The 576716-nt window shown below is 37.2% G+C and overlaps 2 protein-coding genes across 4 annotated transcripts; one reads left to right on the forward strand and one right to left on the reverse strand.

Annotated features, from left to right (window-relative positions):
- The first annotated feature begins 35997 nt into the window (after positions 1 to 35997).
- On the forward strand, positions 35998 to 384421 carry PDE4D (phosphodiesterase 4D). Of its 3 annotated transcripts, none has more exons than XM_054286110.1 (15): positions 35998 to 36362; positions 290471 to 290662; positions 303437 to 303473; positions 305897 to 305970; positions 306779 to 306828; positions 341073 to 341185; positions 371395 to 371488; positions 375156 to 375328; positions 376304 to 376402; positions 376488 to 376652; positions 378255 to 378354; positions 381972 to 382126; positions 382636 to 382758; positions 383235 to 383417; positions 383972 to 384421. In XM_054286110.1, exons 1-15 carry the CDS (start codon positions 35998 to 36000, stop codon positions 384383 to 384385), a joined length of 2337 nt encoding a protein of 778 aa, XP_054142085.1. In that variant the 3' UTR covers positions 384386 to 384421. The 3 variants fall into 3 exon arrangements, with proteins under 3 accessions (XP_054142085.1, XP_054142093.1, XP_054142101.1); XM_054286118.1 differs by lacking the exon at positions 35998 to 36362 and adding an exon at positions 78868 to 79136; XM_054286126.1 differs by lacking the exons at positions 35998 to 36362; positions 290471 to 290662; positions 303437 to 303473; ... (1 more) ...; positions 306779 to 306828; positions 341073 to 341185 and adding an exon at positions 363912 to 364290.
- Positions 384422 to 420704: 36283 nt separating this feature from the next.
- On the reverse strand, positions 420705 to 533788 carry RAB3C (RAB3C, member RAS oncogene family). The gene is made up of 5 exons (XM_054283539.1): positions 533722 to 533788; positions 525815 to 526042; positions 477158 to 477276; positions 433734 to 433858; positions 420705 to 421652 (listed from the first exon to the last, which is right to left on the reverse strand). Exons 1-5 carry the CDS (start codon positions 533743 to 533745, stop codon positions 421465 to 421467), a joined length of 684 nt encoding a protein of 227 aa, XP_054139514.1. The 5' UTR covers positions 533746 to 533788; the 3' UTR covers positions 420705 to 421464.
- Between the last annotated feature and the right edge of the window lie 42928 nt (positions 533789 to 576716).

Genomic DNA, 576716 nt, shown 5'->3' on the forward strand with positions numbered 1-576716 from the left:
TGCAACAACATTATTCAAAGTATTCCCTATATAAAACTATACGAATTCTATTTCCTTTTTGACCTGAAGATATAAAATAGGGCATCCTCCTTCCTTGTATTTTTCTTCCTTTTAAATATTAGTCTGAACCAATAGGTGCAAATAAAGATTCCTTGTCAGTGACTGTTCTCAATTACCTTTACTGGGGAACTTTTGCAAGGTAATGCACTGAAAAAATGCACTAGTTCACAAAGCTAGTTCTTAATTTTCTGAAAAAAAATAAAATTCCTCAAGTTAATAATTCCACTGATTTTGAATCTTAAGACAAGGCTGGATGGGCCTCTGAGTAACCTGGTCTAGTCGTGGTTTCCCTGCCCATGGCAGGAATGAGATTATCTTTAAGTTTCCCTCTAACCCAAATCATTCAGTAGTTCTGTGATTCTAAGATACTTCAAAAGATTCTACTTTGTGACAAGTAACAAAAAATGAACATGAAAAATATAAAATTACTATAAGTACAAGGTAAAGGTTTTTAAAGACCTGTTTAAACTCAGAGTTGGACATTGTGAGTGTTCATCTGCAAAAATCACCTCAACAGCCAGCAATGAAAAGTCAAATATTAGATAAGCTCCAGAAAGACACAGAGAATAAAGTAATAACTTGCATGCATTTAAAAGCCACGAAGAGTATTTTTTTGCAGAAAATGTAGAAATAAAAATTGTGAAATGTAAGAGGAAATGGTATAAATAGGTTGAAAAAAATCACATAAATTAATAGAATTAACTGTGAGTTTCTAATCCTAAAAGTAACAGCCCAAATGAAACCTCTATGTAAGAATATATTAAACTTGATTTTAATGAAGAAATATTAGCAAGATGGAGGTGGATCACTTTTAGTCTTGGTCTTTTTCTAACAAAATTTCCCTAACCATCTCTTTCAAAGTGCCATCAGATAGGATACTGGGGTAGGTATAGAATTAATATGGAATGTATGGCCATCTCTCCTTGTGTCAAAAAAGGTAAGAAACTGTGGTGCTCACAATATTTTTTTTTAAATTACAGAACTAAAATTGTATATATTCATTTATTCTGAATGGAGAGTAAAATATTTATTTGTTCTGAATAAAAACTTTCTGGTATTGATTGCTTACTATTCTGTTACTAAACAGAACATCTTAGTAAAATTTAAGCCAACAATAGTAAACTAGTGATAACTAAAGGTCTTGTTCATGTAGTAATTTCATCTTGGTGAATTGAAAGGATATGTGTTCTGTACCTTGGGTTCCAATTTCAAAGTACATTATGAAGATTTCAGAAGCTTCTGTAACTTATTTCTTGTTAATGTAAAACACAAGCATATTTATCTTGTACTGTTTCCTGGTAAAGTGAACTGCATATTAACATTCCCTTAAAATAACAATCATTACTCCAAATTTGTATATAGTCAAGGTTAGTAATGCCCTTCTTATGAAGTTGACTTAGAAACAACTTGAAATGCAAGAAGTATACCCCAACAAGAAGGATGGAATTGTTTCCCATTTAAACCATAGCGGGATTACTTTAAGACAGGTTGGATCCTTGACCATAAAAAGTTCATATTAAAATAATACCTCGGAAAACTTGAAAAAAATTTTTATATATAGAAGCTTTTGGGTCCAATTTCTCTACTTGTAGTTTAGTGTTTGTCATTGTGTAATCTTAGCCAGCAAACAAGTACAATGTAGTTGCTTGCTCACTCCCTCACCAGCAGGATGGAAAAGGGAATTGGAAGGGTAAAAGCTGGAAAACAAATGGGTTGAAATAAAAGCTTAATAGGGAACACTAAAACTTCACACACAAGCAAAGAAAAGCAAGGAATGAATTCACGTCTTCACGTGGGCAGGCAGTTCAGCTGTCCCCAGGAGAGAAGGGCCCAAACACACATAGTGGTAGCTTGGGAAGACAAACTCCTCACTCCAAATGTCCTCCCTTCCTCCTTCTTCCCCCACTTTATGTAGTGAGCATGATGCCACACGGTCTGGAATGTCCCTTTGCTCAGCTGGGGTCACCTGTCCTGGCTGTGTCTCCTCCCAGCCTCCCAGGCACCCCCAGTCCCCTCCCAGAGCACCACGGCAGCAGGAGAAGCAGAAAAGGCCTTGGCTCTGTGTGAGCTCTGCTCAGCAATAACAAAAACATCTCTGTATTGTCAGCCCTGTGTTCAGCACAAATTCAAAGCACAGCCCCATGCCAGCCACTGGGAAGAAAATTAACTCTGCCCCAGCCAAGAGCAGTATAACATCTTTAAGGAATGCTTATTTAAGTTCAACAAAGAATAATTGCATTATTACAGAAGATTATACTCTGTTATTTTGTTTAATTCAACTAACTCTGATTTGTTTTTCTTTAAGAAAATGAAACCTTTCAAGTGAGTTAGTGCTAGATATTCATTCATCTGCCTAAAATTTGTTGTTCCTTGTTTTTTAAAGTCTGGTAAATTTTTTTAAAATTCTAAAACTTTATGAAAGGGTATTTAAATTGCAAGTTTCTAGAACATCATAAAAGCAAGAGTAAATATGGCTTAGCTGGATTACATTTAGATCAGAAATTATTGTTTTTCTATCTTGGTGCTGCTAGAAATCTCTATTCAAACTGATAATTTGTTCTAAGTTATTAGAACAGGCCTTCTAAGTTATTAGAACACTTTTCTGTAGCTTTTTTTAAAGAACGGGATATTTCAATATCACTCCTATTTCTTTAAAACTTATTTTCCCTACAAGTTAGGAAGATTAGTGTGTTACTCAGCTCCACTTGCAGAGAGTGGATAAGGATAAGGAGACAGGTTAAACCAGATCTCAGCCTTTGAAAAACCTGTAGTCTCAGAAGATTAAAAAAGAGCATTTTGGACTGGTGGGTTATATGCTTTTTTCTTCAGCTTGACAAACATTTTCCTGGGTAAGTCACAAAACACATTCTGGTAAAACTAATTTACAGAAATGACTCTGTATCTTTTCCTCATGTAATGTTCCTTTTGTCCCAGCAGCTAGGTTTCCTGAGCTTGTCTTGCACATAATCAATAATCATGGAACTAGCCTCATCTATCCTTTCTTGCTGGAAGGAAGATTTTTTTACATATTTTTTCTTCCTGCAGACTTCCCTAGAATATGCTAATTTCTTATGCTGGTAGTGGAAATTTTCTGCAAAAATTATTCATTAGTTGTGGCAACCAGGAAATTGCAATGCTTTCAGCTATATGAATATCCTGAAAAACGGAGTCATCCAATACTTGTGTGATCGAAGGATGGTAAAAATGAACAGGGGTAGTGTGTATAGTAAAAAAAAGACAAAACCTTTTTCAATGCTATTGAGGTCAATGTGTTTTTATTTGCATTTCTGAGGACATAAGAGTGTACATAAGCTTTGGCCCAGTCTCAAATATTTGACATAACTGGCATAAAGGAAACCTGGTGGGATGAGTCCCTTGACTGGAGTGCTATGCTACAGGCTGTTCAGGAGGGATAGGCAGGGCAGAAGAGGCAGAGGGGTGTATAAACGGACAAGATAAAATTCATGGAGTTCACATTTGGCAATGTCAGTTGAGGCACTATCTAATCTGAAAAATTTCAAAATATTTACTGGAAATACAGATAGGCCAAATCTGTATTTTAGTGTATATGCCTAAGTAATCATATGATCCGCTAAATAACTCTGATTCTTAGAGTGGAAAAATAGGAGGTAAAGGCACATGTATAAAGTTTTATACTCAGAGTTGCAAATGGAATCTCATTAAATAATAAGGATTTTCTTTTTGGGAAAAAAAAATACCTCTGTAAACTACTTTGCTGTGGCTATATCTTAAAATAAAACTCCATTATCAGGGGGTTCCAACATTTTGCAATGTGCTTGTAATGTTATGACCCTATTTTAGCATATTTATTGGAAAAAAATTTACAAATGAATATATTTTTATTTCCAGAAGTTGGATGAGATCAGTGAAAGGAATTCATTCTAGTACTTCTGGCAATAAAGTCACTTGTTTCAGGATCTGAAAGAAAAATCTTAACATGAATATTTACAGTTGCCTCTTGTATGTCCCTGTTGTTTAGGTGCATTTACCGCAATAATTAAGTAATTGTTTCAAAGCTTTCACTTATCCTCGAAGATTCGATATATGTGATGCCACATAACTCTTTTCTTTAGGTAATGGGATGGAAGAAGCTTTTTTCCATGTTAGGAACTTTACTTTTTTGCACATGTGCATCTCAACTTCTTTCTCATGCAGAGGCGAGTACACTTCACAGAACTACAGATAATAGCAAACAAACTCTTTTTAAAATAACAACAGCTACTACACAATTAATGCAAGCATGGGTGAGCCTGTGGATGCAGTAGTCTTGGCATAATCTCCTGTAGGAACAGATCCGAAATTCAAAACTATATCATCGTGACTTTGAATAACTTGCTTCAGTTATTTTTTTTCCTGCTTTTGGCATGACGTTTCATTGCTGAGCATGTCCCTGTCTGCAGACAATTTTCCAAAAATATGCTGTCAGAAGAACAGTTGCTAGAGATAAAGAAGAAGAGCTTTAGGGAAATTTTCTGATTAAAGAAGCATAAGACTAAGAAAACTGTCTAATATATTAGCACCTGGGCTGAAGACATTGTAAGCATACACAAAGTGCTGATGCTGGAGCCTTTGATTTTAGATCTTTGGGATAGGTAGACCTACTTAACCTCTGAGACAGACCTACCCTATTCCTTCCCAGGAAAACAAATGACAGGACAAGAGGAAACAACCTCAAGTTGCACCACAGGAGGTTTGAATTGGACATTAGGAAAAATTTCTTCACTGAAGGTGTTGTGAAGCATTGGGTCAGACTGCCCAGGAAAGTACTTGAGTCATAATCCCTGGAGATGTTTAGAAGATGTAGACAGGCAGATGAGGTGCTTAGATATGTGGCTTGCTGTTGGACCTGGTAATGTTAGTTTTACAATTGGACTCAATTATCTGAAAAATCTTTCCCAAACTAAATGATTCTATAATTCTTAAGAATGCAGCTCAGGATCAAGGAATGTTTATTACAGTTAAAGCACATTTTTCTGCTAAGTTGAGAATAACCTCATGCAGATGAGTTTGGGAATCTGAAAGTCTGATAGGAAATTCTCAGGGTCTCTGCCTCAGAGACAGACGAACTCGAGCAGCATTATTTTTGTCATCATTTTCATGTTACAAAACTTTTGAAAGTTACAAAACTTTGTCATATATACCCCCAAAATGACAATAGTTCATTTGAGGAGGTTTTCTATAAAGTCAAACTCAATGTATTCTTCTTACATCTGTGTAGTAATATGATTTATTTCTTTGTATGATATTGGTAGGTCCACTCTTCTACTGGACTTTGAGTCTTGTAATTTGTTCTCTTAGAACAGATGTTTTTCCAGTTCTTTCAGACTTCCCGTGCTTCCCAGGATCTGTCATTCTCAAAGGAGACAAAGGACCCTTTACTGTATTCTTTAGACCTTTTCTGTGAAAATAATTTCTTCTGTTGAATTAAAACAATTTTTTCCTTATAAAACTCTGCATATTGATGACCTGAAAAGTATTTCCTTTTCATTTGACTCAAGTATACAATTTTCATCCTTCTAAATACAGAACAGAAATAAACATGGGTATTCCTTGCACTATTAACAATTCCACTATTTCAATCTGTTTAACCATATTATTACTAAAAATTTTTAATTTTTTAATGTAAATGAGTACTTAGTTATTCTGAAATGCATAATCACATTTTAAATGGTGTAATTATTTCTAAACACTTGAAAAAATATATAGAAAAAAATTATTCTAAACACACAGAGTCTTTTTTCACTAGAAATATTTACATCTAAAAAAAAAAAAAAAGCGAGAGTTGCCTGACAGAATAAAAGTTAATTTTATTAAACTATGATTTTAGGAGTATGAATCATCATTGTTTTCTCCTTTTCCATACTGCAAGTAATGAATAGCAATAAATCTAGTCACAGTGAAATGCATCATTGAAATGGTCTGTGAATAATATATTCTCATTTACTTTTTAATAAAAATTAGAGAATCCAAGAGCAAGAACATTTACTGGTTTGATAGTTTCTTTGAATTATATTTTCAAAGTATTTAAATAGTTATTGGTGAGGAAGAAGTGAACAGAATTTAGGAATGGAAAGTAGATAATTGTTTGAAAGAAGAGTGGTGTATTTAGTCTAGATCTAAAATAGCTATGATAATAAATAGTGGTTGTGGATCTCAAAAACAGTCATAGCTTGATGGGAGTCGTGTCATTTCTCTAGGTACAGAAGCTAAGGCATGGTGATAGTGAAAGCATTGCCAGGGCCATTAACATTCAGAATAAAGCAGAAAATAGAGTTTAGAAAATAATACTATCAACCCAGCACCTATTCTTTGTGTTCTTTAAATATATTACTGGTTTGTAAAACACTAAGTACCTAGCCACTGTCTTTTTGGAGGAACTGTTTGAATACTTAAAGTAATAGTAAATACTGCTATGTCATCTTCTAATAATGCATAAAATCATTATTTCTTATTCTAAGTAAAAGTATATTAGTATTATTTAGGTGTTTTCATTGAAATATTCTGTTGTAAATGAGAGAATTATTTTTTATAGATGTAGGTAGAATTATTAGAGATTATTATTTTCTGACTCAGGCCAGTCTTGAGTCACAAAGCTGAGTCAAGGAGTTGTTTTGTAGGTGGGATAGTAACAACCCTATTACTCATTAGGAGAAAGAGTGTCAAGCCTCCAAAATGAGCCTCTGGCTCTTTGGTACTTAGTATACCTCTGGGCTGCAGGTAAACAAACTGAGGTGATTACTTTAGCCTATTTTTCAGATAACTTATGATTCAATTCTGTTATTGGACATGACACTGAAATGCAAGAACACAAGGTGCTTTTTTCCCCCGACTAGTATTCTTTTGAAGAGCACTGTGCTGGCATGTCAAAGTTGTTGGAAGAATGACTGCAGCACTGATTTTTCTAAGTATTTTTCACTAATTTGCCTATTTGTTCTTGGAAGAGAAGGGAAAATCTTTGGGATACCAGTAGGCATTTGATACATGTCACAAGATTGAGCTTCCACTGGAAAAAATGGGAAGCTGTGCTAGGGGGAGTTGTTTAGGGATGATTCAATAACTGACACTACACACCTTGTTAGAGATGTATGCTGTGATGCTTTTAAAAAATATTTTTCATAAAATGCTAAGGAACGTGAGAAATAGATAATCTTGTTCAGTGTGTCAAATGGTCTGCAGAGAAGTGGCAAAAAACCTAGCCTGCCTTTCAATGTCAGGACTCTTTACTTTTTGACTTCTTTCAGGCTGTTTTTATTTTCTGGCAATCTTGTGATATGTGGCTGACTTTTGTTCATTAGGTTACAATGGCTTATTTTTGCTCAAAAATCTATGCCTACTAATGAGCAATTACTGATAAGAACTAAGAAACATGCCTGCTAATTAGAAGGCTAGCAAACGATCCCTTGAGCATTAAGTTAACCAACCAGGAAAAAATGAAAAAAGGAAACAGACACTTTATATGTCCCAGCCCAGAGTCTGCTCTGGACAAAAAGTGTTGAAGTAAGTTAATTGGTATCTGAAAGGTTGCCATGTTCTAGAATTCAGTTAATTGGTTACAGGGCAGGGATTAACAGAGAGTCTTCCAGACCTTTCAGGTAAAAAAGAAGGCCTAATATGTTCCATTTAACTGATTTCATGAACAGACACTTTACAGTAATTTTTTTTTTCTTTGTATATTCTCAGAGATAAGAAAATGTCAGGAGCAGAACTATTTCTTGGTTTTTTTTTTATCAGCAATCATGAGCTTGGATCATTTTGTGTAGCAGATGACACACCTGCCATTCCAAAGCCTGGTTTTCATTTTTAGTGAGTGGTTTTGTGGTAATGAAAGCAATGGCTTTTGCTATGCTTGCTCAACAATTTCATGATGGAATACTGGTATAAATTGCCTAAAATTCTGTTGATACATATAATGCTTCTTAAAACCATGCTGAAAAATTAGGCAAAGCATGTTTCTCTTTTGTTTCCCAGGATGGATAAAATCATTATGACAGAAATTTCCTGGTTTAGATGCCTGAGCATTTGTACTTGAATAGGTGGCCAGTTTTTCCACAAACTGATTTAATTTTCATTGTCACTGAAATAAACATTAGATGTCTATTATTTCATTTCTGCAAAGCTTGGCCTTAATATTTGAGTTGGAACTTTTCCATTTCTTTCTGACTTTATTCAGGTCACATTCCTCTACCTCTCTAGTTTTTGAATAGGAATTGAAGAAACTGCCCAGTGAGTTCACTTTCTCAGTTCAGCTATCTAGTTCTGACTGTGTGTGGCTCCAATTCAAGGATTTTTATGGTGTTTGGAGTTTCCCCAAAAAAACCCAACTGAAATTTGTCAAAAATCCTCATGTGATAGACTATTTTTAGCTTTGATATCAGCATTTTTCATTTCTTGCAGAGCTATAACTAATTTAATTACTGTTTTTAATTTATTCAGCTGTCTTAAATATACACTATGCACACACTGGAAATACAAACATAAAGTTAAACTTCTCCCTGGATGACTATAACACATTAATTCTTGTCATATTTTTACAGTGATTGATTTTACTGTTGATTTCCTTCAGAGTATTTGCATTAATACATACCGTTTTATAATATTTGTTTGCTTAAATTATATGGCAGCTGAATTAAGAAAAATAGCTAAATTATTAATTAAGATTTAATGATTAAATCTTTGCTTACAGCAACTGCTCAATCTCCAAGTACAAATGGAGCTCTAATTAATGTTACTGTGGTGGGTTGACCTTGACAGGATGACAAGTGCCCACCAAAGCCATTCTATCACTCCCTTTCTCAACTGGACAGGAAAGAGAAAGTATGGTAAGAGGCTTAGAGGTTGAGATAAGGCTAGGAATAGGCCACTCACCAGTTACCATCACAGGAAAAAATCCCTTGATCTGAGGAAGTTCAATACAATACAAATCAAAACAGAACAGGTCAGTGAGACAAATAAAATTAAATCTTAAAACACCTTCCAACCACCCCTCCCTTCTTTCTGGCCTCAACTTTACTCCAGAATTCTCTACCTCCTCCTCTCTATGTAGGAGGAGGGAGGATAGGGAATGGAGGCTGCAGGCAGTTCATCATGTTGTTTCCACTGCTCTCTCTTCCACTGGGGGAGTACTCCTCACAATTTTCCCCTGCTCCAACTTGTGAGGCCTCCCATTGGAGAAAGTTCTCCACAACCTGAATCCTTCCCATAGGCTGCAGTTCTGCTCCAGCATGGATCCTTTCCACAAGGTGCAGTCCTTCAGCAACAGGCTGCTCCAGCGGGGGATCCCCATGGGGATCACAATTCCTGACAGTAAACCTGCTCCAGCAAGGGCTTCCAGTGGAGTTATGGCTTCCCTTCAGGCATCCATCTACTCCAGTGCGGGGCTCCTCCAGGGGCTGCACATGGATCTCTGCATCCCCTGGGGCCTCCATGGCTGCAGGGCCACAGCTGCCTCACCACGGTCCCACCACGGCTGCAGGGGAACCTCAGCTCCGGTGCCTGGAGCACCTCCTGTTCCTCCTTCTCCTCGGACCTGGCCATCTGCAGAACTGTTACTCTCACATGTTCTCATTCCTCTCTCTGGCTGCAAATGATCAAGGGTTTTCTTCTCTTTCTGAAATAAGTTATCTCAGAGGTGCTACCACCACTACAGATGGGCTAGGTAGTGTGTCCATCTTGCAGCTAGTTGGTATTGGTTCTGTCAGACATGGCAATAACTTCTGTTCTCACAGGAGCCACCCCCATAGCCACCCCCTCCCAAGCCCTCTCCAAAAAGTAAACTTCTTGAGACTTTTCTCTTATAATGGTGCGAGAAACAGCTGTTTGTTAAAAGCTTGAGAAACTTTCAGAGCAAATTTCTTCCCCTTTAAATTATTGCCAGTTTGAGTTTTCTTTATTGAATTATCTGCCATTCTTCTTTGACCTAGAGATTATTACCATATTTTTACATGACTAAATTTCAAATAAGGTTTACTAATGTTGAAACAAAAGATTTAATTAGGGCCTCAACTTCAGAGGCTCTAAGACCTATGGTGGTTGCTTTAAATGCTCAGCTCTTACTATTAGCCTTAAATAATTGTAAGCAAGAAAGAAAGATGGGAGTTGGCACGCCTGAGAAAATATAAGATGAAGTTTCTCGTGTTTTTAGTCAAGAGGTGTATAGTTTTAAATCTCTGATTACTACTTAAAAAAAAAAAAAAAAGAGGTATTATCAGTCTATGGACTCTCAGTTCTTCCAAAAGGTAGGATAACTTGCAGGGAACCATATATATTGTGGGAAAGAAATTTGTCTAATTAAAGCTTTTGTTCCCTATAGAGGTATGAAGTATTTTAGATAGCAGTGTGCTAATCTCATGATAAAAATACCTTCTCTCTGCTTTTAAAACCACAGATTCTTTAAATCCTTGTCATTTTACTATATTTTTTCATTCCTTTTAACTTCCTTAATAATGACATAAAAGTGCAAATAGTATTTATTAGAAACTAAGCTACAGAAAGAAAATAAAAGAGTTATCAAATTAACATCATGAGCATTTTCTTATTTGGTGGATATTTTTTTGCCTTCATCACAGGTTTCAGAAGAAGCCCTGCATCACAACACTGAGGATGAAGAGCCTTCCCAGGGAATGGAGCCCTACCTCGTGCGGAGATTATCTTCCCGTAACATTCAGCTTCCCCCACTGGCCTTCAGGCAGTTAGAACAGGCAGACTGGGATAAAAAGAATGATACTGAGACTATCCCAAGGCCCACGACTCTTCCACTGAGGATACCTCCTCTGATTGCCATTACAGCTGCTGAGTCCAGCAGGTAAGATCCAGCAATTTAGTTATTCAACATTTCCTTGGAAAGGTATAGGGCTGCTGATGCTGCTAGTAGAAGAAAAGTTTATTTTCTAAAGCCACTAAATGAAAAAGTTGAATGAAATGTCTGTAAATTTGTGCCTGACACTTGCTAAATCTGGTTATAAAGCTTTTGGTCATATCTAGTAGAATAAACTTTAATTTTTTTTTTTCTTTACATTATTAATACTTCATATTCTGAAAGAAGGTTTCTAGAGGCTTGATTAGACATTTATGATAATGAAGGGAAGGAGGAGGTAGAGAATGAAAGAAGCTTTTGATACACAGATTTTTTTAAAAAATTATACAACTTTAAAACTAGTTCCAAGAAATCCTGAGGGGATTTTGTCTGCTCTTGTATGTCTACATCATTTGTAACATAAATAGTTTGAAATTGTTTGGTTATAGTGATTTCTATTGTAGTTTCTTTGTACTATATTTGTGAATTTTTACAAAACATGTTTTCTAAAGTAAACTTTCCTGTTCTTAAATTTTATGATAACATACTATTTTCTGTCCTTATTTTCCAAAATATAAAGTGTTTAGTATGAAAGTTTTGCTTATAATGGTGAAGACAACACAGCTGTTTGGTGACAAGATAATATATAAGGAAAAGGTAACATGAACATACTGAGAGCTAAAATGCAGTACTTAAGAATTTTAGAACATATGTTCTGAGAGAATACTCTATTCTGAACAATGTAGTTATGAAAAGAATGTACATGAGTAAACCCATAAGTATTCATTAGCGGGCTTAGCCAGCTAAAGCCAGCTAATATTAACGTTTAATGTAATACCACTTTCCATATCTTATTTCCTCCTAGATACCTTTATTTTATGAAGAAGTTAGACCTATTCTTGAAAAATGATCATAGAAATACTGATTACATCCATAAAAACATGTAAACATTTAGCTTGTTTACAAATGCAAATATTATTTGGAGAGCTAAATGTAATGAAATTTAGTGTTGTTTTGAAGATAGGCTGCTGTCTTGACTTTTTGTTTTTATCCATGGAGTCTGGAGAGAAGATTGTCTGAGATATGGGAGCAAAATAAGTGCAATGCTTCTAGTAACACTGACTGGGGAGAAAAAAAAGTGTGATCCTGATGTGATACATCAGGAAGATTAGAAAAGAGAATGAAAAATATTGTCTGATGAAAGTGGTTGACTGATTATAAATTCTGGAGACTGTGTTATTTTCTAGACTGGATTCAAATACACCAGAGAAAGACAGTTCGAAGGCTACTCAAAATAACAAATCTAAAACGTTTTGGTTACTATGAGTAGCTATCGGCTGTACTCAGAGAATGATTGCTTCTTTGAGAGGCTTCTCTGTGGGTATGAATCTCTCCTCAGCAGTAAGAGATAGCTTTGTACCCTCTCTATGCCATTTATTCCTGTGGTTGGTAGGAATGTGTTTGGAAGCTGGACAAAACAAGATTTATTCTGAGAGTTGACAGGGAAACAGCAGACAGATTGTTGAATGGAGCTACTGGGCTGTTTAAACAAATAAACTAAATCTAAACACAACAGCAAAAGCAATTGTAATTTTGATCTTACTTTGTAATATAAGATCTTTAGCTTTTATGATTCTTTCTTAGCTAAAGAGCAATTACAGTGATACAGGAAGAATATTGTTCAGGAAATTAAATTTCTCTACATGTTTAGTGCTGTTTTTAGGTTGTTAGCTCTCTCTCAAGCAGCTATGAATTTTCCATTTACATGCTTATTATGCCAGCCAAACAGCTGGAAAAAGCTGTCCTTTTATCTGTCTTCTCATCTGCATGAAAGTGCATAAAATTAGGGGTCCCATTATGTCTGTAGAAATGCAGCTTACCTCCCCTGCTTTTGAAATGTGCAGCTGAGGAAAGGGAATCAAAGTGTGGGTGTGGCGATTCTCTGTTTTCAGTAGGTAAATGAAAATAGAGGAGCATTTCGATTATAGAAACTCATTCTAAAGCAGAAGAATTTCACCACAGAAAACATCCTAAATTATAAATGTATGGGAGAATATACTAAAAGAATCAAATAATAGCATTATAAAGCCCTTATGTTTTGATTTAAATGAGTGGAATGTGCAAAATTAAAAAAACAATGACAGTGGATATAGTTTTTAAAATAAAATACGTGTTCTATTCCTGGACATGCACGTGGACATGCATGTGTGTATACACACACTCCCATTTTCATTCTCATTTTCTCTCTCTTTATGTTGCCACAAGATTGTTTCTAGCTTGTTTCACAGTTTGTTTCACGTCTAGATTGTTTCACAGGCTCTGTGCTAGCTTTGTAGAGCAATTAAAACAAAGTTTACATTAAAAGAAACCAACAAAACAAAATCCAAACAGCAGCATAGGTTGAAAGTTGGAAAGGAAACTTGTAGTAATGTTTTTCTTAATCTTTTATACTTTGTGAACTCTTATCCTTCTGACTCTGAGACATCACAATGTCTTGCCATTTTTTTCACCCTTCTAATTTCATTCCACGCATACATGGAGCCAGATTCTTATTTTTTTCATACAGGTTAGACTGAGACTCTAATAGAGATCATTGTTAAGATGAAAAATTTATGTCTCCTATTGTAGTATGACATGCAAAAATGCTTATTGTGCTATGAGAACAAGTGCTTGAAAATTGGTAGGCTGACCCTGAAGCTGGTATGATCCTTACCATTATGAAATGTAATAATTGCCAGACCTTCTACAAGAAATATTAGAAACAGGCAGACAATTGCTTTTAAAATGTCAGTTTTCTTTTCCTCTTCTTTTTCTTTTTCTTTTTCTTTTTCTTTTTCTTTTTTCTTTTTCTCTTTTATTTAATTTTTGTTATATTTTAATTTTTATTTAATTAATCTTATTTTTATTTTATAAACATTAACCTGTATATATATAGAATATGCAATGTGATATTTTACTGTAAGCTGGGATAGCTTGGCTGTTTGGTGTGTGATGTCTGGTGTCTGGCCAGTTTTCCTCAAATAACTGTAACTAAATTTACCAATGACTTTGGTGTAAGCAACAGCTATAATGGCATTTAATATGGGATGCACAGATAAGAAATGATTGATGGTAAAATGCTTTTGCTTTTTCCAAAGCAGCTGGTATTAAAATGGTGGGGGATTGTTATGTATGGAAAGCTATTTATTTGAGGATATTTAAGGTTTTTATCCTACCTACTTTATAATAACTATTTCAAAGTTTCCTTTCTTACCTCTGTATTTGGCCAATAGCAGAGCTCCTGCCCTGATTCAGTACTCTAGCAAATATTTATATTATGTAGCATGTGTGATACCATATATTTGATTTCTTTTTTTAAACACTTGTCATTTAGGATAATTGGTCAAATCTCTCTGCAGCGACAGTATTGATTTGTCCAAAGCTCCATGCAATGTGATCACAGTCTATTCAGTCACTTTTGTTCTGAAAACAATCTCTGCATTGTCTTACTCCAAAGAAGAAATGGTGATGAGAAGGTGGGATAGGATGTGGCCCCTACTGAACACTGCAAATTACCATGGCACATATACCTTCCCTTTGCATGGTACAGAGTCAAGGTGTCAGGGGTGAAGCATTTCTTTGTTTTGCCTTTCAAGAATAGCTTTTTCAGTGAAAAATAACTATCCCAGTTGTTGCTGTGATACTTGTGTCCTTGTAGCACATGTGGCTGACAAAATCAGACGGAAAATATCATGTTCATTGCATGTAAACTCCAGAAATAAGATAATATCAAACACGTGAAGATTTCATTAAAAGTGTTATTTGAAAGCAAAAAGTTATTTTGTAATCAAAAGGTGCTTAGAAAGGCTTTCATTATAAAAATACGTAAAATAATCTGGTGCTTCATTTAGTTGTCTGTGATTTGGTATGGAAACAGTGTCTTCCTACTATTTATCCTAGTCTCTACTCAAACATCATTTGAGAGAGATTATTATAATTGTACAACATAAAATCTATTTTAAATTGCTTTTGTATTGCTTATGTACAACTCAGAGTGGGCATATTATTGTGTTTATGAAACTCTAGGGAGTTAAAAGAACAACTTACATGACAGCTAATTTCTGAAGTATCTTTTTTGCAATGTTCTTTCTGTCTTAATTTATGTTTTTCCTTAATTTAAGTTCTGTGGATTAGAAAGTCACTATATTGCTTAAAACTTCTGTGTTTTATTATCCACTAAAGAGGCAATCAACACTTCTATATTGGAATTCAGATAAAATCTTGATTTAAAATTTCCCCCAGGCCCTTTCAAGATGAGCTTAACATTTTTAGCATCTATTTTTGAAAAGAAATATTAGCAAATTGTTATTAGCATCATCACTGTAAGTTTGATACTATGGCGATACAGAATCAGAGTCTAGTTTCAAGCTAAATACGTCTTAATGCCTACCACTGCTTGCACATTGTCTTTTTTTGAGTCCAAGGAATACCTCAATTCCAGATTTTGTCCTCTGTATTGAGGGCAAGAAAAGCTGTTTCAAATGTTAGAAACTGAAATATGGGAATCATGAGCCATAATTTTGATGTTATTCACTCACTATACCAGCAAACTATTTTTAAAAGAACAGCTAGGATGCTAAATTTTTATCATTGTTTTAAAGAAGTAAGTGTTTGAAAGAGATCATAAAAGCAGTAAGATTTGACCGTAGCTGAGTAACACACAATAAAAATAAAATCTGAGAAAATCTGTTCTTCGGGTTTATTTATTTGCAACTCAGTAGAATAGTGTATGTAGTGCATATAAGTGGGAACTATGGTTTAGATACTTCTTAAAGACAAAGACAAGAGAAAAACAAGAAAAACAAGACAAGAGAAAGACGAGAAAAAAATGGAAAATTTATTATTTCATTTATTTTTTAACTCAGAATTATGACCTTGAGCCTGCCAAGTAGAAAACTTTTCTCATGGGTCTAGGCTCTCTTCAACAGCATCTGTTCCCTGAGCCACCTGCTAGTAAAGAATAATGAAGAGCAACACAATATATTTTAGTTATTTTTATTGCATATTTCTTTTTTTTAAAAGCATTATAAACATGAGAAAATCTTCATTATACCCTTGGGAAACCTTTCCAATTAGTAAAAACATTGTGTTATTTTCATTTTGTGCATAGGAAAGCTTGCACAGAAATGGGAAGTGCAACTGGCCGAGGCTAAGGGGCAAGCCAAGAATCAAACTGTGAAGAGAATTTGAGAGTTTTTGACTTCTGTTATTGTGTCTGCTTTATTCTACCTGTTAGCTGAGGATAGATCTTGGTAGAAAAAATATGCCTTACATTTATCTGAGTCTTTAAACTAAACCTGTTATGTCAAAGAGAATTTTATTGATCAGGTCCTGGAAAGTTTTAAATTATTAGTAGTAGGAGTTAAGCACATTACTGTTGTTATGCATCCAGACTCACACTGAACCTGTATTTCTATCATACCAGCTCAGACACATCAAACTCTGACTGCAGTATCTGTTGCGAAGAAAAACATAATTACTGTGGAAAGCAAAACTGAGTCAGCATTTAAGTGCACTTTTCTCAGTGGGAAAAATTAATGGGAATTTTTGAGGCTAAGTGGATGCTAGAAGCTTCAATGTTTGTGGCATGCAAGCTTTGGTTTTTAAGAGAGTCTTCTGTTCTGTGGTGCTATATGAATCCGGGAATCATTCTGGAGAACTATATAAAAATAATTCTTTTGGAAAAGAGCTGCATTGTCTTGGTGCTTAAAAGTTGTAGGGAATCTGTAAAGATGGCAGATCCTGTATCAGAACACTTACTTGCATAATAGTATTTCTTAGTATTTAAGCATAACTTCACGACACAATTAGCTCTGCCCCTCATCAACCAAATAAAAGGATTTTTGTAAACTTATGTCTAGCATTAAGTGAATTATTTAAATCTGATGCCCAGCTGGAGGACATGGAGGAGAGTAGGCACTGTGTACAGTCCAGTCCATTAAATATTCTGAAATCCTTTTTAAAAATTGGAATTTCCATCAACTCTTGCTCTTTTACTTAACAATGGTAAAATTTCTAATTTTTCACTTTGATTATTTATTTATCTATATAGCATAGACTGGAAGCAGATGTTAATGTAAATTGTAGGTGAATAGTCTATGTGTGCATGTATTTTTTAGTTTGGGAAAGAAAATAGAATTATTGTTTAAAATATGTATTTTGAAACAGTTACTTTCAAACAATGGATAATCTGAAAAAAATCTTTAACAATACTACGTGGTTCCAGGAACGTAATAATTTTATCTTTCCCCACAGTGGGTGGTATCTTCTCCTTCCCAAAACTTTGGTTTTGGTCAAGTTGAGGACTGAGAACAGACCTTGCCAGTAAAATAAGGAAAAGAAGGGGATACTTCAGCACATTCCACATCCTTTGTCACTTGGTTTGCTACTCCATTCAGCAGCAAGCCCACGTTTACTTTTTTCTTATTTTTGTCTTTGATCCACCTTCTTGTTACCCTTCATTTGAGTTGCCTGGTTCATCCTGAGTTGAGCTTTGGCTTTACTGGTGCTATGCCTGAAAAGCCAGCGGATACTTCAGTATGCCTTCCTGGAAATGTTTCTTCTTCCACCACCTACACTTCTTTTTTATCTCTATCTCTTTTTTATCTCTGTTCAACCAATTTGGTGTTCTTCTATTGTTTCTAAGCCCTCAATCACAGTTTATCAGTTATATTATAAGAAAGTGAGTAAATGACTGATTATGTAGTATTTTTATGATTAAAGTACTATTTTAATATTCAATTTTTGTTGAAGTCCTGTATGAATTCCATAAAAGGGGGGAGGGGGATTTTTAATATGACTACACGCTATTCTTTGTTTTTGCATTTGCATAATTTTCTCTGTATTAAACAGAGTAGGATACTGTTTGCTTGTTCCATAGCTTTTATTTTTTAAAGAGACAGATCATTTGCTAAATGACCCCATTAAATTATTTCTCTTGATGATTCTTCTTAGTCTATTGAACAGTCATCTGCTTAGATGGTTATTGGTGTTAAGGTCTATAGCTACAATGGCTCACCTTCTCAGGATATCTCAGAAGTAAAAGACAGTTTCTAATGGGTTAAAGTTTCAGTGAGGTGGGGGAAGGCTGGGCATTCATCAACACAGCTTTACTTTCTGTACCATAAGTGGTCAATGTATTCTACTAATCTTTCTTAAAAGATTTGTAATTTTCAGGTATTGTCTACCTGTAATTTTCAGGTACTGCCTAAAGAAGTATTTTGTTAAAATACTTCAGTCAGTCAAACCCAAATTCCCACACTATTCAAAATTGTGAGAAATTGAACATAGTGATTCACCAATGATAGTGCAATGTGAAAAGTAATGCATAACACAATAATATCTTAAGATATACTTCTTCACTATGCCATATTTACATCAATTTAGAGATGACAAAAGAAGTCAGAAAGCCTATCCAGACAAAAGAATACATTTCACAAGGATTTTTTAATGTTGGAAATTATTCTTTTACATTAGCTTCACTAGTGAAGATGTGTTGGGCTCTCTCTGATTGACATGTCATTCACCTTCATAGCAGCAGCATATAAATACAAACAAGAAACTGGACTGCCGAAGGCACATAAAGCTAAGGGAAAAAAGAAATCACTTCAAAAGAGTGATTCAGGCAGCAGCTTGGGTGAATCCAGCCTTTGGGACAACTTCATCCAAGCTGCCTTGGCCCAGAAGGTTATGGTTCATTGTTGAGAGAGAGCATAGAGGAGCTCAGAGGCAACTGGTGTGGTTGTAAGAAGAATAATGCCTGGTCTCTGAGCAGCCAAAGCGCATAAGAGGGGAAATCAAACCAGAAACATATTAATTCTGAGCATTTACGTCTTTCTATGGGTTTGCATGCAGAGTTGCTATTGTGTGATCTCTGTTAAGACTGATTTACAGGTTTTATGGTCATTTGTGATTCTTTCTCTAAATTAGCAAGTGACAAGGAGTTGCACAGGCAAAGAAAAGTGTCCTGGTTTGGAATGGGAGGAAATTCAGGGAAGCGATGCAAAGCTTCTTGTGTAACTGACAGTCTGTTGAACCACTGAGAAGCTGGACACGCCTCTGTGAAACACACTTGTTAAAGACGAAAAACCCCGGGAACTTTCTCTTTCCCTTCTAGTCAGGAGGGAGGGGACGTGGCTGGGCAGGCCCCGTTCGGGGTCGGGGCCACTGGTCCTTCCCAGGGCCGGGCTCCCTTTCCCCGGGCCGCTTGCCGGCTCCTCCCCGCTTCCCCCAGCTGCTCCTGGGCAGGGAGAGGGGTGCCGCGGGCCGGATGGAGCCGGCCTTGCTAACACCTGGCTCCTGGCTGCAACTCCCCGGCCCGGGGCCCAGCCGTGTCCCGGCAGCAGCCCCGGTCGGTGCCGGGATTTTACCCCCGTGGAAGTTGCCCGCAACCATCGGGCACGGGGAAGGAGAAGCCAACCCCCGCCCCAATGCCGATGTGCTGCTGCTGAGTGACGGCCTGGCTCCTCGGATCCGAGCCGCCTCCCCCACCTGCCATCTAGAGCACCAGCTCGACCGGGGGTCAGTGTAACCATTTGAAAAGCCCAGGCATGATGGGCACCTTTCAGTGCTTCAGTCCTTCCTCGAGTGAGAGAAAGGAACAAGATGCAAGTATGTAAAGCAACGACATAAAGACGTCAAGGTCAGTGAGGAGGAAGTTAAGTCCCAAATGGGAGGGGTGAGGAGATGCCTTGTTTTGGAGCTGAAATCCTCTTGTAAGCTATGGAGAAAGGACTCTTTCTCCTTATAATGCATGAAATTATGGGGAGATGCAAGTGTTCAAATTGATATCGAGCAAAGGCCTCCATGCTGAGACAAGCAGATGTTGAAGTGGCTATGATCCCATTAGAAGTTTGAGCAGAGAAAGAGAGTAGTCCTGTGCTTCCGGGAGAAGGAGATCTCTGTTCCTAGGGATGAAGATGATTTTGGAAATAGATAATGAGAACTTTTGCCTTTGAACAGCTCATCTTTAAAACAATACCCCATAAGTCAACATGGACAAGCTGTGGGAAGGCTTGTGGCAGTGGGAAGGATTTCAGGGTGGCAGGGTTCCCCAGGCGGCTGCTATTCATGATGAAATTGAGAACCATGAGAGGACTGTTTTCTTTCCTCTTGGGGAGAAGTCTCCATAACCTTAACAAGAGGAACTTCTCTCCCTCAGTGAGCTGAAGAAAGACTATTCTAGAGGTGGTAAACTGTCTGGAAATTTCAGGCTTTGTTTCTTTACATTGTCAGTGGAAAAGAAGAGGTTATGGGGGGAGGAGAAGTGTTCTGTAGGGTTTGTTTTGATTCTTACTACTTTTTTTTAGTTTAGTTACTTTTAATAAAATTTTCATTATACCCTTTTAAACTTAGGAGCCTGCTTTGCCCTTCTCCTAATCCAGCACCAAACCTGCTACATTTCTGTGGTCCATTGGCCAGGAAAATGTCAAAATTGGGGAAACCTTAAATTGGTGAACCAAAACCACTACAAGAGGGTCTGGGCTGCATAGGGAATCAAGAGGTTGTCAGCATTTCTTACATCACTTTAGTACAATTGTGTGGAGAGAAGCTTCCGATCACATAACCTAGTAATAGGGGTTCATAGTAAAATTGGGTGCTATTTAAGCCCTTATTCTCTTTATAACTTAAGCTATCCTTGGCAAAAAATTCTCAAAGAGGGAAGTGGGTGGATTTTAAGGAGATTACTTTCCTTTGTAGGTGTATAAATTATGGCTATCCAGTTCTTTCTTTTGTCAGATATCTGCTTACGGCTAGTGCAGGTTACAGGATGCTGGTTAAGTGTAGTCATTATCTCACAAAATGCATCATCATAGTTTTTTCTTTTTCTAGACCATGGCCATCTGTTAATAGCATGTTTTCCTTCAGCTTGATTCTGCAGAAATTTCATCCATGTTCAAACTATTGGTAACCATAGCTTAACGAATACATAAGCATGTGCATAGCAAGGCCTTAATTTGTTCTATAATTTTACCTTTTTAACATATTTTCAGTAACAGTTCACATTACTATCAAATCATGCAGTTACAACAGATTCCAAATGTCACTTTGGAATTTGAACATCCTACAGCTTTCAAGATTGATGTCTAAATAGTGTAAAATATAACACCCAAGTATATATAGAATAATTTAGATAGTGGTGATAAGGCGTTTCACTTGTAGGATTACACATTGGTGCAATGGAAAAAGAATTTGCATGATGTGAAAATTTGCAAAACTGTTATTTCATCAAATGACATAATTTTTTTTAAACTTTATTTAGAGAAAAAGATAATTTTCTATTCTTACTGATGAAACTTAATTTTCTTTTCACTATGGAGCAATTTTGCAATTTAAATAATATAATCTCATATATATAATTAAGTATAAAGCTTAAATTGAGAAAGTCAGATTTTAATTTATTGAATTTATTTATCAATTCTTTGATTCCCTTTAAAAAAATAAAGTGGAGAAATCATAAAGCAGAAAATGAATAATGTTTTCGTTTGGAACACAGGGGAATAAGTAGGATCTGAAAACAGAAAGTTGGTTTTTTTTCATTTGTAATCAAAATGATAGATTGAAATGATCCAGCATAGAAAGTGATTTCCACGTATACATTTTACACTAGGTGTACTCTCTGAGAACAGGCTTCAGATTATCTTCTAGTATTCCTGTCATATCAGATAAAGACTGTACATTAGGTCTCTGAAAAGAAAATTAATCAGATCCTCTTCAGAAAAATCACCATAGTTTACTTTTCCATAAAATCATCTTTAAAAGGTATGAAATCTATAAAATTGAGATTAAAAGAAAGAATTTCAAAACTATCTCGAAAAAATATATGGACAGAGTTTTTTTTGCTATTGTAATAGGAAAGAAAGTAGAAGGGCTAAGCCATGAAAGGCTGTGACTCTGGTTTTACCTCTTTCCAAGCAGTGAATAAATTTTAGGGGATGTTTTTCTTAGGTCTGTTGTTTTAACTTCTGAGTACAGACTACCTACTGCATGAGATAGAGTAAGATCTGGTTAATGGGTATAACTTTTAACAAATTAAGTTTCTGTGCAGTCTCAGGTAATGTCTAGGTAATAGTTTTATTCTGTTCTCTCTTGCCACATCCCTTTTCAACTATAACTTTCTTTAACTCAAAGGCAACTCTTTTCTTTTTTCTGATAGAGGTGAGTGGTTGATTAAATACAACAGTTTGATGAGGAAAAAAGTGTTATTAGATAGCTATAGGACCTCACAGCCCTTACTATTAAATATTTAATTATGACACTCTATGGCCATATCACATCAAACATGTCATATATATCTGCATATTTTTAACAAAAATTAGTTTTTGATAGCTGTATAAGACAGTAATTTTGTAAGCTTTGTGAGAAATTAATTGGACAGTAGAATTTGAGACATTACAGTTGAGATAAATCAGCAGTGTGGATTTTCAGCTGCTTTTATCTAGTTTTATATACAAGCAATTGGATGTTTATGACAACTTTGAAAAGTTTGAGGGAGTTGTGTCTTTCTCAGACTGCAGTTATACTACAGCATTGCCTCCCTTAGTTTCCTTCTGTTAATCTGTTTCAGCTCTTATTGCCTTTCTCCTCCAGATGCTTCCATTCCTACAGATGTTTATTCTACTCCCCATGAACTATTAAAACATCTATTAATCACACATATTCTGCTTTTCTTAGCCTGCCACAATGTAAGATAGTTCTCTTTCATGTTCTGTGCCATGTTTGTTCCTTATCTTTGACAGAAGACCCGAGTTCAATATATTTCAAAGTTATTACTACTGGACCTGGCCATGACTGATGGAATACCTTGAGTAGACTGCATACAGTAACTTACAAAATGTGTATCAGTGACTTATCCTATATAGAGTACCATGGTTTCTAACATATTTATGTTAAAAAATTTATGTAATGCTTTGTGCTATTGTGGGAAATGAACTGTCAGGTTTTTCATAGGTAACATAAATTCAAATGGGAATAGCACTACTTGATATATATATAGAGAGAAAACTACAGCAAGATATTCAATAAACAGAAGTAAAGCTTGATGTCATGCTAATTATTTTCCACAGTCCAAGGCCTAATTGTATTTCACATTTGAAAAGTAAAACAAATGAAAAAATTCTTAGCCCCAAATATTGCTGTTGAAATGCTTAATTTTTTATGTATGCATGAATCAGTAGCAATTGCTCTTCTGCATCAAATGTGAGTATATAATTGTGCTTTTTGATTCACAGATTAATTGGTGTAAATTCTGACAACATCTACGCTTTTGTCATGTTTGACAAAAAATTCCTAAAATTAATAATTTTGCCCTGTTTGTTTGACAAATAATTTCTAAAATTTCTCGACTTAGAACATTGAGAAGATGTAGAAGAATCTTGCAAAGCCTGATTCTTTTGCATGAAGAGATGGTGGCAAAATCCTTTTTAATTAAGTGGTGACAGGATGTGGACTACACAGAGGTGCTAAAAGCTGTGGGGGAGATTAATATAAAGACACCAGTAATCCGGGGTTTTCACTGGAGGTAGTTCTGTAAATTTAGCCTTAATTGAAAATAGGGGAAAAAAAGAATCTTGAGATTTTTTTGGTTGAGGAAAAATAACATCCTAGAGAGCAATTATTTAAAAATGCAGTAGAACTATGATATTTTTAATGTAGTAGAGGAGGAAATCACACAAAAAGTGAAGGAGATATTATAAAAGCCTTTAAACCCCTAATATAAAGATAACAACATAAAGCAAGAAAAGTTGGGTTTTCTATAGTTTAAAAATCTTTAAGCTCTTCATTAACATGCTTATATTTCAGGCGATTGTTACTGGTTTCCTGGAAAAATCCAAAGCTGCTTGTGCTTTAGAGAAGATTTACACAAAATAAAGTAGAAGTTGACAACCTGAAAAACAGCTTCATCCCTACAGATAAATATCCTTGAGAGTTATATTTCTTTCAATATTAGTTAATACTGAATTTGTATTAGAAAGTTTTCTATGGTTCTGATGACCTGGCCTCAGAGGATTTTTCTTCTTGCCAAATGCCTTAGTGCATAATCACATCATGTCTGTTGTGGTTTTCGGGATCTCCATTACTGTCAGTAGAACCTGAGCATTCCAAATCCCACGTCAAATGTAAGTAGCATTTCAATTACAGCCTGAATTTAATAGCCATTATTCCTTTGATGCGTGTTTGCCCTTACATAACACCTGTTGACAGATGTGAAATCTGCAATTTACGAGAAAGGTGAGGAATTTCTAGGAGTTTCTAGGTGTAAGAGTTTCCCCTTTGTTTGAGGACAGTGAGTTCAATATTGTGTTGTTTTGCCTAGACCTGATACACCAGGAACTTTGAAAATAAAACCTCCCGGGAAAAAAGCTCCAGTATTAAAAAAAATGTTAAAAATATTGGTGAAAGCAGTCTACCAAAGCCCAATAAAGATGAGGAACAGACCTTGAAGTGTGTTGAAAAAATCCAGGAATAAATTGTTCAAGTAATTTTAAATATTGAGCAGAAGTAGCCTGAGATGACCAGGACAGTGATGTCAGAGAACATGTATTAAAGAAAACTGAAATACAATTGTAGTTGTTGCAATTTTCAAAAAGCATTTTAGGTTTCTGCTTTTCAGCTTAAATATCATTGGCAGTAGAGTAGCTAAAAGTAATTGAAGTCAGAGAGGAGACATCCAAGCCTCAAACTTCTTAATTTTGATTTAGACCTTTGAACAGCTGCACTTGAAATGACAATAAATTTCTGCACTTCATTCTCAGAGTGTCAGCATAGTCAATGAAATAAAAATTTGCAAAGCCTCTGTAGAATGCTTTCCAATGAGCCTTGGTGATAGTGCAGGATAACAGAAGTAACATAGTCCTTGTAATACCGCAGTAGTAATTGTTACTTTCTTTTGCACCAATTCATTAGATGTTATTAGCATTACAATGAGAAAAAAGTATTTGTGTGCTCTCTTTTGGCTTTATAGCTTATTTAGAAATCCAACAAAAAACAAAACTACTTTTTATTGATCATTCATTTGATTCCAGGTGGTAGGACTAGGACCTTTAGCACAGGGAATTCAGTAATTGCTACCTGCTTTGTTTAATTAAAAATGATAGTTACTTTAAATAATATAGATAGCTTAGAAAGGTTTTTAGATAAATAGCCTGCACTCCAGAAAAAGTTTTTTGAAGATGTTTGGAGAAAACTTCTCCCTGTACAAAACATAGAAAGTCAAATTTGTAAGCCAAGCTTGAATGTGGTAAGGCATTTGCCAAGAAGCAATGTGAAGACAAGCAAAGAAATCATCTGGAAAAGCTATGCTACCAGTTTCATATGTTTTGTCAAGACTAATAAAAGGTGTATGGAGTATGACTGAAGTAACAAAGAGTACCAGGGAACTGTGGTGAAAATTAGTAAATTATATTGCTGAAATTGTTTAAATTATTATAATTTCTCCTTCTATGGCATTTTCCATATGAGAGATCAAAATCTGTATGATATTTAATAGCTACATAGTTAGATAACACAAATGTATCCATTATACAGTATGCTTAACTAAGAATTAGGAGGGTATGCCACAACACATTGAAGAGTGCAAAATGCTTTAAAAAAAAGTGGGAATATTTTTAATACCAGTAGAGTTGTGAAGGAGAATGAACTAAGAATATAAAATTCACTTAGAAGTTATAATTGGATTTTTTTCTCTCAATAATTTCAAGTGAAATTTCCCAACACTACCAGTTTTATGACAGCATTTACTGTCAGCAATTATTTCAGTTATAAAAGCAGTAAGTGGATTACAATTTCTTACTGAGCACTATCTCTCAGTCAGAGAAATCATGAGTGTTTAGCTACTGGTGGTGGTTTTTACTTCAACATTAAATGAATATTAGCTGTCCATCATAAATAGGATCAAAAGTGATGATTTCATCACATGAGTGATCAGTGGAGTTCAAAATCCTAATTCCCTGATGTATGAGGTGTTTGCTTGTACCTAAAACTCAAGTTTTAATGAAATAATTTTTTGTTATTTCACATTGTGAGAAAATAACCTCGTCGTTAATTTATTCTGTAAGTAGATATTGCAGTATTTGTTGCTTCCTAAAAGGATAAAGATTAAACAAAGTTTTGGGAAAGTATTCATTAGTAACATTTTATGTGCATGGAAAGGTGCTGTTTTGCTCATGAATACCCTCATGATACTGAATATGTGAACATTCTTTCTTTAAAGAGTTCCCTATTAAAGAAACATTGAGATGTATAATCTCCAAACCATCAGTAACAAAAATGGAAAGATAAAATTTTCTTAGTTCCCCCTTAATTCTGAGGTGTTGATCACATTCTAACAATAGCAGCTGAGCGCTGATATTTTCCAGTATCCTTGACCCCATCTTAATTCCTTTTTGAGTACAAAATTAACACATTCTGATTGCACTGGGCCATGTTAGTACAAGCAGCACGTTGTCAAAGTGCTCTAAAAGAGGTAATAATTTCTAAGTCTAGTATTGCCTCTGTAAAGCTGATGATGAGCTAGAGGAAAAGCAGGGCAACAGTGCTTCAGTTAACACTGACCCAGGAGAGACACAGCTGGGAATGGTTTCAGAGTTTCTCTCTTTGTGATTGCTGCCTTGGATAGTGACACACTGGCTAGCATCCCTATAGGGTTTGCAAATTCTGCAAATATCAAGCAGAAGATCAAATTTCTGTTTTATTTTTTTTTTAGAGGACAGAAAAGTATGTTTTAATAAATCCATCTTTATTTCTCTGCACTTGAAAATAGTGGTGAGAGGAAAGAAGGAGGTGAAGAGAATGGGTGGGTGCCATATGAAGTGATAAGATCAGATAAAAGCATTCCACCACTTCTGTAAAAGTAATTTGAAAAACATGGCATTTTACTGTGCAAACAGTTGCCTATGAGATCTTTCATATTTGTCTCTGGAGGGCAGTTCTCTTCTTATGCAAGTGATTAATTCAACAAATGTGACAGAATTTTCAGCCAATGAAATTTCATATTTTCAGAGTATAACTAAACCTAATATATTATGCAGGCTTCAGGCAAGTACTGCAATTTAAATAATGTTCACTTGTAGCTCAAATATGAGATGAACACTCCCAAGTTTCAATGAAGACAGCAGAAAAACCTCCTAGTGGTTTTAGCTGGAGGACTGTCAAACCAATATGACCTAAGTTCAGAAAATAAAGCCATTAATATCAACAGGGTATTTCACAAGTATAACGTGACAAATGACAATTTTGATAAATAATGCTTTAAAACCCTTTTTTAGTCTAAAGGTAACATGCTGCAACATAGACCTTTAAAAAATAACAGAAGGGAAATGAACTTGCCAATATTTACACTCACATACATTAATGGATGCTACTTTCTCCTCTATCCTTCATTTAAATAACAAGTAACCCATCAGCATGCAAAATTACAATTTATTGTTCAAACTCTTAACATTTTTGATTACCAAAAACAAGTAATAAAGGATTTTTTAACTGGAAATGTAGTTTGTTAAGAAAAATTACAGCTATATGACTTGCTTGCTGAAGAATAATTTATTTTTTTTAAATGACCAATCCTTATTCTTGAGTATGTAACTAAATATGAAGTTTCTCCTCTTCTTACACTTCAATAATTTCAATGATTATATTTTAAAATTTTGCTCTGTATATGACAAAGTTAAGATTAGTTGTGTGTTAGGTAAGTCTAGTAACAGAAATATATGACACAGATAAATGTAATTTTATTCTCAATGCTGTTTCCAAGAAGAAAATATACTCTATTATTCATTCTAATGATGCTATAGAATCTACTGTTTTATTTAGAAATACAAGTAAAAAAGATAATATATATTTTCAGGAGGGCTTGAGTGTAATAACTGGAATCTATTGGTATTAGCCTTTCCATTCATTTGTCATTTTACTACCTGAGAACAGTCAGCCAAAATACATGTATTGCTATTCCTGCAAAGTGACTTCTTTAAAGCTAATTTAAAAACATTTTTACTTTTTCTTTCTATCTTGCTTGATAAAGTTGGAGACTGTTAAACTGTTAAAGCTGAGTGAGAGCTTAAAAAAATTAAAGAGGTGAAGAGAAAAATGTATCTAATTAAAAGAGTTGTTTTAACATAACCCAAGTAGAAATATTGGTTCAGTTGAATTGCTGAAATATGTAGAAGGGTCTATTGTTTTTTTTGTTTGTTTGATTTTGTATCTTAAGGAGAATTTAAATAACAGATATAAGGGAGGCTTCAGTAACCCAAACTCTGATCAGAAATTTCAAAACACATCAAGACAATGAGTAGTAAGTTTCACTTATGGCTTGTGTAATAAAATGGACTCCTGGAATTATACTGCCTAGTTCTGAATAAATAGCTTATATATCTTTATTCAAAAGCTCAGTCTTTACCAGTTAGAATTTGAATTTTCTAGCAGCTTTAAAAAGAGATTGATGAAAACTTTAAGTCATACAAAACTCACCTGCCTTGGATTTTGCCTGGAGTGCTCCAGGTTTTGTGGTTTTTTTAAAGTTTTTGTCCTAATGCTTGTTATTTCAGCATGGTTTAATGCTTCTTTTTTGCCAAGAATTTAGTGCAACTAGATTTGAGAGATTTTTTTTTAACTGGCAGACTTTTGTGTTTGTCAGAAGTCAGAGTAAAATCAAGAGGATATCAAGCTGTGCAATGTCTTACAGAAATTCAATGCTCATAAATGCCTAAAACCTGAAGTCACTATTTTCCATACAAGTGTAAACCTAAAAAAATATTTAGAATGTCACTCATGGTCCTCTGTCTGAAGTGTGCTGATCAGTAATTCAACCGATAGAACATAAGAGAAACTGCAGAAGTATCTTTATCCTTCAAACCTTGTTCAAAGTGGTTAAGTGCTTAATTAGTGATGTTTTTCCTGATCAATGGATGATGAAGAGTAGCTGTATTATCTGGGAACTACTTTGGAAAAAAGTTTCAGTCAATGTAGCACCATCTCCTATTGCTACATAAAAAAGAAACTCCACAGAGGCTGTTTTAGGGTTTTATGCTTAGTCTAATCTGCTGCTGTGGTACAGTGGAGAAGAGGAAACGGGAGGAGCACTAACTGTGCTAAATCCCTCCTCTCACTCTGGTACCGTCCAACTGGTTAAATAATAACTGCTGCTGTTGTTTCCTACTCCAGCAGCAAATCAAGGCAGTCAAGTAAATGTCAAGGTCTGTCCCCTTTTACGTTCAGTAATTATATAGTGCTAGGGAGAATTGAGCTTGTGGTTTTCAGCATGCTTCTGAAATAGAGGGAGTCTTTGCTCACTGCTTCAAGTGGGAGGTTACATGAAATTGTGAACTTAGGGGTTGCAAAATGTCTTTCATCTCAGTCAGCTCAGCTTTTCATCAGTAGAGCTCTGCACCAGCCGGGGGATGTCAAAGCCCAGGCTTTAGCTTTGTCTGTCCATGTAGCTGCACTATCAAGTTCTTACATACTTGACATATTTTAAACTACCTGGGTAAAAGGAGAGGGTTGGCTTTGTATGTCAGGATATTTTTCTGTGTCTGGTTTGTGATGAATGTTTTGCACTGGACTAAACTCAGTGCTTTAATACACAAAGCAAGAATACAATCTATACTGAAAAGCTATGCTTTTACAATTGAAATGTCAATAAATTCAAAGAAATATCTTCCTGGTATTCATAAACTCCATAAGAAATAGAAATTGTGTGCTTACATGAAATTGTTAACTTTGGGTTTATATTCAGACTTTGAAAGGTATGTAGTACTTTGTATTGTAGCAGATATTTACATGGATATGATTTTTGTTTCTCTTTATATTATAAATTAATTTGATATCTATGTCACTGATTCTAAGTAGATCTTTGAATCCATTGTGACTGAACACAGGAAAGGCTAAAAAGCACTTAAAAATATCATTTGTAGGGTAATAAATTAGGCACCTTAATTAGACTTATGTATAGAGGACACCAGATAAGATAGCCAATCAGATTGCAATGTTGGGGTTTTTCTTCAAAACTAGAAAGTGTTAAATGTTAAAGTGTTAAAATGTTAAGTGTCCTCACTTAAAAATATATCAAAAATAAATCCCCATGGAACTATCTGCAGGAATATCTTCCACAAACCGGAAAAAACAGCCTTACTAGTATGTGATAAGACTCAAACTTGCATATTTATACAGTTCTAGATTAATCCCCTCTTTATCATGTTAATAGTAATTTCAGTAGAATTAGATTATGGAGTCATTCCATTATTTACAAAAGGCGTTAAAAAAAAAGATTATTGGTTGTTAATTTCTTTCTGCAGTAGGATTTCAGAATACATATTGAAACAGATACAGTGATCTTAGTCTTACTGCCCCTTGTTTGCAATGGCAAAGAAGTTTGTGTAATGTAAAAAACATTCTACAACCAGATTGTGCGATACCTATATGGGTATATTATTGTAGTATTTTATTTTTCTAGGCTTTGAAGTCACACAACTCATAAAATATTCTATATTTATTCAGTCCTCTACTTTTTAAAGCACTCATTTTTTCCTTTTTAATAATTCATGCTTTCTGTTGAGTTATAAAATGATGATCTGCTGAATTCCTTATACATTGCTAGCAGCAGGAATGTGTTTCTATCCTATGAGTCAGATGTGACACAAAAATTTATATGAACAGCTAGTGACTCTGCACTGTATCTGAAATTCAGTCTTATTGGACTTAAAAGACCTTAGTGAATCTGTGTGTGTAAAATGTGATACCGTTTCTTAAGTGCAATTGCACTGAATTATAACAGGAAAAGTATCAATGCTGAAGTCAGTGGTGAATTCTACTGAACAAAATATACTGTCATCTATGTTCAGGTGTTACCATTGTTTCTTTTGTTGTAGAGATGATGCCAGTTATTTCCTCTTAATTTACCACTCTTTGCAAGGTCTGTAAACTATTAAAAAAGAATCTTCTCTGACATCAAGTGGGGGTATACTGTTAGCTTCTTAATTAAATAGCTGAATAATTTCCTTTCTAATCCACTTATACTGGTTATCTCAATATACTGTTGTCTCCTTCAATGATAAGTTTTTATCTCAATTTTGAATTTTTTTTCCATTGTACTTAGGTGATATATTTCACTTACATTTAAGCCAAAAATAAAAGACAGTGGTTTTTAAGGATTGTGTGTCATTATTATGCCAGGAAATGAAGGTAAAAAGTAAGGGGGTCCCCATTATTTTTCTGTATGTCAGAACTGCTTATCTTTAGTGCAGTACTGTCACAAATGTCTGTTACGAATTGCAGCACTGTTCTGAAGGAGTAAGTGATATGGCAGTTTATCTAGCACACTGTGAATACTAGCACCATCAGCTGAAGAGAGCCTTCAAAATTTATTATTATCTATTATCAAAACCTCTGTAAACAAATCTACAAAAGCAAATGGAATTGTTATTTTTTGAGAGCAATTCTTTCTATTATTCCAAGTACTTCTTGAAAGCAAACACATCCTTTTAAAAAAATATTTGAAGGGTTAAGAATAAACATAAAATGGCATTCTCTTACAGGGTAAAATGTTACATTTTATTTTATGAATATTTGTGCATTTTGGTATCATGTCCACAGAAAGCTCTAAGGCAAGGCTCTCAAGTTGGGTGTGGCCAGAGGAGTAGTTCTTATATTTGAGCCTCAACTCACCAAGGAGTTTCTAGTTTCTTGTGAGGGGGCTCATGCACGTTCTAGGAAAATGGAAAGAAAAGGCATTCTTCTAAATCACTTTCAGTTACAATTCTCAAATGTAGACTGTTCTATTGCTATTGAGTCATCACCAAACTTAGTACTTCTGAGGATTCTGTGTGAAATAAGCTAGGCAAGTAAGAAAAAACTTGTCTTGACTTAATATAGGAAATATTGACAAAAACATATTATATACTTCTCTTTTTATTTGTGTGTTTGTTTGATTTTTAGATAACACTGCTAGCTTCCATTTATGTATTGAATTTTGCAGGGAAATATAAATACTTTAAAATATGTTTTGTAAATGTTGTGCATGGTCTTAGCATGCTGGTCATATAAATATTATTTTTAAAATTTAAATACAAAGATTGGTAGGTGAAATGAAATTCAGATATTTAAGAGTACCTGAACATATTTATACTTTTTTACATATACTTTATACATGGCCTTTTTACTGTGCCATGTCTTGTGCTCTATGGTACAGATTCTATTTGTGTGAAATACTGTAGTAACATTCTATTTGTGTCTTTTTGACGAAGTTTTTGAGAAACACTTTGCAAATTAAGAACCATATTATTGTTAATACTGTAAAATGGGCATTCAAATGAAATACACCAATGCTGTTATTTGAAAAAGAGACTACTTCTATGAAGTCTCATTGGCATGAAGGTACAGTAAGGTTTGTGCACAAGAAAAAAACCACACACACAATCTACCAGAAACAGAAAAATGAAAAGAAAAAAACCCCAGTCAACCAACACAAAAACCAAATCAAAAACATTCAGAAAAGAATTAAGAATTCATGTAGATTTTATCATTAATTCTACTGCAGTACTTCAACTTCTTATGCAAGTATTGGCATTTTATTGTACAGAATGTCATACTTCTACTGCATTTTCTGTGTTTCTCAGAGACATTTATTTTAAATGCTAATATGCTTTGATTATCTGTCAAATTGAACTTTGTGTCTAAAACATTAGGCAAACTCTGAAAATATGAGATTGAATGGGGAATACCAAAAGTGCCTTATGAGCTCAAATATAAGTTCATTGCCAAAATGCAATGCCAGTGTCAAACCAAAGGGCATCCACGAGGCTGCTGGTTGTTATCTGTGGAAAGTGGTGGTGGTTAAGGGAAATCCCTGTCAGCTGGGAAAAGGTGACTGTTAAACCCACTCTTAAGTAAGGCAAGAGAAATATTGGAAGTACTATACCCTTACTTACTTAATGGTCTCACATGTATTGTGGAAAGATCCAAGCACACTTCTAAATCTGTTTTCTAAAAGCAGGAAGACAGATAGAACTACTCAACACTTAGATTTACCAAAGGCAAATAATGTGTGTTTGACCTGATTGTGTTCCATTATGAAAAGACTGTTCAGGATACAGAACAGTGGGTGTAACACACCTTCAGTTTAGTAAGGATATTGAAATAATGCCTCAAATCATTTACGTTTTGAAACTGAGCAAGTCTCAACTGGATGAACAGGCTGTTAGGTAGGACTGAAGTGCAGAGAATGGTCTTTCAGAATCTGGCTGGCAGGGGGTACATCACCAGAAGGGGCAGATTCCAGAGCCCATGTTGAACTCTACAGTTTGGCACCCACACACAATAACCTGAAGCAGAGACTGGCAAGTGACTGACTAGATCATGGTCCCACTGGAAAGGATCTCGGAGCCTTAGTGGACTGTAGGGTAGATAAAAGCTGACCAGTGCACTTTTCATCATAAATAAAGCAAACTATGTGCCAAAGTGGCTGCAGGCAGTGGATGAATGGGAATGCTGGGAACCCAGAAGAGGCTACCAGGATGGCCCAAGGGCATGTGACAGTGATGAGTGCTTGAGGGGACAGCTTGCTGGGTCTGGTGTGGAGGAGGTAAGAGGCAATCTAAAGGCAGCCTGCAGCTATGGGAAGATTAGTTGAAAAAGACAGCAAATTTAAGGTCTTGTCAGTGGCGGCATGCTGTTTAACAAGGGGCAAGGTCCCCTGATTGGGAGGTTCAGATTGAACATCAGGAAAATTGTCTTCATTAGGGATGTGGCGAAGCATCATAGCAGGTCATCCACAGAGGCTGGTGAATTTCTGTTGAAGGGTTCAGAGATTCAGAGAAAGCTGTGGCTGATGTGAATCTGGTATTGATGATAACCCCATTGTGAGCTTGAGGTTAGATTGGACAATCTTATGAAGGCCCTTCTAAATGGCAGTTCTGTGATTCTGTGCAATTATAGCGCAATTGATCACAGAAGTTTTGTCTAATTTTAAGGTAGAGGGAACTATCAAATGTGAAATACAGTCCCTTTGCAATATTCCTCTGGAGGTCAACAAGGATAAAAAGTTATTTCTTTTCTCTGAGTTTTTCACAGAATTGCATCCTATATGCCTATATTCAGTGATTAAATTATCCCCAGTTACATTTTGGGTATAATTCTCTCCTGTTGTCTGACTTGAGTCTATCTCTTTTCATTGCCCCATTTTTGTCTCCTGTACATGCTGTCAAAACTGCCACAGCCTGACACAGCTGGGAAAATGGTAGCATCTAAGATGTCTGGCTTGGAAATAGTCTTAGATATCTGAATAAAAAGCAGGAGAATTAGAACTTGACAAATGTGAGCTCCAGTCCAAGTTTCCTTCAATGGAAGTACTACTTTTGCTCTTTTCTGGTAATAATAATATATATTACAATTTATTATTTTCTTGGGGATTTTTGCTGAAATGAACAGTTTTTAGGGCAGGTGAGAAGACCTGAAGGGATGGTGTGTGATTACCAGGATTATCTATGAACTCATGGCTCAAAGAAACACAGGCTGAGAGTTTTGCCCAACAAAATCTTATATGTGTGAGTTTGGAGGGTGAGTCTTAATTTTAGGAGCACTGTATGTTTAGAAAGGAAGGCTGATTTTTAGATGGAGAATGGAAAAAAAAAAGTACAACAACACATTAAAGAATTTTCATAAGTGTACTTTTGCATTAATAAAAAATTAAGTTCAGAGAGAGATTTATGAGAATTAAGATGATTGCAGACCTGTGAAGGAAAGGGAAAAGGATTGGCAAGACCAATTTTATGATTGAGGAAGTAGAAGTTGTGCATGAAGCTAATCAGAACAATCTAATGAGTAGATGAACACTGATTAGAAAAAAATGTATGTTTTGGTAAAGATACTGTAGGAGAGACATTTTTGCAATGCTTTCTTAGTACTGATTAGTACTGCTTAGTACTGATACTCTGGCAAACAGAATAGAAAGACGAAGCAAATTCATATTAATAGTTTTCAAATGAACACTTGCATGTATCCTTTTCATATTTTATCAGGAGAGTGGAGATTATAATTTTGCTCTGAATAACAACTGCTAGATTTTAGAATATTACCATACAGAACAAATATAAATTTTTGTTTTAAAAAAGGTAACTTAATAAAATTGAATTCCCTTCCAGTGTGAATTATTGGTTGTACATGGGCACAAAAGAATTTAAAATGTAAAACTAATTAAAAAGATCTCTTTAGTACAAAGTTCCTCTTCTGTAGATTTTAACTTTAAATAATTTTTTCCCGCGGCAGTTACAAAGTCCTGAAGCTAGTGGTATGTCATATAAAAGCTGCTCTGTAGCAGTAGGCTCAGCATCGCTATAATTAAACCTTCCTCGCCTTGATTTGCAGCCAGTCTTACTCCTTGCAGGGAGGGAGCTTACTCATCAGCGAAGACAAGACCAGGGGAAGGTTTCAAGTTGGGAAACACGATTTCTGAACTGGAAGCACCATATAGGAAATAAGGAGTGGCGGGAAGGGGAATTTAAGTAGTGAGAACCCATTTTTAACCCACCTCAAAGTTCTCGGTGAACAGGGACGCGAGCAACTTTGCCACCTGCTGTCGCCCGGCAGCGAGAGTCCCTCCGGAGGGAGGCCTGTCCGGCCAGCAGCCGCGGCCTCAGGGAGGGAGACGGGCGCCTCAGGAGGGGCGGGCTGCAGCACCAGCGGCACTGACCCCCTCCGCATTCGCTCCCGGTCCCATGCCCACCCCCGCGCCCTATCGGCATCCTCGTCGCGCATTCTCCCACCTCCTGCACATCCCAGCGCTCTCTGCCCCCAACCACCGCCCCCTCTGGGGTCTACTCTCCGTCGCCCGGGCTCCAGCCTGGCTTTAAATATTTCCGAGCGGGATGCCAGCCCCTCCTCTCCTCCTCCTCCTCCTCCCCCTCTCCCCGCCTCCCCTCCCGCGGAGCAGTCAAGACCCGGCGGCGCGGCTGCCCCAGTCGCTCCCACAGTCGGGCGAGGGGTGGCGCGGCAGGAGCTGTCCAACTTTTCAGCACAGTTTCCTCGCCGCTGCCCGCAGGAAGGCAGCAGCCGCCGCCCCTGCCCGCCCGCCCGCCCGGCGCGGCCCGACTGCCGGCAGCATGGAGGCGGAGAGCAGCAGCGGCTTGTCCGCGATGCCCAGCGGCAGCGACGGCGGCAACGACGGTAGCGGGGGTCTCAAAGCCCCGAAGCATCTGTGGCGGCAAGATCAGCACTACCCACCGCAGCTGCGACAGCACCAGTTCCTCCAGCACCAGCAGCACCCCGGGCAGCCGCCGCCGTCTCCCGTGTCGCGGGGCCGCTGCCTGGCCGGGGCTCGCGTCAGGCACCGTGGCTACTCCGACACGGAGCGGTACCTCTACTGCCAAGCCATGGACCGCGCCTCCTACGCCGTGGAGACCGGCCACCGGCCCGGCTTGAAAAAATCGCGGATGTCCTGGCCCTCCTCCTTCCAGGGACTCAGACGGTAGGAGAGGGCTTGGCCCAGCGCTCCGGCCGCGCGTGTGGGGGGTGCGGCGGAGGAGCGCCGCTCCCGGCCGCGGGGACGGGATTCAGCGGCGGCCGCTGAGGGGTGGGCACCGCGGGACCCCCGTCCGATCGGCCTCCCTTCCCCCGGCGGCAAGGATAAGGAACGGGCACCCTACGGTTGCGGAGGCTCCGCAAGGGAGGTGGGCTCGGGGTGCGCAGCCGTGCTGGGGACCCGGACCCCGGGCTGGGACGCTGCAAGGAACCCCCGGTCAGGGCTCGCCTGAAGCGGGCGTGACCGGGGCACGGGCGGCGCCGCGTCGTCCCGTACACGCCTGTCTGTGGGTGGAAAAGCGGCCACGAAACACGTGGGTGGGAGCGGGACGGCGTCTGTGCCGGCACGGAGCCGTGAGCGGGGCGGGCAGCGGGGCCGCGCTTCCCTGCGCCCGGCGCCGCTCCGCTGCCTCCCCGGCTGCCCCTCCTCGCTCGAGCTGCCCGCGCTCCCCGGGAACCTTCAGCGCTGCTGCCGAGCGGGAAGGACGCGATTCGTGTGATGTTTTCACAAAGTTAAAATAATGAGAGCTCTGGAGGGTGGGAGACAGTCTGGCAAATCCAGGGTTAGGGTCCTGTTAGCTTGAATGGGCTTAGTTGAGAAAATAGGCTAATGGTTTCTTAGCCAGAGGGAGGACTCCGTCATCTACTAGTCTATTGTTCCGCTTTAAATGAGCTGTGGATTTATTTTTCACTGTGTAGCTTACCAATGCTTATTTTACCCTTGATGGCTGTAACAGGCATCTGTTTTAAAATCAAATTCTCTGTCAAATCAGAAAGATGTTGAATCTGAAGAATCAATTTATTATTCGGACTTCAAATTTAGTAGCTGGAACCACTTCCTTTTAGTAGAGAGACACACGCTTGCGCTTGAATTTTAAGCAGACATTGTGAATAAAGGATTTATGGAGAGAATGGTGGGCAGAGGGACAATACTTGATACTGAGGGACTCTGTAGATTTTTGATTTCCTGGATAATCAGATTTTTATCGCGTGATATGCTTGATGAATAAATAATAGAATCCTTTCTCAATGAAGATTGCTTTGTGTGTTTCTGTGGTGCACACCGCATTCTTTATTATGGAGCCTTGACCATAAATCTGAAAAAGACATACTTGAGTATACTCTGGCAGTGTTAGCTCTGTTTCTGCCTAACAGTAACTTCATGTCAACTTCATATATAATTAAGAAATAAAGAGATCCAGCAATTGTAAACTAGAACTATATTTTCAAATATGTAATCTTTAAATATGTCTTTTAATATCTTTGGTTTCCACACAGCCATTCTGTTGCTGCACATTTGTATCCCTTCTGTGAACTCATTCATGTCTGAAGTTCATGATGTTAAATTTTTCACCATGTAAGATTGGAAAGAAAAAATAATAAGATTCAAAAATTAACAAATGGTCAATTTAAAGCTTTTTTCAATACATTCCTGTTTCTTTTATGTAAAAAAACCCTCTAGGGGTCTAGTATTTTCGACCTTTAAGACTTTCTGTTTTGTAATGGCAAAAAAGCTTAATTTTTATATATCATAATTGTTGGCTTGAATATATTCAGCATTATTCCATAAGTGATTAGTTATTGAGGGGGTACTAAGTCAAGGTGGAAAGGGAGAGTACAAATACTATTTCTTCTATTAGGATTTCAGGGCCATTTTAAATTACAATTCATATGACACCTGTTTAAATGGGAATTAAGACTTCAATTTGAAAAGTATTTTTGTTTTTTAAATCTTCAGTCTATTTCTATTCTATTAGCATAAAAATGTTGTTTTGACAAGACATGCTGCTTAACTGAGGTCACTGAATTTTATTTTAATTTTATGGGATTAGTAAAAATGCTTCAGATGTGCTTCCCTTTTGGAAGTAGTAAAGCAAAGAAGAGTGAAGAAGTTCAATATAATTCACTATCAAATTACTTTCTTAGAATAAAGTCTCGCAGTAAAACATCTTGAATGAAGCAAACAACTATAGTATGTAAACGCAAAGTGAACGGTGACAAATTGCATTACAAATATAATCAAGAAATATCAAAAAAAGGGTGGTCTTTCCAGGACTTTAATTTCAAGGTTTCCATCAATTGCTACTTCCTCCCCCCCTTTTTTTGCATAAAAAGCAAAGAAAAATATCTTCTATTTATACATCTTCTTATTCTTGTAAAAGCAGTGATTTGCAAAAACCTCCAATATTTTTGTGAAAGACACCTGTCCTTTTAGAAGTATTGCAGTTCCCTTTTCGTATTTAGACATTTTTATACTTCTCCCCTATTTAAACTGTTTTCAAAAGAACATTCCTCCAATGGATTCCTTTCCTCTGGATTTATTGTGGTGTAAGGAGACAAGCTTGTATTTGAGAAGACTTCAAATTTCTCTAAATACGGTGGGTAAAACTGTCTAGAACTGGGGAAAATTGCATATAAAAGTATGGAAGATGCATCAAAAGATAGGGGTAGTATAATACCCTGATGTCTCAAATGTCAAAAAATTACATCTGTGTAATTGTTTTTCCAGAATTTATTTTGTTTCACTCTACACATATCGCATTTCTGAAAACCTCAATGAAAACCATAACAGACACTTAATAAACCAAATATTCAACTTTGAAGTATTTTCTCTTTTAAGTTTAGTAGAGAACTTAAAAATATGTAATAGTTGTATTTTTCAAAAGAAATGAGAAGGAGAAATTACATATGTTACTACTTGAGTTAGAACTGACTAGTACATCTTTATTATTCAAATTGAAGAGAACTAACATTTAAAAGGCAAAATCAGCTAGCAAAGATTCTAAACTGAATTAGTTGAAAACGCTATGTGCTTGTAGTTTGTGATACTAACTACTGCTTATAATCCCTCCTATAATGCTTTCTCTGTCTCTTCATAACCATCACTAACTTTGCACTCAACTTATTTGGAACAGTGCTGTAGCTCCTTCAAGGAATACAGCAGCATTTCATTATACAGAGGGATATGTCAGCACCATCGACTAATTTATTTTGCATAAAAGTCAAGATTATTAGTGCATTTTTAAATTAGAAGGTGTTTTGAATTCATATATACAAGAGCTGCACAAAAACCAGGATAGTCATAGAAGACGACTGTGATTATCTGTGATCTGTGATCACAGTTTTTGCCAGTTGTTTACTGTGTGGTCTTGTGCCAGTCATTTAATCTCTCTCTGACAATATTTTTTCTTATGTAGAAGAAAAACAGAAACAGGGTAATTACAGATTCATGCTAAAGTGAATTTTTAGATCACAGAACAAAAAGAACTATGTAATAATAAACAGTAGTCATGGAACTGAGAAATAAATACTTCAGCTCAAATAATTTTCTAGTCAATAACACAAAATACTCTGTGTAATAAATTAAGCTACTGTGGTTATCTTCATAAATTTCAGGTACCTCTTCACGCATGATTAGCACTGTTGTGTGATCTGTATACACAGGCTAGTTGTTTAAAGAGAACCCCACCCTGGCATTTTTAAAGGCCATTAGTCATATGTCAGTCAAATCATCTTGCCATATCATTTTCTATGTTCTATTTTTCACTACTGAAATTTCAGACTGAAAAAATTGGAGAACAAACATCATCAGTCCTAATTCCACTAGTCGTGGAATTTCCCAGGATGTTGTATACTTAAAATAAATCTTAGTCTCCTAATTTCTTTTTGTCAGGTTTCCCAGGCAATTATTATTTTACAATATGTCCTCTGTAAATTTTATCTCCAGTGTTGTTTTGGCCTAGGATTTCACAAAAACAACTTTTCATTGGTGTTTAGACATAAACATCCACGCAATGGTGAGGCAACACTAGGTTTTACAATCCAGTAATCCTTGTGTTTGTTCCCTATTGCTGTCTGTTTAAAAAACTAATTTCATAAGTGAAAAAAAGTTTAAAAAACTACTTTCATTAAAATTAGTTGCTGTCAAACAAATCTACTAGCTGTCTTTCAAGTAGGAGACCCGGTCTGACCAATTCATTACTGCATTGCTTACATATGAAGATTGTTCTAAAGTATGATTATTTTTCTTGAAGTGTCAATCTTGTCCTTATTCCACCCAATAATAGCTAATAAACCAGAATAACTCTCAAAACTGAATGCAGCATAATATTTCAGTTGCCTAGGGGCTTTATTCTCTGTTAGGAGAAGAAGTGAAGTTTATGCATTAGTGTCTTAACTTTCTGAAGTCTGGGATATTGTACACCACTCTAATAATCTAGATAGATTAACTCTTGGACTTTGTAGCTACATATGGATCTATAAAAAAACCAGCTAGTTTGCAAATTTGTTTGGTTCTCCAATAAAATGCACACCTCTTTCCATCCTAGGCCCCATTCCTTCCTCCTGCTTGGTTTGGAAAGCTCCTCTTCATCTATTATGTCTTACCTTCTTCCACACAGACAAAGAAAAAGGAAGAGTGTTTTCCAACTTACAGGCCCATAAATAACACTCTCAAAATTTAGCAGCAGTTTCTAACTTAGAATTTTGTTGTTTACGTGTTTGGCAGTGTATTATTGCTTTGTTTACTACTGCATAGTACTAGCACCCAAGATGTTAAGATAATTGGCATATGGTATCCCTACTTCAGAGACACAAATAAATTTTACATCTTAGTAAACATTGTTGGATTACTGTTCTTTTTAATTGTCTGTAGAGATTAATGAAATAAGAATCTCATGTTGTCAATATTTTAAATAAGTGACTATTAAGGGTGTTGTTTTCATGTTTTGAAAGGCTTACATTTTCTGATTGCTAGAGTTGTGTGACCTGAACTATATGAGTAGCATTAATTTTCATGCTGCTGGAACTTGTAAAAATATGAGCTTTTAAAATTCACATATTCAAATATATTTTAATATGAATGTTGCTGAGAATGAATGGTTCAGATTTCTTAATTTAATAAGTATACACCTGATAATCTAACAGAACAATTTCTTCATAATCAAACAGAGAATAATCAAGATTTAAACACTCTTTAAAAAAGATGTGGCTATATGAAGTTCTACTTAAAATTATTAACAAAACTGTTTAATATATTCATGTATTTTAAATGGGCCTTAATATAGCAATATTATTTGAGTATTAGTGAAGATGTCCACTGGACACACAAGCTCATGGTGTCAGGTCAGTGGTGCTCAGTTGATGTTGTAAACATGTAGAGACAGCAGGTGCGCAGCTGAAGAGTAATTTAGATGGAACTTTTGTGTAAAACGCTAGAAGAACCTTAGTAGATTTCTTTAAAAGTCATCTTCAACAGAGTTAAGTAATTCTAACTGCATTGTAGTCTTCCTTTAGAGAAGACTTTGGAGCTAGGAGGGAACCTGTGAGATTTATATTAAAACTATGAGTGTGAGTGGAAGCTGGGGACATACAGGAAAGCAAGGTGGTACTATTTGGCTGCTAAATAGTTTGTCTCAATGGACAAGTTCCAAGAATTAATTTCTTGCAACTGGAAGGCGAAGGATTAATGAAAAAGAGTGTTGGAGAAACATCACTCTGTGTCAGTTGACAGGATGATCTGAAAGTAGGTTGGTCCTTGCCAATGTGAAGAATGTCAATGTTCCTTCCCCATCATCAGTATAAGGTATTCAGCAGATCTAGACGAGATGAGTTTATTTTCATGAACAAGAATACAGGTTATTTCTTAGAACAAGAGGATTATTTTTGGTAATAGAGTGGTTCTGCCACCATTTCAGGATCAAATCCAAAGCTCTTCTGGTAATCTAAAGAAACTAGATTCAGTAATTAGAAATTAGATATAGTATTGTGTGTTTAGACTGCATATTTAAAGGTGACAAGGTGGAAATAACATTTGATAATAGGAATGAAAATGTGCAGATAATATTTTAAATTTTCTTGATGTTTATTTTGATCCTGTTACCTGCATCTTTTCCTTGATGGGCCTTGAAGGCCCTAAGTCACATATAGCAAGGATTACAGGAGGGAGGCAATAGCTGCCTAGTAATAGCAATTACTAACAGCAGTTAGTAGCTAGGACATGTCCCATATTTTTCATTCTTCAAATTCTTTTCAGAGGTATCTCTCCTATCTCCTGTGTTTTCCTAATGTCTTAGTGTGCCCTCTGTGGAGTTGTCAAACTAACCCTTTAGCTTAGTAGTGTGGCTGCCATTGCACGTATGTGCCTGGCTACTTTCAGTTATTTTCAATAGGTCTGTATTACAGTGTTACATGACAGTATTTGTGCCAAAGTTGCAAAGTATCTTTTAGTAAAAGTATCTTCCAGTAAAGAAAAATAACCGCACTCTGATGATAAGTAAGACAAATCCACCTGCTCAGTTGACTTAGCACATGCAAACAAATATGAATGGGCCAAAGAGAAATTATGGATATATAGCACTATACAATCATGGAATGATTTTTGTTGGAAAGGACCTCTGTAAGTCACTTGGTCCAGCCATTGCTCAAAGAAGGTCTATTGAGAACATATTGCCCAGTGCAGTGTTCAGTTCAGGAACACTCCCAGGAAAGGAGGTTCTACAGTCTCTCTGGACAAACTGCTTCAGGATTTGACTACTCCATGGAAAAATGCTTTTCCACTATCTAGTCAGAATGTGCAGTGCTCTGACTTGGATCTTTTGCTTCACATTATATCACTGTGCACTTCCAAGAGACTCACTCCATCTTCTTTGAATCCATTCTCTGATCAGGGAGGCAGCATAGTTCCCTTGGTGCAGTCTCACAAATGTGTAATAGCAATTTCACAGGTCTACTGGGAAATGTAGTGTTCTTAGTGTTGTTTTCAATGCCATTTATTACATGCACAGCGAGAGGAACGACTGATTCCTTTGGTAGATTAATTTGCATAGACTATCCCCTCAGTCTCTCCTTGTCTGGGATCTGTAACATCACTTCTCTCTGATTTCGTGGAGAGAGTTCAGCTGCAAGAATACTCAGGAGAAATAAAGACAGGAAAATACCACTGTGATTTCCAATCAAATAGTTTGTTGAGGACTTTAATATCTCTCAGAGATGTTATGAATATTTCCACTCTTGTTCCTCCTGCCTTGGCCCAGGTGATCTAAGGCCTATACAGCTTCTGGCAGGAAAAGTAAGCATGATGGGAATGGTTTTCTCTGGGCCATCCATCTACCTTTCTAATTCCAGAAATTAAAACAATGAAAACCAAACCTCATTCAAAAATCTCTGGTCCAATACTTGAACCCATGCTCTGACTGCTGAGCTTGATTTTCTCTTACCTCCAGTATTCTGAGGTTTCAGTTATGCCATTCTAAGGTTTCGGTTTTCATGACACAATGCCGTGAAAATTGGAGATTGCAAACTGGATTTTGAAACCCCAATTACTTTTTTCTTTTTGCCATTGCCATTATAAGCTCTTCCAAAAGATGTTTTAAAATTTGGCCTCCCTGGGAAGAAATTGTTCTTGACTGTGCAGTGTAGAAAACTTCTCATAAGCTTATCTCACAAGAGAAGTCTAGAGGGGGAAAAAAGTGCAAAAATCTACTACCTTTGAGGACTTGAAAGTAGGAAATTCAAAATATATGTGATAAGAGCTTAGCTTGGTTTAGTTGTTCCTCCTGGACCAAAGTCTTAGAGCAATATTAACATGAAAAAGTAGCAGTGTAAAATGAGTGGTTGGTCATCTATGAGGGGAGTAATAAAAACCTCAAAACATCCAAGAATTATTTGGATGTATATTTGAACACACACACAAAGACAACTGAAACACATTCAGTCACAGAGAATTAAGTCCAACTCTGTAAATTTAGAGGGGTTCAGTTAATAATAAGTTTTTGTTAAATACAGAGCTCATGAGGCAAATGTTTATTTTCCACTCTTCTAGGATATGTTATAAGAGAGGGGTGAAAATCTCATGTCTGATTCTGGAACTGAGAAACCATTGGATGATCATCACTCAGTTATCACTACAGTTTTTCAGACCTATATTTTGACATGTAGTCACATTTGTGCTTGTTTACATCAGATGATCATAAAAAGTAATGAGAGTCAGAGCAGCTGCTATTCAAATAACCTTTCCTGTGTTTTGGAAAGGTAATTAGTTGTTTGTCTTTGTTTTCAATTATTACCTCTACACTCATAATTTTAGGTTAAACTCATAAACTTCCTCTGTTTTTTTTATTTATTTTTTTCTCTCCACTTAGGAAATTAAATAGCATCAAGTACTGCAAGGCAAAGTTAGGTTCTCAAGAAACAGAATTTTTGTAGAAGTGAAAAGACATGCTACTAGTGAGAAAGTATATGGAGGAATGATAAACATTCTGTTGAACAGTTTTACTCACTGTTATAATGTTGAATAAAAAATACCACAGATTTGAGGTCCTTTTTTGTGGATGCACTTGTGGGTGCTCTTGTCTCTCTCTCTCTGTCTCTCTCAAACACCTGAGAGAACTTAATATAAAACATTAGTAATGTCCTATCCAATGACAGGATAAAGGGTGGCTGGATGTATATATGTGTTCCAGGAACTGATGCTCATATAATTTCCCTCTTTCTACTTACAAACCTTAGATTATCAACAAGTCAATTTCTCTATGCAAGAATGTTCTAGAAAGTTTTAGGCAGGAATGTTCTAGGAATTTTTAGGCATAATCTGTGCTTGGCTGAGAATAAAACCAGTTCACAGTTGAAATAGGTATTTTATATATTTACATTGTTTGTAGGGTTTCCCATATGTGAGCAGAAAAATGTCTCTGGGATATTTAACATTACAAGAATTGCATTAAAAGATCTATATTATTTTCATCAGTGAGTAAGGAATACTTAATAGCATAAAGTACAAATTACTCAGATGCTTACCTGAATTTCCTATTTCCTTTAGTGTGACTTAAAAAATGCTAAAGAAATGGATAACATTAACAACTAGTAACACTCTGAGGACACTAAGAAACAAAGCTATTGGATAGAAATTGATAGGAGGAAACAGAGCCTACCACTAAATCTTCACTAAAATTGTCTGTCAAGTCTCACCATTTTTTGGCCAGTGTTCTCACTGGCTTCTGTCAGTCTGTCTCTGTAGTGATTTGTTGTCTTTCCTTAGGAAATAAATAAATTTGCAGTCGTGCTTAATGACTATAACTAACAGTTGCTAACAATAACAGGAAGGGTGTTCAGCTGGAAAATATAAATTTTCCTTGTGTAGCCAACAGAGCAGTTTAGATGTATGGCAGGAGATTGTTCTGAGCAAAGTAGTTTTCCTCCCACCTTATACTGCCAGAAACGTTACGTGTGATCAGGAGCTAGCTTCCCGTGTTGATCTCCTGAAGACTATTAGATTTAAGGAAGATTTTGTCTTAGCGTTGTATTTTTCTTTTGGAAAGGCTGTACAACATTCAAAGTAACTTTTTGTTAAGGGCATAGCAGACCTTTTATATAGAAATTCTAATACTGGATGCCAAAAAATATCATCTATTTATTGGCTTAGAATCCTAAAGATGAGAGATTTCATAGCTGGAAGAGAGCTCATAGCAGAATCAGCTGTACCTGTTGCAGATATTTTCTTTCTTGCTTGCTTTCTTGCTTTCTCTTGCTTTCTCTTCTTCTTTCTCTCTGTCTCTCTCCCTTTCTCTCTCTATTTTCTCTCCCCCTGTCTCTCTCTTTCTCTCTCTTTCATTCCCCTCCTCTCCATCCCTCCCCCCATTTTTGGTGGTCTAATCTGGTAGTTCCTTTCTTCTACATTCTTCCTATTTTTAACCCATACCTTTCCTTTCATTATGTAACATGTCCAAAACTGTTTCAAACCTTTAGCTCTGTGCTGGATGTGCATGAAGCAGAGGCCTATTCAGATTTTTTTACGCAAAGTATGGCTCATATATTTATCCTAGTTTGATGATTGATTTTTTTTTCCAGCAGCATGGAAGTAGTCTATCATAAGTGGTTTTTAATGCACAGTAATCTGAAATGCTCTTTAATAAAACTGCTACCTAATGCTGAAGTTCTGCAGTTTCTACCAGCTGTGTTCTTGCAAATCCCCAAACAGATATAGAGTACTTTGAGCTTGTGAAACATGAAAAATGCCTATAATCAAAACAGCTTAATTTACATCAAGTAACATGTACTATAGGGTCTGTAGGAAGCCCTGTTAGATTGTAAAACTTTGATGCAACATTTAGTAGTCTATAAACCTCTAGAAGAAAAGCTTGGAACTTGATAGTCCTCTTGAAATAACAGGCAAACATTGATGCTATAGTAGTAGTAGAAGTGTTAGTGTAATAGAAGTGCAGGGTAGTATAAAAATAAAATATTGCTTTTAGTTGGGTTTTTTTAATTGAGAAATGCATGCTCAAAGGAAACAATCTAAGGGAGTAACTTGAAGTGCCTCTTTTCTTGGGGTGAAATATAAAGAAAATAATTAAATTATTAATAATGAAATTCTTATGTCTATTTAATAATGTAGCAATATAGCATAATCCAATGAATGGAAACAACTAACTAGTCCTTACATGGATCACTGTCAGAAGCAAAATTATATCAGCAACATTTCAACTGTAAAAGTTCTCTATACACTTGTCCAGAATGAACATTAAATCTTTTTAGACCTATTTAACTTTTAATGAGAGTAAGTGTGGTTGAAAAATTAATGACTAGATGAAGGAAGAAGAAAATTATCAGATATGTCAAATTTTTTTGTATTGTTTTAGAAAACCTTGGTGCCCATAATGCAAATTAAGATAGTTGTTTCTATCTAAATTTAAAGAACCTACCTTTTGTTGAATTTATAGCTGCCCTTAATAAGAGTAAGGAAACGTGGTGTGTAATTTGAAACACAGGTCAGAGGAAAAAAACTTAGTTTGAGATGATGGTAACAAAACTGAAAGAGCTAGGAAATTAAGCTGATACAGAAAATTAGACAAATCAGCAGATTGAAACATGCGTGCATTTTCTGTCCTCAAAATATAGGATATTCAAAAATTTTTATGGATACACAAATTGGATATTAGCTGAAAAATTACACTTAAGTAGATGTAAATTTATTTCAAATTACAGAACTTAGTCACTTATGTTCTTGCTTTATATACATTGCATTAAGTTTAAGGTAATGCATTTTTACTGCATGCCAGATAGTGAAAAATAAATACTTCTGCTTCCACGACTACTTCCCCTTCCAAGAGCTATGTGTAATAAGGTAATTGAAATGCAAATTTCAGTAAACTTTGTCCCTTTGGACTTTTCAACAGGGAGGTGGTAAGACCAAGAGGTCCCAGAGCATTACTGTCTTTACAAGCTTATTTCTAAGGAAAAATGTTTCTGTTAGAACTAAAAGACTTTTGGTTTAATATGAGCCTTAACATTGCAAAGCCATCATCACTTGTGTGCTCTTCTCACCAAATAAAAAAGGAGAATCAAAAGAGAGTTATCCAAGATAAAATTCAAATGGTTCTAGCATTTTTTAGCTGTATAGTTTTATTCAGGTAAGAAACTGAATGCTTTTTCAGGATGCTGCTCTGTGACAGCAGGTTTTACAGTCATTAGCAATTGATATGATGGACTGAACACATGTTTTAAATGCAGGGTGTCAAGTAAGAATTCTAGTAGCAATTTACCTCCATTCTTACTCCAGCTCAAAGATACTGAAGTGTGAATTTTTATTTAATTTATTACTTTATTTAAATTTATTTACAGATTTTTCATTCTCCAGTTCTACCCTAATTTGCTGCTCAGAAAAAAAAGATTATTTTTGTAGATGGAAAAAAATTCCACAATTTTAAATTGAAATAATCAATGAAAATTAATTACGAATATCTCAATGTGAACTTCATGTTCTGAGAGTTGAATGTATTACAAACTTAGCAAGCAATTATTTAAAACCCCCTGGAATAGCTTGTTTGCAAAAAATATGTTTAAAGTGAGTGGCAACTTCTAGAGTAGAACACCCCATTTTCAATAGAAAAATAAATAAAGATGCCAGGACATCCTGTGCTTTTTGCTGGTTTCATAAGTGCAAAAGTTTGACACAACAGGTGTAAGTCCTTCAGTATCTGATCTCCACTTTTGTAGTTTCTTGCCTGTAAGAAAGGATATATGTGCAGCTGATCAACTCTTACCCCATATGTGAAAACTCTGTAAGAAAATCAAATATGTTTGTGAATATGTATGCCTCAGCAGGAAAAAATATGCTTAAAAACAGACTAAGGTACTATTAATGTTCTGTTTTCAAAGTTGTTACCATGATATACATGTAAAATTGCATGTCTTGAGCAGAAATTAAAACATATGAAACACTGACCGATATTGAATAGTTTGGAAATGTTGAATTCTGCTTTCTTATCTTTTATTATGGGTAATAATGATGATTAACCGATTGTGTATTGAACAAATGCCCATTTCTTTGCTTCTAAGAAATTGTTCTAGGACTTACATAGCTATTTTAGTTTATGACATGGATTGTATTAACATTAAGGATGTTATCAGAGATTAAAAAATAAGTTACTTTCAAAATACTTAATTTTCCAGCTGGATCTTTCAGCTTTAATTTCACTTGTGATTATATCTTTCTCAACATACTTAGTGTCTCTTTTTGTTGTTTAAATATTACTAAATTTGGTTCACCCTAAGTTTAATTTTATGCACCTTAAAGAATATAATTTCATTTCTGTAATACTGTTCTAAACTTTAAAAAGTGTTTCTGAAAACTGTAGTTAAAATAACTCCTTTTTCAGTAATTCCTAAAATCCACATTAATAAAATCTGCTGCAGTGATTATGCTGTTTTGGTGGATTTGAAAGGAACTGGATTAAATCCAGAGACTTTTTAGTGTTGCATTTTTATCATAGATTTGTTTAGATTGCAAAAGGCCCTTAAGATTGTTGAGTCCAGCTACTAATCCAGCACTGCCAAGTCCACCACTAAACTTGAGTCCCCAAGGGCCACATCTACATGTCTTTTAAAAATCTCTAGAGATGGTGACTCAGTCACTTCCCTGGGCAGCCTGTTACAATGCGAGACAACTCTTTTGGTGGAGAATTATCTACCAATATCCAAACCATTTCTTCTTGTCCTCTCACTTGCTACCCAGGAGAAGAAGCCAACCCCCACCTGGCCACAGCCTCCTTTCAGGCAGCTGTAGAGAGTGATAAGGTCCCCCTGAGCCTCCTTTTCTCCAGGACAAACACCCCCAGCTCCCTCAGCTGCTCCTCACAGCACTTGTGCCCCAGACCCTGCCCCAGCTCCATTGCCCTTCTCTGGACTCTCTCCAGCCCCTCAGGGCCTTTCCTGCAGTGAGGGCCCAGCCCTGGACACAGCACTGGAGGTGGTCAGTTAGCTCATGTTCAGCTGCTGTCACCAGCACTCCCAGGTCCTTTTCCACTGGACTGGTTTCCAGATGTGCTGGCCCAGACCTGTGGTGCTGTGTTTGGTGTTTTTGTGATTCAAGAGCAGGACTTGGCACTGAGCCTTGTTGAATGTCACACCATTGGCCTTGGCCCATTGATCCAGCCTGCCCAGATACTTCTGCGGATCTCCCTGCCTTCCAGCAGATCAACAGTCCTGCCCAACCCTATACCATCTGCAGAGTGACTGAGGCCACACTCAGTCCCCTCGTTCAGATGATCAATAAAGACATTACCCAGGATTGGCCCTGATACTGACCCCCTTGGGAGCACCAATGGTGACTGGCTTCCAAATGGGTATAGGTCTGTTCACCTCCTCTCTCTGGGCCTGGCCATACAGACAGTTTTTGACCCAGGAAAGAGTGATCCATCCAAGTCTTGAACAGCTGGTTTCTCAAGAAGGATACTGTAGGAAATGGTGTGAAAGGCTTTACTGAAGGCCAGGTAGACAACATCCGCAACCTCTCCCTCATCCATTCAGCAGATCTCCTTTGTTGTAGAATGAGGTCAGGTTGGTCAAACAGGAGCGGCCTTTCCTGGCATGGAACTGATGCTGGCTATTCCCAGCCCCCTTGATTGTTCGGTTGCACTTGCTGTAGGGTAACATTCAAGATGATCTCGTCCTTGACTTTCCCTGGACTGAGATCAGTAGTTCCCTAGGTCCTCTTTCTGACCCTTCTTGTAGAGGGGCATCAATTTTGCCAACATCCAGTCTACTGTGACCTGCCCAGCTGAGCAGGATGCCAGGTGAATAAATGCTTGAATGTGGCCTGGCGAGCACTTCCGTGGGCTCCTCCAGGACCCCTGCGTGGATCCCATCTGGCCCCATAGACTTGTGCAGGTCAGAATGGTCTAGGATGTGGCTGACCATTTCCTCCTGGATTATGGGGGCTTCACCCAGCTTCCTGTCCCTGTCTTCCAGTTTAGAGGGTGGGTGCCCAAAGAACCAAGTCTTACTAATAAACAGTGAGGTAAAGAAGGCATTAAGTGCCTCAGCCTTTTCACCTATCAAGGATGGAAGTTCTCCTTGGTCCTCTTCTTGTTGCTGATGCATTTTTAGAAATATTTTTTGTTGTCCTTTACTACACTAGCCAGCTTAGGTGCTAGCTGGGCTTTGGCCTTTCTAACTTTCTCTCCATACAGGCTCGTGATCTTTTTGTAGTGCTCTTGAATTGCCTATCCTGTCTTCCAAAGGCCACGAGCTCTGTTTTTTCTCCATTAGTTTCAGAGTTCCAGCCAAAGGAGCTAGGATAAACTGTGGTGGATAAAAAAATATATTTGGCCTACATAAATTAAGATTTAATAATATTTATAAATTCTAAATATAGAATTTATTTACTATATAGGACAGCTAGTATAATAAACATATGGTTGATAAAAAAGATTTAAATTTATGTTTTGATTAATAGAAATGTTACATAGGTGGAAATTTTAAAATGTAAGATATATTTTATGACTTTTACATTATTAGGTGTTACATTTTGAAGCTAGCGCAAACTTTTCTCAATTTTCTTAGGAAAAAATCCCAATTTCTGGTACCTTATATATTGCATAAATTTAATTTTACATGAACAGAATGTAGCTGGTTATTCAAAGTGATATGAAGCATTCTTTTATTGAGACACAATATCAAATTTTAGAAGCCAGAAAACATGTATAACTTTCAAAACTGACTCAATAAAAAAAGTGGTTATTTATAGCCTGTCTATATCTATTATTAGGCTACTATTGCTTTGGTTTTGATAGCATTGAAGCCTCAGGTGGAGTGGTGAGTCATTCCAAAGATCAAGCTGTCCTGTAATAAGTCAAAAGATTCTAGAATTTAGGTATATGGAATGGATTGCAGATGCAAGGAAAGGAGGCAGTACTTACAGGAAACTTAGCCTAGATCGGAATTCCAAGGTGTCACAAAAAGATTTCCTTCCGTAGATAAACCTTCTTGTCACTTAAAATTGTGGAGTGTCTTGGAATATTGGATCAAATGTCTTAGCTGCAGTGTCTTGGAATATTGGATCAAAACAATAAATCAGTTTTTAGTGTTTACCTAAACAGTGTAATTGAAAAATACCAATATATTGATGCTACATCGATATTGATGATACCAAAAAAGCATCACCCTCTGATTATGTTCATTCTCAGAAGGAAAGCATTTCTCCAGTGCTTGCACTATACAGCTTTTAAATTATATGAATTTACATTTCTGCTTCCACTGATTTTAAAAATGCTTCTGAGATTTATGAATTTCTGTATGATCTGTGAACACTTTTTCCTCTTGGCACAAATAGAAGAGTATCTGAGTGAGGGGAAGGTGTTGGAATCAGATAAAATAACCTTTTTAAAAATTACTTAGAGGGAACTTAATGGACTGACCTTTGGGAAAATATTAAAATTTAACACCAGTAAAATTTCTGTGTACTGTAAGTGGTGCAGGTGCTAATCTTAAGTACCTTTTATTTCAAAATACTTTAATATTTTTGCTGTTTCAGATGTCAGCCCTTACTTTTGATATTGGAGGATTTTTTTCTGTGAAATGCTAATAGTGGATATTACTTGTCATCTGAATAGGATCAATGTGTGGCAGGATGTATGGTTTGAAATTAAATCTGCAGTACTTGATCCCATGCTGAATTGTTTACTGGTCAGGCTTAATAACTTGAAGTCATATTCATATATAATATTATCAATATTTTTGGAAATATCAAGGAAAATCAATCACTCCAGTGTAGAATAATGTGTTAGTTGAGCAAATTACTCTCTGGTGGATTTCTCACTAGCTGTAAGAAGAACATATCCAACTTGTTTTGAAAACTTGACAAGTGTTAATTGTGAGTTGATATCCTAAGCTGATTTGCAAGTGGGAGTTTTCACAGAGGAGGTAAGATGTAGATAAGGAGGGAATATCTAATGACCAACCTTGAAAGGAGCAGCTTCTATTTGATGCTGTAGAAAGGGGGAAAAGACAACAGGAGATTAGGTAATTTTCTTTGCAGCAGCATTCTATGTGAATAAAACAGATATAAATTAATGAGAATCTGGATGTTAGTACCTTTGCAGATGGCTAGGAAAAGTCTGATATTTGGAAAAAGAGTTTTTCATTTCAGTATGCACCTATTGCCTAGCATAGAACAGTCCTGAGCAAGTGTCAGTTACAGAATGTGTTCATGCTCCTAGCAACTACGTTCAGTTTTGTTTAGTTAAATAGAATCATAGAATAGCCTGACTTGGAATGGACCCAAAGGGGTCCTTGACTTCAGCTCCTGGCCCTGTGCAGGACGCCTCAGGTATCACACCATGTGCTGGAGAGCGTTGTCCAAACACTTCTTGAACTCTGTCAGGCTGGTGCTGTGACCACTTCCCTGGGGAGCCTGTTCCAGTGCCCACCCTCCCTCTGGATGAAGAAACCTTTCCTAAACCTCCTCTGACACAACTTCAGGCCATTTCACTGGCTTCAGTCCTGTCACTGGTGACCAGAGAGAAGAGATCAGTGCCTGCCCCTCCTCTTCTCTTCCCAAGGAAGTTGTAACTACAATGGGGTCACCCCTCAGTCTTCTCCAGGCTGCACCATCCTTCACCATCTAACCTCAACCCTGTAGAGAGGATTTCTGTATCATATGGATTTATTTTGGGAATTCTATAGGCTCTGAATCATATGCATGTTCTAGTACTTGATGCCTTTTATTTCCTATTCATTTTTCTAAATATTTTTGGTTTATGATGTATTTCAGTAGGAATCCTATAGCATGATTTTTTGATAAATGTGAAATGGTACTTATGCTGTTATCTGTTTGTAAGTGAAATGTGAAAAAAAGCCCTGAGGGATGTCTCCCAGCATGTCTAGAATTTATCTATCAGTAAAAAAAAAACATAGCTCCAGATATTTTCATAGCATGTTCAGCATTCCAGTGAAACTCTGTGTTTATTTTGCCAGGAAGGTCTGTTGTTTCACTAGCATGTGGGTGATGATTGTCCTTAACTACCTTACTCAACCATTTGACAATGAAACTCTCATGCTACTACATTTTGTCACATTATGGCACATCCTCTACTTTTTTTGTCAAAACCATCACTTTTAGACCTTCTTGGAAAACATTTATATCATAGTAATTAGAGGAAATTTGTAAACTTGATTTTTCAGGGGTGCTTTGAGAAGTATTAGGTATTTGTGCAACAATTAGATTTATTTCAATTTGTAATTCATTTATATAATATATATATTTATTTCAACTTATTGAAGTAGAATTTATTTCAAGTATAATATAGTTTATTGAAGTGTAATTTATTTCAATTTAATAATTTTTTAAATTTTAATTTAGTTATATTAAAAGGGTATTTCCCTACACTTGACTGGGGAAAGAACTGCAAGTAACTCATTTACAATGAAGTGGGATTACAAACCTAGATTTTTCTAGTACACCATGCAGAGGCTATAGCCTGAAAAGTACCTCAATTATTCATAAAGCCTTCACAAAACTCCCATTTTGAAGGTTCAAAAATTACTTGCATGAAGATTGCCAGCTAAAATGGAATGATGTGCAAAATAATATTCAAGTTTTGTGTAGATGAATCTCTAGAAAAGTTCCTTTTAGAGTTAACACAAAATAATTTCCTACTAGGTATGTGAGGAGATGATAGTTGAGGAAAGACTGCAACTGAAGAATATGATACTCCACGTTTTCTGTCAGGTTAGGGTTGAAAACAATTTGGTACTGTGATAGTGGCAGTATAAACCTTATCGATTAGCTTAATTCCCAACAATTAATATAGTTATATACAATGGGCAAATAACAGACATTTCGGCTTTGGATACCTGATAGCAATTCTGTATAGTACTGTTCATATGGGCTTTGTTCTGCACATAAAATCTAATTCACCTTTAGAAATGCTGCATTCTTCCAAATGAAAAAATGAAAAAGGTCAGAAATTTTGGACAAGTATTTATCCTTGAGATAATTTTCAATACAGTGAATCTTGTAATATATAATATTTGGGTAGACAGGCTTGGCAAGATTTTTTTTAATATTAATATTTTTTAATATTCACATTTAATATTAATGTTCTTACATTTATGTGAATATATAATACTGGTACATGTATATGTATTATATGAACACTCATGTGTTTGTGCGATTCTGATGATTTATTGAAAGAATATGAAGAGACCAGCAACAGAGAGGTTGTAAATGTGAGTTAAATGTCTGTACAAACAGTTGTTCTGTGTTACTATTAAGAGTAATTGCACTGCTTTCATTGTCTGTTTCTGCATGAAGCAGGGACATTCTACTTTCTCTTTGTTTAGAACATAATGAAAATTACAGAGTTAGTAATAGCAGATTAAATATAAAATGTCGTGAGACTAAGCAATGTACATTAATTATGTCTATGACACCTTAATAAAATGGAGATTATTTTATTGCACGTGAGAAAATATATTAGGAAGAAATTGAAATAAAGTAGCCACTTTATAGAGAATTTGGTTTAACAGACATAAATATTCTACACTTTCACTGAATAGGAAACCAATATTTAGAAAAACCAATATTTTCCTTAGGGATCAATCTCAAATTCCATATATATAATTTATTCTTGCCATCGCTGTATAAATAACAGGTTTGATAGATACAGTTGTAAAATTAAGTTCTTGTAAATTTGGGATATTTTGGGATTTTCTCTATTCCTGCTTTCATTATTTGGAATAAAAAGTGATGAGAAAGAAAGAGGGGAATCTTTATTACTTTCTCATAAAGTGGTAATTCCTACAAATAAACTGGAAACTGAAACTGGAAACAGAACACGGGAACATCCATCAGGTCTAAGTTTTCACCTTAGAGACTATGAAAGAGATCTACCCAGAGAATGGCTATCAAACACAAGTTCTGTCAATCTACCTATTATTCAATCATTAATTATATGGCAAGTTACCTATTACTCAATTTATATATGGCTCTACATATAAGAAATGAAGCTCTAAGTCCAGTCCAATTTGAATATGGTGATGAGAATTTGTTCCTCAGTGTTTTCCCCCAGTTTTGTGAGAAAGACAGAACTTCTTTCAAAAAGCAGGTGAATTGACAGTTTTGCAATCTATGAATGTGTTTTGTTTTCTGAATTATATACCTTGTTGTTTGATAGTCAGCTATGGTCACTCTTCACTTCCTTGCTACTTAATGCAGAATTGACAATGAAACCCCCCACTCTAGCTGTTTACTCTGAAGTGCTCTTAATTAAAGGATAAAGTTTCCAAGATGATGAATAGCTTTAAAAAAGTTTCCATTTTCCAAAATCTAAGTATATTATAATATCCAGTGTGTACTCCTGTGGTTTTTTTGGGTTTTGATGTTTTTGGGGTTTTTTGTTTTGTTTTTTTTGTCACAAGATATGTTTTTTATAAAATGTTGTGAACTATAGTTGTGTGTTTGTAGAGAACACTTACCTGTTTTGCTAAATGATTTGGTCATATCTAGTGTGGGGTATTCTATGTAATACAGGGAGAAGGTGTGCTGTCTGATAGAGAGGAAGTACCTAACTTGGTGGTATGCCTTTCATTATTTTGCTTTTTATAAAATCAATTTACCTACTGTATTGTTTAAAAAAAAAACCAACCCAAATTCTGCAAGTCTCCTGAGAAAAACTTTCTAGGCTTCCAACTACAGAGGAAGACACCTTTGGAGGCAGAGGTTACTTCTCTAACTAGGTTAGTTAGCTTAAATTCTGCTCTACCACCTTCTGTAAATTGAAAGGCTAATGAAAACCCTGTGACTTACATGTCGATCTAGATATCCCATAGCAGGGTATATCATAAAACTGTGAAATACTGAACAGTGAAATGAGATACAGCTGTGGGTTTTGCCCAGGCCTTTTATAGTTTTCATCAAAATGTTACTTTGCCTGGTACCTTAGATACCATCATGTAGGCAATAGAAAATTTCTATAATTTAATATTAAGGTTCTATGGACGAGTGATGATACAATGTATATGTAGTGGTAGAAGTCTGTAGAACACCGAATTCTAATATTTTTTTACAGTAAACTCATATGTGCAGCTCTTTAGAAGACAGCCTATTGTATGACTCATATTTCCTTAAGCACTCGAGATTGTGTGTTTCCCTAGAGAAGGGAAAGGATGCTGAATACTGTCTGATGGAAATGATAACACAAATTGTAATTTGTAGTTCAATTAGGTTAATCTAAAATAATATTTTTATTGTAGTGCAATTTAGAAATCTTAGTACTCAGAGGATGAGATACTTCAAAATGGACAGCTAAGGTGATGTTGCACTATTCAAAGGTTTGAAGAATACTACCTTGCAAAGCTTTGTTGATGATTACTCTCTTTGAAGAAATGCTCCTGTGTGAGTTTTTTCTTTAACAGTCTTCTGTGGGATGTGCAGCATATCTTGATTGATACTTGCTGATATATCCACCCTCTTTATTTTTCTTTTCACATTTATATATTTAATATTGTTTTTGAATGAGATAATAAAGGTGGCTAACAAGTTCTTCCCATTTTAGTCGTCCCATTGCTTGAGCTGTTTGACTTTTATCTATATAATACTCTGATTTAGTAAATTTAAACTAGTGAAGATCTACCTGACAATGTCAAAAACTAATTTCAGCTGATTTCTGGTAGAGTACCTCCAATGTAAGTATTTCTAGGAGGATGTCACATTATTTTATTATTGTGTAAACAGAGTTTGGAGAGTAAAAGAAGGCTCTGACAGATAGTTTTTAAATGAAATTAAGAAAACGCTGAAGTGGTAAAGAAGATGAAATAGCAGCAGAATCCTACAGGGTGATCTAGAACATTGTAAAATTAAACCCAATGATAAAATTCAAGGTTAGATATCAAAAAGTTAAGACTACAGGTACATAAAAGAAACTGATAATCTTTGAGGAAGACAGAGACAGAATTGTAGTGAATAATTGTTGTGAATCTACATTTTTTTTCAATAGTGCCAATATAACATTTTAGTATTTTCTTCATTTAAAGCTGTAATATTTCAACACTGTAATAATGGTAATCTAGTTACACCTATGCAATAACTCATCATTGAAAAAACATAATCAAGACATTTTACCAAGAACAGACATTTTTTAATTCAAAATGTGTTCTTGGATTTTTTTTTTTTTTGTGGAATTGAGGTAAAGATATTGAAATGGTTGCAACAGTGCAATTTAATAATTTTGCTGTTCTTCTAATGAAATTTTAGTGGGCTTGGGATAATACAGCTGGCTGGAAAAAGCCGTGGTTCATTACTATTTTTCTTGGTATGATCAATATTACTGAAGTTTTCGTTGTAATCCCTGGTGTTCAACCTGCCTTTTGTTTGACAGGAACCTGACATGACAAATTGAAATGATAATTTGTCATTACTATACATAAGTAGAACCCTCACAGATATAGTGTAGCAAAACCACCATCACATTTCCCCAGACTGTGTTTATTGCCATTTAAAACACTTTTATTGTACAAGGTCATGTTGTGCACTACAACATTTCATTTTTTGTTGACAGTAATTATTCTTCCAGCTCAATGAAAAACAAGTTTGTAATGTTTTTCATGAAAATGATTACTTGGAGATACTGCCAAATTTTAGATAACTTTTCACATTATTAAAAAGTATATGAGCTTCAGCTGCCAGGAATAAAGGCAGAATAATATTCTCTTACATTAATTTTGAATGTTTCACTTTCTGTTGTTTTTTGCCTTTGTACATTTTAATGGTAGTTTTGCCACAACTGTAGCTTACAGCCTGTGGTGTGGATAGGGGCATATATGGGCAATAGGAATGCCTGCCTTCGTTATTAACATTTAGTAGTTTAAAGATTGCTGACCCATATTTATATGTGCAAAGTATCTCATCCTTGAATTAAAGTTCACTCTATAATAGAAATTTTTTTGGTACTTGTATATGTCTGTATAGCCAAGTCATTGTATATATCTGTATATCTGTTTACATCTGTATATCCAAAACTCTAAAATATTATTTTTGCATTCATATATACTCTTAATTTAAATTTCATCATCAGACAGCTGATGAAGATTCTGGCCACAGTAGTGTAAGACAGATGGCAGATTTTTCAATAAAAATCTTGGCTGCTTTAGGAATCCCATTGAATTATTTGTTTTCACATCTATTCAGCATTGCAGGACTACCTTGGGAACAATGGAAACATTGGGCATAGTAATATTTTGCATATGCAAGCTGAATATCTTTAATCCTGAACACTTGAAAAATATTTCTTATTATTTATCATAAAAATCTATACTTGTGTCATCATATGTGTAAACACAAGTTTCCTCAAGGAGATTGTTATTTAATGTCAGCTACAAAACACAGTGAAAGAAAGAATGCAGGCTTTTTTTTTTTAAGTGTTTCATCTTGAAAAAAATTAAGTATCCCTACACCCCTTCTAAAATTAATTAAATACTAGTCAATGACACAAGTATAATGTGCAGTAATAGAAGCAGATCCAAACTTGGATCTTTGGGATACTGTAGGAAACTGAGCAGCAAAGCAGCATCTGTATCTTCTACTAGTAAACTCATACTATTTTCTGCCTTGAGTTTCTGTGTTTGAAGATGTTTTAAGTAGCAACGTACAGGGAGTTGTTTTCTTAATTGTGCAGACCACTCCAAGAAGAATATGACTGTGGAGTGCTTTGTGTCATTTCCTGCCAAGCCAGCAAAGAAGCTGACTCCAGCAAACAGGAGTTAGCAGTTCTCCTGAAAAAGTAAAAGTAGAGAACAGAGATTACACTTTTAGATTGGATCAGGAAGTATAATGACAGCAGAATGCTGTTACTTCATACAGTAATAATTGACACACAATGTAAATCATTAATAGAATATTTAACCAGTTAACTGTTTCATTTAACATAACTTTTGATCAATTCCTGAAGTTACAACTAGAGAGAACATCCAGTAAAGCGGGTTCTTGGTAAGAGAGGATGCAGTCCATCACTTCCCTGGAATATTTGCAACATAAATAATTTTATGCTTCTCTATACAGAGCTTTGATAATATTACGGTATTTCTTAAAAATGTAACTAATTTTAAGATTTATTTCTTAATCAATGTTTGTTAGTGCAACTGCTGTATTGTATATGTTTTACATCATGAGACTGTTAGGATATGTATCTCATTTCAAGATAAGAGTTCAAACTGGTCTAAAACAAACTTACAAAAATCAGATTTGTGATCTCATGTCTGAACTGTCTGCAACAGCTATACAGAAATTCGTGCTAGTTCAGAGTATATGCAAATTTAGGGAGGAGTGCATCAGTATCAAAGCTTTGTTTTCTAAGAAATAAATACATATAATTCTAATGTGAGCCAATGATAGGAGTAGAAAGTCTATAATCTTAACATGCCTTATTAATAACCTAGACTACTCTTTGCTAAGCTTGAAAAATTAGCTTAAGGAACAGCAGAAGTAAGAGAGCCTGCTTGGCTACAGATTGAGGTCTTGCGGTTGATTGGTTTTGGTGTCTGAGCAGTATGTTCTCAAAATGAATATTTTAAACAAAGTTGCGTCATCCATAAACATTCTGTTCCTTGTGTATCCTTTGGATGCAAAGTTCACAGTAAGCCTACTTAGTGAAGCTGAAAATACAATTTTTCTCCCTTACCTAGGTTCCTTACAGAATTTACAATCAATAAATACTGTTGCTTTGACTTTCTTAATCATTAGAGTTTCTTTCTTTAATTGGTCAATTTCTTCTAAAGTCATTATGAAAAAAACTCACATTTTCCTTAGGACATTAACATAATCAGACTAAACATATTGAAGTATTTTTTTGTAGCATGATTTTTAGTATTTTAAGCTAAGAGTCTCCTGAGAAAAATTTTCTAGGTTTCCAACTACACAGGAAGACACCTTTCCTTTCTAGCTGAGGGTTTATTTTGGATAATGTTAATTGGAAAAGTTTTATTTAAATTATTTGTTTATACTTTTATTAATAAAGCTGTTCTTCATATCAAAATGCAAAATTCGATTTATGAAAAATATTCCAAGAAAAAACAAAAAATCCCACATTTCTATAATAGCAAGAAAAAAAGTGTAGAAAGTTATTGAGAAATTGTTTAAGTTTTATCCTCTATCCATGTTGATAAACTTAAAAAACTTATAAAATTAAGTTTCAAGAGAGGGATACCTCTTTATTTACACCTGTAGAATCTCTTGAACTCTTGTCTGTTATTTCAGGGCAGGTTTAATAAATCTACCCTCCTTTGCTCCAGATGACGTAGAATATATTAATTTCTGTATTTAATTCAGTTGTAAATTAATTGGGATTCTGTGGAGAATTTGGTGGGAATAATTTCAAATGATACATCTTTCTCACTTGATTTACTGTGCAAATGATAAGGCTGATTCAAAGAAAAAGGTAAAAAATGCATGGTTTGAGAAGCAAAGAGACCCTGCTTCAAAGAGTGGTCATCTTAATCTACAATGGAGTAACATTCTGAGCATCTGATTTTTGAGTAATTTTTTTCTGCACTTTGTATCACTTTTGCACTTTGTTCTAGGGAAGAATTTTGTCTGGAGTTAATTTTATCAGAGAAGGGTCCAGGTTCCCACATTGTAGCAACTTTAAAATAAATTTGATTATCGATAACAAATAATATTCTGCTGAAGAGCTGACATCTATAGTTTAAGGAAAAGTTCAGTTGTCTGGTAGTTAGGCTTTTAAAAATATTATTTTAATGCAATTATTTTGTCATTTAGCTGTTGAATGTCTCCTTCTCCTCTTTTTTTCTTCATTTGGTTTAGCCCTTATTTCAAATCTACAGCAGAACCAAATATTTTACACATCCAAATCCATTAGGTTGTCTGGATTTCTGTTGTGTGTTTTTGGTTTTATTTGTTTGTTTGTTTTTTCATTTCTGTAAAAATGTTTATTGTGTTATACAAGAAATGATTAATAGATGACCATATAAAAAATTAATGGCTTTCATAAGATCTTGCTGTTGCTTCATATTCTGAGAGCCGGATCTGCTTGATGTGTGAAAAAATTCCTTCCAAGCGCCCTTTTAACTGCCTAACCACCCTGTGCACACGTGTACATATTTACTTATAAGACTTTGCCTGTAAAATTTTGTTTTGTAGTTTATCTAATTTTAACTGTGTGGTGAAGTAGTTAGTTTTTAGTGGTGTGCCAAAATCACAAGTATCTGTATCACAAGTATCTGTGCCAAAATCACAAGTATATTTGGTGTTGGTTTTGAAAACTAGCTTTGGGGGCCGGTTTGGAAATGTGTCATTTTAACTGCCATAGTGGAGGAACACTGTATTCTGCTGTGAGGATAGAAGAGAAAATCATGTGTCTACTTAGTAAAATACTGTTATAACTTTGAGCAGTGTCCCAGAAAGAGGTTGTGTGTTATAGCATCAAAAAGAACAGAGAGACACCCAAGAATAGCTTTTGATACTATTGAATCAAAATGCTTTTTCATTTGAACAAAATCTATAATTTCAATCATGATCTTACAAAAGTGCTAGTACTAATCAGAATGTTATTTATTTCCTACAAGAAAAGCTTGCTTAATATTATAATGAAACCCCATTTTTGGTGTATATTGCTAGTGTGCCTCACCACTGTTTCTCATTACCTGCTTATAATGCTTCATTGGAGCATTCAAAGAACTATTCTGAACTAACTTGAATATTGTTAAATATATTTGGTAAGACACTTCTCCCCTCCTCCAAAAAACAACTAAGTGATACCATTTTTACAAAATATATGCCACTGTTATTTTATGACAAAGAAATGCAACCATTGGAAATAGATAAATGCTATTATTAGGGTGTCAATATGCAAATCAAAAAGAGGAAATATTTTGTTGTGGATTTTTTAAATAATAGGGTAAAATTTGGAAATTTAAACACCAGAGGAAGTATTGGTTTTGTGTACTGCTATTTAAATCACACCTCAGGCAATACATTTTAAAACATGGTATTAGTGTGCAGGCATCTGTAGGTTATTTTCTTTTGTTTATTTGTATAGGGTTAGGTTAAATATATGGTGAATGAAACAGCTCAGGGAACAGAAAGTTGTGAACTACTTAAAATGGTAGGGAAATAAAATGATTGTTACTCCAGTGTGTGTCATTAAAGGGAAGAAGAGAAAAATTGGAAATTGCAATTTTTGTTTTGTGGAATGATAATTACATTTTCAATGGGAAGAACTAGAAAGAAAGATTTCTGTGGATCCTTGGTAGGATCTGATGGTCAGCTGATATAATCATTACAGTGCCACTGAGCTAGTTTAAGGAATATGGGGTCACGGTCTTATTTATTTTTAATTTTCTTGAATCAATAGTTAAGAACATGGACCAAATCTGAATTAATCGATCCTTTTTTCTGGATAGGAAATTCACCCTTATCCTGGGTAGACAGTAGTAACTGTGTGTTGTAATACCCTTTTCTTCTTTTTATTGCTCTGACTTCTGCCCCTGTTTTTATAAAATATAAACAATTTAGGTAAAATTAGAATGGGTTTTCCCAGTAAATCAGAGCTTGTGAGGAGTTAAAAAACCTGTTTATTTTCAATACACAGTAACTGTCTTCAGTAATATGCTTGTAAGTGTTTTTTCACGTTTTCCATTTCACTAGTAGTAGTAAAGACACTAAATTCGACTTTGTCGAGGCCAAATCCCTGCTCTCTTTCTCAGGAAGTGGGCCCCCTCTACTGTTAGACCGGAGGAAATGCTGTTGCCTGCAGATTTCTTTTTTCTTAGTGCAAGTACAAGGATGACATAGGAAGGAAAATGCAGTGACCAAAATCTCAGGGTTTTTTTTTTCTTTCTTCATAATGCAGCAAGAGGTTATATGTAGAGATGTGGCTTGCTATTTTCTTTTTATGCATGTGATGGTCACAATGTGTAAAGTCTCAGGAAAAATTAAAGACGGTGTGCAGGACTTGGTGACTTGTCAGATCTCTAACTCTCATGTTTTTGGCTGCACAGCTTCAGGTCTAATTTTTCATCTGTACTTCTGCCTGTGAGCCTGTGAGGCTTCACTTGGGCTTCAGAAACTTTTTTTTTTTTTTGCATGTGTGTGTATGTTTGTTGGTAAATATGTATTTCAATAATATTACTTTTACAATAAAAGTAACTATTTAAAAATAAATTTGATTGCAGCATACAGTGCCCGAGAGCCGTATTTTCACACTGGTAAAAAAAGGGTCTAATTTTATTTCCTTCTCCTCTAAAGTAAAGAGATGCATTAACTACAGGTTACTTACCTAATTACTGACAAAGGAAATACAGAAATTACACTTTTGAAGCCTGCCTTCTCTGGAACTGTTTCATGGTTGTTTTAAGAATAGCAACATGGTTGTTGTTTTTCTTTCAGTTACTGAGAGTGTTAAAACTCCTTTCATTGATACTAATAAAAGGACTTCTTAAGACATGTTTCAACACCATGAAGACAAGTTTCCTTATCTCTGTGTGAGTTTTCATGTCCTGTAAAGATAACATAGCTATATGTATTTTAAGTCCTTTGAATGATTCAGATTTTATTTTAAAATATAAAGAGGTATTTATGAAAAGCAGTCTTTGTCATATGCAAATAGAAAGATTTCTTTTATCCACTTGTCAGCTCTTTTAAGTATGAAAACATTAGAACTTGTTGAAAAATATTAGGAAAAATGTTTTTACTGTAGTATGTGCTCCATTAATACAAGCAAGAAATAGAATTTTCTTAATTGTAGTCTAAGAGAAATTAACTGAATACTCACTCCCTTTATGACAGAAGAATGGGATTTGGATTATCATACACTTAGTACAGTTGAACATAAGAAGTACATAAGAATCTGAGGCGATGTTGTAAGAAGTGTATTCAAGAGACTTTTATACTATATTTCTGTATTCTCAAAGCAGTACTTTCAAAGGTGAGACATCTCTCCTGCTGTGCAGTGTTCTTAATATGGCAGTTGTGGGAGGGAAAAATGGATTTTTAAAATGCTTTATCTTCAGGTGATACTTTAAAAAGATTATAACATTGTCATTAGAAGTGTCTGAAAGTCTCTATGTTTCCTTGAGAGTGATTACATCACTGTTATTTTTTAGTCCAACAATCATGTTTTATGCAAGTGGAGATGGAAGTGTTTTCTCCCTTGAAATAACTTATTTTTATAAAAATATAGATTCACTTACAAATCTACTCCAAGTCCATTCAGAATTGAAGATGACTAAAAACTAGCAAATTTATATGAAATGGCATTTGCCATTACATAACAGCTATTAGGCGTCATCACTATAAATTTTCATCAATTCTTTATAATTTTACAAAAATCTGCATATTCTTATATTCTTATATTCTTATATTCCTTTTACTCTCTTGGTACTTCAGTGTATCTAATATTTTAGGCTTGCGATAAAGACTTTTTGTGAAGACTGCACTCTGAAAATCCTCCACTTTGTGCATGTTTCTACTTACTTTCATTCCTTGCTCTCACTTCCTGTCCACAAGCAAGCTTATGCTTATTCTGTTGTCTTTAGGTATTTGTTGTTTTCTTTTGGTGTCCTCATTTTTTCCCTCTGCTGTAGTATGCAGAACACTATTATTTAAAAAGTCTGGTTTTATTCAACTGGGGTTTTTCCTTTTGTTCATAAACATATTATTTAATACAGTTATTCCTCCTCTTTTTTCCACTTCACATGAAGCTAAAACTCAAATTGCTCATCTTCAGTTATCTGTTGCTTCCATTTCAGAAATTCTTTTTCTCCAGCTTTTCCCTCTTGAATATTACCATGACTTTTAACTATTAAATGGAGAGCGCTGTTAACTCTTCCTTAGAACAGTTGTTTGTGGAGAGGGAAATAGTACATCAAGTCCAGAATTTCTTTTTTGACTGTGATTTTCTCCATAGGCAAGTTTCTAAGAAAAAGTCTTTTAAGAAAAACTGTAAGAACAGCACAAGCATATATGATAAGCCTACTTAAGACATTTTAATCTCTCAGCCATTTTCATTTTTGAGTCTTCTATGCAGGATGTGGATCCTATTGAATTAACAATGATATGGGTTTCTTTTCCATGAACTTGTTTAGTGTGCCCTTCAGCTCATACAAACTTTTTTTATCTGTAGCTACTCTTTGCAAAGACTTCCAGAGATCAACTATTTGTTATATAAAGAACTGAGTTGTTCATCTTCGAACTTCGTCCCTACTAGCTTCATGTCATGCTTGGCTCCCAAATCAAAAAACAAAACCAAATATTTAGCATATTGCCTTTCCTTAGATGTAATCTTGCAGATGAGTCTGCCCCTGCTGTATTTGCTTGCATTCTGTTTTTCTTATATATTTGCAGTGTATTATTGTGGGTTTAACCTAATTATGAAAACGTGTATTAATTAAAAAAATTCTCTGGTCCATAATAGTGAGTGATAAGGAAGCATGCAGTCTCAGAGAGTCCCATATGTTCCTGAGATCCCTAGCCAGCCTCCTGCTCTAGCATGTTGCTCAGGCACTGCCTACTTGGTTTTGAGTATCTCCATGGGTAGAGTTTGTACAGCCTCTCGTGTTCCGATGTTCAGCCATCCTCATGGGAATTCCTTTTTTATACATCCAGTCAGAATACAATATGTTCCAACTTGTATCTACTGCCACTTACCTGTGCAGTTCTGCTGTGAGGCTCACTCCCTCTTCTCTACACCTTCCTATTAAGTGGTTGCACACAGTGCTGAGGTCCCAGCTTAGTTTTCTTTCCTTACAGATGAGCAAACCTACTTTTCCCAGTCTTTGAGTCATTCTCTGGACTTGCTCCACTATGTCAGAGTCTTTCTTGCACTTAGAAACCCAAAAGTTAGCATGCTATTCTCCATGTGGTCTTAACATGGTGAAAATCACTTCCTTCAGTCTGCTGCAGATGAACATGTGGCCTTCATTACTGCTACTGTGGAAGCTTATTCGCTTACTAAATTCTGGTCTTTTCTGGGTGGCTTTTCCCTGGCTAGATAGAAAAATGCCTGTACCTACTACGTGGGGTTATCCCATTCCAGCTACAACATTTTGCACTTAATCATTGTTGAACTCCTTGACAATTCTGGCATCAGAATACTTTTATGTCCCAAATAGCAGCCTTGCCTTCCACTTATCAACCACCCCCAGTCTGGTGTTGTCACAACTGCAGCTCTCTGTTACAGATGCAGACAGCTCAGATTCTGTAGCAGCCTGTAGATGTAGGTTAAAAATAGAAATTCAAATTTGTCAATTTTTAAGACTAAATGTGTTCGAAGAAAGAAAGAAAACTTTTATTATTGGTTAAAAACAACTGGTAATTTCACTGCAAAAAAAACAGTCAAACTTATGGTGAATGTCACTGAATAGCAATACAGTGCCAGAGAGTTTCTTCTTGCTTAATTCAGGGCAAAGCATATTAAAAGAAAAAGGTCAAAAAAATGTTGCTCATGGGAGGTTACAGGTACTATGTTTTTCTTCCTCTCTGGGTTCCTATGTTCCATACTTGCTCAGTTTGCCTCTGCAGTTATTGTGTTTGCCATATAGTGTTTATTTACAGACACTTAGAGAAGCTCAGTTAGAAGCAGATTTTAGAGTTTCAGCCTAGTGCCCACAACTTCGCCTCTCACACAGCTGACCTGTCATTTCTCCCATCCTCCAGTCACTTCTAACACAGTTTGCGCAAGAAATTATACTTGGTGCTTCCAATTTCATAACTTAAAAAAAAATTAAATTCTAATAACCGACTAACATCCTGTGAGGGCAAGAACTGCTGGCTGAAGACATTCCATGCTTCCAGTATTACCTAGAATGACAGGGACAACAGGCTTAACTCTGATTGAAATGTATTCTGATTGAAACTTTGCCCCTTCAGGTGAAAAGTGTGAATCAAACTTTTTCTACTGACCAGTGATTACAAAAGAAACCCGGTTCCATTGAGATTAGTATCACTTGTTATTAGAGAGCTACTTGAATTAATTTAATTTGATTAAGGATCTGTACTTTCCTTGAATTTGGGATGATCTTGCCAACTCTTGTATGTAATTTTTCTCTCTTCTAGAACTTCATTTTCTCCAGTAAACATGTTGTTTTCTTCCCTTCCACTCTTACTCAAGTTACATTGAACAAAACCTGCTATTTTAAATTCCTGCTTTGCTTCCTCCACTTTAAAACCTGGATCACATTTTTAATCAAGTCCAGCCTCTTTTTTGGTCCATGCTGTATTACTTGCAGCTGTGCCTCCCCTTATCTGTACTGCAGGTTATAATTTCTAGCTATGTTTAGAAGACAAAAATTAAGAGGTAAAATGGCAGTTGCAGCATGAAAAATACAAATAGCACTGCTGTGGTTTAATGTCAGCTGGCAACTAAGTATCCCAGAGAACTGAAGAGTAAAGATGGGAAAACTCATGAATTGAGATAAAGACCATATAATGGTGCAGAATAGGAAGTAAATAATAATGCTAATGCTAGCAACAACAACAACAACATCAACAACAACAATAATAATGATAATAATAATAATAATAATAATAATAATAATAATAATAGTAGTAGTAGTAGTAGTAGTAGTAGTAGTAGTAAAAGAGTTGGAATGCACAAAACAAGTGATGCCCAGGGCAGTTGCTCATCACACTCTGATTGATGCCTGGGGACACTTTCTAGGCAGTGGCCTCCAGCCGGCTTTCCTGCTTTTTTAATATACTAAGCATGATATCAAATAGTATGTCCCTTTGGCCACTTTGGGTCACCTTGTGTGTCTCCAGCTTTCTTGTTGGCTGGGCATGAGAAACAGGGAAGTCTTTAACTTAGAATAACTATTGCTTAGCAACAATTGAAGCCATCAGTGTTTTATCAATGTTAGTTTCATATTGAATCAAAAAAACAGAGCACAGTACAGCTACTAGAAAGGAAATTAACTCTATCCCAGCCAAAAGCAGGACCATATTTTGTACCATTATTTAATAGAATTTACAAAATGTTCATGTTCCACACTTCCCAATTAATCACCTTGCCTGTCTTTTGATATATACACATAAATACTAGTCCCTTAAAAATGAAAATAATATCACCTCAGGGAGAATTTAGCTTTTTCTCAGTGGGTTCTTTTCCTTTTGGTTTTAAAATGGCAGAATCACAAAACAGTAAAAGTTGGAAGGGGTACAATATCTCTGCTCAAGCAGGACCATCCTAGAGCACATGGTGCAGGATTGTGTCCAGACAATTCTGGAATGTATCTGGTGAGGGAGACTCCACAACCTCTCGAGACAATCTGTTTCAGTGCTCTGTAGGCCACTTGCAGAATGAAGAAGTCCTTCCTTATTGTCCAGGTGGAATTTCTGTGTATCCGTTTCTGCCTCTTGCCTCTTGTCCTGTTTGCACCACCAAGAACAGCATGGTCCATCCTCTTCTGTCACATACCTGTACACATTGACAAGATCCCCCCTCAGTCATCTCTTCTCGAGGCTGAACGGGCCCAGCTCGCTCAACTTTTCCTTGTAAAAGAGCTGCTCCAGTCCATGCTTACCCTTGGCTGGAGCTGCTCCAGGAACTCCATGTCTGTCTTGTGCTGAGAATCCCAGCACTGAACACAGCACTCCAGGTGAGGCCTCACCAGAGCTGAGTAGATGAGCAGGATCACCTCCTTTCATCACAGTGAAATCAAAGTCCTGTGACTGCACACAGATCTATATTTCATCCTGTTTGTTCCCCATATGGCAAGTGTTGGTTTACATTTGATTGTGTCAGTATCCCAGTAGGATTGCAGAGGGATGCCCCATGGTCCTGTGGTGTAATTGTTTCACTATTTGTGCTTGCTTGAGCCTCCTTTTGCTACTCGGATGGTTACTATAGCTCTGCTCTTCCCACACCTTGTCTCTTCAAGACTGGAAATATTCCTATCCCCCTTCAATTCAGGTTTAAAGTCTCTCAGCAAGCCCTGCTAGCTTGTCAACTATGATCCTTTACCACCTTTGGGGCAGCCCCATTTTTTACCAGCAGGCTCACTGCTGTTTAAACTGACTGTGATCAAAACCCCATTTTTTCCTTCATAACACCTGTTCAAAGCCAGATATCCATCTGCATGATTATCCTGTTTCTTGCCCCATCATTCAGAGGAAGTGGCAGGACAGAATAGAGTACAGCATGTGCCCCAGGTCCCTTGACCGGTTGTCCCAAGGCCCTAAGTTCTGTCTTGATTGTCCCCAACCTTTCTGTTGGGACCTCATCACTGCTTGCCTAGAAAAACAGTAGAGGGCAATATTCCATGGGCTGGACCAGGCTAGGAAGTTTCTTGGTGACATCCTTACCTGGGCCACAGTGATAATACACCTTCTGCTGGGTTGGGTCTTGTTGGCATATTGGGCCCTCCATTCCTCTGAAAGGAGACTACTACCCTTCTTTTCTTCATATTTGAGGAGACTGTGATGCAAGGGGTAGGCTGCCCTGCCCTAGGCAATCTCTATCCCAGAAGAACCTTCATCCACTTCCTCATTTCCCCGTTTTTCAGATTCCAGGGCCTCAGAGGGTCAAAGTATAAACGGACTCAGTATTTATTCTTAATAGTTATCTTAGGAAGAGATCTAATTGTCTCAAATGTAATAAAACCCCCAGAAATTGTGAAAATAAGAAACAAACAACAGAATTACAAAACTAAACACACACTAAGCTGCTTTATAATTTGTCCTTTGGATTATCTCTTTCAGTTAATAGCTTTCATATTTTACATTCATATGAAAAGAAATCCTACTGAATCTTTATTTCCTTTTCTGCTTGCTGGCAAATGTTTTTTTTTAGTGAGTTTTATGTGTGTTCTTTGCTAACATTAAATAGAAGATGCTATGTTAGCATAGAAATTATAATGTAAAGTCCAGCTTAGAATTTTGGATTCTGCAATTGCAACTCATTCATTTAATTTTTTTTGTCAAGTTAGAATGATTTGGTTTCAGTCAGTAATCCAGGGGTGTGATTGTAACACAAATATTTAACATATTCTGTAAAGATCTGCTGATTGTTCTTGCCCTCAGTTTTATAAATGAAAAGAGAGACATTTTAATTACAGTTATATCTGACAAGAGTGTTTGAAACATTTAACTTCTCTGAAAATTCAGGTGTGCCTTAAATCAGTGGTAAAGTGCTGGTACAGGTTTGTTTAATTCTGCTTTTAAGAACTCTGGTTTAGGATTTTTCCTGTAGAGGGTGACAGAGGACTGATGATTTCTTATTTCATCATCGTAGTTCTAAAGATTGTTCCTGTCCCCATGTCAAGTCGATCGACATAGGCTCAGAAAAGAACCTCTCTATAGTAATAATTTTGGCCAGTTTATCAGGTGATCTTGAAGCTCTGCTAATTTTATTTGTTGCCTGAATGCACCAGTTTTCTTTACCTCACAGACTCCTGCAGTCCTGTGGAGTATGTGATAGCAGATTTAAATCAGAAGATTTAAATGTATTTTCATATTTAAGTATATTTCAGATTTAAATAAATATATTTTATATTTTAATATATTTTTATTCTTCTGTAATTATAATTGCCATATAATGTACTTCAATAAATTATTTTCTAGATAGATGTACTAAAATGCCCACTTTGTTTCCATTTTTCTTTAGGGCATTATTTATACCTATATATAAATAGGTACAAATAACAGAACTTTCTGTACTGTGCATCTTGCTCTAGTCTCATGCAACACCGATCTCTTACTATACAAAAATTTATAAGGCATATGCAACCAAAAGGATTTTTGAAAGTTTCTTTCCAAGTACATTTTAAAAAAAGTAACAGTGTTTAAAACTGCAGAGTAGAATTCTGCAAGGTAGAATTACATTTTGATAAAAGATTTATGGAACATACTTAAGTCCTGCTTAAGGTTAAGAAAGACACACTATGGAATTGGCAAGCACATAAATGCCTACTGTTCATTCCAGAGAGGTGTCTGAAATTCATACTTTCTGGGACAATTCTATAAAGAAAAAAGTGTTACGCATTTAAAGTATCACAATCCCAAGCTTTTCTTTGTAGGGAGGACATTTTTTTCCCTTGAAACTCGTTCAGGGTGCCAGTTCTTAATAACACCGCAGAGTAGAATCCGTAGTGTTATTTACATTCCAGTTCATTCAAATCTACAAAATCACTGGCTTAACATTTATAGAAAAGATACAGAAATGACTCCAAGTGAATTGTATAAATAATTTCTTTGATGCTTCATTTTATTTTATACTCAAAATTTTAGAAACTTCAGACTTCTAAAAACCAACTTACAATAATAGGTTTGAAGTAAAGCATTTTTAAGTTCAACAACCTAATAAGGAATCTGTAGGCTCAGCCATCCTAGATGATATTAAACCTTGTTAAATAACTATGTTCTTCTTTTAATGTACTTTTTTTGCCATTAAGTAGTAGATCATCTCCAGACAATTAATTAATTATGCAGTCTTATTGTAGACAAAATTTTAGACTCATCTTCTTTTCTTCTAATCTCTCACAGTTTTGTAAATATTTCTTTGAATTCTTCCCAGCTTTTAGTGCATGATCAAAATAACAAATTATTTGAAATAGAGCAGATGGTGTAGATTTCTTAAAAAGTAAACTCTCTGTGCATGTGTCTGACCTCAGAGAAATGTACTTGTTTATTTGTGCATTACATTCTGCCTTAACCACCATGCTTGGAGAGCCTGGGTTAAGTCTAGTTTGGTAAGACAGATTGCTTGTGCTAGCTTGAGAAATAAACTCTAAAGTTGAGGAATTTGGAGTGTTGATGTACTTTTTTGCTAAGTACTTAGGATACTTTATAATTTTTAGAATTTTACAAAGCCACAATGTGTTCACTGATATATCAATAGGCAAAATTATGCTCCCAAGATTAGGCTCTACAATTTTCTAAAGGTTCTAACAGTATCTGTCATGAGTCTACCCTTAAGAGATGTAGGATTACAACCAAAAACTTGTTTAGCTGCTATGCTATTAAATTAAGTCTATATCCCTATGAAACACAGACTAGGGGATTGGTCTCAGTGTGGCTCCTTCTGTGCAGTGTCCTTTCCACTGACCTCTCCTTTCCCCTCTCCTCAGGAATGCTCTTCAAAGCAATTTATACTTGTAATGGTTTTTTGCTCAAGTCCTTTCCTTGGAATTAACTATTAGTTATCAGCTATATTTGTGCATTGCAGTGGCAGAAATGCTCCTCCTGTTCTCTGACATAATTGTGTAGAAGTACATTAATTTACTTATCTTAATCTTACCCCATGAATTGTGGATTTTTGTTTGCTTGTTTGTTTTTGTAGAATCATGACATTTGCAAACACAGGGAAAAAATGATTGATGAAGTCACGTTTTACTGACTTGCAAAGTGAATTTGAGCTGATACTCTGAAACATTTTCATTAGAAACATCTCAAGAGTTTCTAATAAAAGTGCTCTAGAATTTTAAGTCACAGAAAATGTTTTTTTTATAGTGCTAAACATACCATACCCAGCTTCATGTGTAATCTGTTCCTCTTTTGAAGATATATTTGTAAATGTATGTGTATCTGATTATGATTTTGAAAGGTGTTTTAGTGCCATTTTAGGTAACATTGTTCTGTTAGGATGTTAAAAATGTACTCAGATCAAAGACAAACAGCAGCCTTGAATTTCCTTTGAATATTTAGAGGTGCATGTGTTTCCCATACCTTGGTCTGTTAAAGGTTTTATCTCCTGGGGTATGCCTGCCATCTCTGTGCTAAGAGCAGCTAATCCCCTTCTTAGTGACCTGTAGGAAGCTGCATGGTGCCTATGGTCTCCTCAGCAGGCAGTGCACGTAACTGCTAGGAAAATATTAGTCTGATAAACATTAGTCTGATAAACATTACCCTGCAAATGGCAAGTCCATGAATAACGTCCCAGCTCTTTGAGAATGTGACAATTGACAGGTATTGACCTTTGCTAACACATTTTATTAAGACTTCTATCACCTGACAATTTCTTCTTTTATCCTTTTCTTCCTCACTACTATGCTACTCAATAAATTTGTTAACCTCTCTTTCCAAATAAGAATCATGTTGCCATCCGAGATTCTTACTTTCTACTTTATCTGCAACAATTCTCTTCTGTCACTCCATACTTTCAGTATTGTGTTATTTACTCCAGGAAATTAAACGATGGCATACCAGCTATTCTTCACAACCGCCTCTGACTTTTTCTTCTTTTCTCTGCACTTCTGTGCCACTCTCAGGTGCCCTAGTGCCTCAGCGTGGTCTGGCCTTACAGCTGCTCCTGCTTTGAGCAGGAGAGTGGACTTGATCAGGGGAGGCCATTATCAGCTTCTCTGATCCTGTGATACTGATCTGCTTGCTTTCAAAGAAGTAACTCATTGGAGGGTTGCTTTTGGCTTGCATTCCTATGTGTCTGGAATTTTCTACTTGGTCCTGTTATAAATGATCAAATCAGCAGCCAAATTTATAAGAAAATTTAACAGTGATTTATTAGATTGTTACAAAAATAGAATTTCGAAAAACCACCACAGCCAAGGCAGTGTCAGCCCCGGGTGCTGGCGCTGGGTGAACTGAGATCCGACCGACAAAGTGTCAGGGGGTCACCCCAACTGCTTCATGCAGCTAGCTTATATACAGTTTATTCTGCCTGAGGCAGAAATGAACGAATGTTCCTTTGTGTCTCTTCACATGCAGAACTGGGGCCATACATGTGCAGGAATAGACAAAGGTAAGTCCAGATGTCTAGATGGATGTCTGAACACTTCAGAAGAGCCTGTATTCTCATGTAGCAGAGTGGACCCGGTGCTTGAGTGAGGTAAATGCAATCTTCCCAGGTGCAGGTCCCCGTGAGTGCTTAGACATTCCAGGGAAGTCAGCGATCATGGCCCGGGAAGGTTTCATTCATACGTTAACAGACTTGATATTATCTTAACGTTGTCTGGGAACTAATTGAATAAACATAAGACTCTGCTCCCAGCCAGGGTGGTAAAACACATACTTTGGATTCTACAATATTTTTATACATATATAGCATGAATTATCTCTACCATATACTACAGTCCCAAGTAAGATATAAAAAAAGTTCTACTCCTTCCAAGTGACTGCATTTATTCTCTAATACGAAAAATTTTGTTCAAGGTAACTTCAAATAGACACAATCACATAATAGATTTTATATGTTGATTAGCAGTTAAAATATTAAAAGAAGTTTACCATACTCTGTCTTCAAAGTGGTTGTTACAAAGAAAGTACTTAAAAATCCTTGTTTATGGTCTTTTATGTGAGATCAAATACTTGTTCAATCTTGCACAGTATTTTCTGCAGAACCAATTAACTTATTCTTTCTATATGCAGCGGCTCACAAAGTCTTTGTAATTAACAGAAAAGTAAGCACTTTCAGCCTGTATTTTTTAAAGTACATTTTTCATAAGGTACATATTTCTTGGGAAAGTTTGTGAAAAGTACAAGAACTGAACACTTTAATTTTTAGTGTCTTTAGATACTGGAAGACAATAAAAGCTACTGGCACTTCTAGAGTTTTTGTAATGAATTTCCCTCATTAGGAGATTCTACTTCTGTGCTTTTGCCTTGAGCTTTATAGTGATGCAATTGAATGTATAGCAGGCAGAATTACATCTGTTCTTGCTATAACTTTTACCTATGAGATATGACTATAAAAGCTGCAAAATGAGATTTAACTGTCAGTGCCTTTGAATAGGACAACATGCATAAAGCACTGTGAAGATGAACTTTTGGAAATTAGGTATGTGTCAGCTCTCAAATTTTTTTTTTCAAAAGGACCAGTAAATATACTTATTTATTTTGTTTAAATTTAATAGAAATTTTCAGTGATTTCATTTCAATATGGAAGAGCCCAGAAAATTAGCATATCAGAATAAAAAGCATATGAAAATACCTTTTGGAGGAAGTTTTAAAAAAATTTATTAATAATTTTGGTGATCTTTGTGAGAAAATTAGATGTTTTTATTAAAACATAGTCTAGTAGAGCTGTTTCTCAACTAATCTTTATAGAAAAAGAAGTACTTCACTGTCTTTTTTTTAAGAAAATCAATGGGAAATGATATTATTTGTTTATGGAACAGTTTTCTTTCAAGTCTTTATTCTAGTACCTGCATAAACACCTCATGCTAATGCCGTTTTTCTGCTTTATCTTCCCCCAGTTACTGACTCTTAACCTGAGCATTTTATCTAACTCACATAATGCTTATTTGATATTGCTGGAAGTTAGATCTCTGCTTTTTATTACAGTGAAGACTGTTCATGTTTCTAGTCTCTAATAAAAATCAGTCTGCAGGCTTTAATTTAAATTTATGACCATACTTGAGACTTTTCATAGCTTTTCTTTTTCCTTCGAGGGCAAGAAGGAGGAAGATGGGCCAAAATGAGGTATCTGGGACATGGATAATCTATGTTCAGAAATTTAACCTACTAACACAGTCAGGAAAAGCATTTCATTAGCTATTCATGCCAATAGTGGCTTGGTTTAGTTCTTCTGTTAAAAGGATTTTTCCTGCTGTTCTATATATGTGGTATCTTACCTCTTTGAAAATGTAACAAGCCCTCTCAATACCTGTAATGCAAGGTGTCAATGGCTCTTGTTGATTTAGTTTAAGAACAAGGGTAATAAAACTGCTGATCTATGGGCTTTCCTCTTCCATAATTACCTTTGAAACATAGAACACCTTAAAATATGATCCCAGGCCCACTATGATAAATGTTAATGGTCTTAATGACATCATTGATTGCTGATCTCCAATGGGTCAGTTTGACTGGTTTTATAAAGCCACTGCAGTTGTCTAAAGATTATGCTTTGGAATAGACATCAGATGGCAGTATTTCATAGCAGAAAAGAACATAACTCTCCTTATACAGACTGCATTATCTAAAAGAAGTACTTGGAGTTATTATGCAATTGCTAGGTTTTTTACTAAAGAAGAAAAAATAACAGTCTAACAGAGGGTAATATGTTTGTTCTTCACAGTTAAAAACATTTTAATACATCATGCTTGTATTTTGTCTTCTTGTTGAAGACTAGTTCTGTGTGTACTACCCCTCCAATCAAGAAGGTGTAAAAGCAGTTATTGAGGTAGTTATGTGTTAGTTATGATTTAATAAAATTCTTTTTCTGTCTGTGAAATAACACCTTATCTCCAGTTTAAATTTTATTCTTAATGAAACAGCTTAAAATTTTGGGGTTTTGTAGTTTTAATAGTATCTGGGCTTTATTCTATATTCGGTCAGTGTTAATTTTTACATAATGATTGAATTTTTTATAAAATCTTAGAAAAATACACAAAAACATAATGCACAGTGATTTCTGCATTCTGTAGTGCTGTTCAATACTGAGTTAAATTTGCAAGTACATTGTTATCAAATTTCACATATGACGCAGTACAGTTAAAACTTGTCTACATAAGGGGGTTGACACCTGATAGCAATGTCATTCTTAATGTAAGCTGACCTTTCCTCTGCTGTTCTCATCTACTCCTGTCAGCATCATGATGTTCCCTTTATTATCCTCATCAGGAATTGTGGCTTCAGTGCTAAGTACAAAGGTGATTCCTCTCCATTGTTAGAGAAAGCTTCTTTTGCAGGATTTCTGATTTTGCTGAAAAACAGGGAGCAGTATTTGCCTTTCACACCTCGTCATGCAATTGTAAATGCCCTTCATCTCGCTGAAAGCCAAGACACTGTGTGTGCTTCAAAGGAAATTCTTATTCACAAAGGAAATTCTAAGACAAAGTATAAGAGAAACAGTATATTGCAACAATGAAAATTATATAAAACCAGTGTTCTGATATTAAAGAGATATCTCTCGTGGAGAAATCTCTGACAAAAATGTTGATTCTTTGTTCCTGTAGGATGAACAGGAAGTATTGTTATAACTGAAGAGACTGTTGTTGTTACTGTTGCTGTAAAACAAAACTTTAAGCAAATTTTCACCTACTTCCCTTTATTAGAGTTCATCTGCTGTTAGTGAGTTATCAACACAGTTTAACATGTTTATAAAATCTTTGTATTCCATAATAAATGAAGTTAGTTATTTTATTAAAACTGTAAAAAAGTATAAGGCGCAGATTTAATTGACAAAGGTGTTGTTGTATCATAAAATTGCACCAACTTCTTATTTGCATAATTACATGAAAATAAATATGAAATTTATTAGCTGTATGCATTCACCAAATAAATGCAACTACTTTTGCCTTTTTATCTTCTGGAAGTGCTCTTTGCTTTTATCTTCTGGAATAGCTTTTGGTATTTTATCTCACCACCATCTGTGAACAGAAAAAGGCATTTCCTTAGTTTAGCATTTCCTTAGTACCACTAAACAGTGGTAATTTTATGATGAAAATATTAAAATAAGATTATCTCATTAAATACATACTAGTAGCTGTCATAGTCTTATTTTATGTGCATCCCTTAAGTGTTAGGTTTGTTTTTCTGAAGAATGTAAGGTAGCAAGTATCTGACTTTCCTAAATGCATTTGAAAACTGGTTGTGATAAACTGACTCGAGGGCAGGGAGGAGAAGGCAAGAAACGAAGCCCCTTTGCACTCTTTAATTGTAGCATTTTTTAGTTTAATAGGTAATAATTTGGAATCTTTAATTTTTCATGGGGACAAAGATGAACATGGTAGATCCTTGAAAAAACAGAAGAGGTTGTTCAGCAGTCTCCCTTCCTCTCCACCTCCCTGAAGGTTCAGGAATAAGCAAAAGAAAGAATAATCAAACAAAAGGAGCACACATCTGATGTTTAAGCCCTCCTCCAGCACTTTTTATGTACATAACCAGAAGTCACTCAAGCAGCTGCAGCACATTAGTTACGATAGTTTAACAGGCAGCTTTACAGCTCTGATAAAGGTTGTGCTAAAGCAATTTCTTCCTCCCGTGCTCACTTGCCATGATAGCTCAGAAGTGATCTTTGGCAGCAGGGCTGTGAAAGGAGTGGTAATGTTTAATCAGTTTCTGTGGAGGAGTTAGCTTGCTTTTTCCTTTGTAGATCATTATCTATAGAAAGACGTTAAGGGCAGGCAACACCATGTTGAAGACAGAATAGGCTGAACTGGTGCAGGGTCTCTGAACAGTTCCTGGGAACTGATTTAGAACGGAAATATTTTAAGCACTTAGGCCAACATTCGATTGCATTAGACCTTAATAACAAAGTTACTGGAGAAACATGGCTCAGCAGACAAGTCCAGACAATTTGCCTGTTCCTGAAGGGGATAATACACACAGTCAAAATCCATGGCTAAATGAAGATCTTGTGAAGACCCTGAGGGAAAACCTGTTACAACATGAAAAGTCCAGGACAACTCGAAAATCTTCACCTGCTTCTCCTCGGCTGTGTCCAGTTATTTCTCCCCGAAATTCTCCAAGGCTCTTGAGAAGGATGTTTTTAAACAGCAACATACCAAAACAGCGTCGTTTCACTGTGGCACATACCTGGTAAGCACTGAGGTGGTTGAGATAAAATATTAATTTTTTTTAATGGAATATTTATCTCTGTGGTGTTTGTGCATCTGTTTCTTGGTTTCATCTCTGCATTAATCTCTCTGGTTGAAATAGACAGTTCTAATTTGTGACTAAACTTCATTGCAGTCCAGAAGTTTTAAATAGCAATTAATATGAAGCCAGAAAATATATATTTCCTTTTACAAAAGCTGCTAAATTTCCTCTGATTTCTTAGGTAATAATTCCATTCTTTCCTCTCCCTCCAAAATAAAAAAAATACTTATTTTATTCTGTGTTGTTCTGCCCAGAGTGACTTAGCAATTATTTTCTTTAATGTGCCTGTTGAAAATATTTTATTTTTTTATTGACAGTTTTGGACTCCCTCAGCCTCCTAGCAGAATAATATAAATCTATTTAACTTTTAACAGTGCTGAAATTAAGAAGAGCATGATAAAGAAGAATGATAGCAATACATATTTCATGTGAAACAGTGATTTTTATTAAAGCAGTTGCTAGAAAAACAGGAAAAGTCGTAAGGGAAGCCCTTGGTAAATGATTCACTAGTAGTATTTCTTTGGTAACTTGATCACTTAGATGTGTTTGTGATCAAATCTAAAAAGGACATTCATTTTTTGCATCTACCTCCTGTAAAACAGCAGTATTATTTCATTACTTTTAAAATTATTCTTTCAAAAGATGTTGTATGTGAGATTATTGTAACTCAAAACCACATTCGTGTTTGCTTTGATGGTCCTGAGATGTTTGGGTTTTTTGCTTGTGAGTTCTTCCCTACCCCCACCCCCCACCCCTTTATTCTTCTAACAAAAATGTAATATAAAGAAAGGAGTGTGATGACATGTTCAAAGAAAACAAGTCGTGCATTCTAAGCCGCAAACGAATATGCTCTTGAAGTTTATCTTCATTCGTCTGAAATTAGATCTACACTATAGCTATGTGATTGGTATGTGCATTGCACATTGTATACTAGTGTGCTTAAATCTTTACTGTGTATGTATTTATGTAAAGTATTTCTTGTATAAAATAATATTTTTATCACTGAAAAGCATAAGAAAAAACATGTGCCTTTATAATTTAAGAATACTTTTTTGAAACCCGTGTACCTGTTCAGATATTGCATGTGTAAAATAGAAAACTGAATGAAATAGTATATTTAATGCTTCTTTACCAATTATGCATAAATCCCAGCTGCTGTTCTGTGTTCAATAATTTATAAAACATTCTATACATAAAAATGTGCAGGTTAAAAAGGTAATTCAGGCAGATCTGGTTTACAATGTTAGGTGAAAAAAAATCTGAAGGTTTAGAGAGGGAAATTATCGTGTGTGATTATGAGTGTGTAGGCAGTCCAGTATGACAGACAAAGAAAGGGGACAGATGTGAAGCTAACAAACATGTTTGGGCAACATAAAAGGACACAGGCTTGCAGAGTATTAACAAGTGATATTTTGTTTAAATGCACTTTCTCTAGTGAGCTTCAGAAGTTTGTGTAGAATGCCTTTTTCACTATGAGTGTAGAAAACAGTTGAGGTTTTCCCAAATATATGAAATACTAGACCTGAAATCAATACTTCATTGTTATGATTTATGAGACAGGCAGATCAGAGTAATAATGTTTTGTCAAGCAAGTGGAGAAGTACAGAGTCAAGCAGCAAGTCACAACGAATTACCTGAGAACCTGCAAAGAACAATGTTTCTGAAGTGACAAAGCAATGACATACATGATCAGACCACAGGCTTATCGGCTTACAAAGGGCATTAAAAATTTATTGGTTTCCAAAGACCATCAAATCTGTAGTTACTGATATGTCTTCACTTGGTTATCTGGTCAGAAAACTGAGATACTATGTGATAGACCTGTGGCTACATAGGCACTATAGTGGTTTTAATTCCATGTGCATATAATCCACTTTAGACAGCTTATAGAAAAACAGCGCATTTGAAAATGGAGTAGTTGTGACCTTAATTCAAAATATTATACTATGAAGGATCCATTCTGGGGTTGATTTGGCCCACTGTAGTAATGAGCATCTCTGCTTTATTTTTCTAATGCAATCAATTTTGTAATCTAAGAAAAGTTGTGGAATTCATGTATACATCCTTTTTGTTTAGTGCACTGTTCATACAGCATTAAAAATTTTAATAACATGTTCTTCCTCAAGCCACCAGTAAGTTGGTAAGCTGTTCTGACTTTGCAAAATGTCACTAATTTTTTTTTAAATTTTCTTATCTTTTCTGGTTATTAGATTATGTATCTAGATAGCATAAGAAGTTAATGTATGACACTAGAGATACTGCTGTATGTTGCAGTGATGCCAAACAGGCACCACAGATCCAGAGTGCTAAAACCCCCTAATTTAGATGGTACCTCCCTGATTTCAAGGTTCTGAAGCAGCATTCACACACAGTCAAGAAGTGAGTGGGAGTTTCATGAATTGTTCTGGCAATCCCTTTCTCTCCCTTTTTTATCATAAAGTCTATAGTTCACTCTCTCTAGTGGCTTGGATTGTAGAACTTTTGACACCAAAATGCATTTTCTTTATCATGTGACCATTATATTTTCACAGTAATAATTGGGTTATCACTTTTAGTCATAAGTCCTTCTCTACTTCCTTTTTTTTTCTTCTTCTCTAGCTGTACCCCTGAATTCATTCAAACACTTGAAAGATAAACTGCTACTTTAAGGATTTTAGAGAGGAAAAGGTACAGCCTTCAGAGTTGAAATAGAAGGATTTAAGTGGCAGAGGTGCATAAGGCCTTCATTTTTGTTGGAGAGATTGCTGAATATCCGTCAGTTTCTGAGAATGTTAGTTCTGCCTGAAACTGAAATTAAAACTAGTTAATCTTGAACTTTTAGCCTGGATTCCTCTCAGTCTGTAAACAAAATCAGTCTACAGTCACAGCACCTACAAGTTGTTTACGTTTTGTGGCCGGGATTTCAAGCAAACTGTACGCAAACCTAAATTCCATTTCCTCACAAATCTCTCTTATATTGTATTACTGTAAAAGTATTCATAATGCTTTAAGATCACCCATACAGGGACACCACAGCACATATTACAGCTGGACTTGCACAAGATAAATTAAGTCTTTTGGTATGTCCTCGACAAAACCAGTTTCTGGATTGTCTTGATTTGCTCTTTATAAGGCTTTTAAAATGGGCTGATTACCTCAGTGCCTTTTGGCAGGACAGATCTGTCCTGCCAGGGGTGGAATGACACATGCTTTGATTTGTGAGGAGAGAGGGAAAGAGACTGTCAGTTCCCATCTGTGTGGACATCCAGCGTGTGTGATCCCTCGTACACACACTGTCCAAAGATCTGTGGAAGGATGTTTGGATACTTCAAATCATACCCTCTTAGTTAAATGTGGAAAGACAGCTTTCCTTAATTTTCTGTTAAAAATTCCTTTCTGTAAAGGGAGGAAAAGCAAGAAAGATAAATATTTGGAGCAGGATAGTAAGCTCAGTGGAACATAACAACTAAATTATATCTGTTTAATTGAAAGGATGAAGTCATGGAACACATGTGCTTGGTATTTTTTGACTTTTGTTTGCTACCATAATACTTCTTAATACTTCTTAATATTCAGTGAATACAAAATGATCAACCAGTTGGTTTTTTCTGTGTTGGATATGTTTGGACAGTCTGTTGGCTGCCTTTGTGATTTTTGTGTGTGTGTGTGTGTTCAGAGACAGCAGCTACTGATATATGCCTGTCTTCTAAGTCATATAAAGTGGATTTGTTTATTCACAGGTTCAGTTGTGAGGGTTCCCCTTTGATAACTCTTCTTTCTCCAGCTCTTATGGAGTTCATTTAGTACTTCCTGATGTTCAGGGCTTTGTGCTCTTTAGAAGTTTTTTTAAGACATGTACCCCTAAACCTAAGAATTTAATGCAATTAATAATACAAGTATGCGCTCAGTTAAACAGAGTACTTTTATCTGAATTTAGTCAGTCTTTGTCCCCACCCATAGTAAATATTTTACATTGACTTTGGCATTCAGATATGAAAACGATAGATGCCTTAGAAATAGTTTAGATAGATATGGGCAAGGTGTGCCATTTTAAGTTTCAGGAATGTAACTGCCATAAGTGTACCCATAAAACCAGGTTTGTCTTTGTTTTTATTGCACAATATCTTTTCATGCACTTTTACTGCTAATTACAAAAAACAACAGAACCTCAAGTGTTAGCTATAGGTAGATAAGTTGCAGAAGAACAACTTGTTTAATTTGATGTGATTCTACACAGCCTGGTTCAGTGCATTTCAACTATGAAATCAGAATGAAGCTCTACCACACTGAATCAATACATTTTTATCACTATTTTCTTCCAACTTACAGTATAAATTTTGCTAAAAGATTTTTAGTACCTATGTTTTCCTCTCTGTAACTACTCTGTGCTTTTCAGGAACTCAAGTAATTACATTTTGGCATATGGAAGTAATTTCAAAAGGAAGAAATATCAATGCAAATACCTATACAAGATACTAACTGAATACTTCAGAAAACCAAATATCCAAAGCAACATGGTCATGAGACTGTAGGAGGTTCTATCCCTTTACTCCATGCTGGTGACACCCCACCTGGATACTGCATACAGTTCTGGGGTCCCCAGCAGAGGAATTACATGAACCTGTTGAAGCAGGTTCAGAGAAGGGACAAAAAAATTATCAGGATGGGACACTTCTCCTGTGAGGAAAGGCTTGGAGAGTAGGAGTTGTTTAGCATGGAGATAAGGCTTCATGTGCTTGAGTAAGATGATTACCGTCAAGTTACTAAGTTGCATCAAATAAGATGTAGTTTAACAAGGGCAAGTGATGGATTCTGCACCCAAGATGGGGCCAGAAACATGTTGGCTGTGTGTAGACTGAAGAACGAGAGGCTGGACAGCAGTGCCATGGAAAGGGCCCTGGGGCTCTGGTCCATGGCAAGCTGAACATGAGCCAGCAGTGCCCTGGCAGCCAGGAGGGCCAAGCGTGTCCTGGGGGCATCAGGGACAGCATCAGCAGCCAGGCAAGGGAGGGGATTGTCCTGCTCTGCTCTGCCCTGGGGCAGCCTCACCTCCAGTGCTGGGGGCACTTCTTGGGTGCACAATGAAAAAAAGACAATAACCTATTAGAGAGCATCCAAAGGAAGGCCACAAGGATGGTGAAGGGTCTGGAAGGGAAGTCATGTGAAGAGTGGCTCAGATCACTTGATTTATTCAGCCTGGAGGAGACTGAGGAGAGACCTCATTGCAATTTACGACTTCCTTGTGAGGGAAAATGGAGGGGCAGGTACTGATTTCTTCATTCTTGTGATCAGTTAGAGAACTCAAGGAAATGGCACAAAGCTGGGCCAGGGGATGGTTAGGTTGGATATCAGGAAAACATTTTTCCTCCAGAGGGTGCTTGGGCACTGTAACAGGCTCCCCAGTGTAGTGATCACAGCCTGAAAGAGTTAAAACCCCGTTTAGACAACACTCAGGCACATGGTGTGACCTTGGAGTGCCCTCCATATGGGAAGGAGTTTGACTTGATGTTCCTGATGGATCTCTTCCAACTCAGCATATTCTATAATTCTATGACAATAAAGTGCATATATGCCTATGTAAACTCACTAGTTCTTACTAAATTAAAAAAAAATTCTTAGTTTTTCTAGGTCTGGATTGAAGGCACTTGAGATGGTAGTTCATGTTTGGGCTCGGGTGTTTATTATTCCTTATCAGTAAAACAGTCTCACAACCATGAGTTCGGCAGCTTTTCATTAGCAAGGCACAGAATGGCTAACAATCTCTTGTTACAAGGTCTTTTAAGACTAAACTATCCAATTAAGAACTGACACCTGGATTATTTTCCCTTTTAACCCAATAACTGATCCCTGGAACGCACAATGCAGACTTTTCTGCCCAATTTCAAAATGCCACCGAAACCCATGAAGAAGAAGGAAGAAGAAGCATGAAGAAGGAGTTCAGGATGACACCCCATGCCCTCTATCTTGCTTCTATCCACAGCATACTAAAAGTCCCAAAGCCTAAATTTCTCACCCAAGTGATAAACCTACACTACTCTCTGTAATTTCACACATTTGTGGATTCTAGTCTATTCTGGAGTTAAGGAAACTTTCTCCATGAGTGAGGGTCATAGTCAGTTGCTCTCCTGGGGGTCAGGACACCCCAGAACAGACAGAAAAATATTCCTGGTGTCCTGGGTTTCCACATTCTACTACTTCCTTGTTTTTCTCACATAAACTTTATTCACACTTTCTAAATCAAATCACTCTTATTGCATAAAGTTTTAGCCAAGGTAACACCTAGCATATTAGAATGGACTGTACTTCATATTTTACAGACTTTAGACTGAGCTATCACACTCCTTTTCTACAAAAATATGTGAACCACTTTACATAAAATATACCATCTTGTATAAGGTAATTCAATCCACATATCCACTCTTGAAATTCTGTTACATTAGAAGGTGCATGCTTGTATGGATGCATAGGTTAGTGGGGCAGAGAAGAAGAATAAGCTTTGAGAACACAATGCTCTCTGATATTTTACAGAATGGTTTGTGGTAAGTTAAGAATTCTTCACAATGGAATTAACTACTGACAAATTTATTTACCACAGATAAATAATACTGCTTCTCCACAGCTGAAGAAAGACAGATGAGGAAAAAGTTAATCTTTCCATAAAGAAAGAAATGGCAAAGATGTGTTTTCTCAAATAAGAGTTGTGTTAAAGAGAGCTTGTAGTACTGGGTAGGGAATTGAAAACCACTTCAGAAAGATCAGTGAGCAATCAAAGATTAAATTCTAAGTTTTTGTTGTACAGGGGCAAATAACTGAGCAAGGAAGAGCAGAGCGAAAGAGTGATAGATTTGACTGACTAGATTTGGTAGTACAGGAATTGTAATATATAAAAATAACTGTTGCATCTCTCCTTTTCTTTCAAAATGAAATGTGGAAAATACCCAAACAATTTCGATTGAGTCTTTTTTTCTTGCCTCTAACCTGCTTGCCTTCTAAAATTGGAATTTCTTCATCGGTTTTACTTACTGAAGTACTATTCCTGGACCATGCTGTTTTCTGACCTGTTGTTTTTAATGCCATGTCCTGTGTTTGACAGAATTTGGGAGAAATTCTAAAAAAAATTAGCAATACTGAAACAGAGTTCTTGGAGTTCTACTTTTGTTTAGTACTTGCCTCAAAACCTAAAACCATTTTGCTAAAGTGTTATTGAACTCCAGAGTTTTTGTTGTATCTTACTCTAGTTTTATCATATGCAATTATACATGACTGTAAAGGTTTTAAATATTGTACTCTTGTGATATGATATTGTCTGTTTTCTAGAATTGTTTTGAAACTATGCAAAAAGTTTCAGTAGGTTTTGCTACAAGTTTTTTTACTGTGTAACACAAGCCTGTTACACTCAAGCAGTCTTCTACATTGCTCCTTACTGCATTACTCTGACTGCACTTTGCAAACTTGCTGTTTTCAGTTTCACTTTGCATGAGTAAATTACTGTTTTATTGGTGGTAAAAGTTTATTGGTTCTTGAACCATCCCATGGGATCTTGCCTGTTTTTTTTTTTTTTTTTTGCAGTTTGACACAAAATTTTATGACGTCTCAAATTTGTATTGCAAAGTGAGCCATTCTCTCCATCTGGAGTTTTGAGTCTACTGAACTTTGACCTTAAAGATATTATAATATATACACAAAACATTAAAGTTTCCAATGTGTTACAAAATATTCAGAAGTTTATTTCCCTTTTTGTAATAATTCATGTCTTTAGGTGTGTTTGTCATGAGAATAGTCACTACAATTTTTTAGCACAGACTAACAATGAGCTAGCTTTTTCATTCATACATTCTTGAAGAGCTTCATCATCTTTGGGATTTGTAGGTATTACTCCATTTTTCCCCTCTTGTGACATTTCTTCTGTATCTCATGACCTTTTTGGCACTTTATTCTGTTTCATTTAGTACTGCACATGAATTTTTCCACTAGTCATCCAGGAGAACACTGAGCTTAAAATTTGCAACAGTTTGTTCCAACAATAGATAAATTAACATTTAAGTGAGAAAGAGGACTGGGAGAAGGGTCTTATCATCTCTGTCAAGCTACCAGTACTTTAAGGAGCAACTGTTAAGTGGAACCAGCAAATTTTACTCTGCCAGCGGGCAGAGTACTATCAGACTTCTACTTTATTTGGAAAAACAGTGACACATTTGCAGAAGGCTTATTTCTGTCCTGACCTGGAGGAAATATGCAGGTTTAGAATTGTTGTCTGTCTTCAGGTTCCTTAGGCTGTATATGCACCCTCTGTTGTGGAGGGATGCTGCCAGACCTGTCCTTTCATTCATTCACTCCTAATGTTTGATCTTGGTCACGAGAGAAGCTTGTTAATATTGTCATCTGCTCTCACTGCAGAGTTTTAGGGAATAATCTTGTAAAATTTCCATTGCCATCCTTTGTAGCATATTATATTATACTATACATTGTATTCTACTATATTGTACTGTATAGTAAACTTATTAAATCCGTTGTTGTTGACTTTCCATCTTCTAAACCTTCAAAAAGCTCTGCTATCTTCTTTGTCATCAAACAGGACATCACGGTTCATGGCTAATGCTTCATATTGGCAGGAGACTTTTCTTCCGGTAGTTGTATATTACCCTCTTAGCAAATGCTCAGCATCTCCTATCTGTTATTTTCAATGGTTTCCTTTCACTAAACCTTTGCATTCAGTTGTTTAAAAAAGGGCACATACAGAATTGATCAGAAAAAAGTAAAATTTACATGCACAGGGTGAAATATAAGACAAGAAGGATATACTGTGTTTCATTTATTTTTATTTTTAATAAAGAAACACGTTAGTGTTATAATATTTTAATAATGACCTGTTTTCTTCTTAAATTGTATTTTTCTTAGTGATCACATCTCTTTGGTATTCTTCAGTGCCCCAAATTTATCAACACTGATTAAGTATTCTTATTATAACATAGAACTTATCAGTTATAATCTCACTGTGACAACTGCTTAACAGGTGTACTCCTGATAGTGGAGTAAAGTTATTGTAGGCTACTAGTAACACACTTTTATTGTTCAAATAAACTTGGAATATTTTAAGGTGTCATAAAATATAAAAACGAATGGCATATAATCAAATGTTTATGGACAACTGCAGCTGAGATGTCCAGGAATTTTCATAGTGTTCCTTGATACACTAATGTATTTCTGGGATAGTCTCTTAGTAACTTTGTGATAATTAAAAAAACCCAACTAATAATTGTGAATAAAGTGATTGAACATGTGAACTATGAATTTTGAATATATATGAGGGTTTTTTGTGGTTTATACTTTATCGAGCTTCTGTCATAAATCTGCATCTGCTGAACCTGGCAATCTCCAGAATAAGTTAGATTGTACTAGATAATGAATCTCTACAAAGTGTTTTAAGAACATCTGTCTATAGAATAGAGCAGCAAATAACTTTTATTTAAAATAAATTTTGTAATTTTATCTTCATTTGAAAAAATTGTATCTTTCCATATTAAAGAAATATGCATTTCTGATGTGCATTTTAATGCTGCAAGAGTCTTCCAGATATATGCAAATAATTGCTTTGTTTGACTCTTACTATAAACATAATTTTGTGTTACACAAGACACATACAATTACAGATAGTATATATTATTTTCTTTTGGGGATGGGGTGCTTTACTGAATGAAGGATCAGACAGGTTACCTGTTGTATTTCCAGTCATAATACAAAACTCTAAGAACCTTTAAAATCTGCTTCAGGTTCATAAGCACAGTCATAAGCAAGAAACTATAAATAATTTTAAAAGATTTGCCTCTTGGACCTCATCATTATTATGCACATTTGCATGATAGAGATTAAATTCTCCAAAGGTGTTAATTACAATCGTAGCATGTGGTACATTACAGAATCAAAAAAAAATAATAATGACTTGTGTAAATGCATGCTGTCGTGGAAAATAGAATAGACCACATACTTAAATGTAGAAATCCAGTCAGGTCACTAAAAATGTTCATTACAATGCCTATGAAATGATCGTACAATGAAATTTATTCTCCACATAAAAAAAAATTTCCCATAGAAGAAATATTTGAAACTTCTAAACAGCAGCATGTTTCACTCATTTCCAAGAGTCTGCGAGAACTAAGTTAGCTATGCCAGCTACAAGAAGGCCATATTAAGAATCATTGTATACTTAAATATTTCTCACATTTTGTAGATAATAGGTGCTGTCTGGTGCTTCTCTGTGGTTCTTCTGTGTGTTAAGGATGGCGTCATGCCCTTCACTTGTAAGAAACAAGTTACCAAACGCTTTATTGATCTAACAACTCTCAGCCGTAGATGTGACTGTGTTTTAACAAGATTCGATGGCAAGGTACACTCAACTATTTATTGCAGAGAGGGCAGAGTCAGACAAAGCTGTCAGGGAAGTCCATTCCTTGAGCCATGAGTTCCTGACAGAGCCCCCCTTGCTTTCTAAACTTCTCAGAGAGGAGTTTAGGTGGGGCCGGATCCAATCCTAGCAGCACAGACTTGGTTTATGGACAGTGGTTTATGTCCGGAGGATTGTATGCACACAATCGATCTTTTGTGTCACTCAGCTGACATGTCCAAGTTTAACAAGCAGTTACATTTAAAAGCCATATTAACCTCTTACTGAGAACGTGCTGCTGCAAGGAATCGCTCACCCCTGAGGCGTAACCTGGGCAGACGTTCCTGGGCAGGAGGAGATCCTGGTGTGCAGCCCAGAGCTCTCACTGTTCATGGCTTACAGCAACCTGCGTGGATCACTGCTCCAAACAGCCCTTGGCTGCAGGTTCCTTCCGTGCCCCAAGGTCCAGAGTGAGCTGGGTGCAGCCATCACAGCCCCCGCTGGTGACTGTGGCTTCAGCTGGGGCTGCTGCTGGGGGAGCACTGCCACAGCATTGGCTGTGTTTGTCTGCAGTGCCTGTGCAAGGTGTATGTCTGTGTACATGTCTATGTCTGTGTCTAATCAGAGAAGGACTTGTTGCAGCCAGAGTCACACAACAGTTGGTGCTATCTGGTGACACCAGTATAGCATAACACCTGTGACAATTTCAAACTTTTGGCCTTTCATCAACAATAACTTGCCAGGAGAAACAATATGTGTAGTGGGGAGGGGAGTGGACTAAGAGAAAAATTACATCCCGTCATGTGACTGCTGCAAGCAATTTGAAAAGTAACTAGCACAGAACCATGTTGAGTTTAAGATTGGACTGAATCTTTCCATGTGTAAACGTCATCTCAATGGAAAAATACAGATTTCAGATAGAGCTTGTGAGGAATTTTATCATAAAATATTGCAAATAGTAACTTATTGTAACTGAAATATTTAATTTGAAATATTTCAGAATTTCTCATCCACCTGATCTCCAAGAAATTGCTGAGAGTACGGAATATTTTGTTTCAACATCTCATATTTTAGTAAATTCACTGCATACTCAGTGGTCATATCAGCCAATTATTCTCTAATTTTCTCTTTTGCATTATCAAAATATCTTTCTGACCTCTTTTGTGGAGTTTTGCTCCAGTCTGGAAGTGTTCCCTTGGAACACTATCATATGCACTGCTGTCTCTTCATAATAATAGTTTTCTGATACCCATTATTCTAAATAAGAAGGTCAGCATCATATCAACCATGATTTCAGAAGCATGATATCCAATGTTTCATTACATGGAAGTCCTTCTGTGAGAAAAAAAAGTAAATATTTTTTGTTATTTCTTTGGTAATAATATTTTAAATTGATTTTGTTCAGACAATTGTTCAAATATTTTATGACTTGTGTGAGAATCTTGTAATTTGGCTTGTAAAGTAACAACTCTGAATGAATGTACTTCCTAAGAATACACATTGTCAGTATTTTTATTAGAAAAATGTGTAACACAAAAAATTGAAATTGTGTCTTCACAATTACAAATCTTCTCTACAGAATCTTTGTCAAGATTGTTTTTTGAAAAATTGTTGTTACTCCCTTTTTCTCCTTAGTTCAAATGATCTGCCATGACATTGTCCTGCTCTTCACATAAGAGTTGTGGGTTTTTTAAATTATAATACTTTCCAGAGGATGACAATCTCTTCTACTTTCAGAGATTATATTACAAGGTAGAGGTTGGACTCTGTGCTGATGAGTTTAAAGTATATGCCTTATGAATCTTTGTAAATAGATCAATAAAAGTAAATTTTTTTAATCAATTCTGTTTCAAACTGTGAAACAAGAATAGCTTAACCTTAATGTCCAATGAATTGTTAACAGATGTGACTATTTGATCATTAATTACTAATTTGTACATTAAACTAGATTCTGAAGAGACAGCATCAGAAAGGGTTTTCACAACCCCTTCAGACTTTGGAGCATCTGTTGCAAATCTTGTGGGTATACTGGGTAGGAATAGCTCTGTTTCTCTTGTGAGGCCTTTTTTTCACATGAGGTGGGGGAATAAAAATAAAATCACAGCTTATTTCAAGGAAGGAAACCTCTGTCTTTCATTCTCCATGTATTCTCATCTATATAGTTCTCCAGACTATACAGATGAGAATACTCCAGGCTTCATTTAATTAAAAAACTGCTCTAGACATGCCTTGCAAAAGCAAAAATGTTTTGTGTGTTGTGTCTTTGCTACAAGCTGCTAGTTGTGTGTCCAAAGGGCAAAGATCAATTAAAAATAAACAAAAAAAATTTATTAATATTTAAAAGCCATATAAAAATGTTATCAATTATTTGTATGCACATGATGAAACATCATTGTTAAAATGGCATGGGCAGATAAAAACCTTAGCCTGTAAAAGTTGCTTGGTAATGTTTTCTTCATATAATCTTGTGCTATGCACTTAAGCTGTTCAATAGCAGTTGTTTCCATCCACACCCTTTCTGTAACAGAACATTATGCTTTAGTTGCCACAGAAGGAGTTATAAAGAAGACAAAAAATAATTACTGTGAAATGGAAATCACCTAATATTGTAAAGTCATTTCTTTACAACCAATAGTGCATCATATATTATTTCATGAAAGAACTGAAGTTTAGAAAACTTGGTTGGAAAGTTCAGAAAGCCTCAGAAAAGAATATCAGAAAAGAATATGGCGTTTCCAGAATTTAGTGTACATAATGTGAAGGAAACTCTTCAATAGAAAGATGATATAGTTTCTAATGGATACAGTCTTCATTTGTAAAACAAAATTGTTACACAAAATGTAATTTAATCCTCTTAAGGATGTTTAAGCCTTGGAGTAGGCTTAGCCCTTTATATAGATTCTGCAAAGGTAACTAATACTTTTGCGTACCTAATTCCATCCATATAATAACTTAAAGAGAAGCTTACTGTTTAAGTGTGACTTTTGCAAAGTAGTCTGCTTAAATATATTATCTTTTGCAGATGGTAAAATAAGGGTTTCAGGAGCAACAGAAGTCTTAGATAAGGAATTCAAGATGAGCAACTGGAAGTATAAAGTTAGCTGGTTTTAGGCCATTTGAGTACAGATGAAGTAGCCTGGGTGAGAGTATGACACAAAGCTCTACCTCTGAGCAGCAGAGCCTTGTCAGCAGTGTTAAGATTTGAGGCTTAGGAAGGCTGGAGAAAAATGAGAATTGTAATGCTTGGGTGTATATTGGGTGTATATGAAAGTCATTTGATTGAAGGCCAGTAAAATTGTCTGACTCACTTTTGACTTCCAGAGGACTAATCACACCTCAGTATGTTGACAAACAGGTTGCAGTGCAGGCCACCTACAGTAATATCAATGACCATCTAATTTCAGACTATTTTAAGAAAACAGTTTTGAACTTTTTAACTCTAGCAGAAATTAAAGCAATAAAAACTTCAGGGGTTCTTGACATATAATTCTCAGAGTGCCCACTGACCTGTAGGAAAAAATCTGAAACATTAATGTAGTTGAGCATAACAAATGCATCCAAACAAATTTATCTTGGTCATCATCAGACTTAGCAGTTCATGTGCCACACTACCCTTGTTTATGCAGTCCAAAGCTCAGTTGTGTCTGATTCACAGGAAAAGCAGGCAATGCAGAAGTTTACCTGCTTTGATAAGGCACAGACACCCTCTGCAGTGGAGAAAATGTCAAACATGGGTTTACAAAGTAGTGGCTCTTTCTTAAATACAGTATGTATGTTCCCTTTTTTGCATTACAGTTTCCAGTGTCTTTTGCATTACAGTTTCCAATGTCTTCAAAAGGTATTGAAGAAAAGGGCAGCCCCTCAGTATGAGCCTCTTTTTCTGTTTGGAAATTACATTTGTTCATCTCACCCAAAGTATTACTGGTCTGATGGGAAAGATGGTTGTGATCACTGTTAATGAGCATGTCTGTCATTATGTGTGCTGTACACAAAGGGCAAATTATGGCTGCTTGGACAAACACGTTTAGCATTTTTAACACTTGAGAGCCTCTCTTCATAGCTTTATAACCTTTCCTGTAGGTGAGTGTAGTGAGTGTAGGTTTGTCTTTTAGTTAAATTTTTAATGGCAAAAATTATGTCATTTTATGTTGTCTTCTTCATTACTTTTCTATATGCTTGGCTGTATCTGTACTTCCATATTTATATGAGAAGAGATTTACGGGGAGTTGAATGAATTTTCTAATGTTGGGATGCTGGAGCCATATAATGTCTAAGTACATTAGACATCTATCAATATATTAAAGATGGGTGAACATGCAACACTGGAGAAATTACACTTTTTTCTTTTTAATTTGTGGGATTGTATTTTCCAGGCATTCAGCTGGTTATTGAGCAAGAATGTTTAAATGTTTCATTTTCAATATAATTTCTTTTACTTCAAAATAATCTACACCATTTGGGATTAAAAAAGATGGACCTTTTCCAGCAAAGTTCTCTTGGCTGATCTTGGCATATTTCTATAATGGTTACCTATTAGGGATTTTACTACAAATGCTATAGTGACTTGTTTAAGTCTAAAAATCTTTTTTTTTTAAGTTTTGCATTTTAAAGAGACAGGATTCTATTTTCTCAGCTAAACTAAAGATCTGAATTAAAAAAAAAAACAACCACCTTCAGAAAATATGCAAATTAAATACTAAATAATTAAATGTGGAAATTTAAAGTCCAAATATCTTTCTGTATCCTCTTGGGGTTTGATTAATTTTAATTTTCCATTCTACTTCTTGTTTGTGTGTATTTTCATACTCGCAACTGCAGTAATTAATCCAGTTTTTATTCATGGTTTTGCTTTTCATGAAATGTCTGTCATATAGGTGGTGACTCACTCTGTCGATAAGGGTTAAAACCCTATGGCAGAATAAACTATTTCTTTTATTCTGATGGCTCTTGTATATTGAAAGGGTTGTAGCCTTCATGAGATCTTCATCTGTGCTACTTCTGCACCTGTAGGCCTGTAAGACCCTTGAATTTTACAGAACATTTGCTGAAATTGTGTAAAGAAAGTATTATTTTTATGCAGCTCTGAGAAAAAAAAGAAATTGGGGAGGAAGGTAAAAGAAAAGATTCCTATTCTAATAGTAATTATACTGACATTAGAAGCACAAAATAGTTTTTTTCCAGGGCAAATGGAGACTATTTGTGTGGTAGCAAAAACATGTTTATTAATTATGAAATTCAAACTGGAGCAATGCAAATATTACAGTCCTACTCTAATAATCGCTAATAATAACTGCAGAGATTGTTCCAGAGGTTAAAGAAAAAAAAAAGAAAAAGAATGAATTGAAAATCCATTTTAAAAGAAAAATAATTTATACATAGCAAATTTGAATTAGCTATTGGAAACTGAATTTAGTTGAAATTCTCCTTGCTGCTTCACTCTGTGGAAAAGAAAAATAGAAAATAAATGTCATGCTGACCATTTTCTTACTGTGAAAAATGTGGAGGGAGTGGTGGGTAAAATATTATGATAGCTTTGCTAAAAGAAATCAAGTTAAATAAATTTTGCCAGGACTGTTGTTTTGTAAATAAGCTTTGTTCAAAACCTAAGACCAACAGAAATGTAAATATTCATTTTAAATGTAGTTTACATTTCTTTATATCTTAAATAAAATATGTTTGAGCATTTATTGCTGCCAATTCAGAAAGACAGTCATGCATCATAAAACGAACATTATTAAAAATAAAAAGAGTCAAATCAGGAATGAAAGACAAGGGAAAACAAATCAGTTCAAGACATAAAAGGAAAGACAGAAAGTACAAACCATCTATTTACGTCTCAAAGACTAATCAAATGTTTGTTGAGTTTGTTGAAGTCTTAACCTGAGACTATTTTTGTATACATTAAAGTTGCATGAGTACATTGTAAAGCTTCAAATTTTTTGTTTGTTTATAATAATAAGCCATCCATTTAGAAATTGATAAACAGTTATAAAACCAACTTAGTTCGGAAAACGAAATCTATTGTTGTTTTTGACCAGCTTAGATGTCCAATGTAGAAGTTCTGTTTTATTTATGTGGGAGGATGAATGTATTGAAATAAGAGAAACATGGCAAAATAATTGATCTCCTTGCAAACTGATTTTTCTCATCACTGAATGAAGCATAAACATTGGAGCTGTGAGGAGACTTTATTCTCTGAACTGCACTGCTTTTGGTAGTTGGAGGCCACGGGTTCCAGGGGAGGACCAGGTCTGAACACGCAGGGAAAAAAGGGCGTGGATGGTGTGTTGTCAGAAGCACTCTCCTGGCTGTTTAATGCACTCAGGTTAGAGATCACTTTGCAGTGAAGTGTTGCTGCCCAGAGGGCTGGTACCTTGTCCATGGCTCTGAGCATGTCTTCTTCCACAGCTGAGACCTGAATTATAGCTGCTTGAGGAATAAATTGTCTCCTGGACTCGCTGTTATCTTATAACCCATATATTTATAATTTATGCTACATTTATATCATAGATATATTTACAGAGAGGAAGTAGAAACTCTGCTTGTTTATTTTTAATAGAATTTTATTCATTATTACATGCAAGTAGTTATGTATTGTATGTCACTACAAAAATACACATTTCAGATATGTCAGAAGTCTACCTCCCCTCTGTTTTCTAATCCACCTGAATCAAAAGAGGAGTAAGTTCAGAACTGGCGAAGTTATGTGGCTATTGTACAATCATGGAATGTCTTGCATTGGAAGGGACTCTAAAGATCATCTAATTCCAATCCCCCTGCCACCATGGGCAGGGGCACCTTCCATTGGACCACATTGCTCAGAGTCCATCCAACCTGGCCTTGAGCACCAGCAGGAGTGGGACAGCCACAGCTTCTCTGGGCAGCCTGCTCCAGTGCCTCACCACCTTCACAGGGAAGAATTTCTTCCTAATACCGATCTAAACCTACGCTCGTTCAGTTTGAAGACATTGCCCCTTGCCCTCTCACTACATGACAATGTAAAATGTCTCTCTCCATCTTCCTTGTAAGCTCCCTGCAGGAACTGGAAGGCTGCAATTAGGTCACCTCTAGGCCTTCTCTTTTTCAGTCTGTACAAACCCAATTCTCTCAGCCTTTCCTTATAGTAGAGGTGATCCACCCCCCTCATCTATTCTTGTGGCCCTTCTCTGGACTATCATTTGATCTTAATATTTCAGTAGTAGGTGCTTACTAAGGGACTTCCTCCAAGGAGTGGCTATGTGGATTATACAGACAGACAGTGTTTCAGAAAAAGGATGTCCTCTAACATTGCTAAAAGGGATGGAATATAGGAGAAAAAAAAAAGACAGAAAAGGATTGGAACACATGAAGTGGAAGAAGCAAATGCTTATATTTAAACTACATGATAATTATGAGTTCTAGCACCTTTGGAACAAAGACCAGCATGCTGCATAGCCATTACTTTCCTGTGTTGCTTGGAAACTGAAGTGAAATAACCCTTTTCATTTGCAGCTTGCCCTAGCTCTCCCCTGCTGAAGTGTTTGATACCTCAGAACAGAATATGTACTGAGCAGAACACAATATTGGTAAACCCATTAACTATGTGGGGGTTTTTAAAGTGTGATTAGTTCTACATTGCAGTAGAATACCAGAAAAAAATAAGAAGTAAATTTTCAGGTAATATAGAACTATTTCAATTCTGTTAATAAGCAGTGTGTTTTCAATGAAAAATAGAACTAACTCCTACAATCATAATATCAATATCCTGTCTGAAAAACTGGTAAGTTTTGTTTTTGGCAAACTTTGGCATATTATGCCAATTGCTAAAGTAAGAAGTAACAGTCTTGGACTGGTAACCCTTCAGTATCTATAATTTTTTTTTCTTTTTTTTTTTTTTTTTTTTAATGTGAGTTTCAAAGTATATGTATGATCAAATATGTTTAGGTAAAATCCAAGGATGAAAGCCTGTTGAGAGCTATTCAACACAATGATAATGTGTATTTAACCACAACTTCATCTTTCCGTATTCTGATGGGAAATATTGAGAGAAATGCCATTCTGTTTTGAAGTTCTATTTTCACATTTTCTACAAGCAAAAAATTAAAATATTTATTGAAAACAGTAGAATTAATAGTCTCAGTGAAAGACAAGTGAATCCTATAGAGCTTAATTAAAATCAGCTAATTTTTGTGCCAAGTATCCTCCCCTCCCCGCATCATGTCCCAAAAGGAAAAAAAAGAAAAAAAAAGGAAAAAAAAGAAAAAAAAGGAAAAAAAGAAAAAAAAAGGAAAAAAAGAAATACTTTTGCGGCACAAAGAATAAACCCAAACTTTTTGTTACTGGTCAAACTATTTTCAAAGACTAGGTCTTTCTGCTTAAACAGCTGTATAATGGAAGCTAATGTTGTCTGATAATGTGCAGTTTCTAAGAAAAGTTTTATTTTTGTAGTCAAAGACTCTTTGAAATACTTTTCTGGACAAAAAGAAGAATTTTCCACAAGTGTTATTTTTCAGTCCAGCAAAGACTGTAGAAGAGAATACAGGGCTGGCTTAAGGTCTAGGTCCCTGCATACCTTTCTAAATAGCCAAAAAATAATTGCATTGATCAAGCCTAATTCCAAGTATTAAATGCCAGTATTAGTATTTCTAAAGTTGTGTAAATTCTGTCATATATTGGAATAAAGTATATTGTGCAACACCTAAAAGTTATTAACATACCTTCAGTTCATCAGAGCTTGTTTCAGGTTTTGTAGTTTTACTCAGGTAGATAATGGGCTTTTTCTAGCCCACTCCTTCATTCCTTTTGAAAACAACTCAGTGTTTATGTGTGTAACATTTGATGTATAACCTGACAAATGATTGAGAGATAAGAAAAATGTTCAAAAAAGTTAAAGGAAGAGCAGGAAACCAAACCAATTTTTCTTCTATTACAGTTCATTAAAAAAATAATTTAAGCTATGTTTTGCAGGAGAACTTTTGATTGCAAGTGATGAATTTAATGCTTGCTTCAGACAGAGACCAATGACTGCTCAAAAAAAAAAAAAAAGTAAAATTAGTAAGTCTATGTGTTCAGATGTTTTTCATTCAGTATTTTCAAAATTATTTAAATACATAAAACTATTACTTCCATCTATCTGTGAAATCAGTGTTATTGTATAAAGATCAGATGGTGGCAAACATGATGCTGTTTTTTTAATAGAATTGTTTTTGGAGAGAGAAGGAAGATTTGTTTTGGGAGAATCCAGAGCATTTCTAGCAAGCATGCCTTAATTATTTACTGAACAAACTCCAGAAACCTTTTGGAATAAAAAACACCCTTTTAGTTCAGTGGGCTTTCATAGAAGATGAACCTCTTTCAAACTAGTTAGAGAGTGTGGTGGGTTTGGGGTTTTTTTGTGGAGGAGAAGGGGATATATCGAGTTTTATGCTCTTGTTTCTTTGGAGTTTCCTTTGTTTTTTTTTTTTCCTTTTTATTTTTAATGGATTTTTTTAATGAGTGAGCAAATGTAAGTAACATGATCCAGTTCTTTTTTTATATATGGATTTCAAAATAGCTTTTTTAATTATATCCTTTAAGAGCTCCTAGAGTCAAGGCTATCAAGCAATAGGGATTCCATGCAGAGAAACATTTGAAGAAAGCTCACTGGCAATCAATACGAGAATACAAGAGGGGAAAAAACAACTTTAGCTATGCATAGCTAACAATGGATCTTAAATAACACTCCTGGGTTCTAACAATCGTTGTAGGTAGTTGTCTGAATATATCTACTTGGTGCTAAGCAGGAGTCTTAAAAGATTATGAGATTGTTAGGAGTTATTCAAAAAGAAATAGTGAAAAAAAGCAAAGATTGATCAGATAGACTAAGGTACCTCTATTTGAAAAGAGCTTTGGTTTCTGTAAAAATATACACTGATGTCAGATGATGAGTAAATCAGAAAAAGTCACTTGCTATCTCTCATGTAAGATCCAGGTCAGTCAGTACTGATCAGGCATCAGGTTTCAAATAAATTATTTATTTCAGTATAATAAAGGTATTTATGTGAGTTTCAAAGTATATGTATGATCAAATATGTTTAGGTAAAATCCAAGGATGAAAGCCTGTTGAGAGCTATTCAACACAATGATAATGTGTATTTAACCACAACTTCATCTTTCCGTATTCTGATGGGAAATATTGAGAGAAATGCCATTCTGTTTTGAAGTTCTATTTTCACATTTTCTACAAGCACCTGTTAGTAGCCTCTGTCAGAGTCAAAAACAGCTAGGTTAATTTATACTCCAGCCCTGTGAGGTTGTGTTTGTGTATGCTTGTGACTGGAGAGTTTGTATGCCTGTATCCAATCAGTGCTACCTGCAGAGTTCCCAAATAGAAAAGATATTTTTAGAACTGTTAATATGAATTCAGTGGTATCACGTACGACTGAAATTACTCCCCAATACATAAGTGTGAAAATTGACAGTATCAAGGGCAGGAAATTCTTCTTTTCAGTAATTAATAACAGTCCTGCAAAGACTTCTCTTGCTCACCTGAGCTGGCTGTCGTTTTCATATATCCTGAATGTTGTTTACCTACCTGCTAGACAGTATTTCATCAGCCTCAAATTCTGTTGAATTACTATCATTGCTCATCATGGGAACGCACTAATTCTTCTTTTGAAAGATTTTACATTCACTTTCAGTGTTAGTAACATCGTATCTCAACATTCTTTGTTACTTACAATAACACTGGCCAAACTGAGATGAGAAAAAGGAGAACAAAAGGTTCCCGCAGTAACCTGGATAATCACTAGCACACCTTAACCAAGAACTTAAATAGCTTGATAACTTTTGCTTTAAACACTTGGCTCTTTGATAACTTGGTTGATGTCATTTATTACTTTTACTTGGATTAATTTTTATCGTAAAAGAGTATATATAAGTTTCTTTGTGTTTAAGACCAAGAACTGAGTATAGGTATGAGTTGGGGCGGGGTGGGACTATACAGCACTGGTAAGGGTTACTGGCAGAGATTTGGGAATATCTTAGTCTTATTTTATTGCTCAAACTAGCCTTTTTTGGTATTGCAGAAAGTAAATGAAAATACCATGCTGTGCCTCTTGTCTTGGATTTATTTTGCCATTAAATAGTTACACAGCAGAAGATTTTCAGCATTTTTAGGATATGGACATATTATGTTGCATTTGTTAGAAGTTTGTTGTTGTTGAATAGTCAGGATAAGAATATTTAGGAAGGAATTGGTTCAGATGTGCACTGTGATGTCTTTTTTCCTTTTTCTTGTGGGATAATGTAAAATCCACTGCTGTTGCCCATGGTGCTTTAACTTGGCATGTGTGTGACATGCATCAGAAATGTGTAAGACAAAAAACTGGCTCTTTTATTCAAAAGAACAGCAAACAGGCAGTGGCCTGCTGTCAGGTAAAAATAATTTCCCAGAAATTTCACAATATTTAAGCAGATTAAAGATGAGTAGATATTTTTGCGATCATTGATTATTTGTTTATTATATTTATTTTGTTGAAAAGCTATCATGATTTTGTTGAAAAGCTATCATTTTTTCTCACTTTAGAGGACATCTTGGGATAGTGTTATAATACATTTAATCTATTGCAGAAGGCATAAAATATGGTTAAAATTTTACTTTAAAAAACAATTGACTTCACTGACTTTCTACCTGCTTTCCTCTGGAAATATTTCAGAGGTTTTGTGTGTTCATGTAGTTATATATACCCTTTGTTAAATTATATAATTTTATCAATGATATTCCTTCTTATCTGATGTTTTTTGTGCATATTTGGCATTTTTTGTAGCAAATTAACACCCTTCACTTGACTGTCTATAGCTTGATTAGAGTATGGGCTAAATATATCAAGTAGAAAAATTAAAACAGCTTGAAATCCAGCTGACTTATGGATTCATGGAGCTGTATCTTTATGTGTATATAAAAAGCTTATGTTTACTGCAAGTCATTTTTAAGATAAAGTAACACAAAACAGCAATGGCTGATGCATACCCTCTTTAATCTATATTGGTTATGTCAAATAGGATTTTCTGGATGGAAAGATCCTGAAAAATTTATTGGCAGGTCAGAATATCTGAATTAACAATTGATTAAAAATTAACAATTGATGAGCTGTTATGACTTCAGCTCTTGTTATAGTGGAGCAAATCACTATGTGAATTTACAGTATATTCCCTGTTTTCCATATGTTTGTCATTGATGCCTCACATTCCGGTTTTCTATTGTCTCTTTTGCTCATAATCAAACAAGGCTATACATAAGTATTTAGCCACAAACTGCTGTGCTTTGTGCAGGATTTTGGAAGTCAGTCTGTGTTTGCTGTTTGGTCCTGTCTGCTGTCTGGCTCCCTCTGACAGTAGCTGCTTGCACAGACACTCTACACCAGTTTTAGGGAGAAGAATGTGATAAGGATTAGCCTCGCTCGCTCATTTTTACTCTGCTGAGAAATGTGTTTGAACAGAGCAGATTTGCAGATTTTTGGAAGTTTGCTGAGTCCTAAGTAAGAATGCAAAAATGGGAAATTCTAATGAGAACTGCAGGAAGATGAGAATTGCAGTGATTCTCATTGCACTTCAGACAGCAGCCCTGAAGCCTTCCCAAGTTATATCATGTCACTTGCTAAGTGTGTGTTTCCAGCAGTAAAGCAGAAGGAAAGAAAGGAGAAAGAAGGAAAAAGTGGTGTGAGGCGGAGGCTGTTTTCTCTTTTTTAAAATTGAAATTATCATAGAAGTATAATCCTTGGTAAAAGGATCTTTGTTGGACAAGCCCAGGCATTGTGTGTTTTAAAAATCATCACTCACACTGAGTGCAGAGCCTTGGTTAATGTGAGAACTGAGTCTTCTACTAAGATAAAAAAAAAGCCATATTGCATAGTTTCTTATCTATTGCATAGTAAAAATGAGCATATGAGCAAACACCACAGAGCAATAAACCAGTAAAAACTTGTAACCCCAGGAAGACTTGTCAGCGTTTCAGTTTTATAGTTACTATGCTGCTTCTACTTTCCTGGCCTGAACCCTAGCATTGCTAGATCTTCAGTTTATACATTCTGGCTTGCCAGATGCTTTGAAATATAACATCCTAGAACTTAGCCTAGAGTTCTGTGATTGAGTTTGGAAGCATATGGCAAAGCTCAATTTGTCTTTGGACTACCAGTGTAAGTAGTTTACAATATGAAGTTGTCAAATTTATCCGGAAAGAAGCAACAATAGCTGCTTCAGAGGGTGCAAGTCACTAATAGCAATACAAGTATGTTTTCTGCTAATTATTTTGGGGCTGTAAAGGACCAGTATAGTGACTTCAGAGACTAAAAGAATTCATTCATGAAGGATGTTAGGTTGACCAATGTTGGAGTATGCTGGTGGTAGTATTACAATGCATTAATAATAGTAATTGAGCACAGTGTTAGAAACAGTGTAAGACTCTGATATAGTAACACCAATGAGAGAGTGAAAAAGTAATCCACTGCTTTTATACAATTAGAATTAGGTAGATAATTAGGTAGGTGATCATGATAAATTTCTCATTCTGCATAGAGCCCAGTTACCTGGGCTTGCCTGTGAAGTTCTACCTCCTCAAAGCAGATTTACCTATGAAGCTGTCTCATGTGGCTTTCTAAGAGCACTGCAGCAAAAAGAAAAGAAAATACTATATAGAAGTAATTTCAGATTTTCTTAGCAGTAATATTCCACCACTATGTTAGAAAAAGTGAGTCATGAAACAATGTAGATTATAATTACAATCTTTAAAGAAAGTTTAATTGTGACTTGGATTTCTTTTCATAAGGTAATTAGTCCCTATTATTTGCAGAACAAAGACTTGAAACAAATCCATTATTGTGTATATATATTTTAGTCTATTATTGTCATTAAAGTAATTATTCTGCTATAATAGTGGATGAAAGATAATTTGCCTTGCTAATTTGCGATATTCATTGAACTACTTGTTGTCTTGAATATACTAAAAACCAGCTCATACAGAAAAGCTAAAACTGGAATAAAGCAATTTCCTGTTGGTCTAGGCAGTAATTTAGGGCAGAATTTGAGGCAGAGTGTTTATATGTAGCAAACATACCATAAGGTATGAAACTCACACTGTGAGTTGTCTTCTTCCTACCATCCCTTGTTCTTTTGCTATAGGACATGCCTTTTGACAGAAGCACATATATGGATAAGATTTATAAGTAAAGTACTTTTTATAAACATTTCAAAGTTTTGGTGGTTTTGTATTTCATAGTTGAAAAAGAGTAAGAGAACAACACTTTCTGTATATAACAGACAGATTGTATTTGCTTTTTCCTGAGAATGGAAGTAACTATCATTAGTAAGCAAAGTAATAAAAGTAATTGATTTGCTCTTTTCACATTTGAGACTGATTTTCAGCTGTTACACAAATACCAGAAGTGCTACTCTAGAAATGCTAAAATGGCCACAGAGAAATTCTAGGAAAAAAAAATTGCAGATGAAGATGAATGAAGTATACAACTGATGCTTAAAGTAGTTTAAAGAACATACATGAGCTGAAAAATAATCAGTTTTTTAAAAATGAAATTTAAAGAAAATATGCATGATTTATAATAATTTCATATGGCTTTAAAATTTTTATTTTTTTTAAGCAAGTAATTTTTTTTAGTCATTTAAGTTTAGTATTAAAAAGATGTCAAAAAAAGAGAAGCTCTTTGACAAGCATATGTAGTTTTGTAAAATAGGCATTTAAAATTGTACAATAGTTTACCAATATATTTACACAAAAAAGATTAAATTTTCTCTATTAAATGTAAATTAATAGAGAAATAATTTGTTGAGTATGTTTTTATATAGACCCATAGAATTTTTGAGGCTACAAGGGACCTCTGAAGGTCATCTAGTCCAACCTTCCTCTCAAGCAGGAACACGTTGGAACGGGACAATCTCCAGAGGGCTCCTGAGTATGTCTAAGGATGGTGCCTCCACAACCTCTCCAGGAAACCTGTGCCTGTGCTTACCCTCACAGCAAGAAGAAGATGTTTCCTGATATTCAAAGGGAACCACTTGTGTTTTAGTACCCCTTGCCTCTGCTGTGAGGCCATCTTCTTTGTAACATGCTTGCAGATATTTGCATAGATTGATATGACAGCCCAAATTGTCATATCTTCTCTTGTCTTCTTGAGGCTTAACAGTCCCAGCTTTACCAGTCTGTCTTCTTGTGAGAGATGCTCCAAAACCTTGATCATATTATTGGTCCTTTCCTGAACTCTTTTCAAGAATTACGTGTTTCTATTGTCCTGGGCACAATACTCCACACATGGCTTCGTCAATGCTGAGCAGAGGGGAAGGATCACATCTCTCAGTCTGATGGCAACTCTCTTCCCAGTGTAGCCCAAGGCCATGAGCCCTCTCTGCCATAAGGGCACAGTGCTGGCTCACATTCAGCTTTGTGCTTTCTAGGACCCCCTGGGCCTTTGAAGAAAGCTGCTTTCCAACAAAAAGGGTGGCCTACAACAGCTACTGCTTTATTGCTCTATTCCTTGTGTAACTGCAGGAGATTCCTTTCAGCCTGTTTCTCCAGCCTTTTGAGTTTCCTTTAGATGGAGGCATGAACCACACCTACCAGTTTTGAGTCATTGGCAAACTTCTTGATGCTATGCTCCACCCTGTCATTCAGAATAATGACGATACTGAGCAAAGCTGGATCCAGTGCTGATGCCTAGGGTACGGAACTAGATGTTGGCCTCAGCTAGGTTTCATGCTATGGATCACTGCCCTATGGATCCAGCTGTTTCACCAGTTTTCAGTCTGCTTCACTGTCTACTCATCCAGCCCATGCCCCATTAGATTGTTTCTGAAGAACTTAGGAGAGACATTATCGAAAGCCTTTCTGAAGTGGAGTTGGACAATATCTTGCTATTAGATTTAGAGGAGTAATCCTCTTTTGCTCATGTGACTTTGCACAGTGCAAAATTTGATTATTATTTTTCATTTTGTGTGAATGTAAAACAAAAATAATAAAAAAGTTTTAGTTCGATTGTATTGGGATTCTTTTCCCCCTTATGACACAAGAATTATTTTGCTCATGAGCAGTTTGATCAGTAGGATTCCGTGTGGGCACTCAGAAATGCCTGTATACTCTGCTCCTCTGTTCCAATATATGTATCATTGGTGATAGTATATGAGGTGGTTAATTTCTGTTGCTTTTAAGAATACAAAAAGATGGATGCTGTTGTCTGTATTTGAGCAGAAGAAAAAGTAGCTGCAGAAAGATTTGTTTTAGAATGCTAACAGCTCTGAATTCATATTATCAGATTGAATGTATAAGACTTACACAGAAAATAAAAATACAACCCTGTTTTTTTATTTAAAATATTCAGCAATTATTCCATTATAATTTGCTTTGGGTAGTTGCATCCTTAATTGGGTACACTGAGAACCAAAGGGACAGTGAAAGACAGCATCCTGCACATGAGATCCTAATGTTTAAAAGATAACATGTAATGCAGATGACAGGAGGATCATGTCTGTGGATAGGTCATAGTTTCTCAGCTTCTATATATTTTGCTGCAAATTTAGTAGTTAAGAGGCCAGCCTAAGGCTAGTTGGAAATCCTTATTTTATAAATAAGGAGGAAAATAAATGGATTCTATATAAAGCCCTTGCTAAAATAAACTGAGAAAAAATAACTCCTGGGATATATTATTTTCTGTCTGAATATTTGCATTATTTTTATAGCATATTTGCCAGTCTTTATAATTAATAAGAAAGCAAGCAAGCAGTGTAAGTTTAATGATATCAAATTAGTTCTTTAACTCTACTAAGCTCATAATTATTTTTTTGTTGTGTAATATCTCATACATAGCACAGTTAGGTTGTCAGTTTATTGGCGGGCTCACAATTATGTCTTTTGGTGTTGTGAAGCTCAGTGTGCTTTGTGAAACTCTGTTTTTCTGAAATCTAAGCATTAATTATAATGTTTCAAAGCAAAAACCCCAACAATTAAACTTGCAGAAGTTGATACAGAGAATATGTGCTTGTGCTTTTTCATTAATTTTGCTATGATTTTTGCCATCCTAGTATAATTACATTAAGCAAAAGAAGTAGTTTGCAAAGAATTTTGAAGTCCTTTTGATGCCATGAAATTAATATGAGTAATTTGGCTAAAATAGTTTAATTTCCAGTAAACTTTGTAGAGTCCTAATATTCCAGTTCAATTTCTGGATTATTCTTAATGTTGCTATCTAACAGGAAGAATGCAAACATTCTCAAGTTTTTTGGAAATTAGAGAATTTAAGGGAAAAAGGGGGAAAAAAAAAGAGAACACATAAAGACCTGTTTGGGTAACAACCAAGAGCACCACGTGGGCTGGTACAAAAGCAGGGTAATACTCTTATGTGTTCCATTTTATCAACCACAAGAAATATTTACTTTTTCAATATATTTCAATATATATATTTACTTCTTAATATTTGCAGCTGTGAACTATTAATAATTTTTAATGCTTAGCCAACTTGATACTATAGAGTGGAACAAGTAAACACCTCAAAAATTCATGTTAAGCATATTTGATAGTATTAACACTGTCTTGTAAACTGACACCACGTGTTAGGGGTATTTACTTCTCTGTTCTGTAAAATGACTCACAAGTGGAAGGAAAGATAACCTATGGCTTAGAAGTGAATTTTCTTGACATATTTGTGTAGGTAGAATGGCCACTCCCTGCTGACACACACTGTTGAACTATTTCAGTGAACTCACAAATCAGCTAAACCCAACAAAAAATCCTGGAACTATGCAGTATTAAAAATTATGTTAATTTACACTTAAAACAATTAAGTGATGATAAGGTTTCAGCGCTCTTCAGCATATGAATACTGTCAGCATCTCAGTCGTGATTTCAAGTTCATGTAGACTTCTGTGCAGGCCCAGAGCCTCTAATTTTATTTTGAGATTCTTGAGAACTGGGATGAAAAAGAAATTATCCTTTGTGTTCCTTTTCTTTCATGTTTTTACCCTTCTTTGGTATTTTTTTAAAAAATCATAACATTAATTTTGTTTTCTATGGATATATTCAGTAATCTGTACTAAGCACTTCATACAATTTGTCTGTGAAATAGCTTTTAGACTTCCATCATCTAGGTGGAAGTTTCCACAGCAATAGGCAGCAGACACACTTACAGTCTGCCATGACTTTTATAGGGTATGTTGGAAAATAACATATGTTGAAAGATAATATTAATCTTACAAGGAATGCTTAAGTGCTCTGGAATTTTTATTTTTTTTTCTAGTATTAGGGCAAATCATGATCTGTACAACTTCCTTTTTTTCTTTTTTGGCTTGATGTAAGTAGTTTTCAAAAGCTAGTGTAATGATTACAATTAAAAAGACTCTGTGAAGCAGGACTGTCTACTGTTTTGACTGAACTTAAGATATATATGTCTGCTGTTTGGAGTTTTAGTTTGGGCTAAAATCTTTGCTGCCACCTTTTTCTGAGGGTGTTCTGTCTGTTCTAGCTGTATATCATAACTGGGATAAGGAAAGTCAAAAAGACACATCCTTCCAGCTTTGTAATGCATATCATGGACAGATGGGCATGTTTGCTGGAACCACAAAATTCCTAGGTTGGCACAAGTGGAGCATTTGCATTATAGATAAGAAAAAAAGTCTATTACTATTGTAACCAGGTTACTGGGCAGAGCATTACAACACCCGGTGCAGCGGCTTCACTGCTATTTCATAAATACACAATATAACTCAGTCTGGTCTGGATCCTGACACCGTGTTTTGCTGTGCAGAAGTAGCTCACAACAAACAGAACATGGTGTCAAACAAATTAATGCCTGAAATTTGCTCATGTCATAACAGACCTGTTGCATCAAATCAACATTCTTACCTCTAGCTTGAACAGGTAGTGAGACCCTTCTGCACCCAACAAATGCTCAGGCATCCTTGTTGCTGTGGAGTACTGATTTATTATGCCTGCAGACATAAAGGAATGGAAAGATTTATCTACAGCAACACAAAACAATTAAGAACTGCTCTACTAGAGTATAGATCAGCCCTATGCAGAAATAGAAGTAATTGGTCATAAGATTAATTTGGGGTTTGTTTCAGGGGCTTTTGGGTTTTGTTTTTGCAGTTTCTGTTTTTGGTATTTTTGTTTGGGCCTTTTGTTGTTGTTGTTTCTTTCTTCCCATTCATGCTTGTGCATACAACATTTTAGAGACGGTTTTACACAACTGGATCTTGTCTGGTAGCCTCTGCCTAAGTTCAAGCAAAAAATTCACAGCTCAGAAATTTCTACATATCAAGAAATTTCTCTTATGTTCTTCTTGAGTTTTTTCCACTCCTCTATGCAAGAACTGAAAACGAAAGAATGCCTCATGATTTAGTAGTTTGAAATGACTTTAAAGAGTTATTAATAATGTTTGTTCTCTCTCCATTATATGTCACATGGCTGTGTGTTTGAAGAATAAAATATTGTTTCAATTTGATTATTGACTGATCTTTTGCAAAGTTGATCAAGGAAATTTTGTACTGTGTTGTTTTTTTCTCTTTTTACACTGTCAAAGTTAGGCAACACATGGAATTGAAAAATTTGATCTATGAATGTATAAGCTTATTTACTGTTAAATATTTAAAATTTCTTGAGCTGAGATACTATAAAGAGTTAGAATTTCAGGGTAGCATTATCTGAAATTAGAACATAAAACTGCATAAAAAATATAAACTATTAACCTTTTAAACAACCTGCTTAGAAATACAGCTGGTTAAAAACTTTTTCAATGTATTATTCTGTTGCAACTGACTGAAAATTTGAATGTAGGGTAGGTAGCATAATTTTGCAAGTTCTTTTAGACCTTCAAAGTTGTGATTTTCCAAAATTGGGAGGGAAAAATGGAAAACAAAGTTAATATGAGAATATTTTTTAAATTATCTGTGGCTATTCATGATGAATGGAGTCTAAGTTGCAAATCTAGGAATATGTTTTGGCTGGAACCTTTTGCCAGTACAAAGTTTGTGAGTACAGTCTTGTGATCCAGTGGCTTTTTTAGGATGCTAATGTGTACATGTGTCTCTACATAGATATTTAATGTCTCTTTCTGTTTATTTGCTTTTTACCTTAAGTAGCATTTCTGACAAAGTACGTAATTTGGTGGATATTTACATTGTGCCCTTCTATGAATTCATATGTCCAGTGAGTACATACAAAATCTTTTAATGTCTTGGGATTTTTAACTCACCAGAAATTACTGTCATGTGTAAGTAAATCTTTCTGCTATGTTCTCTGGATTCTGCATGAGATCTGTAGGAGCACATGAACAAGTATGTTCTTGTCCTCTTCTCTGACACATTGCACTTCGGATGAGTGCAATATTCATGGTACTTTTCCACGTTTAGAACTCAAGTATGAAAACCTGTAGGTGATTTAACTGCAGTGTTTTCAGCTAGTGATGATGTTGGCCCATTACTCCCATTTTACTGCAAATCTGAAATCAGATGAGTTACTTTGAATGCTACTTTAAAAAAAATAAATTGCAGATCTGTATGAGGATTTATAGCAAGAAATCAGTAAATATATGAGAACTTCCTCCAAAATTCTTGAAGCTTATATGCAAAGAGTTTTAAGAAACAAAACTAGGAGAGAATACAAACTATTTACTCCATGAAAAAAGCTGTTCAGGATTTGCAGAAATTGATATTCTGAGCTCTAGTGATGTGTTCAGCAAACTATAGCAAGGCCTATTTTTAGAGGAAATGGTAAACATTTAAAGAAAAAATATAACATTTGAGGCTACTAGTGGCTAACTTGCATGGTGAAGTTATATATTTGCATTAAAAGATGCTATAAATCACTTTATTCCTGGGTGGTTGGAAATTGGTAAATATATGTAATTTTTAAATTTATATGAGTATCGGTGATCTAAAGCATAGATACAATCGTATTATGAAATACTTCATGATCCAAATGATACACAAAAATCTTGTATAATAATGACATTTCTGTGGTCTTTATGAACTATAGTACTGGCAGACATGAGTGAAAGCTGGAACACACAGGGCAGAAGCATTTTTATATTCCAGTAATTCTGATGAACCATTTTCTGGACCATATGTAGGTACCTGAGCCTGCCTTAAAATTCATGCTAAACAATGCTGCATTGTCAGAAGTTATATTTTCACTTCTTATACGAGGAAATAAAGAAAATAAGAAAATTTGCAAGGTACAAAACTGAAGATGGCATTTTTCATCTGTATTTGCAACTGATACATATCTGTCCATACATATGCTGCCTTAGGAAGCAGCAACACATTCAGGAACCAATAGACTCACATTAACTGTACCAATATTTTATATTGGTTTACTCTGGACAAGATTCCAAGACTTCTACTGTTCCATGTTAGAAATTCATGTGCAGAGTCATCTGTCAGTTACCCTTTTCTATGCCTGCGTTCTTAAAGCATGACCTGCTCTCCCTGGAGACTGGGAGGGGACTATATCCAGGTCCTTTTGATTGGTGTAGAGGAAGATTGGAAAATTCACTTCATGCAGCATAGGTATTAGAAACTCTTCTACTAAGAAGTTAGTCTCAGTGATAGTATGTGGTAAAACAGACATTAATTTGTGATTTCTACAGTGCAGCTTTAGACACCCCTCAGTGTTTTTCAGGAGTTTGCTCAGAGGGTCTCTTAAAGACCTCTTAGGCTGTAATGTAACTTCCAAATAGGGTACAACAGGGAGGTTTCTGCAGCTTTGAGCAGTCAGTGCGGATAAACCGTTGCCTACATTGCCCGTACTTGAGATTATTGCTGCTTGTGTCCCACTGGCCGCAGAGCTCTGTGTACACAGACCTGGTTCCTACCATCTGGTTTCACTTTGTTTATGTTCTGTTCACACACTACAAGGCTTCTCTGCTGTGCACAACAAAGTGGTAAAGGTGGACTAGTTTCACAATGAACTCCCAAGACAAACTAAAACACATAGATGCAACCTTGAACTGTGGGCATTTTGTCTAATTTGCTGATTTTGCTGAGGTGTTTTACAGAAAGAGAATATGCTTATGTTCTTTAAGCAACAGCACCGTAACATGGGTCATATAGAAGAACTCTCTGAAATGAGTGAAAAATTATGGGTTTTTTCTGAAATGCAAAGTTTGGTCAAATATATAAAAATGGGTTATGTATAACTGTTGCCACCCATATGGACCAGATAACTAAATAAGCCATTTCATCTTTTGCAGCTACGATTACAAATTTCGATCTTTATTTCTATTGTAGAAAAACAGACGAAGTTTATAGTATAATTTCTTATAAATACCCTTACTTTAATGAAATTTACTTCTTGTTAGGCAAACTAGCGTTGTTTGTAATAGTATGTTATTTTATCATCATCCTAAACTTCAGCTAAGTTGATGGTTGAGATTTTTCCATTGTAATTAGAAACAATACTTTTTGTATCCAAATTATGTCACCTATTTTATTAATAATTTATTAACACTTACATTTTTGGTTTTAGGCAGGAAGAAATAGAGTAGACGGAGAAGTCTTTAATCTAGAATCTTTACTTTGACAACTATGATTAATAGTAAGAATTTACTGTTGTAGATGTTTTGATTGCTTTTTCCAAGTTCTGTGGTGCTTCTCAGAGTCAGAATTGAATTAAAATGAAATGAGATATGTTTACCAATTCCTTTAATGCCTTTAGAGGTGCTGTGTTTAAAACTTGGTGTAGACTCAAAAGGCAAAACATCTTTGTCTGCTTCTTTTAATGCCAGAAAGTATGCTTATAAATCTTTTATTTCACAATGCCTATTTTTAGGAATTTCCAAGTGTTCTTTACATACATAACAGGAGAAAGATAATCTAAGGTCAGCACAAAATTTGAGGACATTTTAATTTTTGTTACTTTTCAGAACAAATATGCCTAAATTGCAAATATGTCTAAATTTCAAAATTATCCAATGGAATTAATATACATATATAAACTATTGGGATAAAAAGACTCATTGCAGAAATGTGCTCCAGTATTTTCCTGAACTAAAATGGCCTGGTATATTATGTGCATTTTTTCTCTAACAAGGAAATAGATAATTAAATTACTGTATCATTACTGAAACAGCCTTCTAAGTTAATTTTAAATTTTATCAGAAAAAAGGGAAGAACTATAAGATGATGTATGGAACACACTGGATAACGTAGATACTGTGAAAATAAGAACTGTAGGTTTCTGTAACAAATTTTCCATCAAGGACAGCTAGAAGGGAGCCCAGCATGGTACAACAGAGCCCCCTACATTACAATGATGTGATGTCTAGTGCCTTTTTTGTAACACATAATTAAAAGAACATAAAATTAATTGCTGAATAATACAGATGTTGTTTTACACAACATTATGTTGTCAAGTTAATAAAGTAAAAACTGAAAAAGTTGCACAGTATACAAACAATGTTATGAAGAACTGACATGCAGAAAGGCAAGTACAAATTTTATTTCCCAGAAATTCATTCACAGTCTTGGACACTGTGAGGGAAGTTATGTCTTCTGGAGAAAGAAAACTCAGAAAAAGAAAAATTGTTTAGAAAAAATTAGAGAATAATTTTGCTGAACTCCTGTATTTCAATCTATAACTGCAGTGCTACCATGAAGTTTTTTTCTTATTCTCTATGTTGTGGGCAACACAACATAGAGAATAAGCCTAAATTTCTTAGTGTAGCCTCCATGTTGGGGGCATGATGTAAGAGTGTAATAGTACACTTGTTTTTGCTAGTTTTACAAAAGAGTCTGTCAAGTGCAAGTTATAATTTACTGTTTCCTGAAAATGCCAGTGGGTAAAAATTTATAATCTGGGGACATTTACTTTGCAAAATTATGATGTTGTGCATTTCAGTGGTGCTGGATACAGTTTCAAGCAAGCAATACAATTTCAGTCTTGTTTTGTTTTTCTTTTGTGCTGATTTTTAACATGACAAGCAGTTCATCTTGAAGCTGCAGGGAGTATATTGTGGCCACAAGTGTAGAGGTGAATGTGTATTCATTTAGTCCTGCATGGGGAAGACAGAGTTGTGATTTTCTGTCTTGTCACTAGATGTCATTGTTTTTCTCAACAATATTGCTGCTAGACATTTGAAAAGCTGTCCAATATTTCAGTGAGCACATATCATTCGATAACATGGATTATAAAGAAGAGAGTTTTGTTCTTCAAAGGAAGTGAGATGTCTTTCATAATTTGTTATGTCGGTTGTGATTTGCTGCCTCGTTGTGTAAAGTTCTGCACGCAGGCTGCATGAATGACAGCTGCCCATTCACCTTGCTCTGACCACTTCACACCAAATTGATGAAGCTCTGGGGAACAGAATGTTTGTGCCATTGCAGAGAATAGCTAAAGAGGAGTGGGACAGGGGAAAGCCTCAGTGGGAAAATGTCAGGGAGACCACAGCATGAAAAGAGCTAGGCAAAAATTCGGAGTAAAGCAAAGAGCAGGATGAGTGACCAAACCAAAGCAGTGAGAGAAAGCAAGCCTTTTCCCAGGGGCATGGCTGGGAATTCATTGCTGACAGATGCTTAGGAGATTTGTTTTTGGATTGAGGATGAACTGTAAGAGAAGAATCCACTCTGTGGTCTGGATCAGTCTTATTGATGAAAAGGAATCTTTATTGATCAAGCATCATTCAGGTGTATTCAATGTCTCTCAAAGCTGCTTGAGATGATCTCATTACCATCTTATGCTATCTGACATGAGAGTGTGCAAAGATCACCTACTTCAAATATCCCTAACTCATTGTCAGAGCTAAGCTTTTGTATTTTCTGTTTTTCTTTTCTTTTTTCCCTAATCACATTCTAAGTGAATATCTTAGTCTTTTTTTTACAGTGTGTCAATAAAAGATATAAGTAATTACAGGTTAATATTGTCTTCTTGCTTGATGTGTACCAAAATAATTTGGAAAGAAGATAGTTCTGAAGGACAGATAATACTTGCCTAACATTACTATAAAAAGGGAATTTTTGCAATTTTCGCAACCATAAGTCATGTAAAAAAATTCTTAGATATTTATATCATATTAAGGGCAATTTGATCACTTATTTCCTGTGTGAGATACAGTATATTAATTTCTATTCCTTTATTAGATTAACCTCTCATGAAAATTTTGTGAAATTAGGTGGCTAATGCATGTGTGTATAAGTTATGGGCTAATTTTTATCTTAAGATCTTATTTTTAAAACAACTGCCTTAGAGATTTTATAGACTATAACATCAGTTTTGTCTTCTAAATTCTATGGAAAAAACCCCTGTGACTTTCAAAATTATTTTATAGCAGGCAAATGCAAATATCAGAAAAGTATTTTAATAGGAACATCAAACAAAAATATAATCAGTTGTTCAAATAAAAAAAATTTGCAACTTTAAGATTTCTGTAAGGCTTTATTTTGGTATGGATTTAAAGACAAAATGAGAGCAACAAGTTGTTGTGCTGGTTACATTACATTTATTAATTAGCAGCCATTCAGATATTTGGCAGTCATTTTTTTTAATTATTTGGAGAAATCTGTCTATGCAGAATATACACTGCAATTTAAAAAATCTTTTATTTTTTATGCTTTTTTTAATATGTGTAATATAAATTTTTTTTCACTTCTAAGATATTTTTGTCTTGAATATATATATATATATCGTGATATATATATCATATATATCTTAATTTAAATACATGCTATGTTATAATTATATACTTAATTTAAGTACAGCTATGTTATATAATGTAGAAACACATGTTTGTTTTATTTTCTGTATGTGTTATTTGTTGCAATATAGACTATGAGTTCTAATATGAAGCCTATCATGGCAAAAGAAAATGTAGAGGTAGAATTTTCCTTCTGAAACAGAAGTGAATTTTCATAATGAAACTGATTTTTATCATTGCAAATTAAAAGATTCAGATTTGTAACTTATCCTCAAGGTCTAGGTGAATTTCTTAGTGAGATTATTTTCAATTACATCGAATGGAAAAGAAAGTGTGGGTTGGGAGTGTGACTTCTTAGTGCTAGACTGTGTGGCCAGGTCATGACTTTGACCTGACCAGCCAGAAGTTAATTCTCTCAGTAGTGTCAAAGAGAAGTTCTAACATCTCTGTAATCAGTTAGTCACTGTACTGGAGATACTGGTAAGAAACTCACAGTTCCTCACATCTGCTATTTGCCTTCTGTTAATTGTCCTTACTACTGAGCTCAAAAGTATTTCAAACACTCCTTGGAATTAGCTTTTTATAGTTGTGGGTTACAGGCCACATTCAATGATCTCTGGTAGTTGCCATTAACATCTTTCAGACCTATCAGTAATAAGAAAGTGGGTTTGGAATATAACCATGACTTTTATTTTCTTTTCTTAAATTGCTGCCGTGGTTTTTGAGTGCGCTTCTTTTTAGTGTCCTTGATAAAACCTTCACTTGCTAATGTCTTGAACTGAATTCCATTCCAGCATGTATCATACCTCCTTACAGTGCTTGCTGTAAATAAGAAATCTGTAACTCTGCAGACTCAAAAATGAAGTCAAAACTACCACATTGTTGCCATATTAATGAGGAACATATCAGGATAGTTATTATATTCAGGCTGGCCTTGGAGGTTTTTCATGTATCTGACGTTGCTTAACTAATTATAAGCTATAGTGCTTTAAGCCATGAAAGCCCATGGCACTGTACAAACAAAAAATGAGTTAAATTCTTTGGGATTATAAGCATGAAAATGGATTATCAGTAGGAACCTTTTTAGCTCAGCAATTTCCTTGTTAGAACCTGAAGCTGAAAACAGTATATCTTTCAAAACAATTAGATTTTTATAGCCAGAGCTGAAACAGCCATGTTTTTTCTCAGTATCTATATTTATTGAAATTAAAATTAGTAGTTATGTGTACATGTTTATAAGATAAGCATTTAGTTACCTTTTACAGAAAAAAAATGAACAAATCTAATGCTGACCTGTCCTTAAGCCTGCATTTCCTTTATAAGACAATTCCAAATCCTCATTTGTTTCTGTTAGCAAATCCTTCCCACAACAGCGCTATGATCTTGACTGTCTTTTGCATAATGACAAACGTGCAAGTGCTTGGAGAGAATGAAACTTCTGTGTTTCAGAAATGGATGAGGTACAGAACATGGATCTTAACTTTTGCACATCTCTGTGCATCTCTGACCTCAGTACCAGGGAAGGTCACAGAGCAGCTCATCTCAAGTGCCGCCATGTGGCACCTGCAGGGCAGCCAGGGGACCAGGCTCTGCCAGAAGGGTTTGTGAAAGGCAGGTCCTGTTTCACCTCCTTCTATGACAGGGGGACCCACTGTTTGACCTCCTTCAGGGGGACCCACTCAGTTGATGTGGGAAAGGCTGAGGATGTTCTGTGCCTGGACTTCAGTAAAGCCTTTGACACTGTCTCCATAGAATTCTCCATAGAATTCACCTGGAGAAAATGTCTGCTCATGGCTGGGGTGTGCTGTGCACTGGTTAGAAACCTCTCTGGATAGCTGAGCCCAGAGAGTGGAGGTGGATGGATGGAGTTGCATGCAGGTGGCAGTCAGTCACCAATGCACTTCCCTAGGCTTCAGTATAAGGGTCAGCTCTGTTTAATGTCTTTATTGACCATCTGGACAAGAGGATTTGGACAACCTCAGTCAGTTTGCACACAAAACCAAGTTGGACAGGAGTTGATCTGCTGGAGGGCAGGAAGGCGCTGCAGAGGGATCTGGGCAGGCTGGATCATGGGCTGAGGCCAATGGTGTGAGGTTCAGCAAGGCCAAGTGCTGAGCCTGCCCTTGGGTGACAACAACCCCAGGCAGCTCCACAGGTTGTACTGGATTTGCGTAGCCCGGTTTTGGAAGTGGGCTGGGAAGAGTGGTGGAGAATCCACAGAAGTGGGTTCTGTGAGAAGCTGTGAGAAGCTTTCCCTGTGTCTGAGCCAATGACAGCTGGCTCCAAGATGGACCCTCCACTAGCCAAGGCCAAACAAATCAGAGATGGTAGTAGCATCTCTGTGATAGCGTATATAAGATGAAAAAGAAACTTGTTATGTAGTGGTAGTCACTCTCAGCGAAGAGAAGAATGAGAATATATGAGAGGAGCAGCTCTGCAGGCATCAAGGTCAGTGCAGAAGCAGGGGCAGGAGGTGCTCTGGGGCTAGAGCTGAGGTTCCCCTGCAGCCCATGGTGCAGACAGCACCATGGTGAGGCAGCTGTGGCCCTGCAGCCCATGGGGATGCAGAGATCCACTTGCAGTCCATGAAGGAAACCCACACTGGAGCAGGTAGATACCCCATGAAGAACTGCAGTCTGTGAGAAGGAATCATGCTGGAGAAATTTGGAGAAAACTCTCCTTTGGGAGTGACCCCACGTTGGAGCAAGGGAAGGACTCCTCTCCCTGAGCAGCAGCAGAAATAACCTGTGATGAACTGAGAGTAACCTCCATTCCTCATCTCCCTGTGCTGCTGTGGGGGGGGAAGTAAACCCTGGGAAGGAGGTTAGGATTGGGGAAGATATTTTTAAAATTATTTTACTTCTCATTATCCTGTTCTGATTTCGAATGTTAATAAATTCAATTAATATCCTGAAGTTGAGATTCTTTTATTTGTGATGATTGTTGGTGAGTGATATCTCCCTGTCTTCACCTCAACTCATGAGCCTTTTGTTATATTTTCTCTCCCCTATCCAGTGGCACAGGGATAGGTCGGTACCTGCCATCCAGGAAGGGTCAAACGATCATAGAAATTTAGAACAGAGTGGCTGTAAAGCTGCCCAGTGGAAAGGACCAGGGGTGCTGGTGACAGCGGCTGCCCATGAGCCAGGCTGTGCCCAGGTGGCCAAGAAGGCCAATGGCATCCTGGCCTGGATCAGCAATGCTGTGGCCAGCAGGGCCAGGGCAGGGATTGTCCCCCTGTGCTGGGCCCTGCTGAGGCCACACCTCCAGTGCTGTGTCCAGGGCTGGGCCCTCAGTGCAGGAAAGGCCCTGAGGGGCTGGAGAGAGTCCAGAGAAGGGCAATGGAGCTGGGGCAGGGTCTGGGGCACAAGTGCTGTGAGGAGCAGCTGAGGGAGCTGGGGGTGTTTGTCCTGGAGAAAAGGAGGCTCAGGGGGGACCTTATCACTCTCTACAGCTGCCTGAAAGGAGGCTGTGGCCAGGTGGGTTACCTTTCTCAGGTAACAAGAGATAAGACATGAGGAAATGGCCTTGAATTGTAGCATTAAATTGGATATTAGGAAAATTGTAGTATTAAATTGGATATTAGGAAAAATTTCTTCACTGAAGTGTGGTCAGGCATTGGACTAGGCTACTGAGGAAAGTGGTGGAATAAGTGTCCCTGGAAGTGTGCAAAACTGTATGGATGTGGCCCTTGGGGACTTGGTTTAGTGATGGACTTGGCCATGCTGGGTTAACCATCAGTCTTGATGATCTTAGGAGTCTTTTCCAACCTAAATGATTCCGTGAACCTATGATTCTCAATTATCCAATACTGGATTAATCAGTCAGCTCACTCAAGTAAGATGATTAAGCAGTAATGTACAGTTCAGTGGTGAGATGTACTAATATCAAAACTGTCTTTGATTTTTTCAGTGTGGGGACCATGCTGAAGCAGGTGTGAAAACCCCTACTGAAATAAGGGGAGCAGACAGTAGACATTGTCAGGGACATAAAATGTAGCAAAGGAGTTTCTACAGATTTCTTCCTAAACTTTTCTGTTTCTACAGATTTCTTCCTGAACTGTCATTAACATTATTTTCCAAAATACTTTGTGTGAAATGTGACGTTGTACACAGTGAAGTGTTGGTGGGAATATTTAATACTATACTGCCTTGACAACAATATGCTTCATATAGATGCACATTACTTGCATAAGAAATGTGCATAGATGCACATTACTTGCATAAGTAATGTGCATCTATATTGCAAGCAATGATTCCTGATATCTTTAGCAATGAGGAGAGAAAAAGGGGATAGATGTCTAGATAAGGGGAAAAAGAAAATGAGAACAATATGCATCTGTAAGGGAGAGCTAATAGAAAATCATTTGTGCTTTCACTGGGCGAAAGTAGTATCTGAATACCTAGATCTGGCTGGAAAATGGGAATTGGCTCTTGGAGAGAAGGAATTTTGATATTTTCCTTATATCTGGAACAAACCCAAACTTTTAAAATTTATGAACATAAAATTTAAGTGACAGTGAGCAGCCATTTCCCCATGCTTTCCAATATGTTTTAAATGTATTTAATTTTGATATAGGAAGATGAAGTACAAGTTCTTCCTCTGCATGTGTCAGCATTGACCTTCAATGTGTATTTCCCATAACACTGCTGATTCCTTTAACAGGGGATAACTAGGATTTCTGGAAACAGAATCTAAGCATGCAGTCTGATTTAGCACTTCCTCAGTCTGTTTAGCCTCTCACGATCTGCCAGGCAACAGGTCCAATTTTCATTTTAGAGATATCGAGGTCAAAGCAAAATATGCTCCTTTACCTCCTTTAATGCTTAACATACTTTGTCCTTGTCCCATTCCTTCTGCTCTCACCACCTTGGTCTGGATTATAATTTCAAGAATGTAGAATTGTCAAAATCAGAACACCATAGGTATTAAAATGAGCAAAAACCTGCAATCAGCATCCTGCTGTTTCTTCACACTCTCCAGCTGAAAACCCTGTGAATTTTCTATAGCAGGTTTTCTATAAAACCTATAGTGCAACAGTTTTCTGTTGTTTTTAATTTATTTTTTTTGCTTCTGAATTAGCCACAGCATTATTCAAAAAGTTACAAAGTAAGATTCTCATATCTCCAATATTTGCAAAAATACCCACCCAATTTTTTTAAAAAATTCAGCAGTGTGAAATCACTCTGGATAGAGAAATTCTTCTTTCTGATGAATTTGTCTCAGTGCTAGCTTAATTATACTGCTTGAAGTTCCATTTTCCTTCTGCTATCTTCTTCAGAAGCATTTGGCAGTCTACCAAAATAACCGTACACTCAAACTTTCTAAAACTCAAGGTTTCCTGCATCAATAAGGCAGCAGCAGCAGATTTTGTGGGCAAATCTGGAAGCCAATGTGTGAGTTGTCACAGCAGGTACAGCATGGCAACTCATCATCTGACCAAGCTATGGCAGACAGGTTTAATCAGGGATATGATGATTTAACACTTCCTGAGCAGCGCTCACACCTAGCCTCCAGCTCCCGACAGTGGCCACAGTAGAGACAAGAGCTGTCTCCAACAAAGGTATATCACCTCTGCATGGCAGAGACATTAATTAGCAAGGTGGGAATACAGGAAAATCAGAAAACTTCAGCTTTATGCCTGGGCAGGTGACTTTTGTTCTTGCTTTCTGTATAGATCTATAATGGTCCAGTATTTAATAATTTAATCTTATTTTTCATTTGGAACCCCTTTGGCTGGCAGGCACAGTCAAGGTTCACTGAAGAATGGCACCAGCTAAAAGAATTTTACAGCAAAAAGCAGCAGAGGGTAAAGACAGAAAAACATTACAGACACTGATGAGAGGAAGACCACTTAATCTACTACATTGAAGTGATAATGAATTTATGTGTTCAAGACAAATTTCTCTTGACTGTTTTTCTTAAGTTTTGACTGTAAAAGGCTGTGGTCAAAATCCTTTTGTTTTATATTTCATTTTTCTACTGGTTTTATCTCTGCAGTTTGTATAGCCTCCTTATTATTGTCTTAACAATTAAATTTTAACTCTCACTTTTTCTCATTTATTTTAGTCTTCTTGCCCCCAAAAACTTAAGAATGTGTAATAAATCTTTACATTGAAGAACAGCAAGAAATGTATTTAGTTCCTTTCAAGAAGGAATGAATACATACCCCTTTCTTTGTAAATTCAGTATTAATTTGTTTATTGACGGTGTCAAGGATGACATTACAGAAGTTAATGTATCTTGTGACTATTACTTCTATTGTGACAGCAAATAAAGATAAGCAATTGCCTAAAGGCATAAAACCATAGAATCTCTGAATCAAAAGGATTAAAGTGCAGTATTTAAAATAATATGATTTAATATCAGTATTCCCTCTGATGTACCACGTCATGAAGACAGTACTTGCAAAGTTGCAAAATTTTACATCTGGCTTATCAGTTGATGAAAAATATGAAGCAGTGACAGCAAAATAAATAAAATGTGGTGAAATCTGTAAGCGTAACTGGATATGCATTTTCAGCCACCAGCAACTGAAATATCTATTAAATATATTTAGCACTACACAGCTACCACAGTATAAGTTACAACTATTGGAAGCTGCTTGCCTTTGGACATAAAATGAATCTTTTACACAGTCCAAGAAATCAACTATTTCATGCCAGGAAATGTTAGTTCAAAAAACTTCCTGTTTCCACCTCCTTCTTTACATTCTTAAAGAGGTCAGACAGATTTATTCACAAAATTTTTACAACAGATGTCCTAGGTGTAGTTTTGGATTAAAAAATATTGCCTTGGGGACTTTTGCTTCAGAAAACAGTATTACTATTGCTGTCAGGCATTTCAAGTAAGTTTGTCTTGTCCCCAAGTTTAGAACCAAAACAAGCTTATTTATGAAACAATGTACAAAGAACCGCTTTTAAAAGAATGCCAGTCCATAAACCTGATGTAACAGTAAGAGTCTTGTTCAAGCTTTGGCAACAAGCTATTAACATCCTGGCAGACTGATACAATGCCAAAAAAACCCCGAAAGTGGCAAGACATACTGCTGCAGACTATAATAGTCTTTCAGTGTCACAAGAAATAAAAATTAAAAAAAAAAGCCCAAACCTGAACCAAACCCAAAAACCCAACCTCAGTATTTAGAAAGAGTAGTTTCATTACTCTTCCATCTGCTGTCAAGACTTGCAGAAAGTTAAAGTTTTCCTAATTCCTGACCAGGCATTTAAAGTCAGTATGCTGAAAAGTCAGTATGGCTGTAAGAATCAGTGGCTGTAAGAAGCAGTGGCTTATTCTTCATAGCTGAAGGAAAAAAAAGGGTGATGAAAAATATATATTTTGTCAGATTGTTTTGTCAACGATGAAATAGGAAATCGGATTATATTTTTTCCTTTGCCATCTCTGATTTTCCTTTCCTTCTTCTCCTAATAATTTTAAGAAAACAAAAGAAAAATCCCAAACCAAACCCAAACACAGAATCCTCTAAACACCCTCAAGGATGAATCCCAGTTATGAAATCTTGAAGGATACAAAGAAGTCTCTTGCTGTACTTTCAATTGTTTGCATGCCAGTTGAAATCCATATCCACCACTTACTATCTTTAAATATCTAGAGCACAGTAATTATTGTCTATAAAAAAGCAACTCTACTAAACAGCAAATACTCAAAATGCTGAGTTCCATATTATAATAGAATTTTAGTTTTCAGTGAAAAGAAGTTTTCCAGAAACTTTAAATAAAAGATCTTGTCATCAAATTAAAAAATAGTGGCATTTAATATTTTAATGTCATAAAAAGAGTATGAACAATAAATGGCTACTGAACTGTGGAATTACTTCAAATATATGCAGGTATAGTGTATCTTGATTAGTATAAAAAAGAGAGAACTTTAAAGGAGATGAACATTTCTTTAGGTAAAATACCAGAAAAATTCAAACAAAAAATAATATTGAAATGATTGAAATTATTTCCATTTGCTAATTTACATTACATTAAACTTTAAAGATTTAAATATTTATTTGAATCTCTCCAACCAAAATAGGGGAGTCTCTTCTGTCTGTGTTTGAAGTACTTTTATCCCAGGTTATCAAGACCTTCTGCCTAATATTCTGAGTGCATTTTGGATTGAGAGCTAGTGCCATTTCATAGCCGTCTGGTCAGGCTGTCCTCACATAACGATCTCTAAAAAAATTGAAGAAATCTTCCATCCATCCTGAAAAATGTATCAGTTACTGAGTATGATGCATAAATTAAATTATACAGAGTGGCCCTTGCTGCTCAGGACCCTATGGTGGGCTGTCTTTGCATACTGTTTGGCTCTGAATTCCCTCTGGATTCTACGTGATACTGTTAGATAGCAAGACAATAATTATTTTTTATACATTTAATTGGAAGTATTTGAAATAATTAATGACAACACAGAGTGTATTGCAGCCCACCATGGTGCTGCTTTTACCTGTGTGGCTTGGGCTTTTGCATGAAGGCTTTTAGTAGTATTTGGGGATAAAAAATTCTAGGGTGGCAGTGGAAGATTGTGTAGGTCACAGGAAAACAAACTTGATGCATTCTGATCCATATCACTTTCTGGAACTCATCTTCAGGATGAACTACTTCAGGACCTTATCCTGATTTTGTCTTAGAAAGAAGTAGCTGGAGTGGTCTGGAGAAGAGCCATGGAGAGACTGTGGCTCCAGATCCTGTCAGCTCATGGGCTGTCTTTGTTTGTGCAGTGTGAATACAGTCCATGCTGAGGCTGGCAGTGTCACAGGTGACAATGCTGTTGGTAAGTAAGGAAGTTCAGCCTTGCTCCTGTATGTATATTGATCAAAAGATCTGAGTGTGGAGCTAGACAGACTCAGTTTGAATCTGTGTGTCTGAGGTTATTTGCTGACCACAACCAGAAGATTGTCCAGTTCTTGATACATTACTTAAAAAGTGCGGTCCACAGATATTTCAAAGAATGATTTGGAAGTATGGAGAATATTTTCATGCCATCTACAGGACTGCTACAGGAAAAGACTTATTAAAGGCCTAAAAAAGAACAGTTTCATATTTAAAGCTAGAAAGGTATTCCTACCTGAATGTTTTTTATTGGTAAAGCCTTATGACCAAGATTCATCTTATTCTTGAGAAGTTTAGGTTGTTGTTGGTGGTGCTGTTGAAAGGAAATGAATTTATTACTCAATGGAACAGCCTACACTGCAATTTACCTGCACCACAGCTTTGAGCAGACACTGTTGGACAAAACCACACCACATCCTACAAAGGACATTATTGGATAATTTTAAAAATAATTGTTGTATATTAAGTGTGGAAAGACTATCTGAGAAAACACAGCACTAAAATGCTTAATATTTATATTCTTTCTAGCCTGGCAGGGAAAGCTGACAATCTTCCATCACTGTACAAAGTTAGGAAGAGGTATAAATGTATTTTAAAATTAATCACTGAAAAAGCTCCACAAAACAAAAACAACCCCCTTCAAAACCAAAAGAAAAAACAAGCAAGGAACTGAAAAGTTTAAACTACATTTTACTGGGATAACTGAAAAAATTAATGGGCTAGACTTTGTTGACATTTGTTTCTATGTAAAAACTGCTGCCTATAGCAATCTCTCCCAGGTTTAAAATGTAAGAACTGAAATACTTTATATATCCAACAGACAATTCCAGGGGACAATAATAATAACAATAAGAAAAGATTTTTTTGTGTTTCCAACGCCTCCTTTCTGCTTTGTAACATTTTTCTCTTTTTATTTTTTGTACCAAATACAAGATCTCCTTCCCAGGAAAGATTGGACAAGATGATCTTCTGAAGTCCATTCCAACCTGGACTGTTTTATGCCTCTATGACTCTAAATGGCATTGCAACGATTTTGTAGCTCGCCAGTACCTGAAAGACAATTAGTAATTCAGATATATGGGCTTTCAGAAGTGCTGACAGTCTGACCTTCAGCTCAGTATAAATGTTGATCAGTGAAGCATTGCTTGTTTCTTTACATTGAGAGCAAACTAACCAAACAAACCACACACACACAAAACCTAGACAAAACAAACAAAAACCAACAGTAAACCAGAACTAACTGATCTTCCTAAGAATTTATTTACTTTTCTTCAAAAGAAATACAGCCAATTTTTATTTTCTGTTTTTACAGATATGCCACAAGCTGCAGCATATCTTAACAGTACTTTCTTACATGCTTTGCTCAATTGCGTCAGAATCTTTTCCATGTCGTGATTAAAGGCTTCTACTTTTGGCAATCTGTGTATTTAAAATTTCTTTTAAACATTGGCTGTTTAAGATCATTGCTTTTCTGGAATAAATGTGTTATTATTTAGGAGCTTTCTTTTCAATATGCTTGTGAGCTAATTACCAGACAGTCCAGGCATAGTTTTGAAAATGGTTGTGCTCTATTATTTTCTGCTATTTCAGCCTATTTTTTGTGTGTGCTTATAAATTGCCTAGAGACCTGAAAGTTACACAATTTTAGTGAATGCATACAGATGACTTTAGAAAATGCTTAATCTGTGTCCTCCAGGTCTTGCCTTGAGATTTCTACAGAAATGTTATTCACTTGTCAAATAGTTACATATGAACACTTGTAAAACTCAAAAAAAGACTATTTTACAGAATTTTTTTTGTAAGGAAAAATATAGAGATTTAGGGCTGAAGGGAGGAGGGAGTGTTCTTATATGGCAAGCTAATAATTTTGTCCCCCAAATCTGTAATTACATTTTCTTTGCATTTGTGTCAGAATTAAGTTGAATTTTGTGGGAAAAAAAAAGCTTTTTATGAACAATAGAAAAATTACAGAAGCTATGTAAAAAGTATCTTTCCTAGAAAAATGAATGCATGCCTATTAAAATGCACATGAGGAGGAATATATCCTTAAGCATTCCTTAAGAACATGTCTCAAATTTTACAAGAGTTAGTCTTTTTAAAAATCTTATGTATTGATATATTTTATAATGAATATTTGCATGATGATGATTTTAGGTGTGACTGAATACATCTGGTTTCAATACTGCTACCAACTTCATAGCTAAAACATGAGTGTTTAAGGCATACTGCATCTTATGGCAGCTGTCTTTTTATTGCTATAAAACAGAGGGCCTGTCTAAATACTTATCTGGGTCAATGTAATAGGATTTTATAACCAATGTTTAAAGCATCTCAGCAAACTTCGAGCACATGAAGAAACTTGTTTCCATAAAACTTCCTCGTCCAAACCCAAAGACATTTTATCAAATGTCTGATTTTGAAATCCCATCAAATTATTCTGAAATTGTATCAAATAATTTGAAGTGCATGGTATTAATTGCCTTGGTAATAAAAATCACTGCCTGTCTGTGTATTTTTGGATGTTTGTATATACATGTGAGGTCCAGTTCCATGACTACTTTCTCCAAAAGTAAAGAATTGCTCTTCCGTACAGTCTTCAGCTCTGTTAAGACATGTATTAAGAGCTGATGGTTTAAAAATATTTTCAATAGTATTTTTTTTCCACATGAAAATCTTTCTGATTGTTTATTAAGTCTCTAGTTAGTCAAATGCGACTTAAGTACTGATTCTTCACATGCTCAGATATTTGTCCATTTTCTCATATTGCATATAGAATCTTTAAAAAATTCATGAAGGGTGATGAAACGATCTTCCAGGAAGCTTGTCACAGTTTAAAAATAGCACACTGCACTGCTTAATTGCAATTGGCCATCAAACTCATATAAGTATCACAAAGGAATTTATTATTGAACAGTATTACATGCACTGTTGGTGCATTAATTAGATTAATTACATTTGGCAGTCACAGATAGCCTTACATCTTTAAAACACGTTATGAAGAATAATTAATCTTCACAAAATAATGTAAGAGAGCTAAATGAGACTGAAAATGTGCTCTCTGGGAGTGATTTCTTTGTGTAGGATACGCCAGGTATTGTACAATACTAAAATTAAAAAAAATTATATTGAAACTTTCTATCATACTCATTCACAGTATTTATGCCTAATTTTTAATAAAAGCCTTAATAATGATTTCTTATATGGTATAAGAATATATATACACATAATTCCTTATGTGTAGAAGATATCTAGGTACTCTGAAATATTAGTACAGAGAAATGTAAAAAGACTGAATGAAAAGCACTGTAAATTAAGGGTTCAGAGTATATCCATAAGCCTATGAAACATCCTAGAATAGAATGTATAAGAATATTTCAACCAGTGGATGCATTATGAAATGATGTTTCATTAAACTTCAATTTCTGCCTTTTACCTTCTAATAAATTTACATAAAATTATTTGAAACATACTTCTGTTTCAAGATAAGTTGTAATAGTGGCTGCAAGTAAAAATTTTAAACATCCTGCATTAATTATAGAAAATCTACATGCCAAGATTTCATGTCACTTGATTTACCATCAGAAATTCCATTTGGGTCTATTACAGTTCACCAGCTCTCAGTTTAGAAATCTTCTTCTTCAATTAAACATAACTTTTCGTCTTGACATCTGGGGAAAATGCAATTTGTTTATGCTACAATAACTATATGACTACTTATTTTAAATAGTTATTGTTACAAGAGTAATTGTAAAATAAGTTTGAAAATTTCCTGTGAACTTTATTGCTTGTGAATCTAAAGACGTTTTCAGACTTTAAAAAATTTTTGTTCCACATAAGAAATAATATAAAACTAAATTCAGTTGTGAGCTCTCTGAAGAATAAGCAAAACGAGGTACCTACTGCTCAAATAATGGAACTGGGAGTTTCATGTCCATTTCTGTATTGCTTTTTATGGACTAGACTGAGAAGAGGAGCAGGTGGTCTTGAGTTTAGTTAATATTCCCTTCCATACAGACGTCACAGTTTCTGAGCAGATAGAATCTACAACAGCTACCTCATTCTGGAAGTAGCAACTGGCACTTTTATGTTGTGTATGATTTATGCGATAATTTAATATGGCATGTTCCAATGAAAAAAAGTCAAACCTGGGTTTCAGTGTTACCAGCACAGTCAATTAGCCTGATTTTTCAACAGTTGAGCTTTCCAAATTCCTATTCTTTCATTGGAGCTGCTCTATGTCCAGCCCTTCAGAGGACAATTTCAAATGTTCAGTCTTAATTTAGGTAATTCTGTTATTCTCCTAGTTTTTAAAAATATTTATTTGGCCTTCATCTGTTCTTTTTTCAAGAAAGAAGGTATTGTGCCGTGGCCTTTCAAGTGATCAAAAAACAGCCAGAAAAGAAAATCCCTCTTAATATTTCAAGTTTTACTTTTAGAGTTTAAACATGGATTTAAATGAGTGTTTAGAACCATTTTTGCCAAGCATTTTGCAACTCAACTTTGCTTGAGAAAATAGAAAATTTGCTAGTGTTATAAGTAACAAACTTGTGGTCATAATAACAGCGATCTAAAAATAATACAAAACATCTGTTTGACCCCTATCAAGTGCAAGATATGAAATGCATGCATTCTTTTCTCTGCAGAATATTTTCTAGAGAGTGATAGTCCTCTGGATGAACTGGCAGTGAAGTATATTAATAAATTGAAGAAAATAGTAAAGCAACAATTTTCTATTTCCTTCAGTATTGAAACAAGCTTAAAGTACCTGACAAAACATTGTGAGAAGATATAAAATACTCAGATGCTGGCAACAGGCTTTAGTTGTAATGACATTTTGATAACAGGTTTATTTAGTTGGCAACCTAAGACAGTGTTTCTTGGAGAAGTCATTCAGTAGCTTCTCAGTTTGAGCTTAGTATATGCAATAGAAAGTATATCATGCTTCCGTCTTATATGTTGTGTTCTAAAGATCACTTCCACAATGAGTTGTAAATACCTTTGGCATGGACTAGTGTTTCATTATTATAACATGCAAATTGTGAGGGTACTAAGAAATTGTATGTATAACTTCACTATCATTTTGTAGGGAGCAGTGAGATGGGGCTGTCCCCAATTACCTACATTAACTGAGGGAGAATATTTGTGAATGTAAACATATCCAGCCTAAGGGTAATGTAATTTACTCAAAAAAAATCAGTGACTGGCCTGTGTTACTAATAACAGCTGTTCCGTTTCTTCATACACACAAGATTTCAAGCTATAGAGAGAAAAAATCAGAGCCTTCTCTGAACACTCCAGAAAATACATGCTATGAGCATCACTTTCTCAGGAAATAATATTTGGGTTTTATTCAGATGGGTATTTTTATACCATTTAATTACCAAAAATCATCTGCCTAGTTTTCAAAATTACTAAGACATTGTTTTAATATCTGCATTTTTGAATAAATAGCAAAAGGAGTGTGACTACTATGGCCCAAACATAGCATGACAAGTAAGTGTTTATAGATCAAGCAGTGCTACCCAGACTTTTCATAATGTTAAAAAGTTTCCATGTTTCTCATGGGTTTTGTTGGCAAAGTACTGTAAAAACCAGTCTATGTCATGAGAGCTTTCCAAATTTCCCAAGTGTTAATAGTTAGTGACCAGAGGGCATGACTTTACAGACCTAATCTTCTGACTGGACCTTTTGATGTCTGCCTTTGTACAAGTGATATATTCTTTTTTTCAGTCATCAAACTCAAGAAAAAAAAAATCAAATATCAAATAGATGTCTTGCGTTTGCAGTAATAATTTAATTCTCAACTTCCCTTGACTAGATCTAAAATTTAGGTTGTAAATATAGGATATAGCCTTGTCATATGGAGAACTAGGCCTAGATTCAACTGATCCTGCAAAGACATTAAATATATGTCTTTTAAATATACACTTTGTCTTAAAGTGTATGGGTCTTATTGCATTTCACCATCTCATCTGACTAATATAATTTGCAAAATGGAGGGATTTCTCTGAAGAATATTTCAGTAGACTGACAAGAGATGAGTCAGTAGTTGAGCTGTCACCTAAAGCTGTTTGTCTCAGAGATACTCAATTTAGGAGTCTGTTCTTCAAAAACTTTGGAAGCATGTAAGAAAAAGGAGGTACGTTTTTATGTTTTGTGTGCTCCCTAAAAGCGGCAGTATCTAAGCATTTTACTTTTAACAGGCTGAGGTATATTGTGATGGAAGACTTCTATTTCTCCCAAATGTATTTCAGGAAATAATTGGTAAGGCTTCAGAACTTCTCAGTTTATTCACAATTGCACAGCTAGTGGTTAACACCATGGATGTCATTGGGGTATTCAGCATTTTTAGTGATGTAAATGCAGTAGGACTTGGACTTCAAACTTTAGAAAGGCTGCTCTAATCTCATGCAAATTTGTACTTCAATCTGCAAATCAGAGGGGTTTGCTACTTAGATTGTCACATGTTTGCTCTTTATTGTACTCCTTTAAATAATAAATTAAAACGAAACTAAGAACGGCTTTGTATACAGGGAATATTGGCCCATTTTCATCTTACAAATCTCATTAAGTACTTCATAATCAGCTTATTATTCTGCTTCTGTTAAGAATGTTTTATTCCACTTCTCTATGTAATGAATAATAATTTCCCTCTGTTTTCTACTTATTTTAGGACAGTAAACTGTTTGAGATAAAGATCTTGTATTTTTCTATGTTTCTTAGTAACCCTAAGCATCTGTGGTTCTATGTAGCTATAAATCTCTATGATTAAATACTTGTCCATAGGTACATCCCAGCTACATATCCACAATATTTTATTCAGCAATATATATTGGAGCAACTTCTGAATATACTATTTCTGGGACAGTGAGAATTTCCTAATATTATAAAAAAGTCCAGAGGTTTTTTTCCTATTATATTTAGCTGGGAAACAGAACTGTTATCTGAATTAACTTTCCTTTGGGCATTCAACAATTTAAATTATGTGTTAATTCTTAAACAGCTTTTACTTAAGAAGTTTACTCTGGCTCCAATGTCTTTTCAAGTATGAGTTTTAGTTCTTATACTCTAATTCAAGTTATAAATTTATGTATCTTTGTCAGAATACAAGCTGTCTAGCACTTAATGCTAGAAATTGCCAGAAATAGAATACGCAACCAGAAATTAATGTTTCGGCCACATCTGACAAAAAGGAAAAAACCATACTTGTGTACAAAGGGTAATTATCATGATAATTCCTCTCTAATGAATTATTTATCAGTACCTGTGTGTAAAAGTGGGTGGATAGCATTACACTTTTATGCATGGAAGGTGATCTTCAGACCCCTGGAGGATGTTGAACTGGTTCTAGAGACATATGGGAAAGGCAATTAGAAAATAAAAAACTGTCAGCTTGCAGAAGTTAGCTCTCTGGGATTTGTACATTCACTGGTAGGGGCAGGAGAATTACAGTTTGATGAATTGAAGATAATACTGAACATGAAAAGAAAGATGTTCCATATAAATAAATATTCTATATTTAGAATAGGGTGAATATTTCCTGGAATCAGTACCAAGAATTATGATATTATGAGAAACTTTAAAACTTCTTGTGTTTGTGTTGCATAGAAAAGTCTGTAAAATATGGTAAGGACTGAATAGTCTGACAAGATAAATCCAATCAATTTCTTTTTCAATATTCAATGAATGAACAGAAAGCAGAAGGTGCATAGTGTTAATACGGAAAATTATTTTAAGCATCAAGACACGCATGATAGATAATAGGAACAAAAGTATTTACATATAAATTGCTACTATTTACCTGGAAACAAATCTCATGCAATAATGCTTTTAAGTTAAGAGAACTGGATGACCTTTGTTCAAGAACTTTGAAAGAACTGGTACAGGAAATCTCACTCTTGTAGGCATTGTTAATAAGATTTTCAAATCAGGAACAGAATAATATTAAACATGTTACTTGTATTTTAAGATATTAGTAATGATCTAGACATGTACACAGCCTTTTTCATTTAAGAATGAAAAAGAAAAAAGTTTTGAAGACTTTTGAAGAGTTATTAGTCATCAAGACAAATACAAAATTGGATAAAATTGTTGTGTGTTTATGAAATTAATTTGCTCTCTGCAACCTTATTTTGCAGACAAAATAGTAGGTGGACTCATAGAGGTGATCTTTGTTATAATGTTACTTGGGAAATTGCTATTTTACATAGAAAACGTGAGTATAAGTAAGGAATTTTAAGGCAGATTAGGAGGTAGTAACAGAAGAAAAAAAGGACTGTAAGAAGGTAATATTATTTCCTAAGTAAAATACTACTAGAGTTCAAGTATTTCACTGAGCACTTTTATTCATGGACTGCACTAGTGACATTTTCATATGACTCAGTGTTAGGAAACTACCACTACAGAGAAGAATCAGATTACAGGATCTTGCAGTAGTTCAGTAGCAGGGAATGTAAAGCTTACATGTTTGATGTCCTGACATTTTCTGAAACTATGAAAGAAAACAGAAAGTCTATTGATGACAATGAGCATAGGTTGACCACAACTGAAAAGCAAGTTCAGTTGCTAACCTTTTTTATGACATGATCTCAATGTTGAAATGGTTTGATTTTGCAAGACCTGAAGGTTTTGATATAATACATGTATTGCTGACTAAGTTACAAACAGGCAGAAATTATTTGCTTATAAATAAAATTAAAAGCAATAAAACCAAGGCAAATCAAATAAATAAAAATATTTTCATTCATTAGTATACATTACCTCTCAAATATTCCACTTCATAGTCCCATTTCAGAAAGAAATTATAGCAAGGTGGGTGAATTTTGGGGTTTTTTCTCAGAAAAGTTATATCAAAGGTTTTAATTTGATAGAAAGTTGGAAGAGATAAGTTATTTATTATATTCTAATGGGTCACCTGCAACTTAGATTTTCAAGAAGCTTTTTCGAGATTATTAAGAAGACATTATCAAATGTCTAAATCATATTATAAATCATAAATTGAAATTTAGTTGATTGAACTGTTTATTTCACATCAGAAAAGCACACTTGATATAAATATAAGATATATTAGGAGAAATGAGGTTTCAGTAAAAAATATCCCAAAGCATTGTCCTGTGTTTTACATGTGCCCATTCTACTGCTTTACCTTCCCCATCCCAGAAAAGAAACTACCTAGATAGGAAAGTCTCAAAATAAAATATGTCTAAGTAAGATTCCAAAAGAATTTTCAAGAAAAGTTTTCTTCTTCTTTTCAAGTTTTCTTGTTGTAAATCATAACTGAATTGTTCAGTTCAGGTAGTTATAATTCCTTTTAACAAATGTACTTATGTTCAGAATAATATATCATGCTTAGTAATATAAGAAGAAGGCATCTTCACCAAGCTAATGTGCAACTTAGTAGTGAATGTAATGCAAACATTACCAGATATGGTAAAAAAAAACCAAACAAAAAGTATTACCCAGTAAAATTTCATCCTACCTTGTCATTTAATTTACAAGTACTCTGAACAGTGTTCTATTTGAAATGCAGTTGACCACAATAATGCATAATAATGTCCATATTATAGAACAGGTCATGAATATTTGCTGGACATCTATTTAATCTTACTTCAGTTTGCTAACATTATCTAAATAAAAAACTGTCATAATTTTCTCATAGTTTCCATTTTACAATTGTGAAAACATACAGTTTGTTTTCTTGAATAACTGCCTCCAAACTGTTTTTGGGAATTTCAGTCATATATGGTATTTTCACTGAGGTGAAATTTTAGAATTTGTGATTAGTGGAAGTCTCTTCCTGTTTCACAGCAGACATGCATCCAAACTGGGAGTGTGTCATCAGGCCCGTATTCCATAGCAGTAACGTGACTCCTTACAGAGAGCTCAAGCTCTGCTTCTGGCCAGAAATAAGATAGCTAGTACATAGGAAGCAAAATAACTTGATAAACATGAGTCTGAACTGTCACTTATTTTAACATTTTGAGTCTGTATTCTGTCAGCAAACTAGAATAGTTGCTTTTCTTGCTTTTTTTAAGGCAAAGAAGATTGGTCAGTTAGTGGGTAGGAAAAAGGGTACAATGGAAAAAGACAGAACAATAATCTGTACTTCTTATTTACATTTCTTTTGCATAGATGTAAAGTTTCTGTTTATATTTCTGGAATGATCTGAAGGCATCTGAACCCTGTCTTATGCAATAGTAAGGTATGAGGTTTTGAGCAAAACCACTGGTGCTTAATATGTGGAGGTATGTTGCTATGAAGGACATTTATTTTTCTTCAGGTATCACCAACCAGTGGTATTCAGAACAGAAAGATTATTTCTCTCCAAATGAGATCAAAAGATAGTTTAATCTCCCTGGGATGCCCTGGCATTCTTTTCCACACCACTCCTTCTCTGCCAGTTTAAATCTATGGAGTCTTAAGGATCTTTTTATATCAGTTATAAGATATAAATGGCACAACAAAAGTATAACAACAACTGAAGCTTACTAAATGAAATTAGGAAAAATAACTATTTTTTATACAACTAAGAAGATCTTACGTTTTAAAATGAGATTACCTGAAAAAAATCTCTTGCTGTAATTGAAGGGAAATGAGAGACACAGAACAAGCTAAGAATTTAATAGACGACACATAAAATATTCATTTTTCAAAGTTTTTGACCTGAAGATTCTTTGGACTTCAAAAAGGGCTGGGACTTGGATGGAGAATGTTCTGCTCAAATTACATTTATAGTTCAGCACATCATTTTCAGAACAAAAATATACTTGATAACTAAGCTCTTTTTGTTCGTAAGGGATAGCTGCAAGCTCTTAGCAACATTACCTAATTCATGATTGTTGTTCAAAACTGAGCTATATGTTTTTTGAAGTTTTGTCTTTTAGTAGTCATTTTAATGCAATAATTATGACTCTAAGCTCTCAAGCCCTCGGGGCAAGTTATGTGGTGTGGGTTATTTCCCCACTGCACAGTGCTCATTTAGACTTCTCTGGGTACAGGAAACAAATTTTCTCTCATTTTTCAGTTCAAAGTGCCTGAAATCATGTGAGACTCTGTCAGAGCGCACTGGGGTGATGTTCCCATAGCATGACACCAAATGCATGTGCCTTGTCTTATGATTCATCATGAAAATATTTGAGGGTGGAAGGTCTTTAGGGATTTAACAAGAATGTATAGGGAGAATGGGGACAAACTACTTCTATCTGGACTGCTTGTAGCAAGTGCTTCTGAGTTGCACAGGTTTTTCTTTCTGACGATTTACTTTCCTTACTCCAGAAGGGAGTCCAATAGAGAGCTGATTTACTTGCAGGGCAGATGGCAGAGGAAGAACACAGGAGAGAATCCTAAGTTTCTTGTCTTGACATACACTCATATAGCACTTGTTTGTGAGCGAAGAAGTCTAAAATGTGTTAAGGAGCTCACTTGGTTTATCTGCTCACTCTGATGAGGATTCTGATGAGATGAATCTGTGCCTTTACTTCCTGTGCTAAAATTACTGAAGACAACTTGTGAGGACCTAAAAAGTTGTATGACTAAAGGCCTATCATTTGGATGATTTCCTTCAACCATGTGCAGTGGGATACATTTCTTACCATTTCATTAACCAATGAAATGATATTTTAATCTATGTGGTCTTCGTGGAAAGTTTATAAATAATGATGCCATCCTAACACTGAAAAAAATTAAAATTAATCCCAAATGTGGACATTTTTCACATCCGTGTTATATTTCCATAATATTACAGATGAATAAATATTAGGTGAGTGCTAATTTTTCTGTTTTAAATAATACCTTTACCTTTTTTTCTTAAAAATGCATGCAAAAATGCTCTCCTTTTTATTTTTTTAAATAAGACTTTTATTTCAGCCTTCTTCCCAAAACTTGAAATTACCATCTGCATTGGTCAGTTGTGTTAGCAATGTATTTATTGCATGCACTGGAGTTGATCTCCAGAAACTTTTCTTTTTAGTGGTAGCATATTTCAGGCTCCACAATAATTTGTTACTTGGAGGGCATTTTGAAACTTTTTATGGAATTAAAAAGTTTGATAAGGTTTTTTTTTTATTGATACTTATTCAGAATCTACTGTTTTAAGTCACCAGCTCATCTTGCATAGTCTTAAAAAATCTGTCATAGGTCATTATTACTATTTCATAATGACACTGATGAAATTTCTGTGAACTCATATTAGGAGATTGCTTTTCAGCATTGCTTTAAGAATTATTGTTACCTTTCCAGATACAGGTATTGCCCTTTGTACTACTGTTTTTTAAGCAAAATATTTTATCCAATTATTTTTTTGCCCCCATTTTATAAAAATCAAAAGATGCAGTAAATTAAACTGATGTCTTTGAAAAATTTTGACTCAATCTAGGCATACAAATGTATGTCCTATAAGCCCCTGGTGCAGTTTTCTCCTCAGGATGTGTATATCTGTATGATATATTTTCATTGGTTTTGTTGAGTTTTGTATTAAAAATCTAACACTGGTAGAATGGTTCTTATCTCTCTTAGAACTGTCATAATTTAGAAAGGTATGCAGTGATAGGACATTGGATAGAAGGTTTTAAAATAAAAGAGAGTTGATTCAGATTAGGTATAGGAAAGAAATTTCTTACAATGTGAAATACTGGAACAGATTCCCAAGAGAGCTGGTGGATGACCTGTCCCTGGAAACATTCAAGGCCAGCTTGGACATGGCTCTAAAAAAGCATGATCTAGTTGAAGATGTCCCTGCCATTGCAGGGACATGACCTTTAAAGGAGCCTTCCAACCCAGACCATTCCATGCAGGATAAAGGCCAGAAGTGTTACAAGGGAAACTCATCCTCTGGTGTCTGCTAGTGCATTTGCATCTATGAGAGAAGCAAAGAAAATATTCTAGAGGACTTCAGTTTAACAGCCATAGACCTTAATCAATTTTCAAGTGAATTTTCTGGTATGGATAGTAATTGAAAATCCGAGTGCTGTGGGAGGAAGACTGCATAGAATTGGAGATAAAAATAATCCTCTCTTTGGTTTGTCTTTTCAAAAAAAAAAAACAAAACCCAGAATGAAAAGGTGTTTGCAATTTGCAGTGTTAATAGGCTGATTAAAAATAAGGTTAATAGGACATATTCTTTAATTCTCCCTTTTTAGATATTTCACTGGGCAACAAGAACTGAAGGATTCCCAAGATTATTGAGAGAAAGAGGATAGATCCTCACTCTGTAGTCCAATGCAACTGTTGTTGGAAGTGAGAAAAGGTTCCAGGCAATTTGGTTCCTACTACAAACATACTTTGTCCCAACTAAATGCAGTGGAAAATAGTCAGGAAGACTTTGTATAATGACTGGAGTCTAGGGTTCCCCCACATCAGGGAAGAGTCATAATTACTTGTAGATTCCTGTTTGTGTCTATTATCCACCCTCCAACTTCTTCATGCCTAGTTCAGATTCTGCTTGAATGAGGAAGTTGGACTTGCTGTCATACAGCCTAAATTCTAGTTGTCAGAGCATTCTTCTGGTAACCAAGGAATCAAATTAAAATCTGCTTCCAATTTTGTTTGTTTGTTGTTGTTTTGCCTTGTTGTTTTTGCTTTGTTGGGTTTTTTAATTTTTTTAAATTTTAATGCAGAGTGGTTGGCAATTTATTATGGGCTCGAACAGGAAGAATTTCACAAGCCAACCTATTTTACTGGGTAAAGTCTCTAGCTTTAATTTATCCCTGCTCTGGAAAGCCCATATATTGTGCACTTCAGCTTGCTGGTGAGTTCTTTAACTGGTCCGTAGTACTGTATAGTAACTTTGTACACGCCCACACTCCTTCTGCAACTCTGCTTCTGAATGAAATTAGCTGAGTCAATGGGTGCTATGCTTTGTGCTGAACTTAACACTAAAGAAAAACAGAGAAATTGTAACACATATTCAGAATAGACTCATTCACAGATTTCAAATGTTGTGACAGGTCAGTGCTGAGAAGCTATTTCTCAAGATAGTACAAGTCATTATGTAACTCTAGTGTTGAAAATGTCAGTGCCTGTGAGTGATCGGGCGAGCATGCAGTGAGATAAGTGCAATATGAAATAGTAATGATGGTGCAGAATTGTGTAGCATTTGCTACAGTTAATATTTCATAATAAGTTTATCTCGCTTAGAGAAAGCAGTAGATAACTGGAATAGATATTAATTTTTTTGATATTCAGATTAATCACATGATGTTGCAGCTTTTAGAGTTTTGTTTATATTATCTTCAAATGTCTCTGGTATAAATTCCCACACTAATTGGGAAGTGTGGCATAGGGGCGCTTTTTACATAAAGCATGAACATAACATAGTTATAACAGCTTACCTGGTCTCTTTAAAGTCATACTAAATATTTATCTTTACTGAACAATTATATATTTTGTTTTGTAGCATCTTTGTGAAAAATGCTAACTTTCATTCTCATTATTTCTAATTCTCAGAGTAAACTTTCTATCATGGTTGTACTTAAATGACAAAAAAAGGTCACCTTCTGTATAGAGTAGCAGAACATAAATGATGATAGAGCCCCTTTAAATTTTGTAATATTTTGTATTTTTGTGCTGTAAGTCTTCAAATAGGTAGTAATATTGGTAATATATAAATGTTGAGTAATATAAAAATGTGTGTGGCAGTATAGGCTCCTTTTTTTATACTGAATAGAAATAAATGCCATTTCACTGTCAATACACTGTGACATTCAAGTACTTTAATATTTTATTCTTTCTTCAGAGTGGCATCAACTCTACTAGGGCTAATTTGGGGTATTGTAGAATAGGGTTGTGACAAGCAACAGAAATGATCTTAAGGAAATAGGATCTATACAAATGTGACGTGCAATAGCTTACCATGTTACTCCCAAGTTCACCCACACCCTAATCAAATACAACGTCTTATCACACGTTTTAATGTCATTGAACTTGCAGCTGGCTTCCATACTGCAGGATTTCCTGTCCAAAAGGGCAATGGGTCGTTAGAAGTTTAAGAAGCCTTAGTACATGTAAACCATTTAGAAGAATGGCAAGCAAACCATGTATGCCGTGGGTATGCTGAAGTATAAAAGTCTAGGAATCTTTTCCATCTCAGCACAGATCAACATAGTGAACCCTGCTTCCTGCGCGTCTCCTTTCCTGCAGATTTTTGCACTTCCATGCAAAATTTTCAGTGCTTTCTGTCATCCTGGAGGCACGGACCGTCCTAAGGAAGGCTCTTCGGCTGGTGCCCCGTCCTTCCCCTCCATCCCGGGCGGGTGGGAGCGGCAGGGCAGGTTGCGCGGTGCCGGGAGAACCCACCTAGAGGGCCCCCTTGACGCCAGCACAGCCTCTGCCAGGCAGAGCCCTCTCCGCAGCCGAGCCCAGTCTGCTGCAGGACCAGTGCCACGCAGCCCGACACTGTCCGGGGCTGCCGCGGCTGCTGCTGCTGCTGGGCGAGGAGAGCGGCAGCCCGAGGGCACGCTGCACATTCTGGTCCGGGAAAGGGAAGTGTGAGCCTGTTGACTCTGCATTGCTTCAAAATAGATGCCGTCTCTGTAGCCTGGGCTTAAGAATCTTCCCGAGGATGTTTGCCAGAGCGTAAGGAGTGATAACTACTGTCTGGGAGCTGAATTGGGATAAAAGGACAGCAGAGAAAGAATGCTTAGGTAACACGGGACTTATAGCTTTGCTTTCGTTTTGCAACATACCAATTGATGCACGTGGGTTTATATACAGTATAATATCAAAACAGAACTAGACTCTGCAGTGAGAGTCAATAGCTTAGTCATTTCACTTAAAGGGAGCAGGCAGCCTTATTACGGGGTTAGACAGCAAAAATGAATTTGATCATGACATGATCATATCTCTTGATGGTATCTAACTCTAGTCCTGTCCTATGGAGTGGAAAAAGCATACTTCCTTCCTTCTTTCTTAGCTGAAGAAACAAAGTCACAGTATCAAATTCAGAGAGAAGTTTGGGGTTGTTGTCAAGGCTATTAAACATCCTTCTGTTCCCCAGGCTCGTAAGAAAGAAAAACTGCATTAAATTGATCATTGATGAATATGTGTCTAAAAAAGAAGAAAAAGCAGTATTCATTTCTGAACATGGCAAAGCAGTCTGAAGTTACACATCTCTCCCTAAACACTGATTTGGCACAGATGGCAAGAAACTATCTTTTAACTAATCTTTTCCAACTGTCCAAAATGCTGTATATGAAGATGCTTTAATTCACAGTCAAAGCACTTGGATTTTTATCAAGGCAAACTGTTGGCATTGTCAGAACAGTTTCTGTATACTGATTAGTTTAATGTTTTTTTTAAAATAGCAAGTGATGCATAAATGGATGGACGTGTACCTAGAAAACCCTGTGAGAAGTCTTTCACTGGATCCTGGGAATTTTTATTTTTGTGGATTACAGTAATTCTTGCAATAATCCCTGCTGTTAACTGCTCATGCAGTTGTTCTGGCATGCATCTATGAATACCATAACAGATAAATCAGTCTGACAAGGAAAACACTAATGTTGGAAGACCTGTGAACATGATGCATGTGAATAATTTCCCCTTTAGGAGGCATTCATGGATATGGTGAGTAATCAATACACATTATAGACTGTTAAACTCAGAATGCTTGTTTGCAAAATACTGTGACAACTACCAGATGCTATGTTTTTGCCTAAATAAATGTCAAGTGAGGACCAACAGAGCTATGAAAGAAATGAAAATCAGACAGAGATAGTAGTGATGAAGTAATATGAGTTTAGCACTTCTTCATATTTGCAAAATAGGCAAGTCATAGAAATTGTATTGCTATGGTCATGTTTTCTTACATAAGTACTTTGAGCAAGGTGATGTATTTTCTTCCTGTATCAAAGGAACAGTTCTTCACATTTCTTTTTTAGCCTGATTTGAAGAAAATAATGAAGCCACATATTTCTCCTATGGTTGGTTTGTCCTAGAACTTATTTATTTATATACTTTCAAGTGACCTGAAAAAAATGCTCATTCATATGGCAATTCAGTAATCACTTATTAAAGATATGCGTAAATGCTGTAGAATGTTTTTGTATGGGAGGTTCTTCAGTGTGGCGTTTGAAAGACAATCATATAGCATTAAAATCCCTTTATCATCATTAAAACATCTGTTTCCTCTTTGAATCACAGGCATCTATAGTCCTTCCTGACTGAAAAATCTTTCTACTTGCCTTGCAAAATAGTGCAGTCAACTTGCTTATAAATTCTACCAGTGGTTGTTGCGTCATGTCTTCTTCCTGATGCTGGAATTAGTGTCTTGGTTAGAGCTTAATGAAGATTGTTAGCTAGGGCAAAAATACTTCCCCATAAAACTTTTGCCCTTTGGGTAAACACTAAGTCTTTCAGAGCACTGGAAGCAAACCCGTTTTGGAAGCTGCTGAAGCGAGCCAGCCCTCGGGCGGGCGGCGGGGCGGTGTGCGCGGCAGGGCGCTGTGCCGCTGTGCCGCCGGGCCGGGCCGGGCCGGGCGGGCCGCGCCACCGGGACCCGCCGGGGCCGCGCGGGGCCGCGCCGCCGTCACCGCCCGCGCGCCGCCAATGGCAGCGCCCGCGCGCCGCGCGTCACCGCGGGGGGGGGCGGCGCCGCGCGGACAATTAGCGGGCGCGCGCTGCTGCCGGCGCCTCTGCTCGTGTTGTTAATTACGGCTGGCACCGCCCGGCCATCAGAGCGGTCGGGCCCCTAAAGCCCCGTGAGAGCCAGTTTCGCGCCGCATCCCCCCCCCGAATTGTTAGCGAGATCTCGGATGTGTTTCCTCCTCCTTTTTGGCGGCTTTTTTTAGCAGAGTGTGCCGGAAAGGACACTGCAGGTGTGCCCGCACCTGACAGGGAAAGTACTTCCATTGTCTTCTAAGAATATGGTTTACTTCTGTTTTTATTCACTTAGAGGGACGTTTTAAGCACTCCTTAACCCACAGGTTAAATCCTGACTAAGCATTTTCCAAACATGAGCAGTGAAGTCTGCTGAAAGACGTTAGGAACGAACCGTCCGTTTTTTATTCATCTTCTCTAAAAGCTGCTTACCTGTCTTCCCTATCTGCTCCTTGCCGTCCCTTGCTCTCTGCCACAGTATGTGAGCCCATTGTCTGGGGAAGCCCAGCAGAAGTGTTTTATGGGAAGACGTGGAAGATAATTATATGCTCTGTATTTGCTATTTTAACTGAATGCAAACCATACCATGGTTTCTGCCTGCATTTGTGCTAACCTAATCACAGGCCTTAATTTAGAATGCAAATGTTTTTAGCATGCTGTTGTTCATGTCAGCTCTCAGAGAATAGGCAAGTGTGCTTATTCATTATACGGTAGGTCTGTAAGAGGCATTTTTGAGTGTCAGGATGTGAAGTTGCAAGTCATTGGTTTTCTTTTAATTCTGAAGCCTCAAAAATCTATGCAATGACTGTAAGATGTGCTATCCTTTTCTACTGAGAGTGGAAATTGTCATGAAATGTTCTGCATATATATGTATACACTCTCTCATTTTACTTTCAGATGTCCTTTAGAGGATGACAATGAAGATAAAAGAAGGAATATCTTTCACGGGACACAAATAGTTTTATGTTTATTAATACAAATACTAGTTGATCATCTTTAATAATGTTTCTTCACTGCTTATGCAACACATCAAAGGTGCCCTTTGGCCTGTGTCATATGCTTCATGATGTTTGTAACCTCTATGAGCATGCAGAACCAAATATTTTAGAACTACATAATTTATATTAAAGTTATTTTCTGTACCTTAGAGACATGCATTTTGCCTTCATGTGCCAGTTCCTGCTTGCCTTGCATAGAATATGGGGAGAAGGAGTTGTGGGGAATAAAAATGTGAACCTTTCTGAAATACAATAAATAGTTTTGAATATCCAGGATTTAATGTTGTGTAACAAGCCAAGGGAGTGGATGTGTCTTTTGTGTTAGGCCCTGTATTGGGATTTGGGGAAAGAATGGCCAAAAAAAGTGATGGCCTGTATTGCAAGGTTTGATTTGGAACCCATAACCTTTGGTAAATGTAGTGGAAATCTCAGTGTCTGAACCCTCCTGATTATGTTAGCAAAAGTAGGAATGGACTACTGGCAAAAAGCAGCAATTTAACTTGTATGTTCCTGGGCAGTATGACTGGGAGCACAACTATATCAGACAGATAAATGTAGCTATAATGTAAATGGACTCTAAATGGATTGCAAAGCAGAGACTGGAGTAAGCAAAATAGAGTATTTTGTCTGAAACTGTTTCAGAATTTGGATAACAGAGGAGCAAATATAAAATACATTAGGCAAGTGCAGTGGTTGGAGCAAGTGATGTCCTGGATAAGTCTAAAGTTAGGCCTGGAAATACTGAAACATTTGTGGTGATAATTGGAGGAGTAGGATTTTATAGCTACTTACCACGTTACACACTATACAGCATAAATTATGTATTAACCGTATGTAGCCTACTGCCATTCACACTGGAAATTATTTTAGAAACATTTACTGCTGAATTATGTAACCTGGCTTTCCTTTCCATTGCATTCTATCTGCATTTGTGATGACAAACCAAATAAAGATGTATTCAGTTTTAGCTTGCTTAATTACATAATGTAAACAACTACTGCATGTGCCTTTTAGTTTTACCATAAGGAAAATAGAAGTGGAAAAACCATGTCTGCCTTTAAACTGGCAAAGATTTGAAATTAATCCACAGAATAATACCTTAACTTCAGAATGAAAAATGTAACCTGTGACTGTTCACCCTTTTCTATCAAATTTCAGCCTATTGAGATTGAATAAAATTTAGTTTGCTTATCAGGGCAGATAATAAAAGAGAATAAAAGAAAAAGAATCCTCTCTTGGTCCCTTTTTAATCCCCCCATATTTACTTGAGTATTTTCTGTATACTTAATGAAAAAACAGTGCAAATACATGGTTATACCTGTTACCCTTTGCCTCATATAAATTTTATTTTTAACTGTTTTTTCAAAAATTTCTTAGTATCATCATTTATCATCAATAACATGATTTCTAATCAGCGCTGTCTAACAGGGGAGGTCATGGATGACTACAGGTTGGCCAATTTGATGACTGTCCACAAGAAGAGCTGGAAGGAGGATCTGGGGAACTACAGGCCTGTCAGCCTGACCTTGGTGCTGGGGAAGGTCATGGAACAGATCACCTTGAGAATCATTATGTGGCACTTGAAGGACAAGCAGAGGATTAGGCTCAGCCTGCATGGATTTAGAAAGGCATGTTCTGTATGGTCGACCTGGTTGCCTTTTGTGACCCAGTGATCTGCCCAGTTGATGAGGGAAAGGCTGTGGATGGAGCCTACCTGGGCTGCTGGGAAGTCTTTCCCGCAACAACACTATTTCCCACAGCATTCTCCTGGCAAAGCTGACTGCCCATGGAGTGAACAGGTGCCCCCCTTGCTGGGTTAAAAACTGTCAGGATGGCTGGGCCCAGAGAGTGGCTGTGAATGGTGACAGTCACAAGTGACATTTCCCTGAGCTCAGGACTGGGACCAGCCCTGTTCAGTTTCCTTATTGATGATCTAAATGAGGGTGTTGGGTGCACCCTCAGTAAATTTACAGATGACACCAGGCTGGGTGGGAGTGTTGATGTCCTAGAGGGCAGGGAGGCTCTGCAGAGGGATCTGGGCAGGCTGGATCATGGCTGAGGCCAATGGTGTGAGGTTCAACAAGGCCCAGTGCTGGGTCCTGCCCTTGGGTCACAACAACCCCAGGCAGTGCCACAGGCTGGGGCAGAGTGGCTGGAAAGGACCTGGGGGTACTGGTGACAGCAGCTGAACATGAGCCAGGCTGTGCCCAGGTGGCCAAGAAGGCCAATGGCATCCTGGCCTGGATCAGCAATGCTGTGGCCAGCAGGGCCAGGGCAGGGATTGTCCCCCTGTACTTGTCTTCTATGCTGATGAGGCTGCACCTCAAATCTTGTGTCCAGCTCTGAGCACTCCACTCCTTGAAAGACACTAAGGGGCAGGAGCAAGGCCAGAGATGGACAATGGAAGTGAGGGAGATAGGGGAGTTTATCCTGGAGAAAAGGAGGCGTTATCATACTCCAGAACTGCCTAAAAGGATATTGCAGCCAGATGGGGGTTGACCTCTTCTCCCAGGAGACTGTGGCAGGGTAAGAGGACATGGCCTTAGGGGGTTCAGCTGGGACATGAGGAAGAATATTTTCACTGAATTGTTGTTAAGCTTTAGAATATGATGCTCAGGGAGGTGGTAAAGTCACCATTCCTGAGGTGTTCAAGAAATGACTAGACAGGACACTTAGTTCTGTGGTCTAGTTGACAAGGTGGTCAGTTTAAGGTTGGAGTCCATGATCTTCAAGGTCCTTTCCAAGTCAAATGATTCTGTGATTAGTAAATCCCTAAAAGAATGCAATTGTTAATAAACTTCAATCTTCTGTTTTTGCCAGTATTCTAAAATAATGATGCCAATTTTTTTTTTTTTTTTTTGCCTTTTAGGGAATAGTACATGATTTTCAGCCAGCCAAAATTGGTTTGGCTTTCCATTATTATGCAAGTTATTATAGTCTATAAAAGTAGAATATGTAGCTGTAAAGAAAACTGATGGAAAATTAAGATATTATGCTAATTTCTGAAATCAACTTTTCGTTATGTTTCTAGGATGTGATGAGTCCCCTCAGCTCATGAAGTTGTCATGGAGAACTGAATCTGACCAGTGCTATGCCCTTCTCATGGCATAACTATTCACTTCTAACAGAAATGTTTCATGCAGTATTTATTCATCTGCTTTTTCTAGAAGAATTTTATTATCTATATTTTATAGTGGCAAAAGAAAAAAGGCTTCTTTCCTAACTGCGTTTCAATACAGTATTTAAATAGCTTTCATATATTTTACGCTTAACATATGAACACTAGAGGAACATCTCAGGTTATCCTTTGGAAATCTGGATTTGAACCTGAATTTGGGAAAAAAAAGAGAAAGGTTTCCTAAACTAAGAAAGAGTATTTAAGAGCAAAGAATATTGGTCTCTGAACAGTAGATTTTGACAGTACTTACTTTTAAATATGAAAGGTCACCTAAATCCCTGTTTTCTTATGCTCAGTGACTGGGGAAATTTTTCTCTGGGCATAGTCGAAGTCTATTTCTCAAGTGAAAATGAATGTAGTAGGATGTAGTAGGATACTGACTGAAACAAAAGGTTAAATTTTAAGGTCTCTTATGCCTTTTCTTTTGTATTTATAACACCTCATTTGCCCAGTAGCATCTAACCAGCATTCAGCATGCTGAATATCAGATAAGAGATTAAATAATTTTTACTGTTTGGAAGCAGCACAAGGGTTCATTTGTTTTTTGTTTTTTGTTTTTTGTTTTTTGGTTTTTGGTTTTTTTTTTAATATTAGCAATCATTTGACTTACTGTAATGTTTGCATGTGAAAAGTTGAAAGTACTCCAGATACCATACTCAGCTAAGCCTGCCAGCACCCCTGATGAGTAGGTTAGATAGGTATCTGTATATGTGTATGTAAATTACCCCTTACCACAGAAATGCTCTATAGTCTTCCATACAATAGTTATGGCACATTTGCATGCAAAATTTATTCTGCATGGGCAAGATAATTTAACCATACAAGCTAATATTAACTCTAATTAATCAATTTGGATGTCCTAGATAGATGAGTATGCTGTTGGGATTCTAATCTATTTTTCCAGAATAATGAGATCATATAACCTGCATTTTCAGATTACTATTATGTTAATATTACCGCAACTGACTCAAACGGAACTTTTTTATATTTGAACTGTGGATCTTGCCAAGCCCTGTCTTCTGGTCTTCTGTCCTCAGCATATAATCTGTAAATGAAGCTGTTATTGTCTAGCTCGATCCTTGTGGTGTACTACTGTTTTTGTCAATTCAGTTTGAAAACACTTTGACATGCTATGCCTCATTGTAAGTAGGGAATAGATTTTAACCAGTCATTTTCATCTATGTTAAAGTCATTTTTTGAAGTGTCCTGTAAACTTACTGGAACTCTTGCTGTCACTTACTATAATCCTGATTTATGTCTTCATGGAAAATCCAGTCACAATAGTAGAAACTAAACTGAAGCTTCTTCAACTCATAAAACACCAGTTGAGTGTTCATGCAGTTTTTCTACAGTCTTTTCACTCTTAACTTACGCCTAACACTCAAAAACAGTTGCCTTTTCTTTGGGAAGAGTTAATCCATACTGCAGTTTCATGTAGCAAAAACTGTCCTGCACCACTACCTACTAGGTATAATTTAATAATTAAGAAAAAATACTTCAAATGCTATTAAGGTGTTATTGCATTAGGTATGACTGATTACACATTTGTTGTTTATAAGTAATTTCATTTATAAAGTATTTGTATAATTTATAGAGTATTTTGTAAGTGGGTAAATGGGTGCTTATATTGTTTCTAAACATTGTGGCCCAAGTTTAGTGGATGTGGTCTTTATTTGAAGTGGAATGGCTCATACTGAAAAAAGAAATTATAGTGTTAAATAAAATGGTAAATTAGCAGGTTTTCTTGAAATCCATGCATTTGGTATTCATACACAGCCAAAGAATTGTCCACGTCTGTAAGTGAAGATTGACTATTTTGTTTGATATTTTCAGCACAGTATTTGTGGGCAGGGGGAAGAGTAGAGAGAGGGGGAGAGAACAACATAAATATATTGAAGGCTGACAGAAAATTAAGAAGGTTGGCTATCAATTATAATTTACAGTTTATTGTACTTTAATCTCACTGAAATAGAATTAGTTAGGTTTCAGGGACACACTATACTAAATGGCAACTTTTGTTCTAAGATTAATTCAGATGCCTGCTGAAACCTCAACTGAGTATGTGCTGCTAGATATTTTTGTGACTCACTTAACTCTTTGATCATAGCAGAATGATTTAAGATAATTGTTATTTTAACCATTACAAAATACAAGAATATTTCTAGTAAAAGCTACTTGTCAGTAGATGTTAATAAACAGAATAATTTTCCCTCTGTGACTCACTCCATGGAATTAGCAAAATGGAGGGCACGAAATAAAAGGCTTCAAAGGAGTGGATAATGTCAAGCACAGCATTTGAAAAAGGAATGAATATTTTTTCTTAAGAAACTATTTTTAGGTGTCTGATCCATTTATACTATGAAAAATGTAAAAATATTAAGAGAAAGGGCATTTATTTCTCTAATTTTACAACTAGCTAAATTGACATTCCTAGATTACCTAGAGAATTAATTACTCCTTTTAAAAATGTGTGGGAAAAAATGGTTTGAATATTTGTATTTTGCCTTATTTTGGCAGCAACTCTTCTGCTGTTGTGAACTGAATAAAACAATTCCCTGAAGATTAAAGATATTCAACCTCTGGAAAGCTATATTGAAATTGAATATACCCAAGCCTCAAATTCAGTTATATAAAGGAATCTATTTCTTTTAGTTCTATTTGGCTTAGTTAATCTCTCAAAAAGATGATCTCTAGTCTACTTATGTCACAAATTTTAATTTTACTGAATGACTTTACTCAATAACATTGCAAAAAATGTGAAAGATTTATTTTTTTTTTCTCAAGCGGCATGGCTTCATATTTTAAGTTGTCTGAAGCAATCAGTTTACATTGTGTTATTCATATTGTCTCCTTTTAATTGGTTTACTTTGGTATGACAGATGATTGCTTGTTCCCTTTATGAAAACAGACAATTCTTAAAGAGGTGAAAAGAGATTACTTTAGCTCTTTCCATCTGCAATGAAATCTAGCTCCTTATGTAATGACCAAATTCACTGACCAAATTCTTACCAATCTTTGGTAGTTTAGTCACTACCAAAAGTTTGATCTGACATGTGGATACATTTTTGATCTCAGTAGTTGAGGTTTAAATTTGATGCATTATCACATAGTTGTAACTTACAGAATGTTTGTGTGTCCTTCACAAATTGCTGGGCTTGGCACAACAGTTTGGTGAATTTCTAAAGTCAGCTCTATGCTTATTTGATTAAAAATGTGATATTTAAAACAATTTAAGAAAAAAAAAGGATTCCACATCATATCAGTTTATATTCCATTCTTTTTATGTGTCTTATTCACATTATTTATGGATGTATTTTTCTTTACAAATTTATTTGAACGGATTTTAAAGGTCAGGTTCTTAAACCATTAGTTTTTTAAGAGCAATTTTTTTTTCTGTTGATGTCAATATGCCTTCTGTTACTCACAAACAAGGAAGTTTTCAGTTTAACTTCCTTTAAACTGGGAAAAAAACTACAGCAGATTTTTTATGTACCTTGGAGATTCAGAGCAGGGCAGTCCCTTCATGGTAAAATAGCCTTTCTGGTAAGAGTAGAAGCATCATGCTTAGAGGCTTATATATCCCAGTGATATATGCACATGGATATTAAGGAAAAGATGTTTTGTTTGCCTTTGCATTTGTGACAGCCTACAGTATTCAACTATATTCTCTATAGGCAAATAATACCTTCAGGGAACAAGGAGTGCCCTCAGGGGATTGAGTCAATTTTAGTTACCAAATGATTGATTGCAGTGTTATTTTCATTTAGTTTACAGATAAATACTTGAGATATATTTAAAAAAAGCAGGTTGACTGTGTTTTCGACTGCTATTTTAAGAAGATTTAGTTTGATGGATCAGTTGCTATTCAATTGCTACTTTTTATTTTTACTGAATATAAAGATCATAGAATCATAGAACGGTTGCGTTAGAAGAACCTTAAGGATTCATCTAGATCCAGCCTTCATACTGTGGACAGGAACTTTTACCAGGTTACCCCGAGCTTCATCCAGTTTTGTCTTGGGCTCTAGGGATGGTGAGTCCGCAATTTCTGGACATCATGTTCCACTGCCTCACCACTCCCACGGTAAGAAATTTCTTCCTAATATCTGACCTAAACCTCTTCCTTTTCAGTTTAAAGTAATTTCTCCTTGTCTATGTCCTTATAAAAAGTCGCTCTCTAGCTTTCCTTTACGCCCCACTTGGAAAGTGGTATAAGATCTCCCCAGAGCCTTCTTTCCTCCAGGGGGGACAGCCCCAGCTCTCAGCCTTTCATCCTGGGAGAAGTGTTCTATCCATCTGATCATTTTTGTGGCCCTTCTCTAAGTCCATGTCCTTCAGATGCTCAGAACCCCAAAACTGAATGCAGCACTGCAGGTGGGGTCTCACTGGAGCAGAGCAGAGCAGAGCAGAGCAGAGCAGAGCAGAGGGGCAGAATCCCCTCCCTGCCCTGCTGCCCACCCTGCTCTGGATGCAGCCCAGGACACGTGTGGCTCTCTGGGCTGGGAGTGTAGATGGCTGGGTCACACAGAGCTTTTCACTCACAAATACCCCAAAGTCTCTTTTCCCAAAGCTGCTCTTGATCCATTCTCCGGGTCCAATATTTTATGCACCTTAGGCCATTTTTGAAGTTTTATTTTCAAGGTCTGTGAATTTAAGAATGTCATCTCCCACTGTTGCTTCTTGGGATCATTTGTCTTCAACAGAGTAAGTGTAATAAATGAAAAAGGAGTGAGACGTGTTACCTATATGCACTCTTAAAACTTCAGACAGAGGAACAAGTATCATGTCACATTCACTATCTAGACACATTCAGAAATGTATGGAAATCAATGCTCAACTAAACTAAAACGTGCACATTCAGGACAAAAAATGCAATTTTATTTAGTGAAATAGCAACCTACAAATCATACCATCCTCCACTAGCAGGTTTATTTACTAAAATAGTAGCAGTTTGAGAAGTAAATATATTGAGCTTTGTATTTGATTGCATCCATTCATCAACTTATTTATATCTAGGGATCTAAATAGTAACTTAGTCTTCCAACTTCAGATACTTTACTTAATCCTTAAAGTCTGAGAAATGTATTTTATCCAATGCTTTTCAATTTATGGGGGATCTGAAAGTTCCCAGAAACTGTCTTGAAATCTGTCACTCATGTTTTTTTCCCTGCCCATTATGAAGTATCGTTTCATGCAACAGATCTTATGGCATAACTGTTTTAACAAACATGGCTTCTAACTGCTATTTTTCTTCTGTGTTTTGTTTTTCTTCAATATTTTGATTTGTAAACAGTGAGTCTGAACTTTTACAGACATTCCAAATTAGCCACACAATTTCATTTGTTATATTTGGCCTCTATGTGTGTTCTACTTCATGACAATTTTTTAGTCTGGCATCCATCATTTCATCTTTGTAGTTTTCAAAAGTTTTATTGTCTTCTTCTTGTTTTCAAATAAACAACACACAAGGTGAAATAAAAATTATCATTTTCTCCACAAGCTTAGAGCTTTGAGATATGAAGAAATTAACACCTGGGAGAAAAGTGGAACCCAAATTCCATGAATGTTAGGATAGTATTGTAGAGAAAAGTATATTTTCATGTACAGGCTGAGACATACCCAGTGCTACATTGACTAATTTTTTGGCATAACTTCAGCCTTTCTGCATTTCTTACTGGTTGTCTCAAATGCTGGCAGAGTGTAGGGTTTTTTCTCTTTAACACTGATATCTTGGAGATTTGGGGAAGGTTGCAAATCAACTTCTTCTTTCTTTGTTGCTGTTTGGACTTTTCACCTCAAATGTCTTGGGAATGCTCTTCAGGGTAAAAGTAAAGCAGACAGAAAGCAGAGACTATGCAGTTACCCCACAGAATTTTCCATCTTTTTGAATGACTGGCATAGAGAGTGGTGTTTCTCATGGAATATCTGTGGCAGAGTAACCTGTCCTGTGAAGGTATAATCCTAGAAATTGCCCAGATGAGAAAAGTACTGCTTTGTTTTTGTACTGTTTTTGGTTTTGTATTCCCCTTTCTAATTCAACAGTATTTTGAATATCCAGCCCATGAATACTGAAATTACCCTTTGTGACATTAGACAGATTTTTACTGAGGGGTTTAGTTTCAGCTATTAGACACTAGATTTGGATAAAAATGGAGTTAAGTTGCAATGTTGGTTATATGTATAGTAAGTATTTTCAAATTTTAAATACTCTTATGCTTAATCATTGAATCACACATTGGTGACCTATATGCTATACATATCTTTTAGTAAGAGTGAAATCTCTCTACATTATATAATCCTCAAAGTCTAATCATATTTCTTTCTGTAAGATTTCATTTTGCAAGGAGATGTGGCTTGTGGTGAAGTAACTGCTTCTGGGAATGCCACAGTCACAAAAAGGTATGCATGCTGAGCTGCAGCTGAGCTAATATCTGCCTATTTATGGCAACCAAGCAGGAATCAGAGATTAAGTCATAATAAGGTAGGGATTGCACCAGATAGAGACTCACTTGTTTGTTCCATGAAGGGGAAGAAGGATTTTAAAGGTGATTTAGAGCATTGCTTATCCCCTGCAAAGTGACTATGAATAAAAGTTTTAAGAAGTTTTTTGCGTAATGAACATTTTTGTACTATGGTTACACGCAATCCTTCTAGAAGATCAGATGTTCAGGTCATTGTTTCATTTTTTATACAATATATTAAAAATAAATTTGGAGAGGCAAAATGAAAGTACTTCCTGGAGCAAAATACAGTATATTGTAGCAGAATCTGCCTTTAGAACTTGTATATAGAAAAGATCTGATCACAAAGATAGTGGCATCTGTATTAGAATAAAAATATATTTAAATCTCTGGTGAAAACAAGCACACTTGCAGATTTTCAGTCTTTCTCTTTGCAACTTTCATTGGAATGTTTCATTTTTGCCATCCCCCTGATAATAAAAAAACCCCCAAAAAAGTGCCCAAAATTGCATATCTCCTTATCTAGTACTTTTAATAAAGATCTTTTTACTTGGAAAATATAAAATACACAAACCTACTTGTGACTATGAGTTTAAGTTCCCTTCTTTCCTGAAATGCCATTTACTTTCCATATATTCAAAAGCATTTTACTGAATTTTGATCAAGTAAATAGATACAGAATGCTAGAATGCCAGGCAGGAAGAAATGCTTTGAAGCTCTTTTATATATATAAAAGTACTTGCATATGGGGAATTTTTTCCTCGTTTCTTAAAGAAATGAAGCCTACATGATTATATGTATCTGTTTCCCCCCTTTTATAGATTTGGAACATGTCTTCTGATTTAAACCAAACCTTTGATGAAATAATTTTAAAACTTATGATCTTTTATATAACAGTCTTGGTTAGAAAATACTTTCACTTTGTTTGTTTCTAACACTTTCCATCCATATGGAAATGACTTCTGAGTTCTGGCAGTGGCCCTTGTAGAGCTATTTGTCCACTCAGTGCTTCCCACCTCCTGTGCCCTCAAACTGAGTTTGTGCTGGGGCATCACTGGAGATGGAGATGTCTCAGCTTCATGCAGCAACTCACTTTTGCAATTCAGATGTACTGTGACAATGATGACAGTGAAGATGCCAGTCTGTTATTACACGTGGGTGAGAAATAAGAGAGTCCAAGCATTATCTATGTAGACCTGTTCAGTACAGAAACATAGAATGGAGTCTGCAGTGATGATTAATCCATACCTCTGATAACCACAGATGTTAATCTGTTAACATCAGTCTGAGTACTTTCAAGAATCCCTCATATAGACCTTAAGTGCTTTAGGTGCCTCTGAGCTTTTGATGAGGGATGCTCTTACAGAATGGCAGTCTAGAGCAGTTGTGTTATCCTTCCACATTATCAATAGTGCAGGTAAGAGACTCAATTGGGAAAGTACCAGAACCTCTCAAAGCAACAATGATGTAATATTTTTCTTCTCAAAAATGTGCTCAGTATTTCTACTGTCAATTACAGAAAACACAGAATGAGACAGTTAGAAGCATTCCTAAATTTCATAAAAACCTACTCTTTTTTTCTAGCTATTCACCAGTGCTTGAAGTGCTCTAAAAGTGCTGAGTACTCAAGATGCCTCAGTTTTAGGTTTCAAGAGTGTAAATTTAGGACATTGAAACATTTGGAATGAGATTTGTTGTAGCAGCAGTGAGTGCTACAGGCTTTAAGATGTATCATATTTCTGATATCAAACGAGGTTTTGGCATCCTGGGTAAGTTCTGCACTATCATTAATATTTGTTGGGGGATGCTTTGAAAAAAGCACAAATGTGCTTGCATGTCTTAAAAAAGCAAGCAAGACCTTTTTTTTTAGTGTTCTGAGTCTTTTGGGGGATCACATAGAATCAAAGAATGGTTTGGGTTGGAGGGGACCTTTAAAGGTCATCCAGTCCAACCCCCTCCGCAATAAGCAGGGACATCTTCAACTAGATCAGGTTACTCAGAGCCCATATCCAGCTTGATATTAAATGTTTCCAGCAAATGACATTCACCACCTCTCTAGGCAACTTGTTCCAATATTTTACTGCCCTCATTATGAAAAATTTCTCCCTTAGTTCTAGACTGAGTCTACCTTCTTTCAGTTTTAGAACCATTACCCCTTGTCCTATAACTATGTCTGTTCCCATCTTTCTTATAAACTCCCTCTCAGTACTGAAAAGCCACGATAAGGTCACCCTGGAGACTTCTCATGATGAACTACCTCAATTCTTTTAGCCTTTATTTCTAGTTAAGCTGTTCTACCCCTCTGATCATCTTCATGGACCTCCTCTGAACTCGCTCTAACAGGTCCTTGTCTTTCTGTCATGTGCAGAGTTCTCCAAACCTGGACACTCTGCTCCAGGTGGGGTCTCACCAGAACAGAATAGAGCAGAGGGGCAGAATCCCCTCCCTGCCCTACTGCCCACCCTGCTCTGGATGCAGCCCAGGACACGTGTGGCTCTCTGGGCTGGCAGTGCCCATGGCTGGAGCATGTCCAGCCTCTCACCCACCAGCAGCCCCCAGCCCTTCTGGGCAGGGCTGCTCTCAATCTCTTTAACCACCATCCTGTGTTGTTTATTGTTGCCCCAACCCAGATTCAGGCCTTTGTACCTGGCCTTCAACCTCATAAAATTCACATGAATTCACTTCTTGAACTTATCCACGTCCTTCTGTCTGGTAGTCAATCCTTGACGTCAGTGGTCCCACTCATCTTGGAGTCATCTGCAGACTGGATTCTATTATGAAATTGATGAAGATAATAATCAGTCCTAGTCCAGTATGTGTCCCTGTATGGGACACCCCTCATCACTGATTTCCATGCAGACACTGAGCTGGTTACCACTACTCTGGATGCAACCAGCCAGCTAATTTCTCATCTGCTATATAGTCTGTCCATCTAATGAATCTCTCTCCAACTTGTAGAGAAGGATGTTGTGTCCCTTCCATGTCAAAGACTTTACACAAATCCAGGACATCCATAGCCCCTCCTTTTTTTACTGATGCAGTCATTTCATCATAAAAGACCACCAGGTTGGTCAGGCAGGTTGCCCTTGGTGAAGCCATGCTGGTTGTCTTGAATCACTTCCAGGTCCTCCAAGAACATTAGCAGAGTTTCTAGGAGGGTTGCTTCAGGATCTTCCCAGGAACAGAGGTGAAGCTAACAGGTCAGTAGTTCCTGGCATCCTCTTTTCACCCTTTTTAAAAATGGATGCAACATTTTCCTTTTTCCAGTCACTAGGGACTTCACCTGACTGCTATGATGTTTAGGTAGCTGCAGTCAAGGATTTTTGAGTGAGACTTTCTGTTATGAATCAAGACAGTTTCCTTTTCAGGAGAAAACAATATATTATATGATTGAATTCTTTTTCTTTACATTAGAAGTAAGGACAGGGAAATTAAAAAATGGTTTGCAAGTATGTTCAGTGATCTGTATTGTTATTGCACATAGATTTTCAACTACTGAACATAAGAATTCCAAACACACTATGAAATTGAATGGCAAATATTGGATAATTTTTTCATTCTAAATACATACCTGCAATGATAGAAAATAGCAGTCTAAGAGAATTCTTATTAAAAAAAAAAAACCAACATCATTTTAGAAAAGTAACCTTTGGTAAAGATGTACTTGAGATGGTAAAAGAAATATCTCACCTGTGGCTCCTCTACTGTTGCAGAGTTTTAAGGGCAAGTTTAACCAACATGGCAAGGCAGATTTAGCTACAGACCATTGGATTTTCTAATACTTCTCTGTTAGAGCTGTGTTGGCAAAATAGAAGAAATCAATGGGGTTTAATTGGCCACTGGAACAGACTTTCAATAGGATATTGGAGAAAGGCATGAAAATAATTGACTGTTGCATGTTAAAAATAGCTGTGAAGAGGTTTGTAACATGTGGAGCCTGTGACAGCAGAGCAGCTAGAAAATCCATTCTGGTGAATGGATTCATTTAAGTACTTTTCTTTTGATTTGTTAGTTGAGGATTTTTTGGCATTTGCTTTCTTTGTTTGTTTGCATTTTTTATCTGCCATTTTTGAGGACTGAATTTTTTGGAATAACAAGGATCTGGTAGAATTGTTTTAGTGATGCAACTGCTTGTATAAGTAAGTATAATTGATATCTAAAATGTATAAACTTACTATTTAAGTATATTTTAAATTATATTTGATACGCATTTGGGTTCTCATTGTATCTTAACTAATAATATATTTTTAAAATAATGGATAAATTATTTACCTTTTCAAAAATAAATTTCTACAGGCTAGTGATCAGCTACTTCTTTTAAAGTTACAAAAGTAAGGAAAGAAATTGATGAAACTGTGAACAAAGTAGATTCTTGGTATAATATTAGATCCATGAAGAAAGCTCAGAAAGTCATTTAAACCTTTGCAAATGGGATTTGCAAGAGTAGAACAAGGCATTCTTTGAAAACCATTCTTTGGTTTCCATTAATACCAAGAGCACTTTTGGCTTAAATTGCATTAGTAATTTCAACATGTAAAATGGTAGTTCATTGGAAAAAGGTAGTTATGTGCTGGAGCAGTCTGCCAAGTTCACATGAGAGTTTATGGTCCTGATGGTATCCTCGTCCACCAAAAATAACAGCAAGAATGCAGAGAGTTTGTTTTCTCCCATTGCACAGACTTGTAGAATGCACTGAATACTACGCCATGTAGTAATCTTACGGGTCTTTATTGCAGTTATTTTTGCTGAGACATTACATTTTACATAGAATGCTCCCATAGGGATTCTGTATCAAGGTGAATAGGGCAATCAGCAAGCAGCAGAAGCAATTAAATGTAGATCCTATTGTCTCATGCCAGAGCTGTTTAATAAATTATGATGCCTCTAGCAGTAGCTTCTTATCTCAATAGGTTTTTCATCTCAGTGAGAAAAACAGATTAAAAATAATTTATGAATAATCCAAATTGATTTTTAAGGGGTTTTTTATGAGATAACTAAATCAAAAATCTATTTACTTCAGCAGTATTATTTGCAAACTTCTTTTCCTTTTTCCTTGTTAGATTATTTTATAATCCTTTAATACTTAGGACTCACACCTCATTTGGATCAAAAAAACTAACATGGCTGAGCACAACTGCTTTCTATAACTGAACATAACTTTGATGATAGCTTTCAATTTCACTATGCTGTGTAATTCCAGTATTTTCAACCTGATCTGGTATGAAATATCTCTTTAAAATAGTCTCAAGATACTAATCTATTGAATAAAAAGTACAGCAAACAGTGTACTTATTATCCAGGCATTACAAATATAATAATTCTATTATTTCTGCTGAAGATTTTCTATATGTATTATATGCTCAGACAAATTGCATGCTTCTCTGTAGTTCATTTTCTGAATTCAAAAGTTTTCTAATAAACTAAGTAACTTAAAGTAATATATTAAGGGTTTTTTTTTTTTGCTAACATGCTAAACTGCTTGTATATCTTTTACTGACAGCCTAATTTTATCTTCCGTTATTCAGGAATTATTTGGGTGAAATTTTATATCACTTTAGTTCCTTTGTGCATATTGTATAATATCTGAAATAAAGTGACAAGTACACTATGTTTTTTCTATCTCATTCAATTGTAGAAATGGTTTCTATTTTGATTTATCTTGAGTATTTGGCAATATGTTACATTGTTTTTACTTTTCCTCCCTAGACAGAAAGAATAGATGTTTTAAAAGATGATTTTTATAAAGTATTTGTTTAAACAGCTTCCAGATGACATTTCAAGCATGTAATTTGAGTCATATTTAAGAGTGCATTCTTTTTTATTTCTTCAATAATGCTTGGTACATTTGTTGCCTATTTGCATTACATTTCACATTTCCCTATTATTTGCAGTAGTTTTATGATTATATTTTCAGTTACTTTTAGCTCCTATAAAATACTTTCATATTTTCTTCATAAGACAACATTAGTGCCCCTGATAGATTTTTTTTCTATATAGCTATTGCTGTGCATCTTGCTGCAAGCATTATAGAGTACTAATACCAATAACCTGCAGGATGGAAAGCATGACTGCTGCTGGAACCTAATAAAGCATTTTCTCTCCTTAATTTTTTAAGGGTAGTAAATTATTGAGAAAATATTTTCTGAAAAATGGTAAACTAGCAAGTATCTCACCTTATTTTCTTGGTGTGTTTTCCCCCCCCCACCCCCAGTCGAGATGAAATATCTTCAGTGGAAGTTTCAGAATACTCATTGCATGATTTTTTTCTCACATACCCTACTTTTGTGTATAGATTGTGGCTATAAATATCAGAAAGTTTCTAGTGAATTGTATTCTCATTGGTGAGCTTTTAGTACCCAGTAGGGCTTTTTAGCTCTGTATATGATTAATAGGTCAGTTCTGAGTTCTCAGAGTACTATTTCAGTGCCTCATAATCCAGCTCTGCTGTAGCTAATTTCATTGAGACGTCAGCAGCTATTATTCTCACCAATGTTACTGGTATCACTCTTAAGGATCCATGTGACTGCTCTTCTCCTTTTTCTCTAGACCTAATGATATCTTTCACTTTGCAACACATCAGACACCTGTTTTAATGTAATTGGACTTCACTTCTACTGTGTCATCATTAAGCGCTTTTATTTTCATGTTTATATCTTACTAAAAAAAGGCTTCTGTGCAGATTTCTGGACTTATTTTTTGGTAAAAAAGGACCTATGTTCTCATCACAGTCAGGAAGGAACAAACAAAAACTTAAACCAAAGTAATATAATATTAAGATCATATTAATTATAGAATAATCTTATGGGTCTGCTAACAGGATAAAATGCACATTGCTGCAAGGAATGTGAGGATAAGTAAAATCTTCCATAGTAAGTGGTCTTTTGCTTTCCAGTAGTCATGAATCTATTCTGACTGAATATTAAATAGATGTCTAACTTGAAATGGCTAAAGATAATAGGTACAGTAGAAACCCAAAAACTCAGGGTAGATTTAGGGGAAAGCTTGATTAGGTTATGAAAAGAATTAGGTGAGATAGTGATGCTCTAGATATTCTTTAAAAGTAGAGAGTGTGGGTAATTTGAAAATTGTACCAGTGTTAAATAATTTGCAGAAGCATTACAAAGTAGTTGCTGTCTCTGATAGATTTCTGTTCAGAAAAATGTTTTCGAAAGGTATATGAGAAATTGCCATGATTGTAGGAGCAAAGAATCCTACATACCCGATTTTATTTTTATTTTTTTTTCTGTAAAAATATTTTTACATTTTAAAATACTCTTTCGATTCTAATGGCAGCAATGAAAAGTTGTGTCGTGGTTCTCAAATGACCTACTTAAGTATCTTTGAAAATTGCACAGTAATTGGTAAACTGATGTTTTTTAAGGCTTGATTCTGCACATGCAAGAGTTGACATTGAGATTTTTTTGAATGAATTTTGTTTTACAATTATCAAATTATTAAACATCAGGTAGGATTATTGTTCCCCTTTTCCTTCCCCCTTCTTTTTCTCTTTTTCTTTAGCAGTTGTTTACGGGGTTTAAATAAATTTTATATTTCTTTTATTCTTTCTCTTTAAATTGATATGTGTTACTACTGTAGAAGCCAATCATTTCTTATCCTCAGCCTGAGATACCATGGTCATGTTTTTCCAACCACTACACTGCTCAGCACAGAACAACATACTGAGACCAGCTGAGGAAAATGAAAAAGAATGGTTTCAGTTTTTAAATTAGTACCCTCCTTTTACTTTGGTGTGTGAGCTAGGGTTCTGTCACTTTTCCTCTCACTGCAATTTCTTTTGTATCTGAATCCTGATCTAATGAAATCAACATGTTTGAATGAAAAATCTTGGTTAAAAAGTGAATATTTAAAATAATCCAGATCCCTATCCCACAAAATGCAATGATATCTTTGCTTAATTAAAAATTCAGAGATTTTTTTAAAATTAAACTAAAATTTTTAAAAAATCACTTGCTGCCACAAGAGATTGATTTTTGAAACCAGTGAAATAATTCTAATTTTAGAATATATAGACATGAGCCAAAGAGAACTGAGCTTGCTAAATATTTTTCAAAGTCAAAGCATTATTGTGTATGTTTCCAGCTCCAGGTTGTGAATTTGAAAACTGTGTCTGGATAGCTTTTTATTTAATATGATAGTCCAGAATTATTTTATTCTTAGCTATCACCAAAATTAGTAAGTTCATTGTTTGTATACTTTTCAATGTCAAACCAAATTCCTGAGGATAAACATTTTGCCTTTTAGGAATAAGAAACAAAAGATGTTGTGTCAAACAGTGTTTTATTGTCTTAAACAGGACACTGAGTCCCATTAGGGTTTCTGCCTGGAAGTGGCCCCTTCCCTTTATATAAGAAATAGCATTTTGACTGAGCTGCTGTGTTCTCAGGGATTCCCTAAAGTCCTTAGCTGTTATGCTGTGGCAAGGAAAAAGCCAAATTGCCCCACAGCCCAGTACTCAACTCAATGAACTGTGTGTGGTGGAAGACCGGAGGCTCACACTCATCAAAGCTGCACTGTGCTTGTTACTCATGATAATGTCCTCTGTAAAAGGATGGCAGCTCTTGGAGGTCAAACTCTTTTCTGGTTTTTAGCATTCTGAATAGTTTTGAAACTATGCTTTCACAAGACATTAACTAGCCTAAAATTACGTGTTGGTAATAATGCCCATTAAAAGTGTAGAGATGGAATCTGTAGCAGCCTATGGTACCTACTGGCTTTTTCTATGTGAATCAGTGTTTCAGCAGGGTTCTTAAAGTACATTATTTTCTTCTTTGCAGAGCTGGTTATTAATCTAAAAATTAAATATTAATATTAATAATTTGGTTTTTGTTGAGTCTGCCTGGTACATGAATCATAATTAAATATTAAAAAAAAATATATATAAATATTAGACTGTTGCCTCTGTTTTCATACACTAATTGTTCTTGACAAAACGAAATCCTATCTATTAAGATTATTTAAAAAGTTGTAATTTTACATTTCACGCAGACTTCTTTGTGAAAACATATTTTTTTAAGATGGGAGTCAGTAGATAGGAGGCCTTGGTATCCTCCAAGTTTATGTTTTAATTTAAGGGACATATAAACCAAGGCTTCTTATGGATCAGAATGTAGTTTGAGAGAATAACTAAATGGAAATCCATAGATTATCAAGCTTGATGGTGATCATTCTAAATGGTTAAATGTGCATTAGGTATCATTCTTTGAGAGACAAAGATCTTCTGCTTAATTTTGAAGTAAAGCTTTTATTCTCTCTTTGAAATAAGGAACAGTTAAATGAAAAGTTGCATACAAAGAACTAAATTGAAATACCTCATTTTTCTGTGGCGCTTGTAGGAAGGCTGAAATTGTTTTGGGAAAATAGGTAGAATTTACTACCTGGAATTTTTCTTCTTGAGAAAATGGTATAGCTCTTTTTATTAAGATGGCAGGAAGGCTTCTGCCCCCAGCTCAACCCCCATGTTTGTTTTGGTCAAACATGGATTTCTTGAAATTTAGAAAAGTAGAAAAACTTTTAGAGAAAGTAAGTGCTATGCCTCACTTTGTCACTTTAAGGTCTTCCTACCTCCTGCTATATATATAATGGAAACACAGTCCTTCTCAACCAAATTTTTATAGCTATCATTAATAGATTAGAGTTGTTGGTCTTCAGACTAGTTCTTTCCACTGTGAAATACCATTCAATGAAATGATACCATGAAATTCAGTACAATTTCATCTACTGCAGTTTTTCCTCACTTCTTATTTATTTTCCTACTAAATTAGAACATAACAACTATACAAAGTGTGATTATTGAAAGGATAAAGAACCCCATGACAGAATATTTGAAATTTTCATTTTTACATGCTCCATTAAGCATCTTGTTTGTTTCTCAGTCATAAAGACACTGAGGCCGTATCTGGTTTTATTTTATGCTTAGAATCACGGAATCATTAAGGTTTACCTTATTTCAGTTCCTTCCTTTGGAGGAAATAGTGAAATGTCTGTAATGAGTATCTAGTGTCTTAATTTTCATGATTTTCTATAGGAGGTATTGCTACCACTATATGTAATATGGCATTTGCAGATATGAAGTGCTGGGCTTTATAGGGTGTTTTACAGGAAGGAGTATGTGTCAGCGGTTAATAGAGCTCTTTCAAATACTGAGAAAACAAAGCTTTGTTCAATTCTGTCTTCATCTTAGCAGCTTGCATGATATGTTCAACACCAGTTCTTGAATAGGATGCTGTTGCACAAGTGACATTGGATTTAGATTTGGGCAGGACCACAAAAGGTTCTGGGCTATCAAACTATTCTGTGACAGTTCATGTGAGAATATTATAGATAAATGTGAATTTTGAGTATTTCCCAAATCTCCCTTGATAACACAGTGATTTTCGCTGACTGTCAGGGTTGGAGCTAGAAAGATGCAAGACAACTTCTAACCTAAATGCCAAAGGTACATTTTAGTTCCTATTTAAACGAGAGGATTGTCACTTTCCACACCACCCCTCTCCCCTAAACCTCCCCCCCAGTACTGTACATGATAGAATGCATACCCGTGCTTACCTTTTGCTGTAGGAGTTAGAAGTTGCTTTTGTGTGTGTAGGGGGATGAGATGAGGGGGGTGTGGAGGAAGCAGGGGGACAGAAGTGGGGGAAAAGGTGGGAAGTAACATGCAACATCCTTTTCGCAAAAGTTGGAAAATAGTGTTGGAAAATAATTTTCTCTTGTCTTAAGAAATCTGGAAATTGGATCTGCAATTCTAAGGTTCTTCTCTCACTTCTGCGTAACAGTGGCCCAGGTATATAGTGGCCCAATTGTATAATGAACACTACTCTAGAAAGAAATCAGGTGCATAATATTTTAAATATATTTTTATGTTTGCATGGGTGGGTTATTTTTAAAACATGTTTATTGTGTGAGGGAACTGAAGTTTTCTTTTTTATTTCCTTATTTATTTTATTTCTACTTTTTCTAGGATATTTCATTATAATGGTAATTTTTTATTATTTAATATTGTTCTTCCTATAAAAATATCAAAGTTAATTTTGGAAAGGTAATTAGTTTAATTCCTTTCTGTTTACCAAATTTCCAGGGGTATAAATGGAAGCACAGGAAGCAGTTTCACCTGCAGGGTTTTTAAAAAATATGTTATTTGTTATTATTACAGTTGAGTGTAAAGATTATAATTAAGATTAAGATTTTTATTTTGATAGCTGACATTGTTGGAATTCACAGTAAGAAGTAACCTCTGCCTTAGGTTTAATCCAGATTCAGGGACAGGGTTGGGGTTGAATTCAAAGGTAGAGAGAAGTGCATAACAGGGACAAAATGTTTGTGGGGTCCTGAAGGTTAACTTCTGCTTTCTACTCTACTGCTTTCTGTTTTGTATGGTAGCTCATACCACATAATCTTGTCCAGATAAAATTGTTTTAGATCAATCTCATTGTGTATATTCGGTTATATTGTGTACTTTAGAATGGGTGTAGTGGGTGAAAAACGTGATACCTCTAGACTGGTACTCAGGCTTTTAGACAGATGTTCACAGAAGAAAGTGCAATATGATACTTCCCACAACTGCTCTCCCAGCCTCCAATTATTTTCAGCTCATATATTTCCTAAGCTTTTGTCCACTGTCTTCTGGAAACTTTGTAAACCTTTTCATCTTCAACATCCTTTGTCAGGAAATCCCTCAAGTAGCAACAACCTGTTGTAAGGAGAACATCCTCCATTTTTACTTGGAATACAATATAATTTTTTTTAACTGGTTACTCTCTGATATTTAGATTTGTGAAACTTAGTCAGGGAATACTGAGTACTGTTAGATATTATCAGCTTCTCACTGAAGAAAATGTCGTTCATGTTCTTGTTGTTTTAGAGGAAGTTGTTTTATCATATGTAAGAAAGAAACCATCTTTGAGGCTGATGGCAATTGTTTGTCAGCCTTTAACCTTGTTTTGCCCTCTTTTGAATAAGGCCATTGCAAAAGCCTTAGAAAAACATCTCTTAAAATTTCTGAATGTCATGCATTTCCTTGCCTTCTCTATCTGTGCTCAGATGGAAAGATAGTGTCTAATAGCAAAGATGACTATTACTGGTATGGACTTCTTTTCTTACAGTTTTTTAATGTTCTTGCTGTAGAAACTTTAGTTTTACAGTTTATTTTTCCCCCTGTTTTGTTTTTTATGCTATAGGGAAGGCATTTTCTTGTTGGGTTTATTTCAGTTGAGAGCGAGGGATAGGCAGGAATAGAAATATAAGGCCAGAAATTTTATACCCCCTTTTGATGACAATGTCATTATCAACAATTATCTGTCCTTACTTCATGTATTTCCATATAATGGGACATAATGCTAGTTAGTCTGATTTGGAGTTGGAATATTTACATTTACAAAAGTATTTAAAAGTGTTTGAATACTTTTCCTGACTGTACCAAACCAATTGTGCTTTGTAAATCTCAAATGATCTTAATGACGGGGAATGTGGAAATCACCAGTAGCAGTCTCATGAACTTTTTATGCACATGCAAATTGAGTAGTTGCAAAGAGGCTTTTGAGTAGACTCCCTGTTTCCTCTCATTGAAGTTTACAGCATGCACTAAGGCATGATTTCACATGCAGCTGTTTAAATAAATTTAGCATCATATATGGCACCTTTGTAGCAAAGAGCAAAACTGTGGTTTATGAACTTGCATGAAAACAAACCTAATCTTGTTAAAAACAAGATTTGAAGTTAGGAAATGTTAGGAAAAAAGTTAGGAAATGTTCCAATATTGGTAATTTTCACCTTATGGTGACTGGAAAGTTGGCATTCCTGTGCATGAGTTACTTGTTCCAAATGCACAAAAGCACAATGTAGCTTCCACAGTACACCTTATCCCTTCACTGCCTTGGCAGTTGCCCAATATTTCTTGTTCTGTCGACACCCCAGCACTTTTTGATCAAAATAAACAATTTAAAATCTGCACCAGATTTGAAAAGGCCTATTTCTTCTTGAACTCTTCCCACTGTAGAAGCTATGTGCTTTAGAAAGATTTAAATCTGTGCTGTAACAGCACAGACAAGGTGTCATCAGGTCTGTTATAGAGATAGGAATTTGGAACATGAAATACTGTCCGTTAATGTGGGGTAATTAATTTGCAGCATTCAGAAAGTAACTGTCCAGCATTTCTAGTTCTTCAATGATATAAAACATCATATGTATACTGTTCAAATCAACTCGTTTGCTGTTGGGAATGCTCTTTCTACTAATCCATCTTCAAAGCTCAGAGCCAAGCACTGCCAAAATTAAGGGAGGTGCCTGTAGAAGTCAGCTTTGAAGAGTGTGGGTATGACTGAGCGTAGGTGCCCCATTATGGCACAGGAGCTCAGAAATCTCATTTTACAAAACTACAATGTCAATAGTGAGCTGGATTTTTACCCAATATAAAACTTTCTGGCTGTGTGAATAATTTTATGCAAATCTATAAATAACAAAAAAGTAGCATCTTAAAAGAAGTATCGGAATTCTAATGATCAACAGTGTTATATTTTTGTCAAAATAACTTATTTTTAATCATAAATGCAGATTAGTACTACATTCTGTCACTTTTGTATATGAATAATTTGCACCAGAAAGAGTATTTTATGCAGTTACTTTTTCCTAAATGGAATTTAATAATGACCACCAGATTAATCCTTAAATACGTCTTTGCCTCTTAAGAAAACTGTTTTGCTTTTCTAAGGATTTCTTTTCCTGGACCATTACCTGGTAAACAGCAACTTGCTTCAGTAATGCTTAATGATGCAGGACCCATCTGGCATTATATCAGGATGTGCAGCTGGCTATTAATTACTGAAAACTCCTCCACAGCTCAAATGAAACCATCCACCAAAGATCTGATTGAACAGGTTCTTTTTTCTTCTTTCTTCTATAGTGCTAAAAGCAAAGAAGGAGTAAACAATTCATACTTATTTACTAAGTTAGTCAGGTGTGTCTGTGAATGTGTGTAGAAATTAATTACAAGTATATATATATATATGTACAAAAATCAAAAAATAACAAGTTTCCAGCAACATGAATCTTGATTGCATCAACTATTTTTATTCTCCACTTGTCCTGATTTTTGTTCTTGAAACAATGTAGTAGTTTCTCTTTTGAATTGTCCTTCCAGCTTTATGGCATGTAAAGTTTATTTTGCTTTAAAGGCTGATAGTGTAACAATGTATACAGTTTTGCAAATGATTTTGCACCTTCATCCATGCGTGGAAGAAGTGAGGCGCTGCATGTTGGTGTTGTCAGGGCCAGCCTGGATGAGCGTGCCTTGCCCATGGGTACTCAGTGGGGTGCAGCACTGATAAGCACATGATCATGGTCATGGCCACACATATCAGCACAGACAGAACCACTTGGCATTCACGGCAAGCCCAAACAGCTCTGTTTGCATCTCATGTCCTCGTCTGGCTGATCAGGATGAAGGTCTGTTATTGGGACATACATATGTTGGCGGCTCCTCCAGAGGCTGGACTGAAGTCCCAGTAGTTATGTGTCCAGCAGCTGGTCCCTGGTTTCCTCATTTCTGTCAGTATGCATGTGTGCAGATGGACACCCACACACATTTTGGATCTCTTCATGACCAGGCTTTGAGGCCCAACCCAATCAAACCCTGGCAGGCTCTGCTGCCTTCCTCTCAGACACTCACACAGATCAGCTATAACCTGGACCCCATGGTAGCTGCCTTCTCCAGGTGCCTTGCTCGCAGCACATCGTGCCACTCGGACTGCTCGCTGGCTAGCCTGTCTTGATGGTCGTGGACAAATATGCAGGGACTTTGTCCCGTTGCTGACACATCTATAAGCTGTCTGGCCCCAGTTGCTTTGGCATAGAATGGATAGCCCCTTTCCCAGGAACAGAGTAGGGTGTGCAGTTTGGTAAGCAGACAGAACAGACTGGGGATAAGGCACATGACATAGACAAGAGAACCAACCACCTGCTTTAACCCCTCATCCCTCTATTTTACCATGCTTGTTCCTCTGCAAACCACCTTATTTTCTTCCTCCGCTGGACGTCCCATGCTGTCTCATCCCGGCCCAAAGTGCTCTTTCCTGATACCCCATAACTTGTCCCATGCCCCATGGCAGTAACCCTTCAGTCTGTCAGTGAGGAGCTTATCCATCAGTTCCCCAGGGAGGGGCCAGGTGGGGACTCCTTTTCTGTGACTGTGCTATTGGGGTATCACTTCTCCCATCGTGGCTCTCTGCTCTTCTGTGTCTGTGAATGTGTGTAGGAATTAATTACATTACCTATATGTTCTACTGTTACTCATTTTGAGCAATTTCTGCATTGTTTTATGTACACTTTTAAAGCGATAAATCTTCTTTAAAAGCATATACTAAGAAAAATATACCTGAAAGGAAGACAGTAAAAAAAATGTACTGAAAAAATAAATATATTTTGTAGGAAAGCACAGCAGAAGTAAATGGAGTATTGTGTCATAACTGTAATGGGAGATTACTAGTAAGAAAATGGCCCTACAAACTATTTAATGGAAAGAGATCTGAAAAAAGTTCTTTGTGGTAAGATGTCACTAAATACTATTTGTAAGCATTTTGTGGAAATTTATTGGATGTTTTACAAGCTGTTGTGTCTGTGTTATTGGTCATCTCATAAAAAAAAAAAAAAAGGATAAATGTCTTTCTGGCTTTGACAGCACCCATGAACTGGCATTGACAGAAAGTTTGTCAAGGCAAATAGCTTCTGCAGTCCCTCTCCAGACTTGTACATTTTGTAATAAATTTTTGTACACTTCTAGAGGTCAGACATCCAAGGAATGCTGGAGGCCAAATGTGGTCTGACTCCACCAATTATTTAGCTGTTTAAATGAGCTGTCCTGAATAAATAACTGAGCCTGGGCATTTGAAAAATGAGTGCATGGTAGCTGGAGCTGAAGACTTGGCAGAAGTACTTGTGCAGCGGGTTAGCATCACAGCCAGGTAATTGGTTCATACAGCAGTATTTTTTCTAGTCTCAGAGAGAAAGGAGGTCTCAGTCTGTACATGTTACCAGCCTGCCAGGCCTCAATATTCTAAAATGAGCACTGTGAAAAGTCTATTGCTGATCCTAGAAAAATACTGATTTTAATGTATTACTTAACTAAAATAAATTTTTTTTAGCAATCAGATCAGAGCAAAAATATTTGTTGCAAAATTTAAATTGGGTGGTCAGTTCCTGAGAGACGTTAGGGAGAGTGAGTTAGTGGTAAACCATATGCTTTGCTTGTATAGACTGTGTTGCTGCTTTGTTTTCTATGTTCCTTTTTCTGGCAATGAGTTTTTTGGTTGGTTTTTTTTTAGTGGTAAAAAGTTGAGCAGTGAAGGCAGTGAGGAAAGAGGAACTTCTCCAATTAATTTTGTAGTGTGTAGCAATGCCTTAATTTTGTGTAAAGAAACTAGAGGAACTCACTAATTTTAATCAACTGTATTTTAGCCTTGAGGGATCAAAAATAAAAAAAAAATCTCAAGTTTTTATATAATACTGCTAGATTTAAACCCCAAAAATGCCTGTCATCCCTGTCTTTGCTGTTGGGTTGATGCTTGAGGCTCCTCAGTAATGAAGTTTGTATTCCAGAACAAAAGAACTGTAATATGCTCCAGCTGCTGAGTTGCACTTTGTACCCTAGAATGATGTAATTGCTTCCCTGGCTACTGCCTGGGAGGAGCTGGTATTAGTAAATTTGCAGTTTAAAAGAGTCACTGTTCACATACAGAGCTGCCCTCAACATTCCACTGTCATGTGAGGGGGTGCAGCCTTCGGGCTCTGTGTGCAGAAGAGGAGAAGACGCGCTGTCTGTCCCAGGAGACTGTGCTTCCCTAGCAGCTTGTTCCTTTCTTGCCAGCCTGGGGAGCTCCCTGGCTTCCCTGGAACCCCACTGTTATTTGTGGTGGCCTACTGCCGTGGGCAGCTACAGATATGAAATGGGCTCAGCGCTGCATTGCATTTTCAAGTTTCTCCAGAGGTGCTGGGAACAGGCTGCATATCTAAAACTTGAGATTCTTGCAGTTATTTTCTCAGCTGACGTTTTAGAAATAAATTCAAGGTCTTGTCAGACTGTTTAGTGATAGGATGAACAATGAAATTCCTACTAACTTTGCAGAAATACTGCAGCTTTCTAGTAAAATGTGCTGGTTAATACTCATGTCTCTTTGTATGAAGCTTGAAGATAACAATAAAAATGCATATTTACACATGTATGTCTGGTTGTTAGAAAACTGGAACTACTGTTGATAAGGTACTTTCTGTTGAAATCTTTGTAATTGTCTAAACACCATTTTTAATTAAAATGACTTTTTAAATTGTGAAGTGATAATTTTAAAAGTAAATTATATCTGAAACTCAGCACAAATAAAGGGTTAGGTATTCAACAGTAAATGAAAGAGCTGCAAAGCAATGTGAGGTAGGAGACAAGTTTGGTGAGTAGAAATAAAAAGACTGAATGGGAACACACTAATCTTTATTAAGGGAATTACTTTAACTGTACCTGCAGAACTTCAATATATCATATAAATATTTTGGAGAAAATGGGGTTTTTTCCCCCAAAAAGATTCAGAAACAACATTAAAGGTCATAAATCTTGTAAATGATATAAAGCACATAGCATTAATTTTGAAATTCTCTTTCTAAGACAAGAAAGAAATGGAAGTAAAAATGCACGCTTTGTGAAGAATAACAGGAAAAATATGCTTATGGAGAAAATCCTAAAATTCAGGTATCAGAAGAGAAACAAGAAGTCCTTCAGATTATAACAACAATTAATTATGAAGTTTGCTTTAACAAAATGCTGTTTGAAATAAGTCAAGTAATGGTGTTTTTTCATTAGTTAAAGAAGAAAATCACTGAGAGCAATAATTTCTGACTTTAAAATAATCTAAGTAGATGACTTGTTTTGCATGGAAGTCACCTTTACACTGGAACAGAGAATAGCTGACGTGGAGGCAATTATCTAATAACCCAAGAATGTGAGGTTTTGAAATGACAGCTGCAAAATGTAGTAGAAAGCATATACAGTCTGTTGCTTGAAAAGGCCCCTTTTAGTTTCTCATAGACTTTGTGTACGAAATGTTTGTTTCTTACTTGGGAACAGCTGACATTTCAAGTGAATCCTGAAGAGAAATTTGAACTACGTTGATAGATTAGAGGCTTTTTTAATTGAGCTTGTGAGCTGTACACCCCTGAAGTTCAGTTCTGCTGTTCTCTGTCTTATGCTTTGTGCCAGAACCTTGAACATCCTTATGCTTTCAAACATGTCTATGGTGGAACTGTACCTGATTGTTGACTCCTACAGGAAAATGCCTTGGTATTTTCAAATTGTGATTTTTTAGTAATAAATAATATCTTAAAATTTTCTATGAAGATCAGATCCTGCTGAGGCTGATGTCAACTTTCTCATTGATCTCCTACAGCTGAGGACTTAAAAAAGTGTTTGAGAAAAAGTCTTTAGCAATACAAAGAATTGTTAAAAATATTCTGTACTTTTAACCCATTAGTGACATTGGTTGGACCCACTAGTGGTTTTCTACACAGCTCCAGTATGTGTAACATGGACATCATAATGGTTCTGCAGAGCAAGTGCCATATTTTGTCATAGTCTATTTAGCAGGACTAAATTTTTCTTCTTTTTGTCTGTCTGAAAAACAATATGCCAGCTGCAGAGGAAATATCCCTTTCTTGCGCTTTTTCTGCCTTTTATAATGTTAAAAATTTCATCATAATCCTGCGTCCCAGTGCTCTGTGCGAACACTGGCCAGACTTTATACAGCAGGCAGGAACATTTCCTGAAGTAAATAATGCCAAGGAAAACCACATGCAGGATGTATGCTTAGGTTCTCTGCACCTTTTATAGTCCTAGACTGAGTAAATTGGTGCCAGGGGGGTTTCCTCATATTGTTCTATTATGTTTCACAGACTTCTCTATTTTTAAATGAATTTGTATTTCTCTTTAAATTAGCTGCAAAAGCATTTGGAATTAAACTCTTTTCTTTCTTTGTATTGGTATTTTACTAGAAAATTGTGAATTTAGACAAACTTGTTATTTTTTTCTTCAGATTCTGTTATCTTTAAAAAATTATGTAAATATAGCATATTTATCTTATTTATGCATATATAGTCTAGGAATCAATTGCAATCACAAAGAATCATAGGCAGGCGTTCTATATTTGAATCCAACTATTTGGGAGGGGGAAAAGAAACAACAAAATAAATTACTTCTGACATTATAATTTTTGAAGTCACATAAGCACATTTCAGTTTAAATTCAGTCCTTCATTTATTTGTTATGATACTTTCTAGCTCCATAACTTTTTAGACTATGTGTTTATCTCACAGCTTCACCAGAACTTCTTTGAGAATTTTTTAAACAAGAATTGCAAAGGTCAAACAAATATTTCAACTAATTCTTCATTTCATTATTTCTGCATAAAAAGGGGAAATGAAAGTCAGCTTTTCTCATGCGCTTGCTTTCCGTGTGTAGTTGAGTTTGTCACATCTTTACATTCTTTCTCATTCTATAGGACTTTTTATTTTCCAGTTTGAATGTATAATTAAGAATTTTGAAGTGGTATCCGCACAGTTATAGCTGAGAGACTTGTCAGCCTATTGTCCTTTGAAAAATTAGGCCAAATCTAAAATTATCACCTGGTGACTTATTAAACACTACTAAACAGAAGAAAAAATTGTGTATTACAAATATCTGCAGTAAAGGAGAAAAATAAAGTGCCAAAAGGACAGCTCTTTTTATATATAGCCTGCTAACATACCTAAGATGTGTGACCTTTTTCTCAGCATCATTTGTTCTGGCCACAGTGCTGTGCATTTAAGTGCATAATACGTATTGATTTTGATACAGGAAGTTATGTACCTGAACTGGAGGGGAGAATCAGCATCTCCAGTGCCTTGCTTGGCAGTCAGTATTTTAATTTTCCATGAGAACAGTCTGAAGAAAATCCAAAAAAAGGTATTAATTTTCAGAAGCAGTCAAATGGAAATGAAAAATTAATTTGCCTATCTGCTTCTCTTTTTTTTTTTTCACCTCTATCCTATGACTGCTGAATGTAAACCAAGCCTATTTAAGTTCAATAAAGTAGTTATCTGCTCTGTTGATAAATATTGCACAGGATTTCGGTAAGTCTTTATACCTCTCTCAGTACCACAACATACAGAAAACCTAAATTATTACGTGACTTCTGATGTTATGCCTGCTCCCTACCATGCTTACCATGCCATTATCTTAATTTGTTTTCTTGGTTGTATTCGTTTATCAGAGTCTGCCTATGTCAGTTTCTTTTCTGTGGAGTCTTGGACTTGGAGATAGGAGTTAAATTTGTTGTTGCTGTTCTGTTCAGCAGCTAACAGTGTGTATTGATACAGAAAAATAAAGGTGCTGACAACAGTGGGAGGCCCTTCAGGTTGCTAAATGTTGAGGGTTGTAATTTTAAATTTGAAAAAAACCACATATATTTACTCTTCTATAGTTTCTGATTATCCACGTAATTTACTCAATTTATCACCCAATTTACAGCGGTTCCTTTAATATTTAGTATATTCATCCATTATTCTTAAATTAGCTTTCATATTGATTGTCTGAAAAATAATTTTGAAAATTGAATTGAATGGGTGTTATTATTTCTATCAGAATGAAAGAGATGAAGGTAACTGAAGAGATCATTACATAGCGGTTTGATGCAGGATCACATACATCCAGAAACTTTATGAAGATTTTAAGTAACCTAATTGGTCTGTTGTGTATGGTATCCAATGAGCAGGAAATGTGTTTCAGGTTTTGGGCATCGTTATCTAAAATGGCACCTAGGCCAAATCACCCTGGCTCCAAATTATGTAAGTTTCTTGTCTAAGCTCAGAGAGCAAGGTGAATAATCAATCTGTGTATTTTCACTGTGTTGTTCTCAGTGTCCAGGTTACCAGTATCAATTGCCTGTTAATCCATCTGTTTAAATGTTTTTCATCACTTTTCTACTTATGAAATCAACTCTTAGTCACTTCAGGCTTTACTTCAGGACTATAAGGGAAATGTGATACAGTGTAAAGGACTTTATTCAAGATGTGATATTACTACTTGACAGAAGTTTCTGTATTTACTTTTGAACATATCAGTCAAATATTAATTGAATCTAACCCAGGCATACCTGTTTAATTGCTGTGTATATGACATAAAGCACTACCTAAAGTTTTGCTAAACTCAAAATAGATAAAACATACAGCTTTCAGTTTCAACCTGTATCGGATTGGTTATTTTGCCAAGGAAAGTCATAATGATCTGGAAAGATTTTAATCTATTTTGACTGCTTATTATTATTAATCTTATCCTTTAAAGTCTTGTTTAGTGATCTATTTTTCATATTGGAGTTAAGCTGGGTCCTTCTTGTTTTCCACACTGGCATTGTCTGCCCTCTCCAATACCCTGTCCTCTCACTGGCATTCTGCAGTTCATGAAAAAAAATATTTACCTAAATATTATTTGAGAGAGTGGTCTGGTGTGATATGACAGACACAAACACATTGGGATAGGCTTCGCTTTCTCCTGATGATTCTCTACCGAGTATTTCCACTGTCATTACTTGGCCACTATTTTTAAATGGTTTGATACCTAATAATATGACAATACTTCTATTATTTTTATATTAAATAGGAAAAGAGAATATCCTGTTATTATTTTGAGAAATGTCGAACAGTGTTTTAAAGTTTTTCAATGGACTTTGAAGTAGTTATTACAACTGGGAAAATTATTAACAAGCTTCTACAAAAATTACAAATTATATTTTTTGTCTGGTTTTCTTTTGGGTAATAGTGACTTCAAAGTATCAGTAATGACAAGCTATAAAACTTCCAGTGCCAGCAATGGAGAGGTTTCATGGACATATTTTATGTGTACCTGAAGTGCTGCAAGTTATGAACAACTTTTAGCCTGTATAACTTGGCCAATAAAATATTCCCTGAACTGGGGTTTTCAGTTCTTTATACTGTTTACTATGGAAATAATGAGATGGGTTCACTAAATACTGGTTTTATATGAGTGTGTGAATGTGCTCTCTGGTTTGGGGATAACCATGTGAGCAGCATATTTTATAGTTAACTCAGAAGATATTTACCTATTCCTTTTGTAGGAAAGAGTAGCCAGAAAAAAACATTGCTTCATTTGGCTAGAGAATGTGCTTAGAATTTTAAAACTATGAAGACTTTTATATTACTCAGATAGGAGTTCATGCTTTTCAATGTACTGAAGCAGAATTTTGAAATATTGTTAATAGTCTGCTAAACTTCTCATGATACTAATATGTACCAGACAGGTCTATTTAAGGATTATTCAACATAGCCAAAAAATATTCTCAAGATACCAAGAAAAATTAACCAAAATTGGTTTACACTCTGTCATACATATTTACTCTGAACCATGATGAACTGAAACCATTTTTCAACACTAATTTGTGAACATTTAGCTGTCAGGTTGAAGACATTTTAGGTTTTACTCTGAACATTTCTTCTGCTTTAGCTTCAGTTCTGCAGAAAAGAATAATAACCTTATATTGTTAAAACGACGTAGATAAGTACTGAAACAGTGTGGACCAGGTTTGGTCTTCATCTGAAAGTCATGCTGTTCTGTAAGAAGGTAGCAGTGGTGTATCTCAGGCATATTTTTACTAGGCTGGCAAGCATCAGTTTCCCAGTGGAAATGTGCCCCACCTACAGCATCCTGCAGCACGTGGATCCTTGCACTTCCCAGCAATCCCTTGTGCCTGGGGCAGCAGGCTCCAGCACCCGGTAGCATCTGGCAGGCTCAGGTATGCAGTAGCAGTGATCTGAAAGGGCACCTAGATTCAGAATATGTGCAATTAACTTTCTGTTGCTTTCAATCGCTTTTATTAGAAGTACTCTCTTTGATTCTGGGATAATTGTATGAAAATTCATTTCAAGTTTCTTCACTGGAACGGAACAAAATAGAAAAATAGTTGCATGGCCAAACATAGAAAAATATTGTTGTTTTTGAACACAGTAAATGCTAGAAGATTGAGACAGACTGTGAGAAGAAAATCCAGGTAACCCTGGAACCACCTCATATTGGTCAGGCTCATAGAATCATATTCTAAAGTGATGTTTGAACTGACCTTGGCTCAAAAATAAGATAACTGTGCATTCTCTTACTGCTGTGTATTGCACCATTTAACAAAGCCATTCATTAGATGCTTAGTGCAAAGGTGCACCAAATTATTTGTGTGTGAAAAAAATTTAAAGGAGGTTTGTGCAAGCCTAACTATAGCAACTCTGCAGAATCTGTAATGACAGAGCTGAAAGATTATATAATTATTCAGTTCCTTACTCTCAACTTAGTGTTGTAGCAATTTATCTGCCAATTTTATTTCCTTGTGATGAATTGCCTAATGAATTTAAACATGTTTCATCTTAGTGCCCACTTACTTTTATTTAAGACTCCAAACCCTTGGTCAGAGGAATCCAACTAAGTGAGATATTGCTGATGAAAAATAGCCTAAGACTTGAAACTAACATCAATAAAGTCAAGAAGTTATTTCAAGTGCACTCTGAAACCTATTAAAAGGGCATAAATTTCTTGAGAAACTCATAATATACTTTGTGTTACTTGTTTATTTTCCTTTTTAAGTTTACCTTTCATGTTCTAAAAAGGTGTAAATGCTATCTTTAAACTGGCGATTTCTCTCTCTTGCATGTTCACTCTCTCACACATCTGTATCACAGCATTTTTAATGTTGTTTTATTTATCTTGGTTTTCCAGGGTTTTCTTCCCCCATATGTGAGCGAGAAAATAGATTTGACCTGATCATCTGATATCTTTAGCTCCATGGCTCTGCAAGCCCTAACACCTTTCATTACCACGTTTTAATTTCAGAATATTCTGATCTCCAGCACAGTAATAAAGCACTTGAGTTTTAGTAGTTCTTTGTGCATTCTATTTCTGATATGAAAAACTTGAAATTACAAGTTATTATCTTAATTTTAATTATCTTTTGTTATTTAAATAGCTAAAATATGAAACAATAGAGCTAATCAGATTTCTGTTACTGTGTCCCTTGTCTAGCTGATCAGTTACTTTCTGTGGTTTTTTGCTTTATGTTTTAGAGGTTTTGATAGAGCAGCATTCTCATATATTTTTCGAGAGTATTGAGTACAGTAACTCACAGGGGCCTGTAGAATTTACTGGAATATAAAATATAATTTAGAAAATTTATGCCATTGATTCAAAATGTTGGGGTTTTTTCAGTCTTTTTTCTACATGTGATAGATTCATTACTTTTGTTTTGGTTTGTTTCAATTTTACTGTTTAAAGCCAAATTTACTAATCTATTTCTATTAAGAAATTTACAGTCTTGAAAATGGTATAGGATGGTGGGAAGAGGAGGGGATGATAAAGAAATTTAGTCTCTAATCACAGTTCTGTGCCAGAGTTGAGGAACTGTGTCCGTTTACTCTTTCAGCACTTGCAGTTCAGCACAGGCAGCATCTACTTTTTGTTCATTTTATCAACAGCTTTTTAGTATGATTTCTCAGGAAGGAAATAAATATGTTACGTAAATTAGGCCCAGGGTTTCTGTCATGTCTCTTTCAGGCTCTGTAAACTTTATTTGAAAAGTGGTAGCTTATCTCTCAGTGACAGAACTGCTCTTAGCAGTTCAATACAGCTGTAGTTTCCCAAAGTGAATAAGATGAATATAAGTAAGACCTAGCATGGAACCTGACATTCTGGCTTAGTCACTGGAGGTTTAGGCAGGGGAAATCTTCCGTGATGAAACTAAAGCTGTTAAGCCTCAACTGCAAAGTCATAAATTTTGCACTGAAGTCCTATACAGTCTCAAGTTGGAAAAACCGACAGCACAAGAATTATGGGACCACTCACTGTCTCTGGTTACAAGTTAAATGAAATTATCAGAGTTATTAAAAAAGTACAGTGTGTGTAATCTGTGTCTTAATTTGTCCTAGAGAATCAACAGAGATGGCAATAGTATACATTCTAATGCAATAAAATTATAAAAGATATTCAAGAAACAGTGTTTTACTTGATCTGTGTGTTTGTCTGCTGTGAGATTAATATAGAGTCAGGTGCAGTAGTGGATTTCACATGAAGCCAAATATTTTTAGAATTAAGATTTTAGCATTAGCATTTTACTGCCAGGAGAGGTATAGCTAGAAAAGCCTCCAAATGCCAGCTGATTTACTGCAGAGTCCATGTGAGGAGTTCCCTCAGCTGCACACAAAACAGTTCAGAGTACTCTTCACAGCCTAAAAGTTAGTGGCCATTTCCCTGTTTCCACAGCTATTGAGGCAAGGAAATGACACTTCCAGGATAAGAAACTTTAATAAATAGATTCTCTGTGTCATTGCTCTCTTACACATGTGCTCACAATGTCTCCTATTCAGAATTGTTGTTGCTGTTCATAGAATTATCTTGAGATGTTCATAAATTTTGTACATTTTACTTATTTCCTTGCAATGTATAAAAGATTACCTAGTTAATGTGGGAGACAACTGGTATCAGATTTTCTTTTGCTCTGACTCATGAATCAAAAAGTCTTTTGTTGCTGTAGTTTTTTGAATTTCTTCATTTTTCTTGTCCCCATTTGCAAGATTTTTTTTTTTCTATAGTAGAATTGTGTGGAGTATACATTATTAAAAAAAAAAAAAGAAGCCAATACTGATTCAGATGAATTTTCAACAATAACTACTTTTTAATTTCAAAGGTACAATGATAATATTTTGGACATATTACTTTTTTTTTCCTTTTATTATCTTTGCCATTTTTATATGTATATAAACTTAATATTTTTTTAAGGACACTGTGATGCATAGTTTCTTAATAGCCCTATTGCTTTTAGCTCTGCAATCAGGTTTGCTGGTATTGCAGAGAAAGACTTGTGGCCACAATATTCTCAAAAGAATTTTCCACTTCATTTTGGATTTTCATAAAATATTTGGTTTCAGCAGATAAATTCTGAGAACTTTATCACATTTCAAATTTATCTAGATAATTGTTTAAACAGCTAAAATTGCAGGTTTTGTTTCTCTTTTTTAATTATCTGGCCCCAAGGCTAAGGTTAATGAGTAAGGCCAAAATCATGAGAAAAGAAACCCATAAAACCCCCAAACATTTAAAAAAAGAAAGCAAGAAGAGTTCTGAAAAGAATTAATAATTAAATAAGGGCTAAATCAACATGAGGACACCAACAAAATCTAGTGTAGTTTACTGGGATATAAATAATTTGTTAAGCATGTGGGAAAAGGGAAGATATTTGTTCTTCACATGCTTTTTTTGCTGTTAGAAGAAATCTCTGATAAATTCAGAATTTGCTTTTCTGAAATTCTTCTTTTAGAGGATCTGTCTAAATGCTTTTCATGTTTGTCACTGACTTTCCTTTCACCTCCTCCCCACCTCAGGACATAGTTCTAAGTAGGAGCTATCTAATAGTTTCATGCAATATTCTAAAAATTCTAGTCCACAATATAATATCTGTATTTGGGATCATGTTTTTAGATACCCTCGGTGTATTCTTTTCTGTTTCTCTCTCACGTATGTTTAAAAAATACTTCCTGACTTTTGTTCTTTTGTTTCACCATCAAATTCCTCTCTCTCTTGCATTCCTTTCCCCATCAGACTCCTGGCTGTGAAGCAAGGCAGGCTCCCACAGCCTGGCTTGGAGCTCCCCCTGCTGCAGAATGCCGCTAAGATTTGTCCTGCTTTATTACCACAAATAATAATACAGCCTTGTCTAATAGCTTTTACTTTGAAATCTAGCGTCTATTTTACATATGTGCAAGCTGAGTCAGATCAAGCAATTTGTTCCCAGACTCCTAACAAATAACTGATGGCTGGTTGATAACTCAGTAAATAACTGAGAACTGTCTGTCTAAAATATACAGGTGGAACTTGCAGTCAATGCAAAATTTCAATGAAGATTTCAGTGAAGATTACAAGAAGTTGTTTTACTAGGTTGAATTCATTAGGATTCCAAACTCTTTATTTTTTACAATAAAGAATTTTGTGTGCTGATAATCTAAAACCGAGTGTTAAACAGTACCAACACAATTTCTCCTTGCAAGCCTGAGTCACTTCGTAGTAACATGGGTCCCTATTAGTCTTGCCATGATGCCTAGTCCAGTCTGTACTTTAAACAATGAAAGGAAAATTTCTCTAACTACCCTTGGTAGCCAACCTAAGTATCTGGCAATAAATATGACCTGTGAGAAAGCAAAAAACATTTTATTTCTGACAATCAAGATATAAGATAATTCCACTTATTTTCTGTTTCAAAATCATGCTGATTTATATGCTAATTATTTGCCTACTTTTCTTTCCCTGATAATATATTTTCTGAAAATATTGGTATTTGAATTGATGCTGTGCATACTTCCATAACCTCTTTATGAGAGGCAATCAAGAAGCAAAGAAATGTAATTTTATGCTCCTCTTTCAGCAGCCTTTCCAGGAAGAATATTCATAGAAAAATCAATTCATTATTCAGCTGGTGGACATTTTTTGGTATTCTTAGAATAATAGATATTGCTAAATGCCCTGATGAGCTCTCTTCCCTTCAGGGTTTGCCAGAATGACTGGACTTCCTGTTTTGTAAAAAAGTATCTTTACAATCTTTTTAGCCCAACAGACTGAAAATCAGTGACTGTACCAAGGGAAAAAAATAAAAAAAAAAGCTAGGCTGAAAAGTTTTATCTCTGAAGGGAAGTAGTAGTTTATATCCTTCCTAATACATGGAGTTGAAAGGCTGAAACTATGATACTGACTGTTTTTCAGCAGAATTTTGCAACAGTGAGCCCTGCAGGTTTCTTAACTGATGCAGCAGAGCAAAGATTTATGCTCTTATAAGGGAGAAAGAAGGATTAAATATTGAAATGGAACCATTCAACTTTAATTTATGAAATAATAGTTTATGCTTCATAAAGTATGGTTTGTGGATTCCCTAAAGTTTCCTATAATTTCAGGATTATGTTATGTCAGGAACAGTGCTCTGAGCTCAAGAATTGTATTGAGATAAGCAGAAGGTGTTGACTACCTTTGAGCCTAATATGTATAAACAAATGGACACTTTATGCAAAAATATTCAGCTTTGCAGACGCCCTGAGAACTCACACCTATCTTTATTACAAAGTTTATATTCAAGCTGAAACATTTTGATTGAGAAAGACAAATACTTATTTCAAACAATTGTACACGAATTGCGACGAACACAGCATTTAAGTATAAACCCTATAAACTAGAAACTAATCAGTGCAGAAGCCTCACAAAGTGAAAGGATGCAAAGAGATCTGGAGATCCAAGAGAATTAAGAAAGTTTGCACAAGACTCTAGGTGAATCATCTTAGCAATTCACTTTATGTTGTAGCAGATGAAAGCTGTCAGACTATCAATATTAAGGAAATAACAGATTTAATTAATAGTTTTGTTCTTTCATTGCTGTAGCAGGTAGAACAGAAATCAGCTGGCAAAAAAACCCCAAAAATTAGGAAATTGTAAAAAATAATATGTACTGATTAAATGAGGGAGTTTAACCAATTTTACTTCTCCAGGAAAGAATTGAAAGGTAGTCCAGCGGCAGCACAGACATATGCATAAGAGCACAATAGTTTAATAAGGGAAGATACATACTACAAAAATATTAGAAGTTTGAATGAGTGGTAGATGAAGCTAGAAAATTATCTTTAGAAACAATATATAAATTTTAAATAGAATATTTAAATAGATATTTCATGAATAATTTACCAACATTTTCACAGATTCTTCAACAGCATGTTGGAGAGATATGTTCTGTTTCAAACATGATCAATTTATTTTGACTTAACAATCTTCCTTATTCAGTGAGTTGGATTAGGTGATCAGTAGTCAGTTTTAGCTTCGCAATTTCTAAAGCAATTTGTGTTGCTTAAAGTACAGCCTACATGTCAGTCATTATCTTTTATTCCACAGACTGTGGTACACATAAGTAAGGCCAAGGCAACTGTGAAATCTCATGTAATAATTGTCTAAAGGGAAAAAAACTCATTCAGGCATTGCTCTGACTATGCATTCATTATGAGGAGTGAAAACTATTGTAAAGGCAAGGTAGAAAAACACAACTCTCTATGACATCTATTAAATATATAATAATTTAAGTGCTGGTTTTCTTGTGTAATGATAGTCGCCAACACATTGATAAAATTTAAAGGTTCTACTTTGGAAAATAAAAACAATTAGAAAAATCTGTAGTAGTAGCACAGTGCTATTGTTAAATCTAAGAAAAAGATGTCTTGAAGGATTTGATGACCTGAAAACATTCATAAGGTTGCTACTACACTTGTAAGACATCCCTTCAGAATGCATGCAGTTTTTGTGCTAAGGAAATGGCTATTTTCCCCACCACTTCCCAAAAACCTCTAGATTAACAAAATGTTAGAATGCTCTGGAATCACCGCCAAGGCCCTTTGAATCAGTCTAAGTGTTAGGACCCTATCTGCATGTCCCTCTGAGCTGTAGCAATCCATCCACTGAAGTGGGGCAGAGTTAAAAAATTTCAATGCTTCAAGATCTACTGCATTAAGAAAGTCCTGTTGTTCTTTTGTAGAATATGCTCATGCCACTTTTGTTTTCTAGCTCTGACACATTTTGTGAGATACTGCATAAGAAATGAAGCATATTTTTACATTATAAGAACAAATTCTGTCATCATAAAAGACTAAATCATCTATTGATGTGTTTTCAGTGGGGGTGTTGTTCACCTAGATGCAGGTAATTGGGCTCAATGTCATAGTTCACAGTACACTCAGATTTATTCTTATTCTTTTCAATTTATCAACATCACCTCCTGGTAGGCCTGGAATATGTAAGAAAGAAAAAGAAAAGATAGCTTTGTTACTTGGATCTGATTGTATTATTTCCTGCTGTGACAATCTATGGTTTGTGATGAAAGTCTGTTAACATTGTTAACTTTAAGAAGAAAAAAAAAAATCTTCCTTTATTGAAGAGGAAAAGTAGCAAGTAAATAAAATTACTTGGGCATATTTCTTTGGTCATTACCAGGTTATTTTCATCTTCTGTGACTGAGAAAAATATTGCCAGAAAAGGCAAAAATGCTTTTTACAGAATTATAAGCTAATGGTTTTGGAACAGTATGAAAATATTACTTCTAGTCATAGATATTTACTATTTTCTATGTACTAATAGATTTAGATATGTAACTGATAAAAGTATTTAATAGAAATATTTTGGCATGGTACTTATTAATTTTACTGACATGTGTTTATTTTTTATGTTAGGCAAGTTAAATATGGATTTAAAAATGCCATGTGATCATAATGTCTTCAAAACATTAATATTATTTTTCATATGGATGTACTTATGGAAATAATAGTTTCTTTGGCCTTTTGCTAATGATTTTAAGAATTAAATTAAGCTTATAGTTTGCTAATTTCTCTCTGTAAATTAATTTTGTTGCAAAGTAAAGTAGAATAAAATCCCTTTCTAATTGTATAAATAGGGCCTTATAATGGAAAGACCTAAAAAACGTTAAGTGTAAATACGCTTTAAATACACCTTAGTGTATTTAACTCATCTGAGGTATTTTAGAATGAAATAATATAACCCAAAATATAATCCACCTGCACAATATTCAGTTAGTATAAAAATATTTCAAAACATATGTATGGAGTATCTAAATCATTAATTATCGGTTTATTAGGGGAGTTAAACATACAACATCAGTTGTAAAATGGACTCATTTTGTAAAGTGTGTTGTCTTCAACTGGCCAAGTTGAAGATTTCTGGAAGAAATCGTAAATTAATTTGCCATTACAAACTTCTTCCAAACTTGAAATTATTAGAATAAATAATACTGATTTTAAAGGTTTAAGTATAAGCCCTTTGACTCTGTTGCAGGAGAAGACTAGGGTAGGACCCTTCATGACTGCAGCATTTTCTGATTTCGGATGCTCTCCTTTGTCTGTAATCCTCACCTGCAGGCACAAAATACCTGAGCACAATATGTGGCACACCAATAAATGAGATCTTTTTTCTACCAAGTTATTAATAATAGATGCAGGGCTTTTTTTTTTATTTTTAAACTGAGAAAATGAAAAGGTTTTGCAGGAGAGTTTTGGGAAAGATTTTCTCATATCAAAAGACAGTTTTCTTCCATTACCCTGATCAGCAGTGGTGAGCAGCAGGACGCTGTTCTGGGCTCCACATTCAGCTGTTGAAGCAAATTGGTTGTGAGGTTTCACATGTTGGAAGGGCAGTGAGGGACAGGACTGAACCAGTTCCTGGAGAGGGAGAAGCCCTCTTCCCAAGCCTGAGAGGAACAGGCATAGCTGCTTAGTGCACCCACATTCCTGGCAGCATCTCTGTCTGCTATTTCCTAATGGCATTGAAAAGTTTGAAAACAACATTTACTGTCTGGTTGCAATTCCTGCTCTATCTGCTGGAGCCAGAAATTGATGCAGTTATTGTTGCAGTGGGGAATAGTTAAGCTATGATTTCTCTAGGGGCTGACTAATGATATCCATTTCTGGGTCTTTTTCTGCTTTTGTTTTTTACTCTGTGGCTTTGTGTTAATGACTAAATGGAACCTGGGCTCATCTTTTCTTTTGGTTTTGTTTTTGTTCTTTTACAATTCTTAGGAATTGGTTTTGTTTCCTAAAAAAAATGCAGTGAGATAATTGTGTGCAGGTGTATTCCTCTGAGTCTAGGAAAATCTAGTTAAACATCTGCAGATCGGGTTTATTCACCTCTTGTTTAGGTGCTCAGAGAAATAGGAGTGGGCTATTGGGAAACAAGAAACTCATCATGATAAGAATACAGAGTTTACTTTGGTCCAGCTTTACTGTTTAAATTTGGACTTAGATTTGTTGTCATTGCAAGTAATTGGCTACTAAATCTTGACTGTACAGGTAAGAAAAATCTTTCTACCTGTGGTTGCATTCCATTGTAAACAGTCTAAGTGAGATGTTCCACTGGGCCATAGGTAGTTATGGTAAAGAACCTCTTTCTTCAGAGCATCCTCTTTAGCTCATCTTCAGAGTATCTTTATTTCTGTGTGTATGGCTGAGCAGGATCAACATTCTGAATTCTACAGGTCACAGTAGGACTGCAGCACTTCTAAATATCCTATCATCTATAGGATATATCTATATGATATATTCATTCATATTCATATTCATAAGCGTGTTTATATTTATTAGGATGTAGAATTTTAATAGAAAGTAATAATTTACAATTTGCATTTTTGCAAACAAGACTTCAATTTTTTTTATATCATTGGAATGCTGTTCTGCTTAATGCAAGTATTTGAAGGTGTTATTTTTTTCATATGTTATCAAACATGGAAAATAGTGCTTTTCTATTTGCCCTTAGTGCTGAGGCATGTGAGTAAGGAGAGGGGGAGGGAAGAGAAGAGAATGGGAGAGAAGGGTGTTGTTTCCTTAGCAACAGGCACCCTGCTGCTCAGGGCACAGGTGGCATCTGTCTTAAAGGCTGTTTAACAAAGCATGCAGGAAAATATGAAAGAAAGAATCGAATTTCTGTGGCAAGAGAAGGATTTTCTCAATCAGTCCCAAATAACGCCAAGCACTTCCAGAAAATTCTCAGCTGATTTGGTTGTGAACTTGGATAAAACTTAATCGGAAATAAACTTTTATGTTTGTTACTCAAAAAAAATAAAGTCAGGAAAAATATCCTAGACATGAGTGAATTCTAGTAATCACAGTCCTGATATTGCAAACTTATAATGGTCAGCTTTAAGTTGGAAATAATTTTGGAGAGATGGGACCCTCACAGATGTCAGGAGCTAGCAAGGAAAGTTATACCTTTCTAGGCAACCTGGCATAGCTGACACTGGGATTGCTGAAAGCAATTTGGAAATTATGTTCTGTGGGTGTTCTTGTAAGGAGCACATTATACTTTTAATTTTTTGCAATGTAAAGGTAACCTGAGAGTCAGTGTAAAAAGATGAATGTGTAATATACTCATGTAATTTTGAATCTCTATTCTGTTCTGAATTTTCACAACTACTGATTCACAAAAATCTGCTAAGACTATGTTCTGACTTTGCTATTCTTCCATTAGACCTTAATTCAGAGGAATGAAATGTGTTCATCAACCTCTTGCCAGTCAAGTTGAACATACTTTTCTCTGAAACTTTGCTTTTTGACAAAATTGTCTTCAATTAGTTGTTTTGATGCAATAGTTTTAAAATGAAACTTGAATTTTTCATTTTTGTCTGGAATTGCAGCAGTTATATCAGAAAAATATATGGCAAATGTGGTAGATGTAGGTAGTGTGTGTATATTGCAAAAATAGCTAACACCAATGAAAATAAAATAAATGCCCATTTCATAGAAAACTGTATTGTTTTATCAAGTATTTTCAAAGACAGTGTGCTTGATTTTTCAATTTGGAAGGGCTATTTTTTTTCAAAGTGTTCAGAAAAGCGGAGGACTGGAGCAAATCATATTTGGTTTATTCATGAGAGCTTGGAAAGAAAAGACGTCGAAGGAGGTATGATTCAGCCTAGATATAAAAAATATTTAGGGGTAAGGTTAGTGAAACAATGTAACAGATTTCCCAGAGAGATGGTGGATGTCCTTTTCCTGGAAACATGTAAGATAAAGCTGGACAGGCTTCTGAGTAACCTGATCTAGTGGAAGATGTCCCTGCTCATGGCCAAGGCGGTTGCGCTGGATGACCTTTAAGGGTCCCTTCCAACCCAAACCATTCTACTCACTATTCTGTGATTCTATGGTACAGGTGTATATCCAGACAGAGGTGGTCCAGCCAAAACATCCAGTTGCAGGATCACGGCTCTTCCCAAAAAACACTGATATTTTCAAGATTAAACTTCCTGGGGTTTTGCTTCTTTCTACTTGCTGTACTGGATGCAGGCAAGAGCTATGCGATATTTATAGGTGTACAAAAGGTGAAAGCAGCAGCAGGAGCACAGCAGCTCTGTGTTTCATTGGACATTTGAAAGTATCTTTTTAAGCTGAGGGCAAAATAGATTAATTTGCTATTTGTGACAAGTAATCCATAGAAATTTTATGACAACCCAAATGAAAGTGAAAAAATACTAAAAATTTTACTGCCTTCCACCAACTTGCCACATTTCTTTCTTAAAAGCATCACAAGGTTTTGCCTTGTTTTTGGCAGGAATCTCCAGAGCTCCCTTCAGTCCCACTATTCTGAGTTCTATGTACATATAGTAAAAGAAAACATAGTATATAAAGGATTAAATAAAATGTACTGTATACAGGTGATTGCTAAGTCCTGATTTTTTCTTGAGAAATTTGGGATGGAGAAAATGTATGATCTGCTGCATTTTTAAAACATATTTTAGACTGGAATTAACATGTGAATATTGAGGGTAGATCTGCAGAAAGATTAAAACATTTATCAAAATGTAGTTAGGGATATTTCAGATCTCAGATCTTAAATGTCTTTGTCTTCTGGGTGCTTTAATATCAAGACACATGAGACACTACAGATGGATTTGGTTTTTTGCCCTAATTATTGACATTCGATAGACAAAAACTCTGTATAACTCTCAGTAAAGGGTTTTATTTTAAAGGACAGAATTCCCATTCATACATAATGAAGTGCCAGCTATTAGAAACATAACATAAAAATTAAGTGAAGCAATTTACCCCAGATTATGCAAACTCACTGGATACAAACAAGAAACAGATTTCCTGGCTTACAGTTACAGACTTCACATTTCAGAAGAACAAATACATATCTAATTACTTTCCAATAAGATTTCAAGTGAAGTATTGGGGAATTAGAAAATGTCAATATAAATGTAGTTTCTTCCGTTCACCCTCTCAAATATAAGTGCTGTTTTGAAATCTTTAATTATATGGATACTGTGATACCCTCTCTGATGGAAAAGGGAAGAAATGTTATTTTTTTTGTATTTAAAAACTATAGTGTCCCATTCAGACCTAGGGATATTCAGTAATTGCATTACAAGATTTCTTCATGACACCTTTAAAGTGGCATCTGTAAATAATAGCTATTGAAAATTTTACACTAACCATGCTAACAGACTTTATTTTTTGTCGCAGGATATTTTTGGATTTTTATGCCATTTTAAGAAAATTACTTAGCATTTCATATTAGTTTAAAGTGTTTGCATATTACATCTAAGAACTAAGAAGAAGGTATAGTGAAAATTAGTGTAGTGTAGACCAGATTATCTCTAGGGAGTGTAATTTCGATATGTTTTGGTACCCAGAAGCTAGTTTACAGAATTTTTTTTACAGCATTAACTGATCAGCTTGTGGATGCCAAGCAATACATATTGAATTCAGTATTTCTAGATATAAATTTGTGTCTCTTTAGATTTAATGTGTGTTGTATGCAATTGTAACATTCACCAATTATTATCTCAATCTACAGATCCAGTATTGACTATTATATATCTATGACTATTATTTTATGTATCTAAGCAATTTGTTTAAAAGACATTTATTAAGGAAAAGTTTAATATTCTTAGTAAATAAGAAGATAAATTAACTGTACTTTGCTAGTAAATAGCACTATTCTGAGATATCCAAAAGATATAAAGTCACTTTGAATTAATTAAACACAGGTACAGCAGTGAAATGTTGTACCAGTCAGTGTTGCTACATTGCCAGTAAAATGCCAGTCAGTGTTGCTACATTGCTGACTTCTGCTCTGAGTAACTTAACAACTTTTAAGACCAAATGAATTTTGTATTCTATGCATCTGTAATTAAGATGTTAAATAATTCAAAGCAAATGAAACCAAAACCTGGACGATTTGGTAAGCCATGGAATTAAGGAACTTTTCTCCTTATGTTTTTTTATAGTTGCCCAGAAAAAAAAATTGATGCTATTAAGATTATAAGAAGAATGTATTGTGCTTCATTTATATTCACAATTATCCTAAAGAATGCTCATCAGTTTTTATATGAATGACTCTTCATAATGCAGTACCCTACAAAGCTGAAGTGTTTCTGGAGTCTTTAACAGTTTGAAATCAGGGTGCATATAAATGAGAGATAGCATCACAGAATCATAGAATGGTTTGTGTTGGAAGGGACCTTAAAGGTCATCTAGTTCCAAACTCTTTGCCATGGGTAGAGATGTCACCCTCTAGATCAGGTTGTTCAGAGCTCCATCTAACCTGACCTTGAGCACTTCCGGGGATAGGGAATGCACAGCATCTCTGGGCAACATGCTCCAGTGCTTCAGCAATCTCTGAGTAGACAATTTCTTGCTAACATCTAATCTGAACCTGCCTTCTTTCAATTTTAAACCATTATCCTTTGTCCTGTCACTATAGCACTATAGACTATCCCTGCTTTTTGTAAGACTCCAGGCAGAAGAGGAGTTAACTGGCCACAGATAGGAATATTTACTGCAGAACTAGTGTTTTAGCAATGTATTATGGCCTAAACTTTTGAAGTATTAGCCTGGGTAACTTTTGCTAAACAGAGAGCTGGTTACTGTAAGGCAACTTTAGATTACCAGTTCTTAGATTTGATCTGGTGCTAGATGGCATGAATTACACACTAACCTAGTTGGTTCAGCTAGGACTTGTGGGAAGCAGTTGTGCTGTAGGTGTCTTTTATTTCCTAAGTGTTTCCAGCATTGCATTCACCTGCTTGTCTCTCTTAACATATTTCTGAGAAGTGCTGTCTCACTGGTTATGAGCAATACTGCAGCAGTTTCTCATGTAAAACTTCCTTATCCTACCTCCGTAAATATTATTGAGAAAAGGATGAAGGCGTTATCAAAATAGCTATTAATTGGAAAATATGGTCTCTGGGGATGAGGTTAGTACTAGCATAATCTTATCATCCATATCTTCTGAAGTATAGAACCTTTTTGTGTTCTTTCCCTTTAACAAATATAATGCTGTTTCTGTTATCTTGATTGGTGATATCATTGGCCATTTTTCCTAACTTCTGAGAATAACACAGGATTTTCATTGCCATAGCAACTTTTGAAATCCTTAAAATATAGTATATCACATGTTCTTTTCTTTGGAATGAAGTCCTGCAAAATATATCAGAAATTTCATATTGGTTGCGTCTTACTTCTAGAATAGTCATATAGTTATGCACAAACTAATACATAATCTTAAAAAAATGAGCTATGAGGTTAGGTAATGGTGTATTTATTAGATCACATGTATATATTTTCCAGAGGTGTGTTTTTTCATTGAAATGCTTGAAGATTATTGGAATTACAACTACCACGCCCAGTCCTTAAATGTATGGAAAGATGTGAAGAGGGAAATTGCAGTGGTGAAGAAAGAGCAGCAGTAGATAGAAGGCAGTTCAATACTACAACTTCTCTAAGATCTTTTAATTAATCTCTTCAAAACATATTTTCTTCTCTAGCCACCATGATTTTCAGTAATGTGATTCAGAAGCCTAAATAATGCTCATGTGGGAGCACATTAAGCTATGCCCATAATTACGGCTCAAATACATAGGAGTGTAAATTTTGTATTCATTGGTGAAACCTTATCACTGCTTTATTTTACCTCGTAGGCATGGGAAACAGACTTTCCTAAAAGGGCTAATGTCCCTTGCATCGGAGCTGTTGCAGCAAGCAGGATTATCAGACAGATAATCCAGCAATCAGGATTATCAACCAGAACTGCAACTCTCCATTGATTCTGTGTGACTCCACACAGTCACACAGGATCCCTGTGCAACCTGAAGGGACCTGAAAGAAGGGGTTTTACACAAAACTAAGCACAGGGAAGTAAGCAAAATACAGAAAGTGTTTGGGAGGAGGAAAGAAAACAGTATTGGGTGGTAGAAATACTACTGTAGACAGTAAATAACATTTTCTTTTCGTGATGAATACTCATACTACATTAGCCCATATGTACCTCTTCTGTTGCCAGTTCCTCTATCTGTCAGTGTTATGCTGTCATAAACTGAAAGCAGAAGCATGCAAAGATGACTTTCTCTGCCTAATGTCTGCCATCAGCATCTGAGAAACTATTTTCAGTGTGAACATCTTTGATCTTCTTTACTAAGAAGAACAAATGAAAGAGTAGAAGGACAGCTAATGCTCAGTGTGTTGTGGCAGTGCCATGTAGCAGTCAGTTTTCAAATATTCATTATCCAACCATTTTTATTCTCCAGTCTAGTGAGAAGCAAATTATACTTCATCTGGTTTCTACAAAAAAGGCTGAGAGGATTTTAATATATTTGGGGGGAGGAAACTAAAATTGCTCCAGATTTCTTCTTGTCTTTGTAATTCTTTCTCCAGCTGTGGCTTTAATTAGATCTGCAACAGCACCACTGAGAATCTGTCCTTCAATGCCAACATTTGAACATTATAAAGTACATGCTCTTGCATGTAAAGAAAATAGGTTTAAAAAGATGGAACTTTCTAAAGTTGTATGTAATTTTGGGCTCTACGATGATTTCAGCTGCAATCTTTAAAGTATCATCTAAATGATAACAGAAGCTCATCCTTTCCATCCTCCATCTGCAGATATATAGAAATATCAACATACAAATACTGACTGCTAAGTGTTTCCTGGATGTGGCCTTCTCATATGGCATTAGGGGGCAAATAAATAATGGTAGACAAACATTATATCCATGAATGGCTGGGATTCCTCACCATGTGTCTCAGCAAGACATTCCTCCATTCAACTCTCACCAGTTTCTTGCTGTCAATGGAAAAGTTCTGTGTTGACTTCATTAATAGTGTGAAGTGCCTGAGATAAAAGCCAGTCTAGCAGACAATCTAATAAGCCCCACTGAGGAAGTTAACACATTTACCTGGGCTAATAAGTCCCACTGAGGATAGGAACATATTAAGTTCGACTTGACTCTGTCCAATACAATTACACAGCACAGCTCTCCAGGTTTTCCTGCACGTAGGTCTGCTAGCAGAAGCTTTTACACTGCCCAGAAGACAGCAGGGTACGAATTGTTGCTGCTGTAGTTCAACAAGTAAACCTACAACTCTTTGTCAGAGGCTGGTATCCTTAGAAGGTCTGGCTATTTGAAAGTCATGAATGTTCTCTCTTTATACATAACAGTTATAGCCTCCTTAGCTAAATTAAAGCTAAACCAGTTACCCTTACCCCTTTTCTGGCTGAATGACATATAAAATCTTCCTTTTCCAAGAACTTCTTTGCAGCTCTTTTATCACTGAAGCAAGCATGAGGAAAGAGGGAGATAGATTGTGCTATTTTAGGGTAGCATACAGGAATGTGCATCATATTTTGATCCTCTGGGTCTGAAGAAGTATCTAAGTCTATTTGCACTGCTTGGCAAAGTTAACTGTACTCTACACCAGCACAGCATACTGCTTTAATGTGTTAAAGCAGAAAAAAACCCCACTTTCAAATGAGGATTTTTTGCTGCTGCTGATCTTTCTTTTGGCCTTAATATAAGAATATTCCTTGTGGCATTTGTCCCAGGTATTTTCTTATAATCTTCTTACTTCTGCTATCCCCTAGGGGCAAAAGAATAGATGTAATGAGAGCAAAAGAGATGTCTTAAAAACCTGTTTTGACAAACAGTGAAAATGTAAGTCAAACTACAGATGTAAAATATGGAGGTGTCAGTTGTCAGGTTCTCTGACTATAAATACTTCTAGCCTTCATGTACTGAGAAATTTAGTTAATAATATTCATTCCTTCAGCCACTTAAGGTCTTTTTCTTCCTGTTTCTGCCGAGTGCTGTACCTATTCCAGAAAAAAATTCCACTCCTGTTTTTTTCCCCTAGGAGTTATGTCCAATATAAACTTCAGTTTTGTAAGAGATCTAATTTAAGTCTAATAGAAGGTTTTTGTCACCCTTTTCTTCTAGAATTTTGTTACTAATTTCCATTTATAAATTATTAAGCAAAACTATTAAATACAGAAAAAACCCAGTGTTTTTAATAAAATATAATGTCAGCATTTGTAGCAATGACTCATACACACACAATTGCTATCATGGCAATTTATAGGACCTCTAAAAAGTAACTTTTCCCCTCTGCTACTCTCACCCTTTTGCCCCAGTCATTGATTGACATCTGGGCTGAATTGAGCTTGCAGTCTAATGAGTTGTGTCTAGTTGGCAACACCAAGAGGAGGCAGATATGAAGTCTGGGGAGTCCAGGTGTTAGGCTTGTCAACTCCACCAGTGGTGAGTGCGCTGAGAGAAGGAGAATCAAAAACAGGGCTGGAAAATGATGAACAGGAAAGCATAGAAGGAAGTGTTTTACAGTAGTAATGGCTACTAATGTGTGTCAAATTCACTTTTATAACCTTGTATTCTTCATGAGACGCTTCAGTGTCACTTCTGGGCTGAGCTTTCAGACATTCGTTAATGATGTTTTCGCAGGACTTCTGCTGAAAGTATAACAGGTTGTAAATTCAGTAGTACTGAATAATAGGGATTTAATTTCTTTGGTGTTAACTTTTTTATTTGTGGAGAGCTTTATTTCTGTGCATATGTAACTGAGATGACAGCATGCATATGTTTAGACTACTGAGGATGATATTTTTTAAAACAATAATTCTTTACTGTTTATTGTTAGCACAATTTGGATTAATTACTAGAGAGAAACACTGTACTGAGAACTGGTAAAAATCCTGGTTGTCTAATCATATTTGAAATGCAGAGCATTTTTATATCCTCTTACATAGTTCTTCCTAAAACTCAACCAATTTTTATAATCTTTTTCCAGTTTGTGGCATGAATATTTTGATGGAATTAAATAGCAAAGAAACTTTAGTGATCTTAAAATACCTTCAATATTTCAATTTTAGTCTCTCTAAAATTTGATGTATCTGTATGTACAAGGACTGAAAAACTGCTTTTTCTATGAAGATATAAGAACTCAAAGTTTACTTGCATGTAAATAGAGTTACATTCAATAATACTAAAGTAAAACTAATTTTAAATTCAACTGCACAAAAATATATACTGGAAGCTAATGATTGTGGCTGATAATTGAAATTAAAATTTTTATTCTATTGTCCACAGAAAGATATAAATATTTTGTACAAAAGCTGCCAAAAATAAGTGCTGTATTAAATTTTAAGTATTACAAGAAAGAAGTTTCTTAACCAAATTCAGAAAGATTTTTGAATATCCAAAGAAACATAGTGTCCTATATGTTCATTTATGTGCTAACTTCACATTAATTATGGATTAATTAATATAATTAAAATACCCTTGGAGAAACAATAATTTTTTCTATAGCTTCTGTAAGTATTTTTATATGCTACTGATATAAGTAAAAATTGTAAGCTTCCATATTCTAATGAGTTATTTCTTTATGTTCTGTTTTCTAGGTAAGTACTCTGTCTTTTTCTTCCTAACATTCCTCTCTGCCTTCTTGAAGTTCAATGAAAGAGGTAAAAATCAAGACAACAAAAATGAAGGTCTATTTGGTAAGAATTTACTTTGGTTTACATGCTTATCTACTTTTTTCTTTTTGTAATTGAAGCAATGCACCCATTACAGAGGATTAGTTTGTGTAGAATTAGAGAGACCCCCTGCTAAGAGGAGCAGTTCATGAGAATCCTGGTGGCACTGCCAGGCCGCCCAGGTGAACTGCAGGCAGCACTGCAATTGCAAGGCACTTACAAGGCAATAGCAAAAACTGAAAAATAGGGTGAAATGCCTTTAACTGTGGCTCTTTTTAGTTTGTCTCACAAGCATTTGACGAAGCAGTAGAACAGGTGGCCTTCTGAACTTCTCCAAAATACGTTGTCTGTGCTCAATTGAAGCTATTTATGAAGCTATTACTGATAGTTTCCATTGTAGCTACAGTTACAGGAATGCAGGATACAGCCTTAGCTGGGCTAGGACTGATAACTTTTAGTTAGGAGGCCAAGCAGAGTAAAAAGAGAAACAACAGAGGAGGAGACTGAGGATCATTACAAGGAAAATGACACAAGTGAATGTTTTTACAGCGGAAACATGAATCTCACACGCCAGTGCTTTTCAGGGCAGAACCAAAGATATTTGAGGTGGTGATGTCCTTTGGAATCATTGTCCAAAACAGAGTTTTTGAAAGCTTAATGGTGCTAAGGGGGTTCCAGGGGTCTTGGACGTGGCCATGGAAGGCTGGCATGCTAGCAGAGATGAATCTCATCTATCTGCCTGACCTTTGTAGTACCGGGGTCACACTGGTAAATGCTCCAGGACTCATACTGGCCTAGGAATCTACGCATGTTCCACTGCAAAACTCAAGTTCTTCTGCTTGCTAGACGCTATGGCTTTTCTGACACATCTGAAAAATAATTATAAATTTTAATCTTGTATGAATTTAGTTAACCTAATTATACACCACCTGCATTAAATTTCACTATATTTGTGTTCGCACACATGCATATACAAATGCATGTAGAAACTGTGGTAAAAAGTTAAATTAACTTTGAGCTAGATAGTTTGGAAAATGAAGATTATAACAGCTCAAAAAAATTACTTGAAGAAAGTGTCAAAGGCTAAAGAGGGCAAGTACTAACAGTACAACTGCAATTATTGGAATCTTGATTAAAAGTAAAAAGAATAGAAGCAATATTTTTGTATTTCCCTCATTTTAAAAAATGTCTAATTCAGCTTTTTGATACCTAAGGAAGTTCAGATTGCCTTAAAAAGTTACAAGTTACTAAAAATAGGAGATTAAAATGACTTGTAAATGCAATGTATTGTACAAATTAAATTATTTAATCTTGCTGTAAAAATCAGATATTCGTCTAATTAAAAAAAAAATGAAATAAGTTTAGAAGAGCAACAAGAGCAACAAATGAAAAAATCAAAAGCCACATATGCTGGGATTTTTCACATTTTAAATGTTCATTTAGTGACTTCTTGATGTCACTGCATAGTGACTCTACTGAGATCTTCAAGATTTCTGTACTTGTTTCAAGAATATCAGGGAGCCAAAAATAATGACTAATATTATGATAAAGACATATTTTTATATATGTATTTTCAACATAGATGTTATTTTCCAGGCGTATAGTAGATAACATACTTCAGGTAAAAACGGTTTGATAAGAAGTAAGTTACCAAATCAACCTGCAGAGGGCAATATGAGGGTTTTAGCATAGCAAGTGATTAGCTGAGTAGGGAAATTAGAAAATTCACTAAGGTTTCATTATAAGGAGTTTAAAAATCCATTCAAGTTGTTTTTAGATTTTGCTGCTCAAGATACCAAAATAGTATATCTTGTTCTGAGCTGTTGTGGAATAGAAACTATCTTTCAAAGTGATTTTTTTTCTTTTTTTTTTTCTTTTGTAAAAAAATCTTTTGCTCTGCAGTTCTGGTAAGAAAAAAAAAAGAAAGCAAAACCATTTAAATAACCAGTAAAATCCTGTAAAGGTTTCAACACCATGTTCCACAGTATTTTCCTCCAGACTAAAACATCATATGGTTAAATATATATCTATTTTTGTATATAGATAAATATGTATAAAACATGCCTGTGACTATGTGTCCATTCCATATGACTTTAAAATTCTTGTAATTTAAAATACCCTTTGAGGGAAGGGAGGGGGGTCTGTGGTATGCTAAAAATCAGCCATGACACATAGGCCTGGCAACCTCTTATTTTCTGGTGCTAGCAGATTGCATGGTTCTGTAAGCTTTCTGACAGAAAATTAGGTTGAATCTGACTTTTGTGAGTTTTTTTACTAGGAGCCTGTTGAGAACTACCTACTGTGATCTCTGTATTGCCATCCTGAAGGCACAAATAATAGAATCATTCAGAAAGGGTGCCTTAAGAGGAAAGGAACTGGGGCTTTAAATGTAGAATGAGTTTCTTTTGTACCGTGCAAAATAAAGAAACAGACTTATTTCAAGTGAGATCTTTTATTTATACCTACAGGGACCATTCAACTGTGCAAATTGTACTATTTAGGTAATATCTTGTGTATACACATGATATCTTACAGTAGCTTATGCATGCACAAGTGACAATGTTGACAAATGGTGCAAACATAATTACATTCTCATAAACACACAGCAAGCTGAAATAGAATGAAGCCTTGCTTTGGAATTGTTTCTAATTTTTTTTTTTTAACACAATATTTTTTGGTTTTAAATATTGGCATTTCATATTCTAGCAATTCCTGCTGATGTTTTCCTTACATGTTTTGTCAAACCAATTTAATATGCAGCTGTTCTTCTGCTAGAGGAAAACTGTATGTAAATCATGTATTTAGTAGCAGAATCTTATTGACTTAAAAGCTGGAGGGGTTTTTTTTTTATGAAACCTTTGTTGTCTAGCATTACTGGGTTTTGAATGCATTTTCTTTGTCATTTCCAAGCTTGTTGCATTATAGTATAGATACAGAATTAAGCACTGAGAATGTGTTCTTCAAATGACCAAATAATGTATCTTCTAACAGGCTCTTACAGGAATTAAGGCTGTGAAGTCATAAGAACAGGAGTAGTAAATTGTTGTTTTGGAACAAATGGGCTAATAAAAGAGCAGCAATCATGGGTAGTGTGGGCTACAGATGATGACAGAAGAAATGGAAATGTACCTGGTTTGTGCTGTTGCAGCTAAGATAAGCTCAAAATCTTTGTTCTTATCTCATTTTGAGGCAAGTACTCTCACATGTCTAAGATAACATCAGATAACCATAAGGTTATTGCATACTTTCCATATTTGCAATGCATGTAAAATTACTAACTTAATACAGTTTGCTCAGACTCCTGCATAATCCTAATACAAATAAGTCTGCACTATAGAGCTAGATGACTCTGGTACAGTGACCCTCTTGCATATAGAAAATGCAAGGTATCTTGAGGGAAATTACAGGACCTGTGTTTTTCCATTTACTTTTGAGTTTGTGACCAACGTGAGGGTAGTAATCTTTTGGTAAATTTTTCTAAATTACTCATCTTTTTGAGGCCAGAGTAGTAGCCTGTTTCCTGACTCTTGTTCAATTTGTGTGCTTTTACTTTTGGACCTGGAAGAAGCAAACACGGTTCAGCATGTCTGCACCCTGTCTTTAGAGATGCACAGGAAACTTTCAGCATTCTTGGGTGGAGATGGGCTTTATTGTCTTGCTCTCTACCCTTTCAACTCAGCACAACCTACCTTGTTTTATCTCCATGACTCTATTCCCCATCTTCTCCCCTATTCCAGATATCCTTTGGGCATATGCTCTGTTTTCTTGTCCCCAACTTTGTTGTTCACTGGAGGCTTCCAGAAAACAAAACCAAAAATTTGTCCTGTTTTTACAAATACTTTAGTCTTCTAAAAAGTAAAATATTTATGTTTATGTGTTGTACACATAAACAATTTATGTGTACAACACATAAGTAAGATCTCAAAATATGGGTATTTTGAGATCTTACTTATGTGTTGTACACATAAATTGTACAGCACTATACTGTATCATGACGCTATCCTGCAAAATTTTACTCTTTCTTCTTCTACATCTTAGCCTTTATTGCTTCAAGGTTTGGCATGGAAAGGACTTGTCAGACATAAAACATTGTGACTCTGATGGTTTTTTGTTGCTGGGTTTCTCAACAGAAAATTCCATCATATTCTGAAACTGTATTTGGATGAGACCATGTCTTGTTCTGAAATGGAACTATGATGTACAGTGACTACATCCAGAGTACAAATTCATTCTGTGCTCATGGAGTTCTGAGCTCTGATTTCACCTTATTATTGTGACATCCAAAAGTGTCAACTGCAGCCGAGTCTGTTACATGCTTTGCTCCAAAGAAGGTTTCTCTTTGTACTGTGTTACTTCCTCAGACTTAAAATCAGTTCCCTGTGGTTCATGAGCAGTTTCATTTTGGCCTTTTTCAAACTGCTCTGCTTATATCACTTCTTTATACAGCATTCTTTTCCAAATGGCTACTTCCCTAACTGGAAGCGCACAAAGGCTTTGAGCACAATAATGGCTAAACCTCCCTAAAGGACTCTTCACAGCAACACCAACTGAAATCAGTTACTAAAGCAACAAAACTCCACTGAAATCAAGGTAATAATTAATTGGTAACATCTGCAAAATTTTAATTTCATCCATGCCTTATTGTATCAAAAGAACAACAATATAGAGAGTCTTGGTGATTTCTGGGGAGGGAAAAAAGGTGACCAAGTTTGTCTGAATAGATAAAAAGGCTAAGTTCACACAAAGAGTTCTGTCCTGCTATGATCACAGAGTGTCTCTCTGAGTATCTCTTCCATCAAAATAAAGGTTTGCTTTATCCAGATATCCACATTCAAGTAAGACTCTCAGAGTCTATCTTGGAGACAGAGCAGTTCTCAAAATGTTCTAACAAGCAACATGATGTTCAGCTGTGTCAAACATATAAAGTTAGCAGGATCACATGACAAATTTGAGACTGGATTATGGTCTGACTGATTATGCTGGGACTCCTCATTTCAACCATCCTGAGGGAGTAAAATCTATCAGTTGTCCCCAATTGAATCTACACTGACACTTACATAAAACAAAAGGGACTGTGATCTTTATAACTTGCCTAAATCCAGCTCTGAAAATAACTTGCCTACTTTTCTCTCAGGGCTTGCTAGGCAATTTTCCTGAAATTTAGCTGCTGTAATTATACCTAAGATGGCATCATGTGTCATCTGGTGCTGTTCTCAGGTTTAACTTCAAGCCATAGAAAACATAAAAGTGTTGACAAGGGTCACCTTAGCATTTGTATTTATTATGTACTAATTAATGACAACATTACAGAGCAGATTTATTTCATTTTCTCCACTAGTTTAAGTCTCTGATAACACAAGAGTAGGTAGCCTTTAATTGGTAATCTTTAGCAGTTTGAATGAGAAATTTAAATGGACTTCGAATTTAAGGCCATGAAAGGAAAACCAGCCTTTTAATACAAAGCTTCAAGAGTTTTATGATGATGGTTATTTACATTACTGTAAATTATTATGCATTAACACTTATTTACAATACAAAATTGAGATAATATCTTGATTTTAATTCTTCTCCTCGCTTTTATATTGGTCTTCAGCACATGCTCATTGATTTTGGAAGAAGTGTGAAGTAATATTTGCAAATACTTAACGGCTGTATTGTTCTCCTTAACTCTTGCTCTGCAGCTCACCCCAAGAAGCAGTATGACTCATTTCATACAATGAAGCCATTTTGAAAACAAATATTCTCTATGAAGTGGTGGTGGCTTGTGTTTTATCATGATAGAAATCAGAATTTATCTATAATAGACATAAAATACAAACAGGTACAGCCTTTATATTGGAAGAGAGGATGACTAAATACTAATTATTTTAAACACTTTGAAAAGGGGAAAGGAAACCTTACTCACCTCTTCCTGCATGAGAAATAAAAATGCTTTTTTACTATAAAAAGCAAATCTTATAGAATACTGTCAGCCCTCATGCAGGAATGCAGAAGCTGTGTCCCTGTGTGTGGAAGCAGATTATCTGTTCATTTCGGTTGCAAATCGGCATGTAATTTTCTCTGCAGTGTGTGAAGTTTATTTGTAGCAGAGGTCAAGAATTGGGATGATGGTATCAAGGAAAAGACTTCAATAGTCAACATGGTTGATGCAGCACAAAGAAGAGTTACAGCTCTTTGTGTATTAATGTATTATATGTATAAGAATTAAGCTATTAGTGAATAAGCTAAATGCAGTACTCATAAGATCTCTGTGGGAGAAAAGGGGTATTTTTTCTATACAGACTTTGGTTTATGCAGTATTTTCATAACTGGAATGAATATTCTCATATTTTCAATTCTGCTACATACCAGAAGAAAAGCATTAAGAAACATGTGTGGCAAACTTTGACATTCTAGATTTGTAAATAGTTAAATTAATCTTATTTAATAAAGTTAATTTTGACTGTGCATACATGGACTGTTAGTCTTCAGATGTTTAATTATGAGCTTTTACAAAGGACCTTAATTTTATGTATTCAATGAGACTGACAGGACAGTTTCTTCTTTTATCTTCACTATTTTTTTCCCTTCCCTATTGTTTTGCCCTTTTAAAAAGCAACTTTGTCCCACTGGCTATAGAGCATCGTGAGTCCTAACTGGTAAAAAAATTTATTTCCTTGTTCATTTTTCTGAAGTGTTCAACAGTATAATATCTGTGTCTGTATTTAGCTTTACAGTAACCTGAACATCTAAAATGGTAGCAACTCTTCTATTGTCAGACATGGGAAGATCAATGTCAAAAATATATGCTGTGTATTTTGGGTATTTTATTTACAAGCTAATGATCTGATTGTTTTATTTTGTGGGATTTTTCATGGCATCTTTTTGGTCACATTGCTCACCAAAAACACTTACAAATTAATGTTCAGAATTTCCACAGAAGAGGTAAAAAGGGTCCCATGATAAAGGCAGACATCACTATTGTAGACATTACATTTGGGAATATTGTATTAGGCACTTAATGGAAAAGGCATCAGTACTCTTCGGGAATAATTTCTGTCATTCTTGAAATTTGAATACTCATCTTAGCAAAACATGACAGCTTTCTTTGCTCTTTCAGTTAATAATTGGAATCCTTAACTCTTGAAGTGATAGATCATATTATAGATCACTGAATCATAGATACAGTGCTGTAAACAAGGTATTGTGAAAATTTCTTGGAGTAAGGACAACTCAGCTTGTTAGAATGTATATCAGACTATATCCTGTAGTTATGCTAGATCACCCTGTTTTTAGGGCAAGAGTTCCTCCTTTTTTGTAGACAATGTAGAATTAAGACTCCTTTGCCTTCAGGAAAAGATTTTTTCCGGCAGTTAGATTAAGTTAAAGGCACATCCTTCTGCTACTTCTCTCATGTGTGATTTATGTGGAGTGTGACAGCCATATGAACAATATCACTGTGAGTTTTGTTTTATTTTGTTTTGGTCTATATGAAGGTTTTAAGACAGCCTAGTTATATCATCCAAGGAAGAGATAAAGAATACTATTAGATCTATACTATAAATTTTAAAATGTCATGGAATGCGGAGATGAATTAGTGCCAAATAGAGAGATCTACTCCTTAGAGCTTTTCTATGGGAATCAAAAAGCCTTTGTAATGTCAGTTAAAGAGGACAGCACAGTTCTTCACTTTCTTCATGGAGTTGTTAATAAAAAACAAAAATAAAAAGAAAGTTTAAAACTAACCAGAAGTCATAACCATTATAAACTGACAGTTTCTGATGGAAAATATCTTTCTTGAAAATTAATTATCCATGGAAACCTGTAATGAAATAGACAGCCTGATTTATGAACCTGTACTTTTGCCATGGCTTTCAACCCAGCTACAGATGAAACATCATGCAGTTACTTGCTCAACCCCTTTTTTTTTCCTCTCGCTGCCTCCCAATGGAATGGGGATGAGAATGAAAGTGAATCTTCTATATTGAGATAAGAACAGTTTAATAATTGAAAATAGAATACAATAAAATAATAATTTAAAATAATAAAAATATTATAAAAAGGAAAAAAAACCTAACAAGTGATGCATAATACAATTTTTCCCCACCTGCTGACTGAAGCCAGACCCACGTTCCTGAACCTGGATCACCACGCTTCCCAGTAACTCACTCCAGTCCTAGGCATGACTTCTGTGGTGTGGAATATCCCTTTGGTCACTTTGAATCACCTGTCCTGGCTGTGCTCCATCCCAGTTTTGTTAGGGTTTTTTGGGAATATTTTTGCATATCTCCTCACTGGCAGAGCATGAGACAAGGGAAAAATAAAAGTCCTTGACTCAGGATAAGCAAAACTTGGAAAAAACCAAAACATCATTGTGTTAGCAACACTATTTTACCTGAATACTAAGCACAGCACTCTAATAGCTGCTAAGAAGAAAGTAAGTCTACTCCAGCTGAAAACAAGAGAATATTGTAAATAACATAGAATAAGTAAATAGAATAAATAGAATTAAAAAAAAAAAAAGAAGAGGTATATACCTAAAAAAATGGAATCAGAAATTACTTGATTATGAATCTATACAAAATATAAAATTTAATCATAAATAGACAAATTTGTAGTTAGTATGCCATAGATGTAATGCATATTATCAGCACCTAACATTTCCATTTTTTTTTTTTTTGCCTATCCAGTAAACAGCATTGGTAATACTAATTTGATGTTCTAAATATAGTAGTAGCAGTCCATGTTCAAGGAAGATGTTCATTTGGTGAGATGAATAAACAGAATTTTTCTGCTTTGTAATTACTGCAGTATGTCATTAATGTCTTGTAATGAGTAACATTATATACAGTGACACTATCTATGCTTGCAGATTGAATTGAATAAGAACTCTTGAGTGTTTAATTTCTTCTATTCATCATCTATTTTATGCCCTTAAATAATTTTTCTGTCTGAAGAATGTGATTTCCTTGCAATGAGATAGCTGAAATTCAAATTTTCAAACCTTTTTGGTTTTTTTGGAAAGATGCATGCCAAGTAAAGGTCAGGCTTCTGGGCCAGTTTTCCATGGGGTGCTGAGCTGAATGGACCCACGTCAGCTATTCTAAGGGCTTAATGATATGTGAGGTAGAGAATAGAAAATCTTCATTAACGATTCCCCGTGTTATTTAATGAGATAAAGGGAAGCAAAAGTGTGTAGGAGTCAATTGAGAAAAATGGGTCTTCAAGGGCAGCAGCACATTTCAATAGCAAAAGTGTATTGGCAGAGTTAAAAGAACATATGTTAAAACCAGATCCATCTTTGTAAGATAAATCTAAACATTGAAAATTGAAGCCAAGTATATGCTGTTATTGAATATTTGTCTAACTTTGAACTGGGGAATCTATTCCTGTATGTATTTGACATAGACTATATAAAACCATTTTCATTATCCCCATATGTAACAGAAAGACTCACAATATGTCTTTGCAATCTGTGCAGTGGTGTAAGCAAGAGCTGGTTCCTATTCATAACTTTATTACATGACCCATATATTATGAATTTTTGTTTGGGTGTTTGCTGTGGCTGGCAGTATGTAGGACATATCTCAGATTAATACCAATTAGCACTTAATAAAAAAACCCATGCAAATAGTTTTGGACAATTCAAGCAATAGTCTTCTTTTAAAGTAAATTAGCAGTACGTTTTTTAGGAAATTAATTCTCTAAAAAGTGGGAGAGACAATCAAATGTTCATCAATCAAGAAGATATGTGTTGAAATTACACTTGTCTTCTCGTATTTCTTTTGCCTTTTCATTTAGAGTTAAAATATTGCACATATTCAGCAATTAGGGAATGTTCAACAGCAATATTTAAAATAGTTTTTTAGACAAATAAATAAATACATATGAAGGGAAAATCTTCAAAACAATCATGGGAAGGGGAGCTTTGTCCAGTCTATTAATCTATAAATGAAGGTTCTTAATTATAATTGTATTCTGGACAGACCGTATCTTCCTCAGAAAAGTTTGTCACATGTTGCCAAACCATTTTCATGTCATCTGTCAATTCTTTGTCATATTTTTGTGAAAAAATCCTTGTCACAAGGAAAAAGGTCTAGTCTGCAGATAGAAACTGACACTATATAGATGAAGAAAAATATTTTCATATGTTTGGGCTGTGAATGTGGGGAACACCTGACTTTTCATTAAAATGTTTGCTAGTCTAGTGAAATCCATGACATTGGCTGAGGCCATCCAGTCAAAACTCTGCAATCTAACAGTAGTAATAGGAGTAAGAATTGTCAAAGTCCTACATAATTTTCTCTCATTCAGCAAGAGATTTTCTAATTAGTCTTTAATATCTAATTATTTCCTGATGTCAAACTAACTTTTAAAAGTTTTGCAAAAATTGTTAAGATTTGATACATAAAAATAGTAATACAAATATACCATATACCAAAATGAATTAAAAGACACAAGGTTAGTATTCTACATTTACTTAGACTTGGGTAAATGAATAAAGCATAATAAAAATGTAACTTTTGTTAAGTTGCAATTAAAAAAAAAGTGTTGAAAACCTTTTCATAAGGCAAGTAAATAGGAAGATGTTTTATTAATACTTGAATCTTCAACGATATTATAGGCAAAAACTATGATTAAGTTAAGTTTCATTTTTTTTTTGTCAAGTGGTTTGAGATATTTAAATTAAACTGTGTGGCAATCCATAATGTCAATATCCATCTGCACAGTAAAATCTCAGATGGATTAGTTTTACATCAAATTAAATATATCAGATTCAAAAACTGAAGATAATTATTTTACATAAATGTTGATTTTAGAGAATGTTTGTGTATTGTAATATACTGTAGACCACATCTTCATGGAAAAATTTAGATGGCTCTTAAGATATCAAGATTAAGTGGTTTTTATTTTTCTGCCGAAATTCCACAAAAGTCAATCCAATCTCAAAATGCCTTCATATATGCTGATGCTGAACTTTTCCACTGAAATTTCCCTTGAGACTAGTTTAAATGTGGTCTAAATTACCTGCACACTCATTATTTTGGAAACATTATGTCAAAGTAAGTTCAATTTTTCTGGCTGCATACTGTACAAAGGTGTTAAAGCTGAAGAGAAGTTTCATGTATTGTTTTCAAAAATTCATCCTTTGTGGAGGAAGAAAAGAGCTCTCAGACAAGTTCTATGGAGCATGTCTGGTATCAATGAGACTTCAAAATTATAATAGCTCCTTACTTTGAATCTACCCAAATAAGATAAAAGTTGTTATGTCCAGTAGGCTGTTCAGATTTGTAGAAAGTGCTTTGCAGTTGATATAATATTCCATCCCACATATGATCACAGGCCAAGAGATGGGAAGATATGTTTTGCTTTAAATTTCCCAGTAAATTTTCATGGCCTCAAGACACATGACTGGGAGGAAGTTTGGAGTCTCCCCTTTCTTCCAGTCCAGTGCTGCTGAGGGCAACCTGGTGGCTGGGATGCAGACATCAGCACTGCAATGGAGAGTTTACTGACCCAGAATGCTGTTCTTCCCACTTAAATTCCTTCCTTGGTGAAGAATCTTCAATGCATAAATTAAATCAATTTTGTGTCTGGAACAAGTATTTCCAGTTGTGCGTATGTACCCATTATGAAATGAAAAGAAACTCTTCCACTTCGTTCACAAGGAAAAAACTGTTCCATATATAAAAATACTGATTTAAAACCAACTTTAGTTGCACTTAAATTAACCCCAAATATAAACAAACAAAAAACCCAACCAAACAAGAACCAATTAACAGGCTACTACTGAGAGAAAACCCTGTAATTTTCCTCTGATCTGATTTTTCTTAAATTATTTTTAATTTGCCTGCATTCATTACCTTTTTCTCCTTTCTTTTTCTTCTTTAACTAAAGAGCTAATAGGCATGGTATTCAATTTGCTTGCTTTTTCGCTTGGGGTTTTTTTCCTTCTTAATAAATGTATTTGCATGTTGGAGAATGGTTACCTGAGGCTTAGGTTAGATATATTTATTTATTTTAGCTTTCTGTTGTACGAAGCTGAAGTAGTTTCTGAAAGATTTTATAACAGCTGGTATTTTACAACCTAAGTAGAATCAGATGTAGCCTTATACTAATGTCACATTTAAAAGACTAGTGCAAGTTTTCAGCTCACATCAGACACATTTTCATCTTTGAGAATGCATTCCTCTAAGAGTGGGTGTTAATGCAATAGGAAGTTTACCTGGATTGAATTCAATCTCATAATAGTTGTGCATGCAAAGTTACACAGACAAAATGGTTTCAGGACACAAATAGAATTAAGAACAACCTATAAAAAGTCTTATGCATTACATTTATCATTTGTATCAGATGCAAGGAAAGCACACAGTGTACATGACTGTCCCCCTTTGCCTGTTTTTTTCATCATCCTGTAAACCCTTTGACACGTGCCAAGGGTCCATGACAAATTGCTTCTGTTTCCAGCAAGGCACTGAGGGTGGCAGCACATGGAGCAGCTGCATTGTGATTGCAGGCCAGAGCACCCCTCTGATGCATCTGAACTTCTGAATTCCTGATTCCACTTCATTTTAGCAATACCAAGGCCAGGCATCCTGATTCCCATTCTGTTGGACACCTCTTCTACCTGTCTGCTTTCAGTGAGGTATATTGGGCACATTCTTGCCATTCGCTCCTTTTTCCTTCTCTAGTGAACTGCAGCCTGTTAGGGAAAGGTAAGTGTCACCCCTCTGGAGCCAGGCATAAGGTATTCCTCTTTTGGGAGCAGTGCCACGTCCATTGCTCTCACAAAGTGCCATATATTTCCTGTTAGGTTTCCACCTTTGCAGCCTCCTTTGATTTAATGCTGGGAATTCAAGAGGATTAACACCAGCTAGATAGATTGAGAGGCTTATAATACTTATACATGATACACACAAAATACCCCCAGTTTTCCAGTTCTCCAGGATAGTTTTTTTTCTGTGCTGAACATAAATATCTTTTTGTCCCTCAGATTCATGTGCTGTAGTATAAAATGCACTTCATAATTTCATTGTGTGTGAAAGTAGCACTGTAGTACTGTTTTTCTGGATTTTTTTGTAGTTGGGACCTCTAAGAACATTGCACAGAGACTGAGATAGTGAAGGCCGAGTAGATGTAGTTTCATAAATAAAGGCAATTTCATGGATAATTTTGAGTTGTTGAATTGTATAAAATGTCTTACAGATATGAGAAAATAACTTTATATATTGCTGTTTTTCAGAAACAGAGTAGGTTCTTAGACAGAGTTATACACCTTTTATTACTTTGTATTAGTGGAAAATGCTTTTCTATTCAATAAGAAACATACCTCAGAGTATGAAACGTCATAAAATACATAATCGTATAATTTATTATATATTATTATTAGTATCATATGTAGTATCATATAGTATGTCATCATAGTATCATATTAGTATGTATTAGTATCATATTATTTATTATGTATTATCCATTTAGTCTTCATAGAAATAAAATTCTGAAATAATTTGTAGAGGAAATTCAATCAGTCTTTCACATCATGAATCGTAAAACTTATTTGACCATATCAAGTCTACCAGTGAGAAGATCCTCTTTCTCCCTTTTGATCTTTTGATATATGTGAAAACATCTCTTCTGACCCACCTGCTTCTTCAAAGCTAATTCAGTCTGTGGCTTTTTCAGATATTAGTCTTCACTGATTAAACTGTGCTTACAGTCTGTCTCCCCCCCTCAAAAATAAAATAAAAAATAAAGATAAAAGAAAAAACCCTAGAAACTAAAAATTATTAGGGTTTGTACCCATAGGTGAGGGAATCTGTTTCTGAGTGACTTTCTACTTTATCTGCTTAATCAGTAATTGGTTGGAGATGACTGGGTGGAAATAAACAGCCAACTTCCTGCATCCATGATGGTGACAGATGCAGCTGAGATGAGGAGCATTTGCTTTCCAGGCACAGGACAGCTCGGCTCCTTTGGAGCAGCATACTTCAATGACGTTGATTATGTAACATTTTGTTTCCAGTTTTCCCAGGAATACGTCCTTTGGGCTGTTAGTCTTGTGCTGCTTCTGTTGGGATAAAATGAGTTTACCACCTAGCTGTGATCACCTGGCTCTGGGGAAAGTGGCTAGATTACAGAATGCTTGCACTCACGGATCGCCTTATGCTATTAACAAGCCAATTGATATCAAACAGCAAAGGAGACGGTATGAGACTTTATTATTCTTCAGCAAAGTGTTTGCATTGTCTACGGCTTGCTGCCTTTAAACCTTTTGTGCTTGTGTGGAGAGAGAGGGGGAGAAGGGGTGTGCCATAAAAACCATTTTGCTGTTTATGTGTTCAGTATTGAATCATGGAAGAGAAGTGTAATGAAAAAAGGAAAAGGTACAATACCAGTTAACAGAAAAAAATTATTGCAGCAGAAAATTATATTTCTGCTGTATGTGTGTGCAGTCACCAATAATTAGAAAGTTTTTCAGGGATGGAAGGTAAAACTAAGGCTATTGTCTTTAATTTTCAAGTAAAATATATACTAGGAATTTGACTACTGACAAATTATTTCTTAATCCAATTTGTCGAATATTATGTGCATTATGTATGACATTAGATACTTTCTATCTTTTTCTCTGGAATATATTTGTTACATATTTTAGCAAAGTAGCTGAAACAGCCTTTTGCATATTGTTCATTGTGGCAAAATTTTATCAAGCTGTGACATGAAGAAAAACTTCCTTTATTAATGGAATTGAAAGAGGTACTGAAACTTCTGTGGGAAAAAATCGGTCTCCCTTGATTTTGTCCCACTGGAAAAAAAAAGGGATGCAAAGTTCCATGTCAGATGAGAGAAATGGTGATATCTGATTAGCATTTTAGCAGAGGCTTTTTTGAGTTAAAAAAACAAAAAAGAGAGATTCTAATGAAAAAAGCTACTTTAAGAAAAAAAAAAAAGAATTTTTATACCAGCTGCCTTACCCCAAGTAATTTCAGGTGAAATCAATATTTATAGTCCAAAATCCTTCATGTATTTATATATTTGATAGTATTTTTAATTGAAATTACCAGGTTATATGTAGATTTTAAATAGAAAATTCAACTTTTTACTAGGAAAATGAAAAATCTACTGGAAAACTTCAACGAAAACCTTTCTCCAGTTGAAAAAAAAGTACTTTTCCATAATATTTCTGATGTTAATTTTAAAAAAACTGTTAGAAAGGGAACCACACTAATATGAAAATTTTGACTACTTTTTAATGTAATACTTAGAGAGCCCCATGATTTTGATACATAATCAAATTTCCTCTTAATAGTTTACAGTTTGAAAAATCAGTGTAATACATAAATTTTCCCAAGATTTTATTTTGTTGTCCTAGGATAGTATCAGGCTATGCTAAAGCTTGAGCTTTGATTTTGGTATTAGAAGGGTATATTTCTCTGGTCTGTTGTTGATTCCCCACCATGTAGACTTCTGTGTTTGCTAAGTACATATCAATATAACTTAATCAGAGCTGGTGATATACTGGGGAGAAAAAACAAACCAACAGTAAAATACAAATGATCTTGTACAAATGCACAACTTGATTTTACAACTAGTGATTCGTTTTGTGTCTGTAAACCAGAGAAAATTCCTCTTTTACATGGCATTAAGAGTGGGAAATGTATCCCAGTCTCTGCTGTCTTTAAAGAATATGGAGATTGGTGCTAGTATCTGCTGAATATGATATAATATGTCTGTCTGTCTCCATCTCCATGGCCTTTCTAAGGTGTCGCATCAACCTGGGGGCTATTGCACTACTGCCTTTTAGAAAGCTGATGCTCTCTTGCTGAATAACTGTTCCAGTTAAGATTTTAACCTCTATTATATTGATGTGATACTTTGGTTTCTGTAAAAGATTGATGCATTGTGTGACTATTCATTCTTCTCCTTCCCTTTGTGACAGCTCAAATCCAAATGAGTTTAAAAACAAAATAATATAAGTAATGAAAGATCGTCCAGAGTTTTATTGTTTTCTACTTTTTGTTTCACCTTCTTTAGAAAACTCATAAACAACAGTACAGGATTGTTCTTTTTACAGTGTGGACTACTTGCTGACTTTTTCAGGGAGACAAGGTTCTATGTACAAGCTAATTTGAAATATATACCAAGTGCATATGGGTCATGTTTTTCAGTGCCTTAGTTTGAGGCAGGTCTTGTAAAAATTGTAGGTGAAGAATTTCTAAGCAAAATATAATTATTAGTTTTGTCATGCCAAGTAAGAGAGTAGAATTCAAACTATTTAAAATGATTAAGGCAAATGGGAGTATTTATATAGTGGAAATGAAAATATTTATTGTAATATTGGAGCCGGAACTTGAAGTAGACCATGCAACATTTAAGATGACTGGGTCACTGAGAATGCTTCTACCTCCAAACACACCAAATTACTCTTTCTGAGGGAGGATTTGCAACAATAGTTTTCATGGCTAATAGAAAAGAAGGGCAGAGTGTGAATAGAAGAACTTTAATGGATATTGTTTGTCATTAGGTAGCATTTGTTTATTCTTGCTTTCAGTGGGTGTATGAGACACAAGAGTTTTTCTTAAAGATCCCACTCTATGTTGCTCGACATGTAAGATGTCTCCTTGGTGACTTTGTTTTTGTCATCAATGCAAAAATATCATCAAGGTTTGGGGGAGTAATTGCATCTTTCGTAACGAGGGGCTCAGGAGGTGAGATGTAGACATATTGAGGTTGTGGAGTTAGAACTATGAATTACTCTGATAGGTGCAGGTCTTGTGTTAGAGAAAAAAAAATCACTTACACTTGCACATATAAACCTTCTAAATAAACACACACAAATATATACATTTAAAAATTATGTAATGCTTGTTTTCATAGCTGTTACCAAAACTAATCTCTCTATTTCAGTAGTGCTAGCTGGATGTTTCCCAGTGTGCCTTTAATACTATTACAGAACTATATAATATCAAGTTCCTTGAAGGTTTTCAAACTGATAATTCCATATTAGCTTTAGGAAGAAATGTGCTAAATGTTTGTTTCAAAGGAGATTTTTTTTATTTTAGATTTTTTATATCATAAGGCTTCCACATGCTAATAAAAAAAAAAATCCCCAACAAATGGGAGAAACATTTCAGGTTTCTAGCACCAAATAGATTTAAATTAACCTATATGCAAGCCTTTTAAATTTTGTGTCACTTGAAATTTCTGCATTAGTATTATGTTCTGGAATAGGATGAAAGTTCAGTGTTGTAATACCGCCAGTTGAAGCAAAAAGATTGTTCCTGATGTTGTCCTGCCCAGGAGTACAAATAGGCGGTTTTGTTGAATCACTAAGCCAATTGCCATTTTGTAATGATATCTGTTAAATGTTTGAATTGCAGTGTCCCAGTGGCTAGGACAGACTAATGGCAATGTTTTAATTACATCTTCATGTCCATAGAAACAGAATGAAACAATCAGCGAATCTCAATATATTGTGAACAATGTTGCAAAGCTCACCCTGTTCCAAGAAGGAAGACCTGTTTTTTCCTACTGAAAAATAAAAATGAGCCCCAGAGGGAAATGATATCCAAAGTGTAGGGGGAAAATATTTTTCTTTGAAGTACAATATATCATACACACTGTTAATGCAGTGCTTTGGTGGCCTGGTAGAGCTGGAAATGACAGCTTAATGAGCACTTGGCTAGTCAGATATTGATATAAAACTTGAGTATTAAACCCTATCATTAGTGCTTCTTAATATGTGGCACAAGCAGACACAAACCAGGGAGCTGAATTGCTGTTTAATTTATTTCTGTTCTGTTCTCATTTGGTGTGAGCAACTTCATTTCACAGACAGGTCTTGTGTTGCAACATTTGCTACTCTATTTTGTCTGAGATGCTATCTAAAAACTACTTTTTAATTTGGTGCAATTCTAAAGTGTGTTACCTCATCATATGAAAACTGTGTCATATTCTTTCAGCTTTCCCTGTTGTAACTCTCCATTGGGTAGATTATTTTTGAAATTAAACTTCTGGAGCATTTGAAAGAGGTGCTGCTTTAGTAGGTTATTTTGTGATCAAAAAAGTGTGGCATAATGAGGAAGACCTCAGTTGATTTACAATGCTGTTCCTTACTGTAAGATTCCCCTTCCTTTTTCTACCTCGTCCTCTATTGCCCTGGATGGTGTTTATCTGGTTTGGGAGCAATCTGAATAAAGGTAGAATTAGTCCAGCAAAGAAATTATGGCAGTGTATTTTTTTGAGGAATTACAATGACTCACAGAGTCTCAAAGTAGTTTAGAAATAAATAGTTGTGTTTTTTTGGTTGCAGCAATAAGAACTGGAGAGATATTATTGAAGTGGGCATGGCCTATTTCTTTTAGAATGTGGTTTGCTAATCAGTAATTAAATATTACATAGTAGTGCTTGAGGGTGAGGGGAAAAGAGTAAGAACAACGGGGAAATTTTTCTTTATACTAATTTAGCTTGACAGTAGGGTCTGATTTCAAACTTTCTCTTCACTGAAAGCAGTGTGCTGAAACCAAGTACTGATATTTCCTAAATCATCTGACTTAGGTAACACTGTATTGCAAGCAAATACACCGATGGTTGATGGCAGATTTAGGTACATGGACATGTGCCAGAAAAAGTTCTAAATTTTGAGGACTGTCATTCTACCAGTAAGAATGTAAAATGCTCTCTCAGTCCTAGGAAAAAAGCAGCTCTGTCACTAGCGACCAATTTTAGACTATTGGCAGCTGCACTTCTTAGAAGCTTTAACTGAACATGTTTAAGAAATTACCTAAATAACTGGGCAATTCTTTATTTTCATACAGTGAGATAGATCAAGAGAAATAATGAGGACAAAACAAAGCTCCATCCTTAAATGTTGAGGGAAGAGCTACCTGAAGTACAGCAGTCATCCTGAGGGCTGAGGCATGGGGCTGTGCTACCTCATTTCATTGATCTTTGGTAATAACTCTTGCCTTTTGCAGTCAGAAGAAAAAAGTTCTTCACCTTCAGTCTCAACTAGTGTGATTTGAGAGCTTAGGCAGACATACAGAAAGTAAAATCAGGTAACTCAAACTCTCAGTCAGTGCTCTCAGCCTGCTATTCTGTTGATAACAATTAAACAGATGTTTGATCTGTTTGTGAATCAATTTCTGAACCCCAGCTGTGTCTGGATTTGGCCCTGGGTATTAATTTACCTTCTAGTTTGGTGAGGCAGTAGTACCTTCTACTATTGCTGTCTTTTAGACTATATGATATATTTTCTGTCAAAATCTAAAGCTAAAACATTTAGCTTGTGGCTTTTCATGGCCTAAGAAGTTACACAGCAGTCTAGCTTTGAAGAAGAATGAAAACTTTTTAAGCGTAGCTGCCTATTTGAGCCTTAATATTCATGATGAGCAGGTTCCTTCATGATTTATCACACAATCATTTTATATGCACCTGGCATATAGGAAGATTGACAGGCTTTTTGGACCAGGGCAAATTATGACCAACCAATGTAATGATCTTTAGCAGGATAACTGGACTGGTATTGAGGAAACCCATTTGAAAGCTATGCTACTGTTCCCTGAGAGACTTGCAAGCAAAGCAGTTGTGGTGGTTTGGATTAAATTAGTATAAAATGAGTATCCATCTTTAAATTTAAATGTATTTTCAGAAAATAACAAATGTTTAATGTCAAGTAGGGTGCATTGAACAAACTTTTCTAGAGATCTTGATTTAAGTGGTGAAACAGGAAGAAATTCAATGACAATCCAAGGAGGGGTCAAAAGGCTTAGTGTGATAGCTGAGATCAAACCCAGATGAAATTCAGTGTAGACAATACAAAGTGTTTAGGAAGAGGAAACAGACTGTGTAAATAGGTGGGCAGCTCTGCAGAGAGCTACTAGGAGAGGACTTGTAGACTATGGTGAATAACAAACATGGTGGTGATGCTCCGTCTCAAATATACCAACCTTGGTATATTCCAACCTTACCAAGCTTGGAAAGGACCTCAGTGTGCTGAATATTTAAGAGAAGAACAGGTTTAAATAAAAACTGATAAATATGATGTTAAGATGTGTGGGGAAAAAAAAAAATTTTTCCAAGTTCCATTCAGAAACAAAATCTTGATGTTTTATTAGCTCCCTGAAAACATTATGTCAACCTTGTGTAGCAGCCAAAAAAAGAAAATTATATCTGGAGTTATGATGAAAAACGTAAGGAACAGAAATCTCCTGATTTCAAAAAAAGGGTAGTTGAAAAAGCTACAGAAAAAGATAGCAAACATGATGAATAGTAGGAACGTCTCAGAAACTGAACAAAGACTAAGGATTTTCAGCTTAGAAAAGAAGGACAACTGGAAAGTTTGAGAAGGATTATGAAGAATGTGGCTGGATAACAGCTGCCCAGTATCTTTTCCTGAATAATGACAAAGCGCTGGTCATGAGCAGGGAAGACACTTTTCCATGAAATATGCAGTTCAAGTCAAATCTTCATCAAAGGACTTTCTCATTGAGTTTACATGGGTCAAAAAAGCAATTTATATTTCTATGTTTATTTATTTGCCATAAGAGGATATTATTACAAATTATTTACAAACCACAGGCATCAGAATTAATTCCATACTTTTAAAAATTTATTTAGTCACTTCTATTCCTTCACTATGCAAAAATAGGTCAGAATATCAAAACTTGGTTAATAAACAGGAACACCATGAAAATTCAACCTTTCTATTCATAATCTACAAAAAATAATGCAAAACCATAATGCAAGAAGCAGCAATGGAAGCATACCTATTTCTTAGTATACTTGTAACCAGGTCTCCTAACAGCAGTGTGGTAATTAGCCAGTGTACACTAAGATGATGCCATTAACACCCTTCATCCCCTCACCCCTCCTTCTTTTCAAATGCCTGAGGTAGAACGTGGCTGATAACAGAAAGTGTTTGTGGGAGAACAGGATAAACAAGCTGTCATGGTTATCAGTGGGCTGAGTTGCTGACTGAGCTTTGTTTATTGTGATGGGCTATAGGAATGTGCAAAGGGAAGTTTAAAGATGGGATCAGTGGGCAACACTAAACATATCGAGTGCCAGCAGTTATCAGTCAACATGAAGCCTTCTGTCTGATGAGAGAGCTGTTGTGTGGAAGCCATGGGGATTCTGCATGTGGCCTGGAACATTTATTACTTCTACTAACATGCTGTGACGAGCTGACCTCGGCTGGATGTCAGGCGCCCACCTCAACAGAACAGTGGGGACAGAAAATAAGATGGAAAAAATTGTAGGTCAAAATAAAAACAGTTTAATAAAGTACAAGCAAAGGCTGCATGGAAGCAAAGGAAAAAATGCATTTTGTTCTCTATTTCCCACCAATAGATGATGTTCAGCCACTTCTTGGAAAGCAGGGCTTCAGAATGCATAGAGGTTTCTTCAGGAGATAAATATGAAGAGTAAATAGCCCCTTTTCTCTGTCCATTCTCTTAGCTTTTGCTGCAGAGAAAATCCTATATGGTATGGAATAGCCCTTTGATCGGCTGCACCCCCTGCCTTGATTTTGCCCATCTCCAGCCTACTGATGCAGGGAGGTTGTGTTGGGAGCACCTCCCAGCAGTCCCAAAACACAGGTGTGTTATCAACATCTTCCTGGGTACCACTGCAAAGCACAGCGCTGTGAGGACTGCTGTGGGGAAACTAACTCTGTCTCAGCCAGACCCAATGGTCACACACACCTGAATTTCACCTCTGTCTTGTAGAAAAGATAATTAATAGTCGTCTTTCAGTTACTAGCATTCCTGTGGACATATGGGTCATTTAAGGGAGTAGTGCAGGTGCATTAAGTTACTTTAATATAACTGAAAAATTTTCAAAGAAAATTGCAAAATAAGTTAATTTTTAGATATTTCTACTAATGAGATCACAGTGCTTCAGAAACTGGCCCAGTATAATATACATTTAAATTTTCCAGACTAGTAATTTGGCCAAAGTTGATGCAAACTTTCAAAAATTGGTTGAGAGCTGGGTAGTAGGCTTGAATATTTCCCTTTATATTCCCTTATATAAAAACACAGCTAAGATTTTTTTTACTTGTTGCAATATTGAGTTTTATAGCTGTAGCTCCCTTCATGTGGAAATGATCTCTGTATGATATTAACCTTTTTTTTTTACTCTTAATACTCCTAATCTGTTTTATAATTCATGTGGCAAATATCCATCATAATACTGATCTAAAATAATGCACTTATATACACTGCTGAGAATCAAACATGTTAGGAAGCTGTCCACCGAACTTTATAAGCACCCTGATAAATTATAAGATGTATAGTTTATGTAAACAAGTAGTACAATTGTATATTTTCCTTAACCTGTCAGTATGTTTCAATAAAAGCAACATCACATAGCTATTAGAAAAGCTTATCAGATATATCAGCTAACAAAGAGCTTCTAAGAAGTAAATGAGAACCAGCAACACATGTTGGCGAATAGATAAGGGGTTTTTTTAACTTAGTAATGGAAATGCACATTTAATAGTAATGGAAATGCTCAGCTTTATGACTGAGAAGAATTACCAAAACCAAAAATATTTGAAGCAGATGCTTGCATGCTGGAGCAAGTTCATGACTTGGTAATGGTGCATTTCAGCCATTAAAATTTGAGGAGTTGCATAGATGGAAACCAGAAGTTTGGACACTATACATATTTGCTTTTTCCATGTCCTCCTTTGAGTTTTCACATGCCTGATTCCAGAGCCAAATGTGCTTGATGTCTTAGGTAAAAATATTAAGACTTCTTTAGTTTACTGTTTTAGGAGAAAGATTAGTTTGAGTTAGATGCCTAGTGTGCGGGATTCATCTTTCACTAATGGCTACTAAGGACTGGTAGTACTGCTAAATTCTTGCTACTTATTACTATATTTTTAAGGAAAGATATTGATGCACCTCATGCTATTTCAGTCCTACTTTCTCATTCTATTATAGAGAGCTAGATAAAGTTCATTCATTTGGGTTTTGTGTCACTTGTTTCTTCCTATAGTTCTTTGCAATCTGCTTCATATTGCTTTGACAATCTAAAATAGTCCTAAAATGGAAATGAATTTTCTTTGCTGCTCCTTACACCTAAGATTTTGCTAAGATGCCATCCAAAAAAACCCAAAACCACAAAACCAAAACCCAAAAAGCCCAACAAAAAAGTGACCCAAATGAAGCAAGTCCTTATTTTCAAATTTACTTTCCAATTTATAAATCATATAATTACTTGTATTTGCAATCACTTCTGATCAGTCTGCTCTCTTCTACTGGTAGATTTTTTTCTCACTCTTTCATCAGTAAACTATTACAGGTGACTATTCAGTGATGTAGTAATTTGAAGAAAAAGAGTTCTTTATGCTTGGCTGGTTCATTAAATAACTCCAAATTTTCTCCAGGATTTTTCCACACAACAAATATAGTCCTCTGTAGTACAGTAACAGCTCACACGCATCTTTCATTTGCATCTACTCTAGTGATGTTGTGATTAAGCCCTAAAATAATCCCAAGATAGAATATGGCATAATGAATTCAGTCTCTCTTCAAACATTTTAATAAAATGCTTTTTCTTGTCACGTAAACATCATTCAGATGACACTGTCATTCTGATACTTGTTAACTGTGTTTCCTAAAATGTTGCTGTTATTAGAGTAATAATACATCTAATACATCTTCTTGGGCTTGGGAAACAATCATATCAGTGCCTTTTCTGCTTATGAGATATTGCAGAAATAGATAATTCTGAATTATGCTCAGTTTAACCAGAAAAGTTTGGGAACCCAAAGATTTTCTGTGGAATTTCAAGGTGTACATAAAAGCATTTTATAAAGACTGTATTTTCCTGAAAAAAAGTGAAAGCACAAATATCAACTTTAATAAATTTAGATAAATTTTTCCTTTTGATATTAACTGGTTGGCCCATTGGAATTATTTGAATATAAAAGCCTCTGTGTGGCTGGAATGTTTTTGGTTCACAGCTAGTAACCCTGAGCCCTAGTTCACTTTGGAGGTTCCTAGGTATTGCAGTTAATCAAAATAAGCAGAGATAATAAGAATTATTGTTGTTGAACTTTGAGATAAGCTATTGTTTTGCTGATGAGAAAGTAAATGCATGGGGTAGACATTCTTAGTACTGATAATTTCTGCAACGTGTGATATGGCAGCTCTCTGAAATAAAGCACCTATTGAGGAAATGTCACTTATCAAAGGGTAGCTAGATCTGAACTGATGAAAAGAGCATTTTCAAGGTTGTATGGAATAGCATTCAGCTTCACAAAATAAAATTATTAGGAATGTGGAGTCTTTATCACAAAATAGAATCTCCCAAAGGAAATATCAAACACAAGGCAATACCAAGGCTGTCACTAAATGTGCTTTCCTCAAGATGACAGCTGTAATGGGACATAGTCTGCTGATTTATCACAGCAGAATATGCTGCCTCTATAGAAAAGAGCAAACTTTATGACAATTTATCTGAGATAGGGCTGCTGTGATTCTCTAGTACTGTATTAGTCTCTCCCATGATGCTGTGGCATTTTAGAGCTACAAAGCCAGACATTCCTAGCCCAATTCCCTTCTCTTCCCACACCTGGCAGAGAACCAAAAAACAAATGCCCCATTCCCAATCCCTCATTTGCAAGGCATGACTGAGAATTTGAAAAATGGGTAATAAACTGGCCAACAAAATGATTGGAAAATGGGAAAGACAATCGCTTCCAACCACTGCATAACGAGTTGTGTGAGAAAAGGTGCTACAGCAAGAAGCAACACAATGTGTTTGATTTCCTGTGTAGCAAGATAAGTGTAGAATTAATACTCTGCAATCCACTATTCCACAATGAAGAAAAGAGTTTAAAAGTATTGGTTAAAAATGCAAATAAGCCTTGATGTTCGTAATAGCAAATTAAATTTCTATCCTTTTTATGTGGTTCTTAAGTAATTTCTTTAGCAAAAAAGAATGTGTTTTTAAGATTAGAAACTTGAAGAAAAGGAACTTAGTAAGCAAAAGAAATTAAATTAATACAGCTACATCCTAACAATATTCAACTGGATTCTGATTCAGCTCCCAACCCAATCATTTAAAAGAAAAGCATCTTTGTTAATAATCACCCAAATTTATTCTGTGACTACTGAAATGAGAAGGGCACCTCTAAAGTTTTGTGCAAAACTGACCTTTAAGGTAAGTGAAATTAATCACATTTTCAAGATGCCTTTCTTTGTTCATTACTATACACAGACTACTGAAGATATTTCAAATTAAACTAAGTTTTAAATAACTGAAAAGTAAGTGAGGGAAATTCTTTTCATGTTTAAACAATAGGGTTTTTTTTTGCAATAGGAACAAGTAAAGCTATCTAGAACAGTTTCTTGAGTTACAAGAAACAATGTAGAACACTGGATGAGAAGTCAAAATTTTTTAAAATTCCATAGAAGGATTTCCCATAATTACCATTTTACAAAATGGAGGCTTGCTGCATTTGCTGTGTGCATGTATAGCGACTGCTCTATTAAGGGTCGATTTTGAGATTGAAATGCTGCTGTGAGAGCGCTCAAGTTTCTGAGATCTTATTTACTAAAAGAGGAAAATTTGGAGAACCCAGAATTATCCTTGAAGATAGAAGTTTCATTTTTAAGAATTTAAGATGATTATCCATAGTTAAGAGTTGCTGGTTTAAATGCATGTGTGAAATATAGATTGCTGCCAATACATGTGTAAGTTTTGAAGAATTAAACTGCTCATTATCTGACTTTACCAATGCAGGAAAATTGATTCACTACTTGGTTATTGGTCTGATGTTCACTTGGACTTTTTCACTCAGTCTTTTAAATTCAAAGTATTTTAGAAGTAGCCTAAAATACACCACTAAATAATTAATAACTTTTAAGTATTCAGTATTTTAATTCGGACTCCACTTGCTTGATAAATAGGTTTTGGATTTAAAGAGTGAAATAAATATAAGACTGTATGTATTCCCAAACAAGCCAAGCACATCCTGAAGGCATTTTGATTTGTGGGGCAAAAGGAAAGTGACTAACATGACAAATGTCAGCAATTCATGTGCCATGAGTGACAGGAGGATTGAGCTAACCTTATGAAGTTCAGTAGGGAGAAACACATGGTGCTGAGTCACAATAACCCAGGCACAGGTTAAATGGCTAACTGGCAATTCTACTGGAGATTTCGATGGACATCTGGTTGGATATGGACTAATAGCATACTTTCACCATGAGCAAAACAAGCTGCATACTGAGATACACTAGATCTGTGGCCAGCAGATCAATGAAAGCAGTTATTTTCATCATAAACTGTGAGTTACTGAAACACTTCCTGTAGTTCTGGCGACTCCAATTAGAGAGGGAATTGGAGAAGCCATCAGAGAACCAGTAGGGGAGCTTGCAAGGAGGACTAAAGAGATGTTCAACTTTACTCAAGTAGGAAAGAGGAACTAAAGAGGGATCTGATAGTTAGCAGTAACAGGCTAATAACAGCTAGCGAAGGATAGTTGCAAACAGTGTCATAGCAATCTGTTCTTCATAGTGAGCAGTGCTCTAGACAGGGACAGTGGTCACAAATTGACTTTGGGTCTTTGTATCTGGTCTTGAAATACATTGTTTGGGGTTTTTTTCCCAAATGCGAGGGTAGTGTGGTGTTCCATCTGACACTTGGAGATGCTGTCAACTCATCAGCTTTGGAAATTTCTCAGACTCAAGTAGATGAAGTAATGTCTGGAATATTCAGTATTGGTGGTAAGCCACTTTCCAGCAGGAGATTGAGAGAGATGAGTTTCTGGGAGAGATGAGTTTTTCCACCTAGTGTGTGAATTCGTGATTCATTGCTGCAACACTTGAGTACTGTACAGCAGAAGTTTTTTTTTTCTTCACAATGGGATCTGATTGATGAGGGACTAATATTGCTTTCTTTCTGTAAATGGGTACTGAATAGAGAAAAAGTAAGATCAAAGTTTCACTCTTAATTTTATGTACTTGGTTGAATGCCTTAAAGATTTGTAGTAAGCTTCTTTAATTGTTCACAAAAATCTTTATCTTCCTCTGTGTTTATGGACTCAGCACATTAGCAAAGCTAACTCAGGTAGCCAGAATGTGAAGAAAATACAACTTCTATGACTTTTTCTTCTTCTACATTCAGTTTCCTTAATAATAAGGTCCATCTTCAATTTCTATAGTTTGCCACTGTATTTACTACATAGCTATGAGATGTTCTTCTCTTGTCTTATCTGTCCATACTTACTTTACTCTCTGCAGCTCCATCTTAGTAGATGATGTAGACTACAGTGGGTAAAAGGTGTATAAGGTCCTTTCCTTAAAGATTGCTGCACAATACACAATGTACAAGGAAGACAAAGGTATTTTTATAGCTACAGACATTTTCATTCAGCCTATTTTTTCCTCAAGAATAGGTAGTGAAAATATTGGGAATTGTTTACCTACACATTCTAATTCTGTGTGCTCTTTTAACACAAGAAGTCCTCTGTGCATCTTGGCTGCTTGAAATAAAGAAAGGTGAATGCTTTTTAAGTAATATAAGCTAGCAGAAAAATTTAACAAATATTAACTGAATTGATAATATTAATTGGATAAACAGTCATGGCTTAATGGAATGGAATAATAAAAGTCTAGTAGAAAACAAGAGTTCTATGTATTTCCCCCCAGTAACTGATAAGAGACCTCAAAGGACAAGGAAGAGTTTGTCTAATCCTATTCTCTTGAAGATTTTTGAATCGAGGCTTGTTGAGACAGTGCCCTGATGTGTGAGTTTATTGTAGACATGAAATAAGGGATTCTCCATTCTGCCCACTAAATTTCCCAGCACTGTCACCAGAAGAGTGAATTACTGTTTTCTTCATTCTGTCACATGATAGGCAGTTTTGTAACAAATACAGCAATTACATAAAACTAAGTGGCCAAAGTAATATGTGAATGTTATATAGTTCTTAGTAAGTGAAAAATGGTCTACTACACAGCAGGCTACATAAGCCCAAGGCTGTAAAACAAATCCATGCAAAACATTTTTAATTAAATATCCAGAAATTAGACTTTCAACGTCAAGGGGCTACAATGTTCTGTTCCCTTCACAGAAGCCAATTGCTAACATTTCTGAGATAATGTATTAAACTTGACTCTTAAGTGTTTATTGAACTGGAATCCTGGAAAACAGAGTAATTTTTTTCTTGTCCTGGTTTGATGTTTTTTTAATTGAATTGCATTGTGGTCTTCATGAACATGTAATTAAATTGTTAAATGTAATTGTTCATGAATGGAGGCAATTATGTTAAAAAAAGCGTATTATTTGATTTACATAAGAAGCTTTTGCTGACAGGGACTGTAATATTTTTGTTAAAATATGATAGTCATAGTCATAGTTACCAGACCATAGTGGATGAATCACATAGGTACAGTTTGACTAAATTATCTTTTAAATGAGATGATCTTATTTAAAAGATAATTTTAAAAAAGGCGATTACACAATTAAAGGTGATTACACAATTTAAATACTAGACTCATTATCTACTTCAAAAGTTACTGTTGCTCTCAAATCAGGTGAACCTCCTTGTGAAGAATACATTGCTTTTTTGAAGGATGCTGTAAGAGAAACTTGTAAGTTTTTGCAGCATTAATACTTATTTGGCAGTATTTCATTTTGTCCTTCACTTTGAAGTCAGCTGAAAAGCATTATTCTTGTCAAATAATGGCTATACCAACATCACTATGCAATAATTTTGGGTCAAGATGGAAATTCAACACTTAAAACTAGGGAGGAAAACTCAGCAGAGTTCATTAACTTCATTCAGTAGTGTCTTCAGTTGTCAAGTGACTAGATCATCATAATATGAGGTGAGCCAGGCTGCCTACACCTATTCTGGTGGTGACATTGTCTGTGTGATGTCAGATGGGCAGGATGATCCATGACACTGCCAAAATACTTACATTATTGAAAAATTGTTTGGTTTGGAATTTTTTACCAGAAAAAGTGAATGCACAGTGTGGACAGACAAAGCTAATCTGTCTCAGTTTTGGAAAGGCAGCTCTACAGACAGCAAAAAACCCTCATATTTTATGAAAATCACAATTTTTTCACTTATATCCAATTTAACAGATGCATTTCAACTGATTCTTAGAGTAAATCAGAAAAGATTATAGTTGAAAATATTTTAAATATCTGGACTTCTAATGAGGAGAAATATTGACAAAATAAGAAAATTAGGAGAAACATTAACAATCAGCAAAGTGTTTATTGTAAAGCAGATAAAATTATTAAGTGATACTAAATGACTTTTATTGAGTTAAAACTTGATCAGAAGTGGTAAAATGTCTTGAAGATTTCTCACCAGCATAACAGACATGAAATCAATGTACAGCTGTATTTCCTGGTTTCAGCCATGACTGACTGATGACACAGCTTCTTGTGTTACCATCAACTGTCAATTTACAGAAATATCATTGAACTAATTTCCAAAATGTCTTTCTTCATTCAACTAAATATTGTCTGTTCTCCAGAACTGTGAAGCTGATAAAAATGTTTTAGCGTAGTGGCAACCAATTTTGCAAATCAGCATAGTACTCAACTTTTTTTTCAAATTTAACCTTGCAATACAATATATAATCACAACTTCTACATAATTTGAGAATATTAAGCAACAGAAGTGCTGACTTACACCTTGAAAATAGAGAAAAAAAAATCTGTTATGAAACCAAGTTGATAATCACTGCTAGGAACTTTCAGATCTCTATTTTCCTTTTACTTGTGCTCTTAAAAATACTAGTTACTCTGTTCCAAATTTCTATATATAGCATGCATAATTTTTCTGTGCAAGTTAATGCAACTATGAAGGCCTAACACAAATTCACAAGGTATGCAGCCAAAGTCACATAAAATATTTCAAGTCTGGGGGAAAAGCCTAGATTATTATGTGGGCTTTCACCCAGACTTTGTTATAAGGAGAAAATAATTTTTGGCTGAAAGTGGTTGAAGTATATTTCTTCTCTCACCAAAACATGTATATGGTAATGAAGAAATTTCTCCCATGAACTGGAAAGAAAAAAAAGAGGCAAAATATTTTAGACTAGAAATTTCCTCTTCCCTTCCCCAGAAATTTATTTGAATTTGAAACCAGAGGTATCTTCAGTCATATTTCCTCTGTCACTTCTGTTGTTCTTAGAACATCTCCTATTCCTTCCTTGTCTCGTAACTCCTACCTGTTTTTACAGTTCTTCTAGTACATTTCCATCTTCCCCCTATTTTCCCAGAGTACTGCCATCATTCTGTGTAGAGCCATTTTCTTATCCTTTCCCGTGGCTTTAATTAAATCTTCTGCATACTCAGATTTCAGCTAGATGCATCTGACTCCAGGACTGGTGCCTTGCTGTTTCTTGGGCCTTGGCTTCTCATGAAACCATATTGCCATTCCTCTTCTGAACAAAGGGCTCTTTCTGCTTCTACACACAGACACACAGACACACAGACACACACTGCATTCTCTATAATTTTATGTGTGAAACTAGGAAACAATTATACTTACTAAAAACTAATATTTTGCTGTACAAATAAGTAAAAGCATAGTGCAAGATAATCTGAACTGAGTTTTCAGTTCTAATCTGAAATATAATGTGAAAAAAGTACTTGGTAAATAACTTTTTTCCAAAGGTTATCCAAAAGTACCATCACTGCATTTATCTGTTTGTGAAATGTCCACTGTTAATTTTTTTCCATGTGTTCTCATTGATAGTTTTTTGTATTTTCTTTCTGTAAATAATTTTAAAAACCCTCTGTTTGGATCTTTGTTCCACTGTTTCAGCTTTCTAGTCTAATTCTTTGGGGTAGAAAAACTTTATAAAACTCTATTATTCACCTGTTCATGTGAAAGAAAATTATCATGGATGAGCAGCTGTATCTAAATTCTCTACAGGCAGTCTGTGTCTTGCAACCTCATATCTAGGTAAATGGTGATATTTTGTTTCTTGTTTTTGTTTTCAAAAGAACCATTTCAAAAATTTGTGGGATACAAGGAATTAAGCATTTTCCATTCTGTCAGGATCTGAGAGGAAAAGAAGTTTTCACTGTCTCCATTTTAGATCTTCTGTCTATAAATCACTTTTTTTTTTGTTTAGAATTAATCTTCAGTTTCCATTCTGAAAGGGAGGAAGGGGTATTTGTAGTGAACACGTTTGGGCTTTAGATTTATTTTTTCATGGTAAGTGAAATTTTTAGAAGGATGGAGGGGTATTAGTAGTGAACGTGTGTGGGGTTTAGATTTATTTTTTTTCATGGTAAGTGAAATTCTTAGGGTTTGGTTAAGGTTTTTTTTTTAAGTATATGTGAAGGCTTAGCCCTGACTGTTGAAATAATGGGCTGCCTTGGTGGAGCTGGGAGGTGGCAGTGTGCCCCGTCCCACTGGGCCAGGGGTGCTGTAGGCTTGAGGACATCAAGTGGCCAGTGACAAAGAGCTGTCCTTGAGCAAGACTCTGAGCCATGTCACAACTTGAAAATTTACAGCTTTTGCTTTTCATACATCCAGGATTTGAACCTGTCTTAATGAGCACAAACTGTTACTGGTGGACATATTCCCAAGCTGCTGAATTAAATTCTAATTTACGAATCATGCTGGGCATGCATGTCAGCAGTTGGCATGGGAATCGTGTATTTGAGATGGTCCCAATAGTCCTCACAATTTCAAATACTGAGGAGGTATGTGCAAGTGAAGTACAGATGGTGGCTGCTTTTTCTTTTTTAAGGAAAAAATGTATTTCTAACTCAGCTGCTAAGGAAAGAGGCATAAGTCAGCCTTGCTGCAATCATCTTTAAATTGGTTCATTTGTTTCTACTACCTTATAGTCACATAGTGTTGAGATTGAATAATATGTTAATTCCTTTGAATTTTACACAGCTCACATTTTTAAATGCTAGGAATTATGCTTCCCTTAAAAATGTTGTTGAACTCCCATTTTCTAAGAGTTTGAAGCCGTTAAGAATCCAGGCAAGGAGCTTGCTCCAGGTTGGGGCAATCCTCTGAATGAAGATGTGCTCTGTGCCTGTGTGAGAGCAGCCAAGAGGCAGCTGTTCTAAATGGTCATTGTAGCTTAAAGATCAGCTGAGCTCACCACACAGACACATCTGGTGGCAGCTAGTTGAACATACCCCTCCAAAGGAAGAAAATGACCTGGTTATGGATGTGCTATTATTTTAGAAGTAATTTTTTTAGAAGTAATTTTAGAGTAAAATTTTTTATTTTATTGAACACCAGAGGGCATGGAAGCATGTTACTAGAGAGCAAGAGATGCTTTGCAGGCATGTTTAGGCACTTCTGGAATCCCATAGCTTTCATGATATCAAAACCTGTCAAAAGTGGGACTGCTTTACATCATCACAGAATCTCTCAGGCTGGAAGGCACCTCTGGAAATCCTTCAGTCCAACGCCCCTGCTCCAGCAGGGTCACCTGGAGCAGGTGGTCCTAGACCATGTCACTTGTTATCTTTATGGTTTTATATGTAGTTTTGATATGCTCTCAATATGAAGTGACCAAAACTATCACGCTATAGTTTTGCATCATTTTTTTGATTTCTGTCAAGAATGTTTCAGTCAATTATTAATGAACTTTCTTCATTCACCTGCAGTAACAAATGGTCTAATATTACTTTCACATCTGTTCAGTTTTTAGGGTAACTTGCAATGCCAAGCATTACCTCTTTCATCCTTTTCCTAAGTTAATTTTCATAGTTTATGGTAGGAACTTTATGATAGTACTTTCAATATAAAATCTAAAATATAAATTCTCATTATCTAATATAATAATTCTTGTGTTAGGACTGTGCAATTAAATATGTCAGTTGAGCTAAAGGAATTAATTATAAATATAATTATCTTAATTTTCATATACTTAAGTAGGAATTGAATTGAATAAATAGAATGAAAAATTGTTAAAAACTGAATATAATATTTTTTTTCTATCTTCAGTATAATTCCTTGTTTCAAAGTTAAGTTTGTTACATTTACATTGCTATAAATTATGAATTATTATTATACATTAGAGTAATGTGTTAAAGCAAGATTCTGGTCCTAGTTCAGGTACTGATATCCTTTTATGTTTAGTCTAAAACATCTAAGTTCCCCACTTCAACTTACATTTTCACTGCATGGAAAAAACAGTTATTTACAGACGGATAGTTTTCATTTTGATAAACTGACACAAAATAGATACCTAAAGTGTTCTATTGAATACTTCATTTTACAGTTCTCTTTAAATATAAAAAATGTAGACTATTGGTTAAGTCAATTTGTTCCTTTAAGACTTTAACAATACTGGGGAAGTTTGAAGTTTGAATCAATATTTGTGTATGGAGACACGAGAATTATCTCCATTTTTTCCGTGCAAGTATCATTTCGGGGATTTTCCAGTATTTTTTTCTGCCATGTTGACTACTAATTCACTCCAGTTATTTTCACAGGGTACATTTTCTTGGAGACTAAAGGTAAACTACAGTTTGCTAATTCTCTAAAAATTGGGCAGCCCTAATGCCTTTCCTCTAATTGTTCCTTTCTTCTAAATAAGACATTGATGAACAAGACAAACGTCCCTGTTTAAATGCTTACAAATGTTGTTCATCATCTTTAAAAGACAGATGGATGTACCTATCAGAACAGCAGGAGAATTGATCCATGCTTTTTCACTGTCACACAGACAAACTGGGCTGAGTTGTACAGACTTTAAGACTCAGATTTCCCAAGTCTTGCTGGCTGCAAATTCTATCTCCTGCTGCTCAGGCACTGAAGCAGGATCTCTATTTCCACCTTCACAAAAGATCACTTAATATTATAGGTGATGCAAACAGCATCATGTGTGCTAACAGCAAATTCAGTAAATTGAAAAGCAGACTATAAACTAAGCTGATTTCTTTTGCATTTCAGCACTGTCCAGAGCTGTCCCATTTTTTGCCCTTGTCCTAAGGCACTGCTCAAATTAGCTCTGATCTAAGTGACTCTGATGCCGCTTCTGTTGCAGTCACCTAGAAGTAGAATGTGCTCCTGCCAAATAGTTTTTGAAATCCCACTAAAAGCATAGGATTTTAAGTGTTCAGAGCAAGGAAGGACTATAATTCTCTGACAGATCTTTGCGAAATCAAAGAAAAAATTGAAAGGCTTCCTAGGTAATTTGCTGAATATACATTTTGTTTATCTGTAAAATCCCCTTTCAATAAGCCAGCTCCAAACATGAGTCAAAGGTGCCTGGTAATCGTTTGCACAAGCTCTTCAATTTCATTTGTACTAAAATTAGGTTCCTCAGTAGTTCTAGAGACACCATTTGTCCTTGAAGTTTATCAGCATCCTTTGAAAGAACAGATAAATAGAAAAGCTTTGATTTCGGCAGTGATTTAAAAAGCATGACTAAAACATTTCTTATGCAAAACTTTATTTTTGTAAATAAAAATTTAACAGATAAAATAAAATTTATTGGAAAATTACCAGAAATTACAGCATTTCTGTAGAACTTTTAATCGGGCTACAATTTAAAAAAATACTTTCAATCATTTTTTTTACAGAATTCTGTAGTTTATGAGGTCCATAGATAACCCTAGCAGTGTGTACCAAGGATAAAGTGTTTACACAGACTGCAGGGGCTGTCATGGAAACTCAGACAAAAACCTTTCTCAGTAAAAGTTGTTGGTGCAAATTTCATAAAAACTCTGCTAGACATATTTCAGTAATCTTAACATTGCTGCATGGCTTAGCACTTTCACTGTTAAAATAACTTATTTCTGAGCTCAGGCATCTCCTGGTTTTCATTCTGATATTCCCTTCTGGATGATATCTGTCACCTATAGTAGGTAGTGTCTGTACGCATGACTAATGGCAGAGCTATCTGCTTAGGCTGGTATATTTTTGACATCTCTCTTCTTGCTCTCCAGTATTAGTACTTTAATCTGTAGGGAAGAATTTCACACTTTTTTAATCCTTCATACACTTATCTATTCATGTGATTTGCTTACAACACAGACACAGTCATTTTACTTTCTGAGCGGGAGCTTCATCAAATGACTCTGGTGACAATGACAAGAGCATCAAACTTCCTCTCCCTTTAAATTAGTCATCACTATTTACAATAATTTCCACACAATGAATATGTGAGAGGCCACAAATAGTTAATGACTGATGAGAAAAAACCCTTTATAACATGCATTTCAAATTAGGTTGTATCTGTAAAAGTAGCACCAGCAAAAAATACATTACTACAAAAGTTACTGAAAAAGCAAACCCAGATATTTCGTGATGCTTTCAGAATTATTACATATTTCCTAATTACAAAAGGAAGTAAGTACATGCTTATGTCTTCTAGATAATTTTTAACTCTTTAATGCAATCGTTTTATAGGAATCTAGAAGATCATTAAAACAATTAGAAGTTGACAATTGTAGTAGGCTAGATATATGAGAAACCCTTTTGACAGAAGGGCTACAGGCTATGCTGAATCTTTATAAATCACAAAAAATTCTTAGCAGAGCATTCTTATGGAATCACAAGAGTAGTGTCACTACTGCCAACCACTTCAGAAACTGCTGTTCCATAAAAAAGCCTTACAGAAATATTTTAGCCAGATTTTTTTTTCACAGACACAGACTGCAGGATTAAGCACTAAAGCTAAGAAGGGATGATAAATAATAATAATTGGAAAGCATTTGAAGTGCAAAGAGATACTAGTCTAGGGCAGACTATTTAAGTCTGCAGAACAAAACATGGGGAGAACATGCCTCTTTTTTGATACTTGATCCCAAATGAAATAAGTTGTGATTTATTTTGCATTGTACACATTAATAGAGCCAAGCTGGTTTCAAAAGTAATATATATTCAGACTTCCTGAGGTGTTAAAATAGATCAGAGTGATGGAAAAATGAAAGACTGAAGGAAATCTGCTTGCTTTTGAGGGGGTTAAAAGTTCAGGTTTTCAGTTTACAACTCAGTCAGATTTGGGTAGGGTTTTTTTGTTTAGGGTGACCCTTTTTTTGCAGGTGAAAGAGGAATACTTCAATTTTCAGAATACTTCAAATTTCAGGGTACTTTTCCCAGAGGAAAAAGTAATATTCTGCATAAAGGAACAATGTAAAAAATGGAAGTCAGAAGAATTTTTTAAAAATAACCTTGAAGTTCTCCAAAACCTAAATGAAATATAGAAAATAACTTTATTTCATTCTAGGCCTTACATATTTTTAGCTTTCCAGCATAAACTTTTATTGAAGTAGCTCTATGTGAAAATAAACACTATTATTCTACTGGAGAAAATTAGAATGTAATTTTATCCTATATACAAATTGTTCCCTCATCATTCTTTTTTGGAGGTTGTGTTTAATTTGTTTTGGTAGCAAGACAGAAAGAAAAAAAAGCTGGGAAACTATCTAGTCCATAACAAAATTTACATGAATATTATTAAATTATTTTTAATTTGAATTGTGCCAGATATATCTTTGAAATGGTGGGTAAATATTTGATGCTAGCTATACAAAATTCAGTGGCATTTTGTTTGGGGGTATCCAACAAAACCGTAAGACAGTATTTGAAAACAGAAGGAATAACTCTGAGGGAAGCATCTGTAAAATGCCCTATGCTAATGTAAACCATCCTGCCTGTTGTAATGACCTCAGTTTGAACTCTTTCCAAGTTTCCAGTTGTGGATAAATAAGAATTTTTCAAACAACGTGACAGAGTTTATATCATAGAACCACAGAAACATAGAATGATTTGAGTTAGAAGGGACCTTAAAAATCATCTAGTTCTGACCTCCCTGCCATGGGCAGGGACACCTTCCACTAGACCAGGTTAGTCAGATCGCCATCCAGTCTGGGTTTGAACGCTTCCAGGGATGTGGCATCCACAGCTTCTCTGGGCAACCTGTTCCACTGCTGCACACCCTCACAGCAAAGAACTTCCTCCTGATGCCTTATCTAAACCTACTCTCTTTCTGTTTGAAACCATTCCCCTTTGTCCTGTCACTCCTCGTAGCTCTTGTATTCCTTGTAGCTCCCTTCAGGTAATGTAAGGTCACCCTAAAACCTTCTCTTTCCCAAGCTGAGCAAACACAGTTATCTCAGTCTTTCCTCACAGGAGATCCACCCATTCCTCTTATTATCCTTATGACCTCCTCTGGACTTGCTCCAAGAGGTCTATGTCCTTCCTGTGCTGGTTGACTGGTTGATACCTCCAGAGTCCTTCTTGCTACCTTTTTGAAACATGGGCACAATGTTTCCCCTTTTCCAGTCTCCTGGGACCTCACTGGACTGCCATGACCTTTCAAACATCATGGATGGAGAGTGGGTTGGCACCTATAGCTGCCATTTCCCTCAAGACGCTGGGATGCATCTCACCAGGTCCCACTGACTGATGTACATTCAGGTTCCTCAGGTGGTCACCAATCTGATCTTTTCTTACAGTGGGAGGGACTTTGCTCCACAAGTCCCCATCCTTTTGTCCATCCACTTGAGAAGTGTGGGAAGAGAGGATATCACTGAAGCATGAGACAAAAATATTGTTGAGTATCTCAGCTTTTTCCTCATCCTTGCTACCAGTTTTACAGCCTTGTTCAAGAGGGGTTGCTCTTCTTTGACCTACATTGCTACATTGCTCCTTCTTTGACCTTCCTTTTCTAATTAACTTACCCATAGAAACCCTTCTTGGTATTCCTTGTGTTCCTTGCCAAGTTCAGCTCCAGCTTTGCCTTAGTTTTCTGACCCCATTCTAAATAATCATCCTTCTCTATACTCTTCCTGTGTCAACCATCCTAGCTTCATCTTTTTATGCAGTTCCTTCTTTTTCTTTAGTTTGAAGTAGATACCAACTCAGCCATGCCATTGCCATTGTCACAATAGGAACTGTAAGATCTTTTTCCTCAAGCTACAATGCTGACTACAATAGAACCACACAGAGGATACAGGCTTTGGGAAGGCTGCCCAGAGAGGGAGCATGACTGTGCAGGAGCCAAAAAGGGAGAGAGCAGGAAAACCCTCAGCTTAAAAGTATCCTGAGTCTTTTTTCTATTTCTGCTTCCTACATCTACCACCACTTCATCTGTCAAAACAGGAAAGTATACCATGTCTTGTGAGGGTATTTATGCTTATGACCAGACATAGTTACTTACAGGAGGTTTTACACTGACCTAATTTCAACTGACCAAAATAAACTCTAATTTCTTTTGGGTTTATGTGCTCATTATTACATTAAGTGTCAATTTTTTAATTATGCTAAATATTATTTTGCTATTCATTGATATGAACATTTTCTATATAAAGTGATAGTTGACATATGTGGGAGAATAGTGAAAATGTTTCTTAAAATTCACCTTTGGTGGATCCTGTAAATCTGAAGCCATCATAGCAGACCAGTAGGCAACTAGGAGTGTAGGGCTGATATTCCACTATCTGTCAAAAAATGTAGAGCAGAAGTTGCAATCACAAAGCTGCATAGAATGTCAAATATGGGGCCACAGTTTTTTGTTACAGCATTCATTTCTGTAAGAGGTGTGGGTTATCATTGAATGCAATGATTGATTATATCTCTTTTATATAAAATTATGAGTTTGTTTCCTCACACTATTGAGCTTTTTTTTCCAAAAAAACATTTCAAAAAAGAAGCAACTTCATGTCAAATCATTTTATGTTATTTGAGTGTTTCTAGAAATGTTTTGGTCTGAAAGAAAAGGGAAATGGATGGAAGAGTCTAGCAACCTCTCTGTAAAAGTCAAGGTGTATTACAGACTTATTTGATTCGTCATTTCTTTGAATTTCTGTAAGCACTGTGACATGTTTTGGTTCAGTGATTTACTGCATGCCACTACAGAGTGACAATAAGTGGTTTTGATATCGAGGTATAAATTTAGTCTTTACTAATCTCGTAAGAGGCTTATTTCTGTGACCTTATTGTGGTTGCCTTCATTAAAAGACTTTGCCACAGTGAAGTAAAGGCACCAAGGAGGAAAGAGAGCTCACAATTAGTGTGTTCAGATTATTTGGTTCAGTTTTCTTTATTAAAAGAAATAAAAAGGCAAATGTTGCTGCTGTGTGAATGTGTTGTACAAAATCCTTTCTAGAAACAGAATGTAAAAAGGAAAAAAACCTGACAATATTAAGATAGTTAGGATACAATTATAAAAATGCCGCCTACCCTGGCTTTATTTACCAGAAGAGAAATATTGATCTTGGCAAAGCTTACATTCAGTATTATTCAGGCATGCCTAAAGTGATCTATTAATCAGTCAGACGTTAATGATATAATGATTTTGAAGAAGACTATAGCTTATGATACTCAGAAGGCACCTTACTAACCACTGTAATTCTATTCCTTTGAAAATTAGTTGCTAGATTATTTTAATTCAATTATATAGTCTATACTTTTAACTACTCAAACAAAAAAATTACTTTTGGCCTTCAGGCTTTCACCTATGAATCCCACATATTGAAAACTTATTATGTGATGATATTATCAGTTGATTCTGTAGCACATTTGTCAGTGTAAAAGGAGAAAAATGGTTCCTCCAAGGAGAAAGATATACACAGTTATATTTGTAATCTGTCTGAAGAGTGTACTTACTCATAGTACACTTTAGCATGAAAACAGTACATTTTATCAGATAATCAATAGATATTTGTAATTTATCCCTACAAATTAATTTTTCTAAGTCTCTGAACTTTTCTGGTAAAGCCCCGAGTAATTCTAAATTTTTATCTTTAACCTTGTTCTGGGTGAATACTCAGTTTCTTCTTGATCACTTTTGTTATGAATAAAAGTATCTGAATTAATTTTGTTTCAATATCACTGGAAGGGGAGAATACTCTGCCTACCACTGTTGAGAGATCATAGCCAGGGTGACAGCCACTTGCTTTCAGCACTGCTAAAGGTAGGCTGAAACAATTGTATGCGAGAGTTGAGGCTTGAATAAAAAATGAATAATAAATCAAAAAGAAGTTTTGATTTATGATTCATTTTTTATTCAAGCCAAACCCAGCCAACCAAACAAACAACAAAAAGACACTGAACTGCAATGACCTCAGGTAGGAAGGAACTGAGTTCAGTTCTCAACGTCACTGGTGGTAATACGACACAGGAGGAATGTCATTGAAAAAGGCTGAGAGGAGGCCTGAAAATTATCTACCAGACTGAGATGTCCTTTCTTAGAGTGGCTGATCTCTTGTAGATCATTAAGCCCTCTCAGGAAAGCTGCTTAATGTTATAAATTGATTCTCTTAAGAAGCTGTGAGGATGAAAGACACACTTGAAAATAGTTAAGAATTAAACAAAGAGGCAATGAGGGCTTTGTGATTGTGTTTCCTGCAGCAGTTTTGCTCCCTGTTTACTAGCTCCTTGCTGTACTAGGGCCACACATTGAGGGATGTAGCAGATTTTAATTTGGGGGTTTTTTTGTTCATTTGGCTTTTTTTCCTCTCCATACTCTTAGCTGCCTGATGTCAGTTGGAACAGCTTGTTCAAATATGACCCATATTGAAATACTTTGAACAGACTGTTAAGAATTTGAGGGGTTTTGTCTGGGCAGCCGTGAATAATCAGAGCATTGGCTATTTCTGGTCTCCCTTAGCTCCATAGTTCTGTGCTCTTTAGTGGCTGCTGTAACTATCTAAGGGTTTACCATAAGAGTTCTCACTTGAATAATGCGATAAGAGCCCTGAATATAGGAGATGTTTATGCAAAGGGCAAGCCTCACACAGCAGGAAATCCCAGTTATCCCTTTAGCCTGTGCTCTCAGCCAGCCACATCTCTGCCAAAGCATACCATAGGAAAAGGACGTACCCTTACACAGTTACGAGCGTTTCATGATTAGTGTGGGCACTTCCAGCACCACTGTCCTGTGTCCCCTCAGGGATATACTTATCAGACAGTTTTAGAATTAGCTTTTCCCATGGCCTTTCTGTGGGATCCTTTTGGAGCCAATATGCCTCGTCCATCTCCAAGAAATAAGATGAGATTTCGCTTTTTGAAGTCCTACAGGTATCTCTTCTGGTGGCTTACGGTGCAATTGACAGTGGTAATAGTTGCAACTGTGGATCTTTTTTATTCTTCTAGAGCATTACCGTATATTAAAAAATTGGAAATGGCTTGTATTAATTGTGACTCTCTTGAGCTTATGAAGGTTTTGCTTGAACATGGTATAGCAGAAACAAAAGGTATTGTTTCTGTATAAGAAAAAATACTGTGAACAAGTGATCATGGAAGTGTATGAAACTGCACTTTTCAAGTAAATTATAACTTTGAATATTTTTGGCATACCAAGCTGGGGGAAAAGGTAGATTAATGTTTATGTCAGTGTTGTTATGAAAATATTAATTCTAAGTATTCTCAGTATTTATAATAAGTAAGCATATTTAAATAAAAAATTCAACGTGATGATACAGAATACCAAACCTGAATCAATATTTGTAGTTGTGAGGCTTTTGCCAGAAAATCATATCAGTTAATTTTTTTTGTGTTAAACATTTTTGAAAGTAAGTTTAGCAAATGAGAAAAACACACAGATTGTATTTTTTCCCTAAACTATTGTTTTAAAATAGCAGTAGCAATGCTTGATTTCCATTATTTGTCACATTGCTTTTGGTAATTGAACCAATATTTGTTCTTCAATTTCCTTACATATATTACAGATTCCATCCTTACAGATTCACATATATTTTCAAATAAAAACTCTTATGATCCTCCTATTTGCATATAATTAAGGGAAAAACTTACAACATGTCATCCTAATAAAACCTTTTTAATCAATGCAACATTCAAAATTATTTGCACACATGTACAACACAAAATGCCTCAGAGTATAAATGCTTTATGTAAGATTACTGATAGCAAACACTGTATGTATATTATTAAAAAGAACTTGTTAGGTACTGTTTACTTCTCTCAGTATTTTCTTCTGAAAAAGTTAGCCTGTTCATGCAGAACATACCAGTCCCTAGGTTTATGACAAAAAGAATAATAACAGTTAAAGGTATTAGAATCTGTTCAAAACTAGATCGTAGGGTTCATTTAAGATTCCCTTAAGAAATCTTATTGTAGGGGATTTTTTTGCTTAAAGTAAGCTGCTTATGTTTCTTTTATAAATTTATATCAATATATCTTTATCTATTTATATTTCTATCTATCTATCTAATTGCTTTAAAGAGAAAAAAAGGAAACATGTTTCATTTAACATGTCAATATAAGGTCTGATTATTTTCATTATTATGTACATATTTCACTTTTTCTAATTTTTCAATATAACAAAGTGAAAATATTCTTAAAAGTTGTTAATTAAACTAAAAATAACTAAGGAACCTTTACCATAAATCCAGAGGTGTGCATGAATTTTGTGTTACCCTAGAGTGTTACATGTTTATTTTTCACGAGCTATTAAAAACTAGGAAGAGATGGCAGATAATTTAAAAAAAACACATTGTAGTTGTATTACTGAATTTTAGCCGTATTCTTTGCTATTGCTGTTTAATTTAACTGTAAGTCCCTAAGAGGAGAAATAAAAATCTTTTATATATATATATATGTATATATTGCCATGTCACTGCCATGGCTCCACTCACACTGTAGATTATATTTAGAAATCTACTACAAAATTTTACTGTACTCAGTGCCTATGTAATTTAATAACCTTGTTTATGTCAACTGACAGTTCTGCTCATGGTACTCAAACATTTGATGTCAAGGGACTTTGGTTTCTAAAACTATGTATCTGATAGTGCTGTCCATGCATTCCATGGTGAATATTATTCAGCAAACCATTTAAATTGTGAAGTTTGCCATAATTTTAAATTTTCTTTTCTTACATTTTGGGAAAAAAACAGAATTTTTCTTTTGTGAGACATTCAGAATCCATTGATTAAATAGACTGTCATGTTTTAATTTGTATTCCTAGTTTCTGGGAGATTCTGTGATACACTGATGCCCCTTACAGGCAAATTAAGAATGCCACCTTATAGCAAAATAATGAATTGAGTTTCTTTGCTCATCAGGAAATGCTTTCAGAAGGTAAAAGAAGACTCCGGCTGATGCAAGTTTTCCTACATTAAGGGAAAAATATGCCTTGAAACAATGCAATTTTTCTAGGAAGAGGTGGAATGTAATGCAGTCAGTTAGGGCTCTTCTTCAGCAAATTGAACTGAACAAAAAGCAAAGTAGCCTAAAAGAGCAGGCAGATACACTTATGATTGACTCTACACTAGAAATGCAGTTATTTACAGAATTAGATATAGAACCAAGGCCAGGAGTCAGTTCTTTGCAGAGAGGAGACTCAGGAAACCACCAAGACCGTTCACAATTTACATAACTTCTTGCAGGCTGGAGGAGAAGGGTTGCTTAGTTGTGTGGGGATGCGTACCCACTCTGTTCTCTGGAAGATGAACATTCTTCTGCTCCAATACAAAAAAAAGTGAACATCTTTATTTTTGTTTCCATAACACACAGATCAGTTCACCTCTTTTCTTTTTTGTTTCCTCTCTCCCTTTTTTTTCCCTTTTATTTTAAAGCCTTGAGTCTTTCTAAATTGAAACACGCCTCCCTTACTGAAATGCAAATAAGGACACAGTTTTCCTGCTGATTTTAGATTTGCACAGAAAAGTAGCACTAAATGTGACTGTAAAAACTATATCTTAGTAGCAGCACAGTTACACTTTAGAGCCTCATGAAACCTCTGAAAAATCAATAGACATAGAAGCTTTAGAAGCTTTTTTCATGATCTCTAAATCCTGTCACACATGGATGAAGAACCACATCACCTATCAAAGTTGCCTGCACATTACTGAGATGTACAAATAAGAACATGTTATTGACACTCAGTCCTGCTAGATACCAAACACACCTCCCTGCTAGATACCAAACACACTGACCTAGTGACAGGTCCTTAGGACCACTTAGGAGATTCTCCAGAGGCAGCAGGATCTGCCTGGCTGGTCATTAAGTCTTCTTTTTCCACCATATGTGAGTTGTTTCATGATTTGTGAAAAGCACAGTGACTATCTGCTGAGTAAAATCTTTCTGTGGAGACAATTTTGTAGAGATGGTAAGCTCCAAAGTAAAATGGGTTTTATAGAGAAACGGCACAGTCATTTACAAATTTACTAATAATTTGATTATTCAATTTAATATGCATTAAATTGAATAATCAAACTATTAGTAAATTTGCTAAATTATTACATTGTCAGATCTACATCTTCATTCAGTTAGCTATGGAGATACAATTCCTGAAACAATAATCGTGACATTTGTACCTTCATCTGGAAAAGAAAGAGAGGTTCTTTGTTGGGTAATGTGATTTTCTTTTGTTCTGCTTTCTTTCTGTTTTTCTTCTTTGGCTGCCATTTGGCATAGTTCCCTGGACTAGAGGAACAGTCATGTGGCTGAAGCTACTGCCAACACCACTTCTGCAGCCAGCTGCTCACGGCATTCGTACATAAGAAGGCAGATTCCCTCCTGCCAGATAATTGAACTCCAAGCCACTAAACTCTTGGGAACTGGGCTGGAAAGTGGTATATCTGTGTTAAACAGCAGTTTTCAGGAATTCCTTCTCTAAGGGGATTTCTTAATTATGTCAAAGCTGTCTTAGGGAAAAGAACGTAATATTAAAACTTTTTAGTGTTGCAAGCTTGGTAATGAAATGGAAATAGAAACCAGATTAAAGTTTATTATTTTATTTATTAGGCATTACAGTCCCATCTCACTGGAAATATCTTGGTTCTATTTGACCAGCCATTCAACATTTTCTGGGAAATAAAATATTTGAATGTATAAGTCTGAACTTTTCTAGTGAACACGATGAATCACACATTTAATTTCATATTTAGCTTTTCATATTCTGTAATTCATAGAATGCCGTGTCACTGCTGAAGGGATGTTTTGAACCTCGCTCGGATTTTTTTTAGATGAATTTACATGCCAAAATATCATCTATCCAATTCAGACATTTGGCAATGTTGACTTGAAGTCTCGGGAAAGGTGGCAAAATAGCAAGGCACACTGCAAGTCAGATTAGGTAGCAGTAGGAGAGCAGGTGCAAGTGAATCACACTTAACTCTGTGTTGCTGCAGATTTACCTCCTTGTCAAAGCTGCCTACAGAGCCCCTAAAAGTGAATAAATATAATCTCAATACCATTTCCTAACATTTCAGAAAGAAAAGCTCCAGTCCTTAGGTCCCAAAAACCAAGAAAAAAACTGCAGAGAACTAACATGTTCATAAGTTTCAGCTTTTGATTATTTTTTTTTAAATAGCTGTTCATCATACAGATAGGTTAAGTGAATCTATCACAGTGGTACAGGTTGAATCGGTCAGTGTTTCTTTTTGTTTCTTTCAATTAGTGTTACTTGAGTGCTCCTTCAGTGGAATTTTGTGGTCCTTGCTGCAGCCTTGGAAGTGATTTAATTAGTGTGAAATAAACAGAAAACAGAAGTATATCTATAGGTATTTTATAAACAATTTTTTTTCAAATTTATGCTTAAGCATGTTCTGACAGCCTAAGCCAGATCTTCTATAAAAAATCACAGGAAACATTCCTTCATACAGAGTCAGGTAAAGTATGATGACTAGTCTTGCTACAGTTTGCAGTAAATAAATGGCTGGGCTTTGCTGTTTATGCCTAAAACATCCCCACACAAAGCCAGCTTTCGAGATGGAGCTAGGCCCAGACACTAGCATCTCTTGGGATGCATAAAAAGATTTCACTAACCATAAACACCAGGAAATACTCAGTTTGATTTACAAATTGTAGATGTCCATGAATATTTATGTAAATGTCAGAAGTATCTGGCTTGTAATTCCCTGATGTATCACAAATTCTGGGAGGACTATAAATAGACCTATCATTCAATCTGATACCGAATACATCAGGAACAAGCTGACGCAAGTTCAGCATGTACCATGTCCAAATGTTGTAATTAATTTCTAGATACCTCGTTAAATAAGAAAAGTAGTACAAGGGTAACATATTAATGTTTCTTTTATGGCATTCTAGAATTTGCTTTTTTCCATTGTGGATCTGAATTGTTGTTGGTTTTTTTATGGAAAACTGACATTTCCTATTGGAACTAGTAAATCTAATTGATTTCTGCACCCTAGAAATCTAATATTCTTCAGGTGATTTTGTGTTTCAGTTGTCTCTATAAGAGGAATTTGTGAGTATCAGTTGGAAACTTCTCTAATATGCGGAAAGGTAATTTAATGCTCTAAAGCACCTTTCTTCATGGGGCAATAAATGAAAATAAGAGTGAAAAATAGAGGCTCCTGCCCACCTAGAGGGATCTGGCACAAACACAAGTCTGGTGCCCTTAGCAGTAGGGGCAGTTATACTTCAGCACATGGGTGGTCTATGCAAGCTAATCCAGCTCTTGGTCTCTGCCAGCAGTCAGCAGCAAATATTTGAATGGGAACAGTAAGAAACTTGATGGCTACAGTATAATCTTCCTTGAGGGATAATCTCTTCAAGATCTTCAGTAGTTCCTGTGTATGTGTATGCCAGAACTCTCCTTACTGTGTGTATTACTTAGCCTAAAAAATCTGGGTATTTTACTTATTCACACTGAATGTTGATCATTATATAATAAACAAAAAATTGCTGAATTTTTCTCTTTTGCAGTATCTTTGATACTCACTTGCACAGATGAAGTCTATGCAATGTAAAATTTTTTTTTCATCCTGATGTCTAATTTTCCCAATAGTAGAAGTATTGTGACCCAAGGATTTGTTGTTTTATATATTTGTAGGCCACTCCTTTTCATCAGCTTTTTTTTTCATAACCTTTTCACATAGAAAAATTTTGTGTCTGTATCATTCCTGTTGCCAATCTCTTAACACCTCCTCCTATCTCAATGCCCTTTCTAATGTAGAATGACCAGATGCAAACACAGAGCTTCTGATGAGGACAATAGATCTAGAATTAAAATATTACTACTCTCAAGGAAAAAAAAAATCCATTATGCAACTTCTATTATTCCCCTCTATCTCATTTTTGATGTAGATTAACAGACTTGCTGATCAACTGATTTTAAGTGGTGATCAATAACCTCCCATTCCTGGTGGTGTCTGTACTGGCCAAGCTAGATATTCTGTATTCTTAACTCTATTGGATAGTCTTACTGTCTTACTCACATTACTGCTACTTTTTAGTTCATCTCTCCCTGTTCTCTGTGTCAGAGAAGTTTACAAGTTTACAATATTGTGTAAAGACAATAGGGATCATTTCAGTAGGTAGAATTTGTCTCACCAGAAATTTTGCATTTTTATAAGAAAAAACACCCAACCTTGTAGCAAATAATTTTACATAATTTTCTATGGGAAGAACATTTTTATTTTCAGATAAGGAAACATGAAACGTAATTCAGGTTTTCTTTTTTATAGTGTCTCCTCCGGATTTCTGACTCGTTAGAAGGCTAGGAAGTCCTTCAGGAAATCTGTCATAATGCATGCAGCTGAGGATATGGGGGGTTTTAGCAGTAGGGGGAGACAGGTGTTTCCCATCAACATACCCCTACACTTGGTCATTATATCATGTGTGCTAGATAAACAGTCTGCACACATACAAACACACATGTGTGGGTGTTTCCTACACTGAAGTGTAGAAACTATGAGAAGTTTTCCAGGAAGAAGCTGAATACACAGCACTTACTTTATTATTTGTCCACATGAACTTGGTTTTCCTTTATTTGTTTTACCTTTGCAACATTTCCAGTCAATACTTGGCTCTTCAGAGACTTAGCTTTCACAGGCTTTGGTACAAGTTTCTGTTGCAGTTGTAAAAGTAAATGACACAGTTGAACAAACACCAGGATCAGATAAACTCTTGTAACCACTAACTGAAGTTCTTTAGCTAGTAAAGAAACCTGAAATGGAAAAAAAAAAACCCAAAACGATTTAAAGGGATTATAATTTTCTTCAGGTGGAGGATGGGAGGCCTCACTTTTTTTTTCTTGTTATGACAGCTGTAGGTGAAGCAAAGGGACAAATATTACAAATAAATAAATAAATTTATAACTCTAGCTGAAGCTACATGTGCATTACTTTGACAAGAGGGTATGAGTTACCCTGTGAATCCAACTCAATTGGCAACTGCAGGGAAGTGGTCATTGCAGATGGAGCAGAATCTGCCCATACAGCTCTGGTCTAAGGCACAAACTTCATGTGGCACTGTGAAACAGATGTATTTTTTACCTTCATAAATACTAATAGGTATGGATGCATTCTTAAATTTACTTGGTTTTCCTAAGTGTGTGAAATGTACTTAAGCTTCTAGGCTGCATTATTTTCTTTACATCTTTACCTACTGCAAAATTTTTCTTTACTTACTCTTCCTTGTGACATAAAAAGAAAATGTAAATATGGTCATACAAACATTAAACTGGGAACTCAGAGAGACCAGTTATTTTTAGCAACTAAGTTCATCTGATTTATATCATGCACTGGAGGCTACATCAAGTGTTTCAACATCATTTGCAGTCCATTGAACGAGGGACTGAACAATCAGAAAATGGATCATTTGGAAACTGGGTTATGTCACTAAAACAGTGGAAGCAAAATCCACCAAGTTAAGTTTCTACTGGTGGCAAAGGAGAAAATTAAGTTTCTTTTAAGCATCATGTAAGAAAAACATGAACTTGCCATGCAATATCTAGAAGTGATGGATTCTTCAAGAGAAGTGCCATTGAGCACCTAAGAATCAGGGAGAAGTTTACACTAGTCTAGCATATGTGGTTAATCTTGTGAACCTTCTGAAAGAAAACATTGATTTGTGAAGAAATGTTTCTGTTTCAAATAGATGGGAGAAAAAAGAGGGGAAAAAAGGGAGAGAAAAAGATATAAAGGGAATGTAAGCATTGATCCTAGCACCCAGATGTATCCCTTAGTGAGGTAGTCATGCAGTCTTAATGAGCGTGTAAGTGGCAAATGGTGTTTGTTCCATGTCTCCTCTTGGCCACAGTCTTTGTTTAAGCTCTCTCCCACATGACACAGTAAAGTGTTATTTGGAACCTGGAACATGACATGTTTGAGGCTTATCTCATTTTGGCATAAAAATACATGTAGTTCTGTTTTACGATAAACTCTGCTTGCTGTCGTAGGAGACAAAAGGAATTCTAGACAGAGTGGTTTTACAATACAAATACAAATGCCAAAATAGGGCTTATTGCTTACAGATAAGAATAAAATTATTTTAAACATGTGTTATATTAATTTATAGGTGGGGCCAATAGCAAAATGTAGTGTTATGCCATTAAAAATCTGTTTCATGATACTGACAAAATTTCATCCTCAAATGCAGAGGAACAGATGTGTCTGTGATACACAAAATATTTGAGTTTTGCTGTCACAGTTCTTTATGCTTGACTACCCCTATTAGACTATAATTAAAAAAAAAAATTTTATTTATACTGTACAAAATTTTCAGTCTGTATTACTAAATGCACCCTATATTAACCAAAAAAATTAATGTAATATTTAAATATAAATATGTAGTAGTACGTATTAGGTAATGTTTGCTAAACATCTAGTCATACTATGATATGACTTCCTTATAAATGCTGAAAGTCACAAACTGTATATTTTTGCAAAAATCTGATTAAAAACCTCTTTTTTAGGTAGATTGATGTTATCAAAAAGTTCTAGCTTCTCTGATTTTAGTGAGTATTATGTCAGGGCCCTGATTTTTCCATGGTTGAATCTGCAGAGGGAATAAAACAACACAGAAATCTTTTCATCTGGTGAACTAGATGGCATGACATGGCAAGGAGGCTGCAGCCAGGTGGTAGTCAGACTCTTTTCCCAAGAAAGTCTTAAGCTGTGCCAGGGGAATTTTAGGTTAGACAACAGAAAAAAAAATTCTTGACAGAAAGAATGGTTGAGGGGCATTGGAATGGGCTGCCCAGGGAAGTGGTGGAGTCACCATCCCTGGAGGTGTGTAAAAAAAGACTGGATATGGCACTCGGTGCCATAGTTTTGTTGACAAGGTGGTTTTAGGTCATAGGCCAGACTTAATTATCTCCAAGGTCTTTTCCAACCTAGTTAATTCTGGGATTCTGTGACAGGGCCATGTAATGCTAACCACTCCTGCTCCCTGGAATGGGATTTTGAGGGCCAAAATACTCTTCAGGGCTCAGGTGGTCTCAGTAGCATTCAAACCAAGAAGGGTTTGCAGCCTTTCTACTGCATTAAAATAGATTGATCACAGTTTTCTACAGGAATATATTGTTTTCTGCTTGCATTTATTACAGTACAGTCAACTCTAACAGTTTTTTAGTTATAACTTGGAGAATCACAAGAGTTTGTGTAAAAAGCCTTTCCTTTTTCCTTATCTAGATCTTAAAGGGTTTATCAAAATCAGAAAATTCAGGAGCTTTCTTAAGATGCAGTTTTCATCTAAAACTTGATCTCCAGAAACTTTAAGGAAAATACTTAGTGTGTGAGACTGGAAATATAATTTCAGAGGGTAGTAAGGCAGAATACTGTGACTTTGACAGCCACACCCCGAAATATTTAGCTATCTAAAATTCTAGTTTTCACTGCACAGAGTGGATGTGTGACCCAGAGTGGTCGTTTTAGTGCCCTGCATCTTCTTCTGGGGTTCAAAGTAGAGAGCAGCAGTGTAAGGACTTAACCCAGACTGATGTTGTCATGCAAAACTCACCAGGTTCTTCTTCGCTGACATTCTTCTGAGATGAAGATTTCCCAGCTGTCTGATGCAACTGTTTTAGGAAGTAGGGAAAGGAGCCGACAGTCCTGGAAAAGCTGTGCTTGCTCTTTCCACTACAGAAAAGATTTGCTGGATTTGTGCTCTCTCCACCCTTTCAAAGAAACAACTGGTCTTTGGCCAAGAAGATAGTTTATAATTTGAACCATTTATTTTGAATTAATATGTTGTTTTGATTATGGTTTACAGTAGCTAATGTAAGTTTAAATGAAGGAGGATAAAAAGCAGTCAGAGGATGCAGTGAAAATTATTTATTGCAGTGTAGAGCTATCTAATTGATCTGCAGTTCACCAGGTTCTTGACTTTGATAAAGAAAAATCGATGGATTGTGTTAGCAATTTATTGTAAATATTTTCTCACATGATGCTTCTAAATGGTTTAGATAACATTTCCTTTTGATGCAATATATTTATTTGATCCTGGAACATTTAATTCACCATTAAATGTCATACACTCTTGTTACTATAAAAGGATAAAACTGTTTCCAAGTACATATTGTTTCAGTAAGACGTGAGCTTGTTCATGCCATCTCTTGGGGTTTACAAAGTCACTTCAAAATAGCTGCCTTAGAAGTTAGGGTGACAATGTAAAGCAATGTAAAACTCTCTGTGGTAACAATATAAAGTGTTCTTGTACATCCGCACTTGAAGTTCCACAGTGCTTATCCTAACTTTGGGCAGCAGCATTATTTTGCATTTATACTGGATCTTCTAGGAAAGTAAAGTATGAATGTAATATTAAAAGACATTGTGGTTCTGCATCCCTAAGGAATAGTATTTTTTTTCTTTTTAATTTTTACATCTTTAGTTCCTCTGTATTTAATATTTTTATGTTAATAAACTAAGGGGTTTTTTTTTAATTGTAGTTGTTGTCCTATTCATTAATGGAAGTATTTGTAGAATTTCTGCCATTTTTTAGGAATCTATTTCTGGCTAATGAATTGCCTACTTTAGTTACCTTCTTTCTCTTTCTTGTGTCACTAAGAATATGTACTAACATTATGATTTAATTTACTATTGGTATATTGCACTTGGTTGATATGCTATCTATCAAAAAATATTTTTTCATACATCACAGGAAGATACAGAGGATTTTGTCTTTATTTTCTGTATTTCTAATAATCTAGTGATTTCCTTAGGCTTTGTCAGCACAAGTCTAAGTCAAAATTTGAAAAAATCTGGTATTATTTTTCATCCACAAATGTCAGGTTTCACCTCAGCATTGTAATACCTGTGGACTCAAGAGCTGCCATTTAAGAAATGGTTAACTACAGAAGATTCAGAGGAGCCACAAAATTAACTTCTGTAGATTTGATATACAGGTTTTATTTGGCAACATGACAGGAAACTATAGAGCAAAGAGTGGAAAGGAGAAAAATTAAGGGGGGAATAGTATGCAATGAAAGAGACAGGGTATGGCAGTGAGACCTCTGTCTATTCACTCTGTAGCAAAAAGTACATCACACTACCCCAGCTCAGTATTTTTCATTTCTCTATTTCGAAGGGCTGAAATTGTTTCCCAGCTGCCTAGAGCCTTTTGATCTGTAGTCTGTTTATAGCAAAACAATATTTGGAGCTCCTTCAAGACAGGAGTTCCTAGAGGTGACAGTCTACCCTGGTGAGTTACCTTCATGGTTGCACCTTACCAAGTTCAAGAGAACATGATATGCATTCCCTTCCAGTAATAGAAATTAACTGATCATAAGTATTTATCTAATAAATAACTAGTAATATGTGTAATGGCCAGACATAGGTCAGAGCCATCCCAGGTTGCCAGTAACCAGTAGAACCAGAATGCAGATGCCTGTAATGAATAAAAGCTTCATTACAATTTTCAGGGCAAAATTTAATGGCAAACCCTTAACATTGACAAACATGGCAGGCCAGTGGTGCTAGCACACAGAAATTTCCTGTCTCCAGCCTCAAACTGTATTAATAAAAGTTTACATAATTTTTAGCAGTTCTGTATCTCTCACAGCCACTGTAATTGGAGAGGCATTTATTTATTGTGGAACCTACTCTACCATGGTGAATTTGGTATCACTAAAAAAATTTTATTTGTGATTCTCATTGACAAATATTCAGAATTTGCAAGGCACCTGTTGATGCCTCTAAATATAACCAAAAACATGACAAAAATTTAAAGGCTCTCTAAAGAAAATTTTAATAAAGGAAATACCATTTAAGCAATGCTGCTGGAAATTTAATTTACAAATTTACTTGCTGTACTATCCAGGCCACCCAAGTGGCCTGCAGGCACTGAAATTTCCTAGAACAGCAGCTCACAGGACCCAAACAACATTCCTGCTCCACATGTGTTCGGAGGTCTGCACATTTTGGAGTAATAGACAGCAAACCAGAACTCTTCAGCTCCTCCCTCTTAGAACTGCTGTAAATTGAATTAGTCAATGCTGTAAAATTTAGTTTGTGTAAAACATCACCTTGAAATTTTGTATTTACTCTTCAATCATTTTGAAATGGTACAAAAAAGTTATTGTTTGCTGATAAGGGAGCCAAGAAGTGATTCTTTTCCATTTTTACCTCAAAAAACACTTGCACTTTTCCCCCTCAAAAACAACAAAAAAATGTTGAGGCATAGTTAAAATGGACAGTACAGTGCAGCTCTAAGATGTTAATCAATGTTGAATATTCCTGACCATATTAAACAGAAGTCACATGCACTATAGAAACAAATGTACATTTTACCTGTAATTTGGTATGCACTCAAATTCATAAAGAATGTCCTGCAGCACACTGTAGTTAGGGTCCACTGGTGTGTTGGACAAAAGTAAAGGAAGAATAATTTCAGGATTGGTTCTCTGACATCTATTTCATTTGGTTCAACTTTAACATTTGTATGTTTTGTGAGACTTTTTAATATATAAAATAGTAAAAACATATAAAATAGTGATCAGGGGAAAAAAAATCTGAGGTCGTTCAGCTTCTTGCTACTTATACCAGTAAATTTACAGGAGAAATGTTTTCCAAGAGCCATAGGAAATGAAGTTATCTGAACTGAACCTATCTTGCTGAGATGATTGTCAGGAAAGTGACGTATCAGAATAAATAATCCAAGTATATTAAAACATAGGAAATACATGGACTGCAAAAGATTTAGGGAATCATTTAACAAAAAATTAAAATGGATGCTTGACACAGACAGTCCAGTATAGTTGCATTTCTAACTTTTATATTTTAAGAGAGAGAAGTGACAGTGGGACCCATGAAAAAAAACCAGCCCTGAGATGTGAAGAGGGTCTCCAGCTGTTCATTCAAGTAGAAACCTAGTTTAAAAAGCTGAAGATGCATTTAGTTCATTATTTACTTTATATTTTGTTCTTGCTAGTTATATGTTTTGGTTTTTTAAACATAAGTGCATGTTTGTTTGGTGAGGCTTCTGTCTTACTGCAAACTGACTTTAAAAAAAGGGTATAATGATATATTATTGCTGTGGTTTTTTTCCTCTAATGGTGTAAATAAGCCATCAGTTTCCTGAGCAGTTAGAGTTAGTGTGTGCTGAAGTTACAATGCAAAATGAGGCAGGAAAGTGTTATTAGCAATCATCAACTTCAATTTATAAATCAATTGTAACAGAGTAAAATCATTGTGTGTACGTAAGATCTGTCATGTCAACTAAATATATTGAGCAGTTAAATACCACTTTGTGTACTTAATAGCCATGTTTGCTATAGCAAGGCTTGGTTGTTCAGGAATAATGGCCCATCAGCTGAGTCTGACAGAGATCCCAGACTGATTTCAGACATGAGTAAGATGACCAACCATAGGGGTAGAAGTGAGATCTGGAGTCTAAATTGAAGAAATGCAAGTCAACTATTATAGGAAATTATTATTTTAACATTATTTTTTGTGTAACAGTGATAATATTAGTAGTACTTTTTTTCGCAATATGTGTCATGTTTTCCACTTTAGGGACAAATAAGTTCTCTCACTTCATTGTAGCAGCTCTGCCTCACCAAAAGGGCCTCTCTTAAAAGAGCTGAAGTGGGATAACTTTGAATGTAGTGCTGTCATGCATATTCATGTTTAAAATGGAGATTCATGTCTACACCACGAACTGGAATTACTGAAGTTCCATCAGTTCCATGTATTTGTGGATACATCTCTACAGAAGAGAAATATTCAAGTTATTAATTTCATTACATGCTGCAAGAGACAAAACATTAAATAAGTTTCATGTTCAAACTAAAACTAGACCAAACACAGGATACATAAAGGATGAAAGGATGACTGTATTATAGGAGACGCCTAAAGATTGTTTAGAAAAGTGATTTAACTATTCTGATGTCCAACGGCTTTTCTTCATTAAGATTTTGTTTGTTGTTAAGAGTTGAAGAGAACTTTTTGCTAGGGAAATTATTCTTAAGCTCCAATGAATTTTTTTGTTCTCTAATGCTCTGTAAACCCCCTAGCCATAAGGGGTTTAGAGACTTGAAGGAGGCCTATTTAAAATGTCATTTTCCTAAAAACAAAGCAAAGCCAAGCCAGAAGGACTTGACAGAGCTTAAAGACAAAAGTTTTAGACCACAAAATGAGATTTTTCATGTAGAATTTTTTCTGTTAAGAATGCAATGAATCTCCAAAACTACCTCAATAATTTTAATTTTTTTTAAATGAAAATACATGGATTCTCATTACTGTGGTATACTTTATCCCCTGCATTGGACATCATCATAGAAACCATGTGAATCAAAATAGACAAGGTCTGCAACCTAGAATAATCTTTCTGAAGCAATGGAGGAAGGTCAAAAACAAGAGGAGCTTTGTTGCATTTCATCCCTCAATGTGACATGCAAAGGGCAAGACAGGGAATTCAAAGTTGTCATTTTGCTGGACATTAAAATGAATAGAACCACAGAGTCATTGTTATTTTCAAGCATATACTTTCCTTACAATCCCACTCATCACCTTCTATTCTGTACGGGCTGTTTCTCTCTTTTTGCTCTCCACAGATCTGTTATTTGTTCCCTTTTCAGCATCTCTTTCTTCTTGAGTGTCCTTTTGTTTTGTTTTGTTTTCCTGTAGGTTTGTTTTATTCTAGCACTGTCAAATCACTTTCTGAGAGACATCTTTTTCTGAAAATATGACATCTCTATAAAGGTCTTTCTTTGATTAAAAGCATTAACATATTTGAACTCTGACTTATTTTGGTACTTCAGATTTAATTGTCAGTATCTACATATTTGAAAAACTTTATTCAGATCTTAGAAGTACAGAAGGCCAGTTTTATTTTGAAAACAAAAGCAATCCTTCTCCAACATCCATACTATTTAAAAAGTCAAGAACTGATATTTAGTACAAATATCAGACCTATATTTCAGAAATTTTTGGTCATCCCTATCAAGGCTGTGAATGAGTAGATCTGAAGGCACATTGCATTCCTGAGAGCTCAACCGCTTCCCTGAGACCTCTGAGCCCACAGTAATGTGCAGCCTGGCACATATCTGGGTCAGACAACTCAGCCACAGCTCCTAGTGCTTCATTTGCTGGGACTGGGCTTGCAGAGGGTCTGTATTAAAAAAGTCCATGCTTGTCCTCAGACAAGAGGACGTGAACCTTTGCATGAAGTGCAAAGCTGAGAAATGGGATCATAATTCTAGTAGTCATGGTTTTCAAATTGGATTTCTCACTTTCTTGAGGTAAAATAATACTTTTTAATTGCTGTAGGTCGCTGAAAATTAATCAATTGTTTGAAAAGTTTTTGAGTTATTATTTTCCTTACATGCCTCTGAGAAAGAATATTGCCAGAATTAGTGGTTGCTATAAATGATTCTGTTTAAGTTTTTTCAGAATAAAGATTTCTACACAGAGCTTTCTCTAAAATTAAGACTTTTTTTAAACCATCTGGCCAAGGGTCATAAAGAAAGTAAGCAACAGGGTGCTTGAGGGGAAAGCTGCTATGCAGAAAGGAAAACAGAAGAACTTCCAAGACACTGTTTGGAGGACTTTGGAGAAAAGAAATGGGATAACTAAGCTCCAAATATCCATAACATAATTAAATTCATCAACACTGTTATACACAGTTTAAAACTAATATTGAAGAAGTCCTAGTTTTTCTTCTGCACTCAGAGCAATATGTGTTATATTGAGAACTTATTAAGCAAAGCAGCTTAGTAGCTCATCCTTGTCTTTGCAAAAATGTCATCCTAACTGAGAAAGGTTTTAGATGCCAAGACTTTTTTTTAAGTTGTAAAAGGCAAAAGTGAATAATTTAGTTGCGTTCTTGTCCAAAGTAATAGAACACAATGGGTAGAAACAGAAGGGAAAAAATTCCCTACCAGTTTCTCTCTTCTTAAATGTCACTTTATTTGGACGATGATCAGCTGGATTGACTTTGCAAGACTGACTTTATTTACACATACAAAACTCCTTAAATAGCAAAAATAAATTCCAACATTTTGTAACTTCATATTCCAGAGACAGTAATGTGCATCGTGCTGTAATTTGTAAACCTGCCAGTGTATTTTGAATGCTAGTTCAAATTAAATTATAAGTTTTGAAATATGTGCATATGAGCTTGTAAATTAAAAGAATTTATTATTACAGCGAACATTTAATGTCAGTAGTTGGCTTTAGCAATGTTTGCAATATAAAATACAAAACCATTTTCTGAATTTTTACTATAATGAATTATAAAAAAAAAAAAATTTCACTGTTGCAATATTTGTAGAATAAATTTTTCCAAAATTTTCTATAAATGAATCTTCATGTAAGCTTTCACATAGAGAAATCTTGGATGATTTTTTTTCGGTACTTTCATAGGTAATCTCAGGTGATAATTAAAAAAAATTCCTAAGTGTCTTTTTACCCCAGTCTGTTTAATTTCTTAACCCGCCTTTAGACATGTAAAAAAGGAAAGCAAACAAACCACCCATCAAAATTACACAGAGAATGCTCACAGTAGTTTAAAAGGGCTGACTCTGGTTTTCGTTGGTTTTATGCAAACACACTGAAACACAGCCCATATGGCCTTAACAAACAGTGAACACATTCTGTTAGACATGCTGCATAAATTAAGCTGTTTCAAATAAGAACTGCTGCAATTTAGATTTCTTTTCTTTATATTCATGGAATACATCCTCATGGAAGAAAGGAAGTGAACCAAGATAGCCAAGATTTCATCAAGGACAAAAAGGGCCTGACCAACCTCTGTGCCCTCCTGTAATGGAGAGACTGCAATGCTCAAAAAAGGAAGACCAACTGGTGTAATCTGCCTGGGCTTCTGAAAGCTTTAAACACAGTTTCCCATGGAATCATAAACTCCAAACTGGAGATCTGGAGTTGGATTTTAAGGGTAAACTAAAGAAAGGGTGAGATGAATGCAGCCAGAGAGTTGCGGTCAATGGCTCTCTGTCCAGATGCAGCCAGTGATGAGTGGTGTCCCTCAGGGCTGTCCTGAGACTTTGGCTCTTCAGAATCTTCATCAGTGACAGAGGCAGTGGGGCAGAGTGCACCCTCAGTACATCTGCAGTGACAGGAGGCTGAGCAGTGCAGGTGGCACTGCAGAAAAATGGGATGAACATCCAGGGGCATCAGGAAAAGTTTGAGAACTCAGACCAAGAGAAGCTAAGGATGTTAAAAAGTCCAAGCACAAGGGGCTGCAGCACAGCCAGAGCCATCCCAGGCATGGGTACAGAACTGGGAGTAGCACTTATTTAGAGCGGCCCTGCCAAGAAGGACTTGGAGGTTCTCATGGACGAAAACCTGGACACGACCCAGCAATGTACCCTTGCAGCCCAGAAAGGCAAACATGTCCTGAGCTGCCTCCAGAGCAGTGTGGGCAGCAGAGAGTGGTGAGGGATTCTGCCCCTCTGCCCTGCTCTGGTGAAATCTAGCCTGCAGTGCTGCATCAGCTCTGGGCTCCCAGAACAGGAAGGACATGTTGGAGGAAGTCCAGAGGAGACCACAGAGATAATGAGCAGGCTGGAGTTCCTTTTCTGTGAAGAGAGGCTGAGAATGTTGGGGTTGTTAAGTCTGGAGAGGAGAAGACTCCAGGAAGACCACATTTCAGCCTTCTAATAGTTAAAGTGACTTAGAAAAAAGAAAGAGAACAGCTTTTTACAGTGATAGAACTTTTTTACAGTGATAGATAGTGATAGAACAAGGGAGAACGCTTTTAAGATTAAAAAAAAGGAGAGAGATTAGATATTAGGAAGAAGTTATTTATTCAGACAGTAGTGAGGCACTGTTGCTTAGAAAAGTTTTGAATGTCCTTTTCCTGGCTTTATTCATGGCCAGGTTTGATGGGGCTCTGAGTAGACTGGTCCAGTAGAAGGTGTTCCTGCCAATGGCAGAAGAGTTGGAACTAGGTGGTATTTTAGATCCCTTCTAACTCAAGCCATTCTATATTTCTATGACTTCTTCTTTTTTTTTTTTTTTTAAGCAAATATGTTGTAAAGTTCATGAACACCATTTAATTAAGAAAAAACCCCAACACCCTAAATAAAGAAAGAGGATGATTTGGTGCCTTTCATCTTATTTTAGTTTGAGATTATCTCTTTCTATATTTAACACAGCAGCATATATCTAAAAGGAAGTTAGCTGGATTGAATTAAATGTGAAAAACAGAGATAGCTTTGCTAATCAAATACTGAAGGGGACCATCAAAAGAAAGAATAGATTGATTTGCTATACTAGAAGGCTACCATATGTAAAACACTAGCTAGATATGAAGTGAAACTGTACTGGTCTCAGAATTGCTGTCCTACAGGAGGCATGCTGAGGTCTACATATAAGTATTCTTCTGTGTATATCCATATAACAGGCTAAGCTGTGACAGGTTTGATCACACACAAAGTATCTCTTGCTCATAGAAGGGTAGAGCGGAAACATGCACATTGTCCATGGCAATGCACTGGCAATTCTGAAATGCTTGCATCCAATTTAGGCAATTTAACTTTCTACAAGAACATGGAGTTTCTGGCTACTGTCATCTCTGGTGGTACTGCTATGAGTCTCTTTGGGATTCATAGTGAAACATGGTTTTTTTGTGCCTGGTACATTGTTTAATAAGGGGAAATTCAAACATATAAATATGGAATAAAAAGTTCAAATAGGTCAAAAAAATTAGTCCTAAACTGAGAAGAAATTTAGAATCCATGAATATCAGAACATACTGTATCTGTATCTCTCCCTCCAGATGCCTGAATATTCAGAAGTAGGTCTTATGAGTGAGTTTTCAGTGGTAGGCATAACTGCTCTGCTATATACATGGATATTCCTTTTGATCACTTTGCTTTTCCTCCCCTGGGAAGAGGGGAGAAGTCAGAAGTGAAGCTTTTTTTTTTTTTGACTACATTAAATATGGATTGGGGCAGTGGTGCCTTGGCATCGTTCATCTCTCACAAAATCTAAATATGATGTGAGGCCAAATATGAAAATATGTCAAGTTTATATTTCTATAAAAAAAAAAAAATCCTATCTACATTCAGTTCAACTGCTACAAGTAAGAGAATAGTGAGGCAAAAGTCTGCAATGCCCATGTTGTATAAACTTACAGGTTTTATCCTGGTACCATAGAATTTATCAAGTACATCTTGAATTGCCCAAAACCTAGGTTTCTAACATAAAATAGGCAGGGAGCCATAGTCCACAGAAGGATAGATAGACAGCTGAGAGGAGCAGTTCTGTCTGTCTTAAAATAGATGTCTGAATCATGGAAACAGACTACCCCAGCAAGTGCCTATCAGAGCTGTCTCTAGCAGGAGCCTAGCTGACCAGTTTAAATGAGCAACCCATCCTCTGGCAGCTCAAGGCCAGGGAGAAAACTCCTTTCTTAGTGTGCCTTGTTTAACTCTCAGTGAATAATTCATGACAAGTAATGTACTCTCAATGTAACCTTCATTTGTTCTCATAGAAGCTCTCCAGTAACTTGCAACAACAATACATAGTTTTTTTCCTTTAATTACAACTTTGATTTTGACAGTTTTGCATTAAAAATCGAACACATTTTGTACTTTTGAGTGTTCACATTAAAAGTTTGGGGGTTTTTTTCTTTTTTCACCTCATACAAGCCAGATTAAACCTTTGGAGTTTTCCATACCTCAAAAACAAACAGAAGTGAAACATGAGTAGAAAATTTTATATAAATTCAAGTGGATTTTTTGAAACACAAGTGTCATGGAGGTATGCTTCCTCTTCAAGCAAGGCTTTGTAACATAATGCATAATTTAGATTTAATTTTAGTTCCTGACATTTTTCTGAAGGACTTAGAAGTATGGATGATGTCATTCTACCAAACAAGAGTCTTATCCATGTCTGACTCATTCAGGCCATGATCCCGTACCTATGGATGCCAAGTTTCCAGTGAAGGACATGGAGAAATCCACTCTACTTTTTTGTAGAGAACCCTTCTGTTACACTAATGTGGTTACCTCACCTCAGATTTGCTTTCAGAATGACTTTCTGACAGTAAAAGTTTATTGTTTCCAAAAAGACAAAATGTTACAGAAACATTTGTGTTAGAGTATGCATGGCTGGGTTGGGCAGGTTTTCTGTTAATGTTTGGTTTTTGTTCTAGACAAGACAAAATTGGGAAAAAGATATAAATGCTTTACTATATAAGGCTAGCTAACATGCTTAAAATTTAAGTACAAACTTTCACATTGTGCGTACAAGTTTTGTTTGCCTGAAATGGTGGTCTGTGTGTACTCTTGGAATACATGGTGGTATTCCTGAGTGTCTTCCAATTTTCTCTTGTTAATCTCACACTATCCCATTCTTCTGAACAAGATGATGATGAAAGCAAGCATATCTTACAAAATATAATGGTTCTCTGATACTGAGCCTGACACTTGAGAGTGACTTTGTCCAGAACCAGTCCTAATTATGAAAGCTTGGTAAAAGAAGCACAATTCTCTCTTGCCTTTCCTAGCAGCCACTGCTTCATTTGAAAAAAAAAAAAAAAAAAGGAAGAGAAAAAATGTTAGTCCACTTTTTTTTTAGTCTAAAAAAGCTGGCATAATTCCCTTGGAAACCATAGCTACTGCTTAACTCCCTACTGATTTTAGTATGAACCACCAATGTTTATTTTTAAGCAACTATTTAGCTAACAAATTGTAGTCTGAATTTGTGTGGAGCAAATAGCTCAAAAACAGAAAGTCTGATGGAAATATTGATAGATTTTTTCTTTAACCTTGTAATTAGTGCTGTATTACTGCAGTAAACCCATTTAGATCTGACAAAAGTCTATGTTTTTATAATTCAACCTGTATTTTTATATGTCTATATGTTCATATATATATATTTTTAAATAAACATTTTTATGTCTATTTAAAAAAAAACCCACCAAAACCAGCTTGACACACTAGGCAGCCTTAGCTCAGCTGAAGTTCAAAGTCTGCTAGGAGGGTAGTATTTAATTTTAGGCTATTTGCTGGTATAAAATGTAAATCTGACATTAGCAGGTATCATTTATTCCAGCCTTAATGACTGATGTGTAACCATAGACCACAGCATAGCTGGTGGCACTGTTTGCCAAGAATATAATGTTTCTCAGAAAAAGCTATTCTCCTACTCCTAAAAATTAGCTATTTTTGTTTTCTTTTTGAATCTCTAGCAATGAAGATTTGCAAAGGTTCTATTTTTATTTTCGCAATGGAATCTATGTGGACCAGCAATGGTCAGTTAGTACGGAGGTTGCTAATGTCTAATTGCACAACTGATTAAATAAAATTAAAAGTAGGTAGGAATAGAGGCACAAGGACACGTTTTCAGTCTGACATATATATATATATCTCAAGAACCTGATTTTGCCGTGCAAGGGAGCGAGCCTCTCTGTGACTCTCACCTCCGTTACTACTCATGGTACAGCTCAGGCAGCAGCACCTGGCAGCTTCAAAGGAAACTGAGATCAAGCATTTTCAGACAAGGCATCGTATTAGAATTGGGTATTCTTACAGAAGACCCTTTCTGCCATGAGGTCTATAAGGAGTTTTGCAGATTTAATTTTCTGTAAGTCCTTTGTAGAGCACATAGTAACTTTATTTACACAGCAGGCTCTGAGCTAATACACCATATTTATAAGCTGGGTAGCTCAATCCAGGCAGCTGGTTATGAGTGGATACAGAAAGGAAACACCAGTGGCATATGTCATGTTTCTACTGTGCCCTTTGGTTTGCCTTTTTTCATTCTTATGACTTCTACACTCTAGTTATCATTACATTTCTTAGTTCTCTTACTTATGCAGTTATGTGCGACTTTTTCCTCTTTGCTAAAGTACTCCAGTCAAAAGGGAATATGCACTTACCTAGACATGAATCACAAAGTTTAGTTTCTGGAATTCTAAACCTATAAAAATGTTTTTAAAATCACTTGCTATGTTGAGCAGTGGCAAAAGCTGCATCGGGGTTAAAAATTTGTTTCTCAAATTCTCTGACTTAATACTTGTTTTTGAAAAACACATCTCCTGAACCTACACCTACGTTACTAGTTCTTAGACTCACTCATGCAGGTAATATAAGAACATTGTATTAATCTTTTTGTCCTTCAGCTTGTTATGCAGTACAGGACAATAAGAGGATAATCTAGTCTGTGGATGAGCTAGAATGAACTGTGCAACTCAAGAGTTTCACAAAACTAATTGGTGTGGTGCTTAGTTTGTGAAAAAAAATGTTTCCTCCAGTGGAATGTGTGCTCCAGAAGATTGGAAATGTTGACTGCAAGTTTAAATGCATATTCTTTATTTATTGAAAACCGTATTTCACATAAATGGGGAAACTGGAAAGTATATATGAAGAAAGCAAAGATACAAACTGTGAGGGAGACCAGATGCAACAGTAACTAAGAAATAACATGGGTAGTCCTGAGTGAATGAGCCCAGTCCAGATTTTTAAAGATATTTTAGCTATCCTACTTGAAAAAAACCCAGGGTGAAACTAAGATTACATATGAAAAGGCAGCAGATTGTTTTATAGCTTTCATTTGATAATGTGTATTCCAAATGCCACACTTAAGAGCCCAGTTGTTATTTATGTCTGAAGGCTTGAAGTTGTGAATCCATTTCTTCAGCTTGCATAGAGCAGCAATAATCTGGCTCCTATTGCATGTTTTTTCATCAGTTTGATGTCCAAGTGCTTTTCAAGCAGCATTATGTGGGTTATCCTTGTTTTACAAATAGGAAGACAAAACTCAGAATGTTTAAGCAAGTTTTCCATAACCTGAGAAAGAGGTGTTCCCAAGCATGGAACAAAAGAATCAGTCCTCCATCTCATTCCCTAAGTTTTAATATTTAATTCTTTGCACTGTAGCACGGGAATAATTCAATTAGTTACTAATTTGAAGATAAGTAACTAAATGTAAGTGTGCACAAAGTGGGCTGAATCCAGCACACTTTTCATTTAATGGTGTTTTGTTTCTGTGTCTTTTTTTCCTTAGTCCTTTCAACTCTACAACTAACACCTCAGTTGATGATACATGCAGATAAAAATTAGTGGGTTTTTTCTTGTTTCTTTTATTATTAGCATATTTAGTAGTACTGAATGTCTCCATCTTTTAGTAGTTTCATTAATTTTAAATATTTTCTTCATTATTTTTACTATACAATTAACACTTGCCTTAAACATGGTGGCATCCTAACACTTCTCTTCCAAAGCCTTTTTCCAGCCACCATAAAAAAATAAAAGGATTCCAAAATGGAAAAAAATATGGGTTTGTTAGGGGTTCTTTTTAAGTTACAGGATTACATGCACAAATCAGCTATTTAAACAATGGTAATTTCTCTTTTTATTCTCTTAACTTTCCTAAATTCTTATTTCTCTTAATTCCTCAAATTATGAGAAATTTAGAGTTTTTATTATTTGACCCCCAAATACAAAAATAAATGCTACACCATCTTCTATGAGCACAGTGGATGAGTATTCTCCTATCTTTAGGTAAAGCTTAGACAAATCCGCCTTTGTTGTTACTTGTAGCTCAACAGATTTTGTGTATGAATTAGAACCTATTGTTAACTGCCAAAGTTGTTCTAATGGGTTCTCTAGAAACCTCTCTAGAGAAAGATTAGCCTTTCTCAGGATGAATGTTAAGAGGCTCCTTTGTTTTAGCTTCCATAAAGTCAACTGATTAATTTCAGATAAGACTACCATTCCCTAGCGATCCGTGAGCTCTCCTTTCTACAGGAATACTCCCTTTTTTGGGGGAAGCCTATGAGTCTAAGGTTGCTCCTTGAAGGCAGTCTCTGATTTGGCCACTTGCAGTTACTTTATATATATTTCATAATAGTTGAAGTTAGTAGGCACTTGGAAAACAGGAATTTATTTCTAAAGAGCTGAGGATGGAGACTAACAAAGAAAGCAGGTTTGTAGTGGGTGTTAGTTAATGAGATGGAGAACTGACCCCATGAGGACTTTTTTTTTTGAATTGCCATTGAAAAACAGTGACTCAAATTGAGTACCTGCAACTAGAATGTATTCATACTGTAGCAGTAGTAGTATTTAGTATCTATATATGTTAATATTTCTCATAATATTTCTAGTAACCACAAGTAAGAGGCAGCATCTTGTCGGATACACTATTGAAAACAGACGATCCTGAGATATTTACTGTGTGGCGGAGCAGAAATAGCCTTTGAATATTCCATTTCAGTATAGTATTAAAAAAAACTTAGTCAAAAGCTCTATTTTGCCTAATTTTGTTTTCCTTTGTAAAATTGGAATAATGTTTATATTTATAAATTATAAATAATCAACAAACAAAAATAAAAAAATAGCCAGGTATTCTGCAACAGGCAAGGATCTCTATTTTATCTGATTTTTTTTAAATTACCTATTCTGTCTGTTAAAGAAATAAAAAAGTTTCACAACATGGTGCCTGATTTATGTGCACTTCTGTGGACGTGTGACCTGCACAGTGACAGACCCAACTGTTACTAAAGGTCCTATGACTGTATGACCCTTCGAGCTAAATTTACCACAGATGCCTTTTCCATTCATTGAAGCTAACTTTTTTGATTCCACAGAAACCCTAGAAAAGGTCCTTTGCAAGTCACTAAGTGATATTTGAGAGATAAGTGCCAGAAAACATGGAAAACGTGAAGAACAGAACACAGAGCAAGAAGCATTACTAACATTCCTTCTGCTGTTGTGGAACAATTTGTATGCAGATCACCAGCAAAAGCCTCCAGGCCAGTTAGGATCTTTCCTGGTGATATACAGTGTAGCTGGTAATAGATTTTATTGTACTGTTATAAAATAAAGTACAAAGGTTGTAGAGAGCCTTACACACATTCCAATTTGATTAATTTTTTGATCTTTTGATGCATAATCTGTTTATCATGTTTTTCTTCTATTTGCCAAGTCTATATAAATTTTATAAAAGCAATCTTCAGTGCTTGTTTTCATTATTAACGTAGATGCAGTCCCATCCAAAATAATGTACTGCAGCACTTGTAAGAGACTGCAAAGGAATGGCTATTAAGCATGTAAACACTTGTTCAGCAATAAATTTGTTCTTTCAGTTTAAAACCAAAGAACATTTTCAAAAATTTTAAAATTAAACAATATAATCTCGGTTTTGTTTGCTGCCTTTCCCCCTCTTTTAATGCTGAAATTGCCAAATATATCAACATAGGAATTAACTCTCAAAGCTTTTGTGATAATTTTTGACCAGAAATTATAAATGCAATATTGTTTTGTAATATTATATATTATTATATATATTATAATATATTATATATAATATATTATTATATTATATCTTTTTTAATATACTTACAAAACAGTTTATGCCTGTTTTGTAAGGCATAAACTATAAAAGTAATTATTATAACATCAAAATATATCTGCAGTACAGCAGAAAGGATGTTATAGTTATAGTCACGTTACAGTTCTTCAACTAGGGTATTTTGTCCTTCAGTGATTATTAACAATCACTATCTGTATGTGTGTTTGACTTTAACAGTCTACAAGGAATTTAATTTTTACTTAACTTCCCCCCAAGTGTTCTGAATGCCTTTCAGACAGGGAATGCTTTCTGGTTTGTCAAGTTAGATAAAAGTACTTTTTAACAGTATCTAAGCAAGTGTTAGGAGAAAGGGAAGAATTACATTTCTGTATAAGAGTTTTAGTTGATTTGGAATGAAAAAAAAAAAAATCTTTGTTCCTTTCTTTACTCCACAGAGACTAATTTATCTAGCATGTCTGTAAGTGGAATTTCTTTGCAAACTCAGAAATGTTACTGTAACTTACATTCATCCGTTCCTTTCATTTATTATCCAGAAGTATTTTTTCTTCTTTCTTTTATTTTTTTTTTTTTAATGTTATTGACCTTTAAACCTGTTGTTATCAAACTGAAAGAAAGAGATAGGGACTCTTTTCAGCTGCCTTCATTCTCATGTGACCTGAAGGGAGAATAGGTTCAAAATAGACTAGTTCCTCCCAGGGCAATACAAGACAGAGGAGAAAAGCACTGTCATTTCCGAACAGCACCGTGCTAGAGTAAACTCAGCATGAAAAAGGAAGGAGTTGCAGCATGTTAGAATTCTTCCTCCACAGCCTGGATTTTTACACAAGACGGATTTGGAGGGTGTTAAAAAGCAGAGGATTTTTAAAACCACTGAGAAATGGAGTACTTTGAGAATGAGCTTTTTAAGGACAACTGACGTCTGACTGCTAGTAATACTGAAGGAATTTTTCAAAATGAGCATTGTTATGAAGCCAAGATCCCGATCTACCAGCTCCTTAAGGACTGCCGACGCAATGTGGTAATGTGGCTCGCTTGTTTCTTTCAGGCTCTCTATTATGGAACAGAGATATGTCCCAAGAAAGTCACAGGCTTTAATTTTGAATCGATAGGTATTGCATAGTTATTGAAGATGTTCAGCTGCTGAGTTGCACAATTATTAGTAAGGAACAAAATTATGTAGCTTTTTGTTGTAAAATACAATGTATTTAATTTTTAAAAAGAGAACCCTTTTGGTACTTTTTGTAACATATTACACAGATTTTACCCATTCAGCAGTCGGGTTCAATCCTTACAGTTAGAGACTCCATCTAAAAATTTTCAGTACACTTATTTCAGTAAGCGAAATCATAATACAGAGCTTGCATTTCTGGAGGCTGGAGAGTAAAATGAAGTTATAGGTTGTGTGAGCTATTTTGGGAGGCTTACATGTAGTTTTGCTGCATAAACAGACTGACTGGTACAGATGTGTCCTGGGTAGCAGCAGACTTTGTTGCAGCATGTGTGAGACTGCTGTGTTATGGTTCATGTGTTTCCCCTGCTGTCTGAGATTAGAGGAGTAGAAGTTGTCTGTGATATTGATGTGTCTGTATAATTTTATTGCATTTTTTCCAGTTATTAATCAGCAAAGCTTTGTCTTCTGAATAATTCTTTTTTCTTTATGCTTTTTAAGCATCACTTCATACTTTTTAAAATTTTGTAGACACTGACAGGACAGCTTTCTATGAAGTATGAGAAATAAATTCCATTTACTCTCTTAATGTGTCCCACATTTTGTTCTTCTCTCTTTGTCTTAATAAAACCACCATAATTTTAATAAACACATAATAGACTAATTGTTCAGACCTACATTTTACAGGTATAAAAGATGTATTTTCAAACATAGCTTTTTTAATATATAAATGGCTGATATGTTACTGAGGGATAGACTAGTGACTAAATACAGCTCTTTGTGAGGATATACATCCAGTTAATTGAATATTAGCCTTATAAAACCTTTATGTTTCAAATAGTTTTGGCTCTGAGCTAAAGCCATGTCAGTATTACTGTTAAAGGATTAGAGTTACCTTTTACTGAAACCATTTTGTAGTAAAAGGAAATTAAACAAGTACACTACTTGCTCTTAAGAGTTGTCCCAGTTGCTTTGAGAAAGTGCTAAGGCAGAGTTCTGCTGGAATAAATGCAGTAAGTAGTGTCTCTATGTCTTTATTAAAATTCTGTGCCATGTTTGTAAACTAAATATTGCTAATGTGCTGCATTCTGTGGGATGTCTCCAAGGAAGTGAGCTAAAACATACATACCTTAGCTATTACGTACAACTGTGCAAATAAATCAAAATCAGGACCTCTGATTAAGTTTGCCTTTTTTTTTTTATTCAGTTGTTGACTGCATCCATTAATTCTTGCAGGAAAAAAGTATTTTAGAAGAAAAAAAAAATCCTTGTAACTAATAGCTGCAAACTAATTTGGGCACCACGTATTCTGTCTAAAATACCTTCCTGCCTCCCTTTTGTTGCTGTGGCCTTTAGTCATGGCACTAATCTGATATCTGAGAATACCTGTTCTGCTGGTTGTGAGCTGGGAGTCCTCCGCCACCCTGCTGGTTGGGAACACGGCCTGAGCTCGGAGGTGGCTCTCAGGGAGACACTTGAGGGCTACTGGAGAGGGTACATGCTGTTCTGTGCGGTGTGGAGCAAAGCCAGGCAGGCCCTGTCCCAGCCAGAGGGAAAATGGAGCGCAGAGATAAGAGTGAATGGCAGTGAACTGCAAGCTGCCCACAGCGAGCTCAGCCGCCTGTGGGAGCTGGCAGCTGAGCCCAGCCCACCCTGCCCAGCCCAGCCCATCCTGCCCAGCCCAGCCTGCCCCACTGCCCAGCCCAGCCTGCTCAGCCCACCCTGCACAGCCCAGCCTGCCCCACTGCCCACCTCACCCTGCCCCACTGCCCATCCCACGCTGCCCAGCCCACCCTGCCCCACTGCCCAGCCCACCCTGCCTGGCCCAGCCTGCCCCTCTGCCCACCTCACCCTGCCCAGCCCACCCTGCCCCACTGCCCACCTCACCCTGCCCCACTGCCCAGCCCACCCTGCCCACCTCACCCTGCCCCTCTGGCCAGCCCACCCTCCCCACTGCCCACCTCACCCTGCCCCATTGCCCAGCTCACCCTGCCCCTCTGCCCAGCCAGCCCCCTTCCAGCTGAGCCTGAGTGGGACCAGTTCCCAAATAATCTGCTTGACTTTGTGTGCCTTGCTGCCTGAATCTGTGGGTTTGTACCCCTGGACCAGCACCTTCCTGCAGTTCTCTAGGAGAGGGTAATAACAGTATAGCTTTGCCACAGTATTAATGCTTAGGGAAACATTAAATCACCACGGGTAGGTGTTCAGGCCAGAAAACAGGAAGAGCATAATTATCCTTTTTGAATCTCATTGTGAGAAACAGCTACTCACTTTCCATAGTTTAGGAAGTTTTATTAAACCTTATCAAAAACACAACAGAAGACTGAATAAAGAAAAAAGGTTACAGTGCTGGGAGCAAAAGATTTTCCCTGCCTTATGCTCACCCCCTCAGAAATGGAGGTTTTTTCCTTTTTAACCCTTTAACCCCTGCCAAAGTTCTGTCCATCAACCCCTTCTTCACTGTCCAGTGGTGGAGATCTCTTCCTCAAATCCTGATTGGGGGTCAGATGTCACCATAGTGACAGGCCAGCCCTCCCACATGTCCCAGCTCTGCCTGTGTCTTGATAATCGCACGAGGGGGTAAAACATAACTATAAATCTATAAAACTTTTCTTAACCTTAACATCTTGATATAGTGATCCCAATCTATGTAAGAGGAGCAGGAGTGCCTGGGAGGAAGGAGATGGGTCTCAAGAACACAGGGACTTGACTGACAGGACTGTTTTAAAGTATGGACTCGCCTCTTGCAAAGGTTTAAGAAAAAATGATCCCAGATTTCCTCTACCATTTCTCATTGTGGATAAAGTTCCTGTGAAGTTCAGAAACTGGGCTCCCAACACACAGAGGCCAGGGAAATTACAGAAGAGCTGCAAACATAAGACAGAGAAACCTCTGATTTCTTGGTGCCCTGAAATCAGACTCCCTCTTTGTCCAAAAGATATAACAAGTTCAGTGTAAAAGCATATGTGTGGTAAAAGCATGATATTCTTTTCAGTATCAATATTAGAAAGCAATCAAAGGGTACCTCCACGTGTGGCATTTTGATGGGTGCCCCAGCTGACTTGGAGCAGATGCAGGAGGGCCTGGGCTGTGCTGGTGCCTCCCCTTTAAAGCTGCATGGATTGGGGATGGCTGCTGTTTACTGTGATGGTAGGGTCTGCAGGCAAACCTTCTCTTTCTGATGTGGTTTGTTAAATTTATCCTGGTGTTATGGTGACTGAAGTAAAAGCAGATGGCTGGTATTTATACTGAAAGTGACTTATATAAGGGTTATTACCTGTTACGTTATTGCTGCTCAATTCTACCACCCATTCCCACTCATCCCAAAATTCAGGGTGTGATAGTGAAGTACGGTATTATATCTTAAATCTTCGGGAGAATTATCTAGAAGGGATAAATGTTTGTACAGACTTTTCAAATAAGACAATTGATGTGTCTTTTTATTCCAGAGAAGAAATTACAAGGAAGTAAAGAAATCACAGTAAATTAAACTTTGGCTGAGACAGCCAAATGATAATATAATTACATTTTCTTGACTATTTGCCACTGACAGTAAAGCAGCAGTGTTCCACTGAAAATGTCATATTTCTGTTGATTTTTTTCCTTTTTTAATTGAAGAAAAGTTTGAACAAATTAAAAGAATCTATTTGGAAGAACTGAATTAAAATTTTGGGAGCTTAAATCAAATGTTGAGAATACTTGCTTGATGGCAAGTTGAGCAAGCAGCCTCAGTTGGACAGAACCTACTGCCTTGAAATGGTGCAGTTGATCAGACTTTAGAACTGCCTTTGTTTTTCATTATATATATAACTAGCCACAATTATCGGCATTTTCCCACAATTCTTTCTGCATTATGTGACTAGAGATAGTTACACGTTTACTTTGTGAGTGGGTATTACTGGGTTTTATTTTGCCTTTGTAATGTTGACCAGTTCAGGCTTTTCTGGGTTTTGGAACTTAGGGTAGATCGACCTGCAAAGGGCACAGCCTGTCTAGTGACCCAGAGACCAGAGGTCTTCAAGAATTCAGCCTGTTGTATTATGTAAAACGATGCGTCTGTTCTTACTTAGCTCTAGAAGTGAGTGATATTATTTGTCTGCAATATAATGGAAATTACTGAAAGACGTTGTCAAATATGGATTTCTCAGTCTATAACATGTTTATAGATGAGTGGGGCAAAACTGATCTCTTATATGGACTTTCTCTGACCTTTAATATGTGGATCAAAAGAGGAATGCTAAGTAAAATTTTAGTGAACGGAGACAGCAAAATTCTTGTGGCGTGACATCAATGAACAGCATTGTTTCTGGGGCAGAAGAGCTAGAACAAATATATGAGCTGACATTCAGCTGACCTCAGGTAGGTGCACTGCTTTCCTGACTAAAGGTACCATGACATAGATCTCTGGAATAAGTGTGACCCTATCTTTTGGTAGCTCTGTCTGACCCGAGGAAGCTGTGGCCACATCACACTGCTTCGGAACTGACCATCCCAAACAATTCAGTTCCTTGGTTAATCCCGTGGTGCTAGCAAGCCTATTGCCATTACAAAGATGATGAATATATTCAATAAGTGACACTGAATGAGTCATATACATCAAGGTTATTATTATCAGACATGTATTTGAAGTTAGCTGCTGACTTCTAGGATGGGAATCCCACTGCTGGTGAGATCAACCCCAAAACCAGGGCACTCCTTGAAGGAATCTTTGTCTACAGGATAGAGAATGTTAACATAGGTAAATGTAACTGTGAACAATATTAATAGCATTTATATCACTTGGCTGCTTAAGGGTTAAGGCTTTTTATTTCTTTGTTGGGTGAATTTCTTTTCCTCTAGAGTATTATGATTGTCTGTGAGGCATTGTTGGTATTACTTGTCCCTTGTTGCCATTTCTTATAAAACTGCTCTTAAACAAAAGAGGGTTGGGACTTCACTTGATATCCGATTGCACTTTCGGTAGTTGAAGGTATTGAATAGAGCACTCTGGGAAAGTTCAATGCAAGCTGCACACCATTCAAACTCATAGGTAGGGACTGAAGTACAAGTATGATTTGTAAAATTGTGAGATTTCTGAATGTTGAAGAAAGCCTGCAAGCTATAGATATATCTCTCCTACATGAAGTCTGACTCTGATGGACTTCCTAGGTGACTTCATTAATAAAAATTGGTTTTTGTAAGCAGTATAAGCCTCAAATCTAGATAACCACAGAAATTCATGGTGGTGTATATGCTTTTATTTGTTGTTCAGTGCTAGTGTGGAAGTCTGCAAAGTCAGCATGACACTATTTTCCAGAGTGGGATGGATATGTGAAAAAGTATCATTTTTACAAAATGAAAGGGGAAAAATGCAGTTTTGTCAACAAAGTTGTGGTGGATTTTGAAATTTTTTTTCTTTGTATCAAGTAGTCTATTTCCTAACAGAATGAGACATGTCCTATTGGGCCTGGCCAGTAGTCTTCCTAACCTAGTATTCTGTCATTACCTGTAGCAACAGGAATACCTGAGTCCCTGTCCCACCTGAGTCCCAGTCCAGTTTCTGCAGTCCATCATGTTGCCCAGCATTTACTGGTGTTGTATTAGGGGTGTTACAGGGTTCACACTGGCCTTCTCTTTTTCACATTGCCTGTGTTCCTGTTTGCCTGCAGATTAGCCTAATCTCTTTTCTGAATTTGCTGATAAACTGTCTTCCCCTACAGCCTTCTGACAACCTTTCGCCTATGTAGGAAAGTAAATTTCTTTAGTGTGCTTTAAGACGAGTTCTGTCATTGCAGCATTTTGTGAAAGAGTCTGCATTCACTTATCCAACAGCTTCATGATTCTGTGGTGTGCAGTTACAACCACCTCAGCCTTTTCTTGTAGAAATGGGAAAGTTGTAGCCTTCTTAAAATTTTCTAAACAGGTTACTGCCCCATCCTTGATCATTTTAGCTCCCATTCATTGTATTTCCTCAAAGACTGCTCTGTCCTTGAAGTACAAAGATCAAGGCAGGCATTACCCAAGATGTGAACACACCAATGTTCTCACACAGTGGTAAAATTATACCTGGTTTTTTTTCCCAGCACCTTTGTTGATGTCCAGTGTGCTGTTAGCTTTTTTTTAACTGCCATTTCAGGTTGAGCTATATTTTAAAATTATTTTTACTGGTTTTTTTAGCCTTTTTTTGGCATGTTTCCATCTCTGTATTTTTGTAGAGCAGAAGAATTAGAGTTACCATCACAACATCCAGTTACTTTAACATTAATATGAGAAGAACTCCTTATTGAAATAATAAATGTGAGGGTTTTTTAAATAAACAAACATTGCAAATCGCGCCAAAGAGAACAAACTGCAAAGTGTGACTCCCACAAAGGCAGTTCCTTCGAGATACTTTCTTGCAAGCTACATCCAGATTAACTCATGTGAAATTCTTTCTCTACCACACACAAACATTTAGTTGTGTTAGAACAATTTAGTTCTCTGCCACTCACTTATGTGCATTAACAATTCACTTTCAATTTTCCTGAAAATATAATCTTTTCTTTACAGCACAGTTCTCACACCTTCTCCTTGATCACATCTGGTGTGTTATCAGGTTGTGGACAAAGCTCTGCTCAAATCTAACAACCATGAAGCGAAGATGTGGCACTTGGGTGTCTGTCCCTAGTGTGAACTAAGGGAGAGGATGGCAAGTTCCATGGGGAGTTCACATGACAGCTCAGCTGAATGGCCAAATGCCCATTTACAGCTGGTTCAAGTGAGGAGAGAAGGTAGTCCCAGCCTGGATCAATGTTGAGATACCATGATGGAAGTCTTCTCCCTTGCCTTCCATTACACCATGTCTGAACCAGTTGTTTGCATCTAATTCCACATGGAGGGGTTATCTTTCTTCCTACCTTGTATTCTAAGAAGCACAATTATAGTGTAAAGCATAACAGGTGGGATTCAGCTCATCTAGACAGATTTTTATCATACCATATCAAGAGGTCTAGTAACCTCCTGGTGGAAAGAAATACTTGCTCTCAGGGTGTGACGTGACTGTGACATATTTTAGATGCCTGCCTCAGAAAAAGAGGTACTCTTGATGTCAGTGATTTTATCAGCTTAAGCACCACTCAACAAAATGTAATACATATACATGAACTCTAACTTGTATGTGGACACCTGCAGTATGCATATATAGCCAGATTAATTATTTCTGATGCAACTAACTTAGCTTATCCTGAATACATGTTTTAATATTTAGTAGTTTTACTATTATCTTATAATTTAAGGGGATGATTCACATAACATAAGGGAAGTCCAGTATGGAATAGGAAGTATTAGAACACAACAGCAGGAATAAACCAACTGCTTAGGCTAAATATAGTATTGAAAGAACCTTGCAGTAAAGTGAGGTCAACTCACAACCATGAAATCACTAAGCAGTGATGTCATAATTCCAATGACAGCACAAATTACTTAATCTCATTATTGGGATTCCCGTCAGATTTCAGGTGTGGTGTTTCTAATTCAGACTAATGTGCACTAGAGAATGTTTCTTAGCTCACATTACACAACCAGAAGTAGATTTCTGCACTCCTTTATTTGGTACCATTGCTGATACAGTGAAGATGGGGGCATTAATTACTTACATAGATTCATAGCATGATATTATATGACCTTTTAAATATTTTTGCTTTCATCAAAAATCATGAAAGCTTTTCAGATCTATAATGTATAAAATGACAGGACAGTTTTGGAAGCTAAATGGCAGAAACAGATTTTTTCATCTGACCTCATCTTCAAGGATTTGAGAGGCACAGAGAAGAACTGATGACTTAAATTTGTTGCTTCACTATTTCATTTGCCAGGTTTACAGTAGCATCTTTTGATGCCTTTATAAATACACTCAAATACTAATATGCTCAAAACCTCACACACTAATTCAAAAATAATTTTTTCTACAGTTATTTAAGAAATACTTTTTCCCCTCGAAGTGTTAAGTATTAAAAAAAAGAAAGATGATTGCTTCAGAAACATTAAAAACTTCCTTTTTCTTTGACAGATCTCTCAAAATAAATCCAGCAGAGATCAATTTTAAAAAATTCACTCTAGCTTCATTTTGCTTTGTTTCAATTTAGTAATTTAAAATCATTATTCAAATAAACTATTTGAATAAAAATTTAGCTTAGACTAGAAAGAAAGGAATTTATATTTATGAAAAAACCTTTCAGTATTTCTAAAACTTATCCTTCAATTTCTTTTAAAAATTGTAAACTTTTTGTGGGTTTTTTTTTAAAATTTCAATTTTGGGGTAGTTGTATCAGTTAGTTATCTAAATTTTGAAGAACTTCCCATATGCAGTTATATAATAACCTACAGAAAGAAATCTCTCTATGGTGTGTACCCAAAACAAGTTTCAAAAAAAGGACGCAAATGCTGCATTCCTACAGTACAGCACATGGCTGTAAAGAGTTGCATGTTGGTGCTTGCTGTCGTGCCCTGGGAGCTGGTGGGATGGTGCTGTAACCAGGCCAGTTAACCCTCTGACACTGTGGCTGATTGCCCGTGGTGTTGGGCTGCCTCCCAGAGCTGCTGCCAGCCCAGCACCCACCCCACACACATCAGGGCAGACTGCAGCAAGCGCTTGTAGGAACTTCTTTCCCAGAGATATATATTGAGAAGTCAACAGCCAGTCACTGTGAAAGCTCCTGGGGTGCTGCTGCCCTGAGGAGTCCCCTACAAAGGATCTGTTATATAAGATGATCTTCTCAGAGCTTTATATTCATAATCATCTTTATTGTCTCAGACATTTCCACATTTAGTAGTTTTAAGCTTGTGAGCCGTGTTTTCATTAGATATGCGGTCTTTCCTTGACTAAACCAACTTCTATTTTTCTTTTGTCCTAGCCCTCTATATATGCCTTATTATTGGGTTCTGACACTGTAACTAGTTTACTTTTACTTCTGCACATTTTCTGTCTGAGTTTCCACCTGAGTTAGAAACAGCCTTTGCCATTTGAATGCCATTAAAATTTACCTTTGCGAGGTAAAACTGCCAGAAAACTGTTATTTTCATACTGTGAACTTCACTTAAAGAAAAAAATACTGGTTTCAATTTTAGCTTTCAAAACCTCCAGACATAAAATAGGTATTTTTTTGTCTAAAACTGAGCGATTGCTTTACTGCAGCTTCCATTCTTCCTAGTTCAACATCTCCTATATTGTTTGACACCCTTATTGCTGTATCATGAATACAGATATGTTCAAATAAATTTAATTCTTCTTGTATATTTGCACCTTAGATATGTGATGCCCAAAAAGTTGGTCAGATGTCCTTTTGTAGAAATGTGCATATCTACTTGAAATATATCATCTGTATTATATGGTATAATTTACACTTTCCTAGCTTGTATCTGTGTATTTTCCAGGTGTGTCCAGGGAACAAAAATTTTTATTTACTCTCACAAGTTGTATATCTTCACATTTATTGTGAGAAGCCACAGTGTGATAAAGCCTGCACTCCTGATGTTCTATGAGACCAAGTGAAGTGCATCACACTTCCAGAAGTAAACCTCTTGATCTTACTAGTATTTAGTCTTGCTGATTTCATTGCATGCCATCCTGAGGTATCTGAATTAAGCCTTATGCATAAATACCTTTTTCCTTTTCTCAATTTTAACTTTTGTTCCAGTCAGATATTTTACTTTCATAAAAATCTTTCTTTCATCAATCTCCTATTGTGTTCTCCCATATATAGCTTGAGTAATTTTTATACACGCAATTCTAATAGTCACACAACAGTCTCAGCTCTCACATTTAAAAACTAAAGATTTATTGATTATAGAAAATATTGTAAATTTCACAAATTAAAAGGTGAGGAAAAGATCTGTTGCTTTTAAAATCTTACCATTTTAAGACAATCCATCCACCTATGCTTGCATAGTCAACACGGGAATTCATATAAGTCCAGAGGGTTGTTCAGAAAATCAGAAATGACGTTCTAATACAGACAGGTGCTCCCAGATTTCCTCTGAGCTCTCTCCCCAGGGACTTCTGGGGATCTGACCAAACCTGTGCTGTTAATTTTCTCTGTTTAGACAGAGAAAGTTTAGACATCTGACCAAACCTGTGCTGTTAATTTTCTCTGTGTGATCTTAAAAAACCCTGTTTTTTCAAGTTTTGCCTTGGAAAAAAAGGCCAAAAAAAAGATTTTTTTGGGTTGTATTTACTTCTTGTTCTTGATTAATATGTATATTTACTTTGCATGTTTTGCATAAAGGTGGTGTGAAAATGCTTTTATCTGTTAGTGTTGAAATGTACACAGGAAAAAGGAAATACAGAGTTAGGACATTTGATAGACTGAAATGATGTTTCACAGATGCTGGATAGATTTTGTCTGATTCCTGTGTACAGTTTTTAATAATTTTTCATCTGTTAAATCTGAAATTGCATAAAGACTGTTGGCAGGTATAGCCCCATTTTGTGGAGAGAAATATGGTTAAGTAAAGATGAACATTTAAAAGTCAGCAGGCCTGTGCTTGCGGTAAGAGTGTGAGACTTCTATTTAAGCTTCCTCTGACAGACCCAATACGGGTAAAATGGAACATATTTGCCTATGACAAATGAAAATGTCAGGTCACGAAGGAACAGCAGTAACATCAGTACCTCAGCTGGTAGATGTTCTGGTTATACTCATCAGCAGATGTTTTTTAGTGGCAGAGGCCACATTAGTCTCTTGTTGCAATCCTTGCATGCTTATTTTGGCTCCCAAACGCACAGAGTTACCCTGAGAAGTTCAGTAGTGAAAAGGGGGAAAATCCCACCATGTTCTTACTGGCTGTAAATTGAACTAAGGCCCTGAAGGGATCGCTTGCTGGTGCTGTAGACTGAAGACCCTTTTCCCACCTACTGTCATTGTTGCACAAGTTTTCTTCAAATAACTTTCATTGATGTGAAAGCAATTAAAAATGTACAAACACCATTCCATTTGAGCATGCTTCTGTAAAGCACGGCCTGAAACTAATTTGCAGTAGGCAGCTAGGTTGAAAGGAACATTTGTGCAGATGTTAAGGCTTGCAAATGAGTTTCATGTTTTCTTTATGTAACCGTCAATTTTACATTACTTTAGTGTTAAAATAGTACTTGGTTTCCTACTATTCTTTTTTATCTCTTCTTAGTCATTCAAGCTGGACATGAAATAATTCATATAATACAGGTTGCAGTTTCAAATATACTCTGCTCAGTCCTGGCATCTTGTTTACATGGGAGCAACTGTTCATTTAAATGGAAAAAAAATCTACACTATAAATCAAGTAAATGCTTATTTACAGCAGTAGACAATTGGATTTTGATAGGCTTTTCATTCCTGGCTCAAATTCTTTCTCTTGTTCCATCCTTTTCTACATTTCTTTAGGTTTATATACCCTTTAATACTCACTGTTTCACAATTAAATTTTTCAGAGATTCTGAAAATGTCAAACCAGTCCTGATTGTGTTCTGTCAACATAACAGGGCTGAAAGGAGAATCGGGTGTGTGTCAGGAACTATTGTGTTTAGTTTCTGTCCAGATTGAATAACAATGATGTTTCCCTGACTTCTTTTCTGCCTTTATTCTGCAGTATAAACCTCTGCATGAATAAGATAATGAGATAGTAGACGTGGGCCTTTCCTGTGATAAGGGAAAAGGCATTCTGGTCAAGTCACTCTGGCTGTTCTTTGGTTTGTGTTTTGGATAGGAAACATTTTGGCTCTGTCTTTCCTTTCATAGCATATCCTTTCATAACTCTCAGTTCTTTCCTTGTGCTTTAAAAAACAGACTTTAAAAATTTGAAATGTAATGTTTCCCTAGTGTCCAGCTCATGATACACTGAAACCTGCACCTGTAAGTATCCCAATACCTCCAAAGTTTCAGTATTGCTGCTCAGTGCCCATTTCTATAACTACTCTATTAGCTATAGAAGACAGTCAGTGTCCAAAAAGCTGAGTAGATTGTGACCTTCTCCCTCTCTTTAGTATATTTAAATCCTGATTTGCTAGTTTTGTCTGCCTTTAGTTGCTAACAGTACAAAAATATATTTCACAATAGAAAGAAATCTGTGATTTAGAACTCAAAGACAGTAAAGCTGTGTACCAGGCTGTTACCACTGTTACCTGTTGTTGCAGGAAATCCGGGTGATAATAATCTTTAATTTTTACCCGCACATAGAGGAAATCTGTCAAGAATCAAGGAGTAATTGACACAGAGTGTTTTTGGGGGGGAATTAGAGTAAGGGGAAATATACACAGCATAAGGGGTCTTTTAAAAGTTGAATATTTTTGAAAGGTGTGAGAAGCGAATACAGGAATCAAAGCCAATTGTCTAAATTTGCTGATCATCAGTGGTAGGCACTAACATTGCATAATTAATTACTTTTCAAAAGTTCAACCTATTCTGTGTCAGTTTTGAAGCAAACTGTTCAGATGCCCTTCATTTAATGAGCTGGAAAGCGATGCTGGCTGGCTCAGTGATACTGAAGCTGTGCCCTTTGCAGCCTAGTCTGCAAAAGCTTGTATTTTGATTTATCCTCTAGGGAACACTGGCCAAGCCAATCTCTGTTTTGGTTTTTGTTTTAATGTCCCATTTGACATTAGTCAAGGCACGATAGTCACCTCAGCGCCATCTGCTCTGAACTCCATGCTGTTAAGGAAAGATCCATTCTTGCCTAGGTTTCAGTATGACTAAAATGACTGTTTAGGTTTGGTGCCACGTAGAGTCCAGGACATTTGAGAAAACATATTGAGTGACTCAGTTGATATTGGCACAGGCACTGTTTTTATGCTTGGTAACACTATGATTAGTGACTTAATTGCTGACATATGTTTTCCATTCTTTAAGGGTCAGAGACGTGAGCTGGGAAAACATTAGGAACCACTCTTTGAAACCCTAGTGGTGGTGTCAGCCTTCATAAACTCTCAGCATTTGTGGCAACTCAAATACCGCAATTGCCTGTGAAAAGGATTTTTTCTCACAACTATGATCCTTTTATCAGTCAGTTTGTGACTAATGTTCTTGTTACAAACATGCACAGAGAGCCCTTCCTGAATTTCACCTCTAGAGATCTGCATTTCCATAAAGCCATAGAACCTCAAAATGGTTTGTGTTGGAAGAGACCTTAAAGATCATCTGTCTGTAACCTCCTTGTCATGGGCAGAGGCACCTTTCCTCTGCTAGATCAGGTTACTGACAGCCCCATCCGGCACAGCCCTGAAGACTTCCAGGGATGAGATTAACATGCCAGGGTTTGGGCCTTATATTTATCAGCAGTGCCACGGTTGTTCTTTGATTCACAGATAGTAATTACATTTGCATTTTTGGCAAGCAGGATGTTCACAGCTGTGAAGCAATGTATTTTTCTCCTTGGAATATCCATTCTTGAAAAAGGCTGGAAATGAATAACTAGGAAATGACATTTTGTAAAGCCATCACAGCTTTTCATCTTGTCCAAACAGCTTTTCCACCACAGAAGGACTTCCCTCCCCCACAGTTTCTCCCCATGTTAGTAAGATGACCATATGACTTTGTTACTGATATTGCACATTTATAGCTTTCTTACAATTATTTATTTCAAAAGTAAAATATTGCTTTGTATTCATGCTGTTAGTATGGCATATGTATCATTACATGGTTTTAGATGGATGAGAAGCATTCATTTTTCAGTTTCCAGTAACTCCTCAGAATGTTTTGCTTCATCACCTAAAACTGATTGATTTCCTAACCAGTAGTTATGTTCTTATTGGTTCCTGGTACTAGAAATAGAAGTTCTGTATGATTCATTGTAACTGAAAGCAAAACACTGTATCTTTTTTAACATTCAGATAGGCCAGCTGCTCTCTCTGCCTCCTCAATTTTTCCTTTTTTCTATTTGAGGTATTGAGCATGGTAATATTTGGGCTTTTACTTCAAATTAAGATTTTGTTTTAGTTTAAATACTTGTTGGCAACTGGAAATCTAGAATCAAAAAGTGAAGACTTAGTTTTCAAGAACTTTCCAATTGCTTTCAAAAATCCTCAGAAGAGACCACTTAAATAAAAGAATTAAATTGTGATAATAATTAAAATTCCAGTTCAGTTTTTTTATCTGAAGAAGAAAATCTAAGGGCTATCACCTTGGAATGTACTTTTGGTCACTAGCACATCCCTTTTCTTGAATCTTTAATATGAAGTATTGATAAATATAAATTTGTTTGCTGCAGATGGATATTTCCTAAAAGGGATCCTTTATTGTTTCTTCTCCCTTTTCCACACATGTGCAGTCTATTCCCCTTTTGCCTGCTGCTCCTCTTTTTTAAGTGTGTGAATCTTGTTAATGATTTTACCATAAAAGTACTGCTGAATAATGATTTTGAGAGCAGACTTCTGAAACTCTTTGACCTTGCTATCTCTGTGTGGCTCAGAACCAGCATCTGGTTTCAGAGTTACTTTCTAGTTCATTTGATGTTAAATTAGCCTCAGACACTGTATTCATTGATGGCAAATTAAAGCACCCATTTCCTGAAATTTAGCTTTACAGAATGAGGTCTTGTGCAATATTTTTTATTGCAGGTGCTTGGCAGTAAATTAAATCCAGCTTCCCATAAAGGATAGAGTATAGAGACAATCACAAACATTACTGCATAATGTAATAGTTCTTGAAGATTTAAATGATACAGGTATTCCAATAATTGTTTATTTCACCTTCTCACATTCCAGGGAATGGTATGAACTTTAATATTTGAACTATAAGCAAAAATTCTCTGTCTTAGCTTTCTTCTTTAAATACTTTAAATACTCATTGAGGAATTTATTTAGTTTTAATCAAACATTTATTTTTTCAAGCATGCTATCCCTTAAATTTTACAAGTCCCTGTATATTCTGAAAATTTATGCTTACTAAGCTGCACTTCTATGTTGATACCGAAGTTCATTAGCAAAAACTGTATTTATTGAATGCTACTTCATTCATGCACTGGAGAAGTCAGGTATAATTTTTTTTTCTGTTTCCATTTCTTTAACTATTAAGAATCACAGAAAAATTTCAGAGGAAAATAGTACACAAACCTGCTATCTTTTTTAATAGTCTGCGTTTCTCATGGATAGACAAAAAAGGTCTGTGGGTAAAAAGCCATGGCTGGGAGGGGAAAAAAAGGAATAGTGTGGGAAGATATGTACTGACGAGGCTTCCCTAATGCAAAACTGCAAAATTCCCAAGAGGAATAATACCCATGTGCTGTCCTGGCAGTGCTGCATAGTAGGATAATTTAAACACATATTTAGCCACTGACAGTTTTTTCTCCTTTACACCTCGCTAATGTTTTATCTGGTGCATTAATTGTTCATTTAACCTTTTTTTTTTTTAATTTATTTAGTCCTTTCTGTTACTGTTCTGAAAAAATACCCAAAACTGAACAAAACCAAACAAACCATTTAATTCTGTCTGAAAGGAGAATTCAGAATGGTTTTCTTTGTTTTATAGAACTACCACATGGTGGAGCTAAAATAATAAAACCAAATTTAAAGAAAAAATAATCAGCTTCTCACCTGAAGTGAGAAAGATTTTCTTCTTTGTTTCCTTGTCTTTTTAAAATAAATTTTTTTATAATAAATGTTTGGTGAAGGGTGTTCGTTTGTTTGTTTGTTTGCTGGTGGTTTATTTTGCTGCCTTTTCTTTCCTTATATTTTTTTTCTCCATTATCCCCTTCTGGTACATGGAAATGTTACAGAAATACCTGTTCTAATGTCTTCTTCTGCTGCATTTTTATGGAGGGGATCTTGAAAAAGCACATGTACCAAAACAAGTAAATAAGCTAGTCTTCTATACTTCCTATTCCTTCACAGGTTTTCTATGAGGAAAACCAGTAATTTTTCTAAATTTCTCATTTCCTCGCCTATATCTGCTTTTGATACCTCCTTTAAAAACAGTGTTTCTGATACTTCTCTTGTTACTACTCCTAAACTCCTACTACCAAATTAAAACTCCCACTACTATAATTAATTAGTATTAATTTTAGGGAGTATGTAGGTTTTCATTTGTTTTGTTTTGGTTGTTTTTAAGTTTCAGAGCTCCCGGCTCTTTACAAAGTTCCCGTTTTTCAGGTAGAGAAATGTAAGCACAGAAGAGGATAAAACTATTCAGTCAGGATGACTCACCCAGTGAGAGAACAGGTCTTCGCATCCTTATTCTACTTTATTCCCACAAAATAAACAAATGTAACAAAGGATAAACTATCAGGATATATCAGAAAGCGCTGCTCGAGGAGGAGTTTTCATTTGGCTAAACTGCTGATTCTCCTGGGAGCACTACGCAGGATGAAATAGCAAGATGTCAGGGCAGAGTAGTTGAAGAAGTTGTTCCAAAAGCAGCAATGTTACGCTGACATTTTTTCATCTGTAGGGACTGATGAGAGATAGCGGACTTTCTCCTTGCTCTCTTGGATTGTGCATTTTGTAATGTTTCCTGAGTGATATAATCATCTCCTTGGCGCCAGCAATTATGCTGTCTCCTATCCCAGTTTTAGTAATGACATCAGGATCAACAAAACAGACTTTTGGAATCTAGTTGCCTGTCAACTCTTTTTTGCACTAAGTCAAGTAAATCATGCACAATTTTTCCTGGTAACAGGAAATTTCATTATACAAAAAATGCCCTCATGCTTTTGATTTTTTTTTTTCTATTTGTAAACATACATCATGTTTACATTTTGTCCTAAGAAACTCTATAGTTCAGTTGTTATGATTTGTCCGGACTTTTGAATGGTTTTGTTAGTTTAAACATGCATTCTTTTGGAGTTCAAGGAAGGACTTGTGGAAAGGATGAGAAAAGACAACGCATTTTGCCCAGTGGAGGAATGCGGCAGATGAGTTGTTACAGCAGAGAAGAGGTTGATGGACAAAACCAGTCAAAAGCAATCATCTCCCCTCCCAAATTTATAGTGCAAATTGGAGCACGAAACTTATTCTATGGAATTGGTTTGTTCTTACAGACAACTTTGTAACTGATGAGAAATTTTTACCTGGCCTTGATAAATCTATAGATATATATTTCTGCATTGCACTAGGCTGCTTTAAATTTTAATAGAATCATTTGGTCTTGCTCTTTGAGAAGAATTTCACAGAAGAATTTGTTTTGCAATACACAGTGATTTTTAACAGCTTTGGCTTGCCAGGTCACTCACATTTATTTAAAAAAATATTTTTCATCTACTCTTTCAATTAACTACATATAATCTGTTTGTAAGTTTATTTAATAGTGAAAAAAATGCCTTGCTACAAGCAATGTAAACTGGCATTTCTGTTACTACATTCCTTCTCAGAGAAAGACTCATTTCTTTGATGAGAGATGCTTAGCTTAGCACTGTGTGTGGCCTCTGAAGACTGTAGCAACCCATTTTTGAGGTTTTTTTCTCATTTCTAGTCAATTTTTTAATAGTCCTTGAGCATTCTTAGACTTTTGTTCATTTAGATATTCTAACAAATGCATGTTGTATAATATATAGAGTAACGTTACACCTCATAATATTTTCTTACTTTTATTAATACATAAAGCAGTAAAGAGCTCTGTAGGTTTTGCTTTGTCACATTTGCTTTCAGAATCCAACAGTCATTATGCTGTTCAATAAATGATCTTACAGTGACTGGTAGAAACAGACAATATAGGAGCACAAGAGATTGTGAGAAGAACATGCTTATATTACAGTGGTAGTTGATGAAAATGAGATTGTGAATGAAGTGTTCCAATGATCTCGAGGATGAGCAGAAGATGAAGTTAATCAAACGTGCATTATAACCAAAATGGAATGTGTTCTTCATCTATGCACTAATTTTTAGAAGGCAAACCTGCAACGCTGCATTTGAAGTCAGATTTCTGATAGTCTGCCGTTAACAGCTGTTGGTAGTGCTACAGCAGGCTGAAATAGAAAACTGGAGATAAGCAGTAGTAAATGCAGGGGTCTTCAACATGTGCTCAAATGTAAATACAATAAACTGAAATAGATGTTATTATGACTGAAAAGTCAAGCACAAAAGTCAAGATTGCATTTGACTTTCAAACTTTGGTTTAGTCCTGTGCATCAATAATCTTATACTTTACCTATGTGGTTCTTTATTATTTTTGCTTCACTGAGAACTCAAAACAAATGCAAATCAGTTCATGAGATATTCAGTGTTTTTTTCTTGCTTCTTTATTATATGGTCACATGCTTTATTGACAATCTGCTGTTCATATGTGTTGTAAAAGCAGCTCTAGTGCTTCCATTAGCTTTTCTGTGCTGCTCACCATATGACACTTTACGGCTTCTCACAGGTGATTAAATTAATTTTCATCTCACCCTTGTGATAGAAGGAATTGTATCATCCTTACTTAATAGGTATAAAACCAAAGGGAAAGTATTACCTAACTCTAACGCATTCAAAATGCGTTTTCCAGGACTTTGGTTTTTTTATCTCCATGGCATGTAATGACTCTCATATTCAGAGCATTTTTCAATGAAACAGTGAGCAAATGATGAGGGACTGGGTTACAAAGGAGACGTAGCACTTCCACTTGCTTCTTCTTTCCTTTTTCCATTGGCATTCACTTTCAGCACTCCCAGAGAGAGAGCAGTGGATCTGATGGACCTTTGATCCATCCTGAGCAGTAGCTGCTCAGAGGTTCTGAGTTAGTCTGTGTTTGTGAGTGTTGATGGCTTAAGCATATGGATACCTCAAGAAGGAAAAAATACTTAACTAGTGATGCATGATAAACCAGTCACTTGGTGTAAGTGACTGGTTCATTATCAGGTGCTTTGCAGCTTGAGTAATTGTTTCCAGTTCCTGATAATAAGATCACTCTTACTTCGCTGTAGCCCTTTGATCAGTACCCATCTTCTGTGGTGAAAGACACAAAAACCCCCTCACAGGGGCTTCTTCCTCAGAGTCCTCTGAGACTCTGGGCAAAACAGGAGATTTTTAAAAAACACTTCAGACTTTTTCAATTATGCTGATACATGATGTGACAAACTTAAGCTTAGCCTATACTTATAACTTTTTGCAATTTTGAAAAGGTCCACAGAATCAGTAAAAAACCACAACATTTTGCAGACACTTGGCTAAATCCTACTTTTACAACAAAATAGGAGTCAAAACAGTTCCCAAAATGTCTTAAATATGAAAAAGTGTTATTTTCTTTGTCACCTTCTATCAATAGTTGACCCTCTTTCCCTCTTAAAAAATTTGAAAAGAAAATTGCAGCACAGAATTTAGTAATTTAGCAACAAGAAAACACAGTCCTATGCTGTGGAACACCAGTCAGCCCTCCTAGGTAATGCTATTAGGCATTGTAATAATACATTTAACATTAAAATAATGTCCTAAAGATCAGGAAAAAGAAGACCCAAATGATTCATTATTGTAGATTATAATTTGCTTTGGACTATTGACATGAATTATCTTTGACATTACATGCACTCAGTGAATGTGCTCAGGGTCTAACAGAAGTGTAAGTGTGTACGCCCAAGATAATTCATCTCCGCAATCTTCTAAGGTTAGCTCCTGAACTTGTTACCCTTTAAAGGTTGTTTGGATGTGGCAAAGAACTTCCAGAACTCATAACACTACATAATAACATACTACTTAATACTTTTAGTAGAAGTCTAGGGAAGGGGAGGAGACAAAAATCCAATACCCAAAACTTAAAGAGCTGAAATGAACTGAATTGGAAAGGATGAAAACTTTATATACTTTTTTATACGTTTGTTAAACCAAAGTATAAAAATTGTATAACTCTGAAGGTCTTAGTACCTTGAGCTTTCACCCTTCACAAAATGTATAGTTTGCCTTTAATGATAATTAATGTTAACATATCCCAACACAAATTCTTGTGGAAGTAGAATTTGTTTGTGATTAATTCCCAGCAATTATTTATTGCAATGAGAGGAATGCTACAATGGTGTGAGAAAAAAATTGTTTCCTGTCAAATATAATGATGTGTCCTTTACCCAGAACTTTCATTGTCGTGGTCAATCTAGAACAATACCTAAAGAAATAACTGCAATTTCTTATCTACCTGTCTCCTGTCCACCCTCCTCTGAAGCTGGCCTTGATTTCATGTTGCTATTTATGTGGGCACATTGTACTGGTGAAGTAAATCGTCTTCTATGTGCAAGGTCCCTATCATTTGGGCTTTAGAGCTTCTTCTCTTTGGAGACCTTTCTGTCTACAGCCCTTAACCATTTTCTTCAATGCACAATTTTCTAAGAAAATGTTGCTTAAGGTCAATTGTGCAAAGATTTAAAAATTATGAACTACGTGATGCTGAGGATTGCAGGTCCTCTTGTCATAATGGTCACACCTCCTGGCTCACTGGATCTCTTTCTAAGACAAAGCTGGGCCTATTTGAATGAGTCCAGAGAAGGCTGCAAAGAAGATCAGAGGGCTGGAGCACCACTTCTAGGGGGATGGGCTGAGAGACCTGAGCTTGTTCAGCCTGGAGAAGGGAAGGGAGACTTAGAACACCAGGGAGTCATTAGAACACCTTCCAGTACCTGAAGGGGGCCTACAAGAGCACTCAGGAGAGGCATTTTCTGGGAGAATGTAGTGACAAGAGACAAGGCAATGGCTTTGAGATGAAGAAGGGTAAGTTTAGATTAAATGTTAGAAAGAAACTCCTCATTGTGAGTATGGTGAACCTCTGTAACAGGTTGCCCAGAAAAGTTGGGAATGCCCCATCCCTGGAAGTGTTCAAGGCCAGGCTGGATGGAGATCTAAAAACCCTGATCTGGTGGAAGGTGTATTCCTGCTCATGGCAGTTGGGCTGAAACAAGATCATTTTTTGGTCACTTCCAAACCAAACCAGTCTATGGTTCTATCATTCTCTGCTGTATTTTCTGGTATGGGAAAATAGCATGAAGCAACCATGAATGCTTAGTCCTGCCACCTTCTGTCACAGGTACTCCTTGCATAAGATCTTTGTCACTAGTCACAGGGTAGGTGTAACCATATCTTCTGTGACATGGCCTTCGTCACCATTGGGGCTGTATATGATGATGTTTCGGAAAGACATGGTTTGCTGGGAAACTTCACAATGCGTATTAGTGTCATCCCTTGGAATATTTTTACCCATTATATGGACTCTTTGTTTTCATCAGCACTGTAGGGTATTGATTCAAATATTATAGGTCTGAAAAACTGCCTGTTTTCCTACATTTGCACTTGCAGTAACTCATGAAGAATATAAAAGCAATTTAATCACTTTTGATAATGGCATTTGATTGGATTCACAGAAGGAGGAGGCTGAGCTCTTTCAGTGTATTGGATTTTCCATCTCTGGCACAAGTTTGATTCTCAACCATGTTCTGCTAATATCTTAGGGAAACTGCATTATAACTAGCATTAAGAAACATTCTTGGTGGATGGTTTGCATATTTTTATTAATTGATAAATAAGCATTTTTATATGCTTAGAAATTTTATTCTACTACATTTAAAATAAGAGAAAATAAATGGTCTCTTTAGTGAGACCAAGTGCAAGGTGCTGGACTTGGGTCATGCCAGGGAGGCTGGTGCTGCACCAGCTCTGGAGGCACAGCACAGGAAGGACACATGGATCTGCTGGAACAGATCCAGAGGGAACCACAATGATCAGAGGGATAGAGCACCTCTCCTATGAGGAAATACTAAGAGAGTTAGATGTGTACAGAAAAGAGAGGGCTTTGGGGTGACCTAATTGCAGTCTTCAAGTACCCAAAGTGAATTTACTGGAAGGTTGGAGAGAGACCATTCATAAGAGCATATGAATTCACAGGACAAGGGGGAATGGCTTCAAAGTGAAAGAAAGTACGTTTGGATTAGATATTAGGAAAAAATTGTTTTCTGTGAGGGTGGTGAGGCACTGGAACAGGTTGCCCAGGAAAGTTATGGATTCCCCATCCCTGGGGAACATAGAATCATAAACCCACTTAATGACTTAAGTGAATGCTGACTGATAGAGTGCAATCAAATAATGACAGTAATAGAATGGAGAACCATCAGTGCAGCTGAGACTGCAATCCTAGAAATGCAGTTGAAGTGTATCTGCAGCAATGGCATATGGGGGTGGTAGGGACCAGCAGGCTCGTGGGGTACTTGGAGCACTCCAGGGCTTGCTGCCTAGTCTTTCTCATGTCTGGATCAAGTGGTTCTGTTTTGCAACATTCTTTTTCTCAGATTGCCCAAAATACTTCTAATTCTTCAACATTTTCTGGAGATTTTCTCATTCAGATCTCAAGCTGCCACAGATTTTAGCAGAAGCATAAAAATAGAGGCTTGGTGGCTTTTTTTAAATCTAAAAGTAGAAATATTAATCCCCTTAGGTCTGTTAGATCAGAAGAACCATATAAAGTGACTTATGTCTAGTAAAAGCATGAACAGATTACCACATTTCTTGGAAGTTATTTTTCATTTCATTTCTCTTGTGGTTCTTGTTTGAATTATTGTTATACTAAAATAAGACAACTATTTCAGTTTCAAAGAAACATCAAAACATCAAATCCATGTGATAGGATCTGGAATCTGGCATTCAATTTAAGCATCACATTAGTAGAAAGAAATTCACTCTCAATACCAAGTTCAGAGAATGAAACTTGCCAGGTATGGGATGATATTCTCTCTGAGGAAAAAATAAAAAGAGTAACAAAGGGAATCCCAGTACAGCTGAGCACAACACTCAAGTTGATGTAATAGGTGTCTTTAAAAAGGGTTTCATGCCAAATGGATAGACCACTGAGGTATAATTAGGAATAATGAGGTGACATTGTGGAAAGCACATCTTCAGTTGAGTACCAGGAAACAATTCAAAGTTAAAGTACCAAAGAAATTGAATAGTCTTCACAGGAAACTCCTTGCTTGGAAACTTCATAACAAAACATGAAGCAGTTTGTTTTGAGAGATTAGATTTCCTGAGATACTTGCTAGAAAAACATAACACAGAAGATAAATAGATAGTCAGAGTTCCTTTGTTAACATGTTTGAGTTGACTACTTCTTACAAACCAGTCTGCTTCATTTTTTTTTATCCCACACATCTTTTGTCCTACACATTTGTCTGTTTCCTGGGCTTTTAGCTCTGTCTTATAATTTTGGGCCCAATTTTGGGCCTAATGGCCTTGTACACTCAAATATTTCTAAAAACAGCTATGTCAAGAGAAAAAGCCAAGTTCTACTGCTAAAAAAAAAAAAAATCATAAAATGCCATGCTTTATTCTTTTGCTTTGGAACTTTGATACAGGAAAATCTACCCACATCACTTCTAAATATGGAGTTAGTCACAGGGCTTGCTTTCTGAACCGCTGAACTGGAAACCCAATGCCACAACCAGATAGTTGGCTTGAATTCTAGAGTGGTACATGAAAATTCAGCTTTAGATCATATGTTCCTTCTAATATCATTTGGTCACAATTGACTGGAAATATTTTAAGTAATGGAAAGCAAAAATTTTTCTTAATCTTGCTACAAAGAAAATAAACATTTAAATTCAAATATAAACACTTTTTTCTTCAAATGTAGAGAGTAGATATTATATTCCTTCTAAAATATCAATACAAATTTTTTCTTTTTCTTCTCTCATTTTACTGAGGGGTTTCTTTGGTTGTTTTTGGTTTTTTGGTCCGGGTTTTTTTTGTTTTTTTTTTTTTTAACTTGTCTTGGGGGAAAAGACAGAAAGGAAGGAGATAACCAGATGTGGACTCTTCTTCATCACAGGGTAGACACTGTCAGTAAGGAAACATTTTGAAAGGTCCCAAACAAATAATTAGACTAGTATTCAATTATATAAATCTACTGATTTAGTTTTACTTGGTTTTTACTTGATTTTTTTCTGATGCTGCAGGTTAGCCTATTCAACATCTAAAATCTTCTGGGAGTCTGTGGCAGGAGCAGACTAGTGGCAACTTATTTCTTTGTGATAAAGAAATTTCTAAAGTTTCATCTCTCACTTGAGGGGAACTATGCCTGACAAAAGAAAAGGGACACCCAAGTCAGATGTGGTCACAATTTAATGCTTAGTTTATTAGTGAGCAATAAAAAGGCTCAAGTGAAATCACAAAGACCTACCAAGTAATCTAAGATACAGGCATACTCTGGCCTTTCTCCATATTCATGGTGCATTCCACCAGCTGTGCAAGACCCAGTGCTTATTTAAATCTGAAGCAATCGAAGAAATAGATTCAGATTCTGCTTTTGAAGGCAGCATCCATTCCTTCCCTTTCTCCAGTTGCTAAGGCCTCCTTCCTCAGAGATGGGCTCCTGTCCTGCGGAACAAACAATAAACAGTTTACCCTTTCCTTGGAACCTTATAGTTTTATTACCTTGCTTTTGCTCTGAATTAGATCCTGCTCAAAGGGAGTTGCTGCAGGGCAGGTCTTCTCTGATAATTTCAGTGAATTACAGCTGCTACGCCAAATGCACCTATTTTGTGTAATATTTAGATTGTGCTACCAGGTGAAAAAACAGGACACGACTTCTTGGAAGTGAGGACATTGAGATATGTATGTAGGTCATAGCACAGATGGCTGGAGAGATTGCTTGACACTAGGACAATGGACTCCTTTGATGGGGGAGAAAAATTGCTCCTCTAGAACTTGCCTGTCCCTCTGTTATGCTAAAGATGGCTTTAAAAGATAAGATGTCCCCAAGAGGTTCAATTAATTTGGCTCTCCCTCCCCGTAGTTTCCAAGATGAAAGTGTGAAGACACTTAAAGGGGAATAGCAGGAGTACAATATGCATTCTTAAAAAGCCTAGTAAGGTCTTCATTTTAGGGTGAAATTTATTTCCTTCTCTCTCGTACTATTGCATATTTCTCTAAAAATAAAAAAACATACAAAAATTAAAGAAAATACTGCCCTTCCCCCCCACCAAAAAATGCTGCAGCATTAGTGCTAAATTCTCAGTACTAAGAAAAACCAACACTAAGATTTTCTTTTCAGTCTTAATTACAAACTCTTGGGTATAGTGATTATGACGCCATTATTGCTTATGTAACTAAAATATGTATTTTATACACAGGCCTCCACATTTTTTCTTTTAGCAGCATGGCAGAGAGTAGGAAACCATTTTTTAGGAACTCAAAAGGAAGTCCACAGTTTCTTTCAATATACAAAGAAGCTGCGCAGTCATTAACAATTAAGAAGTGTAACTAAGATTCAAGATCAGGACCCAGAACCTCTCTTGTTCTTGCCGCAGAGTCCTATTGTTGTCTGAAGCAAACCTCTAATAATCTTCCTAAAGTTTGCTTGCGGGTTTATTTGTACTTGTTGTGTTAGGAGCACAAGAAGATCAGCCATGAATGTTTACAAATCACTCAGTTTTTTCCCCATCTTAGTACAGAGCATGGATGACAGAAACTGGGCAAGAAGTGCAAACAAGATGAATAGCCAAACAAGGAAAAACTTTGAATTTTGTCTCATGTCAAGTTTGTCAACACTGAGCACTGAATAAGGCAGGGTCTAAAGCTAAACACTATCCACTAATGCCTTAAAACATTTTGTCAAAATGCAGACACAAAAGTTGCTGAATTATCCTTGACTTTTCAGGGCTTTGGCATCTCCAGAGTTGCAGTAAAGCTTTTTGAACGTATAAAATTCTGTGATGTCTGTGCCAAATGCCTGTCACCAAAGGCAGTTTCAGTTTGCATGCATTATGCAAAGTGCCCAGAGCTGGCTGCAGAGCAATGGTGTAAAATTCTGTCTTTAAATTGCTGCCTACTACCTGCGAAATGAAAGCAAAAGAATTCCTGTCCTCTTTAGTAACAACTTCCATGAAGATGTTGTTCTGTTTCTGTATTCTTTCTAATTCACAGCATATTCTTGCTGTGGCTTAAAACTTACTGAGAGTGAAAAGATAAATAGGAAGTAAGCACAACTGACTTTTAGCAATTTCTGTTTAGGCAAGTTAAAGAGCCTGTCCTATTTGGTGTCTTAAAGTTCTGATTCTTTCAGTGTATGCAACAACAAAGAGCAAAAAACTGGTGTGGAAGTTTTCAATTCCCCATTCTGATTCTCTCTGCTTTTGAAGTCAGAAGTACAGTTTCTTAAAAATAAGACATGTGATAAACATAGAAACAATTTATATGATTTTCATTGTAATAACTCTTATTTTGATTTAGAATTCTACAAGCTTTCATATCTGAAAATGTTGGCAAATATCTCAGAAAAATCTAAATAAGACACTTAACTACTATACTATACTATAACATTTCAAAAACTTTTTAATATAAACATGGGTTTCTGAAAAAAAAAAAGTTCTCAATTCACAGTTTCCTTTGGATGTAGAGCTGAACACTATTTTTCTTGATACATATTTTCAGAAAAGACGTTGTCTTGGAACAGCACGAGGCAAATCCAGCTGATCTATTTGGATCCCGTTTTTTACTTTTTACACCCATCTAGTGGTCTTCCTGCAGTACAACAGGATAAAATTTCTGTTGCAACAGCAGTGTCTTGCACAAGACACAGTGCCTGATGCATCACACAGTGTCTGATGCAAACCAAAGGACTTCTCCCAGGTGAAACTGCAGTTCTACCTAACAGACTTCTAAATTTTAAAAATTGACTACGTTACAATCAGCCAGTGAAATCATTTATAGAGGCCTGTCTTAGGTTCTGACTGGAAGAAATAACTGGTAATATAATATTCAAGTGATGTCCACAGAAGGGCGATGAAGAAAATAAAAGAAAACTGCAAATAAAAGCATATTTGTTTAATCCAACTGAATACTTTTGATTCAGTTGACAATTTTTATTCTGTAAGAGGGACTTACATTAATCTTCATTTATTTATATACAGCCTTTAACTTTTATTTTAAAGTTCCCAGGCAAGTTCACATATATATTTGAAATGATACTGCCATTGAAGAAATTAGTCTTACTGAGAACAGTCTTCTGTTCTACCTAAAATTGTGGGAATTATCTGTCCTTCTGCCCTCAAGAGAAAAACAAAATATACAGACTATGTATTGATTAGGAGTTTGGGTTTTCTTGAAGCTGTTTAAAGGGCATAAAAGTTATTCAGGAAACAAAATACTAATGTTAGGGAATTTGGATATGATGAGCTAAACATGTCATTAGCATTGTGATTGTTTTGTGCTCCTGCAATATTTAGGAATTCAAGCTAAAAAGATATTGATTGATAACAATTAATAGTAGTCATACTAGTAACAATGGTAATGTGGTTGTGAACTAATGACACTACAAGCTGCAAAGGACTTTTCACCGTAGTGTTCATGGTATCTTGATCTTTCCAATACATTCTCAAGTACTCTTTGTGAGCAGATTTCAGTCATCACAAAGATGCAACAAATAGGGGAAGCGAAAGGCAAAGAGGAACTCTGCGCAGTCCAAGATCACCTAGAAGGCTGGTGCCAGAACTCTAATTTATTGTCTCATGGTTTAATCTTTCTTAGTTTGAGGTTCATGAAGCAGCAGGACATTTTAAGACAGAGGCATAACCAAATCAAATCAGTCCTGGGAAGAAGAGTATGCATTTGGATTTACTGACAGGTAATTGTTCTGAAAACTACAGTGAAAAGGGAATGAAAGTACTGTGCTCTCCTGAACTTTTTAAATAATATTTTCTGCATTTATGTAAAAAAAAAAAAAAACAACCAAACCAACTACATTTGTTTTTCCACATTCAAATTGTAAGTGGTGAATACAAAGAAAATAATATAATCTGAATGTGGCAGTAAGGTTGCAGTTCTAGAGGTATGTGCAAATTAAAAATAAACAATGAAACAAAATTCTATCCTCTGCCAGGCAGTTTGCATCTGTGTCAAAATAAGCGATATATGTTTCTTTGATTAGTTCATTTAAGAAAGGAAAAAAGGGTCATAGGAATCCTGTCACTTCAGCAAAGGATTGAAGCGGCAGCCTAATTGAAACCCCAGGTCACTGGGAGGTAAAACAAGCTGGTACAGAGTAGCATGCCCAGCAGTGACACTTGTGCTAGCCTGAAGTCTAATCAGCAGCTGACTTACACTGCATCTTTTCTGCTGTCCTTAGCTGTTACTGGAAAACTGTGGGTGTCCTTTAAGTGAACACCATTTTCAAAATGAATACTTTATATGGGTTCAGCAAAAATGCATAATATCCTGCTAATGCTTATCTATGTTCGAAAAATTATGGGAAAGATCCTCCATTTATCCCTCATTCGTAAATGCTTTAACAATGTTATTTTTTTCCCCATTTACTATGGCAAATGAGCCTAGAGAGGTAGTCTTGCTAATCCACACATTTGTAACCTCTCAGATTGCATACCACAGACATCCAAACCTGAAGCCACATGCTGCAAAAAGCCTCCATACAGTTCCAGATGGAGCTGTTGGGCTGTCAAGCAGCGTGGATTGCTATGAACACATCCTCTCAGCACCACCCACCCTGTACCAGTGTTTAAGTGTTTTCAGACTCCTGTTCAAGGTCTTTGTACTGATTTTCAAAGCCCTTTGTAGAAAAATTACCATCTATGTAAAACAACATCTACTCTCTCCATCTCTTTCTTTCTTTTCCCTCGTCCTTCAGCCTCTCTAGAGAAAATGTTCTCTAGGAATGATAAGCCTCTTCACCACTCTTCATACCAAGCACAACAACCAAAAGTGCTGAATCTAAGCTGTGTGGTTCAAGGACACAAATGGCTACAGAAGTTCTTCTGCTTGGCCATTAACAAAGGACTCACTGCTTCCATCTGTTTGTAAAACAGCAAACCTAATCCTGCAGGCAGGTGTGTTCAAGCACGCGCCCATACCTTAATGCCACCGCAGCACTTTTTTTACTGGGACAAGTTAAAGTATGTACTTGAAATATTTTTGTGGTAACAAAATATTGGGATTGGATACTCAATAAGGAAAAAGCCCTCAGCTGCCTTAGCAGTGCGAGACAGGATAATTGGTATTCAGCTCAGGAGAGTTGGCATCTGAAGAAGTAAATAGTGAAATATCATGTTTCCTCTGATATAGAGCTTGTGGATACTCTACATGCAGAGAAGTAGAAAGCTTTCTGTATTTCTAGTAGCATGGGAGTTTTCTCTGCCATTTTTTTACTTTGGCCTTGGGGGATTTTTGTTCATCAGTAATTTTAAAGTCTCTCTCTTGTGTGGCTTATGGTTTTTTGTAGCAGTGGACATGACCAGGTCTTTGTTTCTCCATTACTATCAAGAAGCAATTAGCTATGATAACTTATCGGAAGGGTGTTTATTATATTTTAAAATTCTTAGGTCAATAACATAAACATTTTCTCTTCTTGTTGCAGTTTCGATGTAGACAACGGTACATCATCAGGACGAAGTCCCTTGGACCCCATGACAAGCCCTGGGTCAGGGCTAATTCTTCAGGCAAATTTTGTCCACAGCCAACGTAGGGAGTCTTTCCTTTACCGGTCAGACAGTGATTATGATCTGTCTCCGAAGTCCATGTCCAGGAATTCCTCCATTGCCAGTGATATGTAAGTATCTTATGAAATACTTCTAGTCTATAATTTGTCCAAAATCAAGATTTTTGCAGCCACAAGAAATTTTTTTTTTAAGTCAGACTGTAATCACTTATGGCAGGGAAGTAATGGAAAATTGTTTGTTTATTTCTTTAATGAAGATTATACTTGTTCCTGCAGCTTTTTGAAGGATATCATGAGAGTGTACTTGACATGTTTATGCACTCGATTAGCCTTGACAGAATAGTAATGATAGTCAATACTGGTGTACTAAAAGAGTAAGGAGAGCTATTTTCTGTCTCTTAAGTTATTTCCAAGAGAAACAACACAAACTCAATTTATGCTTCTTCATGATTTTAAGAAATAGATTACATTTATTTCCAACTGTGTTCTTTTCAATTTTTAGACAAAAGATTTACTAGCTGAAAGAAAATAATATATTTGAGAGAAAAGTTATTTTAAATACCATCTTAATTAAAGGAAAAACTTCTAACAAAAGAACTTTTAAAGCTTATTCTGTCCTCTCTCACTATTCTGTGAAGTGTGTGTTTTCTGGTAGTAAGTCATGCTTTTCAAGTATGTGTGGTCCCCAGGTTCCATGTGTAGTGGAAGTCATGCAAATCTCTGTTTATTAGTAAGATGCCAAAAACATTTAAATGATCCATCTTCTAGTCACTTCTAAGTAGGAGAAATTATTAACTCTTTCTTGCTTGGTTGGGTTTTCTTTGCCTAAATGGCTCTGATTTGCATGGCCAATTTGGTGTTTATGGTTCAAACAGATATCTAAAATAAAGGATCAGGCTTGTCAGAAAACCACAGTAAATGCTGGTTTTTAATGAGGAAAAGACCAATAGATATTACTGTAGGCACAAATAACTGTAGGCACACAAAAAAGAATAAGAGTTTTCGTAAAAATTAGTGAAAATAGAGCTGATATTTAATTAAAGTCATAAATGAACACTCCTATTCTTTTTCAGCTTATATAATTTTTAGAACTGTTGTTTTTTTAATTATAGCTCTTTTTCTTTGTATAGTTTTAAGGTAAGAACATTTCCTGCCTTTAGAGAGGGTTAGTGTAAGGTCTATGACTCAGTTAAGATCTGTGGATTGAAACACTCAGTAAGCTTTGTGCCAAATGTAACCAGTTTTTGTTGAGACAAAATGGGTTAGAACAAAAAAAAAAACTTACTTTGTTATAAAAAAAAATGCATTTTTCTTGGGAATAATAACCCCTTTCCAGCAAATCTTCCTCTGAGAGATATCCTTTTTTATGAAGGGGGAACATTCAAGCTTTTATTATGGCACCTGTACCAGGATAACATTTGTAAAGATTTTTACATTCAGGAGGACAATCCAGCTGACTGCATTGCTTAGATGAGTCATTTCAATGAAAGATTCAATTAGTGCTCCATCCTTGAACTCATAATCCACTTAATTTCCTAGAATTTTGAGTAATATTTCAGCACATGGCAGTAAATTGGATAAACAATATAATTACTGAAACAGCACACATTTTCCCCCTTTTTTTCCCTCTCTATTTTCTTTTCAAATTTTCTGGAAACACATTTACATATAAAATTTATTTGACCTCACATCTTGATAGATTTTCAAAGTCTCTTGTCACAGATGAACCTTTGTACTAAGAAGGTAGATATTCCTGCCACTGTTTTGGAGGGGAGCACATTAGGAAATGTAAAAGGCAAGTTGTTCTCACCATGGAATATTAATCATTTATCAATAAGTCTAATTATAATAAGCTTAGCTGTATCACAGAAATTAAGTGAAAAAAAGACATGGAATAAAAGAGAGGAAAGTTTAAAAAGATAAAATAGCATGGAATAAAAAATAAAAGTCCCAAAAGTCCTTATGTATGTATTCAACCATAAACTGAATGTGCTTATGGAAAGAAAACCCATTGAATATTATTAAAATAATGAAACCATTCTGATTCAGGACCTTGCTAAATGAAGTGGAAGATGAAAGGGTTGACAGAAAAAGTACCCAAATTGTAGGTTAGTGTCAAATGATCCTATTTCCCTTTTGCATCTTTATACATGTCTAAGTATTGTTTGTTTTTTAAACATGAGCAATATATATTACAAAATATACACATCACTCAGGTAATGTAAGTGAATTAATTGTACACAGCAGTTTAGTCTAGATCCCCTGATTCTTCAATCAGCCTCAATATTTCACTTTGTAAAGAAAAAGACAAAGGAAAAAGCATACATCTTGTGTTTGAAAGGGGTAGAACATAAAGAATTCTGGCATTTCCATTACTCTGAAATACTGAACTTAGAGTAATACTTTCCAGTCAGTAGCAATGCTTCAAAATTTTAGTCAGGTGTGGAATGTCATGTTAAGACCGCCAGTGGATGGCAGTGCTAAATTCATCATGTCATTATTTCTTATGTATGCAGCTCCAACCAAGGAAGGGAACAAGTTGTGCTCAGTTGTTTGCAAACCTAAAATGAAAAGATGGGCTCTGCTACAAACAAGCTAAAAAGCCAAAGTATAAGATGATAACCAAGGGACTAATACAGTCAGGTACTATCCTCAGGAGAAGATACAATGCGAGTCACTATGCTCAAAATAGTGAACGTCACAAAGAAAGCAAATGGAGTTTCATTCAGGGAGTTGAGATAGAAAGTAAAGAAACAAGGGGAGAGAATGGACAGGTGCAAAGTTTTGTAAAATCAGAGAATGTAAAGTACATTTTCATGAATTAGTTATGGAAAAGAATAAAGACAGGATGAATACAAGGCTGCTTTGGTGAGAGAAAGTTAGTCGGACAAATGTGGGCACAGTTTCACAGAAAAAGCAGCTGCGTGTAAGAAAAGAAAAGCACATAAATTGGAGTGGGGGTCAGTAACATTGTTTTAATTATCCCTTGGAAGAAATAACAAGGTCTTTGAGAATAATAAAAGCAGGACATGGAAATTATATACAGAGATTAGGAAAAGCTGCTAAAGTTTGTGAACTGGAGAGGTGAATAGTTTAGACGGGAAGATACAAGGTCCAAGGCAGATGAGCACAGGTGTGTTGTGAAGCCTCTCTGTGGGATTTCCAGCAGAGAAAAGGATGTGCAAGAGAGAAAGTAACTGAATGAGGCAGTGAGGGGTAGTGAGACAATATCAGGAATTATAGTTCAGGCTCTGTGATGAAAGAAGGGAAAACAAGTTTAAACGGAAGGAAAATAAAGAATGGAAAACAAACAAACAAAACAACAACAACAACAACAAAACAAAAACAAAACAAAAACAAAAACAAAAACAAAAAAACAAACAAAAAAAACCAAAAAAACCCCCAAAAAACAAAAAACAAAACAAAACAAAAATACCCCAAACCAACAAAAGCCAAAAAACCTAATTCCCAACACCAACGCAGAGGAGAAAGGAAGTAGTATCTAGATGAAAGATGTGCAAAATAATTATTGGAAAAATTGTCAGGCCTATATTTGAAGACACTAGTGAAGCAGAGAGCTGTGTGGATGTCTTGCTGAGGTGGTCTGATTACTTAATGCTGACTTTTTTGAACTGCTGTGGCTGTCTGGAACTTGCAAATACAGGAAGAAGTTGAAGTGATAACACTTTTTATACTCTTTCTTGTTAAGGGATCATTGCCCTGGTTAATGGAGGAAGAGATCAAATTAGTAGAGAATTTCTGTTGTAGAACCCACGTCTCTAATCAGGTTAAATAAATAGGTTCCTAGAAAATAAAAAGCCAATAAGCTGTCCAGTGCTGCATCACAGCCCGTGTTTTATGTCACTCTGAAGGGCAAAAAACTTGTATAATTCCCCTGTGATACTGAAAAAGCAGACCAGAGGATAGCAGTCTAGACCAGGGAACCAAGACATTCTCAGCAAAGTCTGTCCAAGCTCCACTGTGTTTCTGAGTGTAAGAAGACATCTTCTGACCTCTCATTTAAGTCTGTTCTTCTCCCATTTCCACAAGCTCTCAGAACACAGCACAGCAAGCACAGACATCCTGGTTTCCTCAGGACTTGGCCAGCTGAACCTCACTCATAAAAAAGCAGCTACTGGGGGAGTTTTACAGCTTTCTTTAGAGAAGGTCAGCATTGTTTTCTTCATCAGCTCCAACTAGTAATATTACACAAAATTTGCTGATATGTACTAAAACTTGCTCACATGCATTAAAGGAGCAGAATCTAGCCAAGGAACTGAGGGGAACTGCAGGGTCACTGGTCTGGTGGTCTGCTAAATGGCCACCACACACCCATTCCCTGACCTGAACAACCCACTGCTACTCTGTCAGTAACTTCTGAGGACAGCAGCATCCCTCTGCTGCTGTCTGTGATTAAAAAAATATCAAGAGGATGAAGTTTTCTCCAGGACATTTTCCCTACAGCTACAGTTACTGACGATGTATTTTCTTGTCCTCTAAGGCAAGCTTTTTCTTTTTTTTTCCTGAGCCAGAAAGACCTGGTTTTATTATCAAATATTGTGATTATGAATCTTAAGTTATGAAGAAAAAATACACCTTTTTCATGAAAGGTGCTATCCAAGATTCTGGGATAGCAGACAAGATGTGTTTATTGAGAAGAGTAATTGCACTTCAGTTCAAAAATTAGAAATAATTATCTATTCTCCAGAAAATTTGCAGCTGAAATTCCTTTCAATCATATGCTTTTCTAGGAATCTCTGATATTTTTATTTCATGGTTATTACTGGCTGAAAATGAACAGTTAAACCTCAAAGTCCAGCCTGCTGTAATAAAGAAGCATTTTCTATGTGCGACTCTGTTTCGAAACAATCTTTAATTTAAAAAATACATTCAATCGCTTGAGACATTTTTTACATTACATTAGGAAAAACAGACAAATATTTTGCTTCATTGTGTTTTTCTTTTTTTTTTAAGGTCCTTAAATGAAGTTCCAGATTGCAGCTTAAATGAATCTAAGTCATTTGCAAGTCACTTACAATATTTTTTTGAGCTATAAACGAAAAAAAAAAAAAGAAAAAAAGAAAAAAAAAAAAGAGATGGCTGTCCTTTCTGGTTGTTTGACACATTTTACAGGTGGAATTCAAAACAAAGAATTTACCTTAGAATGCAACTAGCTTAAAGTTGATTAATAATTTTGTGCTAACTTTATTTGTTAATCAGGAAATTAGTTATTTTGGAAAACAACAAGAAAGCATTTTTGCATGGAGAAGCATTTATCTGCTTTTTATTCAGGGGAGAATTTTTGTTGATGAAATGCAAACATATTTCATTTACTTTCAGTAGATACAGAATCATGACTGGTTCCATGTGAGAGATTGCTAAAACCTTACAATTTTCCAAACAGCTCTGTTGTTAAACACATCACTTCCCCTTTAAACACTTTAGATGTTTTAGGTTTTTTTCTCCCCTCTCCTGGATACAATGGATGTTTGCAGGAAAATAACAAGTTATTATTGAAGTTACAACCAAGACAGACTGAATTTCTACATCTTTTCAGTCACAAATGGCATGTTTTTAAAAAAATGGTACCAAAATAAATTCTTATCTGGGATTTCAAGTACACCACAACACCACAGCTCCCTGGGCTTGCACCGCTGATCAGCAGTGGAGGGGAGGGTGGACATGTGCATTTTGTGTGCCAGCAATACTGAAGGATAGGAGCAGTGTGAAGAGAGGTAGCTTTGTAAAAAGAGACTTGAATGTTTTGCAGGGATCTCTTTTGGACAGGTTTTCTGGCTCAGTGATCACCTACATCCACAGGTCACATTTATTTCACAACCCAGAAGAACATTAGGTGTCATTCCAACCTTCAGGGCACAAACTGAATGTTCTGAATTCTTTTAATGGCCCTAATGCTCAGTTAGTTGTAGAGTTCAATCCCTGAAAGTGCACAGTCTGAAAATCTGATGTTTTTTTCTTGTTTTTCTTGAAGTCAGCTTGTTTCTTCTTACATGCATTTAGGGACCGTTGAATTTAGTTAAGGGCCCATTTTTTATAAACCCTGAAATCCTCTGTGGCCGGCTCGTAGCAAGCTCTCTCAGGCTGGGTTGCATTGTATGAGTGCCTTGTTCTCAGCAGCTCTGCTATTTCTTTTAAGGAGGGAATCTTTCAGCCTGCATTTGTAGGAGGCCCACATGGAAAGTCATGTAGTCTTAGTCTTCAGAAGTAACACACGCATATCAGTTTTAAACACTTAAGTTTGTAGGACAGGGACAAGCAAGCAACCAAACACCTGATGATTAAAAGCAGTTATAGGCACAATAAACACATTTTGTTTTAATTTAATACCAGGTAAAAGTTTGTGTATATAGTCAGCTAATGCAATCAAAACTCACTAATAGTAACTCATTAAGTGACACTAACTTGATCGCTCCCAGTCATGTACGCAAACCCAGTCACTAATTTTCTCAAACCTGAGAAGAAAACAGAACCACACTGTAGTCTCTGATGCCTGTTTGTTTTCCAGCCTTGATATAGCTAAATAATGGTTTTGTTTGTATGAACAGTACAATAGTGGCACTGCTGAGTTGGCCTGGACTCCTGTGATTGAGTCCAGCATTTTTCTCATTCAAAGTCCTATCTCCTCTGGCTTAATCCAGCCTCGCCTTCAACACACAAAAAAACTCGCCACACTGCTGTAGCTTCTTTTCCCTTGCCATTGCCTCAGTGACCCCCAGGAGGACTACCTTCTGATTTCAGAAGGAAAACCACCTGCAGCATGTTCTGTTGCCTTCAGGACTGAGTAATTCTGTCAGACTTAATAGAGGCCAGTTGCTCAGTTAGTTGCCCACCATTATGCTGTAATCTAAATGGTCCGCTGTATAATGACAGGATTAAAGCATTGAAGCTTGGTGGATGACTAGGGCAATATGCTACAAATGATTTCTTGAGTTATCTGTGGGTTTTTTATGCTACACTTCATGCTGGCTACATGCTGCTACACATCATACTGTGATGGTCCACTGCATCACTACCTATGTGATTTCCTCAGGCAAATTACACAAGTCAGATGTGTGAGTGCAGTGTCTTTGGAAAAGGTTTAAGCTTCTGGGAAAAGTAGCTGGGACTGACAGAAGAGATCCTGGTGGTTCTCAAACTCTTCCAAAGGTGTTAGGAGACTTTCTTGGTAGATGCAAGATGCCTAGCTGTGTTCCTACAGTGCATTATATTGGATGGGAAAATATAGTAATAATTCCTGTTTTTTTGAGGTAGTCAGCCAATTCTGATTCTAGCTCATCCAGCAATTCTGAGTGAAGCTTCTGGATTTGGTAAGCCCCAGTTCAGATCACTGTCACTGAGACCTGAAATAGCCCTTGTCACCCAGCAAAATCTTTTTATTTTTTAAATCTGGTCAAAAGTAGAGGCACTATGAAAGAGAGCTATTAATGCACAGTGAGGCTTCTCAAATTCAAAGGCTTCTTTCAAGCCTAATCAAGTGTATCTTCAGGACCTGAGATGCTAAAAAGGCAACATGAAAAATTAAAGTATTTTCTTATATAAAATACAAGTTGTATCTAGAAAACTCCAGGTATTTTAGTGCATAACATATGTGTATTAGCCAAATGTAATAATTCAAATTTTTTTTGACATGTTTTGATTTCTGTAAGGCAGACAAGAATTGTTTTCTTAATGAACATCATAGTGGAGCAACTTGATTTATGCTCCCTATAAAGTCAATTGGGGTCTTTGGAAAGACTTATATCTGAAGTTTTCACTAGTGACATTTATACTGGGGAAATTTTTTCTCCCTTTAGTCTGTCTTTCTAAATCTCACTTGCTTAGTTAGACAGTCCAAGGAGAATTACTATAACCAGCATTCTTTTGGCTGGGATAATGGACTTCTCAGGTGCTGTGGCTTTTTGGAGCCAATCCTCCTTCATCTGGTTAAGCTTGATTAAATTAACTGTACTGAACTCCCAATATTACAGCAATACTTTTTCGCTAATTAGGGCTAGCTGTGTTGCTGAATTAGACAGATGTATCAGGAGGACATAACTGCACAGTGTTACATAAAATTGTGGTGCTCTGAAACACTCAGACAATAGTTGATGAGAGTCTGCTTCATTCAGGGTCTAATTTCTGTGGTTTCAAGTAGCTCTTTTTAACAATCCTCTTATGTACATGTTCACAGAATTAAAATGCTCTGGGAAAAACAACCCCCTCTTCTACAGCTCATAGCTCAGATACCAATTTTAATTGCTTGTTCTCTCAACCCTAAATCCCAGCCTGCCCGCAGTGTCATAGACTCTATCCCCTGCCTGAGATGCCCAATCATCCCTCAGATTGTGCTTACCCTTTCAAAGATGTGCAAATCACTAATAACCCACTGGCTATCTAGGAAAAGGTGCAACCCCACAAAAAGGTGTAAACCCACACATTAATTTTGTAATGTGGGCCAAACCTTAAGAGCTGCTTTTTACACTTATTTAGTCTTGGCTTTTTGAGCAAGGCCTAAGCTATCTCAGGGCCAGAAATTTTTTTCTCAAAGTCTTTAAAAATTGAGGTGACGTGACTTCAGCACTATTACTGCAGAATAAGCTGACTTGGAACACTATGATTTCTGACCTCACAAAATCAATTTTGCAAACCAACCCATTTGTATTTTTCAAATGCAGATGATAAGTATCAAGCAAATGTTATTGGGACAGAAAAGAAAATCCTGGCAGTTAGGGTAGTCCATCATCTTATTCTCTTTCATTTGTGGTTTTGTATATGGTATAATTGTGTTCCAGCAAACAAAACACAAATGTCTCATCTAAGCTGAGACACACTATTGGACAGTAAGCCTTGTATGCAGAAATGAGTGGATGCAATGTTTTATCCCAATCTAGATGTTTACACTGCAAAAGGCAGCTGCCATATATTTTTTTACCCAAACAGAAGACTACCTTAATGCCAATCTTCTTTCTTATACAGTTCTTTAAAATGCAGTAAATTCATATGGCAGTGTGAGGAAAGCAGATGAAAGCAGTGAGATGAAAGCTCTTGATGTGGAACTTCATTCAGGGATTCCCTACAGCCACTCTCCTCCTGGGCTTTTCAATTCAGTTGGCGGCTTTTTTCTTTCAAATGGTCTACATCCAAAGTCTGTAGCCAGAGAATCCAACACAGACTATGCCAGATGGATTCAAGGCCTGACAGGCATCCTCAGCCAGTATTTATGAGAATATAAGTAAGGTTTTGATTCAAGGGGAGGAGTGTTGCCAACCAATAAAATCATACTTTAAGCTGGTACATTTGTGTCAAACTGATGTAAATATGTGTTGTATGTTTTCTCCCCTCTATTCAAATAAGGCAGAGCTCCTATTTGTCCTGTTTATATCTCATAACTTCAATGCATGTCCTAAAGATAACTCGGTTGGTATTCATGTAAAAGTCCAGAAATACCCAGAAAACCTTAAACTGTGTTTACTCTGGCCTTTAGAAAGACAAACTCTGAGGAGGTTCCCTGTGAAGCTCCACAGGGGCAGGTCCCTCACTCTCCTCATGGTCTCTAAAGCCTTGAAGGATATCAAGGGATATCCTTCTCCTTGATGGATATAGTGAGTTTTTTCTAACTACTATAAAAAACATCCACTATTTTTTCAGTGTATCCTGGTAGGTCAGCAGAATATCTCTCTAGTTACTTCTCTTATTAGATTTTATATTAAATTAATGCAGTTTAAATATGAAGTAAAGGTTATGCAGTCACCCTGTCTTATCCTTGTGTTAATCTTCCTGCCTGCTTCTCTGTCTGTCCATGCATCTCTAAGTTCCTTATTATTAGGGGAAAAGTTAATTACTGTTCTGTGATTGGGATAAAAGAGACAAATTGATGCAAATCCTGAGGAAAGGAAGCAGAACTTTTGTACTGAACATGTTCAAATAGCTTCTTTCTTAATTCAGAACTTTCCTCTCTTCCTCAGGGTGGGGATCAGCATAGGTTATATGGTGTGAGTTCAAGTGTCATGTAGGAAATGTTATGAAGAAAAAGTGAGAAATTTGCAGAAGTTTAGGCTTCACCACTTTACTGTGGCTAATAGCTTGCAATGCAGTGTATAATCTTTGGTCTGCTAAAGAGAATTTTGCTTGTGTTTTATGTAACAGGCATTAAACTCATGTGGGCCGGTGCATGTTTTAGCAGTGTTCTTTGGTGATGGAGAACTGATAATTTTGAATTTTGGGGCTCTGTGAAAAATATTCTGTTTTCAAACAGCTATTTCCTTTGAAAAATTAAGACGTGAACAAGTATAGCAGGCATTCTAGTTAAGAGAGTCTAGCAGTGATGTGAACAATTTCTTCTAGCTTTAAAGGCTAATACCTCTGTCTGTATTTAGAAGCTTGTGGCATATTGCAGTATTTATACTCCCTCTTGCTTCTGTATACAGATGAGGGCACTATCCTATCTGGAATCCAGAATGAATTACCCATAAGCTTCCATGTCATCTGGAGAGGGGGACACTGATACACTGTAGTGTTTATTACACTGCAGTACACTCTGTATCAATGGCATTTTGAATCATGTGTTCCTGCTCTTCTGTATCAAAACCACCACAAGCTTCTTTGGACGTATCTGCTCTATTTTTGAACCATCTCACCTTGTCCAGATTTTCTGACCTAATGTGGATCAAAGATTGCTCACCACCTTTTATGATTGCATTGTACTTCAAGTGGTCTGGTGAGTGCTAAACTATTTTGAGAAAGCTGTAGATATCTGTACGTTCAGTATCAGGTTGACCAAAATAATGATAATATCTGGATTTGTTGCTCTTGACACAAGGGAGATTTGAAAAGTGAAAATCAAGTCCTGGCTTGATTTCAGTACATTAAATTACTACTTAATCATGCCTCTTCTGAAGAATAACAAGCTACAGTATGATATCAATGTTCTTCAGTGAAATACAGTCCAGAAACAACTCAAGTAGAATCAAATTTGAAAATGAGAAAAATGAGATCCTGTTATTTTACATAAAAGAATAAAGATCCTCCAGGACAGAAAGCCAAGAACACGTAGCTCTTACCTTTTATGGGTGCCTCAGCATCCACAGGATGGCAAACAGGGGCTAAATGGGAAGGAGAGGAAGTACCATCTACAATAAAAAATCCCACAAGAGATTTTGAGGAGGACAGTCTTATTTTCATATTTTTTTGCCAATCTGAAATTAACTGTTAGTGACTATGTTTCAGGAGTTGTCTGGTATTTTGAGGCACTGGTGAATATTTTGTGCATTTGTGTCATATATTGGGCATTCAGAGTATTTGCCACTGGTAGATGCTAGAAAGAACCATTTCCATGTCTCCACTGTCTTATTTACAGGTAGAAACTATTGAACATTTTCTGTTCTTTGTCCAGTGCTGCTGCTACCTGTAAACTTTCATCTTCATAATTCTGCCCTTTCATAATTTCTAAATGTACAGTTTAGACTGTAAAGTGGCCTTATGTTTTGAGCTGGGAGCCCTTTAAATGTCAAAAAAGAAGCAAAAAATGGAGTAGCTCTATGCAAATAAAAATATCCTTTATAAAAAATAAGAAATGAAAGGACTACTGAGAAACATTTAAGCCAGCTGTCACATATCAGATAATGCCATTTCACAGAACTCAAAGACAAAGAGCATAATTTTCCTGGAAGTGAAGTAGCATAGTCACACTCTCTTTCAGTGGAGAACAGGATAAAAAAATGAAAAAAAGGCACTTGGCTTATCTTCTGCTAAAGCCTTTGTGTAATTCATTAAGCAACCCTTATCTAAAATTATAGTGCAGGGCATTTGCTGATGTTTTCCTGACCCAATGAAAACATAAAGAGGCACTAAACCCAGGTGGTCATTAACTCTCCTGTTAATGCTCCGGGCTGATTCATGTTGTCTATTATACCCGATTGGATTTGGCTTTCCTGAGCAATTAAGTTCCTGAGTTCCTCCTATGGAGGACATGTTTCTTTTGGTTTGTTCTAAGTCAGGCTAATGTGCTTTCTGTCCAGTCTGGAAACCTGTGGTTTCACCTGAAGCACTACCCTATTCCAACCACTCCTGCAAAGACTGTGTTCAAAGCACAGATTTCTTCCACAGGGTGTTTAAAAATCCATTCTTCTATTACCAAAGGAATAAAAGAGATGATAATAAAAATGGTTACAGAGTTATTAAACATTCTGATGATCCTGAATATTGGGGAGTTTTGTTTCATCCTTACAGAATGATTGTACAGCCATAGAGATTGCACATACTGCTTTTAATTAGGTTCTTGCAGTATCTGCAAATCGTTGCTGCCTTGTGGACAGTATATAAATTATAAGAATAATGTTGTAGCAAACACAAGTCACATTTCTCCATTATCAGCCTTTTTCTAATAAGATTTTCATGGACTTGAAATCTAATGTTCAAAACTCATATTTTATGCTTAAACTTGAATAATATTAAAATAGCACCAAATCGATATTAGTTTCTGTTAGAAGTTGCAACTTATAATTTTATAATTCATGGTAAATTCACTACAGGGAAGTACAAGAAAATGAAAAACATATTGTATTTCTGCCTTTGGAGTCACTTTTGGAACACTCACCTCTATCCTTTGGGATGACATGTCTGTGGATTACTCCCGGATGGTCAGTCACCTGCCCTACCCACGGCACAGAAGGTGGCCAGTCTGTCAACATTCCCATAGACTTGCCAGGCAGCTGGGCAATAACTAAGTTGGTACTTGCTTTTCGGAGTGTGTGTGGAACATAATAAAGTGTAATTGCAGAAGAATAAAACTGGAGTTACCTGTACTGTGTTATAAAACCTGATTTTCTTTCTGTTAAAGCAGCAAATTTTTCTAACTCACAACTCTCCTTATGTTTTTTTTTTCAGACATGGAGATGATTTGATTGTGACACCATTTGCTCAGGTAGGAACAGCTTTGTCATATTTCTCACAGGGCCTTGTTATTTAAAGACAAAATGGTCAAACCAGTTCTTTTCTGTTGTTGATATTATATATGTTTGCCTGAAACAAGAAAAGTGTTTCAAGAGAAAGTCATAAACCTCCCACTCTGTTAACTATACCTCTTTTTCTTAACACTTTTGATTATCTGAAAATTTGAAGTGCAACAGCATGACAAACACCTTTTATCTCTTCCAAATACTGTAGCAGGCACTCATGATTGAGACAAATCTCTGATTCCTGTTAATCTGTTATTTTTCTAATTACAATTTCTGCACTTGAACATATTTTATGAATAAAATACATTGAGATTTTTGGACATGAGATAAATTTTACCTCTGGTTCCCTTACAAAACCAGACTTGTTTTTTCTATTCAGATTCTGGTTCATAAAATACTGGTTCAAAATTCTTTATAATTCAGATTAAAAAGCCACAGTTTTTCAAAAGAGAGCTTCCTTATAAATTATGCAAAATTAACATTGCTTTTCCTTGAACCAATGATGATGGGTTTTACTCCAAAACAGATAGGAATTAAAGTCAAATTACTGTATGAAGTCATATGTGATTGAAGATGAATGGAGAGAGAAAGGTTGAGTCCCAGAGCAGTGTCAAATAAGAATTTTATAAGAAAATAGTATGTATTATATATATAATATATAATATGTATTATGTAATATAATTTATAATATATAATATATAATATATAATATATAATATATAATACATAACACATAGCATATATTATATATTATATATTATATATTATATATTATATATTATATTATATTATATTATATTATATTATATTATATTATATTATATACATCATATGTCATACATATATATGCCACATATAAGCACATGTGGCAGCTTCAGCCAGACTATTTAGGTTGCTTTGATCAAATAATAAGCTGTTAAAAGAATATTAATTAAATACTTTATTATATATTTAATTATATTATGAAGAGATTCAGTGTTTATAAGACTCAATCAAGTCCTTGTTATGGGTAAAACCATCATCTTTTACTAGGAGAGAAAATATTAAGCAAAGGCCTTTTATAAAATACTCTGAAATCTCCACTGTGCCCTGAATATGCAAATTTGATGACATATTTAATTGGTTTAAATCCATGCTGAATTAAATATAAGTCAGTTTGCTTCCTGATTTTTGGAAGGAAAAACATAACAGATTAATAAACATAACAGATTAATACTGTTTAGTTAGTCAAAGGTATTTTTTATTATCCTGACTTCTTTGGAAATTACCTCCAATGAGGTAATTGACCACTGTGAGTCATTGCTAGTTCTTAACTTTTTGTTACAAACTTTCATTAATTATTCTCTTTTTCTTCGATGTCCTACTCACTTCCTACCTCCTGCATACATTTAAGGTGCTATGAAAAGAGGGTTGGCACTCCTCAACCCAGATCTCTGAAACCCAGCTCCTCATTGCTGCTTTTGTTATTCGTCAGATGGGTTCACCAGGAACCAAGCCCAGTCTGGGCTGAGAAAAAACGAAGCCCAACTTCTGCAAAGACATACCGATGATTAGTGTGGCTGCTTTCTCCCATTTCCGGCCTAACTCCAATAAACTCATTGTTCCTCTCTGACATCAGCTGAACAACCTCTCCCCTGACAGAGAGGTTCACTTTTTTACCATCACATTGCACAAAATCTCTTGTATGTTACCTTGCTGTCTTCACAAGAGAGTGCCTATGCCACTTATAACACGAAGACACTCCACTGCATTCACTGTCTGCTATCTTACATGAATTTAAGTCCAGAAAGGAAGCAGTTCATCTATGTTGCCTTCCCCAATGCATAAAGCTTGTAAGAGTCTGCAGACTTTTCCTGCCTCTCAGGGGATAACTTCCCCTGGCCTTCTGCACTGAGTCCCTAAATCAACTGTGCCTCTTAGAGGAGACACTTCTACTTTTTTACTTTTCCTGGTAGTCTAGACAATCTCATTCCCTTTGTCCTTTGGAGTTTGTGGGGACTGAACTGCAATAAAACTGTAATTATTTCTTATGCCTGAAGTATTAGGGTTGAATGGACTATTGTCTTCCAGACTCAAATGCTTTTCTTGTTATTTTAAAGAAATAAGTAGAATTATGTAAAAATAATTTCCTCCCCTGCAAGTCAGCCTTCCTTCAGACAGAAAATGACTTGTTTGTGAGGGGAACAAAATAATAGAGGTAAACTACTGACTTTGCATTACAGACATATTATTGTTAAATAATTGCCAAAGTATCCAGACTAACCTGCCCAGAAAACCTTTTACAGTGGTTTTGCAACGTGCTTTCCATTTTCTTTCAGCACAGTGGAGCAGAGATAGATCAGTCTCACTTATGCAGAAATTGATACTGAAACCACTTTTTTTGTTCCAGGTTCTGGCCAGCCTGCGTACTGTCCGGAATAACTTTGCTGCATTAACCAATTTACAAGACCGGGCACCCAGCAAGTGAGTGTCATTTTGGGCCTCTGAACTTTTTGCAGTGATACTTTTTTTATGTCAGCTAAGAAGACAAATATGAGTTATAGATTTCAGTCTGTGCCACCAAACCTGCATAAATCAATGATGAGAAATAAGTTTATTAATCCCCTAAACATGTTATAGTTGGTGGCTGAGACAATAGCCCCCTTGCCTTCTAATTGATCTTGCAGTTGTTGTCCTTGCATAAACTTGGAGTAGGTTTTTTCACCTTATGTGATTTTAGATAAAGTAGTCATATGTCTAAGATCGTTCAGAGATGACCATTCAGGCACAGCCTGAGTATTGCAGATGAAACAGAGGGAGCAGGAGCTGCCCTCACTGAGATCTGCTTGCATGGTCTGAACCTAGAACTCCTCTTCACTCATTCAAGGTAGTGATACCCAACCTATCCAGAGGAGTTCATAACTATAAATTAGGCAGCATAAATATGATCTCTCTCCAGTCATGTTACAGCATCACAGTTAATGCTAATGTTAGTTACAGTGTTAGTGAAGTCATTTCCCTCACCCAAAGCATGCATTGTGAAACCTAGAAGTAATTAACATTTCAAAGAAAAGAATGTCTTTGTATATGTTTATAAGTCACATTTCAAACTATGTATTTGCTCTAGATGTGATTAGGCAGGCTTTTAATAAACCTATAAGTTTCTAAAATTTTCCTGTTTAGGAGTTCCCAAATAAATTCCCAGGTAATGTATTTTCTGTTGTGTTGTTCAAGAATTCAGCCATCAGTGAATTTTTCAGGCTTAAACCTTTTTTCATTTCCTTTTTCACAGAAGATCACCAATGTGTAGCCAACCATCTATTAACAAAGCAACTATAACAGGTAAGAAAAATTTATTTATAAAAAGCATCTAACTGAAATAGTAAATATAATAGTAAATATATATTGCTTCATATACTTATATCGTTTCATATCCCTATATTTGTTTTATCAAAGAGGTTTTGAGTTTTTGAGTCACATAGTGACTCAATTTGGTGACTCCTAGTGTTCAGTCCTGTTAACATCTGATTTCTATTTTATTATTCCAGTTTTAATTTAAGTTCTTTCCCAAATATTTTTCCTTATATACCAGTGTCTGACCATCTCATGAATAAAATAATTAACTTTTTACAAAGAAATTTGGTAGAAAAAAAATGGATATGAGGAATCTATTCATCTTTCTTTTTGGGATGTAGAGTTCTGTAGCTATGCAGGCACAAAGTCTTCACTTTAAAAGTGCATATGCTATGAGGAGAAATGTTCAAAACTGAATTTTCTGATTTAGAATTGTAAATCCTATTGTTATAACATTTATATGAGGAAGAAATTTCATTTTAAAACATAGTATCATTTCTAAGGAAGCATTGACTTAAAAACAAGACTAGCAGTGCAAATGACATTAATATTTTGGAAAATTTTACCCCAGACTACTTTTGGTTATTTTGATGGCAACTTTGTCTTGTTTGTCTTTATGGAAGTGCACTTTATTGGACCCCATATTTTTTACAACATATTAATTCACAACTTACACTATGTAATTTTCTGGGTGTTACTTTCTCTATTGTGTTCTGTCAGAGTAAAAGAGTATTTGCTTTTCTTCTTGATGAAAGTACACAGACACTTACTTAACAGGCAAATTATCATTTTAACCACAACCATAAACACAATTTTCCATAATTTTCAAAACACCTCACCTTTTTAATCGAATTATACATTTGTATCGCTAAGAAAAAAATGGTACATCAGCAATTTTGAGAAGCAATGTAGCTTTTCAATGTTCAATGGTTTCTGCCTTTAGGCTCTGGAATGTGTTAAAATCAATGGGTTTTTTCGGCTAACCTCTCACCTTAAAAGGACCTGGTCTTGGCAGTTCTTTTCAGTTTTATTCTCCTAGGAGGTCATACAATATGAACATTTGTGTGTAGGGCTCATCAGGAGACAGAAGGTTATGTGTTTAAATCTATACTATAAACAGAAAGGCAGTTAGTTAAATAATAGTAAGAAGATATATCTATATATGTAAACCAATTATATTAATGATCCTTTCTTAATATATTTCTTGAAGAAGTAATTCTGGGCATTGGTTTCAGATTGCTCTCTATAAACCATTTCAGTTATGAATATTATATCTATTTTTGATTTTGTGAGTTGTCTCATAGCAGAGTAATCCAGAAATATGTTAACTCAAGTATAGGGCTCTTTCTTTAACTCCAAGGGACTAACTTTAGAAAACATAATGAAATTCATGATAGTAAAAGAAAATGATATCCAGAAAAGAAGATGTGCATGCCAGGGAACACTACCTTACATGCTCTCCCACAGCTATTTGCCTGAGGTCGACTTCTTTTCTCCAGCAGGAGAAGCTGTTCAGACAGCAGGACCCAAGACACTCTCTGTTGGAAGATGCTGTTGCTCTTTTAAAATTTTTCCTGACCTGAAGGTTTCCATTCAGTTAATCCTCAGAGTGAACTCTACATATCAGCCATAAATCATCTGATATTTTAAAGTTTAGAAGGAAAGTATCACAGTTACCTCTCCAATTAATCTAGAAAATTCTTTATTTGCCAATGAATTCAAAGGCAGCAATAAAAGGCAAAGAATAGTAAGGATAATTTAGTCTAATTTAATTTAGTCTGATTTCTCAGAGATGCTGCTGGAATTTCTGTGCCCAAATTATGCACTGAACGGGATGATCTGAAGCCTGTGTGCACTGGATATAAGTGGTTGAAAGACTTTAATGATATAACAAAGATATTAAGCCACTATAAAGCATGAAAATGGCTACAATTCATTTTGACTATTGAATGGAAATTAAGGTTGGATACTATTTTGCATGAAAGGGTTTGCCCGTTCTTAGTTATAAGCTGGTTTTGATATTTCCATGGCAACTAATTTAATGGCATCGGTGCAGAAATATGCATAGGTTTGTTCTTGGGGCGTATAGAATCCTAGTGAAATGTCTTAACAGCAGTGTGTTAAGAAGGAAGATTAAAAACACTTCTGCTATAATTCAAAGAATAATTGAAAGCCCTTTCGCATGCTTTTTGAGTTTTTGTGGGGAACATTCAAAATGTATCTTATAGAGATCCTTCCTGCTGAGAAATCCTCCTGGTTTTGCTGTTCTCAGAATTTGTGTCATGGAGTGTCCAGAAAAATACACCAGCTAGGGTAGACCCCCATCATATCATCCAGATGGCTCAGCTTGCAATCTCAGCAGAATTTACGTGCAAGGTAGCAATCTAGGTGACTGGAGGGCACAGAGTCACTAAGCTATATTGATGATAAATCAGAAAACAGACACTTAAGATGGAGATTTTATGTTGCTAAAGACTCTGGGAAGATTCTCTCTGAGGAAAGAGATGATCACAGAAGTGAACTACTGCAGAAGATATGGGGGTATCAGCAAAGGAAGTATGAAAAGCAATCTGGTAAAGGCAAGTAACTAAAAAGGCAAGAGCAAAATTCTCTCATTTGCTATTTTAAAAATTCACCGTGAGGCATAAATCTATGGCAGCATACCTTAGCAAAAAAGTAAGAAACTATGACATTGAGAAGTGAAACAGCACAGGAGTCATCTGTTCAAATTCTTAGCAGCAACAGCCACCCTGGTAGTCTTAAAATTTATGGTGATTTTTCAATCTAAATATGTGGCAGTTGTGATCAAAATAAAGTCTTTTCTATTCAGTATATCCACATGAATCCTTATTGTAAACTGTGTTGAGAGAAGCTAATGAATATCAATGACATGTTCATTATCAGACAGCTATGCTATAGCATGCTGAGTGTTCCTTTTGCAGACAAATTGGGGAGCAGGACATGGGAGCTTTTCATGTAACAATAGAATTTCAAGATGGCGCCTTTCATACTTTCTTTAAACTCTGGAATGTAAATATCAGTTTTGACTATAGTCAGTGTGAATAAGCAGAGATGAAAACTTACCTCTGTTCAAAGTCTTCAAAAGGATATGAATTTCCTACAAGTGCCATCTCTTTCTCATGACCAAGAACAGCCTGAAATAACAGGGTTTGCTGCTCTTATGCTAGGTGTTCTGTACTTCAACCAAAAGAGAGATTTCTCTCACTATGAATCATATTTTCTGGTGTTTCATTTCAAACTGACAGTAGTTCTCTTAGCACAACCAGTGAAATACAATAAATTTGTTTTCAAAACAAAGGAACTATCTGTGACTTGAGGATTAAGCTTGCCAGTTTTATTCTACAATTCTGTCAACTCATCCAGTCCACACTTCCAGAGTTTGCTTATGATGATACTGTGAGAGACAGTGTTGAAGGCCTTGCTGAATTCATTGCATGAGCTCTCACCTGGAGTACTGCACCTAGGTCTGGGCCCCCCAGCACAGGAAAGGCTTTTCCCTGCTTGAGCCAGTCCAGAGGAAGCCATGATGAGGGATGATCAGAGACAGCTGGGCCACCTCTCCTGTGAGGACAGGCTGATGGACGTGTGTTGTTCTGTTTAGAGAAGTGGAGGATGATCCTACATATGTTACCTCTTCAGCTTTCCTGTAGGCCCCTTTATGTAGCCTTCGAGTACATAAAGGGGCCTACAGGAAAGCTGAAGAGGGACTCTTTACACGTGTTTTTCATGATAGGACAAGGGGAAAGGTTTTTAAGCTGAAAGAGGACAGATTTACAGTAGACATTAGGATGAAATTCTGAGGGTGGCGAGGGCCTGGAAAATGTTGCTCAGAGGAGATCTGAATGTTCCACCCCTGGATGGAATTGTTTGAGCAGGGGCTCTGAGCAACCTGGTCTAGTGGAAGGTGTTGAAACTAGATGGTCTTTAAAGCCTTTTCCAACTCAAACCATTTTATGATTCTATGAATTCTAATAGTAGAGAAAAATAAACATTTATATTTTGCAGCTCAGAGCATATTTAGATTTAGCTTCCATTGAAATCCCTCCATCTGACACATGAAGTTCCATAACCAAATAGCAATGCAGATATAGGTTGTTTTAGCTAGTTTCAGCCATCTTCTTTTTGCAAAACAAACTCACAATTTTCCAGGTGTTGGAATATAGGATTGATAATCATCAGCTTTGGTGGAGTTGAACAAATCTAGTGGAGTTGAACCAGTTCCCCACCTTTGCTGTGAAAAGCACTTTCAAGTGATCTGTATATTGTTTTCTTAAACAAGTAGTAATATTTTTTGTAAATAGGACAGATTTGGAAAACAGCCATATTTACGTCAGGGACTCTTTTCAGTTAATCATTAAAAGTCCGTATCTAGGTCATGATCACCAAACAGAGAGTTATCTCACTTATAGCCTTGTTAGCCACAACACAAACAAAATCATATTGCTCTGTGAGATACCGGGCACAAATTACATTCAGACTGAAATTCATTCATACATCCCCTGACCCATAAGAAGTAAGGTATGTAGCTAACAGGTAAGGCATCAAAGAACCAGCAGTCAGCTCCCCACGCAGACCTTCAAAGTAATTTCCTCATCTTTGGGGCTTAATTAGCAGCTTTATTCCTTGTACATGCAGAGTTTGTGAGCATTTGATAGTAATAAATGGAATCCATATTTGCTTGCATTCAGAAAAACAATTTTCAGTGTCATAGCTTGTGCAGTACTTTCGTGTGCTACAATTTTAAAAAACAGCTGCTTAAATGGAGTCATTTAGTAAAATAGTTTTCCTTTTAAAAAGTGTTGTCCCCAGTTCAGACGCATTAGTTTAGGGAAGAGGCTGTTATTAACAGGATACAACTGTGAAGGCTTGCGGAATGCATTCTTCATCTTGATTTGTAGAGTTTTAATTAATGTTGCAAAAGTTTTCTAACCCGAAGGCTTCAAATGAAATCTATATGTAGGGCTCTTTTAGGGTGAGTGGGTTTGCAGAACAGTGATTAACCTTAAGGCAGAACAGCAGGAAGAGGACTGGCTTGGTTTTGAACCAGATAAGCTGTTCGTGTATCATCTCACATCCAAGGAAGTGAATAAAACCAGGACACAAAATAGACACTCTCTATATTTGAATAGCACTCTTCAACACTGATACTTGATAGGCAAATATGTAAGCTTTCATAAAATAGGAAGTTAAACAAAGAAATACATGTCATAGTTTATGATATTCCTGGCAGGAATGCCCATGTAATTAAAAATAACCACTTGAAACAAAAATTAGAAAATAAAAGCGGATGTTTTGCAGAGAGTAGACAACAACACTCGGCCCTTGTGTATGAATTCAATTTTTTAGCTGTCTGTTTCAGTAGAAATATGTGGTGGTTATTAAAGTGCATAGAGACTAGAACCCATCATAGGGCTGACCTTTGCTTTTTATCTTTATCCAGCACTTCAGGTTACTTTTCATAAGACTGCAGTGTAGTGGAGCCTTGATTTTGTTTCAGACTCACACATTTTGGAGTTAGACTAGGGATACATTTAAAAAGAAAACATCAGAGGCATTAATAATCTCCACATCAATAATCCAATATGCAGCCCCACATAAATCTTTGCTTCTTACTTTCAAATTGCTCTCATATTTTGCTGCACCAGTAAAAGTCCTTATATCACTATTTCACCCAAACTGTCCACTTCACTGGAAAGAGAAACAGGGTGACAAGCTTCATGTGCCTCTTCTCCTTTCAGCCTGTGTCCCTTACAAGCACTGTTAGTGTAGTACAGGCAGAAAACTGCACTTGACCCCAGGCTGTATTTATTGTATTTGTAACAACAGAAAAACAACTGGAAAGAGTGAAATGTAGTTTTGTTTTTAAGACAGAGTTGAGAAGAATCAGAAAGAAAAATAGGACTCTTGCCTGTGTCATTTTTCTCCTTTCTATTACAAATGCAGTCCCTTGTCTGTTGAATATAGAAAATAAAACTGAAGCAGATGTGGTTTCCAGTATGACTTGGTTGCAGTCTGGATGTACCTTCTTTTCACATCTTTCATTTCTGACCAGGGACACATTATCACCCGTTCAGTCTAAAAGATTTATTTAAAAGTAGATATTTTTTCTTTAATAGATTACTGAGAAACTGGCCTATTCCAGCCTATTCACTTTCCTGAGCATCCATTTAAAAATTAAGGGCTACGTTGAAATCACCCATTAAAGTGCATAAGTTCTGCTTTTATTGTATGCAGGTTCCTGAGTAAGGAGCCTGAACACAGCAGTGAATCAGAGTGGCCAGAAGCCATGGTCAGACAACCCTGGAGTCAAGATACAACAAAGCTTCCCTTTTCTACATTTTCGCCCTGTGTCCTCATGTATTTTGCTTTACATCCTCCAAAATGACTCATCTTCAACTGAAAGGTGTAATTCCAGGTCTGGTGGTAGGAATATCCACTAATGTCTACTGCGTGTTCTTAAGAACTCGGATTAAAAATTTAAGGAATAAGCAATGCCTAAAATTCATTCTTCTTCTCTCAGGCCAAAAGTTGAAATATATTAATGCAAAAAGACCTCTTTTTCCAATGTTTGGTAACTCAGAAGCTCACAAAATCTTGGATAGTGGAAACTGTTCATCATGGAAACAACTGATTGGTGTACCGTCATGTATTCAGACATGCCCCTATGCTTTATGCTTCCAGTTGGCTCTCTTGGTATCAAATCCCTCTGAACAACCACATGCATTCTTTATAGTCAGGGGAGGCAGGCAGGTGTCTCAGGGAGCCCCCACGCTGCCTGTGCAAAAGGCAGTGTTATCCAGTGGGCATTACCTGGGTTATCCAGTGGACATTACTTTGGTGTAACTACCATGAGGAACACCAGCAGTGGGCGGCCTAGCATCGTCCCAAATATTCTAAAGTATTCTCTACCAGAAGCTTGTCAGGGAAGAGTTGCGGTGAAGATTTTACCAAATTTGACTTGAGGGCTTTGGGAGGAATGATGGGAGCCCGTGAAAGAGACAGTAGTTCTTACTGTCCTTTCTTACTGTTCTCACTTGAAATGTTAAATGTGCCAAGGTATGACTTTAAAATTTCCTAATCAAACCCAAACCATAGTTCTCAGCCAGGTTTTCATAGCTCAATGACTCTTCCTTTCTGTTAATAGAATTGTAAAATTTACATTCTTTTATCATTGTCCTTAATCAGCTCACCATTAAGAAGATTATTTGAGTAGAGACAAACTTTTTTTGTACTTGGAAGCTTTGATTTTATTGCCATTATGATGATATTCTGAGTTAATGAAGTAGCTGTGGTCACATGTATATAGTTTTAGTTGTTATGAAATATTAAAAATTATTCCGAAATATTTGCATTCAAATGTTAGCATAAATATGCCAATCTGATTAATTATTCCTTCTGCACACATTTTAAATTATATTCTGCAATAATATTTATATTTGAACGTTTAAATTAGATATGAATTTGGACAGATGTTAAGCCAAATAAAAAATACAGATGAGAGACAAAAAATTAGGACCTATCGCTTAAATTGTAGGATATTATGATATAAAAATAAAAAGTTTCTTTTCTTAATTGCAATAAGGAAGGTAGGATTATATCCAATCGAGTAAATTTAGCCACTATATTGCTTACTACTGTACTAAAAAAATGTGAATTAAATCAGGAGCATTTTACAGAAGTGACTATTGGATTAGCAAGCATTTACAAATTCCCTTTGTACCAAGTACATCATATGCTAATAACTTAGTGCACATACCATAAGATGTATTGACTAATCAGTCTTTAATTTAAGGAGTGCAAAGATGACTAGAATAGAAAGCCCAGGAAGAAGTCTGTGCCATAGAAATGAAGGAGAAAATCAAGCAAGAGTTTCAAAACCTGGAAAGCTGAGCTACCTAAATGGTATCAGCAGGATTTGGGAAGGTCCAACAGATGACGGTAGGCAACTAATGAGAAAGAAAACAGTATTTGGTTTGGGAGGAGTCTTTAATCTTGTTGTTATCATTATTGTAGATGTGGTTGGTTTTGCTATTAATACTACTGGGTTTGAACTCTGCTTTCCAAAGGGAAAAATCAAAAACAGAATTTTGTGTAGGTTGATTCTTTTAAATTGGATTGCAGCTACTACAAGCAATGGCAAATGCTATCTGACCCTCAAATTGTGTTTTGTATTCTGCCCTTTCTTTGCCCTGTATGTATGTATGACCTATTTCAACATTTCAGCTGCAGAAATACATTTCTTCTCTGCTGGCTTCCCTTTTTTCCCTCTTTTTTCTTTTTGTTTTGTGGGTTTGGGAGTGAATCTCAAAATATTTTTTACATATCTAATATAATATAAAGAGAATTTGAATCTCATCAAATTTCATCTCATGAATCTCATCACAATCTGATCTGTTTGTCTGAATCTCATCATTCTTCATACAATCTTTAACTCTGAAAACCTATCACATCAAGGAGGCGAGCAGAGAAGTGTTAGCCCTACAGCCATATATGTTTTTGCAGTTCAAGGTGGTATTCCCAAAAAGCAAGCAGCTGACTTAGTATGTTTATGCCTTTCACATGGGAGAGCAACAGTCCATTGGTTAAACCATGTAGATATAATGTGCTTCTGCATGTGATTTCATTGGAAATGTATGTAAGCATGTTACCTATCAGCCATAGATATTCACTGTATGACATTGTAAAACCAAAGCCTGTTTGCCTTGCTTCTGCTGATTCTCACAAACGATTAAATCTGATGAAATCTGACAGTTTTTGCTTTGCTGAGTAAAATCTGAAACTGCAGCACCAATTAGTCTTTTACAACACTTTTGCAACACTTTTCTTTGGTCTAGTGCAGTTCCACCCTCCTTGCAGATTTATACTCCCTTGACTTCTGTTTTGTGTTTGGTTTATTTGATCCCTAGAAGGTAGGAGTGGCTGTAAGATATGATGCAATGAAAAACCATGGTGTGAGAAGTTCTCAGGGGAGAAAAAGGCTCCTTGTAGCCTCAGTATGCATTCCAAAAGAGAAGGGCACAAATCTGTTCCACAAATACTATTGTCTAAACATACAAGACAGAGTTGATGCTCAAAGGAATAAATGTTGCTTCAACAAATAATATATTTGTGGTAAGGCCAGTAGCCAGTTTTTCTTTGAAAACTCTTTTCTCCAAAAAAATGCTAGTCTTCTCTATAAAAAAGGGCTATAAAAATTGCTCATAATTTCCAAGATTGGATTCCATTTCTTGTTGGTTGTTGAAGATTGGTTGTTAAAATAAATATATGTTTCTACTTCTTAGTGTACATAAATTTATTCATATGTGTTTATTTTTGAAAACTGTATGCATTGATGGTTCTGTGAGGTGTCAGTTCTGCAAGCATTATTTCCAATCACAGCTAAATCCTGCAGACCTGAATTATAAAACACCTACTATGGCCACATTACCTTTGGAAAATAAAAAATGTTTACATAAGTATTCTAAAGACTAAAATTCCATAGAATAAAATCAAAATATAATAAAATTTTTCTTTAAAAATAGTGTTCTTTCAAAGTAACAATTCCAGCAGTCAAAAATACACCATAAAAATCCATGTTTCTCATAATGAAATGTAATTAATATAATTTTTTACATTTGTTCAGCAAGTTGGTGGAAAAGGCAGATTACCATTCTACTGTCTGAGTTACTGACTAGCTCCTCATCAGGCTGTGCTTAGACGAGGTTATTTGGAAGCTAGTGTTAATATTTCAATGCAGAGAAAGAGCTTCCCTAGTGCATTCTCAGGCAGCCTTGTGAATGAGGAGGACTACGAGATGTATAAATATCTCTCAGCCCATTCTGTTTAGTGAGCAGACACGAACAGAGATGAAGAAGTACAGTGTGACTTTAATCCAGCAGAATAAATGCTCAGTGTTAATAAATCCCCAGGCTAAGGCCCACAGTCTCACAGATTCATGGCTAGCACATTAAAGCTGGTTTACCTATGATCAGATCTCTAGCATCAGTAGCAACATAGCTTTAAATAAAATTATCACATATATGAAGACCATACTACCCACTTTCCTTTCCACAAGATTGCTTCTAGAAGCTCTGAAACTTGTCTCTGTGTTGTGTTACTGGTTGTGTTGCTGGAGAATGGACAGTTACCAGGTGACAGCCAGGATCATTGACAAAGGCTTTACAAAGGCACAGTAAAATAAAGTGTGAGTTTTTCATAGAAAAGATTGTTCCTCACATCTAATGTTGAATTGTGAATTGGATTAGCAGAGGAATAGGACTCAGAAATAATGTTCTTGACTTTGTTCGCTTCATATAATCTGTTCTGTTGGCTGAGGCTGGAAAGAGAAACCATCCTTTAAAGGGGCAGGGGAGGGCAGAAGGGCTTCTGCTTCCTGTGTTCTTCTGTAAAGGGTTTCTCCATGAAGAGAATGTTATTCATGATACTAACACTATTGGCCACTATTTCTGTCTGGCCATTTTTCAAGACTTCAATTTCTGCTTATTGCCATTACAGAAACTCCTGTAATATAAAAGCATGGCTTCAGTGTTACTAACACTTTGGAAATGTGTTAGTAATTCCTATGAAGTGGAAATGTTAGCACAACAGACTGTAGTCCACTCCAGCTGTAAATGGGAGTGGAATTTCAAGGCTACTCCTAAGGCAAAGAACATGGATCAGTGGTTGTCATTGTGCATGAGTCTGTTAGGTGGATTTATCACAAATACCCAGCAAAACATTATGTTTGAGGAAATAAATGTCCTCTGACTACAAATTCAGGGGGGGGGGGGGGGGGGGCGGGAATAAAACCTGGCTTCTAATTTTTAAATTGTTTTACTTTCAATTTAATATATTGTTATGCCATCCTGAAACATTGTACAAATTTACTTTGAATAGGTAGTTACCTTCCAGTTCAGTATTCTACTTCTTTCATTTTAGACTCAAAATCATTAAAAGTTTATTTTTAAATATACTAAGAAGAATAAATTTTAGAATTTTATTTACTCCCATAAGTGCACAGACAAAGAACTTAATATGGTGTAGGGACCGTCTTGGCTGCTATAATGATGATCTTAAATAGATTCTACATCATATACCAATTAAAAGTCTTATCTCATTTGAAACAGTTACACAGGTGGAATTTTTTAATAAGCTTAATCTCAGAACCCTCCCAATAACTTCTGAATTTCTTCTGACATCTATACATAAACAAAGACAAATACATTATTTTCCTAGAGCTAGAGACTCTTGGACTCACAGGCAGTATCAATGGACTTCTGCCATAAAACTCCACATTCAGAGCTGATACTTCAACTTGATCTTAAAACTATTGCATTCAATATAAACAGAATTCAGGGGAAATTGACTTCCTAGATTCTGTCATTGACCATTATGCATGAATTTTAACCATTTTTTAATGAGTGGAAATCTGGGTTTCATTTCACTCATTTCTCAGTTACTGCTCCTGGTTTGACTGCCCAGTCTGGAACTGAAGTAACTGAAGTAACTCCTCAGTGAGTAGGAGTTGATTACATTATTTCAGGCCTGGCTAAGATTTGACTTAACTTTTTCTGTTTCTCTTTCTCTGTATTTTCACCTCACTAAAAAGGTGGTATGGATGATAGCAGTCCTCTCACAACTCACCACTTAGTAGAATTATAGTTCTTTTCATTGAAAAAGGTGATGGCTGGTTGGTATTTGCACCTTTATTGCTGTGTCTGGAAGAGTGACGACAACAGCAGTCCAATTTTAAAAATTAAGGAATTTAGTCATGGCTTTAGGGAGCTGTCTGTAAATGGATTAAGCCTGGTTGCCTCAAACCATTTTTGACAGTTTTTTCAGTCTTTTTTAAGCAAAGGCCAACTGTAGCTTAATCCTGTTGATGCAGCAGGACAGTTTTATAACACATCTGACCTTCTGAAGAAGAATCACTATTTTGAAGAACATAGATATAGGACAGGATCTGTTTTTCTATTTCTTCCCTTACATTGTCTTCATTCTTGTAAGAGACAGCTGCCACCATGATTAAGAATAATATATGACTATCAGATTAAGAAAATGCTGCTAAATATCCACTCCTTTCTCTTCTAATTCAACTGAGCCTGTTACTTTCTGTGGAAATTACTCACATCCTGTAATTGAAAAAAACCCAACATCTTAAATGAGTGATATGCTTACTAGCAGAAAAGGAATATGTACAATTTCTATATGCTTTTCTATCTCATTATCTGTGCATAAACATCCACTTGAAGAAAAGCTTTCTGAAACAGAAGTAACAACATTTGTGAAGTGCAGATATCACAACGAAACGAGCACCTCAGAGTGTGTCTACTGCTCTGTCAGTCTGTTGTGCTTTGCCTCTGCAAGTCCATCAAAGTGCCACTTCCCACTTTGTGAGCTGAAGTCATACATAGGACCAGCAGCTGTAATTATTTTCAAAAGTAATGGAGTTTCAAGTATTTTTGCTAGGACTGAACATTTGGCTCTCACTTTTGGGTGGGTGGGAGTGCTAATGATTCATTACGTTCGCAGTACATCAGTTGCAAACTGTTTGTTAAAATGTATCTGACTGTAAAATCAGAAACAATCCAGGAATTGGTATTACTATGTAAAAAACCTGTGGCTTAAATGATACTAATACATTTCATTCAAAGGGTAATTTTGCTTTACATTCAAGGAAATGAACTGGCATAATTTTATAGGATTGAATTTGTTGGATTTTGTACATGTGAGTATATATAGAATATGTTGGGGAGGTGTAAACAAGACAGAAAGTGTTGTTTAAAGTGTTGTGAGTAAAGGTTTGGACAGGAAAGGAAAGCATGTAAGAGCAGACATTTTTGGGACAATTTATAGCAACAGCTGATAAGGATACCTGACAATCAGCCAAGTCACATGTTATGAGGTGCACACCAGACTGACACACTATATGGGTGCTGCAGATTTCAGTGTAAGTCCTATAAGACTTGATGTCATCATGCCAGTCTCACAAACTAATCACTGTCCTCCTCTGCCATGGTTTCTTCACCAGTTCAGGCTTGGAATGTGTTTTATCTCATAAATTATCTGAAGTTCTTTTTCCCTCTTGTTTTCCACAACACAGAGCCAGCAGTTTGACGCAGTATCCTGCCTGCATATCAGTGGTCTTGACATCTCAGCTGCCACACACGTTTCTTAATGCTTGTTCTTCCCACACGGTTTTCCCAGCATCATCTTAAACATCCAAGCATTGCATGCCTGTAGCTTAAATACTCTCTAAGGAATGTCAGTTGTTAAACCCCATCACCCATGGTGCTGAAATAGCCATACGGTGCCAGGTGCTTCTCATCCTCCTGCTGCTGTAGTTACGTGGGATGCTATTGAAAACAGAGATGCTAGGTGTGACAGGACACCACCATGGAAGGGGAAAGACACAGCCCCTCGGGGTGAAGGTTTTACACGCTTCGGCTGGAAGCCGCATTGTTCAAGCCTTCAGTGCCATCAGGAAAACACCTTTTCCCTGTCTCCCGGCTGCGGGGCTCCCCGTGGTGCCGGCTGCCCCGAGGTGCCTCGGCCCGGCCCTGCTCAGCCCGCGCTCTCCGGCCGATGGCGGGACGAGGGCAGGGTAACCGGGCATGGGAAACGCGGCTCGTCGGGCGCCGGGCGCTGCCGCGGCCAGGGCTGGACGGGGCTGGGCCGGCCGGAGGGCACGGAGGGCTGCGACAGGCCGTGGCGCTGCCGGCAGCGGCGGCGGGGCCTGCTCCGTGCCGGTGGCATTCCCAACAGGACACACACACAGCCGGAGCTCTGCCACCGACACGGCCCGCCGCTGGAGCCGAGTTCTTAGTGCCTGCAATCTGCGTGGTCGTGTTTGTGGAACCACGGGACGGTTTGGCGGGAAGGCACCTTAAAGATCATCTTCTTCCAAACCCTCTGCCGTGGGCAGTGACGCCTCGGCTTGGCCAGGCTGCTGACAGCCTTATCCAGCCGGGCCCTGAACGCTTTCAGGAGCGGGGCATCCACTTTCCTGGACAACCTGTTCCAGTGCTTCACCATTCTCGCAGAAAAGAATTTCTTTCTGACATCTGATGCAAGCCTCTCTCCTTTCTGTTTAAAGCTATGCTTGCCCATATAAAATGCACCTCTTCAGCTCTCTTGTAAGTTGCCTTTATGTAAACAAAAGGCATAATGAGATGTCTTCTCTTCTCAGGCTGAACAATCCCAATTCCCTTAGCCTTTCATACTTAGTTGGATTTGTGAGGGAGAGGATTTAGATGCTTCTGAAAATTTGTGTTTTGATGTGGAAGAAAACAAAGTCTCTTAATTGGAATCACCTTAAAAATACACTGTGGTAGTAACTGATGTACTTTCATAAAATGTAGAAGTAATTTTGTATTTCCTTGCGTAAGAACTATTGAATTAACTACTCTAATTCTTCAATATCCCTATAAAAACATAAAAATCATAATCAACTTCTCTATAAAGTGTCAAATCAAAATCAGATGTCAGATGTGCTTTTCAACCTACAAATAAATCTCAGCATGCCTTATTCAACCCCATCAAATTTGTAGCTGTTCTGTTTAGTCTTATTTATGGCTTTATTCCTCTTTTTGATGTTTGATATTTCTAGTGTCCCTGCTTCTCAATACAAGTTTAAAAATTGGCTTCAAATGAGACAGTATCAGTAGGATGACACTTTTTCTGGTTTAGGCTTTAGTTATACACTGCACATGAGATACATGTGGGGATAAATGTACCTTTCTAAAGATCTTGCAAGTCTGTGCAATGAGTGAGAATTCTGTTCTTCAAGTCCTTGAGCCGTAAATTAGGGTGTTATACAGCAATAGTGTCAGGAAAGAGGCAAATTTGCCTTGTCTAGAACATTAACATGTGATCAAAGAAACTCGTTTCATCCTATATCTAGAAGTCAGCAATCTGCTTAGAGGATCTTCTAACTCTGTGTGCCTTTCCCTCTGTTGACTTTGGACATGTCACTGTGATCTCTGAAAATCCCCCTGCTAGCAATGTGAAACAGTTCCCATTCTCACATTTAAAAGCAGATACTTTATGAGACAGTCTAGAAAACGTAGCTGAAAGAGACAGTTTGTGCCTAACTGTGGCACTCTGTAACTGGATTATAACTGAATGCTGCTTAAATTGGCTAGCTTTTTGTAACCTTATGGATGTGGACACGAATTCACTTAAATGAAACACTTTTAAACTTATTTCCCAGAGAGCGGTGGTTGCCCTGAAATGAGAATGCTCCTGTTTGCTGAGTACACATCAACCATTGTAAAACATTCTCAGTTTGCTCAGCTCCTATTTAATTTTCCTAGTTACCTTTATAATTTTCTTCAGCCTAAGCCTATACATCATATATCTGATACTGTGTATTAATATCATATCTGTTTTCTTGGTAATCCATAAAAAAGGGAATTATGCATTAAAAAGAGAGAGAGAGAGAGAGAGAATTTACAGTGATACTTTGCATTTCTCCAAGGGGATTTTCCAAATCCCTTTAATGACAAATTTCCTGCATTTATATACTGTGCTTAATTAAATAACTCGGCTAAGGACAATGGAAATGGTATTACCTGTAGTCCTTTATTTGGTGCTTGACCTGAATTCATTGACCATATAAAATCCTTAGACTATATCAGAACTATTTAAATGTACTTGTAAAAGGAGCTTTATTGTAATTGAGCTGTCCTTGAAATAAGTTGAGTAACTCTATCTTGAATTGTAACATTTACCATGTGAATTATTGAATTAGATAGCTGTTATAATTAGTTAGATTAGTTATCTAGCAGTTGTTATTATTATAAATATTCATTAGTATTTTTTATCTTTCATATTTCTGATAAATTTGCTTCAACTATCATAATGAAGAACTTTATTATTATCAATATCATAAAGGTATAAGATCTACAAGAATTAGAAATAGTTCTGTTTGCATCACTTCATGTAGTAAAATTTACATTATTACTACACAAGCAGTATGTATAGTGTGGCATTATCAGTTTAACTAGAAAATACATACTGTAATAAACACATGAGTCGCAGAAGGAGAGGTCTGACTGTGTTTCCCAGGATTAGCCTTCCAGCCCTGATATATTTTACAAAACATCAGTTCTTTCTTGTGCTCTTTCTCAGTCCAGCCTGAGCTGTTGTGGGAAGTGGTTGATGTTCTGCACAGTGCCCATGGCACAGTCACAGCTTCAGGGAAGCTTGCATGGGAGATTTCTTGCAACTGATGCCTCTTGTGAGCACCCTGGATATTCTCATGCTGCAACATCTCTGGTATCAATGATGTTTTGAAAGACAACAGCACAATAGTGTTCTGCTACCTTTCAGAATCAGAATCTTGGAAAAACACTCCATTTTTCTTAAAGGATTAACACTTCTAGATTTACTTGTTGTTTAAAAAAGGAAATACTGTGAAAGAAAATTGTGGATATAGTCATCTTTGGAAAATAAAGAGCACATATATGATTTCTGTACATTTTGCCACCACTTCTGTCCTGTGCAGCTTTTAAAATCTAGAACAGAGTTAACACTTAACATGAGCATCCTAGAAGATTTCATTTTAAATCTGGATGTTGACTATTTATCCTCTGTTACATAATCAGAGGTAGGAAGGCAGTAACAGAAGCAGTCCACACAGCTGGACCTTCTGTGTGAAAAAGTCAAAATACTAAGGGTGTTGGGCTGACATATTTTTGTCACCTGGTTATAACTTGCAGTGTCAGGACTAACTCATTCCAGCTAAAGTCTGAAAAACAGTAAATATTTTAGTATTGGAAGAATTTACTAGTTGCAGGTAATCAACTTTTTAAGACAGGATTTTTCAGTATCTCTGAAGAGTCCACACTCTGATGTTCTTGATTGTTGACATCACTGATTTAATAACAAGAGAAGTGTTGTCAGTACCACTGTACCAGTAAGCAGGTCCAGACCTGGATGAGGGCTTGTACTGATAAGCTATAGCTGCTGGTCTGTGTCTCAAAGAGGTTTTTATTATTATTAGAATGTAAAGGAAGAAGGCTATAGATGGGTGGATTCAAAAGAAAGGAATGATGGAACTATGAAGCAAAAATTCACTTTGATGGCATTATTTGGTATGAGAGGTGGTTGATGCAAAACAGCAGCAGTCTTCATTTTGGCAGTTTTAAATACATAACAGCAATTGGAGCATAGGGGCATAATTTCAGTCAGGATGATGTAGCCTTGCTAACATATAGACAAGACCCTGCATGTGTGAAACTGCGGTAGAACTGCAAATGTCACAGTTTAAAGGAGAAGGGACCAGATAAGTAATGTCTCAGGACTGAGTCAGGAATGAGATCTGAAGACAGCTTGTAAAGTATTTAAACCCTAATGCAAATGGCTCATTTTTTGGCGTATTAGAAAAGAAGTAGCCACAGGAGGGATGTTATGAATTATGTGAACATACAGAGACTGAGCTAGTTAGGGAGATCAGGTCTATATTAATGTTTTCACAAAGTTTTAAAACTGCTCTGTTATCTATTTTCTTGGTGAAAGTTATGACCAAGGTCGTGCCAATTGCCAGATCCTGCTGCCATGAAGCACCTGCTGGGTATATTCTTACTCAACCCCTGAAATTGTTTCTAAGAAGTATCTAATAAACATGTTTCTTTGTACCTTAATGATGCTTTTGTTACTTTTACTGGAATTGCATTGATGTTAGCAGGTTTCCTACTGATCAGGTTAACACATGTAATAGCTCATAAGAGGAGCTATTTATTTTCTAGATTTGCCTGTGCAAGCCTGAACTATTAGGTTCTGCAAATCGATGCTAACAACATGAAAAGAAAAAGCAATAGGCTTTAAAGCATAAAGTAAGTTACACTTAATCAATATAAACAATAAAATCTAGAGTCTTTTGGGCAATATTTTGAGAAAAATTAGGAAGGCCATGCCTCATAGTTAGCCAGGTGTACAATTTAAAGTTCTTTTTTGACTTTGTTTAAAGATAATAATGGAGAGAGCTGTGCTCTTATTAAATAGTTCTGACTTTGAATTCAAGGAAATTCTAAGAATAAAACTGCATGTTTAATGTTTATTTGTGACTTCTGATAGTTAAATACAGGAATTCCTTGTAAATCATTATGAGTTTTTCATAATTTCCAAAAAGAGAAATAATAGCTAAATGGGATATGAAATAAAAGCAAAGTATACAGGTTGTGTAAGCATATTCAGTGAAATAATGAAATAGCTCAGGAAATGTTCAACAATAAAAAACCATTAGGCATCCGTGAAGGTTGTTATAGAGAATTTTTTAAAGGTCATGCTTGCGTTTAACTTGGTGATAAAAGAATAAACTACTTTTCCTAGGCACTTTATCTGAACATCAACAACACAGCTGGAAAAAAACCATAAAATCAATAACATCCTTTTGTCTTGTTGACATTATGTGCATAGAGCTACATTAACTGTACCAAAAATATCCCTTTTGTGTCAGTGAGTTACAAGAGACAAAGAAGAAGAAAGAAATTAATATGCTGCCACTTACAGAGTAATAGCTCAAAAAAATAATAGCCATCTTGCCCTGGGTACTGCATTTAATTTAATTTTATTTTATTGAAAAGGCACAGTCCTTTCTTGTGGACTTTGAACAAAAATCACTTTTCTACCTATACCTTGTTTTCTTCAGGCCTGATATCATACTGCAAGATGAAATCACTGCAAAGCCCAAATTTAAATTGTATGTGCTTTACATTTGTTTACATTCCAACTTGGCATTCTCTTTGAAGTCTATTGACATCTATTATCCCTTACTCTTTCAACCTTCTTACCAGAGGATGTTGGCTGACATTATTATTTACCTCATTAGTGTTATAATAGTTGTTATGGGATTCCAAATTTTAATTATATTGCAGTACGCACTGCTCTGTTAGGAAGCTTTCACACAATGAAGGAGGTACCCCATGGAATCCGAAAAGTACATTTGTTGTATATTTTATCTTTGTTTAGTTATAGTCTGACTGACAAATTAAAAAATAGCCTTCTGGAAAAAGATTATTTGAGCGTCACCTGGCTGGCGTGCAGGAACTTGAAGAATACTTTATATTTCTTTGGTGAGAGTTTATACTTCAGTCTTTCATCAAAAAAAAAAAAAAAGTAAATAATGGAAGTTAGTTAATTTTTAAAGGATATTCATAATTGAGGCAAAGGGGACATTAATGTTAAACTTGGCTACACACTATTCATGGATGTTCATGGAGATTTGCAATTAATGTTTAAGTAAAGGAGTCTTATATAGACAACGCTCTTGGGTGTTGTGGGATTTTTGGGGGATGGTGCTGTGCAGGGCCAGTAGTGGGTTCTTTCTGCTCAGCTTATTCTGTGCTTCTGTGATTCTGATTTAGAAAGACATGGCAGGGCAGACTGAATTTACGTGTGCAGATGCACAGTGATAAACAACTTTCTCAAATCCTTAAATGAAAGTGTGGAGCACAACTTTTTCTTCTTAACATCTCACCACTGACTACCTTAATGCACTTTGCTGCCATGGGTGTCGTGAATTTGGGTGAGTGATTCTGAATGTTTATGCATATTAGAGACTTTCATAGAGTGCCCTTACACCAGTCTATTTAAAGTGATTAAGAATGTCAATCTAGGAAGGCTGTGAAGTGCTTCTCAATAGGTATTTGTCAATTAGAGCAGGGCAGTGAAATCCTTTGTACTTTATATGTAGGGAATATAAACCTTTGTATGCAGGGAGTATAAACATATGTCTACGTAAAAAGCAGAAAGAAAGCAAAGTAAGAAAATTATAAATTCAGCGCTGAATTTTGGGAGCAACTTAGAGCTGTTGAAGATATTAACTGAATTATTTGCATCTAAAATAGTAAACAGAAGTAATCAAAATTATTTTAAATTATTAATAAGCCAAAACTGCTCTCATTTATCTTAAAGTAGGAGAGAAAATATGAGTGAAGGGAAAATTAACCAGTCTTTTTTAGGACATCACCAAGTGTGAGGATCTAAGGACATGCCCCATTGCTGCACTCATCTGTGGGAGTAATGACGTTGGATACAGTGGTACTGAGCTCACCATGACAACCTTTTCCTTTTGGGTAACAGTTGTCCGTAAATTTCCAAAATAATTTCAACTATGATCTACTAATCACATGGAATGTGCTTTAGGTTTGTATTAGGACTGAATCATTTGGGCATTAGTTGTAGGATGATAAAAGTTTCTATTTCCAGCTGCATAAATCAGGACTAGTTTCAGTAGGTAGGAGGTTCATTTGCGATGGACTAGGTAAATACTATCCCTGGTTCCAAGAAACAGTTTTGTGTTGGACTTGTCCTTCACTGTTGAGTATTGTGCTCTTATCCCCATCCAAAAGCTTATACCTGTTTAGGGACGTATTATAACATATCATTTTATATTTAAATATTTTTAAAAGTGTAGCAAACATTAGGAATTTTGCTGAAATAAGTTTAATCTATTTTTGGTGGAATGATAATTTAGATTTTAAAAGAAATATGACAAAACTGTCTGATTTCTGGCACTCCAAATTTCTCCATGGAACAACAGAGAGAAAAATTCCTTTAGGAATTTTATACTTCCTTCAGCATATTTCTCCTCTGTCACATTGTGGCTGTCACATGGATGCCCAAGCATCTCAGGACTTCTGTTGTGTGGATGATGTTTGAAAATATTATCAGTTGATGTCCTTTCCTTCCTAGTAATAAGTTTCATTGTCTAACAGAGTTAATTGCACAGCCCTCCTTGTCATGTTAAACAATGTGGCAACAATGTGGGTTTTTTTTTGGTTTGTCCAAACTTAGCTTTTTGTTCAGACCTGATGCAGGACTCATGGCTGATGACTGTATTGTAAAGCACTAATTGCATTTGTACCAACAAATCATGACCTTTGTTAGCACACAGCCACCCACAAGTGTACCAAATTCCACCTGAATGCTAGGGAGATCGCATTTCTTCTCAGATTCTCTTCCATCGTGAATTTCTTCTTCCACCTAACTGCTTTGCTAATTGTAAAATTTTTCTTATGATAAGCAAGAAAATCTTATATTTTTAGATTTGCTTCCCTAGCAGACTCAACCAGAAACTTCCTATATTTTTATTTATTGCAGCAGATATAAATGGAACACTTGCTCCCTTCCCAAGCATAACATTTTGCTCTTTTGGGTACACTGAGGACTTTCATTCAAGTGTCACAGCCCTTGGTGGTGCGGTGTTATGGAACGCTTGAGTTAGATATGTCTTGTATTTTCTCTGAGAGCTTGCTATCACTACTATATTAACTTCAGCTGCAAGTCATATTTTGCTCCAAAATTATTCTCATGCAATAGGTGATGCAAGTCACATTGTGACCCAAAATTATTTTTGTTGTATGAAGAAAAAATTTTGAAGATTTTGAAGATAACAGGGTAACTGAGAATAATTTTAAATCACATTACTTCTAGATAAGTGTGATTCCTGGGTGGAATCCTGAGCTGAATTTCAAGATCTGACTTCTAATCACAGTTGTGGATAAGCAAGGTTGATGGTATAGATTTCATAACTTATTTTCGCCCTCTGTGCTCCTCTGTCACAATACAGATACTTTAGTTTGTGGACTGTGTCATAATCCAATGTTCTTAATGCAAGTATCAGAAGAGACTTGAAATTCAGTTTTTTTAACTTCTTTAGCATTACTATAGTATCTATATTTAATCCATTTTAAACCAACTAGTGACCAAACTTTCTGTAGAAATGTACAATACAAGTCCATGAAAAAAATTATGTTTATTTGATTTATTCATGCAATGTAATTAATATTTCCCATTGCCTCACTTTATTTCTCTGTAGTAAAACAAAAAGTCATTAGACTGATAGGCACCATAAATTTAGATAAACTGAATTTTCAGCTGTTACTCTTGCTTGCAAAAAGCCATACTGATAACATCTGTGAGCAGATGAATGCTACTCTTGTGTGAAATCTTACTCTAAAACATTGAGTATTTCTTCCCCTTGATCTTAATCTGTAAGGGATTATAGAATTTTTGGCTGGGTTCTTTTCATGTAGTGATACTCTACATGGTAAGGATGGGGAGCTGGAAGGCATGATGAAGATGCTTGCTAAGAATAATTGGCTTCTACTGTGTGGAGCAGCCCTAATATTGTATTACAGTATGTAATTTGGGTGTTCATATTGCCTGTAGTTCAAAGCATTTCATTAATCTGCAGCAGCAAGCTGAGCTTCCTTTGGGCTGTCTCCTTACATATTTACTGAGCAAGCTACATGCAGCACTTGAGAAAAGATTGTAATTTCCAGGTATGTCAGAGTTCTTTTTGGAATATAAAGAAATTAATCCTAGTCCTCTTCTTTCCATTTTTTTTTTCCTAATGGCTGTCATATTCTGCTAATTATTCTTGCGGCTTTCTATTAAATCTAAAAACTTTGCTGACACATGGAGGTGGATGGCAAGAATAGTTGTGGAGCTTTCTGTGGGCTGGTAAAAGCATTCTTATATCATTATATACGTGCTATTTATTAAACTTTAGCAGTGTTCTCGAAAGCAGGTTTCTGCCAGTTCAGATTTGTCATCTGTAACATATGGAGACATTGGAGTTCTTTGGTCGGTTGAATCTGTCTTGTTTTCTTGTCTCCAAACACTTTTTATGTGCTTCTTCTACTCTTTATCTGTACATATGCCTTTAGACCCTGCTCTGATATTTTTCTTCAGCTTGAAGGGATGGGAGAGATTGAAGGTGCATTTCTCCTCATCCTCAAGGAAAAGCCCAAACATTTTAAACTACTTAGGTCTTTACCTATCCACAGTCGAAGCAAAGATCATCTGGATTCTAGAAGAAGTTATGAGTTGTCCTCAGAATTTTACAGGGCAGAATTTCTGTAGGAATAATTCAGGTTGGACAGGGCTCTAAACAAGTGGATTCAGTTTATGATGTCTTTGTTCATTGCAAGAAATTTGGACCAGACAACCTTTAAAAGGTCCCTGCGAATTTGAACTGCTCCATGATTTTATGAAACTATGAAGCATCACTGGGAGGAGGTAAAAAATATTCAACTTTAGGACTGTTAGGTGCATGTGGCTCACATGGTGGCAAGCAAGGCCACCAGCACTCTACCAAGCTCAGGGACTGTTATTTATCTTTGAGAAAAAAAAATGCTGTGTTGACAATTAACTGTTTTAAGGTTTGTGTTAATATGAGGTAACTGTGTATATTATGTAAAACACGCATTTTTGCCTTTCACATTTCATTACCTTGACCACTTGTCCAAACTCACTGGAACACATAGCTTGTCCTGTTTGCTGGACTAACTTTACACACTTATCTTTTTACGCCTGAGTTTGAATCATTTGTATAAACAAATGCAAGCTACAGGCCACATCCTCACCTACAGTAAATCAGTTTAGTCAGAACACTCATCCACATTTAAGGTTAAAACAGGTTGTGAAACCCATTAAGAAGCAATCTAGAGTCACAACAATAGTTGTGTCACAGAGGTTAAGAGAATCTACCTGATAATCAAAGCCTGATTCAAAGTTTCTTATGGCAGAATATTCAGCTACTTGTTCTGGCTTGCTATGTGTTTATTTGTAATGAACACACATTTCTTTAAAAATACTCAGGTTTTAATTGATTCTGGTCACTTGCAGGGTTTCTCAGGACTCAGAATTGGGCCCAATCCTGTTCAATATCTTTATTGATTATCTGAATTAGGGGATTGAGCATAGCCTCAATAAGTCTGGGGACAACATCATGTTGGATGGTAGTATTGGAAGGCTTTAGAGAGAGATTTGGGGATGTGAGATAGATGAGCTGAATCTGACAATATGAAGTTCAACAAGGTCCTGCCCTTGGGTCACAACAACCCCAGGCAGTGCCACAGGCTGGGGCAGGGTGGCTGGAAAGGAGCTGGGGGTGCTGGTGACAGCAGCTGAACATGAGCCAGGCTGTGCCCAGGGGGCCAAGAAGGCCAATGGCATCCTGGCCTGGATCAGCAATGCTGTGGCCAGCAGGGCCAGGGCAGGGATTGTCCCCCTGTGCTGGGCCCTGCTGAGGCCACATCTCAAGAGGTCAAAAAAGAAAACACAACCACCACTGTCATTTTACAACCTCTATTCATCACTCCTTCTATCATTCCTGACAACTCTGGAGTGACACCAGTGAAATTCTGGTTTGTTGCAGTCAGTGGAAGTTATGCACAAGAATTCATTTGAGTTGTGGTTTTAGCTGCTGTTTTTTCCTGTTGAAAACTTTTATAATCTAATGACTATTTTCTATAACATTTTCCCTCTTGGAAAATTCATTGTCTCATTCTGGAGTCTGACCAAACTGAGCATCTCTTCTTGTTTTATAGCTAATCTCATTCTTTTTCAATCAGCTCCTTTATTCCTCATTGAATTTCATTGTCTACCACAATGATTTCCAAAACAATCAAAGAAAATGTTCATCATAACTATATTTGGTATTTTTTAACTCCTCATATCAGGGACTTCCCTCTAGCAGGTACAATAAGCTTGATGTGCCTGCTGCTGGACACCAGTGCCGACCAAACCTGCTCTGCTCTATCACTCCTTCTCTCAACTGGACAGGGAGAGAAAGAATAACAAAAGGGTCACAGGTTGAGATAAGGCCAGAAAGAGATTACTCACTGGTTACCATCACAACCAAAACAGACTTGACTTAGGAAAATTAGTTTAATTTATTAACAATCAGATCAAAGTAAGATAATGAGAATTAAAACTCAAATATTAAAATCTCAAAATTTTAAAGTCACCCTTCCACCTTGTCCCTACTTCCTGTGCTTAACTCTGTTCCCAGTTTCCTCTACTTCTTCCCCTCCAGTGTTGCAGGGGAGTGGGTGATGGAGGTTATGGTTAGTTCATCACACATTGTTTCTGTCACTGCTTCTTCCTCAAGACAGGACTCCTTCACCTGCTCCATCATGGGGTATCTCCCACTGGAGACGGTTCTCTGTGTGCTTCCCCAGCCTGAGCCCTTCCCACTGACTGCAGTTCTTCACAAACTGCTCCAGCTTTGCTTCCACGGGCTGCAGTTCTTCAGGTGCCCCACAGAGTCACATATCCCTGCCAGGACCTTACTGCAGCAGAGGTTTCCTGCAGGGTCACAGCCGACTCCCAGGCATCCAGCTGCTCCAGCATGGGTCTCCTCCATGGGCTGCAGCTGCCTCCCCATGGTCTGCACCAGGGGCCGCAGGGGAATCTCAGCTCTGGCACCTGGAGCACCTCCTGCTCTTCCTTTGCACTGACTTTGGTGTCTTCAGGGCTGTTACTGTCACATAGCCTCACCTTTTCTGGCCACAATTTGCTTCTCCACAATAACTTTTTTCCTCTTAAATACATTATCCCAGAGGTATTGCCACGGTCACTGACAGACTCAGCCTTGACCCGTGGTGGATCCATCCTGGAGTTGCCTGGCATTGCTTAATAATATAGTTTAAAAATTGTATGTATCTTATTTTCCAATACTTGCATTTTAACTGATGACTGATGACATTTAAAATGACTATGCTTCCCTAAAAAATGCTGAAAGACTTATATTATCTTGGGTGAGCTGATTTCACCGGCTCCGGTCAGCTGCTGATGCTCTGATTCTTCAGGAGAAAAGTGGTGTTGGCACCCAGATCTCAGAACAGTTTACTTTGTTTTTAAAATGCAATTGCTGGAAATGGTGAAGTCCACACATGAATTTTGTTACTGGGACTAAAACCATTACTTTTTTTTTTCCTTCTTTAAAAAAAGCTTTTGATAACTTCCATGGTTCAGTTTTGTGTTTTGTAGGTTGGATCATGTTACTTGGTTTGTTTTTTTTAATTTCTGTTTTGATTTTTACGTATTATGTTCTTTGTCTTTCATATTATCCTGTGGTTTGACAAAAAGCAAAATGAGAAGAAAAATTGTACTTGCAGGTGTAGAAGGGGAGAAACTTCCTATTTGTCTATATTGGAAGAACATTAACAGAAAAAAAACTAGGGGAGAAGACCCTGAATTTTAATGGATTTATGCCATGTAACCCTGAATATGTCTCTTGAGTACTACTAGAATAATGTTTTGAATATATTTATAAGTAGTTAAGCAAAAAACAGGGAGATTATAAAAATATTTATGACAATAGTAAAAGTTTTGTTAGAATTACCTAACTAAAACAAGGCTTTATGCACCATCTTAGTCTTATACTTGTCGGCAAAAGGATTATTCACTTCTTCAGCACTGTCACAGAGAAGTATGGAATTTTACAAGAGATGGAGGACTGATCTGTACATTTTGTAGAGTAAGGGTCTGATTCAGCACATATTCACCGGGAATAATCGGACAAGAGTATCCATTCAGACAAGAAATTTTACACATTTATATTTAGTGATTTTTATTTCTTGTTTTCATCATAATGTCCATACAAATATATATGAAAAGGGCTCTTCAGCAAAATCCCGATGGGAGCAGTGTAATATCCTTTAATCCCCAAAGACTATTATAGAATTGCAAACATGACAGCATCACCATGTGAGCCACACACTTTTTATTACAAATATGGCTTTTATTTTCTCAATTGCTAATTTAATCACAGAATGGTGGAAACTGAAAGGGACTTCTGCAGGCCACATAGTCCAATCCCCCTGCTTAGGCAGTGCCAGCTGTAGATTATGTCCTGATGGCTTTTGAAGATTTAAAAGCATAGAGACTCCACAGAACAACCTGTGCCAGTGTTCAGTCACCCTCACAGGGAAAGTTTTGCAATGTTCAGAGGGAACATCCTGTTGTTTAGTTCATGCCTGTTGCCTCTGATTTTGTTCCACTTTGAAAACCTTTCACTTCTCTCATTATGTTGAATCAACAGCAGTATTCTTCTTGGAAAGAAACTGGCTTACAGCTACAGAGGAAACTGATTTGAGGATATACCCTTTCCACTAGAATAAATATTTTTTTCTAGGATACAAAAAATAGGACAAGAAAGCAACTTGTGCAATGAATCCATTATTGAACTCCTTGTCCACAAGAGAATAGAATTGACACAATTCTCTCGTAACTGTTGGGAGAAAAAGAAATTTAAAAAAGAAACAGACCTGTACTCAAAATTAAGTTTTTTTCATGAAAAAAAGCAATAAAAATACATTAAAAGGACATTCTGCTACTTGAGCTACTTGAAAATCAAGAGCTTCCCCTTTTTGCTTCATTTTGGGCAAGGTTGATTGTTTGATGAAAAGGCTTACTACTTTCCTCCAGTGAGAAAGTGACGGTGGTCCTTCTAGCAAATTCTTACAGGCAGTGGAGTAAGGAATGTGTTAGTACCGTGTCAAATTGGTCAGAGGGTCAGAGAGGAAGGGAGCACTGGGTAGGGATGAATGATAACAGAAGAACCTTCATTTGGTGTTTCTGGATATTTGTTAATAGGAAAGAGTGGATTTAAACATTCACACTGCAAAATTTTGGTGTGCTTTGTCATTGAGGCAGTGAATTATTTAAATATACTCTCTGTACTGAATGCATGTTCTCCTGCTTGGCTTCAACTGAAAACACTTTTTTTTTTTTTTTCAATATTCTGCCTTACTATGGCATCTCAGGACTGTTTGTTTAGGTGAATTTGCAAATACTTCATACAGAAATTCTTCTGGACTTTGGGGCAAATTATATCAATATGAGTAACTTTGTTTCAGACCTTTTTTCCAAAAAATACATAAAATGGTTACAGAAAAAATAGAGCCAGCACAAGTTAGCAGTCTCACACAGAGAAAATGAACCATATAGTGAGAGTATAATGATACAGTTCTTTATTTAAAGGAATCAGAAGTTTTTAATTTACTCTAAACTAACTGTTATAGGCCTGTTTCAAGAGCCCAGTAAGTTCTTCCTGGATATCTGCAGTGTTCCTGTTACCTGGACTCATAACAATATAAGCACATACTTTTTATCCTTTTGCCCTTGACATAGAGTCTTGGTACACAGAGATATTGTTACATGAGATATTTGGTTTGTTCTAAGACCATGAGAAGAATAAAATCTGTTTCAGAAATAAAAATTTCTGTTTTTCTAGATCCTCATTTAATGTGTGTTTTGTTTGTACAATTCTTTATGCACTTCTTTTTTATTATGTAACTATCAAGTATTTTGACAAGTTGAGCATAACTGGAATTTATCATTTTCCTCCTATTGTACCCAGAAAGTTTCTACCTTCTCTGTTCAAGGAGATAAGGCAGTTTTCACAGCCTAAGGGTAGTGCTACTTCTAAAAAGCAGTATATCCTTGTCATTTGGACTGTCTCTGTATGTGTAAGGCTACTAACATGTACAAGGAATTTTTCTTTACTTTGAGAAGAAACTTGGAGATATTCCTAGCATGGAAAAAAAGGAGTGTTATTAGTGGGCCCTTAAAGGCACTTGATGAGAAACTTGCTGCAGCTGAGTGGTTACCTCAGATGCTCACTCTAAAATCTGATCAATGATATTGGTTTGCTTGTGTTTGTAGAGAGATGTGCACAAATTTCAAGATGTTGAACAAAAATATCTTTCATAAGTACATTTTATCAACAGTTACACATGTGAACACTCCACAAAGATAACATTTTAAGTCACAATATGTGTGATTTTTCTCAGTAGATATAAAAAAAATTAGGTTGCAAGAAAATGGATGATATTTCTGTTCTGAATAAGAGCTAACATGGCTATAATTAATAGAAACTATCAATATTGACTAAATATATCAGTCACTTCAATTTTAGGCTATCAGTTAAGTCTCTAAGTATGAACATCCTCATTTATAGAAAAAAATTATTGATTTGAACCTCTGAGGATTTTATTGAAATGGTAGCTATAAGAGAAACTGAAAAGTCTTGGTTCTGCAATTCTGTTGCTCCACACTTCAAACAGTAGGCTGAAGAACAAGAAGATGGACAGAAAATTTGGGGATGATGTCCAGGGTCTGAATCTCACAGTAGATCATAGATAAAATGGTTTGGGTTGGAAGATCTTCTACTTCTAAACCCCCTGCCATTGGCAAGGCCACTTTTTTTTGTGCCAGACCAGATTTCTCAGAGCTCCATCCAGCCTGGTTTTGAACACTTCCAGGGATGAGGCATCCATAGCTTTTGTGGGCAACCTGTTCCAGTGCCTCACCACCCTTGCAGTATAGACCTCCCCCCAATACCTAATCTCAATCTGCTTTCTTTCAGTTTGAAGCCATTCCCCCTTGTCCTGTTACCACATTAACATGTAAAAAAATCTATCTCCATCTTCCTTCAGGTACTGGAAAACCACAATTAGGTCACCCCAAGGCCTTCTCTTTTCCAGGTAAAATTATACCAATGCAATCTTTCCTCATAGAAGAGATGCTCCAACCCTCTGATCATGCTTTTCATCTCCTCTGGACTTGTTCATGCAGTTCCATGTCCTTCTGGTGCTGTGACCCCAGAGCTGATGCAGCCCTGCAGGTGGGGTCTCAGCAGAGCAGAGCAGAGCAGAGGGGCAGAATCCCCTCCCTGCCCTGCTGCCCACCCTGCTCTGGGTGCAGCCCAGGACACGTGTGGCTCTCTGGAATGTGAGTGCCATGGCTGGGCCATGTGCAGCCTCTCAGCCACCAGTACCCCCAAGCCCTTCTGGGCAGGGCTGCTCTGGATCTGTTCATCCCCAGCCTGTGTTGATACCAGGGGTTACCTCAACACAGATGCAGCACAAGCACTTGGTCTATTAAGTATCATGGAGTTCCCATGGGCCACATGTTCCCAGCTTGTCCAGATCCCTTTGGATGACATCCCATCCTTCAGGTGTGTCAACAGCACCACTTGGCTTGGGGTCATCTGCAAATCTGCTGAGGGTGCACTCAATCTCTTCATCTACATCACCGATGAAGATATTAAATAACTCTTGTCCCAACAAAGACCCCGGAAGGCACCACTTGTCAGTGATGTCCATTGGTATTCTGAGTCCTTGGCCACAACCCTCCAGATGTGACCATCCAACCAATTTATTATCCATCTAGTAGTCCACTTCTCCAATTCACCTCTCTCAATTTAGAGAGTAGGATGTTGTGAGGGACCATGCAAAAGGATTTACAGAAGTCCAGGACATCCACAGCCCTTCCCTTGTCCAATGATGCAGCCAGTCCACTGCAAAAGGCCACTGGGCTGGTCAGGCAGGATTTATGCTTGGTGAAGCTGTGCTGGTCTCTCAAATCACCCCCCTGTCCTCCATGTGCCTTAGCACAGCTTCTAGGAGGCTCTGTTCCATCATCTTCCCAGGCACAGAAGTAACCTTGACAGGTCAGTACTTCCCAGGATACTCTTTCTAACCTTTTTAAAGATGGCACAATGTGCCATCTTTTCCACTCACAAAGGACTTCTCACTTGACTGCCATGACTTCTCAAATATCACGGAGAGTGGCTTGGTAACTATATCAGCCATTTAGCTGAAGACTCTGGGATGTATCCCATTAGGTCACATAGACTTGTCTATGTTAGGGGTCCTTAGGTGTTCACAAAGCTGATCTTCCCTTACAATGGCTTTGCTATCCCAGTCTCCATCTGTCTGTCCTCTCAAGAGGTGTGCAAAGAGAGAAATAAAGATTGTGACAAAGATTTGTTGAGTACCTCAGCTTTCTTTTAATCTGTTGTTACCAGTTTATTTTTAGCATTGTTTATCGGTGGTGCACACCTTCTTTGACTTTCCTTTTCTGGTTAGACCTTCCATTCATTTAGAATAGCCTGGAGGTTTTCAGAGCTTCTTCCAGCAGCCTGCAGCTCCAAAAGACAGCACACATGCCAAGACTCTCTGGATCACATCACTGCTTGGCAGAGTTCTTGTCTTGCCTCCAAGACACTCCCATTTTAAGGCAAGTTATCAGAGCCCTTCACTATGTTCTTGCTGAGTCAACTCTTTTCCAGGATCTTTGCGTCACTTAGATGATCTCAACTGATCAGACAATAATGAAGAATCTGTACTTAGTTTTTGATTTTGATGTTTTGAAATTCATTAGAATACTACAAAGACCAGTACAAATACACTTGAGTGCTTTTCTGCTTGAGCGGAAAAGTATAATATTGCTTTTTGTTCTCCAGGAGTAGCAGAATAACATATATGAAAATCGTGACAAACCATTACGTAAAGTGGACATTCTACATAAGTATTGCCATATAGTAATTTTTTCCCTTCAAAATTTTTGAACAGAAATTATTCCCAAATAACCATGTGAGTTAAAGTGCAGCCATCTATGGTGGTGTGTTAGGCAGTGTGCTAAGAATCGAGTCTTTTATAAACACAGACAGCAGAACACTCTTTAATAGCTGTGCAGTGCCAAATGATTATGGTAGAGCTTTTTATTTCTGCTAGCCTTTCATTCGTTGGTTTTTTTTTCCTATGTACCATATTGAAAGCTACATATATTGGAATTGCCTGTAATCTGTAAACTGAAAAGAGAACACTTGCTGTCACTTCCTTTTTTCTAAAAGCATATACAAAATAACATGCAAATTCTTAAAGCAGTTGGTGTTAAAATGTTCTCTTCCTCATATTAGAGTCTAATGAGACATAAAAGAACCTTTGACATTTCAAGATGCCTCTCATTTACAGAAGTTAATCTTTTAAAGACTTCATCATCTGGGTGGGAAAGCTTGATCATGTGTCTAAAACAAAAAAACCCAATTGGTATATCAGTCCTGGATCTAATTACAGGGTGCTATCTTAGAGGTAACAGAGAAGTCAGAAACAGTGTTGTGAGGCTCTCAAAGCTGCACAGCTGATAATTATTCTTTTATTCTTAGCTTAGTGGCACCGGAGTGTTATACTTGAAAAGCTGTTAACCTCAACATTTTCCACCACATTGTATAACAACAAAAGTGTGGGCCAAATTTAGAGCTTTGGTACTGTTCAGGAAAAAGCTTTCCTACGGTTGTTCTGCCCTTCAGAACTGCAGGTGTGCTTGTTTGATGGGTACTTTGCCATCATTTAGAAAACCTTTTATTTCCATTTAAGATTGGTCTGACAGCTCTGAGTTCTCAGAATTGTCAGGAGGTGCCAAGTCCAGCAAATCTTAAGCCTAGCACTGGCCATCAGAATTTTACTGAGCCTGAGTGGTCAGTCGGATCCCCACAGCAGACGCAGACCCTTGAAGTGTGGCAGTCTGAAGTGGGAGATTGTGAGAAGCAACCTGAGGGTGAGGTACTTGTGAGTGATGGATTCTGCTTTCTAATGTGCTTTGAGATGTACTGGTAAGGTAAACAAGAGATAAAGATTCCTGAATGTAAGGTGCCATTGGTAATGTATATATTTTTGCTAAATTAATAGCAAACTGAACATTTTATTAGTTTTACCTGAATATTGTATCCCTTGAGTTTATTTTGTGGTTTTCATACTTCTACATACTCTCTTAAATATTAGAAGGGGAGTTAAGAAGGAAGATCTTGTTAAGAAAAACATGGTTCCCAATATCTGATTTTCAAGAATTGCTATTGGGCAGACTTCAGGCTATCAGGAAAGTAACATCATTCAAATTTGTTTTAATGTGTTCAAGAACTAGTGATCTGTGATGTGTGTTGTATCATAGACCATTATGGATTCCCTTTCAATAGATAAACAGGCTGGAAATCCTGACTTTATTGGCCAGGAAATTCCTTTGGATGAGACAGCATTTGTAGTAAGTATGCATCTGAATGACAGAGTTTACAATTTAATGGGAAGGGTTTTTGTTGAGTGTTGTTTAATGTGTTTACTGAAGTGGAAAACACTGCAAAATTTTCATTAAATGGTTCTGCCAATTAATTTCAATTCAAACTTCTTCCTGTGTTACTGTTTTTCAGATGATAGTGAACTTTATTCAAAATTGTAGGGTGTTTTTGCAATAGCCACAAGTATGTGAAGTTTAAAAGTTGTGAGGGAACTTGAAGTTTCTGAACATGTGCTCAGAAACATAAAAAGATACAGGTGTAGCATCCAGGATGTTGTAAAGTAATGCACTGAGCTATTTGGCAGTAGTCCACGCTGGGATGCTTTATTTGAAAAGGAGTTTTAGTTAATTTCTTTTTCTGATTTTTGCTTGTCTGACATTTTGAAAATAGGATAATTTGATGTGAAACAAGTTAAGAGAGATGTTATGGATGTGAAACAAGTCAAGGGAGATGTTATAGATGTCCATAACCAGCCCATCGAAGAAACATTTCTCTCCCTTGGAGGAATGTTTGCATGTAGCTGATCTAGATGTGTCCATGCCAGCCATTTCAAAACTTGATGTTTCAGATACACGGCTTGCAGGATGAGATACCTGGGCTAGAACTCACTCAGCTCTGAGTTCAATGTGGAGAAGCATTCTTGCCTTCAGATCTACATTAAAATAAAAAATAGCCAGGCTTCAGTGAGGCTTGCACTCTTTATATAGGATTATTTTTCTAAAATCATTTGCATACTGACAGATTTCCTGTTGTTGGGGAGTTATTGAAGAAGGGTACGTCTTCCTGTCTGTAACTGAAACTTCTGCAAGACAGTTAGTTCCAATTGAATATTTAGCAATTTTGGTAAAATCATGGTCATTTCCCATATTGTGTTCTATGTCCAGTTCTAAAGCCTTTTCATCGGTTCTTTTGTGCTTATAGACAACAGGCAATACTTTGTGCCTGCTCTAGCGCGCACACACACACACACACACACACTCACACACACAGAGAGACTCTGGGTTAGAACAAATACGACTGCAGTTATTTGAGCACTCCTTTGACAGCTGGCGCTTCGGTGGGCCGGCGTGGTTCGGGGCACTCACATGTGCTCTTACACCTTCCCTCACGCTTCTATAAAGGTTGCCCGGCTGCTTTCTGATGGTGCCGCGGTCGGTAGGTAAGAGAAGGGCGGGGAGGACGGCTCAGCGCTCCAGCCGGCGGGGGCTGGGTGGCTGTGGGAGGCTGTGGGTGCCTGGCCAGCCGAGCCCCGCGCTCTGCGCGCCATCCCTGCCCGGCCGCGGGGCCGGGGCGCGGAGCGGAGCCGGAGCCTCCCTCAGGGGGCGGCGCTGCGGGCGGCAGCGGCCCCGGGCGGCGGCGAGCCGAGGCCAGGGGCGAACCCCGCAGCACCAAAGTTACTTGTCCGCGCCGCCCCGGTGTCTCCTCAGGGCGCGGCCCAGCGGAGGGGCAGCTGCCCGCAGCATGAGGGAGCAGCGCCCGTGTCCGGGCTCCGGGCAGCGCAGGATGGGCGCGCTGGCGCTCCCCGTGAGCCCTGTGAGACGCTTGCGAGCTGAGCGCGCCTTTCTCTGTCTTTTCGCAGAGGAGGCCTACCAAAAACTGGCTAGCGAGACCATGGAGGAGCTGGACTGGTGCCTGGACCAGCTTGAGACCCTGCAGACCAGGCACTCCGTCAGCGAAATGGCCTCAAACAAGGTAGGAGCCCGCGGGCTCGGCCCCGCCGCCCCGCTCCACCCGGAGCGCGGGCCGGGGTCGCGGCAGCCGCGGCTGCGCTGGGTCAGGGGCGGCCGGAGGGGTCCGGGCGCTGGAGCGGCTCCGGGCGGAGAGACTTGACCAGGAAAGCAGTGTCCAAACGTAGGTTTGGGAGAGGGAACGGGTTCTGTTGTGGTTTTATGCACCAATTCTTTTAAATTTCAGTGCAAGTTGTAAAAGTGATGCAGGTCTTGTAAAGCTAAACTGTTTTCTTGTGTGCGTCAGTTTAAAAACAAAAAGAGATTGTTCAGGGCTGCTGGCAATTATCTCCTCAGTTGCTCCTTCTTTTCACAGAACCCCATAAAGAATTAGGGATCTTTCCTAGAAACTGTGTAGAAAGTAGCATGAAAGGTGATAAAGATAGTTCCTGAGCCCAGAGGATCTGTATGGTGGATTCTACTTGTAAACAATGATGATGACACCTCTCATAACGCTATTTGTTATGAAAGAACATGCTCTTAACCAAAGTGCCATCACAATAGGCACCTACATCCAGAGGTGTGCTTCTGCCACAGAGTGCGCACTTCCTTCACATCCTGGAAGCTGAGGATTTGCATTAGCTGGGAACTCTGTGATGGGATCTGCTATGGTCTGTATAGCTTCAGCTTTGCATTTTGAAATTGAGTTTCCATATCTTTCATCCATAAGTAAAATTTCTTTCCTGATTTTGATTTTTAAGAAATATGCAGGTACATTTCTGGAGTTAGTTTTTTTAAAGGTGAATTAATAAAAGTGCTGTATTACTTCAAAATTTATTTTTATATTTTTGATCAACTGAGTACTTGAACAACATATACAATTAGAAATGATAAGAAATCTTTAATTACACAGGATAGTTTTGCTACTGTTATGTCTGCAAAGGCAGCTGATGACATTTTAGCATCTTTTAACCATTTCAATTGTAGTTAATATTCTAAGTTGGAAGACAGTTTTGACTCAGATTGTGCTTTCTTAATACTCTACTGTCTTGCTTTGACTGCTCTTATTTTAGTATCTTTTAACCTTTTCAGTTGTAGTTATTATTTTAGGTTGGAAGATAGTTTTGACTCAGATTCTGCTTTCTTAGTACTCTACTGTCTTGCTTTGACTGCTCTTACCAAGTATCTGCTGTTTGTTATTGACTGTTTTTAAGTTCCTGTTGAAGTGTGCCTGCATGTCAGATATGAAGTGTCTGTACACTTGTGCAGTTTAATCCCACAATGTAATATTCCCTGTGCTTTTCTTGGCTTTACAGACGCTTAGCACCAATTTGATCTCTGTTTTAAGAGTTTCCTGCCTAGCATTTCGCTATTCTCAGAACTGCGTTTTCTGTTTTTATTGCAGCTGAAAGATCTTATTACTCAGTACCTATTGTGTATGCATCTGTAAGCTACAAAGTCAAGGGTTTCCAAGGTTTTTTCAGCACTGTTTAACCCTGAGACTTTGTTTTCACAGGGAGTGAGATCAGACTGACACAGGCAACCTGGTCTTTTCTTGCTAACAACTTTGAACACCTGTCAATTTCCTGGCTTGTGATGTTTGTATAACCATTCTTTCACAAAATGCTGCATTTTCTTCAAGTATTTATTTCTTAACTCCCTATAATAGATAAGATATGCAGTGTCTTTGATTAACAGTGAGGGTAAGCTGTTTCTAGAATGAGGTAAAAGTAATTGCAAATCAATGTTTTTAGGTATATTCTGCCAGGTATATTCAGATTTTTACAAAAAGAGGACATTTTAAAAATAAAACTTGACAACTGATTTGCATTTATAGGTAGACTTAGAGGTGCTGCTGAGTTTGATACTATGTTTTGTTTGTACTTGTTTGAATAAGTATTTTCACTGTCTTTTTGGAAATCTAACTTCTTGTATACAAATTTGTTTCATCTTTCAGTGTTCATTTGGGAGGTTTTTGTTTTGGTTGGTAAAATAATTTTAAAAAAACCCAAAGAACAGACAAAAACACCAAAAAAATCCATACCTAAAGCAACAACAAAGTGTAAATCTGTGCCACTAACAAGCATGTGAACAATGTTGAATATAAACCAGCAAGCCCGTACCATAGTGTGAGAATAATTAATGTAGGAGGGTTTTCATTTTGGGGTACAGCAGTTTATTCTGAAGAATAATTTCAGTTCTTCTTGCTGAAGCATACCCAGCATTTATACAATACCTCCTGTTGTAATATAACTGCAAACTTCAACACTCTCAGTGAGGCATATAGATAAATTATACTACTTTACCTTAGTGAGAAACTGAAGAAGAAAAGCTTTGCTCAAGGCTGAGAACACAGACTTCAGTACAGACGTGAACATGCAAAAGTACTTTGTTCTCTATCTGAAGAGTAGGTCCTGTAAAATCAGATGGGAAAGTCAGGAAAAGGAATGTTGGTGGTACAGACGGACATAGTTTCTCACAGCGTTTCTCTCTTTCCTTTTGTCTGGCTCTCTCAAAGAACTAACTCACAAGACTGACTGATTGGTGATGGGGTGATTTTTCCCCCTGGTCTTTCAACTACTTCCCTTACTTATTTCTCTCCCTTTTATTTTGTATGCAACAGCATTCACATCAGTATTAGTTTTCTTTATTTGTGTGAACAAATGCAAGACATAAGGGGCGGCATAAGAATTGAACTCTGCACTAGGTAAGAACTTCTGCCCATTGTGGAAAGACTGCCATAGTGGAGGGGAAAAAAAACCAGGATGGGAGCAGTATTTCATGTGGATGCTTGGAGTAATCCAGGGAGTGAGTCTTAACTCCAGTCGCCTTCCATGCAGTGAGTTGACAGTTTGAACTGTTGGCTTCATCTGTTTGGAATCCCTTTACTGCTGTAATGCTTGCGTGGGACTAGCATTAGCATATCCCAATCCAGGGATATTTATTTTGTTTACATGCCCCTCAAGCTCAATTAGCAGTAGTCTATGACGTGCCGGCTCATGGCTTTGGATGACGGAAAGTGGAGTGACGCAGATACATAAGAAGATCCTTCTTCTCCCTACTTAAAATTGATTAAAGCAGTAGTGACAGGATGCTATCTGCAACCTCTGGATGTGCCCTGGTATGTTGTGGGACTAAGTGTTACCCAAAAACCTTGAAAGCAGGCTGTAGATCTGTTCTGTAGGAAGCCTGCTGTGATGCTTGGCTGCCTACATTACATCAGTATGACTGAAATATCCGGATGATTTCCCATTTTCCAGCCATCTCCATGATACAAAGATTTCCACATCTTTCAGCCATTGCCTGTGAAGTAGCTGGTGCACCCATAGGCATAGTTTGTAAATCAGTGTCGTTTTGAAAGGACATAGTATGTATTTGTATGGTCACTTGTTGTGTTATGAATCTTACATAAGTAAACAGTAGTGTGTTATGAATCTTACATAAGTAAACAGTGGTGTTTACTTACATTGCTAGCTTCAGAAATGGGGTACTAGCAGGAGAAAACCAGCTTTTTAAAAGTGCAGGAAGTTTGTCATCTTTGTTCTCCCCTAGAAACCCTTTAAAATTTTAAAAGGCTCCAAAGCAAACATATAAGAAGCACCTTAAATTCAGAAAATTGACTAAAATGTCTTTCATTTTTGGAGAACTGTCTGGTTTTCTTTATTATGTAATCTTAATATTGCCTGATGTTAGTGGACTGTAGTATTGTTGTGTTTTTCTGAATAATGCTTTCTTGAACCAATAAAATATAATTTTAGGAAATAGTTTGCAAAGCTGGGTCATTAGAGATAGGATCCCAAGGCATAATTAGATGTCATTATTTAACTGTTCAGATTTCCACATATCCCAACCCATATCGCTTTTTGTTAAACTGAATTGTGAGTAATATCTCCTGAAAACTATGGGGTTTAGGAGGCTACTAACTTGTTGATTGTGATTTCTAACTTTAGATACAGCTGCACTTTGATGCACATATAAAAGCAAATGATATTTTAAAATTTCCAAGTTGCAGAGTGATGATTTTTTGATTTTTTTCTTTTTAATATTTTCTTTCTTTTTTTTTAACGAGTAGCATCCTGGGGTTTTTTTTCCTGCTAAATAATATTAAAGCAATATTTAATAGAATTTAAATTTTCTGAGAGAAGAACTGTCTTCTTCCAGTATGTAGTTTACCACTACCTAGTTTATGTATCTGAGTTATTCTGTTATAGACAATACACAAATTAAAAATTCCAGTGATAAAGGTGAAGCAATTCCTCTTTGTTAGACTGACTATTTGTAGATTAGTCAAACATGGAGGAGTATGTATAATGAAACTTGTTTGCAAAAGTGTGTTTTCACTTCTGTAATCACAATTTTGCAAGCATCTCTTGTTGGGTGCTTTATGTGCCTAAGTATCTGAACTTAGACATGGGAAAAGTTTCAAACTGAGTCGTTTTTGTTTCAGCTTTAGCTCTCCTGCAGATGATGTTTTTTGCAGGATTTGCTAATAACTGGTAAACAGCAAGAGTTTAGGTGATGTCAGTCATAGGGCACTTCTTTCCCACTACAAGTGCAAATGAATTCCTTGTCCAGGAATCTCTTTTAGGTATTAGAGCTGAGAAAATTTTGATTTCATTTAGTCGGACCCTGTTAACTACAAATCTACTTTTAGAGTATAGACTTTCTTATAATTGTCCGGGTTGTATACCAGTATGTGCAAATGCTTACAGATTAGAGTAGAAGTTATTTACAGACAGTTACTAGTGCTATTCACTTTTTTTAAAAAAAATTGAGATTTCTTTTGGTGATTTGAAAATACCCAAAGTACCAATTTTATCAACCAGCTAATGTCCAAAGCCTACCCTAATGTAACACAGGACTTATATTAAAAGTCCTGAACTTATCACCTTCTATGTGCATTGAAACAATAATCTTAATGGTACTCTATTTTTAAAAAAAATACTTACCTTTAAATATTTAATGTAAACCAAAATGATACTTGAAGGCAACTTGAAATCTGTTCAGTTACTTTTTTCTTTTTTTTTTTTAACATTTCCTCCTCTGCTACTTTGAGCAGTTTTGTAATCACATTTTCTTAGTGCTAAAAAGTATTTCTCCTTTCATCTTTTCAGCACTAAAAAGCTCACACGGTAACGGGTAACGGGTGGCTGACTAACATAATATCTGGGGAAAGAGTGAGGCTAAGTTTATTACTTAGGTCAAATAATACACCACGTATAAACCCTAAAATGCTTCAGACAGAGGTGCTGTGTGACCGTCACTGTGTTTTCCCAGTGTTTTCCCAGGAAAGCCCTGCTGCCAGCATTCCAGCATGACCCTTGCTGGGGTGAAAAAAGCAGGGCCAGAGCCCCTTGGCAGCTCTTACACAAAAGCCCCCACTGAATGGAGAAGCATTATTGTGTAACCCCAGGCTGACAGTAGCTCTCTGAGTTTACCCAGGCTCAGAATAAACGGAGCTGATGACAGACTGACTTCTGGTTTAGTCCATCCATCTGTTTTATCATGGTCTTGTTCTGTGAAAAAGCTTAAGTGCTGTGGTGGCCAGTACTTTTGTATGGTCCTAGATAGACTGTGTCTAGAACTAATCAACGTGACTGAGTCTTTTGTTAACAGGCTAGATTTTACCGTTGTCTTTTTTCTGTTCTTGCTTCCAGCTTTGGGGTTAGGTTCATGGCACAGTGAGGAGCTTGTCTTCAAAAATTACCTTTTGTATGTAAAAGCATATTTTTTTTGTAATGGATTTTCCAAATGTGGAAGCTCAGCTGGAGTAAAATTATCTCCTCTGTCATAGCCACTGGTTAAATTGACCTGTTTCCATTTATGGGACAAGATAATATGTCATATCCACTTAAGAGGATTTAAACATTGGTCATTCACTTGGGTTAGCTACTGCACATAAAAAATAGGTGCTGGAAACATAGCACTAGAAAACAAATTTGTTGTTTTCATGAGTGAATATAGGGTTTCTTATGTGGCAGTCCTCTTATATAATGTCTGGCAATGCCATTGCATTTGGCTGGCTGACATTATGGTTTAATTGGGTCTTAAATTTTCAGATCTCTCTAAGAAAATCTGAGAATTTGATTAGCTCTTTAGAATGCTGCTTGTGATTAAGATTGTGATTAAAGGGCAGCTGTTAGCAAGAAACTGCTTGTTCAATGCTGTGTCAGGAAAGTTTTTTATTCATTAAAGATTTCAGTTTGTACAGTGACAAAGTAAAGGTATACTGATAAGTGGCAAGCCTCAATTTTAGTTAATGCACACTTGTGTGGCTTCCCCAATTTTGTTGTACTTTATAGCAAAAGAAAAGGGCAAGAGTATTGTGGAGGTAAAAAAGGACTAGTTTTCTAGGAAAACTGCTTGCTGTCCATTCACTGAAACCAAACTGAAAGAATTTTAAGACCTCTGGGCTTGAGTGCAGTTCCCTGTACACAACTTCACCTGCTCTCATGCAAGACTTCTCATGCTTCTGGAGAGCAGCAGGCTTGCTCTGGGATAACTGCAGTGATGAGTGAGGTGTACATATATGTATACATAAAAAAATAAAAGGAGAAGCACATTCCCTGCTGTACTGTACAGGGATGTGCTGCAGCAAGATAAAGGGTGAAACTTGCCTTCCTGCAGATGCTTTGCACCAACCACTGTTTATCATTTATGGACACTTCCATCTTCTCAGAAACAAGTGGATGGAGTAGTGGTACCACTTCAGCTGTGGCTGAATCTCTCCTTTACAAATCCTGCTACTTCCATAGGGGTTGTGGGGTTGCTGACAAATGAGAAAAATCATGAAACATAGTTTTTTGCTAGGATAGTGAAGTAAATGTGGTGAGTGAGGCTCAAGGCGACTGAGCTGTAAGCAGCCCTTACTCATTGTGCGGGTACATAATGGCAATCTCTGGCCTCCTTGGGCCATGACAAGCGGGCAGTTGTGATTTCAAAACATCTTAAATCTGTGCTAGGGTCAGCCTCTTCCACACTTTTTGGGACTCTTCCCCAAAAAATTATCCAGCACCAGCTATCCAGTTCTGCACCAGTGGAAAGGATCCTGGAGTTCACAGACATAGACATAACTGCTTTTTGAAAGGTCCTGGGTGTAAGAGATGTGTAAAAGAGACAGTATGCCTTTCAGAGGGTTGCTATTATTTAACACTTTGCAGCTTTTTAGCTGCTTCTAAGATTGCAGAGCTTCTTGGTCCCTAATAACTTGATAATTTTTTCCATAAATATAAACAAATGGTCCATGCCAACATACAAACAGACCTTTTTCTGTAGCCTCTTTAATTATAGGAAATACCACAATATGAAAGATTCTTTCCTTTAGCATAATGGGACAGAAAAGCAGACAAAATGTTACAGAGTAAATAACTGAGGTGTAATATGGGAAAACTACATTATTTTCAACCACTATAATAACTGATTTTAAAATTATGAATTTTTTCCAGGAATTGAATTATTTAGTTAAGATGCAGACATCACTGTGGCTTTTTTTTTTTTTTTCGGTATTTACAAAAAAATTTTTTTCTCAAAATCTCTTATTTGTAAAGGTTTTTCATGGGTATGCATATCTAATAACTTCCTTTTTAGTAATAAGGTGGTATTCATGACAACTGAAAGGTATAAGAAATATCTAAATACTTGTGGCTCCTTATGACAGTATTTAGAGCCAAGAATGCTGTCCCTGTATTCCTGGTAGGGTGCTGCTTTAGTCAGGGTTAGACTGTAACATATGAAAATTTTAGGAAAGTAGTGACCATCCTTTATTTTTTTCCTAAATCAATTTTGTGTTTCTAATAAGAGGCAGCTTCTACTATTATATGAAGTTTTGGGACAACAAATGTGGTATTTGCTGAAATGTCACTTCAGACTTTGTCTCATAAAGACACTCTACTAAGAAATTGTTCTCCTGTTTCAGTTATATTTGTAGGGGTTTTGGTATCATCTGCTACAACTTTACATGTTTAGGAGACTCACCACAGGATTAAGTATATTGTAGATCGATATTTCCCCCGTCTGTGATTGTTTGTTTGTTGGTTTTTAATAAAGTTTATTTCAGTAGAAATTGATCCCAGTTAACTCACAACCAGTCCCCATGTGAGGTGCAAAACTGAATCTAGGCAAGCTAAGGCATGATAGAAAGTGATGCTACTCATCCTGCCTTGAAACCATGTGAGCAGGGCAGTGGCTAGCGCCTGCCTCTTGAGCTTGTTCACCTCTGAGCCGGTCAGAGGTGAACCTGCTCTGTGACTGCCCTGTTATGAGCCTGGTGGGCACAATGTGCTGCCTTGGGGGGCTGCTGCTTCATCTGGGTCAACAGCCGAGGGGCACACTGCTGTGCTAGGGCAAGTTCAAGTTCTGCCTGTTGTTCTCTCTGTTTGCCTGCCCCAGGTGTTGAAAAGAAGCTGCACAGACAGCAGCACCATCTCGTCTCCAGCAGTGGAGCAGCACTGAATCAAGCTAATGTGTCAGGCCTGATTACAAGATTCTCTAGAAACAAAATTTAAACAGCTTGCTGCTTTTATTAAATTGTAGCCCACTAATATATTGCTGATGAAAATGAGCTGGTTGAATACTTGTATAAGATCCTACAGCAAGACAATTACATCAACTAAACCTTCCACTCAGAATTGCTGCTGGTTTATGCAAAATGAAGTCAGTGTTAATTTTATTCTGGAATAAACAGCCAAGCCTTACAGGAAATACATATGGTTAACTTCAACCTCCTAACCATTCCACTATGTCAGTCATATTACCCAGATGTGTAAGTCCAGGAGTATTTTTTGATGCATGTAAAGATGTGCGGTTGTTAATTGAATTTGTTTACATGATTTAGAGGACCTGTAAAAGCAGGCATTAATATATTTAAACCAGGCTATCTGATTTGTGTTCAAGGCTGAGTGTACAGCCTTAATGCAGTAGTTTTATCCAGTGTTACAGACAACCTAACAGTGCCAGCTGAGATGTTAATATTTTCATAAACATGATTTTTGTGATCCAGAATCAACTGTTATAACAGAGAAGTTTTTTTCTAATGACCAAGAGTAAAATAAATAGCAATAAAGATGCTTTAGTTACTGTTAAATCAAATTCTAAGAAGAGGACTACAAACTGAGGAGGTAGAATTTTGTAATAAAATACGGTTCTCTTGTTTTATACCGATATCTGTCAATAGATTCAGAACCCCTGCACAGGTTGGTGTTTAAAAATTGTTTCAGTTGCAGGGACTAGATATGAAGATATATTTTCCTACTCTCTTCCAGTGTAGTGGTTTATACTGAACATTGTAAAATATAAATGGAAGGATTATTTTATGTACAAACAGTGACTTTTCATAATATATTGTATCCCACTTTGGTGCTTCAAAGGGTCATCGAAATGAAGAGCAATTTTTAATAAGTGAAAATGTGATTAATGTGTACTTGCTGACACAAGGAAGCAGTTGATTGTTTTCAGAGCTGATTAGAACAAAGGAAGGATAAACATTCTAGGTTTCCTTTAGTTTTTGCTCTTCAGCAGTATTTCTACAAAATTCATCCCTGGTACATGGAAAAAGTAGTTCAACTGTAATGAGTAGAAGGCGCAGTAGAGCTTAGAATAAGAAAAAAAGAAATAGCAGGATAGTACTCTTTCACCTATAGAGTATAACACAGTCTATTTAACAGAAACAAATAAAAAGCAGGCTGCTGGATTGACAGTGTGGACCTGAGCATCTTCAAGTATGTTTTAATGAAAAATTGCCAAGACAGACTAGAAAACAGACTTTTTTACATATGTAATAATGTTTTGAGTAGTTAGTGTGTTTGCTAAATTTTATTGGCACCGTGTTAAGTAATAACAAATATAAGGAACATTTGAATTTTTATTTTTTAAAATCATTTTAATGATTTTAGAACTTTAAAAAATAAATAAATAAATTTGCTCTTTGCTTCTGCACATGATTATGTAGGTGTGCTGCTGCTGGCTTTACATGTGGTTGATGTTGTTAAGTATGTCAGCAATAGTGTTGGTAAGCTTTGTGGCCACAATAGTGGCATTGGAGAATTTTTTACCTCCTGTACAGCGAGGACACCCTGATACCTTAAAAATGATGAGTGGGTAGTATGACAGTCTCCAACAGTTTAGTTTTGGCTGTGTTTTCTCCATGCACAAAGGGACTTTCTCTACAACTACACATGAAACAATGTTTTCAGTTTGGTAGCTGAAATGAATGAATGAAATAATTATATTTGAAGGTTAATCATGAACATGTTTGTAAGGATGTTTCTTTACTGAACTCTTGTTATTTGAATTAAACTGCTCACTTCTTTGAGGTTCAATAGCAGCGTCTCAGAACCAGGGGGACCAACAGATACTTGAGACCTTGCAAAATGAAGTGTTTATTTTACTTTCTAAACCTGTAGTTATCAGGAATACTTCCCTCTTAGCCTTAGCCCCTGTTCAGCTTCCGCTGCCACAGAGAACTGGAGCCTAAAAGTACTTCAGCAGCCTGATCCAGATGCATTTTTGCCTGAGATGTAACGCGTGTCGAAGCAGACCTTGTGTTTGGTGTTGCAGGGAGAGTGCTCCGATTGCTCTGCATTTCTGCCCTCTGCTGCTTGCTGATCTCCTGGGCAGAGGGTGCCGGCTCCTGCTCCTGCTGCTGCTGCTGCTGCTGCTGTGAATGCTCGCCCTGCTGATCCAGGCACAAGGATAGGAACCGCCTGGGCCTGTCCTAAGCAAACAGGTCCGGGGGAAAAAGTGCAAGCCTGACCTATGCCGTGGCCAAAGCAACAAGGAGAGATGAGGGTGTCATTTTGTAGTAAATGTAGGTGTGGTGCCTCAGCAAGAAGCCAGAAAGTGTCCTTGATGCCTTTGCAAAACTATTCTGTGTGTATGTCTCAGAGTCTTTCGGTTATATGCTGCTTGCGGGAAAACAGCTTTAAAAAACAAAACAAAACAAAAAAAGAAATTAAATCTGTAAGAATGCCTTTAAATTACTTATTGTTTTTGCTTGCAGTGGAAGAGAACTTTCAGGTAGAGAACTTATAAGCATGTTTAGTCCCAGAGGTGTTAATGTGGTGAATTTTCTGACAAATCACTGAATATCTTGTTTGGCTACATAAACTTTAAAGCCCAACGCCCAGATTTCTCAGTAAAATGACTGTATTTTCCTGTACTCTAAGCATGGGCAGAGTTTTGTGTGCCTGAATATTGGACCCAGGTAAGATTACATTTTGAAATTTGGTAGTTCCCCCCTCCCCCCCGTTCATCTCATCAGTAAAAACTGGTGTGCGTCTTCTAGCTGGGATGGATTTTCTGCATCTCTTTTTGATTGTTCCTGAAAAGGTTTCAGGATGAAGAAGTTTTTGATACTTTTGGTAGTCAGAGCTTGGCCTTTCTAGCACAGCTTTCTGTACATACATTTATTTTAAAAATGCAGCAGATAAATTTTAAATACAAGATGATAAAGTGCTCTAAAAATTTGTGCAAAAACAAATATTGCCATTTGGAAGCTAAAACAAATTTTTTTTTGTGGTTAGGAATATACATCTGTAATTTGATCTTTTTTCCCAGGCCTGTGAAAGATAGATAGGTTATAGGAATGATAATACAAAATAAAATAATAATACAAAATAAAATAATAAAATTGTGCTGTTGGGATAAAATAAATCTGCAGGAAGAAAAATAGTTTGATAACTATGTTGTGGTGTTTTGTCTTTTCAGCTAGATACTATTCCTGTGCTCATGTGTCTTTTAGATTGTATAGATGTGGTGTAAATAAAAGCATGCTGATGTACATAGGCAGTTTTGGTTTGTTCTTGAAATTGTTATCAGAGCTTGAAAAATGTCCCCGTTGTAGAAAACTAAAGCTGCCTTACTGTTTAGAGGCAGAATGAGAGGACAGATGTTGAGTTTTAAATCTTATTGCAACCTGTCATTTCAAGTGTGGCTGAGTAGAAAACCCTGCCTTAATTACTCTTGAGGGAAGAGTTATATCAGTTTTTTTTGTTTACTTTCTTTGTTTCCTTCTACTGTGTCTTGGCTATTTTGAAATAGCATGCTGTACACAAACCTTTGTGTTCTCCAGATTCTCTTCACCCCCACATCCTGCCCAGCAGTGATGTCTCATCTTTGGGTGTTACACATAATTATGTTGAATGGTAGAGTCACACTGACCTGTACTGTGTCTGCTGATTGTTGCTGATGGACTCATAGGTACCAGCACTGGAAGGGATAAGATCCATTTCGACTTGTACTTCTTCTACCAGACTATCAGGGGTCTTTGAGAAGTCTGTTTTCAGACTTGGACAAATCGTACTGCTTTGCTTCATAATGGTCCTTTTTCTCTTATAAAATTTTCTAATCAAGACCTGGGACTTTAACTGGTATTAGGAACTTATATTTTAATATGAGGTGACTAATAGAGTAGTGCACTAGACACTAGCCAAGGCAAATCCTCATTTTTGGCAGGAAAAGTATGCGTTGTGCTTACACTGGATTGGGTAATACCGGGAATTCTCACCACCTAATGCTCAGAGAAAACAGTCTAAAAATGAGAAACATTTTGTTTTTAAAAGCAAGGATTATGATTTTTACATGTGTAGCAGTAGATTAAGAAGTAATTAACAATATAGGCATATCTTGTGAAGTGAGTATGAAAATTGACTTAAATATTCACTGAAGTTATCAAATATTGCATCTCATTTTGAATGGAATTTGCCTTAGATGAGACATAAGCTCCTGGGTAAATTTACAGTCCTGCACGGATGAACTGCATTTATTACATGGTTTCAGGTTGTTTTCTCTGGTTTGGAGATTGAACATAAGATGGGATTGAACAGGAATGGGCAGGACTGATGTATCAGGACATCACTCCTGTTGTCTGAAATGTTTGAACACTTTGTGTGAATTCAACTAGCTGGAGCTAGTGGGAGTCTTTACATTTATTTCATCAGACTGGGAATGGAGCCCAAAGCTGGTTTTATTTGTCATTGTTGTCAGTTTGATAGAGAGCTGATAGAATCAGCTGTTACACAGGAGCTTCTTTGGAAAACTGGGGAAAGCTTATTTAGACACAGACTGTGAACATTTTTAATGTTTCCATCCTTGTCGGGGCAAAGCTGGGCTTCTGTATGTATGCCCATGTGATTGGATAGGCTGATGTCTTTCTGCATCTGCCAAGGTCCTTCCAGTATTTCATGTGCTGCTCAGAGCTTTTTGAGTTGCTCCAAATATTGTATGTAAATGGGCAAAAAAGCAGACAAAGTTTCCCAGGTTGGTTTTTTTTTTTGGTGTTTTTTTTTTTTTTTTTTAAACAAATGAAAATGTGAGCCAAAGATGATGATGCCATACCTATTTAGCCCTTATTGGCTTTGTGTGATTTTAAGATGTTTTTCAAATTAGGGATGATTTTTATAGAGACATAAGAGTATATATCTAAGAGGACTGAAATATGAAAAATGCATTGTTTCCTGTTAAAATACCTAATAATAATGAAAGATTAATAGAAAATCTTTTACTTGAATAATTTCTGTGCATTTTGTATCCATATTGCAAGTCCATCAGAGAATATAGCTCAATCTAATGTTGCATTTCACTTAGTGGAGCCTAATCACTTTTCAGTATGTGACATTACTTTCATGTTTTTTAACCTACTTTTCACTTCAAATTCTGTATGAATGATGAGATTCATTAGTTTAGTGTTCAGAAAAGATAATTTATGGGTTATCATTGGTTAAACAGAGGTCCAATTTTAAATTAGGTTTTCTTTAAGGGTTTTCTGTGCTATGTGAGTTCATAAGTGAACTGTATTATCAAAACTAAAGTATATTAATTTGTTATGAATGTACTTTTAATGATTGTTAAGTACAAAATATTAACTGATTATAAACCATGCATAAAGGCAGTGTTAGCAAAAGGAGATTATTACTGTATGGTGTTACAGTACGTAGTGGAAACTGCTAAATACAAGCCACATTGGAGTATTTTAAAAGAAAATATTGACTTAACTCTCAAACTGTTTACTTGGAAATATGGATTTATTGTCAAACTGAGGTTTCTCAGGAGCAGCACTAATTCTTGTAGAAAAATTAGCATAAAACCATTTTCTACATTTGAACAGTCAGTCGTGAATAATATTAAAATATTGAAAAACAACTCCTGGAGGATGACTAAATGTTTGCCTCTCACCTAAAATCCATTTCTACAATGTTAATGAGAAATGCATATATTTATACTCAAATGTGTGACTTGAGATAGTCATGGTGCTTGCTTTGGTGTTAGATTAGTTTCACAAAAAGAGGAGAAATTCATGCAGGTAAGAGGACTCCTACAAAATTTCTACTGTTGTGATAACTGTGTTGGAGACTAATAGTAGGGGTTGTGTGAGTTGTAGCTCTCTTAGCTAAAACCTGGTGCAAAAATGGCAGTATTTGGAAGGGCTTCTGGCTGTAGCCTGTGGACTCTGAGCTTGGCGAGGCTTGAGACTTGTAGCACAGGAATGGTTCTGGGTTAATACCTCTGTCTCACAACAACCTACGCTGTGGAGTAGGAAGGAGCAAAACACTGTTGGGATGGAGTGATGCAGGTCTGCATTCGTGGGAGACCCTCAAAAGGGGACATGGTGACGTGGGACAGTGAGGAATGCTCACTGCCAGGCGTGGGCGTGTCGCCTGCTCTTATCAGCACTTGGCCAACATCTCCCAGCATGGCCTGGCCTGAACCTGCTGAGCCCTGGCTGTGTGTGAGCTCGTCTGTGGCTGATGAGCTGAGCACCTGGCCATGGGGCAGAGCTGGTCCACATGACGGGAATGTAGCAGCACCCAGCGTGTACTGTCAGCACCACACGAGAGGCAGGGACCCTAAAGGCACTTGGTTTCTGTGCACAGCATGAGGGGCAAATCATGGTATCTATAGGCAAGGAGTAAGGAAACATACTACAAGCTGCCTCATGCAAATACTAAGTCTTCTTGTAAGAGGGATTTAAATCACAGAGGTAATAAGCATGCTGTTCAGGAAACTATAGAGCTGCCTTTGGCCTGGTTATGTTATCATGTCTCCATCTCCCTCATGTGGAGCCATAAACCCAGCCTCACAGTATGCCTGAATGTGGGACTGGAAACCACTTGGGTTTTGTGATTGCTTGCTTAATTTGACCTAGAGGCATTCAGGTGAAATGCTCTCTTACACAGAAAAATAAGCATGATTTTTTTTTTTGTTTCCCTATATGCATGAGACAAGGGTGTAATGGATGAGACTAGTTGTTTCTCTTGTTCCAGATGAATAGATGTTCATTATTTTGTGAAGCTCTGTAGATGTGGAGCACATTTCTAACATCTAAATAAGTAATAAAATGAAAGGTATGAAGGACACATTGAAATTATTATTACCACTTCTTCCTTGAAAGAACAATGATGCTGTCACAGGCACCTTAATAAGAAATACAACAGCCATGGTTTAATAAAACTGGAGTGTGAACCAACAAAATTGCATGAAACAACTTGCAGTTTGCTTTCAAAATGTTGGTATCTACAGTCTATGATTTGCAGGCATTTGCTAAGGCATGTTTATCAGAGCTGTATTGAGCTTGTTGCAGTGTTAGTAATTACTTCATATTCCACAAGTCTCTGGTTTTGTCTGTGGAATCTTTTTTTTTTTTCTTCTTTCACAGCTGTACAAAGATGGATGAAAAACTCATTTCTTTTTGCATGAAATTACAACCATTCAACAGTATTTCTGATGAACTGTTAAAGCTTGACTTTGGCAAGGTCTGCAGCAGAAACGCATCATTAAAATAAGAATGCCATGTTACAGGAGATGTAAGATTAATCCTGCAATACCTGTAAAAAACTTAGGTTTGTTCTTATATAGCAAACTAGTTTTCTGTATGAAATAGGAATCCCTGTAAAGCTTAGTTTGTGCTGGTATAGCTGTATCAATCTTAGGATAAGCGTGTCATTGCAGCCTTCTGAATTAAGTATTACACCTCTCTGCACTTTTCCTACATATAGCTATCTGCAAAAATGCGTAATGTGGGTATAAACTTCTTTCATGGCTATGCTATGGTAAATACTTACAGGGTGCTTATTTATTTGCAGGGTGCATCTACATAAAAAAAATAGAAGTAAGGTTTTCATACAATTCTGCATTTTTAGGGTAATTGATATGTCAGTTGCCAATATTCCGTCAGAGCAATAACCACCAGAACTATTTGTTACAGCTTTCTGTCTCCTCAAACCTGCTGTCATAACTGCAGCTGTTGTCATGCCCTGGCCGACCTTTCTGTGATCTAAATTAGCTTTTAACATTAGCTTCTCTGTATTTTACATAGTTTTGATAGGATCATATTCAGGGGAAAATAAATACATAGCATGATATTGTAAAAATATTAACATTTGTTGAAATTAAACTCCATATAGCATGGGGTGTTTTTTAGAGACTATTACATATATATGTGCTCTGTAATTATGTGGAAAACTTTCAAGAGAATGATTAGTATGTATTGTTTCTTAAAGGATTGACAGTGGTCCTCAAAATAGGTGTTGTTTCTGTTGTCTGTGCCGTTGCTCACGAGTATCTATGGAAAATGCTGCAGCTGTAGAGAGTACCTGTAAAGACCCTGCTCTGGTATGGTTGAAAAATTAGTGAACTGTGTTGTGGCATTTATGATCTGAAAGAAGCTTCATGTTCCTGTACATTCATAGCTAATGCTTTTACTATCACTAGAGGGCACTAAATACAAACATTGAATTATATATCTTATCAGAATGTATTAATTTTTTTTCTTGTTAAATTTAAATAATAAGGGACCCTTACTCTTTATTAAACACCTTAGCTCCTGGGTTTTACTACATAATTCCCCTAAAGTAGTTCAAAGGAACGTCATCATCTCAGTTTGTTTAACAACAAAAAATTCTCGTATTTTATTAATAAGAATTATATATTCCAAATAAAAATATCTGAAAAATGAAACTGCATAGGCTAGTCCATAATTTTTAACAATTGTAATTCTGACAGGCCAAAGGTTTCCAAGAAAACCTTTTTAAAGCAGTATAATCGTGCTGCAGTTAGCACACTTAAAACTTCCTTCAAAAGAACTGGAGATATGTTCCACTTACTGTCATCAATTCTCAGCCACCAGTGAAGTTCATCTCTTTCTGATATCAGCATGAGATCCAGCTTTGTCTCTGTCCCCACAGCTCACTTAGTGTGTGGCAGCTGGTTGTCACAGTTGAAACAACTTCTCATATTTGTAAAATTACTAATTGTATGTTTGGAACTTTTTACTTAAATCCTACAGTTTCTCTCCTAGCCTAGATTCTTATGTGGAACCCAGAGAATTTTTGGTGAGGCTGTTTGATTCAGTGTAGTTTTCTTGTCTCTGGCTGTCCTGCTGCTTCCTCTAGTCTGGCTCTGGGTTTTGGCTGAGTCCATCCACATGCTCTTGCTTGCTGGATGAAATGACCATTCTTTTCTGCGGTGGTCTTCCAGCACTGAGTAGACTCTCCATTTTGTGGGGAAGCTTTGGTGGTGTACATACCAGCACAGCTCACAGATGGAGCTGGCTAAAGCTGTGAAAACAGTGCTGTGTTTGTGACGAGTAGGAGCTGGATTTGACACAGGTGATTATTGCTGTTCTCTCATGTGGGAAGGTCAGTCTAAAAATCATAGAATCATAGAAATGTTTGCATTGGAAGGGATCTTAAGGATTATTTAGTTCTAACCACGTACCACAGACCTTTTTCATGTTTTCAAAGGTTCATCATTTGGCTTATGAGATTTGTTCAGGCTGTCTGTTCTTGTTTGTAGTGCATACAACCTTGAAAACTAAAACTGGTGATATGCTCAGATGTCTACTTCTTTGCTTTACTTTCTGCTGCTTACTAGACAAGATGCACTACATCCAGCACACTTGTATTCAGAATTGATGCTCAGACATCTCTCAAAATGCTCTTTGTGCAATAGTCAATCCAAGGAGTTGCATTTGAGAGCACTGCTCTTCTCTCAATGCTAAGTACATTTTTATATTACCCATCACTTATCTGTAGTAGGAAAGACCAAGGTGGTAAGTCTCCCATGTGACAGTTCATAAAAGTACTGCAACTGAATCAGAAAATCAGAGAATAAGGTTGAAAGTGACCCCAGTGGCTCATCTGGTCCCACCTTGTTGCTCAAATAGGATCATCCTGGAGCACGTTGCATGGGATTGAGTCCAGACGGTGCTTGAATATATCCAGTGAGGGAGACTACAGGGCCTCTCTGACAATCTGTTACAGTGCAGTCACCCACATAGTAAGGTTCTTCCTCATGTTCAGGGGGAACTTTCTGTGCATCAGTTTCTGCTCATTGTCTCTTGTACTATTGCTTGGCACCACTGAGAAGAGCCTGGTCCAGCCTTTTGAAATCCTCTCTTCAGATACTATATACATTGATAAGGTTCCGTCTCAGTCTTTTCTTCTTGGAGCTGAACATGCGCAGGTCCCTCAGCCTTTCATTATAAAAGAGATACTCCAGCTCCAAAATCATCTTTGCTTCCCTCTTCCAGAATTGTTCCAGGAGTCCTATGTCTCTTTTGTGCTGAGGAGCCCAGAACTGGACACAGCACTCCAGGTGAGGGCTGAGTAGAGGGGCAGGATCACCCTCTGTGACCTGCTGGCGATGCTCTTCCTACTACACCCAGGGCACCGCTGACCTTCCCTATGTCGTCTTGTAGTGTGTGTTGGTTTCAGCCCAGTTGGTTTGAAGCAGTTTCAGCTGCCTTTCCTTGCTTCTTGTTGCTTCTTTGGTGCTAGAGAATCAGGTCCGGTGTGCTGTGTTTTCTTATTTTCATTATTCTCCACAGTAGCTGTAGGATTATAAGTTAAATAGACTGAGGTTTTTCTTTTACTACAGAAGATTTTCTCTGTCACATTTATAATATTAGCAAGGTTTTTTTTCTACACAACGTACATAATAGAAATTAGGAAAAGAGGCACTAAAACTGTGTGCATTGTGCCATTACGTGTGTTGCCAGAATAAGAGGTTTAGAGCCTCTCTTTTTATTTAGAGTCACAGAAGACACAGATTTTTGGGCGTGACAGTATCGCTATGAAATGCCCTGTTGTGACTTTACATACTCTTCAGGGTTCCTGCTTTCTTCAGTGTAGTTCACCTAGTCATGAACTGTGCTCCTTATTGATGGTGTCCTTGCAGACATTAAATTCCCTGAACTGTATGTAGTTTTCCCCTTAAATTCCCTGAGCTGTAGTTTATATGAATGATGTCAATATTCTAAACAAGCAAGGCTGCTGGTGGTGATCTTCACACCCTCACAGTTTATCCCATGAAACCATTCCTCCTCCCAGTTGTTTCTGTTCTCAGGAAATTTTAACTCTGGAAATTTTCACGGTAGTGACATAATTGCAGATCATCAAAGATATTTAGTACCATGAAACAGTTTGAAGTTGTGCAAAACCTTACTTAAAACAGTCCCATTAGATGAAGACAGCCTGTTTATGACCATTAGGACAGAGTCTGTAACAGATTCTTAGGCCACTCAATGTGCCTTCTCTCAACATTGAGAGTTGTGCAGAATATTTTACAGTTATAAATCAAATGCTCTATGACAGTACAAGAATATTATGCTTAAACAGATAAATGATACTGACTGGCATTAATTACGCTTTTATGTCTCACTTCCTTATTGAGCAAAACCAGGAATATGTGCATATCAGCTCTTCTGCCATTTTACTCAGGACTGGGGTTTCATGAAGTAGTCTGAACCTACCTATCCATCTTGCTTGGGAATATTAAGTAGCAAAAATTAACATTTTTGAAGTCTTTAAAAGTATGCTAAAACTTAACATGGCAGCTCCTGGGATCTCTGCCGCCTTTTCTTATGACTTCTTTGGAGAAAGTTGTCCAAAATCATTGATTAAATAATAGCTAACTTTTGCTAAGGGTGTTAAGGGACTTCATCATCTTTGAGTCTTTCAAGGTCATTGTCTTCATTCTTTCAAAACATATAACAGTGCTCATTAAAAACTTTCTTTTTTTTTTTTCTCTGAATTATTTTATTACTCACTTACTATAATTTCAAATTACACTTTTACCATTTCCATATACTTTGATTGATTGAAACCATTGTAGAAAATGTCATCATGTCCTTCCTCCCCCATATTTTATCTTCATGGATGTATATTTGTATGAAAAGCAAGAATCCCTAAATTTTTTTTTCTTATCTTGAATTCCTCTAGGTATTTAGTTAGTGGCAGCTATTTGCGATGCACTCATCTATCCACCATAACCTCCTCTAAAGCTGGTTATCCAATGATTGTAACCTGGGAATTCAGGAGGAAAATCAACCATAACCATTCTTGTAAATAAGAGCTGGTGTGAATTTCCTAGCTCTCCACAACTGAGATCATGTTGCCAAAGTCAGGGGGCATGCTTTCTAAATCAGTGAAGTTATACAATTCAATTCTATTACAGCAATCATTAATTTTATGAGGTTGAGACTATGAGTCTTAAAAAAAGAGTACAAGTCAGTAATAAGCAGTGCGTATCAGGTGAAATTGCCTTTTATCAGTATAGTTAATATGGAGCTAGAGTGAATTGATGTAGCATATATTTACATTGGAGGAAAATGGTTTTTCCTGGTTTTGTATCAAAGTGACCTAGCTAATAACTTCATAAACACCATTCTTCAATAAATTCCACCAACTGTTACTCAGTAATTCTTGTAGATGTATCTTTGTCTCCTACGTTAGTGGGGAAGAAAAAAAAAATTGATGACTTTTTAATACGTGCTCAACAGCTGATGTAATTTACATACCAGCCATTTTAAATAGTTCTTATCTGAATCAAGTTCTTTTGGGAACAGTTCTTTGGGAAGAGTTGTTAATATTTCATGAGGCAGCAACCTTTAGTAGCAAAGTTAGAAAGAGATATTTAAGACTTGACTTTCTTATGTCTTCTTATACAACCTATTGCAACCAAAACCCACATGCTTCATTCCTAAAGTAGCCAAAAGTTAATTTATCATTTTCTAAGTCATGCTTGAAATTGTTTCCGGAAGAGGAAGGCATCATTTTTCCACCTCTGTGTTGATGCTGGGTAGGTGGCAGCAGTGCTGTCTTGTGCGTGATAGGAAGACAATGAAACACAGATGTAGAGAAGCTCTGTATTCAGCATTACGAAGCTGAGCTGGAACAATGAGGAGAAATATTTTCTAAAAGTTTCTTTTGACGTCTTTAATGTCTTGCTGAGTGTCTAGCAACCCCAGGTCTGTTTTCAAAACTGAATTGTTTTGTAAACATCTAGCTTCATCCATTCAGGCCAAGTATAACTGTGCATATTAAAATGTGCCAGAAAAGTTTTTTATTATCTATAAAATTTATTTATTATTTTAAGGCAAACAGTATGTCTTCCACAAGAAAATACTTTAAGTACTGATGATCTGTTGATTGTATCCAGTTGTCCTACTGCTCTAGGTTTCTCTGCTGTAAGGAAGAGATTTGTTTATATAATGTTTTGCCCTATTGATCTTTACAGGTTCAATTCTTTTTGAAGCACTTAGTGTTGCTGACTACTTCAGCCAAAACCTCTCTTATGACCATTGTCAGTCAGCATCTTCCAGTGAATCAGCAGTGTGGGATTAGGCTGAACACTGCACCTCATTCAGCTTGTTCTTAGGCATTTGCCCATTGTCACTCTTTCTTTCTTTTGGCACAACAAAGACTGAAATTTGCTGCAGTAGTGCATGTGCCTTGCACAGAGTGGAGCAAGATAATCAGAGAACCATAGAATGGCTTGGGTTGGAAGGGACTTTAAAGATCATCTAGTTCTAACCCCCCCTGCCGTGGGCATAATGTATTCCTCCTTTCAAGTTTTGGTCTCTGAGTGGCAGATGGTGGGATCTTTTATTTAATGCTTGAGTCAGCTCACTGACACACTCCACTTTCAATCAATCCCTTCTTTTTTTCAATGATGTATAGCTGTAATTGATTATAATAATCTGCTGAGGCAGAAAGAGCAAAAGTTGAATAAATACAGTGAGAATTTGAGGACTCTTATTATCTCACTTCTTACATCTCCATGGAAGCTTAACATTTACTGGGAATCGTAAGACACATGACTTGCTTTAGCTTTATGGTAACTGCATTTACCTCTTTAAATAAAAAGCATTAGCAGCCTGGCCCAATAGTCTGAGGTGGTTAACTTTTTAATGTAGATGACATAAAAGCCAAAAACATTCATTGTTAAAGCACATCATAAACTACTCAAGAAATATAGATCTATTTATGCTGGGTTTCTTTCCCATAAAAAACACCTCAAAAATATATTTTTCTTCCATATGAAAAAATAATCCCACTAGGCAATCCAGACAGATGTATGCACAATACTAATTTTGACTGCTTGGATGGTGTGTCCATTGAAAACTGGTTAATGCTGCTGAAGTGATGAGACTTTAGCCCAATTATTTTTGAATGGCATGTGAATGCTGCAGGCAGGGATGCCATTAGGAAAGGGCATTTGCTGTCCGGGAGGGGAAAAAAAAAAAAGGAAAAGAAAATAAGAAAAAAAAGTATCCCATGCCCAGGAGAGTCCCCAGAATCAGCCAATGAGAAATTACCATAGATCATGATACCAGCCCTGTGGATTTATATCTTTTAGGGTGACACACTATTGGCTGCTAGTATGGCTCTATGGGAGGGATCGCTGCCACTGTCTGTGGCTTCCTCTTCAGGTCCTTATTTGGTAGCTGTTGATAGAGCAAGTCTTTGAGCAGCTGAGCATCTTGACATACATTATTCATTAAATCCTGGTGTTCAGGAAATATGCATATCCCTAGCTCTTCAGAAATTTCTTCAGCTCGTACAAAATGTGTCTTCAACGTTGCCTCTGAATGCTTGGAGTTTCACAAATGGCATTTATACAATCGGAAGACCACACGGTTGGATTTCACTTCAGTATGCCTCCTGAGCACACAGTTGCTGAGAACCTGAAGACCAGCAAAAAGAATTAGGAGAGGGAAGACGGAATCTTTATTCTTGGAAGTCTTTTGCAGTGTCAGATAGCAAAGAACTGATAGCTTAGATTGGTAGTATAGAAAAAAAATCGAAAATGCCTGAGGCAAACTATTTACTCTCAGTTTCTTGGGGCTACATAAAGGTAGGATTTTGTTTTACCTTTTAAGAACTTTGATTTATGGTGCATGACTGCATGATCACTTTATAGCGTGAGGATTTGTGGATGATACGATTATGAATAATTTGAAGTGAAAAATCAGACAACAAGCCTTTGTTCAGCAAGAAGAATGAACTGCACAGTATAGTCTTTCTTAGAAACTGTGCTGGGACTTTTAAAATAATATTACTTCGAAGAATGATTAGACCAAGTCTAAAGCCAAAGAAATTCAGTTTTGTGTTCTTTCAGGAAAAGGTTGCTACAAAACTGTATTTCTAGCCACTAAAAGGTTTTTAAAAACTCCAAATACCAAAACCAGAGATACTATACAATAGAAGAGAGCATGAGTAAAGAAGCTGAGGATAATGGGTGGATGCATGACTCATACTGGTTTTAATAGCTGAAGAAATGTAAAATTATGAGCACTACGTTTCAACAGCATTTTTGGTAGCCTCTGTGAGTGTGACAGCTTATTGATTAAAACCTTGGAAATTGCCATCTTTTAATACTGATCTATGTTGTTACATGGGGCAGTGTGAACTAGCTTGAAATAGCAATACTGCTAGAAAATGGAATTAAATAAGCTTTATCTCTTTTATGGAAAAGTTTTGCATCAAGGAGTTAAATCAGTATGCCTGTCAACACACAGAACTGAAATCCACTTAATAGGAAACCACATCTGAGCTTGGTTTATCCCTAAAAAATTATGTTTGTACTAAAGAAAAATGCTGCTGCTTGTATACTTTTATAATTGTTATTGAGTGTGTAAAAAAATATCCTGTGCTTGATATACCATACATGTACCAAATCATTCTGCTTTAAAGAAATTCTGATTTCTCCTGAACTAAATAAAGCATATGTGGAATTAAATGACTAAGAATAGCACAAGCATTACATTTGCACAAGTGAATTTCTTTTATTAATACCTACTTTTACAATAGATATGTGTCTTTTAAAATAGAAATGTTAAGCTTGATTATGTCCAATTATGAGTATTTTCAGCTAATGCTGAATTGTTGCAATTGATTATCAAGGATTTTGATCAGTCATCTGTGAAGAAATTCATCCCATTATTCTAGCTAGGTAGATTACTTTCTTGTTTGCCAAAGCAATAAGATGAAATTACTTTACATTTCAGCTAAAAATAATTTATTGTAATTTACTAGAAAGTATTTCCTGCATTTCTAGGCAGCTGTTGTCATGTTCCTCTTGCTAAATCAGAAAAATTCAATCACCAATTAAAAAAAAAATTAAAGTTCACTCTTACTGTTTAGCCTTTAGAATTCATAGACTTTTTTCTAATTGAAGTTTAGCAGAGAGCATGGTGTAATTGAGTACACATGGGGAAAAAATGTTCTTTGTACAGAGAGTGTCCTATACTGTCTACAGACAATGATTTTAGTTAAGAAGCTAAGTCATCCGTAAGCACAATTTTATTACAGCGCTTTTTGAGAGAAAAAAATGTGAGAAGAAGCAAAGGCATTCTGTTTTTTGTGACATTCCAAGCAATTATGTAGAGAATTTATGAAATTCTGAAGATTGAAATATCCTATTCCCAGATTGTAATATATTCTAAGATGTATCTTATTTTTTGTAATACAAGATATAACACTGCATATGTTTCTATCCCTTATTATATCATATTTCTGTGTGCTTGAGGCTGTACTTAATCTCCTGTGAATTATATTTTGGAAAATAGGAATGCTTACCCCTGGTTTTTGTTGAGTATCTTTTACTGAAAAAAATGAGCACCACTATCATAATTACAGCCTTAGAGATATCTGCCTTTCTGTAGCTTGTTATAAAAACCAGTGCCTGGCCTTGATACTAATTAAACCCATGGGCTTTCAACACAAACCTTTAGCTATTAAGAATGCTGTTTATGTATCCAGAATGCTGCTAAAAAGCAAAGATGGTTTTGCATCGATAAGCACTACAGACACAAGCCTTATGTTAATTTGTAAGACTGACTTATTTAAAATTCCTTGTTATATTGCAGAATACAAGCTTTTCAAATCTAGTAATATTGTTTATTCGTTTTGAGATACAAGCATATTCTAAAAATAACATTGGTAGGTATTTCAGAAACAAAACATAGTCATGTCAGTTGAATGTTGCAGGTGTTAGTAGTATGTTGCATGGATGTATTCTATTTCATGTAAGTTTTTATAAATGTTACCTAGAAAAGAAGCAACTGCAAAGGCTGAAACTGGGATCCTTGCCCCACAGGTTTGGGAGCTAGTGCTATGAGAGTCCCCTGTCACTTTTGAGGATTTTTATTCCAGCCTCCTCTGGACTTGGAACATGATAAATGCTCAAACTGAAGGCCAGGCAGGACTGGGCTTTTTGGTCCATGTTTCACCTGCAGTATTGGTGCCAAAGGCTGTGTTGGAGGCAGCCTCTTTACAGTCCCCTTCTCTGCAGGAACAGAAAGCCTGTATGGAAGAGACCCTGCTGCTGCAGGGAGTCTACAGCCAGAGTGGTTCTGTGTGCTTCCTCCACACAACTAGCTCCTGGCTGCTTCTTTACTTAAGCTCTTTGTTATTGAGTCAAGAGCTTTACACAAAATTTGTAAAGTCTTCTAAAGTGTAAACAATAACCCGCATATGTATAAAGTGTGTGGTCCAAACTCGTTCATGGCCATAAATCAACTCTATTTGGATCTTGAAGTTAGTGATTCTTTCTAACATACATTCAAATTCTTCTAAAAATTCTATCAATGCTCTGGTTGCCATCTGGGAACATGGTTACTCCATAAGTTTGTCTGTGTTTTTCTGTGTGTCTTTGCTGGCATCAGAAAAGTATCGTATTTTTCAAAAAACTCCAGGTAGGCTCATCCTAGGCTGACAGCAGTAATATAAATACAGGGATGTGCACACATTGGGCTTTAGCCCAGAAAGACCTAAACTACAAACCTCTTCTTGGAAACTTAAAACAATTAGGAAATTGTTCTCAGTTAATTATCATTAAAGTATGTACCTTTATTCTCAGGTATTACAGTTTTTGCTAGAGCAGACTTCTTAGGGAGATAAAGGTGCATATCTACTCTTTTCACTTTACAGACATTTTCAATGATATTTGAATGCTCTGCTGGTATTTGTGTTGAGGGCTCTGCTCCTTCTTATTCTCTCCATCCCCTTAACCCCAGCTGAAATTAAAATTTAAAATAAATAGAAACAAATGAAATTTTAAAAATTCTGCCTAAGGAAATATTTTCAGGGTATTTCTTAGGAAAGAGCTTATGGCTCTATTGCTCTGACATCAGTATTTGGCAGTGAAAAACTGTATAATTGACTTAATGGGCATTTTATTGCCAGTTCATTTTCAGGGTGATTTTCTAAGGATGTAGTCAAGGACTGTTGCATTCCAAAGGACATATGTGTCATTTTTCCAACCCAACAGTGCCTAGTGGGATGTGTGAAAATCTTTCTTTCTGAGAAAAATACAATATCTGCATAGATCTGCCAAAAACCTCTGCTTCCTCTCCATGCTGAGCTCACATATCATAATTAAATTGTATGGTTTAAATGTTTATTAATTACAAGAGTTTTGATCTTAATGATTTATTTTCTTGAATTTGGAAAGTATATTACATTCAGATTTTTAAAATTCTTATTCAACATATCATCTTTAATATTTACTGCTGTTAGGAACAAGATGGTTTTATGTCCTCTTTGACTTGTTTTGAACATAACATGCAACATGTTATTTGCAGGAGGCCAAATTATGAAATCGTGGATTCTAGATAAGTTTCAAGCACTTTTGGGTGTTTCTTGAATAAATAAAACCTTGTTGGCTCACGGATGTAACCAACTTTTCTGCTTGGCACTAAGAGCTTGTGGGACCCATGAGAGGCGAACTTTCATTATTAAGTAATTGTGCAGAGCAGTGTAAGATGTGTATCTTTGAAACAAGTTATTATTTATGGGTGCACTTGGGCCCAAATTAAATCTTTGAGAAACAGGTAAAAATTGGGAAAATATAATAGGGTTGCATTTGGTTTTGCTGTTTTGATTGCTTTTTTCTTAGAAAAAGGAATTTTTTTTTCCTCAAAAGTCAAGTTATGAAACATAAGTGGACTGAGCAATGTACAGATACATTGAAACAGAGTATAAACAAAAGAATGCCTGAATATCTTGATTACTGTTTGTCTCTCATGTTTGATTTTTTTAATATTCTCAAAGAGCGTTATTGTTCTGCATCAGCCACTGCTGTCTGCATATGGTCTTCAGCTTCATCTGATTCAATGGCAATGACGGTTGTAAGGCTTTGTCAGATAATTAGAAAAATCAAAACAGTTCTCTAAACTCCTGCTTAGTCCAGAAGTTTTCATGTCAATTAAAGTTGTGGTCCTGTGGCGTCAGCAACATGTGGAAGAGTATGAGGAAATTGTGCAGCTACAGTTCCTTTAAGCCAAAGGCATCTCCAATTGAATTTACTCTCAGCAGGAGGGCCTTGCAGAGGCTGAGGGACTTGTTCCACTTTACACCCTTGTTCAGCAGTTACACAGACTATTCTGCAGTTCTCATGCAAATGGTTGAGTTTTCATATTCTACTGACTTGTGGGGTGATGGGAGGTGGGAAGATGAGGGTTGCAACAGACTAGTGGGGAACATAGCACTAGAAAAGAATGTAATGTACCTTCCATTTGCTGTGGATATTTATACAACAAATACTGAGCTGAAAATTCTTAAAGAGTATATGCTACATAAGTTCCATAAGATGATTTCCAGTATGAAATGACAACCCTCTCTACCCACTCCCTAAAGTTAAATTTATTATTTGGAGGAAGAAAAAATCCTTCCTATTTTCTATGTCAGGTACCTGCAAATACTGATTGTTCCTCCTTCAAAGCTGGAAATCCTTTAAGAAGACATCCTGAAGAGAACATGCCAGTGGTAGCTAGATGGTCTTTTATTCCAGAGTGTCAGACATGACACAATTAGTGTTTTTCTGCAGCAAAAACAGCAACACCAAATTGGGCATTATGTAGAAGTGTTTACTAGGAAACAACCAGGGAGATGAGGATCTATTGAAGTTAGGGTCCAGTGAACTAGCTAATCAAATTAAGGAAGAGAGGATATTGAAGCAGTAATGGATAAACTGATGACATGCCTGGAAGTTAATGTGGTTTTGTCAACTCCTGACATTTTATTAATATTCCTATACTCAATATTTAATTTGAAGCTGCAGTGTCTAGATGCTATACGGAGACAAGCTATTCCATTACAGCTTCAGTTTTTGTCTTATATATTACAGTTTCTCACCTTTTGTGGGAACAGAAGAAAAAGTGTGTAAGCATGACTTAAGTGTCTTAAAAATCTAAAAGACAGACTTTTAAGAAAAACATACCAGTCATTATATTGCTTGGTAAACTTGGCTTGAATTTTCAACATTTGACATTGGTGACAAACATTAGGCGTTGCTGAAGAGGTTGAGACTGGTTTTGTCTAGAGTGCATAGCTCTGTAGATCTCATAGTATGTGTAGCTGTGTTTGCAGTATGGTTCTAATTTTCAGACATGTGTTGAGCACTTCCTAGCACATGGCTATATCTGAGATCAAAGCTGAGCCTTTGGCTTGTGATTTAAGTAGGATTCAGTCTTTGTAGCTCTGGAACTTCCTGAGCTGATGACACGTCAAGATGGCAGGAAAATGCAGTGGCTAATGGTTAGAATGTTTTATTAAAGGTAATTTTGTTGGGCACATTGTGAGCAATATGGTAATTGGTGGCTTACAAAGATACTGTGAAGAAAATAACACCTTTCATTATTCAAGGCTACTTTGAAGAAATAGCTTTGATGATTCCACTGGAATGGAAATGGGATGGTTAATATTTACTACAGTGGTTTATCTCCTTTGAAGAAGAATAAACTATAAATTACCAGTTTCCAACATAAGAGAATATTTACATGTATATACTCTAAGGTTAGCTATTCCTTGATATAATGGATAGTCATGACTGCATGGAGAAGGTAAAAGACGATTCTGAAAGTTGCACAAATCATTTTGCTTTGTTAAGAGAAAAAATGTCTAACAACAAAATAAAAGGATGGCACAATAGGAGGCAAAATTCAATAATGACAGATGTATGCTAATTTTTATTGGCAAGAGCTGGAATTATTTGTAATTGTTGCAGCCTTCTGTTTGTTGGTAATATCAAGGCAGAGCTATAGTCAATGAAAATGCATCTCAGACAGTGAGAGCTGTACTATGCAATTAACATGTGAAGCATAATACCACAAGATATCATTTCACCCTGGAGTCTAGAAGGAATCACGAAAGGCTCAGTGATATTTACCTAATTAATTATACATTTAATGGAATATTAGTATCTGCTTTTATCCTGTAGATTGCCTAGAGTGAGTTGCTAGGAAGGAAATAGGAGGTGTTTCCACAGATGGGTGTTTTCTATCCCAATGTTTTTGGAGACGCTTGCAGTTTTCTGAGATAGTAGAATGGTCAAGTCATTGGTTGAATATAATAATTTTAGGTCAGAGAAAACAAAACCTACCTCTTTTCATATTGGCTAGTATGAAGTCAATAAGATATTTGGATTGTCTGGAGCAATGTTGTAAAGTAATTTTGAGTAGATTAATGATGAGAGGTAAGATAGATTTGAAATGTTACCTAATAAATTACAAAAAAATGCAAAACCAGATTAATTTGCAAATCTTGTGGGAGAACTAGTAGAGAACAGCTCGGACATAAATAAATTTTTATTTACTTTCCAAATTAAAATTGAAAAATTAGAAAGGCAGTATTATAACTTGTGCGTGTGCAGATGCGTTAAGAGTTTTTAGTTACTAGTAGGACACTGTACCTCAGTCATTGAATCACTGTGGTGTATTTTAAAAGGTTAAGAATGACATTGTCCAATCCATGAATAAGTTGGTTGGGTGGATCATTGGTGCCTGTGATTTCTGCTTACACAGTATATATTCTTGATGCCATAGTGTATATATATATATATAATATGTATTCTTAATGCTATGTTCTTTCCCCAGTTATAAAGTGACTGCATGTTCTTATTCTAACTAAAATATATCTTGATGTAGCTAACTTTACACTTTTTTGTTTTCTTTTCCAGTTTAAAAGAATGCTCAACCGTGAGCTAACCCACCTCTCTGAAATGAGCAGGTCAGGCAATCAGGTCTCAGAATATATATCAAACACTTTCTTAGGTAAGACTATGAAAAGCTAACTTTTTTGCCTTTGGGGGGTTTTTATATTTCTCTGGGCTGTGTTAGAGCCTAAAAGCAAGTGGATTTCCATATTAATTTCTGGTTTCAGGAACTGTGCATTTATCATGTTGTTGTCAGCATTTGTGCAGAGATCAGGTTAGATCCACTTCCTCACAGCTCAATTAAATTGCTTTCCCTGTCTGTGTAATTGCAGATAAATATTCATGTACATATTAAAACAACTATACTGATACTATGTTAAGAAATTAATATAATGACTTTTAGAGAATCACAGAGATTCACAGAATATCCTTCTGAGTTGGAAAGGACTCACAAGGATCGTCAAGTCCAACTCTAAAGTGAATGGCCCATACAGGGCTCAAACCTACAACCTGGCTTTATTAGCACGATGCACTGACAAACTGGGTTAGTCTCAGAGTGGTAATTATATATATATTTATATATTAAAGAGAATTCTATCACTTTATTTTCCTACTGGAATTATTGCAGAGGTTTCAGTGTGCTGGAAGCACATAAGTGCATGTAACCTCATAAAATCTCACAGCAAGCAGTTAAGATATTTTGGTATTCCTTGCCTGCACATGCACAGTTAGGTGCATGTGACTAAATAAACATCTGAATAGACTTTTTCCAGAAAGTATTTGCAGCTCAAGATCTTGGCATGCTGGGATGTGAGCGTTAATAAAAGCCCAACACAGTATTACAAAGAATATGGTTCCTTAATTATGGCTTTTTTTTTTTTAATTCATGAAAATTAAGAAAACTTTTGTATTGCTGATTTTGAACATGAAGATAAAATACATGAAGATACTATGCCAATCTCAAAACATGTTTTGAGCAAAATACCATTGGTTCATAAAGACTGTATAACAACAGATGCACAGTGAAATACATCTAAATTAGGATAACAAGTACTTCAAAAAGTGACAGTCATACATGTTAATATCCATCTTATTCTGTGTGAGATAACATAGCTCATGCTTCTTGTGACTGTTTTGGAAGGAGTGGTGTTTCTGTGAAGTACATTTTATCCTGTCACCCTGCTCAAAAGGGATGGCTGAATTTGTCTGTTCAGGTGGCCCACGGTTGGAGCAGTGTGCCAACTGCTGCGGCACAGCAGGGCTCAGACACTGGGACAGGGACAAGCCTCTGTCACGGACAAGCAGTATTGCCCAGCTTCATGTGCCCTGAAAACCACAGTGTGCAGTTGCCTGAAAGGATGACCCACTTAGGCTGCAGAGAATGAGATGCCAGCTTCTGCTTGCTTTCGCTTGAAAGCTTGAGACTTACTTTGACAGGGTAAAGAAATGCATCCGTCAGCCTTTCGCATGAGATCTCAGTCACGAGCAGAAAGAGGGACAGAGAGGCAATCACTTCTAATTTACTGGACCATGGGTACTGTTTTCTGTCTGCATGAAAAACTAGATACTTAGAATTGTAGGTATAAGAACAGCAAAATAGTGAAAACAGCTCATCTACAGACGTACTGCTTAAATACTTTCAAAGTATGCAGTCTAAGTATGTAGGTTCTGAGCATTTATGCAGAGAGAAAACTTTCTCTTCCTAAAAGTATTGAATGAGTTTATTATCTAATTTATTTTTTTTAGTATGTAACTTACCTCCTCAATATCTACAAAATTTTTCATATTTGTAAGTTAGGAAGGGTGTCATGAGAGAACAAGGTTTTCTGTTCTTCCTATTAAAAAATCCCCAAAAAACCAAAACCAAACTGTTTTCCTTTAGGGATATATCAATGTTCGAAGTTATTTACAATGATTATAAATATAATCTGTGTATAAGACATAAAACTCCTATATTGTGTATAATAATATGCAAAGTTTCCTTTTTCAGTATCATTAACCTGTTTTCTATGAATGGAAAATGTTTGAGAACCTGTAATTGAACACAGCATAAACAGGGTCAAGATGGCAAGCTCTCTTTTCTGGATGTTCAGATGGGCACAACCCTGTGTGCTCAAAGTTACAAAAGCAGAGGCAGTCCCACAGAGTTTCTCTGGAGATTTAAGTCATTCAGACAGACACTTCCTTTCACTTGAGTTACTCTGACAGCTCAGCTAACGAACCTCTGTTTGATGGGTCTAAACTTTGTGCATATGACTGAAACCATAAACATCAAAGCACAGGCACAAGTCACAGCTGCTCCTCTGTTGTCGGTTTGCACCAGACCAGGGCTGCCACGCTCCACCTTGCTCTTTCCCCTTGTAGGGAGAGTGGTGAGCTGTGATGGGGTAGTCCGGGGACTCAGTGCTCTAGGCTACAACATGGTGACATTTCCAGTCTCTTCTTCATTGTGATTTCTTTGGAATTTGAGGTGTCCATTAAAAGTATCTGCTAAAGGATAATTAAAAGGAAAAAAAAAAAGGGCAGGAAAAAAAGTGAAGAAGCAAAGCAAACATATAAAAAGCTCCTAATTAGAAATGGACTTGCTAACCTCATCTAGTTTCAAAGTCTGTATTGGAAATGAATATTGCAGAAAGGAAAAAAATACACATGTAAAAAATCCCAATTTTTCTTACTTTCTTTTCAAATTTTATTTTGGTTTTAAGGTTTTTTTAGCTGTTTTGGCTCATGTCTTGTGTCAGAAACATCTTTTCTGGATTTTTGTGGTTTTACTAGTATATTCCTTGAGGTCTAGAAAAGGTGGAGGTACACTTCAGCAAAGAAAAAGAGGTAATTTGAAGGGAGTCATTAAACTCTAGAAATACAGTATGAATGAAAGAAACAAAAATTAATTCATGTTCTTAGTAGTTTTTACAGAAAAGCCCTTCGTTGCACTAACTTGGGTTGCTTTGAAGCACATGTTTGCAGCGCTCCACAACCCCGTAGTGGTTGTGCAGCAGTCCTGTGGCAGTTGCCTAAATATATTTGACTCTCATTTTAATTCTTGTCTAAAGTTTTGCTGGCACATATGTCAATAAATTTTATTAAGTGATGCTGTTGATACTGCTACGGAGGCAAAAGCTCACAGCAAAATTCAGAGGTTAACAAAGCACTCTCTTGTTTTGGCATTATTACTGACTCTAGTTGGAAAGTGCAGAAACACTGCACTGGTGGCATGAACTGCCAGCAATCCAAAGTCCTTGTAGATGTGGCTTGGAAAGCACAAAAGGCTTTCCAAGCCACAGTTTTAGTAGACAGGACCAGTCCACAAATATTAAATTCTTTGTGTCTTCAAGTCCTGAAAAAGTTTTCTAAAGGTTTACATGAGGACCCACATAGACAGTTTTGAAATACATTTTCAGAGAATGTTTCTCCTGAAAAAAAAGAAAGAAAATTATTTTTTCTTGCAAAGTGTATTCCTGTGCGGTTGTAATAACATTTTTATACTGAGATGATTGACCCTTTGTACAGCACTAGGGATAATGGCAGAAGTGGTAATCAGACAAGTTGCTTTTAAAGCCAATTCAGAAATAATGAGGCAATTTGAGTAAAAGAGATCTACTTTTACTGAGGTATAGGTCTATATTTAACTTTTCATGGGTTTAGTGATCGTGATAGAAAGAATCCAAATCTTAAAAGAGGTTTTTCTAAGAATTAAAAAGTCCATAAGATGCAACTCAAAAGTGAATTTTATAATATTTATAATTTTTTTATAAATTATTCTCTTTTTATTTATTCTTTTGAAGACAAGCAACATGAAGTTGAAATCCCTTCTCCAACACAGAAAGAGAAAGAGAAAAAGAAGAGGCCAATGTCCCAGATCAGTGGAGTCAAAAAACTCATGCACAGCTCCAGCCTAACTAATTCCAGTATTCCCAGGTTTGGAGTTAAAACAGACCAAGAAGATGTCCTTGCCAAGGTAGAGAATATATATATATGTCCTTGAAATTATATAAACAGAGTGTGGATATTTCTGTATTATTCCATCCTCTGCTTGTACACATTGGTTTCAAGCTGCAGCACCAAGCATTTATATCACTTGAAATGGCCCAAATTTGTTGGAGCGTAAGAATAGCAAGTAAAATCAGAATCAGACCATAAGGGCTAATTTCAGCATGAAGACAATTTCATCTGGCATTTGTGTATGCATTAAGAAGCCTTCCTATTCATAAATAGCATCTGAAGATTGAAGAGTAAACATATTGTATAGTGTCACAGGAATGAAAATGTATAGATAGCAAACTTATTTTTAAAAAATGCACAAGGGTATACAGCATTACAACTACCCTTCCTATTTTTAGCTGTATCATTTTATGTGCATTCTTTTTCTTATTTTTAATGAAATTTCTTACTATTTTTTGCACCAGCAGCTAACTACTCGGTAATAACAGAAAATTGGTATAAAGGGATTTTTGATTGAGTTATGCCTCTTCTAACGTTTTCAGGAATCTTATTTGAAGCGTGTTTCTGAGACCAGGGAGAGAGCAGCAGAATTGCCCATCTCTGCACATTGCAGAGATGCACTCAGCAGAATTGCACATCTCTGGAGGTTTTCTCCTCACTGAACTTCATTGTCAGTAGACAATGAGATAGCAAAGTGTGTCAGTTAAACTCATTCAAGATACTGTGGAGTTTTCCCCTCTGGAGCAATTCACTAAAGAGGCAGTCTTTCCTGCTTAGACAAATAAAATTTGAAAAATGGATAGATGTAAATTCTGATATTGCAAGATTAATAGCAGCTGCAGAGTTTATAGTTTAGCTCTTGCAAGGTTTAGCATGCAACTTGCACATTGGCCAGGTCTTAATGAGTCCTCTGTTTATAATTGCTTCTCTCAAAAATTGCAGGAATTTTTATGTTAGGTTTCAACCTGTTCACTGCTTGATTTTACTCTAGGAACTTGAAGATTTGAACAAGTGGGGCCTTCAGGTTTTCAGAGTAGCAGAGTTATCGGGAAACAGACCTCTGACTGTCATCATGCACACTATTTTTCAGGCAAGTTTGAGCAGTCATGTTGCTTTTTTATCTTGGAGACTGTTCTGTGCTTCAAAATCTAATTGTTTTTCCTTTACTTTTATAGGAGCGGGATTTGTTAAAGACTTTTAAGATTCCAGTAGATACTTTAATAACTTACTTGATGACCCTGGAAGACCATTACCATGCAGATGTGGCGTACCACAATAACATACATGCTGCAGATGTTGTTCAGTCAACCCATGTCCTACTATCAACCCCAGCATTAGAGGTAAACTACACTGAAGAAGAAAAGTGGCAGTCATGAGAGAAAGGGATGCACTAAGAGTCTCCTAAACATTAAAGATCTTAGTTTCTGCAATGTTTTTAAAAGAAATCTTAGCATTTCTTTGATGAATTCTGTTCTTTTAAAGGTATTTTGTGAGGATCAAAGTTACATGTAAATATTGTGCAGAATATGTCACTTCTTTTCATTTGAAATCATGGAAATTTTTGCTGTCATAAGCTTTTCCACTGTAACACAATGCATATCTTGTTTCTACCATCTTATTATTTATGCTACATCCTGTTCTGTAGTTATTTCCCATGTGGGATTCTGCCTAACCACAGTAGGTGGAAGTTCTTAGGAAAGTTTATTCTGATCTGGAAAGACTACTTTTGTATTTTTTTCTAAGACAGATTGGAACATGTACTAAATTTTGACTGGACTCTCTTTTCTTACACTTCCCCCCTCCAATAAATATTGCAAAGTTTTTTGGGAAAACAATTAATCTGTTCTTTTTGTAGCAATTCTCTTCTTGAAAGTTCTTAAATCCCTGAAGTAGATGGATGTGAAAGATTGAGATTTTCTCTCTTTAAGCACAGTTCAGGTCTTTACATAGCAAACATTGATGTTGATATATCCCAGCAAACGGTTAGAAAAATTCAGGCAAAGGAAGTAGTAGGAATTTTATTAGTTCAAAAGGATTTAACTTCATTTTCAAGAAGGGCTGCATTTTGACTCTTCTATAATGGGCAATCTTTAATGTTAGTGAATACAACTGTATTACCTTCTTCTTAAAAAGTGGATCTTGGCACATTTGGATCCTCAAAGACTTGAAATCTCTTGAGAAAAATTTTCTTGTTCTCAAGAAGATCAGGTAATGTTCTTAAAACACCACTGGCGTCACCACACAGCTGAGCTAGTCATCAGTAAAATGTAGGGGGTTTTTTCCAGACCTTTTTTTTTCATGGCCTTATTCTCAGCAGAGCTTTAGCTGGTGAAATGGCAATGGCTGCTCAGTGCCACTGCTGGTCTTTGCCCTTCTGAGCTGTCCTTGATCAATTTTGAAAACATTTGCATCATGTGGGTGCTTCTGGCAACAGGGCACTGGGCTCATTCCAAGTCTGTTGCAGTCCTCTTTTCCTGTCTTCCTAGAAATCACACACAAATGGAAAAGCAGTAAATGCTAAGTGAGATGGTATGTAGTCTGTTGCTATTTCCTTTAGATAGAAGATGTGCATCTTTCAAATACAGATACAGAGGAGTCAGGCTGAAATATTAACTTTAATTTGTGCTATAAGTTAGAAACCTGTGCTTAATTGCCTAATAAAGGTGGATTTATGTACAGACTGAAGTTGAAAATACTTCAGTTGTGGCAGAATTTAGTGATGCTCTCTGTATGAAACTTGGCCAAACTTGAAATATTTATGAAATTCTACATAACTGATGATTTTACAAAGTGTTTGATAGCTTGTGTGTAAAGCCTCTAGAGATCATGGTATATTTTAAATGTGTTTTGCATGTTCACATCCAGAATCAAGTAGAATCCTTTTTATTGGAAACACTTTTTCACAGTTTGGTCATTGTCATTTCTGTTTCATTATATTCTAGGCGGTGTTCACTGATTTGGAGATTCTTGCAGCAATTTTTGCCAGTGCAATACATGATGTAGATCATCCTGGGGTTTCAAACCAATTTCTTATCAACACAAGTAAGTTTGATGCTTAGTGGTTTTCTCAAAAAAATTGCTGTGAGTTCTGCACATAGCACCTGAAAAATACCACCAGTTCATTCCTTGTTTGCTTCTATCTCTAACTTTTCTCAATAAATATATAGATGTTTATATTTTAAACCTGATATTACTTTGCATTTTGTCTAACTCTAGTAATGATTTACACAGTACACTCTAGCAAGAATTACTAAGGTATAAACTATAAACCTGGCATTGTTTCAATGTATTGCATGTTTTCTCTCCTGGAAATATAGTTGATTTACATTAAATAGGTAAAGTTTTAAGAAGAGAATGAAGGAAGATTAAAAAAAAAAGGACAAGACAAGAATTTATATGCTTATATTGGAAACATATGGTGTGACGAAGGGTAGAAATTCAGAAAGCAGAAAAGCATGATTCTTTTTAGCAAACAGACCGACAATCCTGTATTCTGTACTTGGTTTTTGATCTCTCATGCTTTGTAGACTGAATTTCCTCACTCTGTTTCTGCAGCTATGATAAACATGTTTGGTTTATTCTGACTCCAGTGTTATCTCCAAATTTGAAACACAGTGTACTTCTGCATTCCTCAAGGCTGTTGTTGGCAGCCTTGCTGAACCTCTATCCCTTCGGTCATCTACTGAAATAAAAACACTGTCAACTTTATTGAACCTGATTATGACATATTTACTCAATAGTTTGTTGCCCCAGTGGCAACTTGCTTGGATTTTGTTGCCTGATGTCACTATTATTGCCCTTTGTAGGTCAATACCAGTTCCATCGTACTGCGTTATTTCTTCTGCTCTCTGACAACTTCTCCTTTTATGATAACTGACCCAGAAGTGCAAAGTTTAAATAATATTATTAATCCAAGCACAAAAGAAGAAAAAGCAACAGAAATGGAAACATACCTAGCGTTGTGTATTTGACCCATCTGGTTGCACATTTATAGATACTGTCACTTCTGCACATAGGCAGAATCTATTTCACAGGTGTTAAAATAGAATGACCCCAAATCAGCAGTAGAGTTTGAAGAAGGGAGCTCCTGCTCTGACTCATTGCTGCTGTATATTCAAATAAGACATGTACTTCAGTTTAGCCTGCACCTAGATTTGTTTGTCTCAATGGCCTAAGGGCCATCCTATAATGAAATTGAATTTTATGACTCATCCTCATGAAAGAGGATTAAGATTGACTCTATTTTTTGTGCTTTACTGGGGACCAGTACAGTTCAGCAGTGCAGGCAGAGAATGAATCAAGCTTTCTGCAAAAACCAAATTCTTAATTGAATCTTAAGAGTGGGCATATGTAAGTAAAGATTTTTCCTTGCTTGCTGAGTCAGAAATTGAGTACCAGGTTATACTTGGTGGCTCCAAGGTTCTGTGAGGAAACCAATGAATTGTTTAGGTTTAAGAGTGTTGACTTAGTTGAAAGGATGAGTAGTGGTGCATAAAGCTTTTACTTCTAGTTAGATTGAAATTCAGCTAATGTAGGAGTCATATTCATGCTGATAATTATCAGCTTTAAAAATATATCTTGATTTCTCAGTTCAGCTTTTGATAAAGGAGGCTTTTGGTCAATCAAGTAAAAACACTAATTGAAAGTTTCAGCTGTTGCAAGGTTGAAAGAAACAGAGATTTTGTTTATTTTAAATTGTTCTGTGTGCAAGGAAGAAACTGCAGGGAGAGAGACATAAAAAAATCATCTAATATTGGCTTCTCAAATCCAGAACTTTCCTAACTTTTAGAGGATAATTCGCTTCCATCTAATTTTATTTCTTCACCTAAATATAAGAATGCATTAAAAAAAAAATTATAGACTTAGTTACATGATAGACTTAGTTAGACTTAGTTAAAGTATGTACATATTTGCCATATTTTCATATTTTTTTATTATTAGTCTTGTGACTTTTCTGACTATTATTTTCCTATATAAAGTCTATTACAGAGTTGTCGACTAAACAAATCCCTCTTGAATGCTATTAAATAACAAACAAATATGAAGTATATTAGCATCAGAGTAGATATTTGTTTCACCACTGTAACTCTGTCCTTCCAGAAAAATATTCTTGAATCTTACAATGTGTTACAGAGGTTTCCAAGGGGGAACTTTCTTCCATTTTTATGTCCATTTTGAAGTTGAGTGCATTTTAGCTGTGTCTGTAGCTCCAGATCTTCTAAAGTATTTTGGCAATGTGGAGTGTTTTGCAGTTGCAGCTAATCAGAAGCTGTTTGAAAAGAAAATAAACTAGTGCATGATTTCTGCATGAGAAAAACAAGTATGCAAGCTTTGTGTGTGTTCTGTGAAAAACGAGAGAGATCATTTTACAAACTTGCTTTCTTTCTGCTTTTGCTGTTATGGCTTTGCTGGTTTTGGGATAAGAAAAGGCAGAGGAAGACTTCCCTGATTCAACAGATTGATTTATTCAAGACAAGAGAGAAAGACAGCAGGAGAATGGATAATGAGATTAATGAAATCTGAAGATCAAAGCTTTTAGAGGCCTCCTGTTGAACCAGAGGCATTTTAAAGTATAGCTGATGTAAAAGAAAAAAAGAGGACTAAGAGTAGACTAGACTGATGTATGTTTAGACTTAGGCTAGAACAGCTGCAATAAACAGAAGTTACTACAGTACAGGAAAAGTATGATTGCATAAAAATTATATGAGTATTTTGTGATAGATTTATTCACAAGCTGTATCTTAAAGCATATGCAAGCTGACTGTTCAGTATACCTGAGTTGAAGCTAAAGCTGTGCAGACATTTTTGTAATTGATTTGATTTTTCAGAGCTATCTGTTCAGCAGGTCTAAGCTGACCTTATACGTGTGCCTTAGCACAGGAATGGCTGGGAAGTGTGTGTTATTGTCACGGCCATATGGGGTGGCTGAGGTAAGAATAATTCCATTGGTGAAGACAGGACTACAGACAGCATCAGGGACAGACCACACGAAAAACAAGGCAGCATTCAAGCCACTGCCTGCAGTTTCACACCACAGGACATTACCTGGAAAAGACAGAAGCATAGCTGATACCATCCTACCAGCCTTCAGCTGTCATGGACTAATGACTGTATAGTTCACTAGGCATCTTAGCATCTTAGATAACTGCAGAAAGAAGTGATTTGAAAATCAAGAAGTTGGTGCTCCTCAGCAGACCTGCAGAAAAGCCTCAGCTGTGTATTCCCAGGTCAAAGTGCTGAGAAGCTGAAACTTGACTAACAGTAGAATTTTTGGTGTTGTGACAGAGAGAGGCATGAGAAGACAACAAATCAGTGTGTTTTAGTTGAGGTGTGTTTATGCATATATTATGCATATAGTATTTTCTAAGTTGCCTCTTACAGATATGAAAATTCATTCTAAAAATTAACTGTCTTATATTTTTTCTAACCTGCCACTCCAGGCATGTGTTACTGCACCATTGCAAAGCCTTTTCTTTGTTTTGCTCAACTTTGGCTTGACCTAGTAAGTTATTCAGTGAATAATTCTGTAACTTTCAGGGCTGCTTCTAAAAGTTTATCTGTAAATCTTATTATGCATGTAATGAATTTGAAAAAGATCTTAAGGGATTTGGTAGAAGCACAGGCTTTAGTAACATTCTGCCCTGCAATTGTTATTGCAGATTCTGAACTCGCCTTGATGTACAATGACTCATCAGTACTGGAGAATCATCACTTGGCTGTGGGTTTCAAGCTGCTGCAGGAAGAAAATTGTGACATTTTCCAGAATTTGACCAAAAAACAGAGGCAATCGTTGAGGAAAATGGTCATTGACATTGTGAGTTTTGAGATTTTGTCTTCCATAGAGCTAGGACATCGAATAATATAGCACAGAAACATTTTATAATAAATTACACATCGTCAGGCCCATAAACAATGAAGTGAAAGTTTAAAGTTTTGTCATATCTTACCCAAATACAAATAATGGGGTCTTTTAAGTTCCACTTACTTTCTATGCATTTCTGGAAGGCATACTATTCTGTTTCAAGCTGGTTTTGATGATGCCATTCTACCATTACAGGTAGACATTTGCTACTGAATTAATAATGAATTTGGGCTGATCAGTTCATTCTGAGCAATGTTGAACAATGATTTTGTCATATTCTTTAAAAAACTAATATGAGAACCTACTATTATGAATATACAGGACTCTTACTTGTATCATGTATTCAGACATAGAAGGTATGGGTTCCTTCCAAAAATGTTGATTTATATGTTCAATTATTATTCAAAAAACTCCAGTAGAATAATTTACATAGTGTTCATTTTTTGTTTGTTTTTTTCTAGGTACTTGCAACAGATATGTCTAAGCATATGAATCTACTGGCTGATTTAAAAACTATGGTTGAAACTAAAAAAGTGACCAGTTCTGGTGTCCTGCTTCTTGATAACTATTCAGACAGGATTCAGGTAAGGAAATGCATCTGAAAATGTGCACTTGTATTACATACTTGAAAACATTGTCTTCCCCATTCTCCAGCATGGATTAGAGCTAACTCTTTCACACCATGATTTGCTACTTCCTTCAGTTTCCTCCCTGGTCTAAATGACATGGTTTAAGTGATTCTCTGGGAGACTAACAAACTGCTAGGGTAGTTCAGGACTGAATGAGCATTTGACCTTCCCTTCAAATTATCAAAAAAGTGATTCTCTTTCTCACAAGGATTTTGTGACCTTTATAGCGACAGAAGCAGCAGAAGCTAGGTAATTCATGGGTATTACTCCAAGTGTGAAAAGCACACAACCACATAAGTTTTGGCTGTTTAGAATAAATTTTGCATTACATGTATTTTCAAGATTTTGTTTTACAGTCACCAGAAATGTGAATAAAAAAGGAGCTGCTTTTCTTCAGTGCAATAACACCACAGGTGTTCAACGTGTTCTAGGTTCTTCAGAATATGGTGCACTGTGCAGATCTGAGCAACCCTACCAAGCCACTCCACCTCTACCGCCAATGGACAGATAGAATAATGGAAGAATTTTTCCGTCAGGGAGACCGGGAACGAGAAAGGGGAATGGAGATAAGTCCCATGTGTGATAAGCACAATGCATCTGTAGAAAAATCACAGGTAATTGATTTTATAAGGTAGTTAAACCTTTTGGAAGAAAAGGATAGTACATAGTCATGTTTTGAACAATTTCTGAATGCACCTTTTTCTTTTCTTCCTCTGAATTAATTAATTCAGCTTCTCAGTTATAAATGAGGCAAACTGAGACTTTTACTGTGAAAACATAGTGTGTGGCAATATGTTTGCTGAAGGGATTCCATCACTGTCCTGACCTGAAAAGCAGCATACATGCCAAAAGAAATTACTGTACAGCTGAGTGGGGTTTCCTTCAAAAACATAATTAAATATAAAGCAGGTATCTAGCTCACTAGATGCAGTGGAGTTGTTTGGAATTTCACTTGAAATCAAATCCTTTCCATGCTGTTATCCAATATCCCAAAACAGACTTCTGAAAAGTAAAAGACTTTATCTGTTATATAAACTAGTATGGTTTCCTTTCAGCCACCTCTAAGGGTAATGCACCTTGTGTCTCTTCCTAGCATTATATTTCTCATATTTTGCATGACTTACTAATTTCTCTGTGAGTAATCATATTCTTGCATTATTTGAAACAGGTGGGTTTTATAGATTACATTGTTCATCCTTTGTGGGAGACGTGGGCAGATCTCGTTCACCCGGATGCCCAGGATATCTTAGATACACTGGAGGACAATCGAGAATGGTACCAGAGCACAATCCCTAGAAGTCCCTCTCCTGCACCTGAAGAAAAGGAAGAGGGAAAGCAGGGTCAAACTGAAAAATTTCAGTTTGAGCTAACGCTGGAGGAAGATGGTGAGTCAGACACCGAAAAGGACAGTGGAAGTCAAGTAGAAGAAGACACCAGCTTCAGTGACTCCAAGACTCTTTGCACCCAGGATTCAGAATCCACTGAAATTCCTCTTGATGAGCAAGTAGGGGAAGAAGTGGAGGAGGAGGAGAACCAAACAGCAGAGTCTTGTATGGTAGAAGAACATTCTCCTGACACATAACAATGAAAACACAGTCTCTTTCTCTTGCTCACTCCCTTTCTTTTCCTCTTTCTCTCTCTCTTTTTTTTTTTTTTTTTCTTTTTGTGGGGGAAGTTGGGGGGGGCTGGGGTATTTTCAGTTTTGTTACGGATTTTTTATTTTTCTTTTACTTTTTTAAAGAGGTAGTGATTTCCAAAGTATATGTCACATACTACAACCCTGGTCAAAACTTGGTGTTATCTGCCAGAATGATTGTTGATCAAAACTGAAGTTGATGATTCAGTTTGGCACTCAGGAATATTGTAAACAGAATTTTCACCTCCATGCTGTCAGAAAGCAGGGGGAGAACACCCATAAATTGCATTTTAATAAGGTCTGTATTTGGCAGATTCCATTAAATATAGCAAATGCTTTCAGAGGAGTACCACCTGCCAAATGAATGTTGGTGTGCTTTGATAGTTTTTGAATTAATTGTATTGTATTGTAAGACATTGGATAATGTTCATCTGTAGAGGAAACAGACAGAAAAAGCATTGAGGTTCCTATAGGGAAACAAATTCACAAAAATGATGGGACACAAATGGATTCTGTTACCAACAAGAAGATAAGCTGTGAAAATTACATAATTTTCTTATTTCTAATCTTCTGAGACATGACTGAAAAAAATGTGACCCAGTGGGTTGCACTAACCTTTTCATTTTGTATAATATGTGAAAGAGAGATCTTTTTTAGAGCTCACTTTTATTAAATATACCAAGGTATTATATTTAAAAAAAACCCCACTTTCATCTACCACTGATTAATTTTTTTCCAAAGAGTAACTTACAAGTTTTCAGTACAAATCTGTACTACACTGGATAATACTTGTAGGGGTTTTTCTTTAATTGTTTTTTTTTTTTTTTTGGCACCTTAGAATGTCATGGTGATATTGAGCTGTAAATGTCTATTGTTTTATATATTAGTGAGTTCCATGAGTACTCTTTGTGTGACATAAAACTTTTTCAGTAGGATAGCTTTTTTTCTTTATTTGTTTTTTCATCACAATTTTCCCAGATATGTTAGTGGACTTATACAGTGCTTTTGTCCTCATAGTAGTCTGATCCTGCCAACTCTGTCTTACTACAAGAAGTGGTCCCGGTGACACCAGCTGGGACCACCAACACTAGGATTTACAGGACCAGAGCCTGTAAAAAAAGTAATGAATTGTCATCAGTACAAAAGCACCTCTTTTGCTATTCTAATCAATTTTGTTCCTCTGAAACATGGTTTTTCGGACTGCTTTTGTCTGGAAGCTATAGACTGCTAAATCAGAACAGACTAATACAATGTATGAAATACTTGTTCTGGTGCAAAAAATCATTAGTGTAATATTTCCAATTTATGACTCCCAGTAACTTTTAATCTGGGTAGATATCTAGTTAAAGCATTTGCTAATCTGAGAGGTGTGCAACATAAAAATGATGATTAGTGTTATTTTTTCATGTCTTTGTTGCTAGAAGAGCCAGACCAGTCTTGCCTTTTTATATTATTGTGTAAAAGAGCAGTGCATCATCAGAGTTGTAGTTTTCTCCATATTATTTCAGTCTCAGATCTTTTCATCTGTTATCCAGTTTGTGCTAAGGGAATCCTACCTTTCAGTTTGATTGGTACTGAAAGCTTCCATAACTTGGAAGCTAAAGGGAGGTAGGAGTTCATCTTTGTCATTTTTCAGTCTTGATGTTTTGTCACATGGAAGATGAGATTTTATTTCCTCCACTTCTCATTAGAATTGTAGTTTTGAGTGTAGATGGGAAATAGTTGCCTATGGAAGCTAACAGACTCCTACATTGCAAAATTCTGTTAAGATTACAATATCGAGACAAATTCTTAACAAAAGGTGATAGCAGCAGCCATTATTTTCCCTTTGGATTTTTTTTGTAGCAAATTTGCAGATATGAATGCAGGTACTTCTAAATTGCCAAAGATCTAGAATAAAAACCGATTTAAAACTAATTGGCTAATAGTTCAACTTTTAAATCAATTTTGCATTCTTCTATATCTAGGTCATAATTTTCTTTACCATTAGCCCTTACAGGGCCTTAGCACAGAAGATGCAGAAGGAATTAAAGAGTGAAGATAACTCCTGGGAGTTTTTTGTGTTACAAGTTTTTTTTTAAATTCCTTTTTTTTTTTTTCCATTATTTCTTTCTGAATTGATCCATCTAAAAGTCCTTTCAGCCCCTGAAGAGTGCCTGTAACCTCAGTAGTGGAAAAGCAATATAAATTCCAGAATAACCAGTAGGACCTGGAAGGTTTTGTTTCTGCACTAATTGAAAGTAAATAAACATAAAACCATATTGTGAGATATATACCTGTACATGTGGACAATCAAATCATAGAAAATTATACCATTTCTTAGAGTTGGGGATATAATGCACTGTACAATCTTTTTTTTCCTCTTTTGCCAAAGTGTGTTTTAGCATTGTACACTGCTTTAAAACAATACAAGTGGCTTTATGTGTTGTGAATATTTTTGCCATAAAAAATGCAGTGAGTGGATATTGAGTGGGAGGAAAAAAGAAAAACCACCTTGTTTCTAAAAGTACACTTCAGCTTGCAAGTTGCTATACTCAGTAATGCTGTATTTAAATTCTTAAATTGTTTTGTGTCATTAAAAAAGGATAATGAAAGAATATAGATAGAACAAATAGCATTCAGAAGTTTAAAACTTGAATGAGATGGATTTTATAGAAAGCTTTGACAGTTCTTTTCAAATGCGTTATTTATTTTTTGTGCCATGCATTTTTCTCACCAAATGACCTTACCTGTAATACAGTCTTGTTTGTCTCTGTTTACAACCATGTATTTATTGTAATGTACATACTGTAATGTTAATTGTAAATTATCAGTTCTTATTATAACATCATCCTTGTCAGGGTGGTGTTGCTGTATCTGGAAACTCTTGGTGAGAGAATGACTATTGTGTATACATATTCCTTGTACATTTCTTCTTCTGTAATATATTCAGTGTCACCATAGAGCTCGTTTATGGAAGATGCAAGAAAAGTATAAAATACATAAAGATATATCAATTTAAAAAGCCGCAGGTCTTTGGTCCCAGGGCTGTGCCTTAACTTTAAACAATATTTTCTTGTTTAGCTGCATTTGAAAGTAAGGTAGCCTTGGGGCTGGGGCTGGGCATTTCTACATATTTTTAGTTGCTAACCGATGGGGGATACTCTTACGAGCTAATATGTGTAATACTACAATAAATTTTCATTCTTGACCCTGCTGGAAGTTCAAGCTTTTGCAGACTTCTGGTAATGTAATTTTATTGTCTCTGAATATCTTTTTACAGCCTGTAATTGGGGATTATTGCAGCCATTTTTTGTTCCTAAAAAAGATAAATAATTGATGCTGCATTTCAGTGCTGGAATGCACTGAAACAGCTTTGGAAAGCATCTCTAATAAACATTTGATTTTAATGCATATTGGGAAATGGAATGATCAGAATTAAGAGGGTGTAACTCATACACTTTTACAATTGTCTGTAATGTCTCTTCTTTAGTAGCACAAATGATCACTGTATAAGCAGAATCCATAGTAGGATATACAACTTCAGCCTTGGAAATGCTTTCCAATATTAGTGTTACAAGTAGCCAAAGTTTATTTTATATAGGTGTAGCTAAAGCTTTGTGCAGGTGTGTGTAGCATAGTGCAGTAGCTCTCCAGAAGAGCAGTAAACTGTTAGATGTTTCAATAACACTACTATTAGGTTTGCAGGTTGGACTGAGCAACTCTTGCTGTTTGACTTGTCACATTGTTCTGGATAACTCAGAGCTGGTATCATTGAATTTGCCAGAGTGAGGTAAAAACCTCTTCTCCATTCCAGTGATGCCCAGCCCTTGTAACTTGCGACTTATTCATGAAAGGAGAGATTCTTTTCCAAGAAAAACCAGAATCTCCTTTTTGACACAAACTGTAGATTTTAGCAGCCCTGGCCCAAAGGAATTCGAATGCTTTTGTTTTTATGGTCTAAAAGGGACACTACAACAACAGAAATCCTGAACAATTTCTAGTTACTGTTTTAATTCGGTATTTTCTTTGGGGATGTCTTGAGAGTGGCAACTTGTGTGAACATTGCACATGGCTATTCTTTCACTGGTTTCTTAGCCTCTCTTACAGCCTATGGGTTAGTACTGTACATCAATACCTTCATATGAAATTTTATATGCAATGGAAATAAAAGCATGTGTTGATTCTGCCTAGTTACTGCATCCGATTTTTTTTTAATTAGCTTTTTTTTTTAATGCCTCCCATAGTTTTGACAGCTTAAGAGAAAACACATTTCCAGAATAATTTGATTACAATATTTTGTTAGAATAGTGTTTTGCATAGATAAAACAAAATAAATATGAGCAAATGAGAAAAGTCAAATATGGTATTTTTTAGGAAACCTAATTCGCAAAGGTGTGACTTATAATAGAAAGGCTTGCAGTCTTTCAGTTTTCAGAAAATTTTACCACTGCCTTCAATGGCTTTATAGAAACTAGATGTCTAAAAGTTTTCTAGAGGAACAATATGCTGCATTATCACAAAGAAACATAACCAAACCAAACAAACTAAAAAAAAAGAAAATGTACCACAGTTAGACATTGTTACAATCTTTGTTCCAAATGGATGATAAAAAAAAATTGCTCTTTGAAACAGAATTCATAAATTATAGTGTTTTCTTGAGGAAGAAATATGGTCTTAGTTTGAGTCCAAAACTTAAAGTGGTTTTCAGGCACTTTTTAGGTGCCTGGCTTTCAGGATTAGTATGACATTTTGCGGAATTCTTTGCTTAACTGAAAATAGTTCATGGTTGAATTAAAAAAACAAATCTATGTTCATTTTTTCCTTTAAGTCTCTTAGGTCTTTCTTTGGATTTAGGGATTTGTTTGCAAGGAGAATGAATTCTTAGGACTCCTTTTTCATTCACACCTTTGTGTCAGAAAATGCTGATAAGTTCTGTGTGGGGAAGATGAAGGATGCTGCAGTGGGTGGATAAATTAGATTATGTCTGTCACTCCTGTCAGGCTCTTTCTTGCGTGTTTCCAGCAGCCCTAATAAGAAAATGGCTTGCATACATCATGGCTATTATTATAAGGAAGAAGGAGTCCCAAATTATTGTTGGCAGTACTAAAACCTTTTCAGTAAGCAGATCGGGTACCACAGCCGTGCACAAGCCTGAAGCTGGCAGCAGTAGCTCATGGCTTCCTTCCTACATTCTCTGGCATTATTTTGTCAGTCTCTGCGCATGGAAATAATGAATCAGAATAGAGAAGTTTCACAGCAAAACCAAAATGTATCCCCTGTTTCAGTGCAGACAGCTGCTGCTGTAGCAGTTGAATGTATTCACGAACAAATGACTCTTCTATTTCCTAATGAGACAAATAGTCTGAATAGCTGCAGCTTTGTTTGTTTAATCTCTCTGCATCGTGGAAAATGAAAGTCACAGCTACTAGCACACGTAGTGTTTACTGGGATGATCAGTCCAATTTCTCTCCAGCTGTGATTAATTTTGCTTAGGTTTTTCCAGGAAAAAGAAAAGACAAAAAAGTTCAAAGATGTTATAAAAGCCTTAGTTAGTTCAATTTAGTTTAGTCTGAAGAATAAAGAAAATCTCTAGCTTCCTCCTGTCAAACTGGTTGAGGAATCTGCAAAAGGTAATAAAGGGGGATAGGAAGTCCAAACAGAAATCAGAGTCACAAATTGGGAGCAAAACCCGAGCAGGGAGAAATAATCTCATCTCATCAAAGACATCCCATAGTTTGAATATGGACATTAGGAGAACTGATTTTGAGTTTGATTTTTATCTCAGTTCCTTGGGTAAAAAGCTGTATTTTTTTGCCTTTTTGCAGAGCAAATATTTTGAGTTCTTTGAAGTTACTGGTAAAAACTGTTTACGTAGTTAAGATGTATATATAAAAATCTAAAAATCTTGTTCAATACAACGCAGAGTTAATCTCAGCTTTAAAGACTAAAAATGTGGGATGACTGTCTCAGATAAACAAGCCCTGAGCATGGGAGATATCACACCTGAGTAAACAGCCCTTTGTGAAAGCAAGAGGGAGAAGACATAGGACTCCAGATAGCGTTAATTGACTCGTGCTGATGAGCTGGGAAGACAGCAAATACTGAGATCAGAAACTCATCAATCATGTTACCTCCAGTCCTACCCCCATCCTTCTCTAACACCCATTGAGTTCAGATGCCTACAATATCAGCATTTCTATTATGCAGCAGAGACCATTTTTTGTTTATCTGAAGAAGTCTGGAAAACAAAATAGAGGTTTTGCAGCATGTAGTAGTCAAACTACAGAGGCATACTTTGTACACGTGTTGGACTTGGCTTGCAGCAAATGCCTGTAAGCCATCATTGCATGGGGCTAGTCAGAGACAGCTAAAGTTAGCTTAAAATCCTCAGAATCTTCTGAGACTCCAGAAAACTAATAGCCAAATCTCTTAAGAGCATAACTTAAATTCATTATTTTACCATGTGCTGGTTTTGTCAGGGGTAGAGTTAGTTGTCTTCACAGGGACTGTGTTTTAGATTTGTGCTGAACACGGGGCTGACAATACAGAGATGTTTTTGCAGGACAGGTGACCCCAGCTGAGCAAAGGGACATTCCAGACCGTGTGGCATCATGCTCACTACATAAAGTGGGGGAAGAAGGAGGAAGGGAGGGGGCATTTGGAGTGAGGAGTTTGTCTTCCCAAGTCACCATTATGTGCGGTTAGGCCTTGCTCTCCTGGAGATGGCTGAACTCCTGCCTGCCCATGGCAAGCAGTGAATTCATTCCTTATTTTGCTTTGCTTGCATGTGCAGCTTTTGCTGTTAAAAACTACCTGCACCTCAGCCCATGAGTTCTCCAGATTCTACCCTTCTGGTTCCCTCCCAGCCTCATTTGTGGGGAAGCAGCTTGTAGAGCTTGGTTGATGGCTGGGGTTAAACCAAGACAAGATCTCCTTGAAACCTATCAAAAGTAGTCTGTTTGGGGTTGCCTTAAAGTATGAAAGAGTATGAAACCCAGGGAAAGACACAAGTGAGGAGAGAGAATGAGGAAATGTTTTGAGGAAATGTTTTGAGGAGATGTTTTAAGGAAATGTGTAGGGGAAAAAAAGGATCAAAAGAAGTTTGAATAAGAGATTATTGCAATCTAGCTCAGGGTTTTGACATTTCTTAGCAGGGATACAACCTCCAGCTGTGTCCTCTGAAGTTCTCCTGTGCAGCAGGCATACAGGCCTTCACACTGAGAAGCAGTGGACAGGTTGGTGAAGTGAGGAAAGCAAGAAAAAATCCCTCACTCAAGAAGTGGCTCAACCAGAACCACTGCTGCTCTGGGGAAGATTGAGGAGCAACAAGTCACAACCAAACCCGTCGCTGTGAGCTGTGTTTGTTACACACTGCTGTTTTGGGCTGCATGGTTGCTCCTTGCCCGTGTAGCTGCGCAGCCAAGGTCACAGCTCAGTGCTCATTGCTCAGTGCAGCGTGCAAGCTGCTGTGCCAGCTGCTCTGAAATCATCAGAGAGCTGGATATCCCTTAAAACTGCCTGTGCCCTGAGGCTGAAATGTACCCCAAAACTCTCACAGGTGCTGTCAAGTGCAGCTGCCCCAGGGAGAAACCTGCTGTGCTCCTGTGGGTTGCCATGGAGTATCGCTGCCCCCTCGCTTGGGGCCAGCTGGCAGTAGCTGGCACACTCTGTAAATTTCAAAGGCCTGTAAATCTTGTTTTCCCAAATGGGAGTGGGGTGCTACACCATTTGGAGCCTCTGATCTGCGACATTCAAGAGCACAGCAAAGTCAGGGCAGATGTGACACAGATAGTGTCCCCAGCAGGGGCACAGGACACGGGCTGTCTCCTAGCACCCTCCTCAGTCAGTAATTAGTATTAATGAACACCATTAGTATTCAATTTATTTGTTATTCTGTCCAAGCTGAAAAAACCTTCAGCAGCATGACTTCTAACTGAACTAGTAATGGTTTGGCGTCTCTTCCTTGCAGGTAGGTAAAATAATTCTCAAGTTCATGCCTCACTAGAAATGTTTGATATCATTGTCCATTTTTTCCTCACCAGAATTCCCTCCATAAATATTAATGTCTTCTGGTGCTTCTCCCAGGCCTGCTGCTGTCTGGAGAGACTAGTGGGGACTCCCTTTAAAAATATGCTGTTGCAGAACCATTCAGCCTTTGTGTCTGAGTAAGTTGGCAACAAGCCTCAGACCCTCTGGTCTGCCAGGTTTGCTGTTCCAATGCTCCACCAGCCAGGAGGAGTGGGAGCTCTCGGCACTGTTTCCTTGTGGGATGCCTGCAACAGCAGTCCTGGAGCTCTTCTGCTGCCCATCAGCTTGCACAAGATTTTAGGCTGGAGAAACTGTGTGTAGTGGTGCAGGATTTTTCTCTGACAGTTTTAATGTGCCGCAGAATCCTCAGGGCTTTGTGCTTGGAGAGTGGTGGAAATCATAACCAAGAACAATGGCACTGTTTCATGGGGACGAGTGGGGGGTTGTGGCACAACAGCCAGGGTGATGTTTTGGGATGCCAGTACTGTTGCTTCCCACAGCCAACCTAAAAACTTGGAGGGTCTTTTTTAGCTAAGTTTGAACAATTTTCTGATGCATTTCTGCAGAGTCCTGCAGCTCTTCTCGTAGTTGCAGCTCTCCCTGCAACCAATCATTAATGGTGTTTATTCCCCAGGGGAGCAGACATTAGCATTTGGTTCCTTTTAGCAATAACTATCCTCATGGTGGTTTCCTCTGCTGTGCAGGATTCAGGAGCAATGGAGATGAAATCCCAGTGACACTCTCCCCACCCTTTCAGGAGCCACCCAGCAGCAGGCAGTGCATTCCCACTTCTTTCTGGGGACACGAGGTGCCCCCACAGGGACCCCAGCAGGGGTGCTGCTGGCTGTGCCACAACCCCGGGCTGTGCATCCTGCTGCTGTGATGCTGCCATGGCACTGCAAAGGAGCAGCTTAGCCAGTCACTGGCCAATGCAATGGGATTTTTTTGTGCTCATGGTGGGAGGAAACCGCTGCTTTGGGCACATGCTAATCTCTACACATTCATTTCAGCACAGAACAGCATGCCATTGTGAAAAATAGATCAGAAAGCCCTTTGAAATAGACTTCCTATCCAAAACCCCATGTTGCATTTCCAGGTATTGCTCTTGGACTGTTTTGTATGTGGCTTGATGGTGTCATATAGAGACCACTCTGCCTCTGATAAATTGAAATTTCCTCTAGCTGGAGAGAGCTTTGTACCTCATTTAGAAAGAAAAAGGGAGGGAATGGGGATTTAATTTTGGGCCGCTGGAAATCCAGCAAATCTGAAAGCATTAGCAAGGGCGGGTATGAATCATTCCTTTCTTCTTTGTGCTACTTCAGATGAACTGCTCTTATGTTCAGCTTCATTAATAATTAATACAGTGGGGAAGCGGGGCTCAGGCGCGTTATCTTCTGTCACAGCCAAAGGGCATGTCTGCAGATCCACACAGCTGCTCTCGCACCAGGGCTCTGGGAAGGACTGCTCCATGTGTAAGAGAAGTGAAAATCTGGGCTGCTAGCTGTAGCTAATAGTGGTAGATCACAAAAGGTGAAGGCGCCATACAAGGTAAAGTGAAGGTGACATGAAGGTTCTCCAGGAAGAGCAAACAAACACACAATAGGGAACACAACCTTGACATCTGCAGCATGGCTGGCACAGCAGCATAACCATGCTTCTGAGAGGAGAGGGAAACATGAGGTTTATGAGAATCTCTTAAATAACAGCTAAAAATCCTAGTTTTTTTCATGAGGCACATTACAGCAGAATAAGGACTGCCTGGGTCTTGGTGCCCTGCAGCCTCCTGAGCCCACTCTGCAAAGGTACCTGGTTCTGCTGCTTGCCTGGTCCCAAACTCCCACCCAGATATCTCTCAGGAGTGGCTGATGCAGGGGAGTACACAAGGGAATAATCCTGGCTGAAGAATTATAGTGAGTGTCTGAGCACAGAGGGAAAAAGGTGGATAAAGGGATGCTACCTTTAGAGTAGCAGTAAAGCTGTACATTCAGCATGCATTGAGAGACAGAGGCCACAGCGGACTTACAGGGCGAGGAAGGAACCTTCTGCTGTCACACTTCTGGTGCAAGGAAGAAAAGAGTCCTTGGAGGAATGCCTACAGGTTAGCTTATATGAAGTGAGTCAGGCCTTGGAAAACATCTGTGGTGAGCACTAGCATGGCAGATTAGAATCCTATTTCAGTCCCTCTACAACTTATTTTATCATCTCTTCTCACCAACAAAAACTAGCAACTTCTTCCAATACTGAGGGAAATTAATGCCTGACTACTTTGAGCAATTATCCATGTCAAGATGGTGGGTTGGTTGTTTGACATCTGTTAAAAATCTTTAGTTTGGTAGAGGTGGTGCATGTCTGCAAGTTAGGGCTTTCTGAAAAGCTTCTACAGTACAGAAATCACTAATACTTAAATGAGCTTTTGAAACTAGCTCCTTAGGGAAGATTATTGTGTTTCTAATCCATGCTTGGTGTGAAAAAGCATATAGATGCATATGCACTCAGATACCCAGATAGAGATAGATATAGATGATTGATAGATAGATAGATAGATAGATAGATAGATAGATGATATAGCTATAGATAAAGATGATAGACTAGATATAGCTATAGATACTGATTGAAAAGAGGAAATTCTGTGTGAATGTATGGATGAATATGCTTCTCTAGTGCAGCAGTTGTGCTCTGGAAAAAGAGAGAGCCCTCTACAGCTAATTAGTGGGTGAGCCCTAGAGCAATTCCAGCAGTTACCGGGAGGGAACCTCTCCTCAGACTGCCTGTAAGAAAGGACATCTCCTGCAAAAAACGTCAGCAGGAGGGAACCTGTGGATGCTCATTGACAGATGCAACACAAGCCCTGCAGGCTCTGGCTGACCTGACCTTTGCCAGGAGCAGAGGCTGCAGGGCCAGCTGTGCACTGGTGTGGCTGGTCCCACAGCTCTGCTGCACAGGGCACGGGGCTGGGGGACCAGCGCAGTCCTGAGGCACCACCCACCCTGCTCTGGATATAAGCAGCAAAGTGCTCACGGCTTAGAGGCAAGACTTAAGACAGTTGTGTGGCTGAGCACACTCAGTAACAAACACACACACTCACAGCGGCCCGTAGGAGCACAGATGTTACTGCATTATGAGGAACAGAGCTCAGACGTTGCTTAAGATGGCTCACACTAACAGAGCCATGGGGAAATCGTGCAACAGAGTGAACTCTGCCTGCACTTTAAAGCATGTCATGTACTCTGTGTTGGGGCAGTGTAGAAAGTCTCAAGGATCAAACAGGTAGTGGCATTTCAATTATTAAAATAGACTTTTAATTAGACACTCAGTTAGAAAAATAAGTGGCTCAGGATTCACCCTAGCTGCAGAAAAAGCAAGATGACCAAGTGGTCACAGAGTCTGACTGTGTAGGCTAGAGTGGGTGATAAAATACTGCCCACTCTTTTAGTTTATTTACTCCTTTTTCTTTTTTCTTTTTCTTTTTCTTTTTCTTTTTCTTTTTCTTTTTCTTTTTCTTTTTCTTTTTCTTTTTCTCTTCCTTTTCCTCTTCCTCTTCCTCTTCCTTTTCCTTTTCCTTTTCCTTTTCCTTTTCCTTTTCCTTTTCCTTTTCCTCTTTCTCTTTCTCTTTATTTTTCTTCTTTTTCTTTTATCTAAATGAAGAGAGAAAGCACAGCTAGCTCTCTGATAAAAACAAAAAATTTGCAGAATTCTGACACTGTTTATCTGTGGGTTTTGTTAATGACAAATTTATTGGCAGTAAGATTTGATAGGGCCATCTTAAAAACTCTGATTCAAAACATGAAATCTGTATCTGTTCATCTGCAATGGTCAGTAATTTTCTTGGGGATCAGTGGGGATCCTGTGCAAGCCTGGAACTTGCAGCAGTAACTGTGGTAAAGAGACTGGCACCCCTGTCCTACCCTTCTCCAGGGACTTACTGCCAGCATTGCTGCCCAAATGCATGTTTATCCCAACCCACTTCGGCTCAAATACTGCATATTAGCTAGGCCACTTGTAATAGCAGAGTGCTTTTTTTGTCCCACCAATCCTGTGCTATGAGCAGAGTGCAAAGGCTGTTTCAGCAGCATATTCATCTTCCTAGCTGACACACTCTCTGTTAGCTCCTTTTCCTGCCAGGCACTGAAAAGGGATTAAAAATCTCCTCCTCTTCCAGTAGCTAGGGTGCAACAAAGCCCATTTCCCAAAGTGATTCTCAGCCTCCAGAAGGAGGGGAGGAGCTGGAAGAGGTCGCAGAGTCAAAGGAGGGGCTACAGACTCACTCTGACCACACTCTAAATCCACTTCTTTCACAGCTCTACAGAACTAAGCCACTTGTCAACTGTATTTTAAGTGCAGTTCATCAGATTCACCACATTTTGTTATCACTTCTCACATCTTTCCTCCCAGCAACTCTTTGCACTCACAGCTTTGCTGAACGCGTGGATCCTTTCCTCTTTGGCTGGAGCATTCACTGTTGTTTTTCTCTGGTTCCATGAGGTTTCCTTCTTTGTATTTCATATGTCATGATCTCAACACTCTCATACTTTCAGCTTCCTTGGTTAGGCACTGTGAAGGTGGTTGTTCTGCTCTCTTTGCTTGCTGGAGTTGGACAACTCACCTCTGTCGTATTATGTCGCTTGGAATGGATATCTGAAGTGAGTGATACTGGTAGGTAGAGCAGACAAACATTCTTCTCTTGGCTCTGAGTTTCCCAGAAACAACCTCTTCAGATGTTCCTTCCTGGTAAACATTATTCAACAACAGGTATTTTCAACCCTAAACTGTATCTTTGATGCTGTACTAAAAATAAGCCCTTGCAGCATCCCAGCAAAAGGATTTTGGCCCCATTCTCTCACCAAAGTGTAAGCTGTCTCACTCCAGATTGCAGGACGTGCTTGATTCCTTCTGATTACTCTGGATGAAGTACCCACAGAGCATGTGGGATCTCTGGCCTGTCTCCTGTGCCCCTTGGGAAGGTACCTCTCACAGGGAGGTACAGTCATCCACAGGGAACATTGCCGCACAAAGCCCAGCATCACTGATGACACTGACACTGAAGGTGCAGCTGTGCAAAGACACAGAAATGTGTGCTGGAGCAACCAATGTTTGGTGCCTGCTCCCTTCCTGTGCCTCTGCACAGGACAGACATCTTCACAAACAGTGGAGATGACACTCATCAGAGAGTGTAGCAGCCAGCCCAGCGTGAATGGGGTGCTGTCATCATACACTCCCACCCTCCCAGGCCGGTGCAGCTGCATTCACACTGAACCTATCCAGGTCTCTGTCCAGGATGCCGTGGGAAGGGTCACTGTGCCCACACACAGGCTCTCTGCTGTTCAAGGAACAGGAGGCTGTGGGCCACCAGACCAAGGGAGACATCTTGTACTGAACCACCCAGCAGACTTTTCCTCTGCTTGGAGTAATGTGACAAAAACAACAACCAAAAAAGAAGGTTAAAAACTGAGCTTGGCAGATGCCAGCACAGTAGAAAAGTTAAACAAAGCCAACTTTATTTGGCTGGGATGGATCAAGGAAGCCCAGCAGTGTAAAAATTTTTAAAGGTTCTCAATGCCTGGCGTTCCAATTGGAAAAGGATGAAACCTGGCCTCTAGCCCATATTTTGAGGTGCATCTGTGTAATGAACATCTGCCTGCAATTAAGCTATTTGCATTTGTCTGGGAGAGACAGGGCAGAAGTTTATTGCTAACTGCAAGAATACCTGTTAAATCTGAGGTCATAGGATTTGGACCATGCTATGAAGCCCTGTTTGATTCTACCTCTCCTCACACTGCACTTGGAGAAATAGCCACAATCACAGGTGGGCTGAGTGGGAAAAAAGAAGTTATTATGCTCACATGATGTCTTGCTGTGGGATGTCTGGGTGGGAGCGCTGCGGTCAGGCCTGCCCAGAGCCAGGACTGCAAGAATGACTAGGGTAAGTGGTTTTTGGTCCTTCCAGAGGGAAAATGGTGTCCGCAGGCAATCAATACAGGCTCGCCCTCCAGCCTGGCAAAGGGATCCATTGGCTGGGTCTGAGTAAGTAATGTCATCTGGCGCCAAAGTGTAAGGGCAGGCCACTGAATAGCTTCAGAGAGCTCTTCTCAGGAATGTTTCAGGCAGAGAACAACATCTGAGAGCAGTGTTTGACCTTGACACAGGGCATCGGGCTCTGACAGGAGCCTTGGTCTGTGTTCCAGGGGAGGGGTCCTGCAAAGCAATAGAAAAGTAAATAAGAATTGAAGGGCACTGCTGTGCAAGCTGTCTTCCCCTAGCTCCTGGAGTAAGTCCAGGGCTTTGCCATAGAGGGATTCCATAGAGGGATCTCCCAAGCAAAGGAATTTCCTCTGCAGAATGGCAGCACCTGGAACATGGGGAAACATGGTAGTAGCCATACTGTGTCTGGGTGCCTTAGTGCTAGTCCTGGTCATCTTTCCAGTATTTAATTAGAGACAGCATTGAAAACAGCATGCTGGTCTTTGCTGCTGAAATGAGCAGGCAGCTGCCAAGTAGGCAAAGATCACTCCACCAGTGATCTTTGGTGTGATCACTCCCAGTACACTTATAACTCATTCACACCTGATACAGAGTAAGGGACTCCTTGGCGAATCCTGTCTGTCTCTGAAAGGATTCCATCTGCCACACTGGAGAAGAAAGCAGAAAAGATGGAGGGTTGGGGAGAGAAAAGATATTCCATTTTCCTTCAGGGACGTAGAAAAGCAGTGACTGCCAGGCACAAAGTTCTTCCCACAGTCTCTGTCAGCTACCACTGTAACAAAAACATTTGCTGACCTAGATCAGAGTCCAACTATTAGGGTGGGAATTGTGCAGCACAAACCATTGAACAAGATCTTTGAGGGTGTGTCTGGGCAGTGAACCACAGCTATGTGACCATGGATGTCCCTCCTGGGACAATGCACACTGTGCCCTTCAGTGTCCTGCGTGCAGCCATTCAGAGCTGCAAGTGGGACACATGCCTTAGGGCCATTTCAGGGAGCTGCACCATGGGGAGGCCCTACTCCAAGAGCCAAGCCCAGATGCAGCCTTGATAAATCCCCCATCTCACTTACATGACGCACAAAATCCAATGAGCAAATTCATTACCTGAACCAGACATGTACAAAAGCACAGACACTGCCTGTGAGTCACCTGCTATTCCTGACTTTGATAAATCCCCTGAAACGCTGGTGACATGTTAATACCAAACCATTTGAAGCAATGACTGATGCCTCCCATCCTCTTTTCTCAGCTCCAACTTCTGAAAGACTATATGTAGCATGCCAAAAGGAGGGGAAATGAAACAAAGCCTGATGAACTCATCCATGCCTTTTTATAGGAAAAACATAGTGTTGTTTTCTGCTTTCTCATTGCGACATCTGATGATTATGGAGATCTGTATAGAGGCAGCAGTGGCAGGGCAAGGCAAACAGGTGTTTGCCTCCTTTGCCTGCACAGATCATGCACAGCTCTCAGGTGAGCGTGTGTGATTCCCACTAAAGCAGTGTGAACCAGCCTGTCCCAGGCGAAATTAAAGAACCTCCTTTTCCCATTTTTCCACAGCATATGCCTACAAATCTGACTACAGCAGAGGTTTGTCTTGGGTTGTCCATGTCCAGGCTACTTGGTGCTGGCCAGGCCCAGCTTCCTCCTGCTGTGGAGAAAAGATTATTCCCAAAGCCCCACGGTATTGACATTCACTGACCAACTTCACAAACACTTTTTCACAACAGACTCAGACTTCACTTCCCATAGCAGCCTTGCATCTTGACCCAGGCTTTTAATTCAGCCACACAGACAGTACCCTAGTATGGAAGCAAAAATTCTGCCAGAGGCTATTTATTTCACAACTTTCTCTTACAGCACTTGAAAGTTTTGAATAGACAGAGAACATGCAAAAAATAACACATCGCCTTAAGTTCCTGCTTCTTTATAAGCTGATGATATGGACAAGCACAAGCAGAAGATATTTTGGTTTGAAAATGCATCCATTTTTCTTGATGCCCTGCAAAAGCTTGAAGCCTCTAGCTTGGCCACAATCCCATGCTCCACCCAGCAATTTAAGATGTTTGGAACAGAACAGGGAGATGAAGCAGACCCCTTTGCCACATTCAAGAAGAGGCCATGGTTGGGTTTGAATCTGTGCTGTCACCTGGCAGGACCACTGCAAACCACCGTGTGTGCAGTGGCTTTGCTTTCTTCAAAAATAGGTGTGATTCTTTCCAAGAATCAGTACAAACTAGTGAGCTGTTCAAAACACTGCTTACAAGTGAGACGTAAGCAGAACACTGTTCTTCCTGTACCTCCTACGCAGGTGCGAATTGCATCTAGCTCTCCTATAACTAGAATCATGAATGTGCGATGGAAATTTAGGCTGCTAATGAGAACAACAGGAACCAGAGAGTGCGTGCTATAATTTTAGCTCATTGCCTCTATTGAATCACCTCCAACGCAACCAGCATCACATGTTGCATTAAGCAATGGCAGCGCCACCCGGTCATAACATAATTTAGTCAATTGAAAGTAAAAATCTTGCTACGTAGACCTCATGGGGCATGTGCAGTTACATGCCTAAAGGATGGTTTTTTCTTCTTCCTGAAGCTACGCAGGCTCAGAAACATGGAGAGTTTTAAATGACTGCTATGGAAAACTGATTTAAGCTTGCTTTCAGGAAGCTGATGGCAGTAAATTCATTTATGAAAGAAATTATTTTCCCTAAATACTGGAAATGTGTTGTCTAACGTGAAAACAAGCTGAAAGCCAAAAACATGCACATTTGTGGGCATAAGAAGTATTTTTCTTCTTCCTTTTTTTATTCTCTATTGATATCTCCACCTTTTAGCAGCTCCTGCAATAGGAAAACATGTGAGGTTTTCCAGCCCAGCAGTCAACAGTGGGAAGCTGAGCACATTGCCTTGAGATGTGATTCGACTTTCCAGAGGTACTGGTCGAGGTTGTCATGCTGAGGAATATACAAGAGCTCTGACCTTGTGCTTGTGGTGATAAAACCAGGCTGCACTGCTCCAGGAACTTGAAGGATTTTCAACTTTAGAGTGATAGTGTCAGAAAAAATTATTCAGTGTTTTAAGAGTGTTTATTTCGTGCCCTTATGTATTCAAACTGTGGGGTTTTTTGATAGCATAGCTGAATAGCAAGTGACTCATAAATGCCTGTTTTAAAGAAGGTCTCTAGTTAGCATGTCACATATGAAACAAGCAACATGTGAATCCACTGGCGACAGCCAGTGATGGGATCTGGTGGGGAAGGAAGCTGTCAGTCCTGGGGAGACAAGCACTGTAGCTAAGTGGAGGCAGGAATTCTTTGTGGGTTTGGTGTCATTAAGCTAAGAAGAGCCGTAATCTCCCACTTCCCTCTCCTTTACTATGTGTAGTTACTTAAAGCAGTTTGACTAAAAACAAGATCGTCCGGTATTATATTCAATTACTTGGATACTTTTCTTTTAAGCTCTTTTTCCAAACTGCTTTATCTTTTTTTTGGAGATGCTGCTTATTCTGAAGAGACTTCTTTCTCTATAGGGCAATTTTTGTCAGAGCTGGACTGACAGGCTTCTCAGCTGCAATGTTATTCATTCTTTCACTAATCATAATCTTCAAAAGTGAAGTTCGCTTATATGCAGGAGCTCTGTCTGAGCTGGTAAAACAGGAAAGCTCCTGGGTGTCTGAGCAGGGGCTCAAGGGTGCTGCTGAGGACAAGGAAGCCCCACCTCAAGCCCCTACATGAGACATTGCCCAGGTTTCCCTGCTGAGTGAGGAATTAGTGAGTGCAGCTGTCACAGAGCTGCTCAGCAGCCCCTTAGAGCAGGTTTCCTTTGCATTAGGAGCTTGTGAGCATGGTCAACACCCCCTGAATGGGCCAAGCATTTCTGTGTGGGAAAGAGAGGGGTCTTTGAGGACCTTAACCTAAGTAACAGCACAGTGACACTGGGGGCTCCTAGAAAGCCTTATTGCTCTGCAAGAGAGTCACAAGTAAGCATATGCAGGTAATGCTTTGGTGTAAATGGTCCTGGGAAAAGAAATGGATGGTGCAGTACCTGATCTTATGCTCTATGGCATAGAGGAGAGCCAATAGACCTTTGAAAAGGAGTACCAATGTGGTTGTGTCTGGCAGACCAGAGACATCATATGACACCAATACCTTCAGCTTTTTCTGAAATTATCATCCATGGACGCCTGTCTTAAAAGCTGCTCTCTCTCTCTGCATCCCTCTTTGGTTTTGCACAGACTTTGGCAGCACCTCTTCAGAGCTCAGCTTTTGATCCTCCTCTCCTCTCCTCTCCTCTCCTCTCCTCTCCTCTCCTCTCCTCTCCTCTCCTCTCCTCTCCTCTCCTCTCCTCCCCTCCCCTCCCTTCCCTCCCCTCCCCTCAAAAATGCCCCTGAGGCACACCCACACATCTCAATGCATGCAAATATCAGATTGAGAATTTAAGTTAATAAGGATTTCGTTAGCCATTGTATCACTACCATATTCTGAAGCACACACCTGCTGGCCTGCACACACTGGACTTCATTCCACATGCAGCAGCACCAAAATGCCATTTTTGAAAACAACATACTGTGAACTGGTAGCATTGCAGTAGATAATTTTTAAGTTTTATTGAGATACTCATGTTTAACATTGTTCAAAAGATGAATCAGGCTTCACACATTTATTAAGCACTGTGTGCTGTACTGTGTTAATTGCTATTACTTGTTGAACACATCTATTTATACATGCTGCTGCTTTTCTCTTCTTTTTGTGTAAATTCTGACCTTTCTGCAAAAGCAAGGTAACCTTTGATAGCACACTGTAACAGAAGACTTGGATTTCTGTTGCTCTGCTGATCCAAAACTATTTTAAAAGCACGAAAACCAGCTAGACAAAAAAAAATCATGCAGGAATGTAAAAAATATTGTTGAACTTGGCATTCAACAAATATTTCTTTAAGTCATGTCATATTATATTATTAGTTTATATTATAAATTGCTTTCCTCTTTCCACTGTGGCCCTAAGAAAGGTGTTTGATGGGCCAGAGAAGCACAGCATAACAGAGGCTGACTCTTCCAGAAGGTTCTTCTGCCTTGCTGAGAGGTGAAAACGTGACACACTGTGAACTTGCTCCAGAGAGAGTCATTACAGTAACTTGACAGTAAAAACATATTTTCACCGTAGAGTTCCTCCTGTTTTAAACCTGAGAACAGTGGCACTTTTGATGAGCACTAAACTGCTATAATACAGGTAAAATTTTAATCTCCAAAAGCCTAAAACACATATTGAGAAAGCTGCTTTAGCCTGGGTACTGAGGAATTAAAGATACTGTAGAATATTTATAAAATTGCAAGCAGATACTTGAAATTATTTTGTATTTGGAGACTCATAACTTGTTTTCATTAGACAATTGCCACTTGAAATTCTATCTGCTGGAATTGGAGGCGGCGGGGGGGGGGGGTTTGCTTGTGCATCTAAAAGGAGCTTGAAAGGTCCAGCACAAGAATCAGCACCAGCTGTTCTATCTATGAAAATGTTCATGGCTAGGTTGGATGGGGTTTTAAGCACCCTGATCTAGTGGAAGTTGTCCCTGTCCATGATGGGGCAGGGTTGACACTAGGTGATCTTTAAGGTCCCTTCCAACTCAAACCATTATATGATTCTGCAATTCTGTGATCCCCATGGAAAGCCCAAGACATTCCTTTTTCCTCCATATGTCAGAGTGTGATTAATGTTAAGACAATTTGGGAGAGCTAACAGTAAAACCTGTGAGTCCAGGGAAGAGATTTTCCACTAAAATGACAAGGAATGTTTCTCACTATGTAAGGCTTCTCTCTGTTTGGGATTCTGCTGGGAGGGACTGCTGACTGAAGATTTTCTGTGACTGTATCAGTGCTCTCTGGCCATCGACAAAGGCACTCCTGCAGAAACAGATTATGCTTCCACTGCAGATGTGGTTACCAAGTCCAGCATATTTTTATGGTTTTCCAGTTTCTTGGAATCACTGGGCCATGTTGCAGTATTCTGCGTAGTCACTAATGGGCCTCCACATTTCTGGTTCTGCACCAAAGTGTTCTTCACCGAGCATTAGGGCAGGCAGCAGGGCAGCAGCTGACCCCATGAGAGCACTGGTGCTGTCCCTAGGGCTGGTCTGCTGCAGGGACTACCAGCAGGCTTAAAAGGTCCCTCATCAAATACAGGTGCAGCACACAGGTGTGAATAACTACAGGTTACACAATATTTGGCTCTGATCATCCTGCCCTCCCTGTCCTACAAAGCTCTGCTTCCCCTTGAGAAGGGCACCAGGGCAGCATCTTCAAAAAGAATCAGCAACAGAGCTTCTTGGTAGGAAAGATAAGATGTTTTCATGGTCTGAAATTGCATCCATGCTCTCTGTTTCAGCTTTTCTTACTGTTTTCACTTTTCACCCAGTGTCCACAAATATTCAAAATCTTTTCTGAACCTGTTACTTCCTAATTCTTATGTGATATTTCCTCCACCCAGCCACTTAATACCTGGCTTTATTCCCTTCCATATGTCTCAGTAAGGTCTAAATTTTCAACCTCTGCCATGCTGCCTCTTACAGACGCAAGCACCTTTCCCTATCTGACAGCTGTGACCCTGCGCTGCTGTGGGACCTCCCCAGTCAGTTTAAACTGAGGAAGTGAGAGAGAGTGGAAGCTGTAGGAGATGCAAGAACCAGGGTCTGTTGGGAGCAGGGATGAGTCTTCCCAGGCTGCTCTTGGCCTGCTGGGAAAAACAACACTCTCTCTCCCTCAGACACAATTCAGAGACAAAGCCTTGGCCAGCAGAGCAAGCAAATGGCGCCAAGACAAGGCCGGGGCATAAGAGAGTGAACGTGGGCATGGAAAGTCCCTTGGCAGGTCACAGCAGCCCTCCAGATGAAAAGCCACTGCAGACTCAACTCATGCCTCAAATGAGTTGCTCTATCTCCGTTTCTGGGGTTTTATCTTCCTGTTTTTAGTGCTTCATACTCTTGTGAGCAATGATTACTGACATTGCTATATAAATTAGAGCTGAAGTATTTCTCCTAATTGCTTTCTGCAGGCATATTAAGGCAGAATACTGTGATCTGAGAACACAGACCCTGTGCAGCAAAGCTGTCTGAGGGCTGTGTGCTGTGCCAGAATGTCTCCCTTAGGAAAAAAAGGATTATAGAGGGAGTCACATCTTTAAATGAGAAGTGAAGGGGAAGATTGGGAGGGAGAAACCCATGGCTTTAGAAGGTATTGAATGGAACATAAATTCTGACCTCCATCCCCACTCCATGTGCAAATTTTTGGGCAGCAGCATTGGCAGTGCCCTTTCCCTCAGCCATCCTCTCTTCCAGTAAGTCACAAAGGGCAAGAACACATATTCCTTCCCTAAAACCCTCAGAAATCAGATTGGCATCCTTTCCAGCGGTGATGACTCTGGAAGGCAACACTGGGATTCATGCTTTGCTTGTGGCTCTCTTAAGAGATATTGCTGCATTGTACACAAGAGAGGTTGAGAGGGCGCAGCACCAGGGACCACACGAAGGGAATCTCTGTGTTCTTAGCCACCTTTCCTGCTGATGCTATGAAGCTGGGGCTGGGGAACCTGTGTGGCTCACTGGTGAGGGCAGGATAATTGGGCATCAGCTGCCTGAAATGAGCATCTTCTCATCTTGCTTTCTAGCTGCTTGGGAGCACATTTGAGGTGTGGGGGATGAGAGCAGAGAATTAGTCACTTCTCCCATGCAGGAATGGGACAGGAGTCCCTGATATTTTAGAAGGTGATAAGCTGAGAATTTGCAGCCAGTTCTTCTCTCTTTCAAAGTTATAAACTTCTATTTAATGTAAATGCCTGTCCCAGACCTCCAAACCTGGTGGCCCCATATCTGGGTTGATGAAAGGATGAGGAGGCCTGGGATATCCGCAGCGTGTCCTCAATGAAGAGTAGGGACAGCCTGTCCCTGATGTCTCCCCATCCCCATGTAGTTTTCTGCCCAGGTAGAGGAGCACAGTCAGGAGCAGGCCCACTCCTCCTGGGAAATGAGTTAATAAGAAACACATTTGGAGTTCCTGCTCTTTCACTAGTGGGTTTGTGTGCTAGTCTTTAAAACTGAGGTTTGGGAATTTATCTGCCTAATCAATGTTTGGAAAAATACCAACATTTTTTGAGCATCTTACTGAGGAGCTAGTGTTAGAACTACGGGTTTAAAAGAAACTCCAGAAAGTATTAACTGCAATAACATCATGTGAACTAGCATGATTTTAATAAACTGTAGCCTCCTATGACTCACGCCTGCCATACGGCAAACCAAGGTAGTTCATAGTGTCCTAGACTTATACACTGAGAAGAACTTCCTTGCTTTGCTATCTTGATGAATTCTCTTTCCATGTCATGTCAGGATACTTTTACCACTAGAAAATGAGATGCTTTAACTTGCAAGGAAGGGGCAAAAGATGTTTCCTGTTGCACGACTGGAACCAGCTCTGCCCTCCTATTATCCTAGGATCAGAAGGTGGGGACAAAAAATGTTAGAGAGACATGAAACCTCTGCTCACACAAGCAGTACAACGTGATTATGGGCCCCACGTTAAAGCTGTGTGTTTTGCCCTGTCTGTAGCTGCTGTGGGTGAGAAGCTCTCTGTGCCTTCGAGCCCCCTGCCCCGGCCACAGCAGGCTGTGTGTCCTGGGCAGCAGCAGCTCCTGCTTCGGGCTGAACTGCTGGACCTGAACAGGAAGGCCTGTCAGGGTGGCCCTGTGAACAAATCTGTAGGCAAATGCACAACTAACCTTTTGCCTGAAAAAAAATGCAGAATTTTGAATAAGCCTCTAGACTTGTCAGTGCTGAGTTGTTTCTGGCCATAGAACCATAATTTCTTGCCTCAGAGTTGGTAGGAAACTATTAAAGTCTCTTGGCACTATTTCTCCACGGAGTTTCTAGCCCTGGATGCTTGCAGAAAGGCTGGCAGTGTGGGAGGTGTCGCAAGCAGACGCAGCACTGTGGTGCTGAGTTGCAATGGGTGCTGAGCTGCAATGGGAACTGCAGACCAGGGTGCCCACAAGGGATACAAGGAGACCGTCTTTGATAAATTTTTTTTAGAGGCTCTTTTTTCTTTTCTCTTGAGAGCTGACAGCATGAAGCATTTCTCCTTTTTGCCCTTTCTGTCCTTCACCTAAGCACACACACTAGCACACATCTCAGACGCACTTGGAGTGCTTACAAGATGCACTGTGTACCAGACAATAGAAGGGATGAAGCCAGTATATTATTGGTTTTTAGGCGCCTATTTCACAGCTTTCCCGGAGTCAGACTCATGGTTTGGGAAATTACAAGAATGACAATATTGAAATCCTTAATTAAATGCAGAGTTGAAAAGTGTTAGCAGCTGCCACCAAATGTGTACTGCGGGAGGAGCAGGATGGGGAACGTATGGGGAAAAAAAAGAAAAGGGCTGCAGTGGAGCAGAAATCTTTCCCACGACTGGATCCGCGAGGGTTAAAAGAAGCCGATGAGGATATCTCTCAGGGATCCATCAGACGGCAACAAGCTAAGAAAAAAGCCCTGTCGCCACATCGTGGCCAAGCGAGGCCGCTCATTTCTGGCGGCGGTAACGCAGCCCTCCTCCCTCTCTTTCTGAGCAGGGAAACGGGGAAATCTAGGCACGCCTGTAAAGGCAAGCTGCAGGGAGGGAGCGACCTGCGGAGGGGTTTGCCAAGTGTGGAAGGGGCACGGCAGCCCCAGCTGCCGGGACATGAGCTGCGCTGAGCTGCGCTGGGATGCGCTGGGATGCGCTGGGATGCGCTGGGATGCACTGGGATGCGCTGGGATGCGCTGGGATGCGCTGGTGTGCGCTGGGATACGTTAGGATGCGCTGGGATGCACTGGGATGCGCTGGGATGCGCTGGGATGCGCTGGGATGCGCTGGGATGCGCTGCGCGGCTCCGGCGCTCCCTCTGCCGTCCCTGCCGCCCGTGCAGCCCCGGCAGCTCCCGGCGGGAGTTATCCCGCCCTGCTGTGCTCGGAACGGGAACCGCCGGGCAGGGTTTGGGCAAAGTGTGCATCTATCAGGTATGACTCCTTTTGATTCCAGAGCTGCGCTGTCCCGAGGATACGGTGATACTCGTCTGTACAGCCTGTCCTCCAGCACTCGGCTGGGATGGAGTAAGGCACAGGAATCACAATACAGTCATAGACAGCATCAGTTAGGCTGAGAAAGATGTCAAATCCTTCACCCAGCACTGCCAAGTCCGTCACTAAACCATGTCCTCAAGTGCCATATCTACATGCATTTTGTAGACTTCCAGGGTTGGTGCTTCCACGACCCTGAGCAGGATGTTCCAATGTCTAACCACCCTTTCAGTGAAGAAATCTTTCCTCCTCCTCAATCTAAACCTCCTCATCTCAACCTGAGGCCATTTCCTCTTGTCTTGTTGCATGTTACTTGGGAGAAGAGATTGACCCCCCCCTCCCCCCCCACCTTGCTAAAACCTCCTTTCATGCACTTATAAAGAGCATTGGGTCACCTCCTTTTCTCCAGGACAAACACCCCCAGCTCCCTCAGCTGCTCCTCACAGCACTTGTGCCCCAGACCCTGCCCCAGCTCCATTGCCCTTCTCTGGACTCTCTCCAGCCCCTCAGGGCCTTTCCTGCAGTGAGGGCCCAGCCCTGGACACAGCACTGGAGGTGTGGCCTCAGCAGGGCCCAGCACAGGGGGACAATCCCTGCCCTGGCCCTGCTGGCCACAGCATTGCTGATCCAGGCCAGGATGCCATTGGCCTTCTTGGCCACCTGGGCACAGCCTGGCTCATGTTCAGCTGCTGTCACCAGGGCTCAGGAAGACAGAGTGACTGCACAGTGCAGCCGTGTGCATTGCAGGCTCCCTGAGCCCTCGCTTTAGCTCTTGTCCTGGTTGGGAGAGCAGCTCTTAGGGACCAGCCCCTCTTAGACCAACAGGCTCTGTTGCCTGCCTGCTTGCCCTGTGTCTTGCAGGGAATGGATAGGGTAATGTACAGCCAGAAAATGCAGTCAGACTTAGTTCTAAAGGAACTGCAGAGATAAAGGAAGTGGTAAAAGTGGATTCACAAGATGGGGTAGGTAGCTCAATCTGTTTACCAGACTGAGCAGCAGCCTGGGGTTGAGTAAGTGGCTTAAAAACTGAAATAACTTCCCTTGAAAGCTGAAATGACAAAAGATTGTTCCTGAGGCCAAATGCTCTGCTGTGTAGCTGGTGACAGGGACAGGACAGGTCCCTGCCAGGTGGTGGGGAGCAGCTGCACTGTACAGCACAGTCTGGTGGCAGCACACACACATTAGAGGGCTGTGGAATGCAATCATGAGCTGCACAGAGAGGCACCCACCTCTCCTTCCCAAGGGCAGAGGGAAAGGGAACTGGAAGGCAGTTGGGGGAAATTTGAGACGGAAGCATTTATAACAGGGTGTTGGAATAACACAAAGGAAGGTTCTTGCTGTGAGACCAGAAAGATGGTGAGTTATAAGATATTTCTGGCATCTGATTTTCATTTCAATGCAAAGAAAAGGAAAAAGAGGGAAGGAAAGCAAGATTTTTTTTTATTTTCTTTTTAATGAGCATGTCATTACCAAGCAGTTCAAAGTAGTGCTGAAATAACACAGCTAAGTTGAAAACTGGCCATGGATCACAGCAGTGGACCACTGGACTGGATAACTGCAGTGTGAGGCTCCAGCAGCAAGTTCTACTGACCACCCCCTGGGATCTCTGTACCTAGCTATGCATAGCCAAGGGCGTAGGACCCACAGCAAAATTTATGAAGTGCTGTGTCGGGGCTCTGAGGAACCAAAAATCCTTGGACCACTAAAATGGACAAAAGGACTAGGTCATTGTGGATTTACTAACTGTATTTCTATTCCTGCTTTTAGTGCTATATGACCATTAGCTGTGTGATTGCCCACCGCTGCATTGAAGCAGCACCTTTGAGAAAATGCAGTACTCGGAAACCTCATGTCTGGATCATGAAGGGTGGCTGAAGGCAAATAGTCAGCCAGAAATGTGTCTGTCCACAAAATCATAGTTTCCATTGCTCATATTTGGAAGTAGCTTTGCAGGGTATCTGTGGTCACCAAAACCATCCAGGCCCAGCTCCTTTTCTCTGTGGTTTTTCTGTCATGGTCATCATTCACGTATGCACATTGTTTGAGTGCAGCATTTATCCACAGCTCTCCTGGTACAATAAATTGTTCTTTTGTTCATTTAAAAAAAAAAAAAAAAAGAAAAAAAAAAAAAAGAAAAGACCCACATCCCAGAATCCCAGCACAAAAAGGTCAGTTTCTCTTTGGAATGTAAGTGGTGAATGGAGGACAAGGAGTCTGCTTTCTTAGCACTGACACTAAGGCTTCTTACCCAACCCACCAATGAGCCCAGTGCAGGAGGGATGCTTGTTGCCAGCACATCTCCAAAATGTAGTCCTGTGATTTCTCCCTTTTTCTTGGTTAGCAGTTGTCAGGTACCTGCCACTCTGAGTTAGTGGCTTGTGCATTATGGGACTGTGCAGACATGGGTTTTCTTTAGACAAGATGGTAAGGCAAGAGAGAAGGCTTAGCAGACTAATAAACTGTCCTTCTGGCTTTCTCTGAAATGTAATAATGAAAATATTATCTGCTAAAGAAATAGGAAGAAATCCCTCCTCTAATGATTTGAGAATCCCTATTATAACATGTCAGGAAAATAAATAGTAGAAGAAAACTGGAAGTCACATGCGGAAGAGGAATTAGACAATTTCCAGATAGAAATGTTCATCTCAGGACCAGATACTTACGTCCCCTAATACCATGGTACAGAAAGCACTCATACAATAGAGGCAGAAAGCAGCCAGACTATTGACCAAAGGATGAATGAATGGCCTTATCTAAAATCCCGTGTGTGCTCAAGGTTGAATAACCTCCTGTAGACTTGATATGAGCACCAAGTTCCTCCAACCTGGTGGATGGTCCCCACTCCCTGCAAGATGAAAGGAAGCAATTTAACCAGCTTGTCTGCAATGTTAGTGAGGGTATTTTTATCCTGCATAGCCTCAAAGCAAGATTTGCTCCATGTTGACAGCTACAGAGTAAAACCTTGGTGTTTTTCTGCTATGTGGATGTTTATGTGTCCTCATGCAGCAAAGGTGCCAGAAAACTCATCTCCCTATTGTTAATTACTGAAGAGAGAAACTTCAGTTTGAAGTGGGCTTTATTTTCCACACAATTTATGCTGTTGTTCCCCAACAGAAATAAAAGAGATGGCCCAAAGGCAGGTTCCCCCGAGACACTGAGCAGATGCTGCCTGAGCTGATGGCTGCAGGGCAGGGCTGGCTGGGCTCTGTGCACTGTGCTGCTGGCCTGCACAGGGGCTGGGGCCAGGGGCTAAGCCTTCTCCTGCTTGGATAAGTATTAAAGAAAACAGTAAAAATGAAGATATATCTCCTAGGGCAAATCTTCTTGAAAGAAAAGCAGGGCAGAGCTTTTTATTCCTAGAACCCTACCTAAACTTTAAAATCTCTAGTCTGGTTTGATGCAGTTTTTGTGTGTGACATCCCCAGATGTTCTACAGCTATTCACAGGCTCATTTTCTAACCACAGGCATTGATTTGAAACAAGAGAGTATGCACTTCCTGGGGCCTCACAACACCCTGTAGGGGCCCCAGAGCGAGACTGCTCTGCTGTGAGCGTGCTGATTGTCTGCACCTGGCACAGTTGTTTTGGGTTAGCTACACTGCCTCAGTAGGGGTGATAATATGGCAGTCCAACGTCACTCTTTGCATGTGTCTGAACATGGAGAAAAGGCTGTATCTCCTCAGGAAACCATGATGCTGCTTGTGGTGGCCCCAGATAGCCTCCTTGGGGCAGCTGTTGGGATGTGAAGGGTGTAATGCCAAGTTTCTAACTCTCAAAGGCAATGTTTTTTATCTTCCTAACAACCTGGAGTTTGGGTGGGCCTTGGGCCTTTCACACAGTTTTTCCGCAGGTGGAATGGTCTCTGGTCTCATTCTCCATTGCACTGCAGTGGGTTGCAGAGCTGCCTGGGTTCACTCTTAGGCTTACCAGGGCTGGAGCGCCTTTTCATCCTGCCACTCCTTCAGCACCTCCAGCTTCTTCAACCCGAGTGGAGCATTGAGACCAGGCCCAGTGGAGGACCCTCTGGCTGGGATATCATAGGGAACAGGATCTCACACTGGCTTCCTACAGCCTGTGCCTGCTGCTGATGACCTGTGCTCACCATGGTTTAAAGCACATCCCTTTCTTACATGACACAGTTAAGCTGTAACTCTTCTGTCCTACAGTTAATTTCTTCAGGATCTTGCATTAGTGCCTACAGGTACACAGGTGTAGGAGGACACTTCAGATTTTTGAAGGCCTTCTGTTTTTCACTTTGCAGCTCAAGAGTTGCACAGATCTATACAAAAAGCAACTAACCTTCAGTTTTCCATCAGCTTGGTGAGTCCCCTCCCTTGGGTGTAAACCAGAGTTTATTTTTCTCAGTTTTGAGTTTTTGCTAAGTCACCCACTCTAACTTCACTGGGATATTCTGCCTGTTTGACCTTTTATTTTTTTTCTTTTTTTGGTGGTTAGAAACATTTTGTCTTCAGCCTTCTGACTGAAAATAGGATAGAAAATGTTTCCCTTGAGCAAGAAATACCTATTGCTGAGAAAGGTTTCATCCCTGTTCTCATCTACCCATCTGTGATTTTCCCTAGTCTAGTTCTTTAAAAGTTTCAACATGTTTAAAATAAAATCAGTTCAAAAATTCTCTCATTCCAAGGCATCCATCAGAAATCATCTGTTTTTTCCCTGCTATCCTTCCCCTCTTACGCCTCATTTTCTGGTGTTCCACTCTCCCTAATACACAGAACAAGGACATTAGGGCAAATCTCAGAGAGCAATGGAATGAGGGAGGCAGATGGAAAAGATATGACATTTGCCAAAATCTGGAAGGAATGATGGAGTTTCATTCTCAGACGTGATTTGATGACATGCTGCAAAGAGGTGCTCTACGTGTGAGGGCAGTGAGCTGCACAAATAGACCCCTCAGCAAAAACCTGTCTAGAGATATAGAATCACAAACAGCAAGCAAGGAAGTACTCAGTGTTGTGAGAAAATCAAGCAATTATCACGAGATACTTTGCAGATGGGATGTAAATATACTAGAAAAAATAGGGGGACTTGGCTGGAACACAGTAGAACAGTGAGAAGGGATGTGTGCTAAAGGAGTTCATAGATAGACACCTGCTCACAGGAACTGGGGGGAAAGGGGTTGGTGCAACCTGATCAACAGACTGAACGAAGATTAGGATTTATGTGGAGGGAAAATAAATTCAGGAGTCACAGCACGGTTTAAGCTAGCACAAGTGTGTGTGTAAATGTTGGAAAAAGCAAAAACTGAGCAATGATGCATCATAATTTGTGTGAAATAACCACCCATCACAACTGAGATGATGCACTGGAACTAAGATTACACGATCAAGTAATAACTGTGTCCAAAAAGCACATATACTCTTAAGCAGTTTAGACAATGAAAAATCAAAAGAAAAAACTTTGCCCTATGTTAAAGGGCAGCTTAGAGGCAGTGTGCTTTTGTTAGGGAAATGCCAAACAAATCTTTCTCCTTCAGACTATTAGGGCAAAGTCCCCAGTGAGTTCTGTGGAATTCATAAAGAGCTACAGTGCTACTGAGAGGATATTAGTGAAATGAATTATTGCAGATGTGGTGGTATCTTTGTCAATCATTTAGTCAAAAATGAAGTTATTCTATTCCAGTTTTAGTAAGTTAAAGGAAATAAATGAAGGGAGAGGGTTGGGGTGTAAGACCATATCACCACAACTGAGATATTCATGAATATAGTCTCTTGAATATTTATTGTAATTGCAAAAGGAAAAAAAAAAACTTTCAGCAAAAAAAAAAAAAAAAAAAAATTAAACAAAGAAAATCAACTTGGCATACAGAAGTCACATACAAAAAGAATATCCAATGGAATACACATGATTGCTACGTCAGCACAGAATTAAAACTCTCCATGTGGATAAAACTTGTACTGAACCTTCAGACAAGAGTTCCCATGGATTTATGGAGAAGATTCACAAAATTTATCACCCAGCAGCATTTTAGCTAGCATATTTTTTAAAATCACAGTAGCTATATTGCAGTAAGAGTCGGGGGAGAAGGCACAGATTGAGTCTCACCCCCTCACAAAGGTACCCTAAACACATCAATTTTTCTTCAAGAACAGTTCAGCAAACAAGTTGGTTTGAGAGAACCAGAACAGCTACATGTTATCAAGGAAAGCATTTTTTTTCGTGCATGTAATCACATGCCTGTGAGTAATTTATAAAAGCTAGGTGAAATTACCTGCCAGCCCTTGAGCTGTCAGGTCACGTAACAATTAAAGGTTTAGGGACTCCTGTAGCAGGCTGTACATTTCCATTTTAGTTGTACCTCATATTCTGACTCTTACTTTGTTGCTCAGCAACAATGCTGCCAAGAATTTCCTTTTTATACTAAGCAATCCCAAATTTCTATCTACATACATTTTCATTTCACTCTGGTGTATATAATTTTACAGAAATTTTAATGGCATTAGGTAAAAAAAAAAATTTTTAAGGACTTTTCAGGTCATTGCAAGTACTGTCATGTGCTACTTAATGCAATGTGGCTACTTTGCTGTCTCAGAGAATGTTTTTGATGACATCAGAAAGGAAACCCTTGATATTGGTTTCCTGTAGGCCTTAGAATTTCATTCTTTTCCAGATCAAGCAAATTTAAAAAAAAAATCAAAACAAAGGAACAAAACCCCATAATTTATTAAACCTCATATATTGTCACAAAAATGCATCAGATAAAATTAAAAATCTACTTGTGTACCTTTTAGCATGGTACTAGTGAATATATGGGGTTTTTTTAGGAAAATTGTCTGGCAAAACCAATTCCCCAATTCTTCTCCATGGCCCAGACTCAGTGGCCTGTCTCTGTTTAGTAAATTCCCAATGCAGATGACACATGCCTTTGAAGCTGGAGATTTAGCAAAAATTAACAGAATGAGCTTTTCTGCAGGCTCTATGGGCACAGCTGGGAACCCGTGGCAGATCAGTAATTCAGGGTTTAAGGTCCAAAATGTACCCAAAGGTGCTGCTGAGTACTGATGGCCTTGCTCATGTTCTTAGAAAACCACTAGAATTATGTAAGTAAGTAGGAATAAATTATTGGATGTCTTCTTTTAATTTCATGGTCAGATTCTGACCTGCATTTTGTTTCCATTTGTACCTTGGCTTTATTCCTAATACTGGAAATGCTGAACTTTGAAGGCCATGTAAAAATGGAGTGAAGAATGTGGGTCAGTATCTTTAAGGAGGTATCTTCCACCTTCAGTATCTAGAGAAGTTAAGAAACTTAATTGTCAAAACTGACCAATTAAGGTCACCTTCCACTCTGCTGTGCTGCTGACTGTGACCTTGAAGCTGTTTGCAAACATGTTAAACTGCGGCACCAACCAAAGTCTGACAAGTCATCTGCAAGAATATTGGGTACCCCTATTTATTATTTCAGGTAAGTATTATGAATTAACTGTATCAGATTAAAGACAACATGTCCACATGATATTATGCAATGCAGGCAGACAGAGCATGTAATTGACTCTTGAAGAAAAAATAATTAGCTCACCATAAATGCTGAGCTCTAAGGCGTTCTTTTAATGCTTCTAGAGAACATGCTTATAAAACATAGGCAGAGAGTTTATAAATGGTTTAAAGCATTTTCTGACAGAAGGCCTGTCCCACTAGTGTTAGTGTAACATGACAATTCTCAAAAAAGGACACTCAGAACTCTAAAAGTAAAATTGACATGCACTTGCAGTAAACATACAAATATCTTTAACCATAGTCTCATATATTAAAAATAGCTTAAGTTACTTAAGAATATTCTTACACTACACTGGTAAAGTGTTTACTATATAATATTTCTACAAGACGTGTACATTTACTAGAAATCTTAAGCCACACAGGCATCATCAACAGCTTATCATACATACATGATGCTTCTCCCTTTCACACAAGTTTATATACACTGAGTAAATAATTAAATATTGCACTTATTGGCCCATGATTCCTCAGTTTTGAGGTATTCAAAAATAGAAAAAATATCTATTTTTATAACATTTTTTCATGCAACATGTAAGACATTTGAAATACACGAATGCTAGTATATAAGTTACACATTGTGACAGTCCAACCGAGTCACAACACATCTGACATTACTGACAAAATACCAAACAAAAGTTACAGCACAAACATTTCATATATCACTACTTGCAGGTACATGTCAGAATTACTTGAGGAGATTTATCACCAGAAGTGGTAAAGAATGTCTATCTAACCTTCACTTTTGTGTGCTATAGGTGAATGTGAAATTATGGGAAATGAGGACTTTTGCTTCCCCCCTGACCAGATACCAAGTACCTTATTGTACAAATGACAAGCCGTCTGCCTCTGCTGGAACCATGGTTAATGAACTTCTGGTCTTCAAATGTAACACATTTGCTTTCCAGCAGTAATGACAATTTAAGAATAAATTTGGGAAAAGTGGCACTGAATATAAACAAGTAACAGTGGGAAATGAATGAGTGTCAAAGATGTACTACAGTATGTGCATGTAATATGTGTGTAGTCACAAATTCTGCTTCACTGAACACCCATGGATAAGCAAAAGAAAAAAAAACCTTAATTTGCAAAGGTGAACTACATTTACCTCTAAATAAAACTGGTAGAGTTCATTTGAATAATTGAAATACGTTGCCTTTTAAAATGAGACTGGATCAGTCTTGGAGAATCTGGAGTCAGAATGCATGGATCAATGGTGCAAATTAACAGAATTTATTCCACTGTTGGTATAAGTGAAGATAGGTTGCTAAACCCCCTGAGGATGTATCTATGAGGCTTCAAACTCATGGTGCCACATTGCTAAATCTGTCATGCTAAAGAACTAGGCTTATACATCGTGAGTCTATATGAAACAGGCCAAGGAGGAATCAGGTTGTTATCAGTACTAAAATTTAGTTGATGACTGTAAAAATGTAAATAATAAAACTTACTTTTCAAAAAAGAAATATAGAAAATAGTAGCTTGGGAGGGGAGAAGTTTGTAAGGGGGTTTCTCTTGGAATGCAATTGCAACATCATTTGTTTGCTCCAAAGAAACAAATGCATAACCACCAAATGTAGAATTTTTGCTACTTTTTTTCCCACCCAAAAATGGCAAATTTAATGCATTCTCAAAGTTAGGATCAAACTCCAGCAAATTTTGTGCATCCTGAAATAACACTTCATTTCCAAAATAAAGATGCAGGTGGTACAGCTGAGCTGAGCAGACTGGGGAGAAAATTTAATCTTTCAAACTGGTGCTCTGAAAAAGGCCACATAGATGTCGTTGCTCACGTAATTTCTCTAGGTGCTGCATTAAGTATAAGCACAAAGGAATAAACAATTCCAGCTTAGAGTCACTTACACAGCTGTTCAGAGAGAAAGAGTATTTTCTGGCAGAAAATTAGGCTAGTTCACATTTATTTAAAACACCAAACGAACAAGTCTAAATAAACTAACCACCACCACCAAAAATAACAGACACAGTATTAAGTCAGTTGCACTTGTAACTTGTGAACATGAACTCCTAAAAGAATCAAAAACATGCATCTGAATGTTCAGCCCAGCAGGGCTGGCTGGCTGTTCGGCAGGTTGCTGCCTGAGGCACCGCAGGAACCAGACAATCCCCATGTTCCCGGGTGCTCCCAAGGGATTTTCTGACCAGTAGCTTGAAGGTGCAGAAAGCAGCACATTGTCAGAGCATGATAAGGCTGGTGCATGGGCCATGCACAGGATTAGCCTGCTGCTATAAGCTTTAGTCTAGATCATAACTCAGAAAAAGGATTGTGTAGTATTAGTTCAGCTTCAGCTGGCACTATGTAGCTCAGGATTCTCTGCCCAAAGGCATCTCATCTCTCAGATTAAAAATACTCTGTATTAACTGCTGCATCTCACCAACTGGATAAATCTCTGCTGAAGGGGGTATCTATGGCCGGACCAATGATTTGCTGTGACATTCAGTTTTATTTCTATGTTGAAAGTACAACAAATCAATGCAAGGTGTGCAAGAACTTTTTCACTTTTTCACTTGTGATGAGGCTGAAAGTAGTTTTGTTTCTGCTATCCCAGTTTCCATCTGAGTTCTCCCCTCTTCCATCACAAAATATAGTGCTTTGTAGCCTGGTACGTGATATATGTGAAGAAAAAGGCATTGATAGTTTAAAATTAGGCCCTTGATCAAGTTGCAATAGGTTCTTAAAAAACGTTCAGCCTACCTGGATTTAAGAAAATTGCAGTTCTCCCCTGTAAGTCAAGAGGAACTGAACCAGATTGACATAGGCTGCTGTTGGATATTCTATCCCATAGGAGGCCAAGGAATAATTTTACATAGAATGAAAATTCTAACACTGCTAGTCCCCTCAGAATTCTTGGAATATTTGAGGAAGGCATGATAAGTTACTTCTCAAAAGCTTTTCTGTCTTTACTGTTTCTCTACAAAAGATAAGTTCTAGTTGAGAGAGACACTGAGATCATGATGCTCATGATCTAAATATGACCAAATGTATAGCAGAAAACTCAATATTGCTGTGAAGCATATGACTGCAAAAGCCAACCTGTGATGGAAAATCAAAGCCTACTTTTTCCCACAGCAGGTAACCCAGTTTGGAAAGAAAAAGCCTGCTTGAACTTCCAAACATTTTCAATTTCAGAGAAAGCCATGATCGGATAAATTTGGTTTGATGGGACCACAACAGGCCATCCTTTCCAAATTTCTACTCAAATCAGTGTCAACTGAGAGGGCTGAGTGGTTTTCCCAGGGTTTTAATCTCATCTTGAAAAACTCCAAGTATTTTATTTGAACATTTTAAAAATTAATCAGACTGAACGCCATGACAATGTCTGAGTGTTAGCACAAAGTTTTGAAGAGGTTTTAGGTACAGACTCATTCTCTGCTGCTGTGTTTCAGATAAGCTTTTTCCTTTTAACATATTTTAGCACTCTAAGGAACAACACTACTCTGACAGCTGCTTCCCCCAGCCACCCCATCTCATGCAGAAGGCCAAATATGTGTGGTGGCCTAGCAGGTTAGCTGCCTCAGAAACTTGAAGCAGAGGTTCTCCTTAGATTTTTCTGTTACTCTTCTGCCCAGACTCCTGATGCAAAATGAAAAGCAATTAACAATTAATGTACAGAACTTTTAATCTATCGCTCAATTATTTTGAAAAGATATATGCTAATAATGTATTTCTATCACCAACTCTAAATGGTCATAGCCAGGCAGGGAGGGTCTAAATTCATTGCAATGGATACAGGCAAAGTGTGACTGCAGCAAGGGACACCTTGAAGTCTTTTTTCCTGCTTGCACTGTGCACAGGAAATGACAATTTTACATCAAACATCTCAGAGCAAAGCTAGAAGAATACTTGCACTTCTTGCAAGCTGCATGATTCAGGATATACCCAAAATCCTGATTATGTCTCTCTCCTCCTTGCCTGAGATGGTTCAGACTAATAATACAATCTAAGGCTCATCTAAAGAACTTGAGAGCTGAAGCTGAATTCTGTCTCAAGGCTTTCCTGCTCCTTCTTCTCAGCCAGGAGTCACTAACATAGCAAGAAACACATGGAAAACTGCCCAGCAGCCATCTCAAATGAAGCTTGCTCAACTTTGTACTGCTTGTGTTTTTTCCAATCAGCTGGCACCTAGGGTGTGAAAATGTACCAGGGAAACTCTCTCAGCACACTTAGCAACACGCTGTCTTAAATGGGGGGTGGGGAAAAAAGCGCCCTAGAGAGAGAAAGGATCATTGTTTGGATAGCATGTACCTCTTCCACCTGGCTGGTCCTCCACTCTGAAAAGGAGGGTGCTTTCTCTTCATGGAGGTAAATCAGTCTTCATGTCTACTAGGGGGAAAACTGCTTAAATAAACTAGTTAACAGGACAGACATGGTTTAAAAACCCAGACTGAAGACAGCATTGATTAATTTAAGTTAGGCAGCCCAGGTAGAACCCTCCTGGCATATCCTTTTTACATATGTCTATATGCCTTGTTTGGAAGTAACTTTTATTGTGTCAAAGTGTATTTAGATTATTTAATAATTTTTTTAAAGTGGCCATTTTCTCTTAGTGTCTATCTATCTTAGTGTGTTATGTATCAGAAGTTACATGAGTTACCTTCAAAAAACATAAACTGTAAAGAAGGATTTCCATATGGGATCTCCATAGTGATGGAATGAGAAATTAATTCTAGTTTCAGAAAATTATTAGCTAGACATGCAGCTCCTATGTAAAAGCAAATACACTAGCTGTCCAAACAGGACGAAGTACCTAATATCTCTGAGACTCTGGACTGAATATCCACATCCAGTTGGAAATTGTTGATGAACAGTTGAGAATTTTGATGGCTTTGGGCCCAGGACCTAACTTTGTTCTGATTTCTGCAGTTTTCAGTCAGCCAGGATGTGTAACATAGTGAGTGTGGATTTTACAAGGCAATGCGCTCAGGAAGCGTCCCTTGTACAAGTGATCTGGCAGAATGAGGGATTTGCTCACTACAGGAATACTTCTAAATTCATTTTCAATCAGGAAAATACACAAGTGGCATCAGGAAGCTAAGTCAAAACACCCTGACCACTACCCTAAAAATTCAACTATATAACTTGAAACCAGTGAAGTGAGAGACAATTATAGGCAAACATGGTCTGAGGGCATGGCACCAGCTGAAATGTGACACAAAACAGTAAAAAGAGAAGAGAAATTAATATACACTCTGCATGCAAAAGCCAGGTTCTAAAATACGGATCATCCTTTTAGGCTAAAAACTGCTCCATCCCCATATGCATATTAGAACAGCTGATGTAAAACAAGACTGTTCTCCAAATAAATTAATAAGACAGTATAAATAAAGGTATATAGACCATTCATAAATACTCTGTTGGCAATAGAACACACTGGAGCTGCCTTTGCTGATAGCTGCATTAGCAGCTGCAGTTGGGCTGCTGTGGAGGAGGGGTGTCCTTTAGCTGTGTGTTCTGGTTGCTGGCAGCAATGGTGGGATTCGTCTCCAGACTTTCTGACATTTTGTCACAGATGATATCCACAAGTCGCTCAAACGTCTGCTTGACATTAATGTTTTCCTTGGCACTTGTTTCAAAAAATTCAAATCCTAAGAAAATAAAGAACATGTTTATGTTCTAGGCATGTTTCAGTATCTCCAATAAACATACAAATCTCTCTTGAGCAAGAGACACTCAGAAAGGAAACTCATGAGAGCACACGTATGGAAGAGGAGCAGGTAAAATTGTAACACAATCAGAGTAAGTACACTAGTGCTACTGGCTTTATACAAGGCTGGATGAAGTCAGGGCCAAATATATTTCCTTAGAAAAATGCTACTTTAACACAGTTTAATCTAAAAGTTAATACCTGTTTCAGAGAATTATTTCAGGAAAGCCCTGTATGTACAGCCATTGGGAACAAGCAATCTGCTGCTCCATCTCTAACTATTATGTTCCTCTAAGCATTATGCAGTTGGAAACAGCCATTTCCATTGTGTTATTTAAGGTGGTGCCAAAATAAAAAATAATGCTTGCAAAAGTACAGGTAAAAAACCAAGCAAGACAAGAAAAGATTTTTGCAATTTGATAGTTACTAAAGTTAGATGTGAATCCATGGAACCAAAGGGATTCCCAACTCCACAAAGAGAACTAATTAAAAAAACCCCAACCAAACAACAGAAATGCATGTAAGGAAGAAAACATCTTAATTCATTTGTACAGAAGGACTTTTTATCTATTCATTCCCAATGAATAGCCCACAGGCAAAAAACCATAGCTATCCTTAGCCCTTAAGGGACACTGGAAGTTTTTATAGAGCAGAGACAGCTGTTCTAAGCCCTCCAGAGACAGTTTCCTAAGTTCTCCTCTCTGCCTCCAATTGTACCACATCTCACCTCCCACATGGGTCTCATTCATCTAGGCCAGGTTTCCAGCTTGGCAGTCAGCCTGCAACCTAGAAAGCTTCTCCCAGAGCTGGGTCTTCCCACATGCTTGTTTCCTTTGCAAAGCATTTGTGTTCCTTAATTTATTGTTTTCTAGGACTTTTCCCACATTTTTCCCAAGTTAGAACATTTCTCACCCACTCTCTGATAATTCACAATTTACTTCCATTCCTATCTTTCCACTACCTATTGGTTCAATATTAAAACACTTTACAAAACTTCTGATTGACTTGTAGCTTTACAGAAACCTTTGCACAGTCTGGCTTACCCTTTGCATAACTATTTGGATTCCTTCTGATTAAATCTGAATATTAATGTGCAATTACCACTGTCTTTCAGTATGAGAAAAATCCCTGTCAGAAAATTTCAATTACATGAAATTCCTGGCAGAAGAACAGAAAACAAATCTTTGTGGGTCTGGTGGTTTGGTTTGGTTTTTTGAATGTTTTGTTTTATTCTGTTTTGAAAGGCCACATGAAATTTAAATGCAAGTACTTGGGTCACATTAGTATTATGTCTTCAGTATGCCATCTAAACAGAATGTAATCTACACATTCAGTCCTATAACAGTTGTCTATGCAGCTTTTGCAATTTGAGCTCTACCCTAGAGTTACTGCAGATAATCATATTTACCTTGACATGATAACCCAGCCAGAAGTAATAAGCAATGTACAAACTCAACTCTGCTCTGAATGATTTTTTTGCATTTTTAATTTATGTAAGATGCTGTACCGAAGTGTCAGGAAGCACTAAAATGTTTTAATGTATAGGAGCTAAGCACTGGCAAAAGTTGGTGTTCATAGGGAGATTAGATAACAAGAGCTACCAATATTGTACAGGGATTTAATTGGTCATACGACTTCTGTTAGTATCAGGAAGAAGTGTAAGGGTAAGCTCACCAGTATGAGAATACATTGCCATAAAAACTTTTCCATTCCATATTTCACTGCAAAGCACGAAAACTGTGAATAATAAAAGACTTCCAACAAAAATTAGATACAAGGATATAGTTTTAATCTATAAGATGCTGCTTTAGTTAAGCTTTGCTTGCACATTTCCTTTGTTCCAAACTAGAAGGAAAATGAGAAAAGACAGTGCAACATCACTTGTTGGTGGTTTTGGCCCTCCTGCAGAGCTCCATGCAGGAGAAAGCTGTTCAGATCATTTGGGAGCTGCTTGGAGAAAGGAAGATCGTCCACAATTTCAGTATGCTGTGTTGAAACTCAGATGCAGCCCCAGTCCAGCAATGCAGTCAAGAACCTTCCACAGATCCTAGTGTCTTCTCCACAGGAAGGAAGAGGAAAGCAGCCATTCCACAGAGGAACAAGCAGAATCATAGGGCAGAAGGGTTGAGTAACAATGGGGGAATGATGCACCAAAGCTTGGGAGATGATAGGAAGAACACTGAATCTAAAGAACATTTAGGAGTGGAACAGTTTTTACAGTTATGAAGATAGAATAATGAGCTCATCAGATGATAATGAAATAGCAGATATGATATCTAGGTAAGAGATCTAGAGAGACAAAAGCAGAAAATGAAAGGAAAAGAGTCACAGAGAGGAGGCCTATGTCAAGAACTACTGTAACAAGGATAAAATCAAGAAAACAGGCCCACTATCTTGGTGAGGATGTTTTGCATGAGAACATCATGAAAAACTTAAAAGGCACGTATTCTCCAGATTAAACGGAGGCTTACAGAGTGTCAAGCACAAAATAATTGATTCAAATAAAATACTTTGGAGATTTCTATGGAATTTCAGATATGATTTCAATATAAGAAGAAAATTGCAGTCCTAGCAGTGATGTAGTTGGATATCAGGCTATGAGGGTATTCCATCAATTTGGACATTAATTGCCTGGACCTGCTAGGCTAGGCTTTGCTGCATAGATGAAGCAATGGACAGACCTGAGAGAAAGTGGCTGAGCACCCAATTGCCTCCACAATAAAAATAATGCTATATTCTTTAATGGAACTGTAGGGGTGGGAATTTTGAATATTATTAGCCCAAAGAGCTCCTTCTGTGTATAGACCTATGATAGGTGCTTTTTATATGCTTGAATGTGCAAATAAACATCCATCTTCCCAAGAAGAGAATGGGGCATACATGTGAGCTCCTTCCAGGTAGTTCTCTGTAAAACAGATGCAGCTGCACATAGGTAAGACACTGTTCTCACAGGTGCCGACATGGTAACACAGAAGAGTCTTTTGAAGCTAATTAAGAACTTAAGAAAATCTTTGTGTAGTTTCGGGTAATCACTGTCAAAGCATTGTGGTATGTACTGAGCAAGTAGGACCAGCAGGATTGCAAAAATTCAGCAGAACAGGAGTTCAGAATCTCTCTGATGCAGCCAAAGATGCCATTACAAAGACCCTTGCAAGAGAGGCTCCTGTAGGCACTCAAAACAGCCACTGATTGTCCTTGGCAAGGGATTCAATTTCTCATGGGAGTATTACCTTGTGCAAGGTCCCCCAACAAATCAGGTTGGTTCTTTTGGCTGGTTTGTTTAACCAAAACCTTGCCTGTGGAACAGTTCCAAGGAGCTATACAGAATTTTTCCTAGCAGGGTGTTCTTGGAATCAAGGCTAGAATTCTGTTTGTTTTCATTTTCTTATGGAATATTTTGCAGATCTTTTTTTCCCCATGGCACCTCCTTCTCTACTGACTCATCTTGCAATTACTTTAATAATGGCTCTTAAACACCCTAAGCTTCATAAATCCCTGTGTATGACAGCCTAAGTTCTATGACTTCTAGTACTTTTTTCAAGTTTGTTTTTCACTGCTCATTATTAATTGAGATAAAATATTTTCCATGGGGGTATAAGTGTGAAGTGAGGCAGCTATCTGGTGCTGCCCAGGGAAGCAGAGCTCAAAGAACACCATGTTCCCACCATGTGTGATGATCTGTACTGCTGATGGGGATGAGGCCAGGCAGAGGAGATTATCATAAAGACATGACAAGCCCAAGAGGTAAGTGGGTAGGTCACGGAGAACAGAGCTGAAACTCAGAAAATCCAATACACCAAAGTGTTGCCCGAACATATGTACAAAGTGTATAGAACATGGAACATGATATTTTAAATGCTTATTTTGTGTTTAATTCTGTTTTCCTTTGCTGATTCCCTCTTTCCCTACTACTGACTCAAAGAAGGCTGGCAAGCTCTTGGCAGCTCCTACAGAGCACTACAGCAGCAGAGCTAGACAGGGCACTGGCACGGTTCTGTTGTTTTCCTGGTGATCTACAATGAACACACACAGCATTTAGATGGCTTTCCTGAATCATACACACAGCCAGATGCACTGTATTTGTACCCTCTCTGCCTCACATGTGTGCTAGCTCTGTAGAGGCTCCTTCATAACTGCTCATTAACACTTGCTTATGTCTGCTTTCAAAACACAGGAAAGAAAAGCACCCAGAAAGCACAGTCATATGCAAAGAGAAGAACATTCTGCACTCTCTCATCTTCCTGAGAAAACATGACATCAAGAGCACAGGCTAGACAGCAAACTAAGAACATTTCCACAGACAATACAGACAAGATCTATGCTGATGTTTCACAAGTTGATCAGGTGGCATTTTGGTTTCAGAGTGTTTTTCTACAATAAAGACAATTTAATTTATCAGCCCATATGTTACCTTTTACAGATGTCCACAAGGGTATGTTCCTTCACTAACTATCCTTCTAAATTTTCATGAAGACAAGCTTGAGCTGTGACCCTTAGTGCTGCTTTTGTCAGTGTGTGGTTCAATCCAGAATTGTAAGGAGTAGCAGGAGACTGCAGCATCAGAGCAAGAAATGGATACAGGAAGCTGCTCCCTTTGTAAGAGCTGGGTGTAAAAGGCAATCTCCAGGAAGTCATGGGAATTAATAATTTAACAATATCATTGTATATAAAAGAGAGGTGTTAATAAGGACTTATCTTCTTAAAATTGCATCCTGTGGGTAGCTCTGAGCAGGCACTGGCAGGCACTTACCTTCCTGCCTGCTATGAATAGTATCTAATAAGTTTTGCATTCACATTACAGGCTGTCAGTAAAGGCAACTGCAAGACCTTTCTTCTCTGCTCAGATGTCCACTTCCTCAGAACTGTCAATATCTTTTAGTCAAAGAGAGAAAGGACACACATGGCATGACTGAAAGGTCATCTCTCCCAGGGAACTGGGCTGAAAGTAGCTGGAGACAACTGCTGTTCTTTAAAGTATCTCCTACATCAGCAACTCTCCGGTTATGGCAGCAGTTCTGGTTTGTTGTGCTTTGCTCTCTAGATCAATAGGATGGGATCTCTGCTATCCTAACAAGCCCAAGTGCTGGGCTATGATCAGAAAATTATTTTAAAAACATCAAGCCTCAGAACAGGACTCTGCTAATATTATCGCAGTGAAGAGCAGTGCTCTATCACCATTCCAAATAGAGAATTAAAAGGAAGATAAACATTATTATCAGAAATGCTAAGCTATTTATCCAGTCTTTAGGATGGCTGAATTTATTAACAAAAACAAAGCTAAAGGGGGACTGTCACCTACGGCAGAATGGGGAGACCCAAGGGGCTGTTACTCGCCATGCTCTAGCTAACATCTCCTTTTCCAGTCTTTCAGAACAGAAGGTTTCATATAAATTCCAGTTGTATTGATTTTGATTGTCATTTTCAGATACCTTTTAAATGAGTGCATTTGGGCACTTAAGTAGATTTCTAGCAAAGATTTTTTTGTGTGTGTGTTTACAGGAGACATGGGTTGAGCAAACCCTTGCTCCTCATTGTTATTAAATAACTTTGCTGTAATGCAGCTCCCAGTATCTGAAAGCAATGGTAGGTTGGCTTTCCTCTCAGTAAAAGAACATCCTGGGGACAGGAGCCTGTAATTGCTCTGCCAATACCCTGTCTGTGTTGTAGCTAAACAGAAGACTGGTATTTGTCAGTGCTGCCAGTCTGTCTCTTTTCCCTGGAACTAATATTTGCCCATTAAAAAAAAGCTAAAAAACAGTGCAGGATGGAAGTTTGAGCCAGCATATTGCAGCACAACCCAATTATTTTCATTTTTAATGCAAATTTAGACGCAGCCATATGTCTGTGCTCTCTAAGCTGTGGGTGACCCTGCCTTGTGCACCACAACCTCCAGTCAGCCACAGAGGCAAAACAGAACTCGCTGTTCTTGCAAACTGTGTGTGCTGAGGTGTCAGCTCTCACTTGTTTCCTCATTTACATGCCAAAATTACAGCACTAAAAATGTCTCTTCAGTTCAGTGCCTAAACTCACAGCTGCCTCGTACACACAGCATGCCCACAGATGCCTAATGCACGTGCTACTCCCCAGGGCTCCACTCCTGGCCAGTGAAGGTGCACCCCAGTCCTGATGCTGGGGAGCTGCTGCCTTGTGCCCTAGCCCTGGAAGGATTCAGACACCATTCCCGCTCCTGTTCCTGTTCCATCCCAGCAGCAGGTCTGCTCCTGCAGGCTGGGTCAGACCACCACAACTGCACCCTCTGTAGGACCTGACACCAACACTGACAAATGCCCCACTTTCAGGCTTACTGGCATGCTAAATGGTTTAATTTAAAGATATGTATTCACAGCTCAATCCTGTCTGTTTTCTCCCTGGCAAAACCATTAACTACCCAAATACATGAGCCAAGAACAAAATTAAAACTAAATAGTCATGGAAGGGTGATTCTGTTTGAAGTAAGAATTTGTTCTTGTTTTTGGTGGAAATTATTGTGAAAGCACTGGGAATCAAGAGAAAGAAAGAGAGAAAAAACAATGAAGTAGAAAAACGAGAAAAATAAAGAAAAGATAAAGAAGAGGAAGAAGAAGAGGAAGAAAAAAAAGGAGAAAGGAAAGGAAAGGAAAAGAAAGGAAAGGAAAGGAAAGGAAAGGAAAGGAAAGGAAAGGAAAGGAAAGGAAAGGAAAGGAAAGGAAAGGAAAGGAAAGGAAAGGAAAGGAAAGGAAAGGGAAAGGGAAAGGGAAAGGGAAAGGGAAAGGGAAAGGGAAAGGGAAAGGGAAAGGGAAGGGGAAAGGGAAGGGGAAAGGGAAGGGGAAAGGGAAAGGGAAAGGGAAAGGGAAAGGGAAGGGGAAAGGGAAGGGGAAAGGGAAGGGGAAAGGGAAAGGGAAAGGGAATGTCCTGGGGTGACGTTATGATGCTTGTATCCCCATTCATAGATTCTGTGCCTTTAAGACTGTCTCTGAGGAGTGAAAGTTTTGTTTGGGTTTCGCCTTTCAGGGACACAGAGACGGGCAGTACATAAGTCTGCTTTTGCTTTTTGCTTTTGGCTTTTGGCTTTTTCTGCTTTGCTTGCTCTCTCTCTGCTCTCGCTTTTACTTCTGCTTATTAGCTAGTTTAGCTAAACAGTCCACATCCCTTCCTGGACTGTTTCTCCTCTCCTGTTCCTGTGACCATCTCGAACCTGCTCGGGACTGGGACGCGGGAACACCGAGAGTTCGGCTGCAGCAGCTGCCCCAGTGCCGGAGGGACTGAGAGCAGAGCAACCACCCCCGAAAGAGACTTTCTGATTTTGCCACCTTTCTCAGAGCGGTGTCATCGGGTATTGTTCATTTTGTGTGCGGGGGGTGCTGTGCCTGAAATAAACAGGTTCTTTCCACCTCTCTCCGAGGAATTCTTCCCAAACCGGTTGGGGGGAGGGGCCATGTGGGTTTTGCTTTCTGGAGGGGCCCTCCTTTGCAGATTCTCTACCAAATTTGCCCTGAACCTGGACAGGGAAAGGGAAAGGGAAAGGGAAAGGGAAAGGGAAAGGGAAAGGGAAAGGAGGAAAAGGAAAAGGAAAAGGAAAAGGAAAAGGAGGAAAAGGAAAAGAAAAGGAAAAGGAAAAGGAAAAGGAAAAGGAAAAGGAAAGACTTGAAGGAGGATGTCACCCAAATGAGAAGAGAAAATATGGAGATAAGGTATGTAAAAATTACAATCTCTCTGAGTGACAAGCTGTGGAGGTGCACTGAAGTCACAGGCACTGCTGACCATGACACACATAATATTCAGAGGCCTTTGCAGGTTCCCTGAATACGGTGTGAGGCCTGGTTTCTACTGCCCCTTGCAGAAGAGAATGTGAGAGTTCACCCAGAAAGGGTGAGCACATTTCATTTTGTTTGCTGACATTGGATGTTGGCCTCTAGGAGAAATAGGATGCCAGGATAAATTTAGAAAACAGGCAAGTGCAACCTAGGGCATACTTAGATATGATGAATGCCCCCAGCCATGGTTGATCCTGGATGGCAAAACATAAGAAGAACCTGAGAAACCAAAGAACACATAAAAGTTGATGTATCTAGTTAACAGGCACAGTAGAATGCCCCAAATAAATGGAAAAACTTTATGTTGAACTGCATATGCAGCTATCCATTTCCCTGTCTAGTTATTCAGACTCTATTCAAAGGCCTGTGTACACCTCTCCTTGCTAGTTCTTAGCTGGAATGTAGATTACAATATCACTATATCATACAGACTGGATAGAAGAAACAAGAAGACATCAAGCCACCTGTGACTCCTTTTATTTCTCTTCTGACATTTTGTCAAATGTTTGTCTGACATTTGACACCAAACTTGTATGAATGTATGAGTTTTGCTGAAAGGCATGAGAGCAATATCTTAGAAAACTGTGTGAGCAATTCAGCTGGCAAGAGTGCATGCATTTTGCTCACAGGAAGTTCCAACTCTTGTTTTACTAAAATGCTTTAAAGCATGTAAATGCTGACTATATTTCTATTCCCTCCATAGCCAATCCATGTACTGCTCAGAGCAAATATTCCTGAAGACAGAAAATATAATAAGAATTACATTCCATACCCTTTTTTGCTAGTGATTAGTGAATAAACTTCTTTAAATGCATTTGCTGTCATTACGAAATCAATAATAACCTTGTATTAATTATTTCTCTCTATTGGCTAGTTTGTCACATTTCTACACATTCTTGGAATAATACCTATATGAGGAAAAGTTATGTGACTTTATTTGCTCTCATCTATTTTCATTTCATTCTAACCTTAACCTGTTAATGATGCTATTGTGTTAAACAACCATGAACTGATTTCTGAAAAAAACCACTTTAAAAAAGTACTGAATGGGATGATAAGGAATGACTAATGTATGTCTTTGTGTCTTTATGCCTGGAACAATTAAATATTCTGGGAATTACCTTATGGAGAAAAAGGGAATATGACAGAGCTCTCTGAAACCCACAGAGGTACAGAGCAGGTAATAGCAAACAATTGTATACTCTTTGTAAGAATATAAGAGTGAAGAAAAATAAAATTAAAGTGTCAGGGGGCCAGTTCAAAGGAGCAGTAGATAACAGATAAACTGTGCATATTTAAAGGATATTGTGGGTGGTAGGACTCTATATGGCTTCAAAGACATCATTGTACAAATCACAGGAAAAAATTACAAAAGGCCTATTGAATATAAATGCATTGCATTTGGTTTATGACAACCACAAATATAATTTTCTATGGTCAGAGAAAGTATCACTGCATGTTTTCCAGTTCACATCTTTTACAAAATACCTACAACACTGCTTGTAGCTATGATCCATAGTGGTACTGCCAGTGTCATGTTATTAACAATAAATTCAAAAAATATCTTCAAAGCAAATATGACAGATTCTGTCCTCATAAAGATTCTGTAATTTTTCTTCAAGGTCAGATCTGGGTTCCTAACTATTCCTTCATTCTTTTGTGAACTTTGAGTAGTGCCATGAAAAAGGTATGCAGACGTACCACAGGGCAGTTGTCTCATTCAGCAGACCTCCTCCAACAGTAATGAGATTTATGTTGGTTCATTTAAACTCCTTGTTTGGGTTACACTTGAGAAAAAAGCCAGCAAAGTGATTTAAAGCAATGAATGATTACACCTTGTTATTGAACTTTAAGGCCACACTTTTCAGAGATGTCAGGAGCCAAAAGGAGTCTCCCTTTTCCAATAACACTGTTCTCAACAGAACACCATGTTCCCCAGAGGGTTAAACTCCCAGTGCTCTTTTTGACCTTCTGAATAGTCACCCCAGAAGGTGCATGTGTTCATTTTCTTAGGGCCCTCAAATAAAGAAGGGCTGAAAATAAAACCACACTTGAGAACAGAAGGTGTCACAGCCTAGTTTTTGTGCAGCACTCATGAATCTTATTGGCTTGCGTCTGTGATCAACACTGTGTTCAAAGGGCTCTCAGTTTTAAAATGTCTGCCTGGACAGAAAAATCTATATGGTTATCTTTAAAACTTGTCTGTAAGAGATGTTATCAATTTGCTGCCAGAGAAACAAAAGACAGTCCCATGTGTGTAACACAATGGGTGCCCTCCAAACCAGCCTGCAAGGCCAGGGCACTTACTGCAGTTAAGGAAAAGTCTTCTGCTGCTCCTGACATCACCTCAACCACTCTCAGGGCAGATTTAAGAAATTATTGTAGCTGTACAGGAAACATGTAAACATTTGTGTGTGCAGTCTGAGTACAGTAAATGACTGGATCAGAGACACAAGTTATCTAATACAATTAATCTACCCTTGAGATAGCCACAGGATATATATCTGAGAAAAGAAACCCCCTGAGTAGATAAATATGGAAATAGAGGATAATCTTCTTCCATAAAGATTGAATTTTAAATCCCAGGAGTTAGAATTTGCTTTAAAGCCTGAAACATGAGTTTTGTTATCTATCTCATTACCCTTTTTTCTTCTTTTCAAGCATTGGTTATTAAATCTGAGGATTCCTGACTGTAAAACATGCAAAGTTCCTTCTTGTCTTGATAAATTTAGGACTTTGGGGATGCCTTGTCAATTCATTGCGTTATTTTTCTTTTTTTGAAGGAATATGGTTCAAGGCATAGAAATTCAGATTTTTTTTGTGACTTTAAAAAAATTTCAAACTCTATAGTGAAAATTAATGGTTGTTGCTAAATGTTTCAGCACCTTGTCAAAATTCATGGTAAAAGTATACAGTTAGATTTTTGGGATCTCTTTGTCCAATGAATATATATTCCTATCTCCTAGTGCAATGAGTAAACATTAGAAATGGGAAGAACATATACAGAAAAATATATATAAAAATACGACAGGTATTTCTGCAAAGATAAATATCCTCTGTTAATGGTTTGGTTGCAATCAGTTTGAGAACTCAATTCTTTACAAATATTGGTAAGTTTTCTGGATATAACCTTCTGTTAAATATTTCCTGCCATCTTTCAAAGACTAACTTACAGTAATCGTTAACATATTCATTCAAGTTCTTTTACACATATGCAGCACTTATTAAGACAGATTCAATAGGAAGGCATGTTACCCTGATAAAATTGTTTACCAGGAAAAGTAATTCTGCAAGTGGAAAACAATATTTTTTTAAACATAAGATCATTGACCTATGAACATACATGACTTAAGAACCACCAGCATGAGATTAGATCCCTTATTAAAACATTCTTTCATCTACCTACCTATAGAGGAATAGTGACAAGGAGATCTTGGTTACACATATTTTGACCAGACTGAGCTTTTACTACACAGAGTTTTAAAAACAATAACAAATCCATGCCCATAATTTATGATTCCCTGTACATAAATTGACCTTTAACAATTCCAGCGTTTGATTTACACACCTGCTGAGCTTACTCTCCAGAGATCAGGAAATTTGAAGGGAAAAAGAGCCTAGGTATTAGTATTACAATGATGCTCTGGAGATTTGCCACTAAAGTTTGACCAGTGTCACTCCAAAAACATTTCGTGGTATGAAAGGATAACACTGTTGTGTAGAAACAGAAACAACAAAGGTGCTCACAGCTTGGCAATTTTCTGTATGTACAGAATTTGCTTCCCAGAAGGAGACCTTATGAAACAAGTTCATATCTACAGTTCTGTGAATGTACAGTAGATCGGTGGATGAAGTGTTAGCAGTGGGACAGCAGCATATTTCTGTTCTGGATTATCGGTATTGCTAATCATAACCCAAATCTACTCAAGTTGCAAAAAGGTCTAGTAAGCTTTTTCTGCAATATCTCCTTTCTTCTCTTTTTTTTTCTTTTTTTTTTTTTTTTTTTTGAGGGGACAGGAAAAAAACACCCTTGCTTGGGTTTTTCTGATTTACTTGTCTTCTTGCTCCATGTCAAAAAGGCTATAGAAATAAAAGGGAAGGAGTGTGTGACTATTCCTTTACAATGAATGTGTCATGAATATGTATTTGCAAGTTCTGTAAGCTATAAATTAAATTAATTTTTGCATTCTCACAAACAACCACAAAGCTTTTGTTGTGTCATTTCTTACCAAGTTGCTCTGCTAAATGTTTTCCCCTCTCAGTGAAGATTACCCGTTCATCCTCCATGTCACATTTGTTGCCAACCAAAATAACCTGGGCATTATCCCAAGAGTACGTTTTGATTTGAGTTGACCTTAAAAGAGAAAGGGAGAGAAAGGAGTCAAAGCAAAGCAAATTCCCCTTAATTTCAGGAAGAGCTGCAAAAAGACATAAGAGACAATACTGATTTTGACAGCCAGGGTAACATGACTCTGTTTAATTACAGATTTCAAATAAACTAAAGATTATCTGTCAGGTTTTACTGTTACAAAGATAGTATCAACACAGGGTTTACTTTTGCTTGCTGAAAATAATATTTTCTCCTGCCCTCAACATTCTTCCTTTACTTTTAGAAAGAAGAGATTATATTTTTTCCCATTTTCACATTTTAATACAAACCTTGCAATCTAAAAACAGAGCTCTGAAAGAAAATCAACAATGTATTAATTTCTTATCTTTTACTTTTGAGATCAGGATGTAAATTTAGCAGGAAAACTTCAAAAATTTCTGAGCTAGTCTGTCTTCCTCTCCATCACATTTCTCTGCAAGTCTTTTATCTACCAGAAGGTCAGCAACACTTCCATTGTGCATTAAGCCATGGGCAGGGGCTGAGTTTGACCTCTGACTTACCTTCTGTTTAAATTGTACAAGCCTTAGCCATGACTGCAGCTGAATGGAAGTGTCTGAGGCCTTAAAACGCCATAGGGACCATGAGTGCTGGTGGTGAAACAGCTTACAGTGGTTTCTTTGAGCAGGAGCAATAATGGGTGACTTGGAACCATACTCGTGGTGCCTGTCAGTTTCTGCCTGCCACCATTCTGCTGGTACCCAGGTCTGCTCTGTAGAAGGAAAGCTCCTGGCTCAGCCAAGAGTGATGCTGCTGGTTACCACCTTCTGACTGGGAGCAGTATGTGCCCTTGATGGTGACACAGGATGCAGGAAACTTCCTCCAAGCACTTAGGCTTTGTCTTGAACTTGTGACTAAGTCTGGCTCTAGGCTTGAGGTTTTTGGTGGGATCAATGATCAATGGAGAGAGAAAAAGACAGAGAGCACACCTCTTTCTGCCAGCCTGTCCCACACCATTTCCTCCCTCCCTCCCTCCCTCCTTGGACAATACAGGGTGCTTAGGAAAAAATAGAATAGAAACTAACTTCTATAACTACATGGTTATGAGAGAACACCCTGGAAAGGGATCCTGTGGCATATGATGGACTTTTTTTCTCAAAGTCTCTTTGACAAAAGATGAAATAGCTTCAAAAATCTGTCACCTAAATATTTTGGAAGCTGGTCTGCATTGGTACGTTTACTAGTGACACCTTCTCATAACACAGCCATCATCTCTACTTATTGAGGCCCCGGCCTGCAAAGTCTTACATTAATAAAAAAGATCATGATCTTTTCTAATCTAGTCTGACAACTGATTCTAGTGAAAGACACAAAATGGATCACATCTCCCCATTTGGCTTTGCTTATTGCAAAACCAGAGGGATGGCCATGGGCAAAAGCTGCTAGAGCTATCACTGTGACCCTGGGTCCAATGCCATTGCCTACAGGTTCCCTGCATGAGTGAAAAAAGACCCTCTAGGCCATGTCTGATGGGTTTGCAGTGACAGGCAGAGAAATTTAAAGGGAAGAATCACTGCTTTTAGGAATGTTTTACTTTATCACAACAACCGAAAAGAAGTTGAGGCAAGTCCCAGACTTTTTGTTCTACAGATTGTTCCCTTGGGCCTGACCTGATCTTTTCTTCAATCTTTTCTTCACTGTGCTATTTTAAATGTTTTAATAGTAATTTGAGTAGGTGTAGGGTACTGTGACCAAAAAGAAGTCAAACTTCCCCATACACTTATATTTTACTAAAGATACCATTTCTCAGGAAAAAATGAAAACATGCATTCATTTTGGCAGAAATGTCCTTTTGGAATCATGCTGAGTGGTTAAGCAAAGTAGAATTATTATTGTGATTTTTAACCCGAACTACATTTGTCACCACAGCAACTTTGCAAATACTAATACCTCAAATGTCAGAGTATGTTAGTCCATTAAGGACCCTAAAAGAGCTTAGCTCTGAACAATTATTAGTTGGGAGCCAATTTGTTCCCTTTATGTCAGCAGGAAATCAAATACATTATGAAAGCAAAATATAGAGTAAAGATATTAAGCTTTACTTATTAAGGAATTACTTACATAATCTGTAAAGTTGAAATAGAATAAACTGATGAAGAAATACAGCCTGAAGAAATATCATCGCACAACTGTAAAGAGCATTCATTCAGCCATGTTTTGCAGACTTTGCCTCCAGAGCTTTACATTAGTTTCTTTCATTAAGAATGTAAGGTCCCTTCATTTTACTGCAGCCAGATTATTTGTTCTACAACTACAAATCTGTACATTTAAATTCTTCTCATTACTTAAGCAACTTATTTTATTAATAGACATTTTTTAATCTGTCTTGCTTTTGTCTCATCTTCTAGTTATTTTTTTTAAGTAACAAGAAGAGATCTTGTCCCTGCAAGCAAATCCGAAGGCTTATATTTTGCAAACGACTCGGTAGAGCAGAAATATAACTGACTGAAAATTAGTCAAATGTATTCACACCCAACACCACATCAGCAGATGCTTGATTCAAAGGATATAATAGGCTTATCACTGTTATGTTTTCTTTTATATATATAGTTCCACTATTGGCCTCTGTAGGTTTTGATTCCCACAACTCTCCACCAAAGCCAACACATAGGTCACTTGAAAAAAAAAAAAAGAGATTTTGCTGTTCCTTGCATACAAGGAACAAATGACCAAGGCTTCTGATTAGTCCAAACACAAACTGTTGTCCTTGTAAAGAACTTCAGCTTGAGGAAGATTGAAGACATGAAAAGGCAAAGATGGTGTTTGCAGTAAGCTGAAAAAGACTTTTCTTGTTCACTTTCATGACCTAGTGTATGTCAATAGTAATTTACCCTGTATATGCTTCCCTTTCTAGTTTTATGGTAGGCAGGCAATCTGCATCATGCTTGGATTTTTATAATGAATAGACTCCAGAGGGGCAGATTAATGGAGGAGTGCAATCAATGATCCATTGCTTTCCATGATCAACACCATGCTTGTGCTCACTGTACTGCAATTCTACCAGCCCCTTGTCAAAAAAGAGCTGAATGCAAACAAAAGTAATGCTTTTGGCTTATCTTAAAACAGAGAGATCTTCAAATAACTTCCCAGGCAGCAATGGCAAGGGGCCTGTGTGTGCTGTTGGTCAGCTTGCAAGGAATGCTGTGCAGTGTGACAGAGTCGGCTTCAGGAACATGCAGCCCCAGCTGGCTGAGGCAGCCGAGATGCTGGAAAACAAGGTAGATAGCACAGAGCAATATGGGGGAGCTGCTCTGATGTCACTGCTGTGGAAACCAGACTGTCCACATTGGATTAGGTGATAAAAGCTTATCTATGCATCCAAAAGAAGCACAGAGAGATTGTGGCAGGAGAGAGAGCCCAAATAATTTCCTGGTCCTGGGTGCTCTCAGGCCCATTGCAGGAAACATCAGATTATCCAAAGCCTATCTACACTATCCTGGTGCAGCAGGAGTGTGATTACCAAATTAAGACTCAGAAAAATACTGGGACACCACATCCAGGTCCCTTTCAGGGTTGTTCCAAGTAAATCCCAGCATGAAACCCATCACTGCAAGTCAATACTGGAGGCTTATGTCCAGGTGCCAGAAATTGAGGAGATTGGGATCCAGGGGCAGCTACTGGGCAGATTGAGGTTATGAGCCCAGATGATGGAGGGAGCCACAATGTGTATGCCTGCACAGATACACATTCTCATGAATGGACCTTGATGCTGCACTGTTTTGGAGGGGAGGAGTGTGAGGATGATGATGCTCTTGGTGTTTGTGGGAGCACTCTGGGAGGTCCTAGGTGGTTTTGTCTGCAATGTGTTTGCACGTGGTCACGTATATATGCATATAAATGTGCTGTATGTTTGTGAGTTATGTGCACATGGCCTGCTGGGAATAGATCTTCAACCTCACTACTCAATATATTTCAGGTTGCACCCACTGACAATATATCTTGAGTTTACTCTGAATGTCTCTTCAGATCATGCCTTTTTACTAACTCACCAGTGTCCAGGACAAATATTCATATAACCTGTGATGTCTTCACCCACAGACTATGTGGAAGGCAAGCAAATATATTCAGTAGACATGTCCATGGAGTAAATATACCAGGAATATGAACTTTCAGATAGCCTCAATCTATTCACCATACTTTGGACCAAGTCCTCCAAGGATGCTTGCCTACCATAGAGAGGTCAATTTTACAGACTTCTAGATTAATTATGTAGTAATTCACATGCACAAACAGCAAGACAAACACCCTAACCAAAATGCTCCAGAGGGGGCTACGTATAATGTTTATTCCAACAAGTTCAGGAAACATGCTGTACTTCTGATGTTTTGATTTATGAAAGGAATACTCAATGAACTGGGGTGCATCATCTTGCCAGGAAAAAGAAATAAGAAAACACCAAACCTACGCAAAAAACTTCTAGCAAACCAAAACCACATTAAAAAAACCTCTATCAAACTTTTTTTTTTTTAAAGTTACTGTTGAGTGCACCGATTAGTCTTTAAAATAATTCTCCTGTCTTTATCTACAGCATGGTCACTGCAAAGTCCTTTAGCTGAATTATTAGAGGTCACAGTGTAGTGGTGGGATCTCAGGTGGAGCCCAGGTTATCTCTTCTTTCTCAGTTTATTTATTTGGTAAGAGGCAGTATCAGAGAAGCAACTATGAGTTTGGAGGTGTTTCTAAAAGTGTTCAGCGTCCCCAGGTGAACTTCCTGCCTTTATTTTCTAAAGAGTGTGCCAAGTGTCCATGCCTCTCTGAGCAGGAAGGGTTGCTCTCCAGCTTTGTCAGGAGACATTGTTTTCCTTCTGTAATTGAAGCAAGGAAGGATCTCTTTCCCTCTTCCCCCAGTCTCCTTCCTTGAAATGGGAAGACACACCACTGCCCTCTCAAACCCCTAATGCAGACAGGGATGGTAAGGGGAAGCTCTGTCATTGACATCTTTTCAGATGATGGAATAATGCCACAAATCCTTTCCCACTCTCCTTGTCTGTGAAGACACTGACACACTTCCCATTCAAGCCAGCTTTTCCATAGAGTGAGTCTGAGGTCTCCTTCATACAGCCAAGTGTTTTTACACTTCAGTGTACACCATATGCTTCATTCTTTTTCCCATGCCCTCTATGTCACCTAAACTCTTATTGTTCCCAGCAATACTGATAGGTTATGTGCCTAAAGGATGCCCCAGCATCTTGGAGTTTACGTATCCCTCACTCTCTCAAGCTTATCTTTTGGATATGATGAAAATGAGGCATATGTAGGATTATTCTCTATGGCACATTAAAAGACTGCAATGCTCAGTCTTGATGGCCATTTGGAATCTGGCTCTGTACCAGCTGCTCTGCACTGGGTGCTTAGACCTTGCTGCAGGCTGGGCAGGGAGAGAGGTGGCCTCAGGCTTTTCATCTGTTCTCCAGTAAACAATCTAGTTAGTATTAGTGGGAGACAAGTAACTCAAAATAGATAAACCACCAACCAAAACCCCAACTCAGCTCTCAAACTGGAATTTTGAAGAGAGTACTAAGCAATCTTAGCAAAAAACAAGGCAAATGTCCTGGTGTACTTGAAGACTAGACTTTTGTGGCCACAGTTATTGACATAGCAGGAATATACTAGAATTACTTAGTAATAATTTCAGTAATAATAAAAAGAATATGCTAACATTTGCCAGATTTTAATTGAACTGACACAGAAATAGAACTATCTTTAAGAAACTGCTCAGGATCTTTACTCCTCTACTGACAAGGAAAATCTGGATATTTGCAACTTTTGAAATTTTTCTACTTGTTTCATCTTTCTGGTGTGCTCTACCTGCAGGCCATAAAACTTTCAGGATTGTGGCTAATACAAATAGTTTTATCTCTTCCATTTATGAACCCCTTAATAATTATTGAAGCCATTATTCAAAAACATGGGAAGCAATGGATAAATGAAATAATTATAAAAATAAAGAGCTGATGTAGATGAACATGTGACCAGAATGAAGAAATAGCACCTCAATCATTCTCAAGGAGGATTTAGAACCTAGTGGACATTGTAGCACCTTCACTTCTCTCCAGAATTAATGATATATTGAATTTGTGGTCAGTTCACTGTGGTCAGTGAATTTGTGGTGTTGTTGTGCCACTGACACCCACTGACTGCAAGTGCTTATTAACATATGAGAGAGAATAGGAAAAAACATCCCAGAGCCCAGAAAATGTATGGAGAAGTGCAATGAAAGGGGGACAAAAATGAGAAAAATAAACTTGCTCCACCCTTAATATCACAACATAGCAAGAGGAAAAGGATCTGGTGAGAAGTGGATGTGCTAAGGATATGCTCAGTGTGGATAACTTGGTAAGCAGGGCAGTTCAAGCTGCAGATTGTACTCTGGGTGGCAGGATCTCAAGGAAAAGTAAACCTGAGCTACTCATTGCACAACCAAAGGCCCAGGAACCTGTGGTGTCAGCCAGGTGACTGGACATTTAGACACAGCAGGAGCTGATTACCCCAGATTTTGAGAGCTTAGACTCTGAGGGTGTAAAAGCCCAGTGCATCTTTATTAGGCATCCCTCCTCAAGGGCGCCAGCTTGAGCTGTTAATTTGTTGCTGCACCATGATTAAATCATGAGATACATCAACCCCTCCATGATTGCAACAGAGCAGGATATATGAATATTGCTCAAGACGGACTGTATCTCATGTGTCAGTTGTTTATACAATACTGTGTTTGCTGTCTGGATTGAAGGGCAAATGAAGAAAAATGACTATTGATAGTGAAAAAACCACCGATATTGAAGGAACCAGAACAATGCCAATTATTCACCACTTCTTCTGGCAGGCTTTATCTTCCTTGTGCAGAGCCAAAGAGTGCACACCATGCAAAGAAAGGCTACACATTTAACCTTTCCTTGGAGGAAGATAGACTGATGATGCGGAAGCAGCATGACAGGTGTGACACTAACAAATTTCTGGTTCATTATCAGCCAGAAAGCTAGTCAAAATGCACATTACCCAGAGCACCACAGGTTTTTGTTGCTCTGGTAAGTATTGGATCTACTTTAATGAAAAAATCCTTCACTACAAGTTTCCGAGGCCATAACTTCATTTTAGAAAACCTGGAGTTAGTTACATTTCAGTTTTGACAGGCTCTAAAGATATTCAAAATTAATCCAGTTCTTTTGGACATAAAACTGGGTTGATCTCTAATATGTGCATTTTTATAACCTTATGCAAGGAAATATGAAATTTTACAAAAAGTTTAGTTACTTACAAACAAATAAAAGAAGATGGAAAGCAGGGATAACATTTAAGATGTAAGAGTTGATGTTCTTTGTGTGTTTATGACATTTATTATTATTTATTCTTGGTGATATACCATTACCATAGTTGTAATGAGGAAGTATATGCTTACCCAGTGATGTCCACTCTGAGTCCGCATTTAGTAGAATGCAATAACAACTGACATAGCATTAATAATGACACAATTCTAAGTGGTAATTAGGATGAGAGGTAAGGCATTATAGATGTTCATCAATCAGAATTGTCTTCCTAGTCAACCATCTCTAGCTATTCCTACTCTGCCTATGGAAGTGTCTTCCCATCCAGAGTTCTCTGCTGAGAACTCTGAGTTACATTTGAGTTACATTTTACCTTTCATGTAATATACAAATATTTTTTAAAAGAGTCCATGTATTAGCTTTGGTGCCTTTTCTGTACAGTGTTGTTTCAAATAAGAATACCAAGTGTCTGTTATTGTCTGAAAATTCTTTTCTGACATTAAAATTCAAATCCCTTGGATAATGGTCTATGATGTCAAATTAATATATTGTTGGCAAAAGACATCAAGTTTAAACCTTAATTTTTACATACTTTACCTAAAATATAACTATTCCAAACTTTAGTTGGAGTTACAATGAAGGGCCAGAAGCCTACAGGGCATGCTCAATTTGTGTTAATCAGATTGTAGATGTCCTCAGTTTTTGCATCTTTGGTACAATCTTTGCAAACTGCTTTCTTGACAGCTGTCAAATACACCTTGAAACCGCTTTCCAATACCAGTGTAGCAAGAGCCCAGTATGAAATTATTGCATTAATAAAAATAAAAAATGACTGTTCTCTAAGTTAGTACTGTGCTCTCTATCCCTCCTCCCCAGTACCTCCTGTGCTTGAGTTCTGATGGCCCTCTCTTTAGAGAAGAAGCTCTCCAGGTGAGGTGTTTTTCTGTACCTACAGAGCCAGCACACCTCAGCCCTAAGCAGAGTAACCACATACAGTACACCTGGCATTGCACACATGGCAGACTCTTTTGTCACAGAGATAGATAACAGAGAATTTGTGGAGGAGTTCATGACCTAATCCAAGGCAAGGTGGGCTTTGGCTGAAGGTATGCTGAATTCATAAAAGAGAGTAAATTCCTTGTCAGTCAATCTCTTTTCTTCCTTTTCTGGTGTGTAGTATATACTGGTTTCCCAGGCTTTTTGCTTAGAAAATTAGAATGGATATTTAAAAAAAACAGTGAATAATGATAAAAATAGTGTGTTAGACACTAAGGGCAAAGAGATCTTCCAAGCAACTTCCTTGTATTTTTTGTAAAGATAAAACAATATAAAGTACATCTCAATATTTAATTCTTATTCACAGGAGTACAAAATCCTCTCTTGCAACAAGGTTTACTTATGGGCAGGCCAACTAATATACCACATTTTTCACAGTAGGACACATGTTAATGAAGAGTTTTTATGTCATGTATAATGCCACAAGCTGTGTCATATTGTGGGAAGTGATTTAACAACTCGCCACACAGACAAAAGGCTGTACATTTTAATTTTCTCCCCACTGAGAAACCCACCATTAAATTATCATCCTTCAAAGCTGCTACCACACATGCACAGCGAAAACAATCCAAAAAAAAAAGGGTTTGAAAAGAGATGGAAAAAAGTCTTTATAGGAAAATAATATTCATGGAAACAATAAAAGGCAAAATACAGACTGCACTTGCACATCCTTTGATTATCCCCTTGTTTTCATGTTCCAGATGCTTCCACATAAATGACTCTGTTTATAACCAATTTACGTTGATTGCCCAGACTGTCACTGGAATTCCAAGTAATGACCTTAATCAATCCAGCTGATCCTAACTCTGGTATTTGAAAAACAGAGCTATAAAACAAGGGAGTTATGAAAAAATTTACTAAAACAACTACAGCATCTGCTTGAGTATATTGCACTTTTAAGTAAATGAGCAATTTGCTGTCACTTAAAAATTTTTTGCTTGCTATTTTGTATTCTTATATATAAGAATATCTATATAAGGAAACAGATACAGACAGAAACACATGTGTCCTCATTTCCTTTTTTCTTTCTTACAATGATGGGCTTTTAATAGTATAAAAAAATATAGCTAAGCAAGCAATACTGATGCTGAACAAGTTCTTTTGGTCCTAGACTCTCATATCTAATACTTTCCTCTTCACCACACCTAGGACAGTTGTCTAAGCCAGGACTGCACTGCCTGCCAAAGAGGCTCTTGCACCTGGGATTACTGACTAGCATCTCATCTCCAGCCACAAAGAGCACCTACCCAACAGTGGCATTTTGGAAGTAGTGAAGTTCTTAAAGGCGTGGTCAAGTTCTTTTGTTGTGTACCAATATTGAGAGTTTTATAGCCTGGACCACTCAGGATTATTTATTTTTTCATCTTTTCTTTTAAATAGCAAATTCAGATTTATATTTACAATATATATGGCAAATACCTGCCAACAGGACATCCCTATTTTAAGGAACTTCTGCTTAATCAACTCTCAAGAACTCTGAGTTAACCCTGACATTTTACTGTCAAATTTCATTATGAAATGTATTGCACATTTGTCGCGCTTAATCCCTTTCTACCTATTTCATGAGGAATGACTTCCAAGTTTCTCTCACTTGTCAAATTCACTCCTTTGGACTTAATTTCCTCTATTGTTTCAGAATTCATTTTTTTTCAAGTTTAAATGAACTGTGCTATTGCTTCTTTTATTTCCTGTAGTCCTAGATAATTTTGGGTTATATTTCTCATTTGGTATTTTGCATTAACTCTTTCAGTCTTATATGCACATAAATTGAGTCCTGAAAGGCCTGTGTTTGAGTATTAGAGATGGAATTGAAACAAATCATACCTAAATGTAATCACTGAAAAATCTTACCAGGTTATTGAGGCCACTTGTGGTACATTATCATGACCTATCCTTGTTAAGGATTCATGAAGCCTGCAAGTACCAGGACAATTATGTGAATTATTTTAGCTCTTCTTAGTAAGAGAGACAGCATTGTTTTATTAAAACATCAAGGAATGTTTCTTCTGTTACTATACTTTTACACAAACTTGATATAAATCCTAATAGTATTTTGTCTTTAAGGTTGGTTATCCTGTTATTCTCTGGAAGCAGAGCAATGGAAACATCCAGAACTGTACTGAGGCATTAAATTTTGATTCTCCCACTGTGTCCTTGCAATCATACCTCTTTGGAAGCAATTTCCCTGTGTGGCTATACACTTGCAAACACAAGAGATTGAGATCCGAAATTTTGAAATGTGGCCTAGTTTTCAGTTGAACATGTGAGCTTCTGACTTTTGTCACAGATACCTGGAACTAGATTGGCAAAACAGCAACTATCTTTATATCCTGGTTAACTGATGCTAACTGGTTAACTAGTTGAGTAGGAGTTATGCAATTGTACTGGGGGTTTTGGAGAGGTTGGTAGTTGGTTTTTTTTTCCTTTGAGCTCATGAGAGTAAATTTTAAATTTTAATTTTAATTTTTTCTGACCACATTTTGCTTTTGGGGTATTGCTGAGTAAAATTCATTCTGTGAGAGCTGACAGTAGCCAAAGACAACAGTAAATACCATTTCCCTGTCTACATCCTGCCTGGCACAGGGTGGCAGGATTGTCTTGCTGACTCACACCGCAAGCAAGTAAACTGCAGGTTTATTCCTGCTGACTCACAGAAGATGGAGGGAGGCATTAGACTTCAGATTTTATTTCTACAATTAAAAAGAAAGATTTTTTTTAAAGGGGAAACAAAAGGATTGTGTATTCATTCAGAATGTCAGTAGTGCTGCTACATTATTCACAAATCAAAAGACTGGGTATATAGATTCATATGGGTACATATATATATATATATCTTTGCCTCTCAAGCCATAGCTAGTATATATTTGGATTTTCTTCTCTGTCACAGTTCTGGAAACCAAAATATAGTGGTTTTCCCTGACCTCAAAAGCCTGAGTATTGCAGAAGTTAACAGCAACACATGCAGGCATAAATACAACATTCTAGTAAAACATAGAGATTGGATGTAAAACTTTTTAACACTACTGAAAACTGAACACAGTGGCATTTCAATAAACTACAGCCCTCTCTCCTAGGGCTCATGTTGAACTTTCAAAAATTAAAGTTTATCTCACTTTGCCTCTGAGGTCTTTAAAGCATACTGTTTGAACCATGTTCACTAACATATTTCAAATGTTACAATTTCCTTCTGGTAAAAACAAACAAACAAACAAAAACAACAAAAGAAAAAACCACAAACAAACAAAAAAACCCCAAAAAACAGTTTAATGTTGTTTTATTAGGAGTTTGTCACTGACTTCAGTGGGTAAGTACCCCTCTCAGAGGACACAACCATGTTCATTAAACAGGTGTTTGGGTAGATAGTAATCTTTGTATGGAAAGATTATCAGGACAAGCATCAGAAAATCAAAAATTCATCAGTAGAATTGCTCTGTATTGTGGAGCAGAGTGAAGTAACATACTGAAAGATCAAAAGAATAAAACATTTCCTATGTATGGCCAGAAATTAACGTCTGCAATTTGAAACAAGTAATTGTGAATGAATGAGGTGGTCACCAGGTGTTTATAAGGTAGAGAGCAGAGGAAGAAGGAAAAATGCTGGGCTTGGCTTGTGGCAGACTCTGAGGTCAGCTGAGTACACCTCTGTGTACATGGCAGAACTGTGGAAGGGTTTTTGGAAGGCAACCTCCTGCCATCCTGCCTCCTTTCATCACTTGATCCCTTTGCCCAAAACTGTGCCTTAATCACAGTGAGTGTGTCTGGGCGAATAACCCTGTGTTTTCCTACACTGACCAGCAGAGCTAAGAAAGATTGAAAAGGAAGAGCATAAAATCTGAAAAGCCTGATGGTATTAACCACCAGGTCCCACAACAAAGAGTGCCTTTGGCTGATGTAATCTAGAAAAATTCCTGTATTTCAATGAAGCTAAAATCTGCATAGCAACATTTGGAAGTGAGGTCTTTGTTGTTCGCAGATGAATGGGAGGTTACAGCAAACCTGGCTTCATTTATACATGTCCTTGTATGTATACACAGCATCTGCTGGGATTAGAGTAAGAAACCACTGCGTATAAAACATTTACACCTCAGAAACTTCAGCTAGCCCTCACTGTCTTCATAGCAGTATGTGCTGATCTGAGCTCATTTAACCCTGTAAGCATGGAGGTCACTGATCACAGACACTGACAGAAGTTGAAGCGGTCAGTTCCTTCAGTTTGGCTCTGCCAAATTTTACTGCGGTGTGAGGGTAGATTTCAAGATTTAACTAAGGCTGCTAAGGTCACCTCCAGATTGTTCTCTATAACAAGGGCTTAGCTGATGGCTCTGCACACAGGCACAAGATGCCTTTGGTGAGTAGGCTTTTGTACAACAGATTCAGGATTTACAGACTGGGGAATTGCCAGTGGGACACATCAAGGGGGGAAGAGATCAATGGTGCTCTTTTAACACCAAAAAAACCCCCAAAATCAAAAAAGAGAATAAATTTCAAGCAGGGTGTAAATTCTTATCAAGGCTTGTCTTCAAAGACACAAATGATGACTACCTCTCTCAGACAGGCAGCCCATATAAATGAATTGATGCAATCCAAGGCCAACCTGAAGCACACATGTGGGAGGTTTGGGAGGGGAAGCAGAGTGCAACCGAACTACTCTCTTTTCTTGAGAGGCACAGAGCCCCTGGGAGACATGCAGAGTACATTCAGAGTAACAAAGTGGGTCTCATGGATCTAGTGCTCCTCATGGCAGCCCCCTGGCCTCTCTAGGTGAGCACTGATAGCTTCAGTCCTCCACTTGGAAAAAGAGAAGATAATTTGAACAGCAAGGCTTAAATCTGTATCCTCCTTTCCCATTTGTCACCGTAGCACTGAATAGATCAATCATTCCATAAACAAATTTTAACTTTTTTTTCTGGATATCTGGAAGGGGAAGAACTTAGAATGGAAGAGAGGATGTGACTGAAGCAAATTATGGGTTATCTGAAAACCATTCAGTTAAAAAGGGCATGAAGAGATGCTAAGTAACAATCAAGTACCTTTTCTAACATTTGTGGTAGATAATCTCTGAAGGCTCTGAAGCACCTCACTGCACTTAAACAATTTTGAATATGAAGGTAAATCACATTAAAAAAAAATAAAGACAACTGGAAGTGGCACAAAAGATCCTATTGATTTTTTTGAAAATTACAGGTTATATATTTATGTATCATGTGTGAGTGAGTGAGGCTGAGAGAAAAAATAGATAGCCTTAATCTTGGAACAAATATGCTCTATTTTTTCTTAATATAATATGATTGCTAAACAGGAAATATTTTTCCCCTCTCCTCAGTTACTCCTTGAAGGTTTTTCTAAAATTTTTGCATAGCATTAGAAAATCCTCATTGCACTCTAAACAATGGCTGCTTAAAGAGAAATGTGATGAATTAACAGTAATAAACAAAATGAAATATCTAAAGGTAGAAGACACTTAAAAATTATATAAATTCTTAATATAACCAGAACTCAGTTTGCTGATTCTCTTCCCACTTAGTTACACAGTGCAAAGATAAATATTTAAAATCAAGATAAATTAAGAACATGCTCTCAGTCAGTGTGAAGGAAAAAAAAAAAAAAGAAAGGAAGCAACCTTGAATATAAACAACTCACCTGAAAAGAAGAGATATACAAGAAGGAGGTAGCTGCTACATTGTATACCAAAAAGGAGTTGGGCCTATAGCATATATATAAGCAATATGCACAAAGCCATCTTTGGCTGCTTGCAGAAGAGAGGCAGGGGTGCTGCAGGAAGATACCACAGAATCCTTATATGGAAAGAAGACAGTGTGGCACAGCATGCAAAGCAGGATGAATTAAATGTGCTGATTAAATGAACAGCTTGCTTCTTTTACTTCACTGAAGTTCAAAGCTTTCTAGCCAACCACTTTAAGCATACCTAGCAATCATATAAATGACTTATGTTATAAAAGCCTCATGCAGAGAAACAATAGGTAATGCACAATTGATCCCTACAGGCCTCTATCCCTCACCTTTGTTCAGGGTTCTAAAAAGAATGTATAATACATTCTAATGTAGGTATAAAGGCTAAAAGGCTAAGAGAAGAGAGACTGTCCATTACAACAGCGTAAAAGGAAACTGAGGACAATGCCCTCTATCTTGATTCTGAAAGATGGTGCAAAAAGCTTTTCTCCCAAATTATATCTCAGGTATGCTGCACACTCATTCCTTGTGTGTGGATCTTTAGCTAAAAGATTAATGCTAAAACAGTCAGTGTTGCTTGCCCTGTTAAATGTCAGTCTGCAAGCATCAGGAGGACATCTGGGCTCTAATTCCATATGTAACAGGGTCTCACTGCTTCCTACAAATTCATGGCAGGGAGTAAGGTGGCACAGGTAGTCCCTAGGCCTCATTGTGAGAAGCAGGAGGCCTAATACCTTTGATCAGAGAGGTCAAAGAAAAAGCAGAAACATCATAACTCTTCATTCTCAGAGTAGGACAAGAGGAAGAGAAGAATTTTGGTTTGTAATCTGAAGTATTACTATATAAATCACTGACAGACAGTAACTGTAGTGTCTGAACAGGGGTTGGTTGCAATGTATACTGTGCTGCAATACTACAAAGTTGATGACATTTTCAGAGACAGGACACCTAGAATTTAGAGTCATGCTATCCTGAGCTGTGAATTTGGGTGTTGAGTTCTGCTAAACTAGCTTGGTTCTTCAAGTGTCAGAATGTGGATTTATGAATCTATCTTTGGACTATCAATTAGAATAGATCAATTTAATCCTCCATTTAATCTTGCCCACAAGCCATGAGAATTGAAAGCTTCTCATTATTACAGCTTCCTGAAGGCCTTCAGCATAGCATGTGATATTTGGACATCAAACATGCACATATTTGACCTTGAAATGATTTTGATAGGATATGGCTCAATCTTTAGGCCCAAAGAAAATATATGGAAGAAAGATTTTGTTCTTTCTCTGAAACCCCAGGTAACTGCTACTGGTTGGAACATTCCTGTACAAACCGCCTCACATTTCTTATGTGTAAAGACACCACCAAACCTCACCTCTGATGTGAGCCAGAAGCCTAGACTGGTAACATGTTTCATTATTCTAATAGTAACATCTACACATTCTCCCAATCTATCTTTCGTAAAAAAAGCATTACATTATCCTCCTTTAAATCTCTGATGATAAATAACCTGTGTAGTCATGTCCCTCTTCAGTGAATAGCCAATTGGCAGCTAGGACTGAATTTATTACACTAATTCTTACTGTTTCACTGGCATCCTGTGGTTTTTTTCTGTATGCTTGTGCTCATGCTTCACTCAGACTCTTTTAGTCAGAATTTTTTTTTGTTGTACTAATGTTAGTGATTAACATAATGGTATGTCACATTCTACACCAGACTTGAAAATAATAAAGAGAGCTGCAAACACTGAAGAAAAGGCCAAGGACTAAGCCAGACTGCAGTTTAGAGCAAAGCACATGGGAATACAATATACTATTGGTTTGTAGCTGTCTTGTTCTTTGGGACAAATAGGAGCAAGAGAGGTAACCAGAGCCAGAAATAGATGCAGGAGGAAGATGGGCAATTTCGTGTACTGACGCACATGAAGAACTGTGGCTCCTGCTTGCTTCTGTTGTGTTCATGGAAACAGGACATTTCATGAGTACTTGTAAATGAAACAGCTATTACATTAACTATTTAATGGGCATAGGGAACAAGTCTCTGCATCACAGAGAAACAGCCATGCTAAAGGCTGAATATAAACTATGTAGGATGCTTATGTGGGCATGATAAAATACACATACACAGACCCCCACCCTTAGCATTCTGAAGTGTTGGTAGTAAAATAAAAGCAGAATGTAAACTCTTGATATTTATTGTACTTTCTTGATGTTTATTGTACTTTCTATGTCAGATTCTAGAGCGTTAAATAGAATAAGATTTCTTTTGTACAAAAACCATGATGGAAAATTTATATGGAGCTGAAGTACTCTAAAGAAATTCATAAAGCTCAGTAATTGCTTTCCTATTAGTTATGAACCATTTGATTCACACAGTTTCTTTGGACTGTTAAAATTTTGGAACTTTCAAAAGAAGTTCAAGGATTTGGACACTGAAACCTCATTCACCTAGCAATTTTTCTGCCAGAGGTTTAGTGTAAGAGACTAAACATAACAGATATTTTCTCAGATATTTTCACCCACAACAATATATAAACTTAACAGAGGATGAACTATGGATCTGGGCTACAACCTGGTTGAGCTGCTGTGTTGTCCTGCTGAGCTGTGTATAGCAACAATATAAAAGAAGAGCAGCTAAAGATAGGTGATGCAGGGAAGATGTTCTCAGGAACATCTCAGGCTATTTCAGATGTTTGTGCAGTAAAACCAAGTAAATGACTAAAGTACAAACCCTAAAATGCCATTATCAAATAAGAGATGGATAGGAAACACAAAACAAAGAGAAAACATTTAGTTTGGTGAAAAAAGAGCAGCAATGTCTTCAATTTTACTGTGAAACAGTAAAAATAACATTGTGAAAAACAACATAAAATGAAAACACGTGGAAAATCCGTGATTAGATTGTCAGGATGAAAAATGACTGAGACATTTCTGCATGAGTGAAGGAATCAAACTGAATGGACAGAGTCATGGTTACTAAAATTTTGTGTGTGTGTATATTTAAAAACATGCACACTAGAAGGTATAATCTACAGATTATTCTTCTACTAACTTTCTCTAATGAAGTCTAAATGTTCTACAATCACTTAGTAAAAACCTAAAGTGTCATTGCAAGGTGCCTAACAAAAACCAGTGTTCAATACAGTGCAATAGTTAAACAACCAAGCAAGATGCTAGCTGCATGCATAACATGATTGAAAGTACTAAAAAAATCCTCTTGTCCAAGGTCATTAGAAAATTTCATGAGTTTGTCAGCAATGTTCTTTTGGGTGTTTTTGTTGTTTTATTTATTTTTTCATTTTTTTAGGAGAGTATCTCATGTATATTTGAGGCAGTTTCTTTACGTACAAAAAATGTTTTCAAAGCTGAGGCCACAATAGAAATCCAATTGGAGATATTAATTTTTCTCACAGTTCCCAAATGTCATAAACCCAACCTATTCCCAAAAGAAATCCTTACTTAAAGAACTCCTTGAATTTTCTTGGAGGTCAAATTTTCTTATTTGGAGGTGGGGGGAGTGTTTGTTTTGGCTATTTCTCTGTCTTCTGTCTTTAAATACATAGAGCAGGCTCCATCTTGCCTAAATTGAGATATTTACAGTGTAAAAGCCCAGTAGTTCCAATACATAAACTTTTTTTTGCAGAAGCTTGCTCAGAACAGTCCATCTGGCACAGAAAAGTATAAATAAAATCAGCCTTGAGATACAAACAAGACTTGAGAAAAAGCACACTGTATGACATGGAAATTGGAATTTTTGTGTCCTGTGAACTGATAATGTCCTACGTACCTATAACAAATGATTATTACATTTGAATTTAATTTTGGTTAAAAGAAAGGAATTTATTGTTTTCACTGAGAGACGCCTGCCTTATTCTGAAAACTGTTTAGCTATTTTTCAAGTTTTTAAATTGTACAAAAAAAAAATCATTCCGTTGCTTTACAGTGGAATTAATAGCTGAGTAGTGGAATTTATAGCCTGGTACTTGGATGAAAGACTGCTCTGGGGTTTCAGGTGTCTTAGCTGCAAGTCAGAATTATGTCCAGTTTTGGGTATACGAGCACAAGCTGAAAGTCTTAATTCAGCTAGCTTGTTGTAACTAATGGATGTAAATAACAACAACAAAAAAGAAATAAAATGTAGCAGATAGAAGCCAAAAAACAATGATTTTATCCAAGAAAAGCATATAAGACTTAAAAATTTGTAGGCCTAATAAAAAGAGTATTTAAATTTTTTTTCTAGACTTCAGCATTTTACATGGCATGAACAATTTTATTCATGCTCAACATGTAATTTTCTAATTAAATCTGATACCAATTGCCACACAAAAAGTGGAAATGTCTACATGGGTACATAATTAAGTAAATCAAGTTTTTCCTGACAAATATAAATGACAGATATGTTTTCAACCCCCCACAGCCAAGTAGTTCTTATAAAAACCCAAAACACTGAAGGTACAAGTTTGCAAATAACTGTAGATTAATAGAAAAGGACATTTAATAGTCCTTGAATCCACGCAAAATAGAAACATGATGTTCTCTGAAGATGTTAGGAAGGAGAGCTTGAACAGCTCATGAGGTTAGTCAGTGCCTTCTTCAGCCATTTCTCATAGGTAATTATGGGGTCAGGGAAACACAGCAAAATATATCCTGCAGGGACTTGTTCAATGCCAGAACACTTTTAGGGTGCTTTACAGCACAAAACAAATATGTACTGAGAGAAGGTCGTTCTGATCTAGTTGTTGTGTAAACAGACAAAGAATGTTCTGGGTTTTTTCTGTTCAACAACCCTTCCCCATAAAAATATTTGTAGCAATATTGTGCATTTTAAACATACCAGTTTGTATCCCACCTTACTGTGTCTTGACTTCAAGCAGCAAGCCTATTCAAGGCAATCCAAAGTCTCTCTGGTTTTTTTAATACACTGAGTGACTCAATAAAACTAACACATTTGCATATGTCTCTCTTCTTATGTCTTTAGATCATCACAAATACAATACCACTTGCACCATCGCCTGTGTATGCTGGCAATTTTGATATTTGACTTTCGTATAAAAATGAAGGATTTGGTTTTTCAGTTTGGATAACACAAATTATTCTAAGAATTATGCAAAGAATCATGGTATCATAGAATGGTTTGGATTTCAAGGGGCCTTAAAAATCTCCTAATTCCAACTTGTGGACCGTGCACCTGATCCCACTGTCTGTGTCATTGATAAAGACATTAAAGGGTCCTGGCCCCAAGACAGCCCTGAGGGATACCACCCGTCACTAGCTGCCCCCCAGACACAGAGACATTGACTGCAACTCTCTGGCTCTGTCCAACCAGCCAATTCCTTATCCATGAATTAAGTCACTCTTCAGAGCCATATCTCTCCAGTTAGGAGATCAGGATGTTGTGACTGATCTTTATGACTGTGTCAAAGGACTTAGGGAAGGCTAGGCAGATGACATCTGTCAGTCTTCAAGTGAAATGAAGAAATGGTCTTCATTTCACATGCTGACCATTGCAGTCACTCCAGCATAAAAGGCCCCCAAATTTGTCAGGCACAATTTTCTCTTAGTGAAGTGGTGTTGGCTGTCTCAGATCTCTGCATTGTTCTGTATGCTCCTTAACATTGCTTCCGTGAAGATCTGCTTTATGATCTTCCGAGGGACAGAGTTGAGGCTCATTGCTCTGTAGTTCCCTGGATTTTCCATTCTTCATTTTTAATATTTTTTCCCCTTTTTCTGGTCCCCAGGGAAATCCCTTGAGTGCTGTAACTTTTCAAGTATGATGGAGAGTGGCTTGGCAACAACATCAACTAGCCAATCAAAGTTGCCTCAAAACTGTGGGATATAAGGCCTGTGTCCCTGTGGTCAGGCAGTTTTATCAACTGGAACCAAAGGTGTCTCACTTAGAGTGAGAGAGACTTCACTGCCTCAGTTCAGGGACTTAGAGTCCTGGGAAGCCTGACTGCCAGTGAATACTGAGATGAAGAACCCACTGACTCAGCCTTCTCCATAACTGTAACCAGTTCTCTTCTTGTTTATCAGAGGGAGTACAGTCTCTTTGTCCTTTCTCTTCTACCCTATGTAGTCATAAAGTCCCTTCTTTTTCTTGTCACATTCTTGGCAAAGTTCTGTTCCAGCTGCAGCTCAGCTTTCCTTGTCCCCTCCATACACATCTGAACCATATCCCTGTACTCCACCCTGGTCGCCTGTCCCTGCTTCCACTGGCTGTGCGTTTCTTTCCTATTCCTCAGTCTGAGGAGCAGGTTCTTGCTCAGCCATGAGCTGTTTCCTGCTTTCCCTACTTGATTTAGGGAACAGACAAATGCATAAATAAAGGGGTCATCTGTAGGAGAAGTAAGATATTTTGAAATTAACAGTTTGATGTAACATATGTAGACTTTTTCCAAAATAATTTGTTTAGGGTATTTCTGTTTAGGTTATAACATTGCTACCCAGAGAAATTTTTGAAGGAAAAACTGATAGTAGGATGATGAGAGATATAGCAGCAATGTCAATCCTCTCATAACTGGTATGTAAAATTCTTCCAGCATCTTGGTTAAATTGTCTTTGTTAAATCATGAAGTTTTGCAGACTTAAAGAGTATTGCTCAGAAAAGTGATCAATACACACTAGTCCAGGCATTGTTGTCCTGCCCAACCCATCATATATAATTGTTTTATAATATCCCTTGGCAAGAGCCTTCGAAATCAGTCATTTCAAAGGTTTAACATTGTGCTAAGAATTTATGTACAACGTAGGACCATTTTTTCATCTCAGTCAAAATCCATTTTTATCAATACATTTAACTCATTCATATTTCTCTGTGAAGACACTTGCTAATAAAATATGTGTCTCTCTAAATTGGATGGATTTGAGGAGCAGACTGCTAGATGGATAAGAAATTGGTTGGATGTTTTCATCCAGAGGGTTGTGGTCAAGGATGTAGAGTCCCAATGGACATCAGTGACAAGTGGTGCCCTCAGGAGTCTGCACTGGGACCAGAGTTATTTAATATTTTCATCAGTGACATAAGATCAAAGGAATCGAGTGCATCCTCAGCAAATTTGCAGATGACCCCAAGCTGGGTGGTGCTGTTGACATACCCGAAGGATGGGATGTCATCCAGAGGGACCTGGACAAGCTGGATATGTGGGACCATGTGTTTTAACAAGACCAAGCACAAAGCACTGCACCTGGAACTGGGGCAAGCCCCACTGTCAACACAGGCTGGGGTTGGACAGACCCAGAGCCGCCCTGCCCAGAAGGGCTTGGGGGGTGCTGGTGGCTGAGAGGCTGCACATGGCCCAGCCATGGCACTCACATTCCAGAGAGCCACACGTGTCCTGGGCTGCACCCAGAGCAGGGTGGGCAGCAGGGCAGGGAGGGGATTCTGCCCCTCTGCTCTGCTGAGATCCCACTGGGAGCACTGCATCCAGTTCTGGGGTCCTCAGCACAGAAATGACATGGAAATGCTAGAGCAAATCCAGGGGAGGCCACCAAATTGATGTAGAGGGATGGATCACCTCTCCTATGAGGAAGGACTGAGAGAGCTGAGTTTGTACAGCCTGGAAAAGTGGCAGCTTCAGGATGTCCTAACTCTGGCCTTCCAACACCTGAAAGGAGTTTACAAGGAAGATGGACAGGGATTTTTTACAAGAGCATGTAATGACAGGACACAGGGGAATGTCTTCAAACTGAAAGAAAGAGGGTTTAGATAAGATATTAGGAAGAAATTCTTTACAGTAAGGGTGGTGAGGCACCCAGAGAAGTTGTGGATGTTCCATCCTTGGAAATGGAAGGCCAGGCTGGATGGGGTTTTGAGTTACATGGAGCTCTAAACAACATGATCTCGAGGAAGGTGTTCCTGTCCACAGAGGAGGGTGCGAACTGGACAATCTTAAAGGTTTCTTCCAATCCAAACATATGAGTCTAGGATTTAGTGTATTCCATTTACAGTCTTTAGTGTAGTCCTTTTACAATAGCAGAGGAGGCAATTCTCAGACACTCAGGCAAACAGTTGCTGGTTGGGGAATTAAATACAGCACAGAGTTGTCATTTGTGTCTGAAGACAAAAAAATGTTCCTAATTTAGGTAGTGCATGTTGCTATAGGACACGAAATAACACAACATGCACACACAGCTCTCTCAAGATAAAAAAGCACTTAATTTCCGACTTCAACATTTATAGATTTCTAAAAGTGACAGTGGAGGGTTGACAGTGTCACCTCTCTAATGACACTGGACAAACCAACAGTCTATCAAATTCCTCCTTCTCCATAAAAGAACGCAAAATAATAAGTTATTTACATAAAGTGTGTGAGAAAGTTAGTTACAAGAATGTAAACATCAGAAGGCTTACAGAAATTTGAAAAATCAGGGTGACAAGTTCATCATGGGGATTCTGGTGTACCTTATTGAAAGTGCTTAGCTCCCCAGTTTGTTTTCCAGAACCAGCAAAAAGTAGGATATATCCACACAGAAACTAAGGTCAAGTGATTGGTTACAAACAGAAAGGTGTTTTCTATGGAACCAAGCTATGAGTAGCTTTGGGTAGGAAAGGAGGAAGTATTAAAAAAAAAATCTATATATGTATTAGAAATAAGCAGAAACTCATCTCTACTGATGGCCTGATGAAGTCCAAGTGTTCAATATATGCTACTTGATAACTTATTTATTCTTTAAAATAAAGACTAGTTTTCATGCATAATAAAAGATTAGTAACAGGAGAGAAATGCCTGTCAAAACAGCCAAGATGTTAATGAATGTCCAGGATATTTATAGATATATTTAAGTAAGCAGAGAATGATTCTGTTTTAGGCATTAAGGAACTTGTTGAAGTGATCTCTAAATTATTAGCTATTATCTTTGAGTGCTCCTAGAGTATGCACCCAATAATGTAAAAACAGGAATGCATAGAAATAATATTCAAAAATTAAAAAAAAGGTTAAAAGCAGAATCTGAGGAATTACAGGCAAATAATTCCATTTAATGCCTGGAAATAAAAAGCACCTGAACTCACATTGCTAAAAAAGACCATCCAGGCCAATTTTGTTGCCTTCACTAATAGCCTAAATAAGCTGGCAGGTACAGGGGAGGAAATGACTGAGATTTTAGTAAGATTAACACGTGAAAAGTATTTTCTGTATAGCACTAAAGTAAACATGCAGAGAAGATTCTGAAAAAAAATTAAATTTAAAAAATTTAAATTAATTTTAAAATTTAAAACTTGCTCTCAGGTTAGCAGGAATTATTCACTGAAGCTAGAAAGGCAGTCTGAACATGGCATGTAAATTCCATTTGTTATACTAATGATCTGGATAACAAAATAGGAAATCCACTGATTAATTCTGTAGAGGCCATGCTGGACAGAAGTATCTGCAAGAATTTCAGTGAACAGGATCTGAATTCTAAGTGGCTTTTTTAGACTGATGGAGCAATCTGAAATTAATGAGATGGAATTTAATACAAGTGAGTGCAAGGTGCTACCTTCTGGAAAAAGAGACAAAATACATAAATATGAGCTTTGAGATAACTGACTAGATAGTGTTTCTAAAGAAAAGAAGACTGGTGCTGCAGTGACCAAACCAGTGCAGGTTACAAAGTGACAAAACAAATCTGATACCTGACAGAATTAAGAGGTATTATAAAGAACAAGGATTATTCATTCCACTTAGCATTCTCTGGACTTTTGCTATATTTTAATGCCACAGTTTTGAGACAAATTAGGAGATTATAGAGGACAAAAACAAGAGGGAACAAAGGATTAGAATCTTGGGAAAAATAATAAAGGATTATAATCTTAGATTATAATCTGAATTTAGAAATTATGATAGATGAAGTAACAGTAGAGAATACTCTAAGACATTTTTTTATAACTCCAAACAGATGAAAAAAAAAAAAAGTACCCTCAGATGGATATGTTCGTCCTGAATGTCTACAGTTTTTTATGTGGAGCTGTGAGCAATCCTAAATCCAAAATAAAATATGGCAAGGCTAGAATTCAATATTTTAATTTCAGCATCTGAAAGCCTCAACATCCAATGGAATCCAGGTGCTTTGAGTACTTCCTCAGTCATAGCAAATACAGCAGTTCAACCCACTGCATAGTCACTTAAAGCCTCCCAGGTTCTTATTTCTCTTATTTGCTTTTCATAGAGACTTGGTGGCAGGCTTGGACTAAAACCTAAATTAAGAGAGATTCAAAGTTAAGAGAGATTGATTCTATTATTAGAAAAAACAACACATTATATTGCTAAATCATTTAACTTTACACAGATTTGAAGGGTCAAAGACAAATGAACATTGAATAATGTGCAACACCAACAGAAAGTAAATAGACTTTTAAGAGTTTAAAGGTGCTAGGCATGAGCAGAGACAAAAGTTAACTTTGGACTAGAAGTACAAATAGAGATCAAAAGTGAAAAAAACCTCATCCAGTAGTGACCTGAGTACTCACCAACAGCAATGCTTATTGGTAAGCAGCAAAACTTCTTTAAAAGAGGAATTTACTGAACACAAATTGCATTTTTCTGTATGACCAAGATAATAAGCAGTTTTTAAAATAACACAATGTGTCCTGCAGCCAAAATGTGTAAGGTTATTATACAAGACATAAAGAGGCCATGGCTATATGAACAGCTTTAATTAAATAAAATTGCAATATAAATGATATTAAAATAAATATGCCTATGTAGAATGTTGTATTTTGCATTCCCAATGATACAGGCAGATATGTTTCATGCTAGTTGGTAAAAGACATTTTACAGAAGAGGCAGAGAAATATGATTTCTTATAAAATTAACATGAATTAACTTCACTGCTTCTCCTTGAACTGTGCACTTTGCACTGAAACTGTGCACAGCTTCAGTTGCAGAGGTAAATGCTTCTGAAGGTCACGTTCATTAGTTACCCAGAGCAATATCAGGTCTTGATGTTTACTTATGGCAGTGGCTTTCTGCTCCTAATTCTGTCAATAGAAAACAAATCATAACTTCCTCCCTGCTGTGTTTTAGGTTCAGTGCTCTCAGTGAGATTCTCCAAAACCACATATCAATCACTGTCTCTGGCATCTCTTCACCTCCTGCTTCCTGCTGCAGTGGGATGGAGTTGGGAACTGGAGACACAAAAGGCAAAGGTTACAGGGTGAGATTAAAGCAATTTACTGGAAAGAGAAATTAGATGAGAAAATGAACAAGAACAGCCATACTAATGACAAAGGGTATAAGAAAATAAACAAATTCTGTGGGGAAAAAAACCAAAACAAAGCAACCAATAATAAATGATACTGGTTGGCTACATCCATCATGTTTTCTTTACCAGAGAGAATCCCTTCTGCCTAGAAGAGACTACCCCAGCAATGACCTGTGAGCTTGTACAGAATAAATTTCATGTGTCAGCTATGCCCTTCCTGACTACAGCAAAAAAAAAACAACTCTAGTCCTGGCTGGAACCAGGACACCCTAAACCTTAAGATCATCCTTGGTGATACAAGCTAAATGGAAGTCATGGAAGAACAGTGTATTCACTCCTGCAGTTGTAGAATTGAATTTAGTGAATCACCTGTTTCCTTCATTTGAGACACTCTCTCACAGGGAGTCTAAGCTTATTTATCTAGGTGATACAATTGGTCACCTTTCAGATAACAAATTAAATTTCCAAAAGCTAAATCAAAAGTGTGTATCACACTTCAAGGAAGTGTATTAGCAATAACTGAAGACAGACAGAAATTCTTTGGTTAATACTAGTATTAATACTAGTATATTAATAGATTAGTAGATCAACAATTTTCTATATCATTATTAAGTCCTCCATTAAAAATTAGCTATAGAGTTGACCCTAATGATCCTATTGATCAGAGCAGAAGCAGTTAGTTTTCATCTTGCAGCAATTACTTTGTTTTACTTTACTCTGCCAACCATTTAGGAAACTCTAAACTGCCTGTGTGGTCAATAAGTAAATAAAGAAGGCCAAAGAAATATTAAGTTGAATATGCTTTCTTTAATATAGTGGGAATACTCAGAACATCCTCAGTGAGGTATCATGTTCACTGTTTTTCCAGATTAAAGAAGATATTTTCGCAAGAAGTTTTTTACTGCCTGACACATCTCCTTTATTCTATACTATGTTCTACTGCCTCATATTTTGTGTTCCAATCCTCTCAAAGACTTGCTGTCTCAAAATAAACCATACCTTTAAAACAAAAAATGATCTTTCTGAACTTCTGCAGAAAATGTTTTAATGTGTGTCAATGTACTTAGAATGTGCAAAGAAAACTAGATAAAATAAATGTTCTGCCTTTATATGCAGATGTGTGGAGCAACTACCTAACATGATAGAGACATGGCAGTTTATGCACCAAATGGTATTACTGAATATCATTTGCCTCTATTGACACATCCTCATTACTCTCCACAGAATAGAGTATCCTTCCTAGTGTGTGTGGAGAGCAGAGAACAAAGGAGACAATGTTGACCTGATGGCCAGGTACCCAGAAATTCATCCAAAATTAATCTGCCATTCCTGTAAAAGCTGTTTGTTCAAAGGCTGCTTGGCACTACTTACAAAAGCTCTATGAATGTGCTACTGAGCCACCTGCATTAACAGATTAAATATTAACTAACTCCTATTTACTTTTGTTGTCTCTTTCATCACAGTGGAAACAAAGCAGCATGTGGTGTGCACGTACATACGTGTGTTAAAGTTCAAGCTATACCTCAGGAAATGAGAAAAGCATTCAGCTTCACAAAACAGGTAGGAGCACAGCAGAGATTTGCAGAGGATGGGATTGGTTACCTTGGAAACAGGTTTGAATTCTTTCATAAAACAACAAGATGCTCAGTGTTGACCTATTTCCAGCTGCTGTATGGATTTAAGGTGGAACTATATATGCAAAGTTTATAGAAAAAGTCTTCCTATCAACACTGAATCTTTATTTACTGATTAAATGCACTACTTTGTTTCCTCTATACCTCTAAGCCTTTCAAGTGAAAAAAATAGTTGAGAACAGAACAGAAAACGGGAAGAAGGATGTCATCATCTTCTCAACAAGAATTTGTTTCCAATGTATTTGTTTCCAGCGTTCACAACTACCTGTGAACACTAAAAACATTTTGGTCAATATATTATCTTCTTTCAAATAACTATTTAATTAATATAGGTAAAAGATTTTTTATGGAAACAGCCACTCCCCATCCCATTACAAAACTATAAACTGCAGATAGAATTCCTGAGATAAGTGCAGATCTTTAGTTTATTTTGTCTTCCACCATCTCAGCTCCAAGGGTTTGTTTTATTTTTGTGAGAACTGACATTTTTCACAGTATTTTTTCATGAAGCCTAATACAACCAGCAGTCAGATCTGTGAAGACCTTGAATGCAGTGCATTAGCATGAGAAGGGTAACTGTAACTAAATCAATATACCTTTCTCATCATATTCTACAAAACTTCAGCATATAGGAAAATGGAAAAAGGATCATTATTGTAGGGTTGATAAGCACACAAATACAGATGGACAGCAAGTGTACAGCACCATGTATTATTAATTTAGGGAACCTCCTAGATAGTCTGGATGTCTAAATAATACAGTGCAATGCAGCATCACACAAAGGGACACGATATTGAATCCCAGAAGCAGTCAGATTGCCTGCCTGGTGCACATATCAATTATCTGGTACAAACTATTTTGGGTGCATTCATTTTATATTCCTTGGAATCACTGAAAGCCCAAGCTTATCAAGCAAGGCAAGGAGCAGAAAGAAAGCAAGGCAAAAGAACTCACAAATTAAATTCAACTGGACCTGTAGAGTGAAGGAAATAATTGAAAACTGCATGAAGTTACTTCATATCATCATATCTAATGATAACATAATTTTAAGAGTCATTGTTAAGCTCATTGTATATATCATATGTCTAAAGCCATACATTTTTTAGTAATTTCCAGGGAGAACTGGTAGATTTGTTTGTGGTAGGATATGTTTCTTTCTAGGAAACATATTAAAGGTTATATTTTTGCATATTCTCTTTAAGAATATCATAAACCTTAGCATTTCTTTCTACTTGCTCTTGAGATTGTGATATTACATGCATTTTTTAAAAGAGAGGATATTTTTTGGCTATCAAGGTATTGATCTGAAAACAATTAAAATGCAAAAAAAAAAGGTATTTCTGAACCTCAGCCTATGGAAACAAACCAAAATTGAGTCCTTTGAAAGCTACACAATCTCTTTCATCAAAAAGTGTTTCCAGTTTTAAGAGAGAACAAAATATTTATTTCACTCTGGTATTTCACACTAACCTCTCCCCATTCTTCCCTTCTTACTCAGGTAAAAATACTCTTTTGGAGGTATAAAGATGCTCAGACAGACTAATATTTTTTTACTTTTTTTTTTTTTTTGTTCAGTTTGGAAACAGGATCAGAACTTTCCCAGCCAAATTATGTATCCAGCCGCTAGTCCAATAGGATGTGCTCCCTATCTGTGTACAGGGACTCACCTGTCTTTAAAACACTGGGCACGCATCTGGCAGAGCACAACTTAAAGTTATCATCAGAGCATTTATTTCTTTGTCCTTCTTCAGTGTGTACTGGGTTCTGACCAGATAATTGTTGACACTCTTACAAAAGGGTCTGAAAATCCATCATAAAAATCATTCATATGGATAAACTGTCAACAATTAGGCTATAATCTCTTTGCAGTTCATAATGTCCCAAAGCTAGTCTGCTTTTCCTGTTAGGTATTGACATATAAGTACTATATTTTAGAGCCCTCATCCTCATATGCTTCTATTAGTCTAATTAAATCTGTCTCACTGAAGATTAACACTTTCTTTCCTAAAACATCTGTCAATGGCATATGAATTTTATGTAAAACATTGTTTTTTTCATGCTTCTGAACTCATTTTTCCCTAGACTTTTTTTTTCCTCATGGCTCAGTACAGATCAGCAACAGCGAAAATCATGTTGAAATGTACCAGGGAAAAATGACAGTGGACATCAAAAGCAGAGTTACTTAAGCTGAAGAGATGAAACTGAATTATTTCTTCAATTCTAGACAGTGAAAAATGGTGTTCCACTACTAATTTTCCAAGTACTCCTTTAAAAATGACAATGAAGCACTCTGAATGCACTCCTTGCATCATTCACAGCACACTCTTTCGCAACAGAGAGGTATAGCCAAAAAAACAACAGTACTAATGCTGATCTGCAAATGACCTAAGAAGTTTGCGGAAGGAATGTGGCCACATCCTTTTGGTTACCATGAAAAGTAACATGCTGGCTGCAGTTTTTCAAGATGCTTTAAAACCCAGTGTCTTTCTCTTCAATGCATGTAAGACACCAAATGTTTGGATGTGCTTTGCTCAACACATTCTCCAGTTTTTGCTGTGTTACCAGCTTATAATACATTTGCTAGCTGTTCACTAAGTTACAGGCACATGATCACATATTGTGGTTAAACAAATGAATCTTCACTGCTGCTGCAGTGAATATTAATACACAGAGAAGAGGAAAAAATATTTGGAGAAAGAAAACAGGCTCACTGTATTTTATTTTTCTTTTTCATCTCCACAGTTTTATATGTGGGAGTCATATGGTTTTTTCCCTGAACATTATATTTTTCCTTATAATTTTTCTGGAATTCATCTACACCTTGATTTATTATTAAGCCTTATTCCATGGAGGCCTAAAGTTCTGGTGGCTGCATCAAGGATGCTGCCAGTCCAGGAAGCTTGGCAAGTCCTTGTATTGCCCTAGCTGAACAGAAAAACTTTTGTCGCTTCTAAGTATGGTAGCTTGCTCTCCTTAAAATTTTCCTTGGCTACAAGCTGAGCAGCACTGACCTTTTGCATCATGGTAAGCAAAAGGTGCACAAATGCACAAAATGTGCACTGCTTGTCAGACATCCACGGGGACACTGGAGTTTCACAAAAAGGGGAGCATCTGGAATGAGAAGAGGCAGTGCTGCAGCCCTGATGAAAGCCCACCAGAACAACTCTATTTTTTAATTCTCTTTCCTCAACAGAGTGATTCTTACTATGTTTTTCCTATGCTTCTTAAGTACAGTTCTCACTATCTCACTCTTAACACACATGCCACCCCCGCATCCTCATTCTTTAGACATTTAATTTGGGCCTCTTATTTTGCAGTCAGGCTTTTTTCTTCTTTATTATATAGCCATCTTCCCAAAAGCCAGAGCCCAACCAAACAATCTTCATCCACCAAATATCCTGGTTTACACTTTTATGCGAACAGAAATTAATCAGAATAAAACCACAACAAAATAGTCACCTGATATAACAGCAAAGATTTCATCTCAATTTTTTCATGTCTTTTGATTCCCCTTACCCCACCCCCATTTCTCCCATGTTTTAGATGCTAAACAAAACCAGAGGACATTCCCAGCAGATTTCATTGCTTAGGCTCAGAAGAAAATTACATACTTCATGGTAAGGTGTGTACATGTTCTTTACAAAAATGAAAATAATCTCTCCTTTCATTTCCTTATATGGAACTGGCCATGATTGTGAAAAAGAAAAACTAAAAAAGGAGAACAACCAATGTAATGAATCAATAGTTTTCAATTAAGTCAACCCAGTAAAGTGCAACAATGCCTTCAGCATAAACAAAAAACTCCAAAAACCAATGCAATATAAAATGAAGGTTATGAAATCTGTATTGAATGATTGACTTAATAATGCTGAAAAGTGAAGCCAAACATTTTTGTTATTAAGTTTTTCCCTTCCCAGGATTCTCATGATGAATGTACAGAACTTGTTCTTCTGTTGAAATATTACCACGTAAGAAAGCAGCTCCAATTTTCTGAGAGTTTTTAGTTAATAGTAATATGAGTAATCCCAATGTAAAAAAAAGCGTAGATATATTCAAATATCACAACAGTTACTTTATCATGCCATTCACAACCTTATGGCTTTTACTGATGGAATATTATTCTTTTTTTGCAAAATTGAAGTCAAAATTTTAGTCCAAGTCAGTCCAAGTCTAGAAGAGATCAGTGTTCACTCTACTTGACTCTTAAAAAAGTAAATAAACATAGAAAATATAGAAACATATTGTACACACATATGCATCATAGAATAAGGTAATAAAATATTCTGCAAAACAAGAATCAGCCTACATTTTAATGCACCTTGACAGGTCTTGCAGTTTAATTTTAATTCATTTTCTCCAACATCTTTATTAAATAAACCTATAAACTGGTTCCAATAGACTGTATATTGGTGAGAATGCTGCACACAAGGAGACTTTTGCCTTAACAAAGGCAAAAATCACCTGCAGGACATGAAGTTTTGACAGGGATCTGTGCAATCTGTGGGGTGATACAAGAGCATCTTAATCCAACATGTGCATACAATGCAACTTCACACTTCAAAACACTACCTCAGTTCTTTCTGTCTGTCTGAGTTGCAAGAGAAAACAGTAAGCTCTTTCTGTGCCTAGGGAATAAGGTAGCTCCAGATGAGGAAGCTTTGGTCTGGAAGCCGTAAAAGAAAACTTAAACATTTCCTCTGCACAGGACAATGGGCTAGAGAAGACAGTGTCCAGCTGTCCTCACTTAGCCCACCTTATGGAAATATAAACTGCACTAAGCTGCATGCTATTCAACACAAGCCTTTGTGTTCATCATCTTTCAGTAGCTCATGGGATGAACACCAGCACTTGAAACTGTTCCTTCAGAGCAGTGTGGGTTATTATTGCCCAGGGAGAAGAGCTGACAGTGTTCTTACAGCAGGGAGCTGCCCATACAAGGAGGATAGCTGTGCTTTTCCAAGCCATTCCTGCACTTCTGGGAGAACACAGCTCTCTGTTGTTTGGAGCTGAGTGTTCTTTGAAAGTGCCTGCTAGCTGTCAGTGCTAAGGAAACAATTTTGTGGAGAAAGGACCGTCATTGTCAGCTTCTGATTTGTGGTACGAATATACCAGATCAATATTGAAATACTGTAGTTTGGTCTTTTGTTGCATCGTTTTCAAGATAACCTTTGCAGTTAGAAAAGTAAACTTCAACAATTTATTATTTTAAAAAATCAGACTGAAATGCAAAAAATCTGTGTCAGAAACTTTCCAGAAATACACGTGTTCATGAGTGGTCTCTGGCAGACTCTAAGTAAAAACAGAAAAAAATTCAAGATTTGTCTAAATGTATTTTACAAATCTACTTCTATTTTATGAAGTGTTCACAGTCTCAGAATTTTTCTTTCTAGCAAAAGCCTTTTTCCTTCCTCCTTTAAGTCTTCCCACAATATCTTTCACCAGTTAAGTGAGGAAAGGATAAACCTCTCTTTTTGGAAGATGCTTCCCAAGAAAAGGTTGGTGTTCTGGACTCAGGAGAAAAACTAACCGCAACAAAAACAGGATATGGAAGACAGCCAGAAAACAGTGAAAAATTATTTTTAAAGTGATGCAATAGAGACTAAGGAGGAAAACCAGCATGAGGGTGCATATGAATTAAATAAAGATCTATAAAATAAATACCAAACAAAGACAAGCTTCTAGCAACCATTCCTCAGTGATTTTAGTGTGTGAGCCCACCTTCCTCATCCCAATCACAGTGGGTGCCCAAGCTGCCTCATTCCACAGCTCTCACTAAACTCCCTCTGATTAATGGCATTTTCTGCTTCCTACAGGTCCTGGTGATATCTCCCACAGGTCTGTGATCCCCATTCCTCTGCAAGTACTGTGGCCCTCAGCAAGTTTCTGCCCTTCACCCACTACAGAATCTGGCTAGAGGAAAGCTCAAAAGGATGTCTGATTACATTCTGGTTCTTCTCTACAAAACAAAACAAAATAAAACAAAAAACAAGCAAAGAAACATTAAAAAACCCACAAAAGAAAACAAGCCCAAACTCCACCAAACTCTTCAGCATAACTCACTCTGGACAAACATCTTTGCTTCCCTTTGGCTGACTTAGAGGACCTATTTATTTTTTTAGATGCCTTCTTTAAAAATTTCCTTTCCGTTCATTTGGGAATTTGCCATCTTCTCCAAAAAGGAGACAGGGCCTCACACCATTCACTTTCTCTGTCTGTACTCCCTGTCTGCTGAGTAGATCAGCATCACTTTTTGGAATCTTAAAGAGAATCACAGTTTGTCACTCTCTTCCACACCTCCCTTCTTCCTTCTGGAATACTTCAAATAAAACTGGCAGGACAGCTATTGTAATCTCTGAATAGGTTTCCTTGTATAACTTCACTGTGAAAGAGAGAATAGAACTGGAATTAAAACAAATTCAGCTTTAGTTCAAAGTTTGCAGTTTAGATAGTCTCATAAACAGCTTGTAACACATCCCAAAATTCTTGAAAATATGAAAGTTGTCTCTTTTGGGAAAGCAAATTGAAGACACCAAATTAACTATTTAAAGTATAAAATCCAAACTTAAATGTGAGAAAAAGATTAGGTTTTGGATTTTTAATAGCCCAGTGGATTGTAAGACTGGTTTGCTATGGTAGACACTGTGAAAAGCCCTTTAACAATCTCAGATAAATGCAGACTTTCCCTCTAGCCATCATACCCTTGCCTTTGTTTATATATCTAAGCTGTGACTGCAGTAACTAACTCAGTAGAGTTTCCATGGAGACTGGAAAGTCATTTTAAACACCCATGACATTCAGAATATAAATGTCTATTAGCAGATATTGTATGAGTTGCTAGAGGCAACATTTCCTAATCATTCTTAGTTACTTCTCTATATTTTTTGTAATCTACTCACTCAAGTATGCATAGAGAACAAAACTCTGAGAAGATTTAAAAACTGAATAAGCATTTGTAGTTCATATAAACTACCAACACTTATTTTCCTTGATCTGTGAAGGAAATCTCTTTAAATCTGCTTAGAATTATAACTTTAACTTCTATGCAAAGAATTGAGCATTTGTAGTTTAAAAGCTCAGAAAATATGATTTAAAAGGATGTACTAAATAAGGAGAGAGGCTAAAATTGCAAGTTTCAATTTTTCCATCTAAAAATACAATGCAAAAGTTATATTTTTATATATCTATATATAAAAATATATCTATATATATATCTTATGTATATACATATATATCTTTTTTATATATGTATCAAAGTTATATCTATGTAATCAGTAAAATATGTATTATTTCGCTCAACTTTGCCACAGTTTACGTAAACAATTTTAATCTATGCATTCCTTTTTCCCTTTTTGTTTTTTTTTTTTTTAATTGCAGGTGCAGGTTTCTTGTCATTGAGTCTTAATGTGTGTTTGCTGATTCTTTCCAAGCAAGCAAAACCAAAAGGATTGATACTAAATATTGCATCAAAGGAAGGCTTGCATTGCCATCCATTCTGCCTGGCTCATATTTTGTTCTCTCCCTTTCTCCCAGCGGCCGTAACACTCAGCTCTGTTATACTAAAAGGACTAATGCTAAATATTACATCAAAGGAGGGTCTGCGTTCCCGCCCATTCTGCCTGGCTCATATTTTTCTCTCTCTCTTTCTCCCAGAGGCTGTAACAGTCAGTTCTGCTGCTCCCTGGCTTGTAACAAGCAAGCTGTAATACACAGGCTCCTCTCACTGACCAGCAAAAGAAACTGCTAGAGTCTTGTCCTTTCTTCAGAATTGTTTTGAAGCAGAATTAACTTCAGTTTTTTCCTTTATTTTTGCTTTCTTTACCACACTTTGGCTCTGCTAATGTACACACATATCTAAGTAAAAATTCAATGTGTTCAATTAATATGGATTTATTACAAAGTTTTTCCCTCCAGGAACAACAGGAAAAAACAACCACCTCCTGACAGATGAAGTGGTGACAGATGCTCATTTTCTCACTCAGTGTACCTTAAGATTTTAACTTTAATATTTTCAGATCCTGTACTGGACTCTGAACTCCATAGAGTGTTAGTAAGATCTGTTCGCATTTTGGACAGACAAACCAATCCTTGCTAGCCTCAGAACCAAGGACACCCTCTGTCCCAGGCCCTGAAATGTATAAACAAAAGTGAATAGCGGTAGGGGGAGCAAACTGGGGGAATATGACTTCATTACCTGAGGCAAAAATTGGAGAATGAACCCCTGATATGAAAATAGACTAAATTTATATCTGTCTGAAAAACTCATGTCCATTGTCCATTTTGGGTGTAGCCCCTTGGGGAGGCTTTGTCTGCCCTTAATATACCTGAAGGTCCTTTGTTAAATATATCTGTTTTTATCTTTTTAACTTTGTTTTGCCTCTGTCTCTAGGTAAGCCTGTTCCAGGCATTATCTAAATGGCCTCTTTTAAAAAACAAAACTGGGGATATCACGCAGATATAGAAAAACTGAAAATGTCATGCCGTTTTATCTGCCAAACTGGGCCTGAAATCAGTTTTGTCAGTATTATGGTTTTCCAAGGGAGCTGTTCTGTATGAATTGCTTTTTAATTGATATAACATTTTGTTTTCTCTTGCTGTGTACAAAGCACTGTAAATAGAGATGTATCATATGAGTGGGAGAAGGCAATTGAAGATAAAAGGCATTGATTTATTTTTCTCCTTGGAGTTTTTTCATGATGTGAACTTATGGCAGAGCATGTTTACTACAAGCAGAGAGAAATGAAGAGCTTAGGAGACCCTTCCCTGCTTCCCCAATATCTGAACATTAGACAGACACAATTTTTCTCATCTTTTCATGTGGGAATTGACTTTTAGTTTGATTTTTTAAAATCCCAATGGGATCAAGAAATAAGACAGGATAAAGTCACTACTGTCCTTGGTAGAGTTAAAACTAATCTGCTGTGCAGCAGTATCTGCTTTTCCACCCTTTTCTTGTGGAAAAGCAGATACCTTGTTTCCCAGAGTTGCGCACAGACCAATGCCTTCTACTTCCCTCCCCCCAACTTAAATAAAACCATATCCCCAACTCCAGTTAAACTATAGCTGTCAATCTCCTTCTAAAGCAATGATTTAGCGATTAAATATTTCACACATGTTATCATTGTATTGCCATTGCCTGACCCCTTGTGATGGTCAGTCCTAAGTTGCTAAAGCAAGCTGTGCTGGGTCTAATCTCAGGCGCAATGCATAACTTTGCAAGAATAATTTGTATGCAGAACTGAGCACTGCACCATGATATCCAAGCATGGGTGCGACAATTTAATTTCTGTACTGGAAACACTGTTATCCCAAATTCTCCCTGAGCATCTCAGCTTGGATGCAGGCTTCTGTGGTGCTTCATTATTTGCAAAGGGTAACGTCAACAAATTTAGCCACTGAGGCAGTCCTCATTTGTTTGGTGGCCACCACAGAGAAGGATTAAAGCCTAAAGACAGTCCCTCCTCTGATCCCTGTGGGGAGTTTGAACACCAGTTTGTGACCTGGAAGGTTCAGTTTTTATTGCCAGTTTTCACAATATCTAGATAAATTCATGCTTTGAAAGCATATTTTCTGCTAAAGCACATTTAATAAACATCCAAAATCTTGGTCCAAATAGTTGGCAAGATTTTTTTTTCCTACTTAAAGAGACTGTAATGCCTCTTGTACTCTGGAAAATAAGAACAAGCATCAGGTAAAAGTAAAAACGTTAATTTGGAATGAAAATATTTTTTTCCTTTTCTTTCCCTTATTTTATAATGACTTTATATTCATATCCAATCAGAAATGTTTATTTGTCTTTAACATACTGTCATCTGACACTAAAAGGACAGACAAGTTCTTTTAGGGATCCTTGGTCGAATGATCTAAGCTGTATTTACAATTAAGGCTTTATTTTCTTAGTGTTTTCTTAATTAAGAATTTTATTATTAGCATAACACAGCACAACAAATGACATTAGGAAAGAAATTGACTTAAAAAGAAGGCTAAAACCTGCCATTATTGAGCATTCATTATAAATGCCTTTGGTTTAATGGTCAAGACCTTGCAATGATCTGATGAAAGACAACCTAAATCACCTAACTAGCATTCGGATATGCTTTGAAAAGAACCACTACCAGCAGGTCATATTGCTGTGTCTCATTGCAGTTAATGTTTCAATGCAAGAACATTAATGGCAGTTTTTGAGCATAGGGATCAATTTCAATAAATCTTGTTGTACTCCCCCACATAAAGACTGTATCTCACATAGCTAATACAGTCCCACACCTGCCAAGGCTTGACACTCAAAACAGGGCATCTTGATGTGCAGAGGAAAGGAGGAGAGAGGGGAGCAGAGGTAAGAAAGTTCATAAGGGAGAAGGACTCAGTTAAACTTCATACTACCTGCAAAGTTGTACACTGCTTTACTACTGACTCACACAGTCTGGTTTTTTTTTTGAGATTTTGAACAAAAATCATCCAGGCTGCATGATTGAAACTGCAGTCTTAATGCTATTGAAATATCCCAACTTGCAAAAGGTAAATGCAAAATTGAAACCCCAAATGAACAGCTCCATCAGCAAATTTCAAGCTTTAACTGTAGTACAGGGATCGTGATATTACTCTGAACAGTAACAGATTCAGAATATTAGAGTTCTGAGAAAAATTAAAAACCTGCAGCTTCAGATGAGAGCGGAAATTGTTCAGGAACATTATTAAGTCCCTGATTGGACTTGTGTTGGCTGGCAGCAGAGCTTTCATTTGGGAATGCTGAGCAACTGTGTAACTCTGTCAATAAACAGTTACAGGGAGATAAGAGTGTATTAGTTACTGCCCAGCCAGTAAAAACTATTATTGTCACAAGATTGTAAGACTTTTATTATTAACAAATATAAACATTGTGAGTTAATTATAACATACCAGGGTTTGTTTCTTTTACTATTGTCAGTATGTAACTATAAAATGGACAGACTTGCTAAATATTAAACTCAGTATTTCATGTACCTTCTTTAGCATACTGTTATATTTTACCATCCCTTCTTGATAAACTCCAGCAGCTCACCACTAGCCTGTCAGAGGTATTTTTCACTTTAACCTTTTGAAAAATAAAAGCTTTATCATATGAAAAAACAGACCAAACTGAAAATCTCATTAAGAGTACCTTAACATGATCTAATTAATGGACAGAAGTTCAGCCCAGCAGCATTCAGATACTTATCTGATCATCTGGTTTGCTTTTATCCACCTCAGTGTAACTCCCAGCCATCATATCTGAAGAAGAGCAGAATGTGGTACAGATTGGAAGACATGTCCTATGTCCTTTAATGAACAACAGTCCTCTGAATCGCTGAGTCTTTGCATTACCTCATCAAATGGACAATAATTCTCCACTGTGAAATTTCCAGTCCAACAAAGCAAGTTTATGGGGATAATTAAGCCAGAGCTGTCCTCTTGCCAGATGTAGGTAGCAGCAAGGCATAATTTGCTAGCTTTTCATGTTTTCTCAGACAAAAGATTCTGGCCATTTTGTATCAGACAGACCTCCACATTTCTATGACTGAGGAAGAGGGTCTTAGGAAAGGAGTGATGCATCCTTCCTTACCACAGACCATGTATAACAAGAAAAAATCAATCCCCAGAACTTCAGCCCTTATCTGCAGGGGTGGCAGCTGTAGAGAAAGGTGTAGCTACTCTCATTTTAGAAGGTGCAGCCACACTTATGATGTAGCTGCCAGTGTGCCGCTGGTGCTAACAAGAAGACTGCAATGTGGTGGTAATAGTTCATGTCTGGTTATGGCCAACAGCTGCCCTAATCAACAAGCATGTCAGCTGATACATATAGATATAGATATATAAAAAGTTATTTAAGCCAATTAGGTCCAGTGGAAGTCAAGAGTGACTTAATCCTGAAGCTTGTTGTTGAGACAAGCTCCACTGAGTAACTGCACTCACCAGCTGGAGACTGAGCAGGACCTGGGTGTGTGATTGCTGTCAGTGACTTACTGACTGTACTGCCTGAGCTCACATTAGAGGGAAAAGAAAGACATAGTGCACTCTGAGGGAACTCTGTCACTATTTACTTCCCCTTCTTATTAGACTTCCCACTGGCAGCATTGATGCAGCAGAGGACAGCCGAATGGACACCCTGATACTGGGTGGCTGCCTAGAATCTAAGAAAATGTCACATTTATAGTGAAGGAGGTTCAAGTGAGTGGTGTAAAACCTACAGAAGCCCTTAAGCCCACAACGAAACAAATGGAAGGAGCAAGTGAGAGTCAGAGCCAATAGGACCAAGGACCACGTACAAAAAATTTCCGTTCCACAAACATGTTTCTTTCTGTGGTTTAAGAACATAAAGACAGGAACGAATGAAAAATGCCATGAAAACTTAACATCTGTCTTTCTTGATTAACTTATAATGCCTTAATTAGTTTTTGGACAGTAAACCCACAGAAAATGTTTTCTCTTTTCAAGACACAAACCACTTTGATGAGGATTTGCAGAAATTCTTATTTGTAATGTGCATATTTTAATTCAAGGTTTAGTAGGAAGAATAATATAAGTATCTTTATCAAGGCAAGTAGTTCAGGCCAGAGTAATGCTTAATCCTAACATCAAATGTTGTCAAGAAAAGTCTTTAGAAAAACAAGTTTATGTTTGTCCTTTTTCATGGAGAGTTTTCCTAAAGCTATGCATTGGCAGTGTCAGTGATAAGAGAGGATAATACTTTATGGCACATAAAAAACTTTGATTCAGCAATGCCCTTGCAGCCAGAGACATTTATTTCTGTGGGACTTCTACAGAACTCAGCATATTGAGTTGTACTAGTAGCAAAGACAGTACACAGCCTTCACCCTCTCCTTTCTACCATAAGGAACCACTGCCATTAAGGAGACAACTTATGCACCCTGAACACTAAGATGAAAAGTGGCATAGCACCTCCAAGTGAAATGTATAGAGAGAAAAGGCTAGCAAATGTAGATGCTACAGGTGCTAGGATAAAACAGGAATTAATGCAAGCACTGTGACATTAGAACTGAACTAAAAATTACACATTGAGGCGGCATCAAGCCACTCTCAATATTCACCTATTTCTCCTTCAAATTTAATTAGGAGGAATTTCTAAAGAAAATAGATCCCACTAGGCCACTTTCTTGAAACATATAATGCTGTCTTAAAAAATCAACTAAATGGGAAATTTAGGCTATTTGGTTATAACTTTTTTCTACTTTAAAATTCAGGCAAGCAGAAAATAATGCTCTACAACTGATTCCTATTTAAAGGAAATATATCCATTTCCAAAATCTTCATATTTTCAGGATGACAAAACCAAAGTGCATCAAGCTATTTCAAGGTACACATCTTGCAGCATTAGCTGCAGTGCTGATAGAAAAAGCCTCTTAGTAAAGGCAGATTCAGACCCTGGGGAGAGTTCCATAAAACTGCTGAGTCAAAGCATGTTTGATTTGCTCTTTTTGCTAGCAGACAGACTTTCAGCACAAATTCACTCTCTCTGAATTCTTGGCTACATATTACACATATAGGTGCTAATAGAAAAAATTATGGATACCGATTTTTTTTTAATATAAAATCTTAATAGTAGAATTGCATAGAGAATTTTTCACAGTTGAATAGATACATGCTAACTTAGATATGGTTTCTAGAGGTGCAACTATTATTTATCTATATCTGTAGTTAAAAAGGAGTAATGTCAGTCATATTTTCAGGCTGCAAAAAAATTATTTTAATATAAAAAATAAACCAAACACACATATTAAACCAAAGCCATTTATCCAAACCTAAAATGTACCTTTAGATTCATTGTCCTGACTGCAGTGCCATTTCTAGATCAAGCCTTGAAGCTGATGTGATGTGATTTGAAGTTGGACTTGATCTGTTGTCCATGCATATGAAAAGGCACCACTGCTTAGAGAGGCACATTTATCACAGAGAAAAGCACTTTCAGCCCCAAAAGGACTTAAAAGCCCCTGCTTTCTCTGCCTGTAACTTTCAGAAAAACATAGATACCTGCACATGGCCACGCTTGCTTTTCTGCAGCATTGGTAAGTGCCAGTTTTCTTTAATTTTTCTCACATTCAGAAGCAAGCTGTGCAATTACTATAAAAATTGAAGCCAGGGCTGATCAAAATTAATTATGAACTGTGAGATGGGAGTAATGAAAAAAAGGAAGAACAGCAGAACAGCAACTGAGCTTATGACATTAAAAATACAAATAACAGGCAAATCTATGTCTCATCCTGACAAGTGAGGCACTCAGCATATCTGTCATTCCTTTCATCATGCAGATTACTTCTCAGTAGCTCTCGACACATAATACTGCAATCCTTTCTTTCTACCAAATTTCTGCAAGAGCTGTCAACTCTTTATAAAACTTCTAGATAAAACTGGTTGGAAAATCATATTTCATAATTAATCTATTTAAGAACTCCATAGCTTTAAAATATTTTCTTGTCTTATTTTACAGTGACTTTTTTCTTTTTAATTAGCATGAAGCCTAGTTACTTTTTACCAGGAGAGAAAAAGTGCCAAACATAACAGATCTAGGAGAGTGGAAAACAAACAGGTGGGAAAATTAATAATAAGTATTCATATTTACATTTGCTATGAAAGGAGTCTTTGTGTTAGAGGAAGAGAGATAATACATGGTATGCCATCTGGTTTGCCTGGAGATGGGACAATGAAATTTTCAGAACACAGCTGGTCCCAGACAAGACATTATCAACCCAGTGCTAGAATAGAATCAGCCAATGGACAATGAAAAATAGGACAAAGCAAGAAGGTGCTTCATCTGGCAGGGCCAGAAAGCAGTGCCACTGGCAGTCACATCTGCAGGTTCAGATGGGAGATTGGTGTTCTCCTTGATTTCATGTTTTTGTTAAGCTTTTGCAGCAGGATCTATGAATTAACACTTTTAGCCACCTCCTGCTAGGAGGTGTCTTATGCTGTTGAACAGAGCTGTAGTCACAAATGTGTAATAGCAAGTACTTATACCATGTTTCCAGCTTGAAAAGCATGGGGAAAACATCCCTTTGTCATAACTCAGGGAGAGCAAAGGTTCCTTCCTCTTGAAGTATCAAACAGAGACTCCACTCAGATACAGTCAATTGTCTAAAGATAATTACTCAATCTATACTACTCATGCAAGCTTATAGATTCTCTCAAAAATGGAAGGAGTTGCTCACACATATGCCTCTGTAGAGGCATACAGATAACTTGATGAAGAAATGATGGGACACAGTCCGGAGTTGGCCCTTTCCTCTGGAGGGCTGTAAATGACTACATCCCTGGTGCTTACATGGGAAGTGTTAGTCAACCCAAGGTCCCATTTCACTGCAGCAGAGTCAAGCTAAGGTTTTCAGTTATTATTTTCAGAGTGATAAATGACCAATCTCATCTTATACAGACCAAGAAAAATACTAGGTGTGGAGAGGGAAAGTGTTCCATGGGTTTGGTGACACCTTCTACCACAATGGTAATTAGAAGAGTATGAAAGAGAGAAAATTATTTTTCTTGGATGGCTTAATGCTGGGCAATAATTTCTGTTAAAAACAGGCATCACAGCATCATTACATTTTAAGTTTGAATTCTGAGCTTGTCTGTCCTGAAAGAAGTACACACTAGAACATATCTTAAAATAAATTTTAAAAAGCCAAATAAACATACTGAACAAACCACACAAACTCAAAACAAAATCCTCTTTCAAACTCAGTTGTCTTGTGGGAACTATATGCAAGCCAGCATGTGGAGCAGACATGACAAATGTTATTCATATCACTCAGAAAACTGCTGAGAGGGTTTTGGATATTAAAATAATTCATAAAGGAAAAAAAAAATCACTGAAGGAAACTCTGGCTTTCCTTTTATGTTAGCTTTACTTAAAAAAGATTTTAAATTTCCTGGATGCTGACTGACTCATGTGATTAAAAGGATATCTCCACTTTCATGGAGACATCTGTACATTCACATAACACCAGGTAATACAAATTCCATCCACTCTAGGGATTCTGCTATTCTGATAAAGTTCACTCACTTCAACACTTAAGATTAACAGGATGGACAGAGCAATGTATATGTAGCTACAGATAAAAAAATTAAATTCAAAAATTATGCTCAAACATGGTATCTCATTTTATTCCATGAAGTATGGAAACACTTTCTGGTATCTCAGCAGTTAATCTCCATATTAGCATATTTCTGGTTTTAGTAGTATCAATATTGGACATGAACTGAAATTAGAGAAAACACAATGGTTACAATTAATTATATGCAAAACATTTTAAAATATTTATTGTCTTTCCTGATTGATAAAAACCCCACCACCATATATTCAGGTATAGGAATGCTTGAGCATTTAACTGGAAGTCTTCCAAAACAATTTACACTATCACAGCAGATAAGTGATAACATACATACTCTCTGAGTATTTATTTAATATAAATTCCAATTTTTACTTACCAATCCTGCACAGCATTGAAAGAGTCTTCATTTGTGATGTCATACATTAAAATGAAGCCCATTGCACCCCGGTAGTAAGCTGTGGTAATTGTTCTGTACCTCTCCTGGCCTGCTGTGTCCTGAAACAATAACAAACAAAATTTTTACATTGCACATAAATTGACAACTTTTTTTTTTCTTTTATAGAAAAGCAAGAGTTATTGTACAGCTCTGTAATCCTGAGAATAAGTAGAAATAGGAGAACTCTGCACTGGATCATAACAGGAGGGACATATCAACTCTGTTATGAAGGTAGAGTGTAGAGCAGCAGAAAGGCATGGACCCCTGTCAGCCCAAATATTCTGAATCATTAGTGGTTCATTTTATTCACCCTGAGAGCTGGGTAAGAACTTTCTCTTCTGATCCTGCCTTGTACCTTTCCAGTGTGACAAAAGTAAAATCTCGATAAAATGCTGGAACAAAATAGCATCCTTAGGACCTTCATTACAGAAAGGGATGGTTCCCGAAGCCAGGAAATATCTGGAACAAAAAGGCAATTGCTAATTGCTCTGTTCTTGTAATTTTATTCCACAGGTGCTCATGTCAGTGAGCACCAACAAGCTTTTTGCTGACCAAAAAAATAAAAAAGAAAAAAGACTGTATGGCAGTGCTCTTAAAACAAGGATGATATCTGGCAAAAAAAAAAAAAAAATTGCTATCAGTCCCTTACCTCAACCCAGTTTTCTCCCTCATCTTAATCAACTGTCTTTAAAGCAAGAAATGTGTAAATATAAGTCTTGTCTCCTACTCCTTGCTTTCCTTATTTCCATTAAAAACTTTTCAGGGTAGCAACTAGCTTTTAATATATTTAATGCAATATCCAGAATAGTGTTTAGTCTAGAGAAAAAAAGGCTGGCAGCAGGTCTCATTAATGCTTTTATTAATATAATATAAATATTTCAAGACAGGTGGCAAGAAGATGGTACCAAACTCGTTTCAGTGGTGCCCAGTGACAGGACAAGGAACAATGGCCATAAATAAACTAAGCATGAAAAGTTTCACCTCAGCTTGATGAAGAACTTCTTTACATTGAGGGTGGCACTGGGGCAGGCTGCCCAGGGTGGTTTTGGAGGCTCCCTCCCTCAGGAGATGCTCAACCCCCACCTGGATGTCTTCCTGTGTCACCTGCTCTGGGGGACCCCACACTGGCCCAGGGGTTGCACAGAATGATCTCCAGGGGTCTTTCCCAACCCTAAGTATTCTCTGCTTCTGTAACACAACCACCTATGTCTGCACTAAAATTTAGACATAACAGCAATAATTGAAATACAGGAAATACATAACTATTTCATGTTCCAACCTATCTATTTAATATTTTAAGCCATTAATATTAATAGCACTACAGGAAACATATTTCAGTGCAATCCTGTAATTAAGAGATCATCTGTGCACATTCAATTTTAACAAACTGTGAAAATTAATATAATTATTTCCAATGTTCTTTCAATAGCTAGAAAATTAAACAGATAAATCCATTTAATTTGTCTTTCTACAAAGAAGACTAACCAGTAACAAACATATTTGGTATGTTTTCTGAAACAGTTTCCAGTCTAGAAGTACTTCCTTGTGAACAAAAGAAAAATAGGTTAGGTAGGCCTCCATTTCTGCATATATATAATCTATTTCATAAACTAATAAAATAATAAAAGGAGATTCCACATGCAACAGAAAAGACTTTTAGATTTTAAAAAAAAAACCCGAGGTCATAACTGAAACTAACAACATTAGGTAGAATATATGATTCCTGTTCATCCTGGAATACAGTAAGTGCTGCTTTGATGCAGTTTTCAGTGATTCAAGATGGAAAGCTAAAGTAGTAGTTAGACTTCAGCAGGTCTCACATGAAGTTTGGTTACATCTCTGTGGGAAAGGCCAGACAGATCTAAACTGTTTCTGTTTATGCTCTGAACAGCCTGAGCCTCTAACAGCTGTGGTATGGAGCTTGGATAGCTGCTCCCAGATGTTCTGGTGTCCCTGAATATAAACATGTGCACTAAACCTGTGCATATTTCATTTATGAAAAAAGTGGGATTTTTCCACTTTTTTTTTTTGTTTGTTGTTTTGGTTTGTGGGGTTTTTTGTAGTTGTTGGTTTCATTTATTTGATTTTTTTTTGATTAGAGAAAACATCTGGGATGCACAGACACAAAATATGGCCCACAGCAAGCATTCAGCCTGTGCAGGAGAGGATTTTCAAATTTATCTGTGTCTATTTGCTTGTTTTTTAGTTAGAGACATGTTTGATTAGAATGTATGATAGTGTGAAAAGCAGGAGGCCACTCTTACTGAAGACAGTTTTATTTTGCTCTGGGTAGTTTCCACTGAAGCCCACCTGCAGATAAGAGTGAAAAGTCCTAGCAATAAAGTCATTAGTCAATGATGCTTTCTGTCCCAGACACCAACTATTTTCTGTTCAGTGTAAAGCCACGTAGGGTGGGCTTCAGAACTCTTGATTATAAAAATAAATAAGGAAAATTAAAAATTAGTTTAAAGGATACCAAACCAAGATGATAAAATCCTTAAATGATTTTACACAAAGGGGCAGGAAGCTGCAGATGAAGATCCAAACACATACTGACTTTGGGACAGAAGATCTTTGTCTAGACTCAGGTTTGTCAGTCTGGGAAGGAACTAGGTATTTGGAGTTGTTCTCAAATTCTAATTCATAATTCTAAATTCATAGCTAATGCTAAGTTAATAGGATGATATAAAAAGATTTTCTAAAGTTATATTTCAGTATACATGACATAGATGGATGACCATTAATAAAGGGGAGTATATGATTTCCAAATACAGATAATCACATTCTTCTTTGTATTATATTATATTCACTTCCTATGGAGAAGCAATTAAAATTTTAATAGACCAAATGAGAAATTTATGCAGTAAAGTTTTTAGGGCCATGCAAGAAATGAACTCAAATATAAATAACCAATGTGTCACAACTTTCATGTCCCACACATTCATAAGCATGTTCTTTGTATTCAGACAAGAATATCTTCATAACTGCCCTAAGGATAGGTCCTTTCATATGATCATCAAGGAACTTAAATACCATTTGACAGGAGAGATAGTATAGTAGAAAAATAATAAACTTTCACATTAAATATTATATTTTACTACACTAATTTTGTTTATTTCAAACAGATAATATTATGTACATCTGTTTATTAGCTTTTATTCTTATGGAAGAACTAAGCAGAAAAGAATTGATTTCCCAATTTTATCGTATTTCTAGTTATACATCACAATGATTGTATCCTCAGATACTGTTATATACTTGTACTTGAAGAAAACCTTTTCCAATTCAGGTATGGTCACTGTCTGCTGCTATGTTTTCTTAGTCTATTTGGCAAGACCATAGAATTGGTCTAAGATGTCTGTCTTCTTAGATTTAAATTCTAAAATACAGCATCTGTACTTCCACTGACTGATGTTTATTTCTAAGCAAATGAAATAAAATAAGCCCGAGGAAGAATATTATTGACTGGCATTTTAAACAAGGCAGTTCATTTTTATCTTTGATGAGCTGAAAACAAGACACATATATCATGTTGGTGTCTTCTTCATTCATGTGGTTAATGTTTGGTAAGAACAGATGATTGTTCATTAAATGAGCGGAAATGCAGAGAGGCATGAATGAGGGTGAGGGAATGCTTTATGAAAACTACCACACACAAATGACAAAAAAAAGTATTTTAGAAATCTTAGACAAAACACACACACACAGAGAAAACTCAGCAGCTACAATAAATATTTTCAAATATTACATTCACTTTCATAAATTCAATTTTAATTCAGCTACACTATTCCATTCACTTCTGGTTAGCTGATCCTATCTTTGTGGATCTTTTTAGTAAGCATCAGATTTTAATTAATAAATCACATTATTATAAGGTTTAGTGGTCACAGTACTTCAGAAATTGTCCATACAATTGTGCATTGAAATAGCACATTAGCTAATAGCCCACAGTCTTGATTATTTGGAAGACTCTGATACTTGCACAGATTTCCTTTTCATGTTTTGATGCCTATAGTATGCTTTGTTGGACTTCTTTTCTTAATTGATTTTTTTAGTGTATAATAGAAATTAGTCATCTGCAAATATTTTTGTGCTCCAGATCCCAATATATATGATTTCATATTTAAAAAATTCATTGTTTTTTGCGAGTGATTCAATAGCTAAAAGGACCAGTAAAAGTCTTGAACAGGGCACATACATCTGTAGAAGGGAAAGAAGAACAGTAGAGGTATAGATTGAATGTCAAATATGTGGTTCTGCCTCTTAATGAAGATACCAATTTGGTACGCTTTTGGCCAACTCTCCTTTCATTCTTCCTGATCATATATGTATCAAATGATAGGCAGAAAAATAATTCCATATTACCTTAGCTCTTCATTTGAGTTAAACTGAAAGCTGTGGAATTTGACATACAATGAAACAAAAAGCAAAGATCTGATGTTTATACAGTAACTACATGAATCAGTGTTTGTCCTGTGCTCCTCTCTTTAATCATGCCATGATTCTGATTGTTTCCGTGGAACTGCTATATAATTGGAGGCTTTATTGTATGGGGAATGCACCAGCTGCTGACAATGTTCCCAGAGGAATGGAGAGATATCATGTAATAGCCATCTGTGAAAGTAGAAACACTTGAGGAGAGGAAGCTGGCTGACTCAAGAGGAAATCATATGTTTCACATGAAGTTAAGAGTTCAGGGGGCTGGAAAATCTCAAAATACAAACTAAGGTTCTGATAGTAATCCTGGATATTGTATATCCTACTTGCAAAGTACGGTTATCTAACTCAACAGAAGTAAACCCCTCCTACTGTCAAGTGCTGCTAAGCTAGATTTCATCAAGAATGTTCCATACCAGCTTAGACTACACCAGTGTTTTTGCAATGGGTTAAATCAGGCACTTGAATTCATCTGCTGTGTGCCCTCCCTCTCACCCTCACCTAGCACTGCACCACTGACAGGAACAATACTTTATGCAAATAACTTGCAAGGGGAGTTGCTCATTATTAACATTGGCTGTTCTGAAGGTGGAAACAAACAGCATTTGGCAGCAGGAACTTTTAATGAGCCTGTCATGAGAGTTCAGCCTGCAAAACAAAAATTTATTTCTTAGCATGCTTAAGTGATTCTGTGCCTCTGCATTTCTGTTCTGTATGCCAAACATACAAATATCTTATTTAGATCCCCTTTCACACTACAAGTTTTACTCATATCGTAATACAGCTTGTTCTATGTGCCATAAACCTGGCACGAGTAGAGAAGGATTTCTTGGGTGGTGTTTATACATCCACATCATTTGAAGGCAAGGCAAACAGAAAGATAAAATTAGAAATATGAGTTGGGTGAATCCTCAATTTGCAGGCCAAATTTTTCTTATTCAAATTACTCTTAGAAGGTAAAGAAAACTGGCACAGCAATCAAGAACCTTAGCTCCCTAACAAGTTTCATTTTTCTTTCCTGCTGTTGCTACCTTAAGGTGATTTATATACTCAATCAAAGAGATTATGTAGTTCTCTAATTTTTCTCATCTCTCCTAAGGTATTTCTGGAGTCTCAGGAAAAAAAAGGATAAAAATAAAAGTACGACAAACCATAACCCCTCCCAACCAGCCAGCCAATCAATCAAAAACCATCAAAAGAAACCCCAAAAGCCAAATATTCACCCCCCACTCCTTAGAACCAACTAAAAAAAAAATTTCACCGCAAAACAAACAAACAAACTCCAAAAAATAAAAACAGACAAAAAACCAATCAACAATCAAAAAAGTTATTCAAGGAGGAGTAAAAGAGGATCTCTGCAAAAATCCTATTGAGATAACACCCAGGAACAGCAGCTGTGGGTTTATATCAGAAGCAACTGGGCAGGGCACAGAGAAAGAGGACAGGGAGAAAAGCTGCTGGAGCAGGAGGAGCTGATTATCCCAGGAGCACTGTTTCTCAACAAACACGCACATAGAAATACAGGCAGGTGAGCACTTACAACAAGGAAAGGAAAACACACATATTCAAAACACTTATTTTAGCTAAAGTACAATAAAAAAGATGTAACACAGTGTATTGTCAATTCAGTCTTTGTTTATGTACCTATTCTCTGTCAGCAGCTCTTTCCAAATTTCTCATGGCTTTTGTCTCCCTGGAAGTCTGCCTTTTATATTCATATGTGTATATATATATACACACACACGTATTTATAGTTGTATAAATATATGACTGTAACAGTGAATGCACACATGTGTTTGTAGAAATATATACAAGCATTTGGAGCTTGAAAAGCCAGCTACTGAGCTTGCCAATACATATCCGCAAACCTTATGTGCTAACCCTTATAACTCGCCACAAAATCAGAGCTGACAGCTCCTTCCTCAAACAGGAAGGATGCAGGAACATGGCATGGCTAGCTGGAAATATCTGGGATCAGAGCAGTGGGGAGAGATATTATTCCAATGTGCCTGGCAAAAAGGGGCCCGAGGGGCTGGCAGGACAAAGGTACAGCAGAGCCTGCATTGAGACACTGGCTCCTAGAAAGGAGGAATGCCCTGCTAGAAGAACTGGCACTGGAAAAGTATTTTACTGATATATTAACTTCCTCCATCTGTGGAGCTGCTCATTGCACCTGAAATTAATATAATTTTAAATTTACTGTTTTTCTTCTTTCCTGTTCATTATTCTCCTTTACTTTTAAGATTCACATATACGTCCATTCTCTGCAGATCAGCTATCATGCCTTCCTGACGCACAAAATTGAGGAAAGCAGTGTGGCACTGTCTCCTTTCTAGCCCAGTGGAACTTGACCTCAGCTGCCATCAGTTCTGACCTCAGTTTTTGAACCCTGGTGCCATTTCAGTGCATGGCCCCCTCTTTTCCCACCACAGGCCGTAGCTTTATCCTGTCTTCACTTTGACTGTCATCTGTCCTAATTTGCTGGATGTGAGGATTAATTCCTCCTGTGCTTCTTCCCCATCTTTGGGCATGCATTGGATCAGTAGAACTTGGCATTATCCATAAAAGCAAAACAAATTAAAATACCCCTTTATATTTTTACCAAAGTTCCTTTTAAGTTTTAAGAAGAATTTCTTTTTGGAAAGGCTCAGCTTTTGCTTTCAAGATATTTATGTTTTTTTGTATTTTATGACAAGTGTTACAAAATCAAGGGTTATATACTACTACCAAAACCACATAGTGGAAATAATGACCTTATAAAATCTAATTTTCACTTCATGTAGTAGTAGTACCATGTAGTAGTAATACACTTCATGTAGCAAGTATATTTAAGAGTCACATTAAAGGGTAAATGGATATTGAAATGCAGTTTGTCATCACATCTACAGGGAAAAAAAAGAGATAACTTTCTATTTGTATTATTTTGAAACACTTGTAAATCAAAATGTAAAAATTTCCTCACCTTTTCCAGTAAAATAATGAAGCAACAGAGAACCATGCTGAAACAAAATGGTTTATACAATCCAAATCAACAAAGTTGTAACAACTATCTTTGTTTTACAGGCAGTCATTACCATTTGGGAAGCAGCACATGAAAAAAATGTGATATTCTTAGTTTTGTCATGTTTTGTTTTTTAAAACTCCTGCTCCCAGTCCTCAGATTGTATAAGAACAGCAATGTTTTTTTATTCTTTTCAGCTCTTACATTCAGATACCAAAAATGTGTCCTGGTGCATAATGAAAAAAAACCAACAAAACTTTTAATATAAACTGAAATTAATGTATTATCAATAAAATATTTGCTAAACCCAAAATAATTTCAGAATACTGAAATTGCATTGAATTTTGGAAAGGCCTAAGCTGATCAGACTAACCTGCATTTCAATGAAAAGAAGAAGAAATATAAGACCTGTGATAACATTACAAGGAACAGTAATCTTAAAAACCTTATACTCAAGTACAGACAACCTTCAGACTTTAGAGAAAGTGTCCTTAAACTCCAGGAGTGTATGTGGCAACTTGGACACTAAACAGTGGCAGTTACACAGTGGGATGGGTATGGCTGGAAAGGTCATTCCCAATGCTGTGAGACCTACGTCTATTCCTATTAGAAGAATAAGAAGTAGAGCTGTTTCATCCACAGATGAAACATACAAAGGCATAGATGCCTTTCATTTAGCAGTGAGCAGAAAAAAATCACTGATCTATATTAGAAGTTAACAGTCTTAGAGACAAGTTGACTATTATCATATAAAAACAATGTTGAGGGATATTGGAATGCCAGAGTATACTGTTCTTCCCATTTCTATACTTTGATATATACTTACAAATCTTTTTGATTAACTGCTTTTCTCTAGAACATTTATTCACAAAATAATAACCTTTCATCTTTCTCTTCCCCTTGTTATTCATTCCTATTCTGCATCTTTAACAGCTTTCTCTATTAATATTCATTATTCATATTTAATTAACTTACCCTTATTATTCAGGATGAATTAGGATCCACTGATAGCAAAAAGTTTGACCAGCCATTTTGATAACAGTTCTATGTTAGTGGCTCATTGCACTGAAAAAATTTCCATAATAGTACCATCATATTACAATATTATGCAAATATTCGTGCCCTGATTAGCTAACAGCACCACTTGGCTATTGAGAGCTAAGAAAATAACTCTTTCCTCATTGCAACAGTGAGCTTAGCATATTTTGTTCTGGATGTTTTTTAGAAGCACTGTCTTATAACACTCCAACTCTAAGAGAAAAATGACCTCATAGTAAAAAGGACATTTGAAAACCATAAACCAAGCCTTCTTGCCAGAAACTCTCTCCCCACCTCTACTCTTTCTTGTGATAAGCCTCTCTGTTTAAATCTGCAGTGAAGTTTCTCTCATTGGGAACAAATTACAGAAACATTCCTATTAAATATTAATAACCTTCCAAACCTCCCCAGGAGTAAATGAATGCACTTCAAGTCAGAATATTAAGTTTAAAAACATTTTTAAAGGCTCACTGGAATTACTATGAACTTGTACTTTTACAATATTTTCTTTGAATTTAAAATCTATAAAACCAAAAGGAGACAATTTGCAACACAGAACTAGACACATTTTGCCCACTTTAATTAAAAAACTAGAAATGCATTATTTATTGAAGGGTTCAGGCATGGCAGAAGTCCAATCCATCCAGAACTTATATAAGGGCTGCTAAAAGGCAGAACTTTGTGCTTTAGAATAAAAATACTGGGCTACAGTGCTAGAGTGCTACAACAGCTTCTTTCTACCTTGAGAACAAAATGCTGCTTTAGAGCTGTCTGGAAGATTCCTAGTAGGAGGATCTATAGGTAACTTCTGCATGTTCTCCGTCTGTGGCACCATTGTTTCCTGGGGAAAGCATAAAGATACCAAAGGAAATTCTGGAAGTTCTTTATTTATCAGACCTTAGGCAGGTATTTTATGTTCTAAGGCTCAGCTGAAAAAGCACTTGTTATTTTCTGGACAACCTCACCAGTCATGCATCCAAAGCACAGAATGCACCACCCTCTGTCCACCAGCAACACAGTTCCTTCATGTATTTCCTGGGACTGTTCCCTCCACTGACTCAGAGCTATTGAGAGGTGTGTTTTAAGGACTCTCTCCACCAACCTCTCCCACTTTTGAATCCTTTGTTTTCCAACAGTTTGTTATCCCTTTTTTACTGCACAGGAGTCCACCATGGCTTTCAGACAGCTATTGACACAAACACGATTTAAGAAAGACCACGAATCTGGCTCCAAGTCTTTTAGACTTGGAATGACTACTCTAGTTCTTTCAAAGCCAATCTTTAATTACCAAATCTTTCAAGATGCTGGAAAACACTTTTTGCTTATCCTTAACTATTTTGGTTTCCTTGTGCTAGAACTAAGAGGACACATTCGCTATAATATAAAGATACTTTTGTTATCAATATGCTACCAGAATTATCTACATGTAAGATTTATCTACCAGTTTGGGGAAACTCTAAATTGGATCGAAGTCACAAAAAAAAAGTCTCATCAAAGCAAGATGGAACTCTTAGATACACTATAAGCACTCCTAAAATCTCTTCACTAAGTAAAGAAAGTTTAAAGATGTCAAATAGATCCAACAATTTAATCTACTACATTATGTGAGAGTGGGGTTTTGTGCAAAAATATATCATTTTCATCCAAAACAAAAGGACATTTTGTTCTTTTGCTTGTCAATAAATACTTCTGAACTATGGCTGCATATCCAAAGGTCATGCTTAGAACACTTCTCTATTGTCCCGATATTTGGTGAGAGACATGTAGGTGAAGAGAGCACAGGTTTTCCTCACAAGAAAATAGTTATCGAGCATGAAAATGTGTCAGCAGCTGACACTGTTTAATGCACACACACCAATCATGTCTGTTATTTTGTTATGGTTTAAAACAGTAAATTATTAAAGAGTGAGTTATAAAAAGAAGTTAAATACATCAGAGGTGATTAATCTATGAATCTTGAATTATTTCAAGTACAGTGTCCTTATATTTGCATTCTCTTTGTAGGGAATTCTGTCATAAAGTGGCGTAATTAAATCAGATATCATCTAAATTGCTGTTTAATTTGGCCCTTGGTCTCTCTTTTTCTTTTAGGTCAGACTGTTTGAGAGCTGCGTGCCTAGCATATGCATAAGCATATTTAGCAATTCTAATGACTTTGTAATTTTAAAATCAAACTTTGGAGAAAAAAACCACAATCTTACCAGAAAGTGTAACTGCCAAGCCTGGGAAGGGAAGGGAAGGGAAAGGGAAAGGGAAAGGGAAAGGGAAAGGGAAAAAGGCGAAAGGAATTTCATTTGGAAGGGATGGTCCCAAGAAAATTTCAGTTGAAAGAGACTGTACAACTGTCTGAGCATCTCAGGCCTGTCCAAAAGCTACAGCATGATCTAATGAGCATTGTCCAAATGACTCTCAAACACTGATAGGTTTGGGGGTATGGACCTCATCTCTAGGAGAGAAGGAAATATTATTAAGAGTTTCTTCAATAGACTGAGCAATAAGTGAAGCAAATAAAAGGTATCAAAGGTGAAGTTTATTAACTAGGAAATTTTCCTCCTATATTTATATTTAAAAAAGCACCAGGCAAACAAAACAGCAGCAAGACCTCTACACTTCAAGGAAAAGCCTTTGAAGTTTTAGGAGTGTCCATGGAACCTGGCAAGAGAATATGGACTGATTCTTAACCGAAAAGTATGTCACAAACTTTATAAATGCATAGGTAGGCTGATACACTTTGATAAAGAGACATTTCCAAAAATCTTGATGAAGAGAAGTAATTTTTATAAGAAATTCAAGTTTCAGGTGCTTTTCTGGATGATGACTAGAACAGTAATCACATTCTGGATTAGATAATCACAAATATTAGATGAGCTAACAGTACTCCTTGGACTTCTAAGAAAATCTAATTTTTTAGACATAGGTAAAGAAACAGAGGTGATGGCTAACAAAATATGAAAAACTAATATTTTACATTTAGAATTTCAGAAAAAAAAGTGAAGTTCCTAATTCTTTATCATTTAGAAGTGATTAACATCTTTACTTTTTACATATGAATAACAGTTTGCTGTGACTCACAGACAGTAAATAATGAGATTTATTATTATTATGAAATGAAATAGATCACATAAAAAGTTCATTATTTTACTGCTAAATTAACTGAAGAAATAATACTAGCAGTTGGGATTATTGATGCAAGGTTATTTCACTGGAAAATGCTGGACTACTCAAATCAACTTTTGCTGAAATTTATGTTTGTGTGAAAGATTTTATTACAGCAGGTAATTGGATCAAAGTCCATCAAGGAATTACTGGCCAAAATCTTAAAATAACTCTCTCTAGAAATATGTCAAAGGCTATAGAGATCCAGGGAGTACAAGAATCATAAAAACATTTCCTGAAAGACATTCTTGGACATGGAAAACATGCCTTTTGCTGTCTGGTTTGGGGTTCACATTTACAGCCTTATAAATCACACCATCCACAAAGGCCTGAGATGCTCCGCCACCTTACACCTGAGAATTTATGCAATTATTTTGATGACTCACTTCTAATGTGTGATCCAAAAATGACAGATCCTTTTAGAATCCAAGGAGATAGATCTCTCAGTTTTCTGAGGAGCTCACAGTGTTTTTTATTTCACAGAACAAACTTTATCTTCCTTTGCCTTGTTTTTTAAGCAAGTGAAACAGTTAATTATGAGATCAATTAACATGACATTTTCAAGAGGAACACAATCAGAGAAAAAAAGTCTCCTTGCTTTTGTAAATACATAGTTGCACCATATCCATTCTTAATTTTATTTTTGGTAACAAAATGTATATTTAAAGACAGAAAAACATAATCCTTAATTGTAAATTAATTATCTATTTAGAAAAAACCAAAAACATTTATGCTGATATAAGTGAAGGCATAGAATCCTATTCATCCTGAAACTGCAATGTCATCATAAGAGCTCAAATCAAATACCATATCAAAACAAAGAAGAAATTTAGACTAGTCAGGGTAGAAGGGCCTGAGTGAAATGCATAATTCCTTCCTAAATATTATAGAATTCTTTTATTTATTAGTGGGCAGAATGATTGCCACGGTTTATTTGAAGTTTTGAATGCAAATATTTCAATAAAATGAAATGTTCTGGTATAAATAATTTCTAGAGGTAGGATTTAGATCATATATGATGAACTATAATTAGTGTTATTTTTCTGCTGAGATTCTTGAACGACAGGTGTTCTTTCAGAGATCAGAATTATTCTGTCTTAATGCATCATAAAGGAATAGGAAATTACTGTCTAATGGAAGCAAAAAAATGACCAGCTGTGAAATCTGTAGCAAGTGTAATTATAATCAGAGCTAAATTAAAGCACTAGCTACTTCAAAACCAGAAATTGGGCTTATATACAGTCAAAGAACAGTCTAAAAGCAAATTGAGTGTAAATAACTTTGAAAGGGCTTTGCTGCCTACAGTGCACCACTGACTACATTGAAGTAGTGGATGTCTGATCACAAGAATTCTACTTTAATTTACACACTGTGATATTTTTCCTATAATTTAAAATATCAGTAAAATTAAGAGACAGCTTCCCGAAAACCATCATATTCTACTACATCTCTATTCCATTCCTTCCTGGAAAACCTCTTATAACTCTCACATAATAGTGGTTTTAGAGTAGTAGTAGGAGGAGTAATAGTAGTGGTGTTTACTAATTTGTCAAAAATATAGTCCCAAATGTGAGTGCCCCTATGTGTACATATGGCAATTTATAAGTATATATACATATAATATGACCATATGTATATAACACAAATAATAAATATTTAGTATTCCTATTGTGATATAAAGAGGTGTGGTTTTTTTGTAAACATGCCCTATATATAACGCCTTTATGTTAGGAAAGAAGAAAGCAAATTTTTCACATTGCAAATTTGCGTCTACAGTCCAAGAATTTTTACTGACCTCCTCAAAGCATGAGGAGAAGGAAATACACTTCTCTATAATTGTTCCTTTACACATTTGCTTTACATTAATTATAAACAAAGAGAGGAATTACCTAACAGAAGAACCAAATTCAGGAGTGTGAATCAGATCTGCAAGCATACTAAGACATTGGGATTATTTTGGATTCATATATTATTTACCAAAGAAATTTTTAAGTTAAGTGTAAAAGGTAGCAAATTAAATTACGCTTTTTCAAATACAGATTAGACTAAAAATATTTGAAAAGCCATGCCAATAAATCCCCTGCTAGAGCAGCTTTTAAGTACACAGCAGAGAACATAATACAGGTTCCTTTACAATGCCTCTCCAGGCTTCTTTCATTGCAAAAGACACCTTTTTTGGGTGGATTTGTATTTTTCCTTGATGCAAACTGTGCCTTTGCTGTAACCTGAATAGAAAGCCCAGCAATCTGTTCACTGATTCTAGTACTGACCAGCATATTAACTGGAAATTGCATTTACAGACATTAAGCCACATATTCTTTGATCCTAGATAAAAACTGGAAATTTTTTCTACCCTGATTTGATTAAATTGTGGGACATGTTATTTCATTGTGCAGACATAACTGAATAATCATCCATCAGCTGACAAAATGCTTCTGTGACTGAAAAGGCAGACTGACAGCCAAAGGGGAGACTTGAATAAAGATCAAAGTGAGAACTGATCCCAGAAAGGAGGGTTGGGGCTTTTTCCTAACATATAGTCTCTACTATACTGTGATGGGAAAAAAAGTCTGCTCATTTCACATGTAAGCATACTCAAAGATAGTTGCTTTGAAGATAATTTGCCAGGGTTGTTTACTAGGAGTCTCCATATAGGCTCCCAGGGGTCTCTGTTTCAGCCCACAGCACACAGCTCAAACAGAAGTTAATAATTTTCCTAAACCAAACTGCTTTGAATTTCACAATCACATTTATGGATGAGCAGGGGCAACAAATGAATGTGAGGAGCACATGATATTTTTTCCCATTCCTCCCCTTTTAATTTTCAATGTGATGAAAATATGTTCTTTGTGGCACATAACTTTGTCTAAGATGGATACCTTTTGGAAACCTTTTGGTTTCACATTACATTTTATTTGATGCCAGGCAGCATCAAAGTTACTGGATGCTGCAGGAAGTATATGTTCTCCAAAACTGTGAAACCACACTTCTCTAATGTACAGGAGTTCCTGAGTACTTTAGGTACTTAGTCTTCAAAACTGTGAATGAGGACAGCTCTGTAAGTCATCATTAGGTGTTCAAGAAGATTGAACAGGTTCAGGTGGTTCCAGTATAGATGTTCAGGATGAAGTAAAACATGTACTTTATTATGCAATGTATAGAAATATTAAGTTCAAGCAATAATTAATTAATATTTTTAAATCACAAATTCAAACAAAATGCACTCAATTTATCCACTTCATACACCCAAGAAGGATGTTAATCTCACAGAACAATTTAACTGAACTTGGAGCAAAATTACCAACGACAAAAATTACTGTCTGCCCTCAAATCTTTTATTAGACTTGCCATATGCTTATCTAAAATAGAATAACTAGAACATCAGAGTCACCCTGTATTTTATCAGAACATCTTGTGAATTAACAAGTCTTTGGAAACACTGCTGAAAATTACTCATTAAGTCCATTTCAATAATGTGTACCACAAAAGCGTTTAATAACAAACCTATTATATTTAATTATACACTAAATATAAATTTTCCTTTAAAAAAAAAACAACGTATACAGATTCAAGCATAAAAATGTAAATTCCATTTTTTATAGAATATTTTAGACTAAATCTTAACAAAGAAAGCATATACGGCAGAAATATACTGTTTAAGATGGGTGATATACTTCCAACTCATGACACTCAAACATCTCTCTTCTCTGCTGACCATCACCCCAGGACTTGGGCAGCATGATCAGGGCTAGTGAAGTCTGAACTGACGGAAGTGTGGCAGGAAGTTTGAGCAAGGGTCTGAGATCATGATGCACTAGTTACAATACATGATCTTGGGTCCTGACTGATGACCTAAGATCATCCATAATCTATTGTGGTCTCTTATTAAAACTTCACTGAATTGAGAAAGTTCAGAATTGTTTGGAGGTTGGATTGTTTGTTTATATTTTAATTCTCTAATTTGTATAACAGAATGCTGAAGACTAAAGCTAGAAAAATCTCTTTAGGCTGCATTTTTTCTTTCTCAGTGCTCAACACAACTCCTACACTTTGCTTTTAAACATTGTGTATTTTCCCCTCTGTCTTCTCTTTGACTCTTAAAGCTCCTTTGAGCATTTATAACTTGTTCATCTGTAAAGAACAAAGAAATAGGTAAACTGCATACCTCCCAGGTGGAGTGTTTGAAACACAGAATATCTTGAATGAATTATCCATGTAGAGTGACACAGAATGTTAAATCCAAGACCTCTTATAATTGTGCCAGTTTTTCTTTTCCCTTCCAACTTTCCTTCTGAGAAGCGACTACATCCTTAGTACAGCACTCATTTGTCCCTAAAATAGTAAAATCTGCTGCATAGTATCATTCCATCCTTTCCTCATAAAGAAAGCAATTGCAACACAATGTCTGACTGAAAAAAAAAAAAGATGCCTGACACTATTATATTACTTACTTTAATTCTCAGAGATATGTAATGGGTATTTCATTAGTACACAAAAAAAATTTCTAGTATTATTAAAAATTAATTGACATAGGACTAAGCACTAGATTTTATGAAAGATACAGTTAAAAGTGTTTACTTCTGTAAGTACAGATAATTTTTTCTAACAAGTATCATGTGTTTTGCATCTAATAAGTATCTGTGGTTTATATATTACATACGATACAAAATAAACTTATGAATTGGATCTGTGTCATTAGGACACAACAACATAGTTAATGTCCTCTGACATTTAGCATATAAAAATGCACTCTATATCAATTCAATTTATAACTTCAACAAAAATTAGATAAAGATTAGATTATATTGCATTACAAAGCTTTTAAGAATCAATCATGACTTTGCCAATTAAAAACCTATCACATTCAAATAGCTTTTTAGTTAAGCAGGGGCCAGGATCATAAATGCTGCATATTTTTAGGGGGATTCTCATGCATTTCCAAGAAAATCAAAAGAATCATTTACCCAAGTTGCTGAAAATTGAAAATTTAGCATGAAAATTAGTAACTTCAAAAAGTAATTGCCAGCCACAGTAATGAGGATGTGCTACAGAGTGAATTCAAGACATATCAGCAGAAGGGGAATCTGCAAACATCCTGCTGATGAGGCTTTCTGGTTCAGCTCCACTGCAGCATCTTAGGCCTTCAGGCCTGCTGAAAGTTACCCTCTTCATTTTCGGAATCTCTTGTCCCAGCTGGAGGCCACTGCCAATACGTGACAGCACAGCATTTGTCAGTTTGGGGATGGCCAGCTGGATGCTCTGCTCTGGCTGTTCATCACACCTCAGTGCACTGAGAAGAGCTGTGCATTGCACAGCCCCACAGCATAACCAGCTTCTGTTTACTACCTATGGCACTTCATCCACTCCCTCGTCCACTCTACTATATTTTTATCTCATTCTCTCCCTGTCTGCTTGTACTGTGCATGAGGCAGCTTCCTTGGCTCTGCATTTAGCTCAATCTCACCTCAGTATTTTGCTGTACTTCTGCTATACTGCTTACTGTTAGCCACTGGCCTCCCATAATAACCTGTAGTGAAGTGGCCCGTTCCACCTCTAATTAGTATCACACTGAACTGCTGAGAGCCAGAGCCAGGCACACCCCTGAAAAACAGGAAGCACAGTATGGAGAGTGCTGCAAATAAAGAGCAGTACTATGATTGTGATTCACATTTTCTGTGCAAAGGTGTACAACATGAGTCATATGAAGTGGTGCTCTGAAAGTCATCTAATTGTTTGTTCTATGCTCTTTCCAACCCCTGATGAATGCTGCCAGAAGGCAATCTATAAATTACATTAACATAAGTAAGGTCATTTGAACTACACAATATGTAGCTGAACACAAAAAAGATGGCCTAATTTGAAGAAATTCCCCACATTTAATAAAAGCTGTGGATACAGCTAATATCTATTTGGATATTCAAATACATGTTCATGTGTTTTGTGGTAATTTAGTTGTTAATACTTCAGTATTTGCTATTGGCCATTTCTTTTTTGTAGATACATCACATAAATACATGGTTGTGACCTCTCTCCCAAAACCCAGGGACCATCAGGTATCTCTTCAGTTGTACCACTGCTGCGTGGACACGTATGAAAGAGAATTCAAATGTCGCTATACAATCCACACCTTTCTTGCCTGGCTAACAAGACATGTGCCCACCTTACCATTTTTAATAGTCCTCTTAATGATGCAATTATATGTGTGTAAAACTTTTCCCTACTGTCTAGGTCAACCTCTCTATTGTTATTGTAAATATATTTGGAATGGCAAACCAGGAATGCCGATAATAAAACCCCAAGGAGTTTCTCTTAATAACAGCTTTTGATGTGCTGACAGTATTGAGCTCAGCACAAAACACTGCAGCTACTGCCACCTTTCTCATGGAAACCTCAGTTCTGTGGTGGTTATGGCATCAGTCACCATTTTTACAAGGTAACCTCACAGATCCAGGCAGGACATAAAAGAGATCAAAGCCTGGAGAGTCCAATTAATTAATATCCACCTTTCAGGAAAGTGCTCTTATCACTTGACTCTCCACACCTAGTGAATGCTCTTACTCATCTCTGGCCTTAGGAACACAGACAGACATTAAAGGAGACTTAATGTCTTCTACAGACAAACACAAGACTTACCTCCAGAGCCTAGAGGTTGGACTTTTTGTATGAAGAAAAGAACTGTGTCTCTGACTCCTGGCAGCAGTTAGCACTGATTTTGACTCCATAGATTAGGAATAAGCTAGTTATTCAACATGTAGATAAAGAAAATAAAAGCCACTTAAATCTAGCAATGTTTTAATGCATTTATTGAGTTAGAGGAATGGATTTCTGAGCTAGACTTTGCTGACATCTACTTTTTAAAAAATCTGTTCCCAACACTAATACTATTTTATATATCCTACAGAGAATTCTGGGAATCTAGGGAAAAATTAAAAATAATAACTATAATAAAATTCCTTTGCATTTCCAATTCCTCAATTCATTTTTAACAATTTAATACATTTTTTTAACGAAATCTAGGCTCTCTTTTCCATGAAAGGTTAAACCAGACAATCTTTTATGTTTTCTTTTTTTATGCTATGACTTGTGTAATAAATTCATGTAAATACAAACATTAAAAAAAACGTTATAAACCTCTGCTGCAGATTAACAGCAAAAACCCAATAGCACATCCCATCGTCTATATGCTGGTGAATAGCCACTGAGCTTTGCAGAGAGTTCTTTCATAATCACTTCATTAAATTGGCCGTGTCTTCACCACAACTGACATGTGCTACTGTACCATGGTTATTTAAATTTCGAATAAAAGCAGAAAGAGTCAATCCTTAATTTAATCAGGAAAAAACAGCAGAGATCTTGAATATGTGACAGCACCACTAGCTTACAAAAAAACCCAAAAAATAAAATCAAAGGAGGCCAACATTTTGACTGTTTACAAAGACATGAGTTACTGGAAATTTTGTTTTGTAGTAGGAAATTTGAGCTGCCAATTCTAGATAAGCATTGAAATTCACTATTTATTCTTTAAATAGACTAACTTCTGAGCTGAAGTTCTTTGTAAATTAGACAAATATCAGTAGCTCATAAAATACCTATTTGATTTTTAACATCAAGGATAAAAAACCCCCAAAATCTGCATGGAAGATTAACTCTTAAATCTTCCCATTTTTCTTTTTATTTTGTGTTGGATTTGTATCGTTTCCATGGTGGATATTTACTTCACTAGCACACCAAATATTGTATTGCAAGTTTAGCATGAGCTAAAGAGGTCTGTAAGTCACTACTTTGTAGAGTCTAGTAAATGAACTAAAATAGAGAAGGTTTTTCCCACATATATGTAAGCTATCATAAGAAATTTTTTATAATTCATTTGATTGACAGCTTTCTTTCTAAGCTATTACAAATATATACTTTTCTACATTGTGCCTTGAGGTAGAGAATTGAGTGAAAAATACTGTAACATATTTAATTTATGTGATTGTAATTCCACACTTTCTACTGGAATTGCACTTCAAACCCAGATAATGAATAAATGTTTCTTACCTGAGATAAGCAGCTAATATTAGCTTTGTTCTTGGTTTTGTTCATGACCCTCAAGGCTGACAATCTGTCAGCATGAAGGTTTTCATCACTTACATTAAGGAGGTGCTTTGTTTCTTGTCTGTATAGTTCTTCTAACAATTAATAAGAGATTTATTTTCCATTTAGTTAAAATGGAAAATTCTGTGATTTAAGCCATACAGCCAACATATGTCTAAGAAGCACTGACCAAGTCTGCTACAATTTACGGGATTAAAAAAAAATACTTACCTCTGGTTTTTAAGTTGAGAGTCCACTATTTTTCCCTTTGTGGAGGCCCTAGGCACCCAGAGCAGTGAATTTTAATTATTTATGTTTCTAAACATGGCACAGGCAGACTACCTTATTTAAAATTATCTCTCTGTACATTTTTAATTTCCTTCTTGTCATGAGTTATTGCAAGGTTTTATATTTATATGGATTTCTAGCAAGATCATCAAGCCTGCTGCAACAGATGGATCATTTGGAAAGGGCTGTAGAATTAAGCTTACCATACCTCCAGAATAATTTTAATGATAACAAACTGAAGTGACACCAACTGCTTTGCACTTTTTTATTCTTTTAGAATAATCTAATTCCTCAAACAACAGATCAAATTATTGTGAATTCTAGCAGAAAAGCATACATTTATTTTAATTCTTTACTTTCCTAATGAATTTTTATAAAGGTGGATCGCATTACAACATTTGCATTAACATTTGCATTACCAGCTACATATTTTCAATTGTCAAGTATTGCTTATTTACTGTTTATTGTGTAAATCACTAATGAAGTTACCATAACACCAGACATTAAAAGAAAGAGCCTTTCATGTCCATTAAACTAGCCACATATGATAGGCCAGACATCAGAGAAATTACAACTATTTGTAGCAATATTCCCACATTATCTATCCGGAGAAACTCATCTGACAAGAAAAACAGAAAGCATCTTTCCAGGAAGAAAGCAATATCTTTGTATCTTGAACTCCTACAAAAATGAGACAAGAACTGATTTCTTCATGCTACAAGGTATCTACCCATACCTTGGGTATCTCCTCTCCCTTAGCATTTTCCTGCTAAGGGAGAGGAAATTATTTAGACAGTCTCCTTTAAATATGGATAATTTATTCAAATTTAGCCCTTACTCAAAAGCTCATAGGTAAAAATCTGAAAACTGTTTTAATTTCATGAAAAAACACATCAACACAATTGTCAGCTTTAATATTATGGCCATTTAACTGAAATATTAAAGTTTTATCTTTCCCTTTTATGAAGGAAACCTGTATTTAAGGAATTTTAAGATAATAACATGCATGTGAAGCCTTTTTTTTTTTTTTTTTTTTTTTTGCTTTGAGGGTTTTGGGATTTTTTCTTTGTTTGTTTTGTTTATGAGGAGTTGGTTGTTGCTGCTTTTGTTTTAGACAAAACCCCTGAAGGTGATACAGCTTGTATTATACCTCAGTACAGAAAATATCATCTTCTCTGCATTTGTCCATGTCTCAAGAATAATAGATAATAACAAATTAATACATGTCCACTGCTTTCCATTGAAACAACTTAAATACTAAAAAAGTAGTCTTTTGGTGTATTATAGTTTGATTTTTAAGTAAAATATGTCTAATGAAGACTTGTGGAAAATACATTAAGTTATCAGAAGAACAGGATTCTGCTAGAAATTTTTTCTTTTTCAGCTGTATTTTAGGAACTTCTGAGTTATTTGCTAATGACATTTATGGTTCCATAAATAAAAGAGAACACATGGGAGTATAAAACTGATCCAGATCCTGAACAGGCACCTTGGCAATCTTTTACTCAATTACCCGGAATGTATGTTTATAGAATTAATTTGACATCATAGTTGTACATAACTTGCTGGATGGCAGACACTACTGATTTAATTTAAGATTAAAGCAACTTGGGTAAATATGACATAAAGCTTTTGCATGCAATGGGTTCTCAAACATTTATCAAGCAAATTTGATACAGTGAAAGTTTATACAAGATCAGTGCTTTCTATATGCAGTGGTGTGGTCATGACTGCGATTCAAAACTCAGTGCTGTATACAGAGTATTGTATTCTCAGAAATCCACAGTGCCTGAAGCATTTTCCCAGTGCAATAGAATTAGATGTTCCACTTGAAGTTGGTCTAAAATAAGCTCTGAAGTGTACTGAAAATGCATAAGAGCTCATCCATATTAAAAGACTGTCTTGCACAGGTCCTGCTGGGCCTTAAAAACAAAGCTGTATAAGAAATGTTAAGAACACTTATGGGTTGCTGCTATGAGACTACAAAGGCCTGAAGAAGATCTCATTAATAACTAGTCAATTCATAGATATCTGAATGAAAATGCTCCTTCTCTATACAAATTTCATACACTTGGTTTACCTCTTAAATATTGATATTCTCTGATTTTCATCCTCAGTTACTGTTTGAGTTGGGTCCTGGAAGCTAGCTAAAAACACAAATTAAGTTGGCACTTGGGGATGGAAAACTTTGAGTTGCAATTTCCTCCAACTTTAACAGAGGTTGTAGGGAGAAGAAGCAGTAGTAAAAGCGTAGCCAAATCAGAAAGAACACCTAGAAGGTGAAGCAAAAGAGTTAAGAAAGGTCTGGCTAGGTGCACAAGGAGAAGTAAACATATGCTCCAAGGCAAGATACAGTTTGAAGACAGATAAAACAAGAAACCACAGAATCACACAAGGTCCCCAGCTTGAAACAGGTGTGACAGAAGAAAGGCCCCGAAGTCAGCCAGAGACCACAGAAGCTGATATACAGATCAGGACAGAGCCAAAGACAGGGGCAATAAAAAAAAATCTAAAAAGACTATGAACTGACTAAATAACAACAGAGAACAGCTGAGGTTCCCTTATACATTAGCAGGAAAACAAAGTCAGGGGTACAGGCGAGGGATTTGCTAGACTGTCAGCTGCTTAGGATGACAACTGAAGCTATCTGAAAGACTGACAGCTGGGTTAAAGCCTGATGGAGAGTCTTTAAATGACACACAGCCTTCATGTTCCACAAAGTGTTGTAAAATTATTCTTCTGAGAGTTTCTTTTTATTGCTGTAATAAAACAAGGATGCTCTATAAAGAGAATATTGTATCCTATTATTACATTAACTTCAAAGAATGATGCTGTTTCCTCTTAAGGTCCATACACTGGCCTCCTTATGGGAAAAGAATGCCCCACATTAACAAGTTATTCAAAAGAACCCCTGAACTATCATATGCAAAAGATTAGGGGCAAAGAAGGTCCTGGTTCATTGAGACAGCTGGCAGCAGAAAGTCTGCAGAGAAATTTAAGAAATAAAGGCGAAGTTTCCACTGACCTTGAAGTTTAAGCATATGCCTTGCTGATAAACTCATCTATGCAGCAAGAGTTGCAGGTCACGATGTTATTGCAAATTGGTGGACATAAAATATCCAGATAGTATTGCACATAATGGGTTCACAGTAGGCCAAAGCTATGGCCGGTGGGTGGTAGCATAGAGAAGCAGTACTTCAGCCCATAACATGTAAAACAGCTAAGTTAGGAAAGTTCATTACGAAGAAAAGCAGGGAAAAACTGTCATGACTCTCATGTGATTTCTCCCAGCTAAAAAAGTCTGTTACTTGCCTTAAATCATCAACAGTTACTTGTGAAAATTATACTCCTTATTTATGATCTTCTTGTTTCATGCACCCCTTAGGATTTGAAAATTAAAATTCTGAAATTATATAAGTATAGAGATAAAAAAGTGTTTTATAAATCTAGATTCTCATTGTTCCTGTCCTGTAGGACTGCAAGAAGTGAAGAAATCTGATAATACTCCATTGCTAAAATACAGGCTTTTTAAAATTGATCTAAGTCATATCCTTTTATATGTTCTAAAGAAGAGAAACCTAAATTTAACACAGAAACACAATGAAAGTATCTTCTGGAGGGTTCTTTAGTAAGGCAAATTATTTTCCACCTAGGACTCGTGGGAACACAGAAACCAGAATATGGAATTTCTGATACATATATGACAATGTGAACCTATGATTCATTAAAACTCAGTAGTTACTCTGTGGTTGGAATCCTATAGGAAGACATTACAGTGAGAAAAACCTTTCCTTCTCTCCTCTGCCCAGGAAGGAGGTCTTGGCACTTATGTCAGTAGAGTCAAACCACCAGTATGAGACTTGTTGGGCTCTACACTAAGGCAGGAAATCCAAACTTGGGCACCTGTTCACCTTGTGGGTCTGCAATGTAAGGCAAACAAGAGCAGCAGTTAATCTTTGAGACTTTCAGTCTTGGGCATCAGAAGAATTTTCAGGATCTGCTGCTTCCTGTTCATATCAGTCACTCACAGGACATGAATAATTAGTTTTACCTTCTTTTATGCCAGAAAGACAACTATTGTAATCTCAGTGCCCACAGAGACATTTATATTCTAGTGGAGTCATTCTCTATTTTTCCATTTAAACTAAAGCATAACAGTTCACAGTGAAGATGACCATCTGCACATGCAGAGTTAGTATTCAATTTTGTAATATATTAATTAAAAGATTAGGAATCTCCTCAGCTTTTTAATTACTGACAAGCAGATCTGGAACAATAGTGAAAATAGTTACTTAAAAACAAGTTACATTTAATCTGGTTGGAATAGGAACGCAATTGTTCCTGCTTGCCTTTTACTGCTTCTTCCAGACTGCTTCTTCTTCTGCCCTTGAACTACTTTTTTGGGGGAAAGAAATGTCATTGCTATGAAAAAAAAATGTAGTATCATAGAAATTTGTGCGAAAAAGATTGCTTAAATATGAACTATGTTACTGTTCTCTTAGCTACATTTGTGTCTTCAGTCATGCCCTTATTACAAAATGACCATTTGAGGAAAGCAGAACTTTATCAGTACCTCTGGAAAAAACAAAACCGCAAAACAAAACAAAAAATCAAAAACAGCTATTAAAACCAAAACCAAGCCAGCAATAAAAGCGACCCCCGCAAAAGCCACAAAACCAAATCAAATTTTAAAAAAAGGACCACAAAAAACAAACAAAATCAAACAAATTACAGGAAATCTCCCCCACTAAACCAAAAAAAAAAAACAAAAAAAACCCCCAAAATACAGAAAAACAAACCCCAAAACTGAAACCATAACAAAACACAAAAAGCTCCACCAAGAAAATTAAGGGAAAAATAAAATTTAAAAAGGAACAAGCTCAGAAAGAGAATATGCACAAGATCCCTAATTTCAAGAACCGATCTGGACTGGCTCCATCAATGGGCTGAGGCCAGTGGAGTGAGGTCCAACAAGGTCTAGTGCCAGGTCCTGCCCTTGGGTCACAACAACCCCAGGCAGTGCCACAGGCTGGGGCAGAGTGGCTGGAAAGGACCTGGGGGTGCTGGTGACAGCAGCTGAACATGAGCCAGGCTGTGCCCAGGTGGCCAAGAAGACACCAACAGTTATTGAAGAACTCAAATCAATTTTTGAGTTATTTTCAGCAGTGATGCCTCATGGAATGATGTTTGCCAAACAGAGAATGGAGGTCACTAAGAATATTCCTGAAGTGTTTGAAAAGAAGACAACATCAGTCAAGGAAAGAGATTTAATACATACAGCATATTTCTGGTCATAGTAAATTAGGAACATCAATTTCATCTAGAATGCATTTCACCTATTTATGAACAGGGCTTATGCAGAATATACTTCTGGATCAAAAAAATATACAAAGTTTACCTTTTGAAAGATATCACTGGTCTGTATTGTTAGTGTTCTTGGGAATGTTTGGCATCTGAAACAATGCAAAAAAATGGGGGATTTGTCTTCCCCAAAAGACCATTTTTTGCAGCATTATCTTCGGTTAATGCCTCTGTCTCAAAACTGACTAGATAGCATAGATGAATCAGCATGAATAATGCTGCCTTGATGAAAAGTACTTTTTACATCTACTAGTAGAGGGGAAATACTTTAAAAGTTTCATAAAATGAAAGGTTAATAGTTCTCCACCAATATAAAGATAATATAGAAAAACATCAAGAATAAAAAAATTAGATAAAGCTGAATACTTTTGATTCAAAGGATCCTGTGTACAGTGGGGAAAAAAGGCATTTTTAACTGCATTTTTAACAAATCCCATTTTTAACTGCTTTCAAATAATTTAAAATTTTCTCAGGTAGTGTGAAATAAAAAAAGGCCTTTAATCAGAATGACTACTTTTTTCAAAAATTAAAGCATTCTTTATTCCTGGGCCATTGATGCAATCAGAGATTTAGAATATAATTTTCACTGATTGCATTGATTGCTTCTTGCTCTATACATGCTACCTCAGAAAAGTTTTCTGATACACTGGGAGGGAGAGGTTTGGAAAATATTTTATATGAAAGAATATTTTTATTTGTGAACATTAAATAATGGCATTTTCATCTACATAAACCACTACAGAAGACAGCATGAATGCCTTTAAAAATACCCTAACCTGAAATAAGTCTACAGATAATCCACCTTAAATAAGGAGTCAAGAAAGAGAAGTAAATGGAATCTTATCAGAGAAGTAGGTCTTCATCAGCCAGGGCAGGTGGTTTAAAATTTATCCACTATTGCCTGCACATTTACAACTCTTGTATTGAATGCCTGACTGCTGAAGTGCTTGGGTATTTTTCTGTTCCTCTCACCAGGCCCCTTTTCTTTAAACACATAACTTAATTGTAGGGCCATAAACTATTTCAGATTGGAAGGCTCCTTAGAAGATCATCTAACACAGCCTTCAGCTCTGTGCAGGGTCATCTGTAAGAACAGGCTGCTTAGAGCTCTATTCAATTGGATATTGAAAAACCTTAAAAAAAAAAGTTTGCACAAGCTCTCAGATCAATCTCTTTCACTACTTTACTGCTGCTATTGTGGAGAAAAACCTTCCCTTATACAGAGAAATAGATTTCTTCCTGGCAGACAGTCAATGGCTGGACTTAATGAACACAAAGGTCTTTTCCAACCTTAAAAATTTTATGATTCTGTGACAGACAGCCTGATACCTCCTTACATGTATGGGAAGGATGCTCTGAGGTCCTTCTGAGCCTACCACACTCCAGCTAGCTCAGATCACTGTTTCTCCTTACAATGCAAGAGCTCCAGCTTCCTGGAAACCCTCTGCTGACCTTGCTCCAGCATGTCATCCATGGGTAAGGTGGGAGGGCAGGGAAAACACAGTATCATGTGTGCAGTTTAATGAAGAGGGTTTTGCTAATAAGAGTCCCCTGATGCCATAGAATTCTTCTATAAATTTTCCAGCAGCATCAAGAGTGAATTTAGTCTGTATGTTATTAAAGATCACACCACATGCATGTGTATATAAGTGCTTATATAGAGCAATTTAAGTTAAGCAATAGATAAAATTTATTTCAGTTGTTAAAATTGAAGATAGCTTAGGAATCCAGTTCCACTTGAATCTAAAGGACTTTCCTAGCCACTGAAAGGCAACCCATACAGATGAGGCCCATCCAGCACCATACTCAGCAACACTATCCCTTGATTTTTTTATTTTAGATGATAAAAACAACTATTTCCCAGCAGTCAGCACCCTTGCACTCATCGCTGCATTGCTGTCTCAAGTTCAACAGTGCCATGAAACATCCCGAGGCACCAGTACCATCTGCACACCAAGTTTATTCCAGTTGCTGCCTCCTTGAAGACAGTGAATACAAAAATGAACCCGTGTCATTCACAGCACACACATCACTCCATACCGCAGCGATAGAAGAGAGGCTTCATAGAAAAATCAAAGAAAGCTGTGCTTAAAAATTGAGATAATTTTAAAATTACTAGCTGTGACCTTTTACCTGTTCTAAGTTCCCTATTTAAAATCCAATCCCTGCAAATACAGGGATCCAATGGATATCAGAACAATGACAGAAGGAGGAATATAATGAGCTAATTACTGAGAATGGAGCAGACTAAATCAGCTACCCCTAGTTTCCATCCAAGGGGGATGATTAATGCTGTTAGTTACAGTTAATTCCTACCACTGCGTAGTTTGGCCCTTAAGAAGGAAAAACTTGAGGCACAACAATCGTGCTTAGCTTACAGTGAAGTGCCAAACTAAATTGAATCACACACTAAGAAGTCTTGAAAGCCAGAAGGGAAAGAAGCACATGCAAACAAAGCAAAACACATGAATGCAAAATTACTGTTTTCTAGAAAGAATAAGATTTTCTAGTTTACCAGCTGCCCCTTTTTACAAGTACTGGCAGACATAGGTTTTTTTTGTTTTTCTTTTTTTTAAACCATAAAAACAGTTAAGTGACTTCTATTCTACAGTAAATCTTTGGAAATTTTGCTAGAAATTCTTTACTATTTAAATAGTCCCTTATGCTGTGATATCAAGCCATCATTTTAAGATACAAGAATGATGTTTATCCCTATGCAACAAGCTAGCACAAAACCTAGATAGTGTTTTGCTACTCCTAACTTCCACAGAATCCATTGTTTTACTGTTAGGATTGTCATTTAGTGTTTCTCTACAGCAAAGATCTGAGGAGAAATGCTACTTAAAGTAAAAGTTACCCAGATTTTTTTTTAAGCTAAGTACACCCTATCCCCTGAATTCCCTATTTTAAAATAATATCAGAGAATAATATTGCAAAGTTATTAAGCTCTGAAATATTGCAATTAAAAGCCCAGTGTAGAGTAAGGCAAAAATTAGATACAACTGTAATTTTATGTTGCAGCTTTTAATAAATTTATTTGCAAGCATACAGGAAACCCATAATATGCTGATTTCTTTAGAGATGCTCTCAGACCTTATGGTAAAAGACAAGAAACCTCAAGAAGCAAGAGGAAAGCTGAAGAATTAAAGCTTTGATCTGTAATCCTGCTCCAAGTTGTGGACGCTCTTTTGTTGTTTGTCAATGTCGTGGGGAAGACACCACTATTCACATTATTGCCAAAAGCACATTCCCAGCAACCACAATGATAATCTCTCCTTATCCAGAGTAACATGAAGTTACATTCATAGAAAGAGATAGTAACAAGAGAGGAGACACTTCAATATTTAAGTATATTTTAAGAGAGGAAAATTTTCATAGTAAGCTTCTAATCTCAAATTTATTTTTTCTCTCTTATGTAATTCTACACCAGCTGCTATTTTCACTTTTTTTACCTCTTTTTGTGAAAAAAGAAGGTCTTACCTGAACATACCTGACAAGAATAGGTGATGTGTGTACAAACAAGAATATTAATGAGTCCTGAGGACATGACATTCAGCTGTAAAAAGAGGAGGTTTCTTAAACCTGTAAGGGCACCCTTCATCTAATGTTATTCCTCCTCCTTCCTTCCTTCCTCAAAAACTCAGTAGGGATAAAAGAGCATTAGCATTCCTCAGAAATAATAGCAATTTTTTATGACAAGGTAATTTTTTATAGCAAGAAGAAAGGAACATATGCACTCATCTAACATCAGTATTTCAGATATTCCACCACAAATTAGACACTCCTGAAATATCAATATGAATTTTTCTCCTATTTTCGAAGATCCTTAGGCAATATTCTCCTCATCAGAATAAAATATAGATGCTTTCTTTCTACGTCTTAGTTCTCATGATTTTTTCTCTGTGCAGACTCAACAGTACACAGATGATGCTCAGTGTCCAATATAACTAATCAAAGGTAGCCCTGCACACAATTAATGAGGGGTTTTGAGTGGTTGGACTCTAATAACATTTCCAGGTCCTCTGTCATAATTAACTACATGTGTTACAGGCACATGGGTACAAAATGTGATTTGAGAACAGGCAGCTGCCCCTAGGAATTAGTTGCTACTAGAGAGAGATATATTTAGCCATGAGATAAACTGATGGTAACATCTGAAGCTGAACGATTTCATTCAATGAGGGCCCCACTTTAGCGAGTAAACAATATAGTCCTGTCTGTCAGTCTCTATTTACCCAAGTTAACTATTTTGCAATAGTCCTATTTGTGTGAGCAGGAATCATTCTCATAGAGGATGCAGAATGAGGTCTAAAGCTGAAAATTAAGATTTTCACTTGCAAGTGATTTCAATTCTGGAAGCTCCTGACAACAGGAAGAAGTACAAAGACAACTGAGTTTCTTCGGAACATGTTCTCGTGCATGGTAGAGGGAAGCATGCTATTTTCATGCACATAAGCAGCATACTGGCATGGAAGCCAAATCACAGAAATCACTTACGATTCCCCTTTTTGAAGAACCCCAGAAATAATTTAGAAAAAACACAAAAAAGTACAGATTTGTGCCAAAGCCTCTTAGGGACTGAAAGAGACAAAACCAAAATGATTAGTATCACATGCAGCTCATTTACTTAAGTCATATGCTGCAATATCTTGGCTTAGGTTCAAGGGAAATGCCTGGCTTTTAGGAAATAAACTATTTAAGATTTCTAATGCAGAACACTACAAAGGACAATTAAATTACGGTCCAGATAATTAACAGTAAGAGGAATGGCAGCAAGCATTACACAGTGTTCTCTGACAAATATAAACAAATGAGAAAATGGATTGGTGAGCAGAACTTTCTACTGAGAAAACTAATTACGTATCTTTTTCCTAAGCTATGGTTATGAAGCACAGATTCCTGCCCCCATAAATAACAGGAGAAAACAAAGACATTCTTGCCAGTTTGTTCTGAAGTTCTTTCCCGATCTATAGTATAGCCCCAATGGACCTTTTGCTGCCTGGACCATGTCCCATTGGGGTCTATGTAGTCCTTTTCCCAACATGAAATCAAAAGAAATTGTAGAATATTTTGGGAAAAGAAGACAAATTTTAAAAGCATTATAGAAATTGACCAATCAAAAATTCTAAGACTTAAAAGGATAATAAAAATTCCACAGCAATTTGTTTATAAGGCACTGTGTTAGAGATGATAAAGCAGCTTTTGCTTATGGAAAATCACGGCCAGAAATGCTTATAAAATATCAAACTTAATGAAGTGTAGCCTCTTTCTCCATAGAAAGGGTTAATCACAAACAACACATGGTGGCATGGGCATTGGGATCAAGTGGACCCTCTGTGTATGGAACCAAGCTGAGTGGTGCTTTTGACACACCCGAAGGATGGGATGGCATCCAGAGGTGCCGGGATAGGCTTGGCAGGATGGTCCATTGGTACCTCATGAAGTTCAAAAAGGCCAAGTGCAAAGTCCTGTACATGGGCCACAGCAATCCCAACATACACAGGCTGGGCAGTGCGAGCAGCCCTGAGTAGAAGGACTTGGGGGTGCCGGTGGGTGAGAGGCCAGACATGACCCAGCCATGTGCACTCACAGCTCCAAAAGGACAAACATGTCCTGGGCTGCATCCAAAGAAGTGTGGCCAGCAAGTTCCAGTTTGGGCTGCCAAAATAAGGATTTGGATCTTTTGAAGCAAGTATACATGAGACAAAATTATGAGAGGTCTTGAGCACCTATTCTTAAGGAAAGGCTGAGAGAGCTAGGGTTGTTCAGCCTGGAGAAGAGAAGGCTTTGGGGTGATCTTATTGCACCTTCCCATTACCTAAAGAGGAGTCTATAAGATGGCTGGAAAGGGAATGTTTACAAGGTCACGTAGTGATAGGACAAGGGGGCTTTAAATTGAACAATGGTTCTAAACTGAACCATTTAGGGCAGATTTAGATTAGATACATGAAAGAAATTCTTTACTTTGGAAAAAGGATGGTGAGGCACTGGAACAGCTTGCGCAGAAAAGCCTCAAAATTGTTCAAAACAAAACCAGGCTGGATGGTGCTTCGAGCAACCTGGTGTTGTTGAAGGTGTCCCTCTCCATGGCAAAGGTGTTGAAAGTAGATGATCTTAAAGGTCTCCCCAAATACTCAGCCCAAAACATTCCATGATTCTATAAACACTTTGGAAACTAGAAGTGGCCTACAGAAGATCTTAAACCTATCAGCCTGAAACAGGTATCACAACCTAATTTCAAAGGATTGGTAAATGTAACCTCACACCAAAACAAATTGGTGAATATTTCTACAAATATAGCATCAGCACCATTTCCTGGACCAAAAAGTATAGACATCCTAGAATAGTCTGGATTCTGCTGCAAAGGTTTTCCAATAAATATCCATGATTAAAATAAAATTCAAACCATCATTTGGTCTCCACAGAGACATCAGATCAAATAATCAATATAGCTCTATTTTTTCCCTAAAATACACAGTGGGATTAGGATGTATTCTTTCACCTGAAATTTCTGCCTTGATGGCTATGCTTTTTTTCAAAGTATTTCTGAGAAATTAACAAAGCTGGCATATTCACATCTTTGAGTTCTAAACTTTCCTGACTGATAATTACTAACATCCATCCTAGTATTCCATCCTTTCTTTTCACCAGACAGTGAAATTCAGAATGTGAACAAAGGTACCTGGCTTTAATAAACAAACAAACAAACAAACAAACAAACAGACAGACAGACAGGCATAATATTATTAACTATTGGCATCATCTCAGCAATTGCATCCAGCTAAAGGAGGCTTCTACAGGCATAACACTGATTCATTGGATAATGTCTGTCTCCATAATATCATTTGTGCTATTCATAATCTGCCCAAAGTGCTCTGGTGGTCATCAATTTATAGCACACTGATTTTTACAAAAATTCTGAAAAGCCATGAATAAACTGAAATTAATCTCTCATCCATTAGCTGTTAGTGTATTAGTGTATTTATGTAATTCTAAATTACCTCCCTTTCCCCAAGTTTCTAGTCTTACACCTCTATCTCTATCTAATGAAGCTTGTTTGTTAACTTGGCTCTTTTCACTTTGGGGGAACACTGAGAACCAGCTGTGTTCCAACTGAAAACCCGTCCGTTTGTGTAAGAGTTACTTATAACTTCAGAACAGAAGTTGCTACTGTACACTTATCTGAAGGCTTTTATTGTTTGAATTACTCAAAAGTGAACATCATCAGGTTTGGAACTCCTGTCCCTAAATTTACAAGATTTAGAAATCTGAGTTGAAATCTCATCATAGATCCAGGAAACAATTTCTTTTTGTAAGAGAAAATTTTTCTGATGTAATAGTTAAAAGTCAACTTTGATCCAAGCTGGCTATTGACCTAATCACAATAGTCTCAGCACTAACAGCCAAGTTAGATTTACAGGTGATTTGGTTCTAGATGAAGTACAGTCAATCACTTGAATTAAGACTTCAAGGACATAAAAAGCTATTAAATTTATTTTGTTTCTCCCTAACCTACTCGAAGACCAACTACAAAACCCCTTTCAGAAACAGAAAATAGAGGCTATTAATCTCCTAAATGCTAAAAGTCTGGCAGCCCTTGAGATACAATTTGGATTACTGAGGGAATGAATAGCAGTGATCCAAAATTAGTTCTCTCAGTCTTGGAAATGTTTGACATAAAGGAAGATTTTTTCTATTATTAAAACCCATATGTGATCAAAAACTGTGAAACAGTCAACTACATTTAAAATCCCTTGTACTGACAACATCCATAAAACATTCCATAAAAAAATTCCTGTATTACTTAGGTTTGTAGTTATAGTCACTGACAAAAAAAAATGGAAAATACACTAATGGACATTTTATGCGGACAAAATTTTATAAAATAAAAGAAATTTCCAGTATTTAAAATTCCATCCTAAACAGGCCATGTTTATAACTACACTAAAGAAGATATTACAACATCACTGGATTTAACTGCATGCTTCCAAGAGAAATACCATAGTAGAAGGTGAGTGCTACTTTTGAAAACTCAAGTTCTCACAAGAGACATACACTCATTTTGGTCTGTTGAAAGTTATATTTGGGCAGCTCAGTAGCTCAGTACTTCTTCTACATAATCAGAAAAAAACATCGGTAAGGAAGTGAGTTCTCCTGGCATACAGAATCCCGTTTTCTAAGAACTTATGTACACAAGGGGGAATAAAATCAAATCTACTTTTGCATTCAACAATTTATCTGCATTGGTATGTAAAATTAGGGCAAAACACTGGGCACTCTGCATGTTCTCACTGTATTACATGTAAGTATATCAGGTAAAACCAAAGGTCAAATAAAAACTGCCCAAACTTAAAAATGCAGGGACAGTTATGCTGTACCCCTGTGTCACTGCTTCATGTTTGAGACTCTTGGTGTGGGACCATACTGTGTGATGGCAACACAGCTTTGCACAGTGATTGAACTGAGACAAAATTGTGTAAGATGAATGCATGTTCATCATTGTCAACAGAGACAGCCCCGAGCATCTTGCCAGAATATATTCAAAACACAACAGTCTCCTGATCTACATTTAGTCTTGCCTGAATATCTCCTACTCCTAAAGAAGGTGTATATATTCTTTTATTATTTTATACCCAGAGATGAAAAGTCATTATTTCACTTTCTAACCAGCAAAACAAAATGAAAAATATCACAGGACTAGGTTCCAAGGGCTGTGTAACAGTCAGAGTGAACCCCACAGTTTATACAAAGTAGTATAGGATTGAGTAGTGCTCCTGTGATTGCACAGGGAAAATAGGGCTTTCTAAGTCAAGGTTACTCAACTCATTTTTCCAACATGCCCCACAAGAGTTTTTTTTCCTAGTCAAATTTACTAGGGTAGTGTATTAGTGTATTTGTGCACTAGCTGGGCTAATCATGTAAACTGCTATTTTCCCCCATTTTCCTTCCCTACTTACATGTGCGAGAATGTATTTTATATCTGCATTCTTTCCACAGGCCCTGTCTGATTGTCCTAGAGGACACCACTGGCCCAAACAGGAGTGGCTAACAACCACTGCATTGGAGCCAAGAATTTCTAAAGGAATTCAGATAGAATTGTGTGTGATATATGACACTTCAAAAGAAGAAAAAAAAATTATAATTTAGCAAAAGAAAGCTAGTATGTAATCTACCAGACACTAAAAAAAGAAAAATCTAGCTCTTTGTAATATTTAAAAATGGGAATCAAAGCACAAGTATTACCAGAAGATTTCCTGGAATCCATCAAGTTCCTGATTCTGCATCCTTCACCACAATGAAACAAATAGACTACAGTCCTGCCCTGCCTTACCTTCAACCTCTTCTGTGATCACTTGTGAACTACTACCACACAGCTCTTAAAAATACGTGTTGCAAGGGACAGACAGATAAATTTCCTATTTCCCTGGATCCCATAAGTTTCAAAGTATTAAGGCTTGTTTGTATGTAACAGAGGCCTGAGCACTAAAATGGCCATGACTGAATTATCTTGCACTTGTACAGCTAGAAAATACAGTTTCATAAAAAGTAGGGAAACTTTTCCTGGGAGAAGGCAAAAAACTGATTTGTTTTGTAGATAATACACCTGAATGTATGGCCAGTCTTGAGGGGTCAAACGAAAAACATATAGTCAGTATCCGTTCTAATAGTGTTTATTGAATATTTAGGGAAAATTGCAAGAAGGTGGATATATATGATAGTCCTTTTTAATATGCCTCCTCCATTCTCCAACCACACATAGCTCTCCACTTGCCCAAGTAGAAGTAGTTTCTGTGTCTATAAATACTCTCAGTGAGTATCTCTTAACATGAGTTTGCGCACACTTCTCTTAATTCACATAATTTTTTACCAAGAACTGCCATTGCTAATCTATGTGTATGGAACTGACAAAATTTATGAAGAATTCCAGGTTTTATTCTTTCTATCCATTTAAAATCCCAGGCTCATTCTTCTCATGCAGACCAGCTATTAAGAGGGCTAGTTTAAAACAGGGTATTTCTTTAAAGTGACTTAGCCTTCCAATTAGAGGGAGGAAAAAAAAAAATAGCTCAAAATATATGTAAGTTTAATCTCCAGAGCTTAAGTCCAATTAAGACTGTTCTGAACAAATGCCTTCTATCATTGTTTCTTTCATGTACAAATGCCATCTTCTATCATAGCTTATTCCACTTAGCTTTAAGGTTCCTGCTTTCTGCACAATCATAATGGTATTCATAACCTTCAGCATAGAGGTATTTGTCCCGGACTATGTGACTTTTATTTTTCTGTAAGGTCTTTTCATCCTTCAGGCTGCTAATTGCAATCTTGCTTCAGATTTGACATTCATTTTCACAGGACTCCTCATATATGCTTCCAGCACATTTTTCTTTTTGTTTTCTCTCTTCTCTAATTAGCACAATACTAGCTATCCTAGCATTTCCATTTCTCAGCCAAAGCCACTATAACCCCCTTGCCATTATATGATCTTTTTAATGTCCTTCTACCTTGATAGGTTCCATACTACCTGCATCATGGCAAAAGACATGCTCCACTCAGCAGGTGTTTAGTGAGCTTCTTTGTCTGCCACACACATCCGGTTCAAAGACCAAACTGATTTCCTATTGATCACTTTTGCTTCTGTTGTGATTCTGCTACATGCCACCAGCTCTACCTTATGGGATGCAGCTAGCTACTGACACTATTTTGAACCACTCAATAAATTAAACTGCCAGAAGTAGAGTGCTATGAAAAGAAAGCATTACTAGTATCTGACAGATGGACATTCTGAAAGATAGTTGGTCTGTACAAGACTAGAAAAAATATTGTTGTCTTATAAAGCAGAGACAACAAGACAAATACCTGAATCCTTTAGGCACTCTACACAAGCCTACCACCATATTCAAAATATCATACAAGCATACAATTGGGGAAGTAGCAGTTGTGAGCATTCAGAAAGGTCCAAGTGCCACTTGTCAGCCCAAATCCACAGAAGCTTTCTAAGTCATACCATGAATGCCTCTATCTGTTATACAGATGATCAGTGCATATCCTGTTCACTTGTTACAGGTTTCTTTAGCACATTGACAACATGTAAATAATGGGCCTGTTTACACATTTTTTTTCTCATCTAAATTACTTCTCAATGGAGGATTGTGCATTTTGGACAAAATTAGGTGTGTTTTTGGAAAAAAAAAACCCAAACCAAACCAAACCAAACCAACTACAAACTTTATAAAAAACTAAAGCACTAGTCTTGCCTTTTATTCTGGAGAAAGAAATTTACATTATTTGTCTCCTATTTTCTTAATTCCTCTATGTAGTACAGAAAGGTTTTTCTTTACCTGTTGTCAGTTTGAACTTCTTTCTTCATATGAAGTATCCCGAGCACAGCAAATAATGAAATAGTCCCATTTCCTCTGCAAATATTTCACCAGGCAAATGCAAAAACCATATAAACTGTTTTTTCTTGGATGGTAAGTAGTAATTCCTTTGTTTTCTCATATACCCAGATCATGTCTTTATTCAGTGGCTCTTTGCAACTTATACTTTAAAAAGTACTTTGTTATTCTTGTTCCTGAAGTGTCCAGTTTGATATCATTAAATTAAATTCCAATTCTGTTACCTGACATTTGAAAGCTAGAGGGGTTTTTTAATGTATTATATACTGATCTCCTCTTCTGTACTGGTAACACCTTCCAACTTCCCATAATTTATTAGCATATACCTACTATGTGTTAAGTTTATTAAGTATTTGAGTCCTAACACCTTTACACAATGCATTTGAAGTCTAATGCCCTCTCCTGAGAAAACATCTTGTTATTAGTTCCTCACCCTCTCTTCTTTCCAGTACTGAAATCAGTGCTCTCCAGGAAATTACTTTGATTCATTTTGTTCATAGAGTAGAAGAATCTTACATTTACATCCAGCCAGCTAAGATGCTGTCACACTTCAGCTCGTATCTTTTTAGTTCACTGTTAGCATATGTGATACTATATCATGTGTGATCATATCCACTAAAATCTAGAAACCCTAATCACAGAATTCTCTGAAGAAATTGCACATGAAGTAAATTGCAATAATGGCTGCGAAGAAGTCTTATAAGATTACTAGAATTTGAGCAACTTTTGGAGAAGAGGTCAGAAATAATCAGTCCCAAAAGATTTAAGGACATTGCAGAAAGTACATGTCCTAATTTTAGGTGAATTCTGAGATATTACATACCCAGGTGTTTTTTATTTAGCTCAGCTCATTCTGGAATGCTTCATTAAGATGAACAAATATAGGCCTTAGTAGTCAGCATCACAATCCAAACCATCTATAAAGAAAAACCATAAACCCCTAGGAGAGTTTACTTCATTTTTGCAGAGTGGCCTGTACTTGCAAATAAAATAAACCAAAATCAATAGTATCTAATCTATAAGGGGCAAAAATGCCCACTGAGTATCATTCTTGCTGTCACAAGAGAAAAATTTATTTCCTATGGCAGACCTAAATTCCTTTTTCTTTCCATAAATATACAAAAATAATGACCTGATGGCCAGAAAAGTAAGAATTTTCTTCATATATATACAGCTACCATCATAGATAGATAGATAGATAGATACTACACTAATTTTAGAGTAAAGAAGTCAGCAAATTACACCATTGACAACTTCCGAGTTATTGACTGAATTCATTGAGGTAAAATTTCTCTGTACTTCTCAAACTGCAATTAATGAATAACCAAAGTCATAAGAGGTAAAATTTGGGGAAAGAATTTGTTTATGAAGAGTGAGTAATAAAACAATCTGGGTTAAATCAGAAAATACCAAGATGATTATGATAGAACAATATGTTTATTCAGGAACGATTGAAGGAGATTAGCCTTAAACCACACTGAAAAGAAAGAAAAGTGGAAAAAGCAGTTTCCCTAGTAGAAAAAAAAAATTGCAATTGATATGCTAACTGCTTTTTCTAATCTGACCAACAGATATCAAAGTACATACAGAGCTAAATTCTACAGAGATGCTGTTTTGTTTGATACCATAATTTCACATGTAAAATCTGTATGCACTGCCCATTATATACGCTACTATGCAAGCTACTACAAATATCCTCATGTGACTCAGAGACCCTGATGGCTCTGTGCTCTTACAAAATGCAATGAAGCTTACTTCCTGAAAAAAATGCAAATTGACTAGCATTAAGTAGAAATTAGCTCCTTTTGTGTGACCCCCATATCCTCTCTCAGTCACTTGGGTCCCTTTCAACCCAGCATAATTTCAGAATGACTTCAAGATGTTCTAACATAGTTCAGGGAAACAGCTTGTATTGAGCAGCAGGAGAGGGCAAAAGTAAGCTTTCAATGTTATCTCTACACTCCAATTTTCATGGTATTTACATTATGGCTCCTGTCCAAGGCTCTGGTCCTGTGATTTCAAAGCAACAACTGCACAGCAAGAGTGCAACATTTTGCTCTAATCTACAACATGAATCTTATTAAAATTCAGCAAAGAGCCTGTATGGGCTTCACTTATTTTGTTTTTCTTTGTAGATTCACTGCAACTGTATAGATGTTATCATTTACTGCTAAAGTGGTTCATAGAACCTCACAGCACAGTTGATTTCACTTTTAGGAATGCTGTCAACATTAATTTCATTTTAGAAATAGACTCAGTTTTTCTTATTAAAATTAAATTATTCATAAGTATAAGTTACATTGACAGTTTAAAAGTATACTGTTATATTCTCTGAATTCAGTTGAACTTGTACAAATAAAATAGCTTATTTATTTTTCACATTTAGTCCAATGTAACTGTTATTGATCCAGATCCCATAGCAAAATCATTCCCTTTATTATTTCTTTCCCACCCTGACTCCTCTGTTGAAAAAAACAAGACAAAACAAAAATCTTGATGTTCAGATACACAGCTATTAAATACTCTTCCATCTTCTTTTTCCTTTTCTCATCTCCAGCTTTTATGGGGCCCAGATAAAATTTATATGACATTTGCATGTGTGCAAGTGCTGGTTCATGACAGTTCTTCCACTGCTATATGCCTTCTGACAGCCACAAGCTGGTGACTTGCAGATCATTACATGGCAGGCAAAGGCAGCTATAAAAAGGTTGTACCAGAAGGCAATCTGGTCACAGGTCAGGAGTTGCAATACCTTGAAGTGTGGCAGTTTGATGATTTGCTGGCCTAGAACATGGCAGGATGCATTTCCCTGGAGTCCAATGAAGAAAACTGCCTAAGATACATTTTCCAGAACACTAGAAGTGTTCTGGAAAGGATCTTACACTAGCTAAGTTTCTCTTAAAGAATTCCCACATAGGCTTGAAGTTAAACAGTGAGATAAGCCTTATTTGGAATCTCAATTATGCTAAAGACACCTTTTCTTTCCAATTAATATAGGCCTTTGAATACAGATGTATCATTTTTCTAATAACAGGATTCTTCATCAAAGACTATTTTAAGTCCAGCAATGTGAAGTATCGGAGGGTTCTGTAAAGCACAGGACTTCCTAAAAGAGTGAAATCCTTAACCCAAGACTCTACATAAGGCTTTCAAAAAAACTGTTGGAATATTGAGAAAAATAGTGGAACTTAATGCTGGTTGCAGTTGCAGAACTGACATTGCAGAACTGACTCACATTTCCTCTCCAGACTATTTGAGGCCAGGAATTCGCAACCACTTTGGTGTGCATTTTAGAGCAAACATGCTGCAAAGACAAAGGACTACCTAGATAGGGTGCTGAACTTATGCTCACCATTCTTTTTTTTGAGTTGGGTTTAGAGACAGTGTTTAAAACCTTCAAGACAGGCACTTTTTAACAGCAATAAAACTGTAATATCTCATAAATATTTGAACAGCCAGTGCTGCATTTTAAATAAATTGCATATGAATTTTTAAAAGTACAATCACTGGCCAACATGGCCTGTCCCATAAAGTGTACAACATGTGTTCTTTGGACTGAAGTCTGAATGGAATGTACCTTTCACATTACCAAGGTCTTTGGTACTGAAGATTGAACCCTGGTTCCATACAAGAAATGCAGTTTGTTTTACAAGATATGTACTGTTTATAAAGGATGCATCTATATTTTTACACATTGAATATTTCCCAAGGCAGCATTTGTTGCAAAAAAATTATAGTGACTATAGTTCTGGGTTTTCCAGTAAAGGACTGCAGTACCAAATCTTTTAGCACTTTTACAGTGTGATTTTGTAGTGTTTTGTTGTGTGCAAAGAAATAATACCAACTCTCACATGTAGCAACTCATTTTTCACACTGTTTATGGTGCCCTCTATTCATAAACTCTTGGTCCCATTTTCACTCAGATTCTTAGTGCTTTCTCTCACATCCTGCCCCATAGTATGAGCTATTGCAGTCAAACTTCCAATAGCAGCACACATATTATCTTTCCAGTCTCTGCTTGTATTTCCCTCTGCTCTGCTGCCTTTAACATTTAATCCATAGTAGTTATTTATATTTTATACATTATATAAAATATAAATTGCTTCATATATTTATAGATTATTTAAATTACCAGTATGTACTAAAGTTTGGAGAAAAGACAAACTGTCTTGTCTTCTTTTAGGTAAGCAGTATCTCCCCTTCCTACTGTTCATTGCCACTTGAATGGCTGAAAGTGAATTCTTCCAACAATTTCTTTTTAGGCTACCTACCTAAGATGATGGAAAATTGTAACTGAATTGGACCCATGGGTGCAGTTTTAATATAAACAGAAAAACAAGTACAGGAAACAGAACACAGAATAAACAGGGAAAGGTAAAGAGAGGACTAATAATCACTACTTTCAGGAAATATACAACTTCTGAAATTAACTAAGACTTCTTTAAAGCTATACATAGATTAAAAACTCCTGGTGGTTGTCAGATAGATCTGAATACAATAGTTCTGTCTGTACTATAATAGGCTTTCCTTTGACTGTACAAATTTTCAATATCTGTTGTTGACAACTCCAGATGCTATGGAAAATAAAGGTAAAACAATTAAGCAAAAATAGTCATTAATAAATTTCACAAGTATTTCTGAAAAATAAAGTCTACCGAATATGACTTGCAAATAAGTGGAAGTACTCTCAATGAATTTGTAAGAAGCACCATATGAAATAATACTGTAGCATGAAAATAGGATCCTACCCCAAAACTTTCAGGCTCTTCAGTGATTCATATTGTGTAGAAATAAGCAAAATAGGAGAAATTAAATAATTCAGGCAAACCATATCCAACTACAACTGGATAACATTTCCCTGTTGAAGAGAATCTTCTAAATTAAACAAAAGCTTCCCAGAATTTCCCCTTGTTTCAGCTAACAGGAAAAGTCCAGAAAGACTACAGCATTCTGTCTGTCAAAACTACATTACCAATTAACCATCTTTTCTTGGGGATGGTTCCTTCAGGACCTTCTAACAGACCAACTTTTGTGAACATATTGCACTGCTTATCACAGCGGACAGGTCAGCCCTACTTGTGTCTGCCTGGAGGTGCTGCTCTTTCAGGCCATGTCTGTAACAGCAAATTAAGTTGTAACAAGAAGCACTTCAAAGCTAAATTTGTCTATGCTGTGAAATTGCCATCATGTTTAGTCAAACTGCTTTGACCCAGTTCACAAGCACTAGCAGCTCCTGGGCAGAGTCCAGGACTTAGCACAGGACAGAGACCTTTCCCATACAAGATCAGGATGTGTTCATTCTTTTTCAGAGACTGAAAGAATTTATACATACGGACAAAAATTATTCCATACCAGCTGAATACCAGTGCCTAAGGTCAGTCTTAGAATGTTTCATTTACTAATGCAGCTGAATCCATAGAAATCTCAAATTCCAGCACTGTAATGGTGTCCCCAAGGAAGTGGTCACACCACCACTTGGATAGTGCTCTCAAGCATGTGATGTAGCTCTTGAGGTGTCCTGAGCAGGGCCAGGAGTTGGACTCGACAATCTTGATGGGTTCTTTCCAACTCAGCACATTCTATGATTCTACATTACTCTCATCAAATCACTTTGTCTGATGTATTACAGTATACACATTTGATTTTCATGCTGAGATGAGGAAGTTTCAATTTCAATAATAGATTTACTATCATTATCTAAAAAGATTGTGTATTCAAAGTAGGAGCTACACATTGACACCAGCAGCTGAGAAAGGAATAAAGAAATACAGTTTGCACTGGTTATCATATGAATTAAAAACACTCAGATGAGACAGATGTGACTGAAAATCCTGTGATGAAATAGTTGCAACATTTGCTATCCTCTTTCTCCACATGCTGCTCCTACCTCCACTTTTATTGCTTCATATATTTATATTGCTTCAGATATTTATATCTTTCTATTGAACCAGTGTATTTAGTGACTCTTGAACTGATTCTTATAGCCCCAGTCAGTGTTTCAGGGTATTTCTGCAATATAGCACTGCCTCCACACTTTTAAGTTACTGGAGAATATCCCACAAAGACTTCAGTATCAAGACAATATTTATGCATATTGGTACTCTACACACCCTTCTACCACACACACATACACACACACACACACACACACACACACACACACATACACTCTACACTCTTTTTTTTTCTTTAATCTGAATTCTATGTACTGCTAAAGGACTGTTAGGAAGTTTGTAGAGAAAAAAATCAGGTGCCTAATATTTATAGATTTTTTTAATAGTTCTAATAATTTTAGTTACTGAATGATGACATTGAATTTTCTCAGTCAGCTCACACAACTTGATCCTCACTTAGTCCCTAAGCCCCATGATGATTTATAGAAGCTGTTGATGTGAAGGAAGCAACATTTTGGGTATCAAATGAAACTGTCACAGACACTTCTGAGAAGGAAATGCTGACACAAGCAGTGCTTATCCTGTCTTCTCTAGGAGGATATCTTTCTGTATGATTATTGCACCCAGTCCTTGAAGTCTACAGCTAGTCCCAGAAAAAAGCCACCTAAGCAGCAAAAGGCAGTGCAGTGCTCTTATTTGATCTTTGCACCAAAGTGCTACAATCAGATATCATTGTATGAATGCAGTTATAACTCTTTTGTGCAATAAACAAATCACAGAGGGAAAACTTGGTACTTTACTCCTCAGCCAAAATTTGGACTGAAATCAGTTTGAAATCACTGAGGCATCTGATCATGTAAATTTTAAAAATGAGCAAAAGACAAGGTATGGAGAAACTGTCAGCTAACCATATTGACCTGTCTTGGCAAATTTTATGCTTTCTTCTAAGAGCCAGTATCTGGACTTTATTTTTCCTTATTTTTTCCTCCCTATTCTATGGTTTATTTTGACATGTTAGCTAAAAAATTCTACTGTTTAGAATAAGCCTCTAATTTGTCCATAAACTATTGCAGGCTGTTATTCGTATTACATCATTGACAGTTCACAAAAGTAATGCAAGGCTTTACAACACTAAAGCTACAGATAGATTTAAAAGGTTCTTATTTTTATTTTCTGATTTAGACACATTTGAGCTTTTAATAGTTTTAGTTATAATGTATTTTTGTCTGAATTAATATTCAGAAATCATTTTTTAAAATTCAATGTAAGTTTGAAAGTGAGAAAATCTTATAGCTTCTACTTTCAGCTCTTTCCTTTAATATTACTAATTCAAAACAAATGGAAGAAAAATATATTACTTTTTATTATTTGACACTGTAAAACATCCTAAAGCCCTTTAATGGACTTTTACCCTGTGTTTGTATGTGCTGCATACAGACAACTTTTCTTTACAAATTTTTGTATAGTTTCAATGGAGAAATCAATACCTATTGAGGTAAAGCACATTTTTTTTTGATTCCTTTCCTCTAAAAGAGACATGTTAATGTTCTGTCTTCCTAATGTCCATAGGAAATTGTCACACTTATAACGTGCTGTGAAACAAAATTTCAGGGCCAGATGGTGGTCCTATGACAAGGTAATGTGCTACCACTAATCAATACAGCACTTGAACTCTGAACTTTTTTCGATTCCAGCAGTAAATACTGTGGAAGGAAGACGTTTGGCTCAGAAGAAAAAGAAGCAAATGTTACAGTTCTCCCAGCAGGCTCTTTCTGACCATTTGAAAATGATATTACAGCAAAGACTAAATGAAGCCCTTCTCCCTGACTTGAAAAATGAAAGAAGACAGTTCAAGAATAAGACACTATTGCCTCCAAGCAAGAAAAAACCTCAAATAAAGGAAAGACTTGCAGGGCATCCCAGTGTGTAAACACCACCTACCTCATTCCCATAACCCTTCCTAATTCATCCATGATAATATACTGTGATAATAATTTCTGCTTCCTTGAGTGCCCAAGCTGACTTTAAACAAACTTGTAACCTTCACTGGCAAACACATGAGAACCTCATTCTGATGGAATCTGCAAACTCCAACAAGCTTCAAGTTGAACACAAAGTATCTTGTTGAAAGCGCCATTAAACAGGAACGTTAACCTAGAAGAATATGTACAAAATTGTAACAGGAAAAATTGGATTGGATTGATTGTGTGTCTACATAGGGAATTTCAGTGACTTAAAGTATTACTATTTACATATTTCTGCATTTTACTGTCAAGCAAGAATAGCAGAGCAGCATCATTCCCTGTATTTCTTCACTTAAGTGCATGGCAAAGTAATTCAGTTCTAATTTTGTCATTCAAAACACATTTTAAAGTTGCATCTGCAGTCTTCTGAGTTTACAAAACTGTGAGGTTTTCAATAATATTTTATTTCACACATGCTGAACATCAGCTATCATATGATGCCACCAAATAGTTTGTCACTGATTTTGAAGGAAGTGCTATAACTTCATGTAAGTATTATAACCTCATACTTCTACTCAGATTTAACATCAAATCCCACTTGCTATGATTAATTTGATTTTATATTCTATATAATATAAATTGTCTTTCATTAAAAAATAAATTAATTAAATGGAAATGGATATTCTGCAAGAGCACTATTCATTTTAGAATATTATTTGCATAACCAATTAAAAAAAAGTATAATATAATATAGACACAAGCTACAAATATAGACAATGCCTATTTAGAATAATTCTGCTCTGGATATAACTTAGGAGACAGGATAATAGTGCTCTATTTCAGATTTTGTGCATCCCTTACTAATTTTATTGAGGGTGTCAGAGGTCCAACAATCAAAGAATTTACTGCAAGTTTAACTGCAACACAGTGCTCCAACACAGAACACTCCATCTAAAAAGCACAGAGAAATTTGAGTTAATTTGGCAATGACAAGGCCTTTTAAGAACTGGCTTTAGAAATCTAGTGGAACACTATAAAATACAACCAATACAAATAAAGATGCAGTACTGGCTTGGATTAAAACCCTTTCCTATGAAAGTGTGATCTGAAGTCTTGTCTCTAACCCCACATCCTGGCACATGACCCTTCAAACAGGAAGGTCTCTCCTAGGCTCTGATCCTCTGTTTCCTCTTCCTTAAGGAACACAGAGCTCTGGGGTTTGTTTCAATCATTTTGGTTTTTTCAGGCGAGAACTGCCATAGCCTCTTTGGATTCTGATTTTAATGCCATGCAAAGAACAAGAAAATACATTTTGCTACAACTGGGAAGAATACAGCTGCTACATCCCATCTATGCCAGGGATAGACCATAACACATCTAGATCACCGGACAGCTTTGAGCTAAGCACATATTTGTGACATGGAGAGGCAAAAAATATACTGGTGTCAAACTAATCACATGACAACCTTGTAAACTAACATGGCTGCTTTTGCTGGGAAAGACATGAGCAATAAAACCTACCTTAATGGTTACTTGTTAATTAAAAGAAGAACAGTGTAAAAACTGTAATATGAACACAATTTTATTGCACCATTATAAAAAAATAATAAGGTTCTGTCATTGCAATCTCCAACATTAAACAACTAAAATGAAATCAGCATGGTTTTTTTTTTGAAGTGTTTGAAGTGTTTTATATATATACACACCACTGTTGTAATAATGACAATAGTGATAACCTAAGCGTAAAATCATTGTGAGTCTAAAAGTCTATGTTCTAGTTCCTAGAGGGGACAGAACAATAAATTATTTGAGATACCAAGGGCTGATACCTAATGAGATAGAGCCTAGAGAACCCTGGGAAATTCTCCATTGTACTATATTAAGAAAATATCCAATTTATCTGCTGTTTAAATCATGTTAGATGAACTGGTCAGATTTGAATGAAGATTTTCTGAGACTAAATGGCTGCCTATTGTTAAATTAATTTAAAATTATTTGTATTCATTAAAAAAAATTAAAAGGAAAATCTGGGGTTTAATGCTCTTACAAACATTTCACAAAGGAAACATTGCTCTAAGTCCTCAAGAACATCAGGAAGATCTGCAGCTCTAGCTCCACATTACTAAACGTTTTGCTATTTCTCCCTCTCCTTTTAGTATCAACCTATCACCCACGAATGAGGGGGTGTATCAGTGAATCTGTCCTAAATCCAGCCATGTCTTGAGGTGCACCAGGCACAGCTGGGAAAGGGAAGAGATTCTCCTACTTTGCTCTGCATTCCTCTGGCCTAGAGAAATTGGGGCTTTCAGTGGAATGACACCTTAGGATTTTAGCTTATAAATTTTTCAAACTCTGTAGTGCTTTAATATATATATATATTATAACTCTAAATAACTCTATAACTTTATATAGAGTATTAGCTCTATATAAAGAGCTAATAAAGTATAACTCTAAAACTTTATATAGAGTATTAGCTACTGTCTTCAGATTTTGCTCAGAGAAAACAATTCCCCTAGGCCTGAAGCTGAAGGACACCTTACTGTCTCAGGCCCTGAAAGTACAAACAAAAGTGAGTTGGGGGCAGGAGCAAATTGGGGGTGTATGACTTCATTACCTGAAGCTGTAATTGGAGGATTAACCCCTGATATGTAAATGGACCAACATATCTGTCTGAAAAACAGATCCTGACTGGTGTCCATCTTGGGTGTAGCCTCTTGGAGGCGTCTGACCGCCCAAGGTACACCCTTTGAAGGCCTTCAATAAATACTTGCTTTTACTCTTAATCTGGTCTAGCCTCTCTTCCAGGTAGCCACTCCAAGGCATATGCACTGGCCAGCTTCACCTCAAGTCCTGTGTGTAGTTTTGGCCATCATAATACAAAAAGGACAGAAAGGTATTAGAAAGCATACAAAGAAGAAATGGTGAAGGGCCTTGAGGGGAAGCCATATGAGGAACAGCTGAGGTCACCTGGTCTGCTCAGCCTGGAGGAGACAGAGGGGAAACCTCACTGCATTACAACCTCCTTGTGAGAGGAAGAGGAGGGGCAAGCACAGACCTCTTCTCTCTGTGACCTGTGACAGAGCCCAAGGGAATGGCATGAAGCTGTATCAGGGGAGCTTTAGGTTGAATATTAGGAAAAGGTTTTTCACCTTTTCCAGAGGGTGCTTGGGTGTTGGAACAGGCTCTCCAGGGAAGTGGTCACAGCACCAAATCTGCCAGAATTCAAGAAGTTTTTGACAGAAGTATCAGGCACATGGAGTGATTGTTGTGTTGGTTCTGTGCAGGCGCAGGAGTGGGGTACCTCCCAACTCAGTATATTTTATTATTCTATGGAATAAGTTTTTGCTATCATTTATTTTTGATGAGAACTGGTGGAAAAGGAAACCTATTCCCTCTCATCTCATTTTTCTCCACTGAGTATCTTTCTACTGTCTCTAAGGCATAGGCAAGGAATGACAGGGTTTTTATGCCTGGGCAACACTATCTCTTTGCACAAGTTTCCTTCCTCAACAGAAGATGAAAGATGTTTCAGGTGATCAGGATGACAGTGCAAAAAATGATGCCTTCTGTTATGCATCCACTATTACAGCTCACACATGCATTCATGATTTTTTATGGGAAGACACTAGATCTCAAAATTGGTGTTTCGAGGTACTTCAATATAACATGTATCAGTTTAAATAGTCTACATATTGCACAGACGTTTACAGCTCACTACACAGGTATTAATATGTGTCAACCTGTATTATTTCCAAAATGAATTTAATTAATGATATAGAATTGTACTTCAATACCTTAAAAATACTGTTTGCACTCTAATATTCAAGACAGAAAAACTATGCAAGAAATAATTAACTACTATTTCATTCCTCTGCTCTCACTCTCTAAATATATGAGTTATGATACTCACTGCAAACTTGCAGTTGTGTAAATGCTATCAAAACTACAACAGTTTGCTTAATTCACAGAATTATTTTTTAGCTTACCCAAATCTGTAGCTTAATTCTTTTTTCATTTTTGAAAACGGTTTTTACTTTGAAATCGATCCCAACCGTGCTTACAAATGCAGATGTAAAGGAATCATCAGCGTATCGGAACAAAAAGGAGGTTTTTCCAACACTGCTGTTGCCGATAATGAGCAGTTTGAACATGTAGTCAAAGTTCTGGTCAGATGTATCTTTCTGGCCATATCTGGAATCTTGAACGGATGCCATCTGCAATTCAAAATAAAAAAGAAATATCTTATTGTCTCTTTTATAATAAAAAATGGAAACATTTCAATTTTATTGGAGTTTTTTTGTACCAGGTATCAATGAAGCTCAAGAAGAATATCTTCTTGAAAGACTTGTCATGTGTATGCTTCCATGTGAACTTCAAGAAATGCACAGAGATCTAATTATTTTTTGTGATTCTTGTAACTAGTAGTAGTTCTGCTAGCAGTAGTGGATGTAAAAATGACTGGTGACAGGTACCAAAACAAAAATAATATGAATTCTAAAAGTCTGGGACAATTCTTGGTATATCACTAAAAATACTTGTTTTCAGAAAATGTGATGAACTGATGGTGAAAATACAATCACACTTCATTTGTGTAAGAGAGAAATAAGAGATCAATGCTTCCTTTTGACACAGTAGGTATATTTTCAAACAGAAGCTTAGCATTTTTTACATCTAATAAAATTCTTGAACCATTTATTTTACTGTAAGTATGTTGCTATCTTTTGCCATCCCTAAAAATTTATTCAAAGTATTTTTCCTCCTTCACCAGCTTTTAGTTACCATACCATTCAATAGTGAGTATATACACCTCTGAAATAAAGCCTTGATATTTTTCCAGTACTAGTATATTCTGTAGTTTTTTGAATTTGCAATATTAATGCAACATCATCATAAGTGGCAGTTAGATTAATAGAGTATAAAGGTTTGGAAGGGATGTTAAAGATCATCTAGTCCCAATCCTGCTGCCAGGAACACCTCCCACCAGACAAGGTTGTTCTAGGCCTTGTCTAATTTGGCTTTGAACCAGACTGGAGCATCCACCACCTCTCTGGGCAACCTGTGCCAGTGTCTCACTACTCTCACAGCAAATAATTTTTTCCTAGTATCTAATCTAAACTTCCCCTCTTTCAGAGTGTACCCATTCCTCCTTGCCCTGTCACTCCAGTTCCTGTCAGAGAATCCCTCTCCAGCTTCCCTGTAGGCCCTTTCAGGTACTGGAAGGTGTCTCTGAGGTCCCCACACAATCCTCTCTTGCCCAGGCTGAACAGCCCCAGCTCGCTCAGCCCATCCTCATAGCAGGGCTGCTCCAGCCCTCACCAACCTCCTGGCCCTCCTCTGGACTTGTTCTAACAACTCCTTGTCATCGTGCTGGGAACCCCAGAGCTGGATGCAGTGCTGCAGGTGGGGTCTCAGCAGAGCAGAGCAGAGGGGTACAACTCCTCTCTCATCTGCTGGCCAATGCTGCTTTGGATGCAGCCCAGGATTCCCGTGGCTTTCTGGGCTGGGAGCACTCACTGCTGGCTCATGGTGAGTTTTTCATCAGCCACCACCCCCAAGTCCTTCCTCATGGGGCTGCTCTCAATCACTTCTCTGCCCAGCCTGTGGGTGTGCCTGGGATTGCCATGAAGCCGGTGTAAGATTTTGTATTTGGCCTTGTTGAGGTTTGCAGTGGCCCATCTCCAGTTTTTAATCCATATAAAACACCTGAATAAGCACATATAAAACATCTGAGTAAGCAGATTACTGAATACTGTTAAAGAGCAACCTATTTTACTCTAGGGACTTCAAAGATCATGGATTCTATTTATGAAAAGTATACCTTAGGCTTTCATGAAAATTGCAGAGATTAGAGTGAAAACGTGACCCAAGTTCTACCTAGGTTGCTCAAAAAGAAATGGCAAAAATAAAGAACTTAGAGTGTTTCAGCCAAGTTTTCAAGAAAAATTATCAAGTATTTTGAGTGTCTGTGGAAGTTCTTTGATTATGATTGTTCTAAGAACAACACTTTTGCATGCTGATCTTAGACAGAACGACAGACAGCATAACCTAACATAAAGGCTTACAGAAAAGCAGCTCATGTAAAAGCTTTCTAATTTAGGCATCTCAGAATGCATTTGGGCAATCAGAAAGGACAACTGGAACCAGGACGACAGCTGTGCACTAACCCACGTTCTCAGCAAAATTTTAGTTACTGTATAATGTTTTAGATAATTCTGCTACCTCAAAGCATCAAAAACATGATGCCACCTTCTTTGGGCTACTGAAGCGGCACACAGGAGTGAAGACCAAAATCTCTGAAGAAGACATTGGAAGTAGCAATGAATTTTCTATCAAAGTTTTTAATAGAAAATTCGGTTTCAGATCTGTATTTCATAAATCATGGAGTAGGGAGTATTTTATTTCAGAATTCTATTTCAGCATTACCTTCTTCATTAAATGTAGTATTGGGTATCTACACGTTTCAACCTGAGTGTTTGCATTGGCCTTAAAATTTATTCACTTCTTCCACAGCTATGCAATGAATATTTAGAATTAAAACCTGAATACTGTCAAGCACACACTTTACTAATCTTTCACCTTTGTGTAACTATTTGGGGATTCTTTGCTTAGAACACAAGAAAAAGGAAATCAAATATTGATTAAATGCATCTACTCACAAGTTGCTGTAAAGCAGCATAGCATAGGGCATGCTGATGTTACATAGAGTTTGCAACAACAAGTCAATGAGGACTATCAAACCAAAGACTGCAGTGGCTGTGGATTCCAGATGTGTGACCACTACAGCAGGCTGTTCCACTGCCCTTATGGCTCCCCTCTCTTGTGCTGCAGCTGAAAGCAGTAGTTACCCCTTGTAGCAAGGAGAAATATCATATCCTTTCCTGAACCTCCTAGGAAGCCTATCACATCTTTCCACATCTCATAGGAAGCCTTTCACATAGCTTCTTCAACCAGCTTAAGATTTACAAAAAGAGGTTAAAGCTTTCATCCATTTGCTGCCCTGAATCCTATGAAGCTTCCAACTCATCCCCACGTACTTTAATGCCTAACACTTCAGAAACAGTATGATTCAGTGAGCAAGGAAATCAGGAGACCTGGATTCTAATAATAGTCTTGCTAAACCATGTACATTGTGCAGCCTTCCTGAGTAATAATGTATTTCCTGTGGATAGTTTTAAATACAGATTTCACCCACAGGAATTTCAATGCCCCTCTAAATTAGTGTGGTTATCTGCATTACTCATTCAGCAGTTTCCTTAACATTTCTGAAAAAAAAATTTAAAACTCAACACTTTCACTGTGCCTTAAACTTGCAGAGTCGTTACTTGCGGTATCACAGGCAGAATTACAGGCATGTTGAACATAAAATTGAAGCTATTTTTATTTCAGGGGCAGGGGTATGTCCACTTATTACAGGACACAAAAGGCATAGGGAAGGCATAGGAAAGGAATAATTTCTCCAAGAGGATTAGTGAGGTAATAATTGAAATTGTTTGGAGAGACTAACTTCAGCTAGTGAACCAGTCTCCCTGTCCAAAACCCAATGAGCCTGCACTAGTGTAAAGAAACATCAAACTCTGTGCAGTTGCTAAAACTTTGCCATTACTTCCCAAACTCACTCATTCTGTAGTAAGCAAACAAGACAAATTCTTCCAAGTACAATCCACATTATGCTCACAATCCAAATGATATCCTAAAGAAATACATCTGTATTTCCGCTGACTGTAAGATGCTTGGTCCTCTTGAACTTTTTGAATAAGCCTGTAGCGCTTCTCTTTCTTAAATGCAAGCTGCTGACTTAAAAATTAAGTATGCAATGCACAGTAATCCACTTCCCAAGGTAAGAACATGATAGTTCACTCCTGACAGTACTTTCCCCTACTATTGGAAGTATATGTAAAACATGAAGAAGAATGTGACAATGCTATGTTCCACCTTTGGAAGTTATGTTGGAAGCAATCACTAGGAATGCTGTGTTCCCACCTGTAATTAAACATTACACATGGATGAGAACCAAATAAACCTTAATGTTACGATATTCTCTCTTCAATAGAAAACAGAATAATGCAGTAGAAAACAGTAAAATGCATACCTTTATGTTGATCAAGTTCTTTTCCCAAAGGTTAAATGGATATATTTAACAAGCATCACTTTCAACAAAACACGCTTGAGTTTTCTCTTCAGTACAATTTTGCCCTTATTTGGTAAAATTGAAGAGAAAATGCAAATTATTTTGATTAGCACCAAAAGCAGTCAAACCATTTCCTACAGGACTTAGGACAGACTTGAGAGTCAACTGAGAAGTCTAAGCTCAAGACAATGAACAGAAAACTGATAGACAGGAGATCTCACATGCTTGCTCCTTATCAAAGGAGGAGTTATGTTGCCAGTTTGAATATGGTGCAAGGACAAATAAAGGATAGCTTTGTATGCTTTCCTGCTTACAGCACATCTCTAAACTCCTTAAACATGGATTATTTAATGGCATAGGCAAGTCCAATCATTAAGAAGTTTTCTGTTCAGACCCAGGTGCTTTCCAAGTCTCATGCTTAGCTGTTTCCTTGATCTCAAAAGAAGAGGTGAAAATAGAGCAGGGTTGAGAACAAATGACAGAAAAACTGTGTTTACCTGCCACTTCCATGATTATAACAAAACATTTGGCTATGCGACTCTTTATGCCTTGGCATGCCTCATTCTCTGGCAGAATCAATTTGGACAGATTTCTTACTTGAGCACCGCAGGATGCTGTGGCATTCCTGGCCTGCACACAACTTTAGTTTGCACTTACATATGCACCCCACTCTCATGCTTAGTATAGGATGATTGGCCCCTGGAAAATATGGTGCAAAAGGCAAAAAAGCCTGACATTGAAAACATTGAGATTTATTCCTTCACACCTTTAGCAAATAAGGTGGTTCCTTTTAAAAACTCTAATAACAGTCATGTCTTGAAGGAAAAGATCATTAGGAAGTCCAGAGAAAATGTCTTCCTTCTATGCACAGTGAGGATAGAGACAGATAAGCGAACTTTAAGGTGTTTAAAAGTGCAACACTCTCTTTCAGTCTAGTGTTCTTAAGCCCGCCACTGAAAGTGGGGTAACTGAGGTCCTTTTTAATAGATCACTTTGGTCAGATGAGAGTGGAACAGCACTGACTGACCAGACTTTATACACACATAGGCGCAGTGGAAAGAGAAATGATTCTTTCCTACATACAGGGTAGAAATATATACATTTCTTTCCATACAGCAGCTGACCTTAGTTGATGTTTTAGTAAAAACAGAGTTTCCTGCATATGCAGCCTTTTGCAAGGCAATCTTTCTGCCTTTTGCAAAATATTATTAGCCAAACATAATCAACGGATATTGAAACAAGGGTGTACAATGGAAAAATTCAATTATTCTAACTTACCAAACTATATGTAGAATGTGCAAGTGAGTGAAACTCACTGCACATCATTGCCTTTCAAGTGTAGATCAACTTACATCATCAGAGTAGTTAAAATATTACCAAAATCCCTATGTATAAGAACACTGTGACAAATAACCCAGCCATGAAGAAATTAATTACTTTTGAGGTGAAATATCAGACTAATCTAGAGACTGGATTTTAATCTTAACTCTTCCAGAGGTGTCCTATGGCTTTTGTTTTCTTCTTTTCTAAATCTTGGGCAAGCTGCCTACTCTCTTGTATTTTTAGTGTGATCTCAACATTGATATCCACAGATGCAGACCAGAGCCAATTCTCACAAATCTTAATCATTTATTTTTTAACCAATTAATGAGAATTAGCAAGGTTCAGTAGACAATGCACCGGCCACTTATTTGGAATTTACTGATTGCCAGCCATCTGCAGAGCACAGCTTGTAAACTAACGTACTTGGCAGCATTAGGAAAAGCCTATCTGCTTGAAGGTATTATGGGGTCAGAATCATGTATATATGTAAATGTATCCCAGCACTATTAGAAACCTGTAGTTACAAATGCAAAGGGGTTTTTTAAGCAGAACACTGAAAGGCGAAGTTGGGGAATACCAAGGAGAAACTGGGATGTTAGGTTTAAAATACTTCAGAAAAACTCTACCTGCTTCACATCAACAAAACTAGCATGAATATGGCCACACTGCCAGGAGCTGCCCAGGAGAGTAGAATGTAAGGTAGTAAAAAACAGTTTTGACAACTTGGATTCTTGTGGTGAGCTCGTGAATTATCCCTCATTTCTCTTTCTTTAATCTAAATTTACTTTGTCTATAAAAAGAGTATCTTAGGAAGCATATTTCTAATTCCCACTCTAGGTAGCATTAGTGGCAAAACAAGATACAGTCCTAAGAAGGTTAGTAAAACACAGAATATTAGGAGGCCACCTAAATAGTGCTGCTGTGAAAAGAAAAAAATAAAAGCTGTGTCTGCCCAGGTGCTCCAGAAGAAATACATTTAGATTTACTAGGGAACATGAAAGAATGAAAATGAGATGGCTAAAGCTTTCTGCCATTTACCCTATTTAGCACAGCACTCAGAGTCATGAGACTAGGAAAGACTGTGTAACTTTTTGTTTGCCAAAGAAGCTGCATCAGACTAAGAGACTAAGTGAAATACCAATTCTACTGTCCAGGGCACTGATGAGACAGCATTAGTGACAATTCTGATCAAGTATGTTTATGAAAGCCACGTTAAAATGGGAAAACACCCAGACAGGTTAAAAGGAGTATTATCTTATGGCAGAAATAAAAACAAAACGGAACCAAACAAAAATCCAGTGAACAAAACATTAGCTTATTTCTCTGGACAGTAATCTGGTCATGATGCTGTAAGAGCTATTTAGACTGATATATATTGGAGCAGACAGTGGATCTTATCAATAGCATAAACTGAGTGCCTCTGAGCTGGAGGTTAGTAAGTATCTAACTAGCAAGTGAACAAACTTCCACAGTAAACTTCCAAAAAGGGGGGAGTGGCAGAAGGAGGACTACAGACTCGAGATGCAGCTAGATTAGTTAACTTAAAGGTATATTTGAGATTCTCTGCGGACTTAGTGGCTTGGCAGGCTCTTGTGCTCCGGTGCTTCTACTATGAACTCACACTGACATATCTAATAATTCTGATGAGTGATAGGAGCTGAATTGTCATGCAAACTCCTGTATCTAATAGCTTTGTTTGACCTTCTTTACCATAATTTTATAATAACTACTTAAATATCTGTAAGCAGCAGCCCACTATAAGGGCTTGCAATTGCACATTTCCATTGTGTTTGGACGTGTCTGCTATAAATGTACCCTGTCTAGACATACCTAGTGCCAGTGACAACAGGATATGAAAAACTAAGGAAAATTGTTTTCACTTCTTTCTTTGGGAAAGGAGATAATTTACAAATTATGTCCCACTTCTTATTTTTTTCCTCCCCTCAGCCACCTTTGAAATGATCTTTCCATACATAAAAACTGAGAAGGGCCCCCTCTTTGCCACTCCCTCAGCCCTAGCCATGAGCCACCTCTCCCCGGTGCAGGTGGACAACTGCTCCATGACTACACAGGTGGAGGCATCGTGCCAACTTCCCGTGCACCTCGGCGGGCCCTCGGTACAGCTCACCACCCAGCCTGACAGCCAGGCGGTCCCAGGAGAGCTGCGCCCGGCCCTCGGGGGCAGTATCTGAAAATCACCACTCCATGTGCCCGAGTGTGACTCGAAACCCACCCGCTGCCCCGTGACGGGCCCTCCCTGCTGGGGACACGACCCCTCGCACACGCCCCGGGCCCCCTACACGGGCAGAGGGTGTCCCTCACCCTCTGCCCGCAGCAGCAGAGGCGGCCCGGCGGCCCGGGCGGAGGGGCTCCTGCCCCGTCCCGGCTCTCGGTACACCGCGCCCGCCGCACCCCTCGCTGCGCTCCGGCCCGGAGACCGACCTGCATGGGCGCTTCGTGCCTCATCGCCGGGCGCGGCCCCGCCGCCCGCCCGCTGCCGCTCGCTGCCGCTCGCTGCCGCACGCCAACAGCCGCCGCCGCCCGCCCGGCTCTGGCGGCAAACCCGCGTCGAGATCAGCACCGGAGCTGTCCCCGCTCCGCCCCCGGCCGGCCCCGCCCTCTCTCCCGTGACCTCCCGGGAGCCGTAGTCCTGTTGCCCGAGTCCCCCGCCCTCGCCTCTGGGAGAAGGCACTACAGCTCCCGGGGTGCTCGGCGTCAGGCCGCGAGCGGGCGGGGCCGAGCGGGCAGCGCGGCGGGCCGCGCGGCGGGCCCGCAGCTCCGCGATCCCTGCTCGAGGCCGCAGAGGGCGGCGGGGCCGAAGAGCGGGAGCCCTGTGGTGGGGCGGGGGCGCGGCGCGATGTGCCCGTGCTGAGGCGGAAAGAGGAGACCGAGCGGGCCGAGCAGGCACCGCCGGCTCGGCGGAGGCGCTGTCCTCCCGGCCCGACCGCCCACAGCCAGGAGGAGCAGCGCCGGCCGGCGGAGCAGTTCGGGAGGCTGCGGAAGCCGCTCGATGGAGCGGAGCGGGCTCACCCGGGCCCGAGCGCGGAGCTGCACAGCGCCCTCTGTGGGCAGGGGGAGGGCGCGCCCGCAGGCTCCGGGGCCCGGGGCCGCTCCCGCCCCGTTATCCCGCTCTGTTATCCCGCTCCTGCCCCGTTATCCCGCTCCCGTCCCGTCATCCCGCACCCGCATTCGGGCTGATCCCGTTCTCACGTGGCCCACCTCCAGCACTGGGGCTGGGGGACCGAGCACCCTTCAGCTTGAGGACTGCTGGTCAGTGACCTTGCTGTGCACAGTAACTCATCGCATACCGCTGTCCTGCTTTCTCTTGTCTCGCTTGGCCTTTGTCCGATGGCTGGCAAACAGGGTCGGGCAGCTCCGTGTCGTGCTGCTGGGCCATGGACATGTGGACATCGCTTCTGGATGGTGGCAGCCGCTTTTGATGTCATTATGAGGTGGTGCTTAACCATCCAAGAAGATGTTTTAAATATCTGTATCAGCACTTTTGCTTAACCCCATCCTCTTAACGCAGAGTCCATTTACCTTAGGTTCAAATGGACAGGTCTATACAGGGTAGAAAAATGTATAAAGGGTGTTGGAGTCAGATTTCAGATTTGGCAAGTTCTGCTCTAATGAAAGGGTCAAGATGAGCCAGGGGTGACTCTGGAGATGTCTGCCCAAGGTTTGAGAGCTAGACGCATTCCAGGCAGAGGAAAGGGCAGGAGAAGGCAGCAGTGGTGGCTGAGGCAGCATGGGAACAGCAGTTTGCCCTGTGGGTTTTCCACTTTACACATGTGGTATACATTGCATGAAGTGAAGCACCCACAGGACCTGTGCTGACAAACAAATTGTGTCATAGAGACATGAATATGGATTAAAGTGTGTACCAGGAGAAATTTCTTCCTAGCTTTGCAAGTTTTTGATTTTACTTGCAGCTGTTTATACTTACCCCACTATGATACAAAGATAGGATGTATTTTTCAAAGATGTGCATTTTTTGGAGTTCACCCTTCTTTCCTGCACGAAACACAGAATGTTGCTGTTTCTGCCATTGTAGATATCTTGAATTTGCTCAGTATTTTAGACCCACCTGTACAGGTGTTAAGAATCACTTTTGTGTTTTCTTAATGCATGCAATTTAGTCTTACTATTGATTTTAAGTGAATACCTACCAAAAATCATGAGTAACAACCCATTTCCCTCTAAAAACAGGGCACGTTATATGTGTTATCAATTGCAGTTAGGGAAAAACAGAGAGCTTTTTTCTCCTATGAAAGCTTTGTTTCATGGAGTTTTGGTTTTAGAAAGTATTATAAATTTACCACATAGTCCTGAATATATATTAAAATATAGTTTTCCATAAAACACTCCTCATTCTGAAATGTCACTTTAAATCCTAGCTGAATAGTTGTTTGAAAAGTAGATTCAAGTGTTCTGAGAAGTTTTTGATTATGGAATTGAGAAAATAGATACTATGGATTTACTATTATATTAAACTTTAAAGTTTACAGATACGTTAGAAATTTAAGACTTAAATGGTGCCAGGTTCCCAAATTTGTCCCAAGACAAAGATCCTCCACAGCTTTCAATTATATGTGCATTTATCTTAACACTGAACTCTTGAAGCAGTCTCTTACCTAAAATCTCCATACAGGCAACTATTAATAGAACATGTTACTGTGTTACTTCTACATTATCATATGTCCTTTTATGAAGCATGGGGTTTATTTTCCTCTAGTGCAAATGTTAAAGTAAACAGACATATGCATAGACAATACTTTTCTTTTTTTTTTAATTTTCAAATGCATAAAAATGCACAAATAACACTGATTTTGTAGAATCACAGAGTGGTTTGTGTTGGAAGGGATCATCTAACTTCTCAGTGCTGAGCAGGGACTCCACTCACTAGACCAGGTTGCTCAGAGCTCCATCCAGTCTGGCCCTGTCAATTTGCATTGTGTCTTTGTTGAAGACATGATGCTGGGGTAGTTTTTTACTTCTCTATTTTTGTCCTTTTTTTGTCTGGAAGAAACTTCATCTGTTTCTTTCTGTCTTCATCAGAGGCTTTTGAAGACAGTATTGGGGAGGAATGAACCAGAATGAAATACTATAGTGCTATACACTAGCAAGCTTCTGTACCTCAAGCATGGTAGTCCAGTGGCCTGCTGTGATGATTCTCCTGAATACTCTTGTCCACAGAGCACTGGGTTCATGGGTAAATAGTTTCTGTTGATTAGTAATCACTGGGCCACAATATATTAATATTTTTGAAGCACAGTGTATTTGAAGCTCTCTTTTAAACCTAATTTCTATGAATTATGTATTCTCACCAGGTGTTAATCAATAAGGGGATCCAGTTTAATAAAATGCCTCATTCTTTTAACCAGGTGTAGTAGAAGCACCAGAGGAATAGTCATGAATATCAATTCTGATTTTCAGGTGTATTGATTATACCACCTCCTTTTCCTTTGTTTTTTCTACAATCACAGAAATTATTTTTTCCCCCATACCAAATGGGATTCACAAAACAAGCTGGGTATTATTTGCTGAGTGAAACTAAAGTAAGAGAAGTATTAGTTTTCCTTAGGCTATGGCAAAAAGTCATTCAAACAACATAAGTCATCACAAAGGCTAACCCAGAATGAACATGCTGCATGTAAGATAATGATAGCTAGGTGTGAATATATTTGTATATAGCATGTAAGAGTTATGTAGATGTAGAACTGTGGGATTTTGGGACACTTTTTAATCTTTGTAACACAGTTTGGGTTGTGCCCAAAACATTATTCTACAGCACATAGAAGATAACAGTGACTTTCAGAGCTGCATATGAAATGTAAGAAAACATGTAATAATAAAGGCACCAGGAGGCAGCTGGTTTGTAACCAAGTGAGTTGTTCTGAATGCATAAACTCTGGAATTATGGAGAATATTAACAAAGCTTTTTCTCAGTTTTGCACTAGAGATCTACATAAGTAAAGATAACACAGATGTGTTATCTTATGTGGTATAGGTTACATGGTATAGCTTACATGACAATGTGACTTAAGTTCAGTGCATGTATTGGGAGCAAACATTCTCTGTGCTTTCCAAACTTTCAAAGTATAGGCCATGCTGTAATATTAGCGAGTAAGAGAGATTCAGAAGTAGAAGAAATCTGAGTTAATATGGAGAATAATAAGGCAAAGACAGTTAACTAAGGATCATATTTCCTTTCTATTAATTCTTAGATCAACATACAAATACTTTAGATTTTTGATTTAAGAAAATGGAGGTTCTTACTAGGTACATAAATCTAACTATTATGAAAGATCAGTGCCACCTGACAATGTTTTCTGTCATGTTCTCTTCCATAAGGTCAAATAGCTTTCTTTTTTTCTGCTGACCTTTTAGAAAACAGTGTTTCTTTTGTTCCAGCATGCCATTTGTCTTATCCTGAGATTGGACTTTGGATGCAGAGAACAGAAAAAAAAGAGTCACAAGGATTTCACAAAGCAATAAAGGTCGTTCACTTTCGCTCAGTCTGTCATGATTTCAAATCTGGCTTATGATTGCAAAATGTAAATGTTGAGGTGTGCCTTCTTCACATATTTCTTCAAAAGTAAGAAAAACGTATGAGATCCTTTGACTAGGGAAACAGGAAATGTAGAGAGCAAGAAAATGGTGATTAGAGACCTCAGGAATATTTATTTCCAGTTTTAAACATTATTTCATCATGAAGCCAAGCACAAACTAACAAAATACAGTTCTGAAATTAAGCTAGAAATTGATAATGGATTTAGCCCTGAGACAAGATCTGTCTCAAGCACAGATCTCCAATATACAGCCATTGAAAAAAAAACTGTGGGGAGTTCTTGTCAGGCCAGAAGACAGATAAAGTACATAGAATCTTGTCATGAGGTAAACCATGTTGTTATTGCAACAGATGAAGATTCTTCACTGCTATATAGATACTTGGCTTTGTGACTTTGGCAGATTCTGAAAATCCTTAAAATCCCAACAGACCAGACTCACACGTCAGGCCGCATGACAGCACACTGCTGATGCATGAACTGGAGATGCCACAGTAGGGAATGAGAAAGCAGTTGGTAAAAGAGCAAGTCTGATCCTCATCACATGAGACTTGACAGGCCTGCATTACAATGAAAGACATGCAAACAGCTCTGTCAGGGATTTTTTTATTTTTCTTCTTCTGATTCTCAGAACAGAAGATACTGTTGGTCTATTCACTATTAAACTTTGCTACCACTAGACCTGTAACACAGAACTGAAATGCAGCTTTTCATCTTGTGGATAAAGGACCAGCATAAATCACCACAGTTTTGCTGTTGATGGAAAAGAGCATTGGGTTAATCTGTGTTTGCACTGTTGTCATAGCTACTGGGTCAGAGCACCACATACACCATCACGTTTCATGCAGCCTCATAGTCTACATGCAATGGCTTCACTGGTGTGTAGAAAAGGGAGAACTTGTGATTTTCACTTTCTATTGCACAGCACCATGGTCTTGTCTGCAGTAAGGTCACTTAGGTCGGTGGAGATCCAACAGGCATTTCACACTCCTCCCTTTGAAGGCATCTCTCTATGCTCTGGGTCCCTGGGCTGAAGAACAGAGACATCTAACTCTTGACTCACCACCACCTAATGTGATCACTCACACCACTATGTATCTGCCTGTTCAGTGACCTGTCCAGGCAAAGGAGAAAATGCCACCTGTAGCTGAATGTGGCAGTAAAATGTCTTCTGGCACAGATTTTGTTACCAACTCTAACTTCAAAAATCTTAAAAATATCTGCTGAGCTCTTTCACGAAAAAGGGACTTAACCCTTGGAGTCTGCAAACCATTCAAGAGGAGTTCAATGTGATGCATTCATCATGATGGGCAGATTGTGGTTAAAGATTATAGAAATTATGGAACTAAGGTCCATGCTTGGAGTTGTGCATATACCTGTAGAGATATTTTCCAGCAGCACATGCATAGTCAAATTTAAAAAATGCACTTAAATTACATGCCAAATGTATTGCTCATGTAATGCTTTTGCAACAGGACTTCTATTCATGGTGAAATATCATCAACATAAACTTTCTGTATGTCAGAAGAATGGTTCTTGTGCATGCATTTCTATACCATTATTCACAAGATTTGGCCCAGACAAGAGGAAGCTCTGATAGCAGAAAAGAACATACATCAATTTATACAAAGCAGAGCAATTTTTAAATATGGCTAAGTTTTGTCAGGTCTGTGGTGATGCCACATCACCAATCTGAATGGTCTCTAGATGACATTGATGGCTCAGTGCTGACAACAGCTCAGATCAATCAGAAGACCTAGAGAGAGGAGTTCTGGGACTGCTGCTCTGGTAGGAATTTTCACAGTTTGTCCTGTCAAATAACTTCTGCACTGCCAAAAGGATCGTTAAAACAGAATAGTAGCAAATGCTCTGTAATGAATTAATACGTTTAAGGTTTTGCAGAATGGTCAACGGAATTAGCAGCCATAAACAGTGGAGTTTCAGCTCTCAAACCAAGCAGTCCGATTTTTTTTTTCTACTCTTCATGAGAGGTTGATTGGTTAAAGAAAGAATCTGACCAGTTTTACACATCAGATATATACATAGTCAGTGAGATGTATGGAAGCTGTGTTCATTCATTTTGCATCTGACTTGTCTGTTTTCCCTCAGTATGATGTTAGCATAAACCTCCCAGTAATTAATGGAAAATACAGAAATAGCTACAGTTCATTAATTCTTCTACACTTCCCCAGATTTTATTTTGAAAGTTTCTGCTATAGTAACTATAGAGTTAAGTTAAAAAAAAAAAAGGTGAAAAGGAGAAACAGTTAAAAAAAACACATATAGTCAGCTTGTATATTTTTCAGACAGAAATATAAAAATTAATGAGGAAGAAATATATTCACATCTAGCTCTAATATAATTTAACTTTTCTTGCTTTTTCTCCTCTGATAGGCATTTCAAGACAGAAAAACAGTTGCTGCTAATGATATCATGGTGATTTTATCAAGTACTTCCCATAAATACTCTGCAGCTGTGTTAGAAGAGGCTGTTGTGGCAGGAAACAACCTAATAGATATTTTTGGGTCCCTTAGCTATGCATGACTCAGGAAGAAAAAGAATTATTGCTTGATTTTCTATTCTGCATAGGTACTTATAACACCAATCATCCGACCTACTCAGACATCAGTCCAATTTCATCAGGGATATTAAGAATAAGCCTCTGGAGGTCAAATGTGAGGATGTAATTTTGTGAGATGCTGATCCCCTGTAGATCTCATTAGCTTTCAGTTAGAGGCATCCACCCTCTCTCAGATCTGAAAACTTAGGCTGAAAATCAAAACCAAGGAAGGAGCTCCAACTCAGCCTTTAATGTCAGATCAACTTCATGATTATTCTTGAGTCTTTAAAAGCAGGTAGTAATTTGTTCACTGGAGTAGAGATGTTGAGTGGTTGGCAGATTCCATACATTATTAATGACATATTGTTTATCTACATTTTACTCCTTATTTCCAAGTTAAATGCTTCCACAGTTCCCAGTTATCCTTGTTATACATGCAGTACATTTTTATGCTAGGGAGCTGGCAGTAGCCTCCAGCATTAGGTCACAATTATTTCCATTAAAGGGGGACATTTTCATTGTTTCAGAGAAATCATCACATCCCATCTCAAACATCTGCTACTGCCTCTGAATCTATTTGGTACATTCATATTTTGGATGTCTGTTTCCTTCTCTTGCTTTTACTTATGGCAAAATTTTACACACCTCACCAAAATGAAAAAGACCTGAGTACAACCATAAGTGAAAGTTCAGCCATGGTATTTTGGTTTAGCTCACTGTGCCTGGCACTCCTATGGGCAAGTTCCTTTGGTATGCAGGGCTGACAGTGCAGAGGAGTTAATCAGTTAAGGAGGGGAATTAATCAGTCTGTTTGCATAGTCTGTCCCAAGTGCTCTGGAACTTGCAAATTGTGTAGAAAATGAGAGCATAAATGCAGGTAGATAAAGACAGGATGTGCTGGATTGATGTTTGCAAATGAACCCAGTTATATCATCATGACTTCTGCATAAGGAACTGAGCAAAATTCTGGCAGCTGGCCATAGAGTGCGCAGTTGGATGTTCACTGCAGAAACCATTGTGTCATTTAAAGACATTTCACAGGCCGGTTTCCAACCAGAGTCGATGCTGGGTGCTGGGTCACAAGTGATTTCATTAGCTGTTCCTCTGCAGTAGCATTTTCTAGCAAGGAGGAACAACAGACAATCCTCAGGGAAGGATCCCTTACCCTGCCACAATGCAGAGAAACTCTCACTACTGTCAGCTTTCATGTTTCTCATTTTTAACCTGCCTAATTGAAATCTAATCTGCATACATTCTCACAAGTGCAATCAAAACGCCAAGCTGCTTGTTATGGAAATGTAAGCGTGGTCACAAATTTGCTTGAACATACATGTGGATTCCACCTTTCCCACTGAGTCATTGGCTTAAGAAAGTCCTTTGGTCCCTGTTTCTTTTCTCTAAAATAATATTGTTATGTCATTATAGTTGCTGCTCTGATAGGAATGTTAGGAACAGAAACAAACCCTAAAAGTTTGAATAAAAAAATATGACAGAATTAATTAGATTGTATTATTTGATTGTGCATATTAGGATCCAACAAAAGTGCGATACTTACGAGTAAGAAGAGAAAAAAAAAGTGGACAATTAGTCCTAAAGAAGCATATGTCTATATATGATGAAGAAAATAAATTAAATATTTAGATAGAACTCTATTCTCTGAGAAGCTTCTGCCCATATTTTTGGTAACCACAACAAAATGCAGAGAATTGACAATTAGTGCTGTGCTGGCATTATAAATGTTAATCTTGCTTTGAATTCTCTAGCATTCACTGATACAGCTTTTCAGACAGTATTTTGCCTGTTCAAATAACTACAAGTAAAAATATTACTTCAAAAATATTCAATATTCTAGAGAATATTCTATTTTTAATAGTTATCAAAGTTTAGCTACTTTCTCTGCACACCAGAAGGAAAACAAAAGCCTCTATGGTATCCACAGCTCAGAAATTAGCACAGAGCTATTCTGGTTAGCTTCTAGCAGGCCCTGATGCTTTGTGTTTACAATTTTTTCTAACTTAAGAACCACTCTTTAGGTTCTTGGTTTACACTCAGAAAGAAGGATTTCGTTTAGGCAGTACCTGCTTCCTCAGGTTTTAGTACAGTATATTCTCATCTGGTTAGAAACAAAAACCAAGGTCATATGGCTCAAGTTTCAAGATTATGAAATGCAGGTTTGTGCATAATAATCTAATTTGCTGCTGGGATTGCCTTCATAATTACTCATCCATAAGTCTTGTAAAGCAAAAAACATAAGGAATGTGGTAAAGTCAACTTTTTTGCATTCATCAAGTGTATCAGATCATTCCAGCCCTATGACAACTACTTAAAAATATAACAAGTTCAGTCAAGCAAAAATAGCAAGAAACACTCTGATTATGGACACGCAGCCAAAGAATTATATCAAGAGCTCTAATACTCAAATATGTATTTTTAGAGTGGTCAGAGTGCAGTGTCAGACATCAGTAAAGAGGAAGGAAAAATGCATTTATGGGACAAACACATGCTTTCATGCATTGGTCTTTTGGCACCATTTCTCTGAGCTATAATGGCTTGCAAGAAGACAGTGCAAAGGGTTCCTCAGAGCAGAGATGGAGAAAGAAGTCATCTGTTAGACTCAGATGGTCTTTATTTTTTACCTAAAGAAATATGACAAAAACCCCATATATTTTATATTTTATATTTTATATTTTATATTTTATATTTTATATTTTATATTTTATATTTTATTTTAAATGTTTAGTACCAAACAGTTTGGAGTATAACAAAGCAGAAAACTTTTTTCCATGTATTTTAAAGTATTTTTATTTCATTTCTACTGGAAATAATGAGAAGGCTGAACCTATTATTCTGCCTGAGACCTACATCCATGTAAATTCTGTCATGGTGTCCTGGTTTAGGGTAAATCTGAGAGAAAACCTCCAAAGGGGTCCCTCTAGAAAGCAGATTCAAGTGGTCCCTCCTCCAGATGGTTCAGGAAATAATTTTCCTGAAGAAAAATTTTGGAGGAAAGAGGGAACAAACTGAACAAACTGTTTATTTAACAGACAAAGCTTTCACCAGCACAAAAAAAAAAAAACAAAAAAAAAAAAAAACAAACAAACAAACAAAAAAACAACAAAAAAAAACCACAACCAAAAAAACCCCTAATACTAAAGAATAAAAGCTCTCTCTTGCCAATCCAAAGAGATTACAACCTCAGAAAGTCCCCTTGGTGGGCTGTAGCTCTGTCCCTCCAGCGCTGGAAATGCCACGTACCTGGCCCAGCCCGGTGGGCCTGATGTGCGAGCTGCCAGTGCTCTTCTGGGTGTTCAGAGCAGGTTTAAGTAGGTCCAAGAAAAAGAAAAACCACAGTCTGGGGAACTTCTCTGCCTCAGCTAGATAAAAACTAACTCAAGCAAAGAAGAGCTCTGTCTTGCCGTCTGTCCGTGCTGCAGAGAGTGCAGTCTGTGAGGAGGATGCAGGGAGCAAGGGCAGTCCCTGAGAACAAACTCTGTGCTGCTTCTCCCCCCTCAGCTCTCAGAACCAGTCTTAAAGGTGCAGAACTTATTTCTGGGCTAAAGAGACTAATGGGGATATAAGCATCATAAAGTCACCCCAGGACACATCGGTACTTAATGACTTTTGCAGCATGTACTTCTCAAATGGGAATAGTTCCACTGCATGAACAGTAGGTTTTGCCCAGGGAACAAACATAATGCTGCTTTCTAAAAGCAATACAACAGGAAGTGAAGATTAGAGCCAATAGGAACTCCTTTTATACAGAAGAAAAGCAGGTGTATCAGTCAATGCACTGCATGCATGTAGCAGCTCTTCAGTCAGCCATTCCAAAAAGCATTCAAGAAGCTGGCTTTTCTTGCTTTAGAGTGAAGATTTATCACAGAGATGGCACCTGCTCCTATTCTTCAGTAAAAAGTTGCTATTTAGTCTATTTGCTTTGCAGCAACAATATTTACCAAAAAGGGGGGGAGGTCATAGTGGGGAAGAATTGCAAGAAACCTCTCTGACCTGCCTCCATAGCTCAGGAAAGAACAGTGGTGCAGTGCTCACACTCTGAATAACAATGAGACTGAGAAGAACAAGTTTCAGCATCATGAGCAACTGAGGCACTGGAAATTCATGTAAAAGTGCACAATCAGGGGAAACTGATTTTCTGCAACGACTTCAGGCAGAAGTTGATTTTGTTTGCCTTTGTGTGTGCAGATGAGGGATGGGGGAATAATAACAAAAAAAGGAAATAAACTTTCCTTCCCAGAGACTGGTGAGCACTTTACACATAGTTCCAGGAGAGAGAAGAGCTCTCACAAACTTTTCATGATCGCAGACTTATTCCTTAGAAGAATCTTTAATGCTTTCTGGAACAAAACAATACCAGTTGAAGCTGACAACAAACATAATTTCTAAGTGCCACACATCATAAGTAAAACCTACTCAGGTTCAAATCCAAGTACTTACACTAGTGCCTTATGCTATGCACTTTTCCATAATTGAGCAAATCCAGTTACCCAGCAAATGCTTTTCTTTGCTCCTGCAAAGCTACTTCACACTACTTCACCTACCTGAAGTAGTCCACTTTCCCAAAGTCCCTGGCTCTGCACTCCAGGGTTTTAACATGCAGTCTACACCAATATTTCAGGCCCTAGGCAGTGTAGGCAATCTTGCTGAGTATGTTTATCAATAAAAGACACTTAGTATTGGAGCACAGGAAGAATACTTAGTAGTGGCAAAGGAAGAATGAGTGACTACTTCCCCTGAGCAGCTTTGGCCTAAATGGTGAACTCCAGCCATGACCTCTAGGCTTTCCTCATTAATCTTCCAGGTCATCTCTCTGATAATCACCTTCAGTGAGTGATTTTTTCTAAAATTTTTGCTAAAACTAAGACAATATTATTAACTATGCATCATTTTAACTGAATTCACTTAAAGACAGGACAACTGAGTACACAAATAAAGTCTATGTTTCCTTTGTCCTATAATTACTTTGACTAAGGTTATAATTATAGGTGACTAAGGAACAGGGGTGCTCATTTGGGATCAAGAGCCAAGCCATTACACTATGATAAACATGTGAGTGGTATCAGCATATTTTTGTCACATAAAGCCTAGTTGTTTTGATGAAAGAGAGACTGGCCTTATTTAAACCTCGTGGAGTGACTGCAGGAAAATTTAATTTCTTTAGGATACTTTAAAACACAGTCTTTATCCTCCACATTCCCTTCCTGCCCAGAGCTTGGGTAAATGGTGATGCCACATCTGAGCTGGCTAATATCATGATACAACTCTTTCAGATTGCTTACAGACTCTTCTTACTCCTTTTCCTCTACCATCTCTTTCTGCATTTGCTAACAGAAAACATTTCTGTATACTTTCAAATGGATGCTGGAAAAGCTGGGAAGTCCCTTCTCAAAGACTTTCTCTGAGGAAACAATGTCAACAGCATAGATCTCATGTATAAAAAAAATCGAATTAAACAGTGCTGGATCATGTGTGCTGCTTCTTTAAATGATCTCACTGAGCAGGAAATGAAAACAGAGCTTAATATTAGTATTCTTGAACACAATGAAATATTTTTCTTTATAATCATCACCTTAATTCTCAGCAAATTAGCAAGCGAGGCCATTAATATATCCACCTATCATTCACTCCATGCAATCAGAATTGACTTCTCATATGTAATTATGTCCAGCAAATATGTTTATCTGTTGTGTGCCTTGAATGGCTGCAACTCAACCTCTAATGCTGTATCTTCTTTAGCAGACTCTCTTATAGCTGCCAGAGGGAAATTAGTTGCAGCAGTGAACAAGAAAAGATCAAGCAGGTAAGTAAAGTCTTGGCTTGTGCTAACAAATATAATTTGGCACTAGAAAATGTTCCCTGCTGAAGATTTTTCCTCCAGAAACTGAGATAGCTGGAGGAAAAATCCATTAGTATTTTAATCTCATTATCCTTCAATGATGACTTTCTCCATTTTCTTCTTTCTAGGATCCTGAACTTGGTGCTCAAATGTCGTATAACATTTTCAGACTCCAGTTTGGCAGTTTGCTTTGTTTACAGGTTTTCACACAAGGAATCTGGCCGGTATAAGCCGAGTGAATGCTTAGTTTATATAGGCCACACTATATTGTCTTGGCTACCTAGTGGTGGGCCAGTAGAACAGGTTGCCCAGAGAGCTGGTGGATGTCTCCTAGAATCACAGAATAACAGAATATGCTGAGTTGGAAGGGATCATCGATTCCAAGTCCCAGCCCTGCACAGGCCACAAGAGAGTCACACCATGTGCCTGAGAGCATTGTCCAAATGCTTCTTGAACTCTTGTCAGGCTGCTGCTGTGACTGTCCTGGGAGCCAGGGCCTGTTCCAGTGCCCAGCTACCCTCTGGGTGCAGAACCTTTTCCTGATACCCTACCTAAACCTCCCGTGACACAACTTCAGGCCATTCCCTCAGGTCCTGGCCCTGGTCACCACAGAGAAAAGATCGGTGTCTGCCTCTCCCTTGTGTATTCTCTAATAGTTTAATGTCTTTCTCATGTTGTGGTGTCCAAAACTCCCCCAGCACTCCAGGTGAGGCCATCCCAATGCAAAGCAGAACAGGACACTGTGAGAGACAGTATTGAAAGCTTTACTGAAACGCAGAAAGATCACATCAAGTGGCTTCCCTTGATCAACTAGGTGGACCACCTTGTCAGAGAAGGAATTAAGATTTTATGAGCTTTATCCAGGATGACTTTTTCCAGGATTTTACAGGGCACTGAACTGAGATTGACAGAACTGTAGTTTCCAGGGTCCTTTTTCTTGCCCTTCTTGAAAAATGGGACAAGCTCGAGTTGCACACTTCCAGTCAGCTGGGACCTCCCTGGATTCCCAAAACCACGCAAAAATCATCAAGAGAGTTTTAGCAGTGACATCACCCAGGTCTTCAAGAATTCATGGATTAATCCCATCAGACTCCACAAATGTGTAAGGATGCAGCCAGAGCAGCAGATCTTGCATAATTTAATGGTCAGCCGATCATTCTCACAGTCATGGTCTTCCAGCTCAGGGCACTGAGACCCTGTAGCTCCTTCATCCATGTTGAAGAAAGAGGCAAAGAATGTGTCAAACACTTCTGTCTCATCCATGCTCCTGTGTTTTGAGGTGACCATCCTCATCCTCTAATGATTTTTACATTACCTTTTGCCCTTCAACTCCAGCTGAGCTTTGGCTCATGAATTTTCTCTCTACAGTGGTGAGCAGCATCTCTGTATTATTCCCATGTCACCTGACCTTGTTTCCACTGGGCCGAAGCCTTCCTTTATTACCTTATTTCCATGAGAACATTCCTGTTCAGCCAAGGCGGCCTTCTGCCTCACCCTCTTGACTTCTGACATTTGGGAATTTCCTGCTCCTGTGTAACAAGGAGGTGATGTTTAAAAAATGGTCAGCTCTGACAGAGCCCCCCACCTGTAGAAACTTCTTCCCAGGAGGACTTTACTTATTAATTCCCTGAGCAACCTGAAGTCTGTTTTCCTCATGTCCAGAGTTAGGTTTTGCTGGCACTTTTCCTCATGTCAACAGAGATTTTAATCTCTTTGTGGTTGCTGTGGACAAGATGGCCCCTATCTCCACTTAGTTCACAAATCCAGCCTGTTGACAAGCAGCAGATCAAGGACAGTGTCTGAGTCAACTCTTTTAGCACTAGTTCAATAAATAAAGTTATCATCCAGGGGTTTTTTGAACCTTTTGGCTCAGGTTGTACCAGCTGTGTAACACTCCTAGTTGATTTCTAGCAAGTTGAATTCACCCAATTGATCCAAAGGGACAAGGGCCTTTTACATGGAAGTATCTCTTATTTCCTCATACAATAATTCATCAGTGCTATTGTCCTGGCCAGGAGGTCTATAGTAGATTCCTCCAATGACATTCACATTACTTATTTGTATTGAAGATTGCAATGCAAGTTGTTTTCCATTACCGTCTGTATGGCAGATTACCTTTGTCAAACGGGCAGTTTGCTTTATCTCTCTCTTCCAGTGACCACATTCACACCTCCCTCAGGAGCGGACATCTGCTGATAACAGACTATTGAATGTCACTGCATGACTGATAACAACTATAACATCCCATTGTGAGATGATCTGCCCAGAGGGAGGAGCCAAGCATTGCTACCCAGATATAATCCAGAAATTTTTTAGACACCAGCACGGCTTTCTCCATGGGATTCCCCAGAGAAACAGCAGCTGCCTCTCCTTCCATGGGATCTTCAGAGGAAGAATACATCCTTCTCTACAGGACCCCCTGCTCGAACAGAACTACACCTGACACTCCAGGAGGCCTGCAGCCACATTTCCGATTGGACTGCCACCAACACCCTGACCCACAGCGTGTCATGTTGGGTTCTGACTCTGTCACTGCATTGTTTATTTTATCCTTTATTTTTTTTCTCTGTTAAAGAACTGTTATTTCCTGCTCCCATATTTTTGCCTGAGAGCCCCTTAACTTAGAATTTAAGGCAATTCAGAGGGGTGGGGAGGGCTTACATTCTCCATTTCAGGGGAGGCTCCTGCCTTCCTTAGCAGACTCCTGTCTTTCCAAATCAAGACAATTTGGACTTTGATTCTGACCCAGAGGTTCTCAACAGTGCTATTGTCACCTGTGATCTCCATACATTCTACCCCTTCCATTATACACAGTGCCACCTCTGTCCCTTTTCTGCCCTGCCTATCCCCCCTGAAGAGCCTGTAATCATCCAACAAGGCACTTCAGTCACAGGACTCATCCCACCACATTTCACTTTTGGCAAATCCGTGGGAGTGAGCCAAAGCCACAAGCTCCTCTTCTTTGTCCGTCTCCTGCATGCATTAGTGTAGAAACAATTCCACATGTGGTACTTAGTAGCCAAAACACTGTGAAGAAAGTTGAGGGTTCTCATTAGTGCTCATTTCCTCAAGATTTGGCACACTATCACTGGCAAGCCTGGTTTTCTTCCTTTCCCCCTTCCAAGATAGTTTAGAGCTCTGTGGATGAGCTCCTCTAGCTCCTGTGCTAGTGTCACACAATTAAATTAAGCAATGACTTTTCACTTTTTCTACTAAGCTTTTTTGGACATTAAAAGTAATTTGCACTGCTTCCTCAAGCTACTTGATCCTTCTTTAGTCAGAGACTCTTCCGGGCTAGAAACACTTTTTGGACAAGATGCCTTTGGCATAATTGGCCCCTTGATTTCTCATGTGCCTCAGTCCCCTTGGTTTGCGTGTTATGCAGAGATTATTCTCTTAACAAGAAGAGTTAAAAAGCATATGGCATTCTGGTTTTGAACTAGTTCAAGAATTTCTTCAGGTAGGCAGCTGAACTAATTTCAAGTTTATAAAAGCCAATAGTTTTCCCACTAATTTCCATGAGCTCTGCACGAACAGCATATTTTTAAGTGGACTCAGGACTTGTTTTCTTTTACTTCTAATCAGCCCTGCAGAATAATTTTACAGAATTCATGTTGTTCATATTGTTTTCCCTTTGAGACCACAGAGATCCCTTTCACAAGGGATTCATATCTAACTTATTCTGTGGCTTTATGAGTTATTTTCTGCATAGGAGTCCCCAAATGCACAGAAAGGAAAAAGAAACACTTCCCACAGCTTTCCATTATATATTTACTCAATTTCAATATCCAACTTGTTTACATTGTTTCAAATTAAACACTTGCTAAACTGAAACCTAATCTCAAACACAATTTTAATGTATCTGCTAGCATTCACTGCATTTTAGCTACACAACAAATGTTTTCATCTTGAAAATATACCCTCAAAATACTCAGGTTTCATGGCAATTATCATCAGTAGGGCTAGTTATAACCTTCTCTTGCCATATGTTACTTTCAAATACTCATGTTGCTCTCCTCTTCAGAATAATCCCCATTTACTTTAGAATATTTTCCTATTTCTTATTCAGTGTTCTTGGTTACAAGTGTATGAAAAGGTCAATATTAGTACTGTGACACCACATCACATTTTAAATACACACTGAGGCAGCTTTCTAACTTTCCTAGTACAGTTTCTTCCAAGTTTGGTGATTAAAAGGCCTAAATAGCAACTCTTCCTCCATCCCACACTATGCAGCCAGGGGGAAATCAAAGGGAGTGGACATCTGTTCCTCTTGCTTCTTTGAGCTCTTTGACATGTTAGCATTTCATCTGAAGTTCTTACTTATAGATGTTTCACATCATAATATTTTCTCAAGAGTTCTTGGGGTTTTGAGCAGATCTATGCCCTGTGACCAATTAGACAGTGTTTCTCAGGTTTCCCTTCCATTAGCTTTGTTGCTGTAGTTACATGGGATCAAGAAAGGAATCTCAACACAGAAATCTGATGTTAATGGAAAATCAATGGCATTAAACTCCAAAGTGGGAAAATACATTAACATATATGCAAGGCTATACTGGCTGGGTTTCCACTTTTCTTCATATGTTTTAATTGACTAGTTTAGCAGCAACCTAATACCTCAGCACCTTTGTTCTATTTCTCCTCTTGAAGTTGATGTGGTGTCTCATTTCTCCTTTGTGAGTAATTACTATTCTAGTGAATCTTAGTTAGGACACTGATGTTTCACAAATTAGTATTAGTAAATGTTTTCTGGGTTTATTAATTTCTTACTGGAAGGTAAATGTGCACAGAGAGTTTTGCCAGTACAATATTTGTTAAAAGATTACTCCATCTCCTGGATCAATCACTAACAAAGAAGTGAAGTTTGGCTTGGCATAGCAGTCTTTTGGAAGAGAATGTTTTCCACACACCCACATATTCACATATACTCTCATCCAAGCAGCTCCCCCTACTGTCACCATCATTTCTTTACAGACATGAAGACAATTTCTTTTGTTTTAACACTGCTCTTTTTTGAGGCGTTTTTAATTAAGTTTTCTGTTAAGTTTTTGTGAAGCACTGAACCAAATCACTAGTCCAATCCAGATTTCACTGACTGCTATCACTCCTTTCATTTCTCATGGTTGGCCTCATGTGTTCTCAATACACTAATTCTTCATACACTGATGCAGTTATTTTTTCAGTTCTGTTAAATTTCACAAACTCATCTTCCTACTGTCTTTTGTGCCTTAAGGTAAGGTAAGTACACCTTTTATGAAGGTGTACTTAATAAAAGGTAATAATAATAAGGTAAGGAAAGTACACCTTTTATTAAATATTCTTCATCCTAATTTCCTCATCACAATTAGTTCAATAACTTTAAAAATGCCAATCTTGCCTAGTCCATGCTATTTTTATTCTTTTTCAGTTATTGATTTACTTTCTTAATTTAAACAGTGATTCTTACCCTTGCAGCTTGACCTTCTACATGGACAGTTCTCTGCTGTCCATGCTTATTACTCTCTTCCCTTGACTTTCCTCTGACCACAGACCCTGACACAACTTCAGTTCCTTCCTGGCTGAGCTTCAGTTCTCAGTCTTTGATTCTGCCCCTCCTTTGTGCCCTTTGTAAGCCTCTCAGGCCTTCCAGCCCTGTGCCTGAACTAGCGACATTATAGAAAAGTGTGTAAGATAGTGAAACTTTTGAATCATTTCTCACCGCAAGAAAATCCAGGAAGTCGATTGCAGAGGAACAGGCGAAATACTATGCACACCATTTTCTTGGAAACACTCAGCTAAAAGAGTTCAATACAATCATTACGTGACGGGACACAGTATCACATTCTAGCTCAAAATATCCTTACCAGGAAAACACTTAGTGCATGTTTTTCAACCTGAAGTGTATCTCAACAATTCTTGGAAAAGAGAGTCTCTTTTAAAAATAACTTAATCAAGAGCAGATTTTAACTCCCTGTAAGGCAGTTTAATCACCCATTAAACAATGCTGAAGTGGTCCGAAGCATAAAAAATTTGAAAGGTAAGAATGATCAGCTGTATTCTGTAGGGATAATCCTTTTTTTTTTCTTACACTGATCAAGAATTTTTAATATAAGACAAGAAATTTATTTTCAATAGAAAATCATGAACGCTTCAGAATCTATCATTTTAGCAAGCCAAAAGACCTAGACAATTAAAATATAGGCTAAAAAGATTATTACATTAGTTTGATCATAAAGGATTTAAATCCATCTAATTTCCTACAATTTTTCAGAGCACTGCCTGGTTTTGTTTTCCAGCTTGCATCCTGGCAACAACAAACACACCTTCATTTAACTAACAGCTATTGTTGATCATTAGGGACTTTGCACAATGGTTTGGGGGTTGGTGTGTTTTTTTAACTGTTCATTAAATATGTTGCTTAAAAGACTGTTCAATTAAATGATAGCTTTATCAACAAAGAATAGGCACAATATTGTTACTGAATGCAAGAATACAGTTGTGTATGAAGCCATTCTCAGTAATTGTTAATTTATGTAAATCTGAGCCCTTGACAAAAGAATATTAAGGAAAATTGCTTTTAAAAGAAATACCTTAAAGATCAGAAGTCAACATAAGTGGAAGGGTCTGACATGCGTTATCAAAGTTCTAGCAGCTGCAGTAATTTGAAGAGGTAAAGACTGAGAGCTTGTAAATAAAAACCTTTTTATTCTTTCCTTCCTAACAACCCTGGATTTCACAACAGGCAGCAAGTTTTTAAAGTGCGACTTACCCAGAAAGGGTCTAGCAAGATTATGATAAAAGGGTAATCAATTTTTTGATCACACTCTTGATTTTTTTCCCCTGTTCTAATATTTCTTTTACTTAGAATAACCATTCAAAAAAGAAAAAAAAAAATAATAATAAGGGAAGTTATGCTACCCTCCCTGCTTCACAGCAAGTTCTGCACTCACAGCAAGTAGGACTGACAGCTTACTCTGGTACTGCCAGACATCCACATTTTAGGACAGTTGTCAGCAGCTTCTAATTTTCATGAAATTCTGCTAAATTTTCCAGTTTCTGTGGGCAGAAAGTATTTCAAAATAATGTTACACTTCCCTGTTGAAATGTATTAAAAATCTGGTGTTCCCCAGTAACACTATGATGTTGTCAAATTGAATGTTATTGAATAACAGTTATCTGTTAAGTTCATGAATACAGGATCTGCTCAGCAGCAGCAGTGACTGGAGGAAGCCATCTAGGTCACAAGAATTGAATAGTGCTACTTTTCTTTAGGTTACATCTAAGAGATCTGAAATTAGTTATTAAAAAAAAAAAAAAGTGTTCTCTTATCTGAACCTTTGTCCTACCAGCAATAAAAATGGATGGCCAAAATCTGTCAGCTTTTTGTTTTTTGGGGGGGGGAGGGGCAGGTAAAATTTCTCAAGTTCATGTAATTTGACAAGAACTATTGAAAAGCAAGGAGAAAATTCACTATATTTTCTTCAAGGCAGACTGACTTGTGGGGTATAACTACTGCTTGGTAGGTCATTAACTGAGTGCTACCTACACCTATCCCATACAAAGAGAGTGGAAAATACACATGCAGTCTGAAACAGAAGATTATCATAAATACAGCTTCACAAAGAGATTGAATGATATTGTATAGACAGCCTTAATTTTGCCATTTTGGAGTACATGATACGTATTATTAATAATATTTTCTGGTACTTATTCCATGCAATTTGGTATTGCAAATGTTCCTAAATATATACATTTGTACAAACTGATTTGAAAAATAAAATCCATTGAGATACCGGATCCCCGAAAAGATTTTTATTTACAGAGAGTGAATCTTGCTCCTTTCCTCTTGCCCACAGTGAGGACCATGTAACAATTATTTTGTGCAAGTGTTATATGAGATATTGTCATCTCTCTTCTAGGAGATCTTGTGAAGCCAAGATATGAATTTTTCCCAGTTCTTCTGCCCAATATTAACATGCCTCACCTCAACTTGTGTTGAAAAAGAGTCCAAAGGAAAAAAGGAAATTTGCCCAAGACTTCAAACACCCTTAAGATGTGCTCATTTTTCCCTAGGTTAGACTTACGCAGAAAAACCCAGGGCAAGGAAAAGCACCGAGATGGAAAGGGATGGAGAAAATTATCTCAGGCTTTCTTTCACAGTGCCATGTCTGCCTGCAATGGAAAATCACAGCAGAGATTTTATAATGATACAGAAAAAATGAATAGTCCACTCCATCACCTAAGGGCCTGAATTTTCATCAGGCCACATCGACTTGATTTTCCAGGAAAATGTCCCTTAGAAGGTCACAGAGTGATAAAGCAAAGAAAAACACAAGAGCCGCCCCCACCTTCATTGAGGTATGAACCTCAGGAACTCTCTGGGGATCTGCTGACTGCCCTCCAGGCACCAACACTTCTCAGCTCATGACAAGTTTCACACACAGGTTTGCCTCATCTTGCTCCTGCACTGAGTGCCAAGGGCTTTGTGCTGACCGCCAAGGCTGAAGCAGGAGCGCTGCTAGTCCTTCAACTCTTTCATGCCCTCCTCCAACTATGCCCTGTCATGATAATCTGTGAGAAAAATTGGAGAGCAGCCCAACTATTTCACAAATGTTTTCCCTCCCTTTTTGAAAATTCATAGATGCAAAGAGCAGCATAATAAAGGGAAGGGAAAAGAAAGATTAGGGTAGAGCTGCACTGCATAGATGTAGATTGCAGTGAAATCAACGCACTGATAGATATATTCCACCATGATTTTTTTCCTCTGCAATAAGGAAATTTTGAAGTATCAAAAGCCTCTTCTCTGCTTTTCTTTTCTCCCCACAGTTATGCATTTTCACCGACACTCTGCTTTCTGCAGTCAGTGAGCATGTCTCAGCAAATCATAGTCCATTTTGTGGCTTCTGTTTTCTTCCTACTACTCTGCAATAGTAGTAAACATTTTGTCTTCTTTTCTAATCAGCCAGCGTCTGGTGCACCACATTAATAGGCAAGTACAAGAAAAGGCTCTCTTTAAAATACACTCATTTTAAAAGTGTAAATAGGGAATCTAGACTAATGAAAAACACAAAGCTGGGAACATCACAGTCACAGAACTGTTTGTTTGTTATAAAGCTCTAAAGCTGGTAATCTCTAAGAGGCTCTCCATATTAATCACTCTGTTTACAGCTCACAGTCTGTACACCCTAGACAGAATCCTTGATTCATTACAACTTCTTAGAGTATTACTGAACAATGTGTTTCTTGTCCTTCTGAAACTCAGTGTCCTTCTTTCACACAGATCTGCTTTCCTTTGTGGTGGTGTTAGCACAGTGAGAACTGGCTTTGTTGTTCATACATTACAACATTCCAAATAACACATAACTCTTCTGCTCCTTACTGATCATCTGAGTAGCTCAAGAACTCTTCTGATCTTACCAGCCTTTCAAAGTTTTGCTAGACCATTTCAAAGAGTTATTTTCATCCTGAGCAAGGTGTGAGTTGTTTAAAAGAACTCCTTTCTCACTTAAATTCAATTTTGAAATGTCATTAATTCTCCAATTGCGTTGCTATTACTTTAATTTTTGTGTGACCAAAGACCTCAGCAGTGATAAATAATTGCCATAGAGACAAACACATTTAAAAAACCCCTGCAGGTGACAGCACCAGGTTTTCCTAACTGTCCTGTGTGGTGTTGTGAAGAAGCAATGGGCCAGGCATCACTACTGACCTTCAGGAAGCAGATCTGCAGAGTATGTTAGACTTTTTACAAGGCAAAGGATAATTTTTCTTCTGGCAACCACTTTTCTCAATATATCATTATATCCCAAGCCCTGCTTTCTAGGGTTGAGAGCTGGACCACCATCATATGCTGACAATATGACTCATTATTTGGGAAAACATCAAGCACAAAAAAAACCCCCAATTCCTACTGGAGCTCTGGCAAAGTAGTAACATAAATAATTGTTATTCACAGTGAATGCTCTTTCCTGGGAAGACATAAAAAGAGCCATAAAAGAGCTGTTACGCTTCCATCTAAGCACTAACAATAAATATTTGTAGTTCTGAGTCCTCTGCCTCTTAGTGGCAGATCTAACCTAATTTACTTTTTCTGTTTGAACTGGGGGGCACATACATACAGCAGTGCGGCCTATGTGCCCTGTTGATGCTTCTCTCACCTGCGTGCCAGGGTCCCCTTCTGCTTTTTAGACAAGGTGCCTTTGGCATTAACACCAGAACCAGTATAAAAGATCAGTGTCTGTATTTCAGTTTAACCAACTGAGAAAATTAGATGAAGAGAAGGGAAATAAAATACATGCCTGAGTGAAGGGACTTTCATTTCAAGAGTGTTTTTTGAGTAACTCATCAGCTGAGAAGAGACCAAATCCTCTCAGAGGTACCTAATACTGACAGTCTGTATGTTGCTTCTCAGCTGGGTGGTTTATAATTTCCCTCCTAGGTGTACTAAATCTAACCAGAGATATGCTCTATGGTTTCTTGGCTCAGCCAGTCTCCTAGACATGAAGGGCCTCTAGTGGCTGATGCTCTACTTCTAGTAAAAATAACTCATAACTCAGGCTTTTAAGGTATTAAAACATCAGACATTTTAAGAATATGCTTTGTATATCATCTTTTATGCAGTCTTGATAAATAAAGGTAAAAGGATACTGAACCATAGGATGCCGATGCTATTCCATATGTGACAGAGCACTATCGTAGGTCAGAGTCTGAGCCTTGCCACTTAAAGTCACCACAGTGACCTCCATATGTATCTCTCTTATATATTCTTCCTGTGTCCTTAACATCCCTCAATCACACAGAGTTAGAAGACCTTTCCTTCTTTTCAGAAAGGTCCAAAAAGAATGAGGCTTTTTCTTTTAACAGTTGACAGATTCCTAATTGAGTTAGCTAGTGAGGAACAGGATAAGAATGCTTTACTTGCACTCTGCAGACATTGCTAAAAGACAGCTGAGAGTAGCACTTTATTTCAGTATAGCAGAGAAAGGCAAGATGCAAGAAGTTTGAAGCTGAAGTCAGCAAGGCTCAAACTGAACACCATGCAATATTAACAGAAAGAACAATTAAACAGTTAAAGAGATAACAGAATTCCAAGTGGTGGAAAACAAGCATCAACACCAGTTGACTTTCCACATTAAAGCTAGCAGGTCAAGCAGAAGTTTGTTAGGGCTAAATGTATCATCACTAGGTGAAATTCTTTGATCCATATTTCTTGGACAGAGGATACTAAATTACTTCCTCTGGACTAAAAAATCATAAGAAAATGGCTAGTATTGTTTGATATGTGAGATCAATAGTAAGAGAGGAAGAAAATGAAAACAGAGGGAGCACAAAACAGATAAGCCATCTGTCTGAGAAAGGCTTCAGGATGTCATTACTGGATGGTAGACACTGTTTTATGCATTGAAGGGTATTCACTTTGAGATGGCCTATAGGACTCATCATCCTAGGATATAAAAGTCAACAAATCTGATGTAAATATCTTATAGGTCAAAGGGTAAAAATAGAACTCACCTCTTGCCATTATTATTGACATTAAGATAAGAGATCAGGTTGATAAAGGTCGAGATAAGCTCAACCTTTCACACATGATGATCTTACTTGACAGCTGCTCTGGGGCAACCTTTGAATCAGTTACTCAGAAAGTGTACGAAGAAACCATAAGCAACAAGAAAAGAGTAACTGGCTCCATTAACCTTGTTTTAAATGTTCCCTCACTTGCAAAAGGCTTTTAAGTTGAAAGGTGTAGTGGCTATGTAGGGCAAGGTTTTGGTTGGGGGTGGTGCTACAGGGGTGGCTTCTGTGAGCAACTTCCTCCATTTCCCCCTAATTCAAAGCCAGCTGGCCCCAGGACAGACATACCCCTGGCAAAGTTTGGGCCCATCACAAATTGTGGTAATGCCCCTGCGGTGACATATATTTAAAAATTAAAACAGAACATTATTTCACAGATGTAATTGCCACCAGAGAAGAGCAGAGTGAGAACATGTGAGAGGAACAGCCCCACAGACACACAAGTCAGCACAGAAGCAGGGGCAGGAGGTGCTCCAGGGCCCAGAGCTGAGGTTCCCCTGCAGCCCATGGTGCAGACATGGGGAGCAGCTGTGGCCCTGCAGCCCCTGGAATGCAGAGATCCACTGGCAGCCCATGAAGGAGACCCACACTGGAGCAGGCAGATGCCGGAGAGAAGGCTGTGACCCTGTGGGAGGCCTGTGCTGGAGCAGGGTCCTGGCAGAGCCATGGAGAGAGGAGCCCACGCTGTGCGGCGCTTCCTGGAAGGAACTGGGCAACGTGTAACGCCAAGAGACTCACCCCAGAGCAGGCTGTGGCTGAAGGTCTGTGGAAGAAGAACACACATTGCAGCAGTTTGTGGAGAACTGCTGTCCATGGGAAGGATTCACATGGAATAAGTTCATGGAGAACTGTCTCCTGTGGGAGGCAGCCCATGCTGCAGCAGGGGAAGGACTCCTCTCCCTGAGCAGAGGCAGGGACTGTGTGATGAACTGACCACAACCCCCGTTCCCTGTCTCCCCGCACCAGTGGGTGGGAGTAGAGCTGGAAGGGAGGGAGGGGTGGGAGGAAGGTGTTTTTAAGGTCTTATTTGATTCTAATTAACCTGGTCCAATTTTGCTAGTAATAAATCCAATTAATTTACCTAATTCTAGCTTGTTTTGCCGGAGACAGTATTTGGTGAGTGATCTCTCTCTGACCTTATCTCAAATCAGGAACTCTTTGTTATATTTTCTCTCCCCTGTTCAGCTGCAGAGGGCAGTGATATGTTTTGGTGGGCGCCTGGCATCCACCCAGGGTCAACCTACTGAAAAAGGGCAAGTGAAGTTTAACCATTATTACTTGATTCTGATCAAATGCTTTGGTCATTCCAGTACAGGACTGCTCTTTTCTTCTTAAAAAGAGACAGAATCCTGTTGAATGCAGTACCTGTTAAAAACCAGCTTATGCATTACAGATGAATAAGGTATTATGGCAGCCATGATGTGAAATCCTGAAAGTTTCAGTAAAATTTTGTTGTTCATAAATACAATTTCTTTCCAAAAAGCACACTCAAATGACATAATGGACTTACATGGTTACATATACATATTTACATATACATATACATATTTAAATGAATTCTCATTTTCTAATCTGGTAGCTGTTGTGACACTTTTGTCATTTCAGCATGGACATTTTTCTGTCCTTTTTTTCTGCACATCTGCTAAATTAGCAGTGTCCTTCACAGAAACTAAATTACTAGCATGGCTCTCAGTAGGAATGACAGTAATTGGCAGACTATAGGGGATATAACAGTCCTCTACCTATTTCTGGGACTTTAAATGGTTAATGGCTGCTAAGTGCACTCTTACAGCAAGTCACTCTGGGCTTTCATTGCAAATGCAAGGAAAATCATGTCCTATGATAGTCTGGTTCCAGGAAAATTGACGTTGCATCTTTAAATTGGTCCAGAGGGCTCCAGACAACAAATACTGGCAGGGCTATAGAAATTGTGTGAGGGAAAACAAAATTAAAAAAATATTTATTTAACCCAGAAGAGAGTGGAAGACAATACAACATTCTTAAAATATTTGAAAAGCAGTAAAATTAGAAATAATTCTCTATCTTCACCGGAAATGGAGTTGGGAATGATGGGGTTATACTGCAGGAAACTTCTGACCACAGAAAATGTCTAATGGAAGGTTAATGAAGCATTAGCAATACCTGTCTATGAATAGGATGGACAGTAACTTGCAAAGAACAGTCTTGGTGCCACCGAATCTCTTCCCAATTGCAAGAGATTCTAGCTCAGAGTTACCCACTACAGCTCTCTCACAAGGCACAAGTTTGAAATGTGCCCTACAGATGGCACCCTGGACACTCACATTAAAAACATTACTACTTGCCTTTTTTGAACTTATTTTCACCCTTAGGAGATATTTACGGTATTCCACATCCTAGACCATGGGAAAAAAAAGCCTGTATTCCTCCAAAGGTGGACTCGCCAGTTGAGACTGAAAGGGAAGAGCCCTCAAGGTGCAGTGTTTAACGAGGATTGCTCTTGTCATGGAGTGAAAGACGTTGTGAAAGACAAGCAGTAATTGGTCATCCTTTCAGTCCCTGATCTTTAGGCTAAAATCCTATTTTTTGTGATTTTCATGCTACACACACTTTTCTGGAAATAGAAAATGAAGCTATAGTGGAAGCCAATTAATTTGTCTCATAATAGTATATATAAAGGGACAAGAATACAAATTTATTTTTGCTTTCAGTAGCCAAACACTTTTTTTTTTTAAAATTTCCTTTCTGACCCTGTTTCACTCTCTTGTTTCTTTTTTAGCATTATAACCTCCTGCTGAATTGAGATGTTTACCTCAGTACTCTTTGCCTATGATCTGAAAGCTTGGAGAACTCTGCTTGTTAAAGGGGTCTTCATTACTGTCAAGGTTTTGAAACTTTAACAAACTCACTCAGTTTTTCTCTTATCCTAAAGGAAGGCACACACGGAAGGAACAATTGGAGCCACAGAACTGAAGTACATGATCCAAGATAGAGGTCAAACTATTTATCACATTTTGACATAGAATATGAGCAGATCTGTCCTTGTCATAATTTTAAATCTGAGTCACTTTGTAACCTTAGTAAAAACAGAGAAAAACAAAGTTGGTTCTGTCTTCAAATGCTCTGTTGAAATTTCTATCCAACAAAAGCAACTAATACTCTTTTGTCCAGTATTTCTTTGTGAATTTCCAAAGAGGAGGAGATTAAAATCTTATTTATATGTTTTAGCATCAAACAAACATGTACCATCTGCAGATGTAAATGTAGGGAAGTCTGGGGAATATGCAAAGTTTAATTCAGGGTGAATTAATCAAAGCCCATTTTAATATCATTTGCTCTTCTCCATATGCCAAGCAAAACCAAAGAATGTAATTGGCACAGTTGTCCTGCCCGCTATTCATAAAAGTGCTCCCACAAGGGGCTGGAATTTTTTTAAACATCTAGAATCAGGGCAAAGGGCTCATGATCTGCACTTCACAGTTGTAGCTGTTATTCCAGCTCTCAGGCAACAAAAGCAAATGTAAATCCAATGAGGAATCTGGGTCATTGCTGGGTTTAGGTAAAAATGAAAAATTCCCAATGGAAAAAAACACTTGAATATTTCATATACTTAATTGTGTTTCATAGCTGCCAATGCTTTCAAAGTAATCAGGGACTTGGAAGCTGCTTGTGAATAAACAACTTGGCCAGTGCAAGCCACAGAGCTCTGCATCAGGGGCCCATTTTGTATCAGCAAATCCACCAAAACTTCTGGGCTGAATTTTCCCTGCAGGGAGCTTTTCTTTTCAAAGCAACTCAGACCTAAACATTTGCAACAATTATCAAATTTCTTTAAGGAGAAAATAAAAAGCTGTCTTCTTGAGAGCTTCAGGTATATAGCCCAATTGTGTAATGTCAGAAAGTAGAATTGGTGTTGGCATCCAGGGTGTTTTAGGAAGAAAGGTAGGGACTGATAAACAGTGAATTTCTGCCATTAGAATAGGACAAACAATAGAGATACCACTGATGATTGCACCTGTACAATGTGGAGAATAGTTAAATCATCATGCACCTTAAAAGATCTAGCTTTCTTTTTTAAACTGATTGGCACTGTGAAAATGCCTGCGAAGGGCTGGTGTTTGGCAAGACTAGGGTGTTGAGGAATGTTAGAAACAGGAACTGGAAGGGAGCTGAGGCCCAGGGAAAGTTATGGTGCTCTTAAGAGATCTGTTGCCATTGAAAGACTTCTCAAGTACCAAGTGTTGCAATTACTACCCAAAAAAAATGGATGCAGGAGAATTGTAGCATTTGAAAGGGTTACAGAAGCACATGTATTCTCTCTTTAATTTTCCAATTAACACCATCTTTTGAAATAGATTAGACTTTAGAATCTTCTAGCAACTCTTTCCTGATGATTTCCCTATCCCTTTAATTAATACCATTTTAAGTAAGGCACTTACTAATCCTGCTAAATGAAACAATGCATTACTAACATACACTGCATCTTCTGTAGTAATCAGATGATAAAGCCTTCATTTCCTACCTAATTAAGACCACCCAGATAGCCTGGTTTTCCCAGCCAAAGATTTCTGTTTTGTGATACGTTCTGTTCCATATGCAGCAGGGGAGGTGGGTGCATTATGGACACAAGATTTCAATGTCTTTTGATCTGTGACCTATATTTTTATGCACTGTAGAAGTCTGGAAAAATACTGAACTAGCTAACAAAATAATGGCATCATAGTTAAGTTTCCAGATTAATTTATTGGTTCTTTCTTCTCTACCCTGATTTGTTTATTGTATGCAGACAGCATGCGTTACAACTTACAAAGTTTGTTGACAATTCCTTTTTCTTTCCTTCAGGCTTAGCTGCCCTTTTTTTGAAGTAAACTTTGGCTTCTTCATACAATTTGACCCCAAAAGCACCAAATTGAGTGAATTTCACCTATATGGGGTGAAAACACCACATCATGATGTAGATATGGATCCAGTGTGAAACAGTGGATTATTTATACATGACTTTTTCAGAGGTCAGCTAGAAATAAGATATCAGACAAATGCTACCAGTTATGAAAGCTGCTACTCAAACCATTTCTATCCAGAAGATTAAGTAACTGCCTGAAATGGCATGAAGACTTTCTTTACAATTTGTTCCTTCAGGAGAAGCATGAAATGGAGGTATGAGAAGGCTGGCCAGATGTGCCACACAGCCTGTCATGGCCAAGTGGCAAGGGGCCCACTTTCTGTCACTGGATCCTTAATGGTCTCTGCACGCATCCAGTCTCTCCTCTTGGGAAAATAATGGATATTTCACAAACTTCCATTTCACTCTCAAACCTGTCCAAGTGAGGAAGGGCTCAGAATAGCAAAAATCAATGCCAAACTCTCCTCCATAACACTATGGGAGTGTAAACTTACATCCACAGGACCCTGAATGCTCACAAGCTGTAAAATCCTATTGAGAGAATTCATTGTATTATGACAACAAAAAAAAACCTCTACACAACTGAGTGTTAGAAGTGTTAGACACTCACCTTCTTTGATTTCATTTCTTCTGCTCTGTAATGTGGCTTCAAAACCTCCTTGTGCTCTCCTGCTAACTGCTGCTTCAGGTGTTTTCCACTTTCAGCAAGTGATCTGTGAGGCAAGTGCTCCCCTCTCTGCCTCCTTCATCTGGTTGCTTTTGTACTAAAAATCAGCATTCTCTGACAACTCTCCAGAGCATTTACTTTGTGCATCCCTGTGCACCCTGATGGGCACATCAGGTTGTCCACCAAATGTTTAGTTCTGCAAAAGAGAGAGTTTGGAGCAGTTCTGAATAAGATTTCCAGCTAGTGAAGGCATTTTAAGGTTGCATGTGGTGGGTCCTCTCCCAGCCTGTGATCAATACATTTCAATAATTTAAGGCATGCTGAAAAAAAATCAGCTGTAGGTTATGTGCTGTTTTCTTAACTTGTGAAGACAACATAAGCATGCCAATGTATTGGCACAATAGCAGTGACATCTGACATTCTAGTTATACCTGAACTATTTTATATGACATGCTTTGGTAGAAGAAATAGCTTGATTCGGAGACTGGTTTTACTGTCTACTTAAAACAGGAGACAGTTCCTCAAGGAGTATTTGTATCAGAAAATAAGGAAGAGATTTTGAATTTGTCTCTTTCTTGCCTAGCTTCAACTACAACATAAATTCACAAAACATATTTTTCTGTTAATTATTCAAAATATAAGTTGTCTAATTCACAGGAGGAGCAATAGAAAGACAAAGTGCTACCTTGGTACTTGTGATATACAGATTTCTGCTTTTGTTTTACTTTGCGACACACCTCCACTTTGATAAGTCACATTCAGCCTTGCCTTTGCATCAGAAAGAAAAAAGAATTAACATTATATCTTTGGTGGGTTTTTTTGTGTATTGAGGGTTGGGTTTGGGTTTTTTAATATTAAAATAAAGCAAACGCACAAACTGCTCAGGATAACAGAATATGCAGTTCAAACCATAAATTTAGTGTTTGCAGCCTAGAAGTATCAATGCTCATGCATTATTTCACTGTTCACATAGTATAAAAATGATCTCCATTTGTTACCTTGTTATGAGAGCACCAACAATTCACACCATGACTACCATCTTAGAAAAAGAACCTCCAACAACAGAGTAGAGGATCCCTGAACAGGGTAAGAAGAAGGAGTGTGAGCACTCCAATTGAAACAGAAACCTCAATGTAATGCTGTTTTTTCCCTAAAAAGATGAGCTGATGCAAAGGCAGCGAATCAATGTCTATAGCATGGAGATCTCTTTTGAAGCACTGAGCAAACCAAGACCCCTCACATGAGTGAAAGCCATCTTAAACAAAGTAATTTGTGTTAAATCAGCTTTTCCTGCCATCCAGAGAGACATGAGCAAGGTTGAGAAGTGGGCCCATGTGAACTAATTTACACTGAGAAGGGTCAAGTGCAAGGTGCTGCACCAGGGTCAGGGCAACCCCTGGTATCCACACAGACTGGGGGAATGAGAGCAGCCCTGCAGAAAAGGACTTGAAGGACACTGGTAGGCAAAAACCTGGTTGTGACTTGGCAATGTGTGCTCACAGCACAGAAAGACAGCTGTATTTTAGATTGCATCCAATGCACCATGGCCAGCAGGGCAGGGAGGGGATTCTGCCCTTCTGTTCTGCTCTGCTGAGACCCCACCTGCAGGGCTGCATCAGCTCTGGGCTCCCAGCAGAGGAAGGACAGGGACCTGCTGGAGTAAGTCCAGAGAAGGCCACAGAGATGATTAGAGAGAAGAAGCATCTCTCCTAGGAAGAAAGGTTGAGAGTGCTGGGATTATTTAGCCTAGAAAAGAGGCGGCTTGAGGGAAACCTTATTAAAGTCTCTCATTACTTAGAGGGGTCTGCTAAGAAAGATGGAGACTCACTTTTTAGTAAAGCCTGCTGTGGTAGGACAGTGATGCCTTAGGTTTTAACTTTTATATGTTTCAGATTCTGTGCTGCTTTAGTGTGTGGTTCTGAGCTTTATATTAAGTGATGGTGAGCTCTCTTACAGAACAGGCAGACAAAACAATTCCTTTCCTAGCTTGGGACCAAGGACAATCAACCCAAATTTCAGGCCCAAGAGCGTAAACAGCAGAAGGAAGAGAGAAAAAAAAAAGAAGGATGGGACTTCATATATATAATTGGACAATTAACTCCAATATGCAAATGGACCAGAACTTGTAAAAGTGAGAGACCTCATGTCTGGTCATGTATTTTATCACCATTTTGCATTCATCTTGTGTGTAGCCCTGGCTGGGCTCTTGTACTGCCCAAGGTGCATCCATTGAGGCCTTTTAATAAACACCTCTTTTATTCTTTAACTCTATCTAGCCTCTGACTAGGTCAGCCTTCTCAAGGTATCAACAGAGTGCAATAGTTTTGAACTAAAGAGGGTAGATTCAGACTAGGATATTAGGATGACATTTTTCATTATGAGAGTGATTAAACACCCTCAATGGTACATTGCCCAGGAAGATGTTAGATGCCTGGAAGTGTTAAGGATCAGGTTGGTCTATGCTCTGAGTAACCTATCTATTTGAAGATGCCCCTGCTCATTTTCAGGAGTGTTGGACTCAACAACCTTTAAAGGTCCCTTCCAACACAAATTACTCTATGATTCTGTGCCAAACCTCTACCTTGCCCCAATACACCATTAAAAAATACTCTTGGATTCAGCATCATCATGCAGAGACAATAAATCATGATGCTGCCCAGTGTTAAGAAGAGACACTGTTTTTGCAACTCCCAGCCAGTCTGGGGAAACTCTCAGAATGCTAATGCATTCTGTTAAGGAAACTTTATGTCTGACCATTCAGGAGCCACTTTAGCTCCCTATACACCCTGCTCTCACCCTGTCAGGCAAAGCTTTGTCACTCAACCCTGTTTCCCATATCAGAGTCTCATATGTCTGGATCTTTAGAGTAATTTAACCATGGTGCAACAGCAGCATAACATCTCAAGCTGGTATTTCCAAGGAGAAGCCCTGAACAAAGGAGACCCTAAGCTTTTATGCCCTCACAGTCTAAGTGCGTGACAATCTAGGGTTATAGGCTCCTGCTGTGCCTCTGAGTGTCCAGTCACCTGGTTGGTGCCACAAATCCCCATGCCCTCTGCTCTGCAAAGGCTCAGTACCGGCTCACTATCCCTTGCCTCAGGCTCCTGGCCCCCAGAGCTCAATCTGCAGCCCATACTGCAGTTGCACACCAAGCTCCCTGCATTAGACATATTCCGCAACAGCCAGCGTGGCAATATTGATGCAAGAATAAAACCAGTATTGCTTAAACTCAAAGCTAGATTTTTATTTCCCTCACAGTGAGATTCATCGATTTCAAACCTCTAGGCTCATCCTTGTGAACAGAAAGTGCTGTTGGTTATAAGTACCATTCAGACTGCTATAAAGTTTTTGGCTTTTGGCAGCTAGGCTTTGGAAGAAGGCAACAGATAAACCAGTTTTGAGTACATATAACCCTCCTGCTAGGTGCTGCTGGTAGTTAAAGAAATCTGCTTCCCACTCCCCAAAATCTCATTTAGATGCTAGAAAGTCTTATACGCAGTTCCTTTGAAATACGGTAGAAACAATCTCATTGTATCTTTGATTTTTCTTAGTATTATCAAGATAATCAACTTATGTACTTGGGCTGCAACAATAAAAGCAATCAACCTATTCTGGAACAGTCACTGATGCAGCACGTATCTTTCTCTCTGCGCTTCCTTCATTACAAATAGTCTATACTGAAGACAAATAGAAAGCTTATTTAACCATTTTCCAATACAGGGTACACACTAATACTGTGAACACAAACACCATCTCGTCTTAAAGATTATGAGTCACTTCTGCGTCAAAAGAAGAAAAAAACCCCATGTATTAGCACATTCTGAGAAGCAAGGCACTTTAGAAATTGTTAGACTAGGATTTAGATGTAACCAGATGTTTTTTTCTTTTTTTCTCCAAGGTTGCCTGAGGAAAATATTACAATCCTTCTTTTCTTCTTCAAAGTTTTTACCATAATGTAAAAGCTTTGAAGAAGAAAAGACTTTTTACCAGATGTAACCCAATCTATCTGAGAGTGCACATCAGTATGTTGCTAAACACCCCCCCAAAAAAACAACCCCCCCACCCTCTTTCTAGAGCAGACACCAGCTCTCAGCTCTCTTTCTTTATATGCCTGCTCACCAGCTCTCTTTCTCTATATGCCTGCTTTGCATGCATGTAATAACTACTCAAGCTGTTAATTGAAAAACATCAGTTGTGCTAATTGGCAAACATATAAAATGCCCTTAATAGGCTCCATATAGAATTATATATTGGAGGCAACCTGGCAAATAAGTCTCTGTTACTGTTAAACATTATATCAGCTTTGTATTTGATCAAGACTACTTATTCCCTAATAAATGAACTTATTAAAAGCTGCAGTTGCAAAAGACAGGTTTGTATGTTTCAGCAGACAATCAGTAGAAGAACACAGGTGAGCTTGGCAAGCCTAGGAATAGAACCTGCCTGAGCTGCCTCCTCAGGCCAGTGTCATGTGGCAACTGAACCAAGCATGCTTGCATTTAAATCTTTAATGCTAGCACAGAGAATGCCTTGACTTAAATTATGAACTGCATTTAAGAGACTCAGAGGGGCAGGAAGCTTGCATGGATGAAAAAGGAGCTCCTGTCAAAGCTCAAGCATGGGATATATATGAAAGGGAAGCAGGGACAAGCCACCTGGGATGAATATAGGGATATGTTCAAAGTATGCAGAAATGCAATGAAGACGACCCAGACCAGGCTGGTGAAAGTCCCATCCATCCTTGTCTCAACACTCCCAAGGATGGGATGTCCACAGCTTCTCTCAGCAACCTGTTCCTGTCCATCACCATCCTTGCAGTAAAAAATCTCTTTCTAATATCTAATATAAGCTGATCTCTTTCAGTTTAAGGCCAATCCCCCTTGTCCTGTCACTGCATGCCCTTATAAAATAATACTACTCTCCATCTTCATTGCAGATTCCCTTCAAGTACTGGAAGGTTACAATTGGATCATGCTGAAGCTTTCTCTTTTCCAGGCTGAACAACTACAACTCTCAGTCTTTCCTCATAGGAGAGTTGTTCCATCTCTTTGGCTTTTTTCAGGCCCTCCTCTAGATTTGCTCCAATAGGTCCATGTCCTTCCTGTGCTGGGACCCCAGAGCTGGATGCAGGACTGCAGGTGGGGTCTCAACAGAGCAGAGCAGAGGGACAGAATCCCCTCCCTTGCCCTGCTGGTCACATCGCTTTGGATGGAACACTTTTAAAATATGGGCACAATGTTTCCCCTTTTCCAGTCACCTGGGACTCCACCATTGGACTGTCATGAATTTTCAGATATGGAAAGTGGGCTGGCACCTACAGCTGCCATTTCCCTCAGGACGCTGGGATGCATCTCACCAGGTCCCACTGACTGATGTACATTCAGGTTCCTCAGGTGGTCACCAATCTGATCTTTTCTTACAGTGGGAGGGACTTTGCTCCACAAGTCCCCATCCTTTTGTCCGTCCACTTGAGAAGTGTGGGAAGAGAGGATATCACTGAAGCATGAGACAAAAATATTGTTGAGTATCTCAGCTTTTTCCTCATCCTTGCTACCAGTTTTACAGCCTTGTTCAACAGGGGCCATTGCTCCTTCTTTGACCTTCCTTTTCTGATTAACTTACCCATAGAAACCCTTCTTGGTATTCCTTGTGTTCCTTGCCAAGTTCAGCTCCAGCTTTGCCTTGGTCTTTCGGACCCCATCCCTGCACAACTGTGCCTCATGTCTACACTTTTCCCAGGACATTTTCCTAGCTTCAGTGCCTGTGCCTTTGCTTCTTTCCTTTCAGTTTCTCCAGCAGGTCCCTACTCAGCTGTGATGGTGTGTTTCGTTCCTTGCTCAATGTGTTCCTGGAGATTGTCAGCTCCTGCACTCCCTGGCAGATTTCCTCAAAGATTTGTCAGCCCTGTTCCACTCCCTTGTATCTGAGGGCAGCCTCCCAGAAGATCCCACTGATATCCCTCTGTAAAGCTGGAAACCTGCTTTCCTAAGGTTCAGGGACCTAATTTGACACCTCAGCTGACCCATATCCCTCAGGACTGCAGACTCCACCAGTGCATGATCGCTACAGCCCTGGCTGCTCCAATCTTGGTGTCCCCAGTTTGCTCTCTGGCACTGGTGACCCTCAGCTCCAGCAATGCAACCCCTCCAGTAGAGCTGTCCATCACCTGGGTCAAGAAGTTGTGCTCCATGCATTCCATCATCCCCTGGATTGTCTGCAGCTCACAATGCTTCTTTTTCAGCAGATGTTGGGATAGTTTAAGTTCCCCAGCAGGACAAGGGCCTGTGAACAGGATTCTTCTGTCACTGGAGCAGGAAGGCCTCATCCATAGGCTCCCCCTGGGCAGGCAGCCTGTAGTGGATGCTGACCATAAGGTTTCCTTTTCTACCTGGTCTCTGATTCTTAGCACAGGCTTTCAACCTGCTCATGGCTGTTCTTCAGACACAATTTTCCACACTCAATCCCACTCTTGATGTGGAGGGCAACGCTTCTTGCCTCTCCTTTGTCTCCTGTCCCTTCTGAGCAGCCTGTAATCACTGATAGTCACACTCCAGCAATGGGACTCATCCCACCAGGTTCCAGTAATGTCAAGAAGGTCACACTTTCTAGCAACGTGGTGTCTTCCAGCTTGCATTGGCAACTGCACCTCAGCTGGGTTGTCAACTATGTCACCTTCCTAGAGGAACATTTCTTAATCTCTTTGATATGTTTCCCCAATCTTTCCCTGCTGGCTTCCTGGGCTCATCTCCATAAGTGAGGCCAGCAAATTTAAGAGTCACTGACAGAGTAATCCCACTAGCACCCTGTCTCTCTAACCTTTACATATTATCCCACAGACTTGCCCCCCTCCCCCATCACACCTGATTTAAAGTTCTGCCAGTGAGCCCTGCTATTTTCTGAACAAAGACTCTCCTCTCTTAGTGAGTAAAGAGAGTTCAGTCTGAAAATCACCATGCATTGTGCTATGTAGACCATTCCATTGTTTAAAAAACCAAAATTTTCCAGTGACATCAGCCACAGAGGCACTTATTAATAGATTCTGCCCATCTATTTCTTTCTGTGTAGCTGCCTTCAAATGGAAATACAGGAGAGAGCATAAGTCCAGATTCCCTTACCAACCCAACAATGACATAAGGAATACCAGGGAATGTGTACCACTGGAACTTGAATGGAACATGGTCCCTCTCAACAGAGGCTGCAGAGAAGGCTGAGATACTGAGCACATTCCTTCTTTCAGTCTTCATTACCAAGGTCAGCCCTTGGTAATCCATGCCTCAGAAGATCAGGAAGAAAGTTTGGAGCGAGAGGAGGAAATCTACTTTGGTTGATGAGGATAGGGTTAGACACCATTCACAAAATTTGACATCCACAAGTCCACGGGCCTTAATGGAATCCATTCAGGGGTGTCACTGCTAGACCACTCTCAATCATCATTAAAAGGTCATAGCACTCAGGAGAGGTGCCTGAAGACTACAAGAAAGAAATTGTCACCCCAGTCTTAAAACAAGGCAGGACAGAGGGCCCAGGGTACTACTGGCCAGTCAGTCTCACCTAAGTCTCTGGAAAGTGATGGATTGGTTCATAGCAGCCATCTCTAAGCTCAGGGAAGGCAAGAAGGTAGTCAGGAATAGTCCACCTGAACTTGAGGGAGCCCTTCTTTACTGTGAGGGTGACAGCACTGGGAAAGATTGCCCCAAGGGACTGTGGACTCTCCTTCCCTGTAGACACTCAAAAGCCATCTGGACACATTTCTGAGCCATTTCTCTGAGGGACTCTATTTGAGAAGGGAGGCTGGACCAGGTGACCTGCAGTAGTCCCTTCCAACCTTGCCCCTTCTGTGAGTGTGTACAGAGATAACAGAGCCTAGCTGTGTTGTACATACTGTATTTCTGGAGCATCATCTAAACTGCCTTTTTTTTCTGAAAATTACATCAGAAAGGTGTGTATATTCCTTCTTTCTTAACAAAGCAAGCTATAGTCTTCAGTGATAAGACATTAATCATATTTAAGTCTGCTTTATTTCTTATTTCTCTGGAGCAGCAATCTACTAGATATCACTAATGCCAGGCAATATAGGGAGAATGCTGTTACCAGGAGAGTGGTTGATGACTGAAAAGGATTTGTGCTGTTGGGCTTTTATCACTTTCAGTTGTAATTGATAACAGATAAAATTGTGAAGGAAAGAGCTGAGTAAACAAGCTGGAAAATGTTATTTTAAAATGCAGATGTTAAACAATGTGAAGCCTGATAAGGATCATTGTACGATGAATATTAGTGTATATCTCCTAACAACAGGTTCTTATGTCAGTGTCCAAATGTTTGCCTGCTAAAAATAGTCTCTCTTCTGCTTTAGCTTTCTAATTAAAAAAAGGATGTTTACTTTAGCTTTACTTTCCCCTCCTGCCACTGATGGAGCAGCAAATCTCCTTCACAGGTATGCCATCTCAGCTGCCTCTATGCTGGTTGCTTCAGGGAGGGGAAGATAGGGGTGGCAGTTCCCAGAAGGTTCTAGCAAATGGGAATCACTGAGCTCATCCTCCCAGGGAAGATGTACTTCTTAGTGGGTCTGTCATGCTGGCATAAGTAGAATTTTCTCTAAAATGGAATAAATTTTTTCTGCTAGTTTTTGATCAAAACAAAAAGAAACAATTTAAAAAAGAAAAAAACCCTAAAACAAAACAAAAAACCACATCAGGGTACTGGAGCTTTGATTAATGTTTGTACATTGCATTCAATAGCTCACCAAAACTGGCCACCCAAAAGCAGATGGTTATGCTCCAATCCTCATTCTCATTTATAATCCACCTCAATAAACAGGACTGCGCACATCAAACTGTGATTATCTTCTCAGATAACACCTTTTTAATAACATGCATTGAAACTGCTCTGTTTTGACAAACAAGGGACATTCCATGAACATTGCAAGTTTATGTCAGTCAATGTTTTCCAAAGTGCTTGAGAACACAGGTGGAAAAAAGCTGTTAAGGTCATCACATGTAGGAATAGTTGCTGTGACTGCTGTGATTGTTTTGGGCCCAGACTAAAAGGTAATCCCTTTTAATGCCACCTACTCCAGTTTCACACGGAGACTCCAGACACGGGATCCTTTAGTCCACTGCCCCTCTCCATCTGTGCCATGTCTTCCTGTTAGCAATATTCAAATATTGTGTCAGGTCCTCTAAATCTTGAATATATTTTTTCTCCTGGTAAATGTTAAACCATATGCGAACTATTGGAGCACCAAATATGTTCAGATAGACAGATATTCAAAACAGAAGTTAGCCCTGCTACTATCTTTCATGTATTAAGAAACATAAATGTGGTCAACTATGAGCCAAAAATACAGCTGTAACACTAAGCTACACCTTTTAATACTGATGATTGTAAAAATTTCCCTTCGTATTGTTTGTGCACATAACCATTACTGACTAAGAAAAGACAGTAAACCATTATGTTGCTTTGGCAATAATCAGTCACAGTTTACATAATTCATGTGAAGAGATGGATAACATCTGTTGAACCCTTTAGAGGCACTACAATTAGAGACACATCTGACCCATGGGTACTGGGACTATTAATTACACAAGAATGAACCATTTGTTGAGAGTAGGAATATGCCTTCATCCCTCAGCCCTGCCAACCATGTAGCAGGAAGGGAACTACCTGCTTTGGGGGGAGAACAACAGGTTCTGCCTCTCAGTGCAAAGTTCCACTTGAATGTATAGAGGTAAAACTACCTCTATAGAGAAAAAGTGAGAATAAAAGGTATTTATTCATGCCTTGAAATGGATTTGAACTCAGGAAGTTAAAGATGATAGTTTGACTACTGTTAGTCATGAATGAGTGATCTAGGTAGCCTAAAGAATCACTGGCAAAGGTGACAGGAAAAGGAGGCTTAATAAAGATTTAAGAGCTGTGACAAAGTTCAGTGGAAAGGTTCACTGTATTACTTCACAGGGGAACTAGGAGTAGAATCAATTTAGAACAATTTTCACAGAGGCCAGTGATGCAAAGGCTGAGGGTAAATGAGGGATTTAGCAGTACTTAATCATTGACTAATTTAACATTTATTAAAAGATTCAACAGGATTTACTATAAGCACGGCAGTAATGATAAAAATCTTAAATTATGATAATCATACTAGACTCAGCATCTTGCATTTAAATTAATTCACACATGCATGCACACAGACACAGAGAGATATGTGTGTATATATCTATATGTGCAAAGATTCCTGTCAAAAATTCCCATCAAATTTAGTGAAATACTTACCTGTGCATTTCTCAACAGGCAAGGATTGAGCTTTGAGGACTGGAGAGGTGTCAGACCAGGCCTCATCATCAGCTTTTGGCAACAGTCCTCTGAGTATCACAACACTGAGAGCTGGTAAGCTCTGAGAGGCACCCCAGAAAGATGAGATTGCTGGCTACAGTCCTCTGTGGCCCAAGAGAGTTGTGAGATGACTGGCTTTAGTCATCAGTCAATCTGTGCCCTGGCTGCAATCCAAGCCAAAAGTTTTACTCAGAAGTCAAAAACAGTAACATTGTCCCACTCAGGCTACCATTCAGAGAAAAATAACATTCCAAGGCTATCTGTTGGAAAGCGGGAGCTCGTTAAGCAACAGAAGTTCCGGGGAATAGATGGCTTCTGATGAGTTCAAGGGGAGTGACTTGTCCAGGAGCTATTAATCAGGGAAGGCCTCACAAGCAGTCCTGACATCTCAGAGTGGGGGAGAAGAAGCATGACCACACTATCATGGGATTATTTTTTTTATTTTGAGGATTCCATAAGGCATTCCTCCAGTCCTGGACTGGTAGTTGTTCATGTATCTGTGCTTCACAGCATGGAGAAACATTGGGCTCCATTTTGGAAACAGGCATGTGAAAGTACTCAAGCTTTGCTTAAGCTGCCTACCTTCCTTTACTGTTTCTTGGAGCCAGAGAGGGAGAATGAAAGCTGGCTCTCTTGCTCAGAGGCAAGCGCTGAGAAAGGGAAATTTCTAGTGTCCTCACCCTGAAAGTACTTATCCTTTCTGATGAGTTGCAGAAGGGGAGGGTGGGCTAACAGAGGTACTCAACATCTCTTTGGAATGAATAATGGCAAGACAGTTTTTAGAAAATTACTAGTAGCTCTGTTCTGTGCACTTAGTCCCAGGGAAAAAAATAAAGTATATTCATCACACTGGTGGGAGAGAAAATATTGGCTCACATTTGCAGCTGTGGTTTTCAAAAGAATTTGTATGTTCTTTGGAGCTGAGGACAGATTAAATTCTTGTGCCTGAGTGAGTTTATGCAAATGTAGAGCTTTGTGGCATGCCTTAATGGCTTTTTAGTTACATGTTAAGGGTAATGTTAATGATAAGATTTTAAATGGTAGCTGGATGTGTTTATGATGAATGTAAGACTTGTTTGGAAATAGAATTGCCAAGTTTCATTCACCTAGAGCTGGAGGTGAAATGTCATACATTCCTCTTAGGAAACAATTAAAAAACATGTCATGTCAGCTGATTTTAAAGCCATTAAGTCCAACATGGGAGATTATTGTTAGGAGGGAATCTGCAGAAGCATCAGTATGAATGAATCTCTTGGGGAATGGGAATTACTCTTTTGGAGATTTTCGTACCCCATAAGGGTGGGCGTAAAAATTACAACTATTTACCTTTTAGATATAAGGAAGAATCTCATGTTATTCTTTTCTTCACAAGCAGAATCTCTTGTTATTCTTTTCTTCTCTTTCCCTGTGCATTATGCACTTTTATATTTTTCTGCAAAAGCATTTTTTAGTATGCTTTAAGCAGGCTCTTGGGAATTGCTGGACACTGCCTGTTGAGGGAATGAGCTGTGAGGGAATGGAGCTGTGAGGAACCAGCCAAGAGGTGCCAGTGTACATCAGTTCAGTTGCAGGGAGAGGATGGAGTGGTCATAGCTCTGAATCTGGAAGAAGCAATGCCTGAAAGAAAGAGCAGAAGTTTGCCTGGTCTGGAGCTCAAAACAGCTATGGAAAGAGTTATCATTAGTTATTACTGACTCATACTGTTTGAAACAGGGTTCTATTTAATGATAAAAAAGAATATTTTTCACCCATCACAAAGACCTGTCATATCCTTCCACTGCTCAGCAAATGAACTCTGACAATGTTAACTCCAAACAGTGAGAAGTTTCATGATTAATTCTTTTATACCCTCCTTGTGTGGGGAGCTGTGCCCCAGCTGCACTGCACACACTCTCTGGCCCTGGTGCAATGTATCTTAAATGCCTGAGCAGATTGGTCAGCACCACTCTGCAGGGGCAAAGATTTTTCAACAGTTTAAGAAAACACTTGTTTAAGTCACAAAGCATGCATACAATAAAATGAAACTATAGATAAGCACCTTAGAACTTTCATTTCTGAAAGAAACTGTCTTTTGCAGTCTCCAAGTTCATAATTTCTCATAAGATCATAAAGCAAGTGACAGATTTTATTACCCCTGTGACTAACTTGAACTTTAACAAATCAAAAATGTTGAGAGAGCATTGGTGAGCATTGTCATAACTGTTATCTGGAGAGTCTCAGCTCCCTCACAGGCACTGCTTTGCTCCCTTGATGAAATGGCTGTTTCACAGGGAACAGGATGATGCCCACAGATAAAGCAGCTGCATATTTAGGGTTCATAGAAAAAAGGGTTTTCCAGTTCTTCAGCCTGTTGCTGCTCACTGAAGTGTGCACCCTCTCTCATCATAATATTCTCCTTCTTCTAAATCCATTGTAATTCAGTAAATGCCAGTTCGTACAGCATGACAGAAGGACTGTTGAAAATATTGTTCCTTCTCAAACAGCAGTGAGGGAGAAAGCAATTAGGAGTTATTTCAGACAAGATGACTGATCACCCATTTGATCCCAAATTTAAAATGCATCTGGCTTAGTCTTAAAAGCAATAACTGATACAATCTTTCTTCTGTATTTATTGCATTGTTTTGTTCTTTCAATTGACTATACTATTTGTTACTCACTCTTCCTCTCACCATAAGCTTAATTTGCAGTTTGCTTCCACATGATCCGCTTCCTGATGCTTGAAAAGTCAGTTCTGATCTTTTCCTCAAGAGTCTTCTGTGTTACTTTCTCTCCAGTAAAAGATGGTGATTCTTTTCAAGATTTGCCCCAGAGCAAAGTGAACAGAATTAATGAAAGTGGAAGAAATCCCTAGGCTTTTGGGAAAGGTTTAGGCTGTAGAGGATGGTTTGAGAGCTGCCCAAGAGGCTGACTCATGGAGGCCATCTTAATCTAAGAAATCAGTGAAGTAGAGAATACCCAACTAAAAATCGTAATACACAGTTACTAAGAGAAGGTAAGGCCTCTCTTAGTAGGTAACGAGAAGAGAG

Source organism: Melozone crissalis, unplaced genomic scaffold, assembly GCF_028551555.1.
Source record: "Melozone crissalis strain CALT ecotype California unplaced genomic scaffold, PUWL_Pcris_2 ptg000005l_1, whole genome shotgun sequence".
Taxonomy (NCBI): domain Eukaryota; kingdom Metazoa; phylum Chordata; class Aves; order Passeriformes; family Passerellidae; genus Melozone; species Melozone crissalis.

What these genes read in the sequence shown, in the direction of transcription:
- PDE4D (XM_054286110.1), top strand. Translation starts at nt 35,998, where the DNA reads ATGGAGGCGGAGAGCAGCAGCGGCTTGTCCGCGATGCCCAGCGGCAGC. An exon ending in TATCAACCCCAGCATTAGAG is followed by an intron (nt 376,653 to 378,254) that starts GTAAACTACACT and finishes ATTATATTCTAG; the next exon opens with GCGGTGTTCACTGATTTGGA. An exon ending in GGAAAATGGTCATTGACATT is followed by an intron (nt 382,127 to 382,635) that starts GTGAGTTTTGAG and finishes GTTTTTTTCTAG; the next exon opens with GTACTTGCAACAGATATGTC.
- RAB3C (XM_054283539.1), bottom strand. Translation starts at nt 533,745, where the DNA reads ATGAGGCACGAAGCGCCCATGCAG. An exon ending in GGCACGAAGCGCCCATGCAG is followed by an intron (nt 526,043 to 533,721) that starts GTCGGTCTCCGG and finishes TTTGAATTGCAG; the next exon opens with ATGGCATCCGTTCAAGATTC. An exon ending in TTCAATGCTGTGCAGGATTG is followed by an intron (nt 433,859 to 477,157) that starts GTAAGTAAAAAT and finishes TTCTCTTTTAAG; the next exon opens with GTCAACTCAAATCAAAACGT.